This window comes from Pan paniscus, chromosome 10, assembly GCF_029289425.2.
Source record: "Pan paniscus chromosome 10, NHGRI_mPanPan1-v2.0_pri, whole genome shotgun sequence".
NCBI lineage: Eukaryota > Metazoa > Chordata > Mammalia > Primates > Hominidae > Pan > Pan paniscus.
In genome coordinates, this window is record NC_073259.2 from 115,306,420 (window position 1) to 115,846,522 (window position 540,103).

The 540,103-nt window shown below is 44.7% G+C and overlaps 5 protein-coding genes and 1 non-coding gene across 11 annotated transcripts; 5 read left to right on the forward strand and 1 right to left on the reverse strand.

Annotated features, from left to right (window-relative positions):
- The first annotated feature begins 19,605 nt into the window (after window positions 1-19,605).
- LOC100976674 (protein SET-like) lies at window positions 19,606-24,530 on the forward strand. The gene is made up of 2 exons (XM_055096499.2): window positions 19,606-19,875; window positions 23,304-24,530. The coding sequence occupies exons 1-2, from the start codon at window positions 19,606-19,608 to the stop codon at window positions 23,775-23,777; spliced, it is 744 nt and encodes a 247-aa protein (XP_054952474.1). The 3' UTR covers window positions 23,778-24,530.
- Window positions 24,531-70,197: 45,667 nt separating this feature from the next.
- On the forward strand, window positions 70,198-411,701 carry ABTB3 (ankyrin repeat and BTB domain containing 3). Of its 5 annotated transcripts, XM_034934399.3 has the most exons (17): window positions 70,207-71,861; window positions 272,536-272,685; window positions 295,954-296,158; window positions 333,209-333,361; window positions 362,276-362,441; window positions 364,865-364,954; window positions 367,145-367,246; window positions 369,166-369,259; window positions 369,378-369,513; window positions 370,235-370,455; window positions 372,064-372,242; window positions 387,356-387,461; window positions 392,346-392,448; window positions 394,124-394,205; window positions 401,259-401,327; window positions 403,752-403,865; window positions 409,571-411,701. In XM_034934399.3, the coding sequence occupies exons 1-17, from the start codon at window positions 70,736-70,738 to the stop codon at window positions 409,778-409,780; spliced, it is 3,306 nt and encodes a 1,101-aa protein (XP_034790290.2). In that variant the 5' UTR covers window positions 70,207-70,735; the 3' UTR covers window positions 409,781-411,701. The 5 variants fall into 5 exon arrangements, with proteins under 5 accessions (XP_034790293.2, XP_034790292.2, XP_034790291.2 ...); XM_034934400.3 differs by lacking the exon at window positions 367,145-367,246 and having other exon boundaries at window positions 70,205-71,861; XM_034934401.3 differs by lacking the exons at window positions 369,378-369,513; window positions 370,235-370,455 and having other exon boundaries at window positions 70,203-71,861.
- On the forward strand, window positions 126,867-126,949 carry LOC112436798 (small nucleolar RNA SNORD74). Its single transcript, XR_003025489.1, has one exon. It is a non-coding gene; the product is annotated as a small nucleolar RNA SNORD74 (small nucleolar RNA).
- A 26,143-nt stretch (window positions 411,702-437,844) lies between the features above and the next one.
- On the forward strand, window positions 437,845-464,627 carry PWP1 (PWP1 homolog, endonuclein). Its single transcript, XM_003832538.5, has 15 exons — window positions 437,845-438,079; window positions 440,528-440,586; window positions 440,695-440,882; window positions 444,923-445,008; window positions 445,109-445,205; window positions 448,602-448,712; window positions 449,600-449,730; window positions 451,501-451,562; window positions 455,082-455,178; window positions 455,832-455,893; window positions 456,782-456,893; window positions 461,048-461,138; window positions 461,233-461,354; window positions 462,539-462,644; window positions 464,267-464,627. Exons 1-15 carry the CDS (start codon window positions 438,008-438,010, stop codon window positions 464,374-464,376), a joined length of 1,506 nt encoding a protein of 501 aa, XP_003832586.1. The 5' UTR covers window positions 437,845-438,007; the 3' UTR covers window positions 464,377-464,627.
- A 20,500-nt stretch (window positions 464,628-485,127) lies between these two features.
- On the reverse strand, window positions 485,128-513,426 carry PRDM4 (PR/SET domain 4). Of its 2 annotated transcripts, none has more exons than XM_034934404.3 (12): window positions 513,206-513,426; window positions 512,749-513,015; window positions 509,067-509,200; window positions 506,171-506,356; window positions 503,669-504,463; window positions 498,516-498,665; window positions 496,785-496,924; window positions 495,435-495,520; window positions 494,463-494,590; window positions 493,182-493,496; window positions 491,619-491,787; window positions 485,128-486,780 (listed from the first exon to the last, which is right to left on the reverse strand). In XM_034934404.3, the coding sequence occupies exons 2-12, from the start codon at window positions 512,757-512,759 to the stop codon at window positions 486,468-486,470; spliced, it is 2,427 nt and encodes an 808-aa protein (XP_034790295.1). In that variant the 5' UTR covers window positions 512,760-513,015; window positions 513,206-513,426; the 3' UTR covers window positions 485,128-486,467. The 2 variants fall into 2 exon arrangements, with proteins under 2 accessions (XP_034790295.1, XP_034790296.1); XM_034934405.3 differs by having other exon boundaries at window positions 496,785-496,903; window positions 513,206-513,425.
- Window positions 513,427-518,766: 5,340 nt separating this feature from the next.
- ASCL4 (achaete-scute family bHLH transcription factor 4) lies at window positions 518,767-528,904 on the forward strand. Its single transcript, XM_034935020.4, has 2 exons — window positions 518,767-518,943; window positions 526,255-528,904. Exon 2 carries the CDS (start codon window positions 527,475-527,477, stop codon window positions 527,994-527,996), a length of 522 nt encoding a protein of 173 aa, XP_034790911.1. The 5' UTR covers window positions 518,767-518,943; window positions 526,255-527,474; the 3' UTR covers window positions 527,997-528,904.
- The last annotated feature ends 11,199 nt before the right edge of the window (window positions 528,905-540,103 follow it).

Sequence of the window (540,103 nt, forward strand, 5' to 3'; positions counted from 1 at the left end):
AATCAGCTAACTTTGAGTTTATCAAAAGGGAGATGATCCTGGGTGGGCCTGACCTAATCAGGTGAGACCTTTATGAGAAGATGAAGTGTCAGATATGCTCTCTTTTCGGCCAATACCAAGCAAACTGCTAGTCTGTGAGAGGGTCTATGAAGGGGGGTACATGGCAAAGGCCTGAGGGTCACCTCTAGGAGCTGAAAGTGACCCCTGGCTGCCAGCCTGCAAAAAAATGACTGCTGCAAGGACCTCAACTGTGCCAACAACTGAATGGGCTTGGAAGAGAACCCTGAGCCTCAGATGAGAATCCACCCTAGCAGACACATTGATTTCACCTGGTGACACCCCAAGCAGAGGGCCCAGCTAACCCCTGCCCAGAATCCCAATGCATGGAAAATGTAGGATGATAACTGCATGTATTTTAAGCCACTAAGTTTGTGCTAAGTTGTTCTACAGCAATAGAAAACTAATAGACCCCTCCACAGAGCTGTTTATATTTGCTGTAGTAACCAGTGTCATTCTCTACTCTGGCTAGCCTTTGGCCTTACTCTGCTGCTGAACTGCTCTTCTCAAGGTTACCAATGACCTCCACATTCCTAAAGCCAATGGTCCATTCTCAGTGCAAAATCTATCTTACTTGACTAGAACGCAGCATCTGACACAGTTGACATTGCATTCTAGTCTCTCTTCCCCTGAAAGAGTTTCTTCCCTTGGCTTCTCAGATGCCATGCTCTTCTGGTTTTCCCTTCTGCCCTTTCACAGTCTCCTTTGTTGGTTCCTCCTTTTTTATTTGACATAAGGAAGGCCTCAGCCATTGGTCCTCTTCTCTCTCTACCTTTGCTTCTGAAGTGACCTTGTCCTGTCTCATGGCTTTAAAGACCAACTCTATGCCAATGACTCCCAAGTACATAACTCCAGCTTAGAGCTCTCTTTGGTACCCACTCATATAGCCAACCACCTACACTTGGATGTTCAATAGATACCCTGATCTTCGTATGTCCTAAGCTGACTTGTGAGCCTCCCCCACACCCACCCCACCTGCATTCTTCTCCATCTCAGTGAATGACAACTCAGTCCTTCCAGTTGCTCAGGCCAGAAAACCTGGAGTCATCCTTGACTTCCCTCTCTCCACTCCACATCGAGTCCACCAGGAAACCCTGCTGCTTCCCTCTCCAAAATAAGCCCAGAACCCTCCAAGCCTTTACCACTCTTCTACTGTCATCATGGTTCATGCCATGATCATCTCTGGCCTGAATATTAAAATATCTTCCTCACTGCTTTTCAAGCTTACTCCCTTGCCCCACTACTGCTAGAGCCAGAAGTATCCTTCTAAAATGTGAATCTGGTTACATTACTTTTCTACTCGAAACTTTGCAATGGCTCCTATTTCATTTGGAGTAAAAGCCAAAGTCGTCATAGAAACCTAAAGGTATTTCACGACCTCTCCCCTCCCCATCGCCAATACTCCCCACCCCCTCACCCCCAGCTAATAACCTCTCTGACCTCACCTCCAACTACCTCCTTCCTGCCTCATTCCGCTCCAGCCACACAGCCCTCCTCGCTGCTTTGAACACGTGAGGCATACTCCATTCTTAGGGACTTTTGCACTCATTGATCACTCTGCTTGGAACACTTTCCCCTTGGAAGCCTGCGTGGTCCATTCCGCCCTTCCCTCAGGCCACTGCTCAAAGGTCGTCTTCTCTATGAACCCCACCTTCACCAAAACCACCAGATGAAACTGTAAACAGCACTGATCCAAACTCCTGATCCTCCCCATGCTATTCTTTTCCCCATCATTCTTATTATTTGCTAACATAATATATTATTTATTTATTTAAACATTTTTGGTTTGTTGTTCTCTACACTTTGCAGGAATTTAAGCTCCTTGAGGGCAAGGATTTTTTTATCTTTGTCTCTCCACTGACATATCCCAAATTCCTGGAATAGAACCTACCATCTCACAGGAGCTCAACAAATACTTGTTGAAATGCCATAGGCACTTCTCATGTGCCAGGCACTCTATTTGCCACTAGAGAAACAGATATGAGAAGACCTGCTCCTTGTCAGCATGGAGTGGAGAGTTTAGAGTGATGTTTCTCAAAGTGGAGTCTGGTGAATTCCAACATCACATTCACCTGGGGCATTTTTTCAAAATGCAGATTCCCAGGCCTTGTCAAGAGCTACTGAATCACAATTTCAAAAAATGGGGACTGGGACTCTGTATTTTTAATAAGCCTCTTTGGTGTTCCTTCTGTCTGTCAGTTGGGAAGCAAGGGTCTAGTGGAACTACGACCCACAGTTCTGGGAAATAGTATTTGTCCCCAAGTTTATTACATCAACTTGGCCAAGTCACTTTACCTACTTGGCCTTAGTTTATTCAAATACCCAGTGAGATTAAAATGTATTAAAGGATACCTTTGGCAACCTACAGAGTAGTACAGATATGCCCTTGCTACAGTCCACTGGAGAAAATTTCTGGACTGCTTTGGGTAGCAGTAACAGGCAACAAAATCCTTTGTTATGTGTACAAAAAGCTATGCTTCTTCTTTTTTTTTTTTTTTTTTGAGACGGAGTCTTGCTCTGTTGCCCAGGCTCGAGTTCAGTGGTGCAATCTCAGCTTACTGCAAGCTCCACCTCCCGGGTTCATGCCATTCTCCTGCCTCAGCCTCCCGAGTAGCTGGGACTACAGGCGCCTGCCACCATGCCTGGCTAGTTTTTTGTATTTTTAGTAGAGACGGGGTTTCACTGTGTTAGTCAGGATGGTCTCGATCTCCTGACCTTGTGATCCGCCTGCCTCGGCCTCCCAAAGTGCTGGGATTACAGGCGTGAGCCACTGCACCTGGCCAAGGCTATGCTTGTTAAAATTTACAACCTGAATTACTGAAAGGGGCAAAAGATGTTAACAGAAGGTGCAAATAAGCCCAAAGAAGGGATGACAGGGCTTCCCAGGCAGTCAACATGTTTCAAACGCAGCCTGTAAATGCTGCTCCCTGTTGATTTCTAGAACCTTCCAGGAGCACCAGCTTCTGGACAGCGCATCTCATATGCACCCATGACGAGGTGGTGGAGTCTGGTCTGTGTGGGAAGTTTGTCTATTGGGGAGGAGTCATGGGGCCATGATGGGGGAGGTTTGGCTCTGTCACTGTTTAACAGTGAGACCTTAGAAATATTGGCATCACTGAGCCTCAGTTTTCTACAGCTAGAAAGTTAGCATAATAATTCATTCATCATTCATGCAAGTACCTGATAAATGATGAATTCATTCATTGAACAACTTTTAAATTTGGTAAGCGTTAGCTGAGATAATGTGTGCGAAGTGACATGCTTATCACTGGAAGACTTTGGGATTCACCAATACAAGTGGTTGTGCAATTTGGAAACTGTTTTGTTTGTATCCAAATTTTATTTTGAAAAAATTCAAAACTACAGAAAATTTAAAGAACAGTCAACGAACGTCGCCCTCCATCTAAACTATTGTATTAGTCAGGGCTTTCCAGAGGGACAGAACTAATAGGATATATGTATTTATCAAAGGGAGTTTATTAGGGAGAATTGGGTCACATGACCACAAGGCAAAGACCCACGACTTCTGCAAGCTGAAGAGCAAGGAAGTCAGTAGTGGCTCAGTCCGAGTCCCAAAGCCTCAAAAGTAGGGAAGCCAACAGTGCTGCCTTCAATCTGTGGCTAAAGGCAAACCACTGGTTTAAGTCTAAGGGTCCAAAGGCCGAAGAACGTGCAGCCTGATGTCCAAGGGCAGGAAGCATCCAGCATGGGAGGAAGATGAAAATCTGAAGACTCAGCAAGCCAGCTTACTCCACCTTCTTCCGTCTGCTTTTTCTAGCCATGCTGGTAGCCGATTGGATGGTGCCCACCCACATTAAGGGTAGGTCTTCCTTTCCCAGTCCACTGACTCAAATGTTAATCTCCTCTGGCAACACCCTGACAGACACACCAGAAACAATACTTTGCATCCTTCAATCCAATCAAGTTGACACTTCATACTGACCATCACACCTATCAATTGTTGCTACATTTGCTTTTTTCCATGTATGTACACACACACACGCGCACACACACACACACACTTCTTTTGACTGAATCATTTGAAAAGAAGTTGCAAATACCACAACACTTTGCTTCTAACTACTCAGCATGAATCTCCTAAGAATGAGGACATTCTCGGGCAGGTATCACACTTGAGCCGTTAATATTGCTGCAATGATGTTGCATAGTAACAAAAATTCAAATTTCCTGAAGATGCCCCAAAATGTCTGTAGTAGGTCTTATGTTTTTATTGATCCAGGATTCGAACCTGATCACCAATTGTTTTATTGCTTTTAGTTGCTATGTTTGTATGTCCACTGTGTCTCCTTTAATCCAGAAAGGTGCTACTTTTTATTTCTCCTTCTTATTTGGTCTTTCATGACATTGAGAGGTTTTGGAGTCCAGGACAGTTGTTCTGCAGAATGGTCTGATTGTTTCCTTATGCTTAGATTCTGGTTTAAGAGACAGGAATACTGCATAAACGATCAAGTCTCCAGAACATCACTTCTGTAGATACAGGATATCTGTTTGTTTCATTATTAGTGATGGTAATTCTGATCACTTGATTAAGGTGATATTGCCAGATTTTCCCATTGTAGAGGTTCCTTTTAACCTTTTGTAATTACTAAATAATTCATGGAGTGATCCTTTGAGGTAGTATAAATAACCAATTTCTCAATAACTTTTCACTCAGTGGTTTTGGCATCTCCTCAAAGTTGGTAGCAAAATGGCAATTTTCTATTTCTCTTTGTCCTACAATATATATTAGTTAACATCCAATCTAGTTTCCCCTTCAATTTTACTTCTTTCTTTTTTTTCTTCTCTTTTCTTCCTCCTTCTCTCCTTCCCTTCCTTCCCTTCTCCCTCCTCCCCACCCTTTCCTCCTTTCTTTCCTCAGGTTGGTGGCAGAATTCATTTCCCTGGGATTGTAGAACTGAGGTCCTGTTCTCATGCTGGCTATTGGCTGGGAATTACTGTCAGTTCTGAGACTGCCTGCAGGTTTTTCTTATCAAAAGACAGTCTCCATAAGTCCTCTCACAGCAGAGCAGCTTCTTCAAACCATCAAGGGAGATAAGTCTCTTTTTAGTAGGCTAAGACAGAGAGTTATTGAAAACAGTTTTAATAGGTGGGTGTTTAGGGTTAGAGTGTGTATGTCAGTGGGAACATGACACCCCTAACCAGGGGAAGGTTGACTCTAAATGGGAGGAGAGACTGAAAAAAACCTTATTTTTTATGTATAAAGCACATATATAAATACACACACAGAGAGAACATAAACTGATAAACAGTGTATCTGTTATTAACATTTCATGAGGAATCTAACAAAAAAATGTTTTCAAATGCTCCCTTAGGGAGAGACATAGTATCACTGGGTTAGGCCATAAAGCTGGTCTCTTTCAACCACAGCGATGTGAGGTAGGTTTGAGGGTACCCAAAATCATTGATGAGAATCCCTTACGCTGATCTCACTCCCTAGAGTTGACAAATGGCTTTCATTTATTGTAGGTGTTCTTATTGCCAGATCTGGACTTTTAAGGGGCAGTGGATGGGCTTTGGGTGGAGGAATCTCTGACGCCCTGAACTGTAGGCATAACATAGGTACTGATATGGTTTGGCTGTGTCCCCACCCAAATCTCATCTTGAATTTTAACTCCCATAATTCCCATGTGTAGTGGGAGGAACCCAGTGGGAGGTGATGAATTATGAGGGCAGGTCTTTCCTGTGCTATTATCATGATAGTTAATGAGTCTCATGAGATCTGATGGTTTTAAAAACAGTTTCCCTGCACAAGCCCTCTGCCTGCCACCATCCATGTAAGACAAGACTTGCTCCTCCTTGCCTTCTGCTGTGATTGTGAGGCCTCCCCAGCTATGCAGAACTGTAAGTCCATTAAAGCTCTTTCTTTTGTATATGGCCCAGTCTTGGGTATGTCTTTATCTCGGGTATGTCTTTATCAGCAGTGTGAAAATGGACTAATACAGGTACCTGTGTATGAGGGCTGGTGAAACATAGTCATTAAATCACAGAGCTTGAGTTGGACAACCTGGTTCAAATTCTGGCCTTGCTGTTTACTGTGTGACTTGGGCAAATTATTTAACCTCTCCAAGTTCATTAACCATAAAATGGGGATTTAAAAAAAGTACTAAATCATAGGTTTGCTATGACAATTAAATAAATAAAGTATCTAGAACAGTGATTGGAACATAGTAAGTGTTTAGCAAATGGTAGCTATTATTATTATTATTATGCATGTTTATATTTATGAGAAGACATATTTATATACATTTATATTTATGGGAAGACATATTTATGAGAAGACAATTTTATGCTTTCATAAAATTCTCAAAGGGATCTATGACTCCCAAAAGGTTAAGAATCTCAGAAATGTAAGAACTATTCTTATTATAAACCCATTAAGTAACATATAATCCTCTCCCTGCTTATCCACATCCGAAGAGCCACCATGTTCTGGCTATTCAATTAGAATATCTACTCACCACTTAGATATATGACCTAGCCCGCCCACTCACCATCTCACACAAATGATTTCAACAGCTACCTTCTTCAACCTCCTACTCTTACCACCACTTCATCTTTTAGTTCCCTTTGTCTCCAATCTTGCCCTGTTTCAATCATCTGGAATTGTGTTGTTTGTTTGGGTTTTTTAATCTTTCAAATCCTATCTAATCTTTCTCTCCTACTGCAAATCCTTCAGTGGCTCTCCATGACTTGGGCAAAACCTTTTTGCATGATGTAGTTTCTGATCTGACCCTGTCCGCCTCTCTTGACTTACGGTCCGCCTCTCCCTGTCTCCCACACTATGCTAGAGCTATCCTATACCCACCCCTCTCCTGCTTCCATGCCTTGAAGGTGCTCTTCTCTATCTGGAATGCCCTTGTCTCTCTGGCAGCAAGTCTCAAACTCAAAGCCTTGCCTGAAATTTCCAGACAGATTTATGTTTATATGCTTTCTCTGTACTCCTCTTGAATTTTAAAACAATTTTTCCTTGTTTTGTGGTCATTTTTTTTGTCTCCAAAAGACTGTGAGCTCCTTAAAGACAGGAATCAAATAGTTTCATCTTTCTTCTTTGGTGCTAAATTTACTTAGTATATGTTCAATAAATATTTATTGGATAAGTGAATGAGTAAATAAATTAAAAAATTAATAAAGTTTAATAAGTTGCCCACACTATTATGTAACTGAAATAGCTGAATCTAGAGTCCCATGTATTCACACTGTTTTTGATCATAAAGAACAATAAAACCCCAAGTTTGCTTAGCTTAATCAAAAAGAGCAATAGGTCAGGCACAGGAGCTCATGCCTGTAATCCCAGCACTTTGGGAGGGCAAGGCAGGAGGATTGCTGGAGGCCAAGGCAAGAGGATTGCTTCAGCCCAGGAGTTTGAGACCAGCCTGAGCAACACAGGGAGACCCCGTCTCTATAAATTTTTTTTTTAAAATTAGCCAGGTGTAGTGGCACGCAGCTGTAGTCCCAGCCACCTGGGAGGCTGAGGAGGGAGGGTCACTTGAGCTCAGGAGGTCAAAGCTGCAGTAAGCCATGATCATACCACTGCACTCCAGCCTGGACAACAGAGCAAGACCCTGTCTCAGGAAAAAATTTTACAAAAGAGCAATAGGCCCAGAACTTGGAATTCCAAGGGGCATCTTTCAGAGTTTCAGTCCAAGGTGGACCCAGGGGGTCCAATGACAACATCACCATCTGTCTCTCTAACCCTCAGCCCTATTTTCTTCTCAGCTCTTCACCTTTATCCACTAAAGAGGGTCCTTACCAGCAACAGGCTTAGTTCATCCTTAGAGCACCATGATTTTAGAAAAAAACAGAAAACAACTTCTTGTCCTAGCAACCATAGATTAATTCACTTGATGGCACTCTGATTGGCCTGCTTTGATATTAGTCTGCGCAATACACTAATTGTTGTAAACAAGGAGATGGGGAGTCATGTTTGGCCAAGGCTTAACTACATGTCCACCTCTGTGGCCAGAGGACAAGCAAAGTAATGCAATTAGCAGTCCACTGGTGTCAGATGGGTTGTGGAGGTACAGTGACAATGGATAGAGGTTTCTGGGAAGATAGAAGCTGTGTATCTTCACTCTACCCAATGTTCCCTTCATTACTCCATGGAGCCTTTCTAGCCAATAATGGGCAGAAATTGGCACATCAGGCAATTGAAACTCATTTTGGTCTAGTTTAAGCCTATGGTTCTGAATGTCCATTTCAAACTCCCAGGCTGTCCCAACTCAACCAAGGGGATTGTGAGCTGCTGCTCTTCCTTCTTGTGTCTCTGGGCATTGTGTTGTGGGAATGGGGAAAACAGGGGAGGACATAAGCAGTACTAGCTCACTCCCTTTCCCCTCCCCTCCCTGGGTCTATCTTTGCAGGCAATTGAGAGTTAGGAAGAAGAGATGAGTTATCTGCTGGCAGAGGGTGAGGAGATGCCCTTGGTCTCCTCTGTTTGATGTGGTCCTCTCTGTGTTGATGACATGCATGATTTTCTAGAGGTAATATTGAGCTTCATCCTGGCCCCTGATGCCCCAGATGTCCCTGACCCCTCTAATCTCTCTCAATGATCTTTTACCTTGTGGGGCATCCCTCCTCTTATCAACTTTGGACATCTTCATGTCCCCTGACCCTTCCTTTAGCCCTCTGCAACCTTGCATGAAGCCCTGGGAATCTCTGACATCCTCTTTAACATTCTCAAATGGCTGCGGGGAACTAGGCTGGGTAGAAGATGCCTCATTTTCTTCCTAGGCACAAGGCAATAGATGGAATATCTGTGTCCCCCAAAAATCCTTTGTTGAAGTCCTAATCCCCAATATGGTGGTATAACGAGGTGGGGCCTTTACTAAGTGATTATGAATGGAATTTGTGCCCTTATAAAAGAGGCCCCACAGAACTGTCTTACCCTTTCCACCACGTAAGGACCCAGTGAGAAGACAGCCATCTGTGAACCAGGAAGCAGACCCGCATGAGACACCAAATCTGCTGTGATCTTGGACTTCCCAGCCTCCAGAACCATGAGGAATAGATTTCTGTTGTTTATAAACCACCCAGTCCATGGTATTTTTGTTATGGCAATCCAAGAGGACCAAGACACACATTATCCACAGTTCCATCCCATCTCTCCATACTATTGGGGGCTACTCCAGCTAGCCTCATGATTTTAGAAATCTCCAGGTAGGAAGTCCTTGGGTGCATGCATGCTCCCAACCTGGAGCTGCCACTGGTACACATTATGCCTTGTGCAGGCTGTAAAAGGGCACCTCATCTGAATGGACAAATTACCCTTTTTCCTTGTTCCTCAGCCCCTATTCTTGCCCTCAGCCAGCCATCTTAATGAACAGTAAAAATGCACCATCCTATGTTGTGGTCCCCCCAGATTCCAGGGTAGGCATGCCAAGTTCACCCAAGAATCCCTTCACCCGTGATGGCAGCCCAGGGTTTGCCTACTGACTCGGCAGTTCCACAAGCATCCAGAGAGGTTGCCAGTCTCCACTTCTTGCAAGCAACCCCCCCTCAGTGATTTTCTTGAAGCTTCATCTTCCTTCAATTTGATGGGACAGCTGTTCTTATAGTGTGGTCATGAACTCCTGGGGGTCTTCAAGACCCTTTCAGGGGATTCACAAGGTTAAAATTACTTTCATAATAAAATATTTGCCTTTCTCACTGTGTTGACTTTTGCACTGAGGGTACAATAATGGTAGATGAAACTGCTAGCACCTCAGCATTAATGAAGGCAGTGGTACTCAAATAAACTAGCAGCCATTGGGTTCTTCACCACCACACACTCACCAGTAGGAAAAAAGAATTCCAGTTTCCATTAAGAATGTTCATGCCTGTAATCCCAGCACTTTGGGAGGCCGAGGGGGGCATATCACCTGAGGTCAGGAGTTTGAGACCAGCCTGGTCAACATGGCAGAAACCCCACCTCTACTAAAAAACAAAAATTAGCTGGGTGTGGTGGTGGATGTCTATAATCCCAGCTACTAGAAAGGCTGAGGCAGGAGAATCGCTTGAACCCAGGAGGTAGAGGTTGCAGTGAGCCAAGATCGTGACACTGCACTCCAGCCTGGGTGACAAAGAGTCTGTCTCAAAAACAAAACAAACAAACAAACAAAAAAAGAGATTGCTTTGATGAAGCAGTAAAAATTATTAAATTTTGTAAATCTGTACCCTTGGGTATACTTTTTTTTTTTTTTTTGATGGAGTTTCACTCTGTTGCCAGGCTGGAGTGCAGTGGCTCGATCCCAGCTCACTGCAACCTCCGCCTCCCAGGTTCAAGCAATTCTCTTTCCTCAGCCTCCCGAGTAGCTGGGACTACAATGTGTACCACCACATCCAACTAATTTTTTTATTTTTAGTAGAGATGGGTTTCACCATGTTGGCCAGGATGGTCTCGATCTCTTGACCTCATGATCTGTCCACCTCAGCCTCCCAAAATGCTGGGATTACAGTGTGAGCCACTGCGCCTGGCTGGTATACATCTTTAAAATAATATTCCTTGTGATGGAATGGGAAATACACATAAAGCACTTCTGCTGCATACAAAAGTATCATGGCTGTCCTAAGAAAAAACACTTTGCAACTGAGTTGTAAGCTGAACTAGCTCCTTCTTTCATGGAACACCATTTTTACTTGCAACAATATTGAAAAAAACAAATTATTGCTCTATCAACTGAGAGTTTGGCAGCTATTTCCTTGAAACTGTACAAAGAGAGCCTGTCGCTTCCAAAAAAGTAACTGACAGTATTGTTGTCACTTGAAAAAACAATGAGTTTTCAAGCAGAAGTTAGAATTTTTCAAAATTTGCGTCTGCAACCATAAGCTTGATAGCTTCCCATACTTAACACGTTTCTAATGACATCATAGGTGACAATGAATATGGTTTCTGACCAGTGTAATGAAATGTATCAATTTAGGAAATCTGCATAACTCAAATAATTAATATTTCCAAATATTACCAATGGATGATGTTAAAAAAAATGGGAAAAAAGATCCATTCTGAGTATAAGAAAGACCAATGGATTTCAATATATTAATAGCAAAGACCAGAAATGATTAACATGGTTTCAGATTCCACATTTGAGTAATGCTTAAGAAATAACCATTTGTTAAATTTTTGTGTAATATCAAAGAAGTATATCCATAGTTACATTAACGGCTATTAAAATATTCATTTTTTTCCGATTACACATCTGTGTGAGGTCAGTGTTTTTCATATTCTTCAATCAAAGTAAATACAACAGATAAAATGAAGTAGTAGATATAAGAATCTAGCAATTTTGGATTAAAGTGGACAGTAGAGTTTTTTTTTCTTTTTTCTTTTTTTTTTTTGAGATGGAGTTTAACTCTTGTTGCCCAGGCTGGAGTGCAATGGTGCCATCGGCTCACTGCAACCTCTGCCTCCTGAGTTCAAGAGATTCTCCTGCCTCAGCCTCCCAACTAGCTGGGATTACAGGCGCACGCCACCACGCCTGGCTAATTTTTGTATTTTTAGTAGAGATAGGGTTTCACCAGTAAGGAGGTTTTTAACACTGTAAAACAATGCTGCTATTCTCATTAATTTTTTGTTTGGAAAATACAGTTATTCACATTAAAATCTTATGTTAACATGTAATGGATTTTTATTATTTTTAAATAAGTTAGTAAGTAAATATTTTTAAAGTTCTAGTTTTAATTTCTAATATTGTAAATGTTCACAGATGCTGTAAACAAAAGCTCCCTGGAGCTGTCAATAATTTTTAAACATGTAAAAGGGTCTTGTGACTAAAAAGTTTGAGAACTGTTGTGCTAGGAGGTGGAGAAGCACCCCTCCCATCCACTGTAGAAGGAAAGGGCTCTGACCCCAAATACGGCAGGACTCACTAGGCCTCTGACTAGTTACCCAGACCTCCCACAACATCTTTCCTCTTGATATAGAACCAGTTCTGCTGCTTTTTAGAAGTCCTGGGTGAATGTCTGGCTCAGTTGTTTGTGGGTCTATTTAGAAGGTTGGATATTTGGAACCTTTGTTCAGTGTTAGTTGTCTTTTCCTGGAGCTAGGAACTTTCCCACTCATTACTGTAAAATAATCTTTAATGGTTTTACGGTATTTTTGTTTCTTTGTGGGAGAGTAATTATTCTGTCACAACGTAGATTTGACCTTATTTTATTTTATTTTATTATTATTATACTTTAAGTTTTAGGGTACATGTGCACAACGTGCAGGTTTGTTACATATGTATACATGTGCCATGTTGGTGTGCTGCACCCATTAACTCGTCATTTAACATTAGGTATATCTCCTAATGCTATCCCTCCCCCTCCCCCCACTCCACAACAGTTCCCGGTGTGTGATGTTCCCCTTCCTGTGTCCATGTGTTCTCATTGTTCAATTCCCACCTATGAGTGAGAACATGCAGTGTTTGGACCCTATTTAATAAATGGTGCTGGGAAAACTGGATAGCCATATGTAGAAAGCTGAAACTGGATCTCTTCCTTACACCTTATACAAAAATTAATTCAAGATGGATTAAAGACTTACGTGTTAGACCTAAAACCATAAAAACCCTAGAAGAAAACCTAGGCAATACCATTCAGGACATAGGCACGGGCAAGGACTTCATGTCTAAAACACCAAAAGCAATGGCAACAAAAGCCAAAATTGACAAATGGGATCTAATTAACCTAAAGAGCTTCTGCACAGCAAAAGAAACCACCATCAGAGTGAACAGGCAACCTACAGAATGGGAGAAAATTTTTTCAACCTACTCATCTGACAAAGGGCTAATATCCAGAATCTACAATGAACTCAAACAGATTTGAGCTTATTTTAAAATATTCATTACTGGCCAGGCATGGTGGCTCACGTCCATAATCCCAGCACTTTGGGAGGCTGAGGCGGGCAGATCACAAGGTCAGGAGATGGAGACCATCCTGGCTAACATGGTGAAACCCCGTCTCTACTAAAAAAATACAAAAAAATAGCCAGGCGTGGTGGCGGGCACCTGTAGTCCTAGGTATTTGGGAGTCTGAGGCAGGAGAATTGCTTGAACCCGGGAGGCAGAGGTTGCAGTGAGCCGAGATCATGCCACTGCACTCCAGCCTGGGCGACAGAGCGAGACTCTGTCTCAAAAAAAAAAAAAATTCATTATCACTTTGGTGTGACAATACAGAGAAGTCAGAAGATACGATGGTGTTTTGAGAAGAGCATGGGCTTTAGGTTAGAATCCCAGCTTCACCATTTGCAGAGAAACTTTGGGCAAATTATACAACTTTTCTAACCTCATTTTCTCATCTGTAAAATAGGATACAAATACCTGCCTTTCATGTTGCTCAGAGATAAGGTATATAAATCATCTCACACATGATAGCCAATAAAATGAACCATCATCATGATCATGATCATCATCATTATCTTAATAGAGGAGATGGGAGTTCCTGTTGGAATCCTCTGAGATGAGCAACCTAAGCCCTTTTTGGTGCTCTTACTAAGTTTTTAGATTTCTCTCTGAATGCTAGGCAACAGCATATCCACTGGATAAGATGAATTTCTATTATCCTTTTCCCCATTCTGTCCTGATAAAGAGAAAATGTTTCCATCATGACTGAAAGGCCATTTTCCCTGAAAAGACTGTTTTTTCTTACCTCCAATTCCCCCCAAGACAAACACCCTCCTTTGGACTTCCCCCAACTCTAGACCTTGGTGTGGGCCAAAATGGACCCCAAGTAAACCACCACTGGGTACCAAGTTTGCCCGGTAGTAGAAAAAATAAACAGCTGGTTGAATTTTATAAAGTAAGATTGCTAAATAAAAAGTGATGTGATGCTGCAGAGACTGTTCTCTTGAGTGTTTTTATTTATTTTTTTAGATAAGAGCCCCAGGAGGGGATTTTTATGGAACGATGCATGAAAATGGTGTGATTCCTCACACTGCTAAAATCGAAGCCCTGGGTCCCTTTCATAGCAGAGGGAGGCAGATTAATGAGTTGGGGGGACATGGCTGCTGCCTCTCAGCAGCTGGCTCAATTACCTCTCCTGTTCAAGCTGTGCTTTGGGTCTTGAAACACAAGACTGGTGGAATTTTAACCTTGCTGGAGGACTTTGTTCCTTCACTGAGGCTGCTTACTTTTAGCTTGAATATATCCTTTACTTCTCATAGACAGGTTTGCTGGAACCATGGGTATGAGGGAATTACCCAGTGAGTGCCCTTTTAAAAACAAGGGAAGTAAATGAGATCATGAGGATAATGACAAATGAGAAGCTCTGGGAAGAAAAATAAGACCCATTTGGGGAAAGGATATTAGTAATATGCACTTTTGTGCTAATGAAGCATTTTGGTGGGACAGGCAGCTTGTCCAAAGAGCTTGGTCAGAAATCATCTGAGTGCAGGTTACAGAAACCCACTCAGATTCACTCAAGTAAAATGCGTATTTAATATGAGGCATTAGGTATACCTCATGATCCCAAATGCATACAGGACAGCTGAGAATTAAGAGGTTTAGATCTCTATGGCTAAGTGTAGGGTCCTAAACCCTGGTTGCCTGGCTTCAAATTCTGGATGTATCACTTACACTACATGACCTTGGACAAACTACTCATCACTCTGTGATCCATTTCTTCTCTCTGTAAAGCAGGGAAAATAAGAGAACTTACATCTTAGAATTGTTGTGAAGTGAGTGTATACACATAAAGTGTGTAGAATGGTGTCTGAAACATATTAATCTCTTCATAAATGTTAGCTATCAAAATTTTCGTAATAGCTATCTTGCTTCAGACCAACTTTCCCACTAAGGACAAATAGAAAAACTGGATGAAATTTTTAAAAATAATTTTAGGCCAGGCTCACTGGCTCACGCCTGTAATCCCAGCACTTTGGGAGGCCAAGGCAGATGGATCACTTGAGGTCAGGAGTTCGAGACCAACCTGACCAACATGGTGAAACCCCGTCTCTACTAAAAATACAAAAATTAGCTGGGTGTGGTGGCGCACACCTGTAATCCCAGCTACCAGGGAGGCTGAGGCAGGAGAATCACTTGAACCTGGGAGATGGAGCTTAAAGTGAGCCGAGATCGTGCTACTGCACTCCAACCTGGGTGACAGAGCAAGACTCCATCTCAAAAACAAAAAATAATAAATACAAATAAAAAAATAATTTTAAAGACATTGGAGAACTGTGAAGGCTGGGAGGACTTAAGAGCCTAAGATCACAAGGAGAAGGGAAGCAAAGAGCTGTGAACCTGACATTCTGTGTTGCTTTTCCCCACAAGGCATCTGCTAGTTGACAAGGATTACCTTAGATACCCAGAATCTGGACAGAAAAGATTGAAAGGTGAAGAGTTGAGCATTTCTATTGGCAAACTTATGGAGATAAAGGACATAAAAATTGGAGTTTAGGGTCAAGAAAAAGGAACCATGATGTTTACTGAATGTTTTCAGGTGGAACTTTCAAGGTTATAGTCTAGAAATATGGATTAACTAGAAATACAACAACCCTCATAAAGACTAAAGCCCAGTTTTGAATCTGTTCATTCATTGACTTAATTAAGGCGAGCTGATCTGCTTTTACCTAGTTACTTGCCAGAAGCAAAAGTTAATAATCTTTGGAGGAAGATAACATAACCAAGAGCCTGATATATAATATCTCATATTAAATCTAAAATTACCACATTCACTTGGAGATAAGACAAAATGTCCAGCAACCATGAGGAAGAGAAACCCAGACAGTACAAAGAGACCAATAGAAAATAAAGATACTGGAGTTAAAATGACTTTAAAATAACTGCCATAAATGTATTAAAGAAATTAGATGCTGGTGTGGTAATTTTCAACATAGAATATAGAACTATTGAAAATGATATGAAAATTCCAGAACTGAAAAATACAATATCCAAAATAAAAAACTTGACATATGAAGTTATCATTAGATTAGAAAGAGCTGAGATAGGATTAGTGAACTGAATAATTTGTCAGAAGAAAACGTCTGGACTAAAGTATGGAGTGACAAAAGAATGGAAAATATGGACAAGAACCTAAGAAACATGTGGGACAGAATCAAAGTTTGAACAAATAAGTAGTTGGAGCCCCAGAAGAACAAGAGGAATAGAATGAGGGAGAAACCAATGTATGAAGAGATAGAGGCTGAAAATTTTCCAAAACCGATCAGTACTGATCAATAGAGTGGGGGAGAAGTGATGTATGAAGAGACAGAAGCTGAAAAATTTCCAAAACTGATCTGCATCACAGATTCAAGAAGTTTTATGAACTCCAAAGAGAATGAATAGAAAGGAAATCACACATAGGTACATGGTAGTGAAACTACTCAAAAATCAAAGAACATATCATCTTAAAGTCAACTGAAAACAATACATATTACCTTTAAATAAGAAACAATAATTTGATATGACTTCTCAAAAAAAAATGGGGGGTTAACTATAACTAGGTGGCCATGTGCGGTTGCTCACGGCTGTAATCCCAGCACTTTGGGAGGGCAAGGTGGGTGGATCATCTGATGCCAGGAGTTTGAGACCAGCCTGGCCAACATGGTGAAATCCTGTCTCTATTGAAAATACAAAAATTAGCTGGGCATGATGGCAGGTGCCTGTAATCCCAGCTACTCAGAGGCTGAGGCAGGAGAATCTCTTGAACCTGGGAGGCAGAGGTTGCAGCGAGCTGAGAGCATGCCACTGCACTCCAGCCTGGATGACAGAACGGGACTCCGTCACATGCACACAAAGAAAGGAAGACGATAAGTGAGTGATATCTTTGAAGTGATGAAAGGTAGTAGTTATGACTCACACTTCTGTACCCACTGATAATAACCTTTAAAATAAAAGTAAAATGAAGATATTTACAGACAAGTAAAATATGAGAGAATTCATCATCAGCAGATGCTCCCTAAAAAAATACTGAAGGGAGTTCTTGAGGTTGAAAGTAAATGATACACTGTGAAAGCATGGAAATACAGGAAAGAACAAAGATTAATGGAAAGCATAAATATGTGGGTATATCCAAATTAATATTGAATATTTATAAAACAGCAATATTAATGTCTAATGTGGTTTAAAATATTTTTAGAATTAAGATATATGACAATAACAGCATCAAAGGTGGGAGGGTGGTAAATGAAGTATTCATGTTCCTTGAATTGTCCAGGAATTGGCAAATTTTATTCACTGATATTAGACTTGGCTGAGTCTATCTGTGCAGTTGTCTTCAGGGCAATCACTGAAAAGAATAGTAACAATAGGTAAAACCTTGTTCATGGTAGATGGAATTATTAAAATATGTAATTAATCCAAAATAAGGCCAAAAAAAGTACAAAAAGGGAACATAGAACAGATGAAATAAAGAGAAAACAAATAGTGATATAACAAAATTAACCCAAATATGTAGATAATTCCATGATTTGCAAAAAGACTTAATACTTCAATTTAAAGCCAAAGATTGTCAAATTGGATAAAAAATGAAATAAAACTATATTCCTTTTACAACATACACTTTAAATACTAAGATACGGAAAATTGAAAGTAATAGGATAAAAGAAGGTATATCATGTAATGCCAACCAAAAGAAAGCTGTATAGTTATATTAACATCAGATAAAGTAGACTTTAAGGCAAGAAGAATTATAAGAGATAAAGAGAAGTGTTTTAAAATGATTAAAAGGTCAATCTATAGGAAAGTGGAAATATTCTAAGTGTATGTGAACCTATTAACAATACCTCAGAATATATGAAGCAATAAAGACAGAGTTAAAAAGAGAAACAGACAAATCCAGAAGCATAGTTGGAGATTTTAATATATCTTTCTCAGTAACTGATGGAACAAGCAGGCAAAAAAGTCAGCATGATTATAAAACATGGCCTAGTTGATATATATAGAGCGCTACACCTGACAACTGCAGAATACAGACTGTTTCCAAGTGCACATGGACATTTACCAAAATTGACCATGTACTGGGCCTTAAAGTAAATCTCAAAACGTTTTAAGGGATTGAAATAAACATGCTTTCTGACCACAGTGGAATTGAGCTTGAAATAAATAACGATGGGCCACTACAGTATCTCTAAATATTTGGAAATTAAGCAATATACTTCTAAATAATTAACAATAAAATCACATTGGAAATCAGAAAGTACTTAGAATGGAATTGTTATGAAAATATAACGTATCAAAACCTGTGGTCACAGCTAAAGCAGTGCTTAAAGAATATGTATAGCTTAAAATGCATATGATGGAAAAGAAGAAAGGCTGAAACTCAATTATTTAAGTATCTCTTAGGAAGCTAGAAAAATATCCAGCAAGTAAAACCTATAGAAGGTAGAAGGAAAAAAGTAATATATATAAAAGTAGAAATTAATAAAATTGAAAACAAATGTACAATAAAGAAAATCAACAAAACCAAAAGTTATTTTTTGAAATGACTCATAACATCAATAAATCGCTTGCAAAAAAATAAAAACAGGAAAATAAAAAAGACAGATTTTAGAAATAAAAGGAAACATTATTATAGGTCCTATGGGCATTAAGAATAAATTGGAGACTGTTAGAAACAACATGTCTATTTTTAAATTTGGAAATTTAAAGAAAATGATTAAATCCCTAGGAAATCAAACCTTAACAAAACTGACACATGAGAGAGTGAGAAATCTGAAAAGCATTCTATCTATAAAAGAAATTTTAAAAATCTTTCCATATAACCTCTTGGGAAAATTTTTTGCAGTGCAGTAAAGCTGAATGTATTTACACACCCTAAAATCCTGCAGTCTCACTTCTAGGAATATATACTCAGCATAAAGGAAGGTATATGGACACCAAAAGACATGTACAAGAATAAATATAGCAGCATCATTCTTATTAGCAAATGAAAACAATCCAAATGTATATCAGCAACCAAATAAGTAAATGAAAAGTGGTAAATTGATTCAATAGAACACTATATAGCAATGAAAGTGAATGAACTATTTCTACATGCAATAAAATGGATAATCGTAAACATAATATTGAGGGAAAGAAGCCAGATGCAAAAGAATATATATGATGTGACTCCATTTACGTAAAGTTCGAAAATAGGCAAAGTAATACGGAATACTGGTCACCTTTGAGAAGGATGGAGGGAGTGGTTATTGTAAGGGTGTGTAAGAGATGCTGGTAATGTTCTGTTTTGATCCAGTTGGCTGTTACATGGATGTATTTATTCTATGATTGTGCATTTTAATATATGTATATTATACCTCAATAAGAGTTTTTAAAAAAAATATTAGCTATTATTACTTTGATTGGTATAAGGGACTATGAAGGAAAGCTGTCAGGAGCCAAAGCAGCTTGGGTGGGTCCATACCACATTCCTATTTCCTTAGACTCTCCCGCTAATATTTGTGGAGCCTGGAAGAAGTGTACAAACGGAGGTCCAAATACCATCTATAAAAATACTTTAAAGTTGTCATTCAGGCTAAGAGACTGTTCACTAAAATATGTCTTTATCCACCTACTTAGACAAATATACTTTTATAATACCCTGGAAGGCCAGGTTTGAATTTAGAATTCTCAGTTTCAGAGCTGTAAAATGATGGCCTGGAGAGAAGCAGTTCCCCAGCCCCAGCCCGTGGCCCTGTCTTCCCAGTTCTGGCTCTCTGCAATGAGCCTCACCTGCATTTGTGTGGATATGCCATCCTGCACATGCAAGCTCCTTCACCTCCCCAGCAAACTGCTGCCCTGTGGCTACCCCTTGGGTCCAGGGACACATAAACCAGCAGTGTGGCCCAGCCTGGGGAAGAGACATCTGAAGAAGAAGCCTGCACAAGCTGTAGGAACAGATTCAGGGACATTTGGGCAGGGAGTATGGGGTCACAGATGACAAGAGCATGGTGTGAAAGGGTGGAGAGCAGGCCCCAAGTGGACATGTCCTTAGCCTCAAGGAGTCCTTGCTCTGGGTGGAAGGACACAGGAAAGTGAGGGTCAGAGCAGACCAAGGGACAGGGTCTTTTGCCCAGTTTCAAAGGAAATTCTGCATTGTCTTTTAGAAAGTCAATGATGCGCTTTCAGCCATTAGAAAAAGAAAGAGACAGAGAGAGACAAAGAGATTTTTAAGTAGAATGGGCGAATTCCACTCAGTGAACATATGTCCTGTACTAAGTGTGAGATGAAAGCTAAAAACCCCCATCAGAATATACCCTTATCATGAATGTGGGGTTTGTGTGTGTGTGTTTTTTCTCACAACGATATCCCTAGAGCCTGGTGCTTTGAAAATCTCAATAAATATTTGACTAATAAATCACTCGCTGATAACTATTTCCTTAGTTATCAGATGCCCCCTGCTTCTCACAGCATGGGCATTTTGCTGGTGCTGGTGTTCAAAGCACATGTATTTTGAACAAGATTGAAAAAGGAATGAAGTCTGGCCAGCCCAATGGTCCTCTCTAGCACATTACAGAGATTGGCCTTTGGAGCTGAAAGCTGGACAGGATCTCAATGATCCTGCAGGCCAGGGTGTCAGGGCATCGAAGCACCCCAGAAGCTGAATGTGAATGTGTGAATGTGGGCAAATATTCATTTTTCTGAGGAGATGCACATAGCTTTCATGAAAGTTTCAAAGGTGTCTGTGGCTCCCAAAATGTCAAGAGTTCTCAGTGAATCCTCTTATTTTATAGATGATGGGTCTATGGCACAGAGAGGTGAACTCAAGTTCACTCTGAGCTCTATTCAAATCTACTGATGCCTGAAGCTTCCTTCCACCACCTCATAGCAGAACTCATGTCCTCGGTTATGGTAGGATGGGGGAGACTGTGAAACTTTCTTTTGCAAGGGCTCTCAAATTTAGCCATGTGTTAGCGTCATCTGGATTTCTGGTATAGAAGGTGATTCTAATGTGTAGCCAGGGTCAAAGCCCACTGGGTTAGAGTATTTCACTAAAAAGTGTGTAGTGGGGTTTGTGGGATGTAGTTTGAGTGCCAAGCTCTGCTCCGAGTCTCCTAGCCCAGAATGCTGACTACAACAGTCTAGAGTGTACAAGGAAACAGATGTAAATGAAAAGCAAGTTCCACTTTGTTAATCGATGGGCAGGTACTGAATGACCTCATCACCACTCATGCAAATTAGGGCTTCCCTGGTACCCAGAGCTGGACCACTTGACTTCAGCTGGGAAACTGAAGTAGGGTTTCCCATTTCTTTCCCTCCAAAAAGATAGCATAGCTGGTAGTACATAACCCACCTGGCTTACCTAGGCATGCACAGGTGAAGATGCTGGCACAAAGGTGTGGAGAAAATGGCTGGGCCTGTGAGGCAGAGCTGCCTCACCTCCATCACACACATGGCTACATGATCTCTTATTTTACCAACTGTACAGAAGAAAAATGGAAGGAAAAGGAGGTTGCCTGAGTCACATCCCAGGCCTTCTTTGATGGCAGGGGAAGGGTAGGAAAGTCCTGAGTTTCTACAGGAAGGATAGAGTGGTCTTGACCATGGCAACCTTACTCACTAATGAAATGTAGCCTAATCAATATCTCAAGTTCATTAGATTAGCAATTCGTCTGTTAGGTGAGAGATGAGGAGGAAGTGGCAATTAGAAAGGAAAGAGAGTAGCCTGGCATGGGAGTGAGAAGAACATGTCACCTCAACTGCAAAGAGACAATTACAATGCAGTGATGAGAGTTAAGGTTGGGGTTTCCTGGGGACATAGTGGAAAGATCTACTCACCTGCATGAGGCTAAGAGTTACTGAACAGTTTTGTGGAGGAGGTGACACCTTCAGCAGAATCCTAAAGAGTGGAAGTGTTCCAGATGGATAGGGGAAAGGAAATGAATTTTCACACATATTATGGCATAGAGGTTCGAGTATCATGGTATTTGAAAGGATTGTAAGAGTTGACTATGACTAGAATATAGATTGCACAAAGAAGGTGTATTTGTAATGGGTTATTAAAATATAAGAGGCATATCAACCATTCAGTGAGTATTGTTTAGGATGAATAAATTACTTAGCTGGCCCCCAAATTAAAGACATTCTTAATTTTCTTGATTTGGAAAAATTCTACTAATTTTGACCAGTTTCTCTTTATTCACTAGAATCTGGATATTTTTTAAGGATAGGATTGCATTGAATTTGGCTCAGTAAAAGTCATAAATACAGCATCCGACTTCTTACAAATTCTGAATTCATGTATTAAATAAGCTTTCTGGGCTTGAACCTCCACAGGAGAATCTCAGAATGACTAAAAGTTATCAAATTGGCCTTGAATAGACACAGCACCAGAAGTGAGGGTGTCTTGTGCAGTTACAGAGAAAGTGTTTTGGGATCAACTGTTGATTCGAACACTGGCCAAGGTCCCTTAGGGAGAAGTGTAAAGTGTTTAGAGCCAGACAGGCCTGGGTTTGACTCTCAGCTCAACCATTATCAACTGAATGCATACAGGCAAGTCACACTGCTGCTCTAAGCCTTGATATCCATATTAATAATGTGGAAGTGATATCTATTTCAATGAATTGTTAAGAGGATAATCTGAAAAAATGTGAACAAACTGTCTTGGTCAAGGCTATTTTTATCGTAAGGAACAGGAAAGCACTTAAACTAATTCAACTGAAATCAAGGAATAAGAAATGAAGTATAGCATCCTCAGGAGAGAAACTAGGAACTGAATTGTTGGAATCCAGGCACATGTGCCATCTCCCAGGAGCTACTGAATCTATCTTACAGCATCCTGTCTATTTCTCTGTGCACATTTTTCCTTCTCTACGCAGTGCAGACTGATCTCAGCTTTCTTCAGTTCCCTTCTACCTCTCACTATTTCCCACTCTGGACCTTTCTACACTCCAGCCTTTCCATAGGAAGTCCTCCAGGTTAGTTTTTTTGTGTCCTAGTGCCATGTTCCTGGGAGAAGAACTGGATCAACTGAGCTTAGATCCAGTGTTCATCTATGGTTCAGTGATTTGTGACCAGGATGTGAGACTGGACAAATGACATAAACATGGCTCCAGGCCCACCCTTTCAGCCCTGTATGGGGATGATTCCTAGAGATAGGGCCTTCAGGAGAGCAGACACCCCAAAACATATGAGCTGCAAGCACCTAGCTTAAGTAGGAGCACAACAAATATTAGCTTCCATCCCTCCCCACTCTCCTAATTCTAGAAGAGCAGGTTTACATAAAGAGCCCATACACAAGCACAATTGTTCTATATTTTTACCTTTGCTGGGGCTATACCTCTTATTAAGAATATCCTATTTTCACCCAAGTACTAACCAGGCCTGACCCTACTTAGCTTCTGAGATCAGACAACATCAGGTGCGTTCAGAGTGGATGAAAATCCTTACTTTGAAAGTAAAGTTCTCTCCAAAGAATTCCATCTGAATGAGAGTGGTGATCTATCTTCAAATTCCACCGAAATCAAATGGAAATCTGGAAAGGATTTGATGAAACGTTCAAGTCAAATGCAGAAGAAAGCCAGCAGAAAGAGGCAGCATGAAGAACCAGAGAGCTTCTTTACCTGGTTTACTGACCATTCTGATGCAGGGGCTGATGAGTTAGGAGAGGTCATCAGAGATGATATCTGGCCAAAACCATTACAGTACTACTTGGTTCCCGATATGGATGATGAAGAAGGAGAAGGAACAGAAGATGATGATGATGATGAAGATGAGGAAGGATTAGAAGATATTGATGAAGAAGGGGGTGAGGATGAAGGTGAAGAAGATGAAGATGATGATGAAGGGAAGGAAGGAGAGGAGGATGAAGGAAAAAATGACTAATAGAACACTGATGGATTCCAACCTTCTCTTTTAAAAATTTTCTCCAGTCCCTGGGAGCAAGTTGCAGTGTTTTTTTTTTTTCCTCCTGTGCTCAGTCGCCCTGTTCTTGAGGTCTCTTTTCTCAACTTATTTTAGGGGAAATACCTTGAGCAGAATACAATGGGAAGAGTCTCTACCTCTTTCTGTTCGAAATTCATTTTTATTGCTTACTATCTGAATAAAAACTGTATGGAATCAACACCTCCGAGCTCTGTGGGAAAAAAGAAAAACCTGCTCCCTTCGCTCTGCTGGAAGCTGGAGGGTGCTAGGCCACGGTGTAGTAGTGCGTATAATTCTAGCTTTTTTCTTCATTTCTCTGTATGTTGGGCTCAGAGAGTACACTGTGTCTCTATGTGAATATGGACAGTTAGCATTTACCAACATATATCTGTCTACTTTCTCTTGTTTAAAAAAAAACTTTAAAAAATAGGGTTATAAAACGTCAGCAAAGGGTGGGTTTGAGATGTTTGGGTGGGTTAAGTGGGCATTTTGACAACATGGCTTCTCCTTTGGCATGTTTAATTGTGACATTTGACAGATATCCTTGCCGTTTAAGATGACACTTTTAAAATAAATTCTCTCCTAATGCTGACTTGAGCCCTGCCACTCAATGGGAGAATCAGCAGAACCTGTAGGATCTTATTTGGAATTGACATTCTCTATTGTAATTTTGTTCCATTTATTTTTAAATTTTCTTTTTGTTTCACTGGAAAGGAAAGATGACACTCAGTTTCAAACATTAAAAGTGTACAAGTTGCTTTGTTACAGTAAAACTAAATGTGTACACAAAAGATTTGATGCTTTTATCTCAGCATAGGTATGCTTCCAATGACCTTCCAAGTTTGACTTGTATAACATCACTTTCAAACTTTGTCACTCTAACTTCATATTTTTTGATATGCACCTTAGAGGATGACCTCAGGGTTATGTGAACTGAGTAATGGGATTAGAATCAATGTATTAATATCTCCATAGCTGGGAAACATGGGTAAAATTTGCCATTGTTTTCTGAAATTATTCACATCATTTGAGATACCGGATTGCTCAATACTTTCTGAGTATATTGTGCCCTTGATTTTTATCTCCAAGTGGTAGTTTTTAAAATTGGCCTTTTACCTGGATATAAAATAATAGTGCCTGCCACCACCATCCAACAGACCTGGTGCTCTAATGCCAAGTTATACATGGGACAGTTGCTGGCACGTCTTCATTGGCTATATAAAATGTGGCCAAGAAGACAGGCTCTCAGAGTAAGAAGTCTGTGGTGGTTAGCAGTAACTTTCCCTACTCTCTGGTATAAAGCTCTCAAATGTGACTATGTGAATCTGGGTGGAATAATGGACTCAGCTCTGTCTGCTCAATGCTATTGTGCAGAGAAGTACCTTAATGCATAAGCTTTTTAATGCTGTAAAATACAGTAGCTGAAATTAAATGCCACTTTTTCAGAGGTGAATTAATGGACAGTCTGGTGAAATTCAAAAGGTTTTTGATGTATAGAACTTGATGAATGGAACTATTCCATCAATAGGCAAAAGTGTAACAACCTATCTAGATGGATAGTATGTAATTTCTGCACAGGTCTCTGTTTAGTAAATACATCACTGTATACTGATCAGGAATCTTGCTCCAGTAAAGGAACATAAAGACTTTTTTTTGGAAAAAGAAAAAAGAATATCCTATTATGCCCAGGTGCAGTGGCATACGCTTGTAGTCTCAGCACTTTGGGAGGCCAGGGCAGGCAGATCACTTGAGCCCAGGAGTTCAAGGACAACATGGAGAAACCCTGCCTCTACTAAAAATACAAAAATTAGCCAACATGGTAGCTACTCAGGAGGCTGAGATGGGAGAATTGCCTGAGCCCAGGAGACAGAGGTTGCAGTGAGCTGAGATGGTGCCACTGCACTCCCGCCTGGGTGTCAGAGCAAGAGCCTGTCTCAAAAATAAAAAAAAAGAAAAAAAGAAAGAAAAGAATATACTATTTCCTATTCCATCCATCCATCCATCCATCCATCCATCCATCCATCCATCCTTTCATCTCTGTCTTTTTTCCTATCCTGGCAGACCCACTTCCTCCAGGAAATCTTCCTTATGTCCTCAATGTCTTCAGCTACCCTTCATCTCCCTCATTTCTGTCAATTCATTAGAGTCTATAACACACAATTTAGCACTAAGTTACACAACTTGGGTTTTTCTCTTAATCACTTTGAAGATGTTGTTGTTTCAACTGGATTATAGATTTATTCAGAACAGAGAGTGCCACAGTGCCAAGCACAAAGAGGAACAAAGAGTGTTCGATGAACAAAGAAAATTACAGAACAACAAACATTTTATATCTAGAAAGGATCTCAAAAATAATGAAGTTTAATCTCCTTGATTTCAGAAGAAGAACTGAGGTTAATACAGAAGAAACACCCTTGGCTGATGAAATAGAAAGAATAAAATGGAGATTCAATATTATATTTACATGTAAAATATGTTTTATATATTTATAAAAATTACATATTATTTATGTAACAGAAGAATTTTCCCCCATCATACCGTGGAATGGTAGTTGGAGGATCATGATACGTTCAAGCTGGGAGGGAACTTAGAAGTGACGTAAGACATGCAATTTAAGTTTGTAGATGAGAAAAATTCCTCCTAGGAAAAGGAAAAGATTTGTCCAAGATCACCCAAGTTTTTAGTAGTAAAGCTGGGACTAGGATCCACACCTCCTTCTTCTCACTCCTATGATTATTTTCCACACTCCACTGTCACCAAATCCTTGCTTTAAGCTTCCATTCCTCACTAGACCATGCATCTGACATTAGGGCTCATTTGTCCCTCACAGTTTTAGTTCTATATCATTTATCCTTAACCATTCCATGCAACGTTTTCCTTTTCAGCTTCTTCTTTCTGCTGTCCATTTGTATTTACCTCTGCTTACTTTGTCCTTGATCTGTGGACTACACAGTTTGCCCTGTCTCCTTGGCTATAACCTTGATTCTGCTCCTCACCTCTGCCTTGGTGTAAATACCTTTCCCAGTTCAGCCTGGTCTCAGCACTGGGTGTCGCCTACTCTTGACTAATTCATGCGTTGATTTAACACACATTTACTGTGCATGTCTTCTGTGAAAGTTTCTGAATGAAGAACAGTATCTACTCAATATGCTCACAATCTATTGGTGAGAGAGCGATTTTAAAACAATATGGTAAGTGTGTTTATCTCAGAGCTTTATTCCTATGGGAGACCCAAACTGAGTAAGGAATGGTGGGAAGGTGACAATCAGGGAAGACTTCCTGGACGTGTTCTCTGAAATGAGGCATTAGGACAGATCAGTGGATATGCGTTAGCTGATGGGGCAGTGGAGTGGAGGCGAATGAGGATGCAGACAGAAAAAAATAACTTAAAAAAAGGCATAAAAACATAAAATAGCAAGGGGTACAAAAGAATGACTAGCACCCTGATGTTCTTCAAGGATAAAAAGGAAAGCAGGTGGTAGTGTGGGCTAAGCCTGGTGAGATGGGTGAACCACATTGGGAAGGCCTTGTCTTCCAGTTGGGAACTTGATCTGTTGGGATTTAGGGAGCTAATAAGTGACATCCCTGTTCCCTGCCTGAGTTCTTAATTGAGAGGAACCCCAAGGAGTCAGGCAGATAGAGGTTAAAATGTCAGCTTTACTACTGATAAAACAATAAGCATGGCTTAGATTTGGCCAAATTGCTTGCTAACACTTCCAGTACTGAACTTAATTCCGAAAATCCAGGCCTCTCCTACAGGGGCCAATAGGTTTAGAGCTGATGATAATGCTTTACAAGCATCTGGCCCTGAAAGAGGGGAGGGGGGGGTGGGGGTGGGGGAGAGAGAGCTGAGCCAGCTCACCTCCTTATCTTAAATTTACCAAGCAGATAAATCACTCCTCCTCTGGGGAGAGAGGGCAGAAGTGTTACCCTAATGGTGGTCCCTCCACTTGGAACTTGAAGCAAGAGGGGAAGGAAGTTCCTACCTAATACATATCCACCTCTTACTGAGTACCTACTGCACACTGCCATGCAGAAGGCCCTGGTTCCACAAGCTGGAACCAGACAGAATCAGAATTAGGCTGGGAAGATTCTCTAACAGGGTAGGTAAAAAGACATGGGAGCCCTTTGTACCCAGTACTTGCTGTTCACGAGAAAAGGACAGAGCTCTTAACATGAAGAATTTTTAGAAACAGCATTGTGTATACCCAGAACTCCTCAGAGATAGTCTCACTTCTAATATCACCCAGACACTGTTCTTTCATCAGAAAGGCCTCTCTTTGGCATAATGTTTATCCTGACTAAAACAATATGACCATCTGCCCCTCCTCACAATGGTTGTTATTGAGGTGAGAACACAAATACAACCTTGTCACAGCCCATAATGGCAGGGAACATACCTGCTACTGGGGTATGTTCTCCTCTTAGGGAAAGAGGATGGGCAAGGTGGCACTATTAAGCAGGTGTTGACATTAAGAACCTTTAAAAAGCACCTCTTCTTTCCCTACCTTCTATTTTAGCATTTTCTTGAAAATTTCTTGCCTCCTTTTGTAGAACCCTAGAATGTTAGGACTGAAAGAAACCCATTGAATCTGCTTCTCCACCTGTGCTTGAGAATAGCTTCAGCATCTTCTCCCTGCAAAATGGCCATTTGTCCTCTGCTTGGATGTGTCATTGACAAGAAACTCACTATCCCTCGTAGCACAGCACAGCACAGCACAGCAAATGGCTGATGCTAATCTAGATGGGGCAGTGCTCTCTATAACCTGATGCTTATACTCTGTTTTTACTTTCTATTTTGCTGAAAATTTTGCAAGTCTATATGACTGTGGAACAAATAGACCTCTGCTTTAATACTTCACTTTTTTGCTTTCATGTTCTTCTGTCAGGTCTATGACATTTCCAATTCTTATGATTTTTTTTCCTTCTGGGATATTCAGACATTATTTTGGAATGTTGAGGGAAAAACACTCTCCCTGCAAATCTCCTGACACTGGGTTTATGTGGATCCACAGTTGCCCATTCTATCAACAAACTTCCTGACTTTAGGAAGGTTCTTCCTGACTTTGAATATCAGTGGTCTCTTTGTAATTCTCACTATTGGTCTTAATTACAGAGCTAGAGACATACATGGTAGGCTGGTTCTGACATTCTCATCTCTCCAGCAGACCACACTGGTCTATGGCTTTGACATTCCTCACACACTGAGAAATTCAACACAAGAGTGCATCTTCTGAGCCCAGCCCTTCTGTCCAAATGTAATCCCCTGGAGATCCACATAGAAACCAGACTAGATATGGACTATGCAGGCTCCTTAGTTAGGAAAGTGTTACAGCCAGAGCACTATGATACCACATTAGAAATCTTCCTCAAAGGAAGGATTGCATGCCCAATATCTTTCAGGCATGGCCATTTAGCCAGTTTTACATCCACCTAATCAAACCTTACATCTCTACCTAATATGTCATACTCAAGGAGACCCTGATAATCCATCCACACCATAATTACAGTAGATATGGAAATCAAATAATCTGGGTTTGGATTCTAATACAACCACTTATTTTCTGTTGTGACCTCACATGAATGTCTTAGTGTCTTTTAGTCTCAGATTTCTCATTTGTAGATTGAAATAAAAATATTTCCTACCTCTTAGGATTATTGTGAGCATTAAATGGAATATGTATATAATTCATGAGGTTAGCAGAATGTAGTAGTTACAACTGCCATTTGCAGAGACACACTACTTGGGTTCAAATTCCAGTTCTACTTTCAACTTAATCTGTGACTATGGACAAGTCACTGAAGTTCTCAGAGCATCAATTCCCTCATCTGGAATATGGGAATAGTACTAATATCCACTTCACAGTGCTGTTGTAAGCAGAAGCTTAAATAGTACTCACAGAGAGGTTAGCAGAGTACCCAGAATAAACACTTGAAAAAAAAAAGCTAAAAAATTCCTGATACATATATGTATCTATTATATACTACAGAAATATTAGTATTCTTCCTTCCTTCCCTTAGTCTAACTTTCTAGCAAGCCCTTCAAAAGAGGAAATGACATTAAGTTTAATCATAGTGAACCCATGCTGACAGGCTGCGAGCATCACTTCCCTTTCTGGAATACTAATTTTCAGCATAACAGTCTTGGCATTTGCTCATAGTGACTCAATTTAGCTAGGGAAACGTAACTACCCAGATGAAACAATGGAAGAGCCATAAGTGCAATAGAAATTTAGAGACGAAGGCATCAGACTTCCTAAAAAGTGACATTTGAGTCAGTCCTTGAAGATGATTTAGTTCAGGGGAGGGCCAGGAAGAATAACATAAATAAAAGTCCAGAGGAGAAAGTACACAGAACATCTGGGTGGCAGAAATGGTGTTTGTAAGGTCTGGTGGAAAATAAATGTAGAAAGAAAGGTTGAGGCCAATTTATGGAGGCACCCGAATGACACAAACAGACACTTGGCCATAGTAAATAATTCACTGTTAAGTTCTTAAATAAGGGAATAACAAGAAGAAAACAATATTTAAGAAAATTAGTCGGTTGGGTGTGGTGGCTCACACCTGTAATCCCAGCACTTTGGGAGGCCGAGGTGGGCGGATCACCTGAGGTCGGGAGTTTGAGACCAGCCTAGCCAACATGGTGAAACCTCGTCTCTACTAAAAATACAAAAATTAGCTGGGTGTGGTGGCACACGCCTGTAATCCTAGCTAGTTGGGAGGCTGAGAGGAGAATCACCTGAACCTGGGAGGTGGAAGTTGCAGTGAGCCGAGATCATGCCATTGCACTCCGGCCAGGGCAACAAGAGCGAAACGCTGTCTCAAAAAGAAAAAAAAAAAAAGAAAAGAAAAAAAAAAAAGAAAAAGAAAATTAGTGTATGGATGACAATGTGACAATATATGCTAGAAGCCTTTAAAAAGATACACTTTTAGATGCCATTAACCTAAGATATTCATTAACCTGACAGTTGTGCTTCTAAGACTTAACTTGAAGGAAAAGTTTAAAATGTGTCCAGAGTTTCAGCTATTAAGATGTTCATCTTGGTGTTGCCTAATGTAGCACACACCAAAAAAGGAAAAATACTAAATGTTCAATAACATAGGATTGAGTAGATAAATTATGGCACATCCTTACATGGGGTATATAAAATCATAGAAATGTATTGACATGAGAAATGGTCATGGGGTATTATTAAATGTTTGAAATGGCTATGAAATACTTGTAGGATCTTATATTTGCTTTTTTTAAAAGTAATGGGTCAATATACCGATACTTGAGGGAAAAGTCTAGAAGCCAACGTACTCCAAAATATTAACTAATTCTATCTGATGAATGGGATTATGAATTTTCTTTATTTTCTTCTTTTTGCCTGTTTGCATTTTCCACAAAGAAAATTTATGAACACAGTGGTATTTAAATCTTGCTTTTAAAAAAGATTGATGTGAATATAGAATCCAGACCCTTAAATGACCCCAGTGATTTTTATCTTAGTCCACCCTTCCCCTTGGGTTTGGGCAGGACTTGTTTATTGTTATAGGACCTATTATTGCTTCTCACCAATGGCATATGGCAAAGGTGAGACATCACTCTCTTGATTAGGTTACATTATGTGAGACTCCTTAGCAGACTAAAGAGAAAGATTTTCCTGTGCCCTTGAAGAAGCAAGCTGCTATGCTGTGAACTACTAATGGAGAGGGCTACATGGTAGGGAACTGCAGGTGGTCTCAGGAGCTGAGGACCTCAGTCCTACAACCATAAGGAACTAAATTCTGCCAACAACCACATGAACTTAGAAGAGAACCCCAAACTCCAGATGAGGATGTAGCTCCTGCTGAAAGCTTGATTGCAGCCTTATAAGACCCTGAGTGGAAGACCTGCCTAAGACTCAGACTCTTACTTGACCCACAGAAGCTGTGAGAAAATGAATGTGTTATGTTAAACTGCACAATTAGTGGTCATCTGTTATACAATAGAAAGCTAGTACAATGTACAAAACAAAAATTAGAAATATTTTACATGTTTAAAACAGCTCTTTCTTCTAGAATATTCAGAAGTACCTATCGAAATTCAAAGATAGAATACAAATTAATATTAATGATATCAAAACTTAAATCAACATTGTTTAATTGTCTAAATGGCTGAACCTGTTATTTAAGATTTGAAATTCTAATTAAGCTGGGTGCAGTAGCTCACACCTGTAACCCCTGCACTTTGGGAGGCCAAGGCAGGTGGATCACATGAGGCCAGGAGTTCCAGACCAGCCTGGCAAACATGGCGAAACCCCATCTCTACTAAAAATAGGAAAAAAATCAGCCAGGCATGGTGGCATGCACCTATAGTCCCAGCTACTCAGGAGGCTGAGGCAGGAGAATTGATTGAACCTGGGAGGTAGAGGTTGCAGTGAGCCGAGATCACACCACTGCACTCCAGCCTAAGTGACAGAGTGAGACTCTGTCTAAAAAAAGAAAGAAAGAAAGAAAGAAAGAAAGAAAGAAAGAAAGAAAGAAAGAAAAGTTTCTAATTAAATCTAATTTCATAGCATTCAATAGTTACACAGCTGCCAGCGGAAATAACTGGCATCTCACTTCATAAATCTCATGCAAATGTAAGAGTAATACGAATTATTAATGTAAAATGTCCCTCAGTCTCCACATGCAACTATTGTGAGTGCCACTTTGAATCATTAGTATTCCTGGAACTTCAAATTGGAGCAAGAAGAGAGGCAGCAACCAGGCATTTGACATTATTGGGAAACAAAACTTTGTTATACAAGAATGTATTGCATTGTTTTCTGAGACGGAAGATTTGATAAATTATTTCATTTTTATTTTTTCCTACCTAAACACTTCCATCCTTTCTGTTCTTTCCACACTCCATCACTGTCCGTCTCTGACATCAGCTGCCACAACAGCTTACAAACCCTCATGGCATTTGAGCACAGTCACCTTTTGTAAGGCAATGTAGAGAAGCATCTCTCTGGAGCCTGACCGTGTTGATAATGGAGTGAATGTTTAGGGTTGTTGTTTGTGCTGTACCAGAGCTAAATGCCAGATCCTAAGTGACTATGTATTCTTCAATTCAATTTTTATGTATTTATTATTTATCTGTTTATTTTGTTACATTTATTTATTTATTTGAGATAGACTCTTGCTCTGTCACCCAGGCTGGAGTGCAGTGGTGCAATCTCAGCTCACTGCAACCTCTGCCTCCTGGGTTCAAGTGATTCTTGTGTCTCAGCCTCCCAAGTGGCTGGGATCACAGGCGCACACCACCATGCCCAGCTAATTTTTGTATTTTTAATAGAGATGGGGTTTCACTATGTTGGCCAGGCTGAGTCTGAACTCCTGACCTCAAGTGACCTGCCCTCCTCAGCCTCCCAAAGTGCTCAGATTACAGGCGTGAGCCACCACTCCCAGCAATTCTGTTACCTTCATTTTTAACATTTATGGTATGCAAAGTGCACAAGACGCACTCACTATCATGAGAACAGCATGGGGGGAACCGCCCTCATGATCCAATTACCTCCACCTGGACCCTCCCTTGATACATGGGGATTACGAGGATTACAATTCAAGATGAGATTTTGGGTGGCGACACAGCCAAACCATATCATCCCACACATAGCCCCTCCAAAATCTCATGTCCTCACATTTTAAAACACAATCATGCCTTTCCAACAGTCCCCCAAAATCTTAGCTCATTCCAGTATTAACCCAAAAGTCAAAGTCCAAAGTCTTATCTGAGACAAGGTAAGTCCCTTCCACCTATGAGTCTGTAAAATCAAAAGCAAGTTAGTTACTTCCTAGATACAATGGAGGTACAGACACTGGGTAAATGCGCTCATTCCGAATGGGAGAAATGGCCAAAACAAAGGGGCTACAGTCCCCATGCAAGTCTGAAATCCAATAGGGCAGTCATTAAACCTTAAAGTTCCAAAATGATCTCCTTTGACTCCATGTCTCACAACCAGGTCACAGTGATACAAGAGCTGGGCTCCCATGGCCTTGAGCAGCTTTACCTCTGTAGCTTTGCAGGGTATAGCCCCCCTCCTGGCTGCTTTCGCGGGCTGGCAGTGAGTGTCTGAGGCTTTTCCAGGTGCATGGTGCAAGCTGTCAGTGGATCTACCATTCTGGGGTCTGGAGGATGGTAACCCTCTTCTCAAGGCCGGCTTGAATTTCTCCTTAGAAAATGGGTTTTTCTTTCCTATTGCATTGTTAGGCTGCAAATTTTCCAAACTTTAATGCTCTGCTGCCTCTTGAATGCTTTGCTGCTTAGAAATTTCTTCTGCCAGGTACTTTAAATCATCTCTTTCAAGTTCAAAGTCCCACAGGTCTCTAGGGGAGGGGCAAAATGTTGCCAGTCTCTTTGCTAAAGCATAGCAAGAGTGACTTTTACTCCAATTCCCAAAAAGTTCCTCATCTCTATCTGAGACTAACTCAGCCTGGACTTCACTGTCCATATCACTATCAGCATTTTGGTCAAAGCCATTTAACAGTCTCTAGGAAGTTCAAGACTTTCCCACATCTTCCTGTCTTCTGAGCCCTCCAAGTCTCTAGAAAGTTCCAAACTTTCTCACGTTTTCCTGTCTTCCTCTGAACCCTCTAAACTGTTCCATCCTCTGCCTGTTACCCAGTTCCAAAGTTGCTTCCACATTTGTGTGTATTCTTATAGCAGTGCCCGACTACCTCGGTAACAATTTACTGTATTAGCCCATTTTCACACAATTATGAAGAAATACCTGAGACTGGGTAATTTATAAAGAAAAGAGGTTTGACTCACAGTTCTACATTGCTGCGAAGGCCTCAGGAAGCTTACAATCATGGTGGAAGGCAAAGGAGAAGCAGGCACCTTCTTCACAGGGTGACAGTATGGAGTGAGTGCAAGTAGGGGAAATGCCAGATGCTTATAAAACCATCAGATCTTGTGAGTCTTACTCATGATCCTGAGAACAGCATGGGAGGAAACCTCCCCCATGATCCAATCACCTCCACCTGGTCCTATCCTTGACAAGTAGGGATTATGAGGATTACAATTCAATATGAGATTTTGAGTGGGGACACAGCCAAACCATATCACTGCCCCAATGATGTTTTGTGCTGTTATTGAACTATGGTGCAAAAAGAGCACTGGGATAGGGTAGCTTACTCTGAGGACAGGACAGGGGGTGATGCCCAGGCTGCATGGATGTGTTCCAAATTGACAAGAGAGAGAAAGGAGTTATTTGTTTTCCTTTAGATCCTATGTAGGTCACCATAGTAGGAAATAAGATGGGAGCACAGAACAGAATAGCATTTGAATGCTGCACCCTGTACTAAACTGGAGCTTTCCTTTTCCTTGTTCTATTGTGGGCATGTCCAAGCAACTCTACTACACAGTGTTTCCCAAAGCTTTCTCTTCTCCACTTCCCAGCCATTGGCATAGGTCTGACTTTCATCATTTCTCACTTGGGCTTTTGCTTTTGTCTCTCAAATGTGGCCCCTGCCTACCTTCTCTGCATCCTCTAATTCATCCTTCACGTAGCCATCAAAGTCCTGCTCACATACCAAAGACCTCTAATGTCTCCCCACTGCCTATAAGACAAGGCCAAATTCTTAGCATGTAGTTACAGCTCCTTCAAGGACCTTCCCCATTATATCTACTTTCTCAATCTCTTCCGTAGACACTACTCCCCTTCCTTGTAACCTGAAACCCAGTCACAGAAACTTACTCTAGGTGTCCCTAATTAACTATACTTCCAAGATTTTGCATAAGCCCCTCCTTCTTTCTCAAATAATGTCTTTTATCTCCCTCCTCTGCCTACCAAACTCTACAGTAGCATAGATGGCTGGCTGGCCAACAAAAGCAGTGTAACCCTTCCATATTGCAGAGTTGTCACTCAATCAGGGACCACACTTCCCAGCACCCATTGCACGTAGGTGGGACCACGTGACCAGCACCTACCAATAGAATGTGAGCAGAATTGGCATGTGACACTTGCAGGTAATGTCATTCAGTTTGGAGTTCACAATCCTCCACATGCAGTCTCTCTTCACTCAATGGCCAGCTGGATTTAGAGTATCTGGATAGGACTCTGATGCCCCCAGGTGACAGTGGAGCCCCTAGTTGGAAAAGCCTGTGTCCCTCGAGTCACCAGTTACTGTAGAGGTAGCCAGGAGAGCCTCCTGACCATTTGTGTCTGCACTCAACTTTGTACACGTATAAAATAAAATTTTACTGTTAGTCCTCTGAGATTTGGAGATTTACTTGTTACCACAGCAAAGCACAACCTATCCTAACTAACATACTTACTCGCTTTTCAAGGCCCAGGCCAAAGGTGAAACTTCCCCTTAATTGCCTGTATAGACAGAGTAAGATGCCACTCCCTGGACTGTGCTCCAGTTGCTCTGTGAACCTACCTCTAATACCCTATTTATCATACTTATATTGTAATCATTTGTTTTTATTTATCTTCTCCATTAGCCTGAGAGCTCCTTTGATGCAAGAACCATCTCTTATTTGTCATGTCACATTGCTTAACTTAGTATCTGACAATGTGCTGAATAAATGAATAAACAATGTAATTAATTCCTATTTGTCTGTAACTAAGCGTTTGATAGGATATAAAAGGTGAGGTCCTTTGGGGTTTAGGTGGACCTAGCTGCCAAGTGGAAGATAGGAATACAGTGAACACTGCAAGTTTTCTACTTAACATTTATTCTCTGTCTTCCTGTCTAAAAAACACTGATTTTCTTTAGGGGGTCAATGTACCCAGAAGAAAAATAATCACTTCCCTAGACTTCCTGTGGCTATATTTGGACATTGGATGGGTAAGCTTTTATTGGGAAAGCTTTTATTTTTCTGATATAGGTACCGCTTCTTCCTGCTTCCTTCTTCTTTGCTCTGGCTAGAATGTAGAAGTGATGCCTTGAGGTGCAGCAGCCATGGTGTGACCATGAGGACAAAAGCCACAGTGCATGGATGCACAGAAGACAGACAGGAGGATCTGGGATCCTTGATGGCATTGCAGAGTCTGAACTGAATTATGGAGCAATTCAGGCCTGAACTGCCTTTCTCCCACATTTGATTATGTGAGAAAAATAAATCCTTATGTGCTTACGCTACTGCAATTTGGAGTTTGCATCAGTGTATGCTGATACAAGCTCATTGATATTAGGGTATTAGAGTTTTGAAGCATTCTTAACCTCACCTTTTACTTGACTAAGCTTAAGTTAATGACAACCCCTTAAAAGTAATGGATGGTGAACTAGATCTAAATTATTTGGTTCTTTAAGGGAATTTGGTAAGTCTGAGCAAAACAGGGATAAATCGAGTCCTTAGATAGCTGGGTGACCTTGGGAAATTCCCTGTTCTTTCTGCAGGAGATGTTATCTACATTTAGAACTGTTATTCTATATGCACCTAGAAAATGCTAGGCTCAATTGCTGAAGATGTTTAAATAGGTTATTTAAATCGCACAACAACCTGATATAGATACTTTTAACCTCTATTTGAAGATATGAGGACATTAGGGCTCAGCCAGTTTACTTGCCCAGTGTCACAGAGAGATGAAGTCAGGATTTGAACCCAAAGTTCTGACTCCTAAGCTACACCCTTAACTACTATTAGACTGTCTTGAAACAGTAGACAGGTAGATATTTGTTGAGTGATCACATGAGTAAGTGAATAAAACTATCTCTTTCTGTTCTAATATCCCATACTGCTATAGATACGGCATTGTGACTTAGTTAATCTGTATTGCTCAGGAATTTTTCCCTTTGAGGAACAGAAACCCAAATCAAACTATTTTAAGAAAAAAAATTAAAAGACGTTGAGAGTGGAGTGACATAGAATTTTTAGCCCTGCATAATCAAGGAGATGGATGGGCTGGCCTCCAAAACTTCTGCCACAGGAGGTCTCAATGCTGTTATGGCTCTCTGTCTCTTGTTCTGCTATTTCTTTATGTGAGCTCTATTCTCCCTCTGGCAGGGTAGCTGATACCTGCAACCCCTGGGCCATCCAAATCTGTGCCCAGAAAGAAAGAAGAGCTGAACAGTGATTGGTTCAGCTGAGGTCACATGCCTATCATTGAACCAATCACTAAGATCAGATAATTTGGCCCTCTTATTGGTCCATCTTGTGTGATAGTGGCAACCCAGAGACCAGAGGACAGAACAGGACTTGTAGCTTCCACCAAGGAGTGGCTCCCTAAGAGATGGGAGGAACAGTTATTATTTGAAGGAGAGAGCTATGGAGACCCAAATATCCCCATGAGATGCCAGCTACAGAACCCAGCTTCTGGTGTCTAAAAGTCTGCTCTCTCAAGCGTTCCTTCTGATTCTGAGAGCTTCATCCTGTCACAGAAGCAATGGTTCAGAAAAGAAAAAGCTGGTGGGATGGCTCATTCTTTGCAGGAACAGAAGTTGACACAATGCATATTAATTCAGACTCAGAGAATATGTGCTTGGCCTTGTAAATAAAAATGGTATTCTAAGCACCCCAAACATCTGAATGGACCCCTCCTCTCACTCAGGGGCATTCCAAAGTTAACCTGAAAAACTAGTTTGGGCCATGATGAGAAGGGGGATCAGACATGCCTCATTATACCCTTCTCCCTTTTGGAATTCAGGACCAGCTGACAAGCATTAACATTAAAACAGATCTTAAGAGTGACAAAGCAGACTTTTTGTAGCAATAAGATACCAAATTCCAACCTCACTCTAGGATAGCATCACCTGACAGACAGCAGCCCCTGAAGGAAATTGAAGTATTTTACCCCAAATTATGTTTCTTTGCCATATCTTGAAATAGTCCTGCAAGTCTGTCTCTTGGGAGAAAATCTACATTCTGAAGAGAATCCCCTTCCTGCTATAGGTGTTTTTCCTGATCCAGGAGAGAATCAACTCTGTTAAGAAATGTTTACAATCTATTCTCTCTGAAGCCTGCTACCCAAAGGCTTCCTCTGCATAATGGGAACCTTGGTTTCCACAACCTCTATCTTAACCCGGACATTCCCTTCTATTGATTCTAGGTTTTTAGACAATAACTTAACTCTTCAACCAATTGCCAATCAGAAAATCTTTTTTTTTTTTTTTTTTTTTTTTGAGACAGAGTGTCACTCTGTCACCCAGGCTGGAGTGCGGTGGCGTGATCTCGGCTCACTGCAACCTCCGCCTCCTGAGTTCAGGTGATTCTCCTGCCTGGCCTCCCAAGTAGCTGGGATTACAGGCATGCGCCATCACACCCGGCTACTTTTTGTATTTTTAGTAGAGATGGGGTTTCACCACATTGGCCAGGTTGGTGTCGAAACCCTGACCTCAAGTGAGCCACCCACCTCAGCCTCCCAAAGTGCTAGGATTACAGGTGTGAGCCACCACTCCTGGCCAAGAAAGAAAATCTTTGAATCTACCTAGGACCTGGAGGCCTGAGTTCTCAATTTGCTCAGAACTCAGAAGGGAGAGCAGCTACTCAGTAGGCTTCTTTAGAGACCCCAACAGACACCATCAAGAGCCCAGATGCCTTTAATTTGCCTGCTGTGCCTGGGAGATATGTCCCCTTAGCATCGCATTGCTGCCACAGCAGCAAATATCACATTATCACATGACACATCCAAGCTGGAAGGACAGGGAGGCAAAGGTGCTTTTCTCTTTTATCAAGGAGGGAAATATTACCCAGAAGTCACTAGGCAGAATGCCCCCTCTCTTACTGTCTAATTGGCCAGGCTGGGTCACACGTCCACTCAGACCATTGACTAGCAAAGAGAAACAGAAGTATCATGACTGCTTAGTCCAAGTCAACTAAATCATGATGAATCATTTGGAACCGGAGATTTGACCTCACAAATCAAATCAGGGTTCTGTTAGCAAAAGAAAGAAGTGGGAGTGATGGTGTTTGGCAGTTTGCAGTGTTTACTGTAGTACTATTCACAATTTGTGGTTGAGTATTTGTTGGTTTGATGATTAAGATCTGACTCTCCTTTCCAGTGTAACTGCCATGAGGCAGGATGTGTGGCTGTGTTGTTCCGTGCTGTGCCCTCAACACCTACCAAAGAGTCTTCCTCATAGTAGGGGATCTCAGAATTGCTGGGCACTGTAGTAAATACCAGAAGGAACGTCAGACACGCTCCTTGTTTTCAAAGAGTTTGTGGTGCAAATGAGGCAAGACTAATACATTTAAATCATTTTCTGTTAATATAAGACAAGGCATCTCCCTTCCTTCTTCCAAATAACGTTTCTCAAATGTCTACAATGTGCAGACACTATGGGAGGTGATGGTGATGCAACAGTAAACAATGAATAAGACCTGGACCCTGTCCTTCATGATCAAGGGAGATCAATTGAGAAAACCACCATGATAACAATAGGTCAGGAAGTCGGGGGGGCATAGGAGGGAAGGTTCTGTGTTTATTCTTTAATAAACCCCAGAGGATCCAGCCTAGGTCCTGGGACCCTGCAAGCACTTAGAAAATAGTCGCCTGTGGTTCATGCCTGTGATCTCAGCACTTTGGGAGGCTGAGGAGTTTGAGGCCAGGCATTAGAGACCAACCTGGTCAAGAAAGTGAGACCCCCCCCCGCCCCCACCGCCAATCTCTACAAAAATATTTTTCAAAATGAGCCAAGTATGCTGGTGCATGCCTATAGTCCCAGCTACTGGGGAGTTTACGGCAGGAGCCCTTGAGCCCAAGAGTTTGAGGTTACAGTGAGATGACTGAGCCACTGTCACCAAACTGGGTGACAGAGTGACACTCTGTCACAAAAAAAAAAAAAAAAATACTGGCCATTGTGTATTGTGTCAGGGGAACAACAACAAAAAAACCCTATCAAAGATGTAGGGCAGGCATTGTTGGCTCCACTTTGCAACTCAGGAAACTGAGACCCAAAGAATTTAAATGACCTTCTGCAAATAATGAGGAACGGAGCGGGAACAAGAACCCAGCGATGCTGATGGCCTGCTGCCGGTTTCCACTCCTCACTGCCTTTCTGATGAGGTGGCTCACTGACATCAGATTCTCAGTGTTGCGAGTTGTTCTGTGTCTGGCATCCTCACTTGACCCAAGGATATCTAAATCCATCTTCTCACACGTCGTGTGGAAACCAGCATTCATTTCCCACCTGTCCTTCATTCGGCAACCCCAGCCTAAGGGAAAGCGAAGAGCCTGTGCTGGGAGGCCGAGGTCTAAGCACGTAAGATGAATTTTTCTCCTTTTCTTTTAATGACAGTGGCTCTTTTGTATTGAAGCACTAATTATAATTAGTCACTTCCTATAAAGTGTGCAAACATCACAGCACAGTTGGGAACCCGCATAATTTAAACATTATTGATAATTTAATTTAACAATCTGGGATTATGTGGGCTTTATAAGAGAGTACTCAAACCCTGGAAGACAGGGGAAAGGTCTTTGTTATATTACGGGGGCACCTCTCCCTTGGTGCGCTGTGCAGGCCTTTGTATAGATTTATAAGGTTTCCCATGAAAATGGGAACAAATGTCCCCAAAATATTTAAATACAATTATTATGTTATCAAAGAGTCTTGGTTTTCTGATTCCCAGCTATAATTTTTATAGTTTAATAGGTGTTAATGACTACCCTGTAACTCAGGTGTATAACACAGGAAATAACACTGTCTTTTCTTTCTTTCTTTTCCTTTCTTTCCCTCCCTCCCTTTCTTTTTCTTTCTCTCTTTCTCTCTCTCTCCCTCTCCCTCCCTTTCTATTTTTTTTTTTTCTTTTTTTGCCAGAATTTCGCTCTGTCGCCCAGGCTGGAATGCAGTGGTGTGATCTCCACTCACTGCAACCTCCACCTCCCGGGTTCAAACAATTCTCGCGCCTCAGCCTCCTGAATATCTGGGATTACAGGCATCTGCCACCATGCTGGGCTACTTTTTGTATTTTTATTAGAGACAGGGTTTCACCATGTTGGCCAGGCTGGTCTTGAACTCCTGACCTCAAGTGATCTGCTTGCCTTGGCCTCCCAAAGTGCTGGGATTACAGGCATGAGCCACAGTACCTGGCCTCATTCCTTTCTTTAAATCAGATTAATTATGACACCATATCCTTATGCCACTGGGATGTGGGAAATTTAATCTCATACCATACTGGGGACACTTCTTCATGTCCCAGAGGCTTAAAAGGATCTGGGAGGCTTAAGTGGTTGGTGTCCTCACTGCCTAAGCCCAAGGGGGTCCTTGATGTCTGCAAGTCTCTGCTTCTGAGCCATTTATAGGGTTTGGGAACTTTTCCAGATGGACTCAGGGTCTCCCTTGCCTCAGGCACACCCACTAACTGTCCTTGCTGAAGATTCCTCACTGCCTTTCTTATGAGGCATTTTCCTAGAAGAAGGGCACAGAGTAGTGTGCGTGTGTCTGAGTATTTTTGTTCCCCTGACACAATAGCCACTTTTTCTTTTTCAGTGACAGAATGTTGCTCTGTCACCCAGTTTGGTGACAATGTCCCACTCATTTCACTGTAACCTCAAACTCGGGCTCAAGGTATCCTGCCTTAGTCTCCTCCCCAGTAGCTGGGACTTTAGGTATGCACCAGCATGCTCAGCTCATTTAAAAAATATATTTTTGTAGAGATGGGATCTTGCTTTCTTGGCCAGGCTGGTCTCAAACTCCTGGCCTCAAGGTATCCTTCCACCTCAGCCTCTCAAAGTGCTGAAGAAGGGCACAGAGCAGCGTGTGTGTGTCTGCTGCGTGATGAACCCACAGTCAGCTCGCCCCTTCCTAGCTGGGCAAGTCTTCCTTATTCAGTAGTCTCTCTACCCTCTCTTTCAGGGAGACCAACATTCTCTCTGCATCTGCTGAGACCTGAACAAAACATCAGAGGAGCTCTTGGCTCAAGGTTGCTTCTGCTCTCCTGCCCTGTGAGCAGGGACGCAAACTACACCTGGCTTCCTGCTTGAAACAGAGGGAAGGAATTAATCTTTTAATATAATTAATATACAAAGTACAATTTCAACATACAATTAATTAATCCCTTAATATATTATCCTGTCACATTAGTTAATCCTCACCAACCAGTGGTTTGGGTTTTTTTTTTTTTCAACCCAGAGAGATTTTCTTAGAATATCCTATGTGTTTATTCAAATAATATTTATTTCACAGTTCTGATGTACAATGCCGTGTGCTGGCTAATGGAGATACAGCCATGTGATACCTTGCATTATTGCTTAAAATCGTTCATTCCTATCTGCGTCTGTGTCCTGTGTTGTAGGACTTTGCAGTTGCTCCTACAAGAGGCAGAGTGTATTGTCCCACCCCACTGAGGTTGGGCTTGGCCATGTGGCTCACTTTAGCCTACAGAGTGTGGGCAGGTGTGACTGTGTGCCAGTTCCTAGACTAGGCTGTAAGAGACTGCTTTCATTGCCTCTTGCACTTCTGTCATTGCCATAAGAAAAACATGAGAGCAGATCTCTGAAGGATAAGAAACACTGTCAGCTTGGAGTTAAGTTCGGTGGAAACAAGCCTAGATCAGTAAAATTCCAGTGAACCTGTGGATATGCAAGTGAGAATACATCATTATTGTTATGTTACTGAGTTTAGGGATTGTTTATCATGCAACATTGACTGACCAATACAAGTAATGATGAGTGACAAAGACATGATCTCTGCCCTCGTGGAGTTTATAGCCTGAAGGGGTTAGGCAGACTTAAATCAATAATTATATAGACAATTTTCAAAAATGTAATTGTGATCAGTAGTCATGACGGAAGTCCATGCGAATCTAGAGTGCTGGCAGAGTGTGGAACAGAAGCACTCAGCCAAGTTTGTCTTTAATTTATCTATAATTATCTGCAACTAATTATACTCCCAAATTCTCTCACATAGTTAATGCTGTTGCATTTGTATGGACCTTGTAAGCCACCTTAACTCTAAGAAACTAATCAACCAAAATGTATTAGTAGGTATTTATGATGTACACAGGTCCATGATGGGGCTATGGAACATTCTGGAAGCATGAGACTCAACACGTTCTCAAGCTACTGGGGGTGGGGGAAGCAATATACAAACACAATACAAGCTAACCAGTGATATGAAGTGGCACACTGTCGTCTGAGAGTGGCCTTGATGAGCAAGCGATGCGCACATCACTGTGGCCTGCTTCTGTCCTCCTTCTCTACCAGAAGAAAGTAATGTGTACCTCTTTAGGAAAGGTCAAAGATGTAAGAGTTGAGAGTGTCTTTAGGCAAAGTCCCATGGAGATATGCCAATAAAACACTCCCTTGAAGCAAGTGCTCTTCTGGGAGTCGACACATAACATTTGTTAATGCCAGGAGTGTGCGATGGAATGGGAGATGCCAAAAGGACCAAGTGGAGCAGTGGGAAAAGGTGGATGTCAGTGCCAGATGAGCTTAGGTTTTAGGCCCAGTTCTTCACTTAGTGATATGTGACCTTAGACAATGAAGTAACTTCTCTGAAATTAATTTCCTTATGTGAGAAATGGGAATGACCACTATGGCAGAGGTTACTAGAGCTCACCAATATCTAGTTCCCCTGTTCTTCCTGGCCCTGGCATAGAGCCTGACTATATTTGCAGTTAAGTATGGCCACATGATAAAGTTCTGGTCCACATGATGTGGGCAGAAGTGATGTGAGCCCCTTCCAGGTGTGATCAATTAAAGTCTCCCATATGCAATCCTTGTTTTCTTTCTCCATCTGCCACCTGAAGAGAGAGAATCCTGAGATCCTATAAGAAGGTCTAGTTGCAAGGTGAAAGGATCCTGAGTCCCTGAATGGCTGCATGGAGCAGAGCTCTCCCTCCTAACCCAAATCATGTGGGATTATGTCCAGTCACTGAAATTTTGGGGTTGTCTTGTTATAGCCATTAACTTATCCTGGTTAATGCAATTATCTACTTTGCAGTATCATGAGAATTCAACACACTCGGGGAAATGCCTAGCTTAGGTGCTCAATATATGGTCACTGTCACATAAAAATTATTAATAAGTCCTATAGGAATGGTGCTAAACAAATGATCTGGGGCTTCAGGGTTGGGGGAGCAGGCAGCTTCCTGTATGGCCCCCAGTTCCTTGAGACTGGGCTCTGCCAGCCACTGAGATCATATGGAGTTTGAGAGGATCAGAGACCTGACCTTGGAGTTCTCTGATACCTGCTGTGATGGTTAATATTGAGTATAAACTTGATTGGATTGAAGGATGCAAAGTGTTGTTCCTGGCTGTGTCTGTGAGGGTGCTGCCAAAGGAGATTAACATTTGAGTCAGTGGACTGGGAGAGGCAGACCCACCCTCAATCTGGGTGGGCACCATCTAATCAGCAGCCAGCATAGCCAGAATAAAGCAGGCAGAAGAAGGTGGAAAGAGCAGACTTGCTGAGTCTTCTGGCCTTCATCTGTCTCCCATGCTGGATGCTTCCTGCACCCAAACATCAGACTCCAAGTTCTTCAGCTTTTGGGCTCTTAGACTTACACCAGTGGTTTGCCAGGGGCTCTCAGGCTTTTGGCCACAGACTGAAGGCTGCACTGCTTCCCTACTTTTGAGGTTTTGGGACTTGGATTGGCTTTCTTGCTCCTCAGCTTGCAGATGGCCTATTGTGGGACTTTACCTCGTGATCATGTGAGTCAATACTCCTTAATAAACTCCCTTGCATATATACACCTGTCCTATTAGTTCTGTCCCTCTAGAGAACCCTGACTAATAAACCTGCCAAGAGGCCCACAGAGTGGTTAGTGGTTGCTCAGTGCAGAAGACAGGGAAAATGAGAGCAGTCTCAGAAATAGATGCAGTTGGAAGAAAGCAGTGCAGTTGTCTCCGCAATACAGACAGCAGAGAGTTCCAGTTCCCAGAAAGCTCTTCTGTCTTCTCCCTGATGATGACTGATGTTGGAAATGAGAAGCTGAGACATGGCAAAGCCACAAAATGGCTTCTGAATCAACCATGGAGCCAGCATTAACTGCGTTATAGGATGCTCTAATTCTCTGAGAGCCAACCATCTTTGCCTGGTTATATTTTATCTAGTAAGTCAATTAAGTAGCATTTAAACAGAATGCAGCATTCTCTAGCCCAGTACTTGCAAATTGGCAGCCCAGTTGTTAAATATTGAGCTAGTTGCCAACTTTTAAAAACAGAACGATTTCACATAATATTCAGATTTCTTGCATCTCTAATAATCAAATGACCTGGTAATGTAGGACCCACATCTCCAAATGGTGACAATTGGCTGGTACTAAGTAGCTGCTGCTCCTGTTGTATGTGGCAGGGACTACAACATTAGCCACAGGACCTGCCTAGCTATTTTACCATTTATATTACTTGCCTGGCCCCTGTAATCATCTGGGTTGACAACCCTTAGGTTAACTGGTATGTTAAACATGATTTTACCATAAGGTAAAATTGTTTAGGATTATGATTATGGTAGCCATCTTTATGTCAATGATAATTTGAAGCATATTTGTTTATTGTTCAGGAAATGGTAATTGGTTAGCTGCTATGTGCATTGCACTGTGCTAAGTATTGTGGTGATACAAAGATGAATCCTGGCCAGGTGCTGTGACTTATACTTTTAATCCCAGCATTTTCGGAGGCCAAGGTGGGTGGATCACCTGAGTTTAGGAGTTTGAGACCAGCCTGGGCAATGTGATGAAACCCCATCTCTACAAAAAATACAAAAATTAGCTGGGTATGGTGGCATGCACCTGTAGTCCCAGCTACTCAGGACACTGAGGCACGAGAATCACTTGAACCCAGGAGGCGGGGGTTGCAGTAAGCCAAGATCACGCCATTGCACTCCAGCCTGGGGGACAGAGCAAGACCCTGTCTCAGAGAAACCAACCAACCAACCAGCCAACCAAACAACAACCAAAAATCCCCAAAAAACAAAGATGAATCCTGCTCTAAGAAGTCCTTAGTCCAGTTTGGGGGATATAATATGCACAACAACTATATTCGAAGGTGCAAAATTATCCATTTCTAGGAAAGGAGAAGGGAAAGATGTATTTCTCCTAAAAAATAAAATAAAGTTTCATGCAGGAAGAACTATTTATGTTGGGCTTTGAAGATTTGGTATGATTCAATTGTGTAGAAATTGCAGGGATGCCTTCCAGGAATGGGGAATGGCATGAGCAAATGCCTGGAGGTATTAAAGTACTCAATATGTAGAAGGAAAAAAAATTCATTTTGATGGAAACACAGGATTCATGAATGACAGTGGTGGGAAATAAAATTGGGAGGCTGGATGAGACCAAAGCATGAAGGCCTTTGAAGGATTCTAAGGAGTTTATTTAACTCCTTCTGTGGGCAGTGAGAGATGTTGAGCGGGAAACAGCCAGGCTCAGATGTGTTACTCAGAAAGAAGAGTCCAGAAATAATATGGAATACAGATTAGCAAAGAAAGAGACCAGAGATTATTTGCAATTATTTAAATCAAAAGTAATAAGTATCAAAACCAGGGTCATGGCGGCCAAAACAACAAGATGATGGAAGTGGGAGGTGTAGAAAGTCTCTGGGATTTGACAAGCAGTTGATATTTGGGGGTGGGGCAAGAAATGATGTGGAATTAAATGCTTCTGAGAGGTCAAGGCAGAAGTAGAGAGTTGCAAAGAGGTGGGAAAGGTAGACATTTAACTTATTTTTTTTTTATTTTTATTTTTTGAGATGGAGTTTCACTCTGTTGCCAGGCTGGTGTGCAGTGGCACAGTCTCGGCTCACTGCAACCTCTGCCTCCCGGGTTCAAGTGATTCTCCTGCCTCAGCCTCCCAAGTAGCTGGGATTACAGGCATGCGCCACAATACCCAGCTAACTTTTGTATTTTTAGTAGAGACAGGGTTTCACCATGTTGGCTAGGATGGTCTCGATCTCTTGACCTCGTGATCCTCCTGCCTCAGCCTCCCAAAGTGCTGGGATTACAGGCATGAGCCACTGCACCCAGCCAACATCTATCTTTAAGAGGTAAAGGTGGAAGCTATGGGGCAGGGCCTCCCAGGAAGCAGGAGGTGAGGCCAGAGCACAGGAGGAGGGATTTACCCTCAGGTGCTGCCTGACCGGTGAGTGATCCTAACCCTGAATCAGCCGCTGAGTCAGCCTCAGGGCCCTGTTTGACAGTTACGACATCTTGATCCACAGAATGGAGGACTCCCAGGCAGTGTTTCCTTGTGCTGCCTAGACACAGCTAGCCCTGGAGACCACCTCTGGGCCTCTGGTTACACTAGCTTGACAATTTCTTAGCTTCTGGTGATCCTTTTCAATCCATCATGTAAAAGGTGATTTACAACCAAACATATTACACCCCAGGTAAAAGACCGTTCATTGATCTCTGGTTTTTCCTAGGACAGATCCACCTTACTAACCAGGGTGCATTCTCAACACACAGCTCTGCACAGGTTCTTATATCTCTTCTCTGTGCCACACTTTCCATAGCTGCTTTTATTTCCTTTTCACTTTGATTCCATGTTCTCTGTACATGAAGATATCGATGATCATAACTTGAAGATGCAAAGACAGAATTTAACATTTATGAAGTGTTTTCTCCTTTGATTCCTCTAATAACCCCACTGGGTGGGTGTGGTCATTAAATCCATCTTATGGATAAAGAAGCTAAGATTCAGAGAAGTAAAATACCTGGTTCAAGTGTTCACTGGGAATAAACAGCAGAGCAGACCCCTGACTCCAGAGCTCATGCTAGAAGGAGCTGAAGCATCCAAATAGTCCACCTGAACTCTTTGATTTTGAAGTTTCAGGGGTTTAGATATAAGCAGTTTGAGGTTGAGGTATGAATTGGTTATCCATCGCTACTACAGTGCTGTGTAATAACCAACCACAAAACTTCAATGGCATATAACAGTAAACATTAAGTTAGCTCACAAGTCTGCATGGTTCAGCTGTTCTGGGTGTGGCTGGGCTCACTGATGTGCCTACAGTCAGTTGCATTTCGGCTAGTCAGCTCTGCTGACCTGGCCAGATTCATTCATTGGTGTGAGAGCTGGCTGGCCACCTATTCATCGAATAAGATGACTAGGTCCCAGCTCTGGTCCGTGTCTTTCTTCTTCCATCTAGGCTGGATGTTTGATGGTGATGGCAGAACAAATAGAAACATGCGCGTGCTTGTTCAAGTCTTTGCTTGCATCACATTTGCCGACAGTCCTTTGGCCAAAGTGAGTCACACATCCCGCCTAGATTCTGGCAGGAATTGGAAAGTCACATGGCAAATGGATATAGACAGGGTGAAGACTGGGAGCTATTAATGCAATCAGCCTACCTCAAGGCGAACGTCCAAATCAAAACCTTCTTATTTCTATCCATTTTCTACTCCACTAAAGTACAGTTAGACAGCAAAGCTTTTGAAGTTCAGTGGCTTCCTATGGCAACCAGAGTAAAATACCGGTTCCTTACCGTCACTACAAAGCCTGCCATTAGTGAGTCCCTGATGACTTCTCCAAACTCAATTCTGGCCATTCTCTCCATCTCTCCCTGTGCTCCAGCCACACTGGCCACGTTTTCCTGGGTCAGGGCTTGGCACATGTTGTTCCCTTTACCTGCAAAGCATCCTAACCCCACCCTCACCCTTCATTTGGCTGCCTTCCCCTCATCCCTTAGGGCGAGGCTTAAATGTCACCTTCTTGTACCACCTGACCCAAAGTGGCAGCCTCTACCTCAGCTTCCTGTTTGTATTCTTATTTAACTCTCATCACCATTTGCAGTTGTACTTTTTACTTGTTTTCCTATCTTTTGGTCTGTCTTCCCTGCTGGGGTGCAGGTCCAGGAGGACAAGAACCTCATTGGTCATGTCCACAATTGTGTGCCTGTGCCCAGCATAGCAGTCGATGGAGAGTGGGCACTCGATACACATATGAATAAACGAATGAGTGAGTGAGTGAGTGAAGAGCTGGGATAAAGTGTTTTCTTCCAGATAAACTCTTTTTTTTTTTTTTTTGAGACAGAGTCTTGCACTGTTGCCTGGGCTGGAGTGCAATGGCACAACCTCAGCTCATTGCAACCTCTGCCTCCTGGGTTCATGCAATTTTCCTGCCTCAGCCTCCCGAGTAGCTGGGATTACAGGCACACACCACCACACTCGGCTAATTTTTTGTATTTTTAGTAGAGATGGGGTTTCACTATGTTGGCCAGACTGGTCTTGAACTCCTGCTCTCGTGATCTGCACGCCTCAGCCTCCCAAAGTGCTGGGATTACAGGCATAAGCCACCATGCCTGGCCTCAGATAAACTCTAAAAGATAGAGATCAACCTCTCTGGACTTGGGATTCAATGTCCTGCCTCCTCAGAGAAACTCTTATGACCTTAGACAGAATTTCTAGACAAAATTTGGCTTATCAGTGAGAGTAATTTTACCAAAGTAAAATTACACAGTGTCTTTCCTCTTGTTTGGTGAGAAGGTGAGGAGCAGGACCAGAGAACCCACCCCAAAGCCTTCACCATGAGCAGGTGGAAGAGCCACGGAATCTGTGACAGGGGGAGAGGCAAGTGCCACAGAGCACTAGAGATGGGTTCAGGAAATTTGAGCCCCAGCCCTGTCCTGCCATGTGTCCTTGGGCAAGCTCCTTGGAATTTCTGTGCCTCAGTTTCCTCATCTGTAAAATGAAGATCATAATCCCCAGCTTAGGACAGACGTGAGGGTGAAATGCACATGGCTCAGTGCATCTCTCATAGGATGAAGTGCAGGGGCAGTTTTATAAAGACAGGAATTCCATTATTTCCTTTATCCCAAACAGGTTCTAAGTGTTTCTCTTCCTTCTCACACCTCCTCTGAAATGTTCATTGCTCTGGGCCTACTCCTAGCAGCACAGGGTTGCCATTCTTGTTTCAGACCAGGGGTCTGCATCTGCTGCAGAGGATTTAAATCATTTCTGAAAAAGTGCAGGATGTTACTCAGCATCATGCCTAAGCCAAGTGTTGGACTAAGAAATGATGTGGACACTGGCAAGCACTGGCAAACAAGGCCTTCAAAGCTTCCCAACTCTTTATTCCACATTCGACAACCTGGTATCGGGAAGAGAATTAAATGTATTGAGCACCCTAAGGGGGCCCCACCCTCTGCTAGACAGTTTCACGAACATTTCCTAGTGGAAGTCTTGCAATAGTCATGTTATCAAACTCCATGTTACACATCAAGAAACTGAGGCTCAGGGAGATGAAATGTCTTTAGTCAGTGCCTGATTTTTATATAAATGAGCTACTGAAAGTGTGTGTGTGTGTGTGTGTGTGTGTGTCAAATGTCATAAGGGACTAAGGAAGGGAGACTGCTTCCCAGTTACAAAAACATTGTGGAATTCCTATTTATGTATCATTTTCGATGACATGCCTCTTATGTTTTGTACATGTTCTTTCATTTTGTTCTTTTCCTTCTTGAATGACTATGGGTTGTTCACCTTACATCAGTAAGTGTCAAATTGAAGCTAACAATTCACCGATTTTATCTGCTCAACGTACTTTCTCTTGTTTCTTAATAGTGTTACATTTCTGAGACCTACATTTCTTAGTGCTCATATCAACATTGTCAGTTTTCTATTTTCCACTCATTTTTATAGAACAATGAGAGCAAAATGGAATAAAATAACTAATATTCATTAAGCACCTTACTGTCTTGTGCAATACCCGTAAAAAATCTGTAGTGTGTTCACAATGGCAGATGCTGCATTATTAAGTATTGGCCTGAAAAGAGAGAAACTGTTTTGATTGGGCATGGATGAGAACTCAATTCTCCATTTAGAGTTTTACATGTCTGATGATTAAAGAAATTTTCCACGGATGGAGTTCTGCCTTCCCACAGATCAAGTCTTCTTTCTCCCCTTCCTCCCTCCCCACAGCACCAGCCATTGTAGGACACTGTCATAGCACCTTGGGATCTCTACCCTGCACCTTCATGGCTAGAGAGAGTATGTGGGTGTCACGGAGGGTGGCAAGAATGTCCTGGAAGCCACTCCCACACTAGGGCAGCAAACAGTAGCCTCACGATACACACAACTGACCGTGATCCCACAAACAGCCCACTAGACCTAAACTAGATGCTTCTCCAGACTCAAGTTTCCCTTCCACTAGATCCCCCAAAATACTCATGACCGTTTCAGTGCCACTGGCATGAGAACAAGGAGGAAGAGAGGAAATATTATTAAAATATCTTCCTTATGCAAATTTTAATTTTTAATTTCTTTTAATGGAAGATGATTTGCCTTTTTTTATTATTGTACTTTAAGTTCTAGGGTACATGTGCACAATGTGCAGGTTTGTTACATATGCATACATGTGCCATGTTGGTGTGCTGCACCCATTAACTTGTCATTTACATTAGGTATATCTCCTAATGCTATCCCTTCCCCCTCTCCCTACCCCACGACAGGCCCTGGTGTGCAATGTTCCCCATCCTGCATCCAAGTGTTCTCATTGTTCAATTCCCACCTATGAGTGAGAACATGCAGTGCTTGGTTTTTTGTCTTTGCGATAGTTTTCTGAGAATGATGGTTTCCAGCTTCATCCATGTCCCTACAAAGGACATGAACTCATCCTTTTTTATGGCTGTCTTATGCAAATTTTAAAAATTATATATATAAATATATGATTTTTTAAAATAAAAACTAAAATCATGTAATCCCATTGTTGGGGGCACACCCAGGGCCTTAGCAGGAGCTTGTTCAAGTGAGCCTGTGGAGCTAAAGCTTCAATAGCTTCATGGTAGGTAATCAGCCTCTGCCGTCACACTGAACTAGAGTCATCTGGACCCTGTTTCACTGGGAACAGGCACAGTGGTAGCAGGGGTGGTAGAACCCATGGAGTACTAATAGGAGAAACAAATGTGTGATGACATAGTACAGGGGTCATCAAACAATGGCCCATAGGCCAAGTCAGTCCCACTGCCTCAAGAAAGCTCACCCCTCAAGAAAGCCCTTGCCCCAACAGATGGCCCTTGAGCACTCCATCTCAGCCAGACTTCATGCAGACATGGCTCCTCTCTAAATAGGATCCCAGGGCCGGCACCATGTCTATGGTAGAAAGGAAGAAAATAGCTCCATTATGCTGTCCTAGTCTCAATATTCATGATGAACCTGTTCTGCCATGGTACCAATAATTGCTCGGTTCCAGGTCTCATTCTCTGCCAATCTCCTGAGCTTGGGGTTGGACTGCTTTTGTTTTTTATTTCTGTTGGGGTGTGAGTCTTAGTGTCCTGTGTCTGTCCTCATTTGGTTAATTGCATGTTGCCTATTTAAAATCTCCCCCCACTGTTTCAATTAGATGAAGTGTTCTTCATGTTCTGCTTGGCAAATCAGGTTGCAAAGCATTTGGGGTCCTCCTGGTTTGGCGGGGAGGCAGGTATTATTAATTACACAAGAGCTGTGTGGGGCTGAATAAATCACTCTGGTAACACTGTTGTACTCTTTCCCAGGATTTGGAAACCAAGGAAATATTTTATGTGACATGAGCCTGGATTATTGAAGTAGCCTCCTAACTGGTCTCCCTACTTTCACCTTTGTCTCCTCCTCTCTATTTTCTATTCTCTACCCAACATCCAGAGTGATCCTGTTAAGATACAATTCAGATCATGTCAGTATGCTGAAATCCTTCCAACAGCTAACCAATTACTCCCATAAACCCAAAGTCCTTACACTGATCTACAGGGCTGTGCATCAGGGGTCTCCCAACCATGCTCCAAACCTAGCTGCCTGCTGTCCATTTAAAAAATAAAGTCTTTTTAAAATGGAACACAGTCATGCCCATTGGTTTGTTTACTGTCTAGGGCTGCTTTCTTGCCACAGCTGCAGAGTTGAGCCATTGCAGCAAAGACCATGCATCCTGCAAAGCCTAAAGTATTTGCTATCAGCCCTTTATAAAAAAATCTTGCTGACCCCTGCCCTACATCATGCCCCATCTCCACACTCTACTGTCGCCTCTCAGACCCTACCTCATCCTTGCTCACTTTGCTGCATCCACACTAGGCTCTCTGCTATTCTCCTAAAAGCAACTTGTCCAACACACGGCCCACAGGCCACATGTGGTCCAGGATAGCTTCGAATGTGGCCCAACACAAATACATAAACATAAACTTTCTTAATACATTATGAGATTTTTTCTTTCTTTTTTTTTTTTTTTTTGGCTCATCAGCTATCATTAGTGTTAGTGTATTTTACGTATGGCCCAAAACAAGTCTTCTTTTTCCAGTGTGGCCTAGGGAAGCCAAAAATTCGACACCCCTTCCCTAAAGCATCATACACTCTTCCATCTTGGCCTTGGGCTTGGCTGGTCCTTCTGCTGGGAATGTTTTTCCCCAGGTATCCTCATGACTTGCTCCTTTCCTTCCCTTGGGGCTTCATTTGATACTTGCCTTCTCCCCAGGGACTTCCCTGGTCACTCTATTTAAATTATAGCTTGCCCTTGACAGCCTTTAGCCTGCTTTCATTATTTGTGCTTTGCTGAGGGATTTTTCACTAACATAATGTATGTTTTACTTACTTATCTTGTCTCTACCCCTCCACCCCAAAGTAAGCATCTTGAATACAGGTATCTTTGTCTGTTTTACTCTTTGCTATATCCCCAAGGTCTCGATTAGTGCCTTGCATATAGTAGGTGCTCAATTAATGTAGGTCAGATGAATGAATATAACATTATAGGTTTAGAATTTTGCTGCACAACAGAAAACTCAAACAGAGGCCTGTTCAGGCCAGTAGGGTGGCTGCACAAGGCCATCAGGGGGCCTGGCCATCTAGCTTTCCTCTCTGCCATCTTTGGTAGGTGGCTTTCTTTCTCCCCATGGTGTTCTCATGAGCATGAGGATGTTCGCCTCACCTCTGGGCTCCCCTTCATGCTCCAGGTTATAAAGAAGGAAGTGACTGGGAGAAAGAGGTTCCACCTACATCAGGAAAGCAAAACTTTCTAGAAATGCCCAGCACACTTCTGCACGTATCTCTTTAGCCAGAAATGAGTCACCCCAAGCTACGGGGGAGGATGGGAATTATAGTCTCCTAGCAGGATGCATTAATACCCTAAAGGAAATCAAGTTTCCGGTAGTAAGGTGAAAGGGGAAATGGATATCAAAGAGGTGACTTATACCATCAGCCACATCTGGCCTTTGATTTTGTTCTCAGCTGGGATAAGTATTTAGAGGGTAGAACTTGGAGAACTCCTGGGACTCCAGAAAAGCACAAAAAGCAGAAATGCTGATTTTCCAAGGTCAGCCCAAACTTCCTCTGCAGTGTAGTCTCATAACTTCTCATGACCTTCCTCTGTCGTTGGGCTTATGTCATGCTTACCATTGATTCTCAGTCCTTAGCAGTGCATGTAGCCTGTGGTAGATGCTCAGGAACTATTTCTATAATAAATAAGTGAAGTGAAATTTCATTCTGGGGAGTGTGTACACACACACATAGGTACCTATATGTGGGTGTTTAAATGCCTAGTTTCCATTTATTGCATGCTTCCTTTATGCTAGTCATATAATGTCTATTCAATTCTGCCAATAACCCTGTGAAGCCAAGAGTGGCACCCCATTTTGTGGTGAGAATTATAAAAGTATCTGTTTCAAGGCTCAGTAACCTTAAGGAAGCTTTGCAGGAATTAATAAGTGGTAGAGATAAGACTCAAAGCTCTAGGTCACCGACTCTAAAGCTTATGTACCTGTGATCACAATCATTCATTTAGTCATTCAACAAATATATACTTGGTGCTTACTGTGTGCCAGGCACTGTTGCAATGATCATATTTCCTCCATTTAGAAAATATTTCTCAAATCAAAAGACTTAAACTTTTGTAAGTGAAGGGTAAGACAAAGAAATTAAAATATAAATGTCCTATCTGTTTTTATCTGTGTGTTTTCTTCTGAAAGTTTCTAGGTAAAGAACACACCCATGTACCTTCATTGTCACATGCTTATTTTAAGTTTCTCAACTAGCATCATTTACATGCATTTTAATTTGTTTAATGAGACTGTAAATTACTTGAGATTAGGGAGTATGTCTTATCCGTTGTTGAGTTCCAATCCTAAACTTGCCTGCATTGCCTGCAGTTAAGACAGTAATGGGCACACTGAGTTCAATAGATTACTGTTGGATGAAACAGAATGGTATGAGACTGGGTTCTTGGCTGCAAGCAACAGAAACCTGTCCTGAGTGATTTAAGCAGGAAAGGGATTTATTAGAGTGACATAGCCCACAGAATCAGCTTTATAATGTTGGCAGGAACTAAAAGAGGTTACATGGCAAGAATATAACCAAAGTCATGGCTGGGTAAGCTGCCACCACTGACACTACGCCTACTAGACACTCAGTCTGTCATTGCTGGATATTGAATGCTGATGTTCACTGCTGGAATACTGTATCATCTAGGTTATGCTGCAGTAACAAACAACCCCATGTCAATGTCTTAAATGACAAAAGTTAAGTTTTTATTCCCATTATCTGTCTCCCACGGTGTGGAGGATGACTCTGATCATCAGAGTTGCTCAAGATCCCAGGTTGATAGAGACTCCAGCTCAACTCAGGTATTCATGATCCCAGAGGCTGGAAAAATGAAGAGCATGAGGCCATTTGTACATCAGCTCTTGAAGCTTCTTTCTGATGTACCACATGCTACCTCCCTCTCACATTTCATTAATGAAGGCAAGGCACATAGCCATGCCTAATTTCATAAGGGGTGGGAAAGTACAAATCTTTTAAGTATCCCCAAGGAGAATTTTTATATTTATGATCAGCTTTGATGACTTCACAAACTCCAATACTACCTCCACCATGAATGTTTGCTTACTAGCTCTGCAATTTGTGCTACTCACTTAAAATTTAAAATCTAAAATCCTGGCAAGAGTGTCTTACTGGCACATTGCCCCATCAGAAAGACACATGAGAGACGGCACATGCTGGTCAGCCCTAAGACCACAAATATGACTGAATTTTTCCTCTTCTTTGTTAGTTGGAATTTGCACTGTTGGTCAAGCTTGTTTCTACCAGGGTGATGCATTCTAAAAAGGATCTCTAGATGTGGGATAACCTTTGCACTCTTTGAAGAGATAGTACTAGGTATTCAAACCATTTTTGGTTTCTAAAAGGGAATAAATTAATAAAGGAATGTGTTTTATTCTTATGCCCTAGGACTCAGCATTCAACACATATTGTCCTACATGTTTCTGAAGTACTTTTCTAGATTAAAAGCTATTGAAAAAAAGTTGGGGGTCAAATATTTATGGAAAATGCTAAATTCATTTAGTCATTTTTTGTGATAGGCAGCCTCTAAGCTGGTTAATGATCTGCATCTCCTGTTATTCATACCCTTGTCTCATACTCTCTCCCTGAGTGTGGGCTGGGTTTATTGACTCACTTCTAACAAATGCACTACAATAGAAGTGATGGGATGTCAATCCTGAGATTAGGTTATAAAAAGAATATGGCTTCCATCTTGGGTTCTCTCTCTTGCTCTTTTGCTTTGGGGGAAGCCAGCTGTCCTGTTGGGAGCTGCCTATATGATGAAGAACTGCAGCCTCCAGCCAAGAGCCAGGAAGGACCAGAGGCCCATGAACAGTCATGTGAGTCATCTTGCAAGTGGATTCTCCCCAAGTGAGGCTTGAGATGATGGCAGCCAGGATGACACCTTAATCTCAGCCTGTGTGATTCCGAAGCACAGAACCCAGTTAAGCTGTGCTTGGATTCTTGACCCACAGAATCTATGAAATAATGTTTTAAAATGTTGTTTTAAAGTGCTAAGCTTCAGAATAATTCTTTACACAGCAATAGATAACTAGTATATTCTTTCATTCATTCGATAAATATCAAAGCACATGATGCAAGGCTCTTGGGACATTTTAGTGATTACAATAGAAGTGAGTTCCGCCCTTATGGAGTTAATTAATTTAAACCTGTTTCTATCCTACAGGAATAAACAGAGGCTTTAATATGTAAATATTAATCATGAATCTCTAGAAGGGGTAGAAAGTGTTTGCTGGATCCCAAACTTTAAACATTTTTATTTTGCTTGGCATTTTATAGGGCTAATGTTTTGTGGAACACACATTAGAAAATTTTCTATAAGCTAAATGAGTTAATGAATTAAACTTGTAATTTTAAAGGCTTAAACTCCTCTGCAAATATTTCAGAGTATGCCCCCCTTTGTTCATTATGAGCTTAATAGTGATTCTTTTTTTCCTGGACCACATGCACACTTTCACTAATTTATTTAGCAAACATTGACTGATTATCTACGATGTTGCAGGCACCGGATTGTTGCTTGGGCAATGGTGCTACTGTGTTTCTCCCCAAGTCTATTTGGAAATTAGCTAATTGTTTCATTTTGGGAGTAATGGTTTCAGTCACAATATTTGGGCAAAGAAGAGAAAGAATGGAATTGGCTAATGTTAAAATCAAAGCCTCACTGAAAACAGTAATGTGTATTAAAGCAGAGAATTGTCCTCAAGGAGAGAAGACATAATCCGTATTGAAATAGTGCCTGAAACACTTTATTGTACTGTATTTAAAATGTTTAAAGAAAGCTTGGAACAAATAAAGCCCTGAAAAGGTCTTTCAAATTGAAATGAATTCTTGGCGTGCTTTTCCCTCCACAACTAAGGTCTTCCCCACAATAGCCGGCTTCAGAGAAGCAGTGAGTGGAAGCCAGGCTTTTATCTTGATGTCTAATGTGTATCAAGTGTTTCATATTTTGGGTAGAAGGCAGGGAGAAAGGGACACCTCGTTTATGAAATGGACTGAAATGGCAATCTTATTTTGTCTTTGGTGCACTGCTCCTGAGGAATTCACGTGACAGTCCCAGATTTAGTGAGACAGTAAATGTGCTGGGATCAATCTGTCAGCTAATGATATCCCATTTTTATCCCTGGAAGGCATTTGAGGTCTGGATTTATAGAAATAAGGCAGTGCTGGTGTTGGTAAAGTTAAGAAGAAATGGGATGGACTGACAATTCAAAAGTAAAATGTACAGATATAAAATAAGATAAAAGATAATCTTTATCTCTTCAAAATAGGGAAGACCTTTTAAACTTATGAACCTTAAAGAACTGACAAATTTAACCATGAGAAAATTAAAATCTTCTGAAAGCAAAGTAAATAAATAAGTTTAAGGGGGAAGATGACAAGCCATGGAGAATTATCTGCAATATATATGACAGAGAAAGACTTAGTATTTTAATTCTATAAGTAGTTTATATAAACCAATAAGAAAAATACATCTCAGGGCCAAAGGGGTGCTGCTTCCCACTTGTATGGTCTTGGGCAAGCTGTTAAATCTCTGGACCTCAGTTTCCTCATCTGTAAAATAAGCATTATAGGGTTGTTGTAAGGCAAGCTGATGTATTTCATGCACTTGGAATAGTGCCAGACACATTGGGAATGGTATATAAGTGTGTTATTTCTCTTAAAGTGATATATAGAAAAAAATGATCATGGCAAGTGGTGCTGATGTAGTAGAGACACAGGCACTGCTGCATGCTGCTAGAGGGATATAAAATGGTCCAGTCTTCTTGGAGGGCAATTTAGCATCATGCATCAAGCTCTTAGAATGCTACATTGCCCTGGATCAAATTCCATTGCAAGAATCTTTCCCAAGAAAATAAGAAGTCAAACATATGAAGAAATAGCTGTAAATGGTTTCCGTTCAGAACCGTGTACATTTATTTATGCAATACTGGAAAGGACACAAATGTCCAATAATAACAGATTCAGTGAGCAAATTATTGAACATCCATTTAGTAGACTATATCATCATTACAGATGATGTAAGCAAAACCACTATAAAAGGCATTTTGGGGAGAACTAGAATATGAAATATATATTGTTGGGTAATACTATTATGTCAATGCTGTTTCTTGGTGTGATAATGATCTTATGTTTCCTCGTAGGAGAATATAGGATACATGCTGAAGTGTTATGATGTCTGCAGCACACTTTCAAGTGGTTCGGGAAAAAAAAACATATATATGTTATTTCTGATATATATATAAAATATCAGAGAATGAGAGAAAGCAAATGTTAGTAATGGTGAATCTGGGTGAAGGATGGATGGGGTGTTTATCAACTTTTCTGTTTAAAATTTTTCAAAATAAAAACCTGGAAAAACATAAGCAAACATTTGAAGACCCAGAAAAACATGATATATTTCAATAAAACAAATGGACTATAATCAGTATGATCCCACTTTTGGTTAAAAGATTAGGATTAGCTGGTATTTTGCGGGGAGTCTGTCTATGTGCCATATACTGTGCAAAGCACTTACAGGCATTGTCTTATGTCGTTATAACCCCCCATGTGGTTTAGGAGGCAATACAGTTTTCCCCACATAAACAATCAATAGATGAAAATTCAAAGGTTAAAAACTTATTTAAAAACCACAAACCAGCCACTGGTACTTAAACATGAGTCTTTATGACCTTACGTCCACACTCTTGACTATTGATACTACTCTTTTGCACAAAGAGCAGAAGGTTGCTGCAGCTACTAAAATGATATTGATTGTACTTCATAATTATTGATAAGGGTGGTAATGGAGGTACATGTTCAATGCTTTAAAGAAGCAGAGCAAAGGGAGGGGCCAGTTCTTTAGGGCAGGATAGGAGTAGTGTGGTAGTTTTTACCAAAATGGTAACATTTGACCTGGGCTTTGAAGGATGCATAGGAGTACAACAGGAAAAAAAAAAGTAACAGTATTCAATACGGGGAACAGCATGAGTAAAGACACACACTATCTTTAAGAAACTATAAAACTGTCATTTGTTTTTAAAGAGTGTGGGTGTTGGTTATCCAAGCAGGGTGGTAGCTAATGAGGTTGGACAGAGACCAGCACTACTACCTTCTGATGCAATGGGAGCTAGTGTAGAAGAATGATCCAGGCAGCAGAGTAGAGGTAAGTTTGCATGGACAGTAAGTCTGGTACTGGGGACATCAAGTGAGGGCCTATTGGTAACAATCCCAACAGAAGGTGATGAGTGATTTTACCAGGATAAGGACAGTGGGAAGGCATTACATGGATACCCTCCCTAATAAATACCTGTCTTACAATATGATAAACTACCTACATGTGTGTCTTATCTCCTTGATGGTCCTTCGCTTGTCTATACTCATAACCATGCCTGATATTCTCCTGCCCTGCCTTGCCTACTTTGTATCATGGGGAACTCCCCTTCCCAGACCCTCTTGCCCTCCAGCTGCTTGATAGGTTTAGTCAGCAGGAGGCCCTGGCAGAAGATGTGAGGTAGGTGGAGAGGAGATCCCTGGGCTTTTCTGTCCCTCTCTGTCTGCTTCAGGTTGTATTCCTGGCAGCAGCTGTGTCTTACCTTTGACTCCAGTTCCTGCCAGACAGCCCCTCCCAACATAGGCTTCTTCCTGCTCAGCCTCCACTGTGGTTCTAGCTCTTGTCGGTTAGCTTGGCTTCTGGTAGTACCGTTTCCTTCCTTGTCCCTTCAGCCTTGGGGGTGGCTGAGGCTGCCTGCTGGTGCAAATTTCTCAGCTGCTTCCTCCCTGTCCATTTTTTTTTTTTTTAAACGGAGTCTCGCTCTGTCACCCAGGCTGCAGTGCAGTGGCGTAACCTTGGCTCACTGCAACCTCTGCCTCCCGGGTTCAAGCAATTCTCCTGTCTCAGCCTCCTGAGTAGCTGGGATTACCAGCACCTACCACCACACCCAGTTAATTTTTGTATTTTAGTAGAAACGGGGTTTCACCATGTTGGCCAAGCTGGTCTTGAACCCCTGACCTCAAGTGATCCACCCACTTCGGCCTCCCAAAGTGCTAGGATTACAGGCATGAGCCACCGCACCCAGCCTTCCCTGTCCTTTTAACTCCTCAGCTCTCCCATGCCTGCTGTAAATTATTCTTTGTATTAGATTCTTTTGGATTAAAACACCTAGAGTGGCTTCTATTCACTGGCTGGACTCTGACACATTCCCCACCTACAGCAGAAGTTCCTAATGGACAGAGACTCTCTCTCCATTTTTAGAATTCCACAGGAGGGACATGGCAGTTACTCAAGAATTATCTGATTGATTTCCTGGTCTCAGATCCCATCAGTGATTCTCATAGGCTCTCCTGTGTGGGGTCTGCAAAGAGAAGATATGGGGGAAAGAGGAACGAGTTCTTAATCCTCCTTCCGGGGGCTTTGCTTGGGTTGTGGAGTAGTTTCCTTTCATTCATTCTTTCATTCCTTCAATCAACAAACATGTTTTGAGTACCTAGTAAATGCTGGGGATATAGAATGAGCCTTTCCTTGTGGAGCTCGCATATTACTAGGGAACTTTGGTGCACCGGAAAGCCATTGGGGAGATGAGGCTGGTCCATTTTTCCCAGAGTCACTGACTAGAGAGAATCTGCTTAGGAAATAGAGACTTTTAGGGTACTTTTTGGGGGCAGATTCTGTGCTAACACACCTATCCATTCACTCCAATGAGCGTTTCTTGAGTACCTGCTATGTGCTAGTTGATGGGGTTTACAGTAGTGAATGAGACAAATAGGTCAACATCCTCATGCATCATATAGTCTAGTTGGGGTGACAGGTATTAAACAATAATGAGATAAATCTATAATAAAAACCAGAACACATGCACTGAAAGAGAAGTAAATATCCTACGAGAGCTGATAGTAGGAGAACGTCATCTAGCTTGGGGTTTCAATGGTCAGGTCAAGTCTCCCCAAGGAAGCGAGACCCAAGAAATGCCTGTCCTATTTTCTTACTGCTCTCTGAGTGCTTGTCACCAACATTCTCAGATTTTAACAGACCAGATTGCCTGAAGATAATGAACTTAGAAAGGTCAGCATTTCCTCCAGTCTGTCAATTCAATAAACTGACCTCCTATAGAATAACATTCCTGGTGGAGCAGAACGCTGCATTTGTGGTAGCTGTAATGATTGTCCACAAACATTCCAGTTCCCTTTACGGGTGGGTGTTAAGATTGTAGTTTCCTGCTCCTTTGGGGTTAGATGTGACCATGTGCCTGGCTTTAGCTAATGAAAAACAAACAGAAGCGATGTGGGTGTGTAACTTCCAGGTGAAAACCTTAAAATGTCAGTTTTATTCTTATGGTCTCCACCCCTTTTTCTGCCTCGTCAGTTTTAGAAGCGTGTGTTGAGAGGGTGCTTCCAGGGAGAGAGATGATGGCTTTCCCACTATGACAAAGGGTGCCTGATGCCCAAGACATAAAGAATCACTGCTAGGAGGGCCATGCTCACATTGGGATATGCTCTGACAGTCCCCAAAGTTAACAGGTGCCTTTTTAAAGCTCTTTGAGGCCGGGCATGGTGGTTCACACCTCTAATCCCAGCACTTTGGGAGGCCGAGGTGGGCGGATCACTTGAGGTCAGGAGTTTGAGACCAGCCTGGCCAACACAGTGAAACCCCATCTCTACTAAAAATACAAAAATTAGCCAGGCATGGTGGCAGGCACCTGGAATCCCAACTATTCGGGAGGCTGAAGCAGGAGAATCGCTTGAATCCTGGAGGCGGAGGTTGCGGAGGCCATAAGAATAAAACTGACATTTTAAGGTTTTCACCTGGAAGTTACACGCCACATCGCTTCTGTTTGTTTTTCATTGGCTAAAGCCAGGCACATAGCCACATCTAACCCCAAAGGAGCAGGAGGTTGCGGTGAGCTGAGATCACGTCACTACACTGGAGCCTGGGAGACAGAGCGAGACTCCACCTCAAAAAAATAAAATAAGTAAAGCTCTTTGAGTTATGTGACCTATCTGCTCTGCAAATGGGCGAGCCATTATGTTGACTTTGCAATTCTATTTCAGGAGAGAATTCAGAAGTGGAAAAATACATCTCCTTCTGATTTGAAGCAGACTGAAATTGGGTGGGTTCACTTATAATCATTTACCCAGTAGGAGAGTCTTCCATTCACAACACAGACATTAGCCTTAGCACAAGGATCATTGCGGAGGTTTACACATATGCATTTGGGAGACAGCTGATATTTGCATGGGGTGTGCTCAGAAATGATGCAGTGAAACATACAGAAGTTGTTCATTCATGTGTGTAATTCTCAAACTTCCCCTTTTCTGAAATTCATTGCACTTGCAGCTCTTATTAAAGTCCTTTTTTCAACTAAAAGCTCAGCAAAGGCAGGCTCCAGAAGGGAAGCTGAGTCCCCATAGCCTCCTGCCGCATAGCACTGTACCTGACCTATAATAAAAGTAACCAGCACTATCAAGCATTTACAGTGCTAGCCAGACACACTTCTAGTTATCTCATTTAAACCTCACAGCTGAGCCTCTGAGGAATGTATTATTATCCCCGACTGAAGATGAAGAGCAGAGGCCATTACTTTTAACTGCAAAACCATAATTTTGCACCAACCTAATAGTTAAGTAGTAGAGACAGGCTTCAATCCAAGTGGTGTTGCTTGGTACAATCATACATGGTAGATGCTCAGAAAACACCAACATGTATGAGTTCAGAACTCAGTATGTCTGAGTTCAGCCAAATGAGGCTAGTTTGTATTATGGTTGTTGGATTAGTTGTTGTGCTTACTCTTTGGTTTCTAAAATGCTGAAAGGCAAAGTATTATATTAGTACTCTGATTGACAGGTAGGATTCAAAATAGTTGGTGAAAATTGTTGTCTTTTAAAATAATTTTGTGGCTCTGATAAAAATAATATCTGTTTATTATAAAATGTTCAGAAGTTTAAAAAAAGAAAAAGAAGAAAACATCAGAATAAAATTAGAATAAACAAAACTCAATTAGCCTGGCATGGTGGCATGCACCTACAGTCCCAGCTACTTGGGAGGCTGAGGCAAGAGGATCCCTTGAGCTCAGGAGTTCGAGGCTACAGTGAGCACTCCTGCCACTGCACTCCAGCCTGGGCAACAGAGTGAGACCTCACTTCTTAAAAATCACCAGAAATCCAACAAACTAATTATAGCTATTGTTTCTAGACTTTCAATCAAATTGACACACTTATACACATATTTAGCTCTACATAAGGCATTGTACATAAACAGGATCATAGTACATATACTCTTTCAAACCTATTTTTAAAAACATTTCTTCATGCACCAGTATATTGTAGAAATAAAGGTCACCATCATTATTCTTTGCAACTGCTTAAGATTGTTTCTCAAAGTCCTATGTGACAACATGATCAAGAGCTTCCTTTATATTTTTAAAAAAGCATAAGGATCACCTTGGATAATATCAGAAGATATGATTTCTGGGAAGTCGCAAGCAATACCCATTGACATATTCATGTATATCAGTAAACTACCCTCCCCAAATGTATGCTCTGTCATGACATACATTCATCATCACTGGTTTTATAAACCTTTACCAATCTGGTAGGCAAAATAATCCTAGTAATTTAATTTCTGATTTTTTAATATATTTTTAATCTTTAGTATATGTTTATAGCCTAGTAGCGTTTCTTAGAGGATAACATATATTACTGGTAGTTTTGAATAGTTATTGTATTAGTCTGTTCTCAGGCTGCTAATAAAGACACACCCGAGACTGGGTAATTTACAAAGGAAAGAGGTTTAATTGACTCACAGTTTCACATGGCTAGGGAGGCTTCACAATCATGGTGGATGGCAAATGAGGAGCAAACACATCTTACACGACAGCAGGCAGGAGGACTTGTGCCGGGGAACTCCCCTTTATAAAATCATCAGATCTCGTGAGGCTTATTCGCTACCACGAGAACAGTATGGGGGAAACCGCCCTGGTGATTCAATAATCTCCACCTGGTCCTGCCCTTGACACGTGGGGATTATTACAATTCAAGGTGAGAGCTGGGTGGAGACACAGCTGAACCATATTAGTTATTTAGGTACAAAAATTTTCCTCCCAGCATCACTTACACCAGCTAATAAGCAGAAAGAACCAAAGGGGGAATCTGAACGCCAATGAAAGTATAAACATACAATGGAAGAATATCTTGTAGACACACACACATACACACACACACACACACACACACAGAGAGAGAGAATATTTTGGATGAATATGTGATGGCATGGGGAAATTATTATACTACAAAGTTTGAGAAAATTTTTTGAGGAAAAATCACAATGTGAAATAACTTGCAGAATAATCCCAATTGCGTTAAAATATATGTGTTTAAACAAAAAGGCTGGGGAAAAAATTAAAAGGCTAGAAGGAAATACTACAAGAAGTTGTTAATGTTGGTTACCTCCATGGCATGGGATTTTGGCTGACTTAAACTTTCTTAATTTTTTGTGCTTGCAGACACTGAATTTTCAAATAGTATGGGGCTAATATTTACCATTTGATTGACTTGTTTATTATTATCAGTGTGTGGGATCACTCACTCCCAGTTGCTTAACAGTATCATGAATGATTTACCTTCGTCAACCAAATGGACGTGTGCTTTGGTTTATTCATAATTCTAAGGATCACATTCATTCGTACTAGCACTATGTTGTGGACAAGATCCCTGCATTTAAGAATTGTGCCATCTGCAAGGGGAGAGAAGACATTTATAGCATAAGAAGAGGAAAGAGCATGTCTGCTGAGAAATAGCAAAATCTCCTAGAGGAGGTGGCATTTCAGCCCAGTCTTGAAGGATAAGTAGAATTTTTAATGAAACATTTGTTTTATTTTTCTTCTGACTCTATAAGAAATAAATGCTTATTACAGAAAACAGGAAAATGTGAGAGCTATTAACAGACATTTATAGGGTTATTATCAAGGTGGAACACTGTGCCAAATCCTACAGAGTACATTTTAAAAATCTCATTTAATCCCCCTTCCCCACTCCCAGAAACCCTATAAAGTGAGTGCGATTACTTTGTTCATTTCAAAGGCAAGGAGATAGATGTGCAAAGGGATTGAATGAGCGACTTCAGGATACGCGATTGGAAAAGCAGCAGAGATAGTACTGGAACCCAAGTCAACCTGGTGAAAGAGTCAACATACAGCCCATTGCTTTCAGTCCCTTTTTCCCTCTCCATGAAGTTTTTCCCTCATGGAGAAAATGAGGATTCTCTTGCTGCCTGCATTCTACTGAGTGTTCATCACTTTAGATAGATGATAGTAGCTGAAGGCATGGGGTAGGTGAGATCACCAGGGAAACATACAGAGAAGAGAGAAAGGCCTTGGGAACAAGCCCTAAGCTCAGAAATGGGACACCTTCCCAGGTCGGGGCTGGTGGAGAAGAGGCAGCATCAGGGAAAACATAGTGGAGCTAAGCTTGGATCTGAACATTAATGGTTGAGAAGGAAGGATGGAGAAGTGGAGGTGGGAGAAGAATGCCACAAGCAAAGGGAGCAGCATTTGCAAAGGCATATCAGATGCAAGAGACAATATGTTACCTTGGAAAATCAGCAAGCGATTTCAGGATGGCCGCAGCATAGGGTGCATGTGTATGTGAGTATGCCTGCCTATGAGTGCATGCATGTTTCTGTGTGTAGGTGTGTGAGTGTATCTGTGTATATCTGTGTGTCTACATGAGTGTGAGTGTGTGTTCAGAAGGCTGGGGTGATGAGACCCTAGAGAGGAAGTACAAATATCTCTTCAAGATAGAGATTTTATTTCATTTAGGTATATACTCAGAAGTGGCATTACTGGATCATATGGTAGTTCCATTTTTATTCTTTTTCTTTGGGTGGGGGGATCTTCCATACTGCTTTCTGCAATGGCTGTACCAATTTACATTCTGGCCATCCATCAATGTACAAGGGTTCCCTTTTCTCCACATCCTGGCCATCCATCCCTTATAAAGGTTTATGATATTATGGAAAGAGTCTGGAAACACAGTGAGATCTGGAAACAGATCCCTGAAATTCAGCTAATCAGTAGAAACTTTATCTGGAAGGTAATGGAGAGCCTTTGAATTTCTTTTTTGATAATTACAAAAAATGATAAAATGAAAACAAGGCTTTCAGAAGAATCTTGGGCTGGATGGTTTGGAGAAGGTAGGGGCAGGAGAACAGGAGACCAGTTGGTAGGAAAGTATAATAGTCAAAGTGGGAGGTGATCAGCATGTATATGAGCATAGCAGCTATAGGGCAATGGCAGATTTGAGGCTCACTCATATGAGAAACATGAGACAATTCACGAGATTATCTGAGAAAGTCTATTGACTCCCACCCCCACCCAGGTTTACTGAGGTATGATTGAAAAATAAAAATTATCTATATTTAGGGTGGATAATGTGATGTTTTGACATACATGTACATTGTGAATGATGACCACAATCAAGCTAAATAACAGATCCATCACCTCACATAGTTACCTTCTGTGTGTGATGAGGACATGCGAGACTACTCTTTTAACAAATTTTAAGTATATAACATGTTATTATTAACTATAGTCATCATGCTATACATTAGCTCTCCAGAACATATTGATCTTACAACTGAAAGTTTGTGGCCTTTGACCAATATTGTCCCCTTTTTGCCCACACTCCAGCCCCTGGTAGCCACCATTCTACTTTTTGTTACTATGAGTTCAACATTTTTTTAAAGAGTCGACGTATAAATGAGATCATGCAGTACTTGTCTTTCTGTGTCTGGCCTATTTCACTTAGGATAATATTCTCCAAGTTCATGATGTTACTGCAAATGACAGGATTTCCTTCTTTTCTAGAGCTGAATAATATTCCATTGCAGATATATACACACCACATTGTCTTTACCCATTTATCTGTGGATGGACACTTAGATATGTTTCCACATCTTGGTTATTGTGAATAAACTGCAATGAACATGGAAGTGCATCTCTCCCTTCAAGACAGAGATGTTCTTTTCCTTTTTTTTTTTTCTTTCTTTTGAGATGGAGTCTCACTCTGTCACCCAGGCTGAGGTGCAGTGGTGCAATCTTGGCTCACTGCAACCTCTGCCTCCTGGGTTCAAGCAATTCTTGTGCTTCAGCCTCCCAAGTAGCTGGGACTACAGGTGTGCACCACCATGCCTGGCAAATTTTTGTATTTTTAGTAAAGATGGGGTTTCACCATGTTGGTCTGGCTGGTCTCCAACTCCTGACCTCAAGTGATCTGCCCGCCTCAACCTCCCAAAGTGCTGGCATTACAGGTGTGAGCCACTGCACTCGACTGAGATTTTATTTTCTTTGGGTGTATACTCAGAAGTGGGATTGCTGGATCACATGGTAGTTCTATTTTTATTTTTGGGAACCTCCGTGCTGTTTTCCATAATGGCTGTACTCATTTACACCCCACCATCAGTGTACAAAGGTTCTCTTTTTTCCACATCCTTGCCAACACTTGTTATCTTTTGACTTTTTGATAATAGCCATCCTTACAGGTGTGCAGTGATATTTCATTGTGGTTTTGATTTGCATCTCCCGAATGATTAGTGATGTTGAGCATATTTGCATATACCTGTTGGCCATTGTTGAACATTCAAAGCAACAATTTAAAAGCATATCCTTACGTCCTTCATCAATTTACAACAAATATTTACTGAGCACTTATACTGTGCCAGGACTATGCATGGGAACCCCTAGCCCAGTGTAGAATCCAGACAAGTAACCAGGCTTTTGCAACCTAGTGTTGCAAGGGCCCAGAAATCAGCAACCACAGAAGGGGATGGAGGCAGTGGAAGCACCGAAGCCAGTCTTGAAACATCTGGGCCAGCTTCCTATAGGAGGGGATTCTAAGCTGAGAGACACAGTGTGCGGAGCTAGGAATCCCCATGTGTGTAAGATATGGTTTCTGCCTGGGTGGGTGGGGACAGACAAGTAGATGACACGATGCTATTTGACACAGGAATGCAGCTAAGCCATGCATATATATATTATATCTTTCTTTAGTCAGGAAAGAAGATTCTCCTTTGAGCAAATTTACTCCTTTTAAGAAGGCCGAGCTATTTGGAAAGATGCCCACCAGGATGGCAAAGTGGTGCTTGAGCCCTCCCTGCAGCACACGCCCAGGACTTTGAAGCAGGGACAGGGTCCTCCTGGCTGCTGAAAGGAATCGAGTTAACGAGCCCTAGTGGCAGGTGGCGAATGGCCGGAGATCCGGCCTCCCAGTGGTGTCCACCGCCCCGGGCCTCCGCTCGACAGGCTTATTTCCCTCCATGCTGGAGCAAACCCCGGCTGAAAGAGGGCTGCACTAATTGGTTTGCGTACCCGAAGTGGGAATAGAGAGGGAGGAAAACCATGTTTCAGGTGTTACAGGGGGGAAAAAAGTGAAATGCGAAACGCAGGGGAGAGAGCGACCGTCAGGCAGACACCTTGTGAACCGCGGTGGAGAGCACACCTAGGTGGGGAGGTCACCGGCCCAACCCACCACCCTCCGGGAGAATGAGGGCAGGGACAGCAGCAGGGGGCAGCATCCACGTCTCTACGCTTGCAAGAGTCCCCCAAGTCCCTGGCCACTGCTCCCCACTTCCTGCAGCCTCGGTGTCCGCCGGGGGCGTGTGTGAGGGGCGGGGCCGCATGGGGAGGAGGGATTTAAAAAAAAAAAAAGCGAGGTAATTAGCATTCTCCGATTCCACTGGCTCTCCGCCGCCCCTGCTTTGCATACGCCCGTCCCACTGGCTGCCCGGGGTTTGCTGGGGTTCGGCAAGGTTTGCAGCCGCCACGGCCGCTGCTGCGCTCCGGTGCAGGGCAGGCTGGCGCCGAGCGAACCAGGGCCGGGAACTGGGAGCCGGGAGCCGGGAGCCAGCTGCCCGCGGAGCTGCGGCGGCGGCGGCATCTGGGGTGGTCTCAGTCCCACGAACACCGTGGCCGGCGCCCGGTGGCTACTGCGCCCAGCGGGGCTCAGGGAGGAGCGGTCTAGACACTTTTTATTTTGGAAGAAAGGGGCAAGCCCCGGCGGGAGCTTCCTTCCCGGCCTGGCTCGCTCCCCATTGCGCCCAGCTCCGGCCCGGACTCTGGAAGATGACTCCAGGGTCTGCTCTGTATATTCCAGCGGCGGCAGTTCCGGGAGGCAGCCGAAAGTACTAACAGTTGGTAGCAGCGGCTGGTGGAAAAGTGAGCCGAGGCGGCGCGGACTCGGCTCTCCCCGCGCCCCGCGGCACGCGCTGCTCCTCGCCGCTCCTTCCCTTTGGCTCCCAGGCGGCTGCAGCATGAAGTGGCGCAGCGATGGCCAGGAGAGGTAAGAAGCCCGTGGTGAGAACGCTGGAGGATCTGACGCTGGACTCGGGTTATGGTGGCGCGGCGGACTCGGTGCGCTCCTCCAACTTGTCTTTGTGCTGTTCCGACTCGCACCCGGCGTCCCCGTATGGCGGGAGCTGCTGGCCGCCTCTAGCTGACTCCATGCACAGCCGGCACAACAGCTTTGACACCGTCAACACTGCCCTGGTGGAAGACTCCGAGGGGCTGGACTGCGCCGGCCAGCACTGCTCGCGGCTGCTGCCGGACCTAGACGAGGTCCCCTGGACTCTCCAGGAGCTGGAGGCGCTGCTGCTGCGTTCGCGGGATCCCCGGGCAGGCCCGGCGGTCCCCGGCGGCCTGCCCAAGGACGCGCTGGCCAAGCTGTCGACGCTGGTGAGCCGGGCGCTGGTGCGCATAGCCAAAGAGGCGCAGCGCCTGAGCCTGCGCTTCGCCAAGTGCACCAAGTACGAGATCCAGAGCGCCATGGAGATCGTGCTGTCCTGGGGCCTGGCCGCGCACTGTACGGCGGCTGCGCTGGCCGCACTGTCCCTCTACAACATGAGCAGCGCCGGCGGCGACCGCCTGGGCCGCGGCAAGTCGGCACGCTGCGGCCTCACCTTCTCCGTGGGCCGCGTGTATCGCTGGATGGTGGACAGCCGCGTGGCGCTGCGCATCCACGAGCACGCCGCCATCTACCTGACAGCCTGCATGGAAAGCCTCTTCCGGGACATCTACTCGCGGGTCGTGGCCTTCGGGGTGCCCCGGAGCTGCAGTGGCCCTGGGTCAGGCTCGGGCTCCGGCCCAGGCCCGAGCTCGGGCCCTGGTGCGGCCCCCGCGGCGGATAAAGAGCGGGAGGCGCCCGGGGGAGGAGCGGCAAGCGGCGGCGCCTGCAGCGCAGCCAGCAGCGCCAGCGGGGGCAGCAGCTGTTGCGCCCCGCCGGCCGCCGCAGTCCCGCCGGCAGCCGCCGCCAACCACCACCATCACCACCACCATGCGCTCCACGAGGCGCCCAAGTTCACCGTGGAGACCCTGGAGCACACGGTCAACAACGACTCGGAGATCTGGGGTCTCCTGCAGCCCTACCAGCACCTGATCTGCGGGAAGAACGCCAGCGGTAAGTGTCTGCGCAGGTGCCACTCCCTCTCACCCAACCTGACCAACTCTTGGCGCAAGTTTGCCTCGCGTCCCCCTCCCGCGTCTTCCCAGCCACGCGCTGCTGTCCCAAGCCGCTGAGGAGGCGGCCGGGCTGGAGGTAGCCAGAACAAGAGGTTGCCTGTTTCCTCCTGCACTCGGGTGCGCGTATTTTACGCTGCTGGTGCTGTCCCAGGTCCGGGAGCGCGAGGTTCCGCCCCCGGTGCGGGGCGGGGCGACAGCTGCCTCCAGCAGGCAGTGAGCAAAACCCAGCACCATTTTTTGGAGCAGGGTTGAGATCATTTGCGCTTAGTACATATACTCCACCCCTGCACTGTTTGTTTTGACCTTGAAGATGCCACTTCCTTGGGCGCATGAATTGGGCTCCCTAGGACTTGGGAGGAGGCGCGTTCCGCTCTCCGCAATCCAGTGCTCCCACTTCCCCCACTCCCTCGGGGGGCATTCAGTGCACGGGGGAAGGAGGGGCCTGGCGGCCGTACCGGCTGAATGGTTGAAAGCTTGCACGCCCTAGACAGTCGTAAAGGTGTGTGTGGTGAGACTGGGGTGCGGGAAGACTTGTCGGTGCCAAGTTTTTCCAGAGCAGTTTTTGAGGGCTAGAGCACACAGCTGGTGGGGGCTGCGGGATGGACAAAGCCCCCAATTCCAGCCTCCCAGCTCTTGGCCTCTCCATTCCCTCTGGCAGGGAGCTGCAGCTCTCACCACTTGGCTGAAGGAGCGCCTCTGGGGATCTGGGCAGGATGGAGCTGGCGGGGGGCAGTTCTGGAGGGGGTTGTTAGTTTAGGGCGTCGTTTCCAGCAGGTTCTATCATCGTCTCTTCATGCCCCACTGTTTTGAAGGCCTGAGCTGGGTAGGTTTGAACCCGCAGTTCTGTCCTTGAAGGGGGTGGGGCCGGGGCGCTTGTTTTCGAGAGCTCGCGCTGGCGGTGCTGCCCGTCTGCGAAAGCCGGAGCTAGACACTTCAAAGCTTCAATTTTCCACAGGAAATGGTAGAAGCGTAACTGGAGACTCTAAAGGCGAAATAAAACTTTGTTACATATTCGGCGGTTTGGCCAGAGGTTGCGCGGTTGGAGCTGAAATGCAGTCTTTCTGGGCAGATTTCATTCATGTTGCTGCCTGTCTGTTTCCCGGGGGCTAGAGGAGCACTGCGGTGGGCGGTGCCAAGGGTGTGCATGTGCGTGTGAGAGTCTGTGTGCGCGCGCGTCTGTGCGTGTGTAAGTGTGCTTGTGAGTGTGCGCAGGAACAAGCGGGCGCGCGGGGCGCCCGGCTCCAGCCGAAGCCTTTGGAAACCGACCCTGCCGCCCTCGGTCTCTTCACCTGGATTTGATCATCAGTGGGGGAGGGGAAGGAAGGAGCAAAGCGGGTGTGTGTTTGTGTGTGTTGGGGAGGGGAATCCGCACTGATCTCGGAGACTCTTCGGGATCTCTTTGCCAGAGCCCTTCCCCGTCTGCTGCCAGCCAGGGCACAACCCTCAAAGAGAGGATATCTTCGAGGCCACACACACACACACACACACACACACACACACACACACTCTGAAATCTCGACTAAGATGGAAACATCTGGGGAGAAGGCATTGGGCTTTGTATGTGCTTCTTCAGAATGCGGGGATTCACCTGCAAAACCTGGGAGCTTTGGACTGGATTGCTCTTTGTTTGAAACCCTACCTCCACCAAAAAGCACAGAGGGGCTTAATTTCCTTCCTGGTGGCTCCCATGACAATCGTCTTTTACTCTTTGCTGCCCCTGACTCCCAGCTCCTTACCCACCTTCTGGGCCTGGAACTTCTTCTTTTTTCTCCCTCAGTATTTCCTTTGGAAGGCTCTAGTGTGGAAATCTGGTCACCCTGCCCTACTTCTGTCATTGCCATTATCCTGAAGTTGTGAGTTTGGACAAGTCACTTTACATCTTTGGGCCTCAGTTGCCTCATCTGTAAAATAGGGGGCTAGATATGTAATACACCCCCAGGTCCTCTTGTAGCTCTGTGTTAGTTGCTTCTATATTTTTTCAAATAGGTTTTACTTTTATGAACCTTAACAACTTTTAAAAACAGTTTTTGTGTTTACCCTTTTTGGAGGAAGTATAATTTAAGGAAGGAGAAGACCACAGAGTTGGTTTTGGGCAGGGTGAGTGTGTGGCGGCTGGGGTTTGCTGCCATCACAACCTCTCCCACACCACAGCGCTTAACTCTTGGGTTTCGGGGCCCCTTCAGCCTCCTCTGGGTATGAGATATACTATAATTTCATTGTGATCTCTTCGTGCCTTTTCTTTGGGCTTGTTTAAAATGGCAGGTTGAATATGCAGAAGAGTTAAAGAATGAGTGATTAATTCCTTAGGTATTGGAATCATACATTAAACATCAAACCTATTTCTTAAACTATTTTGTACGGAGTCTTTCTGATCTGCAAGCCTTATTAAGGACAACATACCTTACATAATAGATTTTCCCTCCTTTAACTTGGTAGCATCATTTATTTATTCATTTGTGAATTCATTTGTTTATCGACACTTATTACAGTTGCCGAATTCTAGGGTCTGAGCAAGTGCTGGGTAAGAGGTAATAACAGCTAACATGTATCCAGCAGGGCTCTGTATATTGACCCATTTGATCCCCAGTACCTCTTGAAAAGGTACTACACTATTATCCCCATTATATACAGGAAGAAACTGAGGCATAGGGAACTTAAGTATCTTGCTTATTTAAATGCAGATAGCCTGGCTCCAGAGTCCGTACTCTTAACTCCTGTCTGTATGACTCTTTAGTGACAGATGAGTTCCCTGCCTTCAGGCATCCCACCTGCCCTTTATTACCCACACAGGTGAACAGAGACCCTTTCTGTCATATAATTCCTGAATTATATACTTTTTGTTCCTCTCAAATGGAACTGGGCAGAACTGGATTTTTCATGTTTTTCTATCCCCTGCTAAGCCTAAGAGAGGCCCTAGTACACAGTTGGAGCTTATTAGATACCTTTTTGAGTTGAGCAAGCTATTGTACTGTATTATACAATGATGTCCTGAAAGAAGCTATTGCTTTTTGAGTTTCTTGAATCATCTTTGCAAGTTTTTCTACTTTGTTGTTATTGTTGTTCTAAAGAAGGGGTCTCACTATGTTGCCCAGGCTGGTCTTGAACTCCTGAGCTCAAGAAATCCTCCCACCTCAGCCGAGTAGCTGGGACTACAGGCAGGCACTGGCTCCAAGTTCTTCTTCCTTGGTTGCCCCTTCTTACTGCCACTTCTGTACCTGTCCACCTTTCTAATTTGCTGCTGCTAAACTGCCCAGGCTAAGGAATTGTGAAACTAGTCACATGGGACTGGATTCGGAAAAAAAAGATAATTGGCTCTAAAGCAAAAGAAGGCTTAGGGGCTCTCGAAAATCACATCCATGGGTTTGCTGTGGGCATGAACTTTGTGGTTATGTAAAAACTTTTCAGAACTGGAGTTTTGTGTTGATTTTCAGCTGTTTTGAAGAGCCGGGGAAACAGCTAAGGGACCCCATTGATGTTTCTGTGGAGTTTTAAAAATTTGACTTGATTGAGCTAAATAAGGAGGGGGCAGAAGTACTTCACTGTGCCTTTGTATGTGCTAGTCATTGTACCTTAAACTCCTTTAGAGCTGGCCAGTTCCTACTCATCCTTGAAGACTTGGCTTCAAGAATGAGTTGGTCTTCCTGGCTTCCTTATGAGGGCTTCCTTGATGCAACCCCTTCTCCATTCTTATTCATCTCTGTGTCTCCTTCCATATCACTCAGCACAGTGCCTGGCACTTTGTATAACAGATACTCTCTACTGCTTGTTAAACGAATATAACAAGCTCATTCAATTTTAGGCATTTAAAATTTGCCTATCACCTGTAAAGGCAGTTGTTAAGAGAACGGCCTCTGGTGTTGGACCTCTAGGATTTGAATTTCAAGGCTGCCATTTTCTAGCTGTGTGTTCTTAGGTATGCGACCCAACCTCTCTGTCCTCCAGTTTCCTCAGCTGTAAAACAGAGGTAATAATTACAAGGATTAAATGAGATTATGTGTCTAAGGCTATTATAATCTGGTGCTGACACATGGTAGGTGCTAAAATGATGATGATAGTTGTGATAATCCAGGCACAATGGTATCTCATCTCTATCACATCCAGATTAATTCATTCCCACATGCTCAGGGTGGATGGAGCCAACAAGGCACAGAATTTTAACTGGATCCTCCTTTTTAATATAGCACCAAGTAACTCAGTACACCCACCTCAAGGATTGATGCCATGGGCACAGCCCTGTGGCCAGGGTCACAAAAAGATTGTTTTGGTCAAAGGAAAATAGCTTATTTTGGGGAGGCTGAGGCAGGAAGATTGCTTGAGGCCAGGAGTTTGAGACCAGCTGAAGCAACATAGTAAGATCTCAGCTCTACAATAAATAAATAAATAAATAAATAAATAAAATAAAATAAAATTAAGGTAGCTTATTTTATTTGCTGTATTTTAAACTTCAATGATATCTACCTTTAGTGAAGCAGCACCAGGAAACCTTCTGGAAGTAGTCCCTTATGTTAATTGGGATGTGGGTTCCGAGGTATATGCATTTGTCAAACGGGGTTTCACCATGCTGGCCAGGCTGGTATCTAATGGTAAACCTAGTATTTGTGCATTTTACTGTATTGTGAAATATACTTCAGTTAAAAAAAAGACACACCAAAAAAAAAGCCATAGGCATTCTTGAATTAAATTTTGTTTTAAATGTACAATTTGAAGGGCAGACCAGAAGAGGCAGTATGGAATGATGAAAAGGAAAGGGAGAAAGACCTTACGCTTAGATTTAACCCCAAATTTTCACTCTACCATTCTCTAGCAAGTGACTTAATTTTGCTGAACTTAGTTTTCTCATCTGTACAGTGAGGATTACAAAACAAAAGAAGATGTATTTTAAAGAGGAAGAAAACCCAAACCGAACGCAATGGGCGATTACAAAGATGAAATCAGATACAGTTTATAAAAACACCTGCCACATAGTAGGCACTCGATAATAATGGCTTCCTCAAAAAACAGATTATTCAGGCTGGAGATAACAATAATACTTGTGGGATTTTGAATAGTCTCTTTCATTTCAGGGATCCCCAATCACTTTATAAACATTAATTAACACAAGCCCTCACCTGTCAGCACGGGCTTGGAGGGTAGGTTGGTTTTCAGGTCTCTTGCTTTTCTATTGTCTCTGCACAAAATGCTTGCTCAGCCGTTTTCCTGTCCCTAAACTGGTCATGCTGTTCTGTTGAGCAGTGTTGCTGTGTTGGACCAAAAATGTCACAGAAGGAACCCAGCTTCTCAAGAGGAACAACAAATGCTATCTCAAGAGCCAGCTGTAGCAGTATCTGTGCTCACAGAGCACCTTTTTAATTAACTGGCTTGATGTAAATTAAAACTTGGAATTTGGGTCAGTAGAGGGTGATTTGGTTTTCTGTGCAGACTTGCTAGTTCAGTGCTGGGGCATTTGCAAGTTGGGTGTTTCCTGAAACATAAAATAAAAATAACAAAATAAAAACAATGAAGGACTAACCTGAAGACCTAGGGTCAAGGGTGGAGTTGATGAACTTTGAATAGAAGGAAGGCCTCTAATTCTGAGTCTGTTAGTATTTGTGAACTTGAGCCAGGCACCAAACTCATTATTACCAAACTTATTATCTACTGAGAGGTAAATACAAAATAGTAATTGACTCTGGAGTCAGGCACACCTGTAAGCTGCAGTTTCCCTATCTGTAAAATGGGTATTATAATAAACAGCTCTACTTGTATAGCTTATTATATGCCAGGCACTATTTTAAGAGCTTTATGTATTAAAATCATTATAGTTACATCAGCTATTATTATTATTATTATTGAGATGGAGTTTTGCTCTTGTTGCCCAAGCTGGAGTGCAATGGTGCAATCTCAGCTCACTGCAACCTCCGCCTCCCAGGTTCAAGATATTCTCCTGCCTCAGCCTCCTGAGTAACTGGGATTACAGGTATGCGCCACCATGCCCAGCTAATTTTGTATTTTTAGTAGAGACGGGGTTTCACCATGCTGGCCAGGCTGGTTTCGAACTTCTGACCTCAGGTGACCCACCCATCTCCGCCTCCCAAAGTGCTGGGATTACAGGCATGAGCCCCCGTGCCTAGCCTCATCAGCTATTATTAAAGACAGTTCAGAAATCTCAGTAGCTTAACACAATAGAAATTCATTTCTTACACACTTAAACTCTGATTGGGAGAGGAGTGGGGTTGGAGGAGGTAGGAGGGTCATTTAGGTACCAAGCTTGATTAATGGAGAGTTTGCCTTTTTTATCTTCTACATGTGGCCTTCAGTACCTTTCTTGGGCATTCATCCAGCCAGTAGGTAGAGGGAGACAGTGAGTGTGGAGGAGCTTAAGAAAGGTGGTACAGGCTAAGCCTGGAGGGACTTAATGTTGCTTGTGTTCACATATCATTGACCAGATGTATCATTGGCTCTCTGACCACCAATACGTGTGTGCCTCCTTCTTCCTATGCACAAAACACATTCTCTTTTCCCTAAGGGAGGAACCCACATTTTTTCTGATCCCTGCTTCCAACTTAAAGTTCAGAGTCATGGATAGTCCTATCCATGAAGCTGAGTGTGGCACCTCACCTTGGTCCAGGGACCCATGAGGCAAAACAAACATATTATCTGCCACTCTGCATTCATATCCCACATCTGAGCAGGGTGGGATAACCATCATGAAACTCCCATTTGGAAAAGATAATCATGGAAGGTACACACACAGCAGTCACTGGTCCTCAGTAGTGATGAAATCTTGCCAAACAAGCATTGTGGGGTTGTATCCTAGCAGTGGGTGAAGTTCCTGGATTAGGTCCTGATTCTTCTCCTGATGGGAATTTACTAGTTCATTGTTCTCCACCCTCTCAGCTGTGCTGGTGGGAGGATTTTCTTTGTTATTTTTCGTGGCCACACCTGAAGTTGGTCGTGGGCAGTATGGCCTTCTTGGGGGCTCTAAATCTTTTGTGACCTAGTTCTTTCCCTTGAACCTTTGGGGGCCCAAGGATTGTTTTAATGCAGTAACAGTAAAAGACTATTAAAATTAAGGTTTATAGATTTTGCAATGCAATTCCCTCAACAATTTAGTAAGACTTTCATCTATGATGTCTAATATGCCAGTAGCCACACCCAGAGTTATTTCCTAGACTTAATTCTGAAGCCCGGATTATTACTTCCTTTTCCCCATACCTCTCTTTCTCTCTAAATTTAATGGCAGCTACCTTGAGGTCATCAGGCTTAGGTGGGAAGCTTATATTCTTAATATGATACTTATTTCACTTAAATGTCTTCTCACTCTTTTGTCTTATTGTTTGGGGTTTAGACATAGTTGTCTGTTTTTACCTCTCCGCTATTCCTTTCTTTTTTTTTTTTTTTTTTTTTTTTTTTTTTTTTGAGACGGAGTCTCGCTCTGTCGCCCAGGCTGGAGTGCAGTGGCGCGATCTCGGCTCACTGCAAGCTCCGCCTCCCGGGTTCACGCCATTCTCCTGCCTCAGCCTCCCGAGTAGCTGGGACTACAGGCGCCCGCTACCACGCCCGGCTAATTTTTTTGTATTTTTAGTAGAGACGGGGTTTCACCGTGTTAGCCAGGATGGTCTCGATCTCCTGACCTCGTGATCCGCCCGCCTCGGCCTCCCAAAGTGCTGGGATTACAGGCGTGAGCCACCGCACCCGGCCCCGCTATTCCTTTCTAAAACTACTTTCAAACTGGTTAATTTAGGCCTGAGTTCTTCTCTTTCCCTAGTACCTTACTTAACTCAGCCAGGAACAGTTAGCAAACTTTATTACCATTATTTTTTCCAGTCTCTTTCTATAGAGCATACAGGCTTAGTAGGCATGAGCTCTGACTGCCAAGTTATCATAGATGACAGTTTAATGAGACATTTTACTTCTGTATCACATGGGTCTCCAGTTTTCCAGGCTCTAGTATAACCTGCTACCTGACTTCTAAGCCAATGTCACATGTTTTAAGCAGCCCACTTCTGGAACTAAGTTCTATATTAGTTAGGGTAATGCTAGCTGATGTGTCACATGAATCCTAACCATCTTAGTGGCTGAACATAATGAAAGCTGCTTTCTCATTCATGTAGAGTCCACCTGATGGCAGGGGAGAGAGGTGCTCTGTCTGTGGAAGTTGATGAAAGCTCTGCCATCTTGGACGCATAACTCCCGGAGATGTCTCTGATTGAGGATGATAGAGAATGTGGAGGATTATAATACAGTCCTGGGTGCGGGTGTGTCAATTCCTTCCGCATTCCAATGACCAGCGCTCAGTCACATGGCCTCCACTAGATGTACGGGGGCTGAAAATTATGGTCTCTGGCAGGGCAGCCACCCACAGCCACAAGTCTACACTATCAGAGGGGCATAAGCATTTAATAGAGAGCCAGCCATCTCAACAACCGTACAAAGCAGGCGCTATTATTATCCCCATTTTACAGATTAAGAAGTTGAGGAACAGAAGGTTTAATGAATTTGCTTAGGTGACATGGCTTGCAAGTGGCCGGCCAGATTTGAATTAGGCATTTGGCAGACTGCCTTATAGAATGCTTGTGAGGAGTAAAATGACATAATGAATGTGAAACGTTGATCCTAGCATCTCATATGCACTTAATAACTGTTATCTTTATCTTTATTATTATCGATAGTATCATTCTATACTGAAAGTGGAGTGGTTTAACAGTGAATGGATGCAAAGGTAAAATGTCAATCTGAATGAGTGGGCGCTCCAGGAAAATTGTATTACGTGTCTGTCTTTTCTTCTTTGCCTTCTCCTGCATTTTATCCACAGAGGGAACTACCAGTTGCTGAACCAGGGACTCTTCCAGGATTTCCACACACATGACTTCATTTAATCTCCACACTGTTCTTGTGAAATGACCGTTTCTTATCCCCATTGTGCTGAGGAAGAAACTGAAGCTCAGAAAAGTTCAGCAACTAGTTCAGGATGCCACAGCTACAAAGTAGTTGAGTTGGGACTTGGGCTCAAAAGCCTGTGCGCTGAACTGCCGCAGCCCAGTGGTGAAATCTGGATCATAGGGGCCCCCAGGAGGATCCCAGAAGGACTCAAGTGCAGCCTGAGGGGCGTGTGGGGTAGAGGGCGGGGCTTGCCTTGGTGGTGGTGGCTATGGTTGATGATTGTCCTTGCGCATAATATGTGGTCGCAGGTCTTTTTTTAGTCCCCGCCGGCTTCCCCTCTCCCTGGCTGCCCCATGAGTCACTTCCCAGCTGTCCATCAGATCACAGCGTAGCCTCCTCAGCTGGAGGCCCTGGGGAAATAGCTGGCTTTACCGTCTCCAGGGACAGCTCCCCCCATACCCTGCCTAGCTGGGTGGGCTCAGTGCCATAAGAAGCACAGGCCCTCTGACAAGTAGAACCGAATTCAGAAAACTGTGACATACAGGAGAATTGCTTCCATTTCTACTGCAGAGGAGACTGAGGCTAGTCCTCCCTGAGAATCACAGAGCTGGGTTTTTCCCAGACTCTGGAGTTAGGTGGACCAGGGTTCAAATTCTGGCTCTATTGCCTACAAGCCAGGTGATCTTGGGCAAGTCAGTTCATCTTTCCCAGCCTCAATTTTCTCGTCTGCTTAATAAGGATAATGGTAGTGCTCCCTCATAAAGAAAATGTCGTTGAGAGAATAAAATGAGTTAATTCATATAAAAGTCTTTAGAATAATATTGGACACATCATAAGTACTCAATATCTGTTAATAATAATCATCATTATTATTAAGTGCTTAAGCAGTGCCAGCCTCCTTGCTGAAAGAACTACTCCGTGGATGCTGCCTCATTTACTGAGTGACTGAAAAGCCTTCTATAGTTTGTCAGTAAACAGACTTCTGGACTTTGACCACTTATTAGCTGTGTGATGTCAGGCAAGTTACCTAACCTCTCTGTGACTCAGTCTTTCCCTTTGTTACATGAGAGTAATAGTGAAAACTAATTCTGAAGGCTGTTGGGAAGTGCCTGACATGTAGAAATTGCTTCATACATGTTGGCTATTGTGGGGTTTTATTATATTCATTATGACTGTTTCTATAGGCACTGTGTTAAATGTTGAGCAACACAGTCCCTGTGCTCATGGAGCTTGCAGGCCTGTGCTGGGTTTAATTTATTCATCAAAGAATTATGCAGATGTAAATTTACAACTGGTGACATGTGCAACAAAGGAGAGACATACAGGCTATTAGAGTCTTTACCACAGCTCTTGATGTGGTTGGGAGTAAGGCTTCACTAAGGAAATGGGGAAGTGAGGCTTGAGTGAGGCTGGAATGAGGCTGAAGCATGGCCAAGTTGGTGGAAAAGGTAGGAAGAATACTTGGTGAATGCAAACTGCATGCGCAAAGGGCCTGTGGCAGGGGAGAGCATGGGGGGAAGGTAGAATGGCCACTGCAGCTGGAATGGGAGAGGGTAGGGAGGGAGCCTGGTAGAGGTTAGACTAAGCATCTGCCAGATTAAGCAGGCTTTTATAGAGGGCACTGGAGAGCCCTTGAAAGCTTTTAAGGAGGGAGATGCAGTGATCAGATTTGTGTTCTAAAAAGATCATGTTGGCATTAGTTCAGAGAGCAGACTGGAAGGGTGAATGTGGGAAGGCTGGTTAGGTATTGTCATCATCCCCATCTTACCCAAGAAGAATCTGAGGCTGTGACACATTAAGTCACTTGCCCAAAGTTGCTAAGACAATAAGTAGAGAACTCAATTTAAAAACAGAATTTAAGTCTGAGGGACTTCAAATTTGACCTTCCTCTCACCATACCATGCCTCATTCCAAGGGAGTATCTGGTTTAACTCTCACATTTTACAGATGTGGAAACTGAGGCCCAGAGTGGGATACTGTCTTGTCCAAGATCACACAGCAGAGCTGGAACCGGTATCCCAGGTTTCTGGATTTTTAGAGCCCATCTCCCATCCACAGTGATGTATTGTCTCCTCTAAACCAGATCACTCGTGGGAAGCATAGTGGGATGAAAGCCTGCATTGTCGACGGCAGTTTGGAGATTAATTTACGATCCTGCTGTAATATCTCCGGTTTTGCTATACATCTCACAGTAAAATAAATGCTAGTCTGGAAGCATGTGGAGGTCCCCATTACATCGTGGCTGAACCACTGAAAGCAATTACTGTGAAGATCAGGTGTGCTAAATGCAGAATCAAATTAACAGTTCCCCTGTGCATTCATATCTAAAAGCAAATCAGGAAGCTTTGAGGAGGGGTAAGTGAAATCTTAAAGTACAGTGCCTGCCTCTGAGGTTGAGGCTGCATGGATTAACTGATTTTCTCTGGGTGGTATGTGTCATTGTTCCTTCCTAATCCCAGCTCAGGTTACCACCCAGAGAGTCATGATGTGCCCAAGAAGCACACCAGACTTAAATTACCTTTCTTTCTCTGGATGCTTCTGAGCATTTCAAGTACTGGGAACGTGGCACAGCCTTTTTCTCTCTCTGACTCCTCCCTCAGCCCCTTTCAGCCTTCTCTATACTGACTTTGACGTTTAGGGGCTGGGCTCACCCTCGTGAGCAAAGCCACAGGTGCTTCCCGCCCTCATGGAGCTTGCAGGCTTGAGGCGGGTTTAGTTTACTCACAGATAGTCACACAGATGTCAAACTGCACCCATGACAGTTGCTCCGCGGGAGAGGTTCACGGGGACAGGAGTGTTTGATGGGGACAAAGCCTCCTTAGACTGCGGGGTGAGGTCCAGGGCGGTGCCTGCCAGGAGGGGAGCTGCCCCTCCCTTGTGCTTCCAGGGGGACCGGGGACACCAGGCATTCAGAGGTGGAAGGCTCCTTGTCAGCCTCCTCCACCTGGTGCTGGTGGTGACACAAGCGGTGGGGAAGCCTGCAGGGATGGGGTGGGTAAGAGTGTGATCTGTGCACAGGTGATTGGAGCTCCTCCTTCCCACCCGGAAGTCTGCACCACCAGGGCAGGCAGAGGGCGGAGAGCAGGGAATCTCATCCCCATGTCAGTGCCTCTGATTCTGCTCAATCTCCTTCCCTTTGGAAGCCCTCCCCACCCTCGTCCTGCTCCTGCCATTCTGCGGCTGCCATTGTTGGGGCCAGATGATAGGCCTCTGGTTCAGCTTGCTGCGGCAGCCATGGTGGATGGAGGGCAGGGGCCTCCCCCTCCGCCCCATCTCCCCCCACCTGGGTCCGCTGGCTGCTCTCGCTGATTCGGCTGCTGCTCTAAGTTTTCTGTCTCCCAGCATGAGAGCTATGGATTAAGGAAACAGACCAAGAGTGAGCTGGCACCTTCACAGCCCCTGATGGCCCCATGATGTGGAGCCTCGAGGGGCAGCTGGGAGCGTGTGCTGGGGTAGGAATTTCCCTGAGCCCCACAGTGCATGGGAAGGCGTCACTTGGCTCAGGCCCAGGAGGGCGGGCTCCTGCTGTGTGATCTCACGCTCCTGACCTCTCTGAGCCTCATTGCCCTCACATGGGAGTTGGAAATAATGATCACACCAGGTTCTGGTGTTGATAGAGTTGGACTTGTCTAATGAGGCGATGCTTTGGAAACCAAGAAGCCCAGCACATCGTCATGGTAAATCTGACACATTCTGACCATTTGCCACACTCCTGGCACCATTTTAGGTAATGGAGAGCATTAGCTGCTCTATGAGGCAGATATGGTTATCATCTCTGTTTTACAGATGAGGACACCTGGGAGAGATGGATAGACTTACTCAAAGTCGTACAGTTAGTAAGATGCAGAGTGGGGACTCCGTCTCTGGTTCTCGGCGCCTGTTCCTAACCACCGTGCCTTGAGGAGGGAATATGGGATGTGAGAGAGATCTGACTCAGAAATCATGGAAGATGACTGAGGAGTACTTACCCAGGCACCTGGGGTGAGTAATGTCACCCCTGTCAGGGGCAGATAAGTGAGGCAGCTGTCCTGAGACTGTGTGGCTAGTAGCAGCAGAGGCCGGGGTTGAACCCAGGCCATCCTGCCTCAAGGCCTGAGCACACATGAGGGGAGGAGGGGAAAAGATGTGAGTCTCCCCAGGCCATGCCATGCGATGTTGTGACCCGCAGGAAGGCCCTGTTCTCCTACTGGCCCTGCTAGGGTTGGGCTACAGATTTGCCACTGCTGAGCTTCCCAGAAGCCTGTGCAAAAGGAGCAATCATGAGCCCACTCACAATTCTTTATGTGGTAGATGAGACAGCAATAAACTAGTTGCTATAGCTGTGCCTGTTGCTTAGGCCAGAAAGAAGTTTCTCAGTAGGAGACTAGAAGCCATTATTAAGCTGCATTTAGTGACCTCACATTTCAGCCCACGGTTGTTAAGGAAGAACAAGGGGAGCTGCTTCTTGATCTGCAAAGGGTCTCTCCCACCCATCCCTGCTGCTTTCACCCCCTCCCTCATTCCTTATGGGATGTCCAGTTGTTCTTTGTGTATAAACAGAAGGCAGTGGTTGGGGCAGCATATGACTCTTCCTCCTATGTTCTGGAGGAGGGTCTTAGGGTCAGAAGGTGGCCTGGAAGTGTATATCTAAGTCAGATGGTCTGTAGAGAAGCAGAGTGAGTTCATATGCTCCTCTGGGACAAAATAAGCAGACCACACATTGCACCTGCAAGTATAGTCATCAGCAAGCTGGAGTGCAAGTTTAGGGAGGCAGGAGAGAGCTGGGTGGGACCTGGGCTTTGGAGAGGTTTCATCGTTGTGGTCAGATGAGACAGCACTTGAGGGTTTAGTGCCAGAAGAGGACATGAGGCCCACTCTAGAACAAGCCGTGTTGATCTCAGGCAAGTGACTTAACCTCTTTGGACTTGTTTCCTCATCAGAAAAATGGAGATAAGAAATATACCAGGTTCCCAGAATTGTTTTGAGGCTCAAAGGAATCCTCAGATGTAGAAGTGCTCTGTAAACTGTAAAATAACCATTCATTCAATCATTTATTCAATAGCTATTTATCGAGAGCCTACTATATACCAGGTATGGTTCTAGATACTTAGCATCCATCAGTCCATAGAAAAAAATCATTGCCTTTACAGAACTTACATTCTAGTGGGAGAGACCCTATGTACTAAACACACTGAATAAGTAAAAGTGTTAGAAGGTGACACCTGCCATGGAAAAAATAAATCAGAGTAAGGGGAATCGGGAGAGTAGGGGATGGTTGCAATGATAACATGGTCAGGGTAGCCTCACTCCAAAGATGACATTGTGTAGAAAGATGAAGGAGGTGAGGGAATTGATCATGTTGGTATCTGGGAGAAAACTGTTTCAGGCAGAGGGAACAGCCAGTGTAAGGGCACTGAGGTGGGAAGAGCTAAGAACCCATTGTGGTGGAGAAGCATGAGTGAGCCAAGAGGAATGAAAGGTGAAAGCACAGGGTCACCGTAAGCCAGGTTGGGTAGGGCCCCATAGGTCATTGTAGACTTTAGCTTTCATTCTTAGTGAACTGGGAAGCCATGGCAGGTTTTGAATAAGGATTGGCAGGTCTGGTTGAAGATGGACTCCAGAGGAACAAGAGTGCAGGCAGGGAGACCAGTGTGTGGAGGCTCTTCCAATAGCCCAGGCAGGAGAGGATGGTGGCCTAGCCAGGGTGGTAGCAGTGGAGGTGGGCTAGGAAGAGGCTTCTGGCTGTAACTAAAAGGTGGATTCACCAAGCTCATGTTGATACGTTGGGTGTGGGGTGTGAGGGAATGAGGGGGGTTAAGGAAGACTCTGAAGGGTTTTTGGTTTGAACAACGAGGAGGAGTTGTCTTAACTGAGACGGGAAATACCGTGGAAAGAGCAGGTTTGGAGATGGCAGGAAAATCAGGACTCCAGCTTGGGACATGCAAAGTTCGAGGTATCTTTTAGGTGTCCAGGAGGACATGTTAACCAGGCCGTTGGATACTCATTTAGGAGTATCTCGGATTCAGGAGAGAGGATGGTTTGGAGATAAAAATTTGGGAGTTGAGAGCATGTGGATGATATTTCAAACCATGAGGTGGGCAAGGTCTCAGCGGGAGTGAGTATAGAAGGGACAAGAAGACCAAAGACAGAGCCCTTCCTTGGGCCAGATGGAAGAGGAGGAACCAGCAGAGGAGGCTGAGAAGGAGCAGCCAAGTGTGGAGGAGAACTGGGAATGTCCTAGAAGTTAACAGAAGATAGTGTGTCCCCAAGGAGGAAGTGGTCCCTTGCATCAGGTGGTATTTGAGGTAGTTACTCCCATTGTACCCCCAAACTCTGTGAGTATTTCTGTCTGCAACCCTTGGGGACTGTTTCAGGCCCCATGAAGAAGCAGCATTGAGGCCAGGTGCAGTGGCCTACGCCTGTCATCCCAGTGCTTTGGGAGGCCAAGGTGGGAGGATTGCTTGAGGCCAGGAGTTCGAGACAAGCCTGGATAACATAGCAAGACCCCATCTCTATACAAAATGTAAAGAGTCAGCTGAGAGTGGTGGCACACACCTGTCATCCCATCTACTCGGGAGCCTGAGGTGGGAGGATCACTTAAGCCCAGGAGTTTGAGGCTGCAGTGAGCTATGATCATGCCACTATATTGCAGCCTGGGTGACAGATCAAGACCTTGTCTCAAAAAAAAAAAAAAAAAAAAAAAAAAAAGCAGCAGCATCGATGTACTTATTGGGAACCACACTAACCATAATGATTCTGAGGATATTTGTGATGTTTTCCTAAGGGGATAGAGGGAAAATGCCCTCAGTATATCATCTATAAACCATAAACCAGGGGGATTAGGCCAAATCAATGATTTTGATCTGGGTTCTCATGGAGTAAGGCAGGGAGGCTTCTCACTTCCACCCTGTACACACACATCAGCAGAGTTTTTCTTCTTGTATCTGTTTTATATATACTAGGATTTTGAATAAGATGTAGAGTTTGAAGAGCACTAGCCTGGGTAATGAGCAAGTCCTTCCTGCTCTGGCATCCCAGGAGGCTCTGACTATCCACGGAGCTGGGATCCCACAGTGGATGTGTGCTTTGGCTTTGACCAATGAGACAAGCTTGGAAAGTGTCCTGCTGAGTCTCAGAGAAGCAGCTGAATGAGGCTAGGCGAGTGAGGTAGGGCCAGGAGGGGAGGGAAAGAGTGCTGCGCTTGGAACCTTTGCAGCTCCAGGATCCAACAGGGATGGAAGAGAGAAGACAGGGCATGAGGAGAACCAATATTGGTAATAAACTGAACTGGCAGAATTCAGGGTCCAACAACTGGATGCTTCACAGTTGAAGATGACTCTCCCTTCCTCCTCCTGCCCCGACAATTGTTTGCAATTCTGCTCCCTCCCCACCACCCGCCTGATGCAAAGCTTGTTCGTGTTCCTCCTTCACTGCTGCATCCTCACCTCCCAGGTGGCATTGCTGATTGGTGGGAGCAGAGGTAGAACTCATCAAAGCCATCTCTGAACCAAAAATAGCCTGTCCAGCCAGACACTTCCCAACCTTCCATGCCAAAGTGCTTGTTGTCATTTGTCAAACTTGGCATATCCACCTGATGGCTCTCAAAGGTCTGAGGTTGAAAACAGAAAGGATCAGTCCTGCATTCCCAAACGCTGACGTGAGCAAATGATGACTTTGGGATATTGTGACTTGTACAGTTTAAGTTACTTACCCACTCAATCGTCTAATCTGGTTGATTTTAAGGGGAGGGATCACATGGAAGTTACATCAAGGATCTGAAGACAGTCTGGCTGCAAATCCCAGCATCGTCCCTTACTAGCTGAGTCACCTTGGGCCAGTTCTCTCTGAGCCTCAGTTTCCTCCCTTGTAAGCATGGTAACCTCATAGGAGTGTTTGGGGATAAAACAGAATGACGTGACATCTATAAGCACTTAGTGTGTGGCAGTGAGTTCTTGATACATGTTGGCTGGTATTGTTGGGACTGTCATTCCCCAGTCATAGAAAACCTCTATTATAACACTCATCAGATTATACTGAATGACCCACTAACCTATCAGTCTTTACAGATCATCTTGTGTCTCCAGCACAGCATCTGGCACATAGTAGGCACTTCAACATACTGTTCAGCAGATGACACCATAGAATGTAAACTTCATGCAAGCACAGATATTTGTCTGTTTTATTCATTACTATCCCGGCAACACCTAGAAGACTGCCAGAGTATAGTATGTCCTGAATAAATATTTGCAGCCTGTGAAAATGAACTGTGAATTAATGGAGCTTCACTAACAGGCAAATCCAGAGCTTGTTGCTAACCATTGGTTAACTGGCTGGGAGTCTTCCTGCATATTTCTGAATTCTCAGCCCTGAACAACGCTCCTTTTCAAAGCTTGCTTCTCTTTGAAGAACAGAAAGGAAATGATTGCCCATTATCCCTTTGTACCCAGTTTCAGCCCATGAGATGGCACCTCGTTCTAATCCAAAGTTGAAAGCTGTGTCTGCATAGACTTTTGGATCTTAGAGCTGAGAGAAGCTTCACAATTCTCCAGGCGCAGCCCCGCTGTCTTCAGTCTGGGTATCAGATGGATTTTGCAAGCTAGACACCTGAGAACCAGGGGGATTAATAGACTTGTATGGGGTTGCACAGCTGCTGGCAGGCAAGTGAGTCTAGTGGGTGATAGAAGTCCTGTTTTAAAGGTGGAAAGTCCTTCCTTCTCAGCTGGATCGGGATCTCAGCCCTCTGAATTCCCAGTTGGTGCCTCTACGATGCCATGCTGCCCCAGGGAAAAGGAAACAAGGCTTTGTTCTCTTTCTTTAGTTGTGATTCACACCACTTCCTACTTATTAATGTGGCTGGTTCCCATGTACCAGATTCTACTGAGCACGTTCACAATAGTATCTCATTCAGTTGCTCCATCACCACCGATGATGTCGGTGTTACTAGTTCCACCGCACAATTGAGGAGCTGACTCAGAGAGGCTAACAGATACTCAAGGCCGTGCAGTGGGGATGTAGGGGCTGAGGTTCCCACCCAGCCACCTGGCTCATCATCACCAGACCCTCCCATTAACTGTGTTGGCCACATACGGTAAGGGCACAGTGTGACACGTTGAAAGTTCCTTCAATGCTCTGATGACACCAAAACTGTGTCTAGATGTTGTTAAGGCAGCTGGTCAATTCCATGGGGGGAAAATCAGCCATTAGGTGGATAATTGTTGATTTAATCAAATTGGCAATGTAGAATTATAAAGATAAAGCAACCACTTGTCTATCCTCCTATGAGTCGTTGTTTGTGGTCTTGCTGTTCTCTCTCCATCTCTCTTCTAATTCTTCATTCAGGAAATAGTTCAGTGCCTAGGAGTGCCAGGTACTGGTGTAATGGGAAAAGGACATGCCACTGTCAGTTTCTAACCTGGTTTTGTTGTTGGAAAGACCAGAACCATTTTTTTTTTCCCCAGAACAGTGTGATACTAATTAATTCAAATACTCTATCTGAGCCGGTTTAACCTAATGTTCCTCCTGACTAACTCAAATCTGTGTCTTCTTTCCACTTCCTCAGGGACCAAACTCACCTGCCAGTTGAATGAAACTGAAAAGGGGGCCACAGTAAGACAGGAGGAGATGTTTAATATTAATCAGGCTATACTGACTGTAATTTCGAACCCCACAACACCTTATTATTATTAATTCTTTAGACTTCCATAATTTACAGCGTCTTGTTAATTATTTCTATTAATATTCACAACAGCCCTATGTTGTAGAGTGGGTAGGCGTTAGTATCCTAATTCACACAAGAGGAAGCTGAGGGTGGGAAGGGTGAAGTATCTTGCCCTAGGTTACCAAATAAGTGGCAGTCTGGGCAAATGTTTGATTCCACTCCAGTGCTCTTTCTGGGCACATTGTTAGTGCTCAAATGTCTTGAGGACCTGGATTGAATATTCCAGGGTTGGGAAGTCTCATCTGAAGACTAATGAGGACATGGAGGTTGACTCAGCCTTGGACATAATCCAACCAACCCAAGGAATACGTTATGTTGGGGGACATAATCCCCCAACTCTTGGACATATGAAATTGTTCTGTCCCCTGTAGCCTCTAAGGCCATTATGAAGCCTTGTGGCTGACCCTGGCCCCTACCCTCTTATCAGCAGTCGTCAGAGGTGATGAGGCTCCTCAAGAGCCACCCAGAGCATTTTAATTAATTAACAAATTAATTTTTAAGAGACAGTCTCTCTGTATTGTCCAGGCTGGAGTGCAGTGGCTATTCACGGGTATAATCATAGTGCTCTATAGCCTTGGACTCCCGGGCTCAAGCCATCCTCTTGCCTCAGCCTCCAGGGTAGCTGGGACTACAGGGGTATGCCACGGCACTCAGCTTATCAGAGCATTTTGATTTAGACCTCAGATGCTGCTACTTGAAAGTTAGGAAGTCCATGGAATGTCCACTCAAAAGGAGAGGAGGATGTAACTTGTAGATTATCTGCAATCTTGCTAGTTCTGCAGGTCGGATAACCCCTTAGTCAACATCCCACAGGCCCAGAAAGAATGGGCCACCGTCCTGGGCTCCTTGCACCTTTCCCATAGTGGGCCTTTCTGGAGGAACCTGTGGCCCAGCCCGATCAAGCTCTTTCTGAAGGAAAACACAAGTGCAGAGGCTTAAGCCCCACATGCCTCAGCTCAGCTATCAATCTGTTCCGCACCCACCCAAAAGAGGCCATTCTGTGTTACACCGGATTCTTGAAAAGATGAGGACTGCCCGGTGAGAGACATGCCTCTAGACAGGTTCCCTTCCTTTTGTGTTTTTACTCTGCTAAAAGATTTCCACTGAAAGATTGTCACAATCAAAATCTTTATGTATTCTGCTCACAGGGCCTCTGTTATGGATCTTAATCAGTCATCATGTTTTCCTTAAAATGAGTTTTCTATGAAAGGAGAAGTGGGAGGTTATTGATTGTACATCGTATATCAAAGGAAGCTTCAGTGTGTTTTCATTTGGGTTAAGCAATGGGAAGTATTTGTTGCTGCAGTAGTGCCCGAGAAACAGGGAGCTTGTGTGTGTGCATGCACGTGTGTGTGTGTGTGTATATGTTGCATGTGCATGTGCCTATATCAACTCAGCAGAATTATCAGAAATTGGACGCCTGCCATAGCTTCTGAGTGTGGGTTGAGTTTTGATAACTAATATTTGCCAACTGTCATGTAGGCAATTATAACATCTTCATAGACTCCAGCCTTCTTATCTATGGAGGCCCCATCCCATGTCACACTCAAACACAAACCATTACCTTTATATTCCTGGCTAGAAAAAAATTTGTAACGATTTTGCTTTTGTGGAATGGTTTTTGCTGTGTTGATATCATATTTATTTTATGAGGGCTCTGATTTCTCTGCTATTATTTTATATCCTCAGGAATTCTTGCAAAATGAGAAACATCTAACCAGAATTTTTTTTTTGCCCCTGAACGAAATTGTTGTGAATACTGAAGTCAACAATTAATTATGCTGACTTCACATTAAGCATGTTAGCCATTTAAATAGTTATTAATCATGGCTTTGCAGTTTTCTTTTCATGTGTTGGAGTTGATAATTTTTGAAGTGTTGGATATTTTCTTGCGCTCAAGAAGGCCCAAGAACTGAGTTGCTTAGTGGAGAAAAAATGGTCTTGTGCTTTTGACATAAAGAAACCCAGCTGAGACTGGCCTCAGAAAGGTCACTCTGAGAGTTTCATTCTCTGACTGACACATTCTCAAATGCGTACACACTCACACTGTGCAGGGCTATGCAGTTGTTAACAATAAATAGAATCTAGTACAAAATTTAAACAAAACCAAACAGTGAGCCCTCTCCCATCTCTTCCCCCTTCCCTGTGGATGGTGCTGTGTGTTGTCTATAAATCTGAATAGGAAGATGTTTGTGTTCAGAATCTGGAGGTGGGGAAGGGAAAAACAGTTGGTACCTGTGATGTGACTCCTCGTTTTTTTTTCAGTTCACTGGTCCCTTTTCCTACAGCTACATGAAGCATCGATGCAACCCTTGGAGAATCGATTAAGTGGCCACCCATCCTATTTTAGAGAGAATAAAAAAATAAGCACCAGGCAGGAACAAACAAAGAAACAAACAAACCCTCCTGGGAAATTCACCAGAGATCTCCCAGGATGGAGCCCTTTTCTAGCTAAGTCACTTTACAATCTGCACATCCCCAGGTATGTTTTTGAAAATTTGCCAAATGCTTACAAAAATTAGGAATTTGGTGAAGAGAAACAGAAGGGCGGTACTGAGTGCCCATTCTTGGCCAGGCTGGTGCTGGAGATACAAAGATGAATACAATGCAGTTGGTGCCCTTGAGAAACACACACCATTACTCAAATCTAGGATGATGTGAGATGTAATGCAGGCTGCGAACAGCGGGCCATGGGAAGGGCTGGGCACAGACTCCAAGCCCTGTCACAGGTTGCTGGGAGCTCTATGAGCAGAAGAGCCAAGGATGCACTGTTAGCATACCCCTGAGTGCTGTCTCCCGCAATAGCTGGGCCACACCAAGCTGCAGGTGCAGACAGGGATTGAGTAATCATGGTTTTGCTCCTGACACACTGTGCTGCCTTCATCCCCGTTCTTCCATAGCACTGTAGCAGGGACTTGTGAAGCACCTACCTTGTGACACAGGCTTTGTCCCAGGAGCTGAGGGTCAACCTGGAGGTTGACTAGACTCCCCTGCCAGGGAGTCTAGTGGTGAATGAGAATGCCACTGCCCCAACCCCGTGAGGCTGTCCAGGAAATGTAGACATTGACCAAGTCAGTGCAAGACTGAGGGGGGTAAGAAGAAAGAGAGTGCAGGGTTCCATGGGCCTCAGTTTCTTCAGCTGTTAAGTGAGAGAGGGAGTTGGGCTGTCAGTGGTTATCAGACTTAATAGTGACCCCTTTGTTTGGTGTGCAGTCTTTCTGGGAACCTCAATATGTGAAACATTAAAAAGCATAATTGTTTGGCTATGATCAGCATCAGTGGATGCCACTCAGTGGAACCCAGTTTGAAAACCAGTGGGTGAAGTGATCCCTGAGGAGCTGGTATAGTTTGAATATTTGTCCCTGCCCAAATCACATGTTGAAATGTAATCCCCAGTGTTGGAGGTGAGCCTGGTGGGAGGTGTTTCGATCCCTGTTGGTTTGGCACTGTCTTCACCACAGCAAGTTCTCATGAGATCTGGCCTTTTAAAAGGGTGTGGCACCTCCCTCCTCCCTCCCCGGTCTTGCTTGCTTCCGCTTTTGCCATGTGACATGCCTGCTCCCCCCTCACCTTCTGCCATGATTGGAAACTTGCTGAGGCCTCCCCAGAAGCCAAGCAATGCCAGCATCATGCTTCCTCTACAGCCTGCAGAACCATGAGCCAATCAAACCTCTTTTCTTTATAAATTGGCCAGTCTCAGGTATTTATTAATAGCAGTGCAAGAACAGCCTAACACGGGAGACCTCCAGGAGACTAAGCTGTCCTAGAATTTTTGACTTCTTGGTGACAGTTCCCTTCCTTTCTAAGCCACTGTGATCCTGTGTCTGGAATCCTGAGTTTCCGTTGGGTCCAGGGCTAGCATCCTTCTTTGCAGATGGATGCCAGATTCATATTCCTCATTTTTTTGGGGGGAGGGGGGTGGTGGAAGGGGCATTGATACTGAAGCTTCCATCCAAGCAGCTCCCTAGGGGATGGGGAGAAGGAAAGGGAGAAGAGAGCTGAGGTGTAGTTGGCTTGCTCTATCCCTCTGGCTGTCCAGAGTAGCTCTCAGCTGAAAGGACCATGGTGGTGCTGTTGTCACTGTTATCCCATCTCCCACACTGGCCAGAGCTGTCCTGTTTCGTCCCCACTCAGAACATCTCAAGAACCTAGGGACTATGGTCAACATTCTTATCGGAGCCTCGCCTTACTCTCATCCAAGTTCATCCCTCCTGAACACCCCAGATCAGCCCTGCTCTGATATTATTATTGCCCTATTGACTGCAGGGTCAAGTCCAAGCTCCTCATCCTGGCACCCCCTAATTCTGCCTCAGTAGAACCTCTGCTCCTCCTAGGCAGAGCATCCATTCTCTCCATGAACCCTGTCATTCCTAATTCCAAGTTTCTGCTCAAGTCATTTGCCCACCTGGAATGGCTCCTCTGTTCCCCTGCTGTCAGCTTCACTGCTGCAAATCAAGCCCTACGTATTTCTTGGGGTTGCTCCCATCCAAGCATTTTTTCCTCCTTTGAACCCCCATAGGCTTTGCTTGCTGTCTGTAATACAGCTTGGGCAATGGGTCATGTATGTCCTTTTGCTGTTGGAAGTGTTTTGCTGTGGCTATGACCTGCCCCTCCATTGGACTGTAAGCTCTTCTAGGGCAGGGTTTGAATCTTTCAGTTCTTTTATTTAAAAATTTTTATTTTTAGAGACAGGGTCTCACTCTGTCACCCAGGCTGGAGTGCAGGGGCATGATCATGGCTCACTGCAGCCTCGACCCCCCAGGCCTAAGGGATCTGCCCATCTCAGCCTCCCAAGTAGCTGGGACCACAAGTGCACACCACCACACCTGGCTGTTTTTTTGATTTTTTATAGAAATAGGGTCTCCCTATGTTGCCCAGGCCAGTCTCAAACTCCTGGGCTCAAGCAATCCTCCTGTCTTGGCCTCCTAAAGTGTTGGGATTACAGACATGAGCCACCATGTCTGACCTCTTCCAGTTCTTTTGTATCTCTTTCCTGCTCTCTGCTCAATGAAGATGCCTCTTGGTCAATACTCCCTCAGTTAGAGCACAAACGCATGTATTCACTTATAGAGTGTTCTGATTGCTAAAGGTGGCTGGAGGTGAATGTGCCATATTTGACCAATAATAACTTTGATTTGAAAGCATTGGCCAATCTGATGCCACAATGTGTTTGACTGCTAGTGTCAGAGACCAAACTAACAGTGGCTTAAACAAGGTAGGGAGTAGGTTTTCTTTTTTACAACAGTCCAAGGCAGGTAGGCAGTCCAAAGCTGGGATGGTTATTATATTAGTCCATTTTCACACCACTATAAAGAAATGCCTGAGACTGAGACATATATAAAGGAAAGAGGTTTAATTGACTTATAGTTCTGCATGGCTCGAGAGGCCTCAGGAACTTATAGTCATGGCAGAAGACGAAGGGGAAGCAGGCACCGTCTTCACAGGCAGCAGGAAGGAGAGAGAAGTGTGAGCGCAGGAAAAAGTGCCACTTTTAAAACCATCAGATTTTGTGAGAATTCACTCACTATCATGAGAACAGCATGGGGGACACCACCCCCATGATCCAATCACCTCCCACCAGGTCCCTCCCTTGACTCTTGGGGATTACAATTTGGATTACAATTCAAGAGAGATTTGGGTGGGGACAGAGAGCCAAACCTTATCTGTAGTTCTGCATCAACTCAGGCTCCTTCTCTCTTTCTGCCCTGCCAGACTTAACACATGGATTCCAGTCTCAAGGTAGCCTCATGGTCCCAATATGGCTGCTATAGCTTCAGTCATCACATGTGCATTTTAAGGAGAATGAAGAGTGACAAGGGTAGGAAAAAGGGTACCTACCAGTGGAGTCAGTCTTTCTTTTGAGCAGCGTCACTGGATGTCCACCTAATAATTCTTCTGATATCTCTTTGGCCAGCACTTAGTCCCCCAGCACCCATATCCCCAAGGGAGGCTAAGAAGTTTAGTTCTTTACCCAAACACAGTGTTCCCACCACTACCACCCAATCACGTTAGTGAAGAAGAGGGAGAGAAGGGAAATTGGTTGGGTTGCCAACCAATAGTGCTTATCGTAGCTAGTTAATGACCTATTGTGTTTCAGGCAGAGTAAGTGCCTGTCAGAGAAGGCAGTGGATATTTCCAGCCCCAGGTTTGCAGTTTTCTGCCAGTGAATCCCAGGACATCAGAGGTCAGGTTTCTCTAAGACCTCATCCCCAGTCAAGTGTTTGTTGAATGATTCACCTTGAGTCCCTCAAATCACTGAACTACAATTGACCTCGTGGAGGGATGATGGCTGACACCTTTGTCATGGCCAGCTCATCACCTCCCACTGAGGAATGTTCTTGGCATTTTCCAGATCACATTAAGATTTGTTAAAGCAGAGGTAGAGCCAGAACAGCCTCTGTATTAAATTCATTGTCCCTAGTGCATGATAATAAACTTAATCTTGAGTCCATGCAACTTTGAGCTTTAACACAGACTTAATTTAATATTTCTGTAGGTTTTAATATAGTGCCTTGATTAATAAGAGTGAATTCTGATTTTTAAAAATGATTGATTTGCTTTTAAAATCACCCTGGTGGGTAAAAGGGCTCTAAAAGAAATTAGCCTTGGATTAGAAAGCACTCAACCTCATAACTTTATGGCCAGACCTTGTTTATTTCCAGTGGAAGATAACCATTTTCCAGCCTAGTCCTTCATCCAGGTTTGTGAGATACAGAGCTGGATACCACCCTTGCTTTTCCTGTTGCTCAGGAGGTTCTTCCTACCTGGAAGGAGAGCCCCTTTTCACCCACCTGAAAGTGTTCTCTTTTCAGGGTATTTAGTGCATAGAGATAAACATGAAGTATAAGATCATGGACTACCTCTGGGTTGAATAGATGGGCAAAAAAAGAGTGATAAAGGCAGAAGACTCTTTACAAATAAGTAGACACCTTGATGGGCCTGAAAAATGGATCTCCAAGGCTATTCATAAGGCAAGTGGATGCTCCATTCTCTGGCTTTGGAGCTCTCTATGAAGGGAGAGTTTTATAGGATTTGCCCAGCAAAGAGAATTGGAAGGAGGTTTGTTTTTTCCTTGGATAAAATGGGTGTGGTATCTTTGGATTCTTTTCAGTTGCAAGTGATAAAAAAAAAAATCCAACCCAAACTCACTTAAGCAGAAGGGGGGGATTATTGGTTCATGCACAAGAGAAGCCCAGGGACAGGGTTGGCATCAGGGGCTGCCCATGCTGACTGGCTTGGGCCAGATAGGACCCCCCCAACCCTGGAGCTGGGGCTAGATCAGCTGCTCCCAGACCACACTAGAGTGGAGGAGGGACTGAATTCCCCAAAGGAAAACAAGGAAACCTAGGGAGACAAAAAAAAATGCCCATTCTGCAATGTATTTTTCCCCAAAATTTGAACTGACTGTGGGCAGGTGTTAGCAGTAGGGCTTGGTGGGTGGGGAGGTGGGACAAAGCCTGGGAGCTTAAGAGGAAACAATGGGTAGAAGGAAATGAATGACGAGCTAGAGAAGCTACTTGGACGTAAGGAGATGGCTGCTCTTTTCATTAAATAGTTACTGGATTCCAAAAGTTTCACAAGACATTATCTCGATTAATCTTCATAATGGTCTCATGAGGTATGAACTCATTTTAGCCTTGTTGCACCAGTGAGGAAGCAGACCCAGGAAGGTCCATGGATTTGTCCAAGGTCTCTTTGTCATTAAGTAGCACAATCAGGGCTCACACCTGGGGCTGTTGAGAGTGGAGTGGAGTGGAGCGGAGCTTGTGCTCATTCCCATCCAGCTGCCCTGCACACTGCAAGGAGTCTGGTAGTGAAAACAGCATGCTCCTGATTAGGGATTCTTTTGGGGGCTGCTGAAATAGGTAGTCCTCAAGTCCCTGTTGCTTCTGAGTTTGTGATGTGGGGGAAGATGGAAAGTCTAGATTATTGGGATGGGGGCTAAACTGAGAATACTTTCTGGAAGCACCCCCGTTGAGGGAAGTTAGGGGGCATCTAGGAGGAGAAGCATCCAGGGCCAGGAAATGGCCCCTTGTGATGGTCCAAAGAAGGCATCCTCTAGCTATATCTCTTCGTTACAAGAAATACCATCACATAACAGGAAGACCTTCAAATTGATTCTGCTCTTAATTTTTTTTTTCAGATAGAGGCTTGCTCTGTGACCGAGGCTGGAGTGCAGTGGTGTGATCTTGGCTCACTGCAACCTCTGCCTCCCGGGTTCAAGCAATTCTCCTGCCTCAGCCTCCCAAGTAGCTGGGACTACAGGTGTGTGGCACCACGCCTGGCTAATTTTCTGTATTTTTCGTAGAGATGGGTTTTCACTGTGTTAGCCAGGATGATCTCAATCTCCCGACCTTGTGATCTGCCCGCCTCAGCCTCCCAAAGTGCTGGGATTACAGGCGTGAGCCACCATGCCCGGTGAGTCTGCTCTTAATTTTTTGTCAATAAAAAGTACAATTTTTACTGGAGACAGAGACCTTGGCTTGCCAGACTCTGTCTCTGACTGCTTGGGGGTAAATAGCAGAGGCCAAAGTATCACATCTCCATTCTGGTCCTGCAGGGAATGAAGAAACAGGGCAGGGCTTCCTAGTATTAGGCACAAAACTGGGGTATTTTTATGTGATGTTTTTACAGTGACTGTTATAACCAACAGTATTCTTAAAACTTACTGGGGGTAATCATAGTCTTATTTCATCCCTGTAAAAGTCTTCCATTTAGAGCAGCATATATTATTCTGCAAATCTCCATATAAATGCTACTCATCCATTTTTCACATGGGCCATGGAGTAGCTTTAGCTGATTACATTTTGACTGTATTTACTGAAGCAGTCCTCCTAACTTGGGGAATATTTAATTTAGTGCAAACCAATTACATTCAGCCAAATTTTATTGAGCCAGCTATGAGCCTCACACTGTTCTAGGCTAGGAGATATAAAGTTAAATATCTTTATATGAGATATAAAGATAAATATAAAGTTAAATATGAAGGCAGGGTGAATTCCTACCTTCGAGAATCTTTCAGTTAACTATTGCTGCATAACAACTACCCCAAAACATATTGGCTTCAAGAAACCATTTAATTGTGTGCATCAGGAACCCAGGAAGGGCTCAGCTGGCAGTTCATCTGTGATGCATGTGGCTCCCAAGATGGCTTCTTACTCATACACTTGGTGCCTTGATGCATTTCGACCCCCTTCTTTCTACATTGCGTCTTGTCTTCTAAGGCCTCTCCACAGGGCCTGGGCTTCTTACAGCATGGAGGTATCAGGGTAATGGCTGTTTTTACATGATGGCTGGCTTCCAAGAGTCAGGAGTTAGAAACTCCCAAGTCAGTTAAGGGCTACGTTCAAAACTGACAGTGTCACTTTCATCATTGGTCAAGGCAGTCACAGGGTTGCCTACTTTCAAGAGAGTGGGAAGAATCCCACCCCTTGATGGGAGAGTCACAAGGTCACCCTGCCAAAAAGCATGTGCAAAGGGATCAATTGTTTACTTCTTTGGAAAATGCAGTTGGCCACAAAGGACATCCAGATGTGCAGTTTAGTAAAGTATAATGCAGGGTGGTAACCACAACAATGAAATACCAGCAAGCTGAAGGAGGAGCCCAGAGATGGAGGAACAGGCTTGCCAGTGGGCTGGGGTGGGGAGAAGGTACAGAAGGCTTCAAAAGACAGAGCAACCAGGGGTTGAAAGATGGGTTTTGAAAGATGAATCGTTTGTGCACTTTAGGGAGAGAGAACTGCAGGTGGGAAGGCGTGGTGGTGGGGTCCTCATGAAGGCCTTACTCAGAAAGTCTCCCCATACTTCACTACTTTCATTTATATGTATTAATATGTGCATGCGTGTGTGTATATATGATGTGGGTATCTATGCATATGTATGTATTTACATATGTATGTAGAAATATATATATACACACATATACATATATGTATATACTCATATCTACACACACACGCGCACACACACACACACACACACATATTTTAACAGAGACTTCCATTCAGTCTTTCATTCAGTAAATGTGTCCTGACCACCTAATGTATACGCCAGACAGTATTCTAGGTGCTGAGGATGTCGTGGTGAAGAAAACAGAAGCAGTCAGAAGAGACCTGTTCACGCCTGGTGCAGTGGCTCATGCCTCCAATCCCAGGCCGAGGCAGAAGAGCACTTGAGCTCAGGAGTTTGAGACCAAACTGGGCAACATAGTGAGACCCTGTCTCTACAAAGAAAATTAAAAAATTATGCCAGCGTGATGGTGTGCCCCTGTAGTCCCAGCTACTCGAGAGGCTGAGGTGGGAAGATTGCTTGAGACTGGGAGGTTGAGGCTGCAGTGAGCCTTGATTGTGCCACTGCACTCCAGCCTGGGTGACAGAGTGAGACCCTGTCTCATAAAAAAGAGAAATCTGTTCATGGTCCTATGTTCTGTGACAGAGACCAGCAATAAACATTGAAATATGGAAGGCGATTTCAGGTAGTACTGAGTGATAAGGTAGAGCTTAGTCAGGGATGCTATTTTAGACAGGGCACCTGGGAAAGCCTCCCTTGGGAGGTGACACTTGAGCAGCAGTGAGGGGGGACCCTAGGCAGAGTTCCAGGCAAAGGGAACAGCTTGTGAGAAGACCTTGGGCATGAGCATATTTGAACTGTCTTGGCACTTAGCTTCCATCTTGCACTGTGGTTCTCTCTGTACCTGTAAACCTGCCTTGTCACGCTGAAGGCTTTCTGAGGTCACACAGCTAGAGTTCAGTGCCCTCTACTCACTCATAGCCACAGAGGAGGGCAGCTGCAGGTGGTGACTGGTCAGCCTCCATGCCTTGAGCTCTGGAGAGGTAGCTTCTCAGGATGAGCAGCGTGTTCTGTCCTGATGCCTCAGCCCCAGCTGTTCCTGGCACTGGGAGATTTGTTTTCATTTAGGGAGAGCCTGGCCTCATCTATAACATCATTGTTCTCTGGAAGCTGGCCCTTTCCCAAGAGGAGAAATGTGGGGCGGCATCATCACAGTGAGCAATTTCACTAATAAGGAAGTGTGCTGGGATTCCAGACGGGGAATGATGACTCAGAGTAAGGTGCATAACAGGTTCTGCAGTTGCTCATCTTCTGAATTCGTTCATTCATTTATTCATTCATTCCCCAGACATTGAGCATGCAGATGGAAAGGCAGAGGTTCAAATTCAGCTCTGCCATGTACTGTGTAATCTCAGCAGGTTATTTAACCTCTCTGAGTCTTTGTTTCTTCAGCTGTAAAATGGGTACGATCTCTATTTTTCAGAGTTGTGAGGATTTGATGAGAAGTTATGGAGATAGGATTGCCAGATTTAGCAAATAAAGACAGGACAGCAATTAAATTTGAATGTCAGATAAATGAGGAATTTTTTTTAGTATGTCCCAAGTATTGCATGTTTATCTGATATTCAACTTTAACTGTGCATCCTATATTTTAACTGCAACTCTACCCAGGGATAAGGATTAATTTAAAAAATGCCTTTCTTGGAGGAGCACAGGCTAATCAAACACTGAAGGGCAATTTGACTGATGGCAGAGGCACAGACAGAGTGCTGTGGAAACATAGACATCTCCATTTGAGCTCCTAAGAATCCAGACCCATGCTTGCTGATTTCTAGCAGGCTTGTCAAATACCCCGGTGACTGTGAGATTGACACTGCGCGAGCACAAAATGCTAGCACATTAAGTAATACAGATGGTTCAAATTTGCTTTTCCACTGAGTAATCCGGGAGGCTGAACTCTGTTTCCTTCCCTCTCAAGGCAAAGGATAACCTTTGTTGTAGAGGAAACAGACGATTCATTATTTCTAATTTTCTATAAGCCATTTAAAAATAAAATGAAACTAATTTAGGGGGGAAAAATCATATTGTTCCCTGACTTTATGGAATGTGCATTTCTCAGATAAAATGGTAACAGTTCATTATTCTGGCTGGGCGCAGTGGCTCACACCTGTAATCCCAGCACTTTGGGAGGCCGAGGCGAGGGATCACGAGGTCGGGAGATTGAGACCATCCTGGCTAACACGGTGAAACCCCGTCTCTACTAAAAATACAAAAAGAAATTGGCTGGGCGTGGTGGGGGGCGCCTGTAGTCCCAGCTACTGGGGAGTCTGAGGCAGGAGAATGGCATGAACCCAGGAGGCGGAGCTTGCAGTGGGCCAAGATCTGCACTCCAGCCTGGGCAATAGAGCGAGAGTCCATCTCAAAAAAAAAAAAAATATTATTCTGCTTCCCCAGAGACCTAGGGGTAAATTTCCCATGTGCCACCCAGGGATCTAATAGGAGGCACACAATTGGTGTCTCTGGCTTCACACTAAAAAATTTCCAAAGCATCTCTTTGGGTAAAGCTCCAAGCATCAAAATGCTGGAGGAGATTGGGGACATTTTTAAAAAGGTGATATCTGCCAGACACATTCTTGTCTTCTCTTGTAAGTGAGTGGCCTGGTATTGAACATGGTCTAACAGCATTACTGAAGGGTCTCTCTTCTTTCCCAGAGATGGCAAGGGAATATTTTAGATGGAGAGGGTTGTTTTAAAAAGCCTGAAAGCCTAAAGTCTATCCTGGAGTCCTCTTGGTTGCTTTTAGCCACCTCGAGAAACCAGCTCCCAGTGAGGTTTGAGTTTTCCATTGTGCCACAGTGATGGATGGGAAGGAGTCAGCACTAAGGCCTTTGCTAGTAAGATTGGAAACGGGAAAAAAAACCAAGCCTGGGGCTGAAAGGGAGGATGAAAGGGGTCCTACAAGGTTATTAAAGGCATTTATTCAATTACAGGATTTGCAGCAAATTTTAATTGATTAGTTAGTGCCAGGCACTCTGCCAAGGGGCTTTTCATACCTTTTCGGGGTGTTTTGATCCTCATTCCTACCTCATGCAGTAGGTATCCGGGTGGCCATTTTACATATTGTAGACCCAGAGGGTTTGAGTTATTTGCTGAGGGCACTGGCTTATGAGTAGCCCCAGGTCTTCTGATTGTAAAACGCTTGAGCCTTACCATTGTGTTCCACTGCACTTTGCCATCAGACTTTCTCCTGAGGGAGTGTCCCCATTGGCTACAGGTATTTCTGCTCCTTCTGCCTGCTGTGGTGGATGGAGGAATGGCCTGGCTTCTAATGCCCTACTATGATTTGAATGCATCCCCCAAGGTTCATGTATTGGCAACTTAATCCCCAGTGCACCAGTGTTGAGAGGTGAGACCTTTAAGAGATAATTAGAATGCAAGGACTCTGCTCTCATGAATGGATTAACGCTGTTATCTTGAGAGTGGGTTCCTGATAAAAGGTTGAGTTTGGCCCCTTCTCTCTCTTGCACTGTCTCTCCCGATGTTAGGATGCAGCAAGAGGGCCCTCACCAGATGCAGCCCCTTGATCTTGGACTTCCCAGCCTCAAGAACAATGAGCCAAATAAATTTCTGTTCGTTATAAATGACACAGTCTCAGATATTCTGTTATAGCAACACAAAACAGACTAAGACACACCCTCTCCCAATTCATATCTGTTTGTGTGTGACCTGAGGCAAATCATGGGACTTCTCTAAGGCATCATTTTCCTCAGTAAAATGATGAGTCAGGCTGAGGTAGGAAGAGTCTTTAACTGATATGAAATCCTGTGTGTCTACCAATGGCATGCCATTCTGTTTCATTCACTCACTCCTTTACTAACTAATTAATTAATTCACTTAATAAATACCTATGTTGTGTTAAGTATGTGCCCCAGATATTGGTGACTAAGCAGACAGTTCTGCCCTTTCAGAGCTTGGAGTCTAGGGGAGAGATACCCCAGTCAACAGGCTGTTATGACACTGGGTGAAGAGGGCTGTTAGGAGGCAGGTGCAGGGTGCTGTGGGTACCTTGTCTAGAACTTTGTGGGGTCAGGCGAGGCTCTGGTGAAGGGAGGGACATCCAAGGTAAGAGCCAAATGATGTTCAGGAGTTGTCCAGACTTAGAGGGAACAGTTTGTGCAAAGGGAGGGCACGCATGGAGCACTTGGGGAATTGAGCGCTGTGCCAACTGTCTGGATGGAGGCTAGAGTGCAGTGGGGACGGAATAGTCTGGAGGGAAAAGAGGATGCAGAAATAAACAGGAACCACATTGTGCAAGACCTCAGAGACCTCTGGGAGGAAACTGATGTTTGTTTTCAGGGCAGTGGGTAGGCATCAAAGGGCAGGGCTGTGCTAGCTGTTACCCAGATTGTGTCTTGCACAAGAGTGTCCAACTAAGGGGGCCCTTCCACATACCAAGCCATGAGCCCCAGTGCAGAGCCTGGGGCTACCTGGGAGAGGGTGCCTTTTTCTAATTCTTATCAGGGAGCCTTAAGAGCTGGTGCTATCCTTGATATCAGGAGAATGATGTGATCATATCTGTGTTTTTCAGCCTCTTCTCTGGCTGCTGGGTTTGTTGGAGGAAGGAGTAGGAGGGGATGTAGAGTCAGGGCTGTGGGCAGAGAAGAGATGGGGGGTACCTGGGGAGGCAGTGGGGTTGGAGAGAATGAGTGGGTTTGAGTACTGAGGATGCCACTGGCCTATATGAACCACCTGGATCTCATTACTTCCTGTGAGTGGGTGAGGTGAGAAAGTTCTTTCGAAAGCAGAAATCCTAAGTGGAGGAAGAACACGGTGGAGAGGGTAGGTATTTTGCCCCTGGGCTACCAAAAGAGCCAGAGTTAGGTTTGATTGCCAGCTCTCCAACTCTGGCTCAGACTCTTGAACCAACTGTAGGAGACCCATCAGGTGATGGTCATGTGGCTTAGTGGCCACACTCAAGGCCAAGGGTCAGGAGACCCTGGCATTCAGGTCATGGTAGACAGCTCTTTGGAGTTTCTGAACAGCATTCTCCCTGCCTCTCTTTCATGATACCCTGATGCTCAAACATGTAGGGAGTACCCACTAAGTGCCTGGCTCTGAGCCCAGCATGGTGGGGGGAGATATAGAACCATATGACACCATGTGAGCCCTCAAGGAACTCACTAGTGGGGTGGTAATAAGTGGACGGTTAACAATCAAAGACTGAGAGATGCTCAAGGAATGTTGCAGATTATCAGCTGTGCAGGGGGACAGAGCACAGTGGATATTGACATGGGATCTGGGATCAGACAGAACTGGGTTCAAATTCTGGCTTTGAAAACATTTCCTAGCTGTGAGCCCAGGCAAATCACTTAACATCTCTGAACCTCAGTTTGCCCTCCTATGAAATGGGGGTGATTATACTTAAACGGTTTGCTTAAAGGATTACATAATTTGAGGCATATAAAGTGCTTAGTAGGTTGTTTACTCTAGTAGAGTGGTCCCCAACCCCTGGGCTGTGGACCAGTAGGGGTCCATGGCCTGTCTGAACTGAGCGGCACAGCAGGAGGTGAGCAGTGTACAAGCGAGCATTACCGCCTGAGCTCTGCCTCCTATTGGATCAGCGGCAGCATTGGATTCTCATAGAAGGGTGAACCCTATTGTGAACTGTGCATGTGAGGGATCTAGGTTGTGCATTCCCTATGAGAATCTAATGCCTGATGATCTGAGGTGGAGCAGTTTCATCCTGAAACCATTCCCTCCGCCACCTCCCCTCGTCCATGGAAAATTGTCTTCCACAAAACCGGTCCCTGGTGCCAAAAAGATTGGAGATCACTGCCTAGTAGACCAGTAGAAGGTAGCCATGTTTAATATTGTTTAGGATAGGCCAGTTTTTGGTGTGTTTTTTTCTGTCTTTATTGTACAGTTCTGAGTTTTGACAAGTAATAGAGCCATGGAACCAACACCACAAATACGATACAGAATAGTTCCACAACCTTCCCCCAATTCTCTTCTCTCCTGCCTCTTTGAGAGCTAAACTCTCTTACATTCTTTCTCTCCTTGTGATAATTTATTATCTCTTAGTTTCTGTAATAGCTTTCTTGAGATATAATTCACATACCATACAGTTCACCTATTTAAGGTGTACAAATCAATGGTTTTCAGTATATTCAGAGAGTTGTACAACCATCATCACACTCCATCTTAGGACACTTTGCCCCCAAAAGAAACCCCTATAATCTTTAGCAGTCATACTCCCCCAATTCCTTTTGTCTATCTTCTTCTCCCCTGCCCTACCCCTGGCAACCACAAATTTATTTTTTGTCTCTATGTATTTATCTATTCTGGACATTTCATAGAAATGGAATCATATAATAGCTGGTCTTTTGTGTCTGGCTTCTTTCACTGATCATAATGTTTTCAAGATTCATCCATTTCTAGCAGATATCGGTACCTTATTCCTTTTTTATTGCTAAATAATATTCAATTGCATGGATGTACCACGTTTTGTTTATCTATCCATCAATTGCTGGACATTTGGGTTGTTTCTGCTTTTTGGCTATTATGAAGCAGTTGCACCTTTTACAGTCCTCTGAGCAGTGTACGAGAGTTCCAACTTCTCCACATGCTTGCCGAACACTTGTTATTATCTGTATTTTTGATTATAGCTATCCTCGTGGGTGTGAAGTGGTGTCTCAGTGAAGTCTGCCTGTACGTACCCTTAACCCCTGGCAATTCACTGGTTTATTCTCTGACCCTGTAGATTTGCTTGTGATGAATACGATGGCTGTAATCATACATTATATAGCTTTTTGACTCTGCCTTCCTCTCTATAGTATTGTGTACTTGAGATTCATCCATATGATTACATTCTTTTTTGTCACTGAGTAGCATTCCATTGCATGCATGTGCTACCCCAGGAGTGCCTGCTTTTATTGCCAGTAATGTTTGAGGGGTCCCTCGCCCAAATGTGTCAGAGGCCAAGTTCTCTCACCTGAGCGGGGCTTTTTATAGTTTGAGAGATCTTTCGCATGTCTTCCCAGGCCGCCAGCCTCACAGGAGACTCCGCCTTTTCCTCTTGTAGGTCCCTCTGAGCTGCAGAGCTGGGCTCACCGTCTATGAGCTGGAGCCTTCCTGGGGTGGAGACCCACCTGGGATTAGAATTTCTCTGCGTCGTGGCTCTGACATGCCATTCTTCGGAAGCAGCCTGTGTGGGCCCCAGCCCAGTGAGGCAGGTGGGGACTGGACCACGTGGAACAGCTGGTGCCTGGGAGCCCTGAGCCTTCAGTGTCCAGCTGTCTCCTGTCTCATCAGGGAGCCCCAGAAGCTCCTTGGACGGATAAACAAAGTCATTTTCTTGTTCCCTTATCTCTTTTCATCTTTTCATGGCAGGTTTGCAGCTTGGGGCTTTGAGCACTGCCACCCTCATCCCCCATCCTGCCACCCTTGAATGCTCCAATTTTCCAACTTTCTATTACAGGCTCAGGGAGAATATGATGTAAAGATATAAAATAATAATGAAATTGCATCTAACAGGTTTATTATATATATCAGAACCCATGAAATAGACATAATAACTTTATGCAAGAAGAAATCAAGGTCATAGGTGGTTAAATCATTTGTTTAGTTATACTGCTGGTATGCAGCAGCCCTGTTGAACTACACTGCTGTTGAGTATCAGCAGTGCAACTTTAAACAAATTATTTAACCAAGTGTAAATTTGAACCCACCGTCTGTGCTTTCATCTACTACCAGTGTGCCCTAAACCTCAGTTATTGGTGTAACACCTTCATAAGTCACTTCTACCTCTTGTGCTATTATTTAGCTAATGTTTTTTATTAAAATCATCTTTAATATTTCTTGCTCAGCAAAAACATGTCCCATTTTAAAAAGGCTGTAGCACAGAGGGTTTGATGTGCTAGTTTTATTTTTTTGTAATACATCTTCAAATGAATAAACACATAACTCACAATAAAAATGTTCATCCATATACCACCTAAGACCAGCTTTGCCCAACAACGATAGCTGGTCCACACTTGGGGGTAGGAAATGGCGTGATATACGGGGATTTGCTTATGGGTTCGTCATAGGTAGGCTGTGACTGTGTTTTATTCATCTTAGTATCCTTACCACCAGGTACCATAAGAGATCCATTATGGGCACTTGGTAAATGATGAATGAACTGATGACAGAATGAACGGAATTATCAAGGGGAAGATGAAGAATGAATGCACTTCCCCTTCCTTATGGAGAAGATCGGAAGGAATCCTCTTTAATAAGATGAGGAGGCTGGCTGGGAGCTGGGGCCCAGCACCGCAGGAGCAGAGTACTTAGGAGCTATGATGCTGTGACCACTGTGGAGAGGTTGGGAGTCTGCCATTCTCCATGTGAAGCCCTTCCAGGTGTTTCAAGCTCTTGGTTTATAGGACTGTGAATGTCGTCATCTTAATACAGCCCTTCCCATCACTTTGATCCCTGATGGAAAAATTAGCTCTCATCTGGCTGGTTCTTTAGCTAAAAGTGTTCCACCCTGTGTGCCACTTGCTGTTTTCCTTCTTTTCCAGCTTTCTCATAAATCCTGGCAATACTCCAGACAAATGCTGCACTATCTCCTTTAGAAACAAATGCAGCAGCAGAGACTGAGCAACAGTCAAGTCCACAGAGCTGTGGTTAGTATTTGTATGAGTCAGAAGATCTGTCAGTGATCCCGCCAGCTAAAGTTTACTGAGAACCTACTACATGCCAAGCACGGGGCTTATGCCACTGAATTCTCTTGTCCTTCAGAATCAGACCATCTGGGCATAGCCACTGAAGCTGGAACTTAACTTCTGAGTTTAAAAAGGAAAAAGAAAAGCAGCTCAACACCTACTGATTGAAGGCTAGCTGTAATACAAAGATAAGTTTCTGCCCTCAAGGAGCTTAGAGGACCCTGAGGAATCTCGTGAATTACAGCTTTGGGAAGTTGCTTGTGCATTGGGTCATGTCTTGAAATGTCACTGTACTTGTTCTCTTAGACAGCCAGCATATTATGGACACATTCAGCAGGCAAATGCCACTTATCTGTTTGCCCAGCATTTATGGGGCATATTTTGCAAGAATGGCAAGTGTATAGCACACCTGTGCTCCCACCTCCACCAACTGTTCCGTTGTGGGCATCCCAGAGATGGCCTCAGCATCCTTCTCTACCCAATGCCCCAGGCTTTCAGAGCTGGTATTTAAAATGAAATCTGTAATCTCAGAGACTCAGGAAGCCAAGACAGGAGGATGGCTTGAGGCCAGGAGTTCGAGGTGAGCCTGAGCAACATAGGGAGACCCCATCTCTACAAAACTTTTAAAAAAATTAGCTGCTTGTGGTAGCATGCACCTGTAGTCTCAGCTACTCAGGAGGCTGGGGTGGGAGGATTGCTTGAGCTTCAGAGTTTGAGGCTGCTGTGAGCTATGATCATGCCACTGTGCTCTAGCCTGGGCCACAGAGTAAGATTCTATCTCTAAAAAAATAAAAAATTAAAAAATAAAAATAAGTGATATCTGCTTACTGACCCTTCTCTGTTACTCTGTTATATTTTACTGGGGCTAAAATATCCTTTCTTTCATGAAATGATGGTGCTCAGAGCATGCGTGGCACCACGTGGGCTGCATAGCACCCAACTCCACTGTTCACTCAGACTACATGTGCTCAGCAGCCTCTGGTCTGCCCTGTGAGACCCTAATAGGATGAGAGATGGTAGTTGGTATTTCTGGGCATTTAAAGCCCTATTTGGCAAAATAACACAGTTGGCACCCATGTTGTTGATCCCTTACAACTATTAAAAAATTACATGTCTCCAAAATTCCATCTTTCCTTCCTTCCTTCCTCCTCCTTTCTTTCCCTCCTTCCCTTTCCTTTCTCCTTCTGTTCTTCTCTCTCTTTCTCCTGCAAATATTAAATTGCCTACAATGAACCAGACAGTACTCTGGGGTCCAGGAGTAAATAGCACAGACAAAATCTTCTGCCCTCAGTGGAATCCACATTCTAGTGGTGGAGGGGGAAAGACACAAATAAATGCAATCTGTTATATAAAATATATAGCTTGTTAGGTGGGGATAAGTGCTACAGAGAAAAATAAACCAGGGAATGAGGATATATGCATTGGGAGATTGTGATTTTTGCTGGGGTGGCAGGAGAAAGTGGCATGTTAGTAGACCTTCAAAGAAGTTAGGGAATGAGCTCCACAGATACCTGGAGAAGGGCTTTCTAAGCAGCAGGTACAGCATGTGCAAAAGCACTGAAGTAGGAATGTGTCTGGTGTGTTTGGAGAAGAGTGAGGAGGCCTGCTGGAGTGCATTGCAGAGGGGAAAGTGGAGGATATAAGTTCAGACAGGTAATGGGGTGGAGTTTAAAATCCTGTCTCAAGTAATGATTCTCAAACTGTGGTCCCTAAACCACCCCAAACCCAGTGAATCAGAAACTCTGGGGGTGGGCTCCATCATCTATTTGTCTTTTTTTTTCCCAAGATAGAGTTTCACTCTGTCACCCAGGCTGCAGTGCAGTGGCACCATCTTGGCTCACCACAACCTCCGCCTCCCAGGTTCAAGTGATTCTCCTGCCTCAGCCTCCTGAATAGCTGGGATTACAGGTGCACACCACCACACACAGCTAAGTTTTGTATTTTTAGTAGAGACGGAGTTTCACCATGTTGACCGGGCTGGTCTTGATCCACCCTCCAGTGATTCACCCTCCTTGCCTTCCCAATGTGTTGGGATTACAGGCATGAACCACTGCTTGGCCTCCACCATCTATTTTAAGGAGGCCTCCTAGGATTCTGAAACCCACTAAAATGTGGGAGCCATCTCTCTGCAGCATCCAGGCCAGGCCTGACTCCCCCCGAAGAGTCTGCTGTCCCATCTTATGTTCTGGCAGGCTGAGGGCAGCAGCAGGTGTGGCATGGGACAGAAGGGGTGTCACAGTTGACCTGACCTCCTGATCCTAAGAAATGCTGTCATCTCAGCATCTGGAAGTTGACATTCATACTAATAAAAAAAGTCAGACGTGGTGCCTGTGCTCAAATTGAGGGCTGGGTAACTGTGAGGACAAAAGGTAGGAGGCATGGAAGTGGGGCTGATGCCCAAGAGATGGGATCATTGACTGTCAGGGTGGAGAGACTCTTAGGACATCTGGTCCAGGCGTCTTATTTCACAGATGAGAAGACTGAGGCCTAGAAAGGAGAAATGACTGCTAATTAGATACAGATGAGATGGCTGTGCATCCTCTGGGCTTCTAGGCACCTGCTCCCTTTCCAGTCTTGCCTCCAGGCTCAGGGCTCTGGGTACTCCAAGAACACTGCTGCTGGGTAAATTCAGGGGTTGCTGGTGGTGTGCTGGCTCCAAAGGGAGCAGAAACCGGATAGCAGAGATTACAGCTGCCTCTGACATGATGTCATATTAAAATGAAAGGTTTAGGGAGATGAGCACTGCAGTCTGTCACCAGGCAGCCCGAGTGTTATTTAGGACTTTGTTTTTGTCTTGGTGGACTGCACTCAGTGCAGCCGTGAGTCACCAAATGATAGCTCTCAGGTTTTGACCCCATCCCATGTGCTGGGTGCTGTGCAGACCTCATTTCTAAACTTTGTCTGTAAAATTCCCATTTTACAGACAAAAAAGCCAAGCCTCAGGGACTTTAAGTAACTTGCCCAAGACTGGGGTTTGATCCTCCCTCAGTCTGAACCAAAGCTGGGGACCTTTCCACTTGCCTCTGCTCCTTTCATCGTCAGCTGCCAGCCTATGGTTTGGGCACCAGTTTGACACCAGGGTTATTGCCAATTTTATCTCTTCCCTTACTTTCCTATTTTCCCTCCCTCTCTTCTTCTCTCTCTTCCTGTCATCATCCCTTTCTTTTCTTCCTACCTCAGAACTTTATCAGGTGCCCACCACGTGCCCAACTTATGCTGGGTTATAAAATCCAGTGATAAGAGATAGTTCCTGCTCTCAGAGAACCCCCATGCTGGTAAGAATAAGTCACATAACTAAATAGTTGTTACATTATATGGTCACTGATATAATCAATGTCTGAACAATATGCAATGGGAATGAAGGTAATGAAAGGCTTCCCAGGGGAGGTGATAGCTGAGCTGGGCTTTGCAGGATGAATAGGAGTCCATCAGAAAGAGATAGTAAGTGGTTGGAGAAGGGTGAGGAGAAGAAACAGCTCATCAGGGGCTTTGAGGGATTAGGGTATGGACGATTTGGGGGACAGCAAGAGTTTTGCTGGATTGGAGCCCAGCCAGTGGGGTAAGATGTAAGATGTTGAGCAGTTGGGACTTTCACCTGTAGGCAGCGAAGACCCCAAAATCCCAGGTTCCCATTTCCTGAATGTTTTCTCTAGGCTATTCTAAGCTCCCTGCTTTGGTCACCACCTCCCCTCCCCAGCCAGCAATGACTGTCCCACAAGTGCCCCAAGCTCCAACACAACCCTGCCCTGACTTGTTTCAGAGTAGAGTCTGAGCAATCAGCCTTTAACTGGCAAAGTCAGGGAAGATGCACAGTCCTATTTACCTAATGGCTCTGTTTCCAAAGGGGAGCCAGGCCCATTGGAAGGCAAGAAGCAGAGGTTGTGCTCACCAAAGGAGTTCTCTCCGTTAGTCACTGGGTACATGGCTTTTTGTATTTTTTCTGAAACGAGGTCTCGCTGTGTTGCCCAGGCTGGAATGCAGTGACATGATCATGGCTTACTACAGCTTCCACCTCCCAGGTTCAAGCAATCCTCCTTCCTCAGCCTCCTGAGTAGCTGGGACTATAGACATGCGCCACCATGCCCAGCTAATTTAATTTAATTTTTTTTTTTTTTTTTTTGTAGAAAGAGGATTTCACTGTGTTGCTCAGGCTGGTGTCAAACCCCTGGGCTCAAAAGATCCTCTTGCCTTGGCCTCCCAAAGCAGCACTTTAGGAGTAGCCCCTGGGATTACAGGTGTGAGCCACTGCACCTGGCCTCACCTGGCTTTTTGAAAAATAAAAAATACCTTCTTTTCATATTTCTGACTACATGTACATCAGAGAAAATTAGAGCATTCACATAAGCGATGAAAGGAAAAAATGTAACTGACCCATCATCCCACCATCTAGAGCTAAACACTGCTAACAACTTGATGTATTATAGCATTTCCCAATGTTTTTATGCATTTACGTTTTTTCCTGACAAGATAGAATCATATTGCACATACTGTTCTGTGCCTGCTTTTTTCATTTGTCAGATTATGAGTGTCCTTACGTGTCGTGATACGCTCTTTGACAGCATCATTTAAAATGGTTGTATGATGTTTTGTGTTCACTTCTGTAATACTGGACATTTAGTTGTTTCTCATTTTTCAGTTCAAATTACAGTCTGGAGTAAATTACTCTGCAACGTAACTTTTCGTATATGATTGATTATATCCTGAGGATAAATTCCTAAATGTGGAATTGCTGGATTTGATCCCCCAGTTCATAAAAGGCTTTGATTGCCCCCCAGAAAGGTTGCAGTGACAACCATTGAGGTTTGAGAGGATCTGATAAATAATACCTCCTTTCTCTACACTAGTTCTGATATAGCTGATGTAGACTGGGGGCAGGTCAGGGAGATAGAGATGGAAATGTTGCTTGTATTACTAATACAGGCTGCTTTGTAGAACATGGCTGCTATCGATTGGAGGTTTGTATCCCACCCCGCCACCTCAACTTGTATGTTGAATTTTCCTCCATGTGAGAGTATTAGGAGGTGCGGCCTTTGGGAGGTAATTAGGTCATGAGGGTGGCATCCTCATGAATGGGATTAGTGCCCTTATAAAAAAGGGACCCCAGAAAGCTCACTTGCCCCTTCCAACATGTTAGGACATAGTGAGAATACCACCATCTATGAATCAGAAAAGAAGCCCTCATTAGACATTGAATCTGCTGGCACCTTGATCTTGGACTATCCCAGCCTCCAGAACTGTGAAAAAGAAATGTTTGCCGTTTGAGCTACTCAGTCTATGATATTTTGCTACAGCAACCCAAACAGACTAAGAGTGGCTTAGTGGTGTAGCCACAGTTGGCTTCCTGATACTGAACGCTACAATGAAGCAGATGTAAGTACCTAATCATGAGCTGTGCTAGGAAACTGCAGACCTCAACCTGGAACTATGGTAATGCTGGAGATCAACAGAATGCTTGCTTCCTGCTAGTAGCTGGCTCCCAAAGAGGATGTGTGGATGAGCTCAGCTATGCCTGCCAGCTTCTCTTCCCAAACTCATTAACGAGATGAGGCCTTTCCACCTCCCCAGGGAAGACGTAAGGGGGTAATGCCAGGAATGTCATACAAATGGATGTCCCTCCACGTGGCAGGAAACATCAGGAGAGGGGAATACTGTTCTCTAATAATAACAATAAAAACGGTAGACCAGGTGTAGTGGCTCACACCTGTAATCCCAGCACTTTGGGAGGCCAAGGTGCGGGGGTTGCTTGAGGTCAGGAGTTTGAGACCAGCCTGGGCAACATAGTGAGACCCAGTCTTTAAAAAATATTTAAAAATTAGTCTGGCAGGTTGGCACATGCCTGTAGTCACAGCTACTTGGGAGTCCGAGGTGGGAGGATTGCTTGAGCCGAGGAGCTTGAGGCTGCAGTGAACTATGATCATGCCACTGCTCTCCAGCCTGGGTGACAGAACAAACCCTGTCTAAAAAAAAAAAAAGATAGCTAATTTGTACTGAGCACTATGCTAGACATTTTTCATGCATCTTTTCTTTTGATTCTTCTAACAATGAGTTGGATATTCTGTCCATTTCCATTTTGTAGATGAGGAAACTAAGGGTTAGAGAATTAAGGATCCTGTCCTAATTCACCTAGCTAGTACATGGAGGACCTGGGATTTGAATCCCGGCAGCCTGACTCCAGAGATCACTCAGCCATTATAAAGCTGTCTCCCCGTATCAGCATCACCAGACTTTTGAAAGGGTGATAACCCTTAAACTTAGAGGAAGATCCAGCTAAAAGGCCAGACTTCCAGCTTGTCATTGTCCCTGGGTTGAAATGGCCTGCCCCTCACTGCGTTGGGGCAGGCCTTCTGCCCAGCCTTGTTCCCATGAAATTCATTAATTGCTTTTGAAAGAACCACTTCACCATGTGTTTTAAATTACCATGAGCAGCAATTATGATGGACTGCACACAACAGAGAGGACTTGACAAGTGTCATTGCTTCTTAGAGAACTAAGAGAGACACACGAGTTCACAAAGTGAGGTTTCTGATGATTCCATTTTGACTTAAGGATTGCAGTGCCTCATTAAGGATCTGCTTTAATTTAGGGAGAAAACAATGAATCTGTTAAAGAAATAATTTTTGATTAGAAAGAAAACATACAATTTGGGAGGGGAGGATGAGAACACTAATTAAACTTTTAATTGTGTCTGTTGCCCTTTAGGGTGTAAACTAAGAAATTGAGTAAAACAAGAGAAACAGAGTTTTTCTTTAAGCGGTTTTCCATTGTTCTAGGCAATTCCCCACAGAGCAGCCACCTCTGTTGTAACCCATTTTTAGTTGTAATTGCCATATAAGCTGAAACTAGGCTGTTTTTTCTTCTATTTTTTAAAGCAAGAAATTTTGGCATTTTAAAAATTACATGTCGTGATAATTTTCTTATTCTTTAAAGATTGGCTAAGGTATACTAAGAAATTGGAAGACCTACATATTTATGCATTAGTATATCTGATTGGTAAAAGTGTGAGTGAGGAAATAGAGGATACTGATTAAGAGTGTGGATTCTGGAGTCCTAACTCTTGAGGCTCACAGTTGGCTGTACCCTCTAGCTATATGATCTTAGGCTAGTTACCCAACTCTTCTTTGCTTTAGTTTCTTTTCTGCAAAGTGGGGTTAACAACAGCACCCCTGTCATAGAGTTATTGTGAGGATTTTGTTAGGATAAGCTGGGTTATGCTGAAGTAACAGACAAATCTCAAATCTCAGAGGTTGAATGCAACCAATGTGTGCTTGTCACTCATGCAGATTCCTTCGAAGGGCCAGTGACCCCAGACAGTTGCCCTCCATGTGTTGGCTTGACATATTCCCTGCTGTGTCAATTTTACAGCCCCTTCATATCAACGTGCTTCCACTCTTGCTGCAAAAGGAAAATAGATTATGGAGAATTATTTACTGGCTCTCAAATACTTTTTTTTTTTTTTTAATGAGATGGAGTCTTGCTCTGTCCCCCAGGCTGGAGTGCAGTGGCGTGATCTCAGCTCACTGCAACCTCTGCCTCCCAGGTTCAAGTGATTCTCTTGCCTCAGCCCTCCTGAGTAGCTGGAACTACAGGGCACACACCACCACACCCAGATGATTTTTATGTTTTTAGTAGACATGGGGTTTCACCATATTGGTTAGGCTGGTCTTGAACTCCTGACCTCAGGTGATCCACCCGCTTCAGCCTCCCAAATTGTTGGGATTACAGGCGTGAACCACCGCTTCTGGCCTTGGCTTTCAAACACTTCTGAAGGCAGCGACACAAATCACAAACCACAAATCACTGTTTGCACTTCATTGGCCAAAGCAAGTTGCGGTGCATGAATTCGTGTTGATGGAAAGGGCCCAGAAGCAGAGGGACACGAGGAATATTGGTGAGCAGCAGTATGTCTGTCACCATATGTCTAGTGCTTATTCGAAAGCCTGCATGGCATGCAGTATGTGTAAGTGCAAGCTATTGTTGCCGAAGGCTGGCGCTGCCAAAATTTTATTTTAAATTTTATTAAAGCTGGTTTTTCTTCCTTTGAAGATTTGATCTAAGGAATAACTTCCACACAAGCAAAGAGGCCAAATGGAGTCCCCTGGGAGGCAGTAGGTATTGCTCTCTGTCACAGTGGTTGCTCCAGTACTCTGTACACAGTACATAGCACACATTTGGGAGGTAGCATTCGCAGTGTTTGAGAATATGGACTTAGAGTCAGACAGCCCTGAGTTTGAATTCCAGAGCTAACACACCTACTGAATGTATGGCCTTGACCAGGTTATTGAACCTTTCTTAGACTCGGTGACTTCACAGTTAAAGTGGTTGTAGCAGTGCCCACATCACAGGGTTGCTGTGATAATTAAATAAGATAATAGATATAAAGTGTTTGCAAAACGTGATACAAAGTTGAGTGTTCATGGATAGTAATTGTTATTTGTGTTGTGATGATGATGAGGATGAGCAAACTTTTCTGAACCCTCAACTTGCTCATCTGTAAAATGGGAATAATAATAGTTATTGTTCAGAGTTTTGGGGGATATGAAGGAAATCACATATATGGACACAATACACAGAGTAGACACACAAAAAAATAGGTGTTTTCCTTTTTTCTCTATCAACTTCATAATGATGTCAGATTTTAATCCCAATCCAGCTGTACTAGATTATTTGGGTATCTTCTTCAACTCTTCCCTGCCTCCCAAGTTGTGGAGGGTTGAATGAGCTGATACAAGCACCTACCAATGTGGGTATGTAGGGGCTGTGCAGTAAATGTCATTTGCTATGACCCCCAACTTGTCCCACCATGTTTTTCCTCCCTAAAGTGCCATTGCCATGATGGGATGGAATTTTAGGGGCCAGGGAGGAGATGTGCTGTGATATTGGGTAGGTCCAGCTTGGCACTGCACAGATCCTAACAGACAACTGCACTGCAGTGAATGACCCTACCTGCTGCAGTGAGTGATGCCACCTGAGGCAACTGACCCACCAGAAAGTGAAAAGTTACACTTTATTCACAGTTGGGTAGCATTCATGGAATTTGACAGCCTCTAAAGGAATGCTGGTCATCAGAAACCGCCTCACACTGAGATCCATCAACAGTTGGCTTCGATGGGGGGCACCCCTGGGAGCTGATGAAGCCCAGATAAGGGATAACATATCCTGAGAACACACCACACATCCCTGATAGCATCACTGCCATGAGCACCTTTCAGGCCATAGTCACTGTTCTAGACGGCTGCTGAGAATGTGCCACCTTCTCTTGGAAGCCTTCCCCACCCTGCCACACCCTGCCTTCCCAGCTGGTTGGCCCCTTTTTGCTTTGTGCCTCTTTGAACCTTTTATCAGTGTCTTTCAGTGCTTGACACCCTAAGCACCAGCACACAGTAGGCAGTTCACAGATGACTGTTGAATGAGTAACTAAGAGAGGAAGCCAGGGACCTTGAAAACAACTATTTTCCAGAGAAAGCATCGTACATAAGGTCTCTGGATATAATTATTCTCCTGAGAATAGAAGACTGAACATGTTCCTCCTCTTCTAAAACCTTTACAAGGAAAAAAAAAGGAAGAAGAGAGTAAAAAAGGAAAAAACCTAACACCAGGAAACAACTCTGGAGAATACCATTTGAGGCTGCAGAAAAGGTTCAGGCTTAGGAGAAAAGCATACAGAGATTGATTAGTCATGCCTGCTGGGGAGTGGGCTAGGAGGAGGGCAGCATGTAGGCTTGGGAGCTGCCATCTCTCTTCAGCCCTTAACTAGCGACCAAATTAGTGAAAATGCAGCTTTAAGAGTGAAGCACGGTTTTTCTTCAGCCTCTAATTGGGAGATTTAGCAAACATGGTTTACTATTAAAGTGAAAATGGGGTGGAAAATAGACAATTTTATAATCCACATTGAGTCTATATTGGTACCCTATCAACAGAAAATATATATTTTTTAATGCATGAGAAGGAAAGTGACTCCTTGCATCTGAGTTACTGATTATTCTTTCTGGAAGGGATCCCATGGTATCCTGGGAACAGGCAGGAAGGACATTGCAAACTCAGGCTGCCAGAAGCACTCCACTGAGAGACCTGCATCACTTCCTACAGGTGAGGCCTGAGCAGAACTTGTAGGGTTCCCCACTTGGCTGTGCCTGTTGGCCATTTGTCCTTTGCTGAGAACCTATCAGTCAGCTGGAGCACAGCCCCCAACCACTCCCCAAATAGTTGGGACACAGGTGATTTGCTTAGATTTTGCCACAGTTGGTACAGTCCGGTTCTTGTCTCATCAGACTGCTTGCTTCTTTGTCCTTTATTGGAAGGTGCCTTCCCCAGATCACAGTGAGGTGGAAGATTGGCAGTAGCTGCTGTGAATGGGTATGAGCCTATACCTTCATACCAAGGGGGTGGTAACCATAGAGATTGTGAAGTGAAAACCCATCCAAGTTGATTAAAATTTGGTGAGGAAAAGGAAACTCTGTGCTTGTAGAAGACTGATTGGCATGAAGAGTCTAAAATGCATACTGAAGTCAACCAAGAAAAATGATTTACACTTTTTCCTCTTTCCTTTTTGTTTTGGATCTTGGATACAACAGAGGGTTGAATTATTCATACTCAGAAGTTCACGGAAATTTTATCATTATGCAAGGGCTCTCTCTCTCATTTTATTTTTTATTTTTATTATTTTTATGTATTTATTTATTTTAGACAGAGTCTCACTCTGTAGCCCAAGCTGGAGTGCAGTGGCGCAGTTTCGGCTCACTGCAACCTCTGCCTCCTCCCAGCTCAAGCGATTCTCGTGCCTCAGCCTCCGAGTAGCTGGGACTATAGGCGAACGGCACCACCCCTGGCTAGCTTTTTGTATTTTAGTAGAGACGGGATTTTACCATGTTGCCCAGGGCAGTCTCGAACTCCTGAGCTCAGGCAATCTGCCTGCCTTGGCCTTCCAAAGTGCTGGGATTACAGGGGTGAGCCACCACTCCCGGCCTCTCTCTCTCATTTTAGTTCTTCACTTTTTTGTCTATAATCTCCACTCCCCTGTAGGTACTCATCCAAGGCGTTTAATATATGCTCTTGAACAGGTACATGTCTTTATAAAACATGTAAAATTGCTTTCTGTGTGTGTGTTATTGATTTATAGAAATGATATTGCACAAAGGAGCTTGTCCTGATCTTTCCATTTTCACTTATGTTCTCAATATCTATCCATGTTGGTTGTACATCTAGCTTATTGTTTCTAACAGCTGCACAGTTAACTCCATCAAGATAGGCTAAGTTATGCAGCGGTAATAGCACAAAAATCTTAGCAGCTTAAAATTATGCAGGTTTACTGCTTAGCTCTACTACATATCCATCCTGTTAGTAAGAGTTTTGCTTTGGAGACGTAGGCTGATGGAGCCTCCACCATTCAACATGGCAGAGAGATGAGCAAGTAGCAAATCACACACTGGCTCTTAAAGGCTCTGTCCAGAAGGTGACAAATAGCACACTGATTTTTAAAGCCTGCCCAGAAGTGGCCAAAACAAGTCACATGGCCATTCTCCACTTTAAAAGCAGTGGGAACTGCAAGCCTACTATGAATCTAAGAGACAGAGACACTGGAAATATTTGGTGAACTGTGTAATGACTATCACATAGTTGGCACCCATCATATTTTGTGTCTATCCATTCTTTAATGATGGGCAACTAGTTGCATCCAATTCCCCAGTACCGTGAACAATAATGTTGTCATTATGGGAACAATCTCCTTTCACTTGTTCCCATATGGACCCCATGCAAGTATCTATACTCAGGAGTGGGTTGGTCGGGTCACAGGGTTTATACAAACTTGGTTTCGATAATCAGTACCAGGTGAGTCTTTGGAACTGCTATGCCAGTCTAGACCCCCACCAGTGGTGTGGAGGGGTTCCCGTTTACCCATATCCTGTTTAACAATCAATATTACTCAACATTGTAATTTTGTAAATCTGTTGAGTATAATGTGGAATCTATTGTTACTTTCATTTTCATTTATCTTATTACTAACGAATTTGAGCATCTTTTCATCTGCCTGTTGACTATTCTGGTTTCCACTTCTGTGACCTGCCTATTCATATCTACAGACCATTTTTCTATTGCATTTCCTTTCTTTTCTCATTGATTTATAGGAGTTACGTATGTAGTTAGATGTTAATTCTTTGTTGGGTTTAGACATTGTAAATATCACTTTCCACTCTGCCACCTCTCTGTTAACTTTGTTCACAGTGTCTTTTGTTGAACAGAAGCCCTAATTTTGATGTAATCAAATCTACCAACTTTTTTTTCTTTTTGCTTTTTGGTTCGTGCCTTGGGGATTTTATTTAAGAGGACCTTCCATGCCCTAAGTTCACAAAGGTATTGTTTCACTTTCTTCTGTTAGCTTTGTAACTTTCCTTTCACATTTAGGTTTTTCATCCACTTAGAGTCTACTTTCATATATTGTGTTTGAGAGGGATCCAAATTCATTTAGTGAGCCAGTTTTCTCGACGTTATAGAACCATTCCTTTCCCCATCGAGATGAGATGCAACCTTTATTATAAATCAGGTTCAAACAAGGGTTTTTTTTTTTTTTTCTTTTTGAGATGGAGTCTCACTCTTGTCACCCAGGCTGGAGTGAATGGCGTGATCTTGGCTCACTGCAACCTCTGCCTCCCAGGTTCAAGTAATTCTCCTGCCCCAGCCTCCTGGGTAGCTGGGATTACAGGCACCCACCACCACACCCAGCTAATTTTTTGTATTTTTAAGAGAGACAGGATTTCACCATGTTGGTCAGGCTGGTCTCGAACTCCTGACCTCAGACGATCCACCCTCCTTGGCCTCCCAAAGTGCTGGGATTACAGGCATGAGCCACCATACCCAGCCCAAACATGGTTTTTTTTTTTTTTTTTCTGAGCTTTTGTTCTCTTCTGAGCTCTCTGCACCTTATTGTTCAAGAAATAAAACAGAATGAGTTTTGTTTGGCAGAATTTGTCTGGTGTATTCTGAGTAGGGGAGCCCTGATGATTTCCTGTAATGCTGGGAGGTGGTGAGGCATAATGAAACTAACATTAAACTTGGGGTCAGAGGAACCCAGGCTTGTTCCTGGCTCCACCACTTACAGCCACGTGAACTTGAACTACTCCCTCAACCTCTCTGAGCCTCCGTTTCTACATCTGTTAAACAGCGATGATGATATGTATCGCCAGGAATTCTGTAAGAGTTAAATGCTAGAATATATGTAAAAGCATAGCTTTCAGTAAACGTTATTTTCCCTTTGATCATTGTCACCAGACAAAAACTCTAACAGTAAGTGGTTTTCCCCAGGCCTCACCAAGGTAGGTATAAATTGAGAACACATTATTCCTGATCCCCCAAATGTCACTGCCTCTTGTTCTCACCTGCTAATGGATGACTTCTCCTCAGTTCTTTCGTTCTTTCTGTGTATCCCCATGGTGGCCCATGTGGGTTCGTGGAAGCTTCCCATTGACCTTCCCACCAATGAGCACACTTCCATTGGCACTGCAGAGGTTTCCAGGGACACACACTTTCTCTTCTTCCAAAGTCAGCCAATCAGCCCCACAGGCTTGGAGACAAAGGTAGATGTAGAAACTTAGCCGGGAATGTTGGACGAGTCCTCAGAGTGTGGCTCTTGCCTGGGCATTTCTTCACATGGGCTTTAGGAACACAGTATTTCTGCCTGGCTCCCCTTCCTCTCTCAGCCCTTTCCCCTGAAAAAATAGATAAAAATCAAGACAAAGCATGGTCTCTGGGTCGCAGGCTTGAGGGAAGCATGGGAAGTGTTGCAGCCATGCTCTGGACTGGGTGGCCTGGTGGGGCTGCTGAGCCTGTGCTGCTGGAAATAGTTTGGTTGAAAGGCCATGCAAAGCCAGCTCTGTGAAGGTGCTTCTTTGGCTGCCTATCAAAAAAGGGATTTTTTTTTTTTTTTTTTTTTTACAGTTTTGTGACTTAAGCTTTTGATCCCTTGGTTGTGGCTCTGTGCTGATACCTTTGCTGAGCCTCGAAGGGCTGTCAGGGTAGGCAGGAGGATCCAAAAGTTGTTTTCGACCCAGCACACTGGCCAAGAAAGGCTATCACCTTCCAAGAAGGGTGACCACCTCCTACTATACGGCAGCCCTCAGAGGGCGTTTATCTCAGCGGGCATTGTCCTGACCCACCCCCCTTCTTCTCCTCCCTTTGGATTGTGTTTTGAACTACTTACTGCTGGCATAGCCAATCAGAACATGCTTCCCTTCCCCCCAACCTTATGATATTAATAAAGCAATTTCATTCCTCTCTGGATCCTGGGACCTGTATGTAGGCTCTGGCTTGATTCCGGCTTGAGTAGCAAGCAGGGAGATCATTCTGGAACTGTGCTGTGTCAGAATGAGACTAAATCCCATCTCTAGGTTGCTTCTGCCAGGCTGACGGATTGGAGAGAAAGGAGATTTAGGAAATCTGCCCCAAACCTGTTGCTAAACAGCCTCACATTGTCTGTCCAGTCCCTGGGAAGGAAGGATTTGACTGGCAAATCTTGTTCTAGGATGAGACTAAGCTGCTGTCCTGCCAGGCTTCTACGAAGCTTTAGGGGAGAAGTATGGAGGTGGGTTGGGGAGGGGCACTCAGTCCAGATGCCCAGAGCTGGCCTCGTTTCAGAGCCAGTTGCCCTCTGATTTTAAGCAGTAAAGTCTGGCCTAGACTTTTGTAGTTATTCCTTTACTAGCAGAGGATTCGTTGCTTTTCCCTCTCATTTCTTAAATACTCCTGGAGTTAAGGAGGTAAATAAGTGTACGCTCAAGATAGATTATGAAATTGAGTTTTTTACTCCTCCTCCATTTCCATCCTAATAGTGCAGTATACTTGCTATATTTTTATGTTAAATATGAAGAGGAAGGCCATAATTCACTCTTCAAGATCCATTTCCACTTATTTGATCTCCATTTCAGCTTGGATGGCAAAGATACTTGGTACTTCTGCCACTTGGGTTCTGTGATCATGGCAGACATAACTAATTAAGCACAGCACTTTATCTCACTGAACTCAGATGGGACTTCAGGATCCTTCTCAACACAGTTGTAGGCAGCTGCTACTGATGAGAATCGGCATGTGAGATGTAAACTGTTTGCTCTCCTGTCCTGTAGGTACTCATCTGGTCTTCTTCATAGTTCTGTATTCATTCTATTTGGTACTTTGTACCTTATATGACAAAGTATCTTCACTTCATAAAAAAGTGAAGACCTATATCTGAAAAAGTGAAGATATATTTTCTGTAAGTTGCTTGAGAGAAGAATCTGTGTTTGATTTACTTTTGCATCATCCCAATTCTGCCCTGTTGTCATCTTTAATACCTATTTGTTGGATCAATGAATGAATATATCTTCTCATTAAGGCTAAGAGGACAGTGTTGAAATTGTACTCAGGACCAGCGTTAGGTCTTGCAACTCCTTCCCCAGTGACACATGAATGAAAGCCAAGCAACAATTACAGAATACAAGCTGAGAGTACATTTAAGCCCATTTCCTGCCCCAAACCAGAACAAAGCACGGATAGTTCATCTCATGTAAATTTCATAATACAGGAAACCACCTCCCCTGAGCCAAAGTTCAATTCAACTTGGCGTCTTTCTCAGCTTGGTTCCAGCAAGTGTGTGGCACTGAGAGGTTGGATAGAGCCTGCATCCTCAAGAAGTGTATTCCCAAGGGGGCCATAAGGTGTCCACATGACTAAATCAGCATAATAAACCCCTGACCTCCTCTACAACCATTCGCCTCTGTGCTCACTGAGCTCAGCTGCGTGGACTTCCTGCCACACTTGAAGATACACCCACCCCAGAGCCTCTCTCTATCACACCTGGCAGCCACTGCTTCACCCCCTTGCTTCCCTCCGGGCTTTTCTCAAATGTCCCGTATGTCCCTGATGACCCCATCATTCTCTTTCCTCCTTTTCTTAGTTTATTTTTTGTAGCACTTTAGCCAGTGGACCTGTAGATATTGACTTATTATTATCTTTGTTCATCATTTGTCTCCTGCCCTGGGAAGTGAGCTGCAGGGACATTGCCTCTTCGGTACATTGCTGTCTCCCCAGTGCCGGGAGCAGGGTTTATCAACCTCAACACCATTGGCATTTTGGCCTAGACAATTCTTTCTTGTGAGGGGCTGTCCTGTGCATGGTAGGATGTTAAGCAGCATCCCTGGCCTCTACCCAGTAGCTGCCAGTAACACCCCCTCTCCTCAAAAAGAATGCCTCCAGACATTGCTAAATGTCCCCTGAGGGAGAGGCAAAATCACCTCTGGTTGAGAACCACTGGCCTAGAACAACATTGGCACCTAGCAAACACAAATATGTGTTGGAAGAATGAATGAACTCCGCATTGGTTGGCGGTGCTCCTACTGTGTGCTGAGCACCGGTTTTCTCCCATTTACTGTTGCACCTGTGTGTGTAGATGGAGCAATTCCCATCTACACTTCCTCAAAGGCTGTTCCTAAATGTTTCAGCTGGGTGGTGCCTGTAGGAAAATATATGAGAAGATTCAGGGCCCATAAGCAGAGAAGCCATTAGCTTGAACCCACTTCCTGGGCCTCTGCCTGGGCCCAGAAAACAAACACTCCCCTGGGGTTCGCTGCATGTATATAAAGCATCACTTTCCTTTGAGGAAGTGGGGGTGATTGTGAGGTTTAGAGATGATATCCATAAAGCATCTAAAACCGTTCCAGACACACAGTAGTAGATGCTTAATAAATGGCAGCTGTGATATTATGCAGAGGCCTTAACCTGACCCCTGCTTGCCTTTGCAGCATATTCATCCCACATCCCCATCTCCAAGCTCCTCTATCTTATAGATAAAGCAACTAAAATTGAGTCAGCTGGAGGAATGTGCCCAATGTCACACAGCCAGGAAGTGATGGAGCCGGACCCTGGAGCCCAGGTGTCTGGGCTGTGGGACCCGGCACTTTCTCTTCCCTGGAGAGAGGGATGGCCCCGTAACTCAGCATCCTGCGCTTTCCCTAGCCCGGTGCCTTCCATTCATGCTCAGTAAATACTTGTGGGGGAACTGAATGCACAGCCCAGCAAATAAAATCAGACAGGATCAGTGCTGTAGTGGAGTCTGCGCAGACAGCTCGGGACACGTTGGAGGCGGAGAGGACTTTCCGGTGGAACTGTTAGTGTGTGTCCTGGGCAGAGGCCTGGGTGAGCCCTCCCAGAGTGAGCCCACTGAGTCTCCATGGTGGGAGGGTTCTGGAATCATCAGCCCCGTTACCTGCAGAGGGAGTGGGCAGGGAAGGGGGCTGGGGGCAGCCGCAGCCTCCCCTCCGTCTGCCTCGGTGCCCTGTACCCTCCTGCCTGGTCAGAGCACTTCTTTGTTCTCCCCTCTGCTCCGTTTTCCAAATCGGAGGCTTTGAGGTCTGCTGGGTCCTTTCCTTTTTCTACTTCCTACATCTTACAGCCCCTGCCTGACTTCGCAACAGACACAGTTCCGGCTTCAGAACTGCCCTAGTTGTCTAACCTACATTTCCCATTTCCTGCTGGGCAGGATCTCTCACCTGCCCTTCGAGGTTGGGTTTGAGGCCGGCTCACTCCTCTCTCCTCATGTCCCCCTCCCAGGCTGGGACCCTCCCACACCAAGTTCAAAGTTGGCTTTTCAAATCTTTGCACTTTGGGGCCAGGGGAGGCCCTTTTCCTGAGTGCTTTCATCCTTCCTGGCCTTTTCAAAGTGAGCTCCGTGGCCCCACCCAACCAGCTGGGACCAGGATTCTTGGCTGTCCTGCTGAAAGTGATGCTTTATATACATAAAGTGAACCCCAGGGGAGCATTTGCTTTCTGGGCCCGAGCAGAGGAAGACGGCTTCAAGCTAGTGACTTCTCTGTTTATGGGCCCTGAATCTTCTCATATTTTTTCCTACAGGCACCACCCAGCTGAAACATTTAGGAACAGCCTTTGAGGAAGCCTGTGTTTGTAGGGACATCTGAGAGGGTTGATGAATGCCAACGGCTCTGATGGAAAAAAGAAGCTAATCAAAAAACCATTTAGGAGTAGCTTTCCTCTACAATGAATAATTTCATCTTTCCTCATGCTCTGGTACCCACACTCACCTGAGATCTTTGACTGTTTTCTCTCTTGGGCCCTGAATGAATGCTTTTGGATGGAGGCAGTAGCTGGCTTTGGGGAAAGGTTAAGTCTTTTTGGCTTCCTCTGGTCATGCAACACACAGAGAAAACATTTAGCAAGCAGATTCCTGGACTGAGGAACCTCCCTGAAATGGAAACACTAAGGTGTTAAGTGTTAGGGGTTCCCTTTAAAATAACAGTAGTGGCTCGGTGCCGTGGCTCACGTCTGTAATCCCAGCACTTTGGGAGGCTGAGGTGGGAGGATCACTTGAACCCAGAAATTTGAGACCAGCCTGGGCAACATGGCGAGACCTTGTCTCTACTAAAAATACAAAACATTAGCCAGGTGTGGTGACATGTGCCTGTGATCCTGGCTACCCAGGAGGTTGAGGTGGAAGGATCACCTTAGTCCGGGAGATTAAGGCTGCAGTGAGCCAAGATTGTGCCACTGCACTCTAGCTTGAAGGACCAGAGTGAGACCTGGTGTCAGAAATCATCATCATCATCATCATCATCATCATCATCATCATCATCAATAAAAATAAATAAAATGACAGCAGAAACAGCAGCAACAAAACCAAAGCCCTCTCCTCCCTGTGGGCCAGTGGGGCACCTCCAGGGGAGAAGACCGGGGGCCCGGTGCCCTTCTACCTCTCACTGGCTGTGGAGCCCTTAGCAGGTAGCTCGAAGTTTCTGGGCTCAGGTTCCTGGTCTGTAGCACAGTGATGTTTGTTACTTACCTGCTGGAGGCCAGACCTGGGCCAGATGGTCTCTGAGGTTCCTTACTACTTGGTTTCTGTGATCCCCTCCCTTCCACCTCCACTGCCCTCTTCCCAGCTGGACAATTGTTCTTTATGGACTTCTCTTCCTGCCCTAGGAATCCTATACCCTTCAGCTGTGTCTCCTATTCAAACCTGCAGAGGCTTCCCTCCCATCACCTTGGGAGTCGAATCCAGGGTTCCTGCCTCGACTGAGGCTGTGTACCATCCTGCCTAGCCTGGGCTGCTTTTCCAGCCCACTTCCCCATGCGCCATCTCTTATTTGTCACTCTCCAGGCCCAGGGCCCTTTTTGCTATTCCTTGAATAAGACCAGCAACTCTCAGCTTCAGCTTTTGCCCTTGCGGTTCCTTCTACCAGGATGGTGTCCCCTAGACAACCCCATGGCCCCCGTCCTCACTTCTGTCTGGTATTTGCTCCCCTCCTCGAAGATGCCCTCCTCTCCCTCCCTCACCACCCTGCGCCCCAGCCATCCCCTTCTGTCATCTCATCTGGCCATATTTTCCTTCACAGGGTGTGTATTACAAACATATTTGGTTCTTTTGTTTCACTCAACTCCAGGAGGGCCAGGCTTTCTCTGTTTTGTCACCACTGCGTCTCTGGTCCCCAGAACTGTTCCCAGCACATAATTGTAGGCCTTGAGTGTATATTTGATGAATGGATGAATGAATGAATTTGCATTTATGCTGCAAACTCCTTGCTCCATGTCTCTGGAACAGGTTGATTTATCTGGGCTCAAGTTCCTTAACTGAACAATGGGCTTATATTCACCCTAACACCTCACAGTGTTGTGTCTGGCTGCAGTTCAGAAGGAAAGCAGACCTGCAGCCATCTATCCACCTTCCAGCAGAACAGATTCTCAGGCCCCTTGCAGCCCTGACATTGCGCGATGCTGTGATTCATCTGTGACCCTTAAAAGACCTGCCCTTAACTCCCGGGGTGCAATACAGCAGTATAGGTTCTCAGCACCGAGAAACAAGTACTACTGCTGTGGCCCAGAGCAAACAGTTTTCTCCTTCATTCTGAGTTATGTAATAATGATCAGAGCTGCCTTTTATTGAGTGATTACTATATGCCAGGTACACATGCTGTTTTATTCAACCCTACAACCCTCGCGCTGAATGTGCAAGGTGCTCTCAGCAGCCCTGTTGTTCAGGTGAGGGGCCCAGAGGTATAAGGGGCAGATTCTCCATTTGAGCCCAGGCCCGTCTGAGTCCAGAGTCCGACATCTCACCACTGCTCTGTGTTTTTCTGTTTTTCAATGAAGAAAAAGCGTCAGTGGCTAATACCTGGACTGTCTTGGACATGGAGATGCACTGCTCAGATACCCCTTCAGGACTGAAGGGCCTCCCCCACAGCTGAGGGGAGTGCTGCTGGCGCAGCTCTCAGCTTTCTGTCTGCTTTGGAAGTTGACCTTGTTTGAGAGAGCTTCTGGGCCAAAGTCTCACCCCTCTCCCTAGGCAGCCCATGTCCAGGGACTGATTGATGTAGGGGTATAAAAGCCCAGCCCCCATGCACCAATTTAGGACAGCGCTGAAGCATCATCCTAGCTTGCTAACACACACCAGAATGGCCTGAGGCCTCTGTTGAGACTGCATCACAGTCTAACTTCTCCCTCTGTCCGGTTTTGCTTCTCACCCTTCCCTGCCACTGGGGTTGAGCCCAAGAACACTTCCTTGAGAGAGAGAGAGAGAGAGAGAGCAAGAGTGTGTGTGTGTGTGTGTGTGTCTGTCCCATGTATACTCCTTTTATGCTCATCTCCATCTCCTTATTTGCTTCTTAGGAATCCCAACTTGCCTCAGGGACATCTCTCCTGGATCCCTGTGGGTCTTAGAGGGCCCCATGTGCTGGAGGTGACCATGTGCTTGGAGGTGACTGTCAATCTAGCTCTTCATTGTGGTTCTGAGTTGTGATGTTTTCTGGTTAGACGAATAACTCTTTGCTGAGCTACCGTAAACATACACCGTGGTCATTTCTGGCAAATGCCTGTTGAAGATGGATGGTTTGGGAATGAGAAAGGCAGAAATGGGATTACCATTGCACACAGCTCACACAGCCAAGAGGAAGACCTTGTTTTGGAAGGCAGTGGGATGTGGCCAAATGTAATAAAGGCAGTAGGATGTGGCCAAATAATGTTTAAGTCTGGTTGCTTCAATGACAGCCCCATTCTGGACTTGTTTTAATCCCCTCAGAGTTTCCAGAAGGACCACAACACACACTTGACGCTCAAGAAGGGTGGGAAGAAGATAAGTGAATCATCTGGTAGGGAAGTAAAAGGGAACCATGCAAAGCGAAAAAGTGGGGAACATAATCTCATTATGGACTTCGGGAGACCAAGCCATGTGTAAATTTCACAAACACCAGTGGAGTGCTTCCTTTGTGCAAAGCCAATGCCAAGGGCTGGAATATTAGATGATTCAGCTGTGGTCCCTGTCCAGAAAACACTTGTGACTCAACCTTGGGCATGTCCCTTAACCACTTTCTTTGGCTTGGCTATAGGCAGACATGGTCTCTTAACCTCAAGTCACTTAAATATTGGGGGATGATGGGTTTGCTTCCTCCTGGCATCTTCCCTGCTCATCCCCTTACTTTGCACATCATTTGGCAATGACTGCACCACTGCCACCACAAATTGCTATTAATTATTGAGCACTCACCATATGCCAGGACCTGCGCTTAAACCAATTTATGTACACTATGGTATTTCATCCTTATAACAACTCTATAAGGCAGATACTGTCCTATTTTATAGATGAGGATCTGAGGCTCTGGGAGCATAGGTAATTTGTCCAAGATCTTATAGCAAGTAAGTAGGGGAGCTAGGGCTGTCCAACAATGCACCCCATCCTCTTAGTCCCCTCCACCTGGAGAAGCCCACCAGTTCATGTTTTTGGCTCTCACCTTGTCCCCTTACGGCCCTCATTCCCCTTGAGCTGTCTGGTTCTGCCTCCACACACTGGCTCGCCTTCCCTGTTTCCCTTATCACAACGCATCCTGACTGTTCATGCCCAAACCTACAACTGTGCTGGCTCCCTCTGTCTTTGGGACTAAGAATGGATCTTCTGTCACTTGTGAAAACGTCCCCTGATGGGTCTTTGGCTGCATGCCATGCCCTGTGGACAAGCATTGGGGTTCCCTAAGAGGCTGTAAAATAGGAGTCACTGGGATTCTGCCTGCATCTGATGTGAGAGCCACTCCTGCTTTTGTAGCACAGAGTAACAGATGGTGCCAGAAGGAATTTAAGAAGCCTGATTTTTGCTCACAGCAGCAGGCAGTGTGGGGTAGTGGTTAAGCACCAGAGCCATCAAAGTTGACATCCTGGACTTACCATGTACCTGCTGAATGACCTTAGGCAATTTACTGAACCTCTCTGAGCCTCCCTTTGCCCTTCTATATAATTGGGATAATAGTAAACTCCCATAGGGTTGCTGGAAAAGTAGGCGAGACATTGCATTTAAAGCACACATTGCTCCACCTGGTGCAGAGTAAGGGCTCCATAAATGGTCCTGGTTGTTGGCATTGCTCTTGGTGTTAGTAGACCAGTTGATAGGGTTTGTCTGTGTCCCCACCTAAATCTTACCTAGAATTGTAGCTCCCATAATCCCCACATGTCATGGGAGGGACCTGGTGGGAGGTAATTGAATCATGGGGGTGGGTTTTTCCTGTGCTGTTCTTGTGATAGAGAAGAAGTCTCACGAGATCTGATGGTTTTATAAAGGGCAGTTTCCCTGCACACACTCTCTTGCCTGCCGCCATGTAAGACGTGCCTTTGCTCCTCCTTTACCTTCCACCATGATTGTGAGGCCTCCCTAACCATGTGGAACTGTGAATCCATTAAACCTCCTTTTCTTTATAAATTACCCAGTCTCAGGTATTTCTTCATAGCAGTATGAAAATGGACCAATACACCAGCCACAAATTGAGTATCCCCCACATCCCATCCTCTCTCATTCCTTTTCTTCCTTCCTCAATATTAATGATTACCCACTACCAGCAAAGCCTAGTGCTGGGACAGTTGGAAACAGAGAGATGACAAAGACTGACTCAGCCTTGAGGAGCTTACAGAGCCCTCTAGAAGAACAAGGGTCAGTTGGACAAGCTGCCAGGAAGCCTTAGCTTTGAATCTCGGCTCCACTCCTTGCTCCATGTCCTTGGAACAGGTTGATTTTTCTGGGCTCAAGTTCCTTAACTGAACAATGGGCTTATATTCACCCTAACACCTCACAGTGTTGTGTCTGGCTGCAGTTCAGAAGGAAAGCAGACCTGCAGCCATCTATCCACCTTCCAGCAGAACAGATTCTCAGGCCCCTTGCAGCCCTGGCATTGCACGATGCTGTGATTCGTCTGTGAACCTTAAAAGACCTGCCCTTAACTCCCGGGGTGCAGTACAGCAGTAGAGGTTCTCAGCACCAGCAAATGTGTTCTGAACTGAACGCTGGTAAACAGACCCAGTGTTTACGAATGGGTGTCACTGGCCTGCTGCTTTGCGTTTTATCACCGAAGATTATGGAAGATTGGGAGCTCTTATTTCAGAGCATGCTTTATGGTTTTCATTACTCTCCTGAATCTCTGTATAATTTGCTGGGATTAGGGACGGAGTGCCTTTGTTTCTTTGTTTGCATTCTTTTCCTTCCATGTAAACCAGTAAAAATCAATAAAAGCCAGCAGATGAAAGCCCCGCCCACACCAGAACTTGGCTGCGTGTCCCAACATGACTGAGTTGGCCCCTTCTTGGTCAGGGAACAAGCTGAGTGAACCTGAACCTAGGTTTTTGTTTCTGTGTGGTCTGAAGGAGGACCAAGCCCTGTATTTACAGATGGGGAAACTGACACCAAGAATTAGGAAATGACCTGTCTAAGGCTGATTTACCTAGCATCTACTGAACCCCATGCCGAGTCATTTGACAAATTATTTTGGGGTGCCTGCTGAGTGTAATTAGCAAGGATCAGGGAGTGGCTTTGTTTCTTTATCTGCATTTTTCTTTTTAACCCTGAGCTGAGCTGCCATTCTGTCACAATAGTCTCTAAAACAGGGTACATGCGTGAATGTGCACGAAAGGGCAAGAAGAATGTTTTAGAACATTTTTCTCATCCTTTTAGTATTTATATACTTTATGTATATTTTATAATGAGCTACATTATATGGTAGTACAGCAGTATATTATATACAATGTTATATATGCTATGTATATGTCTCTAATATTATACTATATATTCAGTTGTAGGTTTGGTATAATCTATAATTAAATATATAGTCACATATCAGAGAGGTATATATAAGAATGGTAGGGATGTGTGATCAAAACTGTTTGGAGACCACTGGTTTAATGAATGCATAGCTGTTCCTGACCATTCTGTCTACACTACCCACCCCCCATCATTACTCTCTTTTCCTCTATTCTGCCTTTGTCTTCATCATTCTCCCTGATATTATATTGCATTTTTGTTTATGGTCTGTTTCCTCTATTAGAAAGATAGGTCTGCATAGGTGGAGACTTGGGTTTGCCTACTACTGTCTCCCCAGCACCTAGAAGTGCAGGCTGGGCACTCAGGGGCATGTGCTAAATACTTGCTGAAACAAATGAATGGGTGTGGAGCCTCTGCAGACAGGTGAACACACATGCCCCACAAGAGTGGGCTGTGTACAGGGTTAGGGCAAGGGCAGAGTAATCTGGGGATGCCAAGTGGGCATCTGATCCAGCCTGAGGTATGCAAAGGGGCTTCCTAATGAAGGGCTGCCTACACTGGCACCCAAAGGCTGAGGAAGGAGTTGGCCAGGAAAGAGGAGAGCTCCGGGTAGGAACAGCAAGGGCAGATGCAAGAGACTAGAGAGGGCAGCGTCTTCCTCAGGGCTGGGCAGTGTCAGGGAATTAATGGCAATGGATGAGGCTGGAAAGGAGATTAGATCTGTTCATCAAACACTTCCACATTGTCTTCAGGAGTTGGGGCTGTATCCTAAGGGCAGGGGGAACCATTCTGACTGCAGCATGGTGTGGCGTGTGGAGCATGGACTAAGAGGCCAGACCTCTGGATTTGCATCCTGGCTCTGTTATTTGTCAGCTCTGTGACTTTGCAGTTATTTAACCTCTCCTGCCTCAGCTCCCTCAGCTGTAAAATGGGGATGATAATAGGATCAGCCTCAGCAGGGCATTGGGAGGATTAAATGAGCTAATTTATGTAAATCGCAGAGATAGCTCTTGGCATGTAATAACTACTCTATATGTGCAATTTATTATAACTCATTCAACAAATGCTTATTGAGCCCCCTATGGTCTCCAGGCTGGAGATACAGTCGTGACCAAATCATACCTAAACCATGGAGCTTGCATTCTAATTAGGGCAGAAAAAAACAATAAATGAAGAAATAAATTAACAAGAACAAATCGGCCAGCAATAAGACCAAGAAGAGAATTAGAGTGGGGATGTATAAAGGTGATGGGACTCCCTCAGGTTGGGCATTCCATAAGGGCCCCCTGGAGGAGGTGACTTACTAGGAATGAGTTTGGATGCTTTCGAAGGCCTGCAAGGATAAGTGTGTTTGCCATATAGTGGGCCCAGGGGAGGGAGGCTTTAGGAGAGATGGGCCAGGACCTGGCACACAGGGCTTGTCTGTCAAGGGAAGGGGTTTGGGTGCAAAGCCACTAGATGTTTCTACATGTGGTGGGATTTGGCTCCTTTTTAAAAGATCCTCTTTGTAGCAATTGTGAATGGGAGTTTACTCTTGATTTTGCTCTCTGTTTGTCTATTATTGGTGTATAGGAATGCTTGTGATTTTTGCACATTGATTTTGTATCCTGAGACTTTGCTGAACTTGCTTATCAGCTTAAGGAGATTTTGGGCTGAGACTATAGGGTTCAGCCATAAAAAAGGATGAGTTCATGTCCTTTGCAGGGACATGGATGAAGCTGGAAACCATCATCCTCAGCAAACTAACAAACGAACAGAAAACCAAACACTGCATGTCCTCACTCATAAGTGGGAGTTGAACAATGAGAACACATGGACACAGGGAGGGGAACATCACACACTGGGGCCTGTTGTGGGGTGGAGGGCTAGGGGAGGGACAGCATTAGGAGAAATACCTAATGTAGATGATGGGTTGAGGGGTGCAACAAACCACCATGGCATGTGTATACCTATGTAACAAACCTGCATGTTCTGCACGTGTATCCCAGAACTTAAAGTATAATAATAATTAAAAGAAAAAATCCTCGTAGCTGCTGCCTGGACTCACTGCAGGGTAGGAGGGTCCTTGACATGAAGAAGAAAATGGGCTTGTCGGTGCCCCTGCTGTGTCCCCTCACCTCCTCAATGGCACCTTCGCCCTTCGTTGCTTCTAGTTCCCTTATATTCTCCCTGACCCCATGTCAAGGCCCACTCTGAGGATCATTCCAGCTTAAGAGCCAAATGACTGCAGCAGCTTACTTTGCAGCTCTTCGTTTTGGGGCAAGATTGGCCAGCTAGTGAGTACCAAATTTAGGGTGCAGACCCACTCCAGAAGCCAGGCCTATAGGCCTTACCCATTTGCCCTGCAGGTATGGCTGGCCAGAGACCACTCAGTGCCTTCCACCCACAGCCCTGAGTTTAGCATTTGCCTCTGTTGTCTGTGTGTGTGCCGCATTTTGAGAGGCAGCCTGGTGTAGAGGTGAAGCCAGAAGGTCCCAGAGACAGGCTGCCTGGGGTGGAATCCTGCTTCCACTCCTTGCCAGCCAGGTGACCCTGGGTAGATTCCTTAACCTCTCTAGATTCTGGTTTTCTCTTCTGTAAAATGAGGATAACCAGAGCAACTACCTTACAGAGTTCTAAGTGAGTTAACATTTATAAAGCCCTTAAATAGAGTCCAGCACATAGTAAGTGGTCAATAAGTGTTCACAGTTATTATCAGTGTTGCTTTCCTGCCTATTCAAGGGGACAGGCGCCTGTTCTCTGCCTACCTTTCAGAGATGGCTGCAGGATTAATGAGATAATGATTGTCGACTGTTTGGAGCTTTGCAGAACAAAGGCACTGCATAAATACACATGATTATTATTGTCATCTTTATGCTTTGCTTGGGTGGGCCTATTGTGGTTGGCTGATTTATGGAAATGGTGTGTGTCCCCAGGTGAACTGAATTAGTGATAAGCAAATTGCAGACAGTTCAGATAATCACAGGGTCTTCCATCTGCTCAGGGCCTTTCATTGTGAAAGCTTCCAGGGGGCTGTGTAAGATAGAACAGCAAGACAGCACCCATCCAAGCATGGCTCGAAGCGCCCAGGTGTGCAGGCATCCACCTATCCATCCACCCAGTAATGAGCATCAGGCCCAGGTGTGCTGAACATGCTGGGCTCCAGACCCACACACCTGCAGTCTCTATGGGAGTGAGGAAACAAGCGTGCTCCTTGCAAAAATGGCAGTAACTGAGAACTCACATGTCTGGGACATTTGCTGAGCACCAAGTCATGTTCCAAAGATTTCCTATGTATTAATGTGTGTGATTCTCAACATCCAGGGAGGTAGAAACCAATTTTACAAATAAGGAAGCAGAAAAGACCTGCTTAGGGCCATGTAGCTAGGAGGGGTGTGGCTGGGGTTCCAACTCAAGCAGCCTGGCTCCACAGCCAACAATGTCGTTAACCAGCATGTGACCATTTCTAACGAGGAGCAAGAAGCCTCCTCAAATATCAGCAGAAGGAAAAATAGGTTAGCTGAGAGAGCCAGTGGCATTGGCCCAGAATGGAGACCCTGGTTGGGTTTCTTTGATCCCTAAGTGCATCTTGGCAGGTGTTGTAGGTTGAGTTTCCTGGAAAAGAGACTCTAAGAGGTGCCCGAAGGAAACTTATTGGGGATTGTCTTTGGGGTTAACTCAGGGATGCAGAACTGGACAGAGAGAGAAGTTGAGCTGTGATATACTCACAACAGAGGCCTCAGTACATCCCTTGGGAATAGCTCTCCAGAGTTGTCCCCAGTCCAGACAAGGGGGTCAGGTCTTTGTACCCCCACACCAACTAGTCATTGGATACAGCTGCTCCAAGAGCGGGTGTGACCTTGAGAGAGGCCTTCCTTAGGCTGAGCAGTTCCTGGGAAGAGACTCAGCAGGAGGCCCTTGAACCTGCCGGCAAGGCTTGCAAGGAAGCCCTACAGCCTCCACTGCAGGAGGCATTGCTGACTGAGCAATTTTATAAAGATCACTCTGGAATCAGGGGTTATAACCAGAAACCAAGGCGATAGCTTGGACTTTCTGGCGTTCTCAGCCCCGTCACACCATGTCATGTAGCTTTTTCTTCGCATATCTGTTGATTGCTTGCACTTCTGCCCGTCCTCATACTAGGGCTTAGTTCAGCACTTCTCCCTGGACTGGATTTAGACTCTGATGCCCAGTCACTGAGCAATGAAAATAAGCCCGATCTAGCTTTTTCTTTCCTCGAAGGCAGCCATTCATTCATTCTTTTTATTGTCTCCTCATCCCACATTTAGGTATTGAGTAAGTGACAGGTGCTGGGGATGCAGCAGTGAGAAGACAGACACGAACAGGCTCTGTCCTCATGGAGTTTGCCTTCTTGTGGGCTGGACATAGACAAGTCAACACTTGGAATACTTTCCAGCAGTGATGAGTGCTGTGATGAAAATAAAGCAAGGTGTTGGGATCTGCTGTAAGCAGGCAATGCAAAGGTGTGTAGGTCAACACACCCAAGGGTGACAAACTGCTGACTTACACACCTTTGCATTGCCTGCTGAGAGCAGTGCCTGGTGTGGTCTCCCATTACATGACAAATATTAGTTATTTGATTGTAATTGATGACAGGCTGACTTAACTGGGATCGTCAGGATTGGGGGTGGCCTGTCCTTCCTTCCTGCTGGCTGGGGTGAGGTTCCGAGAAGCCTTCCCGAGGTGTGGTGCTTGCTGACTCAGCAGTGCTCTGCCTGGCAGGGCTGAGATGTTCCTTGGAAAAGCTCCCACCTAGGTCCTTGCCCAGGCCCCCGGAGCTGCCAATCACAGCAGCTCTGCCAGTATGATGGCTTATGGGGCCCAACAGCTACGTGCACCCCCCCCAAGCCTTGACTCAAGTTGGGCAGCCTTATGAGAATGGGCGTTCTCTGGCATTTCCTGCTCCTCGCTGGCCTGGACGACCTTGTGAGAACAGCCCTGCCCCCACCCTCCTGCCATCCTCACTGACATGCCCAGCCTAGCCTGAGCCAGGACCACAGCAGGCCTGGGAAAGCGAACCCTGGAACTTTGAGGATTCTGTGGAGTTTCACAAAACCAGGGTTTGAGTGAGAAGTCTGGTTTCTGGTCCAGCTCCTGCTGTGTGACCTTGACCCAGGGTTCTCTGGGTTTTAGTTCCTCATCTGTGAAAATGAGGGCTTACTAGACTTACCTTATTTCCATCCTTCACAGCTGTTCTCTCCTGCCTCGGGGCCTTTGCCCTGGCACTTACCTCTGCTGGAATACTCTTCCTCACCTCTCTACCTTTTACCTAGTAGACTCCATTCCTCCTTCAGGCCTCAATCAATCATCCTACCTGCCTAACGAGGCTAGTTCAAGGTTTCCAATCTGATAGGGCTACAGAAGATTATATTCCTCTCCCTTGTCATGAATCAGTTGTCAGTTGATATTTGCTTGTGGGATTCTTGACAAATAACCATCCTTACATGCCCCAGTGAGGGCAGGCATCTCGCTGTCTTGTCTGTAGCTGTATCCCCAGTGCGTAGCACAGAGCTTGGCATATAGTATATACTCAAAAATTTTTGTTACGGAATGACTCTTCAAATGAGATTACGTAGATAAAAGCCCTTTATAACTGTAAAGCAGTCAACAGAAGGGAGGTGTTCTATTACCAGTGGGATAATGACATTGGCCTGGAGGAAGCATTTCAGGATCTGCAGGGATTTTGGGTGACTTTTCTAGAGTTAAAAAGAGTATCTGCCACCCATTCTGTCCTGAGTCAGCCTGTGCCTAGTGAGCCCACAGCCCTGACTGATCATTCCCTTGGCCTCTGTTATAGAGCACACCAGGGTGGGTGTCCCTGAGCGGCTGGCTGCTTGGTCTTGTTCAGCCTTTCTGTGTTACATCTTTTTCCTGCAGCTGCCACACACAGCTTTCTAATTATGTCATGTCATGGTGATGTCCTTGATAGGTCACAGCAGCCTGGGCTTCCCTGGGTGGGAGGCCGAGAAGTCGAAGGAAATGGAAAGTGTGTGTGTGTGTGTGTGTGTATGTGTGTGCACGCTTGCAAGAAGATGGTGTGGATCAGACAGTCAGCTACATTCTTTTTTTTTTTTTGAGACAGAGTTTCGCTCTTGTTGCCCAAGCTGGAGTGCAGTGGCGTGACCTTGGCTCACTGCAACCTCCACCTCCTGGGTTCAAGTGATTCTCCTGCCTCGGCCTCCTGAGTAGTTGGGATTACAGGCACCTGCCACCACGCCCAGCTAATTTTTGTATTTTTAGTAGAGACAGGGTTTCACCATGTTGCCCAGGCTGGTCTCGAACTCCTGACCTCAGGTGATCCACCCGCCTCAGCCTCCCAAATTGCTGGGATTACAGGCTTGAGCCACTGTGCCTGGCCAAGTCAGCTGCATTCTAAATCCACTATAAACATTCTCCCCCAACCGTTGAGCCTGCTCCTGCGGGTAAGTCTCTTTTGCCCCTCTTGGTAGTAGGCAGTAGGTGTCCTTGATCAGCCTACACCTAAGTCAGTGAATTTTTGTTGAGGGGCTACTATGTGTCAAGTGCTGGGCTAGGTGCTGAGGGCTCAGCAGTGGCAATCCAGGCAAAGTCTTTGCCAGCTTGTAGACGACTGTTCAGTGGGGAAGACAGATGTTAAACAAATCACCAGATGTAATATTGATATGGTAACAAGTGTTCCAGGTACTGCAAAGAAGAGGGGCAGAGTAGTTGTCTCATTTTTGAGTTTATTCATTCATTTGTTGAACAGTATCTTAAAGCAATTGCTCTGTGCCAGGCAGCATGCTAGGTTAAGTACATCTCGTCCCTAGGACCTTCCTAGACCACCAGGCCATAGCAGTGACTCCTTCCTCAGAACAGCCCAGGACACCTGCCCCTGCCATCTGGGACTTGGTAGTTTTTGACTTGTGCAATTAATTCAAATTAATGCAGGTCCCATACAGGAGCTTTGTTGACTTTTTTATGAGATTGGTCCTTATTCCACCAAATAGTGAAGACTCCTCCTCCCTCATCTTCCTGCTTCCCCTCCTCCTACTCCTCTCCTTCTCTTTTCTCCTCCTCTTCTTCTTCTTCTTTTTTTTTTTTTTGAGACAGAGTCTCGCTCTGTTGCTCAGGCTGGAGTGCAGTGGCACAATCTTGGCTCACTGCAACCTCTGCCTCTCAGGTTCAAGTGATTCTCCTGCCTCAGCCTTCCGAGTAGCTGGGATTATAGGCTCCCACCACCACACCTGCTAATTTTTGTATTTTTAGTAGAGACGATGTTTCACCATGTTGCCCAGGCTAGCCTCGAACTCCTGATCTCAGGTGATCTGCCCACCTCAGACTCCCAAAGTGCTGGGATTACAGGCATGAGCCACCACACCTGGCCCTTCTTCTTTCTTTCTCCCTTCTCTGCCTTCTCTTTCCTTCTCCTTCTCCTCCTTCCTTCTCCTCCTTTTCTTTTTCCTCCTCCTCTTCCTAATTCTTCCTTCTATTCTTTATTATCTGCCTCCTTCTTCTTTTCCTCTCCTCTCTTTCTCCCTGCTTCCTTGTCTTTCTCTTTCTACCATTTTCTCCTCCTCTTCCCCCTCCTTTTCCTCCCCTTCTCCTCATCTTCTTCTCCCCTCTTCCTCCTCCTTCTTTCCTTCCTCCTCTTCATCTTCCTTTTCCTCCTCATTCCCCTCCTACTCCCACCCTTTCTTCTTCCCTCTTCCTCTCTCTCTCTCTCCCCTCTTCCCCTCCTGCTGGAGGCCTGGGCCAGCCATCCTGGAGCCCTTGAAGGCCCATGCAGGGGCCTGGCAAGTGGCATCTGCACAGCACCAGCAGGTCTCCATTGGGTGTTCCTTGCTTCCCTGCCCTTTGTATTCTGAATTGACCTAGGGCTGTGCTAATAGATGTAAAGGGTTTGCACAGTGTCTTACACGTAGGAAATGCTCAAAGACGAATAATGAACATGGTCAAGTTGTTAATGATGGTGATGGTTATCAGGAGCCAGGGTTTCCTCTTCAACTCTTCCATGGATACATTGATTTGACAAAGATCAAATGAGTTTGCTTAGATTTTGTGTTCTCTGTTCCTCAGAGGAAAAGCATCAAGTTTACATTTTTCCTTTTGGAGTGAACCAACATTAAAACTCAGAGTTCAACTTTTTAATTTCCTTTTTCAAAGAAATAGATATGAGCTGCAGGTGAGTGTTAACCTGTGGTAATTGGGACTGCACTTCTGTACTTCAAAGATCACAAGCTTATTTTGAATACTTGAGGTTGGAAAATGGAGCCAGAGGCTATGAGATTCACCTCAACAAATTTGCAACAATGTTTAAGAAATTTTAGAAAATTAAACAAAAACTCTTTAAAGAAGCAATGTGACTCAAGCTGTAACCACCTACTTCCTCTAGTCTCTCCCCCATAATAGCTAAACATTTTTAATGCTTATGTACTAGGCATATTGCATGCTTTATCTCATTTAAGCTCACTATCATCTTAGTTTACAGGTAGGAAAACTGAGGTATAAGCCGCAATACTCCCCAAGGATCATAAATGATAGAGCTTATAAATGATAGAGCCAGACGGTCTGACACCTGAGCCTACACACTTCCCCACAGTGACATTCTGCCCCCCAACAAGAGGTTCTGAAACTGGCGTGGGCAACTCAATTTCTGGATTTGGCCTCCTCCAACACTCCTGTCCAGAGTGACTATTTTGGTTATTAATTTCTGTGAAACAAACCAACCCAAACATAGTAACTTAAAAAAACAACAACCATCTTATCCCACAAATTCCGAGTGTTGACTGAGCTCAGCTGGATGGTTCTTCTGCTCCAACAATGTCAGCTGGGGCTACAGATAGCCGGGGGGCTCTACTAGACTGGGATATCTAGGATGACTCCCTAAAATGTCTGGTGCCTTGGTGGAAGATGGTTGCAAGTGTGAGGTCAGGTGGGATGCTGGGGCATGTGTGTGTGTGTGTGTGTGTGTATATGTATCTGTCTGTTCTCCTTCCCTGACAGAAAACCACTTCCTCTTCCCAAAGCCTTTCCATGATGTCTTTCCATGTGTTCTCTCTGCATGGTCTTTCAGCACAAAAATTGGACTTCTTAAATGGTATTCAGGGCTTCCAAAAGCTCAAAAGCAGAAGCTGCCATGCCTGATTCTCTGGCCAAAGTTCTGTCTAGATTTCAGTGTGGGAGGAGACTAAACAAGGGCATGGCACTGAGAGGGGTGGTCCATTTGGGACCCTCTTCAGAGATCAGCTACCACAGTGAGACTTCTACCACACAGCTCATAGGCAATGAACCTATGTGACTTTTTAAAAAAGTACCTACTGTGCGGTTTACCTATAGTGTATCTTATTGTATTTAATGCTCCCACCAATCCTAAGAGGTAGATATTATTATCTTCCTTTTATGGATGAGAGAATAGCCTTAGAAGCTTAATAACTTGCCCAAGGCCACCTAGCCTGTGAGTGAGGGAGCCTGGATTCTAACAGGTTAGCCTGATTCCAAAGCCTATGCTGTTTCTTCTATGACATCCTCTCTTCGGGGAAGGTGGTACACGTTTGTGTGTGCTTGCCACTTTCAATCAACTCTTATTAAACAAGCCAAAAAATACTCACTGAATTATTAGGATGTACCAGGTTCTAGGAAGAGGTAGGAGGCAGTGTCAGTACTGGTTTCTGCCCTCTGAGAACTTGATTGCAGGGATAAGACAGGTAAACAGGAAAAGATAAAACCAACAATACTGGTTAGTGCTGACATGGTACTACTGAGGGTGGAGGGAGAGGACACAGACTGATGATCTTGGAGGCTGTTCCTCAGAGAAAGTGGGATTTTAAAAAATGATTGGAAAGAAAGAGATTGGAATTTGGAAAAAGTTGTGAGGAGTGGTGATAGTTTAACTTACATAACACATACCATGGGCTTCACAGGGCTATAAGCACTTTCCATGAATTAATTTATTGAACTCGGCCAGGTGCAGTGGCTCATGCCTGTAATCTCAGCACTTTGGGAGGCCAAAGTGGGTGGATCACCTGAGGTCAGGAGTTTGAGACTAGCCTGGCCAACATGGCAAAACCCTGTCTCTATTAAAAAGGCAAAAATTAGCTGGGTGTGGTGGCATGTGCCTGTAATCCCAGCTACTTGGGAGGCTGAGGCAGGAGAATTGCTTGAACCTGGGAGATGGAGGTTGCAGTGAGCCAAGATCACACTGCTGCACTCTAGCCTAGGTGACAGAGCGAGACTCCATCTCAAAAATAAAAATAAAATAAAATATTTTATTGAACCCTCAGGCAATCCAGTGAATTGGGTGCCATCAATATTGCTGCTTTATAGATGAGGAAGCTGGGGCACAGAGGAGTTAGGTAAGTTGTTTGAGTTCACACAGTGTATAAAGTGATGCTGCTGGATTTGAATTCCAATTATGTGCATTCTGGCACCACAGTTGGGATCCTAATCATCAGGCCGGACCACCTCTTATAAGGGAGGCTGATTTAGAAGGGGGGTCTTTTTGGGGAGAGAGTGGGTAAACCAGCTTGGCCAAAACACAGAGCGCTTGTAGAGGGAATGAGCATAACAGTGACTAACACTTAAACACATTTGATCCTTCTACCTCCCCACCTACTGTAAGGGAATGATCACCTGAATTCTACAGGTGGAGACCTCAAGACTTAGAGAGGCAAAATGAATTCCCTAAGAGCACACACGTGGACCCCAGACTTTAACCTAGGTCTTCTCTATTTAAGCCACTGTCTTCCTTTCATATAATGAGAAAATAACCTAGTTTGACGGTTTCAGCTGCAGAGGTCCTGAGTGTCAATCTCGTGAATCCCAGTGTGCATGTTGGTAGTGGCTCCTTAGCCAGGCATTCTTAGCCCAAGGTTCAGGGCTCTGCTTCACAGAGGCCTCTGAGGCTCCTGCACCTGTGTGTGATGGTGTATGTGTATGTGTGTGTATGTGTGTGATGGGGTGTGTGCATTTTCTAGGGAGAAGGTGCATAGCATTCAGTAGTTTCTCAGGAACACTTGGGACCAACAAAGGGTGCTCAGTTTCTGGAACTGGATCTTCTAACTTCAGATCTGGGTTCTGCTGCTTGTTAGCTGTGCAGTTGAAGGCAAGTTACTTACTGTCTCTGAGCACCGGTTTTCTCACCTATAAACAGACTGGCAATACCAACGCTGTGGGCTGTTTGTGAGTGAATGGATGCTGTCCAGCCCTGTGCAGAGCACACAGTAAGTGCTTAACAAATGCCCACCATGACAAGGAGATGCCCTTTCTCTGGGCATCCCTGCCTTCCTGGATGTTGTGGCAGGCCGGGGTCCCTGCCGTGAGCTAGCTTCTTTGGGCTTCCCTGCTCTCCCAGCCTGCCAAACTGTTTTCCTGGAAGTAGAGCCCAGTGCTTTTGTGTTTCTATCTCCTTCCTTCGCAGGGACCGTCTCTTAACTGTTCCTGGGGATCTGACCCAGGCCCCTTAGAGGGAGGTAGCTAGAACCCAGACTCCTTACCATGGCCCACTAGACACTATGTGATACAGCCCTGCCTCTCCCTCCCTGCCTCTGCTTCTCATTCACCTTCTCCAGCCACGCAGGTAGTTCTGTTCTGTGTCTGGGCCCAGATCGTTCTCATTCCCGAGCCTTTGTTCATTCTTGTCTTTCAGAGTGGGACCCTCTCTTTGCCAGCCTAGCCTTGACTAATCTCTCAATGTCAGCCTCACTCCCTCAGAAGGGCTATCTTTGACCAAATTCCATCTCTGTTCTCCCCTTCCATAGGACTCCATGTTTCCATAGCAATCAGTTAATTTGCAATGAAAGCCCATCTCCTCTACACAACTGTAGGCTCTGTGAGGTGGGAAATCACATCCATTGCTGAACTAAGCCTGGTGTTGTGTACACAGTTGGCACTTAATACATGTTTACTAAAATGAAGTAAAACAGTAGGCTGTATTAATCTTTTCTGGCGATTTTGTAAAGAGTTTCTCTGACCTGGGGAAGCTCTCCCGCCCTGTGGAAGCTCCCCTTGCAAACTCACAGTGGGCACACGCTGAAGGCTGCAGAGGGTGAAGGATGGGAAGGATGCAGGCTTGCTCCTTCAGGGTGAGTCTTGGAGCAGAACCATCACTGGTGAGGTGAAGGGAGGAGGCAGGTGTGCAGGCCACACCTGGTGCAGGGCCTCTGTCGGTGCTTCTGCAGCCGCCGCTGAAGAAGCCAGTGATTTATACGTAGGTGACTCAGGAAATGCTTCCTTGAGGGGCCTTGGGGGTGATCAGTCAGGGACGAGAACTCTGCTCTGCAAACTGCAATCATCACCTCCTGTCTTAAAAATAAATCTTTTGTAGTTTTCTAATGAGGTCATGGGAAGAATCACTCTGTGCTTTCTAGTAGGAAGGCTGAGCTGGGCAGGAAGGTGATCTCTGGATCTGGTTTCCTGTATCAGGCAGAGGCACTTTGGAGTGGGGGTGGGGGTGTGCTAGGGAGAGCCAGGGAAATGAAAATCCATAGGAATCCAAAGCCTCCCTTCAACTACTGCACTGCACAGCAACCAGGAGACAAAGAGTTCCTGGTAACTGATGGGCACTGAGCTCTAGAACTTAGACGCCAGCTGCCCAGTGGCACTGACCACAGTCAGGCATTGTGTGATGGCCTCCATGGGGGTGATGTCACTCTATCTTCACCACAGTCCACCCCACTTTACAGAAGCACACCTGCCATGGTGCCTATGTCATAGTAGGCTCTCAGTAAATGTTTGTAGAATGAATGATAAAGGCTGGGTGCAGTGGGTCATGCCTGTAATCCCAGCGCTTTGGGAGGCCAAGACGGGCGGATCACGAGGTCAGGAGATCGAGACCATCCTGGCTAACACGGTGAAACCCCAACTCTACAAAAAATACAAAAAATTAGCCGGGGATGGTGGCAGGTGCCTGTAGTCCCAGCTACTCAGGAGGCTGAGGCAGGAGAATGGTGTGAACCTGGGAGGCGGAGCTTGCAGTGGGCCGAGATCGCACCACTGCACTCCAGCCTGGGCAACAGAGTGAGACTCCATCTCAAAAACAAAAACAAACAAAAAAGAATGAATGATAAAAACAGTGTGCAGAGAGGTGAGTTAACTTCCTTAAGATGGCACAGCCAGCAGTGCCTGGGTTCCCACCCATGACCACTAACTCCAAAGCCAGGGTCCTTAACCGACTGCTCCATCAAACCCTTCTGCAAAGAATTTCCACATGGATGCTTCCTGAAGCCCCATCCATCATCACCCAAACAGGTTTCCCCAGGTAACATGCACACATCATCTCGCGTGATTCTTCCAGTTGTTCTTCGAGATTGCCCTTGTTGGCCCATTTGACAGAGGGGAAAAAAGCCTTCAAGAAGATAACCAGTTTACCCAGGGTCACAGAGTAATAGATGAGAGAGTTCCTGAGTCAAACTAAGAACTATAAAGACATGGCTTTTTCATGAGGAAGGTTTGTTTCCCTTTAGCAAACCTTCCTAGTGAAAGGTACTGTCATTAGTACTTCCTCCTGGCACCAAAATCTCTGTCCATTCTGATCTTGGCTTCTCTGGTAACAGTGGGTATGGCATCCCTGCTTTAAGACCAGTTGAAGCTCAAATGGGAAATGAATGCAGATGGGCTTTTGTAAATATTAAAGTGCTGTTCCAATGTGAGCTGTTTTTACAGCCTGACTCTTAGGAGTATGGGCTTTAGAGCCAAATGACAGAGTTCATATCCCAGCTCTAACAGTTACTAGCTGTGTTACTTAATCTCTTTGTGCCTCAGTTTCTTTCTCGGCAAGATAATATTTTCCTCAAAGGGTTGTTTTGCTATTTAAATAAGTCGATACCATAAAGCATTTAGAACAATGCCTGGCACAGAGCAAGCTCTCAGTAAATGATAGCTGTTTTCCTCCTCATCATCATCATTATGATCATCACCACCAAAAAACATTGTTCTCTCTGCAAATACAAGCAGGCCAGGGGATTCCCTCAGGGTGGCCTGTGACTCCCAGGAGAGCCAACGGCAGCCCTGCAGTGGCTGCACTGTACAGACGTCTTGGGTTTCCCCAGGGTCCTTGTTCTCACTTGTGTTTTTCTCCCTCTCTTCTGGTCTCTCCATGGAGCCCTGAGCATGGCCCACCTGCATACCTGGCCTAGTCCTGTCTCTGACCAAGGCAGCTGGTCAGGTGCTCACCCTCATCAGCAGGTGGCATCAGGACGTGCTCCTTTTGTCCTCACCTGATTGAAGCCCCAAACACCCACCTGCGTGTATACTGAGCTTTATTCTCTGCCCCGCTGCCATTGAGTTGACCTGTTTCTTACACCGGTGTTTCTGCCTCAGTTTCCTGGTTTGGTATTTAGGTCCTCTGCTAACATTGTCAAAGGGTCTAGGCTAGGCACTTTCATTGGTACTTCCTCCTGGCACCAAAATCTCTGTCCATGCTGATCTTGGCCTCCCTGGTAACAGTGGGTGCAGCCTCACTGCTTTAAGACCACCGGAGGCTCAGATGAGGACATGAATGCAGATGAATTGCCTATGGCCCTGACACACAACTTACTGCCCCCATGAGTCCCCCTGGGCACTCCCCTGTGCTGTGTGCACCCCTATCCAGTAGCTTCACACTAGTTTTGTTAAACATGTTTATTGAGCATCTACTCTATGCAGGGTTTGAGGTGCACCATCTGTTCCAACCGTGTCCAAGCATTTTCCCAATCACATGCACCCCCTGCTCAGGTGAGTGCTCCTACTCACCCAGTGAGAGGGTCTTTCTGTGGTGTCTGTGGACTCCCAACTTGGCCACGCTCCCCAGGTGCTGTAAGAGTGCCATCCACCCCCAGTGGGGGCCAGCTCTGGTCACTTATCTCCATCTAGTCTTGTCCATTCTCAGCTGCCTCCCTTCTCCCACGCTCTGTCCCTAAAGTTCCCATTTTTGCCCAGGAGGGAGCCAAGGCACAGAGAAAATGAGTAATTGGCAGAAGGCAACACAGCAACCCTGCATGGGGCAAAGAGGTGGTGACCAGAGATACTCATAGTATAGTGTGGTGAGCACAGGAGGCTGGATGGGAACCCTGTGTGGCCTTGTCCACAGCAGGGAGGGAGTGCTGAAGGTACAGACCTGGCTGAGCCAAGTACACATTTCCTGTTAGTCTTGACTCCAGCAGGACTAGCTCCTGGCCCCCTCCTGGCCTAAGCCTGGGAAGTCCTTTGGCCAAGTGCAGGACCAACAGGAAATAGAGAACGTGTCTTGCCTAGTCCTTGTATTTCAAACCCTTTAGAACCCAGCCCAGCCTTCCTCTGCCTCTCCACATTGTCCTCTGCGTGTTAATAATACTTTACTCCCATGGTGGTTGTACTGTAAGTGAATGCATACAAAGCCTTGAGAACAATGCCTGCCACTCACAGCTTCTGCCCCCACCTTCTTCCCTGCCTGCACTGAACTTTACCTACCCATGTCTGTAGAGTTAGGCCCAAGTTCAAGATCTGCTAGCCTTGAAAGCTCTGGCAAGTGGTTTAATCTTGCCCAGCCAGTTTTCTCATCTGTACAATGGAGACACTTCTTGGAGTTGTGAAGACTGAATGAGGCAATGCATTAAAAAGATCCATTCATCCAGCAGCCTGTGCTGATCTCTGGATTTGTAGCAAAAGACAAGGTAAACCCAATCCGTGCCCTCAGGGAAGGTGGGTCCAAAATAGTGACAAAGATGAATTTTTTTTTTTTTTGCATGGTGAATTTTAATTGTATTTGCTTTGGGACTCATGCCCTTTTCAATAATTAAAAATGCAGAGAATATAAAACCATCCACCAGAATTAACAGAGGTTGATAATTTCTCATATTTGCATGATTCTCTCACATAAAAGAAGTAAAACATTTTAGCTGCAGCCAAAATCTCTCTTGGTAGCCACTCACTGTGGACCTTCCTCCTTCCCTCCAGGCAGCCCTTGATCTTGAATTTGGGTCATAGTCTTCCAGTCTGTCTTTACGTTGTGCTGTCTCTGTGTGTTCATAAATCATAGATGATTTCTTGTGTGTTTCATTTACCTATAAAAGAGCAAACTATGGGTGATATTCTGCAACTCAATTTTTTCACCCAGTATTGTTTTTCAAATCCATCCATGTGAAAGCATTGAGTTGGCTCATTCATTTTGATCACTACGTGCGCTTGTATCAACCCCCAACCTTTGCTCTCACAGGCAAGGTGTGGGGATCGTCTTCTGTGCCTCCCCTTGGAGCCCCGGTGGGAGGTATTCCTAGAAGTAGAATTGCTGAATCACAGGGCGTGAACGTTTGCAGCTTGACTGGCTAGTGTTGGCCTGTTTTCCAAACAGGCCGTTTGCACTGATTTATGTTAGCAACATCTGAGAGTTCTTGTTTCTCCACATTCCCACCGGTCCTTGGTATTATTAGACTTTTCAGTTTTTGCCAAACAGATTGGGTGTGGAATGGAGCTCAGACCTGTCTTTGTCTGCATATCTCTGATCATGAGGGCATTGAACATTACACCATGTTTTCTGAATATTTGGGTCTCCTATTCAGTAAAAGACCTGTTCAAATTCTTTACCTATTATTTTTTTCTATTGGATTGCTTGTCTGTGTGTGTGTGTGTGTCTGTGTGTGTTCCTGATAGATTTTTGGACTGATTCTTTACCTGTTGTATAAGTTGCAAATGCCTCTTCTGGGTGTATTGCTTATCATGGGGTATATTTCTTGGGCTTTTTGTTGTACAGTTTAAAATTTTGTTATGGTCAAATTGATCTTTTCTTTTATGATTATGATTTTCTTGCCTTGATTAAGACCTGATAATGTAAAGATACTCTCCTCTCTTTTCTTCTAATAATGTTGAAGTTTGTGTTTCAGTTTCAGGTTTAGGTCATTCATCCATTTGGAACTTCTTCTTGTGTGTAGCGTGAGATGGGGGTCTAATCTAATTTTTTTCTTCTCTAAGGAAAGTCATTGGTCCCAATACCTTGGTTTGAATAGCCCATCGTTTCCACGATGTCTTGTAACGGCACCTCCGTTCTGTGCTGCGTTGACATATGGTATTTATGTGGGTCTTTTCCAAGCTGTTTTTTTCTCTTCGCCTGGATAGGAATAATTCCTTAATCATAATTGTGGGAAATGCTATTGAAGAAAAGCCCAGGCTGCTATGAGAACACACAGCAGGGGGATTTAGAAGGCCCTTCATTCCTCTGCTCTGTTTTGTTGCTTTCTTAGCTTTTGTGTGAATTACAGACCTTTCCATTACACAGCCTGGCCACCTTGCACAGCTCTGGCATTGGGTTGGGGCTGGGGTGGGCTCCCACTGAGAAAAGAAAGCCTGATGCATCGAGCAGGGCCAGACGCCACACCACCCTGGGAGGCAGCATGCACATGAGGCCCACGTTTGTTTCCTGAAGCCTGGTGTTTATGCATGCCTATCCTCACTGAGATAGAGTCATTTTTCAGAGCAATTTAACCATGGCCGTGGGCCTGTCCCCACAGAGATTAGATAACACAGACACACAACAGTGCAAGTTTTAGGGAAAGATTTAAAGTCTCCAAGCTCATTGGCAGGCCAGGTGTCTTCCAGCGGAAAGAGGAGGCTAGAAGTAGCAGGCTTGCCCGTTGCTGGGGCCACTTTGAGAAGCAGCATTTTCATATTGCTACATCCCTTGAGCAGCATTTGTGTGTGTTCTAGGGCATTCAGAAATGTCTCTTTATTTCCCATTGTGGCTCTTGAATTCCAGGGCACTGCATGGGCACTTGGCTCTCATGCTGTTCAACCTCACTTTAAAATCCAGCACATGAAGCAGCAATTTAGGAGCCTGCTAAACTGGGGCTGGGGGACAGGTAGGGGGGTGGATGACTGTTACATCTTATACAGGAGTCCAAACTCACACTACACAAGACTTATTTAACAGGAAGTTTATGCAGTAAATTGCTGTGTGCCATTTACAAAACACAGTTTGGCTTAGCAATACCTTCTAAGAATCAGTACAATCAGTAAACCAGTAAGAGTGCTGGACTGTGGAGACCACAGACCCAGGGTTGAGTTCTGTATGATCCTAGACAAGCTATACTGGCATCCTATCTTGCATGGGGTCGGGATAGGGGGAGTTGAGTCTCACACTAATGCACTGAGAGTGAAAATTACCCTAGAAAAATCCCTCACATTGCCTATGAAGTATAATATACAGACATACATTCTCAAAAGCAGGTCCACCACAGCTATTTTTTTCCTCCATCGCTGGAGTGGACCACTGTGTCTTTGAACACCAGAGGAAGTAGGTGGCTTGTGTGTTTAAGGGATGCATTTGAAAACTGCTTTTCTTTAAACAGAAGCCCAGCTGGCTGGAGAAGAGGAATGCAGTGGTACCCACTGAGCACATTCTCCAAGAGTGATTCTTTTTTGAAGATATTTAAGTAACACAGTGCCACAATGGTTGCTAGGATCGTGAACAAAGGATGTCAGGGAACACTGTGGAAACAGGATCTCGAGAAGCTCCCCAAGCAGGGGCACAGCACCCCACCCCCCAAACCCATTCCCTCCATTGTTCAAACCTGGCTCTGCCTCTGTCTTTGAACACCAGACTCATACTCAGGGCTGGGAGTGGAAAACACTTGGTAACAGGGGGACCCAAGGATGCAGAAGAGTCCAGGCACCCATCTACCCCTCATTTTGGGCATGAGCTCATTGACTGAAAGAATGAGTGGAATCACCTGACAAAAAATGATGATAACAATTACTACTACTATGATAGCAGCTACAATTCTGTGTCCAGCACTGGCCCACATGCTTTACATATTTTTTTAAATTTTATTTTATTTTACTTTAAGTTCTGGCGACATGTGCAGAATGTGCAGGTTTGCTACACAGGTATACATGTGCTATGGTGGTTTGCTGCACCTATCAACCTGTCATCTAGGTTTTAAGCCCCACATGCATTAGGTGTTTGTCCTAATACTCTCCCTCCCCTTGCCCCCGACAGCCCGACAGGCCCCAGTGTCTGATGTTCCCCTCCCTGTGTCCATGTGTTCTCATTGTTCAACTCTCACTTATGAGTAAGAACATGTGGTGATTGGTTTTCTGTTCCTGTGTTAGTATGCTGATGATGATGGTTTCCAGCTTCATCCATGTCCCTGCAAAGGATACAAACTCATTCTTTTTTATGGCTGCATAGTATTCTATGGTGTATATGTGCCAGATTTTCTTTATCCAATCTATTATTGATGGGCATTTGGGTTGGTTCCAAGTCTTTGCTATTGTGAATAGTGCTGCAATAAACATACGTGTGCATGTGTCTTTATAGTAGAATGATTTATAATCCTTTGGGTATATACCAAGTAATGGGATTGCTGGGTCAAATGGTATTTCTGCTTTACATATTTTAACTTACTCGATGATATGTATATGATCAACACTCAAATGGGCCCATGATGAGATGCTTAGGGGGCATTCATGACCAACTCAGGTTGCCAGCCCTCTCCACTGGGATTTCTGATTGAGTAGCTCTAGGTGGGGACCCAGGAATCTGTGTTTTTCACAAGTACTCAGGTAACCCTTATATACAGGTGGGTTTGAGAAACACTGAGTCATGATTTCTCTGTTCTTGTTTATGTTTGCTGAGCAGGTACAGTGACATTTGTGTCTGTTTGCATGCATGTGGCCATTCGCTTGAATTTCGCCTTTTCTAGCCCGAGTCTCCTTACCTGTAAAATGGGAATTGTAATAGGATCTACTTCCTGCCATGTGTGAACATTCAGTGAGATGAAGTACTCAGAGCATGGTGTCTGGGATGTGGTAAGTGGTCAGTGTTACCATTGTTATTGGTTATGGCTGTTATTTAGGGACACGCAAAGCATACAAAGAGAGACTTACACCCCCCCGCAAGAGTGCTACCTGAGTGAAGTGACCTTTACCCAGTTCACTGCTGAGCTATGCTCAAGCTAATCTCCCTTCGCTGGTTTGTACAAGCAGATCCGGTGCCCAGAGGAAAATGGACTGGCAGTGAATTGATTACTTCCTGCCTCCCTAAGCAGCCTGGTTTCGAAAGGCCCTGGTCAAATTAAAATGCATTAACTGAGTTTGTCAAGGAGCTATCAGCCATCTGAGAAGGGCCGGTCCCTACCTCCTACCCACATGTGCCAGGCTGATGACCATGTCCACATTCACATGCAGGACCACGTAGTACCAAGACTTGTCTCCTGGCCGCATCTCAGCTCTCATGGAAACCTGGGGTTTGGTTCTGAGCCTGGAGACAAATGAGGTGGCTGTCTGTATCATGTTTCCCAATGGGTTCCTTTTCATGTGCAATATTTTCTCTGCCTATTGTAGAGGCTCAGCCTCAGAAAGCAAAAGCACAAAAAGGCCAAACCAAGAACTAGACCAACCAAAGGAAGCCAAGGGGAGGTGATTACGTAACCCCAGCAGCCAGGCTGTCTGCAAGCCGTATGACTTATTTAGCTGTCTGTCTTTTCGGATGTCAGACTCTATCCTTTCCAGCTGGCTCTCCGCTTTGGTGATTATATTAACACTCAGTAATTATAGGAAATGGACACCTCTCCAGTCACCAGCATTCCCAAGTGGCGGGATGGGGGATATTCAATACCAGGAACACCCCATCACAGGGGGTCAGTCACTGCCCAAGGTTTCAGTAGTCTGGCAAAAAGAGACAGAAATAATGGCACAGTAGTGAGTGCTCCCATGATGCAAAATGTATTAAATTTAAAGGCTGGTGCTTGATCTTGAGCGGATGCCCTGGGGTTAAAATGTCCTTTAAAAAATCCAAAATGATGAAGATGATTATCAGTGGTTGCCTCTGGCATTTTGACATAACACAAATTTGGCCCCTAATGTTAATCTCCATGTGGGGGAGAAATTCCTGACTGACGAAATTCTAGAGTCTGAGCATCACTGCTTTATACATAAGAAAATAACATAATAAGCAAAATAATAAATAAAAGGAATCTTTTTCATTTTAAAATCCTATGTGTGTAGAATTTTTTACCCTCAGCTTCTTCTCTTTATATAGTAGGTAACAACCGCTTAGGGTTTTTTTTTTTTTTGCTGCCTTCTCCTGCCTTGCTTCCCTACCCTCTGCCCTCCTCAGAAGCCTCCCTGCCTGTTAGCCCAGTTCTATCTCGACTCCTAAGCTGGTCTTGATGGAGATCGGTGTAAAAAAGTAATTATGATAACAGCCACCATTTGCTGCTTTGCTTCATCTTTGCTATGTGCTAGTTACTTTATTCAATAAAGTGAATAAAGTGCAGCAACAGTGGAAAGTGGACTCTTAGTAGTAGTACCAACCCTATTTTACAGATGGGAAAACTGAGGCTCAGAGAGGTTAAATCACTTACACAAAGCCACACAATTTTGAGTGGCAGAGCTGGAATGTGAATCCAGGCAGTCTGACCCTGCAGCTTATGTGCTTAACGATACTGCCTCTCATGTGGGCAAAGGATGGCCCAGGAGAAAGGCAGGCCCAGATTCCAAATCTGGCTTGACCGCCTAAGAGGCTGAGTCTTAACCTCTCTGAGCCTTTGCTGTTTCATCTGTAAAGTGGTCCTCCTGACAGCTGCCTCCTAGGGTTGTTTTGAGGATAAAGTGAAGTAATGGAGGGCCCTTGGGATATGGTACCCCATCTCCTTCCTCACCTGGATGGAAAGCCATGTTCCAGCCACAGCTACTGGCCTGCAAATGGCTTCCTGGGGCTTTTTGCTCTTATTCAGTCTTGCACCTTGCTCCCCCTAGTGCCAAAACCAAGCTGCAGCTCCCCTGGCTCCCTAAACATTGCTTTATTACCTCTCTCAAGCCACTGCCTCCGCCCCCAGGATTCTGACTGGTGGGAGGTAGTGGGCCTGCCAGCTCTCCTCACCCGAAGCCAGGCCTTGCAGACAGAATTCCTAACTAATGACATCCTTGCCCCTTCTGCTACCTCCTAAATTCCTCCTCTTTCTAGATTTGCATCTCTATGACTGGCCCAGTCAATTGGATACCTGTGGACCAACTATTTCCAGGATAGTGACAGTGGCTTTTGAGTCTGTCCTGCTGCTGGCTTGTCCCCCCACCCACCCCCAGGCTGTGCTATTGGGAGGTGGGACAGGAGTAGAGTAGTCACCAGCCACAACATGTCTTGGACATGGATCCTGCTCCTTCTTCTCCTCCATCTGCTCCAGGTTGTGGAGAGGGCTCCCACAGGCCTCGGACCCAAGTCATGCATTCCGATTGTGTGAATACCCTTTAATGAGGTACCTGTAATATCCCAGGCATGGTCTAGAGATCACATATATCAGTGAATCCTCCTGGCTCGCTGTGAAGTGGGCCCCATTTACTTCCGTTTGACAGATGAGGAAACCAAGGCCTGGTAAGGGCAGAGAAATATGCATATCACCCATGGCCCATTAGTGACAGACCTGAACTTGCATAAGGCCTTCTTCATTATAATATCCCTGTGCCTGGAATGACACAGACCGAAAATGTAATGGGTTGTTTCACCGGGCTCTATTTCCAGAATCCATAGGAAGCTTGGCAGATGGGTGCTAAAGCTTCCTACCAGCTACTACATCTCCCTATCAGCTACCTCAGCCCAGGGAGTGCCTTCACCACTCCTGTGAGCCTCAGTTTACTCTTCCCACAATGGGCCTACAGATACCTAGTGATACTTCCTAGGACCATAGGGAGAATAAAATGAGATCATGTTTGTAAACTGTGTGTCAACAGTACACTTCATAAATGTTATTCACCTTATCCTTGACAAAAGCTTCCACCGATACATTATTCTTGTTTTTAAAAACTTGCAGCTATCTGGGAGCACAGACCAAATTGTCAGGGAACACTTTGCAGTCAGGCTTAGCTGAAAGTCGCAGATCCCAGAGGGCAGAGGAAAACTTCAGACAATGAAGTTTGGAGGGTCCACCTCTCCAAAGGGCCACATATTTCCTAGGGAACTCTAAAAATGCCAGGGAGAGACCCTCCTTTCCTGCCCCCCTACCCAAATCAGAAGTAAACAGCACATGGCCGGGCGTGGTGGCTCACGCCTGTAATCCCAGCACTTTGGGAGGCCGAGGCAGGTGGATCACCTGAGGTCAGGAGTTCGAGACCAGCCTGGTCAATATGGTGAAACCCCGTCTCTACTAAAAATACAAAAATTAGCTGGACGTGGTGGCAGGCCCCTGTGACCCCAGCTACTTGGGAGGCTGAGGCAGGAGAATTGCTTGAACCCGGGAGGCAGAGGTTCTAGTGAGCTGAGATCACGCCACTGCATGCTAGCCTGGATAACAGAGAGAGACTCCAACTCAAAAAAAAAAAAAAAAGGAAAAGAAGAAGAAGAAGTAAATGACACAAACAAAGGAGACCCAGTGAAATGCCTGGAAGTCTTTAGAACTTATGAAGAAAACAGAGTTGATAGCAACCAGATTCTATTCTAATGATCCATGTCCCATCTGCTGGAAAGAACTTGCTTCCACAGCAAAATCTCTGCATATTCTCTTGAGCAAGGGGAGAGGGTCCAGAAAAACTTGTAGTTTGGGGAACTGGCCCCACAAATACTCGATCTCTGCTCAAGAGAATGTGGTGGCTGGGCCATCTCTGCATTACCTCTCAGGAGCCCCTCCTTGGCACTGCAGCCTGTCTCTAAAATGCATACTAGAGATGGGTGTGCCCAAGACTGCCTTTGAAAGCGACTCCGAAAAATGTAGCACCCCAAAAGATGGAGTATCTGCGAATGACTTGCTGGATTTGGCTCTCCCGGGACTTCCTCTGGCTTCCAGGAGTGATGCATACCCGGGTTTTCTACTGGTTTGGGGAGCATTTATTAATGGTGCTCTGCTGCTTGTTCGAGGCAGGTGCTTTTTCACTGCCACAGCCTGCCCTGATGGATGGCACAGCCTCTTCCCTGGCTGAGGCGGCCCCAATCAGAGCTCTCTCTCCTCACTCCAGGCCTTACTCATCATAGTAGCTACTGTGTCCCAAATGCCAGCTGTGTTGAGACACTGTTCATATGTCTTGGCTTGTGGAAACCTCATAGCCTCCTACAGGGAAGGCACTATTAATATTGTCCATTTTGCAGATGAACATAGTGAGACATGGTTTAAGGACTCCCCAGAGGCCTCACATCGGTATGAGGTGGCAGATCCAGGATACAAACCCAGGTTGGTGCAGATCCAAGGCCCTGCTGTTTTTCTGCAACATTCTGCTTTGGTGAGCAGATCTTAGGGTGAAGTAGACAAGACACTGGTTTGATTCACCAGCCTTGGGAGGCACCCCTGTCTGGACCATGGCATACAGTAGGCCAGGTTGTACACTGCTCAGCTCTAGAGGGCCCTAGTCACTGTGAAGGCTATGTGAATGGCGCCCTCTAGAATTAAGCAGGGCATAAACTGCACAACCAAAATGGTGGCCGGGCCACTGTGAGTGCTGTTAATGGTTATGTTTATCACTTAGAGCAGTGTTACCTTGGCTCTTCAATTGAGTTCCCATATCCATTAAATAGCAACCTATCAGGGTCATGGTAAGGATCCAAGAGTCTGTCATTAAATGGTCAAATGGTCGCTGTTTTTACTGACTTATATTTTACTTTAGATCAATACCCACATCTCCTTTCTGCAGCTTCATCCTTACTGAAGGCACCACTCTCCGAGCAGTGGGGCAGGCAAGGGATCAGAGCTGGCACGGCTGTCCGGGGTTCTCCTGTCTGCCAAGCAATGGCAGGAGAGCTGCGAATGGCAGACACTTAGAAATCCTCAAGTCTGGGCTGGAGCCCTGGCAGCAGGCATCTGATCTGCCAGCTTACGCTGGGAAGAGAAGCCGGTCCCTGGGGGGGCTGTGCTGAAAACAGACACATGGCCTGGCATGGCCACCAGCCAAAGAAGTCTTCCTGCCCAGGATTGGTGCAATTGGCCTCTTCTCTTTCCTGTCCTCCTAGGGCCCATCGTCTGCATGAAAGAGGGATTGAGCCAGGCGATTGGAGACCTGAGTGGAGGTCCCCACTCTGCTCCTCACAAGCTCCATCTTGGGTATCATGCTTCTACTCTGTGTCCTCAGTTTTCCCATCTGTAAATGAAGGCATTGGACCAGATTACCTTGGAGAGTCTGTACTTTCTCCCCTCTAGTTTGTTTGAGGGGCAGCTTAGGGTTGTGGTTACGTGGGAGCTGAGTTGTACTCCTGGGTTCTAGTTCTGGCTTTGCCACTTCTCTTAGCTGGGGCATAAGTCACTTAACCTGCCTGGGTATCACTTTCCTCATCTGTAAAACAGGCTGGGCACACGGTTGTGATAGTACCTGTCCCATGGGGTTGTTGCAAAGATTATGGCTTCACATACGAAGTGCTTAGAACAGTGCCTGGCACCAGAAGCACCCCATAAATGGAGCTGGCTACTTACTAGCCTGCTCCTTAAAGATGTCCCAGTCAGCCAGGTATGAAAGCATGCGCCTGTAGTCCCAGCTATTTGGGAGGCTGAGATGGGAGGATCGCTTGAGCCTAGGAGTTTGAGACTGTAGTGAGCTATGATCACACCACTATATTCCAGCCTGAGCCACAGAGTGAAACCCTGTCTCTCTTAAAACAAATAAAAACCAATGATGCTCTACTTTTTCTGCTTAAAGAGTTAGTCCCACCGTCCCAGGACTCGGAGTCTGGTTGCTGTTGAGCCCAGGAACCTCACCACGCACGCTCCTCAAGTGAGCTCAGAGCATGAGATGGTCTCAACTAACCCATAGCCAATATTCACGGAGCATTTCTTCATTCACTCTTTCAGTCTATTTAAAGAGCACCTGCTCAGGTACTGTTGTAGGCTCTGGGGATAAGACAGTGACCAAAACAGGCAGAAATCCCTGTCTTTATGGAGCTTACAATCTAGCAGGGAGAAGCCAGACATTAAATAAATAAAACGCAAAATATAAACATGGATCTCCAGATGTTGCTTTGAAAAAAAACAAAGGAGATTTTCTGATTCTTACCATCCTTATCCCTGGTTGTGACTCACTGGTGTATAAAGTCTAAACTCCCCCAGCCTCAGCTCACACCGTGTTCCTCTAGGTGTCCCCTGAGCTTGGGCTCCGGAGCCAGAGAAGCCTGCGCTTTGAGTCCCGACTCTACCCCTGCAACTTGGCTGCTTTTGACCTTGGGGAAGCCACTTAATCTTTCCCTTCCTATTTCCTCATCTTTAAAATACCATTGCCCCCATCCCACGACTGTCATGAGGATTCAGTGAGTTAATACACATAAAGCACTTACAACAGTGCTTGCCCCTATATGACCTCGGGCAAGTCACTCTGAGTCTCAGTTTGCTCATCTGTAAAATGGGCATAAAATAGTCCCCAGCTCACCAGGGTTTGGCAGGTTTCAATGTAATAATGCATGTAAAATACCTGGCACAGTGCTTAGCACACAGTGGATGCTGTTTCTCCTCTCCTGTATTCTTGCTGCATGACAAATCACTCTGAAACTCAGTGACTAAAAGCAACAACTATTTATAATTGCTTACATATCTGTGGGTCAGGTGAGGCAGCTGAAATATTCTAGGCTCAGCTGGGCCACTGTATTTCAAGCTACAGATCCAACAAGGCTTGGCCCCTTGCTGAGGTTTGGGCTCAGATCTGCTCCACATGTGTCCAGCAGCTACCAGGGGACACGCTTCTCATGGCGCTGCAGAAGTGCAAGATGGTGAACATGCAAGGCCTCATCAGGCTTGAGCTGGGGCAGGTGCCTTCATTTCTGCCTCATTCTGTTGGTAATCAGAAAAGCAATCACATGGTCAAACTCCAAGTCAAAGGATAGAGAAACAGTTCCCCTTTAGTGGAAAGAACTGCAAAGTCATATGGCAAGAAGCATGAGTGAAGGCAGGGCTGAAGAGTTGGGAACATTAATAGGATCTATTGGGCCTCCTGAGAACCCCCAGAAGATCATTGTAAGCAGCTGGTGATGGCGGCGACTCAGGGAGGTCCTGTGTATTTTCAGCTCTACCAGCTCTCCTAGGATTGCTGTTCCAGATTTCTCCCATCTATGCCTGGGGATATCGTATGGGATTTTCCTCCCAGGAACGTTGTACAGTGATGGAAGATGGGTGCAGGAAGGCTGGACTGCAAAGTCCTGGAATGCTTCCCCCCAACCCCCAACCTCCACGTCAAACCTGTCTTTGCAACGAAATAAATAAAACTGACAGCTGGAAAAATGAGGGGCAAGCAGACCAAATATGATAAACGGTCTCTTGCCGTGTATTGTATTCTCTACAATAAAACCCCAAGTGGATGCTAAAAATGTGTGCGGCTTTGTGAGGAGACAGGCGTGCTCCGTGTGGCCGAGATTTTCTGAGAAAGGTAATTTAACTGCAATGCACATAAAGGAGAGAAAGGCAGAGAAGTAATTTGGAAAGTGTACATCAAGTGCTTTTTAAAAAGTTGATATTGTTGGTTATTTTTCTTTTATTAAAATCCACAGCCCTGTGGGCTGCCGTCCCATCCTTATCAGGCTCATTCAAGACCAGCATTGACATTTCTAATTTGCAAATTTAAAGATTGTCAGGAAATGGTTTAAACACCCAGTATGATTGGGGAGCTTTTTGACTGTGGGTGACAAGAGTGGGCTCACCTCTGGGAAGACAGTAGGGGCAGGGGAGGAGAGCTGGGCTAGATTTAGGGAGAGTTAGGAATAGCTAACATTTATTAAGCACTTAGTATCAGATACTCTTCTAAGTGTTTTACACATATATTTTATTTTGTCTTACATAAATCTGTGATTTCCATTGTACAGATGAGTGTAATGAGGGTCTGGAAGCTCCTAAGCAGCAAAGCTAGCCTTGGAACCCGGCACTGGACTTTGGTATCTTGAGACCACCCCTGGCTTCCCTGCCTCGGGGAAAGAGCGTGAGGCTCAGAGTCAGGCAGTCTGGGGTTCAAATCCTAGCTCTGTCAGTTACTCTGGCCTCGGTGACTTTTTATTCATCCATCTGTTCAGCAAGTGTTAACTGAGATTGAACCTTGCACCAGATGCTGTGCTGGGTGCCAGGGGCACAGTGGTGAGCAAGACCCAGGATCCTGTTCTCATGGGCTTTTAGCCCACCCCTCCAAAAAGTACAGAGCTGCCAGAAAGGAACATAATGCCCTAAGGGCATACGACTAGGGAAACTGTGGGTCTTGGGAAGGCTTCCCCCAGAAAGGGACTTCTGAGTGGATCTTTAAAGGAAGAGTCAGCTAAGCTGTATTTCTCCCTCTCCCTCCCCATCACCTTCCCTCTCTTCTGTCTCTCTGTGTCTCTGTTTCTCTCCCTCTCTCTTTCTGGAAACTCTTACACCTGGACCCAGCTGTCATGCTGTGAGAGAGCCCAGGCCCCATGGAAGGGCCATGTGAAGATGTTGTGGCCAACAGCCCCAGTCAGAACCAGCTATGTAGTTTGCAGGCTCCAGTGCACAGTGAAAATATAGGGCCTCTCCTGTGGAGAAATAGGAACGCTTTTACACTGTTGGCAGGAATGTAAATTAGTTCAACCATTGTGGAAAACAATGTGGCTACTTCTCAAAGATCTAGAATGAGAAATACCAGCAGCCCCATTACTGGGTATATACCCAAAGGAATATAAAGATACATGCACCTGTATGTGCATTGCAGTACTGTTCACACTAGTGAATATATACACCATGGAATACTATGCAACCATAAAAAGGAATGAGATCATGTCCTTTGCAGTGACATGGATAGAGCTGGAAGCCATCCTCAGCAAACTAACACAGGAACAGAAAACCAAACACCGTATGTTCTCACTTATAAGTGGGAGCTGAACAATGAGAACACATGGACACAGGGAGAGGAACAACACACACTGGGGCTTGTCAGGGGTTTGCAGGGAGTGAGAGTATCAGGATAAATAGCTGATGCACTCAGGACTTAATACCTAGGTGATGGGTTGATGCGTGCAGCAAAGCACCATGGCACTTGTTTGCCTATGTAACAAACCTGCACGTTCTGTACATGTATCCCAGAACTTAATAAAATATTTTAAAAAGACAGGAAGCACACTATATCAAAAAAAGAAAAGAAAATACAGGGCCTCTTGTTTAAAAATAATTATTAAGATTCCCAAAATGGTGACAACAGAGCATTAAATCAACCATAGAGACCTTCTCAATGTAGTGCCTTGAGCAACTGAACGCGTTGCATACCCATGAAGCCCTGGCCCAGCTGAGGTTCCAGCATTCCCTGCCAGCAGTGAGAGTGAGGAAGCCTTCCAGAGCACATCGGCCCAGCCACTGTGTGATTGCAAGTGTATAAGAGATCCTGAATGAGAGCCACTCAGGGCACCTCCAGACATGCCCAGCACGCAAACTTTGTAAGCAAGTAAATAAATGATCAGAATTGTTAAAAAAAAAAAAAAAAAAAAAAAGTCAGCTACGCTAAGGAAGGGGGGCAGAGTGGGTTCTAGGCAGAGGAAAAAGTACAAGGTGCTGGGTCAGATGGCTGTGTGGTGTGTTTAGGAGCTGAAGTGGGTTGTGGTAGGAGGGAGCAGAGTTGAGGGGAGAGTGGGTAGAGAGGGAGAGAAGAATCCAAGAATTCCAGGCTTGTCCTGAGAGCAGAAGATGCTGGGGGATACAGGAAGGGAAGGACCTACCATGGTTTGCACTTGTAAAGACCTCCTTAGGCTGCGGGATTCTGACTTGGTGAAGGGAATAGAGTTCCTGCAGTGAAATGGGTAGGCCCAGTTAAGAGGCTGTGCAAGGGGAGGGAATAGCCATGGACTGGACCAAGGCAGTAGCAGTGGAGATGGGGAGGACTTGGACAGATTTTGAAGATGGAATTCAATAAGACATAGTGAAGGACTGGAAGGAGAAAGAGAAGGGACAAGGGTTACTGAGCCCCTAGGTGAATGGAAGTGTCCTTGCTGGGAAAGGGAGAGAGTGGAGGAGAATGGGGTTTAAGCAAGCTTGTCATGGGTTTCATCCTAGGCTAGCTGAATTGAAGGTGCTTTTGCTAAAAGAGATGCTAATCAAATAGTTGGACAGATCAAGCTGCAGGTGGAATTTGGGGAGCTTTCAGGGTATAGACAGAGAATGAAGCTCTGAGCATGGATGAAATTACCTGCAGACAACATCTAGAGCTGTGCTATCCAGTACAACAGCCACTAGCCACGTGTAGTTACTAATGTTTACATTAATTGAGGTCAGGCTTGGTGGCTCATGCCCGTAATCCCAACACTTTGGGAGCCTAAGGTGGGCGGATCACTTGAGGTCAGGAGTTTGAGACCACCCTGGCCAACATGGCAAAACCCCGTCTCTACTAAAAATACAAAAAAAATCTGGGCGTGGTGGCATGTACCTGTAATCCCAGCTACTTGAGAGGCTGAGGCATGAGAATCACTTGAACCCAGGAGGCAGAGGTTGCAGTGAGCTGAAATCGTGCCATTGCACTCCAGCCTGGCAACAGAGCGAGACTCCGTCTCCCCCTTCCAAAAAAAATTTAATTAATTAATTGAAATGAAATACAATTTAAAATTCAATTGCTTGGCTGCCTACTCGAGACTTGATTGTCTCCTATGTGTAGACATTCATACTTACCTCGTTGGGGTATTATGTGAATCAAATGCTGAAATTTATGTAAGGCACCTATAAGTGCGGTGTCTGGCATTCTTAAACATTGCCAGAATGAGTGTGGGATATTCTATAGTTCTCAATAAATATTAGTGTCCCCCTCTTTTTTCTGGCAGGGTGTGGCAACTTGGTGAGGTCCCTCACTATTTCTCTGGCTCTCCGTTGCCTCATAGCAGGAGGACTATGAGCCCTCTGCGCTGCCATGTCTGATTCTGCGGCCTGTGAGCCCAAGGGCCTCATGAGCTATACAGATTTATGCCAAGTGTCTTCTCCTCATCACTTCCCTCGCCTTGCAGGTCTGACTAGCTGTGGCCAGTGGGGTAAGTTTTACCTTGAGCTCTCCGTCTATACCCTGAGAGCTCTCCAAATTCCAGCTGCGGCTTGATCTATGTCTCTGATTAGTGGATGTCATGGTTTATGATCTGCTGAGCCACATCTAGCCATACTCAGACCGGTGGTTCTGGGGACTGAGAGCAAGTCCTTTTATGGCCTGTGACACCAGAGCCATAGAACAGTGACTCATTTTGAGCCAAGAGTGTTTATTCCTGCTATAAGGATGCCAGGGCCCCCAGCAAACCCTGACTCAACCTGAAGGATGAGCAACCGCAGTGCTGTTTAGGAATGGTGGATCTTATTACAGCAATTGACAGTGTTTATAGGGTGGCCCTCTATTACTCTGCTTTAATGCTGCTATCAACAACAGACATTTATTGAGCTCTTAATGAGTACCGGAGACTGTGCTAATACTGTCTATATAACCCTTCATTTTATTCCTGCAACAGCCCATGTGGCAAACATAATACAATGCTTCCCATCTTGCAGATGAGGATTCTGAAGTTTGGCAAGTTCAAGTAGCTTGCCCAAGGCCCCACAGCTCACAGCCTGAGCCAAGCTCAGATGCCTGTGCCTTCACGCTGACTGTTGGATATTATTCATCCAAGCAGGACACATTAGTCCTGCAAGATTGAAAGAGGCAGCGAAGGGGAGCCATTTGTGCGTAACGTCCACCAAATGGCAACGCTGTTCATGAAATTGCACTAACTGAGGAACACGGAAACGTAGGAGGTTGGAGCGTGGGCCTTAAGAGATCATTTTATTATTTCACAGGTCCGAAAACTGGGGCCCCAAGAGATAAGGGCTGTGCCAGGTGACATGCAGATCAATGAAGACACGCCCTTCCCTGACCACCCAGTCAACTCGAAGCCTAGTGCCTGCCTAGTGTACCCTGCCTAATTAGGGTGCTCTTGCTGTGGGCAGTGGGGTGAGGTGGGAGGAAGGTAAGAAACCACTGAATTAAAGGAACTCTGAATTGAAGGATCTCACTTCCAATTTGTTGCCCCTCCCCCTCCACCCTACCCATCTAGTGTCTGGATTACCTCATTTGATAGCCCCCAAACTCATAGGATCATCAGGATCATGTGAAGGACCTGCTAAAACTTCAGATTTCCCAGGCCACAACCCTGGAGCTCCAGATGCAGCGTGTCCGGGGTTGCAACTGGGAAATGGCACTTCCTTAAAATCTCCAACTGATTTTAATATGCATTGAGGCCGGGCGCGGTGGCTCACGCCTGTAATCCCAGCACTTTGGGAGGCCGAGGTGGGCGGATCACGAGGTCAGGAGATCGAGACCATCCTGGCTAACACCGTGAAACCCCGTCTCTACTAAAAATACAAAAAAATTAGCCGGGAGTGGCGGGCGCCTGTTGTCCCAGCTACTCAGGAGGCTGAGGCAGGATAATGGCGTGAACCCGGGAGGCGGAGCTTGCAGTGAGCCGAGATCGCGCCACTGCACTCCAGCCTGGGCGACAGAGCGAGACTCCGTCTCAAAAAATAAAAAAAAAAAGCGCATTGAAATTTGGGAACTGCCACCTTAATCCATGACGACTAAGATGCAGATGAGGAAGCTGAAGTTTGGCAAGTTCAAGTAGCTTGCCTAAGGCCACACAGCTCACAGCCTGAGCTAAGTTCAGACGCCTGCACCTTCACGCTTACTGTTGGATATTATTCATCCAAGCAGGACACTCTAGTCCTGCAAGATTGAAAGATACAGCGAAGGGGAGCATTTGTGTGTAATGTCCACCAAATGGCAATGCTGTTTATGAAAAAAGTGATTAACATTGTTCCGTAGAACACCAGCTCAGTTCCATGGGGGCATGAGGAGGTGTTATGTAAAAAAAAAGAAAAAAAATTGTCTGGAAGATTTTTAACAGCGATTGTTGAAGATTATTTTATGAGTTTGGGAACTGTTGAGTTAAAGGAGTGATTCCTATGGTGGCTTCACATTAGCATCACCTGGGAAACTTTTGACAGCTCCTGCCCAGGCAATGCTGAGTCCCTCTTAGGGGCAGGACTCAGGAATAAATCATTTGTAAAACTCCCCAGGTAATTCTAATGTGTGGCCAGGTTGAAAGGCACTAGGTTAGACAAAGCTAAACTGGCTTTTTAAATTGCAGAACTTCTCAGGGCTTTCAATACACAGTGAAATGTACATTGTGGATCTCTAAAAGGAGAAATAGATAGTTTATTTTCTCAGCCTGGGCATCTGGGGCACACAAGAGAAAAGAAGGCATAGCTAGGAAAGGAAGGTCATACGAAGTATGGGAAGAGTATGTATTAGTAAGAGGTGGTGAGGACAGGCAATGTGAAATTTAGAGACTCGTCTAATTTTTTAATGCAAATGAACATGAATTTATTTTTAGACTGATTAGAATCTCAGGGATAATTTGCTAATTGGTAATGGTTCCAATACTTTTTCAGCCACACAGCATTTCTATATGCAATAAAAACAGCATCAATTGTATTATCCTAGTGGGGGCTCCGAATACACTGTGTGGATCATATGGACTGGAGATGTTAGTGCCATTCTACAGAACGTGATGCTTTAAAAATAACAATCAGCTCCTGTCATTCCCCTACTTAAAACTGTCTGAAGGATTCCCCTCCCATTCCTCACTTTCTTACGAAGCCTTGCATTACTGATGTCTAAATTTTTACCCCCACCCAAAAAACCCGAGCATGCACCCTCATGATAAGCACAATCATTTGGAAATTAAAGACATAGTATTGGCAATAATATAGTAACATTAATTGACTTTAATTTCCTTCTTAAACGTTTAGAGGCAGAAATAAAGGTGGCAAGACATTCGGATATTTTTTTCCTGCACAATTGATCATCATTTGCACCCCGTTTTGAGGCCATACCTCGTCTGGTCTCTGCCTTTCTCCAGCATCATCTTTTTTTCACCATCCCCCCTTTCTTTTCTTTTCTTTTCTTTTTTCTTTTTTTTTTGAGACAGAGTCTCACTTTATCACCCAGTCTGGAGTGCAGTGGCGCAATCTCAGCTTACTGCAACCTTCAGCTCCCAGGTTCAAGCAGTTCTCATGCCTCAGCCTCCCAAGTAGCTGGGATTATAGGTGCACACCACCATGCCTAATTTTTGTATTTTTAGTAGACACAGGATTTCACCATGTTGGCCAGGCTGATCTCAAACTCCTGACCTCAGGTGATCCACCTGCCTTGGCTTCCCAAAGTGCTAGGATTATAGGCATGAAGCCAGTGTGCCCGGCCCGATCACCATCTTATCCCACGCAGACTACACTCCCACCTCACAGCTTCCGTCTGAACTTCCAAGTGCAGCCCAGACTTTGGGACACGCACGATCTGTTTCCTCCACTTAGCATGCTCATCCTCCTGTTTTCACATTGCTGGCTTCTCCTGGTCACACTGGTCTTATTTTCACTGTTGCCTCTTCAGAAGGACCTTCCATGGCCACTCCACATAAAACTGAGATCAGACATCACCACTGACTCAGACCCACTGACTCAGACATCACCCATTTTAATTATCTGAGTAGCGCTTCCCACTGTCTGATGTTTTTCTTATTGGTTTGTTCATCGTCTGCCTCCTCCAGCAGAGAAGAACAGTGCCCACTACAGAGGAAGAGCTGCGTTAACTACTTTTTGGATAAAAACACAAACTGGGCTGGGCGCGGTGGCTCACACCTGTAATCCGAGCACTTTGGGAGGCCGAGGTGGGCGGATCACAAGGTCAGGAGATCGAGACCATCCTGGCTAACATGGTGAAACCCCGTCTCTACTAAAAAACCAAAAAATTAGCCAGGCGTGGTGGCAGGTGCCTGTAGTCCCAGCTACTTGGGAGGCTGAGGCAGGAGAATGGCGTGAACCCAGGAGGCAGAGTTTGCAGTCATCCGAGATCACGCCACTGCACTCCAGCCTGGGTGACAGAGCGAGACTCTGTCTCAACCAAAAAAAAAAAAACAAAAAAACAAAAACACATACTGAGACTCAGAGGGATTAGAACACTTGTCTAGGCCGGGCTGTCAGTTAATGGTAGAGCTAGAATTTGAACCCCCAACCTATATGACCCCGAGTTCAAGGTTCTTTGCTTCATGCCATGCTGCCTCGTTCTTCAGGGGCTGGTGAGAGTGGTTTGAGCCCACACTCTGACAGTTTGAGTCTGAAATCTGTTATGATGTCAGATGACTATGGAATTTGAAAGAAAAAAAAAGTGACTGGCATTTTACGCTCTGTTTCACAGCCAGCCAGTAATGGGAGGTTGGAAAAATTCTGGAGTCTGAAATAATTCGGGCAGGCGCAGCTGCAAATGAGAAAAGTCTGTGGTCAGGAACCGCAGAAGGTGAACACAGCCTGGAGAAATGCTTGCCCACGTGTCATGACGGAGCCCAGAATCCAAGGAAAGGTGCCAGATGTGTTTGTTGAAGGAGAAAGGAGGCTCTTCCATATTTCCTTCCATTCCTTGTGCAATTTTGAAGCATCAAGACCTGGCACCTAGATAGAGAGGTATTGAACACGTATGCTCTTCCTTCCTTTTATTGAGCACCTGCCAGGAACTGAACTCGAATTATTTCTGTTAGCAGTTTCTGGAAATCCAGCTAGCTGGTCCTTCCTCTGCCCAGAAGGTCCTGTACCCACTCGTTTATGCTGAGGGGGTGGGGGGAAAGCAGAAAGGAGGATGAACCCCTGAGGCCCTGTGATCTTTGAAGAATAAGTGGTTCAACTATTTGGATGCCTAGTTAGGTATGTTTGTTAAGAACCCCCATCACCTCCCTGTCTTACTTCTTCTCTTTCCAGGAGTAACTCACTTACAGTTGAACTAGAAAGCAGTTGGTTGTCTGGCCCTGTCGGTGTTTCCATCCTATTTTCACACCATGTCCTCTATGTTTTGTTTTGTTTTGTTTTTAAGAGACAGGTTCTCACTCTGTCACCCAGGCTAGAGTGCAGTGGCACAATCAAGTGGTCCTACTGCCTCAGCCTCCCAAATAGCTGTGACTACAGACGAGTGCCACCCTGCCTGCCTAATTTGTAAAAAATGTTTTGTAGACATGGGGGTCTCACTATATTGTCCAGGCTGGTCTCAAACTCCTGGCCTCAAGTAATCCTCCTACTTCGGCCTCCCAAAGCAATAGGATTATAGGCCTGAGCCACCGTGCCCAGCCACCCCATGTCCTCTTAATGCAAGGTGGGTTGCTCCCTTCTTCCCTTTCTGTTGAGAACAGGATCCCTAGTGATGAATAAACAGGCAGAATAAAGAGGATCAAATTTGACAACTGAAGGCAAGGAAATTAGCAACTGAATTTTCCCTGCCTGGATCTTCTTCTTTCACATCCTGTTATCAAAACAATATTGATGGTGTTGTGTTGAAAGGAGCTTTCCTCATTCATTCATCCAAGCGTAGGTCTACTCATTGATTGGTTAAAAGCACAACCTTTGGAGTCAAACAGAACCACATCTGCCACTGGCTGGCCTTGGGACCTGTGTTAGTATCCTAGAGCTGCCATAACAAAATACCACAAACTGGGTGGCTCAGCATAGCAGAAACTTCTCTGAAGGCTGTGGATCCTTCCTCACCTCTTCCAGCTTGACTTACGGCCTCATCACCCCAGTCTCTCTCTCTGTTTCTCATCTGCCTTCTCCTCTTCTGTCTCTTTGAAGGACACTTGTCTTTGGACAGTATCTTTGTAATTCCCCTGAGTAATCCAGGGTGATCTCATCTCAAGATCCTTGACTACATCTTCCAAGTCCCTTAAATGGGACTCTGACCACCATTTAGCCCACTAAACAACCTCAGGCAAGGTATTCAACCTCTCTGTGCTTTGGTGGTTTTAGCTGTAAAATGGAGATGCCTGTACTATGTATCCCATAGGGAGAATAAGTAGAAGGCTCTTTCAGTGTCCGCGCATAGCGTGTGTACCATCAACAGCAGATACTCTCGTTTACTGAGTATCCGCCCTGTGCTCAGACATTGTGCTCGGCTCACACTGCATACCCTGATGAGCTGAGTCCCACGCCCCCTCTGATATAGTCTGCAGAACCTGTGTTTAATTCCTGTGTGCATCTGAGGTCTACCCAGTGATGGGAGTGCCCAGCAACTCTGCAAAGCCCAGTTTTCCTACAGATAGAGAATGACCCATGGCCCCACCAGTAGGGAGAAGTTTGGAGGCAATTCTAGAAAGTTTCTCAGCTTATTCCAAGATATCTTTCTGGCAATTTTTGGGACAGAAGAAACTAGCAGCTGTGTGATGGTTAATACTGAGTGTCAATTTGATTGGATTGAAGGATGCAAAGTAATGATCCTGAGTGTGTCTGTGAGGGTGTTGCCAAAGATTAACATTTGAGTCAGTGGGCTGGGAAAGGCAGACCCACTCTTAATCTGGGTGAGCACCATCTAATCAGCTGCCATTGTGGCCAGAATATAAAGCAGGCAGAAAAACCTTGAAAAGGCTAGACTGGCTTAGCCTCCCAGCCTATATCTTCCTGCCATGCTGGATGCTTCCTGCCCTTGAATATCAGACTCCAAGTTCTTCAGCTTTGGGACTCGGACTGGCTTCCTTGCTCCACAGCTTGCAGATGGCTTATTGTGGAACCTTGTGATTGTGTGAGTTGATACTACTTAATAAACTCCCCTTTATATATACATCTATCCTATTAGTTCTGTCCCTCTAGAGAACCTTGACTAATACAAGCTGGTTCTTAGAAGTCAAGCTAGACCTGCATCCTGTCCTCACTCCAGCCCCCGCCCACCCGGCCTAGCCACCGTGGTCTTTTCTCAGTATTTGGAATTGACAAGGACACTTCTTATCCACCACACAGTAGGTGTTCCACAGAGGACAGGGCTGTGAGCATCGTGAGAACAGCAGCATGTTGCAGCCCAGAAACTGGGCATCCGAGAAGGGAGTTGGTCTGATAGAGAGCTGGCAGGAGTGCCTGTCCCTTCTTTGCAGTTCTCTTGGGTGACCTTGAGCAGGACCCCACGCTTCTCTAAGACTCAGATATTCAGTTAGAGTTTGATGGGGTTGATTTAGAGCAGTTTTCCAACCTAAAAAACAGAACAGTAAGACTTGCTTTAAAATCTTTCCCCAAATCCCATTTTATGTAACTCAAATATCTGCTGAGGGCTCCCTGTCCTCAGTCCTACCCCCATGAAAGTCCAGTGGCTTCCCTAGGATTTTTTTCAAGTATCCCTACTTGCCCAGGTAGCAGATGGCCTGATAATTTAATGCAGTTCAAAGGAGCAGGTTGCTGGAATTTAATTAAGAAACAAACACTTTGAGAATGCTTGCTCTCGGAGACAGACTTGAGGGCTGGTGATCAGGGTCATGAGGTTGCATACCCCCAGGGGAGTTTATTAAGTAGTATCAACTCACACGATCACACGATGGGCCAGGGGGCCCATTCACAGCAGAGACCAGGGGAACCAGCTGGGTGGAATGAGGCCCACATGGCTGTGTGCAGTGGCCTGTGGCCTATGAGGGAGACATGTTTGTTCTGTGACCTTCTCCTCTTGCATTCTATCCCTCCAGGCACTGACCTGCTTGGTCTATGCAAGTGGAGGCACTTAGAATAAGCCCAGACTCCTTTTCATGGCCTGAGAATCCTTCCATGATCTGGCCTCTGCCTACCTGCCTCTCCAGACCCTCCCAGGACCAGTCAATTGATTCCTGCCTCTGGATGTTTGCAGTTGCTGTTTGATCTGCTTGGATCATTCTCTCCAACCCCTAATATTCCCATGACCACTTCACTCTCCTCATTCAGGTCTTCAGGGTAAATGCTACCTCCTCTGAGACAACTGTTTGGAGCACTTTATCTACAGCCGCTCTCTGTCTCCTGTTACCCCCAGCTGCTTAACCCCTCTGTGCCTTGGCTTCTCACCTATAAAATAATGGCACTGTACCACATAGGATGGTTATTAGGATGGAATGAGTTAATACAGGAAGAATACTTAGACCTGGCATAGGAAGTACTCAATGAATGTTAGTTATTTACATGATCGTCCTCATCGTTAATTTCAGCCCAGACTTGCTAACCTTGATTCGAAGTTTCAGACAGCTTTCTTACACACATGCCACAGGAACCAGAGTTAGGTGAAGAGCATGCCTAGCAGAGGGAGCAGCATGAACCAATGCCAGACACAGCACTGTGACCTGGGAAAGCCCAGGCGGAGTGGTATGGATCAAGTGTGATGTTTGAGGAATGAAAAAGGAAATGGTGGTGGAGGAGTCACTAGAAGACCTTGTAGGCCAAGTTGAGAGGTTGGCAGTGGGGAACCAGTGAAGGGTTTTCAGCAGATGTGCACGTTGGAAAGATGGCCCTGCACCTTTTTCCCCCACATGAGAGTCAAACCCAAAGCAAGGGTCCTCGTTACTCCTCTGAAACTGCTCTCTCAGGGACCTCAGTTTATACATCCAGTGGGGGGATTTCCGATGATGTCCTTCTTGATCTTTCTGATCCACTTGAGAGTTGACCACACCATCTCTCCTAAACCCTTCTGCATTCTTGGTGTATTAGTCCATTTTCATACTGCTATGAAGAAATACCTGAGACTGGGTAATTTATAAAGAAATAGAGGTTTAATGGACTAACGGTTTCACATGGCTGGGGAGGCCTCACAATCATGGCGTAAGGCAAAGGAAGAGCAAAGGCATGTCTTACATGGCAGCAGGCAAGAGAGCATGTGCAGGAGAACTGCCTTTATAAAACCATTAATCACATCAGACTTATTCACTATCATGAGAACAGCACGGGTAAAACCCACCTCCATGATTCAATTACCTCCCATCAGGTCCCTCCCATGACATGTAGGGATTATGGGAGCTACAATTCAAGATGAGATTTGGGTGGGGACACAGCCAAACCACATCATTTGGCTTCTTTGATATGTTACTAGATCTTCTGAGAGGCAGCACATTGTGCTGGAAACAGCCCTGACTTTAGGCCTGGATTAGAATCACAAGCTCATCACTGCCTTAGTTGTGGGACTCAGGCAGTTTACTCGACTCTCACCTTCAGAAGCTTTTCTGCACCCTGGGGATTAAAAGACCCAGCTGAGTATTGACTTTAAGTATGTAGAGGACACTACCCCATCCCACTGCTTCCTTCTGTCTCCTGCTTTCTATTTTTCTTCCTGCCCCTAAATGTAGGTATTTTCCAAGGGAGCTGCCCGAATCATTACTATTCAGCTGACACAAGCCTTGGTTCCAAATTTTCGTATCTCTTCTACCAACTTTCTAAGCTGCTATAAAAGAGTAGAGAGGTTTCAGTAGAGAGGAAGTCTACTGAAGGATTATTGTTTGAGGCTTTTCTTTTTCCACATACATTTCTCAATGTGCTGAGTCCATCGAGAAAAATTTTGTCTCCAAGAGAAGGTGCAAGAATAGGCAAGAAACACAGTCCTACTGAGAGGCTTTTTAATTAGCCTCATACATGGATTGATTTTTCTTTTCCTGTTTAAATTGAACATCTCTGTAGTTTTAGAGCAAGTTGCCACTTTCTCCAAATTGCATGAGGTAAAGAAAAAGGAGAGATCTCTTACTAAGTGAAGTAGACAGAAGGGATTTCCTTTAAATACCCACAGCATGTGGACTTCTCTGCTGGGACCTTCCACAGCTGAGAGGGATGGCAAGTACTGACCAGATAATATATTGGTGCCAGAAGGGAGCACCCGCTCTGTGCCTCTTTAATGACGAGAAAGAGAATCTGCTTAGACTTTCTTAGAATTTAAGGCAAAGAGAAAAAGCCTGCAAAGCTCTTCTGCTAAGAGAAAATATAAAAAGTGCTGAAATGCTTCAGAGAAAAGGAAATCATGCATTTCTAGGCCTAGCACTGAATTGTTCGGTAAACGATATAAGCCACCTTTGACAGGGATCCACTTTATTTCTTCTCTGGAACCCCACTATACAGAAATAAAAGTTGGGCTGCTCAGTCAAAGCAGGGAAGTAGGCTCAAAGTACCCCCTGCACCTTCCACTTCAGCCTAGAGGTGAGCTGATCTTTGAAGACCATGGATCTTATCCAATCTCTTCATTGTGCAGATGGAGAAACTGATGGACCAGAAAGGCCTCCATTTGCCCAAGGCCGGTAATTACATATTTAGCATTTACTCAGGCTCTCGACAAATACTTACTGAGCACCTATGGTGTGCCCGGCACTCTTCTGGACACTGAGCTACAGCAGTGAACAAGAGACAGAGTCCTTGGCCTTAGGGAACTTATACTCTAGTGGGGAAGACAAAGTACAAAGAAAAAAATATATAATGTAATGTCAGGTAATAGAGAATGCTATAGAGAAAAGTAAGGCTGGGAGGTAGATAGGTTTGGGGAGCTACTTTCAATGGGATAGTCAAGGAGGGGTCTCGAGGAGGTAAAATTTGAGCAAAGAGAGGGATCCAGGAAGATACTGGGGGAGAGGAATCTAGATGGAGGAAGGAACAAGCGTGAAGTTCCTAACGTGAGAATGGACATGATATAAGCAAGGCCAGCATGGCCAGGGCTGAGTGAGCGAGGACAAGAGTGATGGAAGATGGGTCAGAGAGGGAGATGGGCCAGATCTGCAAGGCCTTACAGGCCATGATGAGGCCCTACAGGTTGCAGAAAGTCTTTGGATTTTATCCAAAATGGAATGGGAGCCCACTTTGAATGCATGGTTCCAAGCAGAAGAGTGACATGGTCTGCATTAGGCTTTAAAGGAATAATTCTGCCAGTCTGCTAAGTGGAGAATAGGCTGTAGAAAGATAAGAGGGAAACAGTGAGACCAAGAGGAGACTTTCACAGTTGTTTAGGTGAGAGATCTTGATGGCTTGGACCTTGATGGCAGCAGTGGAGGTGATGAGAAGTTGGCAAGATTTGGGATCTATTTTGCAGGCAGATCTGCCAAGATTTGCTAACAGATTGAATGAGGAGATAACTTCTTATGCCTCTTTTGTGCAAAGCACTATACTAGGTTGTATTAATTAGGACTCTTGCTTATAAGAGCAGAAACCCAACTCACACTGGCTCCTGTAACTGAACAGTCAAGCCATAGATGAGTTTCAGGCATAGTTGGTTCCAGGATTGCAAATTATATCTTCAGAATTTAGCCTTCTCTCTTATCTTGGTTCCATTTCTCACATGTAGCCCCCAGCAGCTCTAAGCTGACACAAAGCTTATGGATATCAATTGCCATGGGGAAAGAATATTTCTTCCTCTGTAGTTTCAACAGAACTGATGGTTCATCTACCTTATGTCACCTGCCCTTTTCTGACACAATCACTCTGTCCAAGAAAATAGAATACACAGCTTGACCAAGCCTTCTTGTGTGCTCAATCTGGAATCGGGAGTGGTGGCAGAGAAGTGTCCCTTCCCCCCTAAAGTTGTGCATTACTAGGAGGGAGAAAAACGAATACTATGTAGGCAAAAATAATCAATGTATACTACCTGAGGATAATAAGAATTTTTTCAGTAAGTGAGAATTCTGCCTTCTCATTTTTCTTGTCACAAAGTATGCTTTCACATAGACATAAAATGTAATTGTAGCAAAGAGAACTACAATGTGCTTGATACCCATTTTCAGAGTGCTTCGCCACACATTATCCAGCTGCAGAACACAATATCTCCATGCCAAGAAAAGGAAGGTGAACCTGAAAAGCTGACAGTCACATGTTCTCTAACCACCTGAAGAGCGCCGAGAGAGCGGAAAGTCGTACAATATTTCTCCCATTCTGACAGGAGAGCACACTGTATCCAGCTATTGTGTAAGGAGGATGGAGAAGTGGGACATTGATGGTGCAGGGTAGTGTGGTGTGTGGGGCCGGGAGGAGAGAGGTTGGTGATGAGAAAAAGCAGGGGACGTTGCACAGAGGTCCCGATTTGGAGCCCGTGATGCCAAATGACCCCGGACATCAGGCTTTCTGCTAAAAAAGGATAGCTGAGTCACACTGAATTCTTCAGACAAAAGTTCGGTGACAAGCTGATACCACTCCAGGCCTGTCCCTCAGCAGTGTGGGCTGTTTGGCCTTGAGAATGCAAGCCAGACTCATTTAAAGAAACACTGAGAAGACGCTGGTTTTGCTTCATTGAAGTAACAGTTCCTCCACTGCCTCTCTTGCTTTCAGTGACATCTGCTCACTTCCCTGAGTTGTTTTCTTTGGATAGTTTTGTACTCGCCTGAGTTTTGTTTGCCTCTGGGGCTGATTTAGTCTTGTCAGTTAAGAAGATTCCCAAAGCCCCAAATTTGCCCATGAAATTGTTAACTTGCATCTTCCTACCCACCATGGCACCATAAGCTGTGCCACGTGACGTGGGAGGACTCAGCTAATGCCATTACCTTGAGAAGCCAGAGCGGGCACTTAAGTGGTGTGAAAAACAACAATAACAACAACAAAAAACAAATAAAAAACCAGTTCAGATTCTCCACCCTGGGGTCGTCTCCCTGGTTGCCTTATCAGTGGCGGCTTCATCCTGGAGACCCTGGGGTCTAATTCAGGTTCAGCGCTTCTCCAGTGCATCCTTGGAAATTCGAAGTGTTTACTAGGAAAACAGTGTCCCCTGCCTTTTTCTCCTTTCTCTACCCCTCACCCACTGCAGGTAAACATCAAGGTGGCAGAATTGCTGCTCTGTGGTCCATTCAGGCCCATATTCCTTCTCCCTTGGAGATGCGGAGTGGATTCAGGATCGAGAGTAGAGAGGAAGATGCAGTGAAAGAATTTAAAAGGCTGCTTGGTTTAATGAAAAGCCCTGAGGCTTTGGAATCAGCCAAGGATGGGTTTGAGCCCCAGCTCTGCTACTTATTAGAGGTGTGGCGTTGAATGCGTGGCTCCATCTTTCTGAGTTTCCATTTTCTCAGCTGTAGACTGGGAATGACATGCACTTTATGAGGCGCTGTAAGGAAAAAAGGAAGCAAGATTCAAAACTCTTTTCAGCCCAGACTCCTCTCCTGACCCGGACCTGTATACCACCCAGCTGTTGCTGGAAGGGTCCACCTAGATGACCCTCAGAACCCTAAAACCTAGCACTCATCTCCCCACATTGCCACACACCAAGCTAGCTCCTCCCAGCTCCTCACCTGAACTCCTGCATATCTGCCACTTTCACATGCAGGGTGAATGGGCCACACCTGTTAGGTTTGCCTGATTAACGTATTTATGGCCAGTCCTCCCTCTGTGTTCCTCTGCTCCTGCCTTGGCCCTGTCCCTCCTAGTAGCTGTTTAACTGGTCTCCCCACTCCAGTGGTCCATGCTGCGGACACAACATCTTTTCTAAAATCCAGACCCGGTCATCTCACACCCTCGATTGCCTGCCATGGCTCCCATTACCTAAGCATAGTGCCCCAAACTCCTTAGCAGGCCAGGCCCTGTCTGCCTTCCCGGCTTTATCTCTCGACAGTCCACGGCCCTGCCATGCTGACCTCATGGTTCGTGCTTCCATGCGTTTGCCAATGCCAGCCCCTCCACCGGAGTGCCATTTTCCCTTTGTCTCCTGGATTGCACACGTAATACTTCCTTATTTTTCAAAATTAGCTCAAGAATCACCTCCTCTATTATCTAAACATTAAAAGGAATGAAGTCCTGATACCTACCATATGGATGAATTAAGCAACGACTTAATTGGAACAGATTTCCTCGTGGGGTGAGGAAAATGTTTTGGAATTAGATAGGGTGAGGATTGCACAAAACTGTGAATGTACTAAATGCCACTGGACTGTTCACCTTAAAAGGGTTAATTTTTGTATTATATGAATTTTGCCTAGATTAAACAAACTCAAAGAATTGCACCTTAAAAGGGTTAATTTTGTATTATATGAATTTTGCCTCGATTAAACAAACTCAAAGAATTGCTCCTTTTGTAAAGACTTTCATGGACCTCCCGGGTGAAAACCAGACCGCTTTTTTAATGGTGGCCCCATGCCTACCATATTTCATTCAGATCTTATCAGATCACTCCCAGAACTTCACTACACTCATTTATTTCCATGCCTGTGACCTCAGCGGCCTATGAGCTCCTTAAGCTCCATCTTCTGCAGCTAGCACACAGCCAGGCACGTGGTGATGCTCAGTTGGTGCCAATCCTCCCCTACCCTTGTCTTTCTGGGAGGTTGTAACCTTTCAAGTCCCACATTCCGGAGAAGGGGGAAAGCCTCCGCCCAGTTGGGTTCGACCATCCATCACAGCCTTCTGAGTCGTTTGGAGTTCAGCCTTCTGCAGATCTGGATCTGTTCTGCGGCTGCAGAAGGCATTTGCATTTCTAGCACGGGCTTCCTGGCCTCCCTCCCTCCCACCCCCAGCAAGGGGGACTCACAGAGCTCTGGCCTAGTTGCATAAATGCTGGCATCTCCTTTTCGACTCCTCTCCTGGGTGTTTCCTTTTTATTTACTATTCTCTCCAATTTTGTGCCATCAGCACTTCACAGCGGTGCCGTGTCCCTCTTTTTGGAGCAGTTTAGAATGATTAAGGAGAAGTAGTGGCCCGCTGGCCCCATTGTGTCTAGGCAGGCCCAAGGTAGATCGATGCGGACAAGGAGGGGAGGGGTGGACTGCAAGCCTGCAACAGTGGCTGTGAGCCTGCTGTGAGTCAGTGCAGAGTCCAGTCCATTGGGCTACCCTCTGCATCCCTGATGGGACACAGCCCAGGAATCTGTGCATGGACGGTTCTAGCCCGAGGCCTGGAGTGGGCTCCCTGGCTGCTGTGGCAGGGTCACGATTGAGGGTGCTGCTGGCCTCTCTTCCTGCTCACTCAACCCGACTCCTCTCCCCTTCCTTTCTGGAGTCACCCCAGCAACATCCAGATGTCCTCTGCAGCGCCCCACCTGGGTCTCTTGCACATCTTGACCACGTTTGGGTTTACTGATTAGCTCATTGGCATGCACTGGCCTTGCTGAGAGTCAGGCTGTGAAGAAAGGCAGCCTTTATGGAGGGTGAAGGTCGGCACTGCCTTGACACCAGCCAGCAAATGTCCTGCACCTCAGCCTGGCCTCCCCTCTGCTGCCATCTGCCCAGCCACCCAAGCCATATCTCTGCCTCTCCCCTCCCCTCCTCTCCCACCTCTGCCAAGTCCTGGGGATTCTGTCCTCTTAAGTCCTCTCTATTTCATCCACCTTCCCCACGCCCACTGCTACTGCCTTCCCTTGAGTCACCATCACCTGTGACCTGGCAGTAGCCCCCTTATTCTCCTGCTTTTTTCAATTTCATCCATTTTCACCCCCCACTGCCCCAAGAGCCATTGTATTAGTTGTCCTGTTGCTGCTATAGCAAATTACCACAAACTTTGTGGCTCAAAGCAACACAGATGTCTTCTCCTATGGTCATGGAGGTCAGAAGCCCAAAATGAGGCTTCTGGGGCTAAAGTCAAAGTGGCAGCAGAGCTGGCTCCTTTTGGAGGCTCCAGGGGAAACCCTTCCTTGCCTCTTCCAGCTTCTAGAGGCTGCTGGCGTTCCTTGGCTTGTGGGTGCACCACTCCATTCTCTTCTTCCATCATCACGTTGCCTTCTCTCTGACTTCTGACCCTCCTGTGTCCCTATTTTTTTTTTTTAAAGAAACAGGATCTTGCTCTGTTGCCCAGGCTGGAATGTAGTGGCACAATCATGGCTCACTGCAGTCCTGAATTCCTGGGCACAAACCACCCTCCCGCCTCAACCTCCCGAGTAGTTGGGACAACAGATGTGTGCAACATGCCTGGCTAATTTTTTATTTTTTTGTAGACATGGGGTCTTGCTATTCTGAAGCGATTCTACCACCTCCCAAAGTACTGAGATCATAGGTGTGAGCCACGGTGCCTGGCCCCGTGTCCCTCTTAAAAGCACACTTGTGATTACCTTGGGCCTACTCAGATAATACAGGATAATCTTCCCATCTCAAGATCCTGAATTGATCACATCTGCAGAGTCTCTTCTGCCATGTAAGGTGACACGAGTTCCGGAGATTAGTTCATCATTGGGGTGCCATTACTCAGCCTGTCACAGCCATTTTCCAAAATACTCGCTACTTCTCTCATTGGAAATCTATGATGGTTCTCAGTGGCTTATGATCAAAGTTTAATGCTGACAGTCAAAATGGATTGAGCATTTGCCACATGCATCTGTGACAGTGGGTGAGGTGGTATGAGCTCATGTGTTCCCTGGATGCTGACCACGTCAAAATCTGGGAGCCATTTCAGGGCTTAGCCTGGTGTATTCCCAGCATGTTAGCACCTTTGCACACAAGTCAGAATCCCCCAGAACAGCCTTAAACCCCTTGCCCTCCTTGTTTCCACCCCATCTCTTCATGCATCCCAGGTCCAGCCCTGCCAAGCCACTTGCTGCCTCCCAAAACCCAGATCCTTGCTCTTTGACTCTCGCAGCATCTCTCGCAGTGTCTGGCACACAGCAGTCAGTAGGTGCTAAATAGATGCTTGTTGAATGGCCGGTTGAAAGACGGAAGAAATGGACAAATGAATAAAAGGAGTAAGGAGGACCATCTTACCTGGCTAAGCCCTGAAAGGGCTCCTAGATTTGTACATGGTCAGCATCCAGGATCACATTGTCTGACACCATCTCATGCACCATAACATATGCTGCCAGTTCCCCAGCATGTCCTTGGCCATCCCCTGTATCTTTCTGCCTTGGATGTCCTGCGCTGGGTGTCCTCGGGCCCCTGGAGCATGTTCAGCCTCACCTGGGCAGGCTCGAAGTATTGGGAAGTTAATACCCCAGGAGCACCCCTCCACCAATGAAGGATGAGAGTTAAGGAATAAACATCCCAGCATCCGCACCCTCACCTCCTTGGTGGGACAGTTCTGAGGGGTGCTCCACAGCCTCTCAGAGGGTCCCAGCAAGACTGAGCCCCAATACTGATAGTGGTGACCTTCTCATTAAGGCATCCTTGATTAGCTCTCTGCTCTTTCTCTTGCACTCCCCACTCCCTTGCTGTGCCTTCCAGATCAAAAACTCACACCCAAATCCCTGCCCCAGGGTTTGCTTTTGGGGAAAGTCCAAACCAAAATTCCACACACTGTGAAGAGGCAAAATCCAATTAAAATAGTAAAGTCTAACATTTATTGAGCGCCTGCTCGGTGCCAGGCACCATGATAGGCCAGCAGCACTCATCACGTCACTTAATCCTCACAGCATCCCAGTGAGGTGGGTGCTGTTATCATTCCTCTTCTACAGATGAAAAAATGGAGGCCGAGAGAGGCGATGAGGTTTGTTCAAAGGCACGTAGCTGCCATATTGCTTCACCAAGCTGCCAGTCTAAGCATCTAGGGCAGGTAGGGGAGGAAGGTCCAGGGGAAAGAGAGGGAGAGAGGAAAGGAAGCATCCTTAAATTAGGAGGACTTATTCTGTGAGGTGAGTGTGAAGGTTGGGGCTTGTTTCTCTGGCTTAACGCACAGAAAGGGCTGGGCTTCTGTTAGCAGCAGCTGGCAGTCATCCATTCTCTCCTTGTCTGCTCTGCTTCTGAGTTGAGTCAGTTCTGTTCCAGCTTGGGCAGAGCCTGCGAAATGGGTAGGACCAACTGCCAAGCTGACCCTTGGCTATAGCTGTCCCAGGGCTTGCATATAGGTAGCCCACTATATCTTTTGCCTCTGAGCTTGAGATGAAAAGCCACACTGCCATCAGCCTGGAAAACTGGTCGACCACACTTCTCCACCCATGTCAATTTAAAATTTTCATTTTCTTTCCTGCTCAGCTCTCTTCACTGGGATGTAGGGAAATCGAGTGTGCAGTGAGTCACAGCTGTCACATTTGCTCACCTGAGCCAAATGGTTCCTCCCACTATGGGCTGGGCTCTTGGGCATTTGTCCTCACCTGCCAGGTTCGAATTGCAAGGTCAGCTGCACAGAAGCTGCTGATTTCTTGAAAGTCTACTAGCTGCCAGTGGGTGAATGGTGGGTTCTGAGAGGTTTGACTCAATGGATTCGTTTTTTCCAGGGCTCTGCACACAAGATAGTCTGCTTTATGAATGCGTAGCTCTGGTTTTAATTCACAGATATGCATGGTCCAAATCAGCCATAATACAGAAAAAACAATGTTAACCTGTCAGTGTTCTGTGGATAGGCTTTGCAATGTCTGACATTGGTATCCATTGCGGATGTGACCTTTTGAGATACAAGAGTGGCTGTAACAAGCATAGCAGGCAGCACTTGAGACAGACTTTGCAGCCTTACCTCTTGTAAACATTGCATCAACTTATTTTTAAATAGCATGTTTTATGTTCTAATTATTTACTAATAAGCATGAAGAACAGATACCACAAACACCAAGATAATCACCTTTGGTATTTGTGTGTGAACCTTTCTGGTCTGTTTTCTATGCTTAAAGCTATAATTTACAAATTCATATTATGCTATGCATACTGTTTGTGTTGTTCTTTTTTCAGTTGGTAGTATATCATGACCTCTTTCTTGCAATAAGTATTGTTCACCTAAAATATGATTTTAAAATACTGTCTTATATTCCATCTCTCTCCTAGAAAAATCATAATGTATTTACCCAGTCCCCTTTTGTTGGACATTTAGATTGTTACTGCTTTTGTGCTTTTATAAATAGCATCATGTTGAATATTTTTGAACATGACATTTGCCCAGGCATCTCAGATTACTTTCTGAAGACATTTCTAGGTGTGCAACTACTGGATTAAAATGTGTGAAAAACACCTTTGCTTTTGATGTTTGTTGTTTCAGTCTTACTCTTGAAAATTCTGTACAATTTATACTCTAATAATCAGTGTTTAAGAATACTCATTTTCCCACACTCTGGGCTTTCAAGGTTGACTATCACCACACCTACATATAATCATGATTTGGGCCCCTTCTTTCTAATAGTTGTCTTTCATTTATCCATCTGTCTATCCATCCATCCATCCATCCCTTTCTCAATGTATTGGCTGTACCTTCCAGAATAGTGTTAAAAAATAATGGCGATACGTCCCTATTTCTTGTGCCTGACTTTAGTGGAAATATCTCTAGTGTTTCACCAGTAAGTATGATGTTCATTATTAGAGAGATATTCCCATAATATTAATGTGTTGTGCTCTTCATTTTCCAAATATTAAAGCAGATTATGAAATACCTTCTGTCATATTCAAAGATAATTGCTCATCTCCTTTGATCAGTATGATTGAACTATAGTATTAATTTCCTAATATTAACCACTTTTTATTATTAGAACAAACTCTTCTTAGTCAACACTTACAATTTTTAAAACACACCACTGCATATGATTTAAAGATTATGTTTACTTTATAAAATAAATGGAAATCTTTCTGGCTCTCTATTCACAGAAATACTCATCAGAAACATGAGAACAGGCACATGTTTGTGCTTTTTCCAAGTATTTCTAGTAAATGCATCAGGGTCTTGTGTGACCTGGATGAATCTAAGGTGAAGCCTGTTAGACCCAGGTGGGGGTTGTGATTCTGTGCTGAGGAAAGGTCTCATTCAATTTGATTTCTATTCTTGTTAAATGCTTACTAGTCAGTGGCAAAATACAAATGAAAACACTAATTCCATTCCATAAGCAGGCTTGGCTTAGCCACCTCTGCACTCCCAGGAGGTCTGATACATAGTAGGTACTTTAAAAAGTCAATCCAGGCCAGGCATGGTGCCTCACACCTGTAATCCCAGCACTTTGGGAGGCCAAGGCAGGCAGATCATGAGGTCAGGAGTTCGAGACCAGCCTAGCCAACATGGTGAAACCCTGTCTCTACCAAAAATACAAAAATTAGCCGGGCGTGGTGGCGCATGTCTGTAATCCCAGCTACTCAGGAGGCTGAGGCAGGAGAATTGCTTAAACCTGGGAGGCGGAGGCTGCAGTGAGCCGAGATTGCACCATTGCACTCCAGCCTGGCCAACAAGAGCAAGACTCTGTCCCCACTACCTGCCCCCCAACCCGCCCCCAAAAAAAGTTAATCCAAAGAACTGCAAACTGTGACTTTTGTGGGGTGGGGGCAGCATGTATGTTAATCAGGGCCATGTGGCCAAACACATCCCTAGCATAGGGTAAATGTACCTAATAGCAGTAACTTTAGCATACCCTGAGGATGACCCTGTATGGCAGATGCACCTGAATGTGTGTTCCCAGCTAGGGAATCCGGGAGTGGCTAAACTGGAGATTTCTTCCGTGTCTATAAGGAACATCTGAGGCCCCGGCCTGGCCCATGGAACATGGGCCGTCCAGGGAATTGAGGCCCTGAGTTTGGAGGGGGTTAAATGAAGCTTGCAGGTGGAGGTCATTAAGGGGAGGGTGTTAAGTGAAAATGCTTTATTTACTGCATGCTGTTTGCAAGAGGTTGCAGTTTTTCTGCCCAGCAGACTGCTGCTTGGCTATGTGGTTATGTTGTCCAGCCCACAGCCACAGGGCCATTTCTGTGTATAAGGAGGTTTTCCTGTCTAACCCTATTGAGGTTAATATGGGTTTGGCACAACACAGAGCGTGTATGACCTCCCTCCACCCACTTCTTCCTTCCTGGTGTAGCCAGGTGATACTGACGGTGGAAAGCCCTAAAGGTCAGAGGTTACTCTGAGGCCTGAGGACACTGATGGAATTGGGAGAGAAGGAAAGAGGGAAATGGGTTATGAGCTGATTTTGTGTAAAGACACTGTGGTACATTTTTACCTCTCCAGGTCACCATAAAGTTGTTGAGTCCTCAGTGAGACAGGCCTGTCAGCTCCTTCGAAGAAACCAACCTCCCTTCTCTACCTTAGGGATGCCCTGGCTTTCCTGAAGTCTTCTTTGAGGACCTACTAAGTGTTTAGAGCTGGTTCCCAGTGCACTGAAAGTAGCAGATATCGGCAGATATGGGCCATTTTTTCATTTGACAAATATTTATGGTGGTGCCAATGCCTAGCTTCATGGCTTGGGACAGAGGAGGTGTCTAATAAGAGATGTTGAAAGGATGAATGAATGGGAGTTTACTCTGATTCAGGCCATGGGCCAGTGAACAACAGTACAGGTCAACAAGAACAAGAAGAATGTGTTTCTCTAAGTGTGTACTATGGGGAAGTTGCTAAAAATGCAAATTCCTGGGTTCCGTACAGACTTCCAGTGTCAGAATCTGTATAGGAGAGGCTCAGTTATAGGCATTTTATAACAAGCTTCCCCCGAGGTCCTAAGGCACGTTTCAATTTGAGACCTATGCTCTGGTTGATCATTCTTAATGAGATTGTGTTGTGAAAAGCTTCCTTCTCCACAGCCCACTCATTAACAAGCACACACCTATTTGCCTGCTGCTTCTTCACGGCAGGGCAGGGTTAACACATTCAAGACAAGAAGAGCAGAGGGAGGAGGCAAGGGGGTTTGTTGGATTTATTCAAACCATAAAGATGAGTTATAATTTGGAATTGTAATTACCCAAGCAGCTATTGGGAAAAGAGTAAAGCATGACATGGGCGTTCCAGAGCTTGCAGAGCTTGACAAGCAAGATGGCCCTGGGAACAGAAGAACCACTGAGGAAGGAGCAGCCCCCATGGGAAGGGAAGTGGATTTGCTGAGTGCCACTCTGTGTGTGTCATGTATGTTCTCCTCTCTGCATCCTCACAACAGCCTTCAGCAGGGTAGGCCATTGTCTTAGGTTGGTTTTGCCCCAGAAGCAGACTCTAAGCAAAGAGGTAAGCTCTAGAATTATGTGGGAGGTGATGGTAGAGGAGTGGGGAAGTGAGTCAAGAAAACTAAGATAGCCAATAAAGGGGTGCTAGCAAGCCAGCTGGCTTGCTTATAGTTCTGGCCGCTATAACAAAGTACCATTGACTGGGTGGCTTATAAACAACAGAAACCTGTGTTACACAGTAATGGAGGCTGGAAGTCCAAGATCAGGGATCGGTCGGGTTCTAGCCAGGGCCCTCTTCTAGGTTTCAGCCCGCCAACTTCTTGTCCTGCCCTCACATGATGGAAGAGCTAAAGAGCTCTCTGGGGTACATTTTATGAGGGCTCCATGCTCATGACCTGATCACCTGCTAAAGGCTCCATCTCCTCACACCATCACATTGGGGGTTAGAATTTCAACATGTGGAATTTGCAGGACACAAGCATATTTGAACACTGACCACCATGGGTGACTGAAGCTTATTCTCACGAGGGAAACTGGTAGCCAGTGTAGAACACATGTCTCAGAGTTATCCCACCTGTAGGGCAAGACAGCTGGGATATGTATACACCAGCTTCCATCAGTCTATGGTTGGGAGCTGCCCCTAGTAGGCACTTCCAGCCTGCCACACAAAGTGGGCTCTGGTGGCACAAGAAGGCTGGTAGGTAAAGAAATGCAGGTGCTGGCAGTAGGAGGTTAGCCGGCATGCACTGAAGTGGTAAGTCAAGGGCACGTGGGTGAGACGCCCACAGCGTCTGCTACAGCCTTTCTCTGTGAGCCCTTGAGGGAGGACTTTTGTCTTGTTCTTTACATTCATAGCGCTCATCACATACTCAGATGCTCCATCGAAATAGTGAAAGCAAACCTAGGAGCTACAGGCTAACTATAATTCAATGTCCGAGAACTATTTCTGCATTAAGAGTAAAGGCTGGGCTGGGCGCAGTGGCTCACAGCCTGTAATCCCAGCACTTTGGGAGGCTGAGGCTGCTTTAGTCCAAGACTTTGAGACCAGCCTGGGCAATGAAGTGAGACCCCGTCTCTACAAAAAAATTTAAAAATTAGCAGGTCATGGTGGTGTTCACCTGTGGTCCCAGCTACTTGAGAGGCTGAGGTGGGAGGATCGCTTGAGCTCAGGAAGTGGAGGTTACAGTGAGCCGAGATTGCAGCACTGTACTCCAGCCTGGGTGACAGAGCAAGACCCTGTTGTCTTGGGGAAAAACAAAAAAACAAAAAAAACCCCCAACAGATTAAAGGCTGATAGGCACATGGAGGAGACAATAATTAATTCTTCCAAGGGAGGGTAGCGTAGGAGGTGGCCAGTTGCCTCTTGGGTATGAACAGCATCATCCCTAGGCAGTCACCTTGTCCCTCATGCACTCATTGTCCTGGCTTTAATTTTGGAGCAGTTTATGCTTAGCTGAGGTTTCTTTTTTGAAAATGAACTGCATCAGTGCTACAAAAACAAACCAAAACCAGCCTTGCAGAACATTAATTAAACATACATGCCTCTGAGTTCTCCTCCAATTGTTGCTGCTCTGTGGGCACATGTGTTTATGGAAATAGAATCAGTGCGTACCCACCATTTCTCTTGCAGCTTACGCTGACACTGAGTACGCACATTCCCAGCCCTGACTTTAATCCACACACTGTAGGAGGAGCCCTTCAGAGGCATTCAGAGAGTTAGGGAAGCAGTGCACTGAGAACACCTTTTACTCAGCACTCTCTCCCGCCTGTCACTCTCTGTGGCTTCAAGGTTTTTGTTGCTTTGACCATACTTAACATATTTTGAAATGATCTTTATTCATTCATCTACTTGTTGACAATCTTGCTTCTCTGCTCTGGGATGAAGGTACTGTAAGGACAGAGGACTTCTCTGCCTTGTTTGGCATCTGTCTCATGCAGTTGGTGCAGGGCCTGGCACACAGTAGGTGCTAGGTAACTATTTGTTGAATGAATGAATGAGTACACATATAAGATATAAGAGGGTCATTATTTTTTCCCTGAGCTGATACCCCTTGCTTAGCTAGTCTCCTATGTAGAAGCATTTGGCATGTTTCCAACTTTCCCTTGCTTTAAATGGTGCTCTCTATACAGGATATTTTGTTCTTCCTTATTACTTCTTTGGGATGTAATTCCTGAAGTGGAATTACAGGACCAGAGGGCCTATCCCTGTTTTATCCAGTAGAACTTTCTGCACTGATGGTAATGTTCTGTATCTGTGCTGTCCAACACAGCAGCTATTAGCCACATGTGGCTGTTAATACTTGAAATGGGGCAAGTGTGCCTGAGAAATTGAATTTTTAATTTTTTAAAATTTTGAATAATTTAAGTAGCCATGCCTGACTAGTGGGTGCCATATTGCACACTGCAGCTATACACCATTTTAAACCCTTGCTCTGCATTTCCAGGGCACCCTCCTCAAAAATAGAACCCACTGGCTGTGCCACCAGCACAGCCCACGTGTACCCAGTTCCCTACATCTGCCAACAAGGAGTTTTTATGATTCTTCCTAAGCCATGGCAGAAGGGTTGGGGACATTGTCATGTTCCTGCATTCTGGAGGCACCTACTGAAGACTCTCCAAGGGGTCAGATGTGCTAGGAGGGAGAATTCAGGAATGACCCGCCATCCCGGTCGCATGCAGCTTATTGACCAGTCTCTGTGTTCCTTCTGGGAATCAGGTGACAGATGCCTAAGAGGCCTAATCAACCCATGCTGGGAGTGACAAGCTGGGCTTGGGGATATGCATGTGAGTGCAGTGAACTCTGGGGCTGTGTTTTCTATACCACTAATGTAGTCATGTGGTCAAAGGAGGATTTGGAGCCACTTCTGTGGGAGGCAGGCAGTCAGGGGTATGGCTGCTATTTTGGAATTTCTGGAATGTTCTAAGGATGTGAGGATTTCACATGGCAACATATGCAAGCCTGTGAGTGACTCAGCATCCAGAATGGTTATCCTGCTTGCTATACCCTGCCAGATCCAACACATTCAGGACTTCAAGGAATGTGGCCCTTGTGGGCACAGTATCCAGAGGGTGAGCGAGTTTCTCTGTGTATATTTTCCCAGTGCATGGTGGGACTTCTGCCAGCTCTGCTTATTAGCACACAGCCGAGCACCTAGCATGTCATAGGTGCTTTATAAATCTTTGTGGAACACAAACCCCCAAAGTATGTGCAACTATTATAGATCAGTAAGAAAAAAAATGTGGAGAAGGTCTATGGTGTTTGATATTTTGTGGGGGTCCTGGTCTCATTTGAGAGCCTGATGAAAGCTATGGACACTTTCTCCCACCTTCTGCATCCCCCCCCCCCCGCACCTGCCCCAAAATGCTTGAGTGCCCAGTCATGCAGAATTTTACCTCTGATTTCAGGAGTAGAAGAGTCATCCTTGAACTCCTAGGGTCCCATGGGTTCTTCTTGAGAAAGCCTGGGCTGTGGATGGGTGTGTTCCATAGCTTAATGTCCTCTGATGATGTGGGTCCATTTCCCGTGGCTGTTGTAACACATGACCACAAACTCAGTGGCTTAAAACAACAGAAATGTATTCCAACATACACAGTTCCAGAGGTCAGAAGCTCAAAGTCAAGGTGTCAGCAAGGCAGCACCCATTCCAGAGGTTCCAGGAGAGCATCCAGTTCTTTGCCTCTTTCAGCTTCTGGGGCCACTGGCATTGCTCCAGTTTCTGCCTCCATGGTCACACTGCCTCCTCTCTTGTCTCTCAAATCTCCCTCTGCTTTTCTTTTTCTTTTTTCTTTTTTTTTTTTTTGAGATGGAGTCTCACTCTGTCACCCAGGCTGGAGTACAGTGGCGTGATCTTGGCTCACTGCAACCTCCGCCTCCTGGGTTCAAGAGATTCTCCTACTTCAGCCTCCCTAGTAGCTGGGATTACAGGTGTACGCCACCACATCTAGCTAATTTTTGTATTTGTTTTTTAGTAAAGATGGGGTTTCACCATGTTGGCCAGGCTGGTCTCAAACTCTTGACCTCGGGTGCTCCACCTGCCTCAGCCTCCCAAAGTGCTGGAATCACAGGTGTGAGCCACCACACCCGGCCGGAGCCATCATGCCCAGCCTGCTTTTCTTTTACAAAGATACTTGCCATTGGATTTGGGCCCCACCTGGGTAATCTCAAAATCTTTAATTTAATTAATTATATGCACAAAGACCCTCTCCCAGAATAAGGTCACATTCACACGTTCTGGGGATTAGGGTGTGGACATATTTTTTTGCGAGGCCACCCTTCAACCTATTATAGTGGGTATTTGGGGGTGGGGATGGTTTGCCTTTTCTTGACCTTGACTCACCTTCAAACAGCTCTTGATCAGAGCTGCTAAGTCTCAACAAGAGAGACTGATTTGTATTTTGCCTGTTTTTCTCTGGCCTCAGTCGGTCTCTCCTGAGGATATTCTCTAATGGGGAGACCATCTGAAGGTGATCCAGAGACCCTGAGTGGGGCCCAGATCAGCTCTAAGATGATACAACCAGGCGCCGAGGCATCGAGTCACCCCTGTGTCTCTGATCCTGCCCTGGGTTACAGTCACTGTGAACTCTCTATGTGATGTTCTTTTCTGGAAGTGAGAAGGACTGAGTGGGGAGGGGGTTTCACACTGCACCCTTTTTTCATGCATTGACAGATAGTGGGAGAGATCACCTATAAGCCGTTCTACTGAGAATGGATAGTTTGCAAGTCATGCGTTTTCAGCCCACAGAAACAAGTTTGCCTTTCAAAAATGGTCTTCCATCCACTTGCAGAAGCTTGCGGGATGGATTCTTTTAGGTGGCGTGTGGTGTTTAACTCTGGTGGAGCTGTGTGTGAACACAGCCCGTTGCCTGCTTTGCTGCTCTCTGAGCCTACCAGAAACCTGTGTGCTGCAGCCTCAGGAGGCGTTAGAATATTCTTTACATGTTCCATACCTTATCCTCAGGAAATGCAAGTATCTGTGCTTTCTGGAAACGCATCTTCCGGCAGATAAAAGACATCAGCCATCTGAAAACTTCTCCCTTTCTCTTCTTAACCAATAAATTGCTGTTGTTGCCCTCACTCCCCCTCTCAGGTTCTTGGAGCCATTCAATTTAACGTCCCCAAAGTTTGCGCTGAAGATGCGATGCAAGGACGCGTTAGCACCAGATCCTTCTTAGCAATTATGCTGATGGAAAAAAAAATTCTAGTTTCAGAAGGCTACAGCTGCTTGTCTCTTGGGGGGAAGTTGCTCCAGGTGCAATAAATTTTAATGCCAAGCAATTACACGACCATTCAAAAAATTATTATTTAATATCTCTTTAGCTGAAGAAAACACTCCTGCTTGTGCCAATATTAGGCAATTAGCAAATGGTAATGTGTTCTGCAAACATAAGGCTTCACCCCTTTTATTTTATTATTCTGGTTGTTAACAGCCATGGAAGTGTGGCTACCATTTGTCTCTTGAACAACAGTTTGTCTGTTGCTTGAACGTAAAGACAGTCACCCACACACATGAAGTGCTAATAATCACGCGTCTTTAATGGTGCTGTAATTTGCAGATAACAGCACTTCAGTTGTCTGCTTTTTTTTTTCTTATTCTAGAATTTAACCTTAGCCAGACATGCCTGGCTTAACGATAAGGTTGGCTGTTCGATTTGACTGGCCCTGGGTCTGAACTTTAGCTGTGGGAGTGTTTGGAATAGGAAGGAAGCACTCAGACCAATCAGCTCCTCACTTCTTGACTCAGGCCTCTTGCTCCAGGGCAGGCATCTACAGGTCAGAAATCTCACCTCTACCTGGCTTGGTTGCTGCCTGGAATTCACAGGCCACCCATTCCCTTATAGTGAGCCTGTGTGGATGCCGAGCCCATCTGTGGGGTGGGGCTCCAGTGTATCTTGGGAACCACACAGGTAGGGCTGAGGCTCCACCTAATGACCCCACCTCTCCTTCCCCCTGCACTTCCCAGCTTCCCTCTTTTCTCCCGGCCCAGCACAGAGACCTCCTCCCTGTCTCTCCTTTCACTCTGACCTCTATGGTTCATCTGCACACAGTAACCAGAACGGGCTTTTTCTTTTAATGATTGACATATGAAAAGCTGCATGTATGTAACATATACATCTCAATGAGTTTGGGGATAAGGATGTACCTGTGAAATCATTACCACCATCAAGGCCACAAACATACCCATCCCCTCTCAAAGTTTCCTCCCACTTCCTTCATTATTATTTCTATTGGGTTTTGTTTTGTTTTGTTGCATCCTTAAAATTTGCTAACAGAGTGAGCTTTTTAAATGTCAACCTGCTGGTATTAATTCCCTGCTGCTTTACTCATCAGTGGCTTCCCGTTGTGCCTAGAATAAAATATAAATGTCTACATGTGACTTGTTTGATGGCTTGATATTTAGCTGGTATTCATTAGCAAGGCTATACTGGTTATTAGAAGTCTTGTCTGGTTCATTACCTGGGAACACCTCCCCCCACCGCTCCTTACAGTCCAGCAGGGAAGGGTTCACCCCTGACACACGTGGGCCTGAAGCCCACTTCATCACTGTGGTCAGCATCCACCATGAGCCTGTGTGGGTCCGTGACATAGACTGCCTGGCTTGTAAGGCTTACAAGGTTCTGTGGGTTCTGTGTCATCTGCTTCCCTCTCCAGGTTCACACCTTGGTGTCCTCCACACAGCCACAGGGACCTTCTTTCAGTTTCCCAGACACCCCAAGCTCACGCCAACTTCTCAGGGCATCTGCCCATGCTTCTGCTTCTGCCTGGAAGGTTCTAACCTCCAAGCCCTTCTCAGGGCTGACCCTTCTCGTCCTTCCTGCTTCAGAGGGGCACCTACCTCCTCAGAGAAGCCTTTCTTACCCCGCCTCTTTGCTAGGGCCCCTCCCTTATTCTCTCTCTCGGCTCTTTCTTTATTTCATTCATAGAAGTGAGCCCAGCCTTGATTAGTTGTTTGTTTGTTCACGCGTTTTGATGCACTGTTCCCCCTGAGAATGCGTGCTTCCCCAGACCTGGAACCGAGCCTGTGATGGTCCCATTTCAACTCCCCAGCTGCCTAATACAGCACCAGGAACCTACGTGTCACATGGTAATTATTCTGGGATGGAAGAAGGAAAGAAGGGAGGCAGGGAAATGGAAGGGAGGCAGGGAAATGAAAGAGAAGAAGAAAAAGTGAAAGTGAGTGGAAGGGGCGAGGCCCACCCATGTGACAATAAAGATAACAGCTGCATGAATGACTGCCTGGGCCAAGGGCATGAAATATATAATCTTTACATTCTCACAATAATCTTAGCAAGTTTGTAGCGTTTCTTCCATTTTACAGATGAGGAATATGAGGCTCCAGCTGGAAGTGACTTGCTCAGATCACACAGGTAGGCAGAGTTGAGGTTAGGGTTCAGTCCTCAACGTCAGCTGACTAGTTGAAATGCCCGAGCCTGGTGCTGGAGGAGGCAGACCCAGCCTCAGCTTCAGTGGGGTTGGTAGGCCTGTGATTCTCGAAATCTTAGAGTGCCTAAGAATTACCTGGGGGTCACGTGGCCACGCGCACACACATATTCATTGCAGCACTATTCACACTAGCAAAGACATGGAATCAACCCAAATGCCCATCAATGATAGACTGGATAAAGAAAATGAGGTACATATACACCATGGAATACTATGCAGCCACAAAAAGGAATGAGATCATGTGCTTTGCAGGGACATGGAAGGAGCTGGAAGCCATTATCCTTAGCAAACTAACACAGGAACAGAAAACCAAACACTGCATGTCCTCACTTATAAGTGGGAGCTGAAGAATGAGAACACATCGACACAAGGAGGGGATCAACACATACTGGGGCCTATTGGGAGATGTGGTGTGGGGAGGAGAGCATCAGGAAAAATAGCTAATGCATGCTGGGCTTAATACCTAGGTGATGGGTTGAAAGGTGTAGCAAACCACCATGGCACACGTTTACCTGTGGAACAAACCTGCACATCCTGCATATGTACCCCAGAACTTAAAATAAAAATTAAAACTTAAAAAAAAAAGTTACCTGGGGGGTCCAGACACAGTGGCTCACACCTAAAATCCTAGCACTTTGGGATACCAAGGTAGGAGGATCACTTGAGCCCAGCAGTTCAAGACCAGCCTGGGCAATATAGTGAGAACTTGTCTCTACAAAAAAAAAAAAAAAAAAAATAGCAGGGTGTGGTGGTGTGCATCTACAGTCTCAGCTACTTGGGAGGCTGAAGTGGGAGGATTGCTTGAGCCCTGGAGGTTGAGGCTGCAGTGAGCCATGATCACACCACTATACTTCAGCCTAGGTGACAGAGTTAGACCCTGTCTCAGAGAAAAAAAAAAAAGAAAAAGGAAAAAGGAAAAAAAAAAAAGAGTGTCATCTGGTATCTGGGGTATGTGCTTAGAATGCAGAATTCTGATTTCATTCCCAGAGACGTGATTTTAGTAAGTCTGGCATGCAGCCCTGGAATCAATGTTTTTTAAACACCCTAGGTCTACACTGTGAGAAACACTTTCATTTTCTTATTCTTGAGGGCAGTGACGAGTCTCTGCATTTCCAGGGCCTAGCACAGGGTGCATGGCTGGCACTCAGTAAACGTTAGCTAAATGTATAGATGAGTGAGTGAGTGGATGAACGTTTTTACTTTGGATCTTTTTTTCAATTAAGCAAGAAGTTTTCAGAGTAATTCGGGTCCTGTTAAAATTTTAATAGAGTATAGGCTCAAATAACTTTCCTCCTTTCAAGGATATAACCTAATTTGTGTCTGACAAGTAGAGAAGATTGTAGATTTCGTTTCCTTTTTTGCCTGTTGGAAGCCGAACATTTTTTCGTTTGTTTAATTGTGTACCACAAAATGTGGAAGATTGATGTCTCTGGATAACATTTATTTGGCTGAATATCTTGACATCGGATGGCTTTTCCTCACCAGGCTCCAAAATGTTAGGAAACAGAGATGTAAGTAAAGAGGCTTGTGGGGCTCTTTCCTTTCCTCCATTTTTCCTTTCTTTCTTTCCCTTCCAGTTAGTAATGGTTCCAGGATTAGTGGTAAGGGACTTCTGAAAAGCTTAAAGCATGAAAATCCTGTTAGATAATTGTGCTTCCTGGAGGCCCAGGTGGACTCTTAAGTAAGGAGCTTCGAGGAGGAAAGGGGGTTGTGGGGAGACTTGGCCTGCTTGCCCTCCTGGAATCTTCCTTCCCAGACTTGGTGTGCTCCATTCCCAGGGCAGCTGTCTTAGTCCACTCAGACTGCTGTAACAAAATAGCATAAACTGGGTGGCTTAGAAACAATGTTTATTTCTCACAATTCTGAAGTCCAGGATCAAGGCACCAGCAGATTCAGTGTCTGGTGAGGGCCGGCTTCCTGGTCCATAGAGGGCACCTTCTTGCTGTGTCCCCTATGGTGCAAGGGGCAAGGGGTCTCTTTCAGTCCTATTTTATAACAGCACTAATCCCATTCATGAGGGCTCCATCCTCATGACCTAATCACCTCCCAAAGGGCCCCATCTCCTAACACCATCATTTTGGGGTTAGGATTTCAACATAGGAATTTGGGAAGGACATGACATTTATAGCATAGCAGCAGCCACGTTCTATTAAAAATCTATAAGGGAGTGGGATGCGTTTGCTCAGAAGGAATTGCAGAGAATGAAATGGCACGGCCTGTTTTTTTAGCTTTTTTAAAAGCAAAGCGGCCAGGACCAGTGGCTCATGCCTGTAATCCCAGCACTTTGGGGCAGTCCCTAAGGGAGGCTGACAGCTGAGGCAGCACAGCCTGCTGCTGGATAGGTACCTCCTTTGTTTTGAAGGCGACCTTGGTAGCACATGACTTTGTCCACCAGACCTGAAAGAGGGGAGGAGAGCAAGCCAGGTGGACTTGTGAAGGAAGAGTGTTCCAAGCAGAGAGAACAGCAAGTGCAAAGGCCCTGAGGTAGGCATGTGGCAGGAGTTTAAAGAACAGCAGGGACAGCAGTATGGCAGAGTAAATGTGGGGAGGGGAATAGGAGATGCAGTCAGAGAAGTGTTAAAGTCTGGATTGCAAAGAGTCTGTAGTGCCTTGGAAAGAACTTTGGCTTTTCTCTCTGAGCGTCGTGTTGGGAATAGATGCTCAGCATCTAAGGCCCACGTTCATAATCTAAGCTATAGTCTGTGACAATAGGTCTGAGAGGAGGTGGTGGAGACCCCAACAGGGCAGAGAGCACAGCGTGGGGAGCCTGGTCGGGACACTGGATGGCTGCATCCAGTCTCCTGCCCTCGGAAAGGACTGACTCTTGATGTCACTGTGAAATGTGGGTGCTCCACCAGGTGCTGAGACAGACGCAAGACCAAAGGCCCTGTGAACCCTTGCCTCACAGACAGGGTCACCTAGATGGGGATGGGGAGCAGGTAGAAACCCAGAAATGAACACAGAGCCTCAGCTTCGAGTCTCCAGACCTGGAAAGGAACGGAACCTCCCCCACCTTGCAGTTCTGGCCACTAGAGAGTGGGTAGAATGGCCAGCCACAGCCTGATTGGCTCAGGAACCCTGGAATTTGAGATAAGAAGGCTGGCGGAAGGTCAGGGTCCTGCAGAGAGAAGCTGGGACAGCAGAGCATGGCGATGAGGTGTGCTGCCAGTACCCTACCCAGGGTTTCTCTTCACTCTTCACTTTCTACAGCATAGCCGAGGGGCTTAGCTTTCTAAACTGTACATTGGCATATAAGTTAGAACCCAGGCTACACAGAGAAGGGGCAATGAAACAAGCCACAGTCCATTGACCACCCACTGTATGGCAGGCCTGGCTAGGCCTGTTAGGGACCCTGACCTGTTTTAACCCTATGACCAGCACCTAACTGTGCTCAGTGGCCAGCCCAGTGGCTATTAGCATAGACTAGATGCTGAAAAAAGATCGTCGAATTTATGAATAAATAAATAAACAAATGAAGAGAATGCTCTCCAAGGTAGATCTGTTATTAGTCCTGTTTTATGTATGAGAAAACTGAGATCAAGGGAAGTTGGTAACTTGCTGTAGAAACCACACATGAGCAGTCATAAGGGAGGTGGAGTCCCAAACCCAGGTCTGCTCGAGATGAAATTAACCATGTCTTCAAAATCCATACTTATTGATGTGCCCCAAGATGTTTGGCAAATGAATAAACTTCAAAAATACGCACTCAACCTTTTGGATAAAAGGGAGATTTTATCGGCAGTGTGGAAATGGGATTTGTTTCTAACGGGGCAGTTAAGGTCAGGCCCCCCATGAGGCCTAGGGAGGTGCTGAAGTGTGAATGAGAGGGAGCAAAGCCTCCTCAGAGGCTGGGAGAGTAGGGGGACCACAGAGTGCTCCAGAGAGAAGGAAGACGGACAGGCCTGTGATATGTGGCGGGGCCAGTCAGGAGAGGTCCATGTGGAGCTGGCTGAGGCAGGGCTGCAGACCTAGAAACCAGCATCGCTGACCGCTTTGCCTCTGATCGTGGCTCTCCCCCCAGCCTGGGGCCCCATCTTCCTTAAATTAGCTCCGCTGCTGCTGATAATTGCACAGCTGAAGCTCAGGTCTCTATGCAGATCTTTCAGTGGACAGGTATTGATTGTCATCATGTGTCAAGTCTGATCCTACTAGCTCTGGCCGTCAACCCACAAGCACATAGCAAAACCTCCATCCCAAGGCACTGAGCTAGGCCCTGAGAATTCAAGGATATAAATAAGACAGTTCCTTGGCCTCAAGCAGTTTACAGTCTAAATTCATTCACTGAATAGGCATTTATTGCACACCTACCATATGCCAGGCATACCACATGAGCCATTGAAGGTATGAAAATGAGTAATGCAGAAATAGCGCCCACAAGAAACTCATAAATTAGCATTTATTCACTGGTTTATTCACTTTTTAAACAGCTATTGAGCACTCCTGTGAGCCATGCCGAGGAGTGGTGCCCAGGGAGTGGGTGCCCAGAGACACCTCTAATGTATTAATACAAACAGCACTGACAGAAGAAGGAGAGCTCAGGGCATCTCAGAGAAGAGAACACTGAAAGTTTCAGCAAAGAGAGATGGATGGTTTATAGGCTTTTTGTTGCTGCTGTAACAAATGATCACAAATTTATTATTTTACAGTTCTGGAGGTCAGAAGCCCTAAAATCAAGGTGTCAGTAGAAAGTCAGCTGCACTTCTTCTGGAGGCTTACAGGAGAATCCACTTCCTTGTCTTTTTGAGCGTAGAAAGGCCACTTAGATTCCTTGGCTTATGGCCTCTTCCTCCATCTTTAAGGCCAGTAGCAAACATGTCCAAATCTCCCTCTCCCTCTCCCTCTCCCCTCTCCCCTCTCCCTGTCTTCCCATCTCCTCTGTCTCTGACCCTCTTGTCTCCCTTTTATAGAGACCCTTGTAATTACATTGGCCCATCTAGGTAATCCAGAATAATCTCCCCATCTCAACGTTCTCAACCTAATCACATCTGCAACCCCCTTTTGCCCTGTAAGGTCACACATTCACAGGTTCTGGGAATTCGAGTGTAGCATTTTTAGGGGGCCCTTATTCTGTCTACCACAGTGGGAAGGCACTGAGGCAGGGGAAACTGCTTCAGTGAAGGCATAGTAAACACGGCGCTGAGTGCACGGGAAAGAGCAGGAGCCTTCCAGATCTCCTAGATGATGTGGGCTTCTAGAGAGGAGTGGCTGGGAGTTAGTCTGGGTAGAACAAGGCCAGCAGCTTGTTCCAAAGCTACCATATCAGGTACCAGTCATGCTGTCTTTACTCGAATGGCATGTTTATTTGTGGTGGCTTGTTGAAGGGGGTGATGGTTTAGAGACTGGGAGGGCCTAACTCCATGCTGATGGGGAGGGGGACCAGGCACATTTTTGGTCAGGTTTTATAAATTACAGAGATTGAAAATTCAGTGTGCCCTGCAGTGTTGGGAAGTCAAACAGCAACACACTTAAGGACCAGGGTCACTTTCTCCCCTGTGTCCCTCATGTGGAGCAAGGAAGCAAGCCCTATGTGACCAAAAGGAGCTCGGAGCAGCTCTTGGACATGTCCTGGGGTCAGCAGAGCTTCAGCCCAGGGTCTAGCTGCATCTGCATCCATCCCCAGAGTGACTAATGCCAGCAAAGTCCTTAATCCCGGAGAAAAGAATCATTACAGTGGATTATCTGGTAGACACAGGTTGACACAAAGAGGCGGGACTCAAATTCTGAAGACTGTACCCAGATCCCAGCTGTCTTGCTGGCATGCTGTGTGGCTCTGGGCAAGTCACTTAACGTCTCTGAGCTTCAGTTTTCTCATCTGGAAAGTGTGGATAATAATTTCTGCTCTAGGGGGCTAGTAGAAAGATTGAATGATGCTTTCCAGATAAGAATGTTATAATTTTAAAAGGGTGGGATTTTAAAAAGGATATTCTCATTCTTTGAAAGGTTATCACCCACTCAGGATCTCATAGCCCCTCTCAATTAACCAGGACACTTTTCCAGAGCAGTCGGTTCCAGAACACTGTGGGGGACCAGAGAGTGCAGTTCCAGGCATCTGCTCACTGACGAAATAGAACAGGCGGAGGCCATGAGGTTGACTTTTTTTTTCTTTTTTTGAGATGGAGTTTTCGCTCTTGTTGCCCAGGCTGGAGTGCAATGGAGCAATCTTGGCTCAATGCAACCTCCACCTCCCAGGTTCAAGCGATTTTCTTGCCTCAGCCTCCCAAGTAGCTGGGATTACAGGCATGTGCCACCATGCCAGGCTAATTTTTTATATTTAGTAGAGACGGGGTTTCAACGTGTTGGTCAGGCTAGTCTCAAACTCCTGACCTCAGGTGATCCACCCACCTCGGCCTCCCAAAATGCTAGGATTACAGGCTTGAGCTACCTCACCTGGCTGATTGACTTTTTAAACCTCCTGTCCCCCTTCCAGCCCTGCCTGGTTTTTCATGTTGATGGTTACCTGAGAATCCAGATCCGCCAAACCCACACCCCAAGCTGGTGGTTGGGAGATGCAGGCAGTGAGAAAATGAAACGTGTTCTTGCCTGCAACTGGGATGTTTCAAGCAGCTTTGCCAAATTTGAAATTCAAATAGCTGCAGTGCTTCCCAGCGCTGTATTAGTTTTTGCAATTACCAGGTAGAAAAACCTACGACAGAACTCACAGGTCAACCCATGTAATGGTTTTCTCCATGTGAATTATGGAGCCCACCCTTCCCTGCTTTGCTAAGAGAGAAATCAGAGGTGCCAAGAACAGCCTCTTCATGAAGACCTCCTGCAAGCTAAATACATAATTTTGAAATTGCTTAGAAAGAACTTGAGCTTCAACCTCTGAGCTCCCTCCGGGTCAGCCCTGCAGTATTAGGCCCGAGGGGTCCCAGGAGCCCTTGCGGCTCAGGGTGTTTTACTCTCCTTCCAAATGTTTACGAAGGAGTTGCATGGGCTGAGATGCTAAGCTGGGCCAAGCATGGGCTAAAGACTTTTCCATAATTGTCTTAAGTGAATGTCAGAGCAACCTTGTGAAAGTAAGTTCTGTAATCCCCATTTTAGAGATTAGCAGAATGAGGCCCAGATGGAAGCGGGAATTAGACTGATCTGAGTTGATCAGATGATCAGTTGATCATCTCCCAAACCAGGCTCCATCATTTAAGATAGGATTGCTTTGGTTTATTCACCTGCAAAAATGAGGATCTTTCAAGGACTTTAAAGGATGCTGGGAGGAGTAAGTTAAGGTGTGTAATTATGGTGGGTACTCCCAGAGCGGCAGCTGTGTTGAGCTGTGTTGATTGAGTTGCCTGAGTCTCACATCCAGGGTTGGAAGCCTTTGTCTTTGACCACTAATTCCATGCTCTGCCCACAGGGGGCCCCATTCAGAGCCTGAGCTCTAACACTGACTCCAGCCACTGAAAATGATGCCCAGAAAGAATGGAAGGCAGTTCCCAAATAAATGAGAAGAGACAAGAATAAAAATAATTTAAACTTAAAGTAAAACTCTAAACCAAGCCCAAGGCATGGTGTGCAAAGCACCCAGCATCAGCTACATCCAGGAAGAGCATCTAAGCCAGGACAGAACCTGTATTTTCTTTCTTTCTTTTTTCTTTTTTTTGAGGTGCAGTCTCAGCTCTGTCACCCAGGCTGGAGTGCTGTGGCACAATCTTGGCTCACTGCAAACTCCACCTCCCAGGTTCAAACAATTCTCCTGCCTCAGCCTCCCGAGTAGCTGGGACTACAGGCACCCACCACACCTGGCCTCAGGTGGTCCGCCCGCCTCGTCCTCCCAAAGTGCTAGGATTATAGGCATGAGCCACCACACCTGGCCCCAGAGCCTCTATTCATTGTGGGGCTCAGGACTGTACAGAGTAGTGCTTGGTGATGAGTTCTTTAATGACTGAATGAATGAATGAACCGAAGCAGCATCTGGAAAAGCATGAGGGAGGCCATCATGAATGCAGGTGCAGTACTGACAAGTAAGGGGCAGGAGGAAGCATAAAAGAGAGGCTTGGCTGGAGCCATGTGCCTGGGGCCATGCTTATGTGGCCACTTGTTAATCGTGTGGCCTTAGGTGAGGCAGCCATGTGCCTGGGCCCTTGGGTTTCCCACTTGTAAAATTGCAGCACTGGGGCAGGGTACACTACAGAGCCTATAGCCAGCTAGGCTCCAGGAAGCCCAGGTAACATCAGAAGGTGCTATTGGGACTTCTCTTCTCTGCAGATGGGATGGCTCTTCTTCATGCTGGTCTATTTCTTATGTTCGTGAACAGGCTGGGCATGCTCAGATGAAGCAGACCTCCCAGCATCTAAACTGGCTGTGTCAACATCATATACTCAGATAGCACATGGGACAAGTAACCAATGGATGTCCCAAAATGTAGAACTCTAAGCTCTTGCTTCTCCTTTCACTGCCTAAATTTTTATTCCTGGCTCAGGAGGCTCTGAGCTTCAGGAGGAAGGTTCCCCTGCCCCCATCTTCAGCTGTTTTGGAATCCCTCCAAGAATCATACTGTGTTGGCCACCGAGCAAAATAGCATCAACAGTTACAGACTGTCTGAGTACCCTTAGCCATATTACTTAATTTTTCAGACCTCTGTTCTTGCATTTAGAAATGGGTAATGAAGTACCCACTTTTTTTTTAAGAGATGGGGTCTCACTGTTTGGTTCAGGCTGAAGTGCAGTGGTGTGGTCATAGCTTACTGTAACCTTGAATTCCTGGGCTCAAACCTCCCACCTCAGCCTCCCAAGTAGCTTGGACCACAGGTGTACACCACCACACTGGCTAATTTTTTTTTTCATAGAGACAGAGTCTCACTTTGTTTCATCACTCGTCTTGAACTCCTGGCTTCAAGCAATCCTCCTGCCTCTGCCTCCCAAAGTGCTGGAATTACAGGCATGAGCCATTGTGCCTGGCTGATGTACCCACTTCTGATGGAAAGACATGAGGCTTAACTGAGATAGTGAGTTTAGCACAGTGCCTGGTATGCAGTAGGTGCTCAAGGAATGCCAGTGCTCTTGTTTTAATAAATCTTTGCTGCCCCAACGATTAATGTGTGGTAGCTGGAACTCTGAGTAATGAACAGCTCACAGAGACTGGTAGGAAATGATTTGAGGCATTTCTTGGTGGTTACTTGTCTTGTTCTTTCTTATGACTTTTTTCTCCCTTTTTAAAAAAAATCATTTTCTTCTCTTCCCTTAACAGGATGGAGGGAAGTTCTAACTATGCCTCTGGGTTGATATTGTAGGGGCAAGGGAAAGCTTCCCCTTCAAACTTGGAAGGTCTGCTAAACATCAGCTCAAAAAGGCAAACTAAATGGAGAAGAGAAGTACAAATATATTTGATCATAGTTTTAGATGACACGGGAGCCTTCAGAATGAAGACTCCATCCCTCGATGGAGTGCAGAAGCTTCTATACCACCTTGGGGTTGCAGAAAGAATGGGGGCTTGGGTCCTGGCAACACAGGTTATGGGAGGAGGGAGAAGAGAAATTCGATTGAGGGAAATACACGATTATTAGGGAGGATTCAGTGGGCTTGAGGGGCATTCAGTAGTCTAGGACAAGGTCTGTCTGTTGCCCATAAAGTGGACAGTGGTTTGTGACAAAAGTCTGTCCAGGTTTGTCGACAAACTCTAATCCTCCTTCCTGTGATATGCGTTCAGTTCATGAAAGCCCAGGGAAGGAACTAGAGGTCACTGGTTTCTCTGGTTAGTCTGGTCTTTAGGCAAATAAGGCAACTTCAGCCCCTGCTTTGGGAGAGGTGGAGGACTGAGAGGCAGGAGGGGGAGGGGAGGAAAAACACTTGTTCTCCTTTGCGGGTCTCTCTGGGTCTTTATGTAGATGGGGGAAGTCTCTTCTGGCATGTGTTGATCTCTAAGAGCCTTTAATTCAACATACTCATTATAGTAGGAAGCCATATTTTGGGATGAAGTTCTCTGTGCTCCTTCAACATGTGTTTTTTTTTTTTTTTTTTTTTTAATGCATGTGAAGTATTTCTAAAGATTCTCAAGTCAAGGAATTCAGCATTAGAAACGGTGCCCTTTTGCAGCACATACGGATTCCGTATGGCGGCCCCTGTGATATTATGCAACTGCCATGTACAGCACGTTTTGCTTTGATAGGTTTGAAAGAAGTGACATTAAAGAGAGAAGAATATGGCACCATAGAGGATGGATTTTCTTACTCTCTCTCACTCATGACTTAATCTGAGAGGAGATTGGTTCACTTTGATAGCTCTTTTCAACCTCTTCTTTGCAAAAGGCGAGGTGGAAACCTCATTTCTCTCTTGGCTAGATGCTGCAACTCCAAAGGTGAATCTGTATGGAGAATGTTGAAGGCAGGGTTGTCTGAGACACCCTGCTACCCTCTGCTGCGTTACGCAGTACTGAGCCCTCCAGAGAGGTGCATGTAATGGATGGATGTGCTCCCTGGAGTTAATAAATAACTATCTTCGCCTGGTCCCCTCTAATTCATCCTGTGCACAAGCGCCAGAACACGCCATCAAAAACAGACCATGTCTCACTTAAAATTCTCTGGAGGTTTCCCACTGACCTCGCGGTAAAGTCTGAGCTCCTTAGCATGGCAGGCAAGGCCATTGGAATCTTACCCCTGCCTGGTTCCCCACCTGTGTCCCTCACTGCTTTCTCCACCCCCACCTTTCCTTCCCCCCAGTTCTCCTGAACAGGCAGCTGAACACACAAGGTCTTCCCTACCTCCCTGTTTTACATAGTCTCTCTGCTAGGATGCTTCTCCCCTTTCTGTTTTAACTCCCGTTTGCCCTTTGAGACACATTGGAGAATATAACAATAATAATACTATAACAATAGCTAACAGGTGTTGAGTTGTTTACTGCATACCAACCAGTGAGCTAAGTCCATTATGTACACTCACACCTGTGCAATAGTCACAGCCAAGCTGAGTGGGAAGCACTGTTATTATTAATCACATCCTTCATCCCCCATTTTGCTAAAGATGTGCCTCTTTTGAGCTTCTGGAGCAGGTATAGACTGGACCATGATTGTTGATTTACTTCTCTGCCTCTTGCACTAAACTGTGAGCTCGTTCATTCATTCATTCGGTCAGCAATTATTGAGCACTGACTATGTGCCAGACACTGCGTTCAATGCTAGGGATAAGATAGGCATAAGAGTGACCCAGACAGATGAAAAGATCTCTGCCCATATGAAACTTTTTTTTTTTTTTTTTGAGACGGAGTCTCACTCTGTCGCCCAGGCTGGAGTGAGTGGCGCAGTCTACGCTCACTGCAAGCTCCGCCTCCTGGGTTCACGCCATTCTCCTGCCTCAGCGTCCTGAGTAGCTGGGACCACAGGTGCCCACCACCACGCCCGGCTAATTTTTTGTATTTTTAGTAGAGACGGGGTTTCACTGTGTTAGCCAGGATGGTCTCGATCTCCTGACTTCGTGATCCGCCTACCTCGGCCTCCCAAAGTGCTGGGATTACAGGCTTGAGCCACCGCGCCTGGCCATGAAACTTACAGTGTCTAGGGGTAAGCCACAGAGGGGAGAGTCTTAAAAATTTAGAAAACCAGGCCAGGCGCAGTGGCTCACACCTGTAATCCCGGGCCAAGGGGGGTGGATCACCTGAGGTCAGGAGTTCGTGATCAGCCTGGCCAACATGATGAAAACCTGTCTCTAATAAAAATACAAAAAAATTAGTCAGCATGGTGGCAGGCACTTGTAATCCCAGCTACTCGGGAGGCTGAGGCAGGAGAATCGTTCGAACCCGGGAGGTGGAGGTTGCAGTGAGCCAAGATCATGCCACTGCACTCCAGCCTGGGCAACAAGAGTGAAACTCCATCTCAAAAACAAAAACAAGTAAACAACAACAACAACAAAAATTTAGAAAACCACATCACTAAAACAATTACAAGTTGTAACAAGTGATGGGCAAAATCAAAACAAGATGTGATACAGAATAATGGGGTGGGGCTGAGACGCCTTTTGACAGGGTGGTCAGGGAGGGCCTCCCTGAAGTTGTGACATTTCTGGTGAGGACAAAAGGTAGAGAAAGGGTCAGCTATGGAACAGCAGAGGGAAAGGTCTAGGAAATCGCATGTGTAAGGACTGTCAGGCAGGAACAAGCTTACGGTACTTAAGGAACCAAGGGGAGGCCAGGCTGGCTGGATAATCAGGAGTTGGGGGAGAGCAGCATAAGATGAGGCCAGGGACCAGTCCTGAGGTTGGAGGCCAAGGTGAGGAGCTGGGGTTTTATCCTAAGAGCAACAGGAGATGATGGGAGGTTGCTATAGATTGAATGTTTGTCTTCCCCAACCCCTAAATTCGAATGTTGAAATTCTAACCCCCAAGGTGATGGTATTAAAAGGTGGGGCCTTTGGGGGGTGATGCGGTCATGAGGGTGGAGACCTCATAATTGGGATTCGTTCCCCTATAAAAGAGACCCCAGAGACCTAGCTAGCCCCTTCTGCCATGTGAGAACACAGAAAGAAAGTGCCAACTATGGGCCAGGAAACGGGCCCTCGCCAGACACCAAATCTGCTGGCGCCTTGGTTTTGGACTTCCCAGCCTCCAGAACAGTGAGAAATAAATGTCTGCTGTTTATAAGCCACCCAGTCTATAGTATTTTGTTATATCAGCCCGAATGGACTAAGAGGGCTTTAAACAAGGGAGTAATGTGACCACATTTACATTTTAATTCCTCTGGTAAACCAGAAAATGGGATAGGGCAAGAATGGATGTGGGAAGAGCAGTGAAGAGGCTGTTGGAGCCCCCAGACAAGAAAGGATGGTGGCCTGGAAGGACAAGGGTACCAATGAGGAGATGAGAAAAATGTACAGATTGGAGCAAAATGTTGAAAGTAAAACCCTGGGAATTTGGTACTATTCTGCAAGTAGGGGTGAGGAGGGTGAGGAATGGGATGACTCCTGGGTTTCCTGCTAGAGAGATTGGGAGGATGGGGGCACTGTTTACTAAGGGGTGGAAATCCAGGAGTGAGAAGGAGAGAACTGGTTTAAGGGGAAATCAAGAATGCAGCTGGGGTCTGCAAATGTCTTGAAGGTGGAGACCTTGTCTTATTCATTACATATACTCCCAGCACTTACCCTGTGCCTGGCACACAGTAGGTGCTCAATAAGTGCTTGTTGAATGAGTACATACCCACATCTACCTGATCAATGGGGATGCAGCATTAGTCCCTGCTAATGCAGATCTTATCTGGGGATGCCCAGGAGATCCACACGTGAATAGGCCCCAAGCAGGGCGGTGTCTATTATTCACAGGGCCCAGTGCGAAATGAGAAGGTGAGGCCCCTTGTTAAAAATCATTAAGGAATGTAAGGTGGTGACAGCAAATCATTAAACCAACCACGGGTGCTCTGCACTGCACAGCTTGCATGGCCATGAAGCTGGTTTTGCTCCTAAGTAGGAAGCTGACCTATTAAGGGTTAGTGGGGGTTCATCCAGGGTTTCTGAGATAAAGGCTGATGCAGAACTTTCCACAGAATAGCAGAAGGGGTCCAGATGTTCCAGGAGCCCAGCAGGGTCAGGCTGCACACAGCTTGTGTGTTTTGGGGAGCAATTCAGCTGTGCATCTCTCCTTGATGATGCATCCTTGTCACCTTTTCAGGCAGGCCCAGGTGCAGTGGGCATTGGCCAGATTGGAGGTGGGAAGGCAGGCCCTCGAGTGGGTGGGGTCCTTCCTGGGCAGCAGCAGGAGGTCTCTGCTCTAAACTGCAGACCCCGGGGCTGCATGCTGGGGGAGCTGCATGGTGCATTTCATTCCTCTCTTTTACTCACCCTTTTCCTCTCATATGTGTACCTCTGTTAAATCAGGTTACTTTATATTATAGAAAATAATAATAACAAATGGTGCTAATTACTCAGCCTTTGGTATATGTCAAGGACTGTGCTGAACACCTTATTGTTACAGTCATATTTAACCTTCACAACAACCCTTGAAGTTAAGCAGTATTCTCCATTCCCATTTAAGAGAGAAGGAAACTGAGGCTTAGCAAGATCAATCAAGTCACTTGTCCAAAGAGAAGAGACATTGCTATTATGGAGTTAGCACCTGCTACACATTATCTCAAACTCTAGATTAGTACTTTCAGTTTATGGAAGAAGACAGTGGGGTCAGAGAGCCCAAGCGTGTGGCCTGAGTTCACACAGCTAGAGAGAGGCAGAGGATTTGAATCCTGTCTCTCTGATTCTAGAGCTGTGGCATGGTGCCGCAGTGGTGGGGATAAATCTGCATCACTTAACTGTATGATCTTAGGCAAGTTTTCTAAAGAAATACTTTAACATCTGCATTTGTCTCCAAGCCCAAAGAGGATTCAGGTCCATGGTTCTTTCATATCTCTGTGCTGTCGCCCATGCTGGTCTTTCTGCCTGGTGTGTTCTTTCTGTCTCTCAGTGGGGGATCTTACAAGATCTGGTTGTGATGGGATTTTTTTTTTTTTTTTGGTGTTGTTTCCCCTACAGATAGTGAGCTCCTGAAGGTTGTGAGCAGTGTCTCACTCACCACTGCTTCCTCCATGCCTATTCCAGTTCTCAGTAGAGAGTAGGTCCTGTGTCAGTTAGCTGTTGCTGCATAGCAAACCACCCCAAAACTCAAAATGACTTAAACAATAAGCATTTATCAGTAGTATTCACAAGTCCAGGGGATAGCTCTATGGTTCTTCTGGTCTCAGCTGGGCTTTTGCATGTATCTTCTAGGTCAGCTGTAGGACGGGGAGTCAGCTCTGCTTTCTGGACTGGGCTCTCTCACAGGTTAGGGTCAGCTGGCTGCAGGCTGGTCTAGGATGGCCTCTGATGGTACAGCTGGGCTTTCCTCCACTGTCTCTAATCCTATAGCAGGCTAACCCAGGCCTATTCGCATGGCCACGCTAGGGCACCCAGAGAGGGAGCAGAATTGAACAAGTTTTCTTTAGGTCTGGGCATAGCATTCAATCTTGTTATAGCACCATCACATCCACTGCACTGTCTTGGCCAAATGAAGTCACAAAGTCCAGCTCAGAGTCAAGGTGCAAGGGCACTTGCAAAGAATGTGGACAACAGAAGCATGAGAAATGGAATACAAATGTATCATAAATGTTTATTAACTAAATAAATGTACATGTAACATGTGCCAATAACTACTGTAAGCTTTTTCCATATTAACACGTTTAATCCTGACAGCTTACCCACTCAAGGAGTTACTGTTTTATCCCCATTTCACAGATAAGGAAACAGAAGCACAGAAAGGTTATGTAACTCAGGGGTCCCCAACCCCTGAGCTATGGGCTTGTACTGGTCCATGGCCTGTTAGGAACTGGGCCGCATAGCAGGAAGTGAGTGGCAGGCAAGCAAGCGAAGCTTCATCTGTATTTATAGTCGTTTCCCGTTGCTCGCATTACCGCCTAAGCGGCAGCATTAGATTCTCAGAGTGGCACGAACCCTATTGTGAACTATGCATGTGACAGACCTAAGTCGTGCGCTCCTTATGAGAATCTAATGCCTGATGATCTGTCACTGTCTCCCATCACCCCCAGATGGTACATGAAGTTGCAGGAAAACAAACTCTGGGCTCCCACTGATTCTACATGATGATGAGTTGTATAATTATTTCATTATATATTATAATGTAATAATAATAGAAATAAAATATGCAATAAATGTAATGCACTTGAATTATCCCAAAACCATCCCCCTTCTCCCAGGTCCATGGAAGAATTATCTTTCATGAAACCAGTCCCTGGTACCAAAAAGATCAGGGACCACTGATGTAACTTGCTCAAGGTCACACAGCTAGGAGGTGACAGAACCTGGATTTGAACTTGAACAGTTTGGTTCTAGTGATGGTGCATGTGGCCACTTCAGTAGTCTTTCTTTTCTTTTTTTTTTTTCTTTTTGAGACAGAGTTTCGCTCGTTGCCCAGGCTGGAGTGCAGTGGTGTGATCTCAGTTCACTGCAGCCTCCACCTCCTGGGTTCAAGTGATTCTCCTGCCTCAGCCTCCCAAGTAGCTGGGACTGCAGGCACCCGCCACCACGCCCAGCTAATTTTTGCATTTTTTTTAGTAGAGACAGGGTTTCACCGTGTTGGTCAGGCTGGTCTTGAACTCCTGACCTCAGTTGATCCACCCGCCTTGGCCTACCAAAGTGCTAGGATTACAGGTGTAAGCCACCGTGCTCGGCCCTACAGTAGTCTTTCTTTCCCTTGATAATCCTGGGCAAACCTGAACATTGTTCACAGCTGCCTGTGTTAGCCTGGAATAATGGTCTGACAAGCTCATCTTTGACGGTAATGGTTGTTTTTAATCCAAGGGTGTGGAACTTTGAGATATGGCACCCACGGCTCATTTAAATACAAACTGCTTCAAAGGCTATCCCAAATTTTATTGCCTGGCAGCAGAGCTGGCTTGCCGAAAGATAGACTCCGAAGTTTTATTAACTGTCACCATGGCAATTTCGAAGACATTGGTTATGCCGAAAGATTTCCTGACACTTCTTATTCATAATGGTGCTGGCAGGTCCCAGGCAGGCTGATCTATGGCTTTTAATCAACTAATGGATGGGGTCTCTGGGTACAGATTCACAGTGTTCAATCTTGTTAGAGCAGAAAAAAATGCTGCGAGCTCAGAGCTGTCCCAATTCCCAACACAGGGACAGAGTCCTTCTGGGCAGACAGCAATAACATGGCTCTCCTCAGCTCGATAAAAAGCAGCACTGTCACCCAGGGCCCTGGAGGCATGGCCTCAGCTGCCTGTTGCATGCCAAGGCTTATGTCCTGTTCTTCCATCTGTACCTTCCCACTTGGCAGAACGGGCAAAAAGAGCCAGTGTGGCGCAAATGTTCACGCTGCAGGAGGCAATCAGGACATTACAGTAAGAATGGAGACTTTGGCAACAGAAAGAAATGGGTTCAAGTCCCTGCTCTGTCCCTTACTAGCCGTGTGACCTCGGGTAGCTTGCTTGACCTTTGACCTTGCTAAGCCTCAGTTTCTTCCTTTGTAAAATAGGAATAATAACATTGTGAAGATTTAAATTAAATCTTAAATGGGTGATTCATTTAACTTTGCACAAAGTTGGGTGTGAGTACCCAGTAAATGTTCACCTCTGCTATCTTTGTTCTTTCTCCTCATCCTCATCATCGTTGCTGAGACTATGTCAAGCCCTGTCTAATGTCCCCCTTTTTCCCAGCCCAGTGCAAAGGGAAATAGTGTGTACTGAGTGCCTACTGTGTGCTAGGTATCTTAAATGGGCTTTGTTATTTCATCGTCCCCACTCCCAGGGGAATAAAGCAGTTTTATTGTGATTTGACAGGTGAACAGAATGGGGTCAGAAGTTAAGTGACTTGCATAAGGTCACTCAGTAAGCAAAGGCAGACCTGGGATTGGAGCCCAGTCAGGACCAATGCCAAGGTCCACGCCTCTGGGTAGTTGCCAAGAGGACTGGAGCCAGAACAGCAGCCCCATCGATCCTTGTTACGTGGGACAAGACAGAATCTAGGGGGATAGGCCTCCCTTGGAAACTCTTCAAGGTGGAGACTTGGCATGGTGGGGCCAATGGGGACCACCAAGGACCCTAGAGTATTACACCTGGAAGGCAGATCCACCCCTCACATTACTGATGGGAAAATGAGATCCAGAATGGCCAAGTGTCTTGCTGGGAGATACACATCCAGGTAGGGGAGAGCCAGGACTTGAACCCTAGAAGCCTGAGGAGTACCTGTGGGCAGGAAGGCCTCATAGGGCAAGGGAAATCCAACAGGCTGAGTTCCTCTAGATACCCTGTCCCCAGCTCTCCTCACCACCAGCTTACCTGCTGCTTTCCACAGATGAGGCCATGAAACACTGAACCTTCCTGTGTCAGGGACTCTGGGGAATGAGGCCCTTCTCCTTTATTCATCTGCCACCCCCTGCAGGCCCCCTCTATGCCAGGCATGGGAATAGGTGTTGGGAGCTTGGTGGATGCCTTGAAACTCTAAGGCCTTTGAGAACAGGGGGGCCTGCCTTCTTCACCTACTCCCCTGCAGAACTTTGCAGTGTTCTGTATTAGTCTATTCTCAAGCTGCAAATAATAAAAAACAATCCAATAATAATAGCTGCCATAGACATGTAGGGTTGGCAGTGTATCCGGCACCTCAGACTCATCTCAGTTGATCCCTGCCCCCCACAACTCTATGGAGTAGGCACTGTTATTATGCCCACTTTACAGATGAGGAAACTGAGGCCCAGAGACATTACATAATTTGCTCAAAGCCACATGCTAGTCAGTGAGGGATTAGAATCCATCCCAGGAAATCTGAATTCAGAGGCTTCTCACATTGCCACACTGAACCCCATGGTAAATTCATTCATTTGTGATTGATTGATTGATTCAACAAGTATTTACTGAGTGCCAGCTACTATGGTAGACACTAGGGATCCAACAGTGAGCAAAACAGACAAAACTCCCTGCTCTTGCGGACCTTACCATCTACAGAGACAGGCCATAAACAAAATTCAAACCTATAGGAGGTTAGATGGAAAAAAATGAAGCAGGGAGTGCTGCAGACACAGTTTTAAGAAGGCTGATCAGAGATGGCCTTGAAGAGGAGATGATTTTGAGGAGAGCCCTGATGCAAGTGAGGAAGTGCCTAGTGCCCTTCTGGGGGAAGAATATTCCAGGCAGAGGGAGCAGCAGATGCAACAGCCCAGCGGGGTGCAGGCAAAGAGGCCAGTTATCAGACCCTAGCTCCTCAGCCATTTATTAAGTGACCTGCATTGTGGCTGCGTTTCTTCTGAGTGAAGCCAGGGCTTGCCTGGTGGCACACACAGCCATGCACAGGCCCTCTGTGGGGCAGCCCTGTGTGCTGTGGGTGGCAGGGGCCGTGGCCCGGCCCTCCAGAGTGCCCCCTACTGCCTGACTGAGCATGGCCCTCCCGCCCTGCAGACAGAACCCCTGGCATTCATCTGTCAGTGACTCTAAAGCAGCCAGGGGGGCAGGGGTGGGGTTGGGGGGCCGTAAGAAAACAAGCCTGAAACAGGAATCTGGGAAAACAGGCTGGCTCCCTGTACCCTCCTGGTGCCCTGCTACATCACTGTTCTGGGAATGGCTATTTTCTCAAGGGGCAACTTCTCCCCAAACCCTTAACAGGGTACCAAGCCACCTGTTTTCTGTTACAAACTCACCAGTGTTCTTTTCCTGCAAAGAAAAGACAGAAAGAGAAAGAGACTTGGTCTTGAGGGAAAAGGCCTGGGTTCTAGCCCAGCTCTGCATTCAGCAGCTGTGTGGCTTTAGGCAAGTGGCCTAACCTCTCTGAGCTGTTTACTCACTGGAAGATGGGAAAGCTCACTCTCCCTGTGTGGCCTTTGTGAGATTATACTGAGATTCTGGCTGGGAAAATGGTTTGAAAACTCTAGTTCTGGCTGGGCATGGTGGCTCATGCCTGTAATCCCAGCACTTTGGGAGGCCAAGGCAGGTGGATCACCTGAGTGCAGGAGTTCGAGACCACCCTGGGCAACATGATGAAACCACGCCTCTACTAAAATACAAAAATAAAAATAGCTGGGTGTGATGGCACGCCCCTGTAGTCCCAGCTCCTCGGGAGGCTGAGGCACAAGAATCGCTTGAGCCCCAGAGGCGGAAGTGGCAGTGAGCCGAGATCCCACCACTGCACTCCAGCTTGGGCTACCGAGTGAGACTCTCTGAAGAAAAAAAAAGAGAAAAAAGAAAACTCTAGCTCTCCCTCAGAGGGGCCACGGTGTTGCTTCTCTTGCTGACTCAACATCTCTCTTTTCCATCCCACATCAGGGGGCTGGGGGTTGTGTGATGTAAGGCACTCAGAGAGGGTCCCAGTGGGGAGACATATTAAATAATTTTTAAAAATTCCTGCCCCTGTACTGGGTAGAATAGCACGTCCCCTTGGAACCTCAGAATATGATTTTATTTGGAAATAGGGGCTGTGCAGATGTAATTAGTTAAAATAAGGTTGTTTTAGTCTGTTCTCATGCTGCTAGTAAAGACATACCCAAGAGTGGGTAATTTATAAAGGAAAGAGATGTAATGGGCTCACAGTTCCTCAGGGCTGGGGAGGCTTCACAATCATGGCAGAAGGCAAAGGAGAAGCAAAGGCACGTCCTACATGGTGGCAGGCAAGAGAGCTTATGCAGGGAACTCCCATTTCGGTAACCATCAGATCTTGTGAGACTTGTTCACTACCACGAGAACAGTATGGGCGAACCCACCCCCATGATACAATTATCTCCACCTGGCCCCACCCTTGACACATGGGGATTATTACAATTCAAGGTGAGATTTGAGTGGGGACACAGAGCCAAACCATACATGCTGGATTAAGCTGGACCCTAAATCCAGTATGACTGGCATCCTTAAGAGAAGAGAGGACACACAGAGACACAGACACAGATGGAAGAAGGCCACGTGATGACAGAGGCAGAGATTAGAGGGAGACAGCTACAAGCCAAGGAATGTCAAGGTTTCTGGGAGCCTCCAGAAGCCAGGAGAGGGGCACAAGTTGTCCCTCAGAGCCTCTGGAAGGAACTGGCCTTGCTGGCACCTTGTTTTTGGACTTCTGGCCTCCAAACTACATTTGCACTGTTTTAAGCCACCCCGTTTGTGGGAATTTGTTACGGCAGCCCCAGGAAATGAATCCACTCGCAACCCCTTGTTTTATAAATCCTCGGCTCTTGTGGTTTCTGAATAATCAACTTTCTGCTTAAGACTTGTATTGCAGATTTGCCTTGAAAAAGAAAGTTTTGAGGGTGGGGAAGTTGGGGAGGTAGAGGATATGAATAAGCTTAGAGTCAGAAAGCCAAACCTCAGAGATTCACGTCAGTCCCAAAGCCTCCAGAGAAAGAAAATAAGCCAGGCCTGGGGCTGGGGATCTTGAGCCTGGCACTCGGCATAATCAAATGCTCCCCTGCTGGCATGGTTCCAGAGACAGCTGGAATTCAAATATGCTGATGAATAAATAAGGAGGGAGCCAGGGTTTCTCTGGAGATTTCCATCTGATTTTGCATTGTGGGTTGGGGCAAAGAAGAGGGTGGCCCAGGAGGAGGTGGTCTGCATTGGGAGAAACGTCTGAGCCCTTCCTGATGGGTTGTTTTCCTTTGGGGTCCCTGGGGAGAACTTTGAGACTTCAATCAGCCTCAGTTTAGAAATTCCTTAGTAGAAAAGGAAGTGGGGTTTTGCACATCCTGGAAATCTTCCTCATTTTTGTACTGTTTTATTTGCAGAAAATTTAAAGTTTTCTTTCATTAATGCTTTTAAAAATGGATGGGATTTTAATATTAGTTTAATATTCAATGAATGAAACTATCTTGAGTGTAGCTTTTGGCTTTGCTGTAATTTATCTTACATCCAGAACAGTTTCTGAGAGAAGAGAAGTCCTCTAAACCAGTGTTTGGGGGGAAGTAAAAGCTTCCCTGGAAACAAAGGACTGGGGATTTGAAAGTCAGTAAGTAGATTTGTGGAACCCTTCTGTGGGCCACATTGTGCTAGACTTCACAGTAAGTTTGCAATGGGAATGGTGATGGTGATGATGGTGGTTATGATAATGGAAATGACACTACTGATGATGGTGGTGATAGCAATGATGGTGGTAGTGATGGTGATGTAGTGATAGTGATGATAATGGTGGCGATAGTGATTATGGTGGTAGTGACGGTTATGATGATGGTGATGATGATGGTGGTAATGATCATGGTACTGAAGTGATGATGGTGGTGATAGTGATGATGGTGGTGATGGTGATGATGGTAGTGATGGTGATGATGGTGGTGATGATAATAGTAGTGACAGTGATGATGATGGTGGTGATAGTAACAATGGTGGCAGTGATGGTGATGATGATGTAGTCACAGTGATAATGATGGTGGTGATAATGTGGTGATAGTGATGATGGTGGTGGTGATGATAATAGTCGTGACGGTGATGATAATAGTAGTGACAATGATGATGATGGTGGTGATAGTAACAATGGTGGTAGTGATGGTGATGATGACTGTGGTGATGATGCTCTAGTGACAGTGATGATAATAGTGGTGATAGTGATGATGGTGATAATGATGACATAGTGATAGTGATAATGGTAGTGATAGTGATGATGGTGGTAGTGATGGTGATGATGGTGATGATGATGGTGGTAATGATAATGGTAGTGACAGTGATGATGATGGTGATAGTGATGATGGTGGAAGTGATGGTGATGATGGTGATGGTGATGATGTAGTGACAATGATGATGATGGTGGTGGTGGTAGTAATGATGGGTGATGATGATGTAGTGACAATGATGGTGGTGGTGGTAGTGATGATGGTGGTAGTGATGGTGATGATGGTGATGGTGATGATGATAGAGTGACAGTGATGATGATGGTGGTGGTGGTGATGATGGTGGTAGTGAGGGTGATGGTGGTTGATGATGAAAATGATGATGGTATTGATGATGATGACAGTAGTGACCTGATGAACACTGACAATGTACCTGGCCACCTTGATTAGCACTTTATACACATTATCTCATTTCACCCTTACAAACTCCCTATGGGGTAGGTTCTGTGATTACTCCCATTTTACACATAAGATAACCAAGGCACAGCGGGGTTAAGCAACTTGACCAGAGTCCCACAGCCAGTAAGCAACAGAGCTGGGCTCTGAACTAAGATAGTCAGACTCCAAAGTTTGTCCCTAAGCCACGTAAACTCAGTATAAGACAAGTGCTTGCAATAATGATAACATCAGCAATAGCAAACACTGTGTATCTCCATCGCACCAGGCATGTGCTGGGTGCTTCATAAACATTCTCATTTAATCTCCTCAGCACTCTCACAAGGGACTTCTACCCTCATTCTGCAGATAAACAACTTTGCCTAATTCTGTGTTAGGAAGCCTCAACCAGCCTCCCTTTCAATCTTTGCTTTTAGAGAACACCATTCCTGCCTGGGATCAGAAAAGATGGTTCCTACACTGCCACCAACTCTCTGTGGGACTGTGGGGGAATCTGCCCTCATCTCTCTGGGCCTCTGTCATTTCATCCAAAACCAACAGGGAGATACAGATGCTCTCCAAGGCTCAGCCTGGTCAGCCCAGGGAGGAGCGGGAGGCACAGTCCAGATGAGCCAGGTTTAGGGGCAGATGCAACCTGGCACTTTTCTTGCCTTGATTGGGCTGGCTGCCTTCTAAATCAGGCCACTTTTGACTCCTGTTAGATGTGGACTGGCTACAGGGTGGGCTGAGAAAGGGAGTTTATGAGACATGAAACATGTGAAGTGTGTGTGTGTGTGTGTGTGTGTGTGTGTGTGTGTGTGTGTGTATTTATGCAGTGGCCAGAGAAGGCCTCTATGAGGAGGTGGTGACTGTTTTTGTTTTGATTTTTGTTTTGAGACAGGGTTTCACTCTGTCACCTGGGCTGGAGTATAGTGGTACAATCATAGCTCACTGCAGCTGCAAACTCCTGGGCTCAAGTGATCCTCCTGCCTCAACCTCCCAACTAGCTAGGGCTACAAGCACATGCCACCATGCCTGGCTGGTGTTTTAAAGTTTTGTAAAGCTGGGGTCTCACTATGTTGCCCAGGCTGGTCTCAAACTCCTGACCTCAAGCAATTCTTCTGCCTTGGCCTCCCAAAGTGTTTCCATTACAGGTGTGAGCCACTGGGCCTGGCCAATGGTGACATTTGACCAGAGGCCTGAAAACAGTGAGGGACTGAGCCATCTGTTATCCAGGGAAAGAGCACTCAGGTAGAGGGAGCAGCAGGTGCTAAGACCCTGAGGTCTAAGTAAGCTTATGTATTTGAACAAGGAGATGGGTGTGTTTGGAGCAGTGGTTCTCTATCAAAGGCAGTTTTACTCCCTCTCCCTTGCACCCAGGGGATGTTGGGCAATGTGTGCAAACATTTCTGGATGGCATAGCTGGGGAGAGAGGCGATGTTACCAGCATCTAGTGAGTAGAGGCCAAGGGTGCTGCTAAACATCCCACAGCCCACAGGACAGCCTCCCTACCTTACACACACACACACACACACACACACACACACACACACCCCAAAGAATTCTCTTGGATCCCACACACCAACCATGCTTATGTTGAGAAACCCTGGTCTAGAGTAGGAGGGGAGAGTGTTAAGAATTGAGGTCAGGGAAGGGCTAGACCATGGAGGGCCTTGGGTGCCATGGCAGGGACTGCCACAGCATTTGTCACAGCGTAATAATAATTACCATTATCATTAGTAGGAGTAGTATATCAAACTCAAGCAGAGCATGCCGTCTGCCCTCCAGTGCCCCGAGGACTTGATGCACATTAACCTGTTTACAGCCCACAACAACACAGCGAGGAAGGCACCGCGGTCAAACAACTTTCCTCAGGTCACACGTTAAGGTAGTGTTGCCCAGTGCCTTCCTAGGCAGACCAGCTCCAGGGTGCAAGCTCAGGGTCCCTTGCTCTGCTCTCTAGATTAGGATCATCTGCTTACAACTGTGTTCCTCCTCTACACTGTGAGCCTCTTCCTACCTTTATATCCCCAGCACCTAACATAGGGCTTGGCACACAGTAGGGACTCAATGATGGTTTATTAGATGCAAATGGGCATCTTCAATGTAACAGCAGATGCAGTCCCATCATTCTGAACAGTGTGGGCATCCTGCTCAGGGGCAGGGGGTGCTGGGGGCAGACCTCCCCTGTGATGCTCTGTCCTCATTTACATACCAGGAAGGTCAAGTTCACCGTGGCTGCCCTTCATCACTAGGCTACTGGGTTGTCTCAAGCCTCAGGCCTCCAGCCTTGCCCACCTGACCTCAGGGGCCTGGCTCATCTTGTCTCTTTCTCCCTTTACACATTTCCAGGCCTAACATCCCTGACTTCCCTCCCAGAAAACACACATACACACACACAGTCGCGTGCTCTCTCTCCTGTTACGTCTTTCATGCTCTTGCAGAAAATAAATCTCTGCGTTCGTACTGCCTCTTGGGAGTAGTCTTCATTTATCATGCATGCATTCATTTTGTAATCACTTACCAAAGCCCTACTATGCATCCAGCATCGTGCTAGAGGCTGAGGACAGTGAGCAGAGCAAAAGAGACAAACAGCGCGAGCAAGACAGGCAGGTAAACAACAGTCATAAGCCAAACTGTTTTTATCATTTTAGCTGCTGCCTTCAATATCCTCGGGGGTGGATGCGCTTGCTTTGGGGGAAAGTCTTAGTGAGCTGCTTGTGGTGGTATTTGGGAGCCTTAGGCTTAGGGCATGGGTGAGAAGGTGTCAGGAGGGGCCCAAGCAAGGGAAAGAGTGGGTCAGTTTCCTCTGCAAGGAGAAAACAGCAGTTGGGTTTACCTAAGAGGATGGAGCAGAGGTTAGAAGAAGGCAGAGGGAAGTGAGGGGAAGAGCAAGGGCCAGTGAGAAGGTGGGGCGCTTGGGACACCGTGAGGTAGGGGACCAGGCTGTCCAGAAGGGGACATTTAAAACAGGACCACTTTCACTGTGAGCTGGGTTGTGTAACTCCAGAAACAATATCCCCACTGTGCCACCCTCCCCAACCAAAAATGTCCAATAGAGGCAGGTGTTCTCACATGTGCTTTGTCAAGTGGCTTCTCGGTGGGTGTCAAAAGGAGCCTGGTTATTATGTGAAAGAAACAGCTTGGAGGAAGAGGAGCCTGCAGGGCACAGGGACTGCAAATGAGACCTGCTCTGGGGGTCTGCAGACTTCGGCAGGGTGGGGAATTTGGACTTCTGCATGGGGTTGATGCCGGGCTATTTCAGATCCCAAAGAGCATGCAGGGCCTCTGGCATCTGGTTAAAGCTTAGCTGAAGGTGTTTCTGGAGAGTTTAATTAGGAACTGTGCTGCTTTGAGCAGGGCCAAGGAGGACACAATCATTCATTATGGGCTGATGAGGATCAGCAAATGCCTCACCGAGGAAGAAGCATTTGAGTGGCCTTTGAAGGATGGATAGGAGTTGGCTGGACAGTGAGAGAAGTTGGGGGCATTCAAGGCACAGCATGTTCACCATATCGTCTTTCTGAAAGTCAAAGAATTTTGAATCTGAAACACCTCTGGCCCCAAGGGCATTGGAAATGTGATTGTCTATTGTAGTGTCTAACTCACAGTGTCTTTGAGGAGGATAAAAGTCAGGGTATTCAAATGAAGGGCTCAGAACTGTCCAGCCAACACGTGGTGAAACCTCAATAAACGGGAGCTGTCCATGTTGTTGGTATAATGAGCTCCCAAACTCTGAAACCCCTTGGTGTGAGAATGTGGTCTCAAGTTTGCTGTCTGAAGAGTTGAGGTGCCTTGACCACCTAGCTGAGGTGGGCAAGTCATCCGCACAGCTGTCTGTTTTCGGCTTAGCTGGGGCCCACAAGAAAATGGGCCTTTGTATTTTGTTATTGTAGAATGTGCCGTTCCAACAAGCAACAGCCGTGCCTACCTCTGGCCAGCGCTCCCAGCAGGCATCCCTTGTCCCCCACAAGCCTGGTGTGGCCTGGCGTGGTATAGATAGCCTGTAAACTCCTGACAGCCTTGGCACCTTCTTGTCGTCAGCAACAACCAGAGCACTTGATAATTGTTCACGAATTGAATCTCACCTATTGACTCTAGGCAGAAGCCACTTCGAGACCCGCTTAGGAAACACCTGGATTCTGCGTTACTCCACAGCCACTGACACATGTATGTGCATGCACTCATACACACACACACAAACACACATTCACACACACATGCCAACACACATCAAGACCCAGCTATATCATGATCCACTCAGGGATCCAGAGAAACCAGCTTCTTGAAGCAAAGTTCATTTTTTCCTGCCTATCTCTGTCAGAGACAGGGACTTTAGGGAAAAGACCAGGAGAAAATGCTTCTGTTTACATCAAAGGTCCCTCCTTTTGTTTACTAAGAACTGTTTCCCACACATTTTCCCTGACCGCTATTAAACAAACAACAGAGGCTTGCCTGGCTTCAGAGGGCTCAAGATGTGGCCACTAACTGATCCCTCCAGATGTGATCCGCTTCCATTTAGAGACCAGAAGAGGCCCCCCTCTCCCCATGTGCAGGAAGAAGAAAAGGAGGCACCTGCAGAGACCCCTCGTCATTGCCTTGGCTTGAAAGATTCTTAGACTTTGCTGAAACGCATCCATGGTTTTCACAACCGAGAAACGCCAGTCATCCTCTGCTCCCTGATTTTAGCTTACGAGCTGAGGTCAGCTGAATTAAGAGCAAAATGTGCCTCCCAGAAGGCTGGGCAGCAGGGAATTGGTGTTGTATTAATCAAGCAAAAAAGGGGAAAATCTGAAGACCAAGCACTCCCTGGCAAGAGTGCAGGTGAGCTGGAGCCAGCCGGCTGGGGTGTTTATTTTTCACTTCTGTGGGCCTGGCAGGAGGTAGGCACTCTTTTCCCTCTTATGCTGGGAGAGAGGGAAGCTGACCAGTCAGTGGCCTTGTGAGTATAAAGAGTTTAAAGGGGCTCCAGCTTCTAGCAGGAGACCACCAGGGCCACAGGAAGTTGCAGATAGCCAGGGACCTGCGTGTGAGTAGCTTGCTGCTGGGAGCTGCCAGCTGGGCATGGGAGACTTTGAGGGTGACCTTGAAAACAAACAATGCTGCTTCAAAGGTCCACTGTGGTTGAGGCTGGGTGAGAGAGAACCATCTATAAAGATGGGCTGCAGATTGTGAGCTGAGGGGCATTCCATACTCAGTGGAAGGGAGCGCCCACTTCTTAGTAGTCCACAAGTATTTATTGAGCACCTACTGTGTGTTAGGCAGTGTTTTGGGCAAAGGAGATATAAAGATGAACAAGATAGGAAAAAGTAAGTAAATAAAGACATAAATACTATAACTTCTGATGATGTCGAGTGCTATGAAAAAAATGGAGCAGGATATAGGGGCAGAAATGCAACCCATTTTCTAGGCATCTTAACCCATGATGTGGTACAGCAGACACGAGCAGGGTGGTATGACCTTGAAGGCTCACATCCGGGTCACACAACCATTCCGTGCCTCAGCTTTCTCATCTGTGAAAGGGGGCTGATCACTGTAGGGATTTCAGAGGTTCGATAAATAACACCTGTCCTCCCACACCCGCAAAAGCAGGCAGGCAGACAAGGATAACAACATCCCCTTGTTGATGGGTGAGGGCTGGGTTAAGGGATGTGGCTACCTGTGGGGCCTGAAGTGGGTTTCCAAACACAGACCCTGGCATGAGACACTGTGACTCACCCCACTCCGGCCACCAGCAGCTCTGGACGGCCACAGGCCTCCCCTGCAGACATCTGCTTCTGATGGGACCCCAGAGGCAGAATGTGTGTTTCCTGTGGGTGGTTGGCTCCCAAAACCAGAAAACAGAGGCGGGAGGAAGGGGTGGAATTGAGCTTCCTCTCACCCTCACATCTGCCGACTCACCAATAGAGGCGTGAATGCAGAACCAGGTAGCCCAGGGTTCAAATCCTGGTCTGGCTCTGCCCTCTGCTAGGTGCAGGACCTTGGACAAGCTGTCCAGCCTTTCTGAGAGTTTATTTTCCCATCCCTAAAATGGGAACAGCACTGGCACCCATCTGATGGGGTTCCCATAAGGAGTAAGTTAGGTGATGCATGTTGGTTACTTAGGACAGTGCCCGGCATGTACGGGGGTGGAGAGGGCGAGGCATCAGACTGGCCTGTTCTCAAAGAAGCCCTCAACTCTGAAGCACAAAGCCACAGAGTTGAGGTTCCCCCAGCAGCAGGCAGTGCCCACCTCATAGGGTGGTTGTGAAGATTTGACTGGTTAATATAAGGACAGTGCCTGGCACACACGAGCACTTATTAGGTAATAATAGCTTGAATCATTTGAAGAAGTGTCAATATTCAATTCTTCTTCATCTACAAAAATGGCAACTTCAAATGGCAGTTATGATCCTTGTTCATCCATCCTTCCTTTCTCTCTTTCTTTCTCTTTCTTTCTTTCTCTTTCTTTCTTTCTTTCTCTCTCTCTCTGTCTTTCTTTCTTTCTCTCTTTCTTGAGACAGAGTCTTGCTTTGTAACCCAGGCTGGAGCGCAGTGGCATAATCTCGGCTCACTGCAACCTCCACCTCTCAGGCTCAAGTGATTCTCATGCCTCAGCCTCCCAAATAGCTGGGATTACAGGCATGCATGGCCATACTTGGCTAATTTTTGTGTTTTTAATAGATATGGAGTTTCAGCACATTGGCCAGGCTGGTCTCAAACTCCTGACCTCAAGTGATCCACCCGCCTTACCCTCTCAAAGTACTAGGATTATAGCGTGAGCCACCGTGCCTGGCTGATCCTTGTGATTTCTTAGCAAGGTGCTTATGGTAGGGGATCAAAAATATTTAGTTCCTCCCTCTCAAATAATCTGGTTGGGATGAGCCAGTCTGGGGTCCCAGGGAACATTGAGAGCCTACCCTCCCCACCTTCATTCGGGCCCAGTGTCCTTTGCCCCGAGGAGGGCCTGGCTGTCAGCCAAGCCACCCCCATCCCCAGGGCCACGGTGTGGGCAGTGCAGCCACAGGAACCAGCATGGACCCTTCATAGACCTGGATGCTCCCAACTTGTCACTCGGAGCAGAGCACACTGCCATCTGCAGGGTCACCGCTGGGCCTCGTCACTTATCATGATTGCTAATTAAAGACAAAATTAACCGACCCTGGCCTGGTGGCACCTCTCCCAATGCCTGGCTCTGGCTGGCTGGGCCTCAGTGGGGAAGGGCTGCCCCTGATACTTGGGATGGTGGCCAGAGCGAGGGGAGTGGAATCCCACCCAGAACGGAGAAGGTGCCAAGCCATCTGGAAAGCTGGGGCCAGCCCGACACCTCACCGGCCAGCTGGGAGAAATGAGATCTTGGGCCAATCTGGGGGTGACAGGAAAGGGAGGGTGAGATGTGGACATCTTATTCCCAACTGTATCCCCAGCCCCTTAGAGCAGTTGTTGTTGTCAGAGAGAACAGATGTGATGTACTGAGCATGCCAGGCACGAAGGGGGCATTTGATAAATAATAAATTGCTGCGTGGCTTGATGGATGGGGCTGCAAGTGCATAGTCAGTGCTCAGCGTTTTCCGCACACATTTTCAGAATAACAAACCCCTCTATGGTGCTTTTAGTGAGGTGTTATTCTTAGCATTTAAATATATTCATTCAATGGTTCTCACCAGGACTCTATAAAAGATGTTATTTCCCCATTTTACAGATGAGGAAACCAAGGCACAAAGAAGTGAAGTAACCATCACAAGGCCACACAACCAGCAAGTGGTGGAGATAAGAGAGGTCACAAGATTTGGGAACATAAGGGATTATCTGGGTGAACCTAATCTTCCAGAATAGAAGTTGGCTTTTCATCTTCCTAGAATTTTAGGATTGGGTACAGAAGTAGAGGCTCCCATTGCAGATCAAGAGGAGAAAAAGGGAGAGGAAAAGAGAGGAGGTAGTTGTAGTAAAAATAACAGCTTATAGGTATTGAGCCCTTACTGTGTGTCGGGTTCTGTACCCAGCCCTTTCTCTGTTTCATTCTATTTAATCCTTAGAGTAGCAGTACTTTGAGGTTGGTGTGAGCTTTGCCTGCAATCTGTAACTTTTACAAATGAGGCGCATTACAAAATGACCCTGGCATCCCTGGCAAGAGACACAGAAGCAGCTTCCCCTCCACGACCCTCCAGGTCAGGCAGTGTCCTCTCTATGAAACAGGAGGAAGAACACCCCTCACAGAGCCGTGGTGAGGCTCAGGGGCTGAGTGGGCATTAACTCTGCCCCCGTGCATAGAGTTCAGACTGTGGGCTCCCTTGCTCTGAAGCTTTCTACATGACTGCAAATTGACCCCAGACTGTGAGGCTCCCTCCTGTCCCCTTAGATCTGGTTAGAACCCCCATCAAGAGGCATAATCTCCTTACTTTTCAGATGCAGAAAATGAAACCCAAGGAAGGGTAACTGGAACCTAGGACGCCAGCCCGATGCAGTCTCTAGGGCTCCTGATACCTCTTGAATCTAAAGAAGGAAAGAGCTGGCTACCATGAGGGAGGATACTGGGGACCAAAGAGAAAACACTGAGGGGCTCTTGTACACGTCTGGGGTGACAGAGCCCAGAACAGAGCCTCTCCACCCATACCCATTATTTCTGCAGCAGAGGCAGGTTTAGGCTGGAGAAGTTCCAGAGCAAGGCAGTCACAGTGATGAAGAGCTTGGAGCAGCTGGCACGTATGTGTACACATGAACCTTAAAGGCTTCTTGGATCTAGGAAGATAAGGGCCAAAGGGAGCTACGATGGGAGCTTATAAAGCGGCAAACGGAACCGGGGAAGGGATAGAGCAAACACAGGACCAAGGCACTCTGGCCTCTCCAGGAGCCAGGAGAAGACCAAGCTCAACAAGCTATAGGGAGAGGGTCAAAAACATGGACTCTGGGGCCAGACTCCTTTGCTTTGAAGCACTGCTGTGCCATTTATTAGCTGTGTGACCTTAGGCAATTTGGTTGGCCTCTCTGTTCTTCAGTTTACATCTGTAAAATGGAGCCAGGAAACAGAACTTCTCTCACAGGGATGCTCTGATGAGTAAATGAAATACTACCTGAGAAAGGCTTAGAAGAGTGCCTTGTACAAACATAGTGAGTGATGTACGAGCATTGGCTGCTGCTGTTATCAGTACCGCGCCAAGTGGGAACATCCGCCGTTCGGTTCCCCAGATGTTTATCTGATGGAGCCCTCATGGTGGAAAGATGAATGGTCACTGGAGGAGCTCACACGCTAGTGGGGACAAGACATAATGACAGATTTAAGCATTGAGGGTCCCATAAGGTTTAGCCAACTCCAGGGATGTTCAGTGGGATCATTAGAGGAAGTCAGAGATATCTAGAGTGTGACCTTGGCCTTTTGACCTCCCTCAGCACCGTCATCAGAGACAGTCCCACCAGGCGACAGAAGCTGTACCATTCCAGTGTCCTTGCTTTATAGAGGAAGGACAACATGAAGGCCCCAGGTGGCCCAGGGAACAGGCGAGGCCACAGTAAGCAAGGGGCTGAGTGAGGACAGAGAGGTCCTGTGTGGCAGCTTTGTGGATCCTTTGCACCTTTTTCTCTTTTCATTCGTGAACTTCTCTGGGGCAAGATTATTTTTTAATTGAGTGTAATATACATACAGAAAGTGCACACATCAAATGCGTACAGCTCAGTGCCTTTTTACCACCTGAACACACACACCTGTGAACTAGGCCTCGGATTAAGAATTCAAGCATGGCCAACCCCCCATCCTCCCTCTGGTCACTACCATTTCCCACGTATAATGCTGTCTTGACTCCCACAGCATGGATTCATTTCACCTACTTTTTTTTTTTTTGAGACCAGTCTTGCTCTGTTGCTCAGGCCGGAGTGCAGTGGCATGATGTTGGCTCACTGCAACCTCTGCCTCCTGGATTCAAGTGATTCTCATGCCTCAGCCTCCTGAGTAGCTGTGACTACAGGCACCTGCCACCTTGCCCGGCTAATTTTTGTATTTTTAATAGAGACGGGGTTTCACCATGTGGGCCAGGCTGGTCTCGAACTCCTGACCTCAAGTGATCTGCCCACCTTGGCCTCCCAAATAGTTTCACTTGCTTTTGAACTTCCCCTAAATGGACTGATGCAGTATGCAGTCTTCTGTGTCTGGCTTCTTTTGCTCGACATATTTGTTTGATTCATCCATGTTGTGTGTGGCTGTATTTTATTGCACTTGGTGAAGAAGCCATATATTCTACAAGTGACTGGGCATGAGGCCATTTCTTTTCTTTTTCTTTTTTTTTTTTTGAGACGGAGTCTTGCTCTGTTGCTCAGGCTGGAGTGCAGTGGCGTGATCTCAGCTCTCTGCAACCTCCGTCTCCCAGATTCAAGTGATTCTCCTGCCTCACTACAGGTGTGCACCATCACACTTGGTTAATTTTTTGTATTTTTAGTAGAGACAGGGTTTCACCATGTTGGCCAGGCTGGTCTCAAACTCCTGACCTCAGGTGATCCACCTGCCTTGGCCTCCCAAAGTGCTGGGATTACAGGCGTGAGCCACTGCACCCAGCCGAGGCCATTTCTCCTTTGGGGCTGCCATGTATTGTGCTGCTGTGTACATCCTAGGGCATGTTTTTGGTGACTGCGCCCAGTCCTGGGGTCTGTATATCTGGGAGCGGAATGGCTGAGTCCTCTGTACTTGACATCCAGCATGGGGCTGGAGAGGAGCCACTGGCCCGTGTTTATTGAGCATGGATTCCCAGCCAAACCCTGTGCAGGGCTCCCAGCTGTCTGCCACCGCCGAGAGCCACCTTGGCTCACTGTTTCTCTAATGAGGGTGTGACCCTGAGTCAGGCCCCTGGGACGGAGCAGCATGATTTATAACACGATATCGACACATTTAAGGGAATACTGCTCCAAACAGCGGACTCTTTCCGAATGATTAAAAGCCATGGGAAGCAGGGATGCTTGAGCAAAGATTAAGAAATCAAAACCTGTGCTCTTCCGAGTGGGCTCAGCTCTGGGGAAAGTGGGCTGTACCTGGGGCTGGACCATGGATGCTGGGAAGGGGAGTAGTTGGCCACAAAGGGAAGGGGAGGCATTGGAGGGAAATCCAGAAAGACTGGAGATTAGAGTGCCCCTGGAAGGACAGGTAGGGAGAAAATGGCCAAACATACATGGAATGAGAGAGAACAATAGGAAAAGCCTTCACTTGTTATTACATTTTACCAACCTTTAGCACAGTGCTTGGTTCTTAAGGCAGCAGATGCCCTGCAGAGTGAGTTTAACACAGACAACTGGTCTACCCACTCCCACTGAGTCATATTCTCCAGGTTGGGGCTTGAGGAGCAGACAGTGCAAGCCCCAGCAGTGATTCTGATTTCCAGCCAGGTCTAGAAGACAACTGTTTTAAGGGACCAGTCCCATCAGCCCACCCTAGGTCCCATCAAAAAGGGGCTGAGCTCTCCTGACTCCCAGGCCCCTGACTGTCCTCCTGGTTTCTTTGGCTCTCCCAGTACTGAGTCTGCCGTTCACTCTCAGGGTGATTTTTTAAGTGTGCATCCTGTCTGGCTGCAGCATTAACTCAGCTCAGCAGTGAACCTCCATCCTGGCCTGGCTGCCTCTGGCTGCTTTTAAATAACCCCACTTCACTTTGACCTCCCTCTGGTATGTTTTAAGGGACAATATCTCCTTGGACTCGAGGTAAGGAAGCAGTCTTTGCATGCTGATGGGTTCATGGCAGAGATCTGACTTGACTTTGACCTTTCTCAGCCTTAGGTGCTGCACCTGTGGAGTGGGAATAATGACACCTAGGTCATCAAGTTCTCGTGATTACCAAAGAGGTAACGGGCATGAGATGCTGCACACAGCTCAGCTGACCAGTCAGCTACCCAGAGTAGCCAGAAACAGTATCCAAGGGGGAGTGTAAACCATTTCCATCACCCGGGGCATGTCATAGCAGCCTCCTGCCTGGTAGCCCTGTCTCCAGTCTTGTCCCCTCAAGTCCTTTTCCACACAGCTCACAGAGGGGTCCTTGTAGAACTCAGATCTGACCCAGATCCTTTGTGCACTGCAACCCCAGGAGCACAGGAACTAGCTGTGAATCCACAGCTTCTCTGGGCTCAGCTGAAAGGTCAGGACTTTACATGGGTTATTTTGTTTCCTGGTTACAACAAACCTATGCAGATGGTATTGTTATTTTCTTTTTTTTTTTTAATGAGGAAACTGAGGCACTAAGAGGTCAAGAATAAAGCTGGACCTTTTGCCCAAGGCTGACATGAAAGCTCTTATCTGTTCTTTGGTCCTCTCCTGTGTGCCCCTGGCCACTGTGGATGAATTTTTGACAACAGAGGATGTCCCGCCAGCTGAAGGTTGAACAGTGCTTCAGGATGGGACCCTCCTGGCCTGGCCAGAGAACATTTTCACATCTCCTGAGGCTTCTGGAGCCCATGTGTTGCATCTGAGATATTGGTTGTTGGTGACTAGGATTAAAGCCGTGGATCACACTTCCATAGAATGCAGCAAGATGCAAACATCCGTCCCCTAGAAGCTGGGGCCCTGATTTGCTTATTTTGCAGCTTGAAACCACCACTTCCTTTGGTAGGCTGGGGAGAGGTTTGAGGGAGGGCAGTGTAGGGCTGGCTAGCCTGGCCCCCGGCTACCTAGGCTGTTCAGCCCCTTGTCTGCCCCTCCTGATGAGGCTTCCTGGGGCACAGTGGAATGTCAGATGAGCTGGGAGCTACCAAGCTGGGTCTCTACCACCCCAGCCCCTCCTTCTAACTTGTGATCTAGAGACTTTGGTTTCCTGAAAAATCACAGAACTTAAAGTTGCCAAAGCCGAAGGTGAGCATCTCAGAGGCATTTAATCATCTAATCCTCACCTTCACCTTGCGGTATTAGGAGACCTGGATTTAGTTCCAGCTCCTTGTTTGCCTGGAGGTGAAACCTGAATGTTTCAGACAATCTCCAAGGGTCTCGGTTTTGCCATCTCCAAAATAGAGATAATAAGGCAGAAATGTAGTAAGTACAACTTGAGTGTCAGGTATAGCCATAATATCATTTCTGTCACTAGACCTCTGGGACACCTGACCCTGCAGGGAAGGGGAGGGTCAGGAAATGAAGATGATCAAGATAGGCTTTCAAGAGAGGCAATGCTGGAGCTACATTCTGGAGTCTCCATGGAAATTAGTGGACCACAGAGAGCCAGGATTGCAGGCAAGTGTCTGCTCTCATCCCCCACCCCCAAGCAGATCATGAGCTCCTTGAAGGCAGGGAATGTGTGTGTGTGAGGGAATGCATGAAGTGTGTGTGTGTGTGTGTGTGTGTGTGTATTTACTTGTATGCTGACTTGTGCATGCATAAACACACATATGTGCTCCTTATTCATTTCATATCTATATGCATGTAGCCAATAGGATATTCATATAGGTGCTCAATAAATATTTGTTGAATTGTACTGAAGAAAAGCAGCTCTATTTTCTAGCTGGTGGAAGGGTGTCCAGCTTTTGGAAGAAATCCACATCAGGTGTGTCCACATGACTACTGGTGCTCTGTGCTGGCTCCTCAGGGACATTAAAATGTCTGTGCCCTGTGTCTGAAAATACTAGGCCTCTGCACTTAAAATCAAGGCATTGGTGCGCATGCATTGGAGGATTACATAAGGCCACTTCCACCTCTCACCTCTGACCCTGTGACGGAAGTAAGGTCAAGGGGGTCTGTGGCCTCCCTCCTGCTGTTGCCTGTAGCATGTGTCCATGATACAGAGTTCAATGGGCAGGTCAAGAGACATCACTGTGAAAAACAAGCAAACAAAAGGCGGACTACCACCTTGTTAGTGTGAAAATGACAAAGAAAGCTGTATTTCTCAGGGTGGGAGGCCACGTGGGTTCGCAGGCATTGGCGCTAAGACTTGCCCCTGCCAGATGCATCTTTTGAGATGGGAATTTTAATCTATCAGTATTGATGGGCCTTTGGAAAAAAGGTGCTAGAGTGTTGCCATAAAGTTCATCCTTGTGTGTGCTTTAGAGTGAATGCTATCGGTATGTCATCCCGCCATATAGGTGGACCTGGAATTTTTCAAAAATTTAATCTCAAAAGCATTGTTTTATTTTATGCTAGTTTATTCTATTGTATTGATTTGATTCTATTCTATTTTGTGCACCAACATGCATAAAACAGTTCTAGAACGGATTAAAGTTTGCTATGGCAAGATAAACTAAATATGAACTCAATGACAGAGATAAAAGAAAAATGAGAGTGAAGACACAAAAATAAGCCAGAAACAAGATGCATCTTCAAATAAATGATAAACCATTCTATATAGATGCTTACTCTGGTGAACTATAAACAGGACTCTGAGCTTCCAGGAAGGTATTAGGATAAGGAAAACCTAGTCAGTTATACTGTCCCAGTTATCATCAAACAAACCTATTGATCAGGACAAGCAAACTATGTCTGATACTGAGACCTGAGGGGAATTTCCTCTAAGCCCTTTGGGAAGAAGACCCGGTGTGGTAAAGAACAACCTCCCTAGAAAAATCCTTACAGAAAGTCCAACCTTGCATTAAATGCTTCTGTCCACTGAGCGAATATTCAGCATAGGCCTTCCTCAACACACAGTTCAGAGAGACAGGTTATGACTCAGATGCCCAGATCTGCCACTCCTACAATTGTGTCAGTCCATTTAGCACAGGGATTCTTGTGTCAGGGCTGAAACTATATGCAGTTATTTTAAAACTGGTGTTCAGTTATGTCATACATGTCTTACACTTTAAATTTTTAAGGACAAATGGTCTTGTTTGTGTTTTGAAAGCTCTGACAGTTGGATCCAACTCACTCAAGCTAGGCGAGATGATCAGGCTCATAAAGTGAAGAGCCACATGGGTCTAGTGTACTGCAATGCCTACCATGCCTCATCTTGCATCTGACACACAGTAGGTGCTCATGGAACTTGTTTGTTGAATGAAGGGCTAGGGATATGGATTGAATAGTAGTTTGATGAACAAATTAATAACTAATTAAAGAAAAGAATTAATCCAGGTGCATTAAGATAGTCATAGTGGACACCTGCTGAACCTTTTCCATCATGTGAAGAGTTTAAATGATGAGGCAATGTCTTGCATTCAGAAAGGACTGGATCTTAGGTAATAGTCCAGCCTATCCTCCGCCACCCTCATTTTAATATACAACTAGTATATTTCACATGCGGGGAGCTTGAAACCCCTCTCATCTCCCCCCTTGGAGAGAGGACCCTGGTCTCATTATTATCTAGAATCCAAGAGTTGCTTCCTTGCCCTGACTGAGAAGGATTCCCACCATCTCAGCCACTGACCCCTCAAAATGGCCCTCAGGCCCCATTAGCTTCTGGGTTTGTCCCAACACACACTGAATCAGGAGCAACCTTTGATCTGCCTGAACCTTCAGAACTGTGGAACTAATGGGGGAAATAGGACTTGCTTGAGGTTCTTCCCAGAGATGTCCTAACCTTGCCGTCCCACCTCCTTTTCCCTCCTTCCCATAAGGTATTTCACAATGCTTTCAGAATGAACAGGTTTTGAAAATTATGCTGCATACATTTACTTTGCCCAGGGAATGACACATCTGGGCTCCAGATGTTTTTCAGTCCTGCAGAGTGGTAGCCAATTTCAGGTGGTTGTAGGCAGAGCTCAGACTAAACACAAGGGTGCAGACAGCCATGCATAAAGGCACATTTGAGATTCCTCTGTGGCTTTTGCCACTGTTTTTTTCTCCATCTGGGATGCCCCTTGAGCTACTTGGTGTCTCTCTTCTAAGAGACATCACTAACACACCCCCTGTTAGGGCACCAGGGTCTTTGGTACAGTGAAGAGGTGCCCAGGGATTGAATCCCAGCTCAGCTCTGTGATCTCAGGTGAATTATCTGCCCTCTCTGCATCTCGGTGTCCACATCTGTAAAAGAAAGTGAATGGTCTCCACTTTATAGGGCTGTTGTGAGGGTTATAGAGCTAATGCTTGTAAAATGCTTAGGACAGTGCCTGGCAGATACTAAGCACTAAGTAGGTGTTTGCCGTTATTATTCCTAGTTTCCTTCTTCTCTGGAGATCACTATGGAATTAGAAGTTGTTCCCTGTCCCTTAATTGGTTATTATCATTTCACCTTAGCCCTATGTGACCATTTTTATCCTAATGTCTCCCCAGAGCCTAATAATGATGGTGATGATCGTGCTGAAATGTATTGAGCCCCTTCTCTGTGCCAGACACTGTGAAAAGCACTTGACATTATAGCCTGTAGGAGAGTCTATAGCTTGGCTCAATTCCTGACACAGAGTTTAGTGCATACAATAATTCTTTGATGTAGGCACTATGATTAGCCCCACTTTCAGCTAAGGAAAAGAAGGCTTAGGGAGGAACTGAGAAAGCAAATCATATCCAGGACTTGATCCAGGATAGCCAGCCTCAGATCCCATGTTCTCAACAACTACCCAGAGATTGAGAAATAACACAACCAAATAGAAAACTCCTGGCATGGCATACAGCCAGAACATATAGTGGCACATGCTATAGGGTTTGGGTTACAGACTACTGAAGGATGTGGACTTTGAGCCAGGCCTTAAAAAGGATAGACAGTAGGATAGGAAAAGGCATTCCAGATAGAAGGAATGGCATGAACAAAGATATAGAGGCTAAAAACCCAGAGAATGTTTAAGCACAGAAGTAGTTAGCATTAGCTAAAGTATAGGTAGGTATGTGGAAGGCTAAAATAGCACCTGATTGTGGAGGGCATTGCATGACCAAAAAAAAAAAAAATGTTATCCTATAGGAAACAGGGAGCTGTGGAATGCTTTTGAGTAGGGAAGAGCATGCCCACAGCTGTGATCTAGAAAGATTAGCTTGGCAGAGGAATATCAGGTGGAGAGATGGGACATTGGGAGGTCGTTGGATTTGATGATGCCTAAACTCATGAGATATTCCCAGTGTTCCAGAAGCAAGACTTGGTGAGGGAGATGATGTGTCCAAAGTCACACAGCTAGTGAAAAGTAGAGCCCAAACTCTAGTCAGATCTTCTGACTCTAAATTCTGTATTCATTCTGCTATACCAAGGAAAGATACAGCTGATCCCGTTATAAGATCTGAAAGAATTAAGCCTGGTGAACTCTGAAGGGTCATGGCTCTAGTTACAAGGAGTCTGAGGACTCCTCGACATTGTATGCAGAACGATGTGTGTGTGTGTGTGTGTGTTTGTCCTGTGAGCATGTGCACAAATGGGATTGGTCATGGGAGATGGCCCACTGCATCCACTTTTTTTTTTTTTTTTGAGACGGAGTCTTGCTCTTTCGCCCAGGCTGGAGTGCAGTGGCCCGATCTCAGCTCACTGCAAGCTCCGCCTCCTGGGTTCACGCCATTCTCCTGCCTCAGCCTCCCGAGTAGCTGGGACTACAGGCGCCCGCCACCACGCCCGGCTAATTTTTTCTATTTTTAGTAGAGACGGGGTTTCACCGTGTTAGCTAGGATGGTCTCGATCTCCTGACCTCGTGATCCGCCCGCCTCGGCCTCCCAAAGTGCTGGGATTACAGGCGTGAGCCACCGCGCCCGGCCTGCATCCACTTTTTAGTGTCCACAAACACAGTGACAAACCACTGTAAAACCTCAAGGGTCACACCCAAAGGTGAAGCCCAGAGTTCTGCAGGAACACTGCCTGCATTACAAAACCAACAGTAAAGAGAAGAAAAGAGACAAATTGATTGATAGAGTTCAGTGGGAAGAGGGAAGGGTAGAAATTAAATAAACACTTGAGGCTTAAGAACCAAGTGTTCTCTGGGCAGTCAGCCTTCTTTAGAGCAGTGGTTCTCGATGACTGGTGATTTTGCTCCCCAGGGGACAAGTGGCAATGTCTAGAGACAATTCTGGTTGTCACAACTGGTGACAGGAATGGTGCTATTGACAACAAATAATTATCGGACTTATGGTATCAATAGTACCAAGGTGGAGAAACCCTGCTTTGGAGGAAAAAGAAGTCTTGACTTCTAGCACAGAGCTGAGCAGAAACACTGGCCTTGTATCTTCAGTGCTCAGCTTCCAGAAGAGGCTGAGGGCTAATGAGCCTCCTGTGGAGTAACAGGCCTATGTGTGGTGAGCAGAACCTGGAAGTCTTTATGATTTCCATTAACCCTCAGGAATGGATATAGGCCTGACCCCGGAGGCCCTGCCCAGAGGCTCATTTGGCCTGGTTCCCTCTGAGCACCAGGTTGCATCTCCCCCTGCTTATCTGGAATTTAGGACTTGGGTCACTGGTTGTGGTCCTCTGTGCAAACCAACGGCACAGAGCTGGAGGGACCTGAGAGGCCCTCTTGTCCCCTCCCTACCCATAGCTCACCCCCATATTTAGAGAAGAAGGCATGGAAGCCCAGGGAGGTGAAATGACTTGCCCATGGCTATGGTTGTGTATCCATGAGGACTCTTCCAGCAAGTGGAAGAAAATCCTACTCCAACTAGATTGAGCCAACTGTTTTCATTCAGTAACCAAAACATCCAGGTTCCACCTTTGACACAGCTGGATCCAGGGACTCGGTTGACATCACTGGGTCTTGTCTCTGGCCACTTCTTCACTCTGTTCTCTCCCTGGGACATTCTGAGCTGTCTTGGAAGCGAGATGATGGTTGGACTTTCAGGTTTCAACTTCACAGCTTTAATCAAGGGAGAAATCAAGAGTCTCTCTCTCTCTCTCTTTCTCTTTCTCTCTCTCAGTGGTCCCTGTGAATGCACCTGTGGGCTCTGAGTTAGGGAATATGTCCATCCCTGATCCAGCCCCTGTTGTTTCGAGGAAGTGATGCCCTGAATGACCAGCCCAAAGCAGAAAGGAGGGTCCACAATGCCTGTGCAGGGAGTGGAGAGGGGTGGTCCTCCAGAGAAAATTGGGGATGCTATTACCAGAAGAAGGGGGAGTAGACACTGGATGGGCCAAAATAACGCATGTCACCCCCTCCAGCTGATGAGTGGCTGGGCTCAGCATAGGTGTCCTGCTATCTAGCCTGTTCCTCCAGCTCTGACACAAGCCGCCTAAGGCAGAACAGCTACCTCCAAAGGACCTACCCATGGTTTTGACTCTTGGCCTGGAGAACAAGAGGTGAAGGAGATAGGGAGAGGATAGTCCAGGGCTAAGACCCGAGACCTGGGAGCCAGCCACCCCAGTGGAGTTCAAGATCTCACTTTGCTCTCTTCATGGCCGGGATTTGGGGCACTGGCTTGGAGTGTGGGAAGGGAATAGGAGCAGGTGACTTGGATTTGGACAGTGACTCAGAGGAAAGAGGACAAGAAGAGCCCTGATCTAGGAGCTGGGAAATGACTTAAAAGCCATTTACTGCCCTCTTCCCACCCTTCCTGCCTTTTTGCCTTCCTTCTAGTAAATATGCATGGGGTGCCCACTCTAGTCTGCCCATGATCCCCTTCCTGCAGCACTGGCGGCCTCTCCTGACATGCCACCTCCTCACTGCCCACTCCAAGCCAAGGAGCAGGTGTAGGATCTCTCCTCTTCCTGGCTCCATTCAGAGCTTGCTTTGATGCTTGCTTGCCTTCCTCCCTTCCTTCCTTCCTTCCTTCTCTCTCTTTTTTTCTTTCTTTCTTTCTTTTTCTCTTTCTTTCTTTCTTCGTTTCTTCTCTTGTTCTCTCTTTCTTTCTTCTTTTCTTCTCTCGTTCTTTCTTTCTTTCTTCTTTTCTTCTTTCTTTCTTTCTTTCTTTCTTTCTTTCCTTCTTTCCTTCTTTCCTTCTTTCCTTCTTTCTTTCTTTTTTCCAAACACAGGATCTCACTCTGTCACCAGGCTGGAGTACAGTGATGTGATCACAGCCCAGCTCACTGCAGCCTTAACCTCCTGGGCTTGAGTGATCCTCCCATCTCAGCCTCTGGAGCAGCTGGGACTATAGGCATGCACCATCACGCCCCACTAATTTTGAAGGGAACGGTGGGAGGAGGTTTTGGAGAGCTGGGATTTTGCCATGTTGTCCAGGCTGGTCTCAAACTCTTGGACTCAAGCGATCTGCTTGCCTCAGCCTCCCAAAGTGCTGGGATTGCCAGGCATGAGCCACCGTGCCCAGCCCCTTGATGCTTATTTTTATCCTTAGTTTTCCTGTAGGGAATATTGGGGGAGTGGGTCCCACCAGCATGATTTCCTTGGCCCCTGCTCTTCCCTGGGGACTGATGGGTACTTAGACCCTCTGACATTGCAGACGCTCCCTGCCCGTGGCAAGCACTCTGCCAGATGCCAGTCCCCCAGCCTTTCTCCCTTCAGTCCCCTCCCCTTCCCCACCAGGTCATGTGCAGCTCCCTGAGTGGCATCAGCTAGAGGCAGAATTAACTTGGTTGATCTGATTCCCAAATGCTTGCCTGAAGCACTTTCCAGATGTAGAGGAGATGACATTAGCTAGGTGGTCCATGCTGTTTATTTATTTATTTTTTTAGAGACAGTTCTCACTCTGTCACCCAGGCTGGAGCCCAGTAGCACAATCATAGCTCACTGCAGCCTCAAACTCCTGGGTTCAAGCAGTCCTTCCGCATTAGCCTCCCATGTAGCTGGGACTACAAGCACATGCCAGTATGCTTGGCTAATTTTTTTTAAAAAGTTTTTGCAGAGATGGGGTCTCACTGTGTTGCCCACACTCGTCTTGAACTCCTGGCCTCAAGTGATCCTCCCACCTTGGCCTCACAAAATGCTGAGATTACAGGCAGGAGCCATCATGCCCAGCCAGGCTGTTTATTTTTAATCCATTCCAAACCACGAATCAGATGTGCCTGTGCCTCATAAAGAAGTGTCTGTAAGTCCTTGGGTGGCTGTCCATTGAGTGCCATCCTAGGTGCTAGGGATGGAGAAGGAAACACAACGACAAACATCCCTGTCTTTGTAGAGCTGACCATGAACATATATTAAGTCAAATAGATAGTCTACCAGCTGGGAAAAGCTAGGTGGAGAAAAGCAAAGCAGGTCTGGTTATTGGGAGAACCAGGGGCCAAACCTGCAGCTTCAAACAGGGTGTCCCAAAGCCTCTGAAAAGGTGGCATTTGCACATGCTGAAGGAGGTGAGTGAGTGAGCCTGTGGTGTCTGGAGAGATGGCTCCAGGCAGAGGGATGAGTAGGTGTAACTGCCCCAGGGCAAGTTAAAGTAGGAGTTCAAAGAACAAGTTCAAAGAATAATAAAGTGACTAGGATGCGTCAGGCAGAGTAAGCCAGGAGGAAAAGAGAAAGTGAGTCCCAGGGGTGAATGGGTCCCTTGCAGGCATTGTAAGGACTTTGTACTTTATGCCTAGGGGGATGGGGCATTGGAGTGTTTTGAGCAGAGGAGGGACCTGATCTGACTTTTTTTTTTTTTTTTATTGAATCACTCTGGTTGTTGCATTGAGAATAGACCCTGGTGAGGGTGGGGCAAGGACCACAGCAGGGAAACCACTCAAGACAGTGTCAATAATCTCAGTCAGCAATGAAGGTAGCAGATGAAGTTGTCAGGACCAGGTGCTACTTCTGTGGGTATTGAGAAGCAGTTGGGCTCTGTGCTTATTCTGGAGAAAGAGGCAACAAGATTTGCTGGTGGATTAGATGTGGGATGTAAAGGCTGACTTCAGGGTTTTTGGCCTGAGCCCTGGAAGGAAGAAGGTGTTAAAGGAACAGGTTTGGGGACAGGGCAGAGATCAGCAGATCAGTGTGGGATGTGCTATGTCTGCAATGCCCATTGGATAGTAAGTGATGATGTCCAGTAGATGTCCACTGAGATGGAGAGACTATGGAAGGAAAGAGACCTCCACATATGTTCTATCTTTCCATGTGTGTAAGAACCGTAAGCTGATAGATTACATTATCTACCCATTTTAGAGATGAAGAAACTGAGCATTTTAGGGGTAAATAATGGGCCAAAGCTCACAGGATGCATATGTGGCAAAACAGAATTCAAACCTCAACCCCTATGATTCCAAATTCATTGCTTCTTTCCTCTCCATCTTGTTGATTCCTCAGTTTTTCAGGAGATTAAAAAAACTAGTGGAAAATTGTTAACCAGTGAAAGTTGTCATTGTCCTCCTGAGCTAAGAAAAGAGAACCCCTGCCTGCACCTCAGGACCCCTATCCTTCCCTTGTTCCTGCTGTGTCCTAGGCAGTTTGGGTTGTAAGTGACAATCACATGGGTACTACCTCATGCAGATATTCTTACTTTAATTCCTTCTTCTTCTGACTCTTGGCCCTTTACTTCTTGAGATGGAAGCTTTTTTTGTGACTCTGGGTCTGTTTGTGTGTGTCTCTGTGTATGTGTTTACACAGTGAAGGCTCAAGCAATGAAAATAGCAGAAGGCTTGACCTTCTGAAATGAATAACCCCAACCTTGTAAATAAATCAACCACTCTACCAGACCAAAAAAGATAATACCTGTAGGGCAATAAATGGGATCATTGTTTTTTGATTTCTTCTTTTTTATGTTCTCTTGACACACAACATAACTTTCTCTTTTGAAAGCAATGTTCTAAGATTGCAACAAACTGTAGTTGAAATTATTTTAGTGAAAGAAAATAATGTCTTAGGGTCATCTAAAGAAATGACTTCATATATCTATTTTACTCTCTTAAATGTTTCTCCCAGTCATGCTGAAGTGGCAAAGATTTTTCTGATTCCAAGTTCCTGCTAACAAAATACATTAACTGTAGAGAGCAGAGATATCTGAGTCTAGTGCAAGCAAAACAAACTGGTTAGGAGAGCTGTACAGATAAAGATAAACAAGATTCTTGGATTCCCAATAATGTGCTTGACCTTATTATTTGGTGCTGTGGTTTGGATGGTGAAAACTCATGGTGAAATTTGGTCCCCAGTGTGACAGTGTTGGGAGCTGAGGACTAGTGGGAGGTGTTCGGGTCATGGGGGCAGATCCCTCATGAATAAACCAATGCCCTTCTGCAGGGGCAGGGGAGTTCTTACTGTCTTGGGACTAGATTAGTTTCTTTGAGCCCCATTAATCTTGAGGGACATGTTCAGACCTAGTTCTGTGATAAACCTATATTTGTGTTCCCTTAACCTTCTAACTCACAGGTTGGCAAACATTAGCCTGAGTGCCTTTTTTGTAAATAAAGTTTTATTGGAACACAGCCACACCTATTCACCAGCAGAATTGAGTAGTTGCTACAAAGAGTATATGGCCCACAAAACTGAAAATATTTATTATCTGGCCCTTTATAGAAAAAGTTGGCTGTTTTTCACAAATACCACAGACACACGATTCTGTCTAGCAAACTCCTAGGCAGCTACAAGGCCTAACTAGAGTATTCTTTCTCCCTTCCAAGTATTAATCAGGCCCAACCCTGCTTAGCTTCCAAAATCAGACAATATTGGGCATGTTCAGGGCGGTATGGCTGTACACTAGAGTATTCTTTCTCCTGAGAGACCTTCTAGTAGCTACCCAAGCCCAAGGCAAAGCTAACCACATCCTCCTCGGGACCTCCAAGGGGCTTTTAATAGCCAAAAAAAAAAAAAAAAAAAAATCACTGATGTTCATAGAATACCATATTCTAGACACTGTTTTAAGCATGTCACAGAGATTAATAATTTAACCATCATGGCAACCCTAAGTGGTAGGTATTTTTATCATTACCATTTTACAAATGAGGAGATCAAGGCAGAGAGAGATTACATAACTTTCTTACAGTCACATAGCTGGTAAATAAGTGAGCTGGGGTTTGAACCCAGGTAGTCTGGCAGTCCATTCACCATTTGGCTGCCATAGGCTCTGTCATTATCCCCATTATACAGATGGGAAACAGACTACACAGCATGTATTCTATTGTGTTCTAAGAGAATCCATGTCTGTCCCCAGTTTTTCCTTGAGAACAGAGGTACCCTTCCTCTCCCCACACCCTAGTGCCCAATGCATAGAGATGCTCAGACACACAGAGAAGGGGTCACCTTCTTGACCATGAGCTTTTAGAGACCAGAGAGGTCGTCTGTTCATCATTGGGTCCTCAGTGCCTAGCCCTGTTCCTGCCTCAAAGAAGTTGGGCTCAGCAAGTGGGTCAAGAAGGGAGGAAGTTTTCTGAAAATAGGAAGCCCTCCATTTTTGGCTCACCTGTGCCCTTCCTTCTTTCTAAGCTTACGGGGTTGGAGGTCTAGTTCCTTTCTACACTGTATTGGCTGCTGAGACACAAAGTCTCTGTCTGCTGGGCTCTCACTAGGAAAAGGTGAGCCAAACCTCAGTGCCAGAGTCTATTTACCTTGGCTAGGAGGTGTTCCTTGGGGAAGGAAAGGACATTACCTGCTACACTCACTGGTGTTTAATGTGACTCGGCTGCCTTTTCAAAAGCTTCCATGATTCCACTTAAGGAGGAGTAAATCAGCACAAATTCTGCCAGCACCAGGAAATATTTCAGCCAATGGAATTTTACCTCCTTCTACTCCAGTGGGGTTGATCTTCAAGGAAACCTATTTATCGACAAAGACCCCAACTATATTTTTACACACACAAACAAGGACCATAAAGAATCATTGCCAGAAAGACCGTTGGGAGTCAACTGATGCGTTAGAAAGGAAGGACATTGGAAGAAAAGTTAGCAAAATACAAATGACATTTGATCACCATCAACTGAGTATTTGAGCAGCATCCAAGGGGTGACATTGGCAACAAGGGTGACATGACAGTGTTCAGAGGAAAGGGGGCCCGCTTTCAGGTTGGCTGGGTCAGGGCAGAAAGAATTTTGGGGGAAATAAGATGAAAGCTATGGGGGAGGGGTGGGCTCTCAGTGTGGGAAACGGTGTTTACAGAGGTGCACAGGTGGGAGGGTGGAAGTTGTGGTTCAGGTACAAGAGTACCTTCAAGGAGGGATGGCTGTGATGGTACAGCTAGAAATGGGGTAGGAGATTCAGTGGGTACCGAGCAGTCAAGAGTCTGGGTATCAGAGTCAGACCTGGGCTCAGTTTTCAACCATCCACTTTGCTAGCTGTATACCATTAGCTGGCAAATCTCTTCGTGCCTGGTGGGTGGTGGAAATGTTCTGTGACTCAGTTGGGGTCATAGTTACAAAGGTTGTTCATTTGTCAAAACTCTTCAAGCAGTATACTTTAAATGGATGTTTTATTTTATGTGAATTATATCTCAGTAAAGTTGCTTTGAAAAGAAAAAAAAAGTGTGGCCAGATTTCTTTATCTGAATGGCAGAATAATAATATCTACCTCATTGGAAAGATGTAAGGAGTGACCAAGAAATGCTTGTAAAGTGTTTAACCCAATACTTGGCTCATTATAAACTATGATTATTATCATTGTGTTACGTTGCATAGAACCTCATAAGCCATCACTAAACACTTTGAACTTTTGTCTGATAGGCACAGGGAGCCATTGAAGATTTCTGAGCAAGGAAGCAATCAAAACTTTTTAAAAATTGCAATTATATGTATATATATATAAAATATTATATATTATAAAATTTACCATTTTAACAATTTTTAAGTACAGTTTAGTGGCATTTGGTACATTCATATCATTGTGCAACCATCACCACCATCTAAAACTTTGTTCTGAAGAGAGGAATTGGGCAGGATAACCAAGAGGAGAGAAAAGCTCAAAAAGACCGTTGGAATGCTATTTAGAACAGTGTGTGCAGATGTTGAAGGCCTGAGTCAGGATGAATTTACAGGAATTGAAGAAACATAAAAGAGAACTTAGGAAAGAAGCAACCATCAGCATTGGCAATTGATTGAAATTTAATTATGAGAAAGAAAGGAAGAAGTCACGAAGATGACCAAAAAGAAGTACAAAGGCATCTCAAGCTCTCTTGTTAATATTAATACTTTTCTTCACATGTTATTTGGCTTAAGATTCTGGCAGTCCTGTAAAATAAAAACATTCGTACTGATAATAGTGCTGATGAAGGTGTGGTAAGATTGGCACTTAAGTATGTTATTGTGGACACAACCTTTAGAAAACGAATATAGCCATATATGTCAAAGGCCATTTAAAAAACAAATCTTGGCTGGGCACGGTGGCTCACACCTGTAATCCCAGGACTTTGGGAGGCCAAGGCAGGCGGATCACTTGAGGTCAGGAGTTTGAAACCAGCCTGACCAACATCGTGAAACCCCATCTCTACTAAAAATACAAAACCAGCCGGGCGTGGTGGTGCATGCCTGTAATCCCAGATACTTGGGAGGCTGAGGCAGGAGAATCACTCGAACCTGGGAGGCAGAGGTTGCAGTGAGCCAAGATTGCACCATTGCTCTCCAGCCTGGGTGACAAGAGCAAAACTCCATCTCACAAAAACAAACAAACAAACAAACAAACAAACAAACAAACAAAACGGTTCTTACTCTGATCCCATGCTTCAATTTTCAGGGATCTAGCTATCAGAATAATACAGAATTCACAGAAGCCATGTGTGTGTTGATATCCATGGACCTCAGGTGTTTTTATGATAGCCCCAAAGTGGAAGCAACTTAAATGTCCCCAACGAATGGAATAGTTTGATAAAATGTGACATTTCTACTAAATGAAACTTTAAACGTTGTCTTTTTTTGTTTTTTTAGAGACAGGGTCTTGCTCTGTCACCCAGGCTGAAGGGCAGTGTTACCATTATGGCTCACTGCAGCCTTGAACTCCTGGGCTCAAGCGATCCTCAGCCTCCCAAAGTGGTTGGGATTACAGGCATGAGCCACCATGCATGGCCAAACAAACAAACAAACAAAAACGTAAAGATGTGTTACAAGACTCCTTTACATAGGGAGGTGCCCTGAGGGATTTAAAATATAGTTAGAAAAAAAATACATTTTTATGCAACAATTAGGGAATAATAGGCTCATTACAAAAGTGAGCTCCACTCATAGGTGGATCTCTGTCCACAGACTAATTATATCTTTCTCCAGGTGCCTTGACATGACTGAGAGAGCAACCCCCAATTCAAATGAATGTGCGCTGGCTGTTGTTTAGTTCCACTCCACCGCCCAGGTTCCTGAAGGCGGGGCTGCTTGAGGAGACTGTGGGTTTGCACTTGCACGTAGTCCTGGTCCCTACGGTCAGCAGGGCACATATCATGGGCAAGGAGCAGATGGTGACAATCTGGTCCTTGTCAACAGCTCAACTGCCATCATTGTGACTGGAAATATCCCCTGCAATGGATTGGAGAGGGCATCTTCTATGCACTTTAATAAGAATATTATTCCACCTGGAGTGGGGGAGTTGAAACAGATGGTGGCATAGTACTGCCTCTGGACTTCTTAGGCTGTAGGATCAGAAATGATAGTGGTGGGGAGAGAGGGATGTGGATATTTACCAGGTGAGAGCCAACCCAGGAAGCTCTCTCTCATGCCCCTAGGAATCCGACTGGAACAAATGTTCATAGGAGTTAACTGCAAAATAAAAACAACCCTGTCTCGTGGTGCATTTAAATGTGTAATGCATTTTTATTTTCTTCATCTCATTACTGCAGTCCTGTGACAGAGGCCAGGCAGGTAGTGTTGGTCTTTCTTCACAGAAGGAGAAACCAAGTTATAGTGGGGCAGAGCAATTTGCTTCTCCATCTATAACAGAGGATCAGAGGAGAAAGGGTGCTGGATGTGTTAGCCACATGCAGTGCTTCCAGGCCTGGCTCAGAGTTTTTAAATGATTCCTCACTTAATTCAGTCTTCACAACCATCCTGAGCCATTGAGAGCCCCTTCTGTAGATGAGAAAAGAGGCTCAGAGAGGTTGAATTTTTAGCCAGGACCAAAGAGCTTATGAGGGGCAGAGCTGGGATTAGAACTCAGATCTGCCAGACTCCAAAGCCATATGGGGGCCACACCTTCCCAGGAGTCATGGTGTGCATAATAATGACTATACATCTGAGTAGGTGGGCCTCTGTGGCTGAGGAATCAGCCTGTCTCCAAGACCAAGGATACAGAGACCAGCTCTCCAAGATCCATTCATTCATCTGTTCATTTGTTCTTCCATCAGCCAAGTGAATGACTCCTTCACCCTGAGCCTTGGCACCTCAGTTGTCCTGTTGATGTGATAGCAGTCCCCACATGCCCAGCCTTCACACCCTGTTCCCCAGGCCTGCTCACACCATCAGTAGATAAGAGGGAACATGGTACCGGAAGTGTGTCATTTCCTTTTAAATGCATTCATTCTTTCACTGGGAAGTCATTCATTTATTTATTCAACAGACATAGCCAGCCCTTCCCTTCATACCAGGCCTTGTGCTAAAAACTGGGGCTGCAAGGGAAGGAAATGCAGTGCTAGCCCTGGCAGAAAGCAGTCCAGTGTGAAGGAAGGAGGGGTTAACAACCATGAGCCATTTTCATTCAAGAACTGGATGGCTCATGCCTGTAATCCCAGCACTTTGGGGGTCTGAGATAGGCAGATCACTGGAGGCCAGGAGTTTGAGACCAGCCTGGCCAACATGATGAAACCCTGTCTCTACTAAAAACACAAAAATTAACTAGACGTGGTGGCATGCGCCTGTAGTCCCAGCTACTCAGGAGGCTGAGGCACAAAATTTGATTGAACTTGGTAGGCAGAGGTTGCAGTGAGCGGAGATCACGTCACTGCACTCCAGCCTGGGCAACAGAGTGAGACTCTGTCTCAAAAAAAAAAAAAAAAAAAAAAAAAAACAACCCGGTTGAACCCAGGCGTCAGCCTGTTGGGATCCAGGAAGTTTGAGGAGAAGATTATAAAAGGGAGTGATTGTCTGGGACTTTTTTTCTGTAGAGAAAGAGGTTTAGTCATAGGGCTGCTGAGCAAGGAGAGGAGAGGAAACCTCTAGTCCATCTCCCCCAGGAGACGGCTAGGGCTTTTAAGGGTTTTGGAGTGGGCTAAAGTGTGGAGATCGTGTTGATTGGCTGAAGAATGCAGGGTGAAGTCGTGGGAGAGGGAGATGAAGAAACTGCATCCTCATGCTGATTCGCTTCCTCTGAGGAGACTTTATAGAATGGTGTTTCTGAAGCCCAGTGACCTTGGATGAGAACTTAGATATCTGAGAGTGGAAGGAATCCCCGCCCACCCGGCCCCGGGCCTGTCAGGCTTCGTGTTCACCTCCACTGACTGGAACCCCCTAATAATGATAATGTCTTGACCATTTTCACATCTGAAAAATTGGGGGTGATGCTGCTCACCAGGCGCTTGCCACACTCCTCTGTGCTAGGCACTGTTCCTCTCTCCATCTCGCAGGTGGATCAGAGAGACCTGCGTTCTTGCCCAAGGCCCCTCGGGAAGGCAGAGAAGATAGCAGGATGTGCACTTGGCGTTTCTGGGCTCCAAAGCTAGCACCTTTCCTGCCATACTCACAGGCTTCTCATAATGCCAGTGGCAAGGGCACTTTTCCCACAACCCTATAGTCACTTTGGCCACACCCCCAGTCCCTCCCACTTCTGCTTCTGTGTCCCCTTCACCTCCTTGTCATCTCTGTAGCCTCCTTCATAGACACTTCTGTCTCCCCTGCAGAATGAGTTAACGGCCGCTGTGGGAGGTCTGCCCTGTCCTTCCAGAGGAGGCCAAATCAACCACATTTAACCCAACCAAAAAAAAACAAAAAAACAGTGTCTCAGTGAAAGCCAGCATGTTTAGGGGACAGCCACAGGGAAAAACCTAGTGCCACTTGTCTGCCTGTTTATGAGCTTTGTGCCCTTGAGCAGCCACTTGCCTTCCCAGAGATAAACTGCCTTGCCCTGCAGCTTCTGGTGCTGGGTGAGCTGAGGGCAGGGAAGAACTTTGTACTAGCAGTGCCACCAGCCTCAGTGTTTAGTAGGTATTGGTGCTGCTGTTAGGACCAGAATGACACTAGGAAAACAGGAAGCACATTAATCTCCGGGGCAAAAGAGCAGAACGAAGCTTCCCCAGGGCCAAGCCACAAAGAAAAAAAAAAAAGTCTCTTCCTTGATAGAAAATAGAGGGGAGAAGAGTAAGTGAAAGCCCAAAGGCATCACCTGGGGACCGAGGGAGCACTGGGGGGCCTCCCCACTCAGGGTCCTTGCAGGGAAGCACGGGCAAGAAAAACCAAGAGTAGGTAAGTCTCTTTCTGCCAAGCAAGCTCTGTCCCTGTCCCTTCACTGTCATGGGCCAGAGGAGAGCAGAGGACAGCCTTGATGTGCAATGTGGAGGTGCTCTATGGGGCAGGGCATACCTTCTGTGCAAATCAGGCCCAGGCATGAAGACAGACCCTCTGACAGCACTTGCAGGCAACGTTTTCCCAGCAAACGGAGCTTGCATCTATCCAAAAAGCAGCCCCATGTGTTAGAATCTTCTCTCAGCCTCAGAGGCCGGCCCCTCTTTCACGGGAAAGAAAAGGGCCTGGCATTTCTTGAGGACCCATTTTGTGCTTGGTATCTTTATGTAGGTGCTATTGTTTGAATTGTGTACCTGCCAAAATTCATATGGTGAGGTCCTAACCCCCAGTACCTGAGAAAGTGACCTTGTTTGGAGCTAGGTTCATAGTGGATGGAACTAGTGAAGATGAGGTCATCCTGGATAGTGTGGGCTCCTAATCCAACAGGACTGATGTGCTCATGAAAAAGTGAATGTGGACACTGACACACACTCAAGAACACCATGAACATGAAGGCAGAGATGGGGAGGATGCTTCTACAATACAACCAGGAAATGCCAAGCATTGCCAGCAAAACCCTAGGAGCTGGCAGAGAAGCCTGGAGCAGATTCCTTCTCACAGTCCCTAGGAGGAGCCAACTCTGCAACACCTTGAGCGTGGTGTCTAGCTTCCAGAACTAGGAGACAAGAAATGTCTGTTGTTTAAGCCAGTAAGTGTGGAACTTTGTTATGACAGTGCTTGGAAGCTAATGCAGTATATTACCTTCTTAGACCTAACAGCACTACACAGGGAGGTATTAGGATACTCATTTTACAAACATAGGAATTGAGCTCAGAGACGGCAAGTGAGAAAAGAACGTGGGTAAGAGCCCAGCTTTGCTCAGCTTTCCAGGCTCATGGAGAGTGAAGAATTCATATGAGCATTGGATCCTGAGTCTTGGTTGGAAGTCAAGGAGATCTGAGAAGCACTGTGGGGCTCCCAGGTCAGCAGTTGGCAAGCTAGGATCTGGGCCTATGAAATGAGCCTGCTGAGTCCCTCACCCCACCCACGGTAAAAGGGGCTCTGACAGAAGAGCCGGGACCTTCCCAGATGATCCTGGGCTGAGTCTGCTGGTCAGGGATCTGGGAAGGCAGGAATAAGGAGGTAGGAGCTGGTCAGGAATCAAAGGGACTCCCTTCATGAGCTGACCAAAGGCCAGGGCTGTTTTGCACATGGCCCAGGGTAGAAGGCCTCTCCCAGCCTAGACCGGGTATGGCCAGGGAGCCAAATGGCCCAGAGATAAGACTTAGCCTCATAGGTGCCAGGAGCCAAAAGGTCACGGGAGTTTCTGTAAGATCCTAAGCAACCCTGCCTCTGGCTCTCTTTAATATTCTTCTTCAGGGAGCTTTCGGAGCCTGGGCATCTCCTCCACTGCTCTGGAATACCAGATTATTCCCAACAGGCCTTCTACAGCCCTCGCCACCTCCCTTGGGCTTCAGCAGCTTCCCCAGGTGGCACCTCCCCTTCCTACTGAGGGCTCTGTGCTGCAGCCGCCTGTTCTCCCTCCCCTGTTTCCACAGTTAGGGGAGTTCATCCTCTTACCACAGGGCCCCGAGGATCATTCTTAATCAAAGCACGGCAAGATGGCATTGCAGTCCCCCTGGAGCCTGCAAAACAGGCCTTTTAAACTCTGTCTCCTACCACGGGACTGTGGGGATGCAGGTGAGCTGTCACTAAGAGAGCCAGGGAAATGCAGGTATAGGGAGAAGTGGCTGTTGCTTCTCAGCAACCAGGGGAAGGTAGGGGGTGGCCAGGATGCCCAGCGCCCAAGGAGTCCTCTCTGGTGCTTATAGACTGAGGCTCATTCACCCCAACAGTATCCTCAGGAACGCCATGCCCTCTCCCTTGGTAGTGGGGAATGGGGAGTGGAAAAAAGACATGACTTGCAGCTGGAGTCGTTACATTTGGCCTTAGCATTGCCTCCTGCCAGGCCACTTAGCCAGTGTCCAGCCTGTTGGGGGAAGCCAGGCCTACCTGCACGGGCTCAGCCACGCTCTGGTGTTCCCGCGTTCGTCTGCTCTGCAGGCAGAACAGACTTGAGGCAGGCAGCAGTGGGGCTTGGGCCAGATTGTCCCCCAAGCCCCAGCGGGGATGGCCCGGCAGGCCAGTCCCAGCTGGAGGGAGGCCTGCAGAGGGGGCTCCTAGCTGCCACTGTGTGCTGTTCATAGTCCCTGGATTGGGTATGATTAGAACCAGTATAGCCATCCTGGGACTCCATCCCTAACAGGGGCCAGAAGGGCATCAGAGAGGCTAGGACTGGCTACCTCCTTCCATGCCCACCTCCAAGTCACAGCGAAACCCCACAAACACCTCTCAGGGCCTGCCCTCCATGAATACCCCCTGAACTTCAGGGAAGCCCTTCTGTATCTACAGCTGGTATTGCCTCTTGGGGTATGGTGAGGTCCACCTCGTTCCTGGCAGCTTCTCATTGTGCCTAACATAAGCACCCAAGCCCTGGGTCTCAGTGCAGCTTTGCCCAGGTCACATAACTCTTCCCTGCCTCTGTTTTCTTGTCTGTAAAATGGGTATGATAAGAGTAACTACCCCATAGGGTCATAGGGTTATTGAGAAGATTACCTGACGTAAGATATTAAAGTATTTAGAATGGCACATAGTAAGTACTAAATGAAAGTTAACTGTAGAATGATGAAGATGGTGATGATGATGTCTCAGTCCCCTCAATTCTGCCACTGTTGCTGTTACTACTATTATTGCCCCATGACTGTTAGTGCCATTATTACTATCGCTATCATTTGTGCCGTACTAATACCACTGCTAGGATAAGCACTGCCCTCCAGCGTGTGCATAACAATGTTGGGTTTAGAAAGCTTTCAAGACTTTAAAGGCTCCCCATTCATGAATGCAGCGGTCAAGGTTTTTCCTATTCTAGCACTGCCTGCATCTCACCTCTAACTCCTGCCTTATCCCCAGATACAGCCTGTCTCCCAGCACTCCCACCAGGTGTGCATCCCTCTGCCCCACTTTCTCCCTCAAACCAGACCAGCTCCTTCTTCCTTCATTATTAATCCCCGCTTTAAAAATTACACACTCCTGAAGTCTCGGCTTACATGTCACCTGTTTGATTAAATCTCCCTTGGAATTCTTTCCATGGGAGAGGGCAGGGGAGATATAAAGATGCAAAATGAAAAGTCAGTTTTGGTTAGAATCAGGGATTTTGGTGTCCGGGATGGTAGCATAAATGGAGGCAGCAAAGATGACCGATAAAACATTGAGAGCTTGTCTGGGGTTAAGCCAAGCCAGGAGCCTGAAGTGACCAAGTCTGCCTCTGAGTGGCTTAGATGAATTCTGCTAAGCACCTTAGAAGAAGACGAAGAAGCATGGGTTACTGAGCACCTACTGCATGTCAGGCACTGTTCAGATATGGAGACATACCAACTCATACAATCCTCACACCAACCCATGAGGTAGATGCTGTTATCATCCCCACTTTACGGAAGAGGAAAGTGAGGCACGGAGAGGTTCATTAATTTAGCCAGAGAGTCAATAAGTAACAAAGCCTGTATTTAAACTGGGGCAACCTGGCTGTAGAGCCCATCTACCTAACCACTGCTCTGTCTTATTGTACCGTGATTATTGTTTCTATTTCAATTTCCCCTCTCCCATCTTTCCTTCATTCTGTTCCACTTACCCTCTAGCCCTAGGTGTGAACTTAAGGTAGTAGGAATCAAGTCATCTCTATTCATTAATTCAGCACATTTTTCATGCCCACCACCTGGAGATATACATTGTGTGAGTATATGGCAAGTACTTTGGACAGTGCCTGGCACATAATGGGTGTCAGCTCCTACCATCATCGTTACCTCCACCATCATCATCACAACCACCACCATCACTATCCCCAACTTTATCCTCAATACCACCACCATCACTATCACCACCATCACCATCCCCACCTCTACGCTCACCACCACCACCATCACTATCACCACCGTCACCATCCCCAACTTTATCCTCAATACCACCACCATCACTATCACCACCATCACCATCACCACCATCACCATCCCCACCTCTATCCTCAACACCACTGTTATCATCACCATCGCCACCATCATCATCTCTACCATCATCATCATCACCACCATCACCATTATCAACATTATCATCATCACCACCATCACCATCATCACAATTATCATCACCATCATCATCACTGACGCCCCCACCACCATCATCATCATCACCACACCATCCCACCACCATCATCCCACAACCAACAGCATCATCGTCACCACCATCATCATCATCATCACCATCACCACCACCACCATTATCATCATCATCTATATCCCCTGCACAGAACCTGACACTAAGAAGGTTTTCAGTAATATTCTGTTGGATGATGGATGACGAGGCATTTCTCGCAATCATTCTCTGTCCTGGGAGGGACAGCTTTTCAGTGTCAGAAAATCGATGTTCTTATTCTCTAAATCCCCAGAGAAGCCATTTTCTGCCCATCTTCTTCTCCTGAGATGGTGGGCACATCCTTCCTTCTCCTGGAAGTGACTCATTGACTCATTCCCACCTCAACTCTCTGACCTCACTGGGAAGGAGTGATTTTTCCTTCCTCCACATGTCAGGACATGGAGCCTGACCTTGCTGTGTAAGCCTCTCTCCTTTTTTCCCATGTCAGGAGGGCATTGAGTCTGAGGCACATCCTGGAAGCAGAAGACAGGCTCAGAACAAAAACAGAAATGGAAGGTGGTGAGGCACCCTGGGGTGGAGGGCAGCACTGGCCCACAAAGTGATGTCTTCAATGGGCTGAGAGGAAGGAACGCCAACAGCATTTCTGAAAATAAAATGCCAGAAAAAGTGATTCAGATGCAGAGAGGAGTTACAAGGAAGAAAGTTAGGAGAAATGGCATTCTTTGGTCATCTCTTTATTTCTGCATGAAATTCTGGAATTTACCCAGAGGGGAGAAAAGGCAAAGGCTGAGGAAGGTGTCTTGACTGAAAACAGATCCTGAGTTTTAAAGTGAAATTAGATGTCTGGACTTCTAGGAAGATAAGCGATGCTCATTTCAGAATGACACCATCAGGCCCCCCAGCACCCTGAGGATCCTCGTGAAGCTCAGTCTCATTTCAGAGGATATTCATTTTCTGTGGCTACTGCTAGAACTCACTACTGCAAACTTAGCATCCTAAGACAACAGAAATTTATTCTTTTACAATGATGTAGGTCAGAAGTCCAAAATGGGTCTCATGGAGCTAAAATTAGAATCATTTCCATGCCTTTTCCAGCTTCCAGAGGCCACCCACATTCCTTGGCTCATGGACCCATCGTCTTTAAAGCCCACAATGGTCAGTTAGGTCTTGTTCTCATGGCATCACTCTGACACTGAATCCCCCACCTCCCTCTTCCAGGTTTAAAGGACCCTTGTGATAACATTGGGCCCACCTAGAAAACCCAGGATACTCTCTCTATCCCAATGTCAGATGATTAGCAGTCTTAATTCCACCCACTACCTTGACTCTCTCTTGCCATGTAACATAGCATATTCAAAGGTTCTGGGGACTAGGACATGGACATCGTTGGGGACCATTATAATGCTGACCATGCCATGTTAGGAACGTAGTACTATATTCTGATTCTTTCAAAATTGGTAAATCATTTCTGAAAGTGGCTGGAAGTAGCCATTATCCAGAAATTGAGTTAAACCAAGTCAGTGTGACCTTAGGAGAGTGACTTAGCCTTTCTGGGTCTTTTTCTCAACTCTATGATAAAAGTTTAGCTGTAAACTCTTGGAAGGAGGGACCATTGCCCTCTCATGCCCAGGTCTTGGCACACAGTAGGCACTCAGGAAATGTTAGTGGCTGACTCGGGGGAGCTGGATTTAGCATTGTCCAAGGCTTCCCAGCATTCAAGGCCTGTGATTTCATGACTTACTGGCTCTAAATAACACAGTACAAACTTTCAAAATGGGTAATTACATCTGTGAAGAAATGACCCTGGGCAAAAAGTGTGTCATTTTTCTCGGTAGCACAGTGCTGTGTACTAGAAGGCATTTGATTACACACACAGAGAGACACACAAAGAGGGAAGCTGTGTGTGTGTGTGTGTGTGTGTGTGTGCACGTGTGGTGTGTGCCTGTGTGCAAACTTTAGATTGTAAAAATTCTCACCTAACCAGCAACTGGAGCTCCCTGAACAAAGGCTCTCTAATAAATTAACTCACGAATTTGCCCTGTGTATTCGTCTGTTTTCACACTGCTATAAAGAACTACCTAAGACTGAGTAATTTGTGAAGAAAATTGTTTAATTGACTCACAGTTTTGCATGGCTGGGGACGCCTCAGGAAACTTACAATCATGCTGGAAGGTGAAGGCCTTCTTCATATGGCGGCAAGAGGGGGCAGGGGGACTGCCAGACACTTTTTCTTTTCTTTTTTTTTTTTAAGATAGAATCTCACTCTGTCACCCAGGCTGGAGTGCAGTGGCATGATCTTGGCTCACTACAACCTCTACCTCCCAGGTTCAAGCGATTCTCCTGCCTCAGCCACCCAAGTAGCTGGGACTACAGGCACGCACCACCATGCCCAGCTAATTTTTATATTTTTAGTAGAGACAGGGTTTCCCTATGTTGGCCAGACTGGTCCTGAATTCCTGTCCTCAAGTGATCTACCTGCCTTGTCCTCCCAAAGTGCTGGGATTACAGACTTGAGCCACTGGGCCTGGCTGCCAAACACTTTTAAACCATCAGATTTCATGAGAGCTATCCCACTCTCATGAGAACAGCATGGGGGAAACAGCCATGGAGGAAATCACCTCCCACCAGGTCCCTCCCCTGACATGCGGCGATTACAATTTGAGATGAGATTTGTTGGGGACACGGAGCCAAACCATATGACCCTGGTAGGACAAGCTCTATTTATTTGTTGTGGATCCTGCTGCGCTGAGGCCTGGCTCCTCTGCTAAGAGTGACCACTGGTGAGGGAAGAGCCTGCGCCCGCTCCCCAGGACTGGGGTGGCAAGCACCCTGCTGCCCTCTCCCTGGCCCCCCATGACCTCTTCGTTGTCTGGATTGTGCTTCCCCATGCGCACCCCCAGGTTGCCCTCATCTGCTTTCAACCATCTAGTCTCGAGGGTGCTTCCAGGCAACCAAGATAGGCTGCTGCCCTTTTATTCTCTCCTGAGCAGTCTCTCAATTAGTTTGACTGCTGGTCATGATTAGCGCAGTGCCTCACTTGGGTTACAAAGTCTGTTCAAGCCCTAGCTGACACGTGTATCAGCAGTGTGACCTTGGACAAGTCACTAAAGGCTCTGAGCCGGTTACCCCCCACTCTCCACCCCTGCCTTCTACCAGAGTTTCCTCCCTGCCCTGCTCAGGCCACGACTGTGTAAACCAGGGGTCTTCCATCTCATGGCTGCACATGAGAATCCACCTTTTTTAAAAAACAAGCACCCAAGAATGATTCTACTGCAGGCAACAAGCAGACCCCACTCCGAGAAGCTGTGCTCCCACCCGGCCTGGCTACAGTCTTTTGTCACCCGGAAGACTGCAGCCCAGCCTTGTTCACTCTGTGCCCAGATTATTTATCTTGCCTCTGTTAGAGCCTTTAAGTGGCTCTTCATTAATCTTAGAATAAAATCTAGACTTTTTAACATGCCTTATGAGGCCTTTCCTGACTTGTCCCCCGCCTTTCTCTGCAGCACAAATTCTGAAGCCAAACAGACTAGGTTCTAGTCCCAGCTCTACCTATTGCCAGCTGTGAGACCTTGGGAAAGTAAACTAACCTCTCTGTGCCTCAGTTTCATCATCTGTAAAATGATAACAAATAACAGCAACAATAATAATAATAACAGCAACTGCAGAGGGATGTTGTAAGGATTAGAATGGTTAATGCATGTAAAGCATTAACATTGAATAGCACTTGGCTCATAGTAAATGCCATATAAAGTTTTAACTCTGGTTTTTCATCAGTATTGTTATTATCTTGCTGCAGCCCTGGATGGATGTGGACATTCCGTAAGACAACCTGCTGTGGGAGAAGAGGTAGGGATCCCAACCATTTGGGGCAGCTTGTTGGAGGAAGTGGCATTCAAGTTGTGCCTTGAAGAACAGGTAGAGATGCTCCCAGTAAAAAATAAAACAAGGGAGGATGGCTGGGCGCAGTGGCTCATGTTTGTAATCCCAGCACTTTGGGAGGCCAGGGTGAGTGGATTGCTTGAGGCAGGAGTTCGAGACCTGCCTGGCCAACATAGTGAAACTCCATCTCTACAAAAAAATACAAAAATTAGCCCAGTGTGGTGACATGTGCCTGTAGTCCCAGCTACTTGGGAGGCTGAAGTGGGAGAATCACTTGAACCCGGGAGGCAGGGATTGTAGTGAGCTGAGATCACGTCACTGCACCTCAGCCTGGGTGACAGAGCAAGACTCCATCTCAAAAACAAAAAAAAGAAAGACAACCTGTTCAAGTGTGAGTCTGCCTGTTCTGGAAAAAAAAATGTCCAGGCACATGTCTGGGATCAAATGAGATAGAGCGTCCATAGGTGGGGAAACACCACGGAGCCCTGAATCATTTGGTTTTGTCTTGTGGTTTTTCTGGTCTGTAATGCGAATGTGATGTGTTGGGGTCAGGCTTGGTGAGGGGAAGCGATGGGGCAGAAACTGTGATTTGAGTCAACTCAGAGGTTCTCAACCTGGATGTACATTGGAATTACCGTGGAGATCATTGAAAAAATGCCACTGCCTGGGTGATGTCCCCAGAAATTTTCACTTAATTGGTCTGGGGTGGGACTGGGCATTGGTACTTTTTTTTTTTTTTTTTGAGATGGAGTCTTGCTCTGTCACCCAGGCTGGAGTGCAGTGGCACGATCTCAGCTCACTGCAACCTCTGCCTTCTGGGTTCAAGCGATTCTTGTGCCTCGGACTCTGGAGCAGCTGGGATTACAGGTGCATGCCGCCACGCCTGGCTAATTTTTGTATATTTTTTTAGTAGAGATGGGGTTTCATCATGTTGGCCAGGCTGGTCTCAAACTCCTGACCTAAAGTGATCTGCCTACCTCGGCCTCCCAACGTGCTAAGATTAAAGGTGTGAGCCACCGTGCCCAGCCAGCATTGGTACTTTTTAAAACTCCCCACGTTATTCTCATGCATCCTTAATGGGATGTGAGGCAATATAGCACCACCAGCGTGAAAGATGGTTCTTAAGACCCCCACAAAATGTGGGTATTAGAATGATTTGTGACCCTCAAAAGGGCCACAGTACATAAACATATATACAGTGTATTTATAATATTAAAATATCATGAAGTGGAATGTTTTAAATCAGGGGTCCCCAGACCCCAGCCCACAGACTGGTACAGGTCTGTGGCCTGTTAGGAACTGAGCCACACAGGAGAAGGTGAGCAGCAGGCGAGCGAGCATTACCATCTGAGCACCGCCTCCTGTCCGATCAGTGGCAGCATTAGATTCTCATAGGGGTACAAACCCTACTAGGAAGTATGCACGCGAGGGATCTAGCTTGTATGATCCTTATGAGAATCTAATGCCTGATGATTTGAGGTGGAACAGTTTCATCCTAAAACCATCCCTGGCCCCACGACCCACCAGTCAGTAGAAAAACTGTCTTCCACAAAACCGGTCCCTGGTGCTAAAAAGGCTGGGGACCGCTATTTTAAATTATAGTGTCTTGACAGAAAATTTGAAGTGCAGTAAGGCCAATGGATCAGGAGACAATTACCATTGAAAAGAGTTTGTTACTTACAGTTCCCAAGAGGAGGGGACATGCCAGGCCTTATAGGGTCACATGGGGAAGCACCAGGGTTGGTCAGGGGGCAGAAGGAAACCATGGGCAAGAGCCTTTATTATCGTTTCCGAGGGAAGGAACAGGTGAGGCAGAGAATTCAGGTTTAGGATTAGCTAATTAGAATAATTTCAGCAGGCTCTGAGGCATAGGGACTGCCCCTAGTTGCCTGGTGCCTGGCCCTGGAGAGATTAGAGCAGTTGGATAGTGGCCCAGAGTATGACAGCCCCATAGACATGGTGGCTGGGGTGTGGGCTTTGGATGGGTTGGTTTACATTTGAAAAGTGTGCTTGCTGGCAGGTTGTTTACTGTCCCTAGGAATTGGCTAACCTTGAGTGGGGCCAACCCTGGGGACTGCCCTCCAGGGTCAGCAAGGCCCCAGGTGTCAAAGCATCAGAATACAGACAATAAAAGGCATGGATAAGGCCAGGCGAGGTGGCTCACACCTGTAATCCCAGCATTTTGGGAGGCCGAGGTGGGAGAATCCAGGAGTTTGAGAACAGCCTGGACAACATGATGAGACCCCGTCTACACAAAAAATCAAACATTAGCCAGGTGTGGTGGTTCACGCCTTCAGTCCCAGCTACTCAGGAGGCTGAGGTGGGAGGCTCACTTGAGCCCAGGAGGTCGAGGCTGCACTGAGCTGTGATTGCGCCACTGCCCTCCAGCCTGGGTGATAGAGCAAGACCCTATCTCAAAAAAAAAAAAAAAAAAAAAAAAAAAAAAAAGAAGAAGAAAAGAAGAAGAAGAAAGAGAAAAAGAGAACTGGTTAATACAGTGGGGTGGCGGTGGAGAGGTAGGGAAGAAAATGTCCAAAAAGGCTTCTTGGGGTGGAAGGGGTGATAATAAAAAGTTGAGAAACATTGAGTTATATCTGGGCTACTTGCATGTAGTTTTTGATGCAACTCCCAGAACAGGTGCTAGGAGAAAGCCTCTCCCCAGAAGCATCCTTATCTTTCTCCTTGGCTGGATAGGGCCCCACTTCCCCAGCAAGGGCTGTGTGCTCCCTTCCCCAAGGGCTCCTGGCCTTGGGAAAAAGGTGCAGTACCTTTTAACAGCAATGACAAACGAGAATTTAGAGTCTTCCTGTGGTTTATTTTACTCTGTAATCAGCTCCTGAATTTGGCCTAATGGGATTCTAATGTTTTTAAAAGACAATTTAGTAATCTTTGTATTTTCGATGGATTGTGAAAGGCCTATTAGTTCTTTATATCAGCGTGCACATGCATGGCTGCAAATGGCAGATTTATGCTTTTATGTGCCATTAATATCTACACTACGTTAACAGCAGCATTTAGTCAGCTCTCAAAAACGTGGCCTAATCTCCTCTATGCCCGTAAATACACACACACACACACCCCTCTCTGTCATTGCGTGTGGTCAGCCACAGGATATTTCAACTTATTAAACATTCTAGTGAATAGTTCCTCACTATATCATATCAAATAAATAATAAGTCTATAGTCACCAGGCTGTTTAATTAAAGATAATCAGTCTTTGAAGACTTAGAATACAATTAAATATACTTAACACGAAGGCTTGGTTGAACATGATTTAATCTTTCCTTTCTTGGGTGACTCAGGATCTTCCAGGCCCTAGGGACTTTCATTATGAATATAAATGATCCTGGTACTCTGCAGAAGTTCCATTGGAAAGGGATTTTCAGTTGGAAGCGTGCCAGATACACCAGTCTCCACTATAGAGGGTATCCTTGCTATTACCTGGAAATGGTTTCGAGACATCCCTGGGACAGGACAAATGTGAATGTTTGTCCTTGGCATAAAATGCTTCTGACAGCTGGTGTGAAGTCTCTCCATTTCTTCCAGCCCCCTTTGATTTCTATAACAGGGAGAAATCCGCTCACTTGCTATTAACACCTTTCTTTAACACTTAGTAATCTTTATTTTTTACCATGAACTCTACCCGGGACTCATTCATTAACTCAACTTGTGTTTATTAAACAAGTGTCAGTGAGACACAGAAGTGGAGAGTTGGTAACAGGAAGAGGTACAGCTAAATTTATTTCAGGGAACATAATGCATACTCAAATAGTGAATCCAAAAGTTTTCTTAAATGGATGTATACCTCCATTCACCCCTAACTGCCCATCATCTTCCTCTTCCCTTTCTAATGTGACTACCTTCACCATTTGAACCACAGTCAGGTACTTAATGAATCAGAATTAAAATTAATCTGGGAAATAAATAGCTAAAAAAATAGCCTCGAAATATCTTTCAGAAAGGAGACGTAATGAATCAGGACCAGCCCTACCTAATTTTAAAGCATTTATGAAACTACAATAATTAAGCAGTGTGATTCTGACACCGAGAAAAACTAGATCAGTGGGATAAAATAGGAGATATTGCTGTGTTCTCAACGACATCTGGAGATGAGCACACATGATGAAGTGGAATTATTTTAAATCAGTGAGGAAAAGGTGGATTATTCAGCAAATATTGGCTCGATTGGTTAGTTACTTGGGGAAAACAAAAACAAAAACTGGATCCCTACCTCATGCTAGACAGATCAAAGGTTTTTTTTTTTAAGTGGGGGTTTGTAGTACAGATTATTTTGTCATCCAGGTATTAAGCCTAGTATTCATTAGTTCTTTTTCCTGAGCCTCTCCTTCCTCCCACCGTCCACTCTCCAATAGGCCCCAATGTGTTTTGTTCCCCTCTATGTGTCCATGTGTTCTCATCACTTAGCTCCCACTTATTAAGTGAGAAAATGCAGCATTTAATTTTCTGTTTCTGTGTTAGTTAAGGATAATGGCCTCCAGCTCCATCCATGTTCCTGCAAAGGACATGATATCATTCTTTTTTATGGCTGCATAGTATTCCATGGTGCATATATGTACTACATTTTCTTTATCCAGTCTTCCACTGATGGGCATTTAGGTTGATTCCATGTCTTTGCTATTGTGAATAGTGCTGCAGTGGACATATGCATGCATGTGTCTTTATAATAGAATGATTTCTATTCCTTTGGGTATACCTAGTAATGGGATTGCTGAGTTGAATGGTATTTCTGTTTTTAGGTCTTTGAGAAATCGCCATACTGTCTTCCACAATGATTGAATTAATTTACATTCCCACCAATAGTGTATATGCATTCTGCAACCCAAAGTTTTAATAGTAAAAATGTAACTAAAATTACCAGAAGAAAAAATGTTAAGTTTTTAATAATCTTGAATAGGTGGAGGGCTTTCTGAATGTAAACCCAAACTCAGAACCCATAAAGAGAAACACCAATAACTTTGCCTGCATTGGATGAAAATACTTCTACTTAAAAAAATACTGTAAGCACACTCAAAAGGCAGTTGAAAAACTGGGAAAACATGTGTGCATGACACATGTCAGGCAAAGGGATTATTTCCTTAATATAGAAAGAACTTCCACAAACCAATAAGAATAATTTGATATTTCTATAGAAAACTAGGCAAATGATATACAAAAGCCACTCACAAAGGAAAACAGATGTTAATAACCATGAAAAAAAGGTCTTTCTTACAGTTACATGAAATCAAATTAAATTAGATACCATTTTCCAGCTTTGACATTGGTCAGGGAATGGTGTATGTACAGGTACTTTTCTCAAGGCATTTTACACAGTTGTGTTTGTACATTTCTTTGTGGGATTATTTGATGTGTGTTTGTCCTCCCAGCTAGACTTTAAGCTCTATGAGTTTAGGGCTTGTATGGTGTTTTTCTCATACCTTTATCCCCTGTAGAACCTGCACATTGTTTGGACTTAATAAATATTTGTTGAGTGAGTGAATGAATTGATGCATGAGAATACATAGAAAGTTCTTGAATCTTACACTAGAAACTAATAATAGGTTACCTCTGGAGAGTGGGATTAGGTCCAAGGAGAGGAAAAGAGGTTGCTTTCAGTTTATTGTTTTATCTCTTTCTTATTATTGAAGTTTTAAAAACAGGCATGGATAATTTTGTGATTCATATTTTGAAAATAGCTTACATTTTTAAAATGAATGTTCAAGATGGCAGTGAAGAGAGGGTGTAAAGAGGCCAACTTCTGATGCACCACATTATCTCAACATGTTGATAGGGAATCAGAGGGTCAGTCTGGGATGGAAGCCCTCAGGAGAGTGCTGAGGGGCAAGGAGGATACAGCCAAGTGTCCTGCTCAGCCACCCCTAAGGGGCTGGTTGAGCTCTGGAGGCACAGGCAGAGATAAGGAAGAAACAAGTGGGTGTTGAGAGTCCAGGGAAGCAGGAGAAGTCAAGTTTGAGATGTCTGCCAAGCCAGAAGAGATCCACAGGCAGCATTCTGAGTCCAGGAGATCTGAGAGGCCAGGAATGATATGGGGCGATGCGCTGGTCTGGGTCTGCTGGCAGCCCGAGCAGAAAGTGCCGTTCTGTGCCTCTGTCATCCCTCCCATTGACTCCCTCCCTCTGATGGTTATTCTGGCCAGAACACCAGCAATGAATCCTGACCTCACGGAGGCACCAGAATTGGTTCCTAAGGGATTCAGCTGCCTCCTCCCAGTGATATACGAGCCCCTCAGCAAAGCACTTGAGCCCCTCCATGCTCCCCTCCATGATCTGGCCCCTGCCCACCTCATGGGAATTCCCTTCAACTCAGTGTGCCAGCCACGGCCAACTTCTTACAATCCCCACAATGCACCATGAGTTTTCTTGCCTCTGTGACTTGGCTTTTTCTGTTCCCTCCAGTTTGGACTTCCCTATGCCCTCCTCTTACCCACCCCCTAGCCAGGTCACCTAATGACCATCAGCTCATCTTTCAATCATCCTAGGTCAGCTCAACAATGAAGGCTTTCCTGACATGCCACCCAGGTGGAATATCCAATTTCTGTTTGTGCCATCAGTGTAGCATGGATGGACTTCTCTTAGAGTACCTGTAACACTCATGAACATTGTACCTATTCCACTACATTGAGAGTTTCTCAAGGGCAAGATCTATGTCTTAATTTTCATTGCAGTCCTAATCTGGCACATTATATTGAGTAGATTGATGGAAGGGTAGAAAGATGGATGGATGGATGGATGGATGGATAGGCAGATGGATGGATGGCTGGATGGATGGATGGATAGATGGATGGATGGGCAGATGGATGGATGGATGGGCAGATGGATGGATGGATGGATGGATGGATGGATGGATGGATGGATGGATGAATGGATGGATGGGCATATGGATGGATGGGTAAGTGGATGGATGGATAGATGGATGGATGGATGGATGGATGGGTGGAAGAGTAGATGTATAGATGAATAGATAGATGAATGGAAGTTAAGCTCCAAGAAGGAAGCTCCTTTGTTTTCTCCTGTATCTCCCGTTGCTTAGCACAATAAGTGGCACATAGGAGATGCTAAAAAAAATTGTTTAGTTAATTGAAGGATGATCAGACATATGGACGGAAGTTTGGATGGACAGATGGATGGATGGATGGATTTTGATTGCAAGTATGTATAGTCACCTTGATATAGAGCAAGGTAGACATTGTCCAAAAAGCTGCCTCCTCATTATTTTACCCTGGTCCATTGCCATGATGTTAATTAAAATCTCAAAGATCATTTCTTTTTTCTTTTTTTTTTTTTTTTTTGGAGACAGAGTCTCGCCCTGTCACCCAGGCTGGAGTGGTGCAATGGCATGATCTCGGCTCATTGCAACCTCCACCTCCGGGGTTCAAGCAATTCTCCTGCCTCAGCCTCCTGAGTAGCTGGGACTACAGGCATGTGCCACCATGCCCTGCTAATTTTTTGTATTTTTAGTAGAGACAGAGTTTAGTAGCCAGGATGGTCTTGATCTCCTGACCTTGTGATCTGCCTGACTCGGCCTCCCAAAGTGCTGGGATTACAGGTGTGAGCCACCGTGCCCAGCCAAGATCATTTCTTTACTCAAACAACTCCAGCACACAATTTCCCTGTCAGTTACACTCCATGGCTGAGTTTTATCACACCACATGATGTTATGCCCATGAGTGTCACTACTGTGTAGGGGACAAGGGAAAGGCTTTTCAGAGAACTTTCAAAGGCCACAGTCCATGCTCCTGGGGGCCAGTTGATCTCCAAAACCTGACTAACCTGTGACATTTTCATAGCTACCCAAGACTCAGCTGGAGGTGTAAAATACCATTCCATGCCTGGAAGTTCTGAAATGGAGCCCTAGATCTTTTAGGAGGAGTTGGGGGACTGAAGCAGGTGTTCACAAGTCCTGCCAGGTCCCAGGAGCTCCTTGATACAGAGATGAGGAAACAGGGAGAATGAGTCTCTTTCCTCTTAAGCCCCTATGAGGCGGATGTCACCCAGGACTCTGTGGGAAAGTTGCAATGATAATGCAAGAAAGGCTGACCCCTGGGAGAGAAGGAGGGATGACAAAGGAGGTAACTAAAAATCTTGTTTGGATTACATGGAAAGGGAAGGTTCTTAGGCAGTCTGAAGCCAAACCACCAAAAGAATAAGATGTAGAAAACAAAGATGGAGAATTTTCAGAATTGAGTTCAAGAACGAAGCTTGAAGTACATGTGGAGATTAAGGTGGTGACTTTCTGAAAAGAACATAAAGATATTTGTGAATCATTTATTAATTCAACCATGAACACTGAGTACCACAAAGACAACAGGATTTGTTCCTGCCCTCACAGGCTTCAGGCTGGCTGGGGAGACAGAACCCCTACCCACTAGTTTACTATAAGAGAAACAGCAGCTCATAGCAGGAATGGGGTCCCACTGTGCAGCACAGGGTGACCCCAAGTCAGCCTGGGAGCTTCGGGAACACTTCCCAAAGGAGCTCATCACTGGGGCCAGGACCTGCAGATGCAGATGCTTTTCCAAATTGGAGTAGGGCATGCCTCTCGCAGAGGAATGGTTTCAACAAACCAAGCCTGAATCTGTTTCCCACTGCCAAGTCTCTTAAAAGGGGTTTCCAGGCTAGTGTACAAACATTTCTTAATCTGATAATTTCCTGTCTTGTTTCCTAATAAATTTAACAGTAAAAGAAAGCCTTCTAGCATTGTCTGTGTTATTGGATTCCTAAATCTTTAGTTTCAGAGACCTTCACTTAGATTATTAGCAAACATTTATCGACTCCCTTCTCTGTGCCAGGTTGTCTCTATCTATTATCCCATTATAGCCTCCCAGCCATGCTAGGGGGTAGATAGTATCAAACACTTTACAGAGGGAGAAATACACTCAGAGAAGCCAAGTCAAGAGCCCTAGCCACACAGCTGGAAGCCGGTAAGGTGGGAATCTGAACCTGGCCAGGTCCGTCCGATGCCCGTTCAAGGGCTGCTGCGCTGCTGCACCCCAGCTGCTTCCTTCTCCTTTGTTAAAGCTGAGACATGGCGCCAGGACCCTCCCCTTTACATTCTGGGGTCACTTAACGGAAGACCAAGTCTAGCTTGTCAGGCAGGACTTAGCAGAGTCAGCTCTCCTCCTGCAGCCAGAGACAAACAAGGCAGTGCCCAAGCCTGTGTCCAGAGTACCAAGGCTTACACGGTCAGCCCCTCCCCAGCACAGCCTTATACAATCATCTCCTGCTTGTAGCTCCTTCCCCAATGCTACACCATAACCACCCCCACACAGGGAAGTAACCCTTTGGTTGCTCACACTCTAATGCTGGAGATAGACAACACATTAACAGATAATATATAATATAGTATAACACAGTGGTAGGTGCTATAAAGAAGAAATAAAACAGAGTGAGGGGATGGGAGAGAGATGCAGGGTGTTATTTTTTAGTAAAGTATTCGGAAAGATTTCTCTGATGGCTGGGCACAGTGGCTCATGCCTGTGAAAGGAATCCCAGCACTTTGGGAAGCCGATGAGGGCAGATCACTAGAGCTCAGGAGTTTGAGGCCAGCCTGGCCAACATGGCAAAACCCCCTCTCTACAAAAAAATACAAAAATTAGCTGGACGTGGTGGTATGCACCTGTAGTCCCAGCTACTTGAGAGGCTGACGTGGGAGGATGGCTTGAGCCTGGGAGGTGGAGGTTGCAGTGAGCCGACGTCAGGCCACTGCACGCCAGCCTGGACAATAGAGCCAAATACTGTCTCCAAAAAAAAAGAAAAAGAAAAGTCTCTCTGAGAAGGTGACATTTCAGTGAAGAGCCCTAAATGAGTAAGAGAGCAGGCTGTGCATCTACCCGAGAGAAGAGAGTTCAGGAAGAGAGCAGAGCAAATGCAAGGGCCCTGAGATGAAAATGTGTTTGCTATGCCCAAGAAACCCCCAGGAGAGTCATTTTATCATCTTTGCCATCCCTGCCTTCCTACACACTAGGTAGATTCTTCCCTAGGCCAGGCCCAAAAGAAATTGGCAGTCGGGAATTGCCTGGAACAACTAAATTCTACACAGCAACATGGGGAAAAGTGAAAAGCGTTTTAAGACAACAAGTTAACCAACTCTCAGTTTCATAACAGATAAGTACCAGTTAGATATTGTGCATATGCAGCGTAACAAATTACCTCCAAATTCAGCGGCTTAAAACATCAACCATTTTCTATTGCTCAGTGCTCTGTAGGTCAGCTGGGTGCTTCTTTGATCTTGGCCAGGCTCACATATGAGTCTGTGGTCAATTGCTAATCTTGGCCGGACTCTCTTACATTTTTAGGAGTTGGCTGACTGTCCATTGGTCTAGGAGAGCCTTGGCTCTTCTCCATGTGTCCTTATCCTCCAGCATGCTAGCCAGGCTTCTTCTCTTGGTGGCGGCAGGGTTCTAAGAGAGAAGAAGCAGCCAAGACCTTTTGAAGCCTACACTTGGAACTGGCACCCTAACATTCCCATCACATTCTGGTGGCCAAAGCAAGTCACAGGCTGGCCAAGATTTAATGGATGGGCAAATAGACCGTTGATGGAAGGAACTTCAGAATCATCTTGCATGCATATAGACAGGGGTGAAAAATGGAGACCATTTTTGCAGTCAATCTACCCAAACAGATAAGGAATCAGAGACTGGAAAGCATAACACTGCTTAATTCTGGAGCAAGCAACTATGACTTCTGGCCTCCAGGTTTTAGTGGGGAATCTAGAATATTTTACCTATTCTGACGGAAGCCTCATCAACAAAGCTTTTTTAAACTCTGGTCAGCCTAGGGGTTTTAAGGATGTCCATTAAGTTCAAGAGGACTTTGAGGGCTCTGAAGACCAGTAAGTACCCTGGGTCAAGCCCAGATGTTTTCACTTAATAACTACTGGTAAAGAAAAACTAACTCCATACTTGATAAATCTACATAGTTCTGTTTACCCACCAGCCACGATCCCCTAAATCCCCCCAAAAATGACTGCAAAATAGATGGAAACCCCAGGAAGCAAAAGAACCAGAGCTAATGAGTTATTTCACTGTTTGTGCTTAATTTGTTATTTCCAACAGATTTTGAGGCAACTTATAAAAATATGTACAACATTGTATCATAGACAACAAAAGGCAAAAATGTTAAAAATGCATTTCCTTATTTACACATGGGCTGCAAATTTGGCTGTGAGCTTCCTAGTAGGAACTGAAGGTAGGAAACACATCTATGCTATGTATCTGTAGACTTTGTCTTTTGTCCCATGGGGGCAAATTGTAAAGGTTTTCCATTTGAGGTTAATGGTATTTCAGCACTCATGAAGTTTGTATACTTGCCTATCAGTTCCTGGGTAATAATGCCAGGGAAAACATCTCACATATGGTTATACTGTGAGCTCCAGAAGGGCAGGGATCCAGCTGTCTGTGTATGACCATGTTCCCTAGTTGTGCCTGGCAGAAATTAGGGATTGAGTAACCAAGAAGCAGTATGCTGAGTGGCTAAGAGATTGAGCTCTGGAATCAGAAGACTTGGTATTCAATTCCTAGCCCCATTTTTAGGATCTACGTGACCTTAGGCAAATTACTGAACATCTCTAAGTTTTATTGCATTCCCTATAAAGTAGAGATAATAATGGCAAATATTTTATAACACTTCCTCTATGCCAGGTATTTTCCAAATGTTTTATACATATTAACTTTTTAAATCTTCCTCCAACCCTGTGAGGTAGGCACTATTAATATTACCATTTTACAGATAGGAAAACCAAGGCACAGAATGATTATACTTACTTGCCTAAAGCTACACAAGTAGTAAGTAAAGCAATCAGGGTTCAAACCCAGGCAATGTCAACCCTGAGCCTTTGCTCTTAACAGTTACCTTATACTGTCTCCTAATAAATGTTGGATTTCCTACCATATAGTGTGGCTGAGAGGATTAAAATAAATCTGAATTTAAACATGTAAAATGCTAAGCAGAGTGCCTGGCCCATAGTTTGTACTCCATAAAAGTTGGCTGTTCTCCTCCTTCTCCTCCTTCATCACTACCACCATTATCATCATTGAAGGTTGGATGGATCAATGCTGATGGTTCTCTTACTTGGTTTTCTCTTCGTAGATAAGTAGCATCTGATATGGTTTGGCTCTGTGTCCCCACCCCCTCACCTTGAATTGTAATCCCCATAATCCTCACATGTCAAGGGCGGGAGCAGGTAGAGGTAATTGGATCATGGGGGCAGTTTCCCCCATGCTGTTCTCCTGAAAGTGAGTGAGTCCTCACGAGATCTGATGGTTTTGTAAATGCCTGGCATTTCCCCTGCTTGCACTCACTCTGTCCTGCCGCCCTGTGAAGAAGGTGCCTGCTTCTCCTTTGCCTTCTGCCATGATTGTAAGTTTCCTGAGGCCTCCCCAGCAACGCGGAACTGTGAGACAATTAAACCTCTTTCCTTTCTAAATTACCCAGTGTCGGGTATTTCCTCATAGTAGTGTGAAAATGGACTAATATAGCATCCCTGTCCCCTGCGTTCAATAAAAAAACATAGACACAGAGAAAAGCCCAGAGGAGAGTGAAAGGATGTCAGGGTGTTATATTTGCCAAGGGGCCATCCTATACATCCAGAAAAGTAGGCACATTGGGAGGCAGCAATGCACCCTGATGGCCTCTATCAGAGACACAGTGCCAGACATGGTTGGCCCAGGGTTCTGCCCAGAGCAGCAGCTTTCATATTTTTTGTTCAAAATGACCTTACCAAATGGTTGTCTGTCTCCAGTTGCACAAGATTTTGGGAAGATGATCTGCAAGACCATTTGAATCCAGACATTAAATAAACAGGACTGCACATCTGTGGGAACAGGGTATTTATCAGGCACTTTCTATAGGCCAGAGGCTTTAAGTATATTATCTTGTTTAATCCCTGCAATAAACCTATGAAGTAGATAGTTTAACCCCTCTTTGCTGATGGAGAAGCTGGCTGGAGAGTAGGAAGTTCTTTGTCCCAGTTGCACAGAGGGCAGCTGCAGGATGGTATCAAGCTCTGGCAGTGCCGGTATCTTATCCCCCTTGCTCTACCCCACCTTGCCGCCAGGCCAGTCCCAGAGCAGAGAAACCTTGAATAAATGGGAATGTGGACAATCAAAGGCATTAGTTTGCCCTTTTTTAGGACCCATAATCCCTTTGGAGAATTTGAATGAACTCCCCCCTTAGACAAATGCACAACACACTCAAAGTAACAGAATTTCAGGGAGACCGTGACCCTCCAGCCCACTGCGGATCCTGGCTTATGTTCATTTGCTCTCCAGGGAAATTATTTCCTTTAGGTCCACTCAAACTCATATTTGAACCTCAGTTCCCTCTGTATCTAAACTTGGGTCTTCATCACCAGGCCACGGCTGCCCTTGACCCCAATAGTGGAAATTGATGAGTAGTCCAAAACTCAGGCCTGCATCTGACACTAAAACATGATGCTAGGACCTTCTCCCTGACCAAGCAGATTTTTACATGAAAAATAAATAAATAACTTCAGTTTACCTGTATACCCCATGTAGGGTCTCCAATGAGGAAAAAGAAAATTAAACCCTGGTATATAATCTTCGTGTAATAGATCAATTATAGATTTCCCTAATCTCTATAATGTAACTCTCAAAGCTTCTTTGAATAATTATATTTCCATATTTAAATTTCATAATCCTCTAAAAGAAGGAGAAATAATTCCACGGGAAATTGTTGATTCTTTTAATAAGGGACAAAGTAGTCGAAAGCTGGGTTAGTGCACGTTAACTGACTTTCCTCTCAGTTAACATATGTTGGGAACCTACTGTTTGCTTAGCACATGCAAAATACTTTGATACACATGATCTCATTTCGCTCTCGTACCTCACTCCCATCCCCAGAAGTCCGATGAGGAAAACAAGGTCATTACTATCACCCCCATTTCACAGAAGAGGAAACTGAGGTCCAGAGAGATTCTATGACCTGCCGAAAGTCAAACACAGTGAGAAGTGGCAGAGCTAAGACTGAAGCCCTGGATTCCAGTCTCCAAGTCCCATCTGCTCAGGCCTCCAAGTCCCAGTTGCTCAATATGTGAGGCAACATATTAAAACAAAGATCTGGGTTGTTGACTTGCTGCAAATAGTGCAAATACTAAGAAAGCAATCCCGTTGAGAATATGTGAGTCATCTGTACTATTAATTAGACAACCTTCTCCCCAACATTCAGGGCCCAGGTCTCAAGTCTCCTTTGCTGTGAAGTCCCCTCTGACCATCATCCCCTTCCCCAACTAGAGGGTCTCATTACCCTGAAAATTGGGTCACATGTTGGGAGTGGGTCATGATTATATGGCACTTTTTGCAGTGAACTCTTTAAGGGGTGGTAAGTTCCTGAATTAGTCAGAGACACCAGGAGCATCAGATGAGGAATTGGCCCAAGATTCATTGCCGTGGCAACAGCTACTTGACTTAGCCTCTGACTTAATGTCTTGGCAGGTGGGCAAACCAGAGGAAGTAAGGATGACTCAGTGTGTTCCTGCCTGGGCTGAACAGGAGAATGACATGGCTGTCAAGGGAGAGGCAGGAGGCTGGGCTTGGATGGTGAGCATTTCTGGGAAGGTCTTTTCTTCCCTGAAAGCTAAGGGTTCCTGAAGTACAGCACTAGCTAGTGCCCAGGAAATGGTGAATCTGTGTCACAGCCCACAGTGTTTTCAGACTGCCCATGTCGACCCATTAGTGGATCATGATGTCACTTTTGTTGCTGCAGTCAGCATTTTTTATTACTAAGATGGAAGACAGTGAAAAGGAAAACAAATGAGAGTGCCTCACATGTAATAAGGGTCACTGTTATTTTCCATTAATATTTTAATGGAAATTATGAAGAGTGTGTGTGTGCATGTGTGTGTGTGTGTGCACACACACCAGGCTGTGATATAAAATATATTCTTACTCTGAGTCACAGTCAAAAATATTTGAAAAAAACAAGATTGGATTAGAGTCTTAGAAGAAAATCCATTGACTAATTTCCTGATTATGGAAACATTAAAATCAAATGGCCATCTGTATCATTCATCCATTATTCATTTTTTTTAATTTTTTTGGAGACAGAGTCTCACTGTGTCACCCAGGCTGGAGTGCAGTGACATGATCTCAGCTCACTGCAACCTCCGCCTCCCGAGTTCAAGTGATTTTCCTGCCTCAGCCTCCTGAGTAGCTGGGATTACAGGCACCCACCACCACAGCCAGCTAATTTTTTGTATTTTTAGTAGAGACGGGGTTTCACCATGTTAACCAGGCTGGTCTTGAACTCCTGACCTCAGGTGATCCGCCCATCTCGGCCTCCCAAAGTGCTGGGATTACAGGCGTGAGACACCACACCCAGCCCTGTTATTCATTATTCATTATTTATTTATCCAAAAAGTCATCTACTAGAGTTCCCTACCCCGTTGTCTCACCCTCTGTTAGATGTGAAGGTAAAATATTTAGGAGAAAGTGAGTAGTTCAGTGTGTCTGGAGCCACCAATCAGGCAGTGGGGATGAGAGCAGGAGTGTGAAAGGCCCACCTTACAAAGGTGCCCATCTTCAAAGGAGGAGCCTTTGCTGAGGCTGTGTGGTTCAGGCAGGGTGAGGAGTGGACTTTAACTTCTGGTCTTGGCATTCTGTCTCCCCTCACCTGCTAGTTGGTTTAAATTATTTAGCACTTGTCTATTGACACTATTTTATTTCCAGATTATTTTGTCCATGCCAGTGTCATCTCTTCAGTTTTAAATGACTTGAATATGTCCTCTTCTTTTGCATCTCCAAAAAGCTGAGCAAGTATTGCCTAGGTTTTCTTCTAGGGTTTTTATGGTTTTAGGTCTAATATTTAAGTCTTTAATCCATCTTGAATTAATTTTTGTATAAGATGTAAGGAAGGGATCCAGTTTCAACTTTCTACATATAGCTAGCCAGTTTTCCCAGCACCATTTGTTAAATAGGGAATCCTTTCCCCATTTCTTGTTTTTGTCAGGTTTGTCAAAGATCAGATGTTTGTAGATGTGTGGTATTATTTCTGAGGGCTCTGTTCTGTTGCATTGGTCTATATCTCTGTTTTGGTACCAGTACCATGCTGTTTTGGTTACTGTAGCCTTGTAGTATAGCTTGAAGTCAGGTAGCGTGATGCCTCCAGCTTTGTTCTTTTGGCTTAGGATTGACTTGGCAATGTGGGCTCTTTTTTGTTTCCATATGAAATTCAAAGTAGTTTTTTCCAATTCTGTGAAGAAAGTCATTGGTAGCTTGATGGGGATGGCATTGAATCTATAAATTACCTTGGGCAGTATGGCCATTTTCACGATATTGATTCTTCCTATCCATGAGCTTGGAATGTTCTTCCATTTGTTTGTATCCTCTTTTATTTTGTTGAGCAATGGTTTGTAGTTCTCCTTGAAGAGGTCCTTCACATTCCTTGTAAGTTGGATTCCTAGGTATTTTATTCTCTTTGAAGCAATTGTGAATGGGAGTTCACTCATGATTTGGCTCTCTGTTTGTCTGTTATTGGTGTTATTGGTGTATAGGAATGGGCAAGGACTTCATGTCTAAAACACCAAAAGCAATGGCAACAAAAGCCAAAATTGACAAATGGGATCTAATTAAACTAAAGAGCTTCTGCACAGCAAAAGAAACTACCATCAGAGTGAACAGGCAAACTACAGAATGGGAGAAAATTTTTGCAATCTACTCATCTGACAAAGGGCTAATATCCAGAATCTACAAAGAACCCAAACAAATGTACAAGAAAAAAACAAACAACCCCATCAACAAGTGGGCGAAGGATATGAACAGACACTTCTCAAAAGAAGACATTTATGCAGCCAACAGACACATGAAAAAATGCTCATCAGCACTGGCCATCAGAGAAATGCAAATCAAAACCACAATCAGATACCATCTCATACCAGTTAGAATGGCGATCATTAAAAAGTGAGGAGACAACAGGTGCTGGAGAGGATGTGGAGAAATAGGAACATTTTTACACTGTTGGTGGGACTGTAAACTAGTTCAACCATTGTGGAAGACAGTGTGGCGATTCCTCAGGGATCTACAACTAGAAATACCATTTGACCCAGCCATCCCATTACTGGGTATATACCCAAAGGATTATAAATCATGCTGCTATAAAGACACATGCACACGTATGTTTATTGTGGCACTATTCACAATAGCAAAGACTTGGAACCAACCCAAATGTCCATCAATGATAGATTGGATTAAGAAAATGTGGCACATATATACACTATGCAGCCATAAAAAAGGATGAGTTCATGTCCTTTGTAGGGACATGGATGAAGATGGAAACCATCATTCTCAGCAAACTATCGCAAGGACAGAAAACCAAACACCGCATATTCTCACTCATAGGTGGGAATTGAACAATGAGAACACATGGACACAGGAAGGGGAACATCACACACCGGGGCCTGTCATGGGGTGGGGGGAGGGGGAAGGGATAACATTAGGAGATATACCTAATGTAAATGACGAGTTAATGGGTGCAGCACACCAACATGGCACCATATACATATGTAACAAACCTGCACATTGTGCACATGTACCCTAGAACTTAAAGTATAATAATAAAAAATAAATAAACAAAATGTCGAGCAGGGTTTGAAACACAGCAGGTGTTCAATAAGTGCTTCCACTGTATTGACAAATACTTGTTCTTTAGGTCTCTGATAAGACATCCCTTCATTCATAACCTTCTCCCACCATAGAGCATTTAACAAATGATTTTGCGGCTATGTGTGTAACAACGTGTCTCCTTCACTTACACTGGGAGCTCACTGATCATGGGATTATGTGTGTTCTCTCCATCACTATATCCTCAACCCCAAACACAGCACAATGTCTGCCTTGTTCCTTGTATCCTCAGTAGGATACTTGGTAGGTGTATCTGTTAGTTTTCACCACAATAATGGTGAGTAACTAACGTCCCCACTCTCTCAGTGGCATACCAAATAAGCATATGTCTTTATGGGCAGCTGGGGCAGCTCTAAGCTGCAGGCCGGTTCTGGATCTGCTCTGTGTGTCTCTTATGCCAGGCTAGCCAGGGCATGTTTTTCTTTTCTTTTCCCACCTTCAGATCTCCAGTTTTGCAGACAGTGCATGTTTTTCTTTTTTCTTTTCTTTTCTTTTTTTCTTTTTCTTTTTTTTTTTTTTGACAGTCTTGCTCTATTGCCTAGGCTGGAGTGTGGTAACACAATCTCGGCTCATCACAGCCTCTGCCTCTCAGATTCAAGCAATTCTCCTTCCTCAGCCTCCCCAGTAGCTGGGACTACAGGCACATGCCACCCACACCCAGCTAATTTTTATATTTTTAGTAGAGACGGCGTTTTGCCATGTTGGCCAGGCTGGTCTCGAACTCCTGACCTCAGGTGATCTGGCTTCCTTGGCCTCCCAAATTGCTGGGATTATGGGCGTGAGCCACCACACCAGGCCTAGAGCATGTTTTTCTTATGACCAAGGCAGAGGCGCAAGAGAGCAAGTTCAATTTTACAAGTACTCTTCAGGCTTTTGACTCCATCGTGTTTGTTAACATAGCTTTGAACAAAGTAAATCAAGTAGTCAAACCCAAAGTCAAGAAGAAAGGAAAAGCACTCAACTTAGGGAGGTTGGGATGGCAAAGGAAAGAGTGAATATTGCCAAATCATCTACCCAAGTAAGTTCCCAGCTTCTCACTGAATGTTTATGGAATGGAAAGGAAAGAAAGAGGATAATTGGATTCCAGGGATTTCCCATGGGTATTCACCATACAAGTTACAAAAGCCCATGGGGACTCTTCTACATCCTGACATATAGCTCCACGGAGAAAGCCAGAAGCCTTGTCAAACAGGTAACAGCCCGACCATCCAGAGCTAGATCTGTTGAGCAAACAAAGTGAGCCCTCAGAAGCAATTTTCGGCAGAGACTATTCCCCCAGGGCACTGAGGGACCACAGCTGCCTTTGTGGGGAGAACAACGGGAGTGACCTGACCACCAGAGTCACAAGAAGTCGCATCTAAGAGTGGATAGCAACCCTTCCAGGCCCGAGGAGAGGATTCTGTTTTGTGTTCTTTGGAAATGTGTGGGTACAGACGAATGCCCACATGCTTGTTAAAATCAGTAGTCAGGACTTTGAAGAGACCTTTGCAAATAGCTGGGCATCCATTTCTAAAAGGAGTCCAGAGCGTTGGTTCCTACATTGGCTTTCTTTGCAGTACCAGCTCTGGCGTGGTTTGAGGTTGTGCGAGATGTTGCACCCTTCCCTCGGTTAACTGAAAAATAAAAATCTGTTTTCCTTTCATTCTCTGTCTCCCTTCTGACTGCAGGGGTGCTGTGCCTACCAGACAGCCTGAATCTTCACAGAGACCCACAGCGGTCAAACAAGCCAGGAGAACTGCCCATGTTCAGCCAGTCGGAGCTGAGGACCATCGAGCAGTCTTTGCTGGCCACGCGCGTAGGCAGCATCGCCGAATTGAGTAAGTAGATGTTGGTTCTCCAGCTCTCATGCCTCAAGACATATCCTGTCTGTGCCCGAAGTGACACAATGTCCTCATGCCAACCCCTCAGGACACTACTTTGTAATCAGCAGGGTGACACCTTTTATTGAGTGCCTGCTGTGTACACTAAACAATGCCAGTGGCGTGGGGAAGGTAAGAGCTCTGAAGCTGGCACATTTCCTGGTTCTGCCATAAATGCAGGTCAGGTTCCTAAGCTTTTCTGAACCTCAGTTTCGTTTTCTATAAACTAGAGAAAATACCAGTGCCTACCCAGAGTGTAGTTGCGGTGATTCAATGAGCTCACATCCATAAAGGTGTCTACCTAAATAACAAACAGAGAAGGAGATTCTCTAAAACAAAATCATGTTTATCTGGGAATAGGCCTTGCAGTGAGAATGTGCATGCCAGAGTATATTATCAGAGAAATATTACGTGTGTATTCAGGGGGCTAAAGGAGGACAATGGTCTTTAATGGAAAAGTGAGGAGGAGGATTACAAAATTGTTTTTGAGATAATTATCGTTGGCTACAAGGATCAATAAATGACAAGGGTGGCACCAGTCCGAGTTTGGACTGGCAGTCGCTGGTCACATCTTCATATAAGTTGTGTGTGTGTGTGTGTGCGTGTGTGTGTGTGTGTGTGTGTGTGTGTATAAGGTTACCATGGCCTTCGTGCAGGGCTGTGATTTTTGCAGAGGTGTTCTGTGATAGTTCTTGTTATCAGGCATTTGTGCATGGAAATCTTTCCTTCATGGCCTTCGCTGACTCTCTTCATCAGGGATTTTAACACAAATGATTCCATTTTAATTCTGACAGCTTTCACAACAGGGTTTGCCAAGGTGCCTGGCACATGGTAAATACTCTATAAATGGCTGGCCACTGTTGATTTCCACAATGAGATCCACTTAAAGCATATATCAGATCACATCTCTCCTCTGTTCAGAGTCCTCCACTGGCTCTGGTTCAGTGGTTCCCCATCTGACCCACAGGAAAAGCCAAAGCCCCAGAATTACTTCCATGTCCCCCCACCCCCTACCCTCCCCAGACATCCTCCTCCATCCCCCCTCTGTCCCCTGCTTGTTCCTTGAGCACAAGAGGTTTACCACAGGACCTTTGCACTTACTCTTCCCTCTGCCTGAACTGTTCTTCCTCCAGGTATCCCCATGGCTCACTCCCTCACTACCTTCCCATTTCACCCAAATGTTACCTTCTCAATGAAGCTTTCCATGACCATTGTATTTAAAATCATAATACTCTGAGGACCCTTGTCTTAGTCAACTTGGGCCACTATAATAAAATACCATATACAGTGTGGCTTAAAACACAGACATTTATTCCTCATGGTTCTAGGGGCTGGGAAGTCCAAGATCAAGGTGGCAGACAATTCAGTTCCTGGTGAGGTCTCTCTTCCTGGCTTGCAGATGGGTACCTTCTCCCTGTGTTCTCACAGGGTGGTGGGGTGGGGGAAGGTATTCCTCTTCTTATAAGTCCTCTAACCCCATCATGACGATCCGCCCTCATGGACTCATCTAACCCTAATAATTTGCCAAAGGCCCTGTCTCCAAATACTGTCACATTGAGGGGGCAGGGCTTCAACATACGGATTTGGGGTGACAGACATTCAGATTATGGCAACTTTTCTCCCCTTCATTGCTTTACTTTTGTCCCCAGAAGTTATCATCCTAAGATATACTCTATATTTTTGTTTTTTAATAATAGGTTTATTGAGATATAGTTCATATACAATTTACCTTTGTAGAGCATGCAATTCAGCAGTTTTTAGTATATTTACCAGGATATGCAACCATGACCATAATCAATTTTAGAACATTTTTATTATGGCAACAAGAAACCCAGTAGCCATCAGCAACTACTCCCCTCCCCTCCCACCCACACTCTGTATTTTATTTTTTTAATTGTCTCTCTCTCTCTCTCCCTACTATATAGAATATAGTAGAAACATTTTATTTGCTCACTGATGTAACCCCAGCACCAGGAATACTGCTTGGCATATAGTAGGCCCTCAGGAAACATAAAGGAAGGAAGAGAAAGAGAGAGGGGTTGGGAAATGGGAAAAGGAGGGAAGGAGGGAAGGAAGGAAGGATGGAAGGAAGGAAGGAATGAAGGAAGGAAAGAAGGAAAGAAGGAAGGGAGGGAGGGAGGGGAAGGGAAGGGAAGGGAAGGAGGGAGGGAAAAGAGGCAGAAAGATGCAAAGAAGGAAGGGATAATCAAGGTTGGGGTGTCCCAAGTTTAAGTAATAATTTACCATGCTTACATACCCCCTAATTCAGGGCTGTGCTCTGTGAGTCTGACCAACCAGAGGAAAGTAATCCTGTATTTACTTATGATCCAATTGATTATCAATTTAGCTGAATATTAGTTACTGATGGAATTGAAGCATTGATCACAGAAATGCTAGATTGTGTTAAAGTAGGGGTTGGTATTGAAATTCCAGCAAATCCTGAACTACGAAAGAATTTAAGACCCAAAATGCAACTTCCACTTCTTCCCAGAGGAGTTCCCTGTACACCCAGATAGGCACCCTCCATTAAGCTTACGGCCTGCACCTCTGGAAAGGGAGTCAGTAGCTGTTCCAAGCTGTAGGGGGCGCTTATGGCCACTAGAGAGCTGCTTTCCTGGCATCTGAATTTGGAAGTTGCGCTTCCATTCCCTTCAAACCTCTGAAGTCACAAAATGCCTCCTGTCCCAGGGCCTCCTAGCTACTGGTCAGTCCTGGGATTCTTCTGAAACTTTTGGGAGTTACAACACCTTTGGCAATCTGGTGAAACCTGTGGACCCTGTTTCAGAATAATATTTTAAAATGCATAATGTGCAAATGATTACAAAGGAAACTGATTACATTAAAATTCAATTATCATAATATTTTTAATCTCAATTGTGACATAGTAGTTCTCCGGGTTTCTTTTTTTCTTTTTTAATTAGCATGTGATATAACAAGATCTAGCAGCAGGTCAGATGACCCCATGATTTGGGTGTAATATGTGTGAATGCTATTTTGAGATGTCTGCGACAAGTGGAATGGGGTAAGGAAATATCTATATCTTAATACATACTCGGGGCATTCAGAGGCAGAAGGTCCAAGCAGCACTCTTGGAGAGACATTGCTGTAAGACGAACTGCCACACATATGGGACTTCAATGTTTTCCAGGACATGCTCATGACCCTAGAAATGTAGGATCTGGCTACCGAGTTGGGACATAGCTTTGTGGGACAACCCCAGAAGAGGCCCTCACACCATGTGGCCCACACACACTGTCCCTAAGGTCTCAAAGCTTTGTCCTGGGATGTCTCAAAGTCCTCCCCCAGCCTCCAGCACCTGGACTGGGGCCCTGCGTAATTCTGGTGCTCTCTTCGAAGAAAGGATTTTCTAAACAAATCTGCTCTTCACCTAAGAGGCAGCCTGCAGGAGCTGCTTGCCACATAAATTGTTTTTAAGGACAATTTGCTCTGTAAATTAAATGCTGTCCTCATTGAATGTTGACTTTTGCATGTGAGTTGTTGGCACACAAATGGGTGTTGCTAATTGCGAATGGGTTTTGTACATTCATTAAGTCAGCCCCATAGAATGTGTGCACAAGGAAGCACTTTGATAAGTCACGTCGGCTGCTGAAAGGAATAAAATTGCCTTTTTTCTGATCTGACTGTAATTTAGACTGGCTTGCTTTGTGGTCTGAATCAATACAGCCTTGCTCTCTGTGTACATAGAGAGCTGTTCTTCATATTCAAAGGTTGCTCAGCCAATGTGGAAACCACTGTTTTTCCAGCAAAGGTGAGATGGAGTTTGTTCTCAGTCATTCCTGCTCTTGTTGAAACAGGGACACGTCTGGCCAGGGTCAACAGTGGAGCCCTATTTTAGTAGCTAATAACAATAATAATGGCAGCAGCTGATGTTTAATGAGCCAGGGAACTATGATAAGTGTTTACAGGAGTTACTTCCAATATGTTATTATTGTCCTCATTCGATGATATGGGAATGGAAGCAAGAGGAGGTTAAACAACTTATCCAAGATCAACCACACCTGTGAATTGAATGGCTCAAAATTGAATCCAAGCTTCTCAAGGCAAAGCTTTTATACTTAACCACCAAACTACATTCCCTCCAGGGAAGTCCAGAAGATATTTCCACTCAGACTTGAGATTCCCCACCTCTGTACCATCAGGGTGTCAGTTGGGTCTGCATTCCCTGCAAATTGCTCTGAAGATTTGCAATTTGCTCTGTAGGGTGCACTGTGGATGCTCTCCTGTAAACTAAACTGCAGGTGTGAACATTCACAAAGGTTACCAATACCTCCCCAAATACAGCAAGCGCTGCTTCATGACATTCCAGTCAATGACAGACTACATATATGATGGTGGTCCCATAAGATCATAATACTGGCCAGGTGCAGTGACTCACACCTGTAATCCCAGCACTTTGGGAGGCTGATGTGAGTGGATTGCTTGAGCCCAGGAGTTGAGACCATCTTGGGCAACATAGTGAGACTTTGTCTCTACAAAAAAATGAAACAAAATTAGCCAGGTGTGGTGGCATGCACCTGTAGTCCCAGCTACTCGGAAGGCTGAAGTGGGAGGATCGCTTGAGCACTGGAGGTCAAGACTGCAGTGAGTCATGATCACACACCTCTGCACTCTAGCCTAGGCGACAGAGCAAGATCCTGTCAAAAAAAAAAAAAAAAAAAGAAAGAAAGAAGGAAGGAAGAGAAAGAAAGGGAAAAAATATTACTGCATTTTTTACTGTACCTTTTTTATGTTTAGGTATGTTTAGATACACAAGTACTTCCCATTGTGTTACGATTGCCCACAGTATCAGGACAGACACATACTGTACAGGTTTGTAGGCTGAGAGTGATAGGCTACACCCTACAGCCTAGGTGTGCAGTAGGCTCTACCCCTAGGTTTGTGTAATGCAGTCTATGATGTTCGTCCGACAATGAAATCGTCTAAGGACATATTTCTCAGAACCCATCCCTGTTGTGAATCAATGCTGGGCTGTATCTAGACAGGGGACCACCTCTGCAGACTGGGACTTCTCCTGGTAACCCTTGCCTGTTTCCTCGGTGCCTCATATTAAAATCTAGAACTGTCTTGATCACCTGGAATGTCCAAAGCACTTATCTTTGTTCAGTCTGTTATGGCTTGAGGTAAAAACATATCCACTATTTCTGGAGCACCTACTGTGTACCAGTTGCTTTGAATACCTTTAAGGTATTATTATTCCCATTTCACAGATAAGCAAACTGAGACTTTGGAAGGATAAATGTCTTGCCCAAGGCCACTCAGCTAGTAAGTGACAGTCATAATTAAAATCATTTTTTTCTTTTTCCCTCTGCTGTGCTGTGTGCAAGTCAGCTTTGTATTGTGAGCACCTAACACATCACCCACAACTAAGGAAATTTCCTTTGAATGTCAAATGAATAATGAATGACCTAAAGTGAACTTGTCTGAGAAACAAAAACTGAAGAAAATGCTGCAAGTGAGTAGGACTGTTAATGAAACTCAGTCAGATAATAAATTTTCTATTGAGCTGAATTTTGAACTCAGGGACGTAGAGCTGAGCCTATGCCGGTTCTAAAATATTTCACTGGTAAGCTAAATCAAGAGGCCACGAAAATCGCCAAACTGACACCAGCTGGCAATTCTTTGATCCTGAGCCCTAGGAAATTTGCCAGGTGATGGACTTCACAGTTGACTTAGAGTTCGGTGGGCGGTCCAGTTCGTCTTTCCTGAACCAGTGAGTAGGGCTGGGAGAAGCAGGTCCACCCAATCCCCACAGGGCTGTGGGGAAGCAGAGGCCCTGGCTTCTCTCCCTTTAGGACCAATTTGCTTTTGGTCCCATCCCAGTCCATATTTGTGTTCTCTGAGACCTTGTCTTGGCTCTTCTGCCTGTCACCTCAGCCTTGCCCCCAAGCTCCCAGTTAAACCCCCAGCTGACAGTCATTAATTATAGTGTTTGCTTTCTGTTGTTTAAAGAAAAAAAAAATGAGGACTTCTTCTAAAATGTCTCTTCCTGTTGTCTTTTCACACTAGACTGTGAACTTGCTGTCCCAGGCAATTAGGCAATCAAAACAGGACCATTAATTTACAACTGTATAAAAAGGTTTTCTGGGTTGTCTCTCCTCAGTGTCACAAGAAGAAAACGCAAACCCACAAAAACAGCGCTTTTTGCTTGGACAAAGTTGTCTTTCCCCTTGTTTGAAATGTAAGTGGGCTCTTTTCTGAGAGTCCCCTGCCTTCAGCCCCTAGGGTATACCTGTAATCTTCTCATGTGGTGAAGTGGCCACCGGCCTACTGATATTTCTTGAATATTCCACTCATGCCCCTACCACAAGGCCTTTGCACCTGCTGCTCCTTATGCCTGAAAAGCCCTTCCCCTAATATTCTCAAAGCTCCCTCGCTTCATTCAAGCTTCTAAAATGTCACCTCCTCAGAGATGCCCTCCATGACTGCCCCACCCACCTACCCCTCCCCACATCACTCCCTATTCCCTCTTCTGCCTTAATTTTCTTCTTGCACTTGTTACCACCTGACATGCTATATATTTGTTTATTTTCTGTCTCCCCCACCAAGACTGTAAATCCCACCAGAGCTGTAAATCCCATAAGAGTTGAAACTTTTTTTTTTGAGACGGAGTCTCAGTGTTGTCTCCCAGGCTGGAGTGCAGTGGCTCAATCTCAGCTCACTGCAACCTCCGCCTCCTGGGTTCAAGCAATTCTTGTGCCTCAGCCTCCCAAGTAGCTGGGACTACAGGCATACACCACCATGCCCAGCTAATTTTTGTATTTTTAGTAGAGACGGGGTTTCACCATGTTGGCCAGGCTGAGCTCAAACTCTTGAGCTCGAGCATTCTGCCCGCCTTGGCCTCCCAAAGTGCTGGGATTACAGGCGTGAGCCATGGAGCCTGGCCAAGACTTTTTTTTTTTTTGTTTTAACATCACTGCACCCCCAGTGCCTAAAACAATATTCAGCACACAGTAGGACACAATAATATTTGCTGAATGAATTAATGAATGGCAAGCTTCCAGCTGAATCCAGAGGTCAGCCTTCTCTTGTTGCATCTCTGTTCCTTCATCTCTCCTTCTCCACAAAAATCTCTCATTACCCTGTACCTAATGACCTGGATTATATGTGGTCTTTTTTCTTTTCTTGTTTCTTTTGCTTTTTCTCAAGGAGAGGGGTTTCAATCAGATGAGTTAAACAGCAGTTTATAATACTGTGGAGTGACTTGGTTTCCTCATCTGTGCTGTGTGACTTAGGGCAAGTGACTTGATCACTCTGATTTCCAGTTTTATAGTCTGTGAGAAAAGGGTGACAGTACCTCCTCTCCCAGGGTTGTGGGAGGTTTGGGAAATATACTAGAGTAAGTGGTAGCTGGCCATGGATGGAAGGAAGAGTAGGAAGGCAGTGAAGGTGCTGTATCAGCATGGGTTTGGGCAGAAGGAGCCCACCATTGGAATTTGTGACTCTTTGTCCTAGGGTGGTCACACTTGGCATGCAGGAACAGTGGTTTCTTGGGGCTCCACAGATGATCCTGAGTCAGGTAGGTTAGAGTAGCATTTCCCCAAGGGTGGCACTGGAAATGATAGTAGGTGACGCACAAAACACCTTCTAATTTAAATTGCAATATATTTTTATGAGTACTAGGACAATATGAGTTCTCCATTTATGGCACTGATATGAAATTTTCTCTTAAAATGAATTTATATGTGTGAAATAATTAGCCAATTTAAAGAAAAACATTAAGTAAATAAATTGTATCAGCAGCACACAGATATGAGAGACATAATGATGGTGATTCCCAAATGGCTGATATTTGGGAAACATAGTTATTAGTGGATTGATTCTCAGGTAGGCTTCTAAAATCACACTCCATCTATCCAAACTCTGTTCAGTTAGTGACTATTGGATTTGTTGTTTTGGGATCATGACACTGACAAGGGAAGCAGCAGATAGCACATATTATAGAGCAGGGTTTGAAAGGAAGCTAGTAACTTCAGGGATCCCTGTGCCAACTCCATCTCCCATGGCCAGCCCTCCTCAGAGACATCTTTGGGACCTCTGACCTTGGGACTAGGCTGCTGCTGTTGCTACTGCTGCTGCTGTTGGTGATGATGGTGGCAGTGATGGTGACGGTGATGGAGATGATGATGGAGATGATGACGGTGGTCATGGTGATGATGATGGTGATGGTGATGATGATGATTATGGTGATAGTGTTGATGATGGAGATGATGATGGTAGTGATGGTGATGGTGACAGAGATGATTTTGGTGATGATGATGGTGATGTCTGAGATGATGGTGGTGATGATAATGGTGATGGTGATGATGATGATGGAGATGATGATGGTGATAGTGATGTAATGGAGGTGGTGGTGATGGTGATGATGATGGTGACGGTGATGATTATGATGGAGATGATGATGGTGATGGCGATAATGACGGAGATGATGGTAGTGATGATGGTGATGGTGATGATGGTGATGGTGATGATGATGATGGAGATGATGATGGTGATGGTGATAATGATGGAGATGATGATGGTGGTCATGTTGATGATGATGGTGATGGTGATGATGATGGTGATGGTGATGATGATGATGGAGATGATGGTGATGGCGATAATGATGGAGATGATGGTGATGGTGATGATGTGACAGTGATGGTGATGATGATGGTGATGATGACAGAGATGATAATCATGATGATGTACATGATGGCAATGATGATGGTGATGGGGATGGTGATGAAGATGAAGATGATGATGGTAGTGATACAAAGAATAATAGTACTGAATTCTTATTAAGTGCTTACAATATACCAGACTCTGTTCCAAGTGCTTTAAATGCTTTATATGCATTTCTTCATTTAATACTATGAGGTAGGTACTATTATTGTCCTAATTTTGCAGATGAAATGAAGGTTAAGTACTTTATATATATTATTTGTTTAATCCACACAACAAATTCATTAGGTCATAATCATTCTCACTTACAGAGACATCAAATAACTCACTTAAGGTCACTCATCTAGTTAGTAGCTGGTTGGAGGCTCTCAGTCTGAGTCTAAAGAGCTGTTCCTAACCACATGCCACACTGCCTCCGCTACCTGGAACAGGAAAATGGATGAGGCATGGTCTCTGCTTTTGAGACTCAGTAGGGAAAGTAGATGTGTGGATAATTTACTGTGAAATGCAACAGAATTAAACACGTAATGTGTTAGACTTTATAAGCAGGCTTTGCAGGTATATAGAGAAAAGAGGGACTTGATTCTGACCAGGGACATCCTGGAGGGCTTCATGGAAGAAATAGCATTTGGTCATAGCCTTGAAGGTCTTCAATTGTTAGGAGAATGAAGAAAAGGGCAATCAAAGGTGGGAAAACAAGAACAGAAGAAGGGAACCGGGAAATGCAGGGCAAGCTGAAAGGTGCTCTGAGGAGATGGTGAGATGGTTAGCTCAACCAAGCAAAGGGTACCTGACCGTCAGGCTTCCCAGTGCCTTGGGGAAATGAATTAGTGGAGTAGGGGCTCCAAATGATTCTCTTCTCTTCTCCACTTCCTTTTGAATCTTCTTGTTTTGAGCTTTTTAATGGAAGTTTTTGAGAGAGACAGAGGGAAAGATAAGCGTCTTCCACCCTCAACCTAGATGGAAGGTGCAAGAAAGTAAATGCCACCTCAGTAAGCTTATTATTCTGGTAATACAAGTAGCACATGCCATAATTCAAAGTTCAGAAATTATAGAAAAATTGGACAGAATGTCACTGATAATCCCACTAGGGAGAAAAGTCCTTGGTCAACACTTTGGGTTTTTTTTCTCCCTGGTATTTACTTAGTACATAGTTTTTAATAACATAATCCTGATTATACTGTATGCAATTTTGAATTTTGCTCTTTTCTACTTAACATTTTAATATGAGGATTCTTTTTTTGGTACTGCAGTTCTATGTAATCATTTTTAATGGCTGCAAAAGTTTATTATTTTATCATGTGGATGTACTAGAGTTTATTTAATCATGTTTTTTATTTTTAAACACTTGTTTGTCAAATTTTGGATCCCATATGTAAGGCTTGGGTGCAAATCCTCGTGCATGAAGATTTTGCTGCATTTTGAATTCAAACATTGGGACAGATTCCCGGAAATGGAATTACTGAGTCAGGAGTTATGAGTAGTTGTTAGTACCTTTGCTACATAATGCTAAATTGCTTCAAGATGGACTGAGAGCTGGCCAAGGCTTCATTGGGCTGCCTTTGAAAGAGGGACTCCGATCATTTGGAATGAAGAGCACAGACCTTAGAGTCAGACAGACCTGGGTTGGAATCTTGTCTGCCTCTTATTAACCCTGTAACCTTGGGCCTGTTTTCTTATCTGCAAAGCATTGTTCCTTAACTTTGGCACTGTTGTCATTTTGGACTAAATTATTTGTTTTGAGAACTGTCCTGTGCATTGTAGCATGTTTAGCAGTATCTCTAACCTCTAGATGCCACTAGCAGCCCCCTGGATGTGACAATCAAAATGTGTCCAGAAACTGCCAAAGGTTCCCTGGGAGGCAAAAGCAACCCAGTGGAGGATTACTGCTGCGAAATTGAAATGATATTAATACATACCTTATAGAGCACTGTTAGGATTAAATACAATGTATATTATGTACTTTCACAGCATCCGATACAGCTTTTACTATTGTTATTAGTAATAGTGGTAATAATAGTTTCTCACTGCCGGATGCTACAGAAGGACTCTGGAGAAGACAGACTGGATTAGCTCGAAGGCCAGTCCTAACTCTAGGAGCCTCTGGTTCTTTGATTCTTTGGCCAATCATCCAGCAATGTCTCCGTTCCTCTCAATCCAGTGGTCAGAGAGTGGCCTGCTATTTAGAAATGGAACACCTGCAATGCTAGTTACAGGAAAACCCCTCAGCCCTCACAGGACCCAAGCCTAGCATAGGGAGATGCCTGGAGTCCAGGAAACTGCATTATTCCAGAGAGGGGATTCACTCTTGGATAGTCCCTCCCTGCTCCCCACTCCTGCAAAACCAAGCTGCTGCGGCATAGCACCAGTTTGAGAGTAGTCATTACTAGACTACATCCTGCCCTGGGACCCAGTAGCCCCTGCATCTCCACACCCTTGGGACTCAGCTAATGTCTCCCACATCCACTCAGAAGTCTGCAGCATTGCAACACCAGCTGGACCCAGCAATGCAGCCACATCCTCAGCACCTAAGCCCAGTCAGTGCCCTACACCATGGGGAACAGGCGGTCTTGCACATCAGGGAGTCTACCTCCAGGACATAGGAAGCCAAAGCACACACTCCCCAGTACCTGACAGCTTCCTGCCCCAGGGCCACCACCAATAGCAAACTTGCCCCCTCCAGTGGTCCCACACACCACTCAGGGACCTAAAGACAAGACCACCATCATCAGTACCCAAACACAGCACCCAAGAGCCTGAGGATCAGCTCACCCAGGGTCTGCAATCACCAGCACCCATGTGTGCCATGCAGGGGCCCCAGGACAGGCCCAACCAGGGCCCACTGCCACTGCTGTCCAGTGAATCTGCCACTTCAGTGATGGGACCACCATGCACCTTTTTGCACCATCGAGGAGCCCAAGGACTGGCCCATCCAGCATCCTTGTCCCCAGCAAAACCATACCACATCCATCACAAACAACTACAGTCTAAGCTAGTGAGGAACATGCAGACACTGCTAACGTTGACTACAGTGGAAGAAATCATACAAAGGCTACACTGCTGCGCCCACCCGGAATCAAAGCCAAAGAACCCTACCCGACTAACACTATAGATACATCTACAGCAAAAAGTCTTTCCTTGCAAAAGCTACTCCATAAAATTAGAAAAAGCACCTGCATAGGAAACCTATTTAATAAAATAATAGCTGAAAACTTCAAAAGTCCTGTGAGTGATATAGGTGACATTCAGATAAGATAGCTCAAAGATCTCCAAATAGATTAAACCCAAAAAGGTCCCCTCTGGGGCACATTATAGTCAAACTGTCAAATGTCAAAGACACAGAAAAAATTTAAAACAGCAAGAGAAAAGCATCCAGCTACATATAAGGGAATTCCCATCAAACTAGAAACAGATTTCTCAGCAGAAACCTTATAGGCCAGGAAAGAATGGGATGATATATTCAAAGTGCTGAAAGGAATAAAAAAACATCTTGCCAGCCAAGAAGACTATATCCAGCAATGCTATCTTTTAGAAATGAAGGAGAAATAGTCTTCCCAGGACAACCAAAAACTGAGGGAATTTACCACCTCTATGCCTGCCCTACAAGAAATGCTTAAGGGAGCCCTACATCTGAAAGTAAACGGACAATATCTACCCCGACAAAAACACATGAATGTATAAAACTCACTGATAGAGCAAATACACAAATGAGAAACAGAGATGAATCAAACATTATTACTGCAGAAAACCACCAAACTGAAAAGCTAAAGAATAAGAGAGGAAGAAATATATACAATATAATATACAATATACAAAACAATCAGAAAACAATTAAAAAAATGACAGGAATAAGTTTTCACCTATCAATAACAACCTTGAATGTAAATAGTTTAAATTCTCCAATTAAAAGGTATAGACTGGCTGAAAGAATAAAAAAGTAAGACCCAGCTAGGTGCTGCCCACAGGAAACTCACTTCACCTGTAGAGACTCACATAGACTGAAAGTGAAGGAATGGAAAAAGATGTTCTACACAAACAGAAACCAAAAGCATACAACAGTAGCTATATTTATTTCAGACAAAAATAGACTTTAAGTCAAAAAAACATAAAAAGAGACAAAGAAGGTCATTATATAATCATAAAGGACTCCTTTTAGCAAGAGAATATAACAGTTTTAAATATATATGTACCCAACACCAGAGCACCCAGATATATAAAACAAACATTATTAGCTAAAGGGAGAGATTTACTGCAATACAATAATAGTAGGGGACTTCAACAGCCCACTTTCAGTAATGGACAGATCATCCAGACAGAAAAATCAACAAAGAAACATCAGAGTTAAACTGCACTTTAAGCCAAATGGATTTAACAGACATTATACACCATTTTACCCAACAGCCATAGAATACACATTTTTCTCAACAACACTTGGAATATTCTCCAGTTTAGACCATATGTTAGGTCACAAAGCAAGTCTTGACAAATTTTTAAAAACTGAAATCATATCAAGTATCTTTTCAGACCACAAAGGAATAAAACTAGAAGTCAATAACGAGGAACTTTGGAAATACATGGACAGTAAACAACATGCTTCTAAATGACCAATGGGTCAATGAAGAAATTTAAAAGGAAATTAAAGAGCCAGCCACAGTGACATGCATCTGTAGCTCCAGCTACTCAGGAGGCTGAGGCAGGAGGATCACCAGAGCCAAGGGCTTTGAGGCTATAGTGTTCTATGGTCACAACTGTGAATAGCCACTTCATTCCAGCCTGGGTAACATAGCAATACACTGTCTCTTAAAAAAAAAAAAAAATTAAGAAATTCCTTGACACAAATAAAAATGGAAACATAACATACCAAGATCTATAGTATACACAAAAGCAGTGCCAAGAGAAAAGTTTATAGCAATAAACACCTACATCAAAATAAGTAGAAAAATTTTTAATAAACTGCCTAACAATGCACCTTAAGGAACCAGAAAAGCAAGAAGAAAGCAAACCCAAAATTAGGGGAAGGAAAGAAATAATAAAGATCAGAGCAGAAATAAATGAAATAGAGACTAAAAAACAATACAAAGGATCAATGAAATAAAAAGTTTTTTGAAAAGATAAACAAAATTGACAAACCTTTAGCTAGACTAAGAAATAAACAGAGAAGTCCCAAATAAATAAAATCAGGGACAAAAAAGGAGGCATTACAACTGATACGACAGAAATACAAAGGATCATTAGAGACTATTATGAATAACTATACACCAACAGATTGGAAAGCCTAGAGGAAATGGATAAATTCCTGGACACCTACCACCTACCAAGATTGGACCATGAATAAATAGAAAACCTGAACATAACAATAACAAGTAATGAGACTGACTCAGTAATAAACATTCTCCTAACAAAGAAAAGCCCAGGACTGGATGGCTTTACTGCTGAATTCTACCAAACTTTTAAAGAAGAATTAACACCAATTTTTCTCGAACTATTCCAAAAAAACTTGAAGAGAAGGGAATTCTTCCTAACTCATTCTACAATGCCAATATTATCCTAATACTAAAACCAGACAAAATCACAACAAAAAAGAAAATTATAGATCAATATCCTCAGTGAACATAAATGCAAAAATCCCAAAAAAAAACTAGCAAAGCAAATTCAGCAGCACATCAGAAACATAATACATCGTAATCTGGTTGGATTAATCCTAGAAATGCAAGGATGGTTCAGCATATACAAATCAATAAACACACACATCACATCAGCAGGGTAAAGAACAAAAACCATGTGAGTATCTCAATAGAGGCAGAAAATGCATGTGACAAATTCAACATCCCTAAACTCTCGACAAATTAGGCATAGAAGGAAAAAACCTCAACACAGTGAAGGCCATATATGACACACCCACAGCTAACATTATATTTAATGGGGAAAAGCTGAAAGCCTTTGCCCTAAGAAATGGAACAAGGACGCCCACTTTCACCACTCTTATTCAAATTGTACTGGAAGCCCTAACAAGCAATTAAGCAAGAGAAAGAAATGGCATCCACATCAAAAAACAGGAAGTAAAATGGTCCCTCTTTGCAAATGGCATGATCTTATATTTAGAAAAATCTAAAGAGTCCACCAAAAAACTGTTAGAACTGAGTAACAAATTCAGTAAAGTTGCAGCATACCAAATCAACATACAAAAATCAGTAGTGTTTCTATATGCCAATAACAAACTAGTTGAAAAACAAACCAAGAAAGCAATCCCATTTACAATAGCTACAAAAAAAAATACCTAGGGATAAATTTAACCAATGAAGTGAAAGATCTCTACAATGAAAACTACAAAACACTGATGAAAGAATTGAACACAGAAAATGGAAAGACATTCCATGCTTATGGATTGGAATAATTAATATTGGAAAATTACCATCCTACCCAAGAAATCTACAGTCAGTGCAATCCTTATCAAAACACCAATGACATTCTTCAAAGAAATCGAAAAAAACACCTTAAGGTTTATATGGAAATACAAAAAACCCTAAATAGCCAAAACAATCCTAAGCAAAAAGAGGAGGCATCATACTACTTGACTTCAAAGTATACTAAGCAATAATCACCAAAACAGCATGGTATTGGTATAAAAACAGACACATAGACCAATGGAACAGAATAGAGAACCCAGAAATAAATCCATATTTCCAGCCAACTGATTTTCAACAAAGGCACCAAGAACATATATTAGGGAAAGGACACTCTTTTCAATAAGTGGTGCTGGGGAAACTGGATATCCATATCCAGAAGAATGAAACCAGATCCCTATCTTTCACCATATACAAAAATCAACTCAAAATGGATTAAAGACTTAAATGCAAGGCCTGAAATGTAAAAATCCTAGAAGAAAACATAGGGGAAATGCTTCAGGACATTGGTCTAGGCAAAGATTTTAGAGGTAAGACTTCAAAAGTACAGGCAACAAAACCAAAAATAGATAAATGAGCCTATACCAAATGAAAAAGCTTCTGTGCATCAAAGGAAACAATTAACAAATTGAAGAGACACCCTATGGAGTGGGAGAAAATAGTTGCAAACTATTCACCTGACAAAGGACTAATGTCCAGAATAGACAAGGAACTCAACCTCAAAAAAAAAAAAAAAAAAAAAATCTGATTTTAAAGTGTGCAAAAGATCTAAATAGACATTTCTCAAAAGAAGACATACAAGTAGCCAACAAGTATATTTTTAAGTGCTTAACATCAGTAATCATCGAGGAAATGCAAATCAAAACCACACTGAGATATCTCACCCCAGTTAGAGTGGCTGTTATCAGAAAGAAAAAATAACAAATACTAGCAAGGACGTAGAGCAAAGGGAATCCTCACACACTATTAGTGGGAATGTAAATTAGTACAGTCATTATGGAGAACAGTGTGGAGGATCCTCAAAAAACTAAAAATAGAACTGCCATATGATCCAACAATTCCACTACTGGGCATTTATCCAAAGGAAAGAAAATTAGTATATCAAAGACATGTCTGCACCCTCATGTTTATTGTAACACTATTTATAAAACCAAGATATGGATCAACCTATGATGAATTCATCAACAGATGAATGGATAAAGAAAATGTGTATATTTATACAATGGAATACCACTCAGCCATTAAAAATGAAATCCTGTCATTTATGGCGACATGGATGAAACTGGAGAACAATATATTCAATAAAATAAGTCAGGCACAGAAAGATAAATACCACATGATCTTCTTTGTATATGGAATCTTAAAAAAAAAAATTGAGCCCATAGAAGTAGAGACTAACATTATAGTCATTAGAAGCCGGGAAGAGTAGCGGGGATTAGAGGATAGGAAGAGGTTGGTTATGGATACAAAATTACAGCCAAATCAAGAACCAAGTTCTAATGTTCTATTCCACTGTAGGGTGAATATAGTTAACAATAATGTATAAGTTCAGAAAGCTAGAAGAGAGGATTTTGAATGTTCCAAGCACAAAGACATGATAAATGTTTGAGGTGATGGATATGGTAATTACCCTGATTTGATCATCATACATTATATACATGTATCAAAATATCACTGTGTACCCCATAAATATGTGCAATTCTTATGTGTCAACTAAAAAGGAAAAAAAAGAAATAGAATTGCTTCTCAGGTCTTCCTGATGGCAGCCTTCCCCCTTGGCTTTTCCTCCACCCTCCCTTGCTCACTCCAGGCTGTCTGCAGCACAGCCTTCCTCCCAGAGGACAGTGAGTGTCAACATGGCTCAGTTACTGGGCAGCCCACACCCTTCAAACTACTTCTCTCTGGGGACAGTGGAGGCCAAGTCTACCTCAGATTTGGCCAACCTCAGAGCTTCTCAGACTCTGCCCTCCACATGCAGATTCACAGGAATTCCAGCCTCTGCAAGTTCGTCCCGCAGTTTTTCAGAGTCCCCAGGTGGCATCTGATGTGTAGCCACCACTTCCTGCCAGGCTGTGGCCCAGCTTAGGGCTGCCCACAGCCTGCGGCCTTGGCCTCCTGTGAGCCTGCATGAGCCTATGGCTGGGGCTGCCTTGGAAGACTGTGACCTCTCAGCCAAGGGCACGACTGGGAAGTCTCCAGGCCTTTCCAAAGCTACTGCCATCAACCCTGCCTCCATGGTCTATGCAGCTCTTCCCCACTCTGTGCCCACCGAGAATGCCACTACCAACAGACACCAGTGGAAGGGGTGCTGACCTGTTCTGCCAAAACCCTGGGGATGCAGAAGCAGCTTGGGATCTCCGGAGGCTGTGCTGCCCACAGGGCATGAAGACCCCTGCCTTCACAGGGCAGCGTGGTGTGGGGGAGAGCCAGATGGCAGCAGCTTCCAGGCCAGTTCTTGGACTCAGTGGCAGTGTAATTTCAGTCCTATTAGTTCTCTGTGCCTCACTTTCCTCATTTGTGAGATGCATATGCTAGCAGGACCAGCCCCATTGGGTCATGTGGCACTTAAATGGGTGTAACAGGTCTAAAGTGCTGAGAATTATCCTGCACACAGGAAGCACTAGCTGTTGGTTTGCTGTCATCCACCTTAGCCTCCTCTGGTGATCCCAGAGCTCAGCTGTCTGGGCTCCTCCAACTTTTCATAGCTTTCAGGGAGCAGCTCTTTGAGCTCTGCCAGGGGCCAGGCAGGAAGTCTGATCAGAGAGACCAGGATTCTGTTGATTTCAGCACCAGCTTCCTTCCAGGCCTCCGTTGTTGAGTTGCTTCTTCTACCCCTCCAGGCTCTTCCTGCTTGGTGATTTATTTCTTACAGCCTCCTTGGTCATTTATGCAGGTTGACCATCAGCCACCCCGCTGTCCTCCAGACAGACACCAATGGGGTAGACTCTGAGAACCCCAGGCTGGAAGCTCTGCTCCATCAGCAGAGGCCAACCAAATTCCTGAGCCCCCACCCCACAAAGTGGGCCCCACTCTGGAGTCTGTGACGGCACAGACTTTGGGAGATGTTTGGGATTTGAGCCTCAGACTCTTCGTCAGGCTTTTTAAGGGCCACACTCAAAACTGGGTTCTAGATTTGTGCCTTTTTGGAGGCACTGTGTCATAGTGACAAAGAACACAAGCCCACATTGTTTGTCCAACTCCAGGTTGGAGTCACAGCCTGCCACTTGCTGAGTGACACCTGAGCTGGTTGCCTCCTCTCTCAATTTTCCCATCTCTGAAATTGATATAATAATGCTCACCTTGTGTGGCTCTTATATAAATCAAATAGAAAACGTGTCTAAATGCCCGGAGACATGGTAGGTGCTCAGCATATTGGGGCTTCTACCTCTGCTGTCTCCTCTTCCTCTACTCCAGGTCACTGTCCTCACTGGAAAATTAAAAACATTGTCACAGTGCCCGATCCCACCCCAGGCCTCTATCTTTGAGTTTTCTTCTAGGTCCCTTCCCAACTTTCACTGATTGGGAGCTCTTATTCTGACCAGTGGTTGGAGCTTCCCCTTACTAGGCTAAAGTGATGTGAATGCCCGGAGGCAGGCACCCAGCTTAGCTTCCTTTTTTTTTCTTCCTCCCAGGGAGTGCAATCTCTAAAACATGAGAATGGAGAGAAAAAGGAAGTAGTAGCAGCTAAGGATCTCAGTGCACCCCAAAGGGACCCCAGGAATGAGCAGCTTTGCAGTGTAGAGTCCTAAAAAAGTCAACCCCAGCATGAAGCAGCAAATCAGGTGCTCAGCGTTCAGAATGCTGGCAGGACTACCCCTCTCTGTCCCATGTACCCAGCATCCTGGTCTCACCACTCAGAAAGGAGGAAGAGCAGGCAGCCCATGAGCCCAGGAGAACTGCTTATTCAGTGCCAAGTATGCCAGGCATTTACACATTTTGCACTTAACCCTCATAACCACCTGAGAGGTGAAGATTATTCCTCACCTGAGAGGTTAAGTGACTCGCCTGTGTTTACACAGGCTGGAGCTGAGATTTGAACTCTTTCCTCTGATCCCTGCTTAACTTTCAGCAGTAGTTCCCCACGTTTTCCATCTGCAGCTGCCCTTATGTCTTCCCTGTGATCTGCCTCTAAAAGAGAATGTCCTTCCTTGATGCTTTTAAAATTTTCTTGGATGAATTTTCCAGCTGTGGGAAATGGAGAGTGGAGAGGCAGGCTCAGGGCTGGGTATGTGAAGATGCAGAGAGATGTAGGGATGTAACCCCCTGCGTTAGTCTATTTGTGCTGCTCTAACAAAACTCCTGAGACTGGAGGATTTATAAAGAACAGAAATTTATTTTCTTATAGTTCTGGAGGCTGGGAAGTTCAAGATCAAGATGCCAGCCAGGTCAAGGTCAGGTGGTCTGGCTCTCTCTGCCTCCAAGATGGTGGCTTGTTGCCGTATCCTCATATGGCAGGAGGTGGAAGGGCAAGAGAAGAAGAGTGTTCCAGCTCCAGAAGAGAGAGAGAGAGAGAGAGAGAGAGAGAATTTACCTTTCCTGTGCCTTTTTGTTCTATCCAGGCCTCGGCCACTTGGATGGTGCCTGCCCACATTGGGTGAGGACAGGTCTTCCTCACTCAGCCCACTGATTCAAATGCCAGTCTCTTCTGAAAATACTCTCACAGACACACCCAGAAATAATGCATTACCGGCTATCTAGGTGTCCTTTAATCCAGTCAAGTCTACTCCTAAAATTAACCATCATACCCCTTGCTGCCATCTGCCCAAGGCCCTGATCTGTTGGCCAGGCACTGAGCTCAGTGGATCGTAGTCTAGTTAGGCTGTCCTGACGAAGCCTTAGGACTTAGATAACATAGAGCTTTCCTTTATTTCGACAACTACTATTAGAAATAGGGGCTGCTTGTGGCTGGGTGCTGTGGCTCACTCATATAATCCCAGCACTTTGGGAGGCTGAGGCAGGAGGATCACTTGAGGCCAGAAGTTTGAGACCAGGCTGGGTATGAAAGCAAGATTCCATCTCCACTACAAAAAATTAAAAAAATAAAAATTAATAAATAGCCGGGCATGGTGGCTTGTGACTGTAGTTCCAGCTACTTGGGAGGCTTAAGTGGGAGGATCGCTTGAGCCCAGGCTGCAGTGAGCTATGATCACCCTGCTGCACTCCAGCCTGGGTGAGAGAGTGTCTCTTAAAAAAGAAAAAGAAATAGTAGCTGCTTGGAATCTTGTCTTGAGAAGGACTTTAAGGCTGCATCTATAATCAATCAATCAATCAAGAGCTCTGTGAACCTCATTCCCATAATCAACCCCCCTAAAGCTGGTGACCAGTCCTCTTGTCAGTCATCTTTTGAAGTAGTGGCCCCTCCCTCAGACAGGAAACAGGAAGCCAGGAGATGAGTCCTAAGCCTTCAGAGGAGAAACTCCTGCCTCTCACTTTGTCTCACTTACTCGAATTTGGATGTTAGGTAAATGTGTCACGTTGAAAGGTACAGCAGGATGGTGGAGAAGGGGTGAGATCTAAAGGCCTGGTTTCAGCTGGACAATGAGAGGGAATGGGGGAGCCCCAACAGGGGCTAGCATCATGTCAGATATCGTATTAGTCAGCATTCTCCAGAAAAACAGAACCAACAGGATTTCTCTCTCTCTCTCTTTCTCTGTAGCGAGATAGACTGAGAAAGTCATTTATTTTAAGGAATTGGCTTATGTGATTATGGGAGTTGGCAAGTCCAAAATTTTGCAGTGCAGGCCAGCAGCCTGGAGATTCTAGTAAAAGTTGTTGCAGTCTGGAGACGGAATGCTTTCCTCTTCAGAGAACTTCAGTCTTTTCTCTTAAAGCCTTCAATTAATTGATGAGGCCCACCCACACTGTGGAAGGTAATCTGCTTTTCTCAAAGTCTATTGATTTAAATGTTAATCACATCTAAAAAATACCTTCATAAGGGAACAATAGACACTAGGGCCTACCTGAGAGTAGGGGATGAGGGGACATGAAGATTGAAAAACTACCTGTTGGGTACTATGCTGTTTACCTGGTGACAAAATAATCTGTACACCACACTCCTGCGACATGCAATTTACTCATGTTACAAACCTGCATGTGTACCCCCAAACCTAAAATAAAAGTTGGAAAGAAAAAAAAAAACCTTCTTTATAGCAACATCTAGACTAGTGTTTGATCAAACAACTGGGCACCATAGCCTGGCCAAGTTGACACATAAAATTAACCATCACTGGCCAGGCGCGGTGGCTCACACCTGTAATCCCAGTACTTTGGGAGGCCAAGGCGGGTGGATCACCTGCGGTCTGGAGTTCGAGGCCAGCCTGGCCAACATGGTGAAACCCCATCTCTACTAAAAATACAAAAAAATTAGCTGGGAGTGGTGGTGCATGCCTGTAATCCCAGCTACTCAGGAGGCTGAGGCAGGAGAATTGCTTGAACCCGGGAGGCAGGGGTTGCAGTGAGCCGAGATCGCACCACTGCACTCCAGTCTAGGCAACAGAGCGAGACTCTGTCTCAAAAAAAAAAAAAAAAAAAAAAAAAATTAACCATCACAGATATCTTAGGCGGCTGTCTCCCAAACTATGCAACATATTCTGGTGTGCATGAGATGATCGTAAGTAGGACAGGGCCAGTGCATTAAATAATATTGATTATAGAGTGATTCTTTTAAATTCATTTGAATCTTAATTACTTTAAAAAGAAAGGCTCCATTTGATATCAGCCCCTAACACTTCTGTAACACATGTTATTTATAAAAAGGAAAACGGGGCCAGAATTCAGCTAGAAATTAATTACATTTGATCCTTGAACAATCTGGGACTTAGGGGCACTGAACCCCCATGCAGTCAAAAATCTCTGTGTAACTTTTGACTCCCCAAAAGCTTACTACTAATATCCCACTGTTAACCAGAAGCCTTACTGGTAACATAAACAGTCCATTAACGTGTATTTTATGTTATATTCTTATATATGATATTCTTACAATAAGTAAGCTTGAGAAAAGAAAAAATTATTAAGGAAACCATAAGGAAGAGAAAATGTACTTACTATTCATTAAGTGGAAGCAGATTATCATAAAGGTCATTATTCTTGTCATCTTCATGTTGAGTAGGCCCAGGAGGAGAAGGAAAAGGAGGGGTTGGTCTTGTTGTATCATGGGTGGCAGAGGTGGAAGAAAATCCATGTATAAGTGGATCCACGTAGTTCCAGCCTGCATTGTTCAAGGGTGAACTGTACACTGTTTTGTTGTCATCAAATTTACTTTTATAGGGCGGAGTGTGGTGGCTTATGCCTGTAATCCCAGCACTTTGGGAGACAGAGGCAGGCGGATCACCTGAGGTTAGGAGTCCAAGAGCAGCCTGGCCAACATGGTGAAAACCCATCTCTACTAAAATTACGAAAATTAACCGGTTGTGGTGGCAGGCACCTGTAGTCTCAGCTACTCAAGAGGCTGAGGCAGGAGAATCGATTGAACCCGGAAGGCAGAAGTTGCAGTGAGTGGAGATCATGCCACTGCACTCCAGCCTGGGCAACAGAGCAAGACTCCATCTCAAAAAAAAAAAAAAAAGGGGGAAAAAAAAACGAAAAGTAGTGTGATAACCCAAGTAAGGGCAGGGTGGTTCTAGAGGGGGTTTCCTAGAGGAATTAATTTATAAGCAGATACCTGGATGATCGGTAGGAGTTAGCCTGGAGAAGAAGAGGGAGAGAATGTTCTGGACAGAGGGAATAGCATATGCACAAGGTTCAGGGGCAATAGAGAGCATAGCCCATTCTTGTGACTACAGTTAAAGCAGTGTTGGCCACAACATAGAGGGTGTGTCACAGGGCGAGGAAGGCAGTATGCAGGAACGGGACGCAAAGGGCTTCCTAAGCCTTGTTAGAAACATTGGGTTCCAGAAGGGCAGGATTAAAATGATCTTAGCCGCCCTCTGTTCTTGAAACGCACCCCAGATTCAGTAAGCCCTCCTATGCTGAATGAATAAATCCATTCCTCTCTGCTTGGTGAGTGACTTCAAGGTCCCATTGAACCACTTTATTTAAATAAGGGACTGCAAGGACCAGGGTCTCCACAGAGATCTTCAGGTACAGTTTCTCTGCCAATGTTGGCTGCCTGGAGGATCTGAAATCTTCCTTCTGTCCACAGGTGACCTGGTGTCCCGTGCAATGCATCACCTGCAGCCCCTCAATGCCAAGCACCACGGCAATGGCACCCCCCTGCACCACAAGCAGGGGGCACTGTACTGGGAGCCCGAGGCCCTGTACACCCTTTGCTATTTCATGCACTGCCCACAAATGGAATGGGAAAACCCCAACGTGGAGCCTTCCAAAGTCAACCTCCAGGTGGAAAGGTAAGAACTGCCTTGCCTTGCCTTGTGGTGGGTGGGTACTGCCTCCAGGGTGGGGCAAGTGTCCAGGACGGGGAGGATGATGGGGGTAGAAAGGACTCACTTCCTAAAACTTGCCAGAGTGGTCCCGGTGGGAACCTTGCACCCTGAGGGGATATCTTAGACCCGTGTGGGGGTCCTTGAAATGGGTTTTTATAGGGCTGGTTCTGTTTAGGATAAAACTGGCCTATGTCAGATAAGTGGGTCTGCAAATTCAAGAGGGTAAGGGCCTCTGCAGTGAAGGGTGGTGTCCTCGTGAAGGCAGTCTTGGAGGATGCCACCACCTCTTGTGGGAGTTATCTTCATCTTCTTTCATCCTGGCTGCCCCAGGGACCGGGATAACCAGAAGCACCTACTCAGCCAGAAGTGGGCCTCTCAGGTGGGCAAGGGGCTTGATTGCCCAGGGAGAGGCAGTGTGACTGTTCTTTGAAGCCAAATCCTCATGGGGAAGGAAGGAACTGGGAGAGGACCCGGAAGCTGCCTGGAGGCCTCCTGTCTGCCTCCCCACTTCCTTTAGTGACGGATTAATAGATTCTCTCCCCACAGCGTCTCACGAATCAGGTCCCTCCTCCATATAGACTCATTCACTCTAAGTACTGTAGGTGTGACCCATTTATCAAAAAGAGAGGTTAAGAGAGCAGGCTCTGTGATCCTGACTGCCTAGGTTCAAATCCAGGCTTTTCTAATTAAAAGCTGGGGATCCTTGGGATAGGCATCTGCAAAATAGGGATACAAAGAGTAAATTCTACATAGGGATGTTTGAAAATTTAATAAATTGAACAGTGCCCAGCACATAGTAGGTGCTCAATAAATGTTAACTTTTATTATTGTTGTTGTAGATATGATCTGCATATAGCTGAACAACTCCCAACTTGGGCTCCTACGGTTTTCCTTTCTGTTACTTGGTGCCAAGTGGTTTTGGAAAGCTCATTGGATGCTCTGTTTCTGCCAGATGGATTGGGGCTGAATTGGGCTGTCTTACAAAACCATGTCTCTTGGCTTTCAGTTAAGGGAAAAAGATGGAACATAGGCTATACGGAGGTTGCTGTTTCTTTTTTTCTTTTTCTTTTTCTTTTTTTTGAGACAGGATCTCACTCTGTCACCCAGGCTAGGTAGAGTGCAGTGGCATGATCTCTGCTCACTGCAACCTCTGCCTCCCGGCTCAAGCGATTCTCATTCCTCAGCCCCCCAAGTAGCTGGGACTACAGTCATGCCCCACCACACCCAGCTAATTTTTGCATTTTTTTTTTGTAGAGACAGGGTTTCACCATGTTCCCCAGGCTGGTCCCAAACCCTGGGCTCAAGCAATCCTCCTGCCTCATCCCTCAAAGTGCTGGGATTACAGGGTGAGCAATCATGCCAGGCTACTTCTTCTTTTTATTTAAGAATCCCAACTCAACATCAATATTTCAATCCAGTCTGGAATTAACTTATTCAGGAAATTAACTCATTAAATTACTCAGGTCTCCCACCATCCACAACAAATCAGTCAGTACGTTGTGCATATTTTCACGTGCAAACATGCCCCAAATGGAGAGGTGGTAAAATGCCCATGGCCAAAAAATAATCTTTCAGACACACCAAAACTTTGCTGTCTCTGGGTACAAATGCTGAGAGTTGAGAGAATGGAAATTACTGGCCTCAGCCTATGGAGTGTCTAGCTCTTCACTCCTAGCCCGGACAGCCTGTCCAGCAGTGCAGTTTCTCTGGCTCAGCTCCCTCATGTCATCTCCTGCTCCCACCTCCATGCAGATGAGTCCGTCTCCCCGCTGCGGCTAGACATGGCCTCCTCTGAGCTCCAAAACCTTTTCATCTCACTCAGCCGACTTTCAGTTTCCACTGTCAAGTCTCATACTTGCAGGCTGATTCTTCTTCTCCTAGCATCTTATTCTTTTCTGCCTCATACTTAACGTAATTTGTAACTATGTGTGTATTTCTGTGTTTATTTATTGCCTGTAAAGCTTCATGAAGGCAGAGAACACATCTGTTTTGGCCATCACTCCTCAGTTGATGCCAAACTCAACATCTGGAGCAGAGTAGGAGGTCCACAAATATTTGTAGAATGAAAGAATGAGCAAACCTATTGATCTAAGTTCCTATGGGACATTTCCATCTGGAGAGCTCAAACTACCTCAAAACTAAAGCCATCATCTCTCCCCAAAAACCCACTGTTCCTCCTTTCTCCCCAGGCTCTAAGAATGTTACCACCATTGGCCTGGTCACCCCGGTCAGAAAACTGAGACTTGACTAGCACTCCTTCCTCTCCCTCACCATCTCCAGTTGGTCAGCAGGTCTTACTGAGGCTGCATCAGTGAGATTTCTTTATTCCTTCCCTGCTAGACCACTGCCACTGCATGGGTCAGGACCCCATCTTTTCTACTTCAGTTTCTACTTTTGATGTCTACACGGTATCCTTGCATGTGAGCTTTAATAGTCCTCTGACCTTGGGAGGCCGAGGCAGGTGGATCACCTGAGGTCAGGAGTTTGAGACCAGCCTGGCCAACATGGTGAAACCCCATCTCTACTAAAAATACAAAAAATCAGCCAGGTGTGGTGGCACACACCTGTAGTCTTAGCTACTCAGGATGCTGAGGCAGGAGAACCGCTTGAACCCAGGAGGCGGAGGTAGCAGTGAGCCAAGATCAGGCTACTGCACTCCAGCCTAGGTGACAGAGTGAGATTCCATCTCAAAATAAATTTAAATTAAATTTAAAAATTTAAAAATCCTCTGACCAAGGCTGGGCACAGTGGCTCACACTTGTAATCCCAGCACTTTGGTAGGCCAAGGCGGGTGGATGACTTGAGCTCAGGAGTTCCAGACCAGCCTGGGCAACATGGCAAGACCCCATCTCTATGAAAAGTACAAAAATTAGCTGGGTGTGGTGGTGCTTGCCTGTAGTCCCAGCTACTTAGGGGGCTGAAGCAGGAGGATTGCTTGAGCCTGGGAGGTCGAGGCTGCAGTGAGCTGAGATTGCACCACTGCACTCCAACCTGGGTCACAAAGTAAGACCCTGTCTTGAAGAAGAAGGAGAAGAAGGAGAAGGGGGAGGGGGAGGAAGAAGAGGAAGAGGAAGAAGAAGAACAACAACAACCACGACCCTCTGATGAGCTCCGTCTTCCTCACAGCTACCAGGCTGAAACTTCTAAAATGGAAGTCTCGCCATGTGACATCCTCCCTGCTCCTGCTCAGCACAGTTGCCCAGCTCCCATTATACTTTCTATTACACAGTGTCCATTTTCCCTCTTGAATCTCCTTCTGGACTCAGAGTGTAGTTGGAGTGGCTGGAAGTCAAAAATGACCTTCTAATGCTTCCAAACCTTCTGGGACAAGTTTTAAAGAGGCACGAGCAGGGAAGGAGAGCAAAGAGAACATGTCCCAGAATTTGTCAGAGCCATTTATCTCGTTCTTTCCATGCCTCTTTGGTTGAATTTTCAAGAGTCAGCACAAAACACAAAGTGGAACTTAGAGTTTTCCAGATTCTGTTCGGTGTGATCCTCTGGGAAGCATGTGGATTGGAAGTCATATAGTCCTTTAAATTTGAATCCCAGCTCGGCTTCTTGTAGCTCTGTTATTTCACCTCTTTGAACCTCCATTTGTCCTTCGTAAGGTGAGAACACAACCATCCTCATGAGACTGATGTGAGCAATGAATTAGACATTGTAGCTAAGACATCCAGTGCCATGCCTGGCACAAGGGGAACCCCCTTCCTCCCTAAAACAGTCACTCATATTATACTTTTTGGGCTCTAAAATGCTGTTTTCATTGTCCTTAAAGAAACCCGCCTGTGATTCTTTCTAGAGGGATCGTTATTTCTTCCGGCTCCCTGATGGAACAGGTTTTAGTGTTTAGCACCGGAAAACACATGTGGAAGAACTTCAGAGGCAAGGGGTCCTCTGTTTTCAGTCAAGTGTTTATTCACACCAGCTCTGTACCAAAGCCTCCAAAAAAGAATTTCCAATAGAAGTTAGGATTCTAATTTGGAGTTATTTCTTTCTCTCCTCTCTCTCTCTCTCCCTGTGTTCTTTTTATTCTGCAAATCTATCAAACAGGATCATCTCCTTGACTATCATTATTCTGACAAAGTCAGGTAGGGCCATGATGCTTATATGGTTTTCCTCTAGACTATAAGCTCTTCAAGAACAGGGGCTGAATATTATTTGTTTTCATCTGTGCCCAACAGATGGCCTGGGAAATATTGGTGAAATATGGATTATTTTATGCCTCAAACCATCCTTTCTTGTCAGAACAGCCTTTCTTGGCTGAGGTATTTGGAAGTAGGCCTGCATGCACCATTTTACCATTTCATGTGGGCACAGCTTTGGAGTTGCTGCATTTGTTTTGGATAGTTTCGTTTTTCATTGTGGAATTTTGAAGAAGCTTAGTGCCAGTGTGAGATTTCTGTAGTCTAAGTTTTTCCAGAACTTTGGCTACTATTTCTCGAGCTTCTAAGATCATTCAGTTACCTCAGATATTTTCATTTTACAAAACTCAGACAAATTTTATAATATTTACGATTAGGTGATATTTATTTTCCTATTAGTAATGATAAATGAAAACACCTTAATTTTGATGGGAGGGGCCATGTGAGGGTACTGTTTTCAAAAAGAATCATCCTAAATCTAGAATAAGGTTTCTCTCACCTGTATCATTACCGGAAATATCTGTGATTCCTACATGTCTTTGGCCATGGATGATTTTAGTAATTTATTACCACAAGATGAAAAAAATAGTAGGATAAATGGGAGTATTTTGTTGCCTCAGGTAGCTAGCTGGTAATGCCTGGGGTAACTGTGAGCAGCTTCACTTGGAAAACTAGACAATTAAGTAGTTCTGCCCTCTTCCAGTCTCACTGAAAACAAACCAGAATTTATTCCTAGGTAGTGGTAGCTCTTGTTCCTTTTGCAAACGGAATGTACAGACATTTATATCAGGGAAATGTCTGCCAGGGGAATCTCAACTACAAACATGAGTATACAATCACCAATCACCAACTGTTTGAGGAAAACTAATAATGTGAAACAAAATAATCTTAACAAATGGAAGAATTTACACTTGAAGAAACAGAGTTAATAAAACAGACATAACAGACATTAGCAGTGAATGACAACCAAATACATGTTCCATGATACTCACTCTACGAAAAGCTCACCCCAACACATTACATCTTAACATTTTTTATCTCTGTGATGTATGTGACAAGTGAGATTCAGACTTCAACTTACTCCTATGGACATACCTGCAGTTATGCAATAAGTCCAGCATGTTAGTTATAGCTCTACTCTGTTCTTTTCCTCTAAGGAATGTAAATCAGAATGCAAGTGAGTAGAGGTATCCTTGTTACAAGCAGCACTACCAGTCAGGATACTTAGTTGCAAAAGCTGAACCTCTCATGACTGCTTAAAGCAGGAAGAAAACCTCTGGGAGGCCCAGTATGGGTAGAAGATTAACAAATCTTTTCCCCTTCTGCATGAAAATTTGACCTTGAATTAACTCTCTAGCTCTGTTCCCCTGGAGGAAACCTTATAAAAATTGCAGTGTCAACCCTTATGTTTCTGGGAAACATTGCTTATGGCCAGAATGATCCCAGATTGACAAATTACATCTGGCCTGGAGGTACCAGAAATATTGATAAAGACCCAGAGCTTTGGACTTCCCTTAATTTATTGACTCTTGTAACTAGCTGTGTCTTTTGAAGAGGCCTTGGAAGCTATTGCTATGGAGTTGTTACAAGAGATATTGGGGCTTGTAAAACAGGGCAGGGCACCTTGCACAATCACCCATGTAGATCTCAGCTCCTTGCACCTGCATGTCACCTGGACAGGAGATAAGTTCCTGATGACTGGGTGAACTGCTACAAGGACTCCCACTGAAAGAATATCTGATACTGTCCTGCTGGGCCCAGGTAGCCTATGATAGTCCCATGAATCTAAGTGTTTAGTAGATCCTAATAAGACTTCTGGTGGGCATTGAAGCCAGAGGGCCAGGCTTTGAGGCTATATAACCAGGCTACATAACCTGGGATTGCACCCCAAGACTGCTCTAGCAGAGATCTCACAGCCACTAGTACTAGGCACAGACACTGGACCTCACACCACTGATGCTGGCCATTGAACACTCCAACAGGACCTGTCATTGTTTCCCCTAAAGGCTGAGTGTCTCTCTCACCACCCATATCAGCTCCATGTACCCAACATGTCACAGGACCTGCCTGGACCCTAACAAGGGAGTCTGGGAAGGTGAATTTCTACCTGGTAGAATTATGGACTCGTAATATGGAAAATTCTCCGAACACAGTAACATCATCAGTGGTTCTGGGAAGCTAAAAAAAAAAAAAATGAAAAACAACAACAACAAAAAAAAAACTGACAAAATCCACTATATTCTTCTAATTTTCTTTCTTTCTTTTTTTTTTTTTTTGAGACAGAGTCTCAATCTGTCACCCAGGTTGGAGTGCAGTGGCATGATTTCGGCTCACTGCAACCTCCGCCTTCCAGGTTCAAGCGATTCTCCCGCCTCGGCTTCCCAAATAGCTGGGACTACAGGTTCATGCTATCATGCCCAACTAATTTTTTTGTATTTTTAGTAGAGACAGGGTTTCGCCATTTTGGCTAGAGTGGTCTCAAACTCCTGACCTCAAGTGATCCACCTGTCTCGGCCTCCCAAAGTGCTGGGATTACAGGTGTGAGCCACCGCACCCAGCCTCTGCTAATTTACTTTTAAAAAAATAAATAACCCACAAGTGAATCATTTGCACAGGCCAGCACTTATGACCATTATTAGTCACACAAGTCACAGCTGACTCGCTTACACATCACAGTTGAGAACAAAAATACCACCCCAATGTAAGAACTCCTTGGTCTAACACCCTGGAAGCCTCAATAGCAAGAAGGAGAGAGGAGAGCTATTCCTGGTATCCTGAGCAGGGATTCAGGTCTATTCTCAGAGGAAGAATGCTGCTTCCTTATCTTCCTGAGGGAGCAATCACATCTGGGTCATTTTGCAGTCCCCTACAATGCCCAGCCCAGGGCTAATGGCTCTGGAGAAACTCAGAGTTGCTGGATGAATGGGGACATGCTAGAGCAAGATGAGATATTAGATCTGTTTTCTGTAGACCTGGAAACTCAATCACCATATAAATGATTCCTAAGGAGAAAAAAAAATACATGTTGAATTCTAAATTATTGACCCAAAAAGCAAAGTTTTGAAACATGATCCATTTGTAACTTGAGCATTGTGGCAATTTATTTCCTCTGGCCATGGTAAAAACTGCTCTAGCTCCACTATGTTTCAGACTGCAGGTTACAGCCCATGAGTGGGCCATTACATCAATGTGCTAAAGATTAGCTAACAACACCCTGCTGGTAAATCTGGCCCACTGTCTGTTTTTACAAATAAAGTTTTATTGGAATACAACCACACTCATTTGTTTACATATTATTTATGGCTGCTTTTGCACTGTGACAGAGTTGGTTAGTTATGACAGAGACTTTAGGGTCCAGAAAGCTGAAAATAGTATTTGGCCCTTCCCAGAAGAAGTTTGCTGACCTCTAATGTGGGTTATAATCTTCTTTTTTTTTTTTTGAGACAGAGTTTCACTCTTATTGCCCAGGCTGGAGTGCAATGGCACAATCTCTGCTCACTGCAACCTCTACCTCCCGGGTTCAAGTGATTCTCGTGCCTCAGCCTCCCGAGTAGCTGGGATTACAGGCATGCACCACCATGCCCGGCTAATTTTGTATTTTTAGTAGAGATGGGGTTTCACCATGTTGGTCAGGCTGTTCTCAAACTCCTGACCTCGGGTGATCCGCCTGCCTCGTTCTCCCAAAGTGCTGGGATTACAGGCGTGAGCCACCGCGCCCAGCCATAATCTTCATTTTCAGAAAAATCAGTGAGAATTAAATTTTTAAAATCAGAGTAGTTTTTGCCCCAGTTATATTAACCTAACTGAAGTTGATTTCTTGCCCAAGGCCATACCTGAAGTTGGAGAAGGAATACTTGAACCTTTGGAGTCAAGCCCTGGTCTGGGCTCCTAGCCATTAGTCTGTTTTGCTTCCATAGGCAGTGGTTTTAAAGAAATAAAGTTTGAAAGCCTCATCCCCAGTCCCTAGAATTTTTTTCATAATCTTCATTAGTATTTGCAGGGTATAAAATGAATACACTTATTAAATAAAATGTGACAAGTCCAAAAAATCTAAAGAAGGAATTTTGAATGACTCCTAGTCTCCGTATCCAGCGATAAGCACTATGACTATATAAGGCATTTCCTTCTAGTCTAGTTTTCTGCGTACATACAACAGCTTTTGGTTGTTTCACAATATAGGATCCAGATACTACACCTACTTTTGTTGATTTGTGCCATTGGATAGCCTTCAAAAGCATGACTTTTCATTGGACTGTTCTGTCATTGGACATGAAATTTAGTCAAAAGAGATCTTAGAACAGAGACAGTTCACTTCTTTCATGTCGAAGTTAATGAAATCGAAGCCCAGAGTGATGAGGGACTTGGCTGGAGTCACGAGCACATTTCCAGAGGCTTTGCAAGGCAGTGCCTCCGTGCCTTTACTTATGTTTTGCCCTCTTGAAATGCTTCCTTCCCTCTGTGCCATCCTCTAGCTACCTCCTTAAGTTCATACTTCAAGATCCAATTTAGGCATCACCCCCAGAAACCCTTCCCTACCACTTCAGATTGTACTAAATGATCGGTGCATAGCATATAGTAAGTGCTCAATAAATACTTGCAGAACTGAACAGAGCTGGGCCTGAAACCTAGGTGTTCCTGCTTCCAGCCCAGAGAGCCATGTTGCCGAATCAACTCAGGCAGTCCTCATTTTGGTACTGGTTCTTGCATTCAAGTGCTGTGTGACCTCAAGGCTTCAGTTTCTTCAGCTGTGAACAAGAAATAATAATTTATACTTCATGGGGTTGTTTCAGTGACAAATGAACTAACTAACATAAGTGTCATGCATGATCATTGACACCATGGCGGGTGATCCATGAATGGTGGGGATTATTCTCTACTCCCTTAATCCAGATTGATCTCTTCTTTGATATTGCAAGAGATTTTGATGAACACTTACAAATGTGGCAGGCCCTGCTCTAAATACTTTATGTGTATTAACTCATTCAGTCCTCCCAATACTCCTTGAGGCAGGAGCAGATAGCCTTACCTCTTCCCATTTTACAGATGAGGAAACTGAGATGCAACATGGTCATGTAAGTTGCCCAAGGTCATGCACATTGGGGCAACTCTATAAGTATCACAAATGTCAAATGAGTGCTGGGTGACTATAGGGAAGGGAGCTACATGCTAAGGGAACAGAATATGCACCATCGGGGGAGGAAGGTGAGTGGACAGAGAGTGAGACCTTGTCCAGAAGAGGCTTTGGATGCAGCCCCAGACCAAGCTGGAAGGAAGGTTGAGAGACTTGATAAGGTGGCAGGATGTTCTCCTGTAGGCAGTGAAGAATTCAGAAGAGACTGGGCGTGGTGGCTCAAACCTGTAATCCCAGCATTTTGGGAGGCCAAGGCAGGCAGATCACTTGAGGGCGGGAATTCGAGACCATCCTGGCCAACATGGCAAAACCCCATCTCTACTAAAAATACAAAAAATTAGGTAGGCATCGTGGCACATGCCTGTAGTCCCAGCTACTTGGGAGGCTGAGGCACAAGAATCACTTGAACCCGGGAGGTGGAGGTAGCAGTGAGCCAAGATTGTGCCACTGCAGTCCAGCCTGAGTGGCAGAGCAAGACTGTCTTGAGAGAGAGAGAGAGAAGAGGAATTCAGAAGACTCAGAAAGGGATGCTGAGCAGGGAGGTAAGAGACCAGAACTGTGTCTGAGACCTCAGTAGAAGCATAAGGGATGGTAACGGAGAGTACTGAACATTTGATGAGCATCTACTATGTGTCATGTACTGTGTGAGACACTTTACATACAGAGTTTAATTTAACCCCCACATCAACCTTGTGAAGTAGATTATGTCTCACCTGCAGATGAGAACATTAAGTCTTTGATCCTAAATTGTTGCTTAGTAGGAACATGTTATTTGGAACCTAAGGATCGTCATAGCACATTTTTTATTTTTAATTAATAATATTTAGATATGCTTATGGGGTACAGTGTGATATTTCAATACATGTATACATCAATTAGGAAGAATAGTTCTAGATTTTTTTTTTTTATTCTAGAGCCAGAATGCCTAGGTGAATATTCAGAGCTCTAATACTCATTAGCTGTGTGACCTTAAATAAGTTACTTAACCACTCTGAGCCTCAGTTTCCTTATCTGTAAAATGGAAGATAATCATAGAATCTACTTCAGAGGGCTGTTATTAAGCAGTTTTGTGTTAATATATTTAAAGCACTTAAAACTCAGCACACATTAGCCTTTTTATAGATAATAGCCGTTATTATTCTCACTGTCATGGTGTTTATGGCCTGGATATATATTCTAGCAGAGCCTCTCAAACATTAATGACTTGAATCACCTGGGATCTTCTTAAAATGCAGATCCTATTCATTAGGACTGGTGTGGGACCTGAGAGTCTCTGTTTCTAACAAGCTCCCAGGTGAGGCTGTTGCTGCTGGTTCAGGGACAACACTGTGAATAACAAGGTATAGTTGTTTTTTGTGCATGTGTCTTATCTCTGTTCCTTAACCGAAAACAACCTCCATTTTTAAGTTACCTAAAGGCAAGAAATCAGCTTTTGTAGTGACTTTTGTCTCCCTGGTAGAGCTTAGCCTGTCATAGGTGCTTATAAATATTCCTCAGACTTTGGGGGCTGGAGTGAGCCTTGCAGGGCCTCGACTCCCCTTCCCTCATGTGAGGCTGGATCCCTCTGCAGTTTGCTGAAATGAGTGAGTCCCCAAGGTCAGACGTGGCCAGCCTGCAGAACTCTCAGGCTTTGGAGCAGCAGCTGCCAAGTGATAGCTTCGAGCATCCCAATTTAATGATCATCCTTAGCCTAACAAGGCAGCCAGCTCCTCTAACATGGCTCAGGAATGGCAAATGAGTGACAAGCTGTGCCAGGAAAAGGTGAGGCAGGATTAGACAGGTGTCCTCCCTGGGGACAGCATCAGGGCAAATCCCAAACTTCACCCACTTCGGGGCTGTTAAACACCTCTGGCCTCCAGGGCTTGTCAAACAGCTTCTACTCGGTTGCCCAGGAGTTCTCAGCCGAGGGGTAGAAATTGTTTCTGACCACAGGTGACAAGCTACGAGGTTCAAGTTTAAGAAACAGCTCTCTCTCACAACGTGCATGTTTAGTCTGATCAGATGGATAGGCTGCACTTGTTAATTTCAATGTCCAGGTCTTTTTGGAATCCCACTAAACTGGCTGCCACATCAATCTAGTTTGGTCTAATACCAGCTTCTCTTTATTTCATGGGAAAACGGAAAAAAAATCTGACTTCTATGACACAAAGACTAAGGAACCAGAGCTGCACTGTCCAGCATGGTCACCACTAACCGTGTGTGGCTATTTACATTTAAATTGATTCAAATTAAATAAACTCCTCTATACCATGTGCCTCATTTCAGATGTTTGACAGCTGCATGTGGCTCAGTGGCTCCTGTATTGCACAGCATAGGACATTCCCATCATCACAGAAAATTCTATGGGACAGCCCTGAACTAGAGACTCAATGCAGGTAGTATCCCCCTTCCAGAAAAACAGACTGAAAATCCCACTCTCAAAGCAACAGAGAAGGATTCATTGTAGAGACCAGGGACCAACTCACCTACTGAAACATATGCCACATGACTGTGTTTTGATCCTCTTAGAGCTGAGTTTCTTAAAGCAGCCATCATCATCATCACCATCTCATTTTGCCAGGTGTTTATGATGTGTCAGGCTGTCTTCTAAGTGCCTTAGCTCATTGAATTCTCACAAGAATCTTATGAGTCTGTCAGCATCAATTTTTTTTTTTTTTTTTTTTTTGAGGCAGAGTTTCACTCTTGTTGCCAGGCTGGAGTGCAATGGCGCGATCTCGGCTCGCCGCAACCTCCGCCTCCCAGGTTCAAGCAATTCTCCTACCTCAGTCTCCCAAGTAGCTGGGATTACAGGCATGCACCACCACACCTAGCTAATTTTTTGTATTTTTAGTAGAGATAGGGTTTTTCCATGTTGGTCAGGCTGGTCTCCAACTCCCAACCTCAGGTGATCCACCCACCTCAGCATCCCAAAGTGCTGGGATTACAGGCATGAGCCACCACACTATTGCCCTATTTGTCTTGCTGATGAGGAACTTCAGGCTCAGAGAGGTTATGTAGCTTACCCAGGTCATATAGCTATCACCAGGCAGAACTGGGATGCAAAGGCAGGAGGCTTGAGTGCAGAGTTCACCCTCTCAACTGCATCCCATGCTGGGATGAGATGAGAAGGATGCAGGGTATAGAGAGAGGGCAGAAGAGTCTGTGTGAAGGTGAAATGCCTGAAAATCTAAGGCCAAAAACATTCTTGCCTTAATGTACATCGCCCTTCATCTTCCCTTTTTCCTTTTAGTTTTGTCCCTGGCTTAGGAGCAACAAATATTGCTAATAAAAGTGGAATAGTGGGCCGGGCGTGGTGGTTCACGCCTGTAATCTCAGCAATTTGGGAGGCTAAGGCGGGTGGATCACCTGAGGTCAGGAGTTCGAGACCAGTCTGACCAAGATGGCAAAACCCCCATCTCTACTAAAAATACAAAAATTAGCTGGGCGTGGTGGCATGTGACTGTAATCCAAGCTACTCGGGAGGCTGAGGCAGGAGAATTGCTTGAACCTGGGAGGTGGAGGTTGAAGTGAGCTGAGATCGTGCCATTGCACTTCAGTCTGTGTGACAGAGTGAGACTCTGTCTCAAAAAAAAAAGTGATATAATGATAATCAAATCACTCCATCCGATTGGACAGCCTTTGAGAAACATGTTAATCTCCTGACACAAATTGCTATATACAGTGATACGTTGCTTAACAATGAGGATACATTCTGAGAAATGCATCATTAGGTGATTTTGTCATTGTGGGAACATTGTAGAGTGTACTTACGTAAACCCAGCTAGTATAGCCTCGCCTCCACACCTAAGCTACATGGTAGAGCCTGTGGCTCCCAGGCTACAAACCTGTCTAGCATGTTACTCTACCGAATACTGTAGGAAATTAACATAGTGGCATTTGTGCGTCTAAACAGATCTAAACCTAGAAAAGCTGCAATAAAAATGCAGTATTATAATCTTATGGGACCACCATCATATATGAGGTCTGTTACTGACCAAAATGTCATTATCATACAGTACATGACTGTATATAAATAAACGCAGAACCTGCTTCTTAAATCTTTACTTCAATATTACTTGAGCTTTTCATTTTTCATTTTATTTTAATTTTTTTCATGGTTGATTCTATTTATTATTAAGCTTTTATCAGTCAGTCATTCATTTAGTCAATCCATAAGCATGCATTAAGTGCCAGCTATAAGCACAATAATAGTGAGAGATAATATTCATCAAATTATTTGTGTGCCAGGCACCATTCTAAGTACTTTACATGAATTAACTCATTTATCCCCCATGATAACTCCATGAGGTATGTATTATTATTGTCATCCCCGTTTTACAGATAGACAAAGTGAGGCTGAGGATAGCTAATTTGCCCAAGATCACAGGGACTGGAAGTGGTAGCACAGGGATTCAGGCCCAGCAGGCTGGCTCCAGAACTTGCTTCCTTTGCCACCATACTTTTGCTGCTGTGTGTCCAGCCCTTTGCCAGGGAGGGGGGACTCCGGGAGGCCTCACATGACTCCTGTTCAGCACAGCCAGAATGGAGAAAGAGTGCAGTGTCAGAAGGGAACTGCTGGGAATGGGACAGATCAGGGAAGGTGGTATTTGAATCGGACTTTGAAAGATGAATAGGACTTTGAAAGATGAATAAAACCAGCCATTTGAGGATTGGAAATTGGGAAGGTGTTCTAGGTGAGAGGAGCAGCTGTCAAAGGTTCCAGGTAGGAAATCCAGAGATAGTGGGGGACGCATAGACCAACTGAGACAGACTGGCGTGGGGGCTGGACTGCCCATATGCTCGTTTGCAGAGGTGCAGCTGTTTAACCAGTTATTAAAATGCTGAAATGCTTCTCTCTATGGGTTAGTAAAAAGCCACTGCCTCAAGTGCTCCCAAAGCCACGATGTCCCTGCCATCCAGCAACAACAGCTTGGCATCTGGCCCTGCAGGTGCTCCAGGATGCCCTGTCTGTGCTGAGGCTGTAGGAGTTGATCGGTTCCTGAGCCTTAACAGTAGTTAAATATTTAGAATATCATCCTGAGTTGAGAGTGTCGGGGAGAAGATTTTTGTCTGCAGGTGTCATGGGGGCCTTTGATCCTTTGACAGCAGGGTTAGGGTTGAAGATTTGGATTGGGGAGAAGCGTAAGCAAAATCCAAATGCCTCTGCTCATCCTTCAGGACTCAGCTGCATCCCCACCTCTCCCGTGAAAGATTTGCTGACCTGCGCCCCTGGCAGGAGAAGGCCTCCTCTGTTCACGACCTTTTCGGTGAATAATTTTAACAGTCCTTGAGTGCCAGCTCATGCCAGGCCCTGTGACGAGAGCTTTTCCAGAGAATTCCACTTAAACTTCACAGTCATTCTCTGAGCTACTGTTATTTTGCCTATTTAACAGACGAGAAGAGTGAGGAGATGTTCTGGGGCTTGCCCAAGGTCACACAGCTAAGTTAGGATGTGGCAGGACTGGACGTTGAGCCCCAGCACTGTGATCCCAGAGCCTGCGTCCTCTTGCCCACCCCCCGTGGGGCCCCATGACTGCTCTGGCATTATTTGCTTCCATGTCTGTCTCCACTGCCAGAATTTGAGCTCTGCACAAGCAGGGACTGGGCTTTGATCATTTCTCTCACTTTCTGACAGCCAGACAAGGCCTGGCACAGAGTGGGTGGGGAAGAGAAGGATCAGTTAGGACCTAGCCCCAGGGGACTGGAGCAGAGAGAGATGTAGGGACCAGCTGGATGCTTCCTGCAAGAGTCCCAAAGAGAGATGACAAGCCCATGGCTGAGTGAGTGTCATCCTCAGTGTCTCCCAGAGAGAGATCACCAGTTGGCCTCCTCCTTTCTCCCGAATGGTCCCAAGGGAAGCCACATTGGCCTCCCCAGGTTGTTGGCTTGCTCTCATTTGCCTGGAACTGACAGCCCCATGTGTGCTGTGTGTCTGGGGCCAACACTCAGGGGGAAAAAACAACATTAGCGAATATTAGCCCTTGAAGCTGCCCAGTGCAAACTGAGGCTGGCCCAGCATGGCAGGAACCAATGGAAGCCTGGAGCCCAAATGCCTGGGAGCAGAGGGGCCTGCAGAGAGAAAGCACTGTCTGAGCTCATCCCACTTTTGAACCATCTGCCCCTGCACCAAGTTTCCACTCTTTTTTTATCCTTTCAGAAATAGTGATATTGACAGCTGCCAGCACGCAGCTGGTTTTCACATGTTATGGGAAGTAGCCCCGGCAGTAAATTTGGTCATTTGCCCAGTAGACATGGTATCTGAGTTGAATGTGCATTCTTCAAAGTCTGACTTCACAAACAAACCCTCTACAGGTATACAGTTCCCTGGATTTTTATTGATTTAATTACATTTTCCCCATCCCTCCATTTTGCTCTCCTCACAGACTACATCTTTTTATACCTACAATAAAAGGTGCTATGAATTCAATTTTTTTTTTTTACTGAAAAGGTATATATGCTTGTTTTTTAAATTTTGGAAACTACAGGAAAATATAAGGAAGAATATTAAAATTATTTATAATTCTGCTACCCTAAGGTAGCCAAAATCATTATTTAGTTTATTGTCTTATCTTTTTTAATATAAATAGGGAAGGTTTTGAACATAGTTACACTGTGTATATATAATTTTGTGTCTTATTTTTATTTCACTTAATAGCATACCATAAGCATATTCCTGGTAGTACTATAGAACATTCATAAACATTCTTAATGACTGCAGAATATTCCATCATGTGACTGTACCGTAATTTGCCTAATGGCTCCAGGGTTCGTGGCCATTTGAGTTGTTTCCAGTGTGCGAATTACTGTTCTTTTAAAACTACCCACAGTGGTGTGACTAAAACATCAATGGAGAGGAAATGGTTATGAAGAGAGTAGTCAGCTTGTAGTAGAGCAACTGAGGGGTTAATTCACAGGGCCTCTGTTGGCCTGTAGGAGGAAGAAACTACAAAAGGAGAACCCTGGGAGGGAGCCTCACCCACCCCAATCCCAGCTGTTGCTTTTTTTCCAGGAAGCAAGGCCTTATGGGAAGTGTAGGGAACAATGGCATCTGCCCGGCCTGCAAGCTTTCTAGAGCAATAGTAATGATCAGAATCTCTTGGAGTGAGCACTTCCATACTCAGGATCTCCCTCTATTCTCACAGCAAAACCGGGAACTGGGAAGATCGCTTTTCACATCTCTAGAGACTGACTCTAAAAAAGTCATGAGATTTGCCCCAAGTTATGCAGTGAGTGGCCAAACTGAAACCAGAGGGCTGCTGTAGGGATTGCTGGGAATCTCCTCCCTCTCTTTCTGGATTGCTTCTAGAATGGAAAGTAGCATGGCAGCCTCATCAGAAAGCAAGTTTTGAGCTTGTTCTGTGGACAAAGTTCATTGCACGTGCACTTGGCCAAGTCTACAGATGAGGAAAACACCACAATTCCAGGAGGTTTTTGTTAGTTTGGTGGCTGTGTTTGTTTGTGTCTAATTCTGGATTTTAAAATGTGGCTTTATCTTATGTTTTCTGTGTGTATAAGAAGCATCACCTGTGATGGCTTTCTCAGTTCTTTCAAACTAGAGTGAGGAATTTGGTCAAGAGTTAGCCAGTCAGGTTCAGACCTGCTCAGGAATTTAGGCCAAGTGTGCTGGCGGAAGAAGGTGGATGTGTCCCCAGGCTTCCATTCTCTTCTCACTGGTAAATTCAAGCTCCCCACCTGGAGCAAGCTCTTTTTGCAGTCTTTTGTCCCGTTGCTCTGTATTAGTCCCTTACATAGAATCCCGCCCTCTCCTTGCACAGCCACACCCCAGACCCTGAGGCAGCAAGGTGGGGAAAGCATATTTTTGTGATTAAGAAAGGAAACTAGTAAAAGGAAACTAAGGACCAACTTGTTGAAAACACTGAGCATCCACTGCCTCTAAAATCCTTCCCTGGAAGTACTGTCCCTCTTCAGACTCCAGAGCACTTTACAGCAACATCCCACAAGGCACTTTTCATGGTCTGCCTTGCATGAGAGTTATCTGCTTTTCTTTCCTTGATAGCCACTTAATGCCCCAGTCCACCAGTAAAAAGTCCGATCTAACAGATACACAAGTATAATTGAGGAGTATAATTATAATTTAAAAAGTCAAACAGACTTTATGCAATTGGGACTGCCCTGGAAAGTCAGGGGTGTACAGTCACAGTAAACCTCCTTGCTAGATTGAACACCAGAGACCAGGTTTTAAATCCTTGTGTCCTCCATAAAACTCAACACAGACCCTTGCTGCAAGGAGGGAGTTAATAAATCAGGAACCAGTTTAGTGCTCAGTCTGCTCCATAAATCGCTCTCCCCGTTCATGTATTTATTAATTTATCGGGTTCCTCTTACTCCACCCTCTTACTCCTTAAGCTACTCCAATTCATACAGAATCCCCTGAAACTGCCCTACATTTTTTCACCTGATTCCTTCTGCCTGGATTCTTTTCCTAAACGCTTCTGCCTCCCTGGTCCAGGCTCAGGGCAGCATTTCCCAGCACACTCACTCCCTTCAACTGTGGCTGATTTAGATGCTCCTACTTCCTTCTCCCATTAGACTTTGTGCATTCCTTTATCATAAAGCTTTTCAGAAGGTGGCATAATAGCTTCTTTTCTCATGCTTTTCACATTAGACCTTGAGTTCACTGGGTACTGGGACCTCTGCAGTATCACCAGGTATAGAACCAGGTACACAGAAGGTACTTACTTATTCTTTCATCCATTCAACATATATTTATAGAGCATTTACCATACAACAGGCAAAATATCTGCCTTTGTGGAGCTTACATTCTACCAAAGGAGACAAAAAAGGAACAAATGCATAAATAATACAAATATCAGGCACAGAGAAGTAGCATACAGAGAAATCAAACTGGGTACTCAAACCAAGAACAACTTCTGAAAAGTGCTATTTTAGGTAGAGTGGTCAGAGAAGTTTTCTCTAAGGAGACAGCATTGGAGCAGAGATCTAAAGAAAGTGAAGCAGCAAGCCATGTGGATATCTGAGGAAGATATTGCCAGGCAGAGAGAACAGTAAGTGCAAAGGCCCTGGGGCAGAAACATTCTTGGCACATACCGGGACCAGCAAGGTGGCTGGAATAGAGTAAGTGAGTGGGGAGTGTGATCAGAGATGAGTCCAAGGTGGGCAGGGTCAGATCCTACAGGTCCCCTTAGGCCTGCAAAGGGACCTGATTTCTATTCCATATGTGACAAGAAGCTCAGTACATTTTTGTCAGATTGAATTATTTGAGATGAGTTGAACTAAAACAAATTGGGCATTGTCTTAGTATAGGCTCTAAACCATTGTTTGAACCCTGCAGTATCCTAAGTCTGCTCTCCTTGCCTACAAACACAAAAGCACTAGGAACAGTACCACTTAGCAGTTTGAAAACCTATTTGTGTGTGAGTTTGCCTGTTCTGGAATTAGCACAGCCTTGTGATTGTTCCCAAAGCCTTTTGGCCAGTGACACTTTTGCCAGCCTTTCCTATATGGACCAGTTTCATTGTGCTGGCAGATCTGGACCAGGGAACATCTGAACGCAAGAGGAATATGGTCCTAACGCCAGTCTGACATTTCTGTTTCATTTCTGTCTTTCCCAGACTCTGAAGTCTTTGAGGGTCACTGGGATTTATTCTGGGCCCTTAGCAGGGTCCTGGACCCGACTCTTAACATAGTTTTTATCCAAGCCTGGTTCTCATTAAATCTTAATTATGTGAAATTCCTACACTTAATGCAACTGAAAATAAGGCACACTTTGCTATTTTTATCATTTTCCTTAGTCTTTATAAACCATTCCAGCGAACCATTCCCTGGAGTAAAGTGGGAAAACCACCAGAATTTAAGCTAAGCAAATTCACAGAACTCAATTGTACATTCATTAATTCATTTAACAATCATTCATTCACTCAAAGAAAGGTGATTGAGAACCTACAAAGTACCAGGACTGTTCGAAGTTCTGGGGAGGTAGCAGAACACATGGTAAGCTCCTGCTCTCATGAAGCTGACAGTCTAGCAGAGGAGACAGAACAAACCAGGAAACTCATATAAAATGTCATCTTGAGCAGTGATAAGTGCTACTATGTGCAAGTCTGGAGGATACAAAGATGAACAATTCATGCCCCTACAATTCATGTGGTTGGGGTGGCAGTGAAGACATAAGTTATAACAAAGGTATGATATATGGTATTGGGCATTGTGCACAGAGTGCTATGGAGGAAGAGGGAAACAAATAACTATTGTGGTTATGGAGGGCTCTTGGAGAACTCTTGAAGAGGTGACATTGGATCAGTATCTTGAAAAATAGGTAGGATTGTACTGGATGGAAAGGGTAGAAAGAGAAAGGAAACAAGAGCAGAGGCCAAGACAGGGAGAGATGAACGAACACAGTGTATTCCCAAAATGCCTGGTCATTTGCTGTGACCACAGCACGTTGGTGCTAGATAGGCATGGAATGGGAGCATGACAGATGCGAATGTAGGTTGAGGCTAATTAATAAATGGCCAGGCTGAAAAATCTGTGCTATAATTGGATGACCAGATTTCCATGTTAGTGCATTTATCCTGGCAGCAATGTGAAAGGATTGAAGAGAGAAACTGGAATCAGGAAATTATCATGAAAATAATGCAATGGTCTGATCTTAAAATGAGTCTCTCTCTCTCTATCTATCTTTGTGTGTGTGTGTGTGTGTGTGTGTTTGGCTAATCAGTTAAATTGAGAGTGTTAGACTCGGGGTTGGGAGGGCTCTTTCTCTCTCTCTCTCTCTCTGTGTGTGTGTTTGTGTGTGTGTGTGTGTGTGTGTGTGTTTGGCTAATCAGTTAAATTGAGAGTGTTAGACTCTTAGGGTTGGGAGGGGCTCTGAAAGTGATGTAGTCCTGCCACCCATTGTATGTTTGACTCTCCTTTCCAACATCCTTCCCAAAGGATCACTCAACCAAGACACCAGTCTTTAAGACTTCCCATCCCAGCTTTAGAGAGCCAAGACTCACTCATGTGGAACAGAGATCTGCTCCCTGGAGCTACCACCAGTACTACTTTTTCTCCTTGAGGCTTAAAGACCCAGTCTAATCACTAATTTGGTGCAGCTTCGCATTATTTAAAAGCAGCTGAAATTTCCTGAGCATCTCTGTGAGTTAGGCATGCCTGCAGGGCACGTATCACCCCATTTCCAGATTGGAACCTTGGGTTCATTGGCCATGTGACTTGCTGAAATTTGGTCATTGACCCAATTATTTGGCAGCACTAGGATCAAAACCCAAAGCTCTCTAGCTCCAGAGCCTGCACTCTTGGAAACAACTATCAATTTAACCCAACAAACATTTATTTAGCACTGACTGATGCGAAATCTCCTGTCCTGGGTATTAAAGAACGGGGTGGAACCAGTGAGGAGCAAGCATGGTTACTGTATTCCAGGGATTCCCACTCTAGAGATTTAGACAGTGGAGTCCACACTCAAGCATTATAATAATGTCTATTTGGCTTTGCTTGCAGTCTGGGCTATTCCAGAAGAGGAAAGTAATTTCTGTTTAGCCCATTGCACAGGCCTTGTTTCCTACTTGTTACACTGGGGCAAGCCCCATGCAGGAGCCATCTCCAGAGTCCATACCCAGGAAAAATGATCTGTATGCTGGAAGGATACAGGAGGGGGATGTACCTGGAAAGGTGCAAGGCATGTGACTGGTGTATATAACCAGATTTGAGCAAAGCAAAGCTTCAACTTGGACACATCCCAGTGATGAGCAAAGAGGAAGATATAGCAAGACCGAGAGAGGCTGGGAAGCTGGAAACAGAAGAACAGGTGCAAAGAACTGATGGGAAAGCCTTCAGAACCAAGCCTGTGCACTGAGCACGTATGCAGGAGCTCCCCCGTTAGGCACTTTGTGATATTGCTGTGCTACAGCTGTGGCTGCAGGACTTGAAGGAAATGGGCCCAACCCTGACATTGTTGGCATCTTTGTTCCCTGATTTTTTTTTTCTGAATCTAATGTTGTGTTTGTCTTCATCTAATGTTTAAATTTGTGACAATTCTGAGTATATGTGCTGTATGCCAGACGTAGATGAAGATTCCTGAATGTAAATCTTCCATATAATTGTACTTCCACCCCTGCTATTTCATTTCCCCTCTGTTATTCTCACTCTTTAGGGGAGAGAAGCACCAAAGGGTTAGGAGACATCTGTGCCTTCTCCATGCACCTTGCACCAGTTCTCATTCAGAGCCAGCTGCCACACCCCAGCCAAATCCAAACACTCCCCTGCTTTCCAGCCTGCACCCCTCCATCTCCTGACCTCACAGGGCCTCCATCTCTTGGTGAGATCTGCTTTGGTTCTTCCTTGGTCGTGAGCTTTACACTCACCCCCTCGTTGGTAGTTGCTCTGCCACCCTACAGCCGGCCCCAGAAATCAACCCCTTTCCTTGGAGGGAGGGACTTCAGGATTCTCCTGAGAAGGAATTAGACAGGTAGGCAGGCAGGGGCACACGTGGTCCCCTTTCCATCTCACCAGATACTCAGCCCTGAATATTTTGCCAGTGTCCACGGAGTGAGAGGCCCTGAAGTCCTGACCTGTTCAAAGAGTCCTTCCCTGTATAGTACCAATGTCCAGCTTAGTAAGTAGCCCTTTTGATTTTCCTTTTATTAAAATCACAAACTTTCTTCCTGGTTTCTGTCATCCCTCACCTCCAGATTCAGCAAAATGTAAAATCGGTAACATCTAGACTGTGAAGTAAATTGCATGTATGTTTTCTTCTTGCGCGCATAGAGGTCCCATAAATCTGCTAAATGGCCAAATGGTGGTTTTGTGCAGGCACCAGAAATTGCCTCTTTTCCTGCTCTTATCTTTTCCTTGATTTTTAATTCTTCTAGAGATTTCTCTTTTCTTTCCTTCCTTTCTCTGTGTTCCTTTTTTATTTTTCTTTTTACCAGAAAATTCTATCCCATTCCCATCCCCTACCTCCTCGAAGGAACCTTCTCTTTCTACGTGGTGTCATTATGTTTTCTTATTCTTATTATCCCAGTTATTCTTGGGGCTTTGGTGCAACCTGAGACAAATGATGTTTATTTATTCATCATTTATAACCAATTTAACTCTGAAAGGGACTTGAGCCAGACTCACAGTATGAGTTAGTTATAACAGAATTACTAAACAAAGATAGCAATGTAAAAAACATGTCATTAAGAGTAAGGAAGACTGCTGTAGCAGAAAATCTCTCCGAAGGTTTGTTACTGCAATTTAACACAAAATTTAGCATTGAGTTTCTTAGCCGCCAAGGCAAAACGGGAAACAGACATGATGTAGCTTTCATCATCTAATTTAAATACACACACTCACACACACACACACACACAAACATCTTTACCAAAACACAGTTCATGAAAGATCTTTTCTGACTGCAGCAAGTTCAATCCAGGTCTGATACTCTTAGGCCTTTTCTGGATATCAGAATCACCTCAGAAGCTTTAAAAAACAATCTATAGACCAGGGGCAGTGACTCACATCTGTAATTCCAGCACACCTGTAATTCCAACACTTTGTGGGGCCAAGGTAGGAGGATCACTTGAGCCCAGGAGTTCGAGACCAGCCTGGGTAACAGAGGGAGACTGCCCCCATCTCTAGAAAAGATTAAAAAATTAGCTGGGCATGGTGGCAACTGCCTGTGGCCCCAGCTACTCAGAAAGCTGAGGTGGGAGGATCATCTGAGCCCAGGAGTTCAAGGCTGCAGAGCCAAGAGATTGCACCACTGCACTTCAGCCTGGGTGACAGACCAAGATCTTGTCTCAATCAATCAATTAAATCCATAATCAAGTCAAGGGGAAGGGAAATCATTGACCTGTGCTCAGAGTAGTCAGGGTCCTTCTGAGTAACATGGTGACAAGTGTAAACGACAGCATTCATTATATAAAAGTGTCGCCCTTGCGGGTATAGGAATCATGACCTTTCTACAAGTGGAGCTTAGAGTTCATATGGCCCAGTCTCCTCACTTCACAGATGAAGAACTGAAGTACAGTCATGTGCCGTGGGACAATGTTTCAGTCAACAATGGACCACATACATAAGGATGGTCCCATGAGATTATGGTACTGTATTTTTACTGTGCCTTTTCCACATTTACATATGTTTAGTTACACAAATACTTCCCATTGTGTTACAGCTGCCTATAGTATTCAGTACAGTCACATGTTATTCAGGCTTGTAGCCTAGGAGCAATAGCCTATCCCTTATAGGCTAGGTGTGTAGTAGTCTACACCAGGGGTCCCCAACCCCCAGCCTGCAGACCAGTACTGTTCCATGGCCTGTTAGGAACCAGGCCGCACAGCAAGAGGTGAGCAGCAGGCAAATGAACATTACTCCGCCTCCTGTCAGATCACAGGCCGCATTCGATTCTCACAGGAGCACAAACCCTATTGTGAACTACGCATGCAAGGGATCTAGGTTGTGCCCCTTATGAGAATCTAATGCCTGATGATCTGAGGTGGAACAGTTTTATCCCAAAACCATTCCCCCCTACCCCCAGTCTGTGGAAAAACTATCTTCCATGAAACCAGTCCCTGGTGCCAAAAAGATTGGGGACCGTTGAGCTATATCATCTTGGTTTGTATAAGTGCACTCTTGATGTACATTCTTGATGTATTGATGTGCTGATGCTCACACAATGATGAAATCACCTAACAGAGGATTTCTCAGAATGTATCCTGGTCTCTAGGTGACACGTGACTATATCTTAGTGCTCAGTGACTCAGTGTCACACTGGTCTTTGGAGAAGCAATAAAATAATGACTAAACATATGGACTTTGGATTCTAGCAGACTTGAGATCAAACCCTAGCTCTCCCCAAATAATTGTGATATTCTGTGCGAGTTACTGAATCTTGCCAAGCCTTGTAACAGTTTGCTCATCATTGTAAGATAGGAATATTACACATATTTAAGCATTCTGCACAGGGCCTAGAATATTATAGGCACTCAAGAAATGATGGGAGCTATAAAATCATGGTAAAGGTGATGACGATGTGTGTAGATCATGATAATGGAAAGACAAAGTCAAAAATCCAGGTTGCGTAATATCTACCATAGCCCCCTTCCCACTACCCTACTTGGCTGGAATTCTGGTCTGGAATTGTACTGACCCAAAAGACATCTCTTAGAGCTGCATTGTCTGGGAGGATAGCCACTAACACATGTGGCTATTTAAAGTTAAATTAGTTAAAATTTTAGTTCTTCAATCACACTAATAACATTTCGAATCTTGAGTAGCCACTGAGGTTCGTAGCTACCAAACTGGACAGCACAGATACAGAACATTTTTCATCAGAGCAGAAAGTTTTATTGGACAGAAAGTTCTATTGGAAGCTACCCTCGCGGGCTTTTTCCCCTAGCTTCTTTATATTAATATTTTTGTTATTTCTTTCTCTCAAAATATGGTACTATTATTTTAAGCTAGAAGAGAAGGTTCTGCAGTCTCCTAACGCCACCCGTGAAGACACCGAAGCCCAGGGGGTGGAACAGATAGATACACAAGTCACACAGCTAGTTAATACCAGAGCTGGTCCAAACGTGCTTCTGACTCAATGCACGAATCATTCTATAGCAACACAGGAGGCCCAGGGAATCAGCTAAGCCTGTGTTTTCCTAAGTAGGGTTCTGATTGATCAGGGCTGAAGCACACATTTAACCCATTCTGTCATACTGCCAAATGCAGGGTGATGTGAGTCCAAGTGGTTTATTACAAGGGAACTAGAATATCATCTTCTCAAAGCCACCACCCAGTGGCAAAGACATTCTCAAATCCACCACCCAATGACAAGGACATTCTCAAAGCCACCACCCAATGGCAAGGACACCAAAGATGGCATGGGGGAAGCTCTGGACTGCTCAGCCTCTCCTTTACATTCCTTTCTGGTTTGGGTTGTGGAAAAAAGAGATTCTGCTTGGTGTTTTAGAATCGATCTGTTAATTTTAAGTTTAAAATGTTCACTTGCAGAGAATTTTTGTAAGGATAAAGACTTTGAGATGTGTTTCAGACTCTTAGAATGTCTATATTGTTATTTTTCTTGGTTGGGTTAACTATGGTAAGTTCAAAGCCATGGTTGGTAAATTTTCACAAGGTTGATGAACAAATTCAACCTCCTGTGGCATAAGTCACACCTTTAAGTGAACAAGAACAATTCATTGTAACAAATATTTTCACAACTGTGGTTTCTGAGAACAAATATCGAGTCTCAAGTTTACAACAAGTTCATAGTGTTTAGATGATAACTGTTAAAAGGAAACGTTTTTGTCCTTTTTTTGTAAGCAGAAAGAAACAGAATCCATGTGGACACAACAGGAGAAACAGAGATATAACTTAAGTGTTATAGGAACTGATACAAGCGTCACTTAGATTCAGCCACCAGTGTCAGAAAACGCAAATAGCTGGTGTTTAAACAAGATAGAAGTTTATCATACAGACATAGCCTGGAAGTAAAAAATCCAGGGCAGGTTTGGCCACTTAAGCAATGGTCAGAAGTCCAGGCACCACTTCTATCTTGTTGCTCTGTGTTTATCAACAAGTGGCTTCCACCGCATGGTCCAATTTGGCTGCTTGGGCACCAGCCATCATGTCCACAGTCTTGCTTATAGAGGGAAGACTAGAGAAAGTTGGGCCTCTTCCCTTTGGGGCCCTTCCTGGAAGTCTCACAAGGAACCGCTGCTTAGACCTCATTGTAAGAACCAGTCTCCTAGGTGCAAAAGAGGCTAAAAAATATAATCTTCATGCTGGATGGTCATGAGCCCAACTAAAGATTCTGAGTTTCATTATTAAGGAAGAAGAGGAGAACACGTATAGAGGGAAAACCAGCAGCCTCTGCCACAGTATAAATATATTCGTTGTTAACTTTCTTTTATTTTTTTTTTCCCAAGACAGAGTCTCACTCTGTTGCCCAGGCTGGAGTGCAGTGGTGCAATCTCGGCTTACTGCAACCTCTGCCTCCCGGGTTCAAGCGATTCTCGTGCCTCAGCCTCCCGAGTACCGGGACTGCAGGCACACGCCACCACACCCAGCTAATTTTTTGTATTTTTAGTGGAGATGGTGTTTCTCCATGTTGGCCAGGCTGGTCTCGAACTCCTAACCTCAGGTGACCAACCCACCTCAGCCTCCCAAGGTGCTGGGATTACAGGGATGAGCCACCATGCCCAACCCTTCTTTTTAACTTTCTATACAAAGGGTTATGGCTAACCTATAGTTTTACCTTCTTAGAAGGGTTTTTGTCAGTCCATTCTTTTTGTTTGTTTGTTTCCAGTGGGATTGGATGTCAATCCATTCTTGATGTTTTTTTCCAAATACATTTCTGATTTTGTATTTTTCAACTGTAGTCCTATCTGAGGAAGAATAAAAATATTAGGAACTTACAGTTTTATTCCAGAAATTGCAGGCCCTACCTGTCTGCTCCTCCCCCTGCCTCTCTCTCCAGCATTGCCTCCTACCAGTCCCTCTCCTTCCGTTGCTCTGTCTCAGCCCCAGTCACAACAAGCTGAGGTCCAAAGCACCAGGCCCCAGGCTTCCTCTGGGCCTCTGTACACATGCTGTTAGCCTCTGCCTGGAAATGATATAGTGAATGGCTAAAAGGACTGGCTCTGAGCCCAGCTGCCTGCAGTATATCCTGGCACTGCTGTTTATAACTGTGTGTCCTTAGGTAAGTTAGATAACCTCTCTGTACCTCTATTTTATTATCTAATAATAGCACTTACTTTAGGGCTCTTGTCATTATCAAATGAGCTAACATCAGAAAAATGCTTAGAGCTTGCTTCACATATAACAAACCCTCAATAGTAGCTAAGTTTGTTGAGCATTTACTATGTGCTAAGCACCTTACTGACATTCTCTCCCTTAATCTTCACAACAATGCTGAGGTGTGGCCTTACAATTCCCCTGTTTCACATATGAGGAAACTGAGGCACAGAGATGGGGAGTAGTTTGCCCAAGGTCCCACAGCTAGCAAATGATGAAGCCTGGGCACAAATATCTTCAGAGTACATACCCTTACTACCACATCAGCACCAGATGTGAAGGTGTAGTGGGTTTCCTTTGTAAGGCTGTGTGCTGCCTTTTGCTACTTTTTATGATTTTTTTTTTTTTTTGGAGGCAGAAGCAGGCCCACATGGCCCCTAGGAGCCCACCCTGGCTTTTGCCTCTTGGCCCTGACCAGGCCCGTCCCTGCCCTTTTAGGCTTCTAGAGCCACCTCTCCCAGGATATGAAGCTGTACAGCCTCTGCTGCTTCCTGGATGTTTATTTTTTGTGCCCAATCCTGCAAGGCGTGTTTCGCGGCAGCCTCACACAGAGTCTGTGGCTTCTCCACTTCTGAGGCTGCGGCTCCCCTCCCAGGGCCATTTATATCCTGGGCCCCATCATCATCCCACCCCATTTGAGATCAGGTTCCTGCCACAGAGGCCTCTGCCTTCCTTAACCAGGCTGGTCTGTGGCATAGGCAGCAGCTAGCGGAGAGAGGCACAGGCTGGCTGGCTGGTCCCCACATGGTACGTGATGGACACTGAGCTTGCTGAGCATCCTGCAGTTCAGAGCTGGCACTCTCTAGACCTGATGGTCTCAGCCTTTGGTCGGCATCAGAAAATACCTACAGAGAATAAGAGATAAGATGCAGATGCCAAGTGCAGCAGGCTAAATCACAAATAGCTCCAAAATGATCAAGTCCTAATGCGCAGAACTTGAAAATGCTACTTTATAAAGAAAAACAGTCTTTACCTATGTGATTCCATTAATGTTGACATGAGATTCTCCTAGATTATCTGAGTGGGCCCTACATCTCATCACAAGTATCCTTATAAGAGAGAAGGATGCTTGACACAAAGAAGGAGAAAGTAATGCAAGACAGAGATAAAGACTGGAGTGACTAGCCACAAGCCAAGGAATGCTAGCTACCACCAAAAGCTGAGAGGGGCAAGGAATGGACTCTCTCCTAGATCTCTATGAGAGAGGGGAGGGCCTGCAAACACCTTGATTTTGGACTTCTGGCCTCCAGAGCTGTGAGAGGCCAGAAGTCCAAAATATGGCCACCAGATTGTTGTTTCAAGCCACCAAGTTTGTGGTCTTTTGCTACAGCAGCCATAGGAAACTAACACACCAAGCAAATGGACACAGACCCGGGAATATCCATTTTCACCAGCTCCCCAGGTGATCTGGAGACTCCCTGAAGATGGGGAACTAGATGGAGCATCCAGGCTGATGCTCCAGGAGGACCATGAATTCTTACAGTTTTGCTCACATCCTATTTAAACTGTGAGAGCCTGGAGCATGTTGAATGCCTAAATACCGATGGGAAACATACAGAGAGGAGATGGAGGTTGAAGTCATGGGACTGCAGGGAGATAAATGATTGAGCCAAGTCCCCAGGGAAGCAGAAGCAGGGAAGAGAAAAGGAATCCTTCTCTGGGATGGGAAGGGAAATGAAGGCTAGAGGATGTGTAGCTGTTTGCAGGCAGGGTCAAGGTTGTTGTTATTCATGTATTATTTTTGCTCGCTCTGCCTAGACCTGCCTGTCCTCAGTACTGCTTGCAGCCCTCAGCCCTCTAAGTCACCTTTCTTAGGATGTGCAGCTGGAAAGCCAGAGATGCTTCCTTGGTCAGTCACGTGCGTCTGGGCACCATCTGTAGAAATCACCTCCTCACCTGTGCCCTTTGCCATTTGCCCCATTTCAGACAATTTATGTAATCACTCATAAGTGGCACTGACCTTCACGCTGCAAAAGACTTGTACTTTGGTACAAAATGGCTTACTTTTCCCTAAAAGCACTGACTCTATCCATGAGGCCTCTGTTTCATGGTTCCCAAGTGGTGTATTGTGCATAATCAGGATGTGGGGAAGTCATCCTCCATGGGATCTAGCACCTGAGCTTCCTCCCTACCTCAGCCAATTGTGTATGATGGTGAGGGAGGCAGAATCAGCAGTAGAAAGAGAAGGCTATGTCCCTGCATGCAACTAAATCCCATTGCAGATGTGTGTCAGTCAGGTTTCTCCAGAGGAACAGAACCCATAGGATGTGTGTACATGTTGGCGGAAAGAAGGGGAGATTGGACGGATGGATGGATGGATGTGTGGGTGGATGAATGAATGGATGGGTGGCTGGGTGGATGAATCGATGGATGGATGGATGGATAGATGGAACAGATGGTGAGTGGACAGATAGACAGATAGACAGATTGATCAACACACACATATATTACTGGTTTTGTTTCTCCGGAGAGCCCTGGCTAATATGCTTTATATACACACACAGATTTAAGGAATTGGCTTACAAGACTGTGGATCCTGGCAAGTTCAAAATCTGCAGGATAGGTCAGCAGGCTGGAGACCCAGAGAAGAGTTGAGGTTGCAGCTCAAGTTCAAATGTATTCGACTGGCAGAATTCCCTCTTCTGGGAAAAATCAGTTTTTTTGTCTTGACGCCTCCAACTGTTCGGATGAGGCCCACCCATGTTATGGATGATAATCTGCTTTACTCAAAGCCTACTGATTTAAAGGTTAATCTCATCTAAAAATTCAGAGTAATGTCCAGACTACTGTTTGACTAAATATCTGGATAATGTGACCTAGCCAAGTAGATACATAAAATTAACATCACACGGTGTCTTTCTCAAGTGTTTATATTCCCAGGATGATACTAAATACTGCTATGAATACAAAATAGTCTGCAGACAATGCTTGGTTCAGAACAAACTCCCCAAGACTGAAGGGCTTCACAGGGTTGTTGGAAGACTAAATGAGAATCCAGGTGGAGACAGAACCCACCTTTATTATAAAAACTGAAGCCTCCAGGCACTAGCTTTTCCCAGCCTCACTTGCAGCTTGGCAAAGGCTCATGAACCAGGCTCGGCCAATCTGATGCACCAGCTCAACTCCTATTCCATTGTCTCCTGGACCTGTGACCCCTTTTTCTCCCCCACTTAAACACAATAACAAAATTCACCTTCCCTGGTTTCTGACTTGAGTCATGATTCTCTGTAGGTCATGGTTACTCAAAATATGTTCCATAGACCAGCAGCTGCATTATCACCTGGGAGCTCATTAGAAATGCAGAATCTCAGCTGGGTGCGGTGGCTCATGCCTCTAATCCCAGCTCTTTGGGAGGCCAAGGCAGGTGGATGACCTGAGGTCAGGAGTTCGAGACCAGCCTGGCCAACATAGTGAAACCCTGTCTCTACTAAAAATACAAAATTAGCTGGGTGTGGTGGCACATGCCTGTGATCTCAGCTACTTGGGAGGCTGAGGCAGGAGAATTGCTTGAACCCAGGAGGCAGAGGTTGCAGTGAGCCAAGATCACTGCGCAACAGAGCAGGACTCCATCTATAAAAAAGAAAAAGAAAGGAAGAAAGAGAAAGAAAGAAATGCAGAATCTCAGGCTGTGCCCCAGACTCTCTGAATCAGGATCTGCATTTTAACAAGATCCCAGGTGATTCAAAGGCACAGAAACATTTAAGAAGCACTGACCTAGAACACTACCTTGGCTCCTCCCACTCCAGGCCATCTGCAGAAACCACCCTCGTGGGCAGTTGGACCATGCCTCGCACAGTAGGGCTGTCACTATAGTAACCAGCTGTGGCCACCTCTACCATCTTCCCGGCTTTGGTGCCCACAGATGCAGTGATGTTACAAGGAGCATTGCTATAGAAACCAGCACCGAATATGGTCTACTATCAATTTAGCTGCTTTTCCTTCACTCTCTGTGTCTCTGGAATTATGAGCTTCCTAAACCACAAATATCGAAATTCCTTTCCAGTCTAAGAAACACTCAACAAATAACAAAGATGAAAAGTCAGGGCCACACAGTTTACAAAGGGAAGGCTATAGCATCTGCAGAGGTTTGCATCTATTTGAAAAGAAAAGGCAGGAACATCCCTCTATGTCGCTCTGTGTAGCAAGGCCTTTTCCTGCACCTGGCAGGGAGAAGATGAGTGATGCTAAAAACAATGTTGGTGATGATGATAATAACAGCCCCCATTTATTGAGCACTTTCTCGGTACCAGGCGCCACGCTAAGTACATCATCCCGTTCAATTCTTCCAATAACCCTGTTTATTTGTTCCCTGTGACTGCTGTAAAAAATTACCACACACGGATGCTTAAAACAACACAAAATTCTTCTCTTAACAGTTCTGGCAGCCAGAAGTCTAAAATCAGCCTCACTGGGCTAAAGTCAAGGTGTAGGCAGGGTTGGTTCTTCCTAGAGGCTCTGGGAAAGAATCTATTTCCTTGTCTTTTCCAGCTTCTAGAGACTGCCTGCATTACCTAGCTCATGGCCCCTTCCTCTCATTACTCCAACCTCTTCTACTGCTTCTTTTCCTTTTTCCTTTGACCTTCTTGCCTTCCTTTGATAAAGACCCTTGTGATTGCATTTAGGGCCCACCTGGAGGCGCCTGAACTTAATCACACGTGCAAGGTCCATTTAGCCAGTTAAGGCAGCTTTCACAGGTTCTAGGGATTAGGATGTGGACATCTTCGGTTAGGGGTGGGAGGCATTCTTCAGCCAACCATACCCTCTGAGGTGGGTGCTATTATTATCCCTATTTTCCCAGTGAGAGAACTGAGGCATGACACTTGAAATATCTTGTTCAAGCTCCCGCTGCTAGAAGGTAGAGCTGGAATCCAGTTCCAATCAGTCTCTCTCCAAAGCCCGTGCTCCTAACCACAGCACTGTACAATCTTCAAATGGCTTTGACCCCATCCCCTACTGTACTAGGTTGAAGGAAACAAACCAAACACCATCAGCTTTCTAAAGAGTTTGAGCTTCCAGTTGAAGCCCCTCTACTGAAGACTGAAACCTCAAAACAGGATTTCTTGGTTTGGGGTACTGACCTAGAACACTACCTTGGCTCCTCCCACTCCAGGCCAACTTTTCTTCAAAATGTCCAACCTCAAGTATATTAGTTTGCTGGGGCTGCCATAACAAAATGCCATGGACTAGGTGGCTTAAACAACAGAAATTGATTTTCTCCCCATTCTGGAAGCTGGAAGCCCCAGATCAAGCTGCTGGCAGGGTTGTCTTCCTCCAAGGCCGCTCTTCTTGGCGTGCATGGCCACCCTCTTGCCCCACTGTGCACACACAACCCTGGTGTCTCTCGTGTCCTGATCTCCTCTCCTTCTAAGGACATCAGTCAGACTGGATTAGGGCCACTCTAATGGCCTCATTTTAACTTCATTACCTCTTCAAAGGCTCTCTCTCCAAATACAGGCATATGCTGAGTACTGGGGGTTAGGGCTGCAACATAGGAATTTGGGGGAACACAGTTCAGCCCATAACAACAGGTAGTTTCTCTGAACCCTGGAACAAGGCAGTTTAGCATGTGAGATGAATTCCTGAGCCCATGGATGTCCTCACTCCTAGGTTCCATACCTACTCCGCACTCTTTACCACGTCTCCAACCTCACCCTCAGCAACTCTTTTGATACCTTTTAATCTACTACCTCTGGATATGCCTGTGGCTCAAGCATCCAACCATGACCTCTTTGTGGGAGGGTCCTATCTTCTGATCTCCCCAAAACTTTCTGTCCCTATCACTAGGACCTTCATGGTCTTCTCTCCATCTTCCCTAGTCTACACACTAGGTACTTCCTAAGGCCCCAGCAACTGGCTTTTCCAATAGAATCGAAGAATATTAGCATTGGGAAGAACTGAACAGGCTAATGGTAGCCGCCTCTGACCTACCATCTGCATTTGTAAGTAAAGTTGTATTGGAACCCAGCCAAGCTCCTTCATTTGTGTATCATCTGTGGCTGTTCTCACTGCAATGTCAGAGTTGAGTAGTAGCAACAGAGACTGACCTTATGGCCCACAAAGCCTAACATACTTACTAGTTAGCCTTTTACAGAAAAGGTTTGCTGAGCCCTGAAATAGATCATCTGATGCAAACCCACCCCACTTTACAGGTGAAGACACTGAAGGCCAAAACGTTGATGGGCCAGAGGAGCCCTCCAGTGAGTTACGGGCAGATCCAGGGCTGGGATTCAGTTCTGCAAAATCCCAAACCAGGCCTTTCTCACATCCTGTAACATTCTTTCTAGTACCCAGACTCCCCAGCCAAACTCCTTTTCCATCCTAGGTGGTCAGCCTCATCACCAGCTCTCTCTTCACCATTTCAGAGAAAGGCCATGTCCGTGTATGTTCTCCATCTCCTACTTGAATCTGGGCTTAACAGCCTTCCTGAGCTGACATGCTGGCTTGACTCTGCAGGAAGCCCATCAAGGCTTTCTCTTTCCTTCCAGAGCCTCTAGTCGCACCCTATATACCTCTCCTAACACCACAGTGAAGATGTAGATGGCCACTGTCCTGTTTGAGTGGACCATCTCCCTCCTCTGCTCATCTCAGGCCACCCAGTTGGGGATTAACAAACCTGGCTTGCTGCAGAATTTCCAGGGGAGCTTATTTAAAATGCAGATGCCCAGGCCCTACCCCAAGACTTATGGGAGCCAAACTCTGGATGTAAAATCATGGCTGTTGCCATTTTAACAAGTTCTTCATGTGCTTCTGATGTTCAACAAAGTCTAAGAACCACTTCACTAAACCATGAGCTCCTCAAGCTTCTTTTGGGTTTTAGTCACTGCAAACAACTTCAGAATAAAGGAGACAACCAGTGGAACATTGTTCTCTTAAAAAAAAAAAGTATAAAGAGAATGCAAGATTTTTTCTTCAGCATTCTCCACCCTCTCCTTGACTCAGGGCCCTCGAATTCTTTCCCATCTCCAATTCCTCCAAAGAAAACATACAAATAATGCTATTTTTTCCCCTCTGAGTAGACAAGAAGATTTTTAAATGAGTTACTGGCAAAGAATTCATGAGCTTATATACTATTAAGGTCAGAGTGACAAGAAGAAGGCAATGTTGAAAGGAGAGAATAGGTACATAGAAAATTCCAGGAGAGGCTGGAATCCTGAGGTTCAAGGTGTCTTATTCTGGAGCTTGCCAGCTGTCTTGGTAAAGGTGTTATTTTTAAAGGCAGCAGAGCCTTTTTCTTTCTTTTCTTTTCTTTTTTTTTTTTTTTTTTTTTTTTTTGCTATGCTTTGGCATTCACCAGGCATTGGCTGTGTGCCCTGGGCCTCGCTTGGCATCTAACATGAAAGGCAGCAGCCCAAGGGCAATTCTGTGATGGAGATGCAGCCCCCCAGGGACTCAGGGTTGTGGACTGTGCTCTGGGGCCACTGAGCAAAGGAATGATGGGGGGAGGCGCCTCTGAAACTTAACCCAGAGAGGAGTTCTCTGAGCCTTTGGAGCTGGTTTCCAGCAATAATGGAGACACTGCGACAAAAATAAGTTCTGCTCACCTGAGACAGTAGAATCCAATTCAATTTCAAGTCAGCGTGTGTTTATTGAGTGCCTGATTCAGTTTAGGTGATGGAGAGAATGGGAGAATGAGGGAGACAGCCTAAGAAGCAGGCTGATTCAGGCAGAAAATCCTTGGGACTCTGCCCCACAGATAGGTCCACAGGCCCAGAAACTCAATTTTATCAGTTTCACCCAGTAAGAAATTGGTAAATCTTAGTCTGTGTCATGAGCAAATATTTATTAAGTGCCTACAGTGTGCCAGGCACCATCCTGGGGCTGCGGCAGGAGCCGTGATCCAAGAAGTCCCCATTCCCTGCCCTGGTGGAGTTTACATTCTAATGGGGCATTTGCAGAGGCAGCGGGTAAGGCCAGAGGAGTCCTCTGGGGTGAGGCCCACAATGCGAGGGATTCAAGTGGGGTAAAGTCAGGAGGACCGTCTAGGGAGAAATGGGATTTAGCCTGTGGTTTGAAGGTTAAGAGGGATGTGGATTTTTAAAGGGCTTGAAGCCTTACAGACAGGAGGCTCAGCTGCATGAACAGGAATGAGCCCATTGCATGCCAGCAAGAGTCCATGACCTGATCAGCTCCCCTGGGGTGACAGGTGCATGCTGGGTAACAGAGTGCATGCTACGAAGTTGGACAAGAGAATGTCAATATCACATGGGGTTTCTCTACATATGCTATGTAGTCAAGTAACTTGGGTCTGACTCCCAGCTCTTGCTAGTCTTGTGGTCCAGGGCATGATACCTAACCTGGATCAACATCATTCTCCTGATCAATGAAATGGGCATAATCATAACTAGCACAGAGGTTGGTCCTAGGCATTCAGATGAGACCATGAATGAATGTAAATGGCTGAGCTGCTGAATATTATTAACATTGGATAAATAGATCTGACTATAGGAAAACTGGCACCTGCCACCAAAAACTTTCTGGGAAGCTCATGACATCTGCATTTCTCAAGGGGGCTGGCTGACTTATAACCCCATCTACCTGTCATCCTCTTCTCAATGCCATGGTGGCCATGCTGGACTGAATGGCAGCCCCAGGGCCGGGGGAGGCAAGAGACATGCCAAGAACATATTTGCATGACCTAGCCTCCTTCAGTTTTGCACCCAGGGAACCCCACTGGCTTCATGCTAGTCTGACCCCTGCTGAATGGCAGGAAACCTTTTGCATCTACATAGTGCATTTCTCAAAGTGTAGTCCTTGGCCTACCTAAATCAGAATCCCAGGGGCTGCCTATCAAAATTATCTTCTTGGACTCTAACACAATCACCATCTCTGGATATAGAGCCAGATGATTCCCAGGCCCTCTCACGATGACTTTAGAGCAGAGGTTCTTTGAGAATGTGGTCCTCAGACCAGTAGCATCCGTATCAGGAACCAGTTAGGAATGCATTTCCTGGGTACCTCCCCTGATCTATGGAATCAGAAACTCTGGGAATGAGACCCAGCAGTCTGTATTTTAACAAACCCTCCAGATAATTCTGATGCACATTAAATTCACATGGGGAGGTTTTAAAAACTGCCTGTATCCAGCTGCACCCTATACCAATTAAATCAGAATCCCTGGGACAGGACTCAAGTGTCATTATTTTTTCAAAATCTTCTCCAGTAATCCTAATGTGAGGACAGAGTTTATCATCACTGGAAGAAATAGGAAGATGGCACAAATACGTTGCACTTAGAAAGTTGCCCTTCAGTTGTAGGCATTGTCTCAATGCGTGCAACAAGCTTGCAACAGCCTACCATGATCCCATTAGCAGGCAGGGAACTTGAGGCTCTCAGAGTTTCAGGGGTGTGACCAAGGTCCAAAGGGCCTCGAATTGTGGGCCCCACTGGGTGGCTGCCCAGCCTGGCTGGGTCTGAGGGAAGGCTGCCGGTTAACCTGGCTCTCTTTAGAGAGCCTTTTCTAGGTGCCAAAGCCTTTTGGCAGCATGTTGCCTGGGCAGAGCTGAAGCCTGAAAGAGCTCCAGAAAGACGACAGGGACGAGGCTGCAGATGGGAAGGGAGTGCTAGCGGACACCTTAGGCTTGGGTCCACAATCAGGGAGCCCCAAATAGAAATAACACGGGGCGCTGATTGGTTTTCCGCCGCTCCAGACCCTGCGCTTGGTGCTTCAAGTGACTCATCCTTATGTTCACATGATCGCCGAGAGGGATAATATTCCCAGATCAGTTACCTCCTAGCCTTTCCTAGTCACATTATCCCCAGGCTACAGATGAGGAAACTGAGGCCCAAGGATTCCAGAGAGCCTGCCCCGGGGTCACCGGTGCGGTCCGGATGTCTCCAAAGGCTCTCCCACTACTCTGGAATTCAGAGGCAGGGTCTCCAGGGAAAGCGGGGTGTGGGCTGGGGAGTCGGGAGATGGGGGGATCCCCGCGAGCAGGGGGTGGGGCCAAGCCGGCAGCCCCTGCCTCCGGGGAGGCCCTAACGCGCGTCTCCGGGTCCCTCCTCCCACTGCAGGCCCTTCCTCGTGCTGCCGCCGCTGATGGAGTGGATCCGGGTGGCCGTGGCGCACGCCGGCCACCGCCGCAGCTTCTCCATGGACAGCGACGACGTCCGCCAGGCGGCCCGGCTGCTGCTGCCCGGCGTGGACTGCGAGCCGCGCCAGCTCAGGTAGGCGCGGGGGCGGGCGGGGGGCGGCGGGGGAGGGAGGGCTCCGGCCTCGCAGCCTCCACCCCTCCAATCAGAGCCCCGCTGGGCGGCCTGAGCCCCGCACACCTCGGCGGCGCTGGGGTGGAGGCTCCCTGGTTGAAGTGGCAGACGCGGGCTGAACAATAAGCAGGTCCCTGGAGTTGCAGGGCTGAAAGAACGCGGCGAGGCCCGTGGAGGACGGTCCGATTCTTAGATTACAGATGTCGGTGTGGTTTCTCTCTGGCTATTCTCTCTGCGCCTAGCTTCTCCCTCTCTTTCTCTCTCCTCTCCCAGTAAAATCCGGTCTTCCTGTAGTTTTTTAACCAAACCTTACAGAGTGAAATTTCTGGCTGGGTCAGAGAGCGCCTCTGCGTTTTCACTTGCGTGAGGATGGAGTGGTCTTCTCTGCATTCCTCAGGCCTGTATCCAGGGCTCACCTCTGTCAAGGTGGGAATTACCCATGGGCCACTCAGGGGCCCCCATGCGTGGGTGCTCATTTTGAGCCAAAGCAAGAGAAATAAAAGAACTCACTCAGGTGAGTCATAATCTGGCTTTAAATGCAAAAAAACACAGAAACCCAGTGGGGCGTGTGTGTGTGTGTGCGTGCGCGTGCACGCGCACACACCTAAGAGCATGCACTTTCCCGACTCCCCCCACTCCCAGCTGTTTCCCAGGTGTCATTGTCATCATTTTCAAATCCCTTCCTACCCACTTGATGGGAAACTGCCTTTCTTCCACAGTTCATCCAACCAGGCCAAGGGCAGAGATTTCTGCCCTTTCAGATCTGATTGGGGTTCTGCAAGGAAATGGAGGGTTTGTGGTATGCAGCAGCCCCCCGAAGGCCCAGAGCTGTCCCTCAGCCCAAGAACATGCAGAGAGCGAGTCAAAGTCATAATTGCTAGCATTTATTGGATGTTTACCACATGCCGAGCACTGTTCGAAGTGCTTTACACAGATGAATATTTCCCAAACAGTGTAAAGTAGGTACTGTGATTATGCTCACTTCAAAGGTAAGGAAACTGAGGCACAGATAGGTTCAATACCATGCTCAAAGTCACAGGAGTAGTAAATAATAGAGTCAGGATATGAATTCAGGCAGTCCAGAGCCCTGGGATCATAGTTCTAACCACTGAGCTTTCCTGCCTTCAGATTTTTGTCTGGGCATTTTCTGGCTGTGCCACCATGCCTTGTGCCTTGTCACCTACAATAACAGCCCATCTCAGGGAGAGGCGAGGGAACGGTCATTCACTGAGCACCTACCATGTGCCGGTTATCAATCGCAACAAAAGATTTCTCTCCTTTAATCCCCGAAGCGGCGTCATGAGGTTGGCATAATCTTCCCATTTTACAGATTAGGAACCATTGGTGGAGCAGCCTGTAGGTAGAAGTGCCGAGGAAGAAATTCTTGTGGTCCTACTCTAAGTCCAGCCTCTGCCACCGGACTGTGCTGCCTCCTGTTTTCACGGGTGGGCGGGGCACATTCTGCGTGCAGGCTCACTCCCACCACTCCTGCTCATTGCCCCCATCTCCAACCTGGATGTCTTGGCAGCTCCTGCTCTCTGCCCCCATCTCCAACCTGGATGTCTTGGCAGCTCCTGCTCTCCTTTTGCAGGAAGCCCGGGACTGCTGGGTGACAGGGAAGGTTAGATGTTTTCTTAATGCTAACTGACAAAGCGTTCCTTGTTTGTCATACCTTCAGGAGACCCTACAGCTTAAAAGTTAGGAGCCTGGTCTCCAGGGTCCCATTGCCTGGGTCCAGATCTCACCACCAGAGTTAATCAACTGTGCAAACTTGGGCAAGCTAGTTAACCTCTCTGGACCTTAGTTTTCCCATGAGTAATGTGGAAATATGAATAGCAGCTCTGCTTAGAGGTTGGTGTGAGCACAAAGTAGGATAATGAATGTGCAGTATCCATTCAAACAATGCCTGAAAGGAAATAAGTGCCTATAAAGCGGTCATTTTTAACTAAAGTCCCCGAGCCTCTGCTACCGCTGAAATAATAAGGAGGCTCCTACTTAGGTATTATTCTATAATTTTGGAAGGCCTTTAATACTTTCTCATAAGAGCCTCAAAACAAACATTGGTATCCAGGAAAAGCAGTGCTGCCCCATTTTACAGAGGTGGAAATCAAGGCTTAGTGACATTAGGTAACTCTGCCAACATCACACAGATGGTAAGTGACAGAGTTGGGAGCCAGATATCGCACCCAGAGACCCACTGATACAACCATGTGTCATTTTTCTGCTCTCTCACCCTAGACCTAGACAAGCCCTCTCAGAGGACACTATCTTCTGGATGGCTCTGTCTCTTTTCACAATTTTGCAGACTGAACATGAGCCTCAGGGGCCACTGTCCATCTCTGCACCCCTCCCTCAGCACAGAGCTCTTTCTGCATGGTCTAGCGACCAAGTGTGTGTCATTCTGACAGTCACACCAAGGATTTCAATTTCAGCATCTGTCCAGTTTGAAGCCTCAGCCCTGGCATTCAGGATGTGAATGTGATGTGCACACAGGCCAGAATGCACAGAGGAGCAGAGGAAGTCGGTTCCTCTGAGTCCCTGGGCTCTTTTTAATCATTTATCTCTTCATTCTTGACTCATTTGTCTCCTGAATGATGATTTGTGTACAGAAAATATACTAACTGATTGTTCGAGCTAAATTTTCATTCGATTTGGAAATCATCTTCAAAGAAAAAACTGAAATATTCAGTTAGCTTACCTAAATAGTAAGTGAAGGATTTACAAGTTCTATTAGCTACAAAAAATTCAGGACATGAAAGGATAAACCATTTCTTTTAAAAAGAATACTTATTTTTCAGACTAGTCAACATACAGATACATCTACACGTATATTTTCTAATCTCATTTAATGTGATATGAAGTAGGAATTACTGTCTCCATTTTGCAGGTAACAGGATCAAAGAAGTTTTGTTCATTCAAGACACCCAAGCGTTAGATACCAGGGACCCACCGTGTTCCTTACACTTACAGTCCGTGTGGTGTGTACATAGCTGTCCCCAACAACTGTGCAAGACAGCCTTTATTATCCCATTTTACAGATGAGAAGGCTGAGGCCCATTGAGGTTATGGGACTTATCCGAGGTCACACAGCTGCTGTGAGGCAGAGCAGGTCTAGAATGGAGGACTTGGCAAATAATGTAAAAATACAGTCTCCTTGCCTCCCTGCCCTCCCAGACATTCATTTTAGAAGCTGCTGGGTGGGCTTCTAGTTCTGAGTCGGTCAGAGCTGAGCTCCTTCTTTCTAAATAAACAGCCCTAGAAAGGGGAAGGCAGTTTGGTGTTCTAACAAATGCAGGAACTTGGGACATGGTGTTGGTGGCTGGAGTGTCAGTGACTATTAGCACATATAATTACCTACCAGCTGGCCGAGGGTTCCTGGTGGGAGGCAGCCTGGATACCAGCCGGGACAGAGAGACCAGAGTCAAGGATTCCCAGGTCTGATGCTGGCACTGCCATTGATTTTCAGAGTGACCTTGATCAAAAGCTGCCAGAGCTCTGCTTTTGTCTTTATGCAGCTATGGGAAGGTCTCACCATGGTGATCAGGTTTATTCAAAAAGGAATTCCATTCCATGAGGCTGCGTTTCTAAGCTCACAGTGGTGACCCATTTATTCTTCCTTAATTAAAGTATCAGATAATACAAACCTGGTGAATTCTCCCTTTTTTTTTTTTTTTCCTGTTCTTTGGAAGGTGAAGGAGTGGGGAGAGCAGTGGAAGGGAAGAAAAGAGCAATTAATATATTCGACAGGGTTTCTTATGTGTTCTTAATTACTGGTTTTGAAACACTTTGGAAATATACAGAGTAAATACTGTCATTTTCCTCATACAAGAGGCCGTTTTTCTGCTCTGGAGTGAAGGCTGTGTTAAAATAAAGGTGGTCAGGGGTGTTCTTAAGTCCTCTCTTAGCTGATAAATGGTACCTATCAACAGGATTTGGGGGCTGTTTGAACCACGAGTTTATTCCAGAAAATGGTGACTCTTTTTGCAAGTGTTTCTGTAGTGTGAACCAGATTTTGAGCTGTTCCAGAATGGGAAAGTTTAGGGGTGGTAAGCTGCAAAGAGTATTAGAATGGGACTCAGGAGGCCTGAGTCATTACATTCTTGCCTTCACTCTATTTATTGAGCACCAACTAAGTGCCAATCCCCATACAGATGCTCTCATCTAGGTCTGCTGCTTTCTAGCAGGTGACCTTGGGCAAGTCCCCTCCCCCATCTCACAGGGCTTGGTTCATCCTCTGTAAAGATGGTAGTAACAGCTGCCTTGTGGGCTGGGGAAACTTGGCGGGGGTCAGGGATGAATCTAACGAATTGCACCACTCTATGACCTGCCACTTTCAACCCTTCCCAGGTCCCCTGGGCACCTTTTGAGGCTGACAGGTTTTGTTATTTGTCTGGTGTGGGCCAAACTGGATTATAGGTGAAGGCTGGGCCTCAACAGCACTTTTCCTAAAATACAACTCTATAATGACAGCTGGAAGTTCAGGTTCATTTACCAAAGATGAATGGGGTGCTGAGGCCTGCCCGACCCACACAGGACATCCTCTGTGGCCATTTGAGAACAAGATCGTCCAGATAAGGAGAATTCCAACCCTTGGTGTCAAAAGTTACTATCCATTCCCTCCTGAGATCTGTATGGTACCTGATCTTTTTCTGGGGTCAGGATACATGGAGTGCCCAGGACTTAAATGTCACTGAGGTGATGCAGATGGTAAACAATAGCAGACAAATGAGCAAGATTATTTCATAGAGCATGAGTGCCACAGAGAAAGCAAAACAGGGTGTAGGGGTAGAGAGGAAGTGAGGAGGGAGGGACAAGTCCATCAGGTGTTCGGAGAGCTCCTCAGGACCTTGCAGGGGCAGGGACAGGGTCATGCTCCTGCTTTAAAGAAAGGCTTGGTATCTTATGGGGCAAGGGGCTTATGGCTTTCCATAAGCCAACTAGAGCTGCATCCGCACCAGCCATTTCCCCCAGTCATGTCCACACGTTGACCCCTGAATTCAGACCTCGGGCCTCCCCCATCTTTCCCTCCACAGGTCACCTGCAGAGGCTGAGCACCTGGGCCCAGCGCGTGGCCCTGTGAGGCCTTGGAAAGCTCCCCAGCCTCTCACAGAGTCAGAAACTTCTCTCTCCTCTCTCCTTGAATGCCCTTGTCCTTCACTGGCCCTGAACAAATCCTGCAACTCCCCACAGACTCTCTGGCTAGGCTGCCAACCCCTTCTTCACCTCCAGCAGACATCACACTCCATGCCACGGCCCTGTGGTGACCCATTTGGAGCCGCTGCCTCCCCCGAACTGATGTCAATGCATTAGCGCCTCCCAGAAAACAGAGAAACTGCCCTCTCCCTGATCCCTGGGGAGCTGCTTTGGGGCTCAGCTGTCCTCACTTAACAGAGGAGTCAGAGACAGGCCGCGGAGCCTGCTCAAGGAGCCAGGCTAGTACCTTGCACTCAGCAAACATGTATGGAGCACCTGCTGTGTGCTTGCCTGCTCTGTGCTTGGCTAGGTGGGAGGTGGGCAGAGAGATCCACATGTAATTACAGAAGAATGTGGTGACTGCTCTAGAGAGGTCAGTAGAGATCTAGGTTTGAGGGAGCAAGAAATGACCTCCCTGCCGAGGTGCCATTTGATTGAAATCCTGGAGAATAAACAAATGTATCAGGTGGAGAAGGTGAAAATGGGGAAGAAGGGGAAAAGGCATTAGAGAAATAAGTCCACACAGTGGAAACCACATATGCAAAGGCCTCAAGGTGGGAAACTGTTGGAAGAAACACAAGGAATTCAGAGAGAGAGAGCATAGGGCTCGATAAATGGGAGCACCCACTGTGGGCTGGGCCCTGCACCAGGCTTTGGATACAGAGCTGAAGGCAGGGCCGAACTCACCATGGAAGGTCTTTTATGCTACGCAAAAGAACTTTGGCAGTGTCCTGCAGGGGGTAGGAGCTGTCGCAGATTTGTAAACAAGGAAATGACAACAGATCTATATTTTAGAAAGACGGGCTGCTGGCAGTGTGGACAGTGGGCTGAGGCGGGTAGGGGCAGGGGAGCCTGGAGTCAGTGATCCACGTGAGATGCTGACAGCTGGAGGAAGGCAGGAGCAGTGAGGATGGAGAAACAGGGGAGGATGCAAGAGAAACAGAGAAGGCAGAAGCAGCAGGACTTGGTGATGAATGTCAGGAAGAGGGAGTGATAAATATTCCAAGTGACCCTGGTGGCGGGGGAGCAGGAATGGGGGAGTGAGTGTTTAATGGGTTCAGAGTTTCAGAGGGAGATAGACGGTTGCACAACAATGTGAATATACTTAATGCACAGATCTGTACACTCAAAGATGGGTAAAGTGATAAATTTGATGTTATGTCTATTTTATCACAATAAAAATATGGTCCTGAGGTGTTCTCAAATAAAAAAATAATCCATACATAGCAGGGTATACAGTGTCAGCACTGCCCTTGTGTGAAATACACACATGTGTATTTGCTGTACATGCTTAGGCTGCCTCTGGAAGGATAGATAAGAAATGGATAATCAGAGTTGTCTCCAAAGAGGCGAATTGGGAAGCTGGGAGTATCAGTTCCCTAGGGCTGCAGTTACAAAGTACCACACACTGGCTGACTTAAAACAACAGACATTTATTGTCTCACCTTTCTAGAGGCTAAAAATCCAAAACCAAGGTGCTGCAGGGCCATACTCCTTCAAAAGCCTCCCTCTAAAGTCAAGAATCCTTCCTTGACTTTTTCAGCCTCTGGTGGCTGCAGGCGTTCCTTGGCTTGTGGCAGCATCACTCCAATCTCTGCCTCCATCTTCACATGGCCCTCTTCCCTCTGTGTCTGTGTCCAAATTTCCATCTTGTTATAAGGAAAGCAGTCATATTAGATTAAGGCCTGCCGTAATAGCCTCATCTTAACTTGATTATATCTGCAAAGACCCTATTTCCAAATAAGGTCATACCCATACAGAAAAGGAGTCAGGACTTAACATATCTTTTGGGGGGACACATGTCAACCCGTAACACTGGGAGACAGTAGTAGGAGGGAAACAGACTTGGAATGTTGGGTTTTGTGGCATGTGCCTGTCTTGCCTAGTAGGGCCCTCACCAAATGTTTACATTAAAAGTTGACTCTGAAGTTTCTAGCATGGGAGAGTGTGTAGCTAGGGACGGTTTAAACAAATGCGGCACAGGACAATGTGGGAGAAGTACTAATGGGTTCCATTTTTTGTGTGTGTAGTGTTTTTTGTTTGTTTGTTTGAGACAGAGTCTTGCTCTGTCACCCAAGCTGGAGTGCAGTGGCATGATCTCAGCTCACCTCAACCTCCGCCTCCCGGGTTCAAGTGATTCTCCTGCCTCAGCCTCCTGAGTAGCTGGGATTACAGGCACGTGCCACCACGCCCGGCTAATTTTTGTATTTTTAGTAGAGACGGGATTTTGCCATGTTAGCCAGGCTGGTCTGGAACTCCTGACCTCAGCTAATCCACACACCTCGGCCTCCCAAAGTGCTGAGATTACAAGCGTGAGCCACCCCACCCAGACGGGTTCCATGTTTTAAATGTTGGTTGTCCATCCAAGTGAGAGAGTCCTTATCAGGCCTCTTTATTGGAGCAAGGTTACCAGAGAATTAAGTCCGCACTCCAGCATCTGCTCAGAAAGGAAGCAGAGCACTGTGGTTAGAACCACAGGACTTGGAGCCTGACTGCCTGGGTTCAAATCCTGGCTGCACCGCTTACTCTCTGTGTGACTTTAGGCAAGTTACTCACCTCTCTGGGCCTCAATTTATGTATCTGTAAAATGAGGACAATAATTATACCCACCTCATAAGGTTGTGGGAGGATTAGAGGAAATAATGTATACAAACCATTTAGAACAATACTTGTGTCATAGTAAATGCACATGAAATACTAGCTTATTTTCTCCCCTCTGGACCAAGAAGGTCAGTTCTTTCTGGTTGCCAAAAACAATAGCCTCATTGTCCTCTGAAAAGAAGGGGAAATAAATATCTTGAAGAGATGTGGCATTATACCATTTGGGATATGGTTGGTAGCCCTCACTGAGATCTGGTGTGTCTTGGACCTTCTGCCACTGCTGGAAGAAAATCAGCTGGGGCTGTCTGGCTTGGGAGTCACTGTCCCCACCTGTGACTCCAGTGTTCCTCTGTGTGACTCAGGTTTTCTGTTGCCTCTGAAATATGAGATTTGGAAAGCCATCACTGGCTGGAGTCCTAAACCATAATCAAAGTAGTTGAACATCCATCATTTGCACCCAGGATGTGCAACCAGAGAGGGGCTCACTAATGGGAAAAGATAGCAGAAGGGAAGGAGGACCTGTGCAGATGGGAAACGTGGTCCCTGATTGGCTGGGCCTTGTCCCAAGTGAGCAGAGTGAGCAGAGGCTAGGAGAGACACAAGGGTGCATGGACTATTATAGAAGAAAGGTTCACAGCCCGGACTTGTATTCCGGACAGCTGGCCTCCTCCTCTCTTTAGGGCTGGGGCAGAAATAAGTTGCCTTGATTGTGGGGCCTGGCACATAGTTGGGGCCCAATAAATACTTGTTGAATGAATGAAGGATGCAGAGAGCTGTCAGGAAGTATGTTGGTGGTACTATAAGTGAACAGACTGAGACTTTTCCTGGACTAATTTTTTTTTTCTTTTTGAGATGGAGTCTCACTCTATCACCCAGGCTGAAGTACAGTGGTGTGATCTTGGCTCACTGCAACCTCCACCTCCTGGGTTCAAGCAATTCTCCTGCCTCAGCCTCCCAAGTAGCTGGGATTACAGGTGCTCACCACCATGCCTGGTTAATTCTTGTATTTTTTTTTAGTAGAGACAGGGTTTCGCCATGTTGGCCAGGCTGGTCTGGAACTCCTGACCTCAAGTGATCCACCTGCCTCAGCCTCCCAAAGTGCTGGGATTACAGGCGTGAGCCACTGCGCCCAGCCTCCTTTACAAATTTAGATGCAAAAAGGCTTCTATATAAACACACTAATAGACAGGTGAGAACTCAGGTGTAGAACTCAGAACAGAGGTCTTAACTAAAGAAACCTTTGGGGGGCACTTGGCAAACAGGTGCTGTTGAAGCCATGGGTGCGGAGGATGTTGCTCCTGGAAGCGACTGATGACGAGGAGTCACTGTGAGACAGGGAGGAGTGGTGCAGAGTCATAGAAGAGCCCAGAGAAAATGAGGTAGCAGGGACCAGGGAAACTAAGATCAAAAGAGGTCACCAGAATCCAAGGTTGCAACACCAGCAGAGAAAGGAGGCCACTGGGCTGGCAGCGAGGAAGTCATTAGTGCCCTTTACAACAGCAGTTCCAACAGGCTGGTGTGGGTGGAAACCAGACTGCAGGCGGCAGACAGTTTGCCAACACTTGGAATTTGTTCTGAGCTTCCAAAGTGTTAAAAGCAAAACAGAAACACATTTGGTACTTATAGCAACACAGGGAACTACATCTTAAATAGCATTTGAGGCTTGCTTCCAAAGTAAGCCTTCAGATTCAGACTGGCAGTGTTGAGGGTATGTAGTTTGCCATGTGGGATTTGGCTTCCTGGGAAACAGAGATTTATTGATTATATATTGATTTATTTTTGGCCCACTCTTGAGTCTATTAAATTTCTCACCAAGGTGCTTATTTCCTCAGGCCAGCAAAGCTCCCAAACTCTAGTTTAAAATATTAATTACGTGAGGACATTATCTTTCCTTAGCAATTAGTCAGGCCAGCAGTACTTACTACAAAGTCATGTGCTTAGTACAAAGTGCTTAGGACAAAGCCAGGACAAAAGTATTTTTGGTAACAAAGAAAGAACCAGTCCCATACTTTAAAAAGCTCATAGACATCACAACTTTCAGTGTGTACATGCCATTTCATTAAATCACCCTACAAAAGGTTAAGAACCACCAGATTGAATGATCTCCAAAGTCCTTTCTAGCTCTGAAAATTATTCAGCTTTGTGGTCAGATGTTAGATATGCAAAATGGCATGGTAATAGTCTGTTCTCACATTGCTATAAAGAACTGTTAATACCTGAGACTGGGTAATTTATGAAGAAAAGAAGTTTAATTGACTCAGCGATCCACAGTCTGTACAGGAAGCATGGCTGGGGAAGCCTCAGGAGACTTACCATCATGGCGGAAGGGGAAGTAGGCTGGTCTTACATAGCTGAAGCAGGAGGAAAAGGGCAAAGGGGGAGGGGCTACACACTTTCAAACAACCAGATCTTATGAGAACTCACTCACTATCACGAGAACAGCAAGGGGGAAGTCCACCCCCATGATCCAGTCACCTCTCACCAGGCCCCTCCTCCAACACAGGGAATTACAATTCAACATGAGATTTGGGCAAGGACACATATCCAGACCACATCAGGCAAGGACACTGTTACCTGTGGGGGAAACTGAGGCATGTCATGGGCAAAGGAAATAAGAATAACTGCAGCTCATGCCCTCTCTTATATTTCCATAAGATGGCAGGAACAATCAAGAGCCTGCATGGATCAGACCCAGTTCTGGGCATTTCTCATGTCCACCTCCATTCAGTTTCCTTCAGCCCTACAAGGGGCTTCCTTTTCTTCTTCACACCTGAGGAACTTGGAATTCTGGGAGGTTAAGAAACCTGCCCACGGGTACACGGAGAATGTGACCCATCTGGAATATGAGTCAGGTCTGTCTTACTCCAAAGCCTACGTTCTCTCTACTAGAAAGGCAGCCCTAATCAAAGAATAAATGGGAAGTGTGAAAGTCACTTTTGCACTAGGCCTTTGGGTTCATCTTGAAAGACTCAGCCTCCAGCCTCAGTTCCCCTTAGGAAGTCAAATGCACTACATCCATCTAGCGTCATCAGCATTTCCAATGCCAAAACTCCCTGTGAAGACCTAGCATTGAAATATTCTATCAAACAGTTAAGAAATATGTGAACAGTCCCCAACCTCACTAGTAATCCCGGAAATGCAATTCAAGATCACACCCAGGTATGGATTTCATACCAGATTGGCCAAAATAAATAAATAAATAAAATCTGACAATAACAAATTCAAGCAAAGATGTAGAATAGTGAAAACTCTTAAACACCACTGGAGGGGACTCTGGATCTACTTCAAAGTAAACTTGAAAAGACATAATTCTACTCTAGGTCTATACCCTAGAGAAAGTCTTCCCATATAGAAATAAGAAGACATGTACATGGATATTCATGAATGCATTTTGTAATAGCAAAAGAGAGGAAAAAACAATCTGCCTAGAGAGAATGGATAAATAAATTATACTGTGTTGTGTTCATTCGATGGAAAACCAAGTAACAATGAAAATAAATGAACTAGATCGACCTGTTATTACATGGCCAACTCTCAAATATTATACAAAAAAAGCAAGTTGAAGAAGGATTTATGCAATATGCTAACACTTCTATAAAGTTCACCCACATGTAAAACATCTTGTGTATTTTTAGGAATTTATATATGTAGTAAAAAGAATAAAGCATGCATAGGAATGACAAATGTCAAATTCAGGAGAGAGGGTACTCAGAAATGTAGACAAGATGATGGAGTCATGAAGTGGGGTGCAGGGGCCTTTGTGTTTGTAAGTCTTTATTATTTCAATTGTGTTGGATGGTCAGCGTGTAGGTGGTCATTATATTACTCTATATTTTATGTGTGCTGAAAATAATTCATTAACAATAAAAGTTGTCTACTTAGCCAGTATTTGCAGTAACACATTGAGAAAGCAAGTTCTGGGATATGAATATGCATTATAAAGAAGGGTTAAGTGATTCAATAAATCTGAGGAACATTAGCTTAAAATTAAATAAGCTTTAAAAAGATACTCAGTGCTTTTCACATCCTGTTTCCTGTAACTCTCAAAAAGAAGGTTATTCTGTTTAAATATTTTACCATAGAGCAGGGGTGAGCAAACTATAGCTGCTTGCCACCTATTTTTATAAGTAAAGTTGTGTGGGAAAACAGCCCCTCCCACTCGTTTAGTATTCTGCAGCTGCTTTCCCACTACAGTGGCAGAGTTGAGTAGTTAGGATAGAGAACATGTGGTCCTCAAAGCCTAACATACTATCTGGCCCTTTGCAGAAAAAAATTGTGGACCCATCATGGAGCATCTTGTGGGACTTGTGTTACTAGGAGTGCATTTGGGGATTGGAACACTAGAAATTTGCCCTAACACTTGGGAATTCGGTTTGTTTATTGGTGAAAACTGTTATGAGGAAGGCCATCAGTTCTTTCTAGAATTCCTTGGAGGGTGGATGGCATGTGTGCTTTCATCTTGAATCTCCAGCACCGAGCCCACTAGCTAGCATATACTTAGCACTTCACTGAAGTACTTCACTGAATTGATCTAAACTTGAAAATCATTTGTGGAATGGATTAATTAGGATATAGATTCATTAGTTACAATGGACATTCAAAATACCTGTGGCTTGGATAAGATAGGAGTTTTAAAATCTCCCTCATATAACAGTCCAGACATAAGCAACCCTGGGCAACTCCACGAGGTTGGGGACCCAGCCACCTTCCCTCTTGTTGCTCTGCCATCCCTTGGGTGATACCTTCCTCTGCATGGCCCCACCCAGCAGGACTACATCTATCTAGTGGGAAGAGAGAAAATAGAAGGGCAGGGCATGCCACCGGAGATTGCACACGTCACTTCCCCTCACTTCCTATTGGCCAGCACTTGGTCATATGCCCATACATAGCTGCAAGAGATTCTGGGAAATGTAGTCTTTAGTTGAGCAGCCATGTGTCCAGCTAAAAATTCAAGACCTGCAGCAACACATAAAAAAGGTAAGGTCTGAAAGACAGCAAACAGTCTCTGCCAGAGGGGATGCATTAAGGGCTTGCATCCTTAATTAGAGGTGACTCCTTCTCTGGAGGTGGCCCTCATTTTTGACTCTTTGAACATAAGCCATGATGCTGAAGCAAGATAATGCTGCCTCGTCATTTTCTACTCAAAATCACATGACAACACATTCAGACATGTGCACTGTAATTTCATTCTCCTGGGTGTTTGCAGCCCTTGCTTTTGAAATAAATATTTTTAAACATATTCAGACAGACCCAGAATTTCTATCTTTTGGTATCTCTCCCAAATCAGGAAGAATTGGCAGGGAGGAGGACTTGGAATCACTTGCTTTACCTTATCTAAGCCAGGTTTAATGAGCTGGTTCTTTTCTGTACTTTAGTAGCAGCATTAAACAGCAAGTGGGCATGATTTTTGGACAAAGATTCCTCCTAGGAACTTTTGCAAGTGTTACCTATTCGATTAGCTGAGATAATATAATTTTATCTTTCTTTCTTAGAAAGGTGCACAGAGATCTTTGTGTGACTTACCTCAGCACAAAGCACTCTCAATTTGTTCATCTTTTTGCTACCCAAAAGAAAAGGGAAAAAATCATCAACCAGGAGACTGGGAGCCCATGAAAGGGAGTTTGACTACGGCATTCTTGGGACAGTGTGTTGAGGAGGGGGGCCAGTATCCGAGTCAGACATATAGTCCTCTGATTTGCCATTTCATGACTCATTTCTGAAGGCACCATTTTATTGTCACGCTTACAAAATCCTGTAATGGGAACTGCTTGATATATAAAAGATGATGCAAAAAAATTGTATTACTCTACACCAGGGTCTTTCAACCTCAGCACTATGACATTTGGGGCTGGATAATTCATTGTTGCTGGGGGCTGTTGTTGGTGGGGGGCACTCTGTGTATTGCGGGAAGTTTAACAGCACCCTTACCTCTACCTACTAGATACCAGCAGAACCTCTTCTGTGTGACAGCCAAAAATGTCTCCAAATATCCCCTGACAAAAATCGCCCCTGGTTGAGAATCACTGACCTATGCAAACCTAAATGTGTTCATAGAGAGACTTGCTGAATGACTTTGGAAAAAAGATGGATTTTGTTCCTAAACATGACTGTGACTCAGACAAATTAGTCAGCCCTTCTGGTGCTCCCAGTTTCCTGATCTTAAGAAGGTAAGGCGTTGGGCTGTGCAATCTCTTTCGGCACTGACATTCTGGGACCCTGCAAGTCAGAAGCTGTTATATGGGATCTCTTTCTAGAATACGATTTGAAGGAAAGCAAGCCACAGGGGAGCAGATTTGACCTGAGGAGCACCCCATTTATACAGGCAAGAAAGCAGTAGGGAAATGTGTATTCAGAGTGGGAAGCAGGCCTTGTTGGCTGCAATGGGGGGAAAAGAAATGCTTAAGAGGTGGGGAACTTCCCAGAGGAGCAATGGCAAGAGAATCTTAAACTTGAAGCCTATGATTAGGAATATATATTTCTTTGGCACCCTACCCAGTACCTGGCATCTAGTAGTTTGTTGACCAGACAGCAGCATTGGAAGAGAATCTAAGAGAATGTGGAAGGCCTTTGATAGCACAGAGGGGCAGTGGAGTTGGGCGGGAAGAATAGACTCCAGCAATAGCCTGCCTGGTTTCAAATCTCAGTTCTACCACTGATTAGCTGTGTGACCTTGGGCAAGTTTCTTAGCCTCTCTGTGCTGTCATTTTCTCTTCTGAAAAATTAAGATGAATTTTGTAGGATTAAAGTAAGGATTAGATAAGATCATGTATGTGAATGAGTATATATGTATGCACATATATTTATATACATATATATGCATTCACATATATTATTTCACATATTTATATTCACATATAAATAGGTAATATATATAAGCATATGTGTATATATACGTATATTCACTTATATATTTATAAATATTGTGTGTGTATATATAATTAGAATAGTTCCTGACACATAATAAATGCTATGTGTTTGCTATAATTATTATTTGAGAATCATAAAATATTAGGTATGGAAGCACTCAAGAATTTCTAGCACACTGTTTGACATTTAACAGGTGACAAGAATGAATTAATGAAGATTTCTTAAAATATTAGTCCCTTAATGTTCATCTGTAATACCAGAACATATCACATTGCACCCTATTCCAGTCAAGGATCCAATTGCAAATGCCACTAGGGCCAGGCAGGAAACACACGGGTGGATTCAGTTGGATGTGTGGCAACAGGGAGAACTGAGCAAGTGTATGCCACACATAAAAGTTTTCAAATTTGGCCTGGTGCAGTGGCTCACGCCTGTAATCCCAGCACTTTGGAGGTCAAGGTGGGTGGATCACTTGAGGTCAGGAGTTCAAGACCAGCCTGGCCAACGTGGTGAAACCTCGTTTCTACTAAAAATACAAAAATTAGCCAGGCATGGTAGTGGATGACTGTAATCCCAGCTGTAATTGGGAGGCTGAGGCAGGAGAATTGCTTGAACTTGGTAGGTGGAGGTTTCAGTGAGCTGAGATCGCACTACCACACTCTAGCCTGGGCGACAGAGCAAGACTCCATCTCAAAAAAAAAACAACAACAACAACCAAAAAATAGTCTTCAAACACCGTATTGGCACAGAGCATGAGTCTTGGGATTGCATTGGCCACAAGCCCTAGAGTTTTCCCCTCTGCATCCAGGCCAAGAGCCTCTCCCTCCTTCCCTCCCTACTCTCCTTACCCCTCCACCTTCCTTCCCCCTTCCTTAAGTTCTTTTCCAGTCAGACCTCCTTGCCTCACAATAAGAACAGAATGTAGCTTTCCTCGTGGCTCTTTGAGAATCGCTGGGTTGCTTTTAAATAAAAGCAGAAAACAGCAAATCTTGCTCTTGTCCCATCTCAGTCTGACTTTATTCAGGTGTCCAGTAAACTGAGAAACTAGAGCTGGACACAGCAGACACCTGCAACCCTGGTGCATCCCTTAGACCCCTACTGAGCAGCCTGGAGTGTAACCACAGACAAACTCAATGGCACATTGTTGTGCTTTTTTAATGCCCTGTGGGCCATAAATGCATCACCAGACTCATAGATGAAACCTCTACTCTCCTAGATGTTCTGAGTCTGTAGACTCTAACATTCTTATCTTGAGCTCCAGAAATTAGGACATTGGAGAAAGCAGCCAGATCTGGCCCTGTACATTCCAGGAAAGACATGTTTCCATTCTGAGCTATTAAGAGAGTAGCCATAATGGACATTGTCTTAATCGGTTTTCTGTTGCTGTAACAAAATACCACAGAATGGGTATTTATAAAGAAAAGAGCTTTATTTGGCTCACAGTTCTAGAGTCTGGAAAGTCCAAGAGTGTAGCACCAGCATCTGGTGAGAGTCATCCCACGGCGGAAGGGCAAGTGAGCGCGTGCACGATACAGAGAGAATGGCAGCTGACCTCACCTGTGCAATAACTAGCCCACTCCCATGATAATAGCATTAACCCATTCTTGAGGGCAGAGCTCTTATCACCTAATCACCTTCCAAAGGTCCCACCTCAAAACACTACCACAATAGCAATTAAATTTCAATTAGTTTTGGTGGGGACATCCAAACCATAGCAGGCAGGTATTTTCTGAGTTCATGTATTAGATAGATGGCCAGCTGCCATAAGAGAGTGATTCCAGAGTACAGTGGCTTGACGAAGAGAGATGGTATTTCTCTGTCATGTAATGTATCAGCCATTGCAGACTGGTGGGGTGACTTCTCCACAAGATCTTTAGAGGACCCAAGTCCCTTTCATCTTGTTGCTTTGCAATTCCTTGAAAGCAGGAGTCAGCAAACTATGGCCCCTGGGTCACCTTCTGTTTTTTAAATAAAGTTTTATTGGAACACAGCCACACCTATTTGTTTACTGTTTTCAAGCTCTAACAGCAGAATTGAGTAATTACAACAGAGACCATATGGCCTACAAGCCTAAATTATTGACTGTGTTGCCTTTTAAGAAGTCTGCCCTAGAGCATTAGGCTCACCTGCATAGTCAAAGCTAGGACACTGGCAAATCTGCTTATCAGCTGGGGAAAGGGACAAAGGGAAAGTCAGAGCTAGGAGCTTCCTTTTAAGCAAATGACATTGTGTCATGCTGGTAAATGTTTAACAATCATCTGTCCCAGGAGGGTGGTGAGAGCTGTGGTTTGCAGTGTTTGCCAATTTCCATGGTGTAAATACCCCCAGTATGGCTGATTTCAAGTTAGCAATGAGATGTCACTGAACACAGGATGGGGAAGATGCACACAGTTGGCTTTCACAAGCCAGCAAGATCTGGCCTCAGCTCACCACTGGACACAAATGTTACCCATGCCACTTCTACTTACGTTTTGTTGGTGAGAACTTAATCACATGGCTGTAGCCAGCCATAGAGTCTGGAAAATGTATTCCCTAGCTAAGTAGCCCTGTACCCAGCCAAAACTCAGTGACACAGGTGATTCTATATTACTATGAGGAAGAAGTGGAGAACAATGGTGGGGATGGTTAAAATTCATTGCCACACATTTCTTTCCCAGGTGATCTTCTTGGCCACAGGGATAAATGTTTGCATGAAATAAGAGCAAAAACAGAGAAGCTAATATGTTGGGATAGAGTAAGGGAGAAAAGCTATTACACAGTAAAGAATGGTTCATGAGTACCAGAAGACATGTAATAAACTCAGGGAATGTCCATGCTGGGAGGTACCCAAGAGCTTAACTAGCCTAACATCCCCATCTTACAGACAAGGAAACTAAAGCTGTTAGAAGAAATGTGATTTGTCCAAAGTCACACAGCTAATGGGTGATACAGCCATGATATAACCACATTCATCTGGGCCCTTATCCTGTCTCTGCTCCTGCATTACCCATTGCTTTCAGAACTGTTCTCAAGGGTCTGGATGTTCCTCCTTCCTGGATAAGTCTGGACATGGCCTCAGAATCCCCCTTGACACCATCCTCCAGTCAACCATAGCTGTGACTCAGAGTTGATGCACAAGTTGAACCATGTCTGCCATCCTTGGTTTAGGTGTTCTTTCAAGGCCACCATGAAATTCCCCAGAGATCCTGAACAGGTGTTGGGGTGTAGACTGCCTGGAGTGTTTCTCCTGCATTTCAGATGGCTGCCTAGGTCCATGTCATCTAGATATTCCTAGCCTATATGAGTATTACACATCCCACTTTTCTCAGTGCATGTTCATAAACAGTGCCCCAGCCTAACAAAAACAGATTCATGTGTATGATCTCACTTCATCCTCACCAAAATCTTAACACATATGTACTGTTCTCCCCATTTAATAGATGAGAAAGTGGAAGCATAGCCACAGATGGGATAGTTTGCTGAAGGCAACACAGCAAGGACATGTGCTGTGTCCGCATGCATTTCAACTCCAGCAGTTCCCTGCTGCCCTTCAGTGGTGTCCTGAGTATCCAGACAAGTGAAATCAGCATTATTGTCTACTGGATACCATCCATCTCTGTTATGCCCACAGAGGAATATGAAAGGCTGGCGACTTGGTCCTTAATTACTATTTTGAGTTAGTGTTGTACTTTCATTTCTCCCCTCTAGGTACCTTCATTTTCAATTATGTCGTTACGGGTGTAGCCAAACAGCTCACTTAACTTCCTTTTCCACGACAGCCTTGTGAGGCTGGGGCCCCTCTCTGACTCACTTGCTGTTGTATTACAGCACCTAATCCAGTGCCTGGCCAATACTGGAGCCCAATAAATATGCATGTGTGAATTATTATGTGCCAATTAAAAATAATAATAAAAGCCCCCAAAAAAAGTCTGTATGAATGAATGAGTGATGGTATTTCCCTGAGACTCTGAGGTTCTCCAGAGCAGAAATCACATCCTATTGGCCTCTCTGGATCCCCAGTGTGTGGCACAGAGTAGATATTCAGTAATGTTGAATTCTGCGGAATGGGCTGGGATGGAGTATGGGCATTCACCCACAAACACAGGTCTTACTTGAGCCTGGACTTTGGAATGAGACAGATCTGGGTTGAAATTGAAGTCTAAGGAGCTGAGTGACTGTAGGGCCAGATATGTAACTCCTCTGAGTCTCTGTTTCCTCATCTATAAAACAGGGACATGAAAGCTTACCTTTTGGGGTTCCTGAGGGTTTAAGCAAGATACAGGTGTGAGCTGAGGAGTCAGGATGCCTGGGTTGAGTGCCAGCTCCATCACCTACAAGCTGTGCGACCTTGAGCAACCGATACGCAACCTCGATGCCGCAATTTTTCTTCTGTAAAATAAGCATAACAGTCCACAGTTTATGAGATTATTTTGAAGATTTAAGTGAGCTATTATATGTGAAATACTTAACAAATGAAAAGCTGTCTATAAATGCCAGTCATGATTATGATATTAACTATAGTGTGTTGGGAAAGCTGTTTGTAAATGTTTACTGTGCCTTTGGTTATTGTTATTATCTTTGCTCTCTTCCAAGACAACTAATCTGACTGCTGGATGGAGCCATAGTGTAACCCAAACCACAATTCCCAGGGGCCCACACAGCAGAACGGGGCTGCATCCTCTCATATTTATCCCCACAACAGCCAAACACCTCAGTCTGCACCTTCCAATGGTGGGCTTCAGGAATCTTCCATGTGAGCAAGGAAAAGTGACTTTTCCTCTCACACAGCTCCCCAGGCAAATGGCTGCTGCCTTGGAGAGGAGCCTTGGAATTTGCTCTGTTGCAGATTGCCAACCTGCTGGTGAGACCCAGATGAATGAGAACAGAAACACATGCACAGGGAAGTGAGAAGCCACCGGAGCCACGGCAGAGCTCTCACGAGGCCCTGCAAGTGACAGGCCACAGGGAGGGCTGGGATCAGAGGGACCAGGCTCTAGAACAATTGGAAAAGGACTTGGCAGCAAGGAAAGACCTGCCCTGGGATTGGAGGATTGTGTGGCTGAAGGATGGTGGGGGGGGGGGTGTCCAGATGGCCTGATTAAATCCCTGGAGAGAGGACCTGCCATTATAAAATCATAGCAATGAATTACGCATTCCATGTATTAGGCAATTATTATCATCACACACCGTGCTAAGTGGTTCAAAAGAATTATCTCTTTTAAACCTCATTGCAGATGTAGACAGTGAAGACTATTATCATCTTCCCTGTTTTGCAGAGGGGGAGACTGAGGCTTAGAGAGTTTTTTTCACCTGCCCAAGATCCCTTAGCAAGTAAGTACTGGGATGTGAATTTTGGTCTTAGGCACCAGCCTCTCCTGCCTCTGTGAGGGCAAAGGCTTTGGATTCAGACACTCAGACCTTCACCTCAGTTTCCTTGCTGGTAGAATATGAATAATGATGATGATCTCCTCCCAAGAGAGGATCCATTGAAGTGGTGAAAATTGGCTATTTAGCACCATGTGTGAAACACAATAAGCACGTAATAAAGGGTGGTGTTTCTATGAGTGATCATGGTTATTGGGACTGCTCGGGCCTTTTGTGGTACAGGATCCCAGAGTCATAGTATGAGGAATCCCTTTGGAAGCCTGTGCTTCCAAGCAGCAGCAGCAGCCCAGTGTTTGGCAGCACATCACTAAGAACTGGGCCATGCAGAGTGATCAGCAGGATGGACTATGGAGCCAGACTGCTGGGTTCAAATCCTGACTCCTACTCAGCTGTGTGACAATGAGCAAGTTGATTAACCCCTCTGTGCCCTATTTTCCTTATCTGTGAAATAAATTTAAAATAATAATGCCTTCATCATAGGGTTATTATGAGGATTAAACAAGTTCGTATTTGTAAAAAGCTTACAATATGCCTGATAAATAGGAAGTGCTGTGTAAGTATTTGTTAATAAAGCATGTTAAATAAGATTAGTGTTCCCATTTTACATATGAGAAAGCAAAATGACATTAAAGCTGTGCCAGGTTGCCTGGTGAGTGAGGGCACAGCCAAGGGATGAACCCGGGCAGCCTGGCCTCCGAGCCCAGATCCTCAGGGGTGGGCTTAACAGAGTTACACTGGAGTAAAACTCTCAGGGAACCTGGGAGCTGCTGGTTACCTTCTAGCAACAGTGAGGTCAGGATTGGTCCTTGGAATCGGAGACAAAAAGGAGGGCCACGAGCCTGGTAGGGTAGGCCCACGGCACTCTAAGGGGCTCTGAACTATTCCAGAAACTGCATTCATCTAGCACTGACTCCCTCCCCACCCTCTGCTATCACTCGCAAAACCATGCTGGACAGGGATGGCAGCCTTCCCGGGGGCCAGGCTTTCCCCACTGGGTAAGGTCTACTGTGATTCTGGTGGTATTTGTTAGATACGATATCTAATTTGAGACCTTAAAAAGCACTTGGACTGTAGTCTCTGTGTCTCTATATTTGCTTCTTCCAAATACAGTATATTCTTTCCAAAGTCTGCACTTTGCTTTGTAATTTATTTAATGATTATCATAGGAGATCTCTGACACTTAATGAGAGCTGTATGCTGAGCGCAGTACTCTGCTAAGCGCTATACACGAATTATCTCATTTAATTCATATCCAAAATCCTGTAAAGAAGGTATTACTAAGTTCACTGTACAGATGAGAAAACTGAACAATAAAGTGGTTACGTAACTGGCCCCAAGATCACACAACTGCCAAATAGCAGACTTGGGATTTGAGATACCAGAGTTTATGCTCATAATTTCTATGCTAGCTTTAAAACATAATAAATGCATAAAGATGTCCAGGGCCTCACCAGCTTGCATTTGGCACTCACAAAGCATCCAGAGATCAGCAGAATGCATTAACTCCCCGCCTCGGTGCCGCCTCCTTCCCAAGAGAGAGAAAGCAACGCCATCGCTTGCTGTCCTCAGGCCTGCAGGCTTCCTGGAAAACATCCTTCTAAAGTCATGTCCCTGAAGTGGTGGAAGATATTGAGCCTATCTCTTGGGGCTGGGGCACTTGAGAATCAGAGAAATTGACCACCTCGGTAGCTGCCCTCTGACTTAAATTGATCAGATTTTTTACTGCATCATTGAAAGCCACTTGAAGGGAAAACCATAAAGCTGGTTGCCTTCTAGCGATGCCCCAGGTGACCAGCTGAATAGATTTCTGCATAAATAAGTCAGGCGCTCAAGAGGGCACACTTATTTGTCCAGGCCACGGAGGGACATGTTGGTTTACAGTGGTGGAGATCCTTCAGAAACTTTCTGGAAAGACTGTATGGGGCTCTCAGCCGCATTTACAGATATGCTACAGGAACGTTTTTTTGCAGAGTTAAACATTTCTGACAAATCGGGTTGAACAGAAAGCCACAGTTGTCATAGATTTTTATGGAAAATGTTTCTTACCTGCTCTAGTTCACTTGCCTGACTTAGCTGGTAAAATTCAGTAACCAGAACCATCATTTATTATTTATTTTGGATGACCAAGGGATTATTGATAAACAGATGCCTTCTGGGGCCTGCTTTCAAGAATGAAGACCACACAATGGCAAAGGATGCTCTCTTCAGTAAAAGGCTTTGGGGAAACTGGATATCCACATGCAGAAGAATGAAATTAGACCCTTATGTCACCCATATACACAAATCAGCTCAAAATGTAAGACCTGAAACTGTAAAACCACTAGAAAACACAGGTGGAAATTTCCATAACATTGTCCTGGGCAATGATTTTTTTGGTGATGACTCCAAAAGTATAGGCAACAAAAGCAAAAATAGACAAATGGGATTGCATCAAATTAAAGAGCTTCTGCACAGCAAAGGAAACAATCAACAGGGTGAAGACACAACTTATGGAATGGGAGAAAATACTTGCAAATCATACATCTGATATGGGGTTAATATCCAAAATATATCAGGAACTCAAACACCTCAATAGTAAGGAAATTATCCGATTAAAAAATGAGTGAGGGCCGGGCGTGGTGGCTCATGCCTGTAATCCCAGCACTTTGGGAGGCTGAGGCAGGCAGATCACAAGGTCAGGAGATCAAGACCATCCTGGCTAACATGGTGAAACCCCATCTCTACTAAAAATACAAAAAATTAGCCAGGTGTGGTGGCGGGCACCTGTAGTCCCAGCTACTCGGGAGGCTGAGGCAGGAGAATGGCGTGAACCTAGGAGGCAGAGCTTGCAGTGAGCCGAGATCACGCCACTGCACTCCAGCCTGGGCGACAGAGTGAGACTCCATCTCAAAAAAAAATGAGTGAAGGCCAGGCACGGTGGCACTTTGGGAGGCCGAAGCAGGCAGGTCACTTGAGCTCGAGTTCGAGATCAGCCTGGCCAACATAGAGAAACTCCGTCCCTACTAAAAATGCAAAAATTAGCTGGGCATGCTGATGCATGCCTGTAATCCCAGCTACTCAGGTGGCTGAGGCATGAGAGTCACTTGAACCTGGGAGGCAGAGGCTGCAGTGAGCTGAGATCACACCACTGCACTCCAGCATGGACAACAGAGAGAAAAAAAAATAATGAGCCAAGGTCCTAAACATGTCATTTCTCAAAAGAAGACATATAAATGGCCAACAGGTATATGAAAAAATGCTCAATATCGCTAACTGTCAGGGAATGCAAATTAAAACTACAATGAGATATCACTTCACACCTGTTAGAATGGCTGTTATCAAAAAGATGAAATATAAAAGTGTTGGCAAGGGTGTCAAGAAAAGGAACCCTTGTACACTGCTGGTGGGAATGTAAATTATTACAGCCATTATGGAAAACAGAACGGAAATTCCTCAAAAAATTAAAAATAGAACTACTATAAGATCCAGGAATCCCATCACTGGCTATATATCCAAAGGAAATGAAATCAGTATATCAGAGAGATATCCACACTCCTGTGTTTATTGCAGCACTGTTCACAATTGCCAAAATATGGAATCAACCTGCCTATCAACAGATGAATGGATAAAGAAAATGTGGTATATATATACAGTGGAATTACTATTCAGTCTTAAAAAAAAGAAGGAAATCCTGTCATTTGTGACAAAGTCGATAAACCTGGAGGACATTATGTTACGTGAAATAATCCAGGCACAGAAAGAAAAACACCATGCAATCTCACCATAAATAAATAAGTATGTGAGGTAAGTAATGCATATGGTAATTAGCTTGATTTAGCCATACCACAGTGTATTCATGTGGTGCACCATAAATACACACCATGCTTAATGGTTAATTAAAATGTAATTGATTTTTTTTTAAAGAATGAATGGTAGATCATGCATGTCTCACCTATCCATTGGCACAGTGTGTGTCAGGCACTGATGGGTATACAATAGACAACAAGATAGATGTGGTCCTGCCCCTCGGAGGCTGGCATGCTATTGGAAAAAACAAACATTTTTTAAGTAAATAAAATAGTCACAAACTGTGAAAAATGCTAACGAGGAGACAAACAAAATTGGCCTGGAGAGCCCTGGCTTGGATGGACGTGTCAGAGATGTCCTGCAGAGAGCCAGGGGAAGGACCTTCCAGGGAGAGGGAACCGCAGGAGCTGAGTCCTCTAGGCAGGAAAGTCACTGCCTCTTGAAGGGTCAGAAGAAAGAGGAGAGTCGCTGTTGCAGAGTGAAGGAGGGAGAGAAGCTGGGAAGGGGGAGCCTGTAGAGCTCAGCAGGCCCCGCCTGGAGAGCTGGACTTTATCCCCAGTGCACTGGAAGGCAGTGGAAGGTTTTAAGCAGGGGCATAACATGGTTCTATTTATGTTTTAAACTCACTCTGACCCTGTGTAAGAGACTGGTTTGGATGGGGAGAATGAAAGCAGGAAGACCAGCTAGCAGGCTGTGGCAGTAACTGGATATCTCAGAGATGGATGCTGGTCTTTGAGACCCAGGTGGGGCAGCAGAGGTGGGAAGAAGTGGATGGATTTGGGATTTCATTGGCAAAACCAACAGCTAATGGAATGGATATGGGCATGAGAAAAGGTTCTGGCCTTAGTACCTGGGTGGACAGTGGTGCTGTTTACTGAGATGGGATGACTGAGGGACAAGTTTGGAGGGAGGGGATAGGTGTGTTAATGAAAAGTTCCATTTGGGACCTGCTAAATTTGAGGGTCTGAGAGCCATCCATAGCTGAGCTCAAGTAGGCAGCTATATGTGTGGAGTCATAGGCATGGTGGAGGGAGAGGGCCAGGTCCCACTGAAGAGGGCAGGATGGGGGGTCAGGTCAAAACCTGGCTCACCACTTACCAGCTCTGTGACTTGGACAGTTTTCTTAAAGTTTCCTCATCTGTGGAGTGGGGCTTCCAGCAGCTCCTACCTACATCAGGACTTGTTGTGATGGTTTGAGTTCATACATAGAAAGAGCTTACATTTCAATAGTGAGAATTCAGTAAATGTCAGCTTCCTGTAATAACAATTATCATCATCTTAGCTACGGTAATTTTCTTGCCATTTGTCTCTTTCTAATTAAAATCAAGTACCTCGATAGCTGGTAAACACATCTCCTGATGTTCTTGGAATTATTCATTTACGAGTCTGTGAGCTCTGTGAACACAGGGTCTGTGTCTCCCACCTTTGTAGCCCCGTAGTGTGGGGCCCAGCATACCGTAGGTGCCCAATAATGTTTATCCAGTCATATGGAATGAAGAATGCATATTTTTCATGCAAAAATGCATATTTGATTGAATCCATCAAGCATGAAGGATATCAGAAGGAACTTAGACAAAAAAGAAGAAACTCCAATGGGTGTCTTTCTGTGACAATAATTTATAGCATCTTTGCTCCCAAGAAAGGAGGTCTTGCTTTCACAAAGGAGCCTCTTCCAGAATTGGATAGTGGTATGTGAGAAGAAAGATTTTCTCTATAGTGAGTCAAATCTGATACCTCCCTGAGATTCGCACACACACCACCCCAATCAAGGGTGCAGACTTTTCAGCACGACACACCCAGACCCGTGCGCACCTCTCCCGGAAGCCTCTGTGATGTGTGCTCTGGGACCTTGCTCTCTTACTCTGGCCCGCCTCCCTCTGTCATGTTCATTTTGCCTGAAGCTCCTTCCTTACCCATTGTTTAGGGATCGTTGGTCCCTTGGATGAAACCCACAGCTGCAGCAAGGGGTCCCCCCTCCTCCCCTGGAGATAGATGCTGTGTTTACCTTCTGGAAGGATCCATGGTTTCTCCTTGTGTTCTTTCTGGGCCCCTAGTCTCTGGCCTCTCCCAGATAAAAGTCAAGACACCCAGTTAAATTTCAGTTTCAGATAAACAATGGATAATGTTTTTAGTATAAGTGTGTCCCATGAAATATTTCTCAAGTATTTTTATTTGCTAAATCTGGTAACCCTAGCTGTAGGAGAGCCATGTTCAAGGCCCCCATGAGGTGTGCCAAGAAGTTCTATGGCTCAGCCACGTTCTGTGCCCTAGAAGCTCAGGTCTCAGATGCTGATGCCATAGACTGAAGTCAGGCTCCGGTCCTCCAGCCAGCTCTCCCCCACTGCCGGGGTAGCCCTCTGTCTTCCCTGGGGAGCCTTCCAACAGCGTTGGGGTGTTCTTGACTCTCCCACCTGCCATGAAAAGGCCTTAATCCTGGAGTCCAGATTCTGATCAACTCTGGGCCCCTAAGTACCTTTTATTGTCCCTCCCAGGGCTCTCCTGCAAATAGGCCCTTGGAGGCCTGGCCTGACGTTTAGGTCCTGAGACAGGTGTGCAGATCAGACCCCTCATGGCAACACCAGGCTTCTGGCTCCAGTCCTTGGAGTCCGTCTGCGTCCCAGCAGCTCCCCCTGGTGGCCAGAAGCAAACGCTTCATGTCTTGCATCTAGAGCCAAAGCATCTCCTACCCTTGGATTCCCATTCCGGAATAGTTTTCAGACCAAGCCTCCCCCACAGATATGAGTGATGTGTCAGATGAGTGATGAGGGACAGGCCAGGGGCACACACATCGCATCCACTTCTTGGGGCTCTTGTGGTCGTTCACTCCTCAGGTGCTCAGAAGTCTCAGCGCCATAAACCTGGGACAATGGCCCCCTCTCGTTCCTCACAAATTTCACCCTTACTTCCACCACAAAGTGGGTTCATTAGAGGCAGGAACAGAACCAGGAATCTCGAACACCCGGCTCCTCCCCTTAGTTCCCGCCCCCTGAGTCAGCAAGCAGGGGGAGTGTGAGGGTCCTGGGACAGCTCTGACTCTGGCTGACACACCTGCCTCTGGGCAAGGGTGGTGCATATCTGAGGCGGACAGGCACACATGGAGAAGTCAGAGTCCACGCCCTCTGCTCCATCCCAGTAGCCACCGTCTCAACTCAGCCCCTCGTCACTTCACACTTTGGCAGTGGTTTCTGTCCACTCAGCTGGTTCAGTTGGCTCTATCACGTCTCCCGGCCTCTAGGGTTGGCTCAGGCCCACCCTCCATCCTCTCCTAGGGTTGGCCCAGGCCCACCCTCCATCCTCTCCTAGGGTTGGCCATCCAACCATATCACTCCCCTCACGGCTTTTAAGGATAAAGTCTGAAGCCTTAAGGACTACGTCACAGGTCCTCTAGGCCCTGCTTACCTCAGCTTCTGCCTAGAAGTTTATGCCCCAGAAACACTGAAACCTCCATGTTTACCCTCACACAACCTGCATGTCTCAACACCATAATTTTGCTCATACTGGCCCTGCTCAAATTTTTCTGCTGTCTCTTCTCCTATCTTCTGAGTTAAGACACAAGCCAGGTGCAGTTGCTCATGCTTGTAATTCCAGCACTTTGAAAGGCCAAGGCGGGAGAATTGCTTGAGGCCAGGAGTTCGAGAGCAGCCTGGGCAACATAAGAAGACCCTGTCTTTACAAAAATTTTTTTTGATGAGCTGGGTGTGGTGATGCATCCCCGTAGTCTCAGCTACTGGGGTAAGTAAGGCAGGAAGATCACTTGAGCCCAGGAGTCTGAGGCTGCAGTGAGCTATGATTGCACCACTGCATTCTAGCCTGGGCGACAGAGCAAGATCCTGCCTCAAAAATAATAAAATAAAATAAAATAAAATAAAATAAAATAAAATAAAATAAAGACACAGATAGCCCAATGGTCATCTCCCCTATGAAGGCTTGCTGGATCTGCTAGTCTCTGCCTGGCCACTTCCTTGCACTCCTGCAGCGCCTGTGTTCTGTAACAGTGCGTGCCTCTGACCCCTCAATCCTTGCATTTGCCACATTGATTTATAACAACCCATGGCTGTGTCCTCTCCCTTTCCAGGCAGTGGGGCCCCAAGGGCAGGGATGGTGACATGTTTACTTTGTGTTTTCAGCACCTAGAAGAGAGCTTAGCACAAACAGGTATTCAATAAATGCTTAGTGATTTGATTTAATCATTAATTGATTGATCAGTTCATTGTGAGAAGGAAGTAACATCCTTTATAAGCAGAATTTGTAGCACCTTCTTGATTCCATTGATTCTCCTCCCCACCCTTCTCTAACCTCTTTCTTGATGCCCTGGGCTGGCTGGATGACAAATTCCCATGCACCTTGCCATTTATATTCCTGTTTGATCTTGCCGGTTCTCTGTCCTGAGACTGCGACTGTTTCGAATGCAGAGAATCCACCCAGTCTGTGTTCATTCAGCTCCCATTAACCTCTATGTGCTTTGCCCTCTCAGGCCCTGGGATGGAGAGGCTCACCAGACAAGGCCCTTGCTCTCAGAAGTCCCCAGCCTAGAGCAGGCAGTCCGACAAATAAACAGGCAAATAGTTAAGTCCTGTGATTGCAGGACCGGGGACGGTAGATAAACAGGCCAGCTCTCCACACGACCACCTGGGTTCAAATCCTAGCTCCACTGCTTTCACACTATGTAGCCTTGGGCAGGGCCCTTATCTGCGTCTGTTTCCCCATGGGTAAAAGAGGGGTCATAGGATTTACCTCTTGGGTTATGTGGGGATTCAATGAATTAATTCATGCAAAGAGCTTAGCAAGAGTGCCTAGTCCATAGTAAATATTCAATACGTATTAGTCGTTATGTGACTTAGCTCAGTATGCTATGGGAGCACACAGGAGACTAGACAGATTCACAGCAGTCATAAAGGACAAAGGATCAAGAGACATCCGGAGGCAATCATTTTAATTGGAGCCTAGGAACAGGCAATTTACATGAAAAGCAAATGCAGTGTCCCAGGGTGCTTCCTGCGGAGTTTGCCCCTGTGCCCCTCTGGGAAGCCGCTGTACCCGCATGATGTCTCTTCCCTTCCTTAGGGCCGACGACTGCTTTTGTGCATCTCGAAAGCTGGATGCGGTGGCCATCGAAGCCAAGTTTAAGCAGGACCTGGGTTTCCGGATGCTGAACTGTGGACGAACAGACCTGGTGAAGCAGGCAGTATCTCTGCTGGGGCCCGATGGGATCAACACCATGAGCGAACAGGTACAGGGTCCGAGGGTCTGAACAGGCTCCCCACCTCCTCCATGTGCATCACCCCTGGCAAGACAGAGACAGCCGGTGAATCCCCTCTGCAGGCGCTGGGCAGAGGCTCCCCCTACTGACGGCTTAGATTGCTTGCTTGCTTGTGTTTTTCTTCAGTTTTTAAAATATCTTATAAAAATACTGTGGTTCATCTTTATAGAAGTAGCACATGATCATTGCAGCTGAAATGGAAAAGAGAGGAAAAATAGGCCCATTCCAGAAAGGAAATAATGCCATCACCGTGTAACCATCATTTCTATTTAGTATCTGTCCTTCAAGTCCTTCTTCCATCGTGGTTAAAATTAGTTCTCTGCTTGTCTGTCTGTTCCTGCACAGGACAAGCCCAGACAGACTTCATCAAACTTTTAGGATATGTTTAAGATACACAAAAGTCATTCTGGGGACCCTAGGAGGCGACTCAGAGATAGGCAGCTATCCCCCCTAACTCCTGAAACTGAGGTACAGTGAGAGACATGTGGGCCCAGCAGTCAGGGAGATACCTTGTGTGGTGAACCGTCATGGACAGAGAAAACAAACAGCAGTTATAAATGCAAGTCTCACATGGAAAGTCACAAGGGACAGATGGGGCTGCTTCTCACATGGCAGCTCATGCAGTGAGTTCCAGATAGGGAATGACAGGGACTATTTATTTAACTACAGCTATAATAATTTTACTGAGCAACACCAAGGAGCTGTAATACACACACACACAAACACAGACATACATGTATATTTATATTCTTTTTAAAACCCCAGTGATTTATTACACCTTGCCTTTTTCAATATTTTATATTAAAGTTACTTTGCAATATTGTTGAATATTCTTTTTTTTTAAGAGATGAGATCCCATTATGTTGTCCAGGCTGGCCTTGAACTCTTAGGCTCAAGAGATCCTCCTGCCTCAGCCTCCTGAGGAGCTGGGACTACAGGTGTGCACCACCACACCCGGCTTATTTTTATATTTTTTATAGAAACAGGGTCTTGCTACACTGCCCAGGCTTGTCTTGAACTCTTGGCCTCAAGGAATCCTCCTACTTTGGCCTCCCAAAATGCTGGGATTACAGGCATGAGCCACTGGGCCCAGTGTCTTTTTAAAAAATCACTTCTAATGGCTACACAAAATGGTCATTATTATTTATTCATTGACCAGGCCTCAATTGTTGGAAATTTAGGTTGTTTCAAATTACTTTTATTAATAATGCTAGGCTAAACGTATTTACACGAGTATTTGTTCAAATCTGTGATTATTTCATTAGGGAAATTTTTAAAATGCAAATAGTGGCTTAAACGCACCAGCTTTTCTAAAGGTTCTCAATCTTAAATTACTTTCCCAGAACTTTTGTTTCCTTTTACACACCCTCCAGCTATATGTGTGTTTACTATTACTCTTCTGCTTATCTTTTGCCTGTTTTCCATTAGAGCTTTACTGTTTTTCTTCTTTATTCAGGAGTGCTGTTTATATATTAGGCACATAATCCTTTGTTATAATGTGATAAATATGTCTCAATTCATTGTTTACCTTTTGATTTTGCTTCTAATGTTTGCAATTATATGTCCCCAAGGCTGTAATGATTTTCATTTGTGATTTCTTCCATTCCTTTTATGCCTAGAAATAGATTCACAAACCAAGTAGATATCTTTTATGGTTTTAATTTTTCCTGTATATCTCTAACCAAACTAGAAATGATTTTGATGTGTGGTGTTAGAAAAGTCTCTAATTTGGATGTTTTCCCAAATAACCGACTTTGTGACACTGGTTATTGAAAATCCATCCTTTCCTTCTGTTGGTTGCGATGCTTCATTTATAGAAGCAAGAGTCATTGGTGAATCTGGTATTCCTGAAGGCCATTCCTCATTTGCTTGCCTTTTGCTTGCAAATGACCACGTCAAACCAGATGTCAGTGATGGGCAACGCCACATGCTCAGAGGCATTCAATTTCCTTGATGCTGACCAGCAGCTTTTATAGAGCAAAGATGACACTGTTATATTGTGAAAGAGAAAATGTCAGATAAATGTGTTTACCAATGAGATAGCTTAGGGCTGATATTGCAGAATCAATCTAGAAAGTTCCTAAGAGCTTTAAGTGTTTAGCAAACACCCTTAGGTCTGTTGCACCCTAAGACAGACAAACGAACGAAAATCCTCCAAGGCAAGGAAAGATAAATGCTGAAAAGGCCACGGAGGCTCCTTCATCGCCTCTATTTTGGTTTCCACATGTGGAGGGTTGTGACCTTACGAGTCACAGGGCTGCACGTTTATTTTTGTCATGCCGGAGCACAAGCATGGCCTCCGAAACACGAGTAAGATTTTCCATTTGTTATTGTCGATTGACCACAGCCACCTTGTAAACGTTCTCCGTTCTCTGGTTTTTAACTCACTGCAGGGCATGACTCCCCTGATGTATGCCTGCGTCCGTGGGGACGAGGCGATGGTTCAGATGCTGCTGGATGCCGGAGCTGACCTGAATGTGGAGGTGAGGGTGCAGAGGCCGGCAGGGCCCCTCAGCCGGCAGTCCCCAGGGGAAGGCGAGCAAGAAAGGGGGGCTTTTTCTCCCAAGAGCTGCCGCTGAGGGTGCACAGTGCAACAGATAGCCCTTTCCTGTGTCCTCTTAGTTGCTGTGGCCCTGGTGAGACCACCTGACAGATTTTGTCCATCCTGAGGCCCCCATCCCAACCAAACCCCAAGGAGCTGCCTGCATGTATGTTATGTTTAAAAAAACCAACATAGCTGCAAGGAGCACTGGCTTTTCCTTGGCTCGGCAGTCCTGATTTCCAGAGTTCCTGATTCCCACGGCTGATCAATTTCTTCTAGGATGGGGCAGAAGGAGCACTCCTGAGCCATCAGCCCTCTCTTTCCACTTAACACACAGCAAAGGAGGCACTGGCTCAATCCCTAAGCTGAAGTCTTCCTCCTGCAGATCCTCCACGCTCCCCCTCCAAACCGTCTTTGGCTCACCTTGTTGGCTGAGTTGACAGATCTTAAAGCTAATCTCAGAGCTTCCCTGAGACAATGTGGTCTGGTGGAAAGCATGTCCCCCCAGAAACCCTCCCCTCCCCCTTGCAACATTGGCCTTAGAATCTGACAGATTTGGGTTCAAGTTCTGATACCACCGCTGCCATGGTGACTTGCTTTTGTGCTTGGGCAAGTGCCTTAACCTTTTTTCTCTCCCAATCTGCAGAATGGGAAAATAATCGCACCCATCTCATATAGTTGTCAGAAGGGATATAGAGAGGAGGTTTGGAACTCAGTTAATATTGGTCCCTCCACCCACACCCCAACTGCGTCATAGGTGAAATATCACTTTTTTACCATGTTCTATGCTGCCTGAAGACCTGCTCTCCCTGGCGGCAGGATATTGGCAGTATCAGACAGCAAAGAGATTGACGGGCTGAAATCATAACTCGGCAACCCTGGGAAACCTTTTCAGTTCAAAATTAGATGCCCGTGCAGTCTCAGTACTGTGTGTGTGTGTTTTTTTAATGTGAGTTTTATATTTATCTGAGGAAAGCAGACAATAGACACAGTTTTGGATCCAGAATCATTTTGGATCCTATAACTTTGGAATCTGTGGGGATTTTCCCTCCTGCTGTGAATCCTTAAGCACCATGCAGACCCACGCAAGGGGTCCTCAGCATTGGGTTCTGGAGCATTCTCGGGTCCTCTCTAGCCCATCCCACGGATCTCAGCTCAGGCCTTCCTCCAGTGGATGCTTAGTGAACCAAACTGCTCTGAGTGAAGCAGGCATTGAGGTTACATGACCCCAGGAGTGTTTGGGAGAAAAGCTCCATGTGGGTGCTGATCTTGCAAGACCCTAGCCTTCAGCTGCCCTGTCTCTTCTCTCTTGGCCTGGAGTGTTTTTAGGCCCCCATCCTGAAAGACCAATCTCAGATTATTCATTCATGATGCGTCCTGGGAAAGCTTTGTGCCCATATTTCGGTAGTGCAAGAGGGTCCTTGTCAACCAGGAAGCCAGCAGAAGAGTGAAATGAGAACAGGGTGGGGCCAGCTGTGATCAGATGGTGAAATTCCTCCATCAGACGAGTGATGGACTTCCCTGGCTTGAAAGCTGAAAGCAGACAGTCCCTTGCCTGGGGTTTGCCACCACTGAGAATCTCTCTTAAAAGTGTGGATGGCATGGTAGTGGCATCTCATGCTCTCTGACATCCTGTAGCTCCCAGAACCACCACCCTCTGCTAGGTAGAAAGAAGAAGGAGACAGGCCAGAAAGCTAGCTCATTGTAACTGCCATTACAGCTTCTCCAAAGCACCTGAGAGGCGATCAGAATCATCCATTACTTCCTTTCAGAGGAGAAGCGAAGGAGTCCTTCTTATGCACAAAGGACATAAAGTCACTGAGACATTTTCTCACTGCCTTCAAGGGTAAAATCTCCAAAACACGGACTTCCATTGTCCTGCCTTTGGGGAATTGCTTTGGTCTCTGTTCTTACAAACACAAGCAGGACAGATCCACGGCTTTGGTGAGAGGTGTTTGGAGCATCCAGCAGTGGAAAATCCCTGCCCTGTATCACCAGCTCTTCCCAAGGCATCTTCCAGGATGTCTTTTTGTCCATCTCTAGCCCATGTGCCCAGCCACAGATACGTCAAATTTGCTAGCCTAAGTATTGTGAAGGTCACATTTTGAAAATAACTTCAATTTGTTTATAGGTTGTCAGTACTCCTCATAAATATCCATCCGTCCACCCCGAGACCCGCCATTGGACGGCTCTGACTTTTGCTGTGTTGCATGGACATATTCCTGTAGTTCAGGTATTAACGTATTTCCCTATCCACATCTGACTTTTGATTTTACCTCTTCCATAACACACATCTATACCTCTCCCAGCATGCATATTCTCTAAGACATTCATATTGGTTAACTGCAATTCAATATAGTATATTCATATCACGTGAATACAAATATTATATGTAATGATCTATATGGCCAGGCTTTAACCAATATGAAATGATCACATATCCACACACAGCCTCACACACAGAGTGACAGACCCATGAAGTTCTTCCTGGTTGCTCTGGGGTGGGGCTTCAGCTGTTTTTGTGGATTTGTTCGCAAAATGAACATGAGATTTGGTTGCTATTGATACCTTAGAACCTTCCCTTAGGTGTGACCCCTGGTGTTTGTGTAGAATCCATTGGTTTCCAGCCAGTGGGAAGAAGCATCCAAGACATCAAGGGAATGTTTCCAAAAGACACTTGCTTGGATCCCACTTCTTGAGAATCAGGTCCAGGAGGTCTAGAGTAGGGCCTTGGCCATGTGTCTTCTGAAACAGCTCCAAGCACAGTGACATGTCCTCATTGGAGGTCCTTTGGGCATATAAATATGTATTGCTTGTACTTTTTCTGGCTGTTGTAGAGTTGGTGTTCAGTGAACAGCCATACAGTACGTTCTAAATCATGAGCTTGATCTTTACTTCATCAGAAAAGAGAGATCAGCATCCAAGTTCATGACTGCACCTGGTCCTGTAGTGAGTGCTGAGGTTGGGCACATCAGGAACTCACCTCCTTTTGTGTGGTCCATGCCTCTTGATTCCATGCAGAGCAGGGACAGCTCTGCAATGCTGGAATTTCATGGGAATCCTTTGTTGTTTCCTGGGTCATGAGAATCCTTAGAACAGATCCCAAGTCATGTTTCAGGAGGCTGACAGTGTGACGTGTCACACTGAGAGCTGGCTTCTGCCTATAGAACAGTATGCCCAGTCCACTCCTGGTAGAGGAAACTAAGAAAGAAGGGGTCGGTTGGTGGTCTGGTGGACACAGATGTCATTCCTTAACATGCAAGGACATTCCCGACCTTTAAATCAGGAATGGAATGGGAACAGTAAGCAGCCAAGCAAAGCCACACAGAAGTCAGGCAACCACCCTGCCGCAGGGCCAGCGATCACGGAGTGCCAAGTAGGTGGCTCCCCCATAGCCGTGCCCTCAGGGAGCCCTAGGTAGGCAGTAAAGATAGCAGATTTTTCCCCCATTTTCCATCAGCAGTGCTGACAGCACATTCACTGTGAATGAGACCAGGCATGGACAGTATCCCTACCTCTTTAGGAAGCCCAGCTATCTCAGGGGACGCACAGAATGAAGTCTTATGAAGCAAAACTTCTGGAAGCTCACTCTGCCACTTTATTAACTGATCTTGCTGGCCAGAAACCTTAGCATTTGCTAAACTGTCCTCAGGGCCATCCAGGTGGGGCCCCGGGAGACCCCCAAAGTCCTTCAGAACTCTTGGGAGTCTGTGGTTCTACGAGGCTACCCTAGCGCCCTCTGAGGCTTTGTGTAACCAGCCCAGGAGGGGAGTCTTCCAGCATTCCTGTGCCAAGAACCTTTAGCCCAGTGCTTCTAGAAATGTTTATATATGTATACATCTCCTGGAGATCTTGTTCAAATGCAGACTCTCATTCAGTAGACCTGGGTGGGGCCTGAGAGTCAGCATTTCCCACAAGCTCCCAGGTGGTGCTGATGCTGTTATGCATGGAACACATTCCGAGTAGCCTAGCAGCAATGAGAGACTCTCAGTTCATCCTCCAGGGTACAGTTGCCCTCCAGCCTGTGCACGCTGTCACCAACCCAGAGGGAGGGAAGGAGCGCTGGCATCTCACCCATCCCAGCAGTCTTTCCTGACACCTGTGCACAGTGTATCTCCTCTCACCGTCTCAATGGCCGCTCTTCCTCTGCAGCTCCTCCTGGATGCTGGGGCCAAGGTGGAAGGCTCAGTGGAGCACGGCGAGGAGAACTACTCGGAAACGCCCCTCCAGCTGGCAGCTGCTGTAGGTAAGAGCTGCCGGTTCTCACCCTGGCCAGGGAGCTCCAGCGCACCCTGGCCCTTGAAGTGCCTGTGACTATATTTTTGCTTTATTCTCTTATAAAACCCCCTTCTCTGGGCTTGCAGGAAATTTTGAGCTGGTTAGTTTGCTGTTGGAGCGTGGTGCCGATCCCCTGATAGGAACCATGTACAGGAATGGAATTTCTACAACCCCCCAGGGTGATATGAACTCTTTCAGCCAGGCTGCAGCCCACGGACACAGGTAGGCTAGGATGGGCCAAAGCCAGAGGTCCCGAGTGGTGTTTGTTAAAAATGCAGATTCCCAGGCCTACCCCAGACCCATTGTCTCTCTGGATGTGGGGCCCAGAGGCAGTGTGAGGTGGTCCAGGCCCCAGGTCTGGCCAGAGCGACCCTACCTGCCAGCTGACAGCCAACTCCATGCAGTGCACATCCACTCAGAATGCTTTATTTTACCTGCTCCTGGCCAGCTTTAAACTCACAGAGAGACATCACTCTTGGTCGGTTTTGCTCAGGGCACGTCATGTCAGCTGTCATGAAGTAAGAAGAATCCATTTAAAAAATAATAAAACCTTTCATGTTTGGTGACTTCCCTTCTACATCTCCTTCTGAATTTCCCCTCTGATCATCAGCTTTTATTACACATAACCCCAAGCAGAGCACATTCACTTTGGAGAGAGGGCAGGCTGACAGTGACAAGTGCAGAGTTCTAGAGCCTTCTAGATTTTTGAGGAAATCACTTAGCTCCAAGTTGCCTCAAGGAAACAAGGCCAGTCATGCCCCATCATCTCCTCCATCCCCAAAATGTGGCACCCACTGTTAGGCCTCTGAAAGTGCCACCCATTGATCTTGTCATCACCCCTCCCAAGCTAGTGGCCCCCCGCTTCCCCAGCCTGCCCCTGCCCTGCCCCAGCAGATCCACTTCCATCTCTGAGTGTCATCCTCTCTGGGTTTATGATTGACAGGAATGTGTTCCGCAAACTGCTCGCCCAGCCAGAGAAGGAGAAGAGTGATATCCTGTCCCTGGAGGAGATTCTGGCCGAGGGGACTGACCTGGCGGAGACAGCCCCGCCCCCCTTGTGCGCCAGCCGCAACAGCAAGGCCAAACTGAGGGCCCTGAGGGAGGCCATGTATCACAGCGCTGAGCATGGCTACGTGGATGTCACAATTGATATCAGGAGCATAGGTCAGTCTGGGCACCCTCCACCACGGGCACCATGGTGCCCCCAGCTTTAGGTCCACACACACATGAACAAGCACATGCACGCACACATACACATGCAAAACACGCACATGCACACACACGTGCACACACACACAAGGGGACCCAGGGAGTTTCCCCTTTACCAGTTGAAACACTTCCAGGCCAAGATGCCCACACCGTCCCCATAGATAGCAGCGTCCTGCCTGCCCCAAAGACCCATCCTCAGACCATCTTTCCATGATTCCCAAACACTGAACCCTGGGGCAGGAATTCAAATCACCTGGGGAGCTTGTCTGAATACCAATTGCGAGGCCCTACACCCAGAGGCTCTGCTGTCGAGGGTCTGGATGGATAAAGGCTGGAAATCTTTATATTTAACAATCATCCCAGGTGGTTCCCAGTGGTTGAGGAATCACTGCCTTTAGAGCACCCAACTCCGCGAAGCAGTGCTGGGCAGTTGTTAGGGTGAGGGCGCCCCTTTCTTACCACAACTCCTGTTGAGCTTCAGAGGGCAAAGCCACTCTCAGGAAGGTTGGGCTGGCTCTTCCTTGGGTGAGCTAGCCCAGAGCCATCTCCTCCATGTGTCTGGAGAACAAGGCTAGCCTAGCCTTCACCAGCGTAGTGGCTTTCGCTCTGCCATGGAAGTGGCCGGACCTAGCCATGGGTCCCTAAACACAGGGTGTGGCAGATTAAGGCAGGCTGAGGACTGAGGAGAAGCCTCCTAATGCTGTTCTGGAAATGACCTCTCTCCAGGGAAGGTGGGGAGGGGTTAGTATGTGGAACGTTTGTGCCATTGCCCTGGGAGCCTATTTTGCATGATTATGAAGCTCGAGATTCCGAATGGGCTACTTGTTATAAACAGTAGCAAGACACGTCCTCCTCTGTCTGTGCCTCTGCATGAGAGGGGAGAGGCAAATTACAGCAATCAGCTGCTGGAGAGGTCCCTGTTAAAGGAGGAAGACCTGATGAAGTACCTGCAGATGGAAATGTTGTTTTGCACAGAGGAGCAGCAGGAATATCCTCTCATGTCTTCTTATTCGGGTATAAATATCTATCTTAGCCAGAGCTGTAAATGGTGAAGTCCACCAATGGGTTTCATCAACTCTAAGCTCTCATCTGGGCATGGATGTGTTCCAGATCCTTGGGCACATCCACTCTTTAATCCTGGGCAAGACTCTTCTCCCCTCTGAGCTTCTTTCCCCAGTAAGTAGAGGGGATGGAGCCTATGCACTCAGAATCCAGAAGTATGGAATATGCATAAGTAGCGTGCATAATAATTCCAATATGCTACACGATGATTACATCTTGTGAAATGCAGCCCCTAATAATATGAGTAGCATGAAGAGATGGACACCCATAGCTGAGGGAATTGAATTATGACCTTTAATTTCAACTTTTGCAGGTCTTTGGGAAAAAACCTACACTGGTTCTATTCGTTGAAAGTCAATCCCTTGGTCTGGTCATTTAATAATGTCCTGGGGAAAAGCCAACTTCCAGATGAAAACTCGCCTACTCCTCTGGTTGTTTTCCGCCTTTCCCCTCTCTCTCCCCCTCCCCTGCCACCTTCCCTGGCTCCTCTCCCCACTCCAGGCGTCCCGTGGACTCTGCACACGTGGCTGGAGTCTTTGCGGATCGCCTTCCAGCAGCACCGCAGGCCTCTCATCCAGTGCTTGTTAAAGGAGTTTAAGACCATTCAGGAGGAGGAATACACGGAGGAGCTCGTTACCCAAGGCCTGCCCCTGATGTTTGAGATCCTGAAAGCAAGCAAGGTATGTGGGGTTTGAGGTAGTTGTGGTCATCGGCAGAGAACAAAGCTGGAGGTTCCCAGATCTGAACGGTCTTTTAGCCTGGTGTTCCCCTTTGAGTGGGATGACTACGGTCATAGCGACCAGTGGCGAATGTAGCCCAGCAGACGAAAGCTACCTGTGCACTCATTTGTGGGCAGCTGTCTTGCTGAACATCCACATGAGCTAAGGCACTTGGGCACATGGACTGCTTAGATATCTTCTAACTCAAGGAACTTGCAGAAGAACTGGAGAGATGATACCAACATGTGTGCCCCAACAGCATTATGAAGCAGTTGGTACAACAGTATTAAATTTGGGGGTGCAGGCTAGGAGAGGTGTGGGAGTTCAGGAAGGAGGAATGAGAGGGTGGGTACCCTGAGGTGCTGAGACTAGACCACGCGGGGATGGAAGATAGGAATCGGTAGGATGAGGGAAATGGTTGCAGCTTTCTGGATAAACAGAACACAGACCCTGCTGAGGTTTCTGAAAAGCCAGGCCCTGGGAGAAGGCTTTTCCAGTCGAGAGGGTCAAATGAACCTAGCTCTGACCCCTTGGGATTCACCCCTGCTGACACCTGTATCCCCAGCAACAGGGAAATGCAGCCTCTTCATAACAGCAGGCCAGCCTTTCGACTATTACAACATTAATTCTTAAAAATATCTTTGGGGTTTTTTGGTGATGCTGTCTAGACACTCCAGTCCCTGCAGGGCCCCAGCACCAGCCCTCTCACCTCTTTGCCCCAGAACAGCCTTTGTGGAACTCTGGGGTCTACGACGGAGCCTGGGAAGTCTCAGGGGAAATTGGCCTCTGAACCAAAGGGCAGTGTGGGTCCCCCTGCCGGGCTGGGCTGTGTGACTGTCCACGGGGCATTAGAGGGGACATGGGGCTGCTTCCTCCACATAGCAGGGATGGCCCTTCAGTAAGGAGGCAGCAACACAGCATCTCTGCTTTGGGAGCTCTGGGCCTCAGGTGGAAAGCGAGTCCCATTAGGTGTTCTCATTAGCGCCCATCCTTAGCCCGGTGTCCCTGGGCCACCTGCAGGCTAGATTTGTGCTTGAGGTCAAGACCCACCAGGACCCCAAATGGGAGCAGGTGCACCAGGCCTAGGGTAACAAGCTTCGGTGAGTCCATGAGGAGTAAAACCTGCTGGAAGCATTTCAAAACCAAACTCCCCACCCGACTTAAAAATAAGTAGATGAATAAAGAGACTTTCACCTGAAATCACCTAAGAAACTGTCTTAGTGAGAAACATTCCCAGGGTCTGGTGTTCTATCATTTTGAGGTTTTGTTCGTTTGTTGTTTTTAACTTTTCTTCAGGCTATACTGGGAATTCCAGAATTTATTGAGACATTCTGTGTATTAAGTAAACCTAACCTGTGTGTTCTTAAAGTAAACTTTACTTTGAGGTATGACATACGTACAGAAAAGTGCCCAGCTCATAACTACGATGCCAAATGAATTTTCATAAGATAGACAAACTGTGCAATCCTCATCCAGACTGAGAAATGGAACATGACTAGCACCCAAGTGGTCCCCTTACACCCTATTCCACTGCTATCCTCCAAAGGGCCGCCACTCTCCCGATGTCTAACACCACACTTTGTTTTGCCTGGAGCCACAATGTTTGACTTGGACAGCTCATTAGATAGGAAATAGTTCTCAGAACCTGAGCCCATGATTATAAGAATCTACAGGCTGAAGCATACAAAATACCCTCCATTCACAGAAGTGGTGGGTGCTCCCATCATTTAATAGTCAGTCATTTGAAAATCAGGCTGACTGGGTATGGTGGCTCATGCCTGTAATCCCAGCACTTTGGGAGGCCGAGGTGGGAGGATTGCTTGAGCCCAGGAGTTCGAGATTAGCCTGGGCAACATGATGAAACTCCACCTCTACAAGAAATACAAAAAAATAGCTGGACGTGGTCGTGTCTCAAGAGCAGGGAGCCAGTGAAGTGTGTTTTGCTTTTACAGGGGGTTCAATGGCATCCCCTACTGGTGAAATGTGGCTTTACACATCACACGCACTGACCACTGGCCAGGGGTGGGAGCGGGTAGGTGGAGGTTAAAGAGGAGATAATTTCCCCGAGCCTGCAGGGTGAAGTCACCCATTCCCCAAGCACGGGGGATATTCTTGTGGTCAAAAGAAAAACTGGAGGGAGATGATGACAGAGAAATTCCAAGTTGAGAAGACAGTCTCCTGTCGGACAATAGGGCAGCCATCATCACAGAGCTGGCCAGCATTGTTCCTTCTGCCTGCACTTTAGGATTCCTGTTCAAATGTTTGTCCAAACAAGTATCTTTTTTTTTTTTCTTTTTTAAAACAAGGTCTCGCTCTGTCGCCCAGACTGGAGTGCAGTAGCATGATCTTGGCTCACTGCAACTTCTGCCTCACAGGTTCAAGCCATTCTCGTGTCTCAGCCTCCCAAGTGGCTGGGATTGCAGGCATGCACCACCATGCCTGGCTAATATTTAGTAGAAACAAGGTTTCACCATGTTGGCCAGGGTGATCTCGAACTCCTGACCTCAAGCAATCCTCCCACCTCAGCCTCCCCAGGTGCTGGGATTACAGGTGTGAGCCACTGCTCCTGGCCAAATATCTTGTTTTATCAGAGTAGTGAATAGATTCTTGCAAATAAATCCACTTTATGTTCAACTTATAGAAACAGCTGTCCTGTAAAATGAGGCATATTCGTCCCATCATTCTTGGTTTGTGCTCACTCAAACCATACTTGAAATCCGACCACACATCTGCTTCTATGTTCTTGTTTCTAAATTTGGACTTCAAATGAATTCAGTGTCTCTAGACTTCCCCAGGAGCAGAACAATATATTCATTTTTTTGAATACATCTGTTTAAAAAGACTTCCCAGCTTATTTGTCTTTCTTTCTTTTTTTTTTTTTTAAGATGGAGTCTTGCTCTGTTGCCCAGGCTGGAGTGCAATGGTGCAATCTCGGCTCACTGCAACCTCTGCCTCCCAGGTTCAAGCAATTCTCCTGCCTCAGCCTCCTGAGTAGCTGGGACTACAGGCCCACACCACCATGCCCTGCTAATTTTTGTATTTTTAGTAGAGACAGGATTTCACTGTGTTGGCCAGGATGGCCTCAATCTCTTGACCTCGTGATCTGCCCACCTCAGCCTCTCAAAGTGCTGGGATTACAGGTGTGAGCCACCACGCCTGGCCTTTTTTTTTTTTTTTTTTTGAGATGGAGTCTCACTCCGTCGCCCAGGCTGGAGTGTAGTGGTGTGATCTCAGCTTACTGTAACCTCTGCCTCTCAGGTTCAAGCGATTCTCATGTCTCAGCCTCCCGAGTAGCTGGGATTACAGGCACCCACCACCATGCCTGGCTAATTTTTGTATTTTTGGTAGAGACAGAGTTTTACCATTTTGACCAGGCTGGTCTCGAACTCCTGACCTCAGGTGATCTACTTGCCTCGACCTCCTAAACTGCTGGGATTACAGGCATGAGCCACCACATCCGGCCTCTAGCTTATTTTTCTAACACATCATTCCCCTGGGCATAATCAAGAGATAATCAGGAGTGCCCACTTGGTTCCAGGCACTACAGTGGTGTTGGGACAGACATGTTCTTTATCCTTCTGGAGCTTACTGACCGAAAGCAAGAAAATAAATAAACGAAACAGAGCATGATCAGTGTTTACAAAATGAAATGGGACCATGGTATGGTCTCTGGGGGTGGGGCTGATGAGGTCTAACTTAGACAAAACGGTCAGGAAGTTCTCCCTGAGAAAGTGGCATTTGAAAAACCACCTAAGTGAGGAAAAGCTTCCAGCCATGCAGAGATCTAGGGCAAAAGCATTCCATGTCAGGGAACTGCAGGTGATTAGACTCCTAGTAGGAACGTGCTTTGTGTGCTCAAAGGAAAAAGTGTAGGAGATAAAAATCAGATTGCACTGGGCCAGGGAAAGTTTGGGTTTTCTTCTATGTGTAATGAATGGGACATGACGAGAGAGGTTTTGGATAGGGGCAAAGTGTGATCGGTGGGGTTTTTTTTTTTTTTTAAGTTTTCAAGTTTTCATTTTTTGATGAAAAACTCAAAACTTAAAATGTTTCTGTTTTTAAACTTTTTATTTTGAGATAATTGTAGATTCATGAAGTTGTAAAAAATAATACAGAGAGATTCCTGTGTACCATTTACACAGGGGGATCTCAGTTTCTCCCAACGGCAATATCTTGCAAAACTATGGTAAAATATCACAACCAACATAGTGACATGATCGTCAACATGCAGAAAATTCCCATCACCACAAGGATTCCTTATGTTGCCCTTTTATAACCACACCCACTTCCCTCCTGCATCCACCCTTCAGCCCCTACCTAGCCACCATTTCTCTAATTTTGTCATTTAAAGAACGTGATTTAAATGGAATCATACAGTATGTAATTTTGGAGATTGGACTTTTGGCAGTCATCATAATTCTCTGAAGATCATCCAGGTTGTCGCATGTATCCGCAGCTTGTTCCTTTTCATTGCTGAGTAGTATTCCATGGAATAGATGTGCCCCAGTTTGTTTAAGCACTCAACTGTTGAAGGACATCGGAGTTGTTTCCAGTTTTAGGCTATCACAAATAAAGCTGTTACAAACATTTACGCACAGGTTTTTGTGTGAATATATCTTCATTTCTCTGGTGTAAATGCCTGGGAGTGCAACTGCTTGGTTGTATGGTAGTTGCATGTTTGGTTTTTAAATAAACTGCCAAACTGTTTCCCAGAGTGACTGTACCCTTTTACATTCCCACTGGAAAAGACTGAGTAATTCAGTTGCTCCATAACCTCACTGTTTGGTGTTGTCACTATTTTTCATTTTAGCCATTTTGATAGGTATGTAGTGATATCTCATTGTAGTTTTAATTTGCATTTCCCTAAATGGCTAATGATGTTGAATATATTTTCAAGTGCTTGTCCACTATCTGTGTATTCTCTTCAAGTGAAATGTCTCTTTGTATCTTAAGCCTGTGTTCTAAATGAATTGTTTGCATTTCTACTTTTGAATTTTGAGTGTTCTTTATGTATAGTAGATACTAGTCCTTTGTCAGATATGTGGTTTGCAGATATTTTCTCCCACTCTGTAGCTTGTCTTTTCATCCTGCTATCTTGGTGCTGGCATTGATTTATGTTTTTATTCATTCACTTGGAGATCTTCTTGGTCCATGGTATTATGGGTGCTCTTTGATTGAAATCTGGATGTTTTCTGAGGCTCTTGATCTTATTTAGACCTTCTGCTTTAGTTGACCTTCTCTGATACTGCTCTGACAGGGGAAGAGTGGCTGTCACCTCATTACTGTCAGGTGGATGTAGAAATCCAGGTTCCCCTACTTGGCCTCTGTTGGCACCCAAGTTAGGGTCTAGTTATTGGGGGTAGGTGGGGGCAGGTAAGTGCTCTGGCTCCCACGTAGTCTTCTCTGACATGTGGTGGGGTGGCCTCATGACTATTGGGCAGTAGTAAGAGTCTGACTCTCCAGTGGCATCCTCTAACACCACCCCAGCAGGGAGTGGGAGGGATGCCTCATTATTGCTGGGTGAGAGGGGGGTCTCCACTGACACCTGGGTGTCAGGGGGTGGGGGCAATGCTCTTTACTGGCTGGTGGGGATAAAAGTCCTGGCTCCCTACTTGACCTTCAATGACACCATCTCAGTGTCAGGGGTGCCGTGTTGCAGCCTGGCAAGAGTAGAAGTCTAGCCTTCCCACTTGACTTTTGCTGGCAAGGTGAGTCCACAGGTTTTCTGTGCTGTTTGGCTGGAGTAGAGCAGCTATTGTCTAAAAGTTTCCTGCCTTCTAGGCTATCCCTTTAGTGGTCCTTTGGCTAGAGACAGCAGGCTTTTGTTGTGGCTTTTTTCCCCATCTGTGCCCTCAGTTGCAGCTTCTTCAATGTCAAGTATGGGATGATGAGGTGAAAAGGAAGTCCAGTGAACCCACAACTGTGCTGCTCCTCCAGTCCCAAACTCCCTAGGTCGTCTGCCGCCTTCTCTCTACCTTTTAAAGTCTTCTTATGTTTCTTTTATATGTAATGTCCAGAGTTTTTAGTTGCACTTTGCAAAAGGATTAGGGAAAAGTAGGTCTATTACATCTTCCCGAAGCAGAAGTTATCATGTGTTTTTAAAAGATCAATCTGACTGCTGTGTACTATCTTCATCTTTTTTTTTTTTTGAGATGGAGTCTCGCTCTGTCACCCAGGCTAGAGTGTAGTGGTGTGATCTCGGCTCACTGCAAGTTCTGCCTCCCAGGTTCACACTATTCTCCTGCCTCAGCCTCCAGAGTAGCTGGGACTACAGGCACCCACCAGTATGCCCGGCTAATTTTTTTTGTATTTTTAATAGAGATGGGGTTTCACTTTGTTAGCCAGGATAGTCTCGATCTCCTGACCTCGTGATCTGCCTGCCTCAGCCTCCCAAAGTGCTGGGATTTATTGTCATCTTCTTAAACCATCTGGGATCTCAGGCACCCTCAAAGAAGTGAGTCTGTTTCCAAAGCCCCCAGTTGGACAGTGACTATCCATGTCACCAAAAGCAAAAACCTCCATGTAAGCAGAAAAAAATAATAAATGGGATCCATAAAGCCTCTAAGGAGTGGTCTAATCTCTTTGTGCCTCTACCTCTCTAATAATTAACCATGAACAAAATGACAACTACCAAATAGACATAGGATCAAATCCCAAAAGTATCAAATAGCTCAAGAAGTCATCTGATTTGGGAGGCCAAGGCAGGTGGATCACTTGAGTCCAGGAGTTTGAGACAAGCCTGGGCAACATCACAAGACCCCATCTCTAAAAATAAAAATTAAAATTAAAATTAAAATTAATTTAATTCTAAAAACAGAAAGCCAACTGACACGTTCCCAGTTCCACACAAAACTGCAGTCAAACCATCTAAGAGAGGAAAGTCACAGTGTGTATTCAAAACCTTTGAAAATAAGATTTAGTAAAACAGTTTGCTAAAAATTCTTAATTTGTAGACCCCAGGGACAAGTTTGTGTGTAGCAACTGATTGGGCCTGTCTTTCTTACCTCCTTGTTTCGTTTCTTCACTCCCTCCCCCCTCCTCATTCAGTTCTTCACCATCCCTCTGGCCTCCCTTTTCTCTATGGTCAGGACCTGAGCTTAGGAAGTGACCTGCCCCAGGCACTTAAGCCTGGACATGGATCTAATGAAAATGACCACTGTGTGCCAGGTGCCATTCCAGGCACTTTCTACTCATCAGCTCCTGGGAAGCAGGTAGTTGTATTTTTATTCCTATGTTAGCGATGATAGCCCTGAGGCCCAAGAGTGGGTCACCCTGCAGAGCCAGGATCCTGACCCAGACACAAAACCCATGCTCTTAACTGTGAGGTCACCCTGTCACTCTGCTCCGTTTCAGGGTTTTACCCGCAGTGCACATCTCACTGTGAAATGACAGCTTCATCCCCCTTAAGGGCAGAAGCAGACATAGCCTGCCGCCATGGTGACTTCTTTTGGTGGGAAGATGGTCCCAAGTCAGGTGCAGTCATGGGCCCCTAGCATCTGCATTGGGAGGAAACTTGGAAATCATCTAGCCCAGTGAATATCCCAACCCAGTCATCTGAATCCTGCTATCAGAATCTTTTCCAGACCTGGAAAAAGTACTACTTAAAGAAAGCATGAAATAGGTAAAAATACCATTGATGCAATTTATTATTTACTTGATCTTTTTCTTAAATGTGTTTGAAACATATTACTACCATAAGTGGATACCCTTCATCACTTGCTGGGAGTAGAAGGGACACATCAAAGTAGATGTGCGACTGCACAATTAGCAGTAAGATGAGTGCTGCACTCAGGGCCTCAGGATCTTGCTGGGATCCTTCTGGGGCCGGTAGCCCACCCTCCACCTGCCTCCACCTTTCCAGGTGTGCTCACTCCTCATAACGCAGCCTAGCCTGCTCCACAAGGGAGCCATCTGTAGAGGTGGGTCTTTTTTTGGGGGGTGGGGGAGGGAGATGGACTTTCACTCTTGTCACTCAGGCTGGAGTACAGTGGGGCGATCTCCACTCACTGCAACCTCTGCCTTCCAGGTTCAAGCGATTCTCATGCCTCAGCCTCCCGAGTAGCTGAGATTAACAGGTGCCTGCCACCATGCCTGGCTAATTTTTTGTATTTTTAGTAGAGACAGGGTTTTACCATGTTGGTCAGGCTGGTCTTGAACTCCTGACCTCAGGTGATCCACCCGCCTCAGCCTTCTAAAGTGCTGAGACTATAGGCGTGAGCCACCACGCCCGGCCAAAGTGAGTTTCTTGACGTGGATTAAGATAGAGAGCTTGCTGTCAGTGTCCCTGAAAGTAACAGTAATTCTACTTTCTCTTGATTCTGAGACACAGCTTTGTTCACATTTGAGCATTTCTCCATTTGAAACAGGTCTGAAGATAGATGTGTACATTTAATAAGGAGGGCTTTTTTTTTCTTTTCTTAAAATCTGACATGAATTTTATGACATCTTAAAAAAAGGGATGAGGTTCAACTGCGGGAAATTGCTGTTTAGGAGTTAAAAATGGTCAAATAGCAGCACTTTCATTCAACCTAACAGCATATGGTGATACGTTCTCTTTTAGCCCTCATAGCAACCTCATCAAGCAAGTATTTTTAATCCTCTTTGGAAAAGAACACCAAGGCCCAGAGAAGCTGAGTAACTTTGCCAAGGTTACAGAGCTAGTGAGTGAAGAGCCAGGACTAGGACCCCCTCCATCTGGTCCCATTGTTTATGTTTTTACCACCACATAGAACTCCAGCCTGAGCCACCTATAAAGGACCTTTGGGAGTAATCCTAGTGCTCCTTTCAGAAGAAAAGAAAGTATTTCCACATCTTTTTAGGAGAAGAGTGGAGTCAAAGGAGAAGAGGAAAGATGTCACCCCCCAAATTCACAGGACTCCATCTCAAGAGAGTTTCCTGGTAACTATGCTATTAAGAATTTTGCAGGGCCAGTCGTGGTGGCTCATGCCTGTAATCCCCGCACTTTGAGAGGCGGAGGCAGGAGGATCTCTTGAGCCCAGGAGTTCAAGACCAGCCTGGACAACATAGTGAGACCTCGTCTACACACACACTAACACACACACAATTAGCTGGGCACAGTGGCGCACACCTGTAGTCTCACCTACCTGGGAGGCTGAGGTGGGAAGATCACTTGAGCCCAGGAGGTCAAGGTTGCAGTGAGCTGGGGTTGCACCATTGCACTTCAGCCTGGGCAACAGGGAGAGACCCTGTCTCAAAAAAAAAGAATTTTGCTTCACTCCCCTTTAGTTCTTTTGTATGACCACACAGTTCTGAGTCCAGAGGACCTGAATTTACTCCATGTGCACATCTAGAATTTTCTGTGAGAGACTTGAATGGCAAGTACCCAGCAGCATGCCAGTAACATGCACTAACCGGGTACTATGTCCTCAGGCCTGGCCCCACCCCCACCCACCCACCCTCCTGGACTCATCCTGGCCTCCCAGGTCAGACCCTGCATGTGAAGACCAAATGGCCTGCTGCCCTGAGACTGCAGCCTGTTATCCCTTTGGCCTAAAGCACTGTGCTTAAATGTGCTGCTCAGAGAATCCAGGCATCTGACCCAGCACAACCACCACCCATTCCCGCCTCCAGAATGGAGTGAGCCTCAAGTTTGGTTGCTTCCATTCTATTGTCTTTGGGTTTTGGTCCAGGACTTACCAAGCCCATAGGATAACCCAGCTTATCATCACAGTCTGACCTATGGATCTCACCCCCTGACAGCAGTCACCTGATATGAATGACACCACCCCTCACACTCAAAAGGGCCCTCCTGGAGTTCAGAATTGTTTTGGGTCCCAGGTAACCAGGACAGATGACACTGGTGCTCCACTGCCTGGATGAGGAGCACTGGGAAGGGCACAGGGCAGACACCTCCACAAACATGGACAGATTCAAGGATGCAGCGGGGAGTTTTCTCTTAGGACTCTGTTCCTTGAAAAAGAAGCGGCTAGAAAGCCTCGTAAAAGGCAGCATCTTTGGTGCCAACATGGCGTAGCACCCTAATCCTCTGCACAATATCCAGCTCCCGGGAACCAGCCAGTGCTTGGCATTTAGTAGACGCTCAATAAATATTTGGAGAATGAATGAATGAATGAATGAATGAGTGAATATGTAGCTTAGTGAGTGGGGAAACATTCCCTAAACCTCTGGGGAATGAATGGATGAAGTGTAGGGAGCCCCCTGATGTTCAGTTAAAGCCTCCACCCTCCCTCTTTCTCTCTTCTGAACTTCTAGTGCTTTCATTATAATCATATTTCCATGGTAGGAAGTTTTTAAAATTTATTTTTAGAGGTGGGGTTTTGCCATGTTGCCTAGGCTGGCCTCAAACTCCTGGGCTCAAGCCATCCTCCCACCTCAACCTCCCGAGTAGCTGGGACCATAGTCATACACCACCATGCCCAATTAAAAAAAAAAAAAATTTAAAGACAGGGTCTCATGATGTTGCCTAGGCGGGCCCCGAGCTCCTGGGCTCAAGCAATCCTTGGCCTCCCAAGCAGCTGGGACTATAGGCATGCACCACCACACCGGGTTTTTAAAATAGATTTTATTTTTTTAGGCCAGTTTTAGATCTACAGAAAAATTGAGAAGATAGTACAGAGAGTTCCCATATACCCCCTCACTCACTTTTCCCTATGATTAATAGGCTATATTACTATGGTACATTTGTTATAATTAATGAACCAATATTAATACATTATTATGAGCTAAAATCCAGACCTTATTCAGAGTTCCTTAGGGTTTTGTTTTTGTTTTAGATTCACAGGGTTTATGTGTGGGTTTGTTACATGGATATACATGATGCTGAGGTTTGGGCTTCAGTTGAATCCATCACCCAGATAGTGAACATAGGGCCCAATGGGTAGCTTTTCAGCCCTTGCCTCCTTCCTTCTCTCTCTCCTACCTCTTTTGGATCCCTGGTGTCTGTTGTTCCCAACTTTATTTCCATGTGTACCCAGTGATCAGCTCCCACTTACATGTGAGAACATGGGGTATTTGGTTTTCTGTTTCTACATTCATTCACTTAGGATAATAGCCTCCAGCTGCATCCCTGTTACTGCAAAGGACATGATTTCATTCATTTTTATGGCTGCATAGTAGTCCGTGGTGTATATGTACCATGTTTTCTTTATCCAGTGCACCACTGATGGGCACCTTGGTTGATTCCATGTCTTTGCTGTTGTGAATAGTGCTGCAATGAACATGTGAGTGCAGGTAGGGTCTTTTGGGTAGAGTGATTTCTTTTCCTTTGGGAATATGCCTAGTAATGGGATTTCTGGGTCCAATGGTAGCTCTATTTTTAGTTCTTTGAGAAATAGCCAGAGTTCCTTAGTTTGTACCTGGTGTCTTATTCTGCTCCTGGATCCCATCCAGAGTACCACATTACACTTCATTGTCATATCTCTTAGGCTCCTCTCGATAGAGGCAGTTTCTCAGACTTTCCTTGTTTGGGGTGACCTTGCAAGTTTTGAGGAGCACTGGTCAAGCATGTGTAGGCTGCCCCTCTAGTGGAATATGCCTGATGTTTTTCTCATGATTAGACTGGGGTTATGGATTTTTCAGAGGGAAACCCTGGAGAGAAAGACATCTTATCAAGGGCACATTCCATCAAGGTGAGTTATCACTATTGATGTTGACCTGAGCCACCTGGCTGAGGCAGTGTTTGTCGAGTTTCTCTACTGTAAACTTCCTCTCTTCCCCTTTTTCCATACCGTCCTCTTTGGAATGCAGTGAGCATGCACTGCCCTCACCTAAAAAGTGGGGAGTTGCACCTCCCCCTGACCATTGTTACATATTTGAAGATTGTCCATTTGGAACAAGCATGGCCAGCCCTTATATTTACATTCTCGGATGATATAGTACACACTGAAGTTAGAAAGAGAGGTCAACTGTGAGTTCCAGCAGAGGAGGGGTCTTGCCTTGCCTGCTTCTGTGGCCCCAAAAGAGTGCCTTTCACACTGCAGGACACCTCTTCCATGTTTAATCAATACCTCCTGAATCGAGTTAAACCACCACCACTGTCCGCCAAAAAAGGAAAACTCGCAAAAGAGTCTACAGACTGTACATGCCTCTCTCAAGGGCACAAGAGTCCAGGAAATGGGTTCTTATTGCTTCACTTGGAGTTGATTAGAAGGAAGCTGATTCACCAGCAAGATGCACGAGACACACCCTGGTGTAGATGAGTGAGACCTCATCCCTAACCTTCATAATACAGTCTGTACAAAGCATTTTTGCAGATAACAGGTCTTATCTTTTTTATGACCAGCCAGTACTTACCACGTGTCCACTATGTGTCTGGCACTCTGGGTCATGGAGATGATGAAATGTGGTCCAACAGATGTAAACTTTAGATGAGATGTGTTAGTTTTCTATTGCTGCAGTAACAAATGACCATAATTCAGAGGCGTAAGGCAACACCTGTTTATTATCTCATGGCTTCTCTGGGTTGGAAATCTGGGTGCAGTGTGACCCAGCTGGGTTCTCTGCCTAGAATCTCAAGGGCAAAATCAAGGAGTCAGCAGGATTGTGTTCCTTTCTGGGGGCTTTGGGGAAGAATTGCTTCCAAGCTCTTTCAGAGATTTTTGGGTAGAGTTCAGTTCCTTGTGGCTGTAGGACTGAGGTCCTACTTCCTTGCTGACTGTTGGTGTCACACTTAACTCCTAGTGTGGTTACCTGAGTCCCCTCACGAGCTTGCCATGTGGCCCCTCCATCTTCAAGCCAGCAACAGAGCATCAAGTCCTTCTCAGACTGGGATCTCTTTGTCATCTTGTTCTCCCCGCTCCCGTCTGAAGTCCTTTTCTGCTTCTACTTTTAAGGGCTCATGTGATTACTTTGGGCTCACCCAGATAATCCAGGATAATCTCTCTATTTGAAGGTCAACTCATGAGGAACTGCTATGCTCTTGAATGTTTGTCCCCCCAGAATTTAAATGTTGAAGTCCTAACCCCCAAGGTGGTGATATTGGGAGGTGGTGTCTTTGGGAGGTGAGTAGGTCTACAAAAGACACCCCACAGGAGCCTCAGCACCCCTTCTACCACGTGAGGACATAGCTAGAAGCCACCATCTATGAGAAAGTGGGCCCTCACCAAACACCGAGTCTGCGGGCACGCTGATCTTAGACTTTGTAGCCTCCAGAACAGTGAGAAATAAATTTCTGCACTTTATAAGCCACCCAGTTTAGAGTATTTTGTTAGCAGCCCTAATGGACTAAAGCACTAACCTTAATTACTCCTGCAAAGTCGCTTTTGCCATGTAAAGTAACGTGTTCATGGTCCCAGTCCCAGGGGATATTAGGGCATGCAATCTTCTAGGAGGCCATAATTATTCTTACCACACAGTGCTTCTCAAGCATGAATGTGCATGGGAGTCACCTGCAGAGTGTGTTAAAAATGCAGATTCTGATTCAGTGGGCCTGAATGAGAGTGTGCATTTCTTACAGGATCCCAGAGGATGCTACTGCTCGTGGTCTATGGAGCACGTTTTGGGTGGCAGGGCTTTAGGCCAGAGGAAACAAATTTATAGCCCACAGCCCAAGTCGAACCCATGACAGAATTTCAGTGCATGGAACCTGTGGTTCTCAAACTTAAGGGAATGTCAGTATCATCAGAAAATTTGTTAATATGCAGATGCCTGGGCCTCACTCCCAGGGTTTTTAAGTCAGAAGGTCTGGGGCAAGGCCCAAGCATTTACATTTCTAATAAGCTCCCAGGTGATGCTGGTCCAGGGACCACACTTTGAGAAGAACTGCATTAAGCCGGTAGGTAGGCAGTTATTTTTATGAGTATTAAGTGAGGGGAGCACCGAATGCCCTTTGGTTATAAAGCCTCTCGTCATTGAAAGTTGAGTCTCTTTGTCCTTCAACTATGATTATGCCTCTGTGAATCACATCTGAGGTGACACTGTTCCTTCTGTGATCTACCCACTTTAATTGAAGGGTTTGGATTTTCTTTTGTATGCCAAGCTGTATGCTTCTGCCTTGGGAACACAATGAAGTAGGTAGATTTAAGAACAGCTTGAACCACTCACATCACTAGTGGCCCCAAACCCATCTTTTAAAATTCAAAAGAATATTTATTGTTTTTATCACAAAAGCAATGCTTGTTTCTTGTAGAAAATATAAATAAAAGAAAAAACATCCTCATCTCACCCAAAGGTAACTACTCTATTTTTTTAGATCTTTTTCTATACATATCTGTCAATCCAAATATATTTGTAGAGGGTTTTATTGCCAAAAAGACATGGTACAAACTGTGTTGTAACCTACTTTTCTTCCTTAATCTATTGTAAACATTTTTCAATGTAACCCCTTTGAGCCCCTAGTTTCAACACCCTTTGTCCAATAAAAAGAAACAAAATGCTCTGTTTCGTTTTTCCTCCTATACACCTGAAGCTGGAGGGAGATTAATGAACAGAAATGGCTGCAAAGTGGGAAGAGGTCAATGTGAACGATGAGGGTCAAGGACAAGCAGGCGCCTGTGTCCCCAGCACTGAAGGGCAGCTGTAGTTTTGGGTTGCAGAACCAGTTCCCTCCCACCTTTTGTTTGGAGCCAGTGATTCAGCTGAGCACTTCTGGGTCCGGAAATGCCTCAGCACCAGAATCAAGTTCACAAGAAAGCTGAATCAGGAGCGTTTGTCTTGTTAATGGAGAACACAGTCACAGGATCAAAAGGGCTAATTTCAGGATAATTCTCCTGAAATCCTGCTAATTTCAGGATAATTCACTGCTTCCAGAATTTTAGAGTACTGGTAAAGGTGGGTTTGGGGTAAAAACTTATTTTCCATTCTCTATGAACTACAAAAAACTGCTTTCCAGTGGGTAGCGAATCATGAGGGCCAGAGAGAAGAATTTCTTAAGCTTCACCAGTGAACCCACTAGAAATAGACAGTGGACAAAACAGAGCAAGTAAATCCAGGACCCATGAATGCAAACGACTTCTGTGCTACCCCAGGGGATTTCTCCTGTGGCCTGCAGTAAATGTGTGAGCTCTTATCACCTGGAGGTACGCATTCCTGGGGCACAGCTTGACTGAGGCTGGCCACAGCCCCCTGTATCATGACCTCCTCTTTCTTTTCTGCAGAATGAAGTGATCAGCCAGCAGCTGTGCGTCATCTTCACACACTGCTACGGGCCCTACCCCATCCCCAAGCTCACAGAAATCAAACGGAAACAGACCTCACGCTTGGGTGAGTGGTTCCCCCAGGACTGTGTTGGCTGCTGCTTTGTGATTTAAGGACGAGGAGCCAAAGAATGCCATAAGGAATGCCAGGAGGGAGGGGGTTCAAGGGCAAACAAGGTCGGTACAGGAGTCAGGCCGGGGGAGATCAGAATTTCTCCTTTATTATGTGATGACACTGGAGAACATACCTTGGGAATGTGGACAAGGAGATTTGCCAGTTAAAGGGACTTTCTCCCCTAGACACAGACAGTGGGGGCTGCCAAAGGCCTCCTGATTCCGTACACATCCCCCGCACAGGTGGCTCCTGAAAGAAGTCCACACTGCACGTGGCAACTCTGTCCCCCAAACTCTCCCCTCTAAAAGTCCTTCTTCCTCACTCAGAAGGAATGAGAAGGAGACAGTGAGGGGCCAGGGCTGTTCCTCTAGTGGAGATCCTTCCACAGGAAACTAGGAGAAGGGAGGAACAACCCCCCCTCCCCCCTCCCCCGCCACACACACACACTCCCATAAAAACATGAGGGGACATACCTGAGCGGCAGAGGCTGGATGCTTATAAGTCCCATGAGAGTATCAATAACCTCTTCTGGGAGGCGTGCACTGTGCCGGCTCCAGCCAAGCACTTGACCTACCCTATCTCAAGTCATCTTCAGGCCACCCCAAGAGGCAGGCACTGTGACTGCAATAGCAGTACATTATGGCTGCAATATCAGTAGAGGGTGAAGCTGGAACTTGAACACAGGTGTGCCCGGAAGCTGTAATTTTGTCATTCTGCAGTCCCAGCTTCTGAGATTTTTCAGAAGAAACCTTTCCATCAGGCACTAGGTTCTTTCAGAGGATCCTGGGGCTGTTGCAACCGGGTTGATCAACCTACAAAAAGGAGAAGGAATATCAGGCTGCTTTGAGGCCTGAAACATGAGCCTTCTGTTGCAAGGGCCTGTCTCCCTGCTACCTGGAGATTTATCAAATATTAAAGATAAAGGATTCTTTTTCCCTAGATAGGTTGGGGACTTTTCCTACTTCCTGTTTCCCTTTCCTAAGAAAATTGAAGGACATCTGAGTAATAGAAGACTGCAATTTCTACTCTTTAGCAAAATTTGAAAGGGATGAGCCAGTTTAGATTAATTAAAAGGCTGAATTCATGGGACTATTTTAAAGTTATTTTTGTTCCCATCTTGAATAACTTGTTAATTTAAATGAGACACAACTTTTTGCTGAAATGGAAAATTTTAGCAGCTCAGTCAAAGGCTGTCTATCTTTCTGACCATGTGTAGAGGAAAACTGGGATGTGCCCAAGTCCCAAGTACTTCTCCCTTATAGAAAACAGGTATTAATTAAAATGTTATCAGGGCAACACGTTATAAAGACCAGTCAAATTAGCAAACATTAGAGAGTCAGGGGTACATTCCCAGGACATAGCAACAATCTCTGATGTCTAGGTGCCTCATAAGACACCCTCCTTAGAGCAAACTTTTGCAAGGTCGGTTTCAATGGCATAAAATCTGCTTTCCCTTAGCTACAGGAAGGGAGGGAACATTTTCTCCTCCTGAATTTGCTGAGGTTTCTTTCACTAGCAGTTAAAAGTTTCTGGTTTGGGGCCAGACATGGTGGCTCACGCCTGTAATCCCAGCATTTTGGGAGGCTGAGGCAGGCAAATCAAATACCATCAACATCCATTGAGCATCTACTATAATGGTCATGTTTACTGAGGGATACTCATGTGTCAGCCATTTTGCTAAGTGCTCTCCATAAATTCACTCATTTATTCGTCACTACTTTTAAGGTCAGGAGTTTGAGGCCAGCCTTGCCAACATGGTGAAACCATGTCTCTACTAAAAATACAAAAAATTATCCGGACACAATGGCCCATGCCTATAGTCCCAGCTACTCAGGAGGCTGAGGCAGGAGAATCACTTGAACCTGGGAGGTGGAAGTTGCAGTGAGCCAAGATTATGCCACTGCACTCCAGCCTGGGCAACAGAGTGAGACTCCATCTCAAAAAATTTAAAAAAAAAAATGTTTTTAAGTGCCTGTTTTTCAGCCCAAGCATTAGAATTCCAAGGGTTGGCACCAAGAAGAAAAGAAAAGGCAGACCTGAGAGGCTCAAAGCTCATGATATAAAAGAAAAAGCATCATGTAGTTATTAACAAACGGAATATACAGCAGGTACATTTTGTGTCTTCAGTCTAGCAGCTCAAGCTAGCATAACTAAAGGTCACCAAATAGTGGTTCTTTAGGGACCTGCTTTAAAGGAAAGACAAGAATGATCAGTGACAAGGATCTCAAACCGGCATCTCTGTGGGACCAGGCAGGTGATATAAACGAGTGAAATGAATTCAGCGCTAGACAATAGGGAGTGGTGGGGACTGTGGCAAATCGGAGAGCACTGATTTTGTGGGGGGGGGGGGCGGGGGGGGGGTATGGTGTCCTGTTGCCCTCCCAATGAATTCTGGGAGAGAGTGGTGAGAGTAAAAGTAGAGGATATTAACAGTCTGGGAAGCAGGAATGGGGGACTGGCTGGAGATGAACAGTGGGTGTGATAGGTGAGCAGAGGGAGGCAGGTTACCGAGCAGAGAGAAAGTCAAGTGAAGAAATGAGTTTTTGTCAACTCTCAGGCCTTCTCCCCTGCAGCCTCTTTTCCCTTTATCTGGATCATTTCAGAAGTTCTGGGGGGAGTTTTTTAATTAAAATGTTTAAAGAAAGTGGGATTACACAGGTGATTTTTACTGTTTATACTTTTCTGATATTTTTAAAGTAAGAGCCTTTTTTTAAAAAATGAGCAGAAGTGAGGTAGCTCTGTACTGACAGAGAAAGGTGAGTGGAGGACCACCAGGACCACCGTCTGGGCAGCACAGGGTTCAGGGTCTGAGTGAAGAGAATCAGTCTGGAAGGCAAATTCTGGGTCCAAGTTACAGCAGTCTGGGGAAAATGCAGCCAGACCAGGGCCCCAAGGTGCAGTCAGCCAGGGTGAGCCCAACAGCTGAGTGGTCACAGCCCCCAGGAAGACAGGGGCTTGGTCCTGCCCTCAATAGTTTAGGACAACCCATAAATCCAGCCATAGGAAGCAGTGGGGTTTCTTTTCAGCACAGCCCCTGAACCCCTGGGGAAGGGACCATCAACAACAAAGGGGCCTCCAGGCTAAGAAGGTTCCCCGGGTCCTCGGCAGCCTCCTAGAGCAAGTTTCTGCAACAGGAGTCAAGGCGTTCTTTCATTCACTCGAAAAACATCCATTGAACCTCTACTAATAGTATAATGGTCAAGTTTATTGAGGGATACTTACTTGTCAGCCACTTTGCTAAGTGCTCTCCATAAATTCACTCATTCGTTTATTCCTCACTACTCTGTGATGGAGTATAATGGGTATTACAATTTCCATTTTACAGAAGGAGAAACTGAGGCATGGGTTGGCTAAATAACTTGCCAAGGTTACAGAACTGAGATTTCTAGCCTCAGAGCCCACACTCTTACTACACTTTACCACCTTTCCGTACTAGACACAGATGAAAGGCTTTGAAATGGACAGACATGGATACATCATAGCATGATGAGGCTACAGCAGGGGTGCATATGCTGTGGGAACTCAGCTGGGGCTACTGGGTCTGGGGAAGGTGGGGGAATCTGGCAAGGCTTACTGACCAAGGGTGTCTGATCAATATGTCTGAAACTTGAAGACCACCTAGGGATGAGCCAGGTTTGGAAGGGGCTGGAAGGGTGCTTTAGGTAAAGGAACAGTGTGTGCAGAGCCCCAGAGGGGAGAGAGCATGTAGCACTCATGGGGAACTGAGAGCTACCCATTGCTCAAGCACACACACAGTTTGACAGGGAGAAGCCAGAGAAGGCAGTGGAGCCCAGTCACAAGTGGCCTCATTAAGACGTTTAGACTCTAGCCTGGGAGCAATGGGGAGCTATTGAATGATTTATAGCAGAGGAGGGGAGTGGCATGATCAGAGCTAGCTTTAGGAAGGATGGCTCCTGCAGTGAGGTGGGTCATCAGATTGAGGGGCCAAGAGTGGAGGCAGAGAGACCAACAGAGGCTCCTGTGAGTTCCCAGAAAGAGAGGATGTGGCCCAAACTAGGGTAATATCAAAGGGAATAGAGGGAAATGGAAGATTCAGGAAACACTTAGGAGGACAGGGGGTGTTGACGGATATTCTCAACAAGACAGAAGTGCTGAGCTGAGGACAGACTGGCACCTTCAGGAGCCTCAGGTCTCAAGGGCTGAAATGACAGGCAAATCGGAGGATCCTAGTGTTTAACAAAGCAGGCCATCCTATCAGAATGTCCAAGTTCAAATCGTAGCTTCTCCACCAGTCACTAGCTTGAACAAGTCACTGTAAATTCTGTGTGCCTCAGTTTCTTCAACTGCACAGTGGGGATAATGTGCAACCAGGTTGCATATCATAAGTGCTCAGTAAGTAGTAGCTAAATCTTCTTTATTCTAGAAAATGAGGGAAGGGAACTGGCTCATTTGTCACTGACCCCGATAGGGAAAGGCCTGGACTTAAATCACCTGGAATGCAGTGGTGAGGGGACAGCTCTTCTAAACCACTTCCATTGGGCAGGGAGGGCGCTGAGCCCTGAGAGAGAGCAGCAGAGGTGGGGATGAGTGGCATTCTTAGAGACAAGGTGGTTGGGTGACTATAGGTGAGTCTTCTCTGGGGAAATGCTACTTTTAATCACAAATAAGCTATAAGGATTTCCTATGAAAAACTGAATTTCAGTGACTTGACTATTCCTCTGATTAGTCCTGTCTGCTGTTTGGTTGCTGTCTTGCCAATGAGTATTTTATCACCAAGATTTCCTTGCTCACTCTTATTTGCACTTTCTACAAGATAAATCTAAACTTCATCCTTTTTTCCACTAAAGCTACCTTTCTTCCCCTTTCCTATTCCAGATCCTCATTTTCTTAACAATAAAGAAATGTCTGATGTTACATTTCTGGTAGAAGGAAGACCATTTTATGCTCACAAAGTGCTGTTATTTACAGCCTCTCCCAGGTATGTATCATCGGTTTTGAAAGCAGCTGCATTATGACTTTGGCTGTTGCTATTACTATTTTTTGAAGTTCAATTTTGGTGGTCTCTTCTCCGGACTGGCAGGTCATCTTCACAAAATCAAGAATTCAAGAGTACAGGGAAGCTGCTAGCATAAACAACCTAGAACAAGGGGCCCTCTCCTCTGGGCACATAAAGGGGCCAGGGGGGCCGAGCTTTAGGAGCAGAACATGGATTGGATTTTGGCTCCCTTGGCTAGGTGGCCTTGTGCAGTGAACAACCTGAGACCCCACACACAGGAGCCTTGAGACAGCCACTCTCCAAATGTCAGGGAACAGACTTTGGCATAAGCCACTGAAAGTCACAGATCCTGACTTTACTTTTCCCTAACTGTGGAGTTAACAGACAGTAGTATCATGTAGCAATAGGAAGAACTGCTCACCCTCTCTGCCAGCTCTGCAACTGCCCTTTCTTCTCCTTTTGAGTTGAGATTGGGTTGACAGTTTAGAACCACATTGTCCAGGGACCTGAACAGGGAGCAGTGAGGCTGGGGCAGAGGAGAGATTGATGCTGAAATGAGGAGGAGGCAGGAGAGAATGATGCTGAAATGAAGAATACCAAGAGTCCCAGCTGGGTGGTGAGCAGGGGGTCCCTGAGTTGGGTAAGGACACTGGGAACCCAGAAATGGAACTCCCTTCCAAGAAGTTTGCTAAGAGAATGTGTGTGACCAGCATTCCCTGCATTTCTAAAAGCATCCAGGAATCTCCAGTCCCCCCACCAAAACCAAACACAAACCCCAGATGTCTGCTTTGCCACTGCAAGAAAAATATGTTTTCCCTTGCATAGTTTTCAGTCATGACAGCATAGACACCAGGTCAATATTGTACCAATGTTATATTCTTAGTTTTGACGAAGGTACCATGGCTGTGTAACATGTTAACATTAGGGGAAGCTGGGTGAGGGGTAAACAGGAACTCTCTGTATTATCTTTGCAACTCTTCTGTAAATCTATAATTTCAAAAATAAGTTTAAAAAAACAGACACATATCAGCTTATTCTTAAACATATTATCCGTGTGTTCCATTGATAAGATCTCTACCCACAAAGAGCTTTTAGTTTAGTTGATGGGCAGGAAAGTGCATTGAAAACCCAAGACAGAAAGTCACCCATAAGGGAGATGATTAGGTAGTCAACAAACATTAATTAAATATCTACAATGTGTCAGGTTCATACTGGGACAGGATGTGGGGATGTAGCAGAGACAGAAACCACTGAAGTCCCTGCCCTCATGGAGCAAAGCGTGTTCCATGGGCACCCGAGGGGAGGGAGTGAAGCCATAGCCCTAGGCTCAAGAGAGATGCCATGAAGGTGGCGGCCACGTGACAGGCCCTGAAAGATGGACAGGGTTTAAACAGGCACTCATTCTTTTCCAATCACCAGTTGGAGAAAGAATGTAATTGTTCAAAACACTGTTTTTTAACTTTAGAGTTTTAACTTCAAATTAGATTACGGTATAATAGGAGGGTTTAAATTAAGAAATGTAAGGATATACCAGTGCTATATTTCAGATTTGCAGGGGAAGAAACAAGGTATTTCCATTGTCAGGAGAGCAGAGTTTTTTGTGAGCCATGGATTTGTGTGTGAGTCTTTTTTATCTCTTTTTTATGTCCTTGTTCAGGTTCAAAGCACTCCTCTCCAGCAAGCCGACAAATGACAGCACCTGCATAGAGATTGGTTATGTGAAATACTCCATCTTTCAGGTGAGCCCCTGGTGTGGCCTGGCCTCTGTGCTGGTTGGCACAGGGCACAGGTGGTTGCCTCAGATCCTCAGCCTGAGGATTGGCCACTTGGAGAAGTCCTTGGAATGAGCTGTCAGTCTCCTGTACTCCCGGCCCCTCCTCACAGTGCCCCTTCCGTTTCCATCCATTCATCCCTGCAGCATTAACTGTGTGCCTGCTATGCCTGACACTGTGCTAAGGGCTGGGGACACAAGGATAAAGGCTGGGGACTCAGAGTCTGTGGGGGGCGGGGACGGTGACTGAGTAATTGGTCAATTACAGTATACAGTAGAGTACTCAAGGCGTGAGCCAACATGCTGCAGCAACTCAGACCAGGGGAAATAAAGAAGACCTCTTGGATGAGGTCTTATGAGCCAAAACATCCAAGACTGAGAAGTTGGTGAGCCACAGGAAGGATAGGGCTCAAGAAAGTTGGTTAGAACATTCCAGACAAAGAGAACAGCATGTGCGAAGTCCCAAAACTTTGGTTGAGCTCAGCGTCATCAGGAGCTGCTGTACTTTAGGGAATTTGTATCATTTTAGCATTAGTCTGTATCTACCCCAATTTAGGAAAGGAAGGCTTCCTGGTCCAAGGCCAGATGACATGACCATTTCTCCTTCTGTTTGGGGGGAGTTCATGCCATGAACAATGAGTTTTGGTTTATGTGGTTTTTCTGAGGAGCACCGCAGCTTTTTTCGCTTTTCCACCTTCCTTCAATTATGCCTGATTCATAAATCCTGCTCTGCAACAACGTTCTTGCAGCTAAAAGAAATTCACTCACTCCCCAGCTGGCTTTGCACCTGTATTTCTACAGCTCCAAGACCCTCCAGGCGCATGAAGGCTGTGTAGTCCCCTTGATCCTGCCAGGCTGTCTTCCCACCTTCTAGGGTTCATAAGACAATGTGGGGGACCTGGGGATAGAGTTTATAGAATGCCTGTAATCCCAGCACTTTGGGAGGCCAATGTGGGCTGAGGTGGGAGGATCACTTAAGCCCAGGAGTTCTAGACCAGCCTGAGCAACATGGCAAAACCCTGTCTATTAAAAATACAAAAATTAGCCGGGCGTGGTCACACACACCTGTACTCCCAGTTACTCAGGAGGCTGAGGCTGGAGGATCACTTGAACCTGAGAGGTCAAGGCGCAGTGAGCCATAATTGCACCACTGCACTCCAGCCTGAGCAACAGAACAAGACCCTATCTCAAAAAAAAAAAAAAAAAAAAAGGTTTCCAAAGATAAGATAAGCCTGGGTGAGCTGTCCCCCTGAGGTCAGGAGAGTAGTGAGGAGGCTGGAGCCCCAAGGTGGGCCTGGGGAGTTGGCATACTCCAGACATCCAAGTGCCCATGTCCCCTCAGCCTAGGCTCTCCCCACCATTTTCTACTGAGAGCAAAGTGGTCATAGCCCTTTCCTGAATCGCAGCTGTTGGGTTGGAAAGCTGGGTTCCATGCAGCCGTGGCTTTGCTTTGGAGGGTGATGAGGAAATGTTTGTGGAGCCATGAGTAGTGAAGCAGTGATCTGTGCTTACATGTGTTATCTGGATTGTTATTCCTTTTTTTTTTTTTTTTTTTTTTTTTTTTTTTTTTTTTTTGTTGAGAGAGAGAGAGAGGGTCTGGCTCTGTTGTCCAGGTTGGTGTGTAGTGGCACAATCTTGGCTCACGGCAACCTCCACCTCCTGGGTTCAAGCCATCCTCCCACCTCAGCCTCCTGAGTAGCTGGGAGTACAGAAGTATTTCATCACACCCAGCTAATTTTTGTACTTTTTATAGAGATGGGGTTTTGCCATATTGCCCAGGCTGGTCTCAAACTCCTGAGCTCAACCAATTCACCCACCTTGGTTGGCCTCCCAAAGTGCTGGGATTACAAGCATGAGCTACTACATGTGGCATTATCTCCATTTTTATAGATGAAGAAACTGAGGCCCAGAGAAGCTAAATGATGCGCCCAAAGTCTTAGTTCTAGTTAGCGATAGAGCCAGGATTTGAACCCAGCCTTCCTGGTAGCAAAGCGTGGGGACACTATTCTAGAATACCCTTCCTAAATGGGAATGTGCTGAGAGTAAGAACAGTTCTCACATCTTGAGCACTGTGTGTAAGGCTCGAAGCCAGTGGTTCTGAACTTCAGCTGCACATTAGAATCACCTGGGAGCTTTGACAATTCCCAATGCCCAGGCTATACATCAGACCAATTAAATCAGAATCTAGCAGTGGGGCCCAGGCATCAGCATTTTGCGGTCTCCCCCACCTCCTCCCAGTATCCCAAAGTACAGCCAAGTTGGAGAACCTGTGCTCTCAGTTACACAATTTCTTACACATTAGCAGCTCTCAGAATACCTGGAGAAGGGTGGGGTGCTTGTTAAAACACAGAGAACATTTTAAAATGCAGATTCCTAGACCCCACCCCAGAGTTTCTGATTCTGCAGGTGTGAAAATTCATATTTTAACCTTTAGTTTCAGAGGCACACGCACAAGTTCGTTAAATTGTGTGTCATGGGGGTTTGGTGTTCTGATTATTTTGTCACCCAGTTAATAAGCATAGCACCCTCCTCCCACCCTTTACCCTCAAGCAGGCCCTGGTGGCTATTGTTCCCTTCTTTGTGTCGATGTGTACTCAATGTTTGGCCCCCACTTATAAGTGAGAACATGGATGCAGTACATGGATGAAGCTGGATTACAGGCATGAGATGCATAAGTTCAGGTCTCCAGCTCCATCCATGTTGCCACCAAGGACATGATCTCATTCTTTATGGCTGCATAGTATTCCATGGTACATATGCACCATGTCAAAATTCACTTTTTTTTTTTTTTGAGAAGAGTTTTGCCCTTGTTGCCCAGGCTGGAGTGCAATAGCGCAATCTCGGCTTACTGCGACCTCCGCCTCCCGGGTTCAAGTGATTCTCCTGCCTCAGCCTCCTGAATAGCTAGGATAACAGGTGCCGCTTGGCTAATTCTTTTTGTATTTTTAGTAGAGACGAGGTTTCTCCATGTTGGCCAGACTGGTCTCGAACTCCTGACCTCAGGTGATCCGCCCGCCTTGGCCTCCCAAAGTGCTGGGATTACAGGCGTGAGCCACTGCGTCTGGCCCAGAATTCACATTTCTAACAAGAACCCAGGTGCTTCTGCTGCTGCTCTGGGACCTGTCTCTCAGAACCACTGCTGCCCCTCACCTTATTTCATCCTTCCAGCTGCCCTGCGAGGTAGCCATAATCCCCACCTTACAGACAAGGGCATGCATTCAGAGAGGCGGAGTAAGTGATCCAGGTTCCCGCTGCTGCTCCTAGCAGAGCTGAGGTTCAAACCCAGGCCTGGCTGACTCCCAGACCTGTTCTCTTAAATCCTGCCTTCTGTGGGCACCTGGGCCCCCCGCTGAACTCACCCAGCCCTGAGGAAAGAATCTTTCGGCCCATTTGTCTGGAGCATGAGCTGGAAGCTGGAAAATGCGTCTTCCCCCAGTGCTCATGAAGGGGGAGCTTACACTGTGAAGCCTGGGACTAACTGGGGAGGTTCCTGTAATAAGAACTTGGCTCGTAGTAGGCGCTCAATAAATGTTTGCCAAGCGGGCTCACTGAACGAGACCTCCGTGGGAAACGGCAGTCCCCGGAGGAATCCCGAGGCCTGTAATTGCTTTTGACGGGGGAAGGTTTTCTGGCCACATCAGACTCACGTTACTGTAATGGGAAGGGAAAATTTAACAGGCCCCGGGGACTTTTCCGTGTGCCCACCCTTTCCCCATAAAAGAAGAAAAGCCTCATTTGTGGCTTGAAATAGGCCAAGGAGGGCTGAATGCGACCCCGCAGGAGGCTCCCAGGGGCCGGCTTACTTCAGTCCATGCTGACAGAAGAATTTTAGTAAATGAGCCTGCTTCGGGTCTCCTCCCCCAAGTCTGTTTAGCATCACACGCCGGCAAGGGCCGGACGCAGCTGAGGCTGCACCTGGAAGTGGGGGCCTCCGCGAAGCTGTGGGTGCCATTTGAATCCCTGCTTCATGCAGGTTGGCAGCTGCCAAGAAAAACAACTCCACAAACAGGCCCATTAGCCTAATAAGCGTTTGTTTCACCCCCTTGCAGAAAGGCTTGTGCCGGCAGAGTTTGAAGGAGGCCTGGGCCAGCCCAATTTAAATTCCATTAGCCCCGGGATCTCCGTCCACTAAGGAGCAGCGTTTCAAGTCAGCAGCCCCACCTGGAATATAGGAGACCACGTGCTAGAGAAATGCTTTATAAATGTTCAGGGCGGTCATTATTATGGCTCTTATTGTTATTTGTTTAGCCTTTATAAATGAAAACTGCTAGGAGAATAAATTGATTTTAATAAGGCCCAATCCCAACATTTGCTGACTTGATATTTTAAATGCTTATGACCCATCAGGGTGGGAGAGGGGAGGGTAAACAATGCTGTGTTATTGCACACATTCTCAGACGCCACCGCCATCTCTGCGACAAGCAGATGGTCACAAGAGCCCAAAGTCGGTATGTGGGAGACTCAAACACAGAGAGGCGAGGATTCGTGTTTATGGGTAGGGTGTACACACTGCAGTCTGTTTGCTTGCTGTGTGCCAAGCCCTGGGATACAGCGGTGGGCAAGACCTTGTTGTGCCCTCTGACTCTAGTGAGAAACAACACTGCAATGGAGGATGATGCACGATTGCCTGATGTGACCTGTGGTGGGGTGGAGATCTGAGGAGGCGCCCCACTGCAGATGACCGCTGACTAGATCCAGAAGGAGCGGGCGGAGCTCAGTAGACAGAAGAAGGGGAGGGCATCCTAGCAGAGGGAACGGTGTGGGCAAAAGCACAGCACTAGAAGAGAGGGTGGGAGATTCTGATGCAGGCAAGCGGTTGAGTGGTCCGAGCATAAAAGGCAACTTTTGGCCAGGCATGGTGGCTCACACTTGTAATCCCAGTGCTTTGGAAGGCCCAAGGGAGGAAGATCACTTGAGCTCAAGAGTTCAAGACCAGCCTGGGCAACATAGCGAAATCCCGTCTCTACAAAAAATACAAAAATTAGCCAGGTGTGGTGGTACACACCTGTAGTCCCAGCTACTCAGGAGGCTGAAGTGGAAGGATTGCTTGAGCCTAGGAGGCAGAGGTTGCAGTAAGCTATGATCACACCACTGCACTCCAGCCTGGGTGACAGAGTGAGACCCTGTCTCAAACTAAAAATAAATAAATTAAAACATTAGCCAGGCACGGTGGTGCGTGCCTGTAGTCCTAGCTACTTGGGAGGCTGAGGTGGGGGGATTGCTTGAGACCAGAAGTTTGAGGTTACAGTGAGCTGTGACCACACCTCTGCACTCCAGCCTGAGTGACAGAATGAGACCCTGTCTAAAATAATAATGATAAATAAGAATTTCAATAAAGCTATAAACAGTATTTTTAAAATAACTTAAACACACATGCGAAAAGCAGTCTGAGACCAGTCGCAAAGACTTTCAGATGGCCTGGGTGAGAACAAGGCAGCATGTAGCAGAAACAAGGGAAAAGATTTTTCAGCCTCAGAGAAAATTCAAGAGCTGACATTTGCAGAGGGCTTGCTATGTGCCAGGCCCCTGCTAGGCCTGTTCTATGCAGTTACTCATTTAGTCTTCATCACAATTCCATGAGGCAGGTAACATTATCCCCACTTCACAGATACGAAACTGAGACACAGAGCCTAACTTAATTCAGGTCCCCCAGCTTTTAAGTGGCAGAGCCAGATCAGAAACTGAGGCAGCCCAATTCCAGGCTCATTGTACTTAGTCAGTGTCCTATATTGGTCACAGACTGAAGGGACTGAAGGGACCATCGAGGACAACCCAGTCCAGGCTCATTTTACAAGTACCCAAAAAAGGGAGGTAACCAGTCCGTTGATTTTGCCCACACAGCTGCCTTAGAGCCAGGGAGGTAAAGTGAGTTTGTCAAACATACAGGTAGAAGACAATAGGGGCCGGGCACAGTGGCTCATGCCTGTAATCCTGGCACTTTGGGAGGCCGAGGTGGACAGATTGCCTGAGCTCAGTAGTTCAAGACCAGCCTAGGCAACACAGAGAAACCCCATCTCTACTAAAATACAAAAAACTAGCCGGGCGTGGCAGCGTGCACCTGTAGTCCCAGCTACTCGGGAGGCTGAGGCAGGAGAATTGCTTGAACCCGGGAGGTGGAGGTTGCAGTGAGCCAAGATCGCGCCACTGCACTCCACCCTGCGTGACAGAGCAAGACCCCATCTCCACACACACACACACACACACACACACACACACACACACACACACACAAAGACAATAGGAAGTAGAGGAGACTGGGACAAACCACCTAAAAAATTAACACCCGGTTGTCCTAGGAGATAAGATAGCAAAGTCAGATACATCCACGGGCCCCATTCCATTCAAGGGACACCAGTTTGCAAAGCTCTGGAAATTTTGCCTGCTGTTTGGACATCGTGAGTCACATGAATAAAGAACATCCCGACTAGGGCCATTGACATCGTTAGTGATACACAGAAACCTGGACCCCTCATGGCTTCACCATGGAGCTAGGCACATTGTAATAAGGAGCAGGTGGCCCTGTGGCATCCCAGAGTCACCCTCTGGGACTTCAACAGGAGGCTTTGAGTCAAACTGGGCCATGTTCGCAGGGGAACGACCCTCTGGTGCAGGTTCTTAAAGCCATGCCACATGTGCAGCAGTTCCATGCAGCATGACTGGGGCGGGAGGTGGGAGAGGACCCCCTGATTATCATGCGTAGATGGAAAAGCCGTCATGAGGAGCAGCAGCTTAGGGTTGTTTAGTTTGGTCTTGGGGGTGGGCATGGAACTGGGGGTGGGAAAACATATGGAGACAAGTTTCAACAGGTATCAAACTATCTGACTGATGAAACTGTTCAAAATGGGCAGTCTTCTCCCCTTAAGGTAGTGAGCTCTTGGTCACTGGTGACATGGAAATGAGCAACCATTTGGAATGGATGTCCTAGAGGTCTCAGGAACTAAGCCTGAGTTGGGACATTCACCGAATGGCTTTGAGATGATGTGTCTTTGCCGTTGACACTGTTCTCTGTGTTTTCTTCCAGCTGGTTATGCAGTATCTCTACTATGGTGGCCCAGAGTCACTGCTCATTAAAAACAATGAGATCATGGAGGTAAGGGATCCATCATGGTGTTGGCTATCACAGGTCCCTTGGGTGAGTGGCACCTCTGTAAACTCGGGTCACCAGCCTGCATGGAAGTGTCTGGAAGGACCCGTGTTGGGTTTTCATTTGGATGAAGACTTGGGGCTCTTGTTCCTTCCTGACTCCTCAGTCCTCCCGAACAGGAAGGGCTTCTCATCAGAGACCTTCCCTGGCAGGCTGGGGTGCTAGTGCACTTGCTTGCCTGACTGCTTTTAGTAGCCACTGAGTGAAACCCAATTTTAACTGGCATTGGTGGTAAGGGGGCAGGGAAGGGAAGGAATTTGACTGAAAAGTCTGAGGCTACAGCTGAGGCATTAATAGTGATATCATCAGGAAATATCCTAGATGACGTCTTCTCCCTTGTCACTTATAAAAGAATTATATCCCCTAAAAACATCCCTCAAATCACAACACTGTCTGTTCTTCCAAGATGTAGAAGCTGAGGGCAGATTACAGTCTCCTCCTGGCTTTCCTCAAACCGAGCATCCCGCAGTCATGAAGCCCACGCCTGCTTCCTTCACTCTCCCCAGCCCCCTGTCTGCCTCTTGTAATTCAACTGGTTCTAGCCCCGCCTGTCTAGGAGCCTTGTTTCTGCCTGCTTTTGTCCAAAGCCAAGATTTTCCCCTGGTCCTTGCCAAAAGTGGAAATCTTGTTCATTTTCCTAATTGAAACTGGGAGCTTTGAACCAGAAGCCAAAAATCACCCCCAATTAATCCTCAGCAAAAGAGCTAGGATCACGGTCAGTTATCTGACGTCTGGGGGGTACCTGGCTGATGTCCAGGTGCCTGGCTGACGAGAGATGTCAGGACACAATCAACTGTTCAAGAGCAGACCTCACACAGTGGTTACAACACGGATGCTGGGCCAGACTAGTCTAAATCCAGGCTCCACCGCCTCTGAGCTGTGTGACTGTGGACAAGTTATTTAACCTCATATCCTCAGCTTCCTTGCCCATAAAATGGGGATAACTATCTACCTCACTGGGTTTTTTAGAGGATCTTAAAATATGTTAAGGTGCTTAGAACAGTGCCTGGCACACAGTGATCGCCAATAGGACTATGTATTCACTGCAGGCCCACTTATCCTTTCTTCCTATTCTGTGAAACCTTCCGTGGTCACTCTCTCCCCACCCAAACACACACATGGACACACAGTGACTCTCTTGTCTCCCTGGACTACTCCTCTGACGGTTTTAGTCTCGAGGATGTGGGCTTATTTGTAAACAAAAGTGCGCTGGTGTTTACAACTAATTTTTGTGTGTGTGTGAAACAGAGTCTCACTCTGCCCCCAGGCTGGAGTGCAGTGGTGCAATTTCGGCTCACTGCAACCTCTGCCTCCTGGGTTCACGTCATTCTCCTGCCTCGGCCTCCCGAGTAGCTAGGATTACAGGCACCTGCCACCACACCCAGCTAATTTTTTGTATTTTTAGTAGAGACAGGGTTTCACCATGTGGGCCAGATGGTCTCGAACTCCTGACCTCAGCCTCCCAAAGTGTTGGGAGTACAGGCATGAGCCACTGCACACGGCTGTTTACAACTAACTGATCACAACCAGTTATGGATTTCTGTATTCCTTCTCCACTCCCACTGCTTCATTTGTCTAGCCTTAACAAAAATAAAAATAAAAATAATTTTAACTAAAAATAAGGAATGTACATTTAAATCATTTCAATCATGTAGAAGAGTATTGAATACAAAGCAGCTGCCCGGGCCCACCCTGCCCTCCCTCCAGTCCCCGTTCCCAAAACCAGTCCTTTGAACTCTTGCTCTTAGCTCTTTTCCCTCCCAAAATCCTGTCGTTCTCTCAACACACATCTGTCGAGCATCTCCGTGGCCGGCACCGTGCTCAGGGCCAGGTTACAGCAGTGATGAAAACCAACACAGATCCCTGCCCTCCTGGACTCTATTGAGGGAGGCAGACATGACGTCACATCTGGTGTGCTGTGACTCTGAGGAGTGAGACAGGGCAAGGAGGAAAGGAGGACAGATGGGATAGAGGGAGGCTCCTCTGAGGAAGTGACATCTGAGTGGAGACCTGGACAACAGAGGGAGTGAGACACCTTGATATCCATCTTGCTGATAATACCCTGATTTTCACCCTTATTTCTGGACATAACAATTTTGGGCATTTTGGGTTGACCGCCTGCTGTGATGGGTATGAATTGAGTTCACTTGGTCCTCCCCTCCCCCTCCCGCTCCCCCATCTTCCCCCACAGTGGAATCCTATCTTTGTCCTCTTCCTCTAGTGTTATCTTTGTGCATCATTTCCCATCCCCTACCCGTGACACTGCTGTGGAAGATGAGGATGAGGACTGTCTCACCACTATAGTTCCTTACTGTTACCTCCTTTCCATCCACCTCCCAGCCTCTAACAGACTCTTTTTGTGATTTTTAGCTTCTGTCTGCTGCTAAGTTTTTCCAGCTGGAGGCTTTGCAGCGACACTGTGAGATTATCTGTGCGAAAAGCATCAACACCGACAACTGTGTGGATATTTACAACCATGCCAAGGTAATCAATCTCATTCTCGCGCAGTGCGCACACAGGAGCGCTGAAGCCGGGGAAGCTTTTCCTTGGCAAACACAGAGGCAGGGCAGAGAGTGGGTGCTGGGCCAGTTCTCTCAGGGCTAAGCCGCTGGCCTCTGCCAAGGTCTGCTTCCTGCCTTAGAAAAGATGCCTTCCACCTCCCCTCCAGAACAAGGAAAGTAGGAGCCCAGAAGTTTCAAAGGCAGAGTTCTCAAACAATGCTTCTTAGACCCTCATGTGCATATGACTCACATCACAGACTCCAATTCCACAGGCTGGGATGGGCCCTGTTTGGCTTTTCTAACAAGCTCCCAGGTGATGTCTCTGCTGCTGGTGTAAGGTACACCTTCTAAGGTTCTAGAACAGTGGCTGTCCAATCCAGCAGCATCAGGGAACTTGTCGGAAAGGTACATTTTCAGGCTGTACCCCAGACCTACTGAATCAGAAACTTGAGGGGGGACCCAGCCACCTGTGGCTTTGCATGCCCTCCAGCTGATTCTGATGTGTGCTCAGGGGTGAGAACCGCTCTTCCAGAATTGGTCTTAATGCCAGCTGCAAGTTAGAATCACCTGGGGACTCACTTAAACTTCCTATGCCTGGGACCCATCACAGACTCATCAAATCAGCCTCTGGGAGTGGAACCTGGAAAAAGGCATCTTTCAAAGCTTCCCAGGTGATTCTCAGATGGGGCCAAGATTGAGAACAGGCTGTAAGCACTGCTGAAGTCTTTGGAGTCTGCTTAATCAGGCAGACCCAACACCTGGCTACTAATTAGAATCACCTGGGGGAGCTTGCTGAATGCCAGTGTAGTCCCCCACCCCTGATGACCTCAGCAGTATCCCCTCAGGGAGCCCAGAAATCTATATTTTTAACAAGCTGCTAGAGTGACATCAGCCCTCAAACCAGTCTTCACTCCAGTTTTCAGTAACCACTGATTTCATCCAATTCACTTCATCAGTGGGGAGACTGGGCCCAAGAGAAGTAAAATACTTTGTCCAGGTACCACTGCATTTTGTTCCACGTGCTGAGCACAGGGGGGATTAACAGTTCCAGCAAGAAACAATAAAACCAGTTAAGATGAGGAGTTAGGTTGCTTTATTTATTGATTGATTTTTGAGATGGAGTTTCACTCTTGTTGCCCAGGCTGAAGTGAAATGGTGCAATCTGGGCTCTCTGCAACCTCCTCCTGGGTTCGAGCAATTCTCCTGCCTCAGCCTCCCAAGTAGTTGGGATTACAGGCATGAGCTATCGCACCCAGCCAAGATGAAGAGTTATTTTATTTTAGGAGTTTAAAACAAAATTTTCCGTTTGGTATAACTGGAGCCCAGTACACATGACTCCCATATCACACACAGCTCTGGACAGTGACAGTGCACGTGAATGACGCTCTTATTGCTTGTTGTGAAAAATCAGATTGCATTGGCCGGGCACAGTGGCTAATGCCTGTAATCCCAGCACTTTTGGAGGCCGAGGCGGGCGGATCACGAGGTCAGGAGATCGAGACCATCCTGGCAAACACGGTGAAACCCCGTCTCTACTAAAAATACAAAAAAATTAGCTGGGCATGGTGGCGGGCGCCTGTAGTCCCAGCTACTCAGGAAGCTGAGGCAGGAGAATGGCAGGAACCTGGGGGGCAGAGCGTGCAGTGAGTGGAGATCGCGCCACTGCACTCCAGCCTGGGCGACAGAGCAAGACTCTGTCTCAAAAAAAAAAAAAAAGAAAGAAAGAAAAGAAAAATCAGGTTGCATGTGAGATGCTACTTGCTTGTCTTAAGACAGCATTCAGTGAGCCCTTTTAATGTGCAGGCACCTGTGCTAAGAGCCTTGTTGCATCTTGTTTTTTAATCTTCACTACAACCGTTTTAGGTGAATGCTACACTAGTCCCATGTCATAAGGAGACTGAAGCACAGAGAGGTGAAGTAATTTGCTTAACGTCACACAGCTAGTAATGAGATTTCTGTATTATGGTAAAATGTACATAACATAGAATTTGCCACTTTAACCATTTTTAAGTATACAGTTCAGTGGCATTAAGTACATTTGATTGTTGTGCAAGTATCACTACCGTTCATCTATAGAATTTTTTCATCTTTCCAAACTGAAACTGTACCCTTTAAACACCAAATCCTCATTCCTCCCCTCCCCCAGGCCCGGGTATTTACCATTCTACTTCCTGTCTCTATGAATTTGACTACTCAAGGGGTGTCACATAAGTGGAATCATACAGTATTTGTCTTTTTGTGACTGATTTATTTCACTTAGCATAATGTCCTCAAGTTTCATTCGTATAGTAGCACGTGTCAGAATTTCTTCTTTAAGACTGAATAATATTTCATTGTATGTACATGCCATATTTTGTTTATTCATTCACCTATCAATAGACACTTTAGTTGCTTCCACTTTTTGGTTATTGTGAATAATATTGTGTTGCTATGAACATGGGTGTACAAATATCTGTTCAAATCCCTGTTTTTTGGGGTTTTTTTTGTTTTTGTTTTTTTTGTTTTTTGACACAGAGTCTTGCTCTGTTACCCAGGCTGGAGTGCAGTGACATGATCTCAGCTCACTGTAACCTTTGCCTCCCAGGTTCAAGCGATTCTCCTGCCTCAGCCTCCCAAGTAGCTGGGACCACAGGCATGCGCCACCATGCCTGGCTAATTTTTGTATTTTTAGTAGAGACAGATGCTTGCCATGTTGGCCAGGCTGGTCTTGAACTCCTGACCTCAGGTGATCCACCAGCCTCAGCCTCCCAAAGTGTTGGGATTACAGATGTGAGCCACCGCGCCTGGCCTCAAATTCCTGCTTTCAGTTATTTGGGGGTATATTCCCAGAAGTGTAGTACTGAGATTTTTGAACTCAGATTTGTCTCACTCCAAAGCACAGGTTCTTAACCCTGTGTTTACTGTCTGGCTTAATAAATGTTGGAAATATTTTCAATAATCCTTGATACTCAAGATTTTCTGATTGGCTATCAGTAAATCAAAAAGTACAGTCAGTCTACATTGTACACACACACACACACACACACACACACAGTGTTCTAGTTAAATGAGGATTATACCAAAATCTGGTTTCTCAGGACACAAGCATTTTTTTTTTAATCTTAAACTGATTACTTTGCAGAAGAGAGGGCTCTCTCTCTCTCTGTACCAAGGCAGAGAGCCTGATTAGCCTTGTGCTCTTCTGCCCTCCTCCTTGACCATGGTCACTCAAATTGCCCCATGAACTTGACATCCACAGTGGCTTTTCTGTGGCCTACCACCTTGGCAGTGAGGCCTGCGTTTCACAATCCCATTTTAATCTTTTCAAGTTCGTTGTCAGGCAGCTTCTGTAGCATATCTCGTGATATACTAATGTTGCCTGATGCGACGTGAGCCCCGGCTGGGAATACAGGCTTAGAACACCCATGGCAGAGAAACTGCCTCTTTCAAACATATATATATATACACCTACAAACACCCCTTTGCAGACAGGGCTTTGGCTTTTACAGACAACAGCTCTGCCTCCGCCTTCCCAGCCACTACCTGGAGTGTTTCCAAGAGAAATATCTGCCCTTTATGATAGTCATGTGGAGGGCAGGGCAAAGCCAGCTGCCCCTGTCCTTTCTGTGCACTGCTTCCCCTGTGCTGTGGATGCTGCAGCCCGCTAATGGTCACACACCATGTGGATTTGATTACTGGCAGATTGTGCTGCAAATAGAGGCTAATTTAGTAAAAAGAGTGGTAAAGAAAGAAAACAACACTTGCGTTTGTAACTCCAGGAAATACAGGCGTTTAGATGCTAAGAGCCACGTTCCAAATGTCAACCAGGACCTCCGCAATGTTACCTCTGTATTACATCTAACCGTTTGAGACAGCTGTGGGATTTTATACAGAGGAGAAACCCATTCCACAAATGCATGGCTTAGCCAGCAGTTTTTTCCTAGTAAACCTGTCCCAAACTATTCAGTCATGAAAAGAGGCCCTGGAGCTTCTTGTGGCCCTTTCAGGATGTCTCTTGAGAAAAAGAAAAAGCTGGTTCATCAGATTGAATCTCAGCTGTTGTGGTTAAGTTCAACAGTGCATCATGATGGAAAGAACACAGGTTTGGAAACCAAAGGATTTATTCGCTAGTGTTATTGAGTAGCCAGTATTTCCTAGGAGCTGTATTCATCAGAATATAATAAGAAATTAGAGGAGCTGGGCACAGTGGCTCACGCCTGTAATCCCAGCATTTTGGGAGGCTGAGGTGGGAGGATCACTTGAAGCCAGGGGTTTGAGACCAGCCTGAGCAACATAGTGAAACCCCATCTCTATAAAAAAAAATACAAAAAAAAAAAAAAAAATAGCCGGACATGGTGGCGCACACCTCTAGTCCCAGCTACTCAGAAGGCCGAGGCAGGAGAATCACCTGAGCCCAGGAGGTCAAGGCTGCAGTAAGCAGAGATCATGCCACCGTACTCCAGCCTGAGCCACAGAGTGAGGCTCTGTCAAAAAAAAAAAAAAAATTAGACATGGTCTCTGCCCTTGAAAAAATTATAATCTAGGACAAGGGTCAGCAGACATGTTCTGTAAAGGGCCAGCTAAATATTTTCAACTTTCCAGACCACACAGTTGGCTTTGTACCTACTTAATTTTGCAAAAGGAGCCAGAGAATATGTAAATGAATGGTATGGCTGTGTTCCAATAAAACTTTATTTATAAAAACAGGTGGTGGGCCACATTTGGCCTTCAGGCCTATAGTTTGCCAACCACTAGTCTAGGGAATGAGAGCTCCAATCCCAGTTCTGTTAGTAATTAGTTGTGTGGAGATAGGCCAGAGGCTAATATACAGTCACCATTCAATAAATACTATCAAATATTATCAATGTAGGTATATATTATGCTTTTATTTTCCACTAACTTGTGCTGAATGACACTAATATACAAAGCAAGTGCCAGGTGTGCTGATGGGGGGTGCTGTGTCCTCAGATTCAGATAGGCAACTCGGAGCCTCAGTTTCCCCACCTGTACCAGGAAGCCTCGTACTCTGTGATTCTAAGAGCAGGATTCATGTTGAAAGAATGAAAAGATTTCTAAGCCAGGTGCAGTGGCTCACCCCTGTAATCCCAGCACTTTGGGACGCCCGCTTTGGTGGCTGAGGCAGAAGAATCACTTGAACCCGGGAGGTGGAGGTTGCAGTGAGCCGAGATCATGCCGCTGCGCTCCAGCCTGGACAACAGAGCGAAACCCTGTCTCAAAAAAAAAAAAAAAAAAAAAAAAAGAATGAAAGGATTGCTAAGATCTCTTCCAGCTCCAGGATTTGTGCATCTATATGGACATTTGTGGGATAACTAGCCCACTCACTGATAAACTTCATCAAGCTTTATAAGCCTCTTGGAGACCACAGAATTACCACATGCATCCCTGTCCTAAATGGCACAGCAGAGCACGATACCCCTGTAGTCCACCCCCTTGCTTTTGTAACTTGGAAAACTGAGGCCCAGAGAAGTGATTTGATTGGCACAAGGCCAAGGAGTGGAGGAATGGACTCTAACCCTTTGATAGCATGAGCTGCAAAGTCATACCCCATGGGTGTGTGCTGGGGAATCAGAGACATTCTGCAGCCAGTCTTCCTTAGGAGATGTGTGCCATCATTAGCTCTGAAGGCATAATCTGAAAGGTGCTTTTCGGAAGCGTAACCATCTCCCATTTCCTCTCCACTCTCCACAGTTTCTTGGAGTCACAGAGCTCTCAGCATATTGCGAAGGCTACTTTCTCAAAAACATGATGGTCCTCATTGAAAACGAAGCATTCAAGCAGCTCCTGTATGACAAAAATGGTGAAGGGACTGGCCAGGATGTGCTCCAGGACTTACAGAGGACGTTGGCCATCAGAATTCAGTCCATCCACTTGTCGTCTTCCAAAGGTTCCGTGGTATGAAACGCCTAGTGCAGGGAATGCTTCCCGGGAACTTTCCAGTTCTCCTGCTGCATTGGCTTTACACAAACACAGACAAATTCCACCTGGCACCTGTTTTTGGCTGGGCCAAGGAGCTGCCTCTACTGCTCCCATGTGTTCCTGTTGAAAAACAAAGGACTTTCCACTGGTCTGCAGATCAGATCAGCTGGGTCCAGAGTTTAATGGGCAACTGGACAACCAAGTTAACCCCAATTGAAAGCACCCCTAGGACCATTGAACACCCACTGCCAGGGACCACTGTCCAGTGAAGGATTGAGGCCTTTTAAAGGTCACTCAGGTTCCAGGTTGGCAGTTGGAGGTCTTCACCGTACCAACCCTGAAGAGATTGTATTACACATTAAGGACCTTGGTAGCTGTGCTTCAGCAAACGTCAACCATGGTAGCAAATTGGTGAGGCTGTGACCAATAATGAGGAAATAATCTGGCAAATTTTTAGGGGTGGGAACTTTTTTAAATGTTCATTTAAAAAAAAACAAAAACAGGGCAGTCTTGTAGTTTAAAATATATTTCTAAAAGCTTAACAGTTCGTTTTCAACTAAATTGTGTTTAGGGATCTGTGTTTGAGATTTTTCTTTATTTCTTTTTTTTTTTTAAATAGTAAGTCACAGGTCCACACTGTGTAAACATGCATCTGATAAGATACTGCTGATATTCTAAACAAGTTGAAATAATCTTGCCTTAGTGATCATGATTACACAAAAGAGGTGCACTGCCAATAAGTATCTCTAATTCAATAGTTGAAAGCAACCTGCATGCTAATCGTGGTTTCGGGGTGAGAATAAAACACCCCCACATAACATGCATTTGCATGGGCCCGAACCTGTGAAATGTTACGTTTGTGCTTCATTTTTGCCAAGGTAAAAATGTTCCATCATTTCTAGCTAAAACTCCATTTGGTGAAACCAACATATCCATTTCTTTTCCTAGTTACGGATGATTTGGGGATGCTTTTGCAGAAATGTGTTCATAGATGATGCTGAATGGGGGAGGGGGGCAGCACGTCAGAGAATTTACTATTAATCCCAGAGTTTTCTCTGTATTCTCAGAAGATGTTAATAGTTTGTTACTAGCCAGAGAGTATGACTATGTTAGATTATTTTTAAAGATGAAACATGTATGATAGGATGGATTCTTTCTGTATTCTGAGAGTGTACAGTACAGGATTATTATAATGAAAGTTTATATCAACAGGGTTTCGTTGGCTCTGCCATATATTATAAGCAAAAGAGATTGGTAAAGTGCCACAGTATTCCAGATAACTTTTCAGTTGCGGCCTTTCTTCTCGTTCTTTAATTTGAAACCTAGATACATGCAGTAAAAACTAGGAGAATGACTTTTACCCTTGGGGACAGCCAAGTTTTGTTGATAAACCTATTTCCTAGCATGCCTTCAGGAAGTTGTGCCAGACCCTAGATTGTGAAGGACCCACTGTTCTTCTGTTGTACGAGCTCCCTGAACCATTGTTCAGAGGACCAATGTCGCATCGCTTCATGGGCATGGCCCATGGAGCATCTGGGTGATATCTGTCTACAGTATTGGCTCTTCTGCGAGGCTGATACACAAGGCCTCTCTTCCACATGATCATTTGCAAACCTCCCCCAGCCCCTACCATCCAATGTGGAAGGAAAACAAGAACTGCCTGAAGAAGAGTCCAAGCTACAGATACACAGCGTGTGCATTGCGGCTGTCACCTTCCTCCTCCCTCTTCTGTATCCTCAGAGATGCTGCGTGGATGTTTCCTTAACCTCAGCTGACTTCCCTGTGAATGTCTAATGCTAGTTCAGGGCCTCCAGGCATTGATTTGTACAGTGGTAACTCCCAATGAGGCTTCTGTTATCATTTGGTGTGCTTTCTCTGTCATTAAAAGAAATGATTTTCCCAGGCCGTGCATCGTGTGTGTGGTTTGAGTGGGCTCTTTATCCCAATAGTTCAAGCCTCAGAACTTCACTCAGTGAAGAGATTGGACAATGTGGCCCTGCAGAAAAAGCCAAGGGAAATGAAGATGCTAGATAAAAGACAAATGTTCCTGTTGCTGGCGATGTGGCAGCCAAGCCCTAGTCCCCATGCTGCATACACTTCTGAGTGACACCCTTGGATCTTTTTCTCATCAGGCAGAGAAGCTACAGGTGCCGCCATCTGGACACCGAGGTAGCACTGCCTAAGGCAGAGAACTCGCCTGCAGAGGGTGGAGTTCTGGCTGTTACTCATGTGTCTTGATGACACTTTCTGAGGATGGGGGGATGAGAAGGACAAGTTATCTCCACATGGTGTGTCCCCACCAAGGGCCAGCATGAGCTGGTGCTAGGGGATGGTGGCAGCATTATGGGATGGGGGTGGGGGTCATGGAGGGATAGGCAGCTCTCTTCTTGGGTGTCATCATTGCTGAGGTCAAACCAAGTCCCCAGCAGCTGTGCTGTGGCTCCTGACCCAGCCTGGGCCCAACCCAGGCATGTGCGCAGATAAATCCCCCTGGCCAATCCACAAAAACCTACAAGCAGGTCAAGGGAGAGGCCCAGCCAGCCCTGGGAGACCTGGGCCATTGAGGCCCGGTAGAGAGCTCACATCGCCCCACCTCCCGGAAATGACTGCTCAAGCCCGCTTAGCAATCCAGGCCTGTTCCTTCTTTAGGAAGCAACCAAGTGCCAGAGGCCAGAACTGTGAGTCAGGCCAGGAAAGCAGAAGGTCGTTTTACTTTTGACTGTGTGTCACCCTCGGTGTAGCCTCAAGGTGAGTAGGCATTTTTGATTTATTGCTTTTAGAATGATAAAGTGCATGCTACCCCATTTGCCTTTTACTTGTCTGACAGGTGGCTTTGACATTCATGCCTCAGCAGAGTCCATACAAGGGCCCATTAGCATCTTAGGGTGTGGAGGAAAGCGCGGGGGGCGGTGGGGGGCTGCCTGCCACAAGTTCTCTCCACCCCTTCTATTTGCCATGGGACACTAGAAGGAGTGTGTACGTGCAGCCGCCCCCAAGAAACACAAGGACATGACTTAGCTTCTGTGCCCACCCCCATGGCCATTGGTCTTACATATACCATACCTGGATATCATTCATTCTCCTCAAAAGAAGGAGAATCCACTCAAAATGAACATCAGGATGTGAGCTCCCATCACGGAGATGCCCAGGCAGAAACCAGAAGACGATGCAGTCGGCATGGGGGCGGGGTTGGAGGAGGAGCTCTGGGACCTCCTCTGCACTGAGATTCTGTGATTCTCCTTTTGTTCTGTGTTCCCCGTTCTGCGATTCTGCTTTTGGATCTCACATTGTTTCTTCCTGTAAAGCCCTTGGCAAAAAGTGCTATCCGACTGTATGTTGTCATACCAAGACTTTCATCACACAGTGTTTTGCCAGCATCCGGCTGTGCGGATAAAGGGTTCTTTGAGAAAATCTATTTCACGAGTCTTGGGTGAATTCTGCCTTCAGAATTCAGCACCCACCTCCCTCCACCCCCACCTTCAGTCACAGACGAATGAATAGTCGCAGAAGTGCTCACATCCTCCCGCTTCTAGTTCTTTCTGCCTAGCCCCTACACAGTCTCCAAGGCCAGCAGTTTCCTGGGTTTCTCCACTCAGGGAGACATCTATTGCGCACCTTCTGTTGGCAGCACTGATTGCTGAGCCCTGGACTCCAGCACAGACGTGAAAACCCTGTTCCAACTGGATCCAACCCCTGACTAGCTTTGAGACTTTGGACAAGTTACTTACTCTATCTAGTATTCACCTTCCTCTTTCAAAAAAAAAAAAAAAATGGGTTTAACTATAACTGGTGGCCGGCCGCTGTGGCTCACGCCTGTAATCTCAACACTTTGGGAGGCCAAGGTGGGCAGATCACTTGAGATCAGCAGTTCAAGACCAGCCTGGCCAACATGGCAAAACCCCATCTCTACTAAAAAATACAAAAATTAACGGGGCGTGGTGGCGGGCACCTGCAATCCCAGCTACTCAGGAGGCTGAGGCAGGAGAATCGGTTGAACCTGGGAGGCAGAGGTTGCAGTGAACCAAGATTGTGCCACTGCACTCCAGCCTGGGCAACAGAGCAAGACTCCGTCTCAAAAAGGAAAAAAAAACAAAAAACAAAAACCTATAACTAGTGAATAGTGTTGTTGGGAGGATTAAAGGAGATATTTTGTACGAGTCCCACACTGTTAGTAGCAGGGAAAAGGCTTTTCTAAACTTCTAAGACTGAGCAGAAGGAAGGGGAAATTGATGATTCATACAAGGAAAGGAAGGCTAATGACTTTGCCTTCATTTCTAGAACTTTCTACAGCAGCGGTTCCCATGGTGATTTGTGATTCTCTAGGGTTTTGCTACTTATTCCGAGGAGTATAGGGAAATTCCCCCCAAACTGAGCTCTTTTGTGATTCTAGTTCCTAGCACAGTGCTTCACACAAAGTAATCAACAAATGTTTGCAAATGGAAGCCAAGTACACCTGGATTTCCTTTCTTATAAACATCATATTTTCAAAAGATTAGAGTTGCAGGGATTCACTCTTCCAAATTCCTTGTCTACACAGGAATGTGAGATTCACATGTGTGACTTGGATGACACAAGACTCCCATGGTGTGTGTCTAAGGTCCAAGACCCCACAAATGGCTGAGCAGGGCCCACGCCCACCAGAGCCAACTCTCAGTCCAGGGCTTGAGGACCACAGCTCTGTGGAGAGGGAGAGGGTAGCCACAAACCCCCAAATGAAACAAACTGCTAGATATCCCTCCAGAAAAATCTGGGACTGCTGTCCTCCTCAAGTTAGTAGGCAAACCCATATGCCCTGTGCTGCCACTTGAGTGTGTGGACACTCATCCCCCACCCCTCCACCAAGAAACCTCCCTGGTGGAACTTCACGTCACCTCTGTTCCTCCCAGCCTAGCCAATGCCTTGAATAAAGCAGCACGTGCCTTTGGCCGGGGCCATTGCAGAAGCTGCTATGATGCCTATTTTTTCCACCCTCTTTAAAAATAACTCAACAGATTTTGAACTTCCTGCTTGGCAGAAAAAAATAGAACTCATACTCAGCAATCACATTGCGCTTTAGTTCCCATCACTGATGAGGCAGGCAGATAACGAGTGCCCTGTGAAAGGACACATCTCCAAGTTTAGCCCTGAATCTGAAAAGACAATCTGTCTGCGTGAATAGGCAATTAGAAGACATGCCCTGATGTCATTGGTGCGTTCTTTGGATGTTGCTTTTCAGAGCTAACCTTCAGATGAGTTCTGAATTTTAATGCTATGGAAAACCTCTGGGATGAAGAGCTACAAAGGGAAGAGGCTGATTGGTACAACGGAGGGGCTCTGTGCTGGGCACCACATCTCACCCCTGACCCTGAATCTGTCATCTGCTACCTGGGTGACTTTGGCCAGGCCTCTTCTCCATCTGGACCTGTTTCCTCAACTCCTTCTGACTTGATGTCCTGTGGGCCTAGACTGGAACCTGTCACACTCTCCTTACCACACTCCTATATTAGAACCTTGTGAGAACATCATTTTGTGTAATAGAACATTCCAGATTGCATCCAGGAGGATTTAGCAAAAGGGACCTTTTTCATCATTTCACAATGATGCCTTCAGCAAAACAGGCTCCCAGCAGGAAACCAGATAAAAGCGTTAGAATGAGGCTTCAGCTATCTCACCATGAAGATGGCATCTCTCTAGATCATTGCTACATGACTACCATCTCCTTTTTGGTTTGGGGTTTTTTTTTTTTTCACTTATTATTTTGAAACAATTACAGATTCGCAGGAAGTTGCAGAGATAGTACAGAGTAACCCAATGGTAACATCTTAGATAAATTTAGTACAATATCCAAACCAGGAAGTTGACATCGCTACAATGTGTGTGTATGGTTCTGTGACATCTTGCCACGTGTGGATTCGTGTAACCACCACCACGGTCACTCTTCCCTCACCGCAAAGATCTCCCTCATGCTACCCCTTTGGAATCACCCTGGCCCTTCCTCCACCAACTTCATCCCAAACCCCTGGCAACCATTAATCTGTTTTCCATCTCTATAGTTTTGTTATTTCAAGAATGTTATGTAAATGAGACCATATAGTAAGCAGCCTTTGGAGATTGGTGTTTTTATTATTATTATTATTATTGACACAGGGTCTCATTCTGTCGCGCAGGCTGGAGTGCAGTGGTGTGATTTCAACTCACTGCAACCTCCGCCTCCCAGGCTCAAGAATCCTCCCGACTCAGTCTCCCAAGTAGCTGGAACCACAGACATGAGCCACCATGCCCAGCTAATTTTTATTTATTTATTTATTTATTTATTTATTTATTTATTTATTTATTTTTGTAGAGATAGGGATTTTACCATATTGCCCAGGCTGGTGTCAAACTCCTGGGCTCAAGCAATCCTCCCACCTCAGTATCCTGAGTAGCGGGACAACAGGCATGCACCACCACTACCAGATCACTTTTTAAAAAACTTTTCTGTAGAGACAGGGTCTCGCCATGTTGCCAGGACTGGTCTCAAACTCCCGAGCTCAAGCAATCTGTCTGCCTCAGCCTCCCAAAATGCTGGGATTACAGGTGTTAGCACCTCAAACGGCGAGACTGACTTTTTGCACCCAGCAGAATGCCTCAGAGACCCATCCAAGGAGCCTGCACGTATGGAATGCTTGTTCCTTTTCATTGATGAGTAGCATTCCCCGGTATCCTGTCACCTTTTAACCAGAGAGAGACAGGGGCTTTCTCTGTCACCCAGGCTGGATTACAGTGGCATGGTCACGGCTCACTGCAGCCTCAACCTCCCCAGGCTCAAGCTATCCTCCAACCTCAGCCTCCAGAGTAGCCACAGGTGGAAGCCTCCACGCCTGGCTAATTTTTTTATTTTTTGTAGAGATTAGGTCATACTATGTTGTCCAGGCTGCTCCCAAACTAGGTCTTTCTGTAATTGATGACTTCTAGACATCTCACTGATGGCGTAGGGCAGTGCTTCTCGAATTTGTTAAAATGACTCCATGGGGCTGGGGTGGGGCTTGAAATTCATTGTTTCTAACAAGCATCTCAGTGCTGCTGCTGCTGCTGCTGGTCCAGGGACCTCAATTTGAGTAGCAAAGGTGTGCAGTCTGGAAGTCAGAGATTCATCTCAAACCCTTTCTGCTGCCAGGCCAACCTGTGACACCTGTTCTGTCACCTGGCCTTTCTGGAGTCTCAACCTTGAGGGTTATTACGAGCCTTTCTTTCTGACCCAGGGGAGACGTTTTCACAATGCATCTGAAAAAAAATCATTTGAAATTCTATCTTCCAAAACCAAACACCGCATGTTCTCACTCATAAGTGAGAGATGAACAATGAGAACACATGGACACAGCAAAGGGAACATCACACACCAGGGCCTGTCGGGGGGTGGGAGCAAGGGGAGGGAAAGCATTGAGACAAATATCTAATGCATTCGGGGCTTAAAACCTAGATGACAGGTTGATGGGTGCAGCAAATCACAAGAAGGAGAACATCAGACACTGGGGCCTGTCGTGGGGTGGGGGGAGGGGGGAGTGATAGCATTAGGAGATATACCTAATGTAAATGACAAGTTAATGGGTGCAGCACACCAACATGGCACATGTGTACCTATGTAACAAACCTGCATGTTCTGCACATGTACCCTAGAACTTAAAGTATAATTTTAAAAATAAATAAATGTAATCCTGTCTTCCTAGGTGGAGGGCTCTAACAGTCTGAATTAAGCTACGGAATTACTCACACATAACCTCACTCTACCTTACTTTTCCCTGATCTGTTGTTTATCTAAATCAAGTTTATTTATTTCACTGGTATTTACTGATGCCCTAATATAAATAAGAGACCCACTCCTGTGCAATGGCATTAACCAAAGGTAACCAAAGGTGACCTCATCCCTTTTCTTTGTCCTGTTTCCTTCAGGGTTGGCGGCAGAAGGAAAAGAAAAGATTCCTGTTTATTTTCAGACTATGCTTTGAGGCTTCTCTCTGCACTCACAGAGCCCCCTGGGGTGGCAGGGACACCCAGGAGAATCAACAAGGGAATAATCAAAGATGCTGCCCCTTCCCTGTTCACTTCACAACACTTTGATAATGGAGAGGAACGCTGGAGTATCTGGTTCAAAATGGATGCTGGGTGACCCTGATACTTCTCAGTTGTATGCTATGGGGAATGAGTGGGTGGGGAAGAGGAAAAAGTGGTAGGATTTTAATCCATAATTACTCATTATTTTGTTTACTTGTGAAGGGAACGACTGCATTTTTGGCACTTCAAAGGACTTGCTTTCATACATTAAATATTTTGTTTGAGGAAGGGAACAGCTCAGATAGTGTTTTCTGTTGAATAAGTAATGAGAAAGTAAATGAAGTCTGTTTTTTCTAGAAATTCCTTGAGCCAAGGAATGATTCCTTGCCCCTAAAATGTGAGGATTTCAGGTGACCAGTGAGTTTAATGTAAGTCAGCTGCATAATGTGGCTGCTTAGAAGCCCATAATGTAGCTGTGGGCTACATTAATAGAAGCATGATTGCTAGAATGATGGAGGTGATGGTGCTCCTCTGTGCACTGGAGGGCTCTCTGCTGGAATTATGCACTCAGGTCATGTCCTGTATGAGTCAAGGTTTCTAGCAGCAAGCAACTCTGGTTCATTTAAGAAGAAAGAGGGTTTATTCGAAACTATTAGAGGATTTACACAGTTGTTGGGAAGGCTGGAGAAACTATTAAAGGCAGAGCCTTTTGGAATAACTTACAAACCATGACAGAGTGACAGAGTGAGACTCAAAAAGAAAAAAAAAAAGAACAGCCAAAGGAACTGGGATGTTTGGCCTGTAGGAGGGAAGACTTGGGTGACCATCTTAATTTTAGTTGTCTTCATTGCTGCCACTGCTTCCACCAAATGATATGGAGGTAGAAATCACTAACAGCATTTCTGTAGTTGGCTTCAGTGACTGCTCTTTCCACAAGTACCAGTGTCATTCCTACATCAGGAACTCAGCCGACCCGAAAAAGCTCAGTGCTTCTGCCTCTAATTGCACTACATAATGGAAGCTCCCATCTCCTCATGTTGGCCCTTTAGTATCAAAATTTCACTGGGTATATCCACATCTGACAGGCAGAACCTAGGTCCCATGCCTGCGCCTTAGCTGTAGGGGAGGCTGGCAGTTTCAGTTCTCGCCCCTACATTAGGGAGATAGGAAATGTACTGTGTGATTTCTACAAATATAGAAAGATGGTGGGTAGCCATGAACATGACAAATGTCCCCTGTGCTTGATGAAAGTCACAGAGAAAATGCAGCCTCATCAGAAGGGAGTAACCAAAGGTGAAAGAACAGCCAAAGGGGCCAGACGTGGTGGCTCATGCCTGTAATCCCAGCACTTTGGGAGGCCGAGGTGGGTGGATCACTTGAGGTCAGGAGTTTGAGACCAGCTTGGCTAACATGATGAAACCCCATTTCTACTAATACAAAAAAACAAAATACTAATACAAAAACTAGCCAGGTGTGGTGGCGGGCACCTGGAATCCCAGCTACTCAGGAGGCTGAGGCATGAGAATCATTTGAACCCAGGAGGCGGAGGTTGCAGTGAGCTGAGATCATGCCGCTGCACTCCAGCCTGAGTGACAGAACAAGACTCAAAAAGAAAAAAAAAGAACAGCCAAAAGAACTGGGATGTTTGGCCTGTAGGAGAGAATACTTAGGTGACCATCTTAATTTTAGTTGTCTTCAAATAGCAGAAGAGGCTTCATAGATAAGAGGAATCGGGCTGAGTGTGGTGGCTCCTGCCTGTAATACCAACATTTTGGGAGGCTGAGGCAGGAAGTTTGCTTGTTTCTAGGAGTTCAAGACTGGCCTGGACAACATAGTATGACCCCATCTCTACAGAAAATTTTAAAAACATTAGCCAGGTGCAGCGGTTCATGCCTGTAGTCCCAGCTACTCTGGAGGCTGAGGTGGGAGGATCACTTGAGCCTGGGAGGTAGAGACTGCAGTCAGCAGCGATCATGCCACTGCACCCCAGCCTGGGCAATAGAGCAAGACCCCCATCGAAAAGAAAGAAAAGAAAAGAAAGGAACTAGCTTGTTCAGTATCATAAAAAGTATAGGAGCTATCCCAGCAACAGACCCTTCAAGGATTTAGATTTCACCTAAGTATAAATAAGAACTCTTAACAGTCAGAGCAAAGCTTTTCAAAGATGGAATGAAGAGGTAGTAGTGAGTTCTCCATGACAGGAGCCATTCCAGAAAATGCTAGCCAACCCCTCGATAGAGATTCAAGCAATAAAGGGAGGGTAGAATTTAAAGGTTCCTTACAACTCAGGGGTGTTGTCGTTATTAGTTCTCTCCTTCTGATACACATCATCTGTTTGGCCTCAGAAAATGAATATCAATCTTGATATAGCTTACGTAGAATTCGTAATGACCTCCCAGCCTTCATTTTTCGGCCACTGCTGCACTTTATTTCAGCACGCCACCCTATTTATCTTCATCAGGTTGTGAGGCAGCAGATCAATTCATTATTCTTACTTATCTAATACAGAAGGAAGAAAAATTGTCCACAAAACCTTACCAGCTGGGAAAAAGTAGCTAGAAGCAATTCGGTCACTGAAAAATAGAACTTCTTTTTATAAAGAAAAAAATGCATTTCAGTAAAACGATCAAGTTAGGGAAAGGCCATTTTTGAGAGTAGGATGAAATCCAGGTATGTGAATTTGCACATGTCCACCACATCTCATATGCATTTTTTAAACTGGACTCAACAAAGAAAAACCATGAGTCATGCATTGGTTTGGCATAAGTGGCTGGTGAGTGAGGTCTCCTGTCCGCCTCAGTCTTCCCTCCTGCAGAATGGGAATGTCATTACATTAACATGGCAGGTGATGGAGAGGCACTCTTGCAGCAATGGTGGAAGGGACAGCTCTGTCAAAATGCAGGGAGAAGCAAGAGGGAAGAGAGGGATTTTCTGTGCCCTGGACATGGCCACCTCGGATTTTATCATGGGTTGGTTAATTTCACCTCCCCAGCAGCCTCAGGTTCCCAAAGGCCAGCAGTGGCTCTGTAAGTCATCAGCCTGAGGCAGTCTACTGGCTGCACTCTTAGTCCACTCTGGAGTATGAGGATTCATCCACCAGGCTCCAGTTTGATTCACGGCACTCTCTTGACAGCCTCATTCCCCAGAGTCCCCGAGGACCCCAGCATTTTGTTCATCTCCTGCTCTGAGCTCTTCGGGAGGGAATGTGACTATGTGACTGTCAGCCAGTTGTCACATTTCATCCCAGAGGCAATGGAAATGATGCCTGAATGCCATGCCTCTGTGTGCTGCATCGGAGATGCCTCTATGTGACTGAAACATCGTGGACGATTTTCAGTACATGGGAGGCTGTTCTTTTCCATTCCTTTATATTTTGTACTCATCTTTATATGCCTTTATCTTCCTTCTCATAATAAATCCTATATGGTAAGAATTTTGATTCCCATTTTTACAGATAGGGAAACTGAGGTGGAGGCAACAAGGCTAAAAAGTGGCAGAGAGGGAATGTGGACCTAGGCTGACCTGACCTCTAAGCCCAACTCTTTGTGGTGCCTCTTCAGTTACAATGCCTCCTCTAAAGAGAGAGGGGAGAGAATAAGGTGCTTCTCTCCTCTCCACTGCTTTGAAAAATATGATCAAGCCAGGCACAGTGCTCATATCTGTAATCTCAGCACTTTGGGAAGCCGAGGCAGGCGGATTGCTTGAGCCCAGGAGTTTGAGACCAACCTGGGCAACAAAGTGACACCCCGTCTCTACCAAAAAAAAAAAAATTGGCCAGGCATCGTCGTGGGTGCCTATAGACCCAGCTACTCAGGAGGCTTGAGCCCAGGAGGTGGAGGTTGCAGTGAGCCAAGATCATGCCAGGGTGAGTGACAGAATGAGACCCTGTCTCAAAAAATAATAATAATAAAAAATATGATCAGCTGGGTGTGGGGGCATATGCCTGTAGTCTGAGATATTGGGAGGCTGAAGCAAGAGATTCACTTCAGCCCAGGAGTTCGAGGCCAGCCTGGGCAACATAGTGAGACCCTGTCTCTAAGACAAAAAAAAAAAAGAGAGAAGGAGGAAGAAAGAGCTTTCTGGGCTAAGACAAATGTTAGTCATGTGTATCTGTGATGCGCTGTGATGACAGGTCTACTTGTTCTGGATGTCTTTTTTGGTGAGTATTGTTTGGGGGAGAAAGAAGTATTGGGTGGCGTGAGGATTCAATGTAGATGGACCAATGTTTAGTGGGACCGAGGACACAGAGAGGACACAGAGCGGACACAGAGAGGACACAGAGCGGACACAGAGATGTGGGAGACAGGGTCCCTCAAGGTGCTCCTTGACACACAGACACAGCCTGGGGGACTTAGTTGCTGCCAAGCCAACTCTTGGCGTGACGTGAGGTGGCAGGAGTGGGGACGGACGGCCACTGAGGACCCACCACCCCAGGACAGCCGGGCGCCTCTGGCAGGCAGGTCCACGGTTACTGATTGTCATGGTCAAGCTCAGCTGGGCACTGGGTCCAAAAGGAGATGTGACTGGCCCATTTTGCATCTTTTATCTGAGCCTGCACCTTTCCTAACTCAGATTTTTTAAATACCTTTTTCTTTATACTTACTTTGTTTTTCTCTGTACTAACACACTAACTCGGATTTTTGGCTTTTATTGGGCCGAGGTCCCACCAACCTGGATGCTCAGCCTTGTTTGGTAAAGCAAGAAAAGTATCTGAGAAATGTTCCCTAAAGGCTGATTTCACCCCAAACAGTCACTCAGTGATGCGCCTCACTTACCAAGGACGCACCCCCAAAAGGCGTGTCCTGGCCTCCGGGTCTCACTCTGTTATCGCAGGGTGTGGTGGAGCAGGTGTGGTTGGGTGGCCACCAAGATGGATTTCAGTCTCTTTCCAGGCCCAGGGAACAAGCCGAATTCGAGAGACTTGGCTTTTAGCCTCCTGTTAGAGCCAAGAAAGACTTCAAAGACTCAACGGCTTCTAAGGCTTTTTACATCAGCAAAGTCCTGCAAAGCCTGCAAATGAAGGCTGCTTTGAGGCCTTTCATTCTAAGGACAGAGAAGGTAAATTCCATGGCCACTTTCTGCAGAGCAGCAACTGGGCTCCTTCTTTTTACTTCCATGGGGAGGACAAGAGATTCATTTGCTTTCTGTTGCTGAGAATGCTATCAAAACAAATTTTACTTTTAGCTGCAACCTTTCAAAAGCGTCTTAAGCATAAAGCACGAAAAAATCCCCAAGCTTATGTAGGCATTCTAGTTTTTTCGTGTTTGGTGTTTTTTTTTAACTGTGCCAGTTTCAGCTGAAACATGGTTCTATTGTTTCCATTTCCCACTGTACATACAGCACTGAATTCTTGGGGAGCAAAAGTACGAGGGCAGATTGAGAAACCCCAGTTCATGAGAAGTTTGTTGTTGTGATGGTTGTTGTTTTAGCAAAGAGAGGAAATCGGTAAATAGCTCTGATGTTGAGACAGCAGGAGGTCAGGACATTGAGCAACGTGCAGGTGGGGTTGTGGACTCAGGGCTGAGCAGCAGGGGGCGCTCCTCCCAGTGCAAGCCTTCAGAAACACCAGCCTTGAGTTGGACGGTTCTGGCTCATTGTGTGGAGTCCTAAGTGGTCACACTCCACACTCCTAAGTGGTCTGGTCACACAGTTGTTTTAAAGAAGGGTAATGGCTCATTAGGTAGATTTGGGTAGGATGCAGCTTGAAGTGGGGCGTAAAATCCTTTCATTGTCCAATGGGGAGGTCACAGTGCAGCAGCTACTCCTTGTACTTGGAATGAGGGAAACAGCGTAATCTAGACTTGAGCACGGGCTCAGGAACCAGGAGCGCCAGCCACAGATCTCACTCACTCTCACTGTTGTTTGCAACTTTAGGCAAGTCAAGTAACTTCTCTGCTGGATCACTGCTTCTCCAACCGTGTGAGCATTTGTAGCTTTTTCCCAAATAAGTACTCTACTTCCTGGCTTTCCAAAGTGGAGCCGGACAGTCGCTTCTGCATCATTGGGAGTTTGTTGGCAATGCAGAATGTCAGCCTCGATTCCAGACCTACTACATGGAATCTGCATTTTAACCAGAGGCCCAGTGCTGAGCACACTGAGGTCTGAGAAGGACTGCTCTGTTCTCCCAGGTCACTGCAATGGTATCAGGTTCTTCTGTTCCTCTCTCTCAGAGGATACTTGAAATGATGCCTGAAAAAAAAGACAATCTAGGCCAGGCATGGTGCCTCCTGCTTGTAATCCTAGCCCTTTGGGAGGCCAAGGCGGGAGCATCACTTCAACCCAGGAGTTTGGGACAAGCCTGGATAACATAGTAAGACCCCATCTCTACAAAAGAATAAAAAATTAGCTGGGTGTGGTGGTGCACACCTGTAGTCCCAGCTACTTGGGAAGCTGAAGTGGGAGAAGTGGGGAGGATTGCTTGAGCCTGAGAGGTCGAGGCTGCAGTGAGCCATGATCATACCACTGCACTCCAGCCTGGATGACACAGCGAGACTCTCAAAAAAAAAAAAAAAAAAAAAAAAGATCATCTATATATATGGTCAGGACTCAGGTAAGATCCTTAAGATGTTTTTGTATTCATCTGTAATAAGTCATTTTAAGAACTCCATGTTCTCTGAGGCATTTTCTGAAAGTCATTTGTGCACCCATCTATTGCCAATGATTTCTCGTCTCACTAGAGGTGTGAGATATTTTTCAAGCCCGCTATGAATGTCTGTTAAATTACCTTACCCATTAGATGTTTTTTTCCCCTGCTGTCTCTCACCAGGGGAACGCTGTGAAAAAGCTTTAGAACACTGTGCAAGCAATCATCCTTTCCAGCCACCTGTTTCTGCTGACAACTTTATGAATAGCTTCTTTACCAATCATTAGACAAAAACCATTCCATTCTGGAGAATGATGACACAGAAGGTTAAGGGCTTTTTCTAAAAGCACATACACATGTGTGAGGTTTGCCAAAACCAGCTTGTGCCCAAAGTAGGACAGATGGGCCACTAAGGGGAAAGAGCAGAGAAAGGGATTCAAGAGAAGGAAGTTTTTGTAAGGCTTGTGCTATAGACTGAGTGACTGTATTCCCCCAAAATTCATAATCATCAATGTGATGGTATTAAGAGACAGGGTGTTTGGGAGATGCGTAGTCATGAGAGGGTAGCCCACATGAATGAGATTAGTGCCCCTATAAAAGAGACACCAGAGAGCTCCCTCACCCCTTCTGCCATGTAAGGACACAGTGAGAAGACAGCAGTCTATGAACCAGGAAGCAGGCTCTCACCAGATACTTCATCTGCTGGTGCCTTGATGTTTGACTTCCCAGCTCCAGAACCATGACAAATAAATTGTTGTTTAAGCCACCCAGTCTATGGCATTTTTGTGAGAGCACCCCAGATGCATTAAGACAGCTTAAAGGGGGCCTTCTGAATGGTACATCTAGGGGGCAAAAGTCACAATTTGAAATGTCTTCCTTAGAAATGTCCTCTGAGAATATAAAAGTAATAATAAGGAATCGATTTTTACAGAATGCCCCAAACTCCTAAGATTTCAGCCTTTAGGTTATGTCCCTGTCATCATATTAATGAAACATGACTTTTTCAATAGTACAAAGAAGTGTTTCTTTTCATCCAAAGGAGACCATGGTCCTGTCTACAACATGGCATGAAGGAGGACTGATCAATTATCCAGATAATACAAGGCCAACCTCTCCCCGCCAACACCACTACCACTATACACAACATCATCACGGCCTTCGCTAAAGTATCAGACCAGGGGAGACTAATCACATTACTTGGACAAAGTTTAGCAAACCACCTGCCTCATGAATCCTTCTATTTATTCTGTGGCAGTGGTTCTCTACTGGGGAAGATTTGGCAATGCCTAGAGACGTGTTTGGTTGTCACAGCTGGCAATGGGGTGCTACTATTGGGCAGAGGCAAGGGATGCTGCTGGACATCCTACACTGTGTGGGACAGTCCCTACAACCCAGAATTCTCCAGTCCCAATGTCAGTAGTGCTGAGGTTAAGAAGCTCTGTTCTGGGAGATGGGGTTGAGCCTCCATTCACTGCAAAGCACAGGAATATTCACAGCAATATTGAAGGAATAGGGGCTAGCACTTCCCCCATGGTTTCTCCAACCACAGGAAAAGCAACATGAACAGCCTCTGGGATGAGCTAGATTGAGCCAAGTCCAATCCCATTCTGCTGTGTCATCACGGGGCACCTTATGATACCAGAGCTCAGGTATTGACAGTTTGGCCCTTCAGAGGGATTTCTGGGGTTTTTAGCTTCTTCCAATCCTGGTACTTTGGCCTAGATTAGGGCTTCTGGGAGGTCAAGAGAAATCCAGGTCACATCCATTTTGGAGGCTCCAATTATAAGGGCAAAAAGAGGTCGGGTGTGGTGGCTCACACCTGTAACCCCAGCACTCTGGGAGGCTGAGGCAGGAGGATTACTTGAGGTCAGGAGCTCGAGACGGGCCTGGCCAACATGGTGAAATCCGAATCTACTAAAAAAAAAGTACAAAAGTACAAAAAGAGGCCAAACTAAGATTATAAAAATTTCTATTTATTTTAAATATTTGCACATAAGATATATAAATATTTGCATATAAGAAATTATCCCCTTTACCCCCCCCCCAGCAATGGAATGCAATGTACTTGTACCATTCACAATATAATTGCAATATTTATACAATTTATGTATTAATTCACAGTGCCCTAGAGAAAGGATTGCCTTACAGTAGGGTACAACCTGAAGGAAGCTTTCTTTTCCTTGGTCCTGTCAGTGTGTCTCTGTAACTATAAATATACTTACTTAGAAATAATATTAAAGATCAAAATTTACAGCTTTTTGAGGCTATATCATAAGGAGCAACAAAAGTTCAGAGGCAGGAAATAATAGTTAAAGCATACAAGTACTTACATGTTTATATACATATACGTATAACTATGTATAGTTAAAACATAAAAACTGGATATGTTGGGTAGCATTCTAAGTGATGTGTGTGTGTTCAAACTTTTATTATTATTATTATTATTATTATTATTATTATTTTGAGATGGAGTCTCGCTCTGTCACCCAGTCTGGAGTGCAGTGGTGCAATCTCAGCTCACTGCAACCTCAGCCTCCTGGGTTCAAGCGATTCTCCTGCTTCAGCCTCCTGAGTAGCTGGAATTACAGATGCCTGCCATCCCGCCGGCTAATTTTTATATTTTTAGTAGAGACGGGGTTTCACCATGTTGGCCAGGCTGGTCTCATACTCCCAACCTCAGGCGATCCACCTGCCTCGGCCTCCCAGAGTGCTGGGATTACAGGTGTGTGCCATGTGTAAACTTTTATAGCAACATTTTGTTGTCATCTTCCTATTTTACAGATGGGGAAACCAAAACGGAGAGTGATTGAGTGACTTGCGCAAGGTCACACACCTCAAGAGTAGGTATGTAAGTAGAATAAGGATTCAAACTGAGAAAGTTCTGCTCCAGAGGCCACCACCCTTAACCATTTTCATATGTAGCCTCTCATAAGGAGAGGGGCAGACTCAAGTAGATGTGCAGAATCATAGAAAGGCTTCAGAAAGTCTATAAAGAGTGGTTCAGGCATTGGAGTCAAGCAGATCCAAGTTCAATTCCAGGCTTTGACCCTTATTAGCTGTGCAGCCTTGGGCTCCCTACTTTAACCTAAAGCCTAATGGTCCCCACCAGTCAAGCGAGGCTATGTTGGAATCTGAGAACTAGCCCTGAGGACACAAGGAAAGGGCTCAGTCATCACAGCTGTGTCTGATCTCAGCCTCCGCCTTCTTAGATAATAAAAGTGAGGCTCAGAGACAGAAAGTGGGCTGCCCAGGGCCACACAGCAAACTAGTGACAGTCCTCAGCACACCTGGTCCAATGTCCTGTGCATAGCATCGGCAGCTCTAAGCCAACTCATCTAGTCCACTCTGCCCCCTACAGCTTCTTGCCCATTTCAGGGCTCCAGATAGGCTTCTGCCCACCTGCAGGGCCACGCTGCCATACTTGGTGGTCTGTGGCAAAGTGGGTAAAGCAGGAACAACTGGAGAAGACACAGAACAAAACATGTGGGAAAAAAATGTTCAAGGTCCAGGCATAGGCTAGGTGTGGTGGCTCATGCCTGTAATCCCAGCACTTTGGAAGGCAGAGGCAGGAGATTCTTGAGCTCAGGAGTTCAAGATTAGCCTGGGCAACATGTTGGAAACCCGTCTCTACAAAATATACAAAAATTAGTCAGGTATGTTGGTGTGCACCTGTAGGCCCAGCTACTCGGGAGGCTGAGGTGGGAGGAGCGCTTGAGCCCAGGAGGCAAGGGTTGCAGTGAGTGCGGATCACACGACTGCACTCCAGCCTGGACGACAGAGCCAGACCCTGTCTTAAAAAAAAAAAAAAAAAAAAGGGTCAGGTGCGGTGGCTCAAGCCTGTCATCCCAGCACTTTGGGAGGCCAAGGCAGGCAGATCACCTGAGGTCAGGAGTTCAAGACCAGCCTCACCAACATGGAGAAACCCCGTCTCTACTAAAAATACAAAATCAGCCGGGTGTGGTGGCGCATGCCTGTAATCCCAGCTACTCGGGAGGCTGAGGCAGGAGAATCGCTTGAACCCGGGAGGCAGAGGTTGCAGTGAGCTGAGATCCTGCCATTGCACTCCAGCCTGGGCAACAAGAGCTAAACTACTCTCAAAAAAAAAAAAAAAAAAAAAAAAAAAAAAAAAAAAAAAAAAAAAAAAATTCTAGGCATAATCCTGGAGTGTCCACTAGGTGGAGCCACACTTCTGCATTCTTGGGTTCCCAAGAATTTAATTTTTTTTTCTATTGAAGAGCATGAATCTGGCTCATACGTGAGGGATTGAGAAGTTTCACTCAACCATTCATTCATTCAATATTTACTCAGCACCCACTCTGTATACCAGGCATGGGAATTCAACACTAAACGCGGTACTTAGGAGCTGTAATTATCATCCGGCAACAAATTCTTTGCTTCTGTGATGAATCTCACAGCCATGCAACAAGTACACCATCCCATCCTTAACAAGGGCTGAGAAGTCATCTTCCATTTATTCTTCAAGTATTTATTTGGTGTGTACTCTCTCCCAGGCCCTGGGCATGCTAAGATGGAAAAGACCATCTAGTGGAGAAGACAAACATATGACCGGTGTCCACTCAGCCTGACCCTACATGGTGACTGACACCTGCCAAAGCCTGGCTCGAGGGGCGCAGTAACCATGCTCAGATCCTCCTTTCTCCTCTGGCATCACAAATGGAGAGATCAAAACCTTTGCCCAGCCCATCCTTCCTCTGCTTCTCATGAACAGTCTGGTCCATTTCCCTGTCCTCTCAGAATCATGCTGCTGATAAAGACATACCCGAGACTGGGTAATTTATAAAGAAAAATAGGTTTAGTGGACTCACAGTTCCACGTGGCTGGGGAGGCCTCACAATCACGGCGGAAGGTGAAAGGCACATCTAACAGGGCAGCAGGCAAAAGCAAAAATGAGAATGAAGAGAAAGGGGTTTCCCCTTATAAAATCATCAGATCTCATGAGACTTACTCACTATGATGAGAACAGTATGGGGGAAACCACCCACATTATTCAATTATCTCAATTATCTCCCGCCAGGTTCCTCCCACAGCACATGGGAATCATGGGAGCTACAATTCAAGGTGAGATTTGGGTGGGGACACAGCCACACCATATCCGGTGGGGCTTCCGATGGCAAGGATGTGATTAATTTTATTATATCCAGGGCTTTGGTGGAGCCTTTCACTTTTCTCTGGGCACACATTTCTGTCTTTCCTTCCAAAAGAGGCGGTGTGGGTGTGGAAGGAACCACACAGGACTGAAGACGGAAAACACAGGCTCTGTCCCCCATCTTGACGCTTAGATGATGTGTGGTCTTAGATCAGTCACCTCCTTCTTCTCGTTAGTCTCCTCAGCTGTGGTAGATTAAATGTGGCCACAAATTCTTGGCAGATCTTCCCATCAGGAGATGGCATCTTTCTCCACTTCCCTTGATTCCGCCAGGCAACACTCTTGTCCAAGTTACCGGCATCTGCCCCTTCATTACTGCAATAACCTCCTCATAGTTCTCCCCACATTCGCTCTGCCCACCCCACCATCCCCACCCCCGCATTCCACACACGGGAGTTGGAATGACCTGAAATCTAAGTCAGATGATGTCATTCATCATCCTACACCCCTACCCACCACCCTGTGCCTCCCTAACCAACCACCCACAGCAAGACTGCATCTTCTGGCTCCCTGTCACCCCTCTTCCCTGTCTCCTCATTCATACTGCTATAGCCTCACCTCTGGGATTGTGACCCTGGTACCACATAGCTGGTCATCTGGAGACAGACTGGCGCAGAAAACCAAGGTAGAACTTGAGTTGGAAAGCTTATAGGGTTGAAGTTTCACTTTAACGCTGAGGTGTTACACAGAAGCTAGAGGGGGCAGAAAACTACCCAAGTCTGTGGAAAGGAGTTTTTCTGACAGGTGGTGATGATGGTGGCATCAAGGAGGAGGGGACTGAGGGAATGCAGTTGCTGGTAAAGGGTAGATGGTCAGAATCCTCAGCTGTCACCCAGCAACTTGACGGTGAACAGGATGAAGCAGTCACCAATCAGGCTGTCACAACCACATTTGCTTGCACATCTTATTTAATTTTCCCTTGACCATAAACCTCTGATCCTATATTAGAATACAGAGTCCTCAGAGGGAAGGGCTGTGTCATGTTCATTTTTGTAGCTCCCTGTCTCCCAAACTGTCCTGCATAAAGATGGCAAAGAAAACAATTGTTGCATGTCATGGGTGACAGTTCTTCTTGCCTCCTCACAGCAGCACCCCAGGTTTCCTCCAGAGAATTCTTGCTGCCAACTCTGTGTTCCCTGTACAGCTAATTCTCTCTCTGGCTCCAGGGCTGGGCATGAGGCTCAGGCTTTGCTGAGCAGAACATCACCTTCTCCTGACCACAGTGACTGGTGATCATTCCAGAACTGAAGAGGCAAATGAGAGAGAAGTAGAGAGAAATGCAAGTGCTTTTTCTGCCGAGGTTGCAAGTAGTAAAGATGCATCAAGCCTGAAGCTCCTGATGGCTTAATGTTAAGTGAACAGATTGTAAGACAGAAACTAAATATAGGACAGAGGTCCAATCCTGATGACAGTGGCTTCAGCCCCTAGATCCAGCTATGTCTGAAGCTATTTATGTCAGTAGGTTCTTGAGCTACTAAGCATATACATTCTCTTTCTTGCCCAAGGCAATTGGAGTCGGTTAGCTGTCAATTGCATTCAATAGAGTCCTGACAGACCAACGAATGAATGAATGAATTGATGAACAACTCTACCAGAAAACTTGTGTCACATGACAGACAGGATCCTATCTCAGGAGTCGGGGTAGTATATTGCCATTGCTAACTCTATGACACTGGGCAAGTTTCCTGATTTTTTTTTTTTTTTTTTTTTTTTTTGAGACAAGAGTCTTGCTCTGTCACCCAGGCTGGAGTGCAGTGGCACAATCGATCTCTGCTCACTGCAACCTCCGCCTTCCAGGTTCAAGTGATTCTCCTGCCTCAGCTTCCCAGGTAGCTGGGACTACAAGTGCATACCACCACACACAGTTAATTTTTGTATTTTTAGTAGAGACGAGGTTTCACTGGCCAGCCTGGTCTCAAACTCTTGACCTCAGGTGATCTACCCACCTCGGCCTCCCAAAGTGCCAGGATTACAGGCTTGAGCCACCACGCCTAGCCTTCCTAATGTATTTGAACTTCAGTTTAGAACTCTAATATTATTCATTTATTCAATGAATATTTAGTGACATTTGCTGTGCCAGGCACTCTGCCAGGTGTTGGCAATACTGTGGTAACAAGACTCTCACGGCTCTCGTCCTTGTGAAAATGCCAATTCAGTTCTAGAAAAATCAAGTTGCATTTTTGTACACCTGATTTTGTCACTGTCAAATCTATTCATGGTATAAGTCTCTAGCACTTGGTAACTGGTAGCTATCATTCCTTCCACTCCTTATCAGCTAATATTGTAGGGTCAGCTAGAGGAGGAGCAAGAAACAGAGCCTCGTGCAACGGGGGAGGAGGGTACCATAGGCTTCATTTCCTTCCCAGCACTCAAGCCCATTTAGAAAAAAACGTTTATGAGCCTCAGTACAGATGACACTGAGCTAGAGGGTATAACAAGAGCCTGGCACGGCCCAGGATTCGATCCTCTGGGACCCTTAACTAAGAATAGCCAACGTGCCACCAACGACATTTATTCTGGCCTCTGGCAAAGAGACTTTTCTGACTTAAATATGTTCATCAGTTCCCAAGAATCAGGCTTAGAAACAGAGCTACTTAAGCTCAATCTCTTTCAATTCTCATTATAAGGAATTAATCATACCTGCTGCCATGGGATTTTCATTTTTAAAGGGAATTCACAGCTTGGGCTGAAGTGGCAGAATGTCAGAAATAAGTCCTGTAAAAGAGGCTGAGTTTAGCAGGCCCAAAATAACTGGAGTCCTAGCTTACCTTCTGTTATTTAACTTATTCACTCATTTAACAACTATTATTTATCAAGAGCCCACCCTGCACCAGGCACCATGCTGGTTGTGACAGCAAACCTGACAGGGACTGGGCCATCATGGAGCAGAAGCTGGCTCATGAGAGGGCAACCCACGGGGGCAAAAGACCTAGAGTCAAATACTCAAACCTAAGCCCATTCCCGTATACCAGGTGAGCCCACGTGAGCCTAGCCAGGGGTTAATACATCAGCCTCTGCTAAGAAATCAGTTCATGCGCTCTATTCTAAATACAGCACATTTCTCACCTGCTTTATTATTGCTGCATTAAAAGATGACCTCAAAACTCAGCGATTTAGTACTTACTACCACTAAACTATAGTCTTAAAAATGGTTAAGTTCGAGGCTGCAATGAGTTATGATCATGCCACTGCACTCCAACTTGGATGACAGAAATGTAACCAGGCACCCCCATTTTTTAAGAGAATGAGTTATTTTTTAAATTTCATTATTCTTTTCTCTTTTCTCCTTTTCCCCTGTTCCCCACTTCCTACTTAGCTCTTTAGAAATGCCATTATAACGTTTTACCTTCCCTTCACCAGATACTCTCTACAGGGCAAGCTTATCTAACTATGTGCTTAAAAGCTCCAGAGTGGAAATTTCTCCCACCAGGAGACTGCCTCAAGAGACAACAGTCAATTTACAACCATGGGGTGTCTCCTACAAAACACTCTCTCACCTGGAGAGTATCTGGAGACAAGCGCCATTTTTACAACTTAATTCTGCCCATGAAGCACCAGCTCAACCATCTGGTAGATAAGGCACTGAAGCAAGTCACATAGGCCCCTACTTGCCTGGCCCCTACTTGCCTGCCCCCTCCCATGCATGCCATTCATGCCACATCCCCCTTTAAAAGCCCCAGCTTTCTGCCGCAGAAGTGAAGTGGTACCTTAAGGCAGGAAGCCTATACTTCTTCCCTTAAGCTAGCTAGCTTTGGAATAAAAAGTCCCTTTTTTTTTTTTTTTTTCTGAGACAGTCTTGCTTCTTCACCCAGGCTGGAGAGCAATGGTGCGACCTTGGCTCACTGCAACCTCCGCCTCCCAGGTTCAAGCAATTCTCCTGCCTCAGCCTCCCAAGTAGGTGGGATTACAGGCATGTGCCAGCACGCCTGGCTAGTTTTTGTGTATTTAGTAGAGACAGGGTTTCACCGTGTTGACCAGGCTGCTCTCAAACTCCTGACTTCAGGTGATCCACCGGCCTTGGCCTCCCAAAGTGCTGGGATTACAGGCGTGAGCCACTGCACCTGGCCAAAGTTTACTTCTTTTATACCAGACCTCATTCTTGTTATTGGACTCTGCAAGAAGGGAGCACCAAACCTGTAACTCAGGGTTTTCTTTTTTTTACTTTTTATTTTTCTTTTTTGAGACAGGATCTCACTCTGTCACCCAGGCTGGAGTGCAGTGATGCAATCATGGCTTACTGCAGCCTCAACCTCCTGGTCTCAAACAAGCCTCCCACCTCAGCCTCCCAAGTAGCTGGTGTTATGGGATCTTTGAGGTATCGATTTTCTGGCCAGAAACCTCTGTGGCAGGTGGCACCTTTGCCCGAGTTCTTGTCCTGAGTCCAGGACGAATGGGGAACACAGACAAGTGAAGGGTGAACAAGCTGAAGATAAACTTTATTAAGTGTTAGAACAGCTCAGAGAAGACCCACAGTGGGTAGCTCCTCTCTGTAGGTAGGTCGGCCAATCGAGTGTTCAGCTGTCAGCAGACAGGAGGCCCTAGAGAGGGTGGCTCCTCTCTGCTGGCAAGTCATAGTATCATCTCCAGCTATCAGCAGAGGAGAGCTGCTCTCTGCAGCTGGTCCTCCCATAGTCTCAACGTCCTCTGCGTCCTCAGCCCTGCTCTGGCCATCCTCTCTCGTGCTCTGGCTGAGACCGGGCTTTTATGGACCTCAGAGGGGAGGAAGTACATGCCGATTGGTCCATGGGTGGCCATTGGCAGCCCAGAAGAGGTACCACGAGTCCCTACTCCCAACCTCGGAACTGGGAGCTGGCCCCCAGCTTTCAGGCCCTCCCTGGTCTGAAGGTCAGGCCTTACTGGGGAACCGCAGCCCAGGAATCTGTCTGCCTCCTGATGCCATTCATGGCCCTGGCGCTCATCCCCAAGCCCGCTCCAAGATCTGAGCAGGTTCCAAGAGAGGAGAGAAGTCAGGCAGCAGAAGCAGACAGCCCTGAGTGACGGAGTTATGGGGGCCCTTCCCGGGCCCCTGAGGGCACAGGCTATATAGATGGCCCAGTCCTGCACCTGAGAGGGCAGCCACAGCTGCACCCTGGGAGTTCCCTCCCCGCCAACTTGGGAGGGGCAGGGATCCCACTTGTCCCCAGCTCCTGCCTGCTCTGCGGAGCAGGAGGCCCAGGTCTGCAGCCACTGGTCGGGCGGCTGCAGCTGCACCTGGGAGGGCAGATCCTGCCTGCTCCCGCCACTCCCACCAAGAGCACAGGGAGCCCCAGATCCACAGCTGCAGTTTGGGTGGCTGCTGCCTGCTCTGTAAAGCAGGAGGCCTGGGTCTGCAGCTGCAGTTTGGGTGACTGCAGCAGTACCCAGGGAGCTCCTGCCCCAACTCAGAAGGGGCAGGGCTCCCACTGGCTCCATGGAGCATGCAGCCCCAGCTGTGCCTCCTTGCTGTAGCTGGACCACAGGTGCATACCACCATGCCCAGCTAATTTTTTTATTTGTAGAGACAAGATTTTGCTATGTTTTCCAGGTCGGTCTCAAACTCCTGGGCTCAAGTGATCCTCCTGCCTTGGCCTCCCAAAGTGCTGGCCTCTCAAAGGAGGGCCAAGTGGATTTAGGCCGAGCCACTGAGCCCACCCTAAATCTGTCTCTTTTTAAAAATGGCAAATTTTGTGTTATGTATATTTTACTATAATAAAAATTATGGAAGGATTTTTTCTTTTAAAGTTAGTGGTTAGAAACAATCTTTTACTAAGCTCACAAATTCTGGGGGTCAGAAATTTGGGCAGGGCACAGTGGGGATGTCTTGTCTCTGTTCCATGATGGCTGGGTCTCAGCTGAGCAAGCTCAAACGCTGGGAGTGAATCAATGTCTGGGAGCTGGATTCACCTAAAGGCACTTTCATTTACAGGTCTGGGTTAACTCAAAAACTGCGACTGTCTACTGGAGTACCACATGTGGTCTCTCCATGTGGTTTGGTTTCCTAACAGCATAGTGGACTCAGGGTAGCTGATATGGTTTGGGATCTGTGTCCTTACCCAAATCTCACCTTGAATTGTCATAATCCCCACGTGTTATAGGAGGGACCCAGTGAGAGGTAATTGAATCATACGGGCGGCATTTTCCTGTGCTTTTCTCATGATAATAAGTCTCATGAGATCTGATGGTTTTATTAATTAATTTATTTTTATTTATTTTTATTTTTTGAGACAGAGTCTTGCTCTGTTGCCCGGGCTGGAGTGCAGCAGTGCGATTTCGGCTTACTGCAACCTCCGCCTCCTGGGTTCAGGTGATTCTCCTGCCTCAGCCTCCCAAGTAGCTGGGACTACAGGTATGCACCACGATGCCCGGCTAAGTTTTGTATTTTTAGTAGAGACGGGGTTTCACTATGTTGGCCAGGCTTGTCTAGAACTCCTGACCTGGTAATCCACCTGCCTCGGCCTCCCAAAGTGCTGGGATTACAGGCGTGAGCCACTGCACCCAGCTGAGATCTGATAGTTTTATAAAGGGGAGTTCCCCTGCACATGCTCTCTTCTTGCCTGCTGCCATGTAAGACATGCCTTTCTTCTCTTTTGCCTTCTGCAGTGATTGTGAGGCTTCCCCAGCCAACTGAAACTGTGAGTCCATTAAACCTCTTTTTCTTTATAAATTATCATGTCTTGGGTATGTCTTTATTAGCAGTGTGAGAACAGACTACTACAGTAGCCAAACTTTATATGGTGGCTCAGGGCTCCAAACATTAGTGTTCTACTGGTGGGCAGTGGGGGAGTGGGTGGGGGTGTGGAAGTGGAGAAGTGGGTGTGGTGGTGGGGAAGCAAAACCTGCATCCCATTTATGACTTAACCTTGGAAACATCATTTCTGTCATACTTTATTGGCCAAAGCAGACCTACAACTACCCAGATTCAAGTTGGTGGGGGCGGGGGGGGGTGCTTTGATGGAGGAATATCAAGATCACGTTGCAGACAAACATGTGTGAAGGACTATATTGTTGCAGCCATCCTTGAAAAATATTATCTGCCATATGGTCTTTCTAAAATGGGTTAAAAGCAAAGAAACCACAAAAGAATCATCTTACAGAAACGGAGCAGGGGGAGAAGTCTTAATGGACAAATAATCTGCCTACACAAACAATGAGCAATTTACTTCTGGGAGGATCTCTCCTCAGGTTGGGAGATTGCCAAGGGCATTAGGCTGAGTAGAGTTGGTGACAGAACTCATAGTTGTATCAGCTCCTCTGTGTGTGATCTGAGTAGGAAAGTATTTGACTACTGGGGACTCTAACTTCATCTTTAAAACAAAGTGTTGTGAGAACCGAGTAAAATACTGTATAGAAAGATAAATGTGTTGCAAAAAGGTCCCCGAATAGAGCCCACAGGTGGACACCCCCCGTTTGACAATGCGACTGGGAAAGACCACGTGTACTGCCAGTTTATCCTTGCCACTGTTTCCCCATAGCAGCCACCTTCCTGTTTCTTTTGCTTGCCTCTCTCAGAGGTAGATGCATTGAGGGTAAATGACCAGGACAGGGCCACACAGCCAAGAGATCAAAACCCAGATTTTTCTGGGATGCTAGTTTGAGATTTTCCATTCTACAAACGTCCAGCCACTCACGAGTTCTAACAGATGACTGATCTTAGCTGAGAAGCATGACATAGATACAAGGGAGTCACACTGCCCGGGTTCATATCCCAGCTGCACCGCTTACTAGCAGTGTGACCTTTGGAAGGATCGCTGTTTTCCCAGGTGTAAAACGGAAATAAGACCTCCCACAAAGGGGTAAGTAATCACGTGATACGGCACTCAAAACAGCGCCTTCAACATAAGTAAGCCCTTTGTGTTTGCCAAGACTAAATCACTACTGCATACTTAGTATATAATTGGTGCTAAATGTTTTTTTTCTCACTTTTTTTTTTGGTGCTAAATGTTTTAAGGTGAGAAAGTAACATTTAGGGATGTAATGAAATGTAATGGTGGGATCTCCGTGAAACGACAAATTCATTTTGGAGAAAGCTTTTTAAAAAACGCAAACCACAAACCTCTGCCATTTGTCAGCTTGAAGTCTACGGAACTGCAAGCAAAATAAAGATTGGTGAAACTTTGCTTCTGACTGACCCCTACAGTCCCAAATATTTTCTTGGCCTTTACAAAGCCCGCAGGCATCGTCACATGCAGTCCTGAAAAGCCTTTTCTCTATACTTCACACAGCCCAGACCAGCCCACGTGGATTCCTCGCCCGGCTGCTTCCGCTTCCATTTTGTCCCCTCCTATTTCTCATTCGGCGCCTCAGAATGACGTCTGAAATGAGCGCCGACGCTGCCCAAACAGGAGCCTGCGCATGCGCTCTGCCCTGGCAGCGGCCCGGTGCAGAGCCCTGAGCGTGTGGCAGCAGTGCGGTCGTGGTCCCTCCCTGTGCGGCCTGGTTTCTAGCGTGACACGCCCTTGACTTGAGGACCATGAACCGCAGCCGCCAGGTGACGTGCGTGGCCTGGGTCCGCTGCGGCGTGGCCAAAGAGACACCAGACAAGGTGAGGCCTGGTCGCTGGGAGACAAGGGGAGCAGCGTCTTTACGGCACGGCGGGTCCGCCCAGCTGGGGGAACGTGGACCCGGAACTCGGGGCGTTGGCTGGTGCGACTGGCTGGGGTGAGGGCGGCTTTGCCCGGATTGTCGCGACTAGAGCTGCAGTTCAGAAGGTCTGGTTCGCCTGAGCCTGGAGAGTCAAGGGCCGCGCCTCCTCACTGTTCCCACCCTCAAGCCCAGCCCCACTCCCAAATTCGCACGCACATGGACTTAGCGGGCCGGAAAGGGGTGGGCTGCTGTTTTTGGTGGGTAATACCCCAAAAGGCTTTTTGACAACACCACAGCTTCACTAGCACCCAAGTGCATTTTCAAGCATAACTGGGAAGAGAGCATGAAAACTCCACTTTCCACTCTTGTGCTCCGTGTCTGAAGGAGTGAGGATGAATGTGGTGTAGAAAAACTGGTGTGGAGGCTAAGATGTCGTGAGGCTGGGAGATGAATAGGGAATTTCTTGCAGTAATCCAAGTGAGATGTTGATGGTAGCAGGGAGGATGAGAGGTAAATGTATAACACATGAAAAACCTACAAGAGTTGGAGACTAAGACTGTAGCAGAGGTGACGATTACTTAAGTAATTTCCTCATTGGATACTAAGTGCTTTCTGTAGGCTAGGCATTGTTCAGGGTCCTGGGATAGGCATGAACAAAATAGAAAAAGTCCCGCCGGGCGCGGTGGCTCACGCCTGTAATCCCAGCACTTTGGGAGGCCAAGGCGGGCGGATCACGAGGTCAGGAGATCGAGAGCATCCTGGCTAACACGGTGAAACCCCGTCTCTACTAAAAATCCAAAAAATTAGCCGCGTGTGGTGGTGGATGCCTGTAGTCCCAGCTACTCGGGAGGCTGAGGCAGGAGAATGGCGTGAACCCGGGAGGCGGAGCTTGCAGTGAGCCGAGATCGCGCCACTGCACTCCAGCCTGGGCAACAGAGTGAGACTCCGTCTCAAAAAAAAAAAAAAATAGAAAAAGACCCTGCCTTTATGGAGTCGACATGTGCACATATAGTATGTCAGTGAGAGTTAAGTTCTACCAAACAGTAAAAGGGGTTGATTTGAATGTAATTGACCAAGATAATGATGATGGTGATAGGAATGTGATTGGCTTGGACATGGAGTTAACAGGAATGACGGATTGGAGTAGTCCCAGTAGTTGTAAATTCCACCTGGGCACAGACTGTTTTATTTACTGTTTCTCCAGGGTTTGGTTGATGGTAGGCACTCGGTGTTACATTTATAGAATAGGGACAGAAAATTATTTCATATAAAAATTGTTGGAGGAAACAGTTATTAAAAAGAGACATATAGCCTTTCAAATACTTGAAGACTGATTTCCAAATGAATCTACACATTGAAAATCTCACACTTGGGGAGGTTCAAAAAATACTGATGTTTATGTCCCACTCCCAAGTATTGTGTTGTAATTAGCCTGGAGTGTGGCCTAAATTATTTAAGATTCCCTAGGTGATTCTAATGTACAGATAAGTCTGGGAACCACTATTTGAAGAGTTTATAGGAAAAAGAGATTGAATTTATGAAATCCCAGAAAGGAAAACTTGGACCAAATAAGAGAAATTGGACAAGCCAGTTGCGGTGGCTCGTGCCTGTAATCCTAGTCATTCAGGAAGCTGAGGTGGGAGGATCGCATGAGCCCAGGAGTTCACAGCTGCAGGGAGCTGTGACCATGCCACATCTCTTAAAAATTAAAATTAAGGCCGGGCACGGTGGCTCACGCCTGTAATCCCAGCACTTTGGGAGCCCGAGGCAGGTGGATCATTTGAGGTCAGGAGTTCCAGACCAGCCTGGCCAACATGGTGAAACCCAGTCTCTACCAAAATACAAAAATTACCTGGGCATGGTGGCACGTGCCTGTAATCCCAGCTGCTCAAGAGGCTAAGGCAGGAGAATCGCTTGAACCCGGGAGGCGGAGGTTGCAGTGAGCCGAGATGGCGCCATTGCTCTTCAGCCTGGGCAACAGAGTGAGACTCCGTCTCAAAAAAAAAAAAAAAAAAAAAAAGAACAGTGGACTCATGTAAGGGTGATTTGTTAAGGAATGCCCACAGGGAAGAGAGGGAGAGGTGCCCTAGACAGAGTTAGAGATGGTTGGAAGAAAACCAGACGAGTACCACACAGCCACTTTACCAAAACCAGTCTTTGGGGTTTTAAGACTGAGAGGTGGAGTAGAATGAGCATGATTTTTGAAGTTTCAGGTAGTGAGAGATCTTAATTGTAAGAATCTATAAAATCTATATTTTTAAATATAGAGTCTGGATTGATGTTTGATTCTTATCTTGATGACATTGCTTGGCGTTACATTTTACATTTGTTTGCAAACTACTTTTTAATTCAAATAATTTGATGATTTCCTTACACATATTGTAATGAAATCTTTGCTCTCTTACAGGTAGAGCTGAGTAAAGAAGAAGTAAAACGCCTCATTGCTGAGGCAAAGGAGAAATTGCAGTAAGTTTAGGACCAGATGAAATCTATATCTTAAATAATGATGACCATGTGGTCTTGTTATTAGAAGGTACCATTTGGGTGATTCTCTTTTTCTTTCTGTGCTCATAGAGAAGAAGGTGGTGGCAGTGATGAAGAGGAGACAGGCAGTCCTTCAGAAGATGGCATGCAGAGTGCACGCACCCAGGCACGCCCAAGAGAGCCCCTGGAGGATGGTGACCCAGAGGATGACAGGATGCTTGATGATGATGAGCTGGCTGAGTACGACTTAGATAAATATGATGAGGAAGGTGACCCAGGTTAGTTTATCCACTTCTGATGGTTTGTAATTACAAGCTCAATATGTTGGATCATGTTTGTGGTGTTCCAAAGCTTTACTCTTAGATTTTATTGTTCTTGACATCAGTAAGATAATCTGGTTGAAGACTTGGGCAGACAGCATGATTCCTAAACTAGTTTAGAAGATAAACTCTAACCCACTAAGATACAAATCTAGGATCTAAAAAAAAAAGTACTGTGTATTTTATTGCATATATCAGGTTTAATAATCTGTAACCCACTTGTGAGTTTTTGTATGCAGTTATAATGCTATGGTGTGCTTGAACTTATATCCATATACCTTTTCCTCAACTGCAGTCAGTCTTCTCACAATACAGTAGTCCCCCCTTATCCACGGTTTTGCTTTCTTCGGTTTCAGTTAGCCACAGTCAATTGCAGTCTGAAAATAAGTGAGTAAAGTACAGTATTTTGGGAGAGATGACTTTCACATAACTTTTATTACAGTATATTACCATAATTATTTGATTCCTAGGTACATATAGGAAAAACATAATGTATATAAGGTTTGGTACTATCTGTGGTTTTAGACCACCACTGAGGGTCTTGGAATGTATCCCCCGTGGATAAGGGGGGACTACTGCATGCATCTTGAGATGCTGTTCTTGGAGATAATTAGAAAAAGAGGCCAGGTGCGCGTGACTCACGCCTGTAATCCCAGCACTTTGGGAGGCCGAGGCAGGTGGATCAGTTGAGGTCAGGAGTTCGAGACCAGCCGGGCCAACATGGCGAAACCCTGTCTCTACTAAAAATACAAAACTTAGCCAGGCGTGGTGGCGCACATCTGTAATCCCAGCTACTCAGGAGGCTGAGGCAGGAGAATCACTTGAACTTGGGAGGCGGAGGTTGCAGTGAGCCAAGATCGTGCCACTGCACTCCAGCCTGGGTGACACAGTGGGACTCCATCTCAAAAAGAAAAAATCATGGGTGGGAAGAGAAAAAGGAAATAGAACAGAAGACAGATTAGAAGTAGAAGTTTGTATAGAAAGCCTCGTGGGGAATAAAGTGAGCTGAGATGACAACTACCTATATTGCTCTTATGGGGAAAGTAGGTATAACGATAAATGGAAAAGGAGCTGACAAAAGCTGACAAAGCTCACTTTGTTTCTTTTGGAATGTGCTACCCTAGGTGGCACTAACTCCTAATCTCGGGGTTTGAGAAATAGGCATTTGGCACACTGAGCAGGTTAAGTAAGTTATTTATTTAACTTGTAAATCCCAGGTAGTCTGCATATTTGGGAGCTGAAGGGACTCCTGACAGCTAGAATCAGCTACTCCCAAGTTATAAAATCAAAATGTAGATGATCGGAAACAAAAATTAACTCTTAATACAAATGTTATCTGCAACAAAGTAAAATCACAACTACCTGTTAAATCACAACTACCTGTTAAATTGATGGTTAAAATATTACATAAGACATAGCAGAGCTGAGCGTGGTGGCTCATGTCTAATCCCAGCTACTTGGGAGGCTGAGGCAGCAGGATCGCTCAAGCCCAGGAGTTCAAGGCTGCAGTGAACTATGATCACACTGCATTCCATCCTGGATGACAGACACCATGTCTAAATAATAAAAAAGTTTTAAAAAGTTATAATCAGGCAGTTAAAAATATCAGTATCTGTTAGAATATCATTGAAATGCTGAGTAAAATAATATACTTTTTGTGTGTGTGTGAGACGGAGTCTTGCTCTGTTGCCCAGGCTAGAGTGCTGTAGTGCGATCTCGGCTCACTGCAGCCTCCGACTCCCTAAATTCAAGCAATTTTCCTGCCTTAGCCTCCCGAATGCTGGGATTACAGGCACATGCCACCACGCCCAGCTAATTTTCGTGTTTTTAGTAGAGACAGGGTTTCACCATGTTGGCCGGGATGGTCTCAATCTCCTGACCTCATGATCCGCCTGCCTTGGCCTGAAAAACTCCAGCAATGGGGAGAGGGAGAGTCAAAAATGACATTGAGGAAATAGTGTTAACTGTTAAAGCAAGGTAATTCAAGGTTCGTGATGCCCTCTCCACTTGTGTTCATTTTTCAAAATTTCTATAATACAACATTTAAAAAAAAATCAGACACGTACGGGTTGATGGTGAGCACTGTGGGGTATCTGGAAGAGCAGTGTAGTTGGAGTGTGGAAAGAATAGGACATGAGACATGGTCTGTGTTGGGCACAGGAAGATCAGTAAACAACAGACAGGCAATGAGAAATGAGTAAGTAGGCTCTGGGTGGAGATGGGATTGACCAAAGTCAATTAGCTGTCTTGTCCTGGATGCCTCAGGCAGGGCATGTTTGAGCACAGTAGATAACATTGTGGAGGCAGAACTGAGCCAAGTAAGAGGAAGATTCAGTGGAATGTGACAAACTATAGGAAGCCTTTAGTGCCAGAGCAATATTGAGCTTGACCTGATGTATGTGATGATACAGCCTGGAAAAAGACCCAAAGGAGGGGAAATGCTCGGCAAGTTGATCTGCATGAGTGAAGCACAGAGAAGGTGGATGGGAAGTTGCTGGGAAGTCTGGAAGAAAGACTTAATTGGGTCCCAGTAAACTTAGAATACCAGGCTTAGCAATCTGTGTGTTCTCTGTGCGAGAGGAAATCATTAAAGGTTTTTGAGCATGGAACACATAATAATGGAACATACACTTTAGGAAGTTAACTCTGGCAACAGTGGAGAACAGGTTGGCAGATAGGGTGAATCTCTTAGAGGAGCAGAAACTTAAGATAAATTAGGCCAGAAGCAATGAGGGCCTGGCTTGGGGCACTAGGAATGAGGAGGAGGACATGGAAGAAAGGGATTGCAGAGGTAGCTGGGAGTTTAGCATCATCCTAGTGGATGAACTCTCTTCCAGAATTGGTATGTCTGGTTTCCATCTTATTATCGCTGGTGTACCTCTTTTCTTTCAGGCAAGAAGTAACCCTGATTTCCTCACTCCATCTGAATTGAATTTTATTGTCATTTATCCATTTTTCCATCTAGATGTTCATTCCTCCTTTTTCCTCATTCCCTTGGCCATCTGTCCTATGGATTACTATTAACTTCATTTTTCATTATCTGCAGTACTTAGAAAGGAATCATTACCTCCATTTACCAGCGGCACACAGCTGGTGAAAGACGGTGCTGAGTTTTGACCACTCTCTGGCTCTAAAGCCTTCATTCTTTTCACTGCATCTTTTCTATAGATACAGTCCAGCAGAGGATAGTTTTTTCTATTGGACTCTGGGTTATTGGCTCCAACCTTGTTAGGGACAGAGTGCCATAGAAATACAGAGAAACAAATAACCCAGCCTGGAGAGATGGCATTCAGAATCAGCTCTTTCTCGTGTAGCAGAAATTGCTTTCTCTGTTGCATATCAGATGTTTAAGACCTATCAGTCCTGCCTCCTTAAAGTGGCTTCCTCTAACAATTCAGTGTATCTTCCTTTTCCTGAGTTATCCTTTGTTACCATCGTAGATGTGCCATAAAAGAATAATTTAAGTTCAGTGGAAAAAGCATACTGCATTTCTTTTTTCATATGCTAATAAGGCATATTAGCATATCAGAACACGTGCAGTAGAGCAACCTGGTTAATTTTTTGAAACCTGTCATTTCTCAATTTTATTTGACCAGGCAACCCTTATTTATTGTGTTGATTTCAGTGTTTCAGGGTCATTTTATTTCCAGGTCCTCAAGGCTGCCTCTCCGTATCACCTTCAATCATGAATGCAGGGAGCTAGCTAGAGAATCTCAAGAGAGTTCTCATATTTTCTAAAAGGGTCTAATTCCCTGATACAATTCTTTCATTGGAAGATTGTGAATTCCAAGACTGTCTGAAATCCATTCCAAAGGTCAAATACAAAAATGGCTTTTAAATTCCTGCTGCTGCTTACGTAGTCCTTTCCCAAATCTAGATGATCCAGAGTTAGTTATAAAATAGATGGTTGCATCTAAGTCCAAGAATGGATGTCATAGAAAATATGTTTTTGTCAAGATGACTATTTTATTATTGTAGTTTGTTAATTTTTCTTACAGATGCTGAGACTCTTGGTGAATCTCTCTTGGGTCTTACAGTCTACGGGAGTAATGATCAAGATCCTTATGTTACTCTGAAAGATACAGTAAGTATTTACATCTTTTTTCTGATTATGCTCTTAAGTGTTCAAAAAACCTTACTGGCTCTCTGCTTCTAGTCAATGACGTTTTTTTCCTCTCACTTAGGAACAATACGAACGTGAAGATTTCTTGATTAAGCCCAGTGATAATCTTATAGTTTGTGGCCGAGCTGAACAGGACCAGTGCAATTTAGAGGTGCATGGTAAGTGATAAATCCCTTACTAAAAGATTTTCTAAGTGATGGTAAAATAATAAGTGAAATAGTTACCTTTTCATTTTTAGGTGCCAGATCCTATTGTATCTCATTTAAGTTGGTTACATAGTTAACTTTTACACAGGTGGCCAATTTCTTGGTTATTGTTCTGGGTATGTGTAGTCCAGTACATCACTTTGGTATCTGAATTTTCTATGGAAATAAGTCCCCTGGAAATTTTTCATAGGGGTGTTTTTTTTTGTTTTTATATATAAACAGGGTCTCACTGTGTTGCCCAGGCTGTCTCGAACTCCTGGGCTGAAGCAATCCTGCTTTGGCCTCCCAAAGTGCTGGGTGCTGGATTACAGGTGTGAGCCACCACACCTGGCCTCATAGAGGTTTTTAATCTTTTATTTAAATGTGATTGCCTGTTTTTCACTCCTCTCCTACTCCTGCTATAAAAAACCTCGAAGTAAAATTATATATAAAAATACAAGGCTGGGTGCGGTGTCTCACACCTGTAATCCCAGCACTTTGGGAGGCTGAGGTGGGAGGATTGCTTGAGCCCATGAGTTCTAGGCTACAGTGAGCTGTGATTCTGTGTTTGTTCCACTGTACTCCAGCCTGGGTGACAAAGACCCATCTCTAGGGGAGAAAAAAATGTATAATCCCATTTCCCTGAGTTAATAACTTGCCACCTTGGTTTTTTACTCAATTTTTTTTTTCTGGCTACTTTTTCTGTATGTGGATTATACTGGATAGACAGGTTTTTCTCATGTTTTTTAAATAGAGTTATTTCAGATATTTCCCCTTTGCAAAACATTTTATTTTCTTCATAATAATTCAACACAAAGGGACACGTTTCTTTTTTGGAACCAAAACATCTTGATCACCTTTCCTACTTAAGGAATATTTGTATCAAAGCCAGAAGCGAATGCTTTGCAGTAATCAGAAGTAGGCATGAAAATAGGAATTTTTAAATCATATTTTTAAATGTTGTTTTTGATTTAATATTAATTGAATGGCTTGCCTCACTTTGGTATTTTTAATGTAAAATCTGTTTTTTATATGCTAAAAGTAGACTTCCACAATGTCTGGAGCACTCTGCCTACAGATTCTCCCTTTTGTTTTTCTTGTCCCTTCCACTGTGCTCATATCCTCAGACAAGTCCATCCTTGCCCGATACTCTCCTCCCCCAGCAGTCTTCAGATCGTCTTGAAACTTTGAAGATTCAAAGAGATTATTAGGCTGATAAGTCCTTTTGTTATAGGAAACACAGTTGCACAGCTTGAAAAAATAAAACCCTTAGGCTTAATGTTTATCGGCATCTTCTAGGTTGCTTCGTCATGGCTTCCGTTGATTAGCTTGGATTTCTGTTAACTTCAGAATCTTTAAGGCTGTCCGTGGGAAGCCTATAGATTAGGCCCATTTTATCTCATGGCTCATTGTGATCTGTTTATGCATAGCAGGCACTTTAATGTGAAATTATTCTTTCTAACTCTTGATATCTTTGAACTTTTACATATTTCAAATGAAAACCATTTGTTTACTTTGCTTTTAAGACCAATTCTAATTTCAAAAAATTGAGACCCTATTAGAGTTTTTTTTGTCGTCATCGATTTTTTTATGCATTCTTACCTGAGAACTTAACAGTCATTCCTTTGAACTCAGGATCAAAGAGGAGCTGAGAAAGAAGTTAAAGCTGCTATATTTCCATTTCCTTCTCAGTTAGGTTATTATAGATATACTTTATTATTTGGGTTTGGAAGGAACCTCCAAATTGCCCAGTATGTCTGTGCAAGAATAACTTCAAATTTATATTCTAAAACTGATCTGAATATTGATCTCACGTGGTTAAGAGTATGTTTTAAAGTATTATTACCAGTTGCTGGGCGTAGTGACTCACGCCTGTAATCCCAGCAATTTGGGAGGCCAAGGCGGGCGGATCACGAGGTCAGGAGATCAAGACCATCCTGGCTAACACTGTAAAACCCAGTCTCTACTAAAAATACAAAAAAAAAAAAAAAAAAAATTCAGCCAGGCGTGGTGGCGGGCGCCTGTAGTCCCAGCTACTCGGGAGGCTGAGGCAGGAGAATGGCGTGAACCTGGGAGGCGGGGCTTGCAGTGGGCCAAGATCATGCCACTGCACTCCAACCTGGGCGACAGAGCAAGACTCCGTCTCAAAAAAAAAAAAAAAAATTATTACCAATTTTATGTAAAATGTAAGCTGAGTATATCGAACATGGTTGAGGTTTTTGTAGAACCACAGTCTAATGATTTTGAATGTGAATTCTCATCATAGGGATGTGATAGAGCATTACACAAATCTGCTAATCCCAGGATCTATTCCAGAAGCAGCAATCTGAGGAATTAAAAATAAAATCCTTAACTTATTATATATTTACCTCCTTCTTAATACAAAGCATATGGGGAGGGGTTCTGATTAGTGGGTTCTGTTTTATCAGTGTTTCACTGTGTAATTTTTAAAAGACTTCTTACTCATTGATTTTACAGTGTTTTTGCTGCTTAACATTACAGCTGCGAATGTTAAGGAGCTGTTAGTTGCCATATTCCAAAAGGATGTCCTCAGGAGCTTTGTTTACATTGTTCATCTTCATAAACCTTTTTTAAAAATATTAAGAGTAATTTTTGATAAGCATTTAGATTTCCAAATATGAATTATTTCTCTCCCGTGCTATTTTTGGTTTGTTCTTTTTGACTTATAATCAGCTAGACCATTAAAAGATAAAATAATAACTACTTCTTGTAGTTATGAACATTATGAACTTATGAACATTTGTTTTCTATGAATGACCTAGAAGACAGGACCATTTATCTGACAAGGATGCAGGTGGAGTATCAGATGTCAGTGTTCATTTTCTCCTGTGGGGTATGCCACAAGATGGCACTATATTAGACATGCAGAATTTTTGCCTAGTCATGATATTGGAATCTTTTTTTTTTTTTTTTTTTTTTTTTTTTGAGATAGAGTCTCACTATGTGTCCCAGGCTGGAGTGCAGTGGTGTGATCTCAGCTCACTGCAACCTCCACCTCCCAGGTTCAGGCTATTCTCCTGTCTCAGCCTCCCTAGTAGCTGGGACTACAGGCACGTACCACCGCACCCAGCTAATTTTTGTATTTTGAGTAGAGACGGGGTTTCATTGTGTTGGCCAGGCTAGTCTCGAACTCCTGACCTCAAGTGATCCGCCTACATTGGCCTCCCAAAGTATTGGGATTACAGGCATGAGCCACCACGCCCAGCCTGGAATCTCTTTATAATATCAGATGTCTCACTTTAAAGCACATGGCTCACGTACATTTAATAGAATTTGTTTTTTTTAGTGGGATGTGATTTTTGATGACTTACTCTGATGCATTAAAGTCTCTTTTCCCAATCTTTTCAGTTTATAATCAAGAAGAAGACTCTTTTTATGTACACCATGATATACTCTTATCTGCATATCCTCTGAGTGTGGAATGGCTGAATTTTGATCCTAGCCCAGATGATTCTACTGGTAATTAGAAAACTTAAGGTTGTTCAATGATTTCCAGTCTTATGTATTTTCTCCTAGCTCCATAAATTATGTATTCTCTTCAATGTTTTCAGAATTGTTGCTGATATTTTCTGAAGTTACTGTTATTTTATGAAGTTATAGAGTTCTTAACACACCATCACTTTATTGTTTGAGGTCCATAAATCCCCAGACTTTAGGTAGGCTAAGGAGGTAGCTGCTCTACTACAGGCTGAAGGACAGGGCCTGAAGCCTTTCGGACTGTAGAACTGTAAAGGTCCCATAAAGACTCAGTATAAATGGCCTGATATGTGAGATGTTACCAGCTAGAGTTCAGTGGCATAACCTGTTTTAGAAAACATAAGCTAAAACCGAAATGAAGAGGCTTGTCACAAGTAATTAGGTTTTCATGTTAGTCTTTGTAACCACATCTGCACACTATTAGTTGCCCCTGTCCGTACTTTTTAATAAAGGTAAACACTGATTATACTGTCTTACGTCTTGTTTGCACACCTTGTTCACATTCATGATCTGATCTGATCTGATCTTCATCCCCACAGCACCCCATGAAGGAGGAAGGGAGGAGGGTTATTCTCGTTATATAAATGAAAACACTGGGGCCAAGAGATTGAGCCTTTCCTACTCAAATTGTGGCCCAAAGACCAGCAGCAGCACAGCATGGTTATCACCTGTGACCTAGTTAGAAATGCCCACCCAGAACCACCTGAAATACAATCTGCATTTGTAACATTCAGATGCCGCATATGCATATAAGTTTGAGAAGCACTGCTCTAAAGCATTTTTCAGTTAATCTACAGTGTAATGTATTTGATTAGAAGTTCTGTATGTCTTTTTTTGTGTAATCATACATGCATTGTTTCCTCCCATAGGAAATTACATTGCTGTAGGAAACATGACCCCTGTTATTGAAGTGTGGGACCTTGATATAGTGGACTCTTTAGAGCCAGTCTTCACACTCGGAAGTAAACTTTCAAAAAAGAAGAAAAAGAAAGGAAAGAAGGTAAAGAAGTTAATAAATATTTAAACTCTAATGACAGAGGTAAGTTTACTCGGGAGTAGGGGTGAAGGGTAAGAACGTACACTTTTTCAATCAGGTATTCTTGGTGAGATGGGGTAGGTAGTTATGAAATTATTGTAATTTTTAGTTTTGAAAAGGCCATCCAAAGAAAACTTATTTCTGATTGCATAAAACCTCCATTATCATGTTGTTCTTTCTTACACAAAACTAGTTCAAAGCTAGTATATTAATATGAATAGCTACTATAGATGAAGGACTTTCGGATTATGAGCCTCCTCCAAATACAGTAGCTATTTATACAGATATACCAACCTTGAACTTTAAAAAAATTTCTGTTATCATGTTGAATTCTAATTATCCATGTATTAACTCCTGCAGCTTTTAAAATCGTTAGGTTTTATGAGGGTTGGGAGCTATATTGATACTTGTATAATTACAGTACCTAGATTAAGAACTGCTAGGCCAGGCCACGCACGTGGCTCACTCCTGTAATCCCAGCAGTTTAGGAGGCTGAGGCGGGTGGATCACCTGAGGTCAGGAGTTCGAGACCAGCCTGGCCAACATGGTGAAACCCTGTCTCTACTAAATATACAAAAATTAGCCAGGCATGGTGGTGTGTTCCTGTAATCCCAGCTACCTGGGAGGCTGAGGCAGGAGAATCACTTGAACCTGGGAGGCAGAGGTTGCAGTGAGCTCACACCACTGCACTCCAGCCTGTGTGACAGAGCGAGACTCTGTCTCAAGGGAAAAAAAAGAACTGCTAGGCCAGTCATAGTAGCTCACGCCTATAGTCCTAGCACTTTGGGAGGCCAATGTGGGAGGAGTGCTTGAGCCCAGGAGGTTGAGGTTGCAGTGAGCCATGATTGTGTGCCACTGCACTCCAACCTGGGTGACAGAGCGAGATTTTGTCTCTAAAAAAATAAACTACTATAGTTTCTTCCCTGTTCCTTGTAATGAAATTTTTTTCTTTATTTTTCTTTTTTAAAGAGGTAAGGTCTTGCTCTGTCTCCCAAGACTGGAGTGCAGTGGCACGATTATAGTTCACTGCAGCCTGAAATGCCTAGGCTCAAGAGATCCTGGGATTCTCCTGCCTCAGCTTCCCGAGTAGCTGGGACTATAGGCTTATGCCGCCATGCCTGGCTAAGTTTTGACTTTTTTGTAAAGACAGAGTTTCGCTATGTTGCCTGGGCTGGTCTCGAACTCCCGGCCTCAAGCGATGTTCCCACGTTAGCTTCCCAAGGTCCTGGGATTACAGTGTGGGCCGCTGCACCCAGCCCCTGTAATGAAATTAATCATGAGTCTCTAACAGGGAGACAAGGTTTTATTTATTTTATTCTTCAAAAGTTTATATAATATTAAAACAATAGGTTGGGTGCAGTAGCTCACACCTGTAATCCCAACACTTTGGGAGGCCGAGAGTGGATCATGAGGTCAGGAGTTCCTGACCACCCTGGCCAACGTGGCAAAACCCTGTCTCCACAAAAAATATAAAAATTAGCTGGGCATGGTGGCATGCGCGTGTAATCCCAGCTACTTGAGAGGCTGAGGCAGGAGAATCGCTTGAACCCAGGAGGTGGAGGTTGCAGTGAGCTGAGATCGTGCAACTGCACTCTAGCCAGGGCAACAGACCAAGACTCCGTCTCAAAACAAAACAAAATAATCTTAAGGTTTAAAGAATTTTGCAGATTAATATATTCAGTTTTATTATGAGGGGGACTTTAATACAAAAAATAATTAAAACAATTATTACAGAGTTCCTCAGCAGAAGGGCATACCGATGCTGTCCTTGACCTTTCATGGAATAAGCTAATCAGGTAAAAAGAAATAACATTTGAATGATTGTAAAAGACTGTAGCCATTGTGATCTTACCTCATGCCTACACTCATCTCTTTATTTGTGCTGTGGACCTTTGTTTCTATCTTCCTTTCTTGTAGGATGCCCTGCTTGCAGGCAGGAGCTCTGTCATCTGTTTCTTTGCATCCTCCAGGTCACCTGCCAGCTCATCACTGTGGGTGCTCATTGCATGTTTGGTGACCAAGTGCCCTCTCTCCACCACCACTGGAAAAAAACAGGGTGTTTGGCAGTGCCCATGGTGCAATAGGATTGTGTTTCTTCCCAGGAGACATTTTTCTCTGTTTAGTTTTCACATCTTACCACATACTCTTTTATTCTTTTTTCTTTAAATTATGGCAAAATACATATAACATAAAAGTTAACGCTTGTATTAGTCTGTTTTCATGCTGCTAATATAGACATACTCGAGGCTGGGTAATATGTAAAGGAAAGAGGTTTAATTGATTCACAGTTCTGTATGGCTGGGGAGGCCTCACAGTTATGGCAGAAAGCAAATGAGGAGCAAAGTCATGTCTTATATAGTGGCAGGCAGGAGAAAGGGCATGTGCAGAGGAACTCTCCTTTATAAAACCATCAGATCTCGTGAGACCCATTCACTATCATGAGAACAGCACAGGAAAGACCTGTCACCATGATTCAGTTACCTTCCACCTGGTCCTTCCCACAACACATGGGAATTATGGGAGCTACAATTCAAGATGAGATTTGGGTGGGGACATAGCCAAATCCTGTCACCATTTTTACCATTTTTAAGTGTGCAGTTCAGTGGCTTTCAGTACATTCACAGAGTTGTGCAACCATCACCACAATGCATCTCCAGAACATTTTCATCTCCATACTGCAGCTCTGCCCTTTAAACACTGACTCCCCATTTCCCCCACCCCCAGCCCTGGCAACCACCACTCCACTTTCTGTCTCCATGAATTTGACTAAGCATCTCATATGAATGGAATCATACAGACTTACTTCTTTGCGACTGGCTTATTTGACAATGTCTTCAGGTTCAGTCATGTTCCAATAAGTGTCAGAGTTTCTTCCTTTTTAAGGCTAAATAATATTCCATTGTATGTAATGTATGTTACCCGTTCATTTACGTGTGGTCATCTGGATTGCTTCTTCTGCCTTTTGGATACTGTGAATAATGCTGCTATGAATGTGGGTGTACAAATATTCAAGTCCCTGCTTTCAGTTGTTTTGAGTATGTACCCAGAAGTGTTATTACTGAATCTTATGGTAATTCTATTTTTAATTTTTTGAGGAGCCACCATACTATTTTCCATAATGGCTGCACCATTTTACATTTTCACCAACAATGCACACAAGGGCTCTAGTGTCTCCAAAATTTGTTATTTTCTGTTTTTCATAATAGCCATCCTAATGGGTATGAAGTGGTATGTCATCGCGGTTTTAATTTGCATTTCCCCCCCTTTTTTTAAGGTAAGATGGGGGTCTAACTATGTTGCTAAACCTGGTCTCAAATTCTTGGGCTCAAGCAATCCCCCCGCCTCAGCTTCCCAAGTCACTTGGAGTACAGGGGCTTGCCACCACACCTGGCTTAATCTGCATTTCTTAACGATTAGTGATGTTGAGCATCTTTGTTTTGTGCTTATTGGCCATTTGTGTATCTTCTTTGGGAGAAATGTTTTTCAAGTCCTTTGCTTACTTTTTTTTGAGACAGGGCCTCACTCTGTCACCCAGGCTGGAGTGCAGTGGCACAGTCACTGCTCACTGTAGTCTTGACCTTCTGGGGCTCAGGTGATCCTCCCACCTCAGCCTCCCAAAGTGCTGGGATAACAGGCATGAGCCACCAAGCCTGGCCTCCCTCTGCCTGTTTTTTGTGTTTGATGTTGAATTTTTGGAGTTCTCATATATTCTGAATACTAACTCCTACTACCAAATACATGATTTGCAAATATTTTCTTCTATTCTGTGGGTTGTTTTTTAACTTTCTTGGTGCTATCATTTGCAGCACAGGTTTTTCATGTGATGTTGTCTACTTTATTTCTTTTGTTGTTCATGCTTTTGATGTTGTATCTAACAAACCATCGCTTAAGTCAGGGTCATGAAGGTTTACATGTATGTTTTCTTCTGAGAGTTTTATAGTATTAGCTCTTACATTGAAGTCCATGATCCATTTTGAGTTTTTTTTGTGTGTATGGTGTGAGGTAGGGGTCCAACTTCATTCTTTTTCATGAGGATGATTCATTTGTCCCTGAACCATTTGTTTTTGTTTTGTTTGAGACAGGGTCTTACTCTGTCACCCAGGCTGGAGTGAGTGGTGTGATCTCAGCTCACTGCACCCCCCACCTCTGGGGTTCAAGTGATTCTCCTGCCTCAGCCTCCTGAGTAGCTGGGATTACTGATGCATGCCACCATGCCTGGCTAATTTTTGTATTTTTAATAGAGACAGGGTTTCACCATGTAGGCCAGGCTTGTCTCAAACTCCGGACCTCAAGTGATCTGCCTGCCTCTGCCTTGCAAAGTGCTGGGATTATAGGCATGAGCCACCGTGCCCAGCCCCATTTGTTAAGACTTTTTTCCCCATTGAACATTTAATTACCTTAGTACCCTTGTCAAAAACCAGTGACTATAAATGTTTATTTCTGGACTGTTAGTTGTAGTCCATTAATCTGTATGTCCTTATGCCAGTAGCACATTGTTGTGATTGCTGTAGATTTTCAGTAAGTTTTGATGCCAGGAAGTATGAGCTTGCCAACTTTGTTCTTTTTTTCAGTACTATTTTGGCTATTCTAGGTTCCTTGCATTTTTAGAATCAGCTTGTCACTTTTTTTTTAAGTCTAATACTAATAATAGTAGTACATCCTGTTTTGTTTTGTTTTGTTTTGAGACAGAGTCTCACTCTGTTGCTCAGGCTGGAGTCCAGTGACGTGATCTTGGTTCACTGCAACCTCCGCTTTTTGGGTTCAAGCTATTCTCGTGCCTCAGCCTCCTGAGTAACTGGGATTACAGGCGTGCGCCACCATGCCCAGCTAATTTTTTGTATTTATAGAGAAGGGGTTTCACCATGTTGGCCAGGCTGGTCTTGAACTCCTGACCTCAAGTGATCCACGTGCCTCAGCCTCCCAAAGTGCTGGGATTACAGGTGTGAGCCACTGTGCCTGGCTGTGAATCAGCTTGTCACTTTCTGTAAAAAGAAAGAAAAAAGTCAGAGATTTTGAAAGAGATTGGTTGAATCTGTAGATCAGTTTATAGCTCCATCTGTAGATGTAATATTTCCATATTAACACTATTAAGTCTTCTAATACATGAACATGGGGTTTCTTTCCACTTATTTAGATACTCTTGTTTCCTTTCATAATCTTCGGTAGTTTTCATTATGTAAGTCTTACATTTCTTTTGTTAAATTTATTCCTAAGTATTTTATTCTTTCTGATGCTATTGTAAATGCAATCCTTTTCTCATATTTAATGCTCTTGACTTTTAAAAGATTACCTGATTGGATTCTTCCCTTTCTCAGAAATGTTTTAGCAAGTGCATCAGCTGACAACACTGTAATTCTGTGGGATATGTCCTTGGGGAAACCAGCAGCTAGCCTCGCTGTACACACAGACAAGGTATGGTGATTTAGTTGATCACAGCGGTTCTTAAAAATCGGACACAAATATTGGCTAAAAATAATCCCAAACGTTTATATATGGCTTTGAAAATAATTTTATCTGGCTTGCAGCGTGCTTTCACATGTTATCTCTTAGGATTTTCACAAAGCCCTGTGTGGTAGGTATAATGCCCATCTTAGAGATGAAAAAATGGGTACAGAAAGGTACAGTTACTAGGAACATTAGTGCCCTGTAACATATTTATAGAGGCTCCTAAAAAAGGATGAGGTCTGTCAGTCACAATGGTAACACCCATTACTGTGTTATTCCCCAGGAATCTAATGCAGATTATTTTGGGACTTCTGGAGCATGGGGAATTCACCAGATGGGTTTGACTACTTCCCTTTTTCTTCTGAGTATCTTCTAACATTTGAGGGACTAAATATTCTGCCAAACAGTTTGGGGAAACTACATTTTCTTTAAGTGCCAGCCTTTATGTGGGAGCATGGTTTGCCCTTTGATTATGCAGTACATTTATGTTTCTTTTGTTTACTGTATTTCAGAGGGAAGCATTTATAGAAATACTGTCAAATAGATTCTTACCACATGTTAGGTAATTTTACGAAAAGCAAACCAACAGAGATCTCTGCATTTATGTTTCCTCCCTTTAGGTCCAAACACTGCAGTTTCATCCATTTGAAGCACAGACTCTGATTTCTGGCTCATATGATAAGTAAGAAAGCACAGCAAGAATGATTGCTACTCTGTTTTTATCCTCTAGAAGTCATTTTAAAAGTATCACTTGGTACCCAGGCAGAATGTATCCTTGAGGCCACCTTTATGTTTAAATTATTTGCACTACTTATTTTTCCTTTTAACTCTGGTCCTTTCAGTCTACAAGGGAACATGATTCTGTCATAATAATGTAACTGTAGGAACTAGCAACTTCTTTGGCTTTTAGAGGCTGTACTTTGCCTTTATGGGAAGAATTTCCATGTCACATGACAGAGGGCATGGATATAGGGAGACGTGAAGAACTGGGGCCACTGTGGTCAACCACGGGGTTTATAGCTCATATCAGTGCTCCTTTTTACAGATTGGGTCTACAGGTAGGAGAAACAGATAGTAGAAGCCAAAACCAACTTTGCAGTCTGTATTTTCATTTCTTATCCTCTTGAAGCATGATTTGTTTACATTTCTTGTGATTCACGCAGAATTACAAAAGTGCATCCCTTGCTTCCCCTAACACGATAAACTGCTTATGGAGAGTAAGTGTGCCTAAGACATGAGTAACCTGGCTCTGAGCTCGGCCAGAGAAGGGGAAATTAGAAATTGTCCTGGGCTTTTGGACATAGAGAGGATTCTTCTTGCGAGTGGAAGATTTGACCTGGAGAAGGTCAAAACCACTTAACGTTAGAGGCACCAGTGCCTTCAAGTGTTAAGATCAGAATCCACCAATTACTGAAACTCAGCTCATTTTTTTTCTACTTTATTTAGAACCTTAAAACAGGCTTTAAATGAATCTTGATTTCACAGTGCTATTTTATTACTATTTCATTATAAATAAAACATATAGGAGAATTGAACTCTTAAAACCCTAACTTTGCCTGAATGTGTCTAGGTCAGTGGCTTTGTATGACTGCCGAAGTCCAGATGAAAGCCATCGAATGTGGCGATTCAGTGGGCAGATAGAGAGAGTGACTTGGAATCACTTTTCACCTTGTCATTTTTTGGTAAGAGTACGAATGTTGTTGTTTTGCTTTTCTAGGTTGCTAATGACTTTTTAAATTCCATAGTAGAGAGAATTATCTGAAAAGCTTTTTCTGTTTTAACAGTATGAAGTATTTGGGTTTAGGGTTGAAAGCATAAGGTGTTTTTTTTTTAAAATAAGAGAACGGCTCTTACTTAAAAAGCAGTGAACATGTAAATGATTTTGCTGGTTGCCGGCCATTCCAAAGTGTGCCACGTTTTATTTAATGATTTTGATCATTTTATTGTAGTGTTGTTTGAAATACTAAGCATAGTTAGTATTTTTTGTTTTTTTTAATGGCTAAATCAGTCCAAGATGATATTCTTTTCTTTAAATCCTCATGCTTAAATGGATCTCTAGTGATGAGAATGCTAACCTGTTAATTTATAGCACTATCTCCCAAATAGGAAAAAAAGTATAAGACCTCTGTCTGAATACCCTTATTATCTAAGGAGGACAATGATTTTCCACATAGCATCCAAAGATTCCACTGACATTTCAGTACATGTAAAAAGAAGAGCCCAGCTTTCATCCAGAGCAAAGATTAATTAAATTTGTTGCCCAGTTTTCCTGAAGTAAATATGTAGTGCTTTGCAAAGGTGAGAAAGTTTTTTTTTTTTTTTAATTTAAGTTCTAGGATACATGTGCACAACGTCCAGGTTTGTTACATATGTATACATGTGCGATGTTGGTGTGCTGCACCCATTAACTTGTCATTTGCATTAGGTATATCTCCTAATGCTATCCCTCCCCCCTCCCCCCACCCCACGACAGGCCCCAGTGTGTGATGTTCCCCTTCCTGTGTCCAAGTGTTCTCATTGTTCAGTTCCCACCTATGAGTGAGAACATGCAATGTTTGGTTTTCTGTCCTTGCGATAGATAGTTTTCTGAGAATGATGGTTTCCAGCTTCATCCATGTCCCTACAAAGGACATGAACTCATTCTTCTTTATGGCTGCATAATATTCCATGGTGTATATGTGCCACATTTTCTTAATCCAGTCTATCATTGATGGACATCTGGGTTGGTTCCAAGTCTTTGCTATCGTGAATAGTGCCACAATAAACATACGTGTGCATGTGTCTTTATAGCAGCATGATTTATAATCCTTTGGGTATATACCCAGTAATGGGATGGCTGGGTCAAATGGTATTTTTAGTTCTAGATCCTTGAGGAATTGCCATACTGTCTTCCACAATGGTTGAACTAGTTTACAGTCCCACCAACAGTGTAAAAGTGTTCCTATTTCTCCACATCCTGTCCAGCACCTGTTGTTTCCTGACGTTTTAATGATCACCATTCTCACTGGTGTGAGATGATATCTCATTGTGGTTTTGATTTGCATTTCTCTGATGGCCAGTGATGATGAGCATTTTTTCATGTGTCTGTTGGCTGCATAAATGTTTTCTTTTGAGAAGTGTGTATTCATATCCTTCGCCCACTTTTTGATGGGGTTGTTTTTTTCTTGTAAATTTGTTTGAGTTCATTGTAGATTCTGGATATTAGCCCTTTGTCAGATGAGTAGATTGCAAAAATTTTCTCCTATTCTGTAGGTTGCCTGTTCACTCTGATGGTAGTTTCTTTTGCTGTGCAGAAGCTCTTTAGTTTAATTAGATCCCATTTATCAATTTTGACTTTTGTTGCCATTGCTTTTGGTGTTTTAGACATGAAGTCCTTGTCCATGCCTATGTCCTGAATGATATTGCCTAGGTTTTCTTCTAGGGTTTTTATGGTTTTAGGTCTAACATTTAAGTCTTTAATCCATCTGGAATTAATTTTTGTATAAGCTGTAAGGAAGGGATCCAGTTTCAGCTTTCTACATATGGCTAGCCAGTTTTCCCAGCACCATTTATTAAATAGGGAATCCTTTCCCCATTTCTTGTTTTTGTCAGGTTTGTCAAAGATCAGATGATTGTAAATGTGTGGTATTATTTCTGAGGGCTCTGTTCTGTTCTATTGGTCTATATGTCTGTTTTGGTACCAGTACCATGCTGTTTTGGTTACTGTAGCCTTGTAGTATAGTTTGAAGTCAGGTAGCATGATGCCTCCACCTTTGTTCTTTTGGCTTAGGATTGTCTTGGCAATGTGGGCTCTTTTTTGGTTCTATATGAACTTTAAAGTAGTTGTTTCCAGTTCTGTGAAGAAAGTCATTGGTAGCTTGATGGGGATGGCATTGAATCTATAAATTACCTTGGGCAGTATGGCTATTTTCACGATATTGATTCTTCCTATCCATGAGCATGGAATGTTCTTTCATTTGTTTGTGTCCTCTTTTATTTCGTTGAGCAGTGGTTTGTAGTTCTCCTTGAAGAGGTCCTTCACATTCCTTGTAAGTTGGATTCCTAGGTATTTTATTCTCTTTGAAGCAATTGTGAATGGGAGTTCACTCATGATTTGGCTCTCTGTTTGTCTGTTATTGGTGTATAAGAATGCTTGTGATTTTTGCACATTGATTTTGTATCCTGAGACTTTGCTGAAGTTGCTTATCAGCTTAAGGAGATTTTGGGTTGAGACGATGGGGTTTTCTAGATATACAATCATGTCCTCTGCAAACAGGGACAATTTGACTTCCTCTTTTCCTAATTGAATACCCTTTATTTCTTTCTCCTGCCTGATTGCCCTGGCCAGAACTTCCAACACTGTGTTGAATAGGAGTGGTGAGAGAGGGCATCCCTGTCTTGTGCCAGTTTTCAAAGGGAGTGCTTCCAGTTTTTGCCCATTCAGTATGATATTGGCTGTGGGTTTGTCATAAACAGCTCTTATTATTTTGAGATACGTCCCATCAATACCTAATTTACTGAGAGTTTTTAGCATGAAGGGCTATTGAATTTTGTCAAAGGCCTTTTCTGCATCTATTGAGATAATCATGTGGTTTTTGTCTTTGGTTCTGTTTATATGCTGGGTTACGTTTATTGATTTGCCTATGTTGAACCAGCCTTGCATCCCAGGGATGAAGCCCACTTGATCATGGTGGATAAGCTTTTCGATGTGCTGCTGGATTCGGTTTGCCAGTATTTTATTGAGGATTTTTGCATCGATGTTCTTCAGGGATATTGGTCTAAAATTCTCTTTTTTTGTTGTGTCTCTGCCAGGCTTTGGTATCAGGGTGATGCTGGCCTCATAAAATGAGTTAGGGGGGAAAGAGTTTTTTAAAAACAGCTTTCTCAAAAGATGTGGACAATTTTAGTAAGATTCATGAAGTAATGAGTCTGAGATACTTAATCTCAATTCTGCACCATTAGTAGAGGTGCATGCTGTTCTAGCCAGGCAGCCTGAAGCCTGACTTATTTTTACAATGATCAGGAATGAAGTTCCAGTTGTACTTGAATGTTGTACTTCGGCTCTCACTCTTCAGGCACGCAACTTCCAGAGATTATTTGCTAACAAATGGTCATATATATTAGAATCCCAAATATTTAGGGAAGTGAGAGGTTAAAGTAGATGAAATGGTTCACCTGCTTCCCTCTCATCTCAAAAGAAGAGCCAAGCCTTCTCTTCCCTGGCCTAGCCATCAGACTGCCTCAGCCGTCCTTTCTTTATCCTTTTTTCTTGTACTGGCTGTTGCCCTTGGCCTGTATACCAGCTCAGGTTTCTGTCTCCCGTTTTTGGCTCTGTATCTGTCTCTTAATTCCTTCATTTCTTCTTTCTTTCTTGACAGTGTAACAATGCACTCTAATCTGCCTTTCATTCCTAAGTTCCTTATCTGATTGAATTTCTCTGCCACACTGGTCGATTTGACTGTTGGTCACGCCTTGGTTCCTTGACACTCTTCCCTATCCTTTCTTCCCTCTCTGACCCACTTCTGTGGATGCTTCCTCAGCCTGCAACTTGAGTAGCCATGCTCACCAGGCCTGTGTTCACGTGGATGTAACTATGGCCTCTTTTCTTCTACCGCTCTAGCCCCATTCCAGACCATTCACCACAGCTTCATACTCATATCCAGTAGACATGTCAACTGAATTAGCCCATGTGAGTGCAAACTCAGGTCGTCCAAAAGTAAATGATTTCTGTCCATGTTAGTTTTTCATAAGTTCCACCAGTAAGTCATATAGCTGATTTTCACTATGACTTAGACTTTTTACCCATTGTTAGATTTTGTGACGTAGCATGACCTTGCCCATCTTTTACTCTTTCTAGGCCAGTACAGATGACGGCTTTGTATATAATTTGGATGCACGTTCAGATAAGCCAATTTTTACACTTAATGCACACAATGATGAAATCTCTGGTGAGCAAGAGTAATGCTTCTTTCATTTTTCTTAACTTATGATGAAGTAAATCTGTATTTCAAAGTGAAAGTGTCTAAACTTATCTTCCTTTAGGTCTTGATCTTAGCAGTCAAATCAAGGGCTGTCTCGTGACTGCTTCAGCTGACAAATACGTGAAGATCTGGGACATCTTAGGAGATAGGCCAAGTCTAGTTCATTCTAGGGACATGAAAATGGTAAGAATCTCCCTGGGTATCTGTTTTTTATTTATTCTGTTTCTGACCTTGTCTTTTTCCGGAACTTGTGTTGCGTGTTTTTCTGTTGGAACTATTGCATTAACAAAAATATGGATGTGTTGGGGAAGTGAATTTTGAGTTTAGTCAAATTTGGTGGGATTTTATGACTTAGAACACTTTGTGGGGAATTCAGTGACTGGTTCTTTTCCAACTCACATGATTAACAGTTGCTTGGTAAGGCTGGGGAGAGGGTTTTCTAGGACACAAGTGAAATGGCTTTTTTTTTTTTTTAAACCCTGAAATCAAGACCATCCCAAGAAATCTTGAACCTCAGGGCACCATAGCTATTAGGGTCAGTTTATGTATCTTTATCTCTTTGCATAACTAGTTCTGACTACACTGAAACAAATTACTATATAGTAGGAAAAATTTAGAAATAACCAGATTCACTCAAGAAATATTTACTGAGCACCTACTGTATGCCAACCACTGAGTTATATATGTCAGACTGCAGACACAGTAACACTGCACAGCTGTTGAAAATTGTGTATGAATAAAAATTGTGTATGAATAAATATATATAAATATAATGGAAAAACAGGTTACAGAAGCAATTTTTGTAGTACCATCTCATGCTTATTTTTAAATGCATAATTGCCTAAATGCTTACATTTAACTCTAGTAGATTATATCCCAGAACATAAACCGTGGTTACCTCCCTGAGAGATTTTCATGTATTTTTCTTGTTCATATTTTCTATAACAAATATATATTACCTATTAATAAAAATGTAAAAAAGAAAACAAAGTTTAAAAATGATTTAAACTGGCATCATTGTTATTGTTTAAAAGGACAGCTAAAGTTTCTGGAAATACATGGCACATTAGGTTTGTTAGGAAATCCCTAAGAGACAGAGTGATAACGAAGATGAGCGGCCTGAGTGGTCAGAAGTTGCAGATATCATTGTGGAAGAACCAGCATGCTGCGCTTGTCTGGCTTCATACTGTAGTAATAGCCCTTCTGACTTGACTCTGAGCTACCTTTGCAGTAGGGTTGAAAGTGAGAATCATAAGTTGGTTTTGAATAACCATTTAAATCATAGATTCTTAGAGACAACAGTGAGGATCTAGATATTAGCGCTCTCTGAAGAGATTGAAATCACCATCTTCCTGTTCTCTCTCTAGGGAGTTCTCTTCTGTTCTTCATGTTGCCCTGATTTGCCATTTATTTATGCCTTTGGAGGTCAAAAAGAAGGGCTTCGGGTCTGGGATATAAGCACAGTCTCTTCAGGTAAGGATTTTTAGTTCTCTGCACACCTCCCCCCTGCCCCTGTAAAAAAAAAAAAAGACAGGGTCTCACCATGTTGCCCAGGCTGGTCTCAAACTCCTGGCCTCAAGCAATCCTTGGTCCTCAGCCTTCTGTATAGCTGGGATTACAGGTGTGAGCCATCATGCTGGCCTCTCCTCTTTCTGAATGAGTTCTGTAAGGACTGACACAGAATGTGTGACTTGAATTGTTTCTCAGCATTTTGGCTAAGACCAAGTGCAGAATGTGTGTCCTGACTACATCAGGAAGATAGCAAAAGTAGTGTAGTCTTTTTAGGAAAGAGACAAGATCAGATGTAATTGGTAATGTTTGTTCATGTTCACAAATAAGTTTGTCCTCACACTTTTAAGTGTAGATCATTTAATGCCGAGACCAGCTCGGTTGGGGAGACCCTAACCCAGTGGCACTAGAGGAATTAAAGACACACACACAGAAATATAGAGATGTGAAGTGGGAAATCAGGGGTCTCAGCCTTCAGAGCAGACAGCCCGAACAGAGATTTACCCACATATTTATTAACACCAAACTAGTCATTAGCATTGTTTCTATAGGTATTAAATTAACTAAAAGTATCCCTTATGGGAAACGAGGGATAGGCCGGATTAAAGGAATGGGTTAGGCTAGTTAACTGCAGCAGCAACATGCCCTTAAGACACAGATCGAGATCGCTCATGCTATTGTTTGTGGCTTAAGAATGCCTTTAAGCAGTTTTCCACCTTGGGCGGGCCAGACGTTCCTTGCCCTCATTCATAAACCCACAACCTTCCAGCTTGGGCGTTAGGGCCATTATGAACATGTTACAGTGCTGAAGAGATTTTGTTTATGGCCAGTTTATGGCCAGATTTTGGGGGGCTTGCTCCCAGCAATTTAACAAATACATATCTTAAAATGGAAAGATCTTTGGGGAAAGCTGGAAAGAAATATAGCATGGTCTCAACAAACAGCCCTCTCCCCCACAGTTACCAGTGTGAATAAATCCACCGTTTGCTCAACTATAAAATTCTAGAAAATCCAACTTTCCGGAAGGGGCCACTCCTCTCCCTTCAGGGGATCCTGGCTGCTTATTTATTACTTTGAGGTAGTCTGGTGCGTTCTACAAACACAGAGATAATATATATATCTCCCCACTGTATGATTCCTGCATCCTCCCTCCCATGCAAAACAAGGATCCTGAGCTTTTTCTCTGGGTTATTCTGATGTGTGTGAGTCCTAAGTCCGAAAAGTTCTGTGCCGGTTATGATCAGAGAAAAGTGAAAGAAAAAAATAGGAAGCAATCAGAAGTAGATAGGAAGCAATCAGAAGTAGAATAAGGCCAGGAGAGGGTCACTTATAAGGAATGGGACATCTGTTACCAAGGCGGATCAGATAAATCCAAGACATGGCAAAGAAAGTAAAGTACAAAAATAAATTGGACCATTTAAAAAAATAATTCACTTCATTCAGAACATTAACTTGGACTTCTGAGTTGGTTACTCACTTTACCATTTATAAAGTACTAAGTGCACAATTCTGCATTTTAGTGTCTTTTTATATTCTGACTTAATTTCCTGATCTGTTAGTTTCTTACCTGTTTATTTGTATTTTAGTAAATGAAGCATTTGGAAGACGAGAGAGGCTTGTTCTTGGGAGTGCAAGAAATTCATCTATTAGTGGCCCTTTTGGCAGCAGGAGCTCAGATACACCCATGGAGTCTTAATGAAGATCATCTAATTTCCTGCTTACCTTATTAACTGGGAATTTTAAAAAGTTGGCCTAAAAATGTTCCATGCGTGGCAGCAACCATGCAGAGTGACTGAAACACAATTCATTTCTGACTGACATTCCTTTCTGCAACTGCGGTGGCACCACAGATATCCGGTCTTTGTGCTTGCTCTTCAGATGGATGGTTTGTAAGGCTCTTGTTGCATTTCTTAAAAAAGAGTAATAAAAAGGATTTTTAAAAAGTAATTCCTTAAACATACCATCTGTCACAGTTAATCTAGATTTGTAAATAGGTAGTAATTTATAGAATTTTTAAAGCGTAAAATCCTGTAATATTAAAAGATAGGTAAACCTAGGCCTGGAAAGGTTGTTATTTGGCTAAAATTGCACAGGAGGCCACGAACAGAGGCAAGTGCCCCAGAGACTCCACTTTCATTCCTAACTAACTGTTCTCAAATTAATGCTCATGATTGAGTATTCTCAGTGCAACTCATAGAGTTTGATAAGTAAAAGTTACATGCCCCTGTTTTCCTAGCATGATATTCACTGTTATCAAAGACAAGAGGCAGACCATTCATTCATTCTCAAAACACTGAATGCCATTCTGTGCCTAGTGCTATACAAGGCATGGGAGATTCAGTGTGAATAAGTCTTTGCTCTCCACCTGAATAAGTCTTTGCTCTCCACCTAACAAGGGACAGTTTTAATTATAGATTGTCTTCCTATTAAGTGTGAGTTTTAGTAGGCATTAAAAATCGTAATTAGTTTGATAATATGAGACCCAACCCTAACTTGCCAGAAGAGTAATCAGTTCATGAACCATTGATATTTCCTGTATATTTCATGAATGTGACTTCAGTCATTCTAGTGTTAATACTGTGGAATGTCATTGGTGTAGCAACGTGGGTTCACCAAAACACCTTTTTATACAAAAGACAGATGCGTGAATTAAAGAGATTAAAGGATAGAGTATTCTGTTTCTTTGTTTTGATTTGGCTTTTAGGTATTAAAATAAGGCCCAGATCACTAAAAATTAGTAACAGAGGGAGACTTCTAATAGATTTAAAGTCAGTTAATTCTCTCTGAAATTTGATGTTTTCTTCTATAAAGAATAACTCTAAAATAGGCATCTTCCCAGGACTTTCCATTCTCAGGAAAAGACCCAGTTACGTATAAAAAATAACTTCTACTGCTTTATGTAGTCATATAGGTCTGCCTAAAATAAGAATTTGTATTTAATAAATACCAAAATTTTCAAATGGTAAATGGGTTGACACCTCTGTTTCCAACTTGAAAGTGCTAGTGCGATGAATGCTAAGCATGGGGTGTTTTCTGAGCCAAAAGAATGTGCCTCTGAAATAGCTGGTTAGAGCAGATCTGAGCACCTGGGACCAGAAGAGTGCTGGCCGGGACCTGCAGTTACTGCTAAAAGACAGTGCAGGCAGTGGGTAAGACATCTGAGTAGACAGGCAATAGGGGTAGTCAAGCTGTGGGAACTGGGTAAGATGGGGATTAAAATCCAAGCCCAGATTATAAATGTAAAAGGAGGCTCGATTGTGTCATACTGACTGAGGAAAGGGTTCCACATCACTTCCCACCGTGGGTACATTTTGCACCTAAGTGTGGGTAGATCTGAGCCCAAAGATGTGTGGCTTAGAATGCCTATCTAGCATAGAAAGTGGGGGAATGACAGGTAACATTTTCACCACTGGTAGTTTGTTGGTGACTGGTGTTTTCATTACATAGCACATGGAAATGCCATGGAGCCAAACATATTTGTCAAAGTGAAAACCCGATACTAACTTTTAAACAATTTTACCCAGATGGCTGGGCACGGTGGCTCAAGCCTGTAATCCCAGCACTTTGGGAGGCCAAGGTGGGCGGGTCACCCGAGGTCAGGAGTCCAAGACCAGCCTAGCCAACATGGTAAAACCCTGCCTCAACTAAAAATACAAAAATTAGCTGGGCATGGTGGTGGGTGCCTGTTAATCCCAGCTACTTGGGAGACTGAGGCAGGAGGATCAGTTGAACCTGGGAGGCGGAGATTGCAGTGAGCCAAGACCATGCCATTGCACTCCAGCCTGGGCAACAGGAGTGAAACTCCGTCTCAAAAAATAATTACCCAGATGTAGGCAGGTGCCAGCTAATTATATCTGGGAATTCAGATTCTGCAAAACCCATTGTTTATAAAGTAGAAATATCAACTTCTATGATACTATATTCTATGAGCATTATACAGGTAGAACTTAAAGGCCTCAATTTTTCAGGACAACCCAAACTACATCTTATGAAGCTCTTTTCAGTAAAGGTGGTATATGAAATGTATTCTATACTCTTACATACTCTTTTAGGTGGAGGAGGTTTTTGTTTGTTTTTTGGTTTTGTTTTTTTAGACTGAGTGTTGAGTTGCCCAGGCTGGAGTGCAATGGCATGGTCTCGGCTTACTGCAACCTCCACCTCCCGGGTTTGAATGATTCTCCTGTCTCAGCCTCCTGAGTAGCTGGGATTACAGGCATGTGCCACCATGCCCAGCTAATTTTTGTATTTTTAGTGGAGATGGGGCTTCACCATGTTGGCCAGGCTGGTCTCAAACTCCTGACCTCAGGTGATCGCCTGCCTCGCCTCCCAGAGTGCTGGGATTACAGGCATGAGCCACCGTGCCCAGCCAAGGGAGGTCTTTTCAAAGTAAGTACTTTTAAAACATCCTGTCAGAGCAAATAGCCAGATTTTGTTTCAAAAACAACTTGTTTCATACTTCCATTTCTAGATGTGACAGTATAGCTTAAGCAAAAGCTGAACAGGAGGCATGCAACATCTATTTGAAGGCACTGAAGTGCTTCTAAGGCAGCCAGGACTTGAGGGCAAAGATCCTGGGAGAAGGGATGTGCAGAGAATTAACCCCATGTGATGATGCTGATTTTCTTAGGCATTTACCAATTTTTTGTTGTACAAGGTAAGAAAACTGAGAAAAGCAGAGCAAAAACAAAAATTGAACTTGATTTCAAAAAGGAAGGTCTCTAAAAACTCCAAGCTCTGCCACTGTGACCCCTCAAAGGCTATACCCCAAAAGTTGAGATAAACCAGTAGAGCTAACCTTAGGAATCTGAAGCCCAGCCTTGAGTAAGCTCAGTTTTTGACTGGATTGAGGTGTCCCTGCTCTAGTTTGACAGAGGACAGGGTGAATCCTCCCTGGAAGAGGATAATTTCATCCACAGCTTCTATAGTTTTTAATACACAATCTCTAGCATTCCAGCAAAAATTTCTAAGCATACTAAGAAATAGCACCATGAGAAAGATAGACCTGTAATAAATTCACACATTGGACTTATGTTGGACATGAACTTTGAAATAGGCAGGATTGGTAAATGTAAGAAAAAACAAGATTGAATATATCATCAAGGAATTGGAATCTATAAAGAATTAAATGAGAACTCTAGAACTTAAGAGAATTTTATATATGAGACTAACACATTAGAGTTGAAGAAGGATTAGTGAATGTGAGGGTAGGTCAATGGGAAATATCCACACTAAAATACAGAGTTAAACATATATATAAAAATGTATAAGATGCATCAGGCATGGTACAAAAGTCTAACATATGTGTAATTGGAATCAGACTAGGATGAGGGAGAGCAATAGCCAAAAAGATTATGGCCAAAGTTAAATACAAGTTTATGAACCTGAAACTACTCCTTGGTATATATCCAGGAGAAACAAAACACGTCCTTACAGAGACTTATATGCAGATGTTCAGCAGCAGTGTCATTCTTAACAGCCCCAAAGTGGAAACAATCCAAATATTCATCAGTGGGTGAATGAATAAACAAAATGTGGGATAGCCATAAAATGGATTTCTGTTCTGTGATAAAAGGGAATGAACTAATACATATGGCAACACAGATGAACCTTTAAGATATGCTAAATGAGAGAAATTGGACATGAGGCCATATATAATTCCATTTATATGAGGTTTTCAGAGGAAAAGGCAAATCCATACATACAGTACCCTAATCATTTCCTGGGATTGGGAATGAGAATAGAGTGTGACTGCAAATGAGCAAAAAGGATCTTTTTGGGTGGTGGAAGTGATTTAAAATAGGATTGTGGTGATGGTTGCACTATTTTGAATATCCTAAAAACCAATGGATTGTACACTTAAAATGGGTGAATTTTATGGTAAGTAAAATACTTTCTTTAAAAAGATGAAGACACTGGCTGAGCATGATAGCTCACACCTTTAATTCCAGAATTTTGGGGGGCCAAAGTAAGCAGATTGTTTGAGCCTGGGAGTTCAAGACCAGCCTGGGCAAAACCCCATTTCTATAAAAAATCTCTATAAAAAATACAAAAATTACCTGGTTGTGGTGGCGCTCACCTGTAGTCCCAGCTACTTCAGAAGCTGAGGTGGGAGGACTGCTTGAGCATGGGAAGTGGAGGTTGCAGTGAGCCAAGATCACACCATTGCACTCCAGCCTGGGCAACAAAGTAAGACCCTGTCTCAAACAACAATAATAATAATAATAAAGTTACGCTAAACTTAGGCAGAATGAAAACGATCCCAGATAGGAATACAGACATGCAAGAAGGAATAATGGTCAACATGGGTAAATTTAAGTGAATATTACCACAGAAAACAGTAATAATAATGTTGTATAGGGCTTAAAATGTCTGGAAGATTAAAATGCCTGACAAAAGGCTAGAAGGAGACAAATAGAGTTAAGGTATTCTAAGATCTCAGCATTGTTTTGGAAGGCATAAAAGTATCACTATTACACTCTAATAAATCAAGGATGCATGTTGTAATCTCTAGGTAAACTACCAAAAGAGGACTGAAAAAAGCCAAAAGGGGAGAAAGTGAATAATACTTGATTAATTCAAAAGAAGCAAGGAGGCCAGGCACAATGGCTGATGCTTGTAATCCCAGCACTTTGGGAGGCCAAGGTGAGTCAATCACCTGAGGTCAGGAGTTCGAGACCAGCCTGGCCAACATAGTGAAACCCCATCTCTACCAAAAATACAAAAATGAGCTGGGTGTGGTAGCATGTGCCTGTAATCCCAGCTACTCGGGAGGCTGAGGCAGGAGAACTGCTTTAACCCAGGAGGCAGAGGTTGCAGTGAGCCAAGATCATGCCATGCACTCCAGCCTGGGTAACAAAGTGAGACCCTGTCCCTGCCCCCACAAAAAGAAAAGTTAGAAAAAGACCAGCAATTTAAACCCCAAAATGTGGACAGAAGGAAATAACAGAGTAGAAATTAATGTCATATACAACAAATACAATATAGAAAATCATCAAAGAACAAATGGATTATTTACAATACTAAAAGTTGATAAACCTATAGCAATAGTGAACATAATACAAATTATTAACATCAGACTTGAAAAGGAGGACATCACTACAAACCCTATAGACACTAAACGGTAAGAAGATATGAAAAATTTTTTGTGATTAAATTTGAAAATGTATATTAAATAGACAAATTCCTAGAAAAACATAACTTATGAAAACTGATAATAGAAGAAATAGAAAATTTGAATATTGAAGCATGCTTCTTATTCATTTACAACAGACATGTTTAGCTAGGTCAAAGAAACAGAGTTTGGCTCCATGACTGCCCTGAAATAATTTCTTCTCTCTGTAGTCATAGAGTTACACAGTGAAAAACCAGAAAAGAGTCTGATCCTGCAGGTTACTGATACACAAGATAAGTTGAATTCACTGCTTCAGCAGGTTTCTTAAATAACAATTAGATTATTTTGGAAGAAAGAATGCAAACCCAAAAAGTAGAATGGTGATATCTGAGAACATTACAATGACCAAGTACCCAAAACCCAAAGATCTGCCAACAGAAGTAGCTCCTCCCCTATCTAATGAGAATGGTTCTGATTTTCTTGAATATCTTGTAATGACCACACCTCAGGTAGTTATCTTCTAAAATAGTCCCCATTCTCTTCATTTACCACTCCTACCACCTCTTATTTCTTCTGACCTATGACAAGGTGAAACACCAAATTCTCTATAATTCCAAAGTCAAACCTTGGAAAAGAAAGTTTACATATTAACAGAATTGCAAGAATTTCCTAATGTATTGGCAAAATCTTAAGGAACATGTGTCAGCAAGATTCTGAGGATTCTAGACCAGGGAAGGAGAAACACAGTTTAAACTGTGTTTATTGATATGGATAACATTTAATTGCAGGTGATCATGGGTGATAATCTAACCCATGTCCCAGCCATGCATGCCAGGTACAATTCTGTCTCCCCTCCTCTAACAGTAACTAGATCCTCACTGCCTTGAAACCAGCCAGGTCAGATAAGTAGTTCAAGATGTCATTTCCTTAAGGATCTGTTGTCTGTACTATTTTCAGACAACTCCTCTAGCTAGTTTAAGCAAAAAGAATTTTTTGAGCAATATAGATCACTCATGGAATCACTCACTGAAAAGGCTGACAAAATGGAGTCTAAGCTGAGTTCTAGGAATGACTCCTAATCCCATACCACAGACATGAACTCACAAGGTGCATCTGCTGCTTCTATGGTCAACAAGTCACCTACCACATCAGAAAGCCTCCATCCACCATCACCACCAGCTCTAAAACCACACCACACTGGTAATATCCAAGCCTGCACAGTAGATACCTCAGGCCCTGCTTCTCTCCCTGCGTAATTCAGTTCTGAATCAAAGTCTCACATGAGTGCATCTAATTAGAGGAATTTTAGTTTTGCTTGGAATCTCAGCTCTGAAGGGATCTGGAAAACAGTTTTTGACTCTACAGTAAGGAAAGCATGATAAAGGGGATTGACATCTACAGCATGCCCCTTGTATAATTCACGTTAATATATAGCTAGGGATAGATAATAAATGATCACACAACAGGCTTTTTAACAATATGTCTTGGAGATATTCCTGTGTTAGTACATATGGTTTAACCTCATCCTTTTTAATGACAGCATTGTATTGCTTAGTATGGGTGTGCCATAATTTCTCCAACATTTCCTTTCTGGAAAACACTTAGATTTTTTCCATCTTCACTTAAAAATACGGGTGTATTTTTCTATCCTCACCACACATCCATAAGAAAGGACAAGGATCCTGTACATAATTTTTTTTACATATGTATGAGCATTTCCATAAGATTTCTAAAAGTGAAATTACTGAATCAAAGGGTATATAATTCCTAAATTTGTTTGGACATTGCCAAATTACCTTTGAAAATAGTTTTTGCCAATTAATACTTCCAACTAAAAAATTTCCTCTCTTCCCCTAAGCGGCCTGGGGTGATCTGTGAAAATGGTTCTCTAGTCACTTGACCCAGGAAACCCCACAAAATCATGCAAATCAAGAGGTTCAAATCTTCATGTTCACTAAGAACACTCGTGAAACTGGCCAGGCCATCAAGGGTATGCATATATGAAAAGCCACCAACCCTAAAGATGTCACTTTACAGAAGCAGTGTGTTCCATTCCGAGGTTACAGTGGTGGACTTGGTAGGTGTGCCCCTGCCAAGTAATGGGGCTGGACACAGGGTTGGTGGCCCCCAAAACAGTGCTGAACTTTTGCTGCACATGCTTAAAAATACAGAGAGGAATGCTGAGCTTAATGGCTTAGATGTAGATTCTCTGGTCACTGAGTATATCCAAGTGAACAAAGCACCTAAGATGCACCACAGGACTTACTAGAGCTCATGGTCAGATTAAGCCATACATGAGCTCTTCGAGATGATTCTCACTGAAAAGGAACAAATCCAAAACCAGAAAAGGAGGCTTCCTGGAAGCAAAAGATATCCCAGAAGAAAGTGAAGAAACAAAAACTTATGGCATGGGAATACATTTAGCGAAAAAGAAAAGTAATTAAAAAAAAATTTTTTTTAAGTGTTTCCTTTCCCTTAAACCTAGGTTAGGACTTCTAAATCTTTGTGGCTTTATGGCCAAAAACAATACAATTGCACTTTCTTATTACTCATGAGGTGGAGTATGTTTTCATGTTCTATTGTCTATTGTATTTCTTTTTTCTTTGATGGCTTGCCTGTTTATATCTTTTGCTGTTTTGTGCTTTTAAAAATTAATCTGTAGGGTTTTTTTCTATTCTGCTTGTTAGTCATGTTTTTCTCCAGTATATCACTGGGGTCTTAATTTTGGTCATAAATTTAGGTCTTGTTTAGGAAAGCCTTCCCCACCCCAGCATTTAAAAAATAATTGGTGAATTTTTTACATTTATCTCTTTAAATTCATCTGGAATTTACATGTGTGTAGTCTGAGGTAAAAATATAATGTTTTACCAAATGGATAGCAAATTGTTCCAATACTGTTAATTGAATAGTCCATTCTTTCTCTACTGGTTGAAATGCCAACTTTATATTATATACAATATATTTATATCTATATACCTTATTCTGGACTTTCCATTCTGTACTAGTGAGTTATTTCCTATGCCAATAACAATTATTATTTTTTATTTTACTTTAAGTTCTGGGATACATGTGCCGAATGTGCAGGTTTGTTACATAGGTAAACATGTGCCATGGTGGTTTGCTGCACCAATTAACCCGTCATCTAGGTTTTAAGCCCCGCATGCATTCGGTATTTCTAACAATTATTTTAATTACTATAGCCTTAGTATTTTGGTTCCCAACAGGACAAGTTCCCCTCATAGTTCATCATTCCCCAAAAAATTCCTGGCTATTCTCTTATGCTTTCTTTTTCAAATGAATTTGAACTTGTCAAGCTCCATAAAAATCCTTTTAAGATATTGAATGGCATGTTATTGAATTTATAGTTATAAAAGAATAATTTAATAATTGTATACTATGGAATCTTTCCATTTAGGTTCATGGGTCACCTTTCCACTTATTGTTCTTTTACATCTTTTTTTTTTTTTTTTTTTGGAGATGGAGTCTCGCTCTGTCACCCAGGATGGAGTGCAGTGGAGTGATCTTGGCTCACTGAGACCTCCACACCTCCTTGGTTCAAGCAATTCCCCTGCCTCAGCCTCGCGAGTAGCTAGGATTACAGGCACATGACACCACGCACAGCTAATTTTTTTTGTATTTTTGGTAGAGAAGGGGTTTCACCATGTTGGCCAGAGTGGTCTCAAACTCCTGACCTCAGGCAATCTGCCAGCCTCCGCCTCCCAAAGAGACAGGATCTCAACTCTGGAGCCCAGGCTGAAGTACAGTGGTGCAATCATAGCTCACTGCAGCCTTAAATTCCTGGCTCATGCAATCCTTCACCTCAGCCTCTGGAGTAGCTAGGACTACAGGTGCACACCACCACACCCAGCTAATGTTTAAAGTTTTTGTTGAGACAAGGTCTTACTATGTTAACCAGACTGGTCTCGAATTCCTCAAGCAATTCTCCTGCCTCAGTTTCCCAAAGTGTTGGGATTACAGGTATGAACCACAGCACCCATTCTATCTTTCAAAAGAAGTTTATTCTCTTTTCATATAGACTTTGCTAGTTGTTGGATTTATTCCTAGGTTTTTATGATTTTAATACTAAGGTGGATAGGACACTTTTCTCATATTTTACAGTTTGTTATGCCTAATATACAGAAGAGCTATGAAAATGTGTATGCTCTCTTTGTACTGGGCACCTTGTTAAACTCTCAGTTCTTACAGTTTTTCAGTTAATTTTCTTGATAATTGTCTTAAAAAAGGGAAAGTTTATCTGTCTTATTTCCTTGACTAGGATCTTTGGTACAACGTGGAATACAGTTGTGGAGAGGACAACATTGTCATGTCCCTTTAATGGAACTATATATGTCTAATAGTTTACCACTTTGTGGATTGTTCACTGGTGGTTTTGTTTTTTTGTGTGTTTTTGTTTGTCTTTTTTTGAGATGGAATCTCGTTCTATTGCCAGGCTGGAGTGCAGTGGCACGATCTCGGCTCACTGCAACCTCTGCCTCCCGGGTTCAAGCAATTCTCCTGCCTCAGCCGCCTGAGTAGCTGGGACTACAGATGTACACCACCATGCCCAGCTAATTTTTGTATTTTTAGTAGAGACAGGGTTTCACCATGTTGGCCAGGATGGTCTTGATCTCTTGACCTCGTGATCCACCCACCTTGGCCTCCCAAAATGCTGGGATTATAGGCATGAGCAGCCGCATCCAGCCAGTTCACTGGTTTTTTAAAAATTTATTTGTTTTAATTTGCCTTTTTTTTTTTGAGACGGAGTCTCGCTCTGTTGCCAGGCTGTGACATTTCTGATAAACTTTTAACATTCAAATTATCATGCTTTTCCTTTTATATGGAAAACTTTACTCCTTTTTCTCTGGCTAACTTGTATTCATCCTTTAAAGTTCAGTTTAAATGTCATTTCCTGAGTAGGGGGGTTCCAAGATGGCCAAATAGGAACAGCTCCAGTCTACAGCTCCCAGCATGAGCAACACAGAAAACGGTGATTTCTGCATTTCCAACTGAGCTTTGAAGAGAGTGGTGGTTCTCCCAGCACGGAGTTTGAGATCTGAGAACGGACAGACTGCCTCCTCAAGTAGCCTGACCCCCGAGTAGCCTAACTGGGAGGCATCCCCCAGTAGAAGCAGACTGACACCTCACATGGCCAGGTACCCCTCTGAGACGAAACTTCCAGAAGAACGATCAGGCAGCAACATTTGCTGTTCAGCAATATTCACTGTTCTGCAGCCTCCGCTGCTGATACCCAGGCAAACAGGGTCTGGAGTGAACCTCCAGCAATCTCCAACAGACCTGCAGCTGAGGGTCCTGACTGTTAGAAGGAAAACTAACAAACAGAAAGGACATCCACACCAAAACCCCATCTGTATGTCACCATGATCAAAGACCAAAGGTAGATAAAACCACAAAGATGGGGAAAAAACAAAAGTCAGAATGCCTCTCCCCCTCCAAAGGAACGCAGCTCCTCGCCAGCAACGGAACAAAGCTGGACAGAGAATGACGAGTTGAGAGAAGGCTTCAGACAATCAAACTTCTCCGAGCTAAAGAAGGAAGTTCGAACCCATCGCAAAGAAGCTAAAAACCTTGAAAAAAGATTAGACGAATGGCTAACTAGAATAACCAGTGTAGAGAAGTCCTTAAATGACCTGATGGAGCTGAAAACCATGGCACGAGAAGTATGTGACGAATGCACAAGCTTCAGTAGCCGATTTGATTAACTGGAAGAAACAGTATCAGTGATTGAAGATCAAATGAATGAAATGAAGCAAGAAGAGAAGTTTAGAGAAAAAAGAGTAAAAACAAACAAACAAAGCCTCCAAGAAATATGGGACTATGTGAAAAGACCAAATCTACATCTGATTGGTGTACCTGAGAGTGACGGGGAGAATGGAACCAAGTTGGAAAACACTCTGCAGGATATTATCCAGGAGAACTTCCCCAACCTAGCAAGGCAGGCCAACATTCAAATTCAGGAAATACCGAGGATGCCACAAAGATACTCCTCGAGAAGAGCAACTCCAAGACACATAATTGTCAGATTCACCAAAGTTGAAATGAAGGGAAAAATGTTAAGGGCAGCCAGAGAGAAAGGTCGGGTTACCCACAAAGAGAAGCCCCTCAGACTAACAGCGGAACTCTTGGGAGAAACTCTATAAGCCAGAAGAGAGTAGGGGCCAATATTCAACATTCTTAAAGAAAAGAATTTTCAACCCAGAATTTCATAACCAGCCAAACTAAGCTTCATAAGTAAAGGAGAAATAAAATCCTTTACAGACAAGCCAATGCTGAGAGATTCTGTCACCACCAGGCCTGCCCTACAAGAGCTCCTGAAGGAAGCACGAAACATGGAAAGGAACAACTGGTACCAGCCACTGCAAAAACATGCCAAATTGTAAAGACCATCCCTGTTAGGAAGAAACTGCATCAACTAACGAGCAAAATAACCAGCTAACATCATAATGACATGATCAAATTCACACATAACAATATTAACCTTAAATGTAAATGGGCTAAATGCTCCAATTAAAAGACACAGACCGGCAAATTGGATACAGTCAAGACCCATCAGTGTGCTGTATTCAGGAGACCCATCTCACGTGCAGAGACACACATAGGCTCAAAATAAAGGGATGGAGGAAGATCTACCAAGCAAATGGAAAACAAAAAAAGACAGGGGTTGCAATCCTAGTCCCTGATAAAACAGACTTTAAACCAACAAAGATCAAAAGAGACAAAGAAGGTCATTACATAATGGTAAAGGGATCAATTCAACAAGAAGAGCTAACTATCATAAATATATATGCACCCAATACAGGAGCACCCAGATTCATAAAGCAAGTCCTTAGAAACCTACAAAGAGACTTAGACTCCCACACAATAATAATGGGAGATTTTAACACCCCACTGTCAACATTAGACAGATCAATGAGACAGAAAGTTAACAAGGATATCCAGGAATTGAACTCAGCTCTGCACCAAGCGGACCTAACAGACATCTGCAGAACTCTCCACCCCAAATCAACAGAATATACATTCTTCACAGCACCACATCACACTTATTCTAAAATTGACCACATAGTTGGAAGTAAAGCACTCCTCAGCAAATGTAAAAGAACAGAAATTATAACAAACCGTCTCTCAGACCACAGTGCAATCAAACTAGAACTCAGGATTAAGAAACTCACTCAAAACTGCTCAACTACATGGAAACTGAACAACCTGCTCCTGAATGACTACTGGGTACATAATGAAATGAAGGCAGAAATAAAGATGTTCTTTCAAACCAATGAGAACAAAGACACAACATACCAGAATCTCTGGGACACATTTAAAGCAGTGTATAGAGGGAAATTTATAGCACTAAATGCCCAAAACAGAAAGCAGGAAAGATCTAAAACTGACACCCTAACATCACAATTAAAAGAACTAGAGAAGCAAGAGCAAACACATTCAAAAGCTAGCAGAAGGCAAGAAATAACTAAGATCAGAGCAGAACTGAAGGAGATAGAGACACAAAAAACCCTTCAGAAAATCAATGAATCCAGGAGCTGGTTTTTTGAAAAGATCAACAAAATTGATAGACCGCTAGCAAGACTAATAAAGAAGAAAAGAGAGAAGAATCAAATAGACGCAATAAAAAATGATAAAGGGGATATCACCACCGATCCCACAGAAATACAAACTACCATCAGAGAATACTATAAACACGTCTATGCAAATAAACTAGAAAATCTAGAAGAAATGGATAAATTCCTCGACACATACACCCTCCCAAGACTAAACCAGGAAGAAGTTGAATCTCTGAATAGACCAGTAACAGGCTCTGAAATTGAGGCAATAATTAATAGCTTACCAACCAAAAAAAGTCCAGGACCAGACGGATTCACAGCCGAATTCTACCAGAGGTACAAGGAGGAGCTGGTACCATTCTTCTGAAACAATTCCAATCAACAGAAAAAGAGGGAATCCTCCCTAACTCATTTTATGAGGCCAGCATCATCCTGATACCAAAGCCTGGCAGAGACACAACAAAAAAAGAGAATTTTAGACCAATATCCCTGAAGAACATCGATGCAAAAATCCTCAATAAAATACTGGCAAACCGAATCCAGCAGCACATCAAAAAGCTTATCCACCATCATCAAGTGGGCTTCATCCCTGGGATGCAAGGCTGGTTCAACATACACAAATCAATAAACGTAATCCAGCATATAAACAGAACCAAAGACAAAAACCACATGTTTATCTCAATAGATGCAGAAAAGGCCTTTGACAAAATTCAATAGCCCTTCATGCTAAAAACTCTCAATAAATTAGGTATTGATGGGACATATCTCAAAACAATAAGAGCTATTTATGACAAACCCACAGCCAATATCATACTGAATGGGCAAAAACTGGAAGCATTCCCTTTGAAAACTGGCACAAGACAGGGATGCCCTCTCTCACCACTCCTATTCAACATAGTGTTGGAAGTTCTAGCCAGGGCAATCAGGCAGGAGAAAGAAATAAAGGGTATTCAACTAGGAAAAGAGTAAGTCAAATTGTCCCTGTTTGCAGAGGACATGATTGTGTATCTAGAAAACCCCATCGTCTCAGCCCCAAATCTCCTTAAGCTGATACGCAACTTCAGCAAAGTCTCAGGATACAAAATCAATGTGCAAAAATCACAAGCATTCTTATACACCAATAACAGACAAACAGAGAGCCAAATCATGAGTGAACTCCCATTCACAATTGCTTCAAAGAGAATAAAATACCTAGGAATCCAACTTACAAGGGATGTGAAGGACCTCTTCAACGAGAACTACAAACCACTGCTCAACGAAATAAAAGAGGAAACAAATGGAAGAACATTCCATGCTCAAGGATAGGAAGAATCAATATTGTGAACATGGCGTTACTGCCCAAGGTAATTTATAGATTCAATGCCATCCCCATCAAGCTACCAATGACTTTCTTCACAGAATTGGGAACAACTACTTTAAAGTTCATATAGAACCAAAAAAGAGCCCACATTGCCAAGTCAATCCTAAGCCAAAAGAACAAAGTTGGAGGCATCATGCTACCTGACTTCAAACTATACTACAAGGCTACAGTAACCAAAACAGCATGGTACTGACACCAAAACAGAGATATAGACCAATGGAACAGAACAGAGCCCTCAGAAATAATACCACACATCTACAACCATCTGATCTTTGACAAACCTGACAAAAACAAGAAATGGGGAAAGGATTCCCTATTTAATAAATGGTGCTGGGAAAACTAGCTAGCCATATGCAGAAAGCTGAAACTGGGTCCCTTCCTTACAGCTTATACAAAAATTAATTTGAGATGGATTAAAGACTTAAATGTTAGACATAAAACCATAAAAATCCTAGAATAAAACCTAGGCAATACCATTCAGGACATAGGCATGGACAAGGACTTCATGTCTAAAACACCAAAAGCAATGGCAACAAAAGCCAAAAGTGGCAAATGGGATCTAATTAAACTAAAGAGCTTTTGCACAGCAAAAGAAACTATCATCAGAGTGAGCAGGCAACCTACAGAATGGGAAAAAGTTTTTGCAATCTACTCATCTGACAAAGGGCTAATATCCAGAATCTACAATGAACTCAAACAAATTTACAAGAAAAAAACAAACAATGCCATCAAAAAGTGGGCAAAGGATATGAACAGACACTTCTCAAAAGAAAACACTTACGCAGCCAACAGACACATGAAAAAATGCTCATCATCACTGGCCATCAGAGAAATGCAAATCAAAACCACAATGAGATACCATCTCACACCAGTTAGAATGGCGATCATTAAAAAGTCAGGAAACAACAGGTGCTGGAGAGATGTGGAGAAATAGGAACACTTTTACACTGTTGGTGGGACTGTAAACTAGTTCAACCATTGTGGAAGACAGTATGGCAATTCCTCAAGGATCTAGAACTAAAAATACCATTTGACCCAGCCATCCCATTACTGGGTATATACCCAAAGGATTATAAATCATGCTGCTATAAAGACACATGCACACGTATGTTTATTGCAGCACTATTCACAATAGCAAAGACTTGGAACCAACCCAAATGTCCATCAATGATAGACTAGATTAAGAAAATGTGGCACATATACACCATGGAATACTATGCAGCCATAAAAAAGGATGAGTTCCTGTCCTTTGTAGGGACATGGATGAAGATGCAAATCATCATTCTCAGCAAACTATCACAAGGACAGAAAACCAAACATTGCATTTTCTCACTCATAGATGGGAACTGAACAATGAGAACACTTGGACACAGGAAGGGGAACATCACACACCAGAGCCTGTCGTGGGGTGGGGGAAGAGGGGAGGGATAGCATTAGTAGATATACCTAATGTAAATGACAAGTTAATGGGTGCAGCACACCAACATGGCACATGTATACATATGTAACAAACCTGCACGTTGTGCACATGTACCCTAGAACTTAAAGTATAATTAAAAAAAAAAAGTCATTTCCTTTGAGAAGCCTCCCCTCATCTCGGTAGCCTGCATAAGATACCCCTGCTGTGTTACAATGTAATTTGTCTTACTCCTTTTAAAATTTTGTAATTACTTGTTTAGTAGTCTCCCTCATTAGATTTTTTTTTTTCTTTTTCAAACGGAGTCTCGTTCCCTTGCCCAGATTGGAGTGCAGTGGAGTGATCTTGGCTCACTGGAGCCTCCACTTCCTGGGCTTCAGCGATTCTCCTGCCTCAGCCTCCTGACTAGCTGGATTACAGGCATGCGCCACCACACCTGGCTAATTTTTGTATTTTTAGTAGAGATGGGGTTTCACCATGTTGGCCAAGCTGATCTTGAAATCCTGGCCTCAAGAAATCCACCCGCCTCGGCCTCCCAAATTGCTGGGATTACAGGTGTGAGCCACCGTGCCCAGCCCCTTGTTAGATTTAGTATGAAGTAATAGGATTTTGCTTTTTGTGTTACAAAAATCTAGCTAACTTGGATGCCTTACCACTTGATATATTCAGAATGTCTTTTCCCAGCATTCATAGCAAGCAACCATACATACATAGTCTCAGGGCATTTCTCAAGTCTTACTAATCAATTTAAAAAACTTGATTATTATCAACCACCAAAATGAGAGTACTGAGCCACCCAAGCTAGATGACTTTTCCGTAATCATGCTAATAACTCTATGCCACAGAATACAGTAGAAAAAGCATCAAATGCAGAGCTAGGAGGCCTTACTTTCCAATCTCACAGTTCAGTAACTGCATTAACTTCTGGGACATTCTGTGGCCTCGGTAAAACAAAGATATTAAAACCTACCCTACAAGGTTGTTATTGTGAAGTTAAAGCACTTAACATATAATAAACTTACTTAAGTAAGTTACTCGAGTTCTCTTTCTTTCGAATGGTTACTTCTCAGCTTAAAATCGAATTTCCTGGTCACAAGCCATTGCTTTTCCTTAAATACACACTTCTCCAGCCCTTAAAGTCTAATGTGTTCCTTTCCCAAAGAAACAAACAATGCTGGATGAATAGACCATCCTGCTTTTCTCTTGCTATGAAACATACTATTTGCACACTGGCACGGTGGGAATTTTAGATGCAAAGTAGCCTGGCTCCCTTTCTTTTTGCTACAGCACATCTGGGTCAGGCATCTTGAATAAGTCCCTTAACAGAATATTATGTCATCTCACATGCTTTTGAATAATTCACTTGTCATAACTGAGTGGTAGTTGGCTCTAATCAACTAAGAGCAATGACCCACAAAGGTGTTCTTTGCTTATAAAAAACAGATTCCACAACCCCAGTGCAAATATGCAACTAAGTGTAAGCAGCAGTGTGATGCATCCTGAAATGAGGTGTGTCAGAACAGCAGCAGCGTCCAAATAATGTTTCACGTAGATTAACATGGAAGAGAGCCCTGGAAGAGAAATATAGGCATTTTTAAAAAGTGCTCCCAGGCAGCAAATCAGTGAATATGAAATGCAACAAACTGTTTTTTTTTTTGCTTTTTTTGTTTTTTGTTGTTTTTTTTTTGAGATAGAGCCTCGCTGTGTTGCCCAGGCTGGAGTGCAGTGTCACAATCTCGGCTCATTGCAACCTCCGCCTGCTGGGTTCAAGTGATTCTCCTGCCTCAGCCTCCTGAGTAGCTGGAATTTACAGGCTCCCACCACCATGCCCAGCTAATTTTTGTATTTTTAGTAGAGACGGGGTTTCGCCATGCTGGCCAGGCTGGTCTGGAACTCCTCACTTCAAGTGATCCACCTGCCTCCCAAAGTGCTGGGATTACAGGTGTGAAAAGTGTAATTTTTCTGAACTTCATTTTCAACATCTAGACAATTGAGGGTAAAGCCTTTTATAATGCCCTATGAGGAGTAAAACTATAAATTAAAATGTACTACCACTAGAAAGCATATTTGCAAGCAAATGTGTCACAAGGGCCTAGGCAGTGCTAGCTAAGAGGGGCCAGAAGTTGTGTCTATTGACCAATTAATAGATCATTCAAGAAGTAAAATTTCCCAAAGTAAGTGACTTTCACCTTAGGTGATTTTTCTTTCCCAAATCTGGCCCTAAACTGATCTTGATGCTTGCCCAACCCCAAAGCCCACGCCCAGCCTGAGCCTCAGCAAGTATGTAGCAGCATAAGATGTGCTGCAGGGTGAGGAGGCAGGTGCTGGGGGCAGAAAACACAAAGAACAAAGCATGCTTTCCATGTGCTCCCTAACTTGTGGATATAAATATGCATTGTCTAAATGGAATAGTTTAGAGTTTATGTGATTTCCTTTAAAGACTTGTAGCCTGGGCCAGGCACGGTGGCGCATGCCTGTAATCCCAGCACTTTGGAAAGCGGAGGCGGGCAGATCACCTGTATCCAAAGGCAGGAGCAGAGCCCTAGTTATTTTTCTGTTCCCCCTACAATGCCTTAAAGTGTACCAGCACTTAATAAATGGTTTTTGAAAAGAACACTCTCCTTGTCTGAGGACTACACAGGCCTGAGTGCCTAATGATCCTCAATGTGCATATGCAAGAAAAGCTAAGGAGCAAAAAAGCTGTTAAGGAGTGGTTTCACCCCTTTCAGTAGTAGGGAAATTTGCTGGCGGCAATATACACCACTAGAAATGGTGCCTGCCTTTATATTGCTCATGCTAATCTGTAAAGCTGGGGTTAAACTGAAGTCACTATACTGGAAGCTGCTCCCCTTTAAGCAATCATTATCAAGAACGTATATCTGGTTAGACTGTTTAGTTTGCCAGGGCTGCCACAACAAATTGCCATGGACCGGGTAGACTAAACAGAAATGTATTGTCTCCCAGTTCTGGAGGCTGGAAGTCTGAGATCAAAGCAATGGCAGGACTGTTCAGAGGGCTGTGAGGGAAGGACCTGTTCCAGGCCTCTTTCCTTGGGCTTGGAAATGTCTTCTCCCTGTTTTCACATCATCTTCCCTCTGTATAAGCCTTTGTCCAAATTTTTTTTTTTTTTTTTTTTTTTTTGAGACGGAGTCTCGCTCTGTCGCCCAGGCTGGAGTGCAGTGGCGCGATCTCGGCTCACTGCAAGCTCCGCCTCCCGGGTTCACGCCATTCTCCTGCCTCAGCCTCCCGAGTAGCTGGGACTACAGGCGCCCGCTACCACGCCCGGCTAATTTTTTGTATTTTTAGTAGAGACGGGGTTTCACCGTGTTAGCCAGGACAAATTTTCTTTTTCTAAGAACACCAGTCATATTGGGTTAGGTCCTAACTTAAGGACTTCATTTTAACTTACTTCCTTCTTTAAAAATCGTATCTCCAACTACAATCACATTTTGAGATTACTGGAGGTTAGGACTTCACCATATGAATCTGGTGGTGTTGGCAGGGGGCGGTGTGTTCACCCGTAACAGACCATAATCACTTGTGTATATGGAGATATGTCATTCCTTACTGTGTGCCTCCAAGTTTGGTGATCAGATCATCAAGTTTACATACTTGATGAGGTGCTGACAGCCTCTGGCATGTTTATGCTTCTTGGGACACAGGTAAAGGAGTGTTTACTAGAAAGCGGGGACACAGGTCAAGCATGAAAAGGCTGAAGAAGACTCTACTTCCTGTTACCTCTTTGCCCTGAGAATCTCAGCACAACAAAAATGGCAGGACTATGAGCCACTGACCTTTTTGAGAAGGAAATGCCAAGCATACAGTGAGCTACAAGAATACTCTGAACTAGTTTATAGGCTTTGGCCTTGAAAACTCAAATTATTCCAGTTTTATTTATATTACTAAAATCTAGAGCTTCTTGGATATTCTATATGTCAATTTTTTTTAGTGTAGAAACCTATGTTAAAATGAAAAATGTAGACTAACGGGAAACTAAAGAATATCAGCTACTGTTTACTCTATGTTGAGCACTGTGGGAGCCACTGACATGTATGAACTTAACATCTAAACAGTATAATGAAGCGGCGCTCTTAATACTCTCCATTTACAGTTAAGGGAGGAGGCATAGAGAGCTTACACAACTTGGCCAAGGTTACAAACCTTGATCACACAGCAAAACCCACACTAGAGAACATTCTGCAGGGCTCCAGAGCCTACATACACATCCTACCTCTCACCATGACCATTTACTCAACAGCAGCAAGGCCACCCAAAATGGGCAGAAAAAGCTGAAAACATTCATGTCAAAGGGCACTTACTTATTTATTCATCTTGTGAAAATGACTTAGAATTTAAAATTAAGAGGTAAAAAAATGGAGAGACAGTTGTAAATACTAAGCACTAACAGCTACATCTTCACTAAAAAGGTTTCCAAGCTTCCTCTACTGTTTGTGTTCCTCTGACACTAGGCGTAACTATCTTGGGCATCATTTCAGTCTTGGGAATGAAGTGAACCCAGTGTGTGCTACTGAGATAAAGGAAGAAAGGAAGCTTAGAGTCCCAGTACCAGTGGTTTCCTGGGAATGGGGGAACCAGCCAGCTGGATGCCTTTGGCAAAAGGCTAAGTTTGAAGCTGCCCTAGGAACCAGAGCTGCCCTGAGGGAGGCGTCACGACCCAGTGTCAGCAGCCAACCCTAACCATCCGCAACACATCCCCCAACCCTCCACTGCAGACCTGCCACATTTCTCCAAGGAGGTAACAGAGTAAAGGCATACCTTAGGCAGGAAGAGGGCAGAAGAGGGTTGGAAGCACAGGAAGCAGTTTGTCTTAAGTACTAACAGCAGAAACAATACGAATATGATCTCAAAAGCTGAAATACTCTAGAAATGCTCTCTCCTTCTAACCTCAGAAAGATTCAAATTGTACTTGACTTTCCCTAGAAGACTCACTCATCTCCTTCCTCCATGAAACGAGACTACCAGAGGAATCCTGTATTTTAAAAAAGTTTAATTTTAATCCTTCCTAGAGGAATACAGATTTGAATGAAATACATTCATTCCATAAATACATTAGCAGCAAAACCTTCCCACCAGAGTCCTCTACTCCAGCCCAGAGGTTGTGCCTTGAGCAGGAGAGCATGTTCCATCAATCCTGTCAACTTAAGGGTGGGTCTGCTTCTGAAAAACGCTGGATGTGCATGGGAGACACAATGACCAGGTGCATGGGTGACTTAACTAAGCTGGGACCCTGAAAACAGGCCCATGTGGTCACTATTCAGCCTTCTTTACCTTCCAAAAATCCTTTGGCATCTTCCATGCTTCTCTGATGAGGTTCCTCAGCACTGAGACAACTGGGAAGACCTAACTTTGCACATGCATTAAATAATGTTATTTTGAGTTGGCAATGTTTTAACACTTTTCATAAGGTAAATGAAACATAAAAGATTATTCCCTTCCTTCCCTTCCTCAGGTGAGTCCACATGTACTCATCAGGAGGCAATCCAGCAGGCATTATTTGGGCTCTCTGTATCTCCAGGCCCCCTTTGTCTGAATGGCTGGATGTTTACTGGAGACAGAGAGCCATGTCTAAACCTACAGAGATCTCCACGTTACAATAACCAGGTGACTTGCTCAGGCTTCCATCAAAGCTAATTTCTTGGGCAGAGGCCAGGCATCTCTCCTCTTGTTCTCTCCATCATTGACTACTGACTGACTGCTGCTTATTTGCCCTCCAGGCACCTGTCGCAACTTTGGAAAACAAGATCTACCCTAAACTCCCAAGTGGCCAGGAGCAGTTAAGGCAGGTCCTGCTTTAAACTTACTAGCTGCCAAGTAGCACACTTATGCTGCTGTGTCCCAATCCATTCTGTGGTGAGTATAAGTCACAAGAGTCTGCATAAAACACTATCAGCAATCAGGATGGCTATGGGGCAAGGACCATTTAGAATGTTACCAAGTCACAGGACCAGCAGGAAAATGGAATAATGGAAGAATGTGAAATAAATCTGATTTGTTTGAGCAGAAGGCAGCTTTGATTCAGGCATAAATGCATCTCCCAGATTATCATGTAAATAAAGACCTCAGAAGTTGACACTTCCCTCCCAGTCCACCACTTAAAATAGGACACATGCTCAGTTTTCCCAATCTGTTTTAAAGTGTTTTCATTAGGATACTCTTCTGTAAGTGCTTTATTCATTCCCAGTCTGTTTTGATTACTGGCTGAAAATAAATCAGGAACCATTTTATATAAAAACCATTATAGTAGATAACTGGTTATCTGTATTTTTCCATTTGCATTTTCATCCAAAATAGCTTGTTTCTTTTCCTTTTATTTATGTGCAGAAAGAGACTCATCCGCTGAATACACAGCACTGTTAATCCTACAGTCTTCTGTCCCCACAGAGTCTGCTAGATCTTCCTCTTCTGAGTCATCCTCTTCTTCCTCCTCTGGTGCTGACGAACTGGAGGTGGGCCCTTTGCAGGTTTTCAGGTGGCGGGTGAGATGGTATTTGGTTAGATAAGCCTTTGTACATTTTTCACAGACATAATCCCGTTTTCCTTCATGAGAATTGAGATGCTTCTTTAAGTGATTTGTTCTCAAGAACAGCTTATCACACTTGGGACACTTGATCTGGCGTTCTCTAAGAGGAACACAAGAAAAAACATTTGATTTGGGGTTACAAATAACAACTGAGGCAACATTTATTCTTCATAGCCGCAGGCCTTTGTCAGAGCAGCTCTATCCTTCTGAATCAGGCTTTTGCATAGGTGATATACAGAAGACTCATAAAACATGTATAGTTTGAAACAGTGTAGGCTCATTTTTCCTGTTTTAGAATACTATGTAAATTCTCGAATTCTATGTAAATTCTATATATATTTCTTTTGTCTTGCATTCTCTCAGTATGATGCTCATAAAATTCATTCAAGCTGCCGTATCAGTTGTTTGTTCCCTTCCACTGCTGTATACTATTTACAAATATACAAATACACCACAACTTATCTATGGTATTGGATTTGTCTCTAGCTAATGAATGTTTTGGTGGTTTCCAGTTTTTTATTATTACAAGCAAAAGTGCTATGAACGTTTTTAAATTTTTTAAAATTTTTATTATTATTTTTTAGAGACAGGGTCCCACTATGTTGCCCAGACTGGAGTGCAATGGCTATTCACAGGTGTGATCATCATGCACTACAGCCTTGAACTCCTGGGCTCAAGTGATCTGTCCGCCTCAGCCTCCCAAGTACCTGGGACTATAGGTGCATGCCACTGCACCTGGCATTTGAACATTTTTATACTTGTATGGTGCTCTGCAATACATGTTTCTCTAGGGCACATACCCAAGAACTATATAGCTAAATCAAAGGATATGCACATCTTCAACTTTACAAGATAATGACAAACGGTTTTCCAACGTAGTTGTTTCAATATACACATCCATCATTGACGGTTCTGGTTGTCCCATATTCTCAACTGGAAGACTCAAATTTGAAAATGTCTGCCAATTAGCCAGTACATAATGGTATCTCATTACACCGTTATTTGTATTCCCTGCATGCCACTTTTATGGAATTGCCATTTTTCTGTCCTTTTCTTAGACTAGTGGTTCTCAAGTAGGGGCGACTGCCTCTATGGGGACATTTGGCAACGTCTGGAGTCCTTCTGATTGTTATACTGGGGAGGGGTGGTATAATTAGTATCTAGTAGGAAAAGGCCAAGGATGCTGCTAACCATTCTACAATGCACAGGGCAGCCCCACAACAAAAAATTAACCCGGTCAAAATGTCAATAATGTCAAGGTTTGAGTAACCCTGGCCTAGACATTTCAGAGCTGAAAAGAACCTTAGAGATCACACAGACCAGGAATTTTTTAACTTTTTTTTTTTTTTTGAGTAGCTGAACCCCATGTCTTTATGAAAGCCCAATATGAAACAGTTAAAGCAAGTTATTAATAAAATCCTGGAAGGAGTGAGAGGGTGCAGTCGGGCGTTCTGAAGCCTGGCTTCCTTAGCATTTCTCCCATCCTCTTCTAGCAACAGATGGCACTGAAGAATCCTTGGAATTCCCTGGAGCAGTTTTAAAACCACCAATCTAATCCAACCTCTTAATTCTGCAGATGGGAAACATCATGCGCATAAAAACTACTAAGGAACTTGCCCAAGGCCACAACAAAACCCCTACCAAAAGTCTGACTTTTCATCTTCTACTCTGATGGTTTTTAGATGTTTATTCAACACATATTTACTGTGTCTAATTATGCCAGGCACTGTTTTAGATGCTAGGGCTATAGGATGTGGGTAAACTAAGTCCCTGCTTTCATGAAGCTTACATTCTAAGTGGACAGATTATAGCATGAACAAATGTGTAACATGATATCAGATAGCAATAAAGACTATGAAAACACACGAAGCCAGGTAAAAGTGAAGGGGTCCTATTTTAGATAAGATAGTCAAGGAAGGCCCTCCTGAGGAGATAACATTTGAGCAGAAACCTGAATGGAGGGAAGAAGACATGCAGGCATCTGGAGGGAGAAGTTTCTAAGGCAGAGGCCCTGAGACTGGATGTGCTTAGTATGCTCAAGGAGTAGCAAGGGGAGGGTCAGAGTGGCCAAAGCAGAATATGAAAAGTAATAAAAGGTGAACGGGAGAGGTAGCCAAGTACTATTACATCATAAAAAGCTTTTAACACAAATACGATGGAAAGCCACCAGAGACATACGAGTGGAGACAGGCACAATCTGACTTATATTTGAAATGGATTGCTCTGGCACTGTGGACAGAAAACTGTGTGTATGTGTGTTCATCTGTGTTGCGGAGTAGATGAGGAGAAACAGCAAGTAGTAGCAGGGAGATCAACTGGGAGGCTACTGAAGCCATCCATAGAAGAAAAGCTGGTGGTCTGGACAAGGTGATAGTTGAATGAAGGAAGGAAGGAAAAACTGAGTTGAGAATTACTTCAAGGTGTTTGGCTTGACCATTGAGGTGAATAATGGTGGTGCCATTTAATGAGCTGCTCAGCACTGGAGGAAATCAAATTCGTGGGGTAATATTGGGTTGAGTTTTGGACACATTAGATTTAAGTTGCCTAGTGAACATCCAGCATCAGAGCCGCTGAGTGACGGTGAGGTGTATGAGGGTGGAGACATAAATCATATGACGGTATCTAAAGCCATGAGACAAGATGACCTGGGGAGTAAACATCACTGTTCTTCTGCTCACTTCCTCTTTCTTACAGGAAGGGCAAAGCCAGGTTCTGTCACAACCCTTCCACTCTCAGGGGACACTAGGGGGGAACTCCTCTTGCATTTGGCATTAGGGCTGTAGCTGTTTTTTTTTAAGTAGATAAATAAAAAGACTGCTAATACTACTATATCCACTTTGAAATGCCCCAAAGTAAAAATACAAGCATCTGAAAATTTTACCAACGATCTCCATAGGAAGCCTAAAGCCTCATTCAAAACCATTTTGAGGGAACAGTGCTTCTTATAAGAATGACTTATACCAGCTTTAAGTTTTGACAGTCCAAAACCTTCTTTCTATCTCATGAAAGTTTGGCAAAGAGGCTTACCATATCTTCTCACCCTGAAAAGGAGTCCAGATCCACATTTGTTAAGCAAAAGTAAAATGAAAGGATAGAGGCTGATATCGACTTGATTCAAGCAAAACTTTTCCTCAAACTATAATTGTGTCATCTTTAGGAAACAATATATCCACTTGCCAGAGAGATTGTGGAAATCAATCTTGCATGTGGATGAAGTCAGTAGTCCTTAACCCTGGCTGGCCACGAGAATCACTTGGGGAGCTTTTTAAAATACCAAGGCCAGAGCTCTAACTCTGACCAATTAAATTAGAATTCCCATGGATGGGGTCCTAGCACCAATTGTTGTTTTTCACATTTTCCAGGCAATTATAATGGGCAGTCTTCTGGACAAATATTTGTCCCCCCTCACCCCAAATTCACATGTTGAGGCCCTAACACCCAGTGTGAGGTGGAGCCTTTGGAAGGCAATTAGGGTTAGATGAGGTCATGAGGATGGGGCCTCCATGATGTAGGATTAGTGTCCTTATGAGAAGAGATTGGAACTCTCATATTCTTTCTCTTTCATTCTCTCAACAGAAATGTATTTTCTCACAGTCCTGGAGGCTGGAGTCAGAGATCAGGGTGCCAGCCTGGCTGGGTTCTGGTGGGGGCCCTCTTCCAGGCTTGCTCATGACTGCCTTCTCTCACTGTGTCTCTCCCCTGTTGTTTGAGCCACAAAATCTGTGGTATTTTATTATCACAACCTGAGCTGCCTAGACAGGATGTTAAGACTAGATGATCCGGGGATCTCTTTTGGCTCCAATATTGCACAATTTGATATAATATTTGATAATTTCTGTCTAATTTTGTAAAATTTCATGCTAGCAATGGAACTAAAGAAGTCTTTGTTTTAGAATGTCCTTCTGAGAGTTAGGAATGTAGATCCAGGCTCCTTGGCTGTTTAGCATCTCAGGCTGCATTGTGATGAGGAAGCAGACAGAAGAACTGGTATCAAAGCCAAGTGTTTATCCAAATTCTACATTAAGAATATAACGTTTTCAGTGAAGGTAAGATTTCTAAAGAGAATTTCCATAACATAAGTTGAAAACATTTTCTTCCTCTTCTGACACTTGTTAAAAGCTAAGGACAACAAAATCCATCTCTTCTTTCTATGACCACTGTGACTAATGCAGTCTAGACATTTAATTACACTTGGATTCATGCAATAAATTCCTAATTGGTCTTCCAATATTTAGGCTTCCCCACCCTCAATCATCCTCTGTTCAGCTGCCTAAGTAATCTTTTTATTAACAGAATGGGTATGTCACTATGACACTCCTTTCCTTAAAATCCTATAGTGCTTGCACAACAATGTGAATATAACTAACACTATTGAACTGGGCACTTACAAACAGTTAAGATACCAATTTTTTTTTTTTTAACTGCAATTCAGACACACACATAAACACACACACACACACACACACCCCCCAACAGAACAGTTCCAAAATGGCAGGGGCTGGCAGATCCTTCAGTGTCTCGCCATTATTTCTAGAATGAAATTGAATTTTCTTAATAGAACCAAAGACTCTCCATAGTGTGGCTGCTGACTCTTACTCTTCTCACTCCATCACTCTCTCACATGCACACTATCGTCTAACTATAAGCAACCACTTGTAGTCAATAGTCCTTTTTGTCTCTAGGTTTTTGTAGATGTGAAAAAAGAGTACATGTGAAAAGTAAGAAAAAGAAAGCCAACAACTGAAATCTTCCAGGATAACACCAAAAAAAGTGTTCCAACCTTGGCTTGGCTACATGGAACACAGAAGGCATCTACCATGGTACCAAGGCATGAAACAGATGAGCCAGGACTCCCCAGCCCTTCAATCAGCAGGTGGGCTGCAGCCACACAAAGGCTCACCACCTGAGGAATGACGTCTTGGCTGCAGGGTAACTTACTGAGTGTGGATGAGCACGTGCTGCTTGAGGTCCTGCCTCCGCATAAACAACTTGTCACAGTAATCACACTTAAGATTCTTCTCCCCAGTGTGGATAACCATGTGGGACTCCAGGTGAGCCTTCTGGGTGAAAGACTTGTCACACAAGGTACACCTGTAGTTCTTCTGACCTGCAATCAGCCCAAAGTATTACACCGTGAAGAAAACAACTGCTGGCATCCCCAAGACACACAGGCACACGTATGTGCATGCAGCAGAGGCAGGAATGAAACAGAGCTGACTGGTAAGCAGCACTTTACTTTCTAGGGTTGTCTATGTGAGACCACTCAAGAGCTCCTGAGTTTATATTCTGCAACTAAAGCTAGTAAATTAATTTGATCTCCTTTAGGACCTCTGACCTAAATATGTATTTTTAAAAAATGTATAGGTGATACATAAAACTTGAAAAAAATGACTTATAATCCTAATGCCCTAACACAAACATAAAGAAAAAAAAAAAAAAACTCATGAATTCTAGGACTTGTCTATAGGGAAACATATTTTTACAAGATAGATTTTATAGTTTTCTATCTTTTTAAAACATATAATATTGCCTCAAAACCAGGGATGAAACAAAATCCTTCCAAGAATGCAAAAATAAGATTCCTCTAAGGCGTCAGCAAACCTTCTCTTAAAGGATAGATAGAATTTTAGGCTTTGTGGGCCATAAGGTCTCTGTTGCAAAAGGATGGGGAAGAAACTTTTGAAGATTTGGAGAAAAGATGACCCAAACAAGAAAGCTAAAGCCATCAGTTATTTTGTAGTATTTATTTTAAAAAGTTAGTGGCCAGGCATGGTGGCTCAGGCCTATAATCCTAGCATTTTGGGAGGCTGAGGTAAGCAGACTGTTTGAGCCCAGGAGTTCAAGACCAGCCTTGGCAACATGGCAAAACCCCATCTATATTAAAAATACAAAAATTAGTCAGGTGTGGTGGCGCATGTCTGCAGTCCATGCTACTCAGGAGGCTGAGGTGGGAGGATCACCTGAGTCCTGGAGGCAGAAGTTGTAGTGAACCAAGATGGTGTCACTGTACTCCAGCCTGGGCAACAGAGTGAGGCCCTATCTCAAAAAAAAAATTTTTTTTTCTTAAAAAGTACTAAAAGAAAGGTGTTGGTTTGCATGGGATTTAGAAAATGGAAGCTCAAAAAATAAATTGTGGCAATATTTATTGAGCAATAATATTAAAGGAGAGAAACTGGCTCTGGCTGGTGACTGGGGGGTGAGCTCTAATGAGAGGCTCAGACTCAGACTCAGAAGCTTCTATTTAAGACCAAACACATTGATCAACTTCCTGATTATTAAGTGCATTTTCCCAGGCACCTTCCAACTATGGTGGGGAGACCTGGAAAGCAGAACATCCTAACAATTGGAGGTGACAGCCTCCAAGGAATCTCAGTTAAACCACGAAGGTTTCTTTCTCTGACATCAAATCTCAACTCCACCTACAATCCCTCTACAAAGCCTTTACTACCGCATTTTCTAATTGTTGCAAAAATTCCATTCTGATGGGCCAACACAACTTACCTGTATGTATCTTGAGGTGGGTCCGCAGGTTGCTGGGATCACTAAAAGCCTTGCTACAGAAATCACACTTGTGGGGCTTCATACCCATGTGACCCATAAAGTGGACATGAAGTTTGGAAGGAGAGATAAAAGCTTGGGGGCACATTGAGCACTTCCACTTCCTTTCTTTGCTGTGACTTGGCCCATGGCTGCCGCTATGTCCCTGGGTAGGAAGATGGTTATGGATGTGGCTGGTCAGATGGGCTTTGAACTCTGTGTAAGAATTGCACTCCTTGCCACAGTTACAGAGATGCACATCTGGGTGTTCAGGAACACCTTTTAAAAAAAAAGTTACTCATTATCTCCCAATACTTGAATCTTAAAACTTGTTCTTGATATTAACAATCATTGCTTCCAGTTCTCCTTTCTCTCCATATTTCCAATTTGCCCACTTCCTATAAAACTAAAATAATGTACTAAGGGCATCTAAAATAATGTACTATGGGCCAGGCACAGTGGCTCAGGCCTGCAATCTTAGTGCTTTGAGAGCCCAAAGTGGCATGATCATTTGAGGCCAGGAGTTTAAGATCAGCCTGGGCAACACAGCAAGACCCCATCTCCATAAAAAAAAAAAACTTAAAAATCATTGGCTGGGCATGGTGATGTACACCCATAGTCCTAGCTAATCAGGAGACTGAGGCAGGAAACTGCTTGAGCCCAGGAGTTGAAGGTTATAGTTGGCTATGACTGCACCACTACACTCCAGCCTGCCAGAGTGAGACCTTATCTCTAAATACACACATACATAAGTAAAATAAAATAGTGTACCAGGCACAAAGAAAGCACTTGGTAAATACTGGATTATAAGGCCTCTTTTGTAAGCAAAATATTTAGGTTTTATAGCATACCCAAACTCTTAAACATTAGCTGTCATCATGAAACAGCACAGCAAAGAGAAAGCATATGCAGGTTAAATCAAACCGAGGGACTTCGCTGTCCTTCATGAATTTATATCTCAATGGTGCTAGCTCGAAAAGTAGCCTAAGGAACTTCAATGCCCCAAACCAAAGTCCTACCATAAAAGACCGTATCATATGAATTATTGCTTGGTCAATAACATTCAGCTTGTGAAGAACCTCACAGATTTTAACACCTCAAATACAAGTAATAGTTTGCATTTATACAAACAAAGGTATATGATTTGCTTCAGCTAACATGTAAATCATTACCAAAACTTTAATCCTGGTCTTTGGTATTTTTACTAAGCCAGATTCATTATAAACACATCTTATATTAACTTACCAATCTGTTGAGCATAATCTCGGCTATAATAAAAAAGCAGTTCATTTTCAGGAGGGATATCTTGTGAGGTGCAGAAAAAGATTTTTCCATCATGAGGATAAGCCACCAAATTCTGCTCTTCCCGGTTCCTGAGTTATCACATTTAATAGATCAAGCACATTAATTTTGAAATGCATACTAAGTACAACATTCCCCCATTGCAAAATCCTATACGAAAGCTTAGGCAGAACTATTTACTATTTCCTCTGGAATGTTTTTGTAATTTCCCGTCCTATCTATGAGAAGGCAGTTGTAGAGAAACAGAATTCTTACTTCAACATATTAGCTGATGACCTTTTGTAGTCAAAAACACTACAGTCTGTTATTGGAAGCAAACAAGATAAATAAAATGAAGTCTTTAAAAAACACTATGACAAAGACATAGAGCTAGCTAGCTAAACATGAATTAACTCCAGTAACTCAGGGGTGGACCAACAGCCAATATAAAGAAAAGGCACCCACTTGCAAATTCAGTGGTAACTATATTGTTCCTTGGTAAGTGCTTTTTTTTTTTTTTTGAGACAGAATCTCACTTTGTCACCCAGACTGGAATGCAACAGCACCACCACAGTATGATCACAGCTTGAACTCTTCAGCTCAAATGATCCTCCCACCTCAGCCTCCCAAGAGCTGGGACTACATGCATATACCACAACACCCAGCTAATTTGAAAAAAACTTTTTTTAGAGATGAGGGTCTTGCTATGTTTCCCAGGCTGGTCTCGAACTCCTGGCCTCAAGCGATTCTCCCACCTCAGCCACCCCAAGTGCTGGGATTAAAGGTGTGAGCCACCATGCCTGGCTGCCTTGGGCTTTAAGTATGCCCAGGTGTTGGTGTAATTTGGATTCTTAACTCTTTCCTCTTTTATGCAAAGCTTCCTATTGAAAAACATCTAAATGGTAACTATTTTTTCTCATCCAAGACTACTCATACCTGGCTTTGCGCACAAACATCATCCAATTACATTCATTTTCATCAGTTGTAATGATGCAGAATTCTAGGACACCATTGTGGTATATCTGCCAACAGAAAGCAAGCACACATGTCAAATGCACTGACATGCAATAAAGCACTACATTACACTTAGGCCAGCAATCACCTCATTTACTCATTTGCAGTAGGTCCCAGCTTTCTTAGTGGGAAAATATATTCCTACTTCTCCAACATGCTATCATTTCAACATTCTCCCTATTTCCAGCAATACATAAAGACCATCAGAGACCTACAGTTAGTGTTCAGTGAAGAGACTGACTTTGTTTTTGATTATTCAACCTTTGCCTGGAAAAGACAAAAAAACCAGTCTACCTGTCCACCTGTCTTTATCACCTATCACACAGTAGGCACTGAATGACTGAATGTCCATTAAGGGCAGAGGATCATCCCTTGTCATGATTTTCCCACTTGGGCCTAGCATTCCAAATTTAAAGTTCCCAATGACAGTGGTACCTTACCTTTCCAAAGATCACAAGACCCATTTTCTCCTTACTTCAATTTTGCAAGCATCATTCCCAATAGATATCTATGTGAAAATGTTGTATTTCTAACCCCTCTCATTAGAAAACTAGAAAAATAGGCCAGGTGCGGTGGCTCACACCTGTAATCCCGGCACTTTGGGAGGCTGAGGTGGGTGGATCACTTGAGGTCAGGAGTTTAAGACCAGTCTGGCCAACATGGGGAAACCCCATCTCTACAAAAATACAAAAATTAGCTGGGCATGATGGCAAGTGCCTGTAAATTCAGCTACTTGGGAGGCTGAGGTGGGAGAGTCACCTGAGCCCAGGAGGTAGAGGTGGCAGTAAGCCAAGATTGTACCATTACACTCCAGCCTGGGCAACAGAGCAAGACTCCATCTCAAGGAAAAAAAAAAAAAGAAAACTAGAAAAATAATCTTAGCTTCTTATTCCAGAATTATTTCCTAAGATAAACATTTGAGGAATGTTTTAATTACAAAGTAAGACTTTTATCATACAAACAAGTCTGTGGCCTCAGCTGTCACAAGTAATTCAAATGCATTAAATGGTTAAAATAATTGGATTAACTCACAAAACAGAGACAAAAACAGTCTGTCCTCTATTTCCAGTAGCTGGTGTTTTGCTGTATGTTATAATTTGGCTACCAAGAATGATGAATGTAACATTTAAAAAAAATGTACATGAAATAAATGACTGACCAGTGAATGGCACTGTATCAGTTCTGGCTGATTTTGACTTTATCATAACTTTTTAACTACCTCTTACTAAGAAAAACAGCCAAAAGCCACAGAAAAGTTTCATCAGGACTGACCTTCCAGATATGGTTAACTGCCTTGTCTGTCCATTCTGCTACTTCCATGGAGTGACTCTGCTGGCCAATTAGAGGTCCAAAGCAAGTCCGCACAGGAATGGTTTCTCCAGTCCATACACCTGTCAGTGGAAGGACACCAACTACACAATCAATGATTTAAACAGCAAGATACAGAAGAAAGAGGTGCTTCACCCATGCAAAGAATCTTATTTTCAATGAATTTAACCAATATGTAGGCTGGGCATGGTGGCTCACGCCTGTTATCCCGGCACTTTGGGAGGCCGAGGTGGGCAGATCACCTGAGGTCAGGAGTTTGAGATCAGCTTGGCCAACAGGGTGAAACCCTGTCTCTACTAAAAATACAAAAATTAGCTGGGCGTGGTGGCGCACGCCTGTAGTCCCAGCTACTTGGGAGGCTGAGGCAGAAGAATTGCTTGAACCCAGGAGGCGGAGGTTGCAGTGAGCAGAGATAGGGCCAATGCACTCCAGCCTGGGTGACAAAGCGAGACTCTGTCTCAAAAAAAATAAAAAAATAAAAAAAACAATATGCTAGCATTCCTCAGAGGTGACTAAGCCTTGTGGGTCCTAGCCTATAAATACATAAAATGTAATGAACAGATAACATAGGGCTCACAATAAATGCTGAGTAAGAAGAAATATCAGGAATTCCTGAACCTAGTTTTATCCAAAGGGAATCTTTTCATGTCTCTCCAAATACATTATTTTGGAGTTAAATATAAAAAAGTTTGTAGCTCACACATATAATGAGCCAACACTTTGGGAGGCCAAGGCAGGACTGCTTGAGGCCAGGAGTTCGAAACCAGCCTCGGCAACATAGTGAGATGCTGTCTCTACAAAAAAAATTTTTTTTTAAATTAGCTGGGCATGATTGCATATGCCTGTAGTCCCAGCTACTTGGAAGGTTGAGGCAGGAAGATTGCTTGAGTCCAGGAGGTCAAGGCTGCACTCGAGTTACTGTACTCCGTATGTTAGGCCAGTGCACTCCAGCCTGGGCAACAGAGTGAGACCCAGTCTCTTAAAAATAAATAAATAAAAAATAACAGAAAACATTATTCTATTGTAAAAATATAAAGCAATTACTATAGAAATAAATCAAACTTCTAAAATCTTTTGTGCTTAAAGCACTGCTCTATTTTACCTAAACTGTTTGATGCTTTGAAATGACTCACACCCAAACTGCAGCTAAAAGAATAATGAACCTAATTTTATATTTCCAAAGAAATGTCGCAGTAACTCAGAAGCCATGCTAAATACAAATATGGGTAAGTAAAGTCTGGCAATCTACATTCTTTATTCCTTTTATCTAAGGAGCATTATACAATTTACAAACATTTGATCTAATGTTGTGTCATAAGGTGAATTTTCCATGTTTCTATAAAAGAAACTAAGTTTTAAGAAATGTGTTGTTAGAATAATTGTTAGTGGATGAGACAGATGAGAATAAAAGTTAAATCTTCAAAGACTCAGTCTAGGATTTTTTGCTTTACTCAGTACTGATTCTAACAAAGGAGAGATTTCCCAATAAAGTTTTTGACTTGATTTATTGCTATCATCAGTGGACAAGACTAATATTCCATAAAAGCATACATCTTAAGCCATAAATTGACTTTTGGTCCAAATAATTACTAAATTATACACATCCACTTTTACAACTCTACGCTACAAAGGAAGAAGAGATGTAATAGTGTTTTACAGTTCCAAGGTTCTTACCAACTTCTGCTCCCACAATTGACTGACGGAGGACAAGCTGCTTTGGGAGAGAAAGCCTTGCTCTGCTCTCTATTGGAGTGTCAGGAACAAAAGTCACTGGTCCATGTTCGGGACAGTCCGAGGGATAGGCGCGGTCACACAGAGTACACCCTGTAGATGGCAAATTTGAGCAATACAAATGGGTTTAGTTCAAGCAGGCTAAATTACCACCACGGTTTTTTGTTTTTGTTTTTGTTTTTTTTTGAGACAAAGTCTTGCTCTGCACCCAGGCTGGAGTGCAATGGCGCGATTTTGGCTCACTGCAACCTCTGCCTCCCGGGTATAAGCGATTCTCCTGTCTGAGCCTCCCATATAGCTGGGACTACAGGCGTGTGCCACCACGCCCAGCTAATTTTTGAATTTTTAATAGAGACAAGGTTTCCTCATGTTGGCCAGGCTTGTCTGGAACTCCTGACCTCAGATGATGCACCCACCTCAGCCTCCCAGAGTGCTGGTATTACAGGTGTAAGCCACCATGCCCAGCCCCAGGTTTTAATTTAAATGCTAATTACTAAAATGTATCCAGTAAGAAGCATGGTTCTAATAGAGATATTCTGATCAAAGACTCACTTCCTTACACTAACATATATACCTACTCTTACACCACTCTTCAGACTTCAGTAAGATCTGATTTTTTTTCTTTTGATCCAACAGGACAAGTTTCCTATTCAGTGCATAAGAGAAACACTAATGAAAAAATTGGCTGGGTATGGTAGTTCACGCCTGTAAACCCAGCAGTTTGGGAGGCTGAGAAGGGAGGATCACTTGAGTCCAGGAGTTCAAGACCAGCCTGGGGTAACACAGTGAGATCCCATCTGTTTAAAAAAAATTAAAAATAATAATAAAAGAAAAAAATAGCACCATATTACTTCAACAATCAAGTACATTATCCCTTACATTAAGTAGATAGTACATTTAGGTATGATGCCCTAAAGTCCAAAAGATTCCAATTCTGAACTGTAAGAGGAAACTGAGTTGAAATGCTGTTAGTTATGCAGAGCCAAAATATGGCCACAGTGGTACAGCTGGCTCTGACCCCAGTGACCTATGCTATGAACATAGGACACTGGCGTCAGAGCCAGCTACACCACTGTACTCTTTTGCTTCACTATAAACAAGATGGTCAACCAAGTTTTGAGGACACATTCTTAAGACAAAAACAATTTGCAGCCTGCTCTTTCAAAGGGCAGAAGAATTGTATTCTTGCAGACATTATTTGCTTAAAATTCTTAATTTCTTATTTTTCATATGGTCTTTCTTTCTGCATTGGCAGAGAGGATGCTCCCTTTATATATTGTTCTCTATTCTTACTACAACTTCACTTTCACAAGCTTATGAGTGTCCTCCTCCATTAATCTTCTGCTCTATTCTTTACACTTTCCACTCTGCTAAGGAACAGTATTTATGATACTATTACTCAATCATTACGTTTAAACTCCACAACCATTCACAAAATAGTTGGAATACATAAACCTTAGAACCACAGTCATCTATCTGTCTTCTTTTCTTTTTTTTTTTTTAAGACGGGGTCCCGATCTGTCACCAAGGCTGGAGTGCAGTGGCGTTCCTGCTTCAGCCTCCTGGGTAGCTGGGACCGCAGGCATGCACCACCACGTCTGGCTGATTTTTTAATACTTTTGCTAGAGACAGGGTTTTGCCATGTTGCCTAGGCTGGTCTCGAACGCATGAGACCAGGTAGCAACACGGCAAATCGTCTCTACCAAAAATACAAAAAATCAGCCGGGCATGGTGGCAAGCACTTGTAGTCCCAGCTACTGGGGAGGCTGAGGTGGAAGGATGGCTTGAACCCGGGAGGTGGAGGTTGCAGTGAGGCTGAGATTGCGCTACTGCACACCAGCCTGGGTGACAGAGCCAGACTCTGTCTCAAAAAAATAAATAAATAAATAAATAAAAATAAAAAATTAACTGTTGGCAAAAATGTGGAGAAATTAGAACCCTCATCCACTGCTGCTAGGACGGTAACATGGCACAGCCACTTTGGAAAGCAGTTCCTCAAAAAGTTAAACATATGGCAATTCTACTCCTAAATATCCAAGAACAGATGTTTACACAAAAACTTGTACATGAGAGTTCATAACAGCATTATTCATAGTAGCCAAAAAGCAGAAACAACCCAAATGTCCATCAACTGATAAATGGATAAACAAAATGTGGTATATCCATATTACAGATTATTCAGCTCTAAAAAGAAATGAAGTACAAATACATGCTACAACATGGATGAGACACAACAGTATTATGCGAAGAGAAAGAAACTAGATCCAGAAGGCCAAGTATCGCATGATTCCATTTATATGAAATATCTGGAAAAGGCAAATCCATAGAGACAGAAAGTAGATTAGTGGTTGCTGAGAATACGCGGAAGGAGGGAATGGGAAGTGACTAATGGTTATGAAGTTTCTTTACCGGGTGACTAAAATGTTTTGGAAGGAGACAGTGGTGGTGGTTGCACAGCCTTGTAAATATACCAAAAAAACCACTAAATTGCACATTTAAAATGTATACATAAATTATATCTCATTATAACCCACACACACTTAGAAGAGGTTCCATTTGCCCTCTTAAGAAAAAAATCAATACGCTTATTTAGGCCACCTCTTACCTTCTGCTAAATTAGCCTTATACTCATTACATTCTTTGATTAAAACATTTTAAAATTCTAAATTTGAGACTTTAAAAGGTAAAAACTAGTCTCTCCATGGGCTGGATTTTGTGGCACAGAATGGTTCTGGGCTTCCTCCTATTTTTGATGCTCCCGTTGAGTCTATTTGGAAGCTCCTCTTCTGCTATATCTTGATATCCCTAGCCCTCTTCTCAGTCCACACTCTTACTAGATGATTTCATTCCACTTCTACAGCCAAAAATAACATCTTAATGTTGATGATTCTTAAATATTTCCAGACAGATCTCTCTCAGCTCCACACACAACTTTTCATTAGACATCTCTACTGGGTGTCTTACAGACACTGAAATCAACATGTCTAAAACTTGACTCATCGTCACTCCTCCCAAAATAATAAAAATCAAAATCATATCCTCCTCTGCCTTTCACTACTACCCTACCTACTTAGTTTCTGTTTGCTTTTTTTTTTTTTTTTCCTGAGACAGGGTTTCACTATGCTGCCCAGGCTGATCTTGAACTCCTGGTCTCAAATGATCTTTCTGCCTCAGCCTCCCAAAGTGCTGGGATTACAGGTGTGAGCCAACACATGGCCTTCTCTACTTACCTAGTTTCTATCTACCTAGTTTCAGAAGCCAGAAACCAGGGTTTTCTCCTTAATGCTTCCCTCCTCCAACTTTATTCAATCGATAAGCTCAACTGGGTTCTCTGCAAATGTCCTCCACTCTTCTGCATCCTAATTAACTCTACTCTAGATTGGTGAGAATCATCACCTTTCCCATAAGTTATGATATCTTCCACACCTCCTTGCCTCTTAACAAATTTATTCTCACATTGCAGCAAAGCCCTACCCCAACCCTCACTCCCTAAAACTCTTGACCGGTCTTAAGAGAGCCTTTGTGTTCTGGCTCCTACTTCTCCTCTCACCACATGACCCCTCTCTTCACCCTCATTTTATGCTTCAGCAATTCTGAAACACTCATGATTCTTTTGGTTCTAGGCACTTACAGGTGCCAGCTCCTGTCTTCCTGACTCTCAACTGCCCACATCTTTCTTGTCCTTAAGGTCTGTGCTAACATGTATGTTACTTCCCTTGGTTAAATCTTCCCCGACCCTTCCATGGCCTGGCTAGTTGCTCCCCTTCAGGCTACTTTAGTACCAATGCACTTCACCCCATCGTCACACTTATTATTATCCTATATTGTAACAGTCTCCTATGCTTCCTACCAGACTGTAAGCTCCTTAAAGGTATGTACACATACTGTCTCTTGGTAGATCGTTCTATCCCTAGCATCTAGTAGAGGCTACCATATAGTAAGCACTAAAGAGCCCAGCATGATGGCTCACACCTGTAATCTTAGCACTCTGGGAGGCTGAGGCAGGAAGATTGCTTGAGTCAAGTTCAAGACCAGCCAAGGCAACACAGTGAGACCCCCATCTCTACAAAACATTTAAAAATTAGCCAGGTGTGGTGGTACACACTTGGGGTCCCAGTTGCTCGGGAGGCTAAAGTGGGAGGATCACTTGAGCCCAGGAGGTCGAGGCTACAGTGAGCCGTGATCACACCACTGCACCCTAGCCTGGGCGACAGAGAAACCCTATCAATAAATTAAAATAAGCGCTCAACATGTTTCCTGCATGAATGAAACGTAGTGACACCAGTAAATCAACTGTTTTTATATTGTTTTTTGTTGTTGTTGCCCAATAAGAAAAACTTTTACACGCCCAAGAATAATAATTTATATGCACTCTGAGCAAAGAAAAAAATGGATTTATATCCACCTACATTTTTCCATGGGGTTATAAAAGTGACTGAATAATTTTCACAAGGCATGTCACAAACAGCTTTACTAGAATTTACCCCTATAACTCTCTGTTTGTGAAACCTTGGGAAATACCTTAACTATTACTGGGCTAAACTTACCTTTTTAAAAAAAGTATTGTATTATCACTATGATTGTTTTTTAGAGACAGGGTCTCACTTTGTTGCGCAGGCTGGAGTGCAGTACTATTCACAGGTGTGATCGCAGCATACTATAGCCTGAAACTCCCAGGCTCAAGCAACCCTCTTCCTCAGCCTCCAGAATAGCTGGGACTATTCACAGGTGGGATCACAGAACACTATGGCCTGAAACTCCTGGGCTCAAGTAACCTCCTGCCTCTGCCTTCAGAATAGCTGGGACTACAGGCACACACTACCGCATGTGCTAAGCTTATCTGCAAAATACAAAAATGACTACTTCACATTTCATTTCTTCAGGAGGATGCTCTAAGAACCAACTAAATGTATGTATATCATTTGGCTTACTTGAAGAAAAGGCACCACATTAATATAAAGGACAATACCAAGGCAAAGAAAAGTTCCAAGGTCTAGTTGCTTTCTATACTCCCTTAATGCCAAACTTTATGACTTGTTAGGGATGGTGGCCCTTTTTACAAATATTTCCAAAAAAGAAAGGCTAAGCACACTCACAAATTGTAAACAAGGTTGCCATGTTCTCCTTGTTTGAATTGGAGTCTTCCATTTGCAGTGAAGGTGGTACAAAAGAAAGACTGTCTGAAGATACATCTACATGACCTGTCCCCATAGCAACCTCCTGGGTGATGGAGGAGACAGCCACAGGTTCTAGGCTGAGGCCAACTTCATGGAGGGAAACAGATTCTAGGGAGGCAAGGTTGTGTGAGGTAGAGAGTGCCACGCTTACAGAGTTGGTGCTCATGGCCACAGTGTGAATGGAGTCACTGAGGGCACTGTCAGACATGCCATTGACCCGATTTGCAATGTGGTCTGTCTCCATGACCACAGGGAGCTCCAGGCCATTCCCATGCATGGGTATCACACCACCATGTCCTACAGCATCTGCTGCAAGGTTGTTGCTCACAGAATCCACAGACAGAGGTTCATGACTTCTGGAGCCATTTGGGATTTGGGAATGCTCGCCTGCAACACCGTCCATCGTAAGCTCCTCTGCCATTCCATCTGTCGAAATTGGGCTGGTAACCCTAGAAACGTTCTCCATAGTGATTGCTGTGTCCAAGGCCACCTCATGGCCATCACTGGGATGAAGACTTTGGGCACCATGTGTGTTCACAGAGCGAGAGTCTATTGAAACAATGCCTGGTTCTAATCCAACATTTCCATTGGACTGATAGGGATCTAGTGCTGAAGGGTTATTGGTGATAGATAATGCTGTATTACCATCAACATTTATAGAGTTGGGGTGGATGTACTGAGGAGGTGGTCTGTCAGCTAAATAAGATAAAATGCCTGAGAAAAGGAAAAGATGAGATATCAGAGACTTTTAGTACATTATTAAAGAATTCCAAGCACTAGACGCTATTTCCTTACAAATATAACTAAGTTCAAATAATCTCCTGCTTCTTTAATTTAATCGATACACACTATTTTATAAATAGCAACATACATATACCATAATTGAGTTTTTCCTGTAAAACTCAAAAATCCTAAAAAAGTTAACTATGTTCCTTTGAAGCTAACTGGGAATCACTAACGAAAACACTGCTTTTAATATACATATGGTTGCAATTCCTGAGTCCTAAGGTGTAGAATTTGCTCTCCTAATTATTAAAAGGTAAAATGATTTAAAAACAGATCTTCCATGTGAAAAATAAAACTTAATTAAATATAATTTAATATAATTAAACTATCATAACACAAACTATTTAATACAAGTCACAATTGTACCTGTTTTATTAAAACAAAAAAAAATTAACACTTGTGCTTGGGAGGATGTGGTGAAATGATACTTACTAAACTGCCAGAGGGAATGTAAACTGCTAAAACTTCTTTGTGAAGTATATATATTAGGAGCCTCAAAAATGTTAATACCCTCTTGCACGAGAAATTCCACTTAAGGTACTCTTCTCTAAATCCATTTTGTAAATATTATACATAAAGACGTTCATAAGAGCATTAGTTACAATGGTAATAAAAACTGGAAAAACCAAACTGTCCAACAATAAAGATAATAAACCATCAAATACCCATTCAGTAGAAAGTAATGCATCATTAAAAAGGACAATTTATGAAAACCACGTAGCAGCAAAGGAAAATACCCATGTAACAGCAGAGAAAAAGATAAAGTGAAAAAAGTAAAGACAGACAATCGTATAGAAAGTATGGTCTTGGGCAGGGCACAGTGGCTCATGCCTGTAATCCCGGCACTTTGGGATGCTGACGTGGGCGGATGGCTTCAGCGCAGGAGTTCGAGACCAGCCTGGGCAACATGCCAAAACCCCATCTCTTTTTTTAAAAAAGTTATTTATAAAAAAGAAATGAAATATGGTATGGTCTCCAGGCAGGCATGTGCCTGTATTCCAAGCTACTCAAGAGTCTGAGGTGAGAGAATCACTTGAGTCCAGGAGTTCCAGTCCAGCCTGGGCAAAACAGTTGAGACTCCGTCTCCATTAAAAGAAAAAAAGAAAAAAAAAAGAGAGCGAGAGAAGAAACCGTGGTCTTAATTATGAAAATTGGTAAAAACCTATACACCAAAACAAATGGCAGGAAGGAAGTACACCAAAAAGATGGATGATGGGACTGAGTGGTTCCTTCCCTTATTTGCTAAATTTTCCGCAATAAGCAAATAATACTCCTATAACAGAATAAAAATTCAATGAACTTAAAAAACATGACACTATAACAAGACACTATAGTGCTTGACTGAAATTATAGCTGTAGAATTATAAACACCGAACGAAAGAGATACTGGAGGAGAAAGAAGAAAAATTATGTGCAATTAAGAAATTCAGCTTAGTCAAACTGTATTACTAATGTGTTATGTGCCACATTCTAAGAGGAAAAGTACATAAATATAAACAAAGATACTTTTCCTGCCTAGAGATTAATATCTAATAGTGACAAACAGAAAAAAGTGTTATTCATATCTTCAGGATAAAAGTTTAAAAGCTGGCGCCGTTCTTTTTCTCTAACATCTCAAGTAACTGTAACACTTACCAGGTAGAATGGTTCTGAAATAACTGCTCTCCAGGTGAGGGTAAGGTGGTGGAGGTAGGGTGTAGTTTCTTTCAGGTAACCCACACATCACCCCTCGATCCCCAATACCCATTGGTAGCATTAAAGACAGAGCAGAAGGCAGCGAGCTCAGGGAGGGACCCAGGTTTGGAATTGCCACTGGGAGGCCTACAAAACAAAATTTTTTTTCTCAGTTAAAAGAAAATAGGTAATTAAAAATTCTCACTACAACCACTTGCTAAACTCTTAGAAAGGTTTTTACATATGGGCAAAAATCTCACCTACTAGCCCTTTTCATCCTTAGATAATGTGCAAATATCCACAAATAAGCCTAAAGAAAGTAGTCTTAGTCCCAAAGATAGTTTTTAAGTTAGTTCTAAACCGGCAAGTTGATACTCCAATTGTCTGTATTGCGCTTAAATACAAAAATATTTAATTAATTAATTTATCGATTGATTTGAGACGGAGTCTTGCTTTGTTGCCCAGGCTGGAGTGCAGTGGTGTGATCTCAGCTCACCGCAATCTCGGCCTCCTGGGTTCAAGCAATTCTCCTACCTCAGCCTCCTGAGTAGCTGAGATTACAGGCACACACCAGCACACCCAGCTAATTTTTGTATTTTTGCTAGAGACAGGGTTTCACCATGTTGGCCAGGCTGGTCTCGAACTCCTGGCTTCAAGTGATCTGCCCACCTCAGCCTCCCAAAGTGCAGGGATTGCCACCATGCCCAGCCAAAATATTTAATTTAGAATTAAAAACCGAGTTTAAATACAAGAAAACAAATTATATAGAGAAAAAAACAATGGAAACATAAAACGTTCATAGGAGTAGTCCCTAGGTAGTGATAGTATGAAATTTTTTTGGTATTTTTAAACTTTATTGTATTTACCATTTTATATGGTGAGAATATTTCATTTCTACCTGGAAAATAACAGTTTAGTTAGATGTAAAACTGTACATGTACACCTTCATACAATCTTTTGTATATATGCTACACTTAGTGATTAATAAAAGCTTTAAACGTGAGATTATATCTACTTTGAGTTATACGTACTTGCAAAGTGAAGTGACTTTTACTGTGCTAAGTATCATAATAAATACCCACCAACTTGGTCAGTGCTGATTTGCATATTTTTGCCAGGGGCAATATTTTTTTTTTGAGACAAGGTTTTGCTATGTTGCCCAGGTTGGAGCGTAGTAGCATGACCATGGCTCAGGCAACCTGAGCTTTCCTGGCTCAAGTGGCCATCCCTTCTCAGCCTCCTATGTAGCTCCTACGTAGCTGGGACTACGGGTGTGTGCTACCATGCCCTGCTAATTTTTTTTTTTTTTCTTTGTAGAGATGGGGTCTCCTTATGTTACCTAGGCTGATCTTGAACTCCTGGGCTCAAGTGATCCTCCTGCCTTGGCCTCTCAAAATGCTGGGATTATAGGCGTGAGCCACTGTGCCTGGCTGGCAATATTTTTTAACAGGCTTTTCCACCTTAATAAGAGTGTCCACTAAAGGGAATGCCTACAAACAATCAAGTGGGTTAACCACTAATAATTTTTTAAGATTTCTTTTGTGCACACTTAAACAAATGTGAAGAGACCCTAGTTTCAATGAATCTTATTTAACTGCTGCATTTTATTAATTAATTCTCTTTAGAGAACTATTTAAACAATATATAGATTTATTTACACTAACTCCTACTTTGACAAAGAAAGTCCAATACATAACAATGTCATTGATCCTAAAGAACTGACAGCTTATCATTGTAATAATCAATAGAATATTTATTCCATTTATATTCTATTTCAATAGAATAAGAAAATGAAGCTAGGCAGAAAAAAGGTTTTAAAAGTACAGTGACGGCTGGCGCGGTGGCTCACGCCTAAAATCCCAGCACTTTGGGAGGCCGAGGAGGGCGGATCACCTGAGGGCAGGAGTTCGAGACCAGCCTGGCTAATATGGTGAAACCCCGTTTCTACTAAAAATACAAAAAATTAGTTGAGCGTGGTGGCGTGTGCCTGTAGTCTCAGCTACTCGGGATGCTGAGGCAGGAGAATTGCTTGAACCCGGGAGGCGGGCAGAGGTTGCAGTGAGCCGAGATCGTGCCATTGCACTCCACCTTGGTCAACAAGAGCGAAACTCCGTATCAAAAAAGAAAAAAAAGAAAATGAGCCAGGTGTAGGGGTGCATGCCTATAATCCTATCTACTCAGGAGGCTGAAGAAGGAGAATCACTTGAACCCGGGAGGCGGAGGTTGCAGTGAGCCGAGATCGTGCCCCTGCACTCCAGCCTGGATGACAGAGTGAGACTCCATTTCAAAAAAAAAGGATAGGAAGAATGAATTTTTCCTATACGATTTTGCTGTGTATGGAGGCTCATGAGGCGTTCCATGTAAAAGCCCCAGGTAAAAGTACCACACTTCTTTCCACATTAATTCTAGACCTGGTACACTTGCAGTTATTGCCATTTAATTTCAAACCTGGTGGAATATAAAGCCCAATTCCCCATGCTCTCTGGGAATAGTTATTAGAGTAATTTTAACTGATTCTCTTCTATTAACCCAGGGAACGGGTACTGAAGTGTGAACCAGATGAATGGGCAGCCCTAAATAAAATGCCAAGTTAATTACAGCTCTGGACAAAAAGCTACCAATTCAGAAGAGGACTATCAGAAAAAATTGCTACTACTATCCACTAGAATTCTAATACTCTACCTCTACAAAAACCTTATTTTCCATTACCTATCACATGTTGAACCACCATTCAGGCCTGCTTTCCTTCTCCCTTCTACCTTCTACCCTTAAAGGGGCTCTGATCTCTTCTAGACTCCATTTAGAATTGATAACAGAGTTAAGTGTTGAAATGCAGTAGGTCTCCCTTACCACTCACCTGGGGCAGGGATGGCACTGTGAGTGGGTGAGGCAGCCAATCCCAGGTGACTTCCTGAGACTGGCAAGGCATTGCTCACAGAGGATGAAGTCAGCTGCTCCATCCCCACTGGACTCAGGTTCATTTCATTCATCCTAGAAAAGAGCACACACAACTAGTTATGCAAAAATTTACTCCAATGACTCTGTATTAAGATACTGAAGAAACTGAAACAGTGGGGATGGGGAAATGGGACTTGGCCAACTATTAGTTCACTTTTACGCTCAACAATTCTCTTAGATAGCTAGTGCCATATTCTTTCTACTGATAAGAAAACTGAGATTGAGACATTAAAAACTCAATTCAATGTCACATAGCAGAAATAGGATTTGAATTCTGCCTTGTTCAAAACTCTAGGCACACCATCTAAAGCAAAGTTTGCAATTCTTAGAGCACAATGGCAATGACAGTTTTTTTTTTTAATCACTCAAGCTTCATCTTTTATAATATTTATTTTTCTCCAAATGGCTTATTATTTCAAACCAGTAGTGTTTTAGGCAGCGCATTTTAACCTACTCAAGTAAATTTTACTAATCATTTTTAATAGGAGTTAAAGATCCAGATTATCGATGATGTGAAAAGCATCGTATTTTCCCCATTTGGCAACAGTTTACTAAGATTCTGTATCAGTATATTAATGTCCTCCAAATATTGAGGGTCATTATGTAAGCTTTGCTACCACTTCACTTAAAATGACTTCAAATCCTCACACCAATACTGCAATGTAAGATAGATGAGGGAACTATGGCTCAGAGAGGCCATGTCATATGCCCCAAATCACATAGCTATTAAGTGAAAGATCACAGATCAAACTGCAAAACACTGCCAAAAAGTTTTTCATTGCACCAAACTTTTTTTTAACTGCACCAAACTTTTTTTTTAACTACAGACTATTTTTGGCAAGGTGAAGAACCTAGGAATCACCTTTTCTATGCAAACCATCTTGCACTGCCATTACAAATGTCTTTCGAATAAGAGTAATACTGATTTGAATAAAACAGCACTGAAGGCTGTTATCAAAAAGTATTAGTTCTTATATCATAATTTAGAGACTGCCATACTATAAACATTACAGAACCACTAGGCTAGCCAACAGGTTACCCAAAAGGGGCTCTCTAATGACCTCCAGTCCTTACACTGGGCTTCATAATAATGAATTATTCTCTGCGTATGGGAGGGGGTGAAGCAGAGAAGAGGAATCAAACGAGGTTACATATTCCTTAGCAGTGAAATCAAATCTAAATAGGTTTTTAATTCTGAAAAATGGCAATGCCATTTTATCAATCAACCTGAAAATAATAATAGCTAAAATTTATGGCTCCCTTACCATGTGCTATGTATTGGGCTAAGTGATTTATATGTAACTCTCTCTCTTAATCTTTTTTTTTGTTTGTTTTTGTTTTTGAGACAGGGTCTTGCTCAGTAGCTGCAAGCTGGAGTGCAGTGGCGTGATCACAGCTGACTGCTGCCTCTACCTCCTAGGCTCATGAGATCTTCCCACCTCAGCCCCCCAAGCAGCTGGGACCACAGGCAAGTGCCACCATGCCTGGCTAATTTGTTTTTATTTTGCAGAGATGGGGTCTCCCTATGTTGCCCAGGCTGGAGGTAGGTATTATTCTTAATCCCACTTTAAAGATGAGGAAACTTAAGATTCAATGATGCTAGGAAACTTAACCCAGAATCACATAACCAGTAAGGAGAGCTGGGATTTAAATTCAGAACTAATTTAAGAAACCAAAGCTCTTAACTATAGTAAGAAAAAGACAATTACAATAAAAGAACTATATTGCCTTTTACACAGTTGTAATACATTAGGGCCTATCTACTTATATTGTGGCATATATTTAAAGTTCCACATAGACCTGTTTCTTGCATTATTAGGTTTCACCCTTATCCCTGGCCATGGATCCCATAAAACTAAGCTCTAAGACATCAATAAAATGTAAAAGGCCAACCTAGTACCTTGCATAGAACAGACATTCTGAATTTTCTTTTTTTATCGGATGGAGCTATGCAAACTCATCACCCTTACCAGAAAGACAGCTAGAAGCACCTGGCAAATGAGGTATACCTTATGAAGAACAGCATGCTAATAACAGTTTTTAGTATGCTATAAAATAAAGCAGCCCAGGTGTGGTGATTTACACCTGTAATCCCACACTTTGGGAGGCCAAGGCAGAAGGATCGCTTGAGCCCAGGACTTGGAGACGTCCCTAGGCAACACAGTGAGACCCCTGTCTCTACTAAACATTTTTTTTAACTTAGCCAGGCATGGTGGTTCGTGCTTGTGGTTCCAACTACAGGGGAGGCTGAAGTGGGGAGGTCGGGGCTACAGTGAGCTCTGCCTGTACCTCTACACGCCAGCTGGGGTGACAGAGTGAGACTGTGTCTTAAAAACAAAAAAAAGCAAAAAATCCCTGTAGCCTAAAGAAAACATATCTACCTTAATTTTGAAAGTTGCTGGGCTTGAGTTGGTTTAAAACAGACTTTTCCCTAACTCTTTATAGCTACAACCATAATTAAAACACTACAATCACTACAGCTGTAACAGCCTACTTAACAAATTGGTTACAATATTTTTTTAAAAGTACAACTACAAGTCTGCACCTTCAACTCTCATTCTGAAAATTCCTGAATATTTATTTAATCTCAAGATAAAAATCAGCATGGTGTTTCTAGGTTGACTCCTAGGCCTTCTCAAACCAGTTCAAACCAGAGTTTAATGCGAGAGGCTCAGCAGATTTCTGCTTTGTTGTGAGTCACTAAAACGTGATGACCTCAGCAGCCATAAACCAAAGGTAATGAGTATCCCACAGAGAGAAGGCAGATGAAGGGAATGTACAATATGATCCTCATAAGACTTTCTCATTCTAAAATGCAGTTCTATTCTTATTTTCTTTCTCCTATGAGATTCTAAGAAGCAATCCCGGAAGAAGGCAAGAATCAAGATAGTAAGCTCTATCTTCCCTACTCATTTAGGGTAAAATAATTTCCTACACAGTTCTACAGTTTATGTGTGTGTTTCTAACTGACCTATGCAACCATCTGCCAGTTGCTGATTTTACACCTTTTTCTTCGCATAAAATATAATAAACTAACTGAAATGCAGCCACTTTGAAAAATGCAGTGGGGCTTCAATAATTTCAATGAATTTGTGCCTTATCTTCCTTATTCTAAACATACGGCCTTTGAAAGGGCCTTGAAAAAACAGCCAAATACAACAATTTCTGTGGCCTGCTTCTGTACTTAAACATCAGCATGAAGCTTGCAGAATTAGGAACTTAATTCCATCACTATCGTCCCTGCCATACCAGCAAAACTCAAGGTGAAGCATAATAAGATAACAATACACGTTGGAATCCGGAAAAATATATTAAACGCTCAAATAACTGAAAGACACAGGAAAAGGTGTCAACAAGCCAACAATAAATGTGTGGCTACTGGGAACAACTTTCCACATGTGGAGTAAATTAGGATGCATGAGATTACATTCCACCCAACACTAGTTTCTGGATTTGTTTCCTTTGCAAATCACACCTGTAACCTTCTCAATGGCACCAAAAACAACGGCACTGACCCTGGACACTCACTCGCCAGAGTTTCCAACGATGTCACCAGTGCTGAAGCCCACCTCCCTTCTCACCTGTGATGCATCGGCTTGGGGCCAAATGTCAGAGAAAGGAGCGCTCGGGTGGTGGGGAACAGGCATCAGGGTTTGCGTTCCAGGGTCACGTGCTACCGCATCTTGCTCACAACCGCTGCACCGACGCGGCCACTCGTCCCCGGGGTCGCCCGGGGCCGCCCAGCTTCTCCCGAGGGCCGGTGGCCGTGCACCCCGCCACGGGTTGGGGCATCTCGGGGAACACCTGGGGCCTTCCGTCCAGAAGCTTCGGGAAGGGGGCTGCCCAACCTGGGGGAGTGGGGACAAGAGCGGTCACCAAAACCACAACAAGGTCGCAGCCCCCATCCCAGCTACCCGAAAACCCCAGGCGCTGCCGACACCGCCACCCAAGGGCTGTGGATTAGCCCGCCCGCGGCCCGCAGGCCGGGCCGCCGCGCCCCGCCCCGCCCCGCTCCGGCCGGGCCCGCGCGCAGCCCACCTGCCAGCTGCGCTGGGGGCGCACGCGCCTGCCCCACTGCTTTGTTCCTCATCCGGGCAGAGTTCGCCTCGGGGCCCTGCCCGTCCGCTCGGCCCCCTCACCCCGGGGGCCGCTGCCCTAACGTTTCCCGTCCCGCCCGGCCCTTCGCGGCCCGCGGCCTCCTCTGGGCCGCACCCTCTGCGGCGCGTTTCCGGATCCTCAGCCACTCTCAGCGCCCGCCGCTCCGCCCCTCGTGTGTGCCCCCTCCCCGCCGCTGCCCGCAAGCGGCGCCCGCGCACCGCGTCGCCCTTCTCCCAGCCCAGGCCCCTCCGCGCGTGCGCACGGCAGAGGCACTGGCCGCGAGAGGCTCGGCCGGTAGTTCCGCGTCTCCATCCGGCCGGGTAGAATCGAGCGCCGAGCGATCGGCCCATGGTTGCTAGGCGACCAGGGCTGCTGTTCCTGCAGGGATTGAGTTTTGAATCCCCTAAATCCCGCAGACTCAGGATTTCGTCTTCATGACATTCCCCTACTAGAGAAGCATGGGTCCACACAAAGCCCCCAAAATTCGAAGTATGGGATTTGGCCCCGAGGGTTGCCTCTGCTGCCCAGGAGGCATTGGGATTCTATCCTGAATATTTTCGGCCGTCTGCTACACCTGAAGGCTGCCCAGTTTCCCTGCTTCCCGTCGTAAATGCTGGGGTTTGGGATTTTAAACAAATTTCCTTCCCCTTTTCTCTGCCCTCAGTTCTCTACTGCGCGCCAGGCACTGTGCCTAACGCTAGGAGTACCGAGATGGCTTTAAAGGAAGGTGGTCCCAAGCTCCTGAGCAGTAGACGTTGAAATTACACCACACTGCCTGGTGGCTCCCTTACACCAGCAGAACAGCAGACCCAGGAATTCTTCCTGTCATTCACAAAGCGTCTGTTGAATTACATCTCAAACCTAGGGATACAGAGCAAGGCACAAGCCCTGACCTTCACCTGCCTGCAGTCTAGTGGGAACTGATGAATTTTGAAAATTCAGTCTAATGTGAAAGGGTAGAGGCACATGCAACGTTTTGGACGAGAGCTGGGAGGGGTGTCAACCCCCATAATGTTTCCCTTCTTTTACTTCTCATGGGGGGAAAGCACATTCCAGATGAGAAAACTTCACTGAACATTGGCAGGCAGGTCACATTGGTTTTGCTCTCTGTTGAAAACAAATAGAAACCTAAATCAAGAAGGTCATCATCTCAACTGAGAGACAGTATTCCCTGAAATGCCACTTCAAATCTGGAGCCTAGAGAATGATGATGTATCTTATTACCGGCCGAATGCTTTCACTAGGTTTGGGTTTGGATGTCTATTCTTTTGGAACAATTTTATTAAGTTGAGAGGTGAACATAAAAATCAGGTCACATAAATGTAAGAGCTAAAACCATAATACTTATAGAGGAAAATAAAGGCAAAAATCTTTGTGACCTTGATAGGACAAAAAAAATCACAAACTATTAAAAAATTGGAGCAAGTGCAGTGGCTCTCGCCTCAGCACTTTGGGAAGCTGAGGTAGGAGGATCGCTTGAGCCCAGGAGTCTGAGACCATCCTGGGCAACAAAGTGAGACCCTGTCTCTACAAAAAATAAAAAAAATTAGCTGGGCATGGTGGTATGCACGTGTAGCCCCAGCTACTTGGGAGGTTGAGACAGGAGGATAGCTTGTGCCCAGGAGTATGAGGTTGCAATGAGCTAAGATTGTGCCACTGCACTCCAGCTCAGGTGACAGAGAGAGACCCTATCTCAAAAAAAAAAATGACAAATCGAACTTCATCAAAATTAAAATGGTTGATCTTGAAAAGATACTGTCAACAAAATGAGTCAAGTGAGAGACTGGGAGAAAATATTTTCAAAACAAATATCTGACAAAGGATTTGTATCTCGACTATATAAAGAACCCTTTAAACACAATAATAAGAAGACAATTAAATTTAAAAACTTAGGCAAAAATTTCAACAGCCATTTCACCAAAGAAGCTATATGGATGGCGATTAAGCACACAAAAAGATGTGCAGCATCATTAGGTATCAAAGAAATGCAAATCAAAGCACAATGAAGTGATATTACACACTTACTAGAATGGCTAAAATTAAAAAGACCAACTATAACAAGTGTTGGCACAGATATGGAGCAACTGGCACCCTCACATTTTGTTGGTGGGAATGCAAAAAAAATGCCACAGCCATTTTAGAATTTCTTTCTTTTTTCTTTCTCTCTTTTTTTTTTTTAGACAGAGTTTCACTGTCACGCAGGCTGGAGTGCTGTGCTGTGGTCTCAGCTCACTGCAGCCTCTGCCTGCTGGGTTCAAGTGATTCTCCTGCCTCAGCTTCCCCAGTAGCTGGGATTACAGGTGCTCACCAGCATGCCTGGTGAACTTTTGTATTTTTAGTAGAGATGGGGTTTCACCATGTTGGCCAAGCCGGTTGCAAACTCCTGACCTCAAGTGATCCACCCGCCTTAGCCTCCCAAAGTGCTGGGATTACAGGCATGAGCAACCATGCCTGGCCAGCAATTTCTTATACCTCTTATACCATCCAATTCTCCACACTCCTTAGGTATTTACCAAAGAAAAATAAAAACATATGTACAAAGACTTGTACGCCAATGTCCATAGCTGCTTTATCTGTCATAGGCCAGAACAGGAAATGACCCAAATGTCCATCAACTGGTAAATGAATAATGATAGTGTACAGTATCCAAACAGTGGAATACTCAGAAATAAAAAGGAACAAGCTGTTGATACATGGATGGATCTCAAAGCCATATTATGCTAAGTGAAAGGAACCAGACACAATAGACTACATATTATGAGTCCAGGTATAAGAAATTCTAGAAAAGGCAAAACTGTAGTAATAGAAAGCAGAGAAGTGATTGTCAGAAGTTGGGAATGGGTTGGGGGATGAGATTGCCTACAGTGGGGGCATAAGAGAACTTTTAGGAGTGATGAAAATGGTCTTGATTGTGGTAGAGGTTACACAACTGTATACATCTGTCCAAATTAATCAAATAGTAAACTTGACATTGGTGAATTTTATTGTATGTAAAAATACCTCAAAAATTCAATTAAAAAATTATGTCAAGATTAACAAAAATTGAAGTGTTCTGACTCTACTCCCTAGACTAGGCCCACTGTATGCTCTCTCATAGTACCTATCTTTATTGTCATTAATTGTTTAATTTTCTATTTTGCCAAATACATTTTAAATTTTGGGGAGAAGATTCATGTCTATCTTATTTAATGCTATACAACATAGCACTATACCTGGCATATATTAGATATTCAATGAATTTCTGATGCCTGAGGGAAAGTCGAACTGGCATAATTTGAAGCCACACATATTGACTCATATATCTATTTACTTGGAGATGTACAGCAAATGTTTGCTCAAAGATTGCCTTAACTGCTGATTTAGGGTGACTTACCCCTTTAAGGAGACTCCATGGTGCTGTTAAGACAATAAAGACAATGGAAAGGCCAGACACAGTGGCTCACACCGGTAATCCTAGCACTTTGGGAAGCCAAGTCTGGTGGATTGCTTGAGTCCGGGAGTTCAAGATCAGCCAGAGCAACATCATGAAACCTTGTCTTCACAAAAATCAGCCCGGTATGATGGTACATGCCTGTGGTCCCAGCTACTTGGGAGGCTGAGGTAGGAGGATACTTTGAGCCTGGGAGGTTGATACTGCAGTGAGCTGTGATCAGGCCACAGCCACTGCACTCTGGCCTGGGCGACAGGGCAAGACACTGCCTCAAACAACAACAACAACAAAAATGGGAGAAACTGGCCAATCACACAGGTAGAAATGAAGAGCGTCGGTGTGGCAGAACAATGAGGATATGTTCTGAGGAATGCAACCTTAGGTGATTTTGTGGTTGTGCAAACATCACAGAGTGCCCTTACATATACCTAGATGGTCTAACCTACTACACCCCTAGGCTAGATGGTATGGCCTATAGCTCCTAGGCTACAAACCTGCACAGCATGTTACTGTACTGAATACTCCAGACAACTGTAACATCGTGGTATTTGTGTATCTAAACATATATAAACATAGAAAAAGTACAGTAAAAATACAGATAAAAGATTAAAAAATGGTATGCCCGTATAGGGCAGCTTCATTATAATCTTATGGGACCACTCTTGTATATCCAGTCTGTCGTTGACCAAAACATCATTGTATGGCACAGGACTGTATTAGTATGACTGTGAAATAATGATGGAGAGTATAGTCAAGGGTAGACCTTAGAGGTAATATCAGTGAAGACAACCAGATAACAACCACTAAGATTTTTCCTGGACATCAGGGATAGACACAGAGAGCAAATTACCTTTAAACATTATTTCCTAGCACTAAAGACAAGAACAGTAATGGATAAACTTGGCCCCAGATTTAGCTGATCAGGGTATCTTACTTTTAACTGACCCTAATTAAGTTTTCAAATCTTGCTTCCTATTCCTTATGGTAAGGAGGATCTGGAAATAAAGACCTTTTATGTGGGTAAACCTGCTCTTTGGCATTCTTGGGATTCCTGCCCATAAGTCTGATACAATTATAATGTATAATGTAAGGACTGACCTCCTTTATTTAATATTTGCAGAGACGCATAGAGTTTATTCTACAAATGTTTGTTGAGTGTCTACTCTGTGCCAGGCATTGCTCTAGGAACTGGGAGTATATAGTAAACAAAACAGGCAAAAAATACCAGTTCCTCTGGAGCTTACATTATAATGGAAGAAGATAGATAATAAAGAAATAAATAATTAAAATACACAATATTCCAGATCGCAATAAATAACATTAAAAAAAAGAATGGCTGGAAAAATGGACAGAAAATGCCTGGGGATGGGCCTGCGATTTTAATAGGGTAGACAGAGAAGTCATCACTCAAAAGGTGACATTTGAACCAAAGGAGAGGAGACAGTGATCCATGCAAACATCTAGAGGAAGAATATCTCAATCAGAAAGAAGGTCAAGAGCAAAGGCCCTGAGGCAGGACACTGCCTGGCAGATTTGAGAAATTGCAAGGACACCAGTGACTCTAGAACTGTATTGCCTAGTGTGGTAGCTGCTACCCACCTGTGGCTATGGAGCCCCTGACATGGGCCTAGTTTACATTGTGCAATTATTTTAGAGTGGGAAGTAAAATAGAGAGATTTTGTCAATAGCCCCAATTCTTCACTCCTCTCGGTAGCCAGCCTTTTTTCTCTTGGGAAGAAGTGGAGTCTATTTTTCTGCTCCTTGATTCTGAGTTTGCCATGTGGGACATATGCTTGAACTGAGCCGAGGTCAGGCCAAATCACTGATCCTCAGGCTCAAGAGCTAAATAAGTGCTTAGCGTTTTATTGACGGCCATTCTGAGGAGGCTGCCCCCCTTATCTTGGCTACCTCTGAGTCTCTGCTCTGATCTTAGGAAACCGATACATGGGTATAGAGGATTAAGCACTGGTACTTGGAACAGTATTTCTCTTAATGTCCCAAGTACTTTTTCAACTCCTCTAAAAGCTGTAGAATTACTTGTTTTCTAAATGCAGTGTATGTGGTAGTAGAACTGGGGTGATCTTGTGTGTTCTGTTAACTCTTACGATTTTTTTCTTTTTTTGAGACAGAGTCTTGCTCTGTCGCCCAGGCTGGAGTACAGATGGCGTGATCTCGGCTCACTGCAACCTCTGACTCCTAGGCTCAAGCAGTCTTCCCACCTCAGCCTCCCGAGTAGCTGGGATTACAGGTATGCACCACCACACCCAGCTAATTTTTGTATGTTTTGTGGAGACGGGGTTTTACCATGTTGCCCAGGCTGGTCTTGAGTGATCCTTCTGCCTTGGCCTCCCAAAGTGCTGGGATTACAGGCATGAACCACCATACCCGACCAAGTCTTAGGACTTTAAAGGGTGAGCACATATAGTTTCAAACTAATTCAGTTTCTCAGATCTGAAGGAACTGTGCTAATTTCTGTGAGGATCACGCAGAATGAATCTACACTCTACTCAGTCTTTTGAACAACACCCCTCTAACTAGACTGAGCAGAATAAGAAATCAAAGAGTGAGCAGAAATAAACACAACATCATCAACACCACAACACAGAAGACTTCTGTGACCAAATGTGGGGTGGTTTTCCCCACACACCAAGCAAGCAATCAGTTCTGCAACGCACACCAACTGGGTGCCCTCCAATTTAATTCCAACACTATCTACCTGGAGATAGCGTCAGATCCCACAGGTTGAGGGATCAGTCCCATCAGACTTCCCCCCAACCCTTCCTCATCAGACACCAGTCACAAGTCCAGGCCTGTGGAACTTCTGACCAATAGGCTTCAAATTGGGATTTCCATGACCCCCTCTTTGGGTCCCATTAATTTGCTAAAGTGGCTTACATAACTCAAGGAGACACTTAACTTACATTTACTGGTTTATTACAAAGGACATTACAAAGGATACAGATGAAGAGATGCACAGAGCATGGCACAGGGATGGGGTGCAGAGCTTCCATGCCCTCCCTGGGCGTGCCACCCTCCAGGAACCCCCAGGGGTTCAGCTATCCAGAAGCTCTCCAAACTCTGTCCTCTTGGGCCTTTAACGGAGACATTATTGGATAGGCATGACTGACTACCATGTAGAAATGTAATTGGCCCGAAAAGCATGTGATCGAATACTAATAAACTCAGTGGGGAAACCCAGCAAGGCCTGTCTGTTCACATTCTTCCTAGTCTCTTCCATGCAGCATTCCTTCCTCCAGCGGATGGGGCAGGACTCCTGAATTGAGGGTCTCATGACCCACAATTACAAAGGTGGTGGAAGATAAGAGTTCTGCTGTGGGCTGGTGAAAGAAGGGCAGGGGAAGTTCACAGAGACAGAGAGAGATTCTGTTTACTGAGGCCTGCTTCTGAGTGCCCTAACATTATAACAAAAGACTGTAACAAGAGCTAAGGGAGTTATAAGCCAGGAACTGTGGACAAAACCCAATATATCATAATATCACAGAAGGGAAATGATTTGTAGGAGTTTAGCCAAAGAAATTTTAATGTTGATATCTCTGAATTTTAACCTAAAAGGATAAGGTTATTTAAGCTTTGTGTTTTAATTTATGCCTAGCAATTTGAGAATGAGGATTTTTTTTTTAATTTGGAGGATTGTTCTATGGGTAATTTATTTGACTGCATAACCTCAGGCCAACTATACTGGAATGGCCTTCATTAGAAATAGCAAATAAAATCAGGAGTGAGTTTTTGGCCTGGGGTCCACCATATTTTGGGGTTAATTTAACTGATGTACTGTTCTGATTCATTTTAGAAGTTTAAGGGGCAAAAACTAAACTGCCTATCTGTGAGTCTAAGATGATAAACAAAGGAGCAGTAGTTGCCATTGAAGGAAGCTGGAAACTCAAGAAAGAAAGACAAGATCATTGTCTTTGTTAATGGCCTCCTAAAATTCCAACAGCAATGATAAAAGAAATGAAAAAGTAACTGAAAATTTACCTCCAAAGAAGGTCCATAGCCGGGCACAGTGGCTCACACCTGTCATCCCAACAATTGGGAGGCTGTGGCAGGTGGATCACCTGAGCTCAGGAGTTCGAGACTAACCTGAGCAACACATTGAAGCCTCATCTCTACAAAAAATATAAAAATTAATCGGGTGTGGTGGTACACGGTTGTGGTCCCAGCTACTCAGGAGGCTGTTCAATTGAACCCAGGAGGTTGGGGCTTCGGCGAGCCAGGATCATGCCACTGCACTCCAGCCTGCGTGACAGAGCAAGACTCTGTCTCAAAACAACAACAAAAAGTACATATGCCATATATTTTTTGTTTTAGCAACTCTCCAAAGAACAGATAATTTTCATCTTTTACAAATGGTTCCAACACCTAGAAACAGATGGAAAGCTGCTCAACTTATTTTTAAGAGTTTGAAATAATGCTGATACCAAAAAAGGAGAGCACAAGAAAATAAAACTATGAGCCAATATAACTGGGGACTATAAGAAAAAAATTTCTAAATAAAATATTAACAAATTGAATCCAGCAGTGTATAAAAGAATTATGACTCCATAGGATTTTATTCTAAGAATGCAAGGTGGCTCAATGTTAGAAAATCTATTATAGCAATTCACTACAATAACAAATAAAAAAAGAAAATACATGATTATAGATGTTAAAAAGAATTTGATAAAATTTAGTAGCTCTTCCTGAAAATAACAAACAAATTTCCTTAACTTGGTAAAGAATATCTACTAGATAGGGAAACATTAGAAACTTTCTTATTAAAATACCAGGATGGGCTGGGTGTGATGGCTCACACCTGTAATCCCAGCACTTTGGGAGGCCCAGGCGGGTGGGTCATGAGGTCAAGAGATCGAGACCTTCCTGGCCAACATGCTGAAATCCTGTCTCTACTAAAAATACGAAAATTAACTGGGCGTGGTGGTTCATGCCTGTAGTCCCAGCTACTCAGGAGGCTGAGCTGGGAGGATGGCTTGAGCCTGGGAGGCGGAGGGTGCAGTGAGCCGAGATTCTGCCAGTGCATTCCAGCCTGGGTGTCAGAGTGAGACCCCATCTCTCAAAAAAAAAAAAAAAAAGTCATCTTGAGTGGGTGTTATTTCACAAGTGTATGCATGTATTCAAAGCTCATTAAGTTGTATATTTAACATCTGTGCATTTAATCTATGTAGATCTTATCATGACTAAAAACCATTAGAACTAATAAGAGAGTTTAGCGAAATGACTAGATTAAAGATTAACATAAAATAAATCAGTAGCTTTGAATAACAGAAAAAAATCTTATTCACTATAGCAACAAAACCTATAAAACATCATGAAATAAGCATAATAAGATATGTTCAAGATCTACATGGAAAAATATTTGAAATTAATTAATTAATTAATTTTTATTTTTTGAGATGGAGTCTTGCTCTGTCACCAGGCTGGAGTGCAGTGGCGCGATCTTGGTTCACTGCAACCTCCACCTCCTGGGTTGAAGTGATTCTCCTGCCTCAGCCTCCCGAGTAGCTGGGACCACAGGCACGCGCCACCATGCCCAGCTAATTTTTGTATTTTTGGTAGAGACGGGCTTTCACCATGTTGGCCAGGATGGTCTCCATCTCTTGACCTAGTGATCTGCCCGCCTTAGCCTCCCAAAGTGCTGGGATTACAGGCGTGAGCCATGGCACCTGGCCAAAATTTACCAAAAAACAAAAAAGAAGACCTGAAGAAGTGAGTTCTATTATGTGCATATATGGAGATATGCAATGTTTTTTTTTTTTTTTAAAAAAAAGGTAATTCTCTCCAAATTAATCTTTTAAATGGAGACAGGGTCTTGCTCTGTTGCCCAGGCTGGAGTGCTGTGGCATGATCACAGCTCACTACAGCCTCGATCTCCAGGGCTCAATCAATCCACCCCCCTTAGCCTCCTGAGTTGTTGCGACCTCAGGTGCATGCCATCATGCCTGACTACTTTTTGTATTTTTTTGTATTGATGGGGTCTCCCCATGTTGCTCAGGCTGGTCTTAAACTCCTGGGCTCAAGCGATCTGCCTGTATAAGCTTCCCAAAGTGTTGGAATTACAGGTATGAGCCACTGCACCTGGCCCAATTTCTTTCTATTTAACACAGCCTCAATTAGAATCTCAAGTGGTAATTTCTTCCTCATGGATATTAAAAGTGCACGTTGTGTTCTTTTGTCTTCTTTTCCAAATTTGGGAAATCCCTGCCCAAAAGTTCTTCCAGATGAATTTTAGAGTCAGCCATTCATTCTCCAAGCCTTGAGTTTGGTGCCTCTTCATAATTCACACCAAGGTGTTATATAGACAAGAAGAGGCCTTGTAAAACTTGCGGTAGGAGAAGGTAGCCTTAAACAGGGGAGAAAAGACAAAAGCTAGAAGGAAAGGATTAAAATATACCTGCCCGTCTGCCCCCTTTCATGAGCAGACCCAAATAGGACTACACAAACCCAGCCCCAGTTACTCTTGGCAGGTTAGCATATGTGTTACGTGATCTAGCCAGCCTTAGGACAGCTTTAGGTTGGAGAGAATGTTTATCTGGGTCAAAACTGACTGGAGAGTAATCAGGAGTCAAAACTTCTTCTTTTGATCTCTTATGTAAAGAAGGTAACCCCCACCCCATACCCTGCACATCATGTGAGTAAAACAGTCCTATTCCTACTGGAAAAGCCACTTATTTTCAATGCTTTTGTTCTTTAGGAAAGGCTCTGTCAGCATTCTTTGTGACCATGCAGTTAGGTCATTATATTACTTGGATCCTATAAAAAGACCACTGTAGGATCAGGATTTGGCCAGTTTTTTTTTTTTTTTTTTGACGGAGTTTCGCTCTTGTCGCCCAGGCTGGAGTGCAATGGCATGATCTCAGCTCACCACAACCTCCGCCTCCTGGGTTCAAGTGATTCTCCTCCTGCCTCAGCCTCCCAAGTAGCTGGGATTACAGGCATGTACCACCACGCCCAGCTAATTTTGTATTTTTAGTAGAAACGGGGTTTCTCCATGTTGGTCAGGCTGGTCTTGAACTCCTGACCTCAGGTGATCCGCCTGCCTTGGCCTCCCAAAGTACTAGGATTACAGGCATGAGCCACCGCGCCTGGCCTTGACCAATTTTGATTGTGGTATTAGGAGTGAGAGAGAGAGAGAGAGAGAGAAAGTGTTGTAGATACTTCGTCCTCAGAGACAGAATTTACAAGGAGCCAGAAAACCTGGTCTAAGAGTTCTAATTTCTAATGGTAAATCTGTTGGTTTGGGCCAGATCAGGGGGTGTCATTTGAACTTTCTACACATTTTATCTTATTAAGTTTCACTGGGTTATAAAAATAAGAAAGTAATAGTGTTGGTATTAACAAGTTAAACAGTAGAAAGATTTATAAAGAAAAATGAACATCCCCCCTTCCTCCCCAATGCCACCCTTTCTTTTTAGGCAACCAATGCAAAAAACCATTTAGTATGTGTCTTTCTATTTCATTCTCCATGCTCACAGAAACACATATGAAGGACATACACATCATGTAGAATTGTTTTTATGTTCCTGCTGCATATGCTACTCTGCAATTTGCTTTTTTCACTTAAGACATTGTGGATATGTCTGCAAGTTCTTATGTACAGATTTTACTCATTATTTTTAATAATGGCATAATATTCTAAGATTTTTAACTCTTTTCCTATTGATGGACATTCAGGCTGCTCAGGCTGTTCCCTTTTTCTTCTTCTTCTTTATCTATTTATTTATTTTTCGAGACAGAGTCTCGCTCTGTCGCCCAGGCTATCTCAGCTCACTTCAACCTCTGCCTGCCAGGTTGCAGCAATTCTCCTGCCTCAGCCTCCCAAGTAGCTGGGACTACAGGCATGTGCCACCATGCCCAGCTAATTTTTTTGATTTTTAATAGAGATGGGGTTTCACCATGCTGGTCAGGCGGGTCTTGAACTCCTGGCCTCATGATCCTCCCACCTCGGCTTCCCAAAGTGCTGAGATTACAGGCGTGAGCTACTGTGCCCGGCCTCGCCTTTTTTTTTTTTTTTTTTTTGAGACTGGGTCTTGCTGTGTCACCCAGGCTGGAGTGCAGTGGCGTGATCTTGGCTCAGTACAACCTCCGCCTCCAGGATTCAAGTGATTCTCCTGTCTCAGCCTCCCAAGTAGCTGGGATTACAGGCACCTGCTACAACGCCTAATTTTTTGTATTTTTAGTAGAGACAGGGTTTCGCCACGTTGGCTAGGCTGGTCTCGAACTCCTGACCTCAAGTGATCCACCCACTTTGGCCTCCCAAAGTGCTGGGATTACAGGCATGAGCCACCTTGCCTGGACTCTTTGTTTTTTTAAATTGCTACAAATGTTGCAATAAAGATTATTGTACACATAAATAGGTATTGCTACATTTATTTTGGTAGGACAAAATGGGACAGATATCTGAATCAAAGGATGTGATGTGCACTATTAATTTTAACAGTTTCTTTAGCTGGGATGTGGAGGCACAAGCCTGTAGTCCTAGCTACTCAGGAGGCTGAGATAGGAGGATCCCTTGAGCCTGGGAGGCGGAGGTTGCAGTGAGCCGAGATCGCATCACTGCACCCCAGCCTGGGTGACAGTGAGACCTGTCTCAAAATAATAATAATAATAATAATAATAATAATAATTTTAATAGTTTCTTGAAGCAATTTATGCTCCCACCCTTTCCTCAAATCCTTGCCTCCCCTGAATCTTAGCAATCTTTTAAACTTTTGCCAATCTGAGAAGGAGAAATGGCATCTCAACTGTTCTTCCTTTTGCTCTCTTCCAATCTAGTCCTCAATCTGCAGATACAGTTATCTTTTTTGAAACACAAATCTTCAAATGTCACCTCCCTGCTTAAAATATTTCATTATCTTCCTGTCACTCTTAAAAGTTAAAATCTTTGACATGGCCAAAAAGCACCTTGTGGTATAACAGCCTACCTGCCTGAGTGGTGGACTTTTCTCCTAATAGAAAGGGCTTTCTCAATTCTACTGAGAAATTGTGATGATATATTAGGCTATTTGCCAGTACAAACCTCATCAGGAGCTACAACTTTTAATTTTTCTTTCTTCTTTTTAAAAGATGGGGGTCTTGCTATGTTGGCCAGGTTGGTCTTGAACTCTTGGCCTCAAGCAATCCACCCGCCTTGGCCTCCCAAAGTGCTGGGAATACAACCTTGAGCCACTGCACCCAGCCAAGTTACACCTTTAAAAACGTGACTAACTTATACCCGAAAGGAATAATTATTTCTATTTTATTTGCCTTGTTTTTTGAGTTGCTTCAGGCGGATCATTTAGAACAAACAGGGAGGAACAGGACTTGCCAAACTAAAAAGAAAAACATGTTAGGGCAGCACCTTGTCTGCTGAGGAATAGGCAAAAGCTCTCATCATAAATGTAGGGGGTTTTTGCTTCTCTTGTTTTTAAGTCGGACTTTTAAAGTAGAAGACACCTTTAATGTACTGGTTAGCAGAAGAGGAAATCTGATTTTCAGTGTGATAACATATTCTTTGACGTTAACCAGTACAGTTGGATTTTTAATGACACTTTCATCTTCAAAGGTTTACCAACACGGATGGATTAATTATTCATTTTGGAGGGGTTGTGTCTTAAAAAGACAAGTCTTCAAAGACATCATCCTTTCTCCTTGGAATTTGGAGTCTCCACCTTTCAAATGTTGCTTTCCTGCCCCCCAAGAGAGAAAATAAATGGCATTTTTTAAAGAAGAAGAATCCAATGGAAAAACACTCTTTGCGCTATGGAAAGATGATGTCCTTATATCCTGGGTGAGATTAGAAGAGGAGGCTGGGAAGCAGTATTTAAGCTGTGTTTACAGTAAGCACTGTGAGAAATAACCGGCTAAGCGCGTTTGTTATTGTTCAGTCTTTTGATGTGCTTTTAAAAAGTCGCATCTCCATAAAACACCCTCAACAACCATAAAACAACATATGTTGGAACATAATATGCAGACCCTTATATTCTTTGCTACAGTCTGTATTTTTCCTATACCCTTCAAACATGCCTCATTGAGTTTTTAAAAGATTCGGTTTGGAAGAAGAAAAACCTCAAGCCTCGCCCCGGGTCTTCCTTGACTTGACACATTTTATAACCGCAAGAGAGCAGTTTTTCCTTTGATGAGGCTAAGACCCCAGAAATGAAAGAGCAAGTTTAAGTTTGCAAACACTCTAAAAGCTCCTTCCATTAGACCTGGTTGCGGGAAACCACAAAGGACAGTCAAGTGATTTTCAAGGAGAAAGCCTCTGGTCCACTTTCCCTCCGCCGCCAGATCTACAGGTTCCTGGGAGGAGCTCTTCTCAAATCCTGAAGATTGCTAGGCTCTTGGCGAACGACTCATCTCTTGAAGACCTAGAGTGGTGGATTACAGGCATTGAAAAGCTTTTGGTGGCTTTGGAAGATGACTCTGGTGTGAGCTCACCTTTCCAGGCTGGGGGACCAGGCAGAGGAACCCCCTTTGTTATCTTCTGAAAGAAGATCAGTGGGGAAGACGGGGTTTGAAGTGTGGATTAGGAGGTCCTACGTCTTTGCCTACCACCTCTGCCTAAATCTTCATAAAAAGATCGAGGAGTGCAATGAACTTCAGGAATCATGCACCGTTTCCCTGAAGCCTGTCCAGGAACCTAACTTCTGGACCCAGAAACTTCTGCAAAGACAGACCCACTGAGCCAGGCAGTCTGCACCAGCACCTCTGCTTCTAAGATTCTGTTTCGTCTTCTTCTGTTGAGAGATTGACCTCTTGAGTGATTTGTGTGCTTTCCGGCAAATGATGGAGACGCGTAAACCGGCGGAACGGCTGGCCTTGCCATACTCGCTGCGCACCGCGCCCCTGGGCGTTCCGGGGACCCTGCCCGGACTCCCGCGGAGGGACCCCCTCAGGGTCGCCCTGCGTCTGGACGCCGCGTGCTGGGAGTGGGCTCGCAGCGGCTGCGCACGGGGACGGCAGTACCTGCCCGTGCCGCTGGACAGCGCCTTCGAGCCCGCCTTCCTCCGCAAGCGCAACGAGCGCGAGCGGCAGCGGGTGCGCTGCGTGAACGAGGGCTATGCGCGCCTCCGAGACCACCTGCCCCGGGAGCTGGCAGACAAGCGCCTCAGCAAAGTGGAGACGCTCCGCGCTGCCATCGGCTACATCAAGCACCTGCAGGAGCTGCTGGAGCGCCAGGCCCGGGGGGTCGAGGGCGCGGCCGGCGCCGCCCCCCAGCGCAGGGCGGAATGCAACAGCGACGGGGAGTCCAAGGCCTCTTCGGCGCCTTCGCCCAGCAGCGAGCCCGAGGAGGGGGGCAGCTAGCGAGCGCCCGGACTGGCCAGGACCCCCGCGCCCGCCGCACAGCGCGCATCCGGGCGCTCAACCTAAGGTCCTCTTCGAAGGTGGTTTGCATTCTTAATCTGGCATCTTCTCCAGGCCTAAATCTTAAGAAAAAGAAATGGGTGCTGGGGTTTGGGGGATGGGGGGGGTTGTTTTGACATTTGGGAATTTCTCCCCTGCCCTTATTGGTTACATGCCTGCAACTTATAGGTGCTTATTAAGGAGACTCTTTTCCTATACTTCTAAAATGCAAACTGTTCCAGATTCTGAGCGCCTCATTGTAAATACGATTATTCTAAAAACTCAAAGGGCGAGAACAACTGGAATTTCCCACCTTCCGTGGTGTGGGTAAATGGTATACATAAATATTAAACCTTAACCAAAGAAGAACTTTACCGCCACCAAAACAGAAACAACCCCAAACAGCCAAAAACAGTCCTTAAAAATGAGAGGAACATTTTCTTGCATTCCTTCCTTCGGGAATTGTATTCAAAATGTAATGGAAAGTAATTGTTGACCTCCTGCTTTGGGCGAAGGAGACTGTAAGCTGGTACTTGAGAACGAATTTGCCAGCATGTGCTGTTGTTGACTGTGTGAATGATGGTGCCAGGGAATCCATGGCTTGGTACACACTGTTTCATCCAGTGGCCACGTGGAAGCTTTGTAGCATTGAGCATATAGTAAAATATCTTAGAATTAATGATCTCTTTGGAAGAGAGCCCAAATTTGTATGAAAACTTGTTTTTCCTCTCAATTGTTTTGTCCACTGTTTTTTTCATTTTCCTTTTCTCTGCATACCCCCCGCCCCCCAACGTGTAGCTCTCCATCTAAGTTTTGGATAAACTGAAGTGGCACTGTGACTTTAAAAATAAAAAAGAAATCTACTTGGAAGTCCTTTTTGCGGGTTGAGCCAGATGGGGGAAAGATATGGGACAAGACGGATGGATTGAAGTTGGTACATTCTCAAATATTTTTATCACCATTAGGGCTTCCAGGTACAGTATATGGAAATGATGTAGTGACTTTGGCCATGTTAAAAGCCTTTTTAAAATATTGAATTTGGGTCATTTTTTTTCTGAGAAACAATTTTGAGTTCAGTAGATAAGTTAAATGCCTGCTGATGTATGAAGATCAACTTCCCTAAGATTGTTTTCTAATATGCCAAATTATCCTTTCCATGGAGGCAGCTTTGGTTTGTGGGGGAAGAAGGAGGGGAAATGGAAATGGACAAAGAGAACTAACAGTGGAAGTGCGTCCTCCAGGTAGATTTCACTTAGATTTTATTACCCCCTTTTACAGTTGTAGCAACTAAGGCAGGCTATATGTTCAGTGGACATCTTTTATGTGCTAGGAATTTTGTTGTGGCTTTTTACATTTTGTCCTATTTAATTGTCATAAATTTATGGGGTGGGTATGACAAATATTTTGTGATTAAAAAAAATATGAAGCTCAAAGAGGTTACATACCTTGACCAGTTTAGTGTTGCTAGGATTCCTTGAGCTGAGATCAAGTCCCGAGCCTGAACCCAAAGCCAATGATTTCTTTCTCCCTTACCATGCTGTCTCTTGCTCTGTCATTTGCTAGCAGAGCAAATGTTGCTTCAACTCAGTTTTCTCACCTGTACAGAAATGTTTACAGAAGTGTATGTGAAAGACCTTGGTAATCTGCAAGGCACTAACCAATGATAAATTAGTAGTTTTATTATTTTGGGGAAAATACTATTTCTCAGTTTATGGAGAGTAAAGCCTGGTTAAGAATAAAATCTCTAGGTGGAGTTGGTATGATTTCTTCAGTGTTTCAAAAGAGGGACAGAGTGACCACACTCTCTTACCTCCTCTGGTAAGGTTCTAGGATACATGCTTTGAACGCTGAATCCATGTTAAAACATAGAATTGGCTGGGTGCAGTGGCTCACCCTGTAATCCCAGCACATTGGGAGGCAAAGGTAGATGGATCGCTTGAGCTCAGGAGTTTGAGACCAGCCCAGGTACTGGAAACCTTAATGTGGTTTTATTTGAAGCCCTGTTGAGAATGAGGCAATGATTTTGAGAAAGCTTTTGGAAAAATAAAAATAAAACCATCTCTCAGCTGGGTGTGGTGGATCATGCGTATAGTCCCAGCACTTTGGGAGGCCAAGGTAGGAGGATTACTTGAGGCCAAGAGCATGAGACCAGCCCTTGGCAACATATAGAAACCTTGTACCTACAAAAATTAAAAAAATGTATCCGGGCTTGGTGGCATGCCTCTGTAGTCCCAACTGCTCAGGAGGCCGAGGTTGGAGGTTTGCTTGCACTCAGGTGTTTGAGGCTGCCGTAAGCCATGATCGTGCCTCTGCCTGCACTCCAGCCTGGGCAACAGAGTAAGACTACTATTTAAAAAAATAGTAATAATTAAATGAACTCCTTTTGCAATCATATAACTTTTTAAAAGAAAAAGTCTTGCAGTTTTTCTGAGACCTTCCTCATGACTTACAGGAGGAGCACCAATCCGGGAATGAGACCTTTAAAAAGGTTTGACCTCTTTTCCGGCGAATGATCACTTCATTAACCCTAGAACAATTTGACTTTCAAAAGGAACAAAATAAATTTCCAGTGAATTTTGTGGAAGCAAGAGTGGAGGGGAGTTTTATGGCAATGAAGCATTCATAAAAGGAGAAAGATTTTCATGTCCTTCAACATCTTCCCTTTTTTTATTTTTCCCACTCAGCCCAGACATATCCCTTGATCGCACTTGATTGCTTTTAGAATACTCCCTGTGGTTGGCAACCTGAGTAATTGCTGCGACACCCCATCCCACCCCACCCCACCCCACCCCGAGCGTGCAAATCAGGAGCTGCGTTGGGATGTGGCAGAGCGTGCCCTGGCCCTGGGGCTGGATCCAGCTCTTGCCACTCACCGACTTGGTGACTTTGAGCAAGTCCCTAACTGTTGTGTTCTCAGTTTTCTATGCTAGAACACATGAAGAGTGGATCACATTATCTTTTAGACTCTTCCAGCTGGAAAATATCATGCATCCGACCTGTGCAAAGTCCCAGCTGGGGGAAGCAAATGTAATAAGGCATGCCCACTTCCTGCCACACAGCACGGTGCTTTCTGTTCCCGTATTTCCCTCTTCCCACTAGAATGATCCAGCCCTGCGGCTGCGGCCTACTTTTTTTTTCTTGACTCCTAGTTGTTATTACCATGCCCAGTTAAAAAAAACAGCACAAAAAAATCACCAAAAAGCTTTATAATTTTTTTATGGAATGGAACTTGAAGACTCTTTATAAGCTGGTAGGGAAATAGACCCGTTTTACCTCAATATGAGGAAAAAGGTATAAATGGTATAACTGATATCCAAAATGGAAGATATGCTATGAGGAGCCAAAGAAAAGAGGGATTTGGTCCAGCCTCAAGTGAGAAGGGAACAAGAAGGAAAGGCTTTGGTGGATGCAGTGTTTAGTAGGTAAGAATGGAACGAGAACTCCAGGCAGAGGGAACAAGAGGAACAAAGTTGCTGAAAAGACAGGAACTGTTTGGAGAGCACAGAGAGGCTGAGTAATAGGAGACTGCACACAATGGCTGAGGCAGCTCTAGGGACATTGAAAGCCAGGCTAAAACAGCTTGGAGTTGATTTTTTAACCAATGGGGAACTATTGAAAAAAAAATTGAGGGAGGGTTTTGGAGAAGGTACGTGGTTAAGGATCATGGTACTCCGGTGGTAGGAAGCAGCAGACCAATAGGGTATTGCCATAGTTAAGGGAGAGGAAACAAAGTTAGGGGCCTGAACTGTGACAGTATCATTGGGAATGTGAAGGGAGGGATGGATTGACAAGTGGAACTGATAGGTCTTGGCAACTCAGAGGAGGGGGAGGGGATGAGGAACAGGGAGAAGTTAAAGACAACTGTGGTTGAAATTGAGAACACAGAAAGAGAAGTGGATTTAAAATGTAAGAGTCTTGTTTTGGAGACGCTGAATGTAAAATACTGGTAGGCTACTCCTGCCCACAAGCAACTGAAAATGCTGAGGTTGAGGTAAAGAGAAAAGTCAAGCGTAGCTGTTTCTTTAAGAGCCACACACTTATGGGGAGTAATAGAAGTAGGTATGATCTCCACAGGAGAATGTTGATGAGAAAAAGAGAAGAGTTGGGCGTGGTGGCTCACACCTGTAATCCCAGCACTTTGGGAGGCCGAGGTAGGAGGATCGCTTGAGCCAGGAGTTCAAGACCAGCCTGTGAAACATAAGGAGACTCCCCGCTGTCTACAAAAAATTAGCCAGGCAGGGTGGTGCATGCCTGTGGTCCTAGCTACTCGGGAGGCTGAGGTGGGAGGATCACCTGAGCCCAGGAGGTCGAGGCTGCAATAAACCATGATCGCACCACTGCATTCCAGCCTGGGCAACAGAGTGACACTGTGTCTCAAAAAATACATATAAATAAATAAATAAAGAGAAGAAAGCATGGACAGGCCTGCGTTGAAGGTGTGTCAGAAGAAGAAATGTCTTTGAAGAGAGCTGAGAAATAGGAGCCAGAGAAGTTGGAAAGAGAATCAAGCTGGTATGAAATTGTGGCAATTAAATGAGGATATAATTGTATAAGAAAGAGGGAATGAGTGACAGCATCCTATGAATCAGAGGTGTCAGGTGGTTGAAGTATGAGGGGATCTTATTGGGTTGAGCCCTTCACTCTGGCCCCAGTTTCTCTGCAATGTGCTGCATGAGGCAGGGCCTGGATTGCTGTCCTGACTTTAGCACTGTCTATTGCTAGAGACCTCTGTAAGAGCAGAAATAGCACAGTGGATTGAAGAAATGAGAAGTAGAAGTCAACTTGAAGACTGCCTTTTCTAGATACTTCACAGTGAAGGGAGAAAGAGAGCTGGGCTGGTGTGACCCAAATGGAGGAAAGGATGGGATACCAAAGATACTTCTGAGCCTGAGGTCTTACAGGTAAACAGGTCTAGCTGATTCAGAGGCTCAGAGGTGACAAGGCTTCAAGGAGTCTGAAATTAGGTGGAGGTGAAGGTCTTAGGAATTGGAGAGATTAATTAACTGGGAGGGCAGAGGGTTGGAAGGTAATGCACTAAAACTAAGGTAGGTTTTTAAGTCATTGAAGAAGATGGAGCTGGTTCTGCCATTTGCAGACAGTGGAGATGAAAATGAGATGAGGGTTGTATGAAAAGTATACCTGTGTGGGTTTAATATTGTTCCTTGGGTGCTAACTAGTTTCAAAAGCATTAAGTTATCAGTTTTTAATGACTTAGTTAAAAAAATGACACAGATCTTCTCCATAATGGCACATTTTAAATGATATTCATATTTATTTAGTAGTGTAAGGTTTTGTAACTATAAATATCTCCAGAAAGTTCTGCAGTGTTTATTTATTTATTTACTCATTTATTTATTTTTGAGACAGAGTTTCACTCTGTCACCCAGGCTAGAGTGCAGTGGCATGATCTCGGCTCACTGCAACCTCCGCCTCCTGGGTTCAAGCATTTCTCCCACCTCAGCCTCCTGAGTAGCTGGGACTACAGGTGCCCACCACCACACCCAGCTAATTTTTGTATTTTGGTAGAGATGGGGGTTTCGCTGTGTTAGCCAGGCTGGTCTCAAACTCCTGATCTCAAGTGATCCACCTGCCTCGGCCTTCCAAAGTGCTGGGATTACAGGTATGAGCCACCACACCTGGCCTAGTGTTTATTATATGAGACTGTGATAATATATGCCACACACCTTGCCCAAGAATCTGGCAGCAAATAATAGGTGCTCAATAATTCATTAATTTCCTTTTGTCTGTGGCTTCTGGGGTAAAAAAATACACTGCTTATGTACAAAAACATCAACAAAGAAACCAATACGGAGTAAATGCAATAGATTAAAGGCTAGAGAGAAATAAATAGTACCTTACTTTCTTTCCTTTGTGGAATTTCTGGGATGGGGGAAGAAGAATAAAAACTTGTCAAAGAAGAACAGGGTTTGGAGGAGAGTAGAATTGAGATGCCCTTCGGTCATCTAGATCTGAAGATATGGGGTCTGTGCCTTTCACAGAGCAGTTTTGGATCTGTGGGCAACAGAACTTCAAGCCTGGACCCTGGGACTTAATTCCTGTCCCCCTGACTCCAGGTGCTATAAGCCTGCAATGGACTGTATGTTTGTCCCCCTCCACTGCAAATGTGTATGTTGAAATCCTAACCCCCAATGTGATGGGGTCTTTGGGAGGTGATTAGGTCATGAGGTCATGGGGCTGGAGCCCTCATGAGTGGGATTAGTGCCCTTAAAAGGGACCCCTAGAGAGTTCTCTCATCCTCTTTGTGACATCTAAGGATACAATGAAAAGTCAGCAGTCTGCAACCCAGAGAAGGCCCCTCACCAGAACCCAGCCATCATCTTGGCATCCTAATATTGGACTTCCAGCTTCCAGAACTGTGAGAAATAAATGGCTGTTTAAGCTGCCTAGTCTACAGTACTTTGCTATAGCAGTCCAAAGGGACTATCACAAAGCTTTAAACTGAACTTGAGAGCCAAGTCAAATCAGGCTGGGGAAGGTATCTCTAGGCTGTGTCAGCATTCTCCAGCTATAATCAGTCAAGAGGTTTCAGATGGGTGTGCATGCCAAAAGCTTTCTGAGCTGTTTCTGTCTAGACAAAGGTTTTCTTCAAAGCTTTCAAAGTTATCGTCATCATCTCCAAAAATGGTTAACAATCCCATTTTTCACCCTAGGAATGAAACTTTTGATAGCAATGTTGACCCACGGAAACCTTCTCACAGTGATCACTGTAAAGGCAGACTGTACCCCTAGGCGAGCTCTTTTGACCCTTCTGTCAACCATTGCCAGCTCTTTCATCTCCACATCAAGACAGACAGGCTGCTGGGAGAGGGCAGACAGCCTGAAGGGGCTTTATATTTTCTTTATTGGACCATGAAACCATAGCACTGTCTCTAGCTCTTTGATTATTGTCACTAAGTTGTGTATGTGTGTTTTACTCACAGGCTGTCTGGGTGGTGAGATTGGTTTTTTAATCCTTTCATAGCTATTTAGCTGCGTCCTTTGGTGAAGAACTGTCAGTGGCCTTTTCATGTTGGGTTAGTCACTGTCATGAACCATGGCCGAAATGAAACCTCAGATGCTGCAGAGGGAAGTGTGTCCGGATGAGAAAACTCTCCAAACCAGTTTCTGCCCACAGAGCAGGCCTTGAGGGGGCCATTTCTGAAGTTGTTTCTCATTTCCCTGACCATGAAAAAAAATATCTGAAGGAGGAATCCTATCTCAGAGTCACAGGACTAGAGAGGGCTTTGGGAAATGACCTCCTTTGATCCTGGGAATTTTAGAGAAATAAGGGTTAAACTGTGCAGGACAGAAGCATATCTGTTCTTTCTTAAAAGACCACCAAACACAGATTCTCCCATCAGGTAACATTTCCTGAGGGCCTATTATAAGGCAGGCTAGTCCTTTATTTTTTTTAAACTTTTAAATTTTTTTTATACTTTTTAATTTTTTTTATTTTTGAGACAGAGTCTCGTTCTGTCACTCAGGCTGGAGTGCAGTGCCGCAATCATGCTCACTGCAGCCTTAATTTCCCAGGCTCAAGCACTTCTCCCACCTCAGCTTCCCAAGTAGCTGGGACTACAGCTGCATGCCACCATGCCTGGTGAATTTTTTATATTTTTTTGTAGGGTCTTGTTATGTTGCCCAGGCTGGTCTCAAACTCCTGGGCCTGAACTCTTGGGCTCAAGTGATCCTCCCATCACGGCTTCCCAAAGTGTTGAGATTACAGGTGTGAGCCACTGTGCCCCATTCCCCCCACTTTTTTTTTGAAAGTTACTCTGTTACTCAGGCTGTAGTGTAGATGGCACGGTCACAGCTCACTGCAGCCTCCACCTCCTGGGCTTAAGTGATCCTCCGTCTCAGCTTCCTGAGTAGCTGGAACCACCGGCATGCACCACCATGTCTGGCTAATTTTTAAGATTTCTTTTTTTTTGTAGAGACAAGCTCTCCCTGTGTTGTCCAGGCTGGTCTCAAGCTCCTGAACTCAAGTGATCCTGCCACCTCGGGTTTTCAAAGTGCTAGGATTATGGGCATGAGCCACTGCACCAAGCCTGGCCCTTGTAAATACTATTCCCATCTGATCTTCACAACCATCCTACAAGCCATGTATTCTATTTCACTTCCATTTTAAAGTTGAGGAAACTGAGACTTAGAGAGGTTGAGACACATCACACAGGTTAAGTGGTAGTAAACCACATCTTGTTGCAAAACCTGTGCTCTAAGCCTCTATTATGTCATTCATTTGGGCTTCCTCCATCTGTCTGTCCATTCGTCAATCAGCAAATAGTTACTGATTGCTTATAGGAAGCTTAATGATAATGGCTAAAAAGAAAAATAGAGGATTTTTGTTGTTCAATGACTTTTAATCCTTACTTTCCACCAACATCTGTTTCCTGTCTCTGTTCTGAGGCTCAGTGCTGACCACATTCAAATGACTAGACAACTTTCAGTCGTAATCAAGCATATTTTAAGATTGACATTAAGTCTCCCTGTAAGCTCTTCTTATTTGAGACCTATAGTTGTCATACAGCTTAGTATCCACACAATAAAATGAGGTACAGGTGGAATAAAGTGGATTTGGGGTCCTGGTTGCTTGGGGAATTCTTGTTAACCCCCATTCATATTCACAGGAACTGAGGTTGATTCAGAACATTTCCTGATATATTTCTGGTTTGACATCTGAAGGGAGGGCAAAGTGTTCTCTCCGGAAAGCTCATGACTATAGTTAACCTTGACAAAGTAGAAAGGACCTGGGTTCCAGTCCTGATATTACCCCCTTAAGGGCTATGTTTCCTTGGCAAGTGACATGACCTCTCTGAACCTATTTCCCCATTTGTCAAGTAGAACACCTATTCAATCTCATAGGGTTGTGGTAAAAGTGAAATTAGGTTACATAAATAAAAGAGCTCTATAAAGAGCTGTTATCACTATGAAATCATGTGCAAACAAATTCTCTAATGGAAGTTTGAGATAGCTTTGCAGAGAAAATACAACTACAGTACTCTGGCATGTAGAAAAATTCAAAGCAATATGGTCAGTCATGTTGATTAAATCTTTAATTATAGTAACGTAGAAGATTATTTAATGTTGTGTAACAAGCTACCCCAAAACTCACAAAAATGATTTATTATTCCTCCTAAGTCTGTGTGTTAACTGGTGGTCCATTGGCTTGTGTCCCCTGGGCTCATGTCTCTAGTGACAGAATGCAACTGAAATGGCTGCATGGTCCAAGATGGCCTATCTTACATGGCTCATGGTTGGCCTTCTCTCTATATGTGGTCATTCATCCTCAAGGAGTTCTGGGCTTCTTTCCACAATGATCTCAGAGTAGCAGGAGGGCAAGAAGGAAGGCTGCGAGGCCTTTTAAGACTAAGGCTCAGCTGGGCACGGTGGCTCACGCCTGTAATCCCAGCACTTTGGGAGGCCGAGGCAGGCGGATCATGAGCAGGAGATCGAGACCATCCTGGCTAACATGGTGAAACCCTGTCTCTACTAAAATAGAAAAAATTAGCCGGGCATGGTGGCAGGTGCCTGTGGTCTCAGCTACTCGGGAGGCTGAGGCAGGAGAATGGCATGAACCCAGGAGGTGGAGCTTGCAGTGAGCCAAGATCGCACCACTGCACTCCAGGCTGGGCGACAGTGTGAGACTCCATCTCAAAAAAAAAAAAAGACCAAGGCTCAGGAGTCACATAATGTCTGCCTTCTTCTGGTCAAAGCAAGGGACAAAGCTACCTAAATTCAAAAGGCAGGACAATAGACTCTCCCTCTTTATAGGGAAGGCCACAAAGTAACATTGCAAAGAAGCATCCAAAATAGGAGAAAATGTGACCCCATTGGCAAATGATCTACCATAAGTCCTTTGTGTATGAGGTGTCATTCTTTGTTTCAAAATAATATATTTTTAAATAATTTCAAACTTACACTAAAGTTGCCAGAACAGTACAGAGAACTATCTCCCATTTACCCACATTCCCTAATTGTTCATTTTACTTCTTTTCTTCTTTGCCCTCTCTCTATAAGTAAGTACTAATTATCATAAGTTGTTTGGGAATTTTTATCTTTTTTGAAATTACAATTAGATATTAGAGACAGGGAGTCTCACTATGTTGCCTAGACTGGTCTGGAACTCCTGGCCTCCCAAAGTGCTGGGATTATAAGCATGAGCCACCATGCTTGGCCTGTTTCTGAATTTTTATTTATTTACTTTTATTTTTTGAGACACAGTCTCACTCTGTTGTCCAGGGAGGAGTCCAGTGGTGCGATCTCAGGTCACTGCAGCCTCCATCTCCCAGGTTCAAGCAATTTTCGTGTCTCAGCCTCCCAATAGCTGGAATTATAGGCGAGCACCACCATGCCTGGCTAATTTTTGTATTTTTAGTGGAGATGGGGTTTCATCATGTTGCCCAGGCTGGTCTTGAACTCCTGGCCTCTAGTGATCCTCCCTCCTTGTCCTCCCAAAGTGCTGGGATTACAGGTGTGAGCCACTGTGCCCAGCCTGTCATGTCTTTTCAAATTTCTTCAATCTGAAACAGTTTGTCATCATCCTTTCCCTGTCTTTCATTTCCTTGACAGTTTTAAGCATGCAGGCCTTACATTCTGTAGGACAACCCTCAACTCAGGTCCATCTGATGTTCACTCATTCATGGTAGGAACATCGCAGAGATGGCGATGTGCTCCTCTCAGTGCTTCACACCAGGGACGGGCTTGTTCCACCATTGGTGATGTTGACCTTAATCATCTAGTCATGTTGGTGACTGTTGGATTTCTCTACCTTAATTTCACCATTTCACCTTTGTAATTGATTAGTATTGGTGGTGGGGGGCGGTATTCCAATATTATGGCAATATCCTGTTCTTTGTCATACTTCCACCAACTAGCTTAGTATTCATCGACAGCTCCCACATGAATCAGTCCCCTCCATAGTGGTTGTCCAATGTTGATTATTTCCATGAGTTCCTCCATATTTATTAATTGGCATTCTCTTGTAAGGAAGAACTTTCCCTACTCTCCCATTGATTCATTTATTCACACCAGCATGAATTCATTTAGTGAGTTGTACTTGATTAATACTTACTTTTTGAGATAGGGTCTTTCTCTGTTGCCCAGGCTGGAGTTCAGTGGCCTTATCCTAGCTCACTGCTATAGCCTCGAACTCCTGGGCTCAAGCGATCCTCCCATCTCAGCCTCTCAAGGGACTGTAGGCATGTGCCACTGTTTCTGGCTAATTTTTAAAGTTTTTGTACAGATGGATACTCACTATGTTGCCCACACAGGTCTTGAACTCCTGGCCTCAAGTGATCCTCCTGCCTTGGCATTGATTGATTGATTGATTGATTGATTGACTGAGACAGGGTCCTGCTCCGCTGCCCAGGCTGGAGTGCAGTAGCACAGTCTCAGCTCACTGCATCCTGGACCTCCTGGGCTCAGGTGATCCTCCACCTCAGCCTCCTGAGTAGCTGGGACCATAGACACGCCAAACACACGTGGCTAATTTTTAAATTTTTTTAGAGATGGGGTTTTGCTATGTTGCCCAGGCTGGTCTTGAACTCCTGGGCTCAAGCAATCCTCCTGCCTTGGCCTCCGAAAGTGCTAGGATTACAGGCATGAGCCACCATACCTGGCCCTTGGCCACTATTTATTTTTGATGCTCAAATTGTTCTTCTTTTGACCATGGGAGTCCCTTCAAGCTGGTTCCTTTTGACAAGTCTTCATCATTCATTGAACACTTCCTTATTTTCTGCCAAGAAAATAATGTTTCAGCCACCCTGACCCCCATTTCTAACACACACACACACCACACACACACACACACACACACACACTGACTTAACAAAGATGATTTCAGTGAACCCCATGTATTATATGCAAACTTTCGTGTGCATTTTTCTGGGAAACAGACTAGCCTAGCTATGCACAGATTCTTAGGGAAAATCCCTGACCTCAAAACACTTAAGGACCATTGATTAACATCTCAAGGGACTCCTGGCCATTCTTTCAGATCTCCTGTTTATCAGGTTAATTATTGGGTAGTCTGGAGGGGCTTTAGCCTTCTTACTATCTTAATTACCTCC

Bases quoted from the DNA above. Each gene is read 5' to 3' on its own strand.
- LOC100976674 (XM_055096499.2), top strand. From the start codon at position 19,606: ATGGCCTGGAGAGAAGCAGTTCCCCAGCCCCAGCCCGTGGCCCTGTCT. The intron at 19,876-23,303 runs GTATGGGGTCAC...TTCTGAGATCAG, and splicing joins CAGGGACATTTGGGCAGGGA to ACAACATCAGGTGCGTTCAG.
- ABTB3 (XM_034934399.3), top strand. From the start codon at position 70,736: ATGGCCAGGAGAGGTAAGAAGCCCGTGGTGAGAACGCTGGAGGATCTG. The intron at 296,159-333,208 runs GTAAGAACTGCC...CTCCCACTGCAG, and splicing joins GTCAACCTCCAGGTGGAAAG to GCCCTTCCTCGTGCTGCCGC. The intron at 401,328-403,751 runs GTAAGGGATCCA...TGTGATTTTTAG, and splicing joins AAAACAATGAGATCATGGAG to CTTCTGTCTGCTGCTAAGTT.
- PWP1 (XM_003832538.5), top strand. From the start codon at position 438,008: ATGAACCGCAGCCGCCAGGTGACGTGCGTGGCCTGGGTCCGCTGCGGC. The intron at 440,883-444,922 runs GTTAGTTTATCC...TTTTTCTTACAG, and splicing joins TGATGAGGAAGGTGACCCAG to ATGCTGAGACTCTTGGTGAA. The intron at 462,645-464,266 runs GTAAGGATTTTT...TTTGTATTTTAG, and splicing joins TATAAGCACAGTCTCTTCAG to TAAATGAAGCATTTGGAAGA.
- PRDM4 (XM_034934404.3), bottom strand. The intron at 504,464-506,170 runs GTAAGTGTTACA...TCCTTTTCTCAG, and splicing joins TTTCAGAACCATTCTACCTG to GCATTTTATCTTATTTAGCT. The intron at 493,497-494,462 runs GTAAGTTAATAT...TTTTTTTAAAAG, and splicing joins AGATTATGCTCAACAGATTG to GTGTTCCTGAACACCCAGAT.
- ASCL4 (XM_034935020.4), top strand. From the start codon at position 527,475: ATGATGGAGACGCGTAAACCGGCGGAACGGCTGGCCTTGCCATACTCG.